The 572,551-nt window shown below is 42.5% G+C and overlaps 14 protein-coding genes and 5 long non-coding RNA genes across 57 annotated transcripts; 8 read left to right on the top strand and 11 right to left on the bottom strand.

Moving 5' to 3' along the window:
- Nucleotides 1-64,645: 64,645 nt before the first annotated feature.
- Nucleotides 64,646-71,353, bottom strand: LOC120751266 (uncharacterized). Its single transcript, XR_005700342.2, has 3 exons — nt 71,243-71,353; nt 70,474-70,690; nt 64,646-66,393 (listed from the first exon to the last, which is right to left on the bottom strand). It is a non-coding gene; the product is annotated as an uncharacterized LOC120751266 (long non-coding RNA).
- An 862-nt stretch (nt 71,354-72,215) lies between these two features.
- Nucleotides 72,216-91,051, top strand: FERMT1 (FERM domain containing kindlin 1). The gene is made up of 15 exons (XM_040058835.2): nt 72,216-72,258; nt 75,227-75,400; nt 76,896-77,129; nt 78,569-78,715; nt 79,263-79,476; nt 79,903-80,005; nt 81,218-81,325; nt 82,192-82,323; nt 82,462-82,511; nt 84,591-84,715; nt 85,769-85,875; nt 86,453-86,674; nt 87,345-87,469; nt 89,230-89,371; nt 90,497-91,051. Exons 2-15 carry the CDS (start codon nt 75,250-75,252, stop codon nt 90,668-90,670), a joined length of 2,034 nt encoding a protein of 677 aa, XP_039914769.1. The 5' UTR covers nt 72,216-72,258; nt 75,227-75,249; the 3' UTR covers nt 90,671-91,051.
- A 5,324-nt stretch (nt 91,052-96,375) lies between these two features.
- LRRN4 (leucine rich repeat neuronal 4) lies at nt 96,376-105,403 on the top strand. The gene is made up of 5 exons (XM_040060584.2): nt 96,376-96,552; nt 98,003-98,719; nt 99,882-100,086; nt 101,098-101,235; nt 102,334-105,403. The coding sequence occupies exons 2-5, from the start codon at nt 98,041-98,043 to the stop codon at nt 104,021-104,023; spliced, it is 2,712 nt and encodes a 903-aa protein (XP_039916518.1). The 5' UTR covers nt 96,376-96,552; nt 98,003-98,040; the 3' UTR covers nt 104,024-105,403.
- Nucleotides 105,404-112,651: 7,248 nt separating this feature from the next.
- On the top strand, nt 112,652-118,746 carry CCT4 (chaperonin containing TCP1 subunit 4). Its single transcript, XM_040059008.2, has 14 exons — nt 112,652-112,845; nt 113,323-113,375; nt 113,610-113,699; nt 114,273-114,381; nt 114,918-115,060; nt 115,333-115,454; nt 115,543-115,675; nt 115,987-116,126; nt 116,355-116,451; nt 116,760-116,870; nt 117,133-117,263; nt 117,359-117,593; nt 118,132-118,245; nt 118,536-118,746. Exons 1-14 carry the CDS (start codon nt 112,728-112,730, stop codon nt 118,551-118,553), a joined length of 1,614 nt encoding a protein of 537 aa, XP_039914942.1. The 5' UTR covers nt 112,652-112,727; the 3' UTR covers nt 118,554-118,746.
- A 1,328-nt stretch (nt 118,747-120,074) lies between these two features.
- Nucleotides 120,075-128,468, top strand: FAM161A (FAM161 centrosomal protein A). 4 transcript variants are annotated; one of them, XM_040058609.2, is made up of 8 exons: nt 120,084-120,203; nt 121,283-121,530; nt 121,966-123,150; nt 123,598-123,765; nt 125,767-125,866; nt 126,293-126,444; nt 127,060-127,294; nt 127,346-128,468. In XM_040058609.2, the coding sequence occupies exons 1-8, from the start codon at nt 120,084-120,086 to the stop codon at nt 127,751-127,753; spliced, it is 2,616 nt and encodes an 871-aa protein (XP_039914543.1). In that variant the 3' UTR covers nt 127,754-128,468. The 4 variants fall into 4 exon arrangements, with proteins under 4 accessions (XP_039914542.1, XP_039914543.1, XP_039914545.1 ...); XM_040058608.2 differs by having other exon boundaries at nt 120,075-120,203; nt 127,060-128,468; XM_040058611.2 differs by lacking the exon at nt 123,598-123,765 and having other exon boundaries at nt 127,060-128,468.
- LOC131378513 (uncharacterized) lies at nt 121,454-123,599 on the bottom strand. Its single transcript, XR_009207644.1, has 2 exons — nt 123,480-123,599; nt 121,454-122,887 (listed from the first exon to the last, which is right to left on the bottom strand). It is a non-coding gene; the product is annotated as an uncharacterized LOC131378513 (long non-coding RNA).
- Nucleotides 128,469-130,563: 2,095 nt separating the features above from the next.
- Nucleotides 130,564-183,112, bottom strand: LOC120750227 (uncharacterized). The gene is made up of 20 exons (XR_009207643.1): nt 182,691-183,112; nt 174,919-175,173; nt 168,189-168,273; nt 167,762-168,072; nt 166,508-166,580; nt 159,552-159,727; nt 155,073-156,071; nt 154,712-154,834; nt 151,043-151,147; nt 150,356-150,606; nt 149,579-149,710; nt 148,836-148,957; nt 139,453-139,638; nt 138,439-138,540; nt 136,770-136,894; nt 136,333-136,530; nt 134,760-135,761; nt 133,169-133,294; nt 131,215-131,325; nt 130,564-130,654 (listed from the first exon to the last, which is right to left on the bottom strand). It is a non-coding gene; the product is annotated as an uncharacterized LOC120750227 (long non-coding RNA).
- A 1,323-nt stretch (nt 183,113-184,435) lies between these two features.
- XPO1 (exportin 1) lies at nt 184,436-218,447 on the top strand. 5 transcript variants are annotated; one of them, XM_040060239.2, is made up of 25 exons: nt 184,436-184,613; nt 188,213-188,344; nt 192,007-192,108; nt 195,930-196,002; nt 203,270-203,331; nt 203,409-203,453; nt 203,541-203,722; nt 204,186-204,234; nt 204,327-204,446; nt 204,556-204,684; nt 205,281-205,439; nt 207,775-207,972; nt 208,527-208,665; nt 210,041-210,222; nt 210,999-211,155; nt 211,280-211,443; nt 212,046-212,180; nt 213,064-213,247; nt 214,251-214,357; nt 214,710-214,904; nt 215,350-215,518; nt 216,242-216,376; nt 216,494-216,653; nt 216,732-216,828; nt 217,394-218,447. In XM_040060239.2, the coding sequence occupies exons 2-25, from the start codon at nt 188,219-188,221 to the stop codon at nt 217,538-217,540; spliced, it is 3,216 nt and encodes a 1,071-aa protein (XP_039916173.1). In that variant the 5' UTR covers nt 184,436-184,613; nt 188,213-188,218; the 3' UTR covers nt 217,541-218,447. The 5 variants fall into 5 exon arrangements, with proteins under 5 accessions (XP_039916173.1, XP_039916174.1, XP_039916177.1 ...); XM_040060240.2 differs by lacking the exon at nt 184,436-184,613 and adding an exon at nt 185,513-185,531; XM_040060243.2 differs by lacking the exon at nt 184,436-184,613 and adding an exon at nt 186,063-186,108.
- A 2,783-nt stretch (nt 218,448-221,230) lies between these two features.
- LOC120751002 (uncharacterized) lies at nt 221,231-224,585 on the bottom strand. Of its 3 annotated transcripts, none has more exons than XR_005700230.2 (3): nt 224,353-224,585; nt 222,733-222,875; nt 221,231-222,568 (listed from the first exon to the last, which is right to left on the bottom strand). It is a non-coding gene; the product is annotated as an uncharacterized LOC120751002 (long non-coding RNA). The 3 variants fall into 3 exon arrangements; XR_009207741.1 differs by lacking the exon at nt 224,353-224,585 and adding an exon at nt 223,895-223,954; XR_005700231.2 differs by lacking the exon at nt 224,353-224,585 and having other exon boundaries at nt 222,733-222,884.
- Nucleotides 224,586-225,247: 662 nt separating this feature from the next.
- USP34 (ubiquitin specific peptidase 34) lies at nt 225,248-337,113 on the top strand. 8 transcript variants are annotated; one of them, XM_040060245.1, is made up of 81 exons: nt 225,248-225,383; nt 242,588-242,675; nt 246,041-246,461; nt 251,522-251,572; nt 251,735-251,884; nt 256,036-256,103; nt 262,984-263,176; nt 265,949-266,010; nt 272,445-272,526; nt 272,619-272,711; nt 274,700-274,825; nt 275,225-275,354; nt 275,922-275,957; nt 276,323-276,453; nt 276,895-277,511; nt 277,984-278,198; nt 279,879-279,994; nt 280,078-280,205; nt 281,497-281,586; nt 282,081-282,176; nt 283,268-283,350; nt 283,891-284,045; nt 284,917-285,030; nt 285,728-285,827; nt 285,960-286,119; nt 286,530-286,656; nt 286,753-286,900; nt 288,531-288,631; nt 288,935-289,144; nt 289,763-289,888; nt 290,632-290,754; nt 290,872-290,955; nt 291,271-291,357; nt 292,192-292,392; nt 293,718-293,800; nt 294,886-294,926; nt 298,059-298,183; nt 299,214-299,366; nt 300,073-300,177; nt 300,640-300,695; nt 300,798-300,918; nt 302,099-302,282; nt 305,333-305,496; nt 306,516-306,581; nt 307,741-307,887; nt 307,976-308,032; nt 308,117-308,194; nt 308,882-308,976; nt 309,937-310,109; nt 310,440-310,593; nt 311,357-311,435; nt 312,309-312,362; nt 312,458-312,553; nt 313,472-313,536; nt 313,633-313,708; nt 313,806-313,853; nt 314,222-314,353; nt 315,466-315,546; nt 316,661-316,746; nt 317,858-318,026; nt 318,110-318,184; nt 318,719-318,870; nt 319,275-319,323; nt 319,415-319,519; nt 319,641-319,685; nt 320,670-320,774; nt 322,736-322,883; nt 323,853-324,487; nt 325,474-325,631; nt 326,444-326,522; nt 328,793-328,919; nt 329,240-329,347; nt 330,296-330,400; nt 330,525-330,649; nt 331,672-331,824; nt 332,697-332,820; nt 333,516-333,595; nt 334,147-334,287; nt 334,414-334,560; nt 334,953-335,112; nt 335,340-337,113. In XM_040060245.1, exons 1-81 carry the CDS (start codon nt 225,341-225,343, stop codon nt 335,942-335,944), a joined length of 10,869 nt encoding a protein of 3,622 aa, XP_039916179.1. In that variant the 5' UTR covers nt 225,248-225,340; the 3' UTR covers nt 335,945-337,113. The 8 variants fall into 8 exon arrangements, with proteins under 8 accessions (XP_039916179.1, XP_039916182.1, XP_039916184.1 ...); XM_040060248.1 differs by having other exon boundaries at nt 330,573-330,649; XM_040060250.2 differs by having other exon boundaries at nt 314,222-314,287.
- A 2,166-nt stretch (nt 337,114-339,279) lies between these two features.
- On the bottom strand, nt 339,280-348,637 carry LOC120751005 (activator of 90 kDa heat shock protein ATPase homolog 2-like). The gene is made up of 9 exons (XM_040060257.1): nt 348,515-348,637; nt 348,234-348,424; nt 344,598-344,683; nt 343,878-343,992; nt 342,576-342,664; nt 342,250-342,372; nt 341,432-341,533; nt 340,578-340,629; nt 339,280-340,341 (listed from the first exon to the last, which is right to left on the bottom strand). The coding sequence occupies exons 1-9, from the start codon at nt 348,592-348,594 to the stop codon at nt 340,166-340,168; spliced, it is 1,014 nt and encodes a 337-aa protein (XP_039916191.1). The 5' UTR covers nt 348,595-348,637; the 3' UTR covers nt 339,280-340,165.
- A 774-nt stretch (nt 348,638-349,411) lies between these two features.
- Nucleotides 349,412-355,734, bottom strand: LOC120750588 (protocadherin-18-like). 2 transcript variants are annotated; one of them, XM_058419896.1, is made up of 10 exons: nt 355,549-355,563; nt 354,696-355,023; nt 354,404-354,540; nt 354,038-354,235; nt 353,616-353,710; nt 352,384-352,539; nt 351,629-351,826; nt 350,960-351,082; nt 350,361-350,571; nt 349,412-349,891 (listed from the first exon to the last, which is right to left on the bottom strand). In XM_058419896.1, the coding sequence occupies exons 2-10, from the start codon at nt 354,844-354,846 to the stop codon at nt 349,682-349,684; spliced, it is 1,479 nt and encodes a 492-aa protein (XP_058275879.1). In that variant the 5' UTR covers nt 354,847-355,023; nt 355,549-355,563; the 3' UTR covers nt 349,412-349,681. The 2 variants fall into 2 exon arrangements, with proteins under 2 accessions (XP_058275879.1, XP_039915385.1); XM_040059451.1 differs by having other exon boundaries at nt 354,696-355,734.
- Nucleotides 355,735-355,860: 126 nt separating this feature from the next.
- On the bottom strand, nt 355,861-387,916 carry LOC120751219 (protocadherin Fat 4-like). Its single transcript, XM_040060709.1, has 33 exons — nt 387,847-387,916; nt 386,298-386,369; nt 383,370-383,530; nt 381,841-381,939; nt 381,424-381,513; nt 380,661-380,771; nt 379,876-379,992; nt 378,650-378,737; nt 377,989-378,098; nt 377,588-377,761; nt 376,994-377,122; nt 376,582-376,737; nt 375,557-375,737; nt 374,479-374,612; nt 372,510-373,454; nt 371,402-371,527; nt 371,014-371,271; nt 370,607-370,705; nt 370,333-370,505; nt 369,248-369,396; nt 368,008-368,315; nt 367,148-367,417; nt 365,848-365,985; nt 364,849-365,065; nt 364,069-364,227; nt 363,521-363,672; nt 362,275-362,443; nt 361,175-361,383; nt 359,610-359,789; nt 358,793-359,012; nt 358,310-358,446; nt 357,483-357,626; nt 355,861-356,385 (listed from the first exon to the last, which is right to left on the bottom strand). The coding sequence occupies exons 1-33, from the start codon at nt 387,914-387,916 to the stop codon at nt 356,137-356,139; spliced, it is 5,994 nt and encodes a 1,997-aa protein (XP_039916643.1). The 3' UTR covers nt 355,861-356,136.
- A 2,850-nt stretch (nt 387,917-390,766) lies between these two features.
- On the bottom strand, nt 390,767-412,630 carry SANBR (SANT and BTB domain regulator of CSR). Of its 4 annotated transcripts, none has more exons than XR_005700239.2 (22): nt 412,502-412,630; nt 409,460-409,625; nt 407,409-407,595; nt 404,201-404,291; nt 402,962-403,200; nt 402,054-402,112; nt 401,259-401,419; nt 400,349-400,435; nt 400,126-400,236; nt 398,258-398,381; nt 397,946-398,098; nt 397,598-397,773; nt 397,122-397,221; nt 396,610-396,642; nt 395,913-396,012; nt 394,841-394,935; nt 394,702-394,730; nt 394,534-394,607; nt 393,810-393,898; nt 393,349-393,440; nt 391,743-392,934; nt 390,767-390,783 (listed from the first exon to the last, which is right to left on the bottom strand). XR_005700239.2 is itself a non-coding variant. In XM_040060260.2 (21 exons), exons 2-21 carry the CDS (start codon nt 409,607-409,609, stop codon nt 392,898-392,900), a joined length of 2,187 nt encoding a protein of 728 aa, XP_039916194.1. In that variant the 5' UTR covers nt 409,610-409,625; nt 412,502-412,630; the 3' UTR covers nt 390,918-392,897. The 4 variants fall into 4 exon arrangements, 2 of the variants coding, with proteins under 2 accessions (XP_039916194.1, XP_058275986.1); XR_009207711.1 differs by lacking the exon at nt 390,767-390,783 and having other exon boundaries at nt 391,779-391,796; nt 392,734-392,934; XM_040060260.2 differs by lacking the exon at nt 390,767-390,783 and having other exon boundaries at nt 390,918-392,934.
- A 3,254-nt stretch (nt 412,631-415,884) lies between these two features.
- PEX13 (peroxisomal biogenesis factor 13) lies at nt 415,885-421,827 on the bottom strand. Its single transcript, XM_040060114.1, has 4 exons — nt 421,700-421,827; nt 418,972-419,669; nt 418,419-418,544; nt 415,885-418,163 (listed from the first exon to the last, which is right to left on the bottom strand). Exons 1-4 carry the CDS (start codon nt 421,765-421,767, stop codon nt 417,868-417,870), a joined length of 1,188 nt encoding a protein of 395 aa, XP_039916048.1. The 5' UTR covers nt 421,768-421,827; the 3' UTR covers nt 415,885-417,867.
- Nucleotides 421,828-421,930: 103 nt separating this feature from the next.
- PUS10 (pseudouridine synthase 10) lies at nt 421,931-447,004 on the top strand. Of its 3 annotated transcripts, none has more exons than XM_040058232.2 (18): nt 421,931-422,001; nt 423,478-423,614; nt 424,618-424,884; nt 426,155-426,241; nt 430,404-430,438; nt 430,877-430,988; nt 432,575-432,636; nt 435,128-435,173; nt 437,356-437,420; nt 437,838-437,923; nt 439,993-440,118; nt 440,937-440,993; nt 441,914-441,990; nt 442,093-442,148; nt 442,273-442,390; nt 443,465-443,607; nt 444,165-444,264; nt 444,515-447,004. In XM_040058232.2, the coding sequence occupies exons 2-18, from the start codon at nt 423,489-423,491 to the stop codon at nt 444,551-444,553; spliced, it is 1,602 nt and encodes a 533-aa protein (XP_039914166.1). In that variant the 5' UTR covers nt 421,931-422,001; nt 423,478-423,488; the 3' UTR covers nt 444,554-447,004. The 3 variants fall into 3 exon arrangements, with proteins under 3 accessions (XP_039914166.1, XP_039914167.1, XP_039914165.1); XM_040058231.2 differs by lacking the exon at nt 421,931-422,001 and adding an exon at nt 422,273-422,640; XM_040058233.2 differs by lacking the exons at nt 421,931-422,001; nt 442,093-442,148; nt 442,273-442,390; ... (1 more) ...; nt 444,165-444,264; nt 444,515-447,004 and adding an exon at nt 422,270-422,640 and having other exon boundaries at nt 441,666-441,973.
- Nucleotides 447,005-447,170: 166 nt separating this feature from the next.
- Nucleotides 447,171-487,472, bottom strand: REL (REL proto-oncogene, NF-kB subunit). Of its 2 annotated transcripts, XM_040058230.2 has the most exons (11): nt 487,391-487,472; nt 486,607-486,710; nt 471,514-471,656; nt 468,406-468,554; nt 464,480-464,571; nt 454,527-454,667; nt 450,895-450,999; nt 450,413-450,625; nt 450,067-450,135; nt 449,889-449,963; nt 447,171-449,570 (listed from the first exon to the last, which is right to left on the bottom strand). In XM_040058230.2, exons 3-11 carry the CDS (start codon nt 471,604-471,606, stop codon nt 448,843-448,845), a joined length of 1,665 nt encoding a protein of 554 aa, XP_039914164.1. In that variant the 5' UTR covers nt 471,607-471,656; nt 486,607-486,710; nt 487,391-487,472; the 3' UTR covers nt 447,171-448,842. The 2 variants fall into 2 exon arrangements, with proteins under 2 accessions (XP_039914164.1, XP_039914163.1); XM_040058229.2 differs by lacking the exons at nt 486,607-486,710; nt 487,391-487,472 and adding an exon at nt 476,560-476,630.
- Nucleotides 487,473-489,575: 2,103 nt separating this feature from the next.
- Nucleotides 489,576-511,669, bottom strand: PAPOLG (poly(A) polymerase gamma). 14 transcript variants are annotated; one of them, XM_058419744.1, is made up of 23 exons: nt 510,414-510,554; nt 508,036-508,194; nt 507,879-507,945; nt 507,163-507,244; nt 506,970-507,079; nt 506,343-506,396; nt 505,155-505,266; nt 504,191-504,280; nt 503,465-503,603; nt 503,250-503,322; nt 503,047-503,167; nt 502,676-502,760; nt 502,330-502,383; nt 500,701-500,820; nt 500,341-500,450; nt 498,367-498,488; nt 498,110-498,279; nt 497,113-497,201; nt 496,965-497,035; nt 495,848-495,919; nt 495,201-495,254; nt 494,342-494,436; nt 489,576-489,828 (listed from the first exon to the last, which is right to left on the bottom strand). In XM_058419744.1, exons 1-23 carry the CDS (start codon nt 510,470-510,472, stop codon nt 489,747-489,749), a joined length of 2,190 nt encoding a protein of 729 aa, XP_058275727.1. In that variant the 5' UTR covers nt 510,473-510,554; the 3' UTR covers nt 489,576-489,746. The 14 variants fall into 14 exon arrangements, 12 of the variants coding, with proteins under 12 accessions (XP_058275727.1, XP_058275728.1, XP_058275720.1 ...); XM_058419745.1 differs by lacking the exon at nt 510,414-510,554 and adding an exon at nt 510,854-510,947 and having other exon boundaries at nt 489,577-489,828; XM_058419737.1 differs by lacking the exon at nt 510,414-510,554 and adding an exon at nt 511,549-511,669 and having other exon boundaries at nt 489,579-489,828; nt 496,797-497,035.
- A 3,134-nt stretch (nt 511,670-514,803) lies between these two features.
- On the top strand, nt 514,804-550,046 carry LOC120750248 (uncharacterized). 3 transcript variants are annotated; one of them, XR_009207631.1, is made up of 7 exons: nt 514,804-514,985; nt 520,238-520,384; nt 521,842-521,882; nt 526,204-526,270; nt 547,261-547,363; nt 547,940-548,019; nt 549,375-550,046. It is a non-coding gene; the product is annotated as an uncharacterized LOC120750248 (long non-coding RNA). The 3 variants fall into 3 exon arrangements; XR_005699942.1 differs by having other exon boundaries at nt 547,273-547,363; XR_005699943.1 differs by having other exon boundaries at nt 520,238-520,346; nt 547,273-547,363.
- Nucleotides 550,047-572,551: the final 22,505 nt, after the last annotated feature.

Genomic DNA, 572,551 nt, shown 5'->3' on the forward strand with positions numbered 1-572,551 from the left:
GCGTCTGCATGGCCCAAATACAGAGGGGGATTTCTGGACTCTAGAACTTAGCTTGGCCATAGCCCTGGAGGTACAAGGATCCACTCCCTGGCTCCCTGGTGATTGCACACAAGGTAGAGGAGGCCAAGGGCCTCCCGCAGAGCCCCAGTGGGATCCTGATGAGCCGTTCCCATCAGTTAGGATGATCAATAGGCCAGCAGCTGCCATGGGGACATTGCTATGTGGCAATCCCCAATGTCCCACAGACAAGCAAGGGGATGGGTGTGGGCCTCAGACAAAAGCTGGCAGAGAGCAAAGGTACCATGACCCTGGACTGTCAGACACACATAAAAATAAGCCAAGATAGCAGACTACAGATAAATTTGCACATGTCAGGCTGGGAAAAGTGGCAATTGCAAGTGGGTCAGGTCCTACTCTCTCAGGACAATAATGTCCATCAGAGGAACAAGAGCAGTAATATCAATTATCATATGTCAGAACCTGGAGACTCCCAAATCATGCTGATGCTCTTAAAAGACTTTCCCCCCAGTAAATGGCAGCACGGGGTGTAAAGGACTCCTACCCTGTGGGAAAACAGAACTTTCCACAGCAGAGCAGCCCCCAGGCTTGGATAACTTTGCAGCTTGTTTCCACATCTTTGGGTTAAAATATTCCCAGAACATTTTGGGGTCAAACTTGGAGCCTTGTACTTGCTGTGCTCTGCAGGATCTTTCACAGTGCACTGTACTTCCCAGGGGATCGCTCAGTCGCCATGAGCAGAGGTTGGGCTGACGCTCCTGAGGGCGGGCAGGCGCTCAGACATAGGTCTGTGTAAGCAGCTCTTTGAACCTTTAAGTCATTCACACAAGAAAGCAGCTCTGACAAAAGCTGTGGAATCTTCTGAACACCTCTTCAGACAGCAGAACTGAAAGACAGACTTCCTTTCCTGTGTCATTACACACACACCCTGCCCCAGAATCAGAGTTTAAATCAAGTTCTTTGACACACATAAGAAACCTTCAGTGTAGAATTTCTGAGACATCAAAATCCTTAAAGACAGACCTAACACAGACAGGCACTGTCAAATCATTTAATTGCTTTCATCAATTGAAAGTATCTTTTGATTCAAGAACAAATGCTTAGCAAGACCTCGGTGAGAAGAGACATAACCTTAGGGCTGAAAAGCAGAGCAACAAGTATAATTTTTCCCCTTACAGATAAACAGACCTGCTTTTTAAGTAGCTCCTGAGAAGGACATCTAAGCATTGCTCCTGTGAATAAAGCAGACAGTTCACATGACGACCAGTTCCTGCCTGCATGCATAAGCCTCACGCCAGCAAATCTAATTGAAAATAATCTGTGATCTACACTTCGCATTCTTCAGGAAAAGTGCTTTTATCCCATCTTTTCCCATCTCTCCTCCTCCCCTCCAATCTTAAATGAATCACATATTGAATCACCGCAGCATGGCTGTATTTGATCATGATTTATAGGGCACTGTCTGCCTTACTCGGTACGCAGTCTTTGCAGGGAGGAGGTATTTTGGACAGGGAAGAACAGGCTGTCAGCACCCAATAAATTATTACTAGCAGCTACTTCCTGAAGTAACGACCAACATGAGATCAACCTTCTAAGTGGACAGGTGCACAGGGGTGTCTTACATCAACAGCTTGCCTGGCACAAAATCCAAATTCTTAGTAACTACAATCAAATGTGGCACTGAGAAGAGAAAGGTTTTACTGATAGTTGTTAAAAAATCAGTAGAGGAGCTCTGGGCACTGCAGAGAATGAGCAGGGACCAGACCCCACTGCTTGGTGCCCTAGGAACCAAAGCAAAGATAAAGACAGATCTCCTGCCCTTGTTTGACAGGAGGGTACAATATTATGATCAGCGAATCTTCCAAATCTGCAAACTCAACATAAAGTTGCATGCAAGAAACATTGATGTAAGTTTTTATTCTGTCTTCTCCATCATCAGCATTCCCCAGCCTATTGTTTCTCTGCTTCCAACTTCCTTCTTTCCAGTTTTCTCCATGGCAAACAAGTCTAGCAGCAGCAGCATGTTCAGACTTCATTGCAGCTCACACATTGATACTGGTACATACTGATCTGTAACAGTCATGCTTAAATTGGTCCAGCACCACAAGAAAGGCGTAGGGAACTATCCTCAGACAGCACCACATAAGGACTTCTTTTAGCTGTATCCTACCAAAAAGGACAGTTAATCTACTTTGGTCCTTCTCACTTTGACAGTGAAGCTATGACAGCAGATTGAATATTCAGGGCTAAGGGACTTCAGAGCAGTTTCATGACAGCTGTGCGATAGCTGCAAAGTCCTTCAAAGATGTTTCTTAAACGTACCAAACAAGGAAGATTAAGAGAAGAAGGGAAACGATAGGTCTTGTCTCCTCACCCTCAGCGCAGCTTTCCTGTGCCCCGGCTATTGTTTGAGTCAGACAGAAGCAGCACACCCAGGTGCTTACAGGCACACAAGAGGGCTGGTTACTCACTTCTGTCCAAGAGAGACAATTCATTCCTGCTGCACCCTGAACAGCCCCAAGGCCATTACACCAGCGAGGAGTTTGGCTGATTCCTACAGCCTCTGCTGAAGGAAAAACACATGGGGTGTTTTTGCTGAGCACCACCAGAGGGCTCAGCACAGTGCAATATACCAAAACAAAGGTGCTTACCCCAAAATCCTACGCCTAGAAACAGTGATCTCTTGGCAAATCCTCTGATTATATCTTTAGAAATTGCAGTTCTTTTTAAAATATGCTCACTTTTCAAGAGGAGTCACCGGTTTCATCACAATCAACTGGGGAGAACGATTCCCTGCTGCTGTTTAGGTTTAAGTGGTATCCAATGGCTTTAAACTATTAATGAACATGTTGCAGTGCTTCTAAATACACCTAGCACCAGAACACAATGACCTGAGAACTGGTAACTCTTACAAATTCCTGATAAAACTACATTCTGTCTACTTGGTATATGGGCAATGTATACGGAGTAATATCTTCCTCCCTGGAGCTACACATCCGGCCACTGCTTACCTGTACTAAATGTCTCCAGTTCCATCTCTTCAATTGCATCAATGATTTCTGAGAAAGTTCTCTTACGAGTGAATTTTTCATCCTGACTTCTGAGTCCTGTGTGATGTCTCTGATGCTAAAAAGACAAAAAGTTGGGCCCTTGGGGTCTTGTTGAAAGCTAATGCAAGAAAAAACACTTGTAAGCTTTGATTGAAATACTTCCTCCCAGCAGCAGCTAATGATTCTGAACGATTTTGTTAAGCGCATACTTCCCTACCTTGAAATAGATACTGTGTGAAGTAGGATTCATAGGTGATTTAACTCAATCATGTCTTCAAAGCAGCTTCAGCAGCTCCAAATGCTGTTATAAAGAGCTGGGAATATTCAGAGGCTGAACCAGGGTTCATGAGAGCATCTCTGATCACCAAAGTGATGAAAAGTGGTCAAGAATGGGAATCACTGTAACTGATTGTCTCAAGCTATTGTCTTTCATATTGGAACTGCCGAACATGCAGGATTCAGGGATGGAAATGACAGCTTACTATTGAGTCATCACCTGGTACTTGGAGAGAAGCAGTATTTGAATTAAAGCTTTTAAATAATTTGGATTTACCGGATCATTTCCATAAAAGGACACTGGTAGAGTGGAGGAAATGTCCACTGCACAGGAGAAAGGCTAAAAAATCCCCCGAATCCCATGCTTGGCTGTGCCAAGAACTGCTGTGTGACAGCAGGCAAATCCCTTCACTCCTCTTTTCATTTGTTTTCCTTTCCCACTGTACATCTGCCTTGACTATTGGGCAAGAGAGATTTATGAGTGTCTCAGGGATTTGGTGGTGCAAGCACTTCTGCTCTCCAGTCTTGAGATGAAGGTGAAAACCCCACCCTTTGGCTCCAAGGCTGTTGTTGCAGAGACTTGTACAGACTGTAGGGACCTCAGTGAGGACTGCAAGGGGAGATCATGAACGCCTGTAAGCCCATCATCATTCCCTGCATAGAGGCATTTGTAGGGAAACAGAGCACCACGGCTGGGTCCTCAAAGTGAATGTGGAGGTGGAAGCAGAGACCACCATGGGAACTCAGTAACCAATCCCATCACAAGTGCCTCCAACCCCCGATCCTGTCTCTGTGAGAGCACTCACACAGCCAGAGTGCAGAAAGCGATGTTCACCCAGGAGATTCCCCCAGCTGTGCGTTCCCAAGTGGTGAATTTTGTGAGCCACAGATGGTGCCTTTGAATTAAACTGTCTCAGAGGAATTTTATTCTTGAATTTTCCAGTTTCTTGAGGCAAGTTAATATGACTTCTTTTAAAGGAAGTTGTGAAATATAATCCAGCAAGGAAATATAATGCTGGGCAAACTGGGGGCTGGAACAACAGATTATACTTGCTGATCACTGAATATTCAGGGTGATGTTTCAGCATCTTTGCAGGAGACAAGAGTAGCAGAATTTCCTACTGAAAGCTGAAGGCACTGAACTGCTTTAGAAGTTCACAGCTATGGCAGCCCACCAGTGTCACCTGTTTTTAACCCCCAGAACAATTCTGTTCCCAATGTGACTTCTCTGAAGCCAGTCTGGAGTTTGCCTTAGCTGAATAAAAGGGAAAACCAAAGCCCTCTCCTTTGCTGACGTGATGCATTTGTTCACATGGATTTTAGTCTGATACTTTCTCCTTAGTGAAAGCCAAGCACAAAGAGCTGTAAGGGGCAGAGTCCTGCTCTTTATACTCTCATCTTTTAGGTGCTGCACACATGGTGGGAGATCATCTCTGGCCAAACCCAGTAACAGCACCCAGAGATGTGACGGCCAGCTTCTCCTGAATTTTAACAGGATTTGGATTAACATTTCTTATTTCACACAGGAAATTTGTGACAGAAAGAGAATTTAAACTTGAAACACCAATATAAAAACCTTAAATCACCCGAGCTATGCTTGCAGACACTAATTCCACACTGGAGCAAATCTGCAGTAAATTCCACAGGTGCAGACCATGCAGTGCCAGGATTTTTCCCCACCCTATGCCACTCTCCCTTTGCCATGCGTCTGTCCCTAATTTAACAAGGGTTCCTCCAGAAGTAGATTTCTTTCACTAAAAAGATATCCACACAAAGTAGAACCAACAACTGGTGTGGTCTAAACCATGCTCAGCAAGACATTGTATTTACCTCTCTGGCATTCCTGGAGAATTAAGACAACATTCTATCAGCATTCATCCTCCTAATCATAAGGCAAGATGAAATGTTAAGCCCTGAAGTAATAAATTTCATCCAAACTGAGAGGGATCCAATTTAATGTGTTCTGCATTCAGTGTAAGAGTCATCTGAAGATAAGGGACAGAGTTATCATCACCAGAAAGAGGTGAGGAAACAACTTTGGTGTGGAGATTCTGGAAGGCACAAGCAGGAGTATCATGACCACAGACTTGTCTGTATAGGGACAATTTGAGGACACTGATTGAAGGTCTAATTTGAATTTAGGGAGGAGTTCTCTTAAACTGTGTTAAATCCTTGTGAGAAACAACTGGTTTCAAGTTGTGGTCACAAATGGATTTCTCTGCTTTCACTTCGAAAATTATGCTGAATTGGTGTCCTTTGTTTCTGCAGGGCTTGTTCACCAGTGTATATAGCAGGCTAACGACCTCATCTTAAATTCACACCTATGACTAACGCCAATAATTCTGTTTTCATTTTTACATATGGAGACAAAATTTCACTTTCTAAATTTATTACTGTGTATTTCTGTTATTAATAATTATTTTACCACCAAGTTACAGCTGAGGTCAAGAACTAATTGTGAAAGGATTTATGTAAACACACAGTAGGATTTTGTGGGCCAGATCAGGGGTCAGAAGAGATGATTCAGAATGTTTAGCACTGATCTCATGTTTAACATAGATCAAGTTTTCTATGTGTATGCCATTAACTTACGTTGGGCTTGAGTGTATTTTCCAAAAAAATGTAATTCATTTCTGAAGAGGAAGCATTTCACATGGAGAACCCACTCTTCCCTTTGACAGTTTGTTTTATCTCCCTCTAACCAACATTATATTTTCACAGTATTCTACTTCTCATTTGAATTTTCTGAGGTCACTTCCAAATCCCAATGCTTCCCTATTACACTTTCTTGTCAGGAATTAAAGCCCTTTAAGCATGGGTACTTTCTGCCTAAGGAGTTCTCTATGCCAAGCAACTTCAACTATTTCCCCCCCTGTAATTTATTTTAGGTTCTTATCAAAACATAAAACACAGCAGGGCTTGTGCTGTAAATAGAAACGGTCCAGCCTCAACTCATATCCATCACTGAATTTAATGGCTATCACTGATTTACATCACGGAGAACTATGGCCCGTGTAAACATACAGACCTAGAGATGGACAGGGTCTCTCTATTCAGCTTCTTTCTATAAACTAAAGCTGCTGCTACCAGGAAAAGGGGGTTATGGGCTTACATAAGTGTGTCTGTGTATTAAAATACAGATGTGTGTGCATGTCATTAAACTGCAGCTCTGCAAAACTGGGATATTGTTACATACATTGATTCACAACCACTTAACAGTGGTCTCAGCATGATCCAATCTGGATCCCATTGCAATTGATACATCTGTCATTCCCTGTGAGTTTTGGAACATAAATCCTGTCTCTGTATTCCTTCTCTGGCAGCCATGGGGATTGCATCCTCCGTGTGGAAGCTCTCCAGCCTCAGGCACATTGTGAGAGCCTCAGCCACTGGTGAGCAACTGGGAAATGGACACACAAGGAGAGCTTGGCGAGGGAACTGTCTCCCAGGGGACATCACCTTTCTCCCCCCACAAGGAAGTGAGTAGGAGAATCACAGCAGATCATCAAGCTGCTTTTCCCCCACGTACACCCACAAACAGAAACGAAATAAATCCCCTGCAGATCAATTCAAGCTCAATTTTCACTGAATATTGAAAAACACACAGTGGATAAAATGAGAGTAGGCTTAGATTAGATATTAGGAAGAAATTCTTCCCTGTGAGAGTGGTGAGTCCCTGGCAAAGGTTGCCCAGAGAAGCTGTGGATCCCTGTAAGTGTTCAAGACTAGGATGGATAGGGCTTGGAGCAACCTGGGACAATGGAAGCTGTCCATATCAGGCAGTTGAATGAGATGATCTTTTAGGTCTCTTCCAACCCAAACTACTCTGTGATTTTATGAAAATCACCAGGGCTGGTGATTCTGACCCAGCAATCCCTTGGCTTTGGCTCATGGCATTCTCCAGTGCCTGCCTGATCATTCTCACTGGCAAAGGGATCATTCAGAGAGCAAATCCTATTCAGCTGCAAGCTACTCAGCTTGTCTCCCGAACCTGGGATTCATAGAAGGCCATTAGAAATGGTGGCAAACTACACCCCTAGATTAGGCTGAGATGTTTAAAACCTACTGACGCAGTGAGCAGGGAATTTTGGTTGGCAGAATTCCCAGAACAAGCTGAGGGCAGGCACAGAAAGGCTGCATGAGGCCAAAGTAGCTCTGAGCTCGACCCAAAGTTCTCTCTTCTGTGCCCAGCATCATCACAGGTTCCTGCTCTCGCTGCAGTAATCAGAGGGTGTTTGACTCTTCACCTCAAGGGCCCGGGAATTGGACACCTTCTTTCTGACCTGGGTGAAGCTAACAACGTGTTGCACTCCACTTCTCTCTTCATGTGGACCTCAGCCCCTGACACAGTATTCCAGGCATGCCCTGTCTCCAGTGGAGAAGTGGAGACGCTTAAAATGCCACCAGATGTTAAAATGCAAGGCTTGCTCCGAGGCTTCTGGCCCCTGAAGTGAGTTCTACTGCAAGGAGTTGGAAAAGGTTGTGTAGTGAACAAAACACGTGTTTTTCAGAAAATCTCGACGCTTGCCATGGGCTGTATCCTCACCATCTTCTCTAGTGCCTAATTATCACCAGCACTGGACTCAGCTTGCAAAGCTGAGTATGGTGGGCACTTTCACCCAAATTTCCCTTTTTCTGAAGTACTCCTTGCCACATTGTGGTTTTAGTTGCTGTGATGATTGATTTGTGTTTAATGAGCTCATGTTATTGGTTGAGATTTTTCTGGGGTGAGTCATGCGGGTTTCATTTGGTAAAATTCACATGGAGATATTGCCATCTAGATCAGCACCAGATTAGCCAAGAACTCCAGCTTCAACTCACCTATTTTAACATTCCCAGGTGAAGTCAACTTTCTGATGAGGCAGATAAATGTCTGCAAAGTAAATATTCAGTTAACAAGGTACCTATTGTACTGCTGGTGGTGATGAGGCAGCAGCAGCCGCCAGTTTTAATTTAACATGATTTAACTACCAAGCAATTCCAACGATATCACAGGAGCTTGTTAAATGAAAATAACACCGTTTGCATTTGCATGTACATGTGCAAGGGAAAAAAACAACAATAAGAAAGCAGCTCCTGGGCTCACAGCACTTGGAATGATGTCATTTGAACCAGTGGCATTTCATTGCACAAGGTGAGCCACCATAGCTATGATAATGCAAAGGCTACACAGGGCACAGCCCAGTGGTTCTGCTCCACAGGACAGAGCACTGGGCTGGGAGATCAAGACACTCATCTCTGAATCCAAACTTTATTGCTTCTCTGGCAAACTACTTCACCTCTTCATGCTTCAATCAGTCCATCTGTTGGAAGGGCATAACAATACTGAACTGTTTTCCCCAGTGCTTTGAAAACTGGGAAATACATGAGACAGATTTTGTTGTACTTTTGTTTAGGGCTTTTTGTTTCTTCAGATTTACTCTGAAGCGTCTGGGCCAGATTAGCTGCTTGTCCTGTTTCTATGGGCTAGGGATCGTTTTAAGGACACAAAATAGCTCAAACTGCAGGGGAGGCAGGACGTGGTTCCACATTCAGATGTCATTAAGCTGATTGACCAAGCTGATTTCTACAGGGAACAAACCACATCATTAAAGGACACCTGTCATTAAAGGCAGTTAGTCCATTTGGAGATCGCAGCTTATCATTTTGCACTGCAGGCCTTCTTAAATCCATTTTCTGAGCTTGAGGTGTTACAGTTTTTATCCTGAAGATCTGACAGTCTGAACGTAGAGGAGGAAGAATGAAAGAAGTGACATTTGCTGCAGTTAGAGGATGAAAAGTCTGCCCAGGGAGTTCAAAGAATGCCTGCAGAGTGCCCTGCTCTCTGCTGTGCTCACTTTTCCACCAGATCCCACCACAGATGCAACAAACTTAGAAAATAAAATGGTTTTTTCAACAGATTACCAATTCATTAGTCACTTAAATAGGAAACCGTCCTAGTTGGCTTGACTGAGGCACTTGAGGAAGCTGGTGGCAGAGTAAGGCCATAAACCCAGATCCCCAGGGTGTCCTTCCGTGGCCAGCCTCCCTCAGAGCTGGGGAGCGTGGCTCTAGGGGCACAGCAGATACTCTTGTGATTGCTGAAGCAGCTTGTTTCTACTTACATTTTTCAGGGGTTTTTTGGGTTGTTTTTTTTTTTTTAATCACATTGTGAGCCGAACCATAGATTAGTGCCAAAGAGCCTCTAATTACATAGTAACAGTAGCAATTGCATAACCCCCTTCCAGCTCCCTGCAAGGACTCAGCTCCACACTCACCAGTGGAATGTCACATTTTTCCATGCTTTAAGTATCTCTTTTCACTAATGCTGCAGCCAATTGCTTCTAATACAGCAGAAAAGAACAAAAAATGCCGGGATTAAACGTCTACAAATCCTAACAGTGTGTTTACAATAGTCTTCAGGTTCACTCCTAACCACTGGGTCTGTGACCTTCTAGTAAATTATACTATACTGGAAGGTTTTAGCTGCTGTTCCAGCTCCGCTGCAAACATGTAAACTTGAGCCATCTGTGCTTTTTTAATATTTCCTGTAAAGCCTATCACTACTCCAATCTGCCGTTTCAATTGGCGGCACAAGAAGTCATTGTGTGCTAATTTTTCCCAAGGGCACTTGATGCACTTTATTAAATAGGGTTTTTTTCTTCCTCATTAAGGCCTTTCCACAACAATAAAACTATATTTTGGATACCCAGGCCAGCAGGCATTGGGCTGGTTTGTATGAAAAAAACATCCCAGCCACAGTAGGCTTTTCCCATAGAACTATATGGAGGGAAAGAAAGTTTTTTAAGATGTTGCAGCCTCTCCTTTCAGGGGCCTGTGGGGAAAGCATCTTGAAGGCAAGACAGTAAAGGATGGGAAGAATTTGGCTGAACATCCCAGAAATAAAGGCTTGGATTCTTCCAGGGGCATCAAAAACTTGCTGGCTCGTACACTTCTCACACACCTCCAGTTGCTGTTGGCTGCTGGAGTTTGGGCTGTACAAGGGGAAACTGCAATGCCAAGCAGGATCAGACCCATGGTTCAGTTAGTTCAGGATGCTGTTTCTGAGACCCGCACACCAGATGTTTCACAGGAAAGCGCAAGAAACCTAACTGCAGAAGCACCGAGGTTCCAGCCTTCATAAAGCTCTCCTTTTATTTCATCCTCTACTATATCTTTAATAAACCTAATTTCTCCTCCTGTGCATTGCCATAAAACCTGTTAAAATATTGCTCACGCTGTAGAATCTCTTTCAAATGAGCAAGGAGGGGGAAAAAAAGTGGGATTAAACAATACCATGCCAGAATAAGTAACTTTGAGAAGTAACTCTCAAAACCCAGTATAGGATAAATTGGAAGTATAGATAGGATAAATTTTTCAGGGATTTCCTATTTAATTTTAAAACCTTTGCCTGCATTAAAAATATGCAGAGTATAACGTTTGCTTTGCTTTTTGGTGGTTTGACCTGTAACATGGTAAAACAGTTCGCTAATAAATGGGGGGGATTTTTTCGCTCAGGTTAGTTTAAGCAGAGTTTAAGGTCAGAAAGGACAATTGTGACCTAGGAGCCTGACCAGCTCGCTGATACAAAATAACTGTTTATCATTTTCTTTCCCCAAAGCCCTCTTTATTTTCCTTAAAAAAAAAAAAAAAAATTAGTGACCCACATTCCACACGGGCTATTGGTGACTTTGACATACCTCTGCTCAGAGCTGTGCCAGCAGAGGAGGCTAAAGCAGGTGTTCAAACACTAAGCACTGCCCATAAATTTAATCTGACATCCTGCTCAGAGAATGCTGGGCAAAACAATTGAACCAAGTCCACATGCTTTGAAGCTGCAGCTCCAAAAAATCACAGCTGAAAGGGGAGGGAGCTTCCTAGCAACAAAAATGCACCCAAGCATCCCAGCTGAAGCGTGTGCATCGCACAACACCTCGTGGGTCCGCAGGGTGGGTTTGGGGGGGGGGGGGGAGGCTTAAAGCTTTGAATTTGTCATTTCTTTCTCAACTGGCTTTTAGTTCTGATCCTGAGTGAGAAGAAAGGGGTCCTTGTTTGATAAGAAGGGATGATAACCTGCACCCAAGCCAATAAAAAGGATTAACCCGAGACTGAAGGCTCAATACCGGGTTCTGGCCGATGCATGGTTCAATTAGACTAAAAGCTGTCCTGCAGCATTAAGGCAAGTTACCTTCATTTTCAGCTTCAGTGAAACAGACCCCAGATGACAGGATAGGCAAACAAGGACTTTTTCACTTTTCACAATTGCTTTCATCCTGCATCGCCAGTGTTATTAGACTTTAAAGAAACTGGAAAATCAGAGGAGTGTTCAAAGTAGGTGGTCTCTGTGTATTCATTGCATCCGGGCACATCAGGCTGGCTAACGTGTTCTGTAAGCCCAGCAATGTGGCTCGCAGTTCATTTCTTCAGTTCATTTTCATTTTCACCTAATAAAATCAATTTTCAACCCAAAGCGATGGCCTACAGATATTACTTTAGAAGCCCAGGATGTAAACACTTCAGACAGTCATGCACCTCCAGCAACATCGTGCTCCCCTGTTCCTCCCCGGCAGCCTGCTTTTATCCCATGCACCTGGGTAAATCATGGAGAGGAGTGTCTGGCTCTTTTCAGCAGCAGGGGTCAAAATACTTTGAAAAGAAGAAACGAAAAACCAACAGGATCGTGACAGATTGACTTTTCACACACGTGGAAATGGAGGCACAGAGGAGCACGGCTCAGCCAAGGTCATCCCTGGCTGGACAGCAGAGCTGGGAAGAGCCAGGCACAGATCCAAAACACCGCTCTGTGCTCTCCCATCCAGCTGCCCAGGCCTGAACAGAGCAAGAGGGATGTAAATCTGTGGATTTACATCTTAGACTTTCATTTTTGTTTTCCCCATGATGTAAACAGAAAGAACAAACATCTGTCTGGAGCACCGGAAAGCTGTTTATGGGCAACATGAACAACTCCTTTGCTATTTCCTTGGTAAATAAAGCTTGGAGGAGATGATTCCTGGAACTAAAATATCCCCATGTATGATACCACAGAGTGCCTGCTGACATACTCCAAAATTGAAAAAACAATTAACATGTTTTCTCCCACATTTCCCATGGCTGTTATCGTGGTATAGAGCCTTGTCCTTGCTGTCTATTTGTACAGGAGGCTAGGATTAAATGAACACAAGAGTGTTGCAAGCACTAAAAATGGCCCAGGAGGGGCAGTTGTCTGTAGAGAATTAAATCAAGAAAGGACACATTTAGAGGTATTTATTTGATAGGAGGCTGTGCTGACCGTTCCTGGAAACGCAGGAGTTGGAGAGCTTAGAAAACAGACTGACCACAACTGGAGTGCTTTCCACTCATGGTTCTGTAAAATGATTACATGGCAAAGATCCAAACTTTTGATACGCAGGAAAAATATGTTGGAAACTTAAGTCATCCTAATAGCCCAGGGCAGCCCGTTTGCTTGGATTTTCGTGGTGTAAATAGAACCACCACACAACAGCTCAAGGACTGTCCAAGAGAGACTGCCAAAAGAAACAGTCATTTTTTATCCAGATCATTCCAGAAATTCCTTCTTCCTTGGCCTGCAAGTGGAACAAACATCCTATTTGCTGGAGCATCCCTACCACTACAGGCAGGACTTCGGTATTCCATATTAATCAACGGTCATCCTGCCCTGGGCAAAGGTTGCTGACTGCAATGTGTGGGAAACAGGAAAAGCAGCTTAAAATAAAGTTGTGGGACTGCTTGTTTCATTCAGGCAGACCCGTCTGTGAGAAAAAGAATTTATGAAATGTTGATTTATGTTTTTCTAACTCTTAAAACAAATGGAAGTGTGAAAATTCACTGGAGCAACACTGTTTTTACAGCCTCTCGTGTAAACAGCCCTGAGATTCTGTCAATGCAGCTGAACTTTCAGCTGGGTGGAGGTCAGAGCAGAAAGGTCACCACACCCAGGCCTGACCCTGGCTGAAACTGTGCTAACTTTGACTTTCTCCTTCCAGAGCTTCACAACAAAGTGCAGCTTAACCCCTTGAAGGTGGTTTGATTTCCCTTATCCATCACTGCAGCAGAAGAAATCGTAATCCCAGAGAGGCATTTGGCTACAAGAGTGACACAGGACTGAGAGATCCTCAAATTTCAGGCTGTCCAGAGAAGTTGTGGATTCCCCATCCCTGAAATGTCCAAGGCCAGGTTGGATGGATCTTGGAGCGACCTGGAATAATGGGAGGTGTCCCTGCTTCTGATAATGGCAGGGGGTTGGAACAAGATGATCTTTGAGGTCCCTTCCAGCTCAAACCCTTCTATGATTCTATTCTATCATTCCCCACTGCACCATTCTTCACCACCTCCCTCTTCCTTCAGGCTGAACTAACTTTTTTTACTAAACATCTAAAGTATCTCATATTATGCCTCCTTTGATCACAAATTTGGGTCTTCAGTCATTATTACTTCCAGCAAAATGGGGTTTATTGCATTTTTCTACCTAGCCTCAATATAACTTTCTAGATAGCCTCAATATAATTTTCTAGATAGCCTCAAATAATATTTTCATGGTGCCTGAGCCACCCTTCTAAACTGGGAATAAATGGCTGCTTTTTACATGACATCCACAAGGATTAATCTTTCAGAGAGGCAGAGTAGACAGAGAAACCAGTGGAGGGTGCTGCAATAACAATGGATTTACAGAAATACTGCAGAGTGCTGCAGAGCTCCTCATTGCACACACAGTCAAGGCTGGAACACAAAGGGACCAGCCAGATTCCTGCCACTACCACATGGAATTGGCATCAGGAGAAGCTGCTTCTTAAACATCTGCCTAGCAGTCCAAAGCCCCACACGGCTGGTGCTGAGCAGGAAAAGTCTAGGTTTAGTTTTTAATTTGACAGTCTCTGACCTGTGCCCACAGCAATGTGTTCCAACAGAATTTTAGTGGCAGGGACACAAATAATAGTCTGACCTCCTTCATGTTCACAGCTCTCTGGTTGAGCACATAACCCGAAGCAGAGGTACAAAGGTTAAGTACAACAGTGCTACAAACAGATGAGTTTGGGTCTCAGTGGACACGCACAGAAATATTCCAATCCTTTGCACTCTCTCAGGGATTTCCTCTCCCACCCAGCAGTTTGAAACATCCTCAGTAGTTTTAATTCCTGTCATTATCAAAAATTACAACTTTTTCCTCCAAAGAGAAAGTGCTGAATGAACTTGGGCTCTTAAAAAAGTTCCCCATGTTAAGACTCTGGCCTCAGCTCTTGTTTTTAAAAAGAGCCTGGTCAGGGCTAGATCTAAATAGGAATAAGAGTGCCTGACTCCAGGACTACAATCTGTTTTCCCCTATTGGTTTTAAATCAACACCAGCAACGTGTTTTAGCACTGTCACTGCCTGGCCTTCTGTCATGTAGCTCAATTCTTCAATCCCCCCCAGGGGCTGAACTCACCCGTGTTATAAATACTGTACTAAGTGCAAACACTCAGATGACCTTTAATACAAGAGTCAGAACTGACCCCTACATTTCTTCACGTTGTCAAACATCCAGAAGATGCAGGACTAATAGGCACATTAATGCCCAAGGAAGAAAGTGAGAACTTCAAACTCTTCTTAATGGAGTTAAAACACATTCTTTAAAAAAAAAATAAAAGGCTCTGAGAATGAGGCCTTTCACTAACATAAACAGTTTCAAAGAATGGTTGTGGCACAGAAGCAGTGACTGGAAAATCAGAAAATCTGTATAAGAACTGTTGTCATAGTGGATTTCCCATAGGGATTATTTTAATCTAGGGAAGCCATTAAAGACATTGGTTTGACTGGAGGGTCTCAGCTTTTTTTTCCTTCCCCCTCTCCAGACACATACATCAAACTCTATGGGGCTGTCAAGTTATCTCCAGCACCAGCTGAAAAATCTGTGACAGTATTAAAAAGAAAACATTTGATGGTCTTGTGAACTTCTGAGAGTTATCAGTATTAAGGTGTTAATAATGCCATAATCCAGGGCTGATAATTATTCCCCCAATTCGTAATGCAATTTAGCTGCTTAGCACATGGCACTTATGATGCAGACCAGATTCATTGCAAAGGTTTTGGAGGAAATAGCCCTAAGAAAATTTAAAACCCCCTGGATTTCCAAGCCCGAACAGGACATGCAGGGTGCAAAAAATGCACAGAAAGGAAGGTGTTCTGTACTAAAATTTTATAGGAACAGATCTGCTGAGAAGGAAGCAATAATGGCATTGGTTAAAAAAAAATTATAAAAATAAAAATCAGTTCAAATAAGAGAGAAAACAAACACTCAGATACAGTTAAAGGCTCATCCAGCTAATTCAGTTGGGAGCGGGACTTTTGAGGGATTCAAGAGGAGAATCACGCCCTGCTGGTTCCAGGGTGGGCACTCCAACACATATTCAAGCCACTCCATTCCTCTGTATATGATGCAAATGTAAAAGTTGTCACTAAATCCATGTTAAAACAAAACAAAACAAAAAAAAAGGGCCAGAACTGATAAAAAAAATTCCAAAAACAACCTTTCCAACCACAGTATTGATTCAGCCTCATTATACATCCTGTGTACTGCAAAGCATAGATTAAATAATAAACAATTACATATCATATTTAACAAGGAAAACTGAACTGGAAAATGCCTTCTGGTCTCACCCTGTGCATGTGCACACAGCTCAGGCAGTGACACAAACCGTGTATTTCAGACACCCTCGCTCTGAACTTCGGACTCCTCAGCTTCCACATTATTCTAGCACTGATTTTTCAAATATTTAAAACATAGAGGGATTTCTAAGAACTGAAATATCACAATGTCTTCTTTCCTTCATTGTAAAGGTGCAGTGCTTTAGGAACCAACACCCAGTGCAGCTCTGATGGAGGCACCAGTAAATGAACACTTTTGTAACTCTGGCAGCCTTCACTGGAGCACCATTAACAGACCAAGGGATCTTGCATCTGGGAGGCAAGTTCCTTGGTGGAAATTCAGCTCCTCTAAGAACTTCAACCAGCAGATCTTTACTAGAAAAGCACTTCCACAAAGAGAGAACATAATAGTGAAAGAAAACTGAAGATGCAGGCAATTAAATTTACTTAGCTACAAATCTGTTCCCATAACATGGGAAAGACTTTTCAGATCTGGCCAACAGCAATGGAAAAGCCATAGGAGGCACTGAAGCTTCACTTTTTGTGCTTCTCTTGTTGGAGGCATCTTAGAGCTTTAATAGACAAGTTCAAGTTGAGTTTAAAGAACCATAAAATCCTTTAGGCTGGAAAACACCTGTAAGATCATCAAGTCCAACTCTAAACCCGGCACTGCCAAGTTCACCACTAAGCCAAGGCCGAGTGCCACCTTTAGGTGTTTTAAATACCTCAGCTGAAGCCTTTGAGATGCCACTGAAATGAAAACCAAACCATGTTTATCAGTACACACAGCGTCAGAGACAGATTGCAACACTTTCCTATGTAAAGGTTTGCTTAAAATTGGTTCTGTTTTATTCTCTTGTCTCATTTAAGATTAGTGGTCAAATCCTTGACTCAGAGATGTAGATTGGACCAGTGTGACTCAGTATTTTGTAAGGATACAGAACATTTCAAACAAATCTCCTTAACCCTACAGTCCCTAAAGCACACAGACACCCTCCCACCGGGCGTTGTAGTTGAGGGCTCCCATCCTTCAGAGAGGGGAAATCCCTCACTACACGTTCCCAGTGTTCCCCCATGGTTTCCTGTGTCGCTCAGCTGTGTGGCACATTATGGGAGTTCCATGCAGTGTTGGTAGGTTCCTGGCCCAACTTGGGACTGAAATAATCCCAGGCTTCATGAAAAGAGAAGCACTCCTTGCCCAGTTCTATTGAAACAGGTATTTACTTTCAAGAGGCAGGCAGGTGTCTCGATCCTGTGAGATTCTATGACATTTAATCTCCTAAATGTCAACGTTGCTTTTGAAACGGGCCTAAACTATTAGATACTTCTGAGAATGTCATCCTTCATCTTTAAATTTGCTGTGACCACACACAGTCAGCACAAGTCTTGCAGTCCTATGACCCAGGATATTCTGCAGACATCAATTATGCTGCTTTCTTTCCTTACTCAGGGCTACAAAACAAATCTGAAGCTTTTTGCTTCAGAGGCTTTTCAGAATGCAAAAATTTCATTAAAATATGAGGAGGAAAAATGTATTTTATTCACGCTGTCATAACTCAAAATCCTCTCAGAGTTTCCAAAAACTTCACTTTAGGGCTAACACCAAGCATGGAAAATTCTTTAGCAAAAAGAATTTGAGAAAGTTATTAGCAAAAAGTTATTAGCAGAGAGTGGGGATTACAACTCAGCCTTAACAACTGCCTTTGCTATTGCAACTCCTATAATTTTTACACAGGGGCTGCACAGCAAATTAATTTTCCTAAGGCACTACAATGTTTGTGCGCTGCACCTCACGCCCAGCGAGCTCGGCGCTGCGCTGGCACACAGCACAAATAAGGGACCCTGGGCTCAGCTCTTTGTTCTCCTTCCCAGACCTGTGGGAAATAAATAACTTAGCTCAAAGGCAGCTCGTAGAAGTTTGCTGTTTCTAACAGGCACTATCTATTCTGCAGCACAACCACAACTAACAAATATTGGCGTGCACTGACACAGAATTGGGACAACGCTGCCTGAAGGACGACCTTGGTCAAGGATCACAGCAGCCACTGGACTGAGGGACTGTGGACACCCTAGAATTATCCCCACTGGCTTCAGCCACTCTGTGCATTTGGGAGCAGCCTACAACCAGAGAAAATGTGCACAGGGTGGTCCAGAAGACTGGGTGCTATGTGGGAGCTCGGAAAATCTCCATTCAGTTCTCCCCTTTATCACGCTCTGCGTGACTTCTGCCCAACAGCTTGGAAGTGTATAAACGTGTGGGACTCTGTGCCTCAGTTCTTCACCTGTAAAGTCAAGAAATTAAACTTGCCTTACATCTGAAAGGTTTGGGGAAATAAGTATACTGACAACCATGAGTTCCTGTGGATCCTCACGTGACCACTGCGGGAGTTACATGTCACCAACGCTACCAATGACAGAAAATTTCTGCCCAGTTCCTGTAACTCAGAGACTTTGTGCCCTGAAGCCTGAAGATTTCTGCATGTTTCAAAAGTTGTGAAGGTTTTTTCCTCCCCTCTTGACACCATTTCCGATGATTCATACAGTATTAGACATTACATCATAGATAATGAAAATTTCTGCAGAAATATATTAAGTTTGGAGCTAATTGGGTCTTGGATCTCACTGGCCTGAATCTGTTCAGTAAAAACTTTATGGATAAAATCCTTGAGTCCTTATGAATTCATTGTGCCTCACCTGCACCATCAACATTTCCAATATTACATAGTTTGGTGAAAAAACACGCCCCTTTCCACAGTCATTACTTGATTCAATGTCTATTTATTTGGTATTTCTTTCTGTTTTCCTGCATTGTTGTAAAAGTGTAAATCCTACTTGAAATATCTCCTTTTACAGGTTAAAAATCTCCAAAGGCTTGTAAGCTGATGTGAAAGATTGACTTAATTGAGCAGTATATTTTTGATTCAGTAAAGAAACCTTAATCCTTTGACTAAACTGATGTATAGATTTTAGAGAGATTAGCAAATCTAAAATGCATTAAATTCCAGGGCAATAAAACCAACTGACTGTAAGAAAAGACATAAATGCAAAACACAGCTTGAGTTGCCGGTTACTGTGGGGTCTGTTATCACTGAGTTATCAATTAAATTCCTGATGTGGTTATTATAATCATATATTTACAGAAATGACCATGAACCTACTGCCATGTGTACAGGAAACCCATTGTCCAAGCCGTGCACGCACACAGAGAGTGCCCTTTCCTGCAAATTCCCATCAGGAGTTATAAGTGAGCAAAAGTCAGAAGAAACAACTCATTAAAAATATCACAGGGTACGTTACCAGCCTGTACCAAATTTTGTCTGTGCCACTACCAAGCCACAGGGACCAGGAGCTTTAATTAAGAGTTATGCTGGCGTGGGGACGGAAATGGCAGCAAGAAAACTGGAGGGCTGCCAGCTTCCCAGAGGTCAGGAACATGTGGGGAACCTGTGCTTTCAATTCCAGATAAAATCACAAGAGCGATTGAAGGCTTTCTGAAGGCTTGTGAGCAAACCCTGCGAGAGGAGCAGCAGCCCTGTGAACAGGAGCCATGGGATGAGCACACTGAGGAGCACAGCCTTCCTCAGATCCCATGGGAATGGAAGCCACACAAATTCCTCAGATAGGTGCTGTCCAAGAGCCAGATAAAATTTCCAACTATGATCCCTCCCCAAAACTCCAAATAATTTCCCCTGTGGTTATATTTAAAGGGGTCGTTTTTTGCATCTGCAGCTGTCTGCTGACTGGTTTAATTCATTCCTTGCTGTGGCAATGGCTTGGAAAACAAGGGCTCAAGGACCAAAAACTGATTCCCCAAGGCTACCAGTTCAAAACCAGGTACAGATATGACACATAAAGTACAATATTCAGTAGATCCACCATGTGACCTTCAGCAAAAAAATAAATCAGTGAAGAGGAAGCTTTTCAGAGGGAAGCTCTGGCAGGTAGATCTGCATTCCCAATGCTAGGGTGGCTGATGCCAGGACCCTCCTGTTGGGAAGCAGTGCTGCTTGGAGGGTAAAGCACAAGCCAACACTCCTTCGCTTTCTGTGTGTCTGTGGACTTTCACTCCTGTCCCCTCCTCTCCTGTCTCATGGTCACTTGGTTTCTCCAAAGCAGGAACTGTCACTGCGCAGATGCACGGGCCCAGCACTGTGAATTCCTAATGCCAGTAGGGCCCCTCCATTCCACTGGAATGTAAACAAACCCCAGCACTTCTCCTGGACCTCTGCAACTTAAATAAAGCACTCACACAGCCGCACCACCAAAGCACGTGGAAAGCAGTAAGGGATTGATTCCGGTTTGTCTTTGAACTTCCTGTACCCTCCTCATAACCTTCCAATCCCTTATGTATTTATTTTTTTAATCTTCTCACCGAACCCCACATTAGAACACAGAGGAACCAGAAATGGGGCACCAAAGAAAAGCAAATGATTAAACTAAAAATATCCTTGCCAAACATGCAGAAAAATAAATAGGTGGAAAATAAGCCCAGCTCTCCTGAGGGCAGAGCAAAGCAGCGTACGCCGACGGGTCACAGGGCTAGCTGCAGTAATTACATTTTACATTGCTTTAGGTTTCATTTATGCTGTCAAAACTGTTTTGTCACACTGGATTTTTTTTTAATGCATTTCAGATTTTGCTAATCTCTAGAAAATCTATATCAGTCTAATCAGAGGATTGGGAGGCTCCTTGCTGTATCAAAAATATACTGCTCCATTAAGTCAATCTTTCATACTGGCTTATAAGTCTTTGGAGATTTCCAATTTGTCAAAGGAAGGGATTGGGGTTTTTTCCTGTCCATGTAGTTAAGTTTTTCTAATGATGAATCTTTGAGAAAAAGAAAAAAGAAACCAGGAAGAAAAGAAAATGAGTAGACTACAAGTGATGATCATTAGAAATGCCTGCATTGACCACAATTTGGCTCATGAGTGCCCAAAATCCCAAATATTTGCATGAAGATCAGCAAACGATAAGGAAATTATTACCATGGACAAACTCTCAACTCATCCCCTTACACTGTGTGAGACTCTCCTTTCCAGGCTCCTCTTGGCCTGTTGTTCCCTGCACTGGCATCTATCACAGACTGGCATCCAACTTCCAGCTTCCTCTGGCCAGTGGGAACAGCCCTGTGCCCACTGGTGACTGCTCCAAATGAGCCTTTCAGGCCCTCCTGCAAAGTGTTCCTCAAGCATGGGTGGGACTCACTGCAAACAAGAGAAATCCTATCCACTATCAGTTTTCAAATCCCTCCCTTCAAGCTCCCTTCTGCTCCACTGATGAGGGAACTCCAGATGCTGTCAATGTTTGTGGCCCAAGCTGCAGGAGGGAGCACCTGGCAGACATGTGGAGTGAAGAGATGTGGATTTGGAGAGCAGCAGAGGATGGGGTTTGTCTCTTCATCTGCAGTGTCCACCACCATCTCCCCAAAGGGCACAGCCCACAGGAACAATTCCTAACCCGCTACATTCAAAATGAACCAGATCGACAAAACCAGACTGAACTGGGTCATGTGGATGGAGCCAGATTTGGCAATGCTCACGTGAGCCGCCGTCCTCCTCTGCGGTGGGATCAGCAGCTCCAGCAGAGAGGCAGGATCAGAACCTGTGAGCAGGAATTTCTGCTGCAGCACAGCTGAACGAGGAGAGCAGCTGCTCACAGCTCTGGACTGCCTGGAGGCCGGGGCTGCAGTACCAGCTCTGGGAGAAGCACAGAGAGAGTGTGTGCCACTCTTGGAGAAAGCCTCTGGGACAAAAGGAGGTGCAGCCGTGTTCAAACAGAAGAACTCACACTGCCTTTTCTTGCCACAGTTGGTTACTTGCTTTCTCTTCTGGAGACCAGCCAAAAACAACTCTGGGTTTTGCTGCTTTAGACATTACCTAAATTAGGCAGCATTATTCCCCTTCCAGGGAAGTTGCAAGGGCTAGAGGGCAGTAGGTAAAAGACTGGGACTGGAAGAGAGGAAGGGAAAAGCAGTAAAGAAATCCATTTTTGTGAGTTATATTAATACTGGAGACAAATGAATGTTCAGATTGTAGAATTTTTTTAAGGTACTTCCAGGTTTTCACTACTGTTTCTGTATTCATTTTTAAGCATAATCCTGCATGGAAGACTGAAACTTCATTTTACAATTTTATTTCTTTTTAAAGTTAGTTTATTTCTAAAATAACATCTGCCATATGTACTTATCATTAACACAAATGGACTAGAATTTCTTTGGACTTGCCTGGTAACGTGCTTGTAAAGCACCAAGAAAAATGGAAGCCTGATCTAAGACTGTCTAATTTGATGTGAGCATAGAAAATAAAAAAATGACCATACAATACTGGAGCATCATAGTCAGGCACAAACTTGGCTAGTCTGCCTTGAGGTTACTTCTCATAGACTCTCCTAAACAGAATTTCAAGTACAAAGTGCTTCAAAACTCAGTGTTGGTCAAGAATGACTAAAGTCCTGTGAAAACCAACAGGAGATTCCCCAGCTTTGTCAGAGTCAAGTCCTTGCCTCCAAGGACAAACAAGGGAAAACCAGCTCAAGCTGTACAGCTAAAGGGACAGTCAGCATCACTGAGCAGCACTGAAATACTCCCAGCCACAGAGGGTGAAATATTAGCCTCTCAAACACTTCTTCCTAACCAAATCCATTGAAAGCAAAATGATTAAAGTCCACCTGGTGGATTTACAGGGCTTTGTGCTGATATGAGACCATTCACTCACGAGAGGCAGCCTTTTGACATGATTCAGTTGACTGCCCTTGGCATTTGACACACACCTAAGGAGTCTAAGTGGTTACTGCTATTAGCAAAGACTTGAAAAAAGACACTTGTCACATTAGGTCAGCCATCTCTTAACTTCATCCTGTGAAATGTCACCAGTACCCCTGGGTTCTCATTCCTTATCAGTCTTCGAGATATATTGTAGTTATTGTTCTAAAGCAGCAAGAAACAGAGACAGGGAAACAAAGGAAAGCATGAGTTGTTTATTGTCTCTTCCATAAATGACAAAAAAAGTTATTGAACTTTTACGAAAAGGACAGACCTGAATGCTTTGTGCTTTATATTTTCATGGGGATTTTTAAGCAAGGCATTTCCCATCCTGCAGGAGAGTCCCTGTTCAGTCTCTGCAAACCGGGACCTGGACTCCTCTGCAGTGGAGCTGGCACTGAGCAAGGGGAAAAGGTCCACAGACCTGAACCAGTGCCAGCATGCTTAAATAGGCACAGGGGACACATTTGCCACTCTCCCCTTGGTGGCATAAGAGGCATTTGTCAGGCACAAGGAGTGAGCTGGGTATAGGAAACATTGCTGGACTGGAGATGTGTTTCACACAGGTATAAACCACTGCTCTGGAAACGGCCACAAAGTTGCCCTGACTCTGTTTCCCCCCATCTGTTCTGACCAAATTCACTTTCTTTGAGCCTGTGAAGAATTTCTGTACAAGGTTATACAGGGCATTGGCCACATTTTAAACCAGCATTACCTTGCTCTGCTAATTCAGAGCCAAGGTGTTCAGCCCTCGCAGAACCCAACTCGGAGAGAGAATCACAACCTGTGTGCTGAACCCTCGCCAGAACAGGCACTACAGCAGTGCTTATCCAACAGCTCTGTGTAAGACAGTGATGTCCTCTCCACAGACATGGCTACACTGAAAGGATGTTTGGGGAATTGTGAATTACTTTAGGTTGTTGCAGGATCTCCCTTTTCTACATCATTTAAGGCTTAGAAAACCTAAAGCCTTGCAATCCTGCCTTGCCGTAGTCTGAACCTCTAAATTGCAATGGGACAAGGATGGAAGTGTGCAAAAAGGAAAGAAATACAGAGAAGGGAGACATAGATGAGAGTCTTTCATAATATCTTGGCTGGACAAGTTAGTGTTTGACAGCTTGAATTTATGTGAACATTAACAGAATTGATAAGTCAGGGTCTTGCTGACCTTGGTACTATTCCAGAAGTAATATTTTCACTAAGGTGAACTATTTCTGGACATTTCTCCAATGAACTGAATACAAACTTCTTTTTTTCTGACGTTGGAGTGAGCACAGCTCCTTGTTTCTGTTTTCTATTGAAAAGGAACAATATATTCTTCCTGCAGCCAAGGTCATCTAAATTCTTGCCCCTTGGCAGGGATTCACATTTTTCCTCCAAATGCTTTAACAAACAGATCTTGCTTTTCCCTCCTTAAGCAGGTTGTACCTACTCCACAGAACTGACTCTCAAAGGTGTGGTCCTGCCAGCAGGAGCCTTGACTTTCTAATAAAACTCCCCTTTCTCTGGTTTGCTTTGTTGTTTTCTTCAAGGAGCAACGCTTTGGTGTCACTGTTTATCAGCACTCCCAACCAACTTAAGCATTCCAAATACAAATCAGTTTTCTTGGGCTGTGAATGAGTTGCTCAAGCAGGGCAATAAAAGGGAGGGAGTTAGGATCAGGATTTCCTGAGGTATAGACTATCTGGATTTGGAGTATTTCAGTGAGTAACTGTTATTTGTCGTCAGTGTGACTGGCAGCTGGAAAGCCCATAGGACTGAGACCCCAGGGGAAATAAGTGTCTTTTCCTCTCTGGGAAAGGCACACACTCTTGGCCTGACCACACTCCACGACTGACAATAAAAGCTCATGAGATCCAGGAAACCCCAGTGAAGGCAGCTATCCCTGATGTGATTCAGCACAGTTCCCTGGGCCTGCAGTGGCACTGATTTATAGCAACTGAGCATTGTAGGCACCTAAATTCATTTCAGGAACCACAAAACACATTGTATGCAATCATCTTAATCTATAACAACAAAACCTGTGTGCTCAAGAAAATTGCTTGATGATACCGCAGATATATACATTTATCCAAGCTAATTAAGAGCTACTGAACATATCTTTAATTACAGGCAATACTCTGAATGGCCCATGGCCCACAAATGTATCTCTATCATAATCACAGTCAAGCCTTCTCATCTTCAAAGTGTATCATAATTGTTTACTAATTAATCTTTAAGCTCTTGTACCACACAGCATGTTTAGCCTTCTATAAACACTGACTACACAGTTCTGGAGAAGAAAAGGAGGGGATGATGTGTTAGGGAATTTACTACATTCACTCAAAGACTCACTGCTCAGTATTTAATTTTGGTAACTTCTGCAGAATCCTGAGAGTCAACAGGGGCCTGTCTTGGTTTCATAACTCAGAGAAACATCCTGATTCGGTTCTAGGCAGCACTTTAACATGCTACCTGCAGTGGCAGTCACTGTCTGCCTTGCTAGATTGCACTCAGACAAAACACTCGGGGCTCATGCATCACCAAATCTTGCCTGTACTCAAAATAAATTGTACTGAAGTTCTCTTTCTTGAGCAGAGTCTTAAAACTCTACTTGCATGCATGACAATCAGTGAGATCTTTACTGCACACATTAATAGGAAGTGGAGCAAGTCTTTAATTTGAAAGGTAACAATAGGTAATATTACCTGGCACATCCTTGCTTAGGGTATGGCGGAAACAGCTGCAGCTGTTAAGACTGATCGCTTCCAAGTTTTACACTGGCCTCTGGCTGAATTTTTCAGAGGCAGCACCAAGTCATTTCTCTAAATATGCATAGAGGATAGGCTGCCAGGTCAAATAACTCTTACATGGTCGTGGTCAGAAATAATTCAAAGTTGTGCAAAGAAAGTGATGCTCTTCCTGGGGAAATTTTAGTGTGGCTGAGTTACAAAGAACAATTAGAGTTTGAAATTAAATTTTAGGGTGTTTAAGTTACATTCAGCATATACTCCATCTTAAGTCAACATGTGGGATGACAACATCAATAACTGAAGTTAGAAATTGCTGGGATTCATGGCATTTGGGCAAGTTCTGCTCAGCTGCATTGATGGTTTTCACTAGGATGCATTTTATGATAGGGTCACTTGCTTCCCTGACCCCACATAGCACTAGGTACAGGTGGAAGGAAGTTTCACATCTTTCTCCCTTACTCTGAGATCAGACACAAAAATCCTTTCTTTTACATGAAACTCAGCAAATCTTAGGAAAAGAAGTCACAATCCTCATTGTTCTTGTCTTCATTGGAGACAGAAACAAGGCAAAAGGGCTGAAACCACCTCAGACAGAACAAGCTCTGGGCATTGCAGGAGTTACTCTACACAAATCAAGTCACACTGTTTTGCAGCGACTGATGGAGTGAGGCTTTATGAGGCAAAACAAACAGACTGATTCTGACAGGGGGGAGAATTTTACTTCTATGAATAGTACTTTTCAAGGGCACTCAGCTGCTTGGGCAGGTACGTGTCTCCACGCAGGCACGTACACAAGAAAAGAGAGGGGAAAGATTTCGGTAACCCAAGTGGAGCTTTGGGACTATATTGTGTTCATGTGTTGCTAAAGCTGATGATGTGCCAGTATGAACCAGCTCATCAGATGGGCACAGGCTCTCTCTGTTCTTTCCTAGGAAGGTGGCAGATAAAAGACAAGGCATTCAAGTAGCTGACAGGGTAACCTGTAAGTGCCTGTCCTGAGCAATCTACTTGTCAGCTTTCCTGGCTAAGAGAGGAGACGTGTGCCACAGCTGTCAGCTTTGTGTCATCTTTCCTCCCTGCCTTTCATCGTCCTTCATCCCATGAATGGAGGTTTTATTTTACTTTCTTTTTTTGGCCCAGCTCGCAGGAGCTCCTTTGTCCTGCTGCCTTAATGGAGCTTGTGAGTGTGCAAATCCGGCCAGTTCCAGGAATGGCTAAATGGGGAGCAGGACCAAAGGCATAAGGAAACCATCATCATCATCATCATCATCCAACAGGCACACTGAGGCCTGGAGGTGTAAATGCTCAGCCTACCCTGGAGGTGTCTGAACACAGAGCCTGCCCTTTGGGCTACTACAACACACTGGCAATCATCCACAGGCATAGCACAAAGGACAGGGCTTTCCTTTTTCCCTGGGAGTGATTCCACCAGCACTCCACCACAAGGGTAAAAGCCTGTGGAAACTGGGAATCTCAAAGCTGGTTTTCTCTAACAGTGCATCCATGCCATTACAAATAAAAGTAGCTTCTAAGTCTGACCAGGAAAATCCCTGCACCTGATGCATTTCCCTATTTCTCCCTGGCAGAAGGTGTCTAAGCCAGGCACTCCCAGCTGTTGGAGATGCATGTGGGTACAAAGAGCCCTTAAACATCCACCTTACCATGGAAATAAAGGCTCACTCCTCACTCCTTAACTCTCTTCCCCTCCACCACAATTACCTAAGAGAAGGTAGAAGAATGGATTATGAACATCTCTAGCTTTGAACAGAAGCATCCATCTAAAACAATAATGCCTAAATGACTAAAATATAAAACAAAAATTGTCTTTAGGCAAATCTCTTTGATTCCTCAGAATTGCCAGGACACACGCAGGAAGGAGCCTGTGGAGCTCCTGTGCAAATTCAGAAGAGTCATGAAAGATCAAAGTAGTACTAGAGACTGGCAAGAGGACACGTTTGATTTTAGAAAAATGGCATCGCTGTGATTGCAAGCCATGAGAGGGGAAGGAACATCCTCAGAAGCAGAACTCAGGAAGTGTGGCACACCGGGAAAAACGAAGCATCAGCAGCTGGCACTGCAGCTCTGATAAGGGGCCAGGGGATTGCAGGCAGATGCATTTTATTGTCAAACAGATTCTAATGAAGTGTCTCAATTGAAGAATGTCAACAATATTCTACTTTGATCAAGAATATTTCATCATTCCTGGATCAAAGGGGGTTTTGTCTGACCTTTTTATTCCCTTTCCTTTTAGAGACATAAACCATGAGATTTAAAGGTATATGAACTTTGACTCTCTACTCTGACTAGGAACTAAAAAAACCTAATGGTGAAAGTTGCCCTCCTGAGCACAGGGGTGGACCTGGTGGGATGCAGAGGATGCTCCCAGCTGCCATTAGTCTTCAAAGAATCAATTCTGTGAAAGTAAATGTCAAAGCAAATACTGAGATGCAGCTCCGAGTGAAAATTCCAATTTCTGCTCATCTCTCCTGCTGGTTCCTGGGAGGAAGAAGGTAAAAGCTCCTCAATGTCTTCTCTCCTTTGCAGATATTCACTTGCTAGATGATATTTACTTCAGCATTTGAGTATTGAACAAGGAATTCTGAGCCTGTTCTGCTTTCGAATGTGGACGGACTGCCAGAACAGAAAAAGGAGGACTGAGTGAAAGAAAACATTTGCAACATGTCTTTGGAAAGACAAGTGTTCAGGTGGCGAGCAGCTCTCAGTTTTCAAGAGTTACCTGTCAAAGATGCAAGTTCCTGCATGCTCAGCTCTGGGCTTTTTTAACCTCTCCATTAGAGAGATTAATTTTTAGATAACTACATGACATTTGCTGCCTTCATCCTGGTCATTCTGCCTGGGTGTTCCAGCCCTCCTCTCAGCCTGCCCCAGGATGTGCTGCTGCTGTGGCCAGGCCAGATCTGCTGCATTTGTCAGAGCAACCTGCACAATGAGCATCACTCTCAGTACCTTTCAAACACCACTGCAGCCACCCCTGCCATTGGAAAGTCTGGAAACAACAAGGAAGTGAAGTTAAAAGAGCATTTTGCCTATCTTAGATGTAATTATGCTTTCTATCTGCAAAACTTACACTGCCTGATCACCTCACACAGCAGATCCCAAAGATATTTATAGTCCCTGGAATTCCCTCTGGAACTGACTGTCACAGATTCATCCAGTGCCTTAGATCAAGTCTGTTATCATGCAGGTAAAGAAGTTCCTGAGTACAAACATTTTCTGAACTTCCTAAGTTTATAGGGGAAAAATATTTGTGAGACCCTGCAGCAAGGGCTGTTTTGGCTCTGACTGGAGGGAAAGATTCCAGCTGAATGAAAAGCATATTGCAGTTGAGGGCTATTTTACAGATAAAATATTGCTCAACAAAGTATAAATTATTGTTTTATTTATCAGAGTAAGATAATTCAAAGTCAAGAGAAAATGACACTGGAATATTTTCACTGTTTTTCACAGCTACCTGTTCACTCTTTTAAACAATAAAGGCCATAGTTAGCCAATTACTGATAAATAGAAAACATTCTTAAAAGACAATATAATCCTACTTCATACATTCTCATTACTTGGCAAGAAAACAAACAAATGCAGCGGGTTTTATCACAGCACTCGCGCTTGATCAAGAGCACAATAATCTCATTCAAATCAACACCATAACTAGAAAGTAATTGCTGTATAATCAGACATCAAACAGACAAAATCACCCTGGGTGTTTCTAACAAAATCATTTGGTGTCAGTTTAATTCCACTCCCTTTGGATGGTTTATTCACAAAGTGACAGTACCGAGACTTCCTGAAGCCCCATTCTAACTCCTGCCCGACAGTAGGAGGGAGATGCAGAAATGCAGCATCAGAGAGCTCTGTCCCAGGAAATGGCATCGGTGCACAGGCTCATGGGCCACAGCACGTCCCTGCTGTCTGCTCCAGTGCCAAATCCAGGCAAACACCATTCCCATTCTTTACTTCTGGAGCCACACCCCAGATTTAGCGACCGGCAGACAGCAGTGCCAGGCTGAGACGCAGAAAACGGGGAGTAATGACAGGAAAAAATATCTAAGCCTTTTCCCAGCTGGATGAGGGATGCTCTCCTGCATTCCCAGTATGGAAGCTCAGGCTTCAACACTGTGCCCTCAGTGCAGGAATCAGTGCAAGAAAAATTTTTCATACACATGGCACAAAAAAGCTTTCCCACTCCCAACCTAGAAGCTCTTTCCTCAGTTTCCATCAGGCTGCTCTGAAAGGCAGGAATCCCTGGAGGTGCCAGTAGGAACTCCAGTGGATTGTTACACACAAAGGGACAGTCCTATGTGGAAATCCTTTTGTACTGTGCATCAAATAGTCGTGTAATAATCGTATCATTTTCTCTGAAGAGCCTCAAAGCAAACGATTTCAAAGGCAGGAAGAAGCGAATACCTGGAGCTGTCTAATTACAGACTCTGAGATATGCAGAGCAAAGTATTAAAATAAATGATATAGATGGATTATCAGAGAAGAGAGTGGGGCTGATAAGCCATATTTAGTATACTAATCCTGACTGTTTGTTTTGCATTCTTTGAGCCTTTTAAGATGACAAGTTCTGATCAACTGCTTCCCTTAGAGGTTGGCAGCTTTCCTGCTCTAGCAGTTAATTTCTGTTTGATGTTCTCAACTTTGTGTCAATGTACAAACTACTGTTAAGATATATAGCAGCGATTAAAATAATTCATCCATCTGGTTATAATTAAAGACCTAGTTAAACGTAATGACAACTTGATGTAGCAAAGCCAGCTCTCATCTTTTAAAAGGGCTCTGTACATTCAGAAACTAATGCTGTAAATGGGTGACAGACTACTGCAATGTGGCCATTAAATTCAGTGGAATTAATTAAACTTGTTTCATAAAAAAGCCTTAATGACATTTACTGGCAAGACAAGTAAGGCAGAAATTGCAAGTATCCGTGATTGCTCCCTACGGGATCTCACTGCTTCCAGAAGACCTCAGCAGACCCTCCAAGCACCGCAGTAGACACTGGACTGAGGCAAAAAGGGGCTGTGAATTTGCTCTCCCATAAGGGTTGTAACTGCAAATTTGAGTCTGCTGGCTGGTCCCCAACTAAGAACATAAACACAGGGAGGATACAAACACAATCCTGACACTCTGGGCATCGTGAGCAGTGAGAGTTGTGAATGGGAAATGTTTGTGAGGATCAGAAAATACATCAGAACCATGGAGACAGATAAAGACTCATTAATCCTGGGAAATAAAGCAGAGACATCCTCAGTAAGCTGGAAGAGATGGCATTCTACTTTCTGGCTTTGCCCGCTGGCAACAGGAAACATGTCCCACTTATTCAAAATACTGTATGTTGTGGCAGAAAAATCTCAGGGACTTCACCTTATGTCAGACCCAGGATTTCCATTGTCTTGAAAGAGACCAGGATCAGCGTCAGAAGCTGAACTATGTAATAACTGATGCTGACTTTGCATTGCTTTCGATCTATCCAAATGTCTTTCAAAAGCTTCCAATGAAGTAGAAAATTGTAATTATTAATTTGGATCCAAAGAAACCTTAACTCAATCTGAAGAGATTACTTCATTTCAATATTTAAGTGTTTTAAAGAGACAATTTTGAAACACACCCCCCCTTGAATTGTTAGATTACAAGATCTACCTGACTGAAATGATATTTTTTTACTAGAACAATTTTGCAAAAGTGTCGTATATTTGTGAAACTATTATCATAACTAAATCTGATTTTTTTCTGAGAAAATCCTGTTACCACTGAAATTTGTCACCCAAGCCAGAGGCTGATAATATTTTTCAGGTTTTGGCAGTCACAAAAAGATTCTTACCTGATTCCATTATTCCCTTTTCAATGAACTCTGCAAGGATAAAACAGTGCAGTCTCCACAGAAAACCAAGGCAGCAGAAGAGTATAATCAAAATCTTCCTTATCTTTGCAATGTTATTTGAACAGGTGTGTGCAGTGAAACCTCCCCTGATTCCCACCTTCCATTCCCATTCTGGTTGTAAAACAAAATATTGCTGAAATTTCATTGGTTGAAAACTTTTTCCTCTTTTGTTCTCCTTGCAATTAAAAAGGAGAAATCCATACATAAACCTCAACTTCCAGCCTGTGCCTTGACTTTCTGCCCTTCAAATATTCTGTGTTATGTTCCTGGTTGATTATTCTGCAATACCTACATCATAAAGCCCGAATGCAGAGTGGAAATGATATTTCCACATCATAACCATAAGATGCTGGATTTCCTCTTTGTTTGATTTAAAGCCTTTTGCCAGCTGATTTTATTTTAGGTCAAGATTCTCAAGCAGGTCTGAGGTTTGAGTTTGGGGTATTTTCTTCGCTTTACTCACATATTTTAACTCTTTTCTCTTTGACCAGCAGACTGAACGTTTTCCTGAGTCCAATCACTTTTTCTTCATTAATAGGTGTCAAAGATTTCTTACTTTGAAGCACTTTTTGCAACTCCTAGCAAAATGCCTGGTACTACACGATAAAACTGGCAAACTCCAATCCTTTCCCCACTGAAACTCTCCCGGGGATCAGACACCACAATGATAGTTCTGCAGTGCACACGCCGCTGTTTCCAAGTCTGGTCCAGCTCCAGAAGTAGTGAAACAAAGGCAGCTGTTAACAGTTCCAACTGGCCAAGGGAAAACCCAGAGGATAAGAAATCTCCTGAGAAGACCCAGAGCCATGAGATTTGCAGTCAGATAGCCAGCCCAACTCTCAGTGACCTCTCTGAGAGAACTGAAAACGTCTGGCCGCTTGTCAAAACTGAACATCCAACCCCGTAGCTGAAGGAAACCCATAGTAAGAGATAGCCAAAGCAATATCAAAGGCACAAAATCCATGAGATATAAGTAATGGAGTTGTTTTGGGAATAGCCTTTTCTGCACTGCACGCTCTGTACTGTTTTATAATTATGTGCAGACACACCAGTTTCTGTTCTGCCCTAGTCAGGATAACACAATCCTTACTGCCTTGAACACACAACCTCAGCATCCCCTTTTGGACATTTCTCGATGGGCTAAAACTGAGCCAAAATGTCAAAATATTACAGGAGAGACCAAAGGGAGAATTGCCAATATTCAGATAGAGCAGTTCTTCCATCAATCACACTCTTGCCTCTCTCTACATTATAGTCACAACCTCCATCCCCCCAAATTATTTTATACTAGTGAACATGAGGAAGGCTATTAAAATTTAGTTCCTAATCCTTCCAGACCAGTGGTTCATAGTCTATATTGGGTATAACCATTCCTAGCAGCATTTAAATCAGGGAGCCGACATTTCCAGCCCCTGGCAATCACAGGGCAGCTGGATTTGGGATCTAGAGGGAATCAATAGCATGGACAGCAGACCTGCATTCAAAGGACCCTCCAAACCCTACTTTCAGCCATGAATACAAACGTTCTGGGAACCTGACTTGTTTCAGCCATTCCAAGACCAGTTGGATTTCATTTATCTCATTATTCAAAAATGAACCACTTGAATTTTTAATTTTTAGTCAAAACAAAAGGGTCTATATTTTTGGGGCAGTGCAGAGAGAGTAGGGGAAATCTGCCTTACTTTCAGTTACTGCAGAATCGATCAGCACAGAAGTCAGGATGACGGTTCAAGAGGAAACAGCTAAGAAGTAAGGCCAGAGTCCCCTGGAGTAGCCACTGTACAACTACAACCTCATTCCCTGAGCAAGAGAGTTCATCACAGGTTTCCATGGCAAATCTTTCTCCACAGTTTTCTACTGTTTCTCAGAGTCCAGCATTATTCTGCTTCAGATCAGCTGCTGTCTAAATTACCTTACTGAGAAAATCTTAGGTCATTGCCTGAGACAACAAAGCAGATGGAATAATTTGATTTTTATTGCAGCCAATTGAAGCCAGCCATGAGGATTTACCCAGCCGAGAGGGAACAGGTATTTCTCAGTCTTGCTGTAACTAAGTAGGACAATACAGTGTCAGGACAGCATGGAAATGTAAGCCGTGCTCCTAGAAGTCAACTGAAGATGAAGACAGTGTGACCAGGCATTGCTGAGCACCCAGGCTGACCCTTCAGCAGCCCTGGACCTTCTGAGCAGCTGCTGCCAAACAGCACCACCGAGTTGCCCCAGGACATGCACAGCAACACCCAGTGGATTCATGGCCCACCCTTCCTCGGGGTGACACCGGGGAAGTGCCAGCTGAAGAAATTCAACAACAGCTCCACCAGACCCTGCCACCAAGGGAAATTCAGCTGGACTCTTACCCTAACACCCTTTACGCAATTCTTATCTCTTTCTTCACAGGACCTCCTCATCAAAATCTCCTTGGCACAACCCAAGCTGGTCCTCCATCAGCAGGGGCAGAAGGAGCTGAGTGTGGAGGCAATTTGTTCCTCGGAGCACGCATCATTCCTCCAGTCAACGCGTGCGTCTGGCCAGCCCTCCTTGGACTGCTTTACAGAGCAGTGGACGCTGTCCAGAGCGCTCTGCTCAGTGTCCCCGACAAGATGGCCATCAAAGACTGGGTTAGGGGTCAGGCACCCAAAGCCATTAGCACTCCAAAGTGATTGATTACCATCATGTGTGGTCTCAATCAAGAGCCGGTAATGAGCTGCATTCATTAATCCCATTTATATGTTTGCATAGTCCAGTCTTGAATTTCAGAGAATAAAAAGGCTCCATACTGAGATCGGCACACTGCACTACCCGACAAGGAGAAGGATGTCACAGAGGGCATAAGGGATTTGCAGCTAATTCTGCATTTTGGGAATTTCAGCCCAGGTGTTTCTAAATGCCAAGCAGAATGGCCCAACAGCATGGCCTGCACACCTCCCTGCAGCACCAAGCCACAAGCTTGTGTTCCCCATCTCTGTGCTATAGTTTCATCTCTGTACTTATTTAATGTTTTCCTCGCACTTCTAAAATAACTCTCCATGACCGCAGCTCTATCCAGTGTTACACCCGCTCCAAGTTTCTGTTCCTGTTTAGACCATTATGGGTTCTCTGCCACTTTGTGTTTGATAACCTCTTAATTTTTTCTTACCACCTCCGTCAAAAACTTCATGTTCTGAATATGCCCCTGCCACCTTTGGCTGTGCTGTCTTCCTCAAGCCATGCCCCCATGATAACCTTCAGCAGAGAGCCCCATCAGAAGTAACTTGACCCCATGCCCTACCCTCACATCCCATTTTGAGCAGGCCAGGCTTCCACCCTGTGCTGAGCCCTACACATCAGGCCAGGTTCCTTTCACTAGCATTAAAGCCGTGTTTTCCTGCTTCCCCTCCCCAGAGGTTCCCTAAAGGCATTATGAAACTAAAGGGTGAAATTCTGTCTCAGTTGAAACCAATGGGAATTAAAATAGTAAGTTGCCCCTGGCTTTAGCAAGGCTGAGACTGACCCCAGCACGGGAAGTTCCAGCGCAAGGCTTTGTGCTCCACACAGAATGATGAGGGGGTTTTCAGCTTCACCACTTCTGAAAATACTCCAGAGTGTCAATGAGGACATCTTCAACATATTTAACTCTGTCAGAAGACTTTCATATTGATAAACTCACTGACCAGAACAGCACAAACATGCAGAACACAGATCCATTGCAAAATACATTAAACTTGAACCAGCTCAAATTAAGTAGAAACCATTTATTTTGAAAGATGTTGGAAACTGCATTCACCATAGATAGCTCAAGGAATCAGCTGATTGCATGCCTGAATGTCCAGAAGTTGTCACCACTTTTCCCAGCATAAATTCAGTACACAATGTAAGAAATAAAGTTGTTCCAAAAGTTAAGAGGAGTTTGTTGGGATTTTTTCAGAAGAGTATTACTTGATTAAAAACAGATTTAAATAATAAATGCCTCTAAGTGTTCCCAGGCCCCTTTTTTGCAGGAATACTTTTAGCATTTCATGTGGGGAAAAAAATATGTACCAATGTCAGGTAATGATATTTATCCACTCCAAAGCAAAAGAACGGCAAGTATGTTAAAGGTAACCAGCACATAATTATGTGTGTAAGCAAGTTAAACCTTTACAATTATACACTGAAACCTAAAATAATCAAGGTAAATGTGACACTGACTGCCCAGTAAACTTAAACACCTTTATTTTTCTTTTGCAAACCCCTAAAGCCCAGTGCACAGGATCACTTTCCATGTGATGCCACATATTGCTGGTGCTCTCTGCTGCATGCCCTGCTGGAAATAATCTGGTGCAGCAAGTAAATTCCATGGCCAGCCCTTAATATCTCTCTATCACACCTATAACCCACAACAAGGAATTCTTTATTTCTTCAAAGGAAAGACCACCTCTGCTAACACTCCTTGACTCACAGCAGAAAGCCAGGAGATGCTTGAGTCATGCCCAGGAACAAGAGGAGTCCTGGAAATGCTCCTTCCAATGATCTCTAGAAAGACAGGATCAGGCAGAGAGATATCATCCCCAAAGTCTCTTATAGGACAGGAAAGAAATTGAAAGATGCAGAGTTGTGGAATAGAACTATTGATTGGAAATAAATTGAGAGAGCGGGAAAGAGTTCGTGTTTGCTCCATAGGGAGACAATGACAAAGGACACAGAACTGGTCTCCTGAGGAGTTTTTTCACTGGGATTCAGGGATTCAGGAAGTCTCTCAGTACGAGGTTTTATAGACCAAGCTACCTACTTCTATGGATACACAGGGATAATTGATCATTCTTTAGGAAAAAACCCAAGAGGAGACAAGGGGGTGTCAATGCTGACAAGCAGCTGTTGCCTCCAAACCATTATTCTCAATGAAAGAGATAAAAACCGAGAGCTGAGCTCAGCCTTGGTGCTCATGAGAGGCCAGACAGGGTGGAGTGAACGCTGCAGTCCCGGGTGTGCCAGCCCTGGCTCTGTGACTACAGGCAAGCTGTCTTCTCTTCCCTCCTGCTTCTCCTGGGTACAACTGCACAAACCAGAGCCTTGCTCTCCGGCCTCTAGGCTCAGTTTTAGAGGACAACTGGGAAAACAGTGCTGGAGCTGTGCTGACATTGCTGAGAGAGGGGTTTGCCTTTGTCTTCTCTGACCATTTCAGTTTCACACATGAGTTTAATAGGTACCGGTGTTTCTAAGTTTCTAAACATAAATCCTTATTTCATGAACTCAGAGGGGCTAAAGGAACTGTGCCTTCCCCCACAGCTCACACAGGAGCTTTGATACATATATTGATTACAGTATATGTAGCACATCCCATGACTCCAGAGCTGTGCACCTTCTGTCTGCTGGTGACCTTCCCTCACCTGGGAAAGGATCTGCAAGGCCTCAGGTTACAGCTTTATACAGATTACAATAAAATTTACTCTGGCTTTTAATAATTAAGAGCCGTAATGGCTTAGTACTTCATTTATTGGCAAGTGAGCAAACAAAGAGAAGGACAACCCTCCTTCAGAAAAAGGAAAAAGAAAATGTTTCGAAAACCCCATACAGCCAAAGGGTCTTTACAGCAGCACTACAGCAGTTTAATGGGTGAATCCAGGTAAGATCTCACACTCACTGGCTCATGTCTGGAAAAATACCTATCACATGCACAGCCTGAGTACAATCCTGAAACACTCACATGGAGAGGCTGCACGAGTCCCCAGTCACCCAGAAGAAGAGCGCTTTTTCACTCCCTCACTGAGTTTGGGGTTCATACAGCTGGTTTAAGTTTTAAAGAATCTCAGCTGGCACTTACAGCAATGGAGAAGCTCGGTCATACAGCACCCAGGGGTCATGGGGGCAGCTTCAGCAAAGGAACAAATTCAGCACAGGAAGGTCCAGATCTCCTGTCTGGTTGTTTTCTGTTCCTCTCATCTGGCTCAGTTCCCCACAGCTTGCTCCTCAGCAATCAGTCAACAATTTTGGCAGTAGAAAGACAGACCATCACCTTCTAAACTCAAAGAAAGTTCAGCAGAGAACACCAGAAAAAAAAAAAAAAAAAAAAAATCAGTTCTGAAGCTCTGTAGTTTGAATGTTTCCCTAAACCCACCAGTCTGCAGTTGAAGGGAACCTAATTAATTACAGAGGTGATTGAAAGGAAGTTTCTTGGTAATGTGGGTGGGTGTACGCTAAAACTTGAATGCTAATCAGCAAGCATCTTCCTGAAAGAAATCTCTCAGGGATCCTCCTTTGCTGTGCTGTGGTTCCCATCACAAAGCAGGCTCAGGGCACAGGATCTGAACTCTCTCTCATCAAACCAAGCTGGAAGATGTGCTCCAGCTGGGTCCACGGCACACCCACAGTGAAACCCTGTGTCCCAAGGCTGGGACAAGGGTGCTACAACTTAAACACAGCACAGTTAAAAGGGAAGAAGGGAAAAAGCCTCCTCCTGATGGAAATTTACACAGTGATTTTTATAAGCCGAAGTCCTGAGATTCTGCTTGATGCCTCATCCCTGGAAATGTTCAAGGCCAGGTCGGATGGAGCTCTGAGCAGCCTGGTCTAGTGGGAGGTGTCCCTGTCCGCTACAGGGCATGTGGAAGTGGGTGATCTTTAAAGTCCCTTCCAATCCGAACCACCCTGATTCCATGATTTGGATTTTTCTTCTTTAAAGGAGTCTTGTAACAGGCTCTGCTGCTGTCCAGCTAAGACAATCTGTGCAAATTTAAATTCTGCAAAGCTGAGGAGATGGAGATCTATAGATATCATTATTTTGATACACATTCCTCTAGCTCAACTTCTAAAAAAAAATAGTCACGAATCTTCCATTTCTGAAAGCTCAGACACAAGAAAATGAAACATAATGAAGGTCCTGAGCTGCAGATCTTATTAAAAGATTCCTACGCCTTTTATTGCTGTTCATCAGGATTCAAAAAATTCCAGCTGGACACAGGGTAGAAATGAGTCTTATTCCATTACCAGAATTCACAGACTCCACAAAATTTATAATGCTGCAGTTAAAAACTGGGAAAAAATTATTTTAGCTAATAATAAAATGATACAAAAGGGCCAGGTTCCCTAGGTAAACACTGATCTTCCAAGTCCTCACCAAAAGATGCTGGAAATCTGTGACATACAGAAATTCTAGTCACAATTGTGAAGCAATTTTCATCCATAGGGGAATTAATTTTTTTTTTTAAATATTGCCAAAACAATTTCCTACAAAAATTAAATGTTTATATAAAATATTTAGTGTCTTTAAAACCATGGAAGGATGTTACTTTTTTGTCCTTTCTTATCGTTCAAAATCATATCTTATTACCGGTGCTGATTAGATCTTTTCCAGGTTTTTCAGCTTTTTCTTACTTGGGGTGTTTGTTTGTTTGTTTTTAAAGTTTTCTAGACTTCCTTTCATCCTTTGCAACTTTTTAACACCCTTGTTCTATTGCATCCAGGATCAATAAAGGATAAAGAGGTAAAACAAAAATATCAAAAGTCCAAAAGATTAACATCTCTATTTTTAACGAAAAAGCAAGAAAAGTGATGTTTATGGTCCAGTAAGAAACTTGTCTTTCATCAGAAACATTTTCAGTGGGAGATGTGAACGAGATATACTGCTAACATTTAAATTTATCTGACTTTATTGAACTAGTTTTGTCTAACTTTAGTCAAGGTAATGCCTAATATATGAGAAGAAAATAGTTTGTACAAGAATTACTGCTAACACCGGAATCAAATTAGAGATATAATAATAATGATGATGATGTTTGTTTGTATAAGGTGCTTCTACAGCCTTTTTTACCAGTTAAGTATTTCCAAGGCCTAAAAAATGTAGATTAAATTAAGCTTTTCTCACTCTTTGATGACACATATCCCTGAAGAAAAATCTAAACTGAACTGCTAAGAATTTGGAGAAGAAAGTTGTAGCAGGGCATTGACCTCCTATGAAAACAGAGAAGTAAAACATAAGGATCGTGTTTACTCTGTATGAGTTTCCTGTCGACACTGTTTATTATTGAGCAATAAACACACTTGGACTGTAGAGATATATCTTTAAAAGAGGTATTAAGAATCAAACAGTTTCTGTAAATCTTCTGAGTGGTATTAACATTCAGATTTAAACAAGGTTCCACACATAACACGCATTTGATCATTTAACAGGTCCACTTCCAAAATATTTTTGGCTGCAGATGTCCACTTAGTATCTGATTCTTCCACTTTGCTTGGCCAAAATGCTGAGATTCAGCCTTATTTTAACTAAACACATCCTACGTTATTTTTATATGTGTCTCCTGGGCCTCAATTTCACTGCAGCACATTTCTGTTGTGGTGATGGGCTGTAAATGTTCCCTTCTTCCACTTCCCCTCATTTATTCCACTTTGGCATTATCTGATATAAAGGCTGAGGACACACTCCCTCCTTCATGCAAAATACAAACAAATGGGACGTGAAGAAAAGGCATCTCCACACCACTGTCCCAGCACTGGTTGGAGCCCTGAGGGTGATTTACAGCACCAGGCTGGTGACACTGAGCTAGTTAGGATGACAGAAATTTGCTTCTTCAGCACAAAGTAAAATCCCCTCCAAACCTCCTCCGATAGCATCAGCACATATGCACGATGTCCCAGGGCCTGGAGCAGGGATGATCTAAGGAGTGTTTCTCCAGGTTACTCATTCTGATCACTTAGGGTCACTCGAAAACCAAGATGTTTCTGTTTGCTTGTCAAATAGTAAATATGGGAGAAAATGCATTTCTGAAAAGACTGAAAGAAATGTTTCATTACAATCACAAATGGCAAGTGGGGTTTTTTTCCCATTTGAGGACACTTCTTTACTTTTTAGATTTTTTTTTTTTTTTAGTAAGTTTTATTGAACCTGATCTTGGAACTCCATTTCAAAATAAAGCCTAAATCTTTAGGGCAAAATACACTGAATTGACAGCTCTCACTTCACTCATTTTTTCCAGGGTGTGAAAGTTGGGCCAAAATGGTTTGCCAAGTTTGCCTGCAAACAGTTTCTGTTGAACTGAGTCTGATTTTCCAGCAAATAAACCAGAGGAGTGACTATTTGTTTTACCTATCCATGAAAACAATACTGGCGACCCCACGGTTAACTTTTTGTCAATGACAGATGCAAAGACACGAGGGACCAACCCTGCATTGCCAAGGGTCTTGGCAGTGTGGATGGGTGTTAATGAGAGGCCTAAATGCTAATTAAGCCCTCCATAGTGGTGTGTTTGAGCCCGTATGTGCTCCAGCCCGGGGCTGGGCAGCCCATCCTGCCCAGCTCTGATTTCTATCCACAGGGATCCTGGCTCCGGGTCTCAGCGCCTGTGACAACTCTTGGTTACAGTGCCCAAATACCCCAAAGTGGCCCTTCAAAGCAGCTACACATGTAAGAATAGTATCCAGCAAGTGTGTGAATACAGCCAGCCTTCTCCCACTCCTCAGAAAGTCAATGTCCAGAGCAAACCCCTCCTCTGACTTGTCAACACGTGCTGCCTCACCGCTTGGCCTTTCGAGATTCCAGCCTGGACGGGAGGTGATGGGAATTGAACTTCAGCTCCCAAGAGCACCTGGCTTTGTTATCTCTAAGGGCCCAGGAAGATTTCAGGCACTATCAGTCCATGCCATGTCCTGACACTTGACTCACAAAGTGGCACTGGTGTTGGCTTACCTCCAGGCTGCAGATAGCGACTGTCAGCAACGAGGTGAAAATGAATAGGAGTGGAACAGAGGCAGAGACCCTACTGCTTCTTTTGGGAAAACACAGCATCCCATATTGCTGAGGAGTCCTCTCTCTTCTAATTCTCTCTGAACATCAAGATCTTTGCTACAGAGAGTCCAGGAGGTTGAGGTATTTAGTGCTTAAAATTGAATTATCTCCATCTCTGCAATGGCCACAGGGAAATACTAAAGAACCTGATAGGTGTCAGACAAAGACTTTGTGTGGATCTCAGAAACACAGCTATGACACAGATTTCAAGCATCACTGAAAGCAAGAAAGTTTCTCATTTCCCCCGTGCAATTTGCCCCTACTTCCAGAAGATAAGTATGTGCAGATATATTCTATATTTCCTATTCAAAATGAAGACACTGAAAGCCCATAGCTCCAGACAACACACCAAGACTTAACCCACAATTTGATTTGAATGCACTTCAGCCAGAAGCTCCAGCGTGATGATAATAACCTGACATCTCTCTGGGAACAGACACCAGGCTGCAAAACTGATCTTCTCCCACTGCTGAGCCGTGCCTGTGTTACGTGCATAAGACAGATGCAGGAATGCCCTAGGAAGGAGGCAGATACTGCTTTCAATGAGAAACCAGATAACGGTGAAGAAAGCAGCTGCTTTAGAGAAACTTGGGTGCTTCTAAAGCATTCAGAACTGCAGAGGCATTTAGTGTTTGCTCTTTTATCAGCGCAGCTGCAAGTGATAATGCAGCCTCCAAGTGGTCCCTGCTTTTGTTCTGTTTGAATTGAAAAATGCCCAAACTAAAATCCCTGCATTGTATTGGGATTATATGCTTGAAAGGAACTGAACAAATTGCATTTAGAATGATCAAAATGATCCATTTTCCTTACCGTGTTGCTGGTAGATAAAGGTTGGTGTTTGAAAATCAAATTTTACCACTATCAATGTTACTGCCTGATGTGAGTGCAGCAATATAGCTTTATCAGGCAAATTCCAAGACAGATTTACCCAAAAGACAGTTATCTGTATTATCCAAACAGCAGTTGCCAATGTCACACACTGACACTTCACTAGACATCCTAAGCATCTTTATCATCTCAATATCCCAAAATAGAATGCCTTTGGTATACTGATGTCTCCACAAGAATACACTTGCAAATGCTGTTCCTCCTTGTATAAAAACAATATAAAATAATAATAATCACTCTTCCAAATTACTGCACTATGAACGTTGCTTCTCTTACAACCTCCCATGTTCGAGATGGAGAGTAAGGCCCAGATTCTTGTATATTTGGGAACCTCATTCCCACTAAAAATCGAGCCTTTATCCTGGTTTGAATTAAGTCTCACCTTTTGTGAATGAAGTACCACTGCAGACCAGGGCCCTGCTGCTGCTGCAGGCAACTCCAGCACAGCATGAGGTTGGTGCTGCACCCCAAGATGCAGCGACTCGAGCTCACTGCCCACCCCAACAAAACAGCACTGCCAGTGTTAGGAACCCGTATTTAGACAGGTATCTGAATCCATGGAGAGACTCAGCAGCAAAAACATCCCAGCAGACGCGCCTACTGGATGCTCCCCGCTTCCCAAACAACAATTTCCCCCCACAGAAATGTTGATTTAAACCATTCATGCTAACATGAGTGCAGGATAAGGTTATGTGATTCTTGGAGCCACCACGCCAGGTCCTGAATGCTGGAGTAATGAAAAGAAAATTCCACGCTCATCGCCCAGCAAATAAAGACAGGATTGTGAAACCTGCCGTGCTGAGGTCTGCTCGGGGTGAGCACAGATTTCCTAAAGAGCCCCGCACAGAGCATGGAGACTTTTGAACATCATCTCCCAGTCAAGCTCTGATATTTATAACCCGGTCCAAGATCCAGGCATGCTACCTGTCCACGGAAACTGATGTCCCATTAAATTCTGCAGTGCCAAGCATCCACGTCCTGGGTCAGAAATGACCAAATCCCATTGGGAATTGCCCCAGAGCGTGCTGAAATCCCTTCCCCACAGCCTGGCAAGCTTTAACTCTCCTAACCTCTACACAGAGATGAACCCAAAGAGGTTAAGAGAGAACCTCATCAAAAGCCCAGGATTTCCCTGCTGAGTTACTGTACTAAAATCTCTACTGGGGAAGAAGCAGTGACCCCAGGGGAACAAACAAGACTTTCTGAGCCTCACTTCCAGGGTGCTGCACATCCACAGTTTCCACTGACTTGCTTAGAACTAAAGGTGCTCAATGGCTCCAGAAATCATAATAAAGGGTCACCTCCTACGGAGAGTTCAGATTATTTAGATTCTGCAATTGCTCATATTACCATGTCAAGAGGGATTTTTTTCAGGACATCATTATCTCCAATTTCCTAGGCTTTCAATGTTTTTCCTAGGGATAATCCCCTACAATGCGGGTTTTTTTCAATACATGCACTGAACAAAGTTCCCATACATGGAATGTAGAAGTTTATATAAAAACTTTCTTTAAAAACCCCAAAGCCTTAGGTTTCAATTCGGTCTTTAGAAAGGTGCAAAAGATTTGGTGTATTTTTAAAAGCAGAGCATTAGAAAGGATTTTTTTTTCCTGGCTTAACTGACCCCAGAGTTCAACCTTAGCCAAGTTGAGAGTTGAGAAAGTAAACTAATTACCAAGTTATGTCCAGAGCCTGCCCTGCCCCAGCATCACTGGCCCAACATTGTCACACGGCACCTTCTTTTCCACACTTCTCAAAATTCATTTCAGTGAATCAGAGATGCTCCTGGATCATCCACTACCTTGGCATAGCGACCACCAGAAAAAGGCAGCTGTGCAGTGGTTTTAGAGCATCCACTGCCTCTGCTAAACAAGCATTTTCATGACAAAAGTCGAGAAATAAATAACAATTTCAATAAGTTCCTCAAACCTCTATTTAACATGCCTCAAGTTGTAAGTTCAAGGAAGGCAATGCCTTTGTGACAGCACAGCTGTCGATTAAAAAGATTCCCAGGGCCTCCTGGTTAGTCTGACTCTTGGTCTTTAGAAATATATGAATATAGGCTTAAGACCACCCAAATTCTTTTTTTTATTCTTTTTTTTCTTTTCTTTTTGAGAGGGGGAGAGAAAGAGAACATGCACACAAGTGAGTGAAGAGACCATTGCCCTGGTGTTGGCCAAGGGTAGTTTTACAGTACCAAAGATGTGTCAGGCAGCACTGACCTGTGCCAGCAGCTGTATTTACACTAGAGCCTAGCAGGGAAAGCACACTGGAGGGGATGGTACACACACTGCAGGATGCACTGGCCTTTGGAGAGCTGCTTTAACCCACACGTGCAGAATCCAGCTGCAGGAATTTAATTCCCTGCCAAAGCACCACTGGGGGTAGCTGACTTTTGTCTCTTGCTTAGTGAGTACGTGGCTGGTTTTGCACCTAAATCTCACCTCTCTACTGGGAAACATTCCCACAACAGTGGGACATGTTCATCCTGATCATCTCCTACTTTATTAGCATCACCAGCAAGACTGATGTGCTGAAGGAAACAGGATGACAGCAAACAAGTTAAGCAGCCTCTAGTCTACAGGACAGACAGGCTTAGAAAATAAGAGCTTAAAATGTCTAATTCATTTAGAAAAAAATAAACTGAACAAAATTTAAAGTATCTGTTCACAGCAGAGAGGAAGGAGGTAGAAATATTTCAACTAGCACAGTTTAGCACCTTATTGAAGCTGATGTCCCTAGGCTCCCAGGCAATCCATGGAGAGAAGCTCCTCCAAAGATGAGGCAGAGCAGGAGTCCCCAGCTGTCCACTGATGATACAGAGGGGCAGGGGCCCAAGACAAGCCCCTGGGAGGCAGAGGCTGCACCCCTCATACATCTGGGCTCAAAGCAATCCATTTATCCTGGGTCTCTTCAAACTGAAATTCATTACACAGCCTTTGGACAACATTTCTTTGTTTTCTAATTGATTCAGGCTTTCTTAGGCTGATCTCTCAAGACAGAGTTTGAACAAAGACAACAGAATCAAATACTTGCCTTTTTAGCAAGGAAAACTAAAAAAAAAAAAAAAAAATCATTAACATTTCTCCTTGGGCTGTAGTTTTCCTGTGCTACTCCCATCTTTATTGTTCTTTGTTCACACCATGAGTTCTTGGACAGCAAAGAAAACTGCCCATGTCTTCAAGAACAAAGGCTGGCATGAAAATCAAATTTAAAATGGCAATCACATTTGCAGCAGTATAGGCAGCTAAAATGATCACCTTTGTTATTTATATCACTTCAGGTATCAAGTAGTTCAGAGCCCAGTTTTGCCAGTTCCCTGTGCATGGAAAGGAAACAGCCATCACCAACACGTGGGAAGCATAACTGGCCAGTATCTTCAGGTGCTGAAGCTTTAAGCATGTTCACATGTCCCATTAATTCCTTTATTACCAGCTGCTTTTAATCCCCTGCCAAAAGCAGGTGCTTTTATAATTCCCTGAATAACAGATGGAATATGGCGCTTGTGAATCGGGGTGCAAGAGTCAAGATACAAGGGACAGATGGGACAGGTTGGTGGGGAAGGGGGCAAGGAAGAGAGGACAGAGTTCAAAGCTGTAGGAAAATTTAGCATAAACTTGTCATGTAAGAGGCTCCAGAAGACAGATCTCAGTAGCAAGAAATCCAAACCACGACATGTTTGGACGTAAGTTTTCAATGCAGGAAGTATTCCAGTCTACAGGACCTGAGCAAAGGCACCGGCGCAGGGAGAGCAAGAACATGCAGTCAATTCAGTTCGAGTTTGTTGTCTGCCACAAGTAGGACGTGGCTCAATCCCTGAGCCTGCAACTGCTTCCGCCCCACAGGAGTGAGACCACACTGACACTGAGCTCCTGCCCACAGGTTTGAGTCAGTGAGGGCAGCACGGACACCCAGGAGGTGCTTGGGGCACCTGAGATATAGCCAGCTATCCTCACAACTCTCTGGGAAAAGGACAATTACTCCAAAACATTGCTAAAACCTCTTCATTAATTTGGGAGCCTTTTATTGCTTCTACCTGAGATGCTTCAGGCCAGGCCTGCACCAAGCTTTCATGTGTAGTATAAAGAATGACATAGAATTATAGAATGCTTGGGGGTGGAAGGGATTTTAAAGCTCATCTCATTCCAACCCCCTGCCATGGGCAGGGACACCTCCCACTAGGCCAGGTTGCTCCAAGAGCCAACCAGCCTGGCCTATCCTGCTTCATCCTCTGCATCATTCATCCTGAAGAACCCATGGAAGCGTTTTCATTCATTCGCTTGTCCTGGTTTAGGTACTTGTTGTAAAAGCAAACCTTGCACTTCTGGTGAAATAAAACAGAAACGCGGGTCAAGATGGCAGCGATGGCACATGAGCTCAAGGGCCCAGCCCTGATTTCACACACAGAATTAGCAAAATCCATCAATTCACAGCAGCCACTCCTCCCACCTACGCTCTCCTCATTTCTGAGGGGTTGGAAGGGAAGAAAACAACTTCAACTGACCCAGGGACCCTCTGGACAACAGGAGCAGTCTTCCAGCAAGCTTCTCCTCCCCCTTTACCTGGACAGACAGTGCCACAGGCTGTAACCCCAGGAAGGGCTTAGAGAGGAGAGCAGGGAAACTGCTGCGGCTCAGCTGCTGACGTAGGTAGACCCACCACCCCTACAGCCAGAAAGAACCTTTCAGGGACTCCTTTCCACAATATTGGGAATTCCTGCAAAACTCCCATTTCTGACGTGCTGCTCTTATGTGAAATATCCACAGTGTTTGCAAAGAAGTGATTATGAATGACTAACCAGCCGTGCATATATTTCAAGAAAACTTGGAAACAACCATGTTATTTTTGGAAACACGGACACTTGTTCAGGGCGAGCTGGCAAGGAGGAGTTACTGTGGAAAGTTCCCTAAAGAACCGAGAGTCTGTAGTGCCACCTACTGCTTTACTCCGGATTGTGACTTCAGATTTGAAAAACCTCGGAGAGAAAGAGTGCCACCCTGGAAAAGCCCCAAGCTCTCCCAGACCCGGCAATGACCCTCAACAGATTCCTCATCAGAAGGTGCAAGAACTGTGCCACAGAGCGATGCGAGAGCCAATCCCACCTGGCAACTTTGCCACGAAGCACGGTGGCCCTTCAAAGAGCACTACATTCTAATTACTATCATCCTTGGTATTCTTTTCATGCACTCAAGCAGCATAGCTGACATGAACACAATGCCTCCTCAACTCCACCACAGACCAGCAGCAGTAAGTTCCAAAGATACTCCAAATACATTGCAAAGATATATTGTATAAAATAGTGTTTCTTTTTTTTTAATATTTGAATTTCTTTAATAATTTAACCTTTAAATGTAATTGTAAGTCTTTCTGCTACACAAGACAGAGCACAATTTCCCAGTCTTCAGTCTGCTGATCAGTCAGTATTGTATAAACCTTCACTAGGCTCACAAAATTTATTAAAAATATAAGGAGAAATCCAGTCCATCCTTGTGTGCTTCTATTCAACTGCCCAGTCAAATATATGACCGTTCCCTGAGTACATCTCAATTTTCCTAACCACAAATTCATAAAACATAGATGATTCCACAAAGAAAAACAGATACTGCTTTTGGATTATGAGTTATAAACCAGAAAACAAAACATGCAAAAATACAAGGGGAAAGTTGCTTTTCTCCCGCAGCGACGGAGTATCAAAGAGCAGCAATTAGAATTTGCTACTCAGTACAACATATTATCAAAATCACCAAAGAGAACATATCCATTTATTCATAAATGTGGTCTGGATTATACAGGCAGTGTAGATGCTTGGTTGGATGTGTGTCTGGTCTGGTTTGTGTTTGGTTTGGAATCCATTCATTTAGTCCTTAATTTGCCATTAAGGAACTGATACAGCAAGTGTGCACATTAAACATTTAAATACGGGTGCCTGGAGGCACAGAGAGCTAAACAACTGCAAGTGGTTATCGCTGAAAGTTTAAACAAGTGATTTTCCTTCCTCCACAAAGATGAGGTTAAAGGTTGGACCAGACGACCTCCAGAGATCTCCTCTAACATAAACTCCTCTATGGTTCAAGCACACACAAGCGCAGGAAGAGACAGCCAAGAAGGAAGGGCAGTGTTGAGTGTAATGCTCCGGAGCATCACTTCCCATGTACAGCAGGACAAAGTTCCTACCTCCAGCTCTCAGGACACTTCAGTCCACATCTTCAGAAGGATTTAGGTGAGACACTGCTGTGACATCAGCAGAACTTGTGCTCCTTTGTAGCCAGGGTCTTGCACAAGGTTTCATAGACTTTTGCGGAAGCTCAGAGAGTTCCCCACAGTCTCAGTGACATGAATTTACAGGTTTTCAATCAAGTGGAACACGAAACAGCACAGATGACACAGTCCTGAGATGTCTAGACAGCCTGTGGCCATCACAGTACGCTGGCCACCAAAGAAGGGCTAACACCACCAGAGAGGATTTTAAGAGCTGCTTTACAAAAATTCACCAATTCTGTTTGGATAAATTTATCTCTATAAAAACCTGACCTGAATCCCTCTAGCACCAAATGCCAAAGTCCATCTACACAGAATAAAAGGATTTCATGCAATGTCTAATAACTACATATCTCCATTTATTTTAGCTAAAAACAAAATCCTTACAGATTTTAATAAACATTGAATACTGCCACACTACTTTGAGGTTTTGGTAGAATACAGCAATAAAAAAAAAAAAAAAAAAATCACATTTCATAGTCTGTTCTTCCAAAAACTCCTATAATTTGGCCTGTAAAATAAGATTTTTTTTTTTTTTAATTAGGAAAAAAAGAAAGGGAAAAGCCTGCTTCAGCAATGCAGAGCTTTTGATGGTGTCCCAATGTGATGCAGCTTACAATGGCAAGTGAAGCGTGTGGGATCTGTACAAGAAAATACTTGGGACAAAATACATTCAGTGTAATGGAAGGAAGACAGCACAAAAGAATCATCAGGAACACTTCCCCCAGTTCTGGGATCTCCAGCACAAAAATCCCCATGGATTTACTGCTGTGAGTCCAGCTGAGTGTCACAAGGATGATTAAGGGACCGGAGCCTCTCTCCCATGAGGAGAGACACAAAGAACTGAAAAGAGAGTTCAGGGAGTTCCTATCACCTGGAATAAATACCTGTCAGGAGAGCAGGAAGGAGAGGGAGCCAGAGTCTCCTCACTGAAGCCCAGTGACTGCACAAAAGGGAACAGGCACAAACTGAAACACTGGAAATGTCATCCGATCATAGGAAAAATGCCTTTTTTTTTTTATTGTGGGACTGGTCAAACTCTGCGATAGGTTGTCCAAAGAGGTTGTGGACTGTCCATTCTCAGAAGTAGAAATCCCAAACTCCTCAGCTTACCTTGGTTCTTTTTGAAAATGCTGACAGAGATCAATTTCCACTCCATTAGATCATGCCAGAATCATTAAGTTGCAATAAAAAAAATCAACAAAAAAGCAAAACTGCAGACCAGGTGTAATAGGCACTGAAGTATCAAGACTCCTTCTTAAATTTTTCTTTCCTTGATCCTTTAGTACATGTAGGAAAGATTTTAAGAGGGGGATTCAAACTGGCTTATCCCCAACTGAAATGTTGCATTAACTGGACTTCATCTCCTTTAATATCAGGTACCCACACAAATGGATGCTGTGGATCAAAAAATATTGGGTTTACCTCAGAAGAAATAAGACAACTCTTTTTTACTTCTTGCTAGTATTGAATTGCAAGTGTTACAATCAGGTTTGTACAAATACAGCTACAAAGAATCTGAGAATACTGACATGAACTCCTCAGTTGAATTCTGTTTGTATCATTCTTTTGTGCAAAATGCCTGAATTTCAGAGCAAAACTTCCAGAAGAGAAGATAAAATAAATGTCAAACTGTCTTCTTCCTACACAGGAAGAAGATCTGCATCTATTTAAGGAACTGGCAGGATACATTAATTATGTCCCCAAGAACAAGGTTTGGCCAACTATCTTTAGTGGCTCTGTCTAACCAAGCTTTAAATAAGTGCTCGGAATGGAGGCAGCAGTGTGCAGAGGCAGCAAGTGGCACTTAAAAAGCACAGCACAGCCTCATTCCGCAGGCCTGAGCAAACAGCCATGGTTTCCGTGGTGGTTGTAAGGAATTTGCTTTGAATCTGCATTAAATAGCCAAATTTTCTACATCCTGTTTGATGCATTTTGAAAACATCTGTTTTGATTAACTTGAAATCAGTGCGGCACGTTAACATCTCAGAGGAAATTAGGTTCATTTAATTTGGATTTTAAGGCTGTGGTCCCCTTGCTCTGGTGATATTGGGAAGGGCTTTTTATGTGGAGGTTGTGCTTCTGCCATATCCAGTGATGGTGGAAGCCAAGCACTCTGAGCATGGAGTGGGATACCTGGAGCTCAGGTGTGCTCTGATTGACTTCCCTGGCTGGTGGGCATTAATTCAGGGGAGAAATTGGCCAGATGAGAATTAAATCCTGTGGGTCCAAATTCTAGATGGAATCCTAAGAGGTGTGTTTCCCCTACAAATTCAGAAAACAGTGGCAGCTGTTTTCACAAGCTTGTCTTGGTTTCAAGCACTGAAGGCAAGAGGTGACACCAGACAATTCTGAGAGAAATGATAACCAATTGAAGAAATGCTCACCATTCCTGTGGCTAAGAATCATGTCCAGAGTAAAACACCTTTCCACATGCATCTGCTGAGGTACAGCAAGCTGAAAGATGGGCTTTCTCCACAGAAAAGGTAATTTTTTTCTGGATGAAGAACAAAAGCCAAAGTCAGCAGTACACCCATTTGAAAAAGCCACTCCAATATTACAGGTGTTGTAATTCAGTTGCCTCACATTCCTGTGCTCCTGTATCTGCAGTCACCTCTGGTTTGATGAAAGCTCTCAACTGGAAAAGAAGCAAGGAAAAGAACAGCGCAGGCACCTTGGGAATCTTCAAGTCATTCAGTATGAACATCTGGTCAGGCAGACCTGCCCAACAGGAACATAAGGACACTGAAACAGTCAAATTTAAAACAAACAAACAATGCCCACAGAAGTACCAGAATTAGAGTCTATGGAAAGCCTTCAGAAGGCAGTCGCTGAAATATTTGAAATTACAGCATTAGGAGTACTGCAGGCACAGCTTATAAGGGAGGATCCAAAGAAAATGCCTCAGATCTGTTTGTAGATAAAGTCAATTTTAATCCCAAATTTTCTCAACCACTCTCATTTTTAAATATCAGATATTATCAGCTTCCCACAGCTAAGATTCTCAAAGCAGATTAAAGATACAAATGATTTTCAATAAATTTTATGTAACAAAGCTCTTGAAAAATCTCTTCTGTGCCCATTCAGCCTTCCAAGACAGGACTGTTCCAATTGCTTATGTCTTCACAAGGAGTCTGCCACAAGACTGGGAGGCTGCACATGTAGCTGCAGGAATAGTGGCTGGTCCAATTTCTCTGATGAGACTTAGCAGTTGGTGAAGTTTCCAGGCTTTGAGCTTCTTTCTGTGGCAATCAAAGTAAGGCAGTTTTGCAGACCTTAGTGTCATATTTCCCTGCTCCTTTCAAAAAACCATCTAGTTTTCAACACAGCTCTAATGATAACTTCACAAAATTCTGTGGTTTTGCTTTGTAGATCATTTAAGTATTTTTTCTCATGTTGCTCCACAGCTCTACTGTGTCAGCTCCAAATGAATCAAGGAAATCTCAGAGCAAAAGCTGCTTGAAACTGGTAATGTTCTTCTGGATTCTCAGAGGAACCACCAATTTTGCATGATGAGGTTCGCTCAAAAGACTTCATTGACTTAAACAAATCTTTCAACATGCATGGCAAGAGTTTAAAGTTTCTAATGAACCATGAAACCAGGCAAGCTTCTAGGGCTTTTCGAGAATGCTTTCCTTAGTTCTAGCTCCACATCACAATTTTGCCACCAATCTCACAATGCTCAAGACCCATGGGAGCATTGTACAGGCTGCTAAGGAAAGCTGTGACAACCAGATTAGAGTACCCAGCAGGACCAGAGGTTATTCACCAACTTGCAAGCCAGAGCTCCAAGGGCCAGTCAGAGGGCAAGGTAAGGGTTGTCCAGAGCAACACTAATCTCCTGTAACAAATAGGAGCTAGTTTGGTTTTCTCTTTTTAAACAGGGTTTCATTGTGAAATGCTTCATCAATACTGACAACAATGTACTTGGATCCAGGATAAAACTTCTGGACGCAGGGAGGGACTCCACTTCCAAGCATCCTCTGAAATGCTCCTAAGGCAGCTTTTAATGTCAGTGTTTAAAGAAAGATTAGAAGCTACAGAAAACACTTGGGCTGTTGAAATCCAGGATCAATCTTTTCCTCTGTCACAATGTCCCGACAGAAGTTAGAGCACAGAGAAACTATCTCCCCATTTTCCAAGCAACTGACACTTCCTACCTCATGGAATTCATGGAAAGACAGAAGCTTTAAAGACTTCCCAGTGCTTAGTTGTAGCAAAGATGGGAAGCATGAATACTTCATGTACCTCACCAAGAAGGGATAAAATTCACCATGGTTCTCACCAGTGCTGTCCAAACACGCTTGGCCACTAGCCAAGGCAGGCACTGGGAGTGAAGGTGGAGGACTGACCACTCTGAAGCCAGCTTTGGGTCACCTCTGTGCTCCATCCTAGAGGGATGCCAAAAGTATAAGCACAGTTCATTCTGAAATCCAGAAAACGCATCAGAATTTGGCAATCCTCTCTGAGCGATGAAAACAATTGTTTTTCTTTCTAATTGCACTGAAGAATTCACATGTAGATTCTCCACAGCAGAGCCTGGAGAGACCTGTTTAGCAGCAGGCCTCCTAAAGGGATGATATTCAGAGTGCAGATACAAATTCACTGCAGCTCCAAACAGTAATTGCATTTATCCTCTTGGTTACGGAAGCAGTGGAACCACCAAATTCCAGTTCCTCTTCACTAGTCAGCACTGGACTGACCTTACACTCCTTTTCTTCAGTTTAAACATTGTCATTTGCACTTTGTTGTTTCTCAAAATCCTTCTATAACTGAATAAGAAAAGGTACATGAACGGGAGAAGCCTTGTGTACGTTTTAAGATGTTAAGTTTGAGGACAAAGATTAGAAACCTCTCGGTGACACAGACTGGAGTTAATTAGACAAAATATTCCGCGTGCATACTCTCCTCAAGGCAGCATCTGCAGCTCATGTGTAATGCAAACCATGTTAAACAGCTCTGTCCAGCCTGATTTCTGTCCAGCTACCAAGGATTCTGACTGAATTTCACCAGACAGAAACGTGCAATTTTTCTGTCATTAGAGAGCACCCAGGGAAGTAGCACAACAAAATGTTTCCTGCTGCTGTTAAAGGCAGGAGGCTGTGATTTCAGCTCAGTCATCTGCTCTCACATTGAGTAATCCACAAATATTTGAGCTTTCTGGCAGCATAACCCCCCCAACACCACAGTAGCAGAATCTTTTCCTCTAAATGTTCCAAGACATTTCCATGTTTGCCTTCTCAGGCTGTTGATAGTAAACTGCTTAATAGGAGAGGGCATCTGTGATGCTTTTCCTGATTATCGATAACATCTAGAAGGCTTAAACATGGCCTTTCCTGCTTCAGTTTTTAAAGGAGGTTAATTGAGATCAGATACTTAAAGCTGAACTTAAGAGCAGAGTAAGTGCACAGTCCAGACTATGGAAAGAAAACATGTTAAAAAATATTTGGAATAGTTAAACACATCCAGATCAGCCACATATGATAACTTCAGAGCACTTACAAAGCGAGTGAAGGACACTGAGCCATTCCTGGATATCTCTAGAGTGCTCACTGGGAACACAGATGGAACTCCAGGAGACCAGAAAGCTGATTTTTAAGAGATAGAGAAGAGTTTGGGAACATTTAGTTCAGTCTGTAGACCTGAGTATAACTTCTGTGATACAAACGAGAGATTAAGAAATGGATACATGCAACAGAACAACTGCTTAAAAAAAAAAAAAAAAAAAAAAAAAAAATCAGAAGATTTAGAGAGTAGAGAGAAGGAAAAGGATGAGACAAGTTGGAGAGGTCAGAGAGAAGTCAATCATTTGTTCTCTTCCTCCCCCAAGGACAGGTCAAGAGTGAAGGACTACATTATAAAAACAAAAGAAATTCAGCTGAGAGGTCAAAAAGATATTCAAAAGTTGAGTAATAGTTACTTGTAGAGACTGTGAAATCACCTGTCACGGATTTCTAGACCCTGTCAGAGTGGTTCTGGTTAATTATTTACTTGATTATAGTTGTGCCTTCCAGCCCCCAGCACCTCCTCTTGCCCCTGACATCCCATTTCATTCCTCCTTGTACCACTCCTTCCCCCAACGATGGGGGAAGACTTTAAAGAATTCTGCCTCAAATGAGTGATGAAGATAGAATTAGTGTCACTAATGAGAACACTTTTCAGCCTTTAGACCAGTGACTATGATGACTTCTTTTGCTACAGTTACAGTCCCTCCATTGCAGCGCAGTCATGAACAACTTAAAAACACATCTCGAGATTTTCTAGGCATGAGGTAGAATTCCGAAGGACATCAATAGCTCCTGCATAGTGCAGCATCCAAATTTTTTCCAGTTTGGAAAACACATTGTTTCAGTGGAGAAATAAGCTGTGGTCCTCTAGTTAAAGCCTGTGTGACAATAATGCATGTGCAGAAGGCAGCAGAATTACGATAAACCGCTGGACTCTGGCATTTCTTTCCTCTGAGAGCTTCATAACTTCAACATTGCATTACCATCAGCTCTTTCCCTGGGATCTCTTTTACAAGGAACTTACAAATGGCATGTGTAACAAATGCTATCTATTGCATTTTATTATTCATCTTTTTCCACATATTGACATTTGAGATGTAACCAGGGACTTCTGCACAGAATACGTCTGGCAGGAGTGGTGTGCACTGATTAATGTCCCCTCGGTGCTGATATGAAACACATGGGTTCTATTAGCAAAGCGATGGATGAAATGATCCATTGGAAATTACTTACCTATTCCATGAACATGACTTCCCAAAGCCAGGAATGTTCTAGAGATTAACTCTTACCAATGCATGGGAATTGAACCACTTCTTTCTGGGAAAAGGGGGAGCATTTGCAACCACCCATAGGCTGCAAGGGGTCAGCCCTAAAATCTTTGGAAGATCTCTGACAGTGCAGGAGCAAAGTTATCTATTCAGACAGTGAGTAAATTAAAACAAAGGGCTGTTATTATTCCTGTTCACTTTGACAATTTGAAGTTTTCTCCTTCAAGATCAGGCTACAATTGAAAAAAGAAACCCTACAGAACTTCTTAGATACGTGCATAATTCTATTAAAATCAATATCCTACCGAAATTGTTGAAGTTAAGCTTAAATATTTTTCTGAATCTGACTAGTGGGTACTTACTTGCCAGGGTTCTATTTTCTTTTATTGACACAACATTAACTCAAAAATGCTGCAGACACATAAATATTAGCCAAAACTATTAACTTTTTCTGGATTTCTTGGCCTTTTAAAAAAAAATCTGGTCCAGCTAGAAGGCTGCCTTATCATTAAACCAACATATTAAATTTCTCTGACAGTAAAATCTATCTATAGACATACAGTAACAACAAATTAACCTCAATCTGACATGAATGAAAACAGTTTCTAAGTGGTTATAGTTCCTAAAACAGAATCTATATGCAATAAATATAATTATTTCACTGAAATTGTTAGCACATGTTTTTCTTTTGCACAGACATGTTCGCTGTACCATCTTTGTTGTATTGATATGTTCTTTAGTAGCCCCTTCTGTGCCTTCATCCTTGATTTAAATTTATCGTGACACATTTTTAAACAATAGCAGGAAACCTCACTTATGACTTTAATTATAAAATGGTGTTATAAAATTATATCCACATTTCACTTTTGGCAGTTGGCAATCCTCATTTAACGTAAATAACCCTTCTTGGCCTCAGCAGTTCTCTTTGGTTGATTTCAATGCTTACTGTATGTAATTGATATAAAAACACGAGGTTTAGGAAGCAGTTATTGGAACTTGTTAAAAGAAGTAGTCAAGTCCATAAATGCACTCATTTTGCTATGCTACATGCCAAGAGAATTAATAATGGACATTTGGGAATTGGGGAGAAACTCTGGCTTTTTAAAGAAAGACTGATGTAACTACAGTATTCCACTCCTATGTTAATTGTTTGGCTCACAGACCCACGGCTTTGTTTCTCTTCCACCCACAGCTGCTTCCAATAATTTTCTAAAACCTGACACATCCATGCACACACATCCACATTAGACACAGACGTCCCGTTTGAACTCCACGTATGCACCAATACCCAAACAATTCTGCTGTTCTACCTCAAAGGACAAGAGTAAATACGTTAACATGGTGGCGTGAATAAAAGGAAAGGACAGTCGTATCAGAAGAGGTTGTTCCAGAAGACTGGAATTTAGCAATACTAGAAATGAAGTTACTTTGAGTCACTTCCCAAAGCAGTTCATATGAAGGGGCTGATTTTCATCTGAAGATCCCCGGATTTGCACACAGGCGCCTTTGTCTGTCTTACCTTTGCACACTGACAGTACAGGAGCACGCAGAGCTCCTTGTCTGCATGAGCAGTTAACGCCAGCACTGAAACCTCCCGTGCACAACAGCCGCATAAGGGCAGGAAATGTCACCTGTACTTAATGCAGGGATGGACCATCGTCTGAAAAACTGAAGCAACACCGTCTTAACTTCTACCTGACCATCACAGAGCAGCACTAAAAGGATTAAAGTTAAACATGGGCTTGGAAGCATTGGATGAACTGGAAACAAAACCCAGCTCAATTCTCAGCAGTGCTGGTCCATAGCCTTCACTGATGGTGCTGCTAATGGTGGTGCTACTAGTTGTCCTTCCCTTCTCAGAACAAATGACTTGGGTTAGGGTCCACTCAAAATTTTTGTTTTTGCTATTTTAAGGACCCAACTTCAAAAATTCTCTCTTATTAAAGGTAATTTATTGAGATTGTTATTCTCAAACTTCCATTTCACTGGTTTATCTCGTACCTCAAATAAAAATCAGGCTAAGAACAAGAGGGAGACTTTGTTCTTTCTGCATCAGGATCCGCCACCTCAGATCTTGAGGGAGGTGTCCTACAAGCCAAGTCACACAACAGGAAAAAAACACAGCACAGGTCTGCATTTGTGGATGGCTGGAGAGCTGTGATGCCATAAATTGCCACTAACAAATGCCAGATGTGGATGTTGGGAGCAGGGGCAGCTGGGGAATTTGAAGGAAAGCTGAGATGCTTAAAATGTGCATGTTGTCTGTAGGGAGATGGCAGGGCAGGACATAGGGGCCAGATATGTGAGTCTCACACAGACAGAGACTAGGCAGACCCACAAGACAAAGCTAAATAAAATTATTAAGCAAATGAATGTTCAAATGAAGGGTCAGTACCTTGGGATAAAGCTTTAGGAACATGGAAGGCGCAAATACATTTCCTGCTTCCTCTGCCATACCCACCCCAGCTGGTTTTATACATCCAAAATCTGATGTGGTTGGTGTGTGCTCAGTCAAGGGTGCAAGTACCCATCAGTCATACATAAGCCAGGCTCTTAAGCACAACCAGGTACCAAAGGTGTCTCCTGTCCTTTCCCAGTGAACAGGGAGAACACACCAATTCCATCACAAAGAAATGTCTCATCTGTAACTTGCTGCTTCCAATTGGTGCTGGAAGCAAGAGCCATTCTATGCCTTTGGCCACCCATTAAACCACTCAGCCAGGAAAACTCAAGGGCACTGGAATTTCAAAAGCTTCTTGCATTCTCCCCTCTTCACCATGCAATGACTCAGTCCCTGTGACATAATAAAGTTCATTAAGTAAATCAGTCTTAGGGGTTTTAATTCTTCTCAATCACTGAACTATAACATCCATTTCAAACTCTCAAATCCCATCCCTATCAGCTAAGACCCACTGACTTCAGCTGGGGTTCTGCCCAAGACAGAGGTGCCAGACCAGCCCTGCTGCCTGTCCCAATGAGGTCCCAAAGGCAATGGCTCCCTCCCTAAAACCAGCAGGACAGCTGCCAACTCTTTGGTTTCAGTAGTCCCGAGTGCCTTTTTCTTCCTTGGCCATTGCCAGGTTTGTGCAAGTGTTAAATCAAACCTGAGAACACAGCGGTGGGGAAGACGTCGCTTTTTTCCCTGAGGTTCGGCGGAGGAGGCCACACGTATGAGCCTGGCTTTCTCCCTCCCACAGATGGTACAGTGTTGCTGAGTAAATAGGAAGCTCACTACTCAGAAGTGGAAGAAATTATTTCAGAGGATGCTGAGACTCTTGGGACTTTCACGTTTCCTAATATAAATTTGGAGTTTGCTATTTTTATTGAAAAGGGGATGTTCAGCCAAGGGGGTAGTACTTCCTCCTCACACTTCCTATTACTGTATGCAATATTAATACTTTAACCTTATAATTAAGGACAGTCATATTTTATGGAACCTGAGGTTTTGCAGCCCTCTTGAACTTCTGCAAGCAGAAAATGGGAAAAGGAAGCTGCAGAGGTGAAGCTCACCACATCTTTCCTGGTAAGCCTGTGATTTTCTTTTCACCTGTGAAAGGAGATTCACATTTTTTTCTTTATAGCCATCGTATTTTTCTGTTTAAGCACCCATCTCCAACACTCGGATTCCACATAAACAAATGAAAAAAAAAAAAGCATCACAGTGGAGAAACTTGGGTTTCCTGACTCAACCAACAACTGCAATCAGAACCCAAAGCCACATCCTCAGCTAATAAAAATATGGTAGCTGAATCTGATAGAGCAAGGCCTGTCAAACACATCCCTGTCCTGCTATAATCCTTCCAAACAGCTGAGGCAGAATACCTTCCCCTAACACGGGAGGGAAGGAAACAGCGTTGCTCTGTTTGCATGCCTGGGATAGGAGCCCACAGCGAGGAGTTTGCAGTGGCATCAGGGCATTTTCACTCAAGTGCTCATCAGAAACAGAGCCAAGGCTGAAAGCAGGCATCAGAAGCACTGAAGGAGAGGCAGGACAAAAAGGATGTTCACTGGCTTGTTACCAAAAAGGTGAATCCTCCCTGTTGGTTCAATAGTCTCAGGAGCCAGAAAACATCTCAGCTGAAGTCAGTTTAAAACATTCCCTCCCATTTTCATTTTAAAACTTTTCAGTGTATTAAAGGATTTTCTGCTACAGTGAAGATTAGAAGCATTTAAAAAGCAGCAAATACTAGCTTTCACATTATTTTTATTCTGCCAATTATTTTGCAAAACTAGGTGAAACTTCAGATTAAATTAATTGTCAAAATCTCTATTACTACCTTCAAAATGGGGGAGACGGAAGGATTTTTTGGGTTGGATGAGCTGGTTTTGGCACACAGTATGTTTGTGCCCTTCAAGAGTCCTCTCAGTTTTGGGACCCACCTTCTAGAGAAGACACTTGACCAGATGTGAGCTCCCAGCTCTGAGTACAGCTATGGTACACAAGCAAGGACTCCTTTCCAGGTTCAGCAACACCTCAGAGCTCCTCCTCTCTTCTGCGTGTGGCTTAAGGCTGCCCTGTGTCTGTGGGAACTCCTATTTCTCTTGTTGGTCCTTTCTATTAACAGGTTGATTCCCCAGCTCCCACCTCCACACCTGATAGCAGGAATTAGCTGAACAGATCCGATTTTTTCCACCAAACTTTCTGCAGCAGCAGCCTCCTTAATTTCAAGTTCTGTATCACGCTTTCTTATACTTCATGTGCAGGTAAAACTTCCCCTAATAACAGAGCCATAATGTATTCCTAGATTTCTATTTCTCCTGCTGACCATTTATCCAAAACACACAATCTGCGCAGTGCTGGTGCCAATCAGCAGCACTTCCATGAGCAGTGTATTCCTGGCTGAAAACTAGCACGACAAGAAGCTAGCTCTCTCCTTCCAGGACCTGGGTGATAGTCAAGTTGCAATTTGCGTTCTAAAGTCTCAAAAGTTTTGAGCCCTCAACCAAGATAAGCTTTGTAAGTGTAACAAATTGTCCAAGTATATCAAAACCCTATAAAACATCAGGCTAAAGAGCCACAGCAAATCCCAAAAGAGGCTCTTGGGGAAATTTATTGAACAACAATGTCCTCTGCTGGCAGGAACCAGACTCAACTCGTAACGCTGAGCTGCAGCACCTTCCCAGGGATTCTGGGACATCATCACCAGCAGGCATTGAACAGTCCAACGAGGAAGCCAAGAACAGACCGAAATCAAGACTGAGGCAAGATGGCTTTTGGATGGTCTTGTCTGGTTTACCTCCATTGAGGACAAAGGTCAGGGAATATTTGATGCAAAAATCTCTGACGACAAGAAATAAATTTGAATGTGATTCAAGATTGGCCTGTGTGACTCCAAACCCAAGCGAACAGTGCAGCAGCTTGGAAAAGGGATCCAGATTGTCCTCCCAACCTTACTGCTTCTCCTCAGGGTGTCTCCATGCAAATCAGGTCTCTTCCATCTATTTGGATTTTGAAAGCATCAGAACAGGGAAGGCATCATTTTCCCAACTAGACTTTTCCCTAAAAAATGAGCTGAGACGATTTCAAGAGCACACAAATGACATGGTAGTCTGGGATGTATTTCCAAGAGTTGCACATATACTGAAGAGTAGATTTTCAGAGTATTCCTGTTCCAGGAGACTCGGGTGTCTCAGGAAACTCTGGTAACAACATAATTGCTGCTAATCCTCTTTAAACACTGTGGAGCTGGGTTCCTCTATGTCCCTATGTGTTGATTCTGAAGAGCTTATATTACAGTGACAGTGACTTCCCTGAATACTTGCTACAATTCTTAAAAGAAAAATCAGTAGTTGAAAACCAAATTTAAGTTTGCTGCCTGGCCTGGCCTTGAACACTTCCAGGGATGGGGAATCTAGTGCCTTACCAGTCTCATAGAAAACCTCATTAAAATATCCAACCTCATTAAAATATCCAACCTAAACCTGCTCTCAGTTGGAGTTCCATTTCCCCTTGTCCTGTCACTAAATGTCCTTGCAAATGGTCTCTCCATGTTTCTTGTTGACTCCCTTCAGGTATTGGAAGGCCACAGTTGGGTTACCCTGAAGCTTCTCTTCTCCAGGCTGAACAACCCCAATTATTTAAGTGCTTCCAGTAGTTAACATCCTTTAAGAACTACAGTTACATCACCATTGCAACAAGAGTTCTTCCAGCTTTCTTTGAGAGTCAATAACAGCTATCAGCAGAAGAAACCTCCAACACCTGCAAAACAACTGCATTGTTGCTTATGGAAGGAGGAGCTGGGCTCAGGAAATGAGGATTGGGGATCAGTGCAATGGCTCAGAATTGGCAGAATTTGAGTGTCATGATGATGGTATTTTGACAAGGGATGGAGAAAAATGCACAGTAAGGTGAATGAGATAAGGTGACTCAAATAAGTGAGAGGATTTCATGGTGGGAAAACAGTGGAACTATTTCTAATGATCCTTTAGCTTAGTCAACAATTCTATTTATATTTTTTAAGGGACCGTAAATATTTTTTTCGGCACTCGGGACACCAAGAGAGCTTTCCAGTTTCTATATAAAGAAGTCATTTTGGACAGATCAAAACAATAAAGGCACAGGACTCCTGGATGACAGATGCCAGGATGTTAGTAACCATAAATGGTTTTCAAATATGGCCCCATCACCATCCCCCACAGTAGCCCTTTCAAGTGGGAATTACAAATTGCTTACTTGGAGAGGAAATTTCAAACAGGCCACTTATCAAAAAGTGCCAAATAAACCTGTCATTGGGATAGAAGTTACAAACCATTCCTAAACTCTGCAGACATTTCCTGAGCCTGTGAACTCTGATCTTGGCTTCTAATAAACATGACATCAGCTCCCCAGCACTGCAGACACAAGACACATGACCCACCACTATGTTATCGCTTCCTCTGCAGTTTCTGCAGGATCTGCTCTCAAGCACAACATCAATAGAAGACTTTCTGCTCATTTCAAAATTGGGTTTGGATCAGGTCCTTGAAGGGAGGGAAGAACAAATGCAGCATGGAATCAGTGCGTGAGCTGCAAATATTAGTGCAGGTATCCACTCAAAAGCAATCCTGAATCCAAGACTTGGAGGAGTTTTCCATGTACTGAGTTAGTGAGTGGGTTAAGACAAGACTCCTGTTGCTATCAAAGGCTTATTAGCTGCTCACCTTTCGTCCAAGAAATATAACAGAGCCTTTAAAAGCTTTGGTAAAGCAGGTATGTACTGGATGGCCACTGAATAACATCTCAAAACAGGCTACGAATGACAATACACCAGAAGATCCCAAACACTGGGATGACAGTCACCTTAATTTCCAGAGAAATTCTAGGAGATGATCTATTATTTACATTTTCTATGTAGGCACTTCCTTTGCACCTAAGTTTTCACTTCAGAAATTAAACTTGGAAAAATATATTTAATAGTTACCAGTTATCTCTGTGCTGGAAACCTGAGACCCTTATCTGACGCACCAGAAAAAAATAGGCCCTCCACTCAATATGCCAAAATTCCAATAAACACAGAACTCTCAGGAAAGAAACTTGAAAAGTATATTATCAAAATACAACTTTTACAAATAAAATATTTGTAAATATTATGGGATACACACCTAGAAATGGAGTGTCTCTTCTACTCATATCTAAAGGACATGTATTTCCTTCATACTTGGGTATTTCCAAAACATTTGCAGCTCAAACCTAAGTCAGAGGTGGCAGGGTATAATATACAAAATAAAAGAAATTTTTGTTTACAAATCTTCATGGTTAACACATGAAACTTGCTAGAAAAGACATCTCCAAAAGCCACCAAGAATCCACACAGATGGTAAATTACAGTAGATGCAGATCTCAAAAGATGTCCAGGGCTCAAGGAGGATGACTGCCCATTTTTCCTTTCTTCATTTTCCCTCTTTCTTGCTCATCAATTCAGAACCTGCAATTCCTAAAACTAAAAGTCCTGCAGGTCTCTAGGGGTCAGAAAGGAGAGGTCCCTGATCCAGGGTGTGACCTGACCATCAACACCTCTAGTCAAGTTTAGAGCCATTGCCCATAAAGAACATTCTAGCACAGAGCTGCTACAATATCCTCAAGTCACGTTGGCCTTGGCATGTGGCTCGTCCACCAGGTACAATGCAAAAGTTTCACTGCTGTGGAGGCAGGGACATGAGGAGGAGCTTGCTCCAGGTAATGGATGAACAAGGAGGCACATCTGGAGCTCTCACAGTACAGCAGGCCCTTGGGAACCTGCAAAGCTCAAAGGTCTTCTGGATCCTGCTGCAGGTAAGGGAAACTCCTCCCAACTCCCGAAATGAACATGAAATATTTGAGTTTCAGGTTGGTGGATTTCACTCTAAGGACTTATTTTAGGAGGGAGATAAAAAAAGTTAACAGGTGGCACAAGATCCCTGGCCCTGTGTGCACTGACAATCAAAAGAAATTATCCAGTTTATATTGTCTGATTATCTCACAGAATCACAGGATGGTTTGGGTTGGAAGGGTCTCTAAAGATGATCTGTTTCCAGTTCCCTGCATGGGCAGGGACACCTCACGCTAGCTGAGATTGCATTTGCCTCTCTGGTTTCAGAGCTGTTGAAGTGCATGGATCTCCCCAGTACCAAGGAGGCCCAGATACTCCGTACCAACCCCACGGCTCTACAGCACTTTAGCAGGAAAGCAAAGAGCACACGACGAGCCCCGACTGCCGAGGAGGGAGGGAGCTGGAGTGAGGTTAGTCAGAAGGCAAAAGCCACGCTCTGACCAAGGGAGCCAAGTGATGTTAAATGACCAGGAAAAATTCAGTGCTTTGGGTTTAATGACTCATGGAGCATGCAGCACCTCCTACCAACGTGCTGCAGCATTCATACCCAGGAGGAAGTGTGTCAGCTACTGAGTCACGCAGCTCCGCAGCTCTGGCTGCCGCCAACCCAAATACAAACTGTGCCCGGCCCTGTTCAGTCCTGACATTACTGCAGCCCAGGGTTAAGCTCATCTCCCAAGAGCTTTCTAAAATAAAAACCTTTCTGGTTATAGACAAAACAAAATTTCCAAACCCAGGCTACTGGGACCGTGCTTGGAAGCCCAGAATTTCTCTGCACACACGTTCAGCCTTCCAGCATCAAAGTGCCTGCAATCCAACCTGCTAAAGCTGACCTGATTTCCCACTTGGGAGCAAACTTTAATACAGTAGTGGGACTTGTGTTTTCACACTACTGACCTACATTTGCAAATCCCTGGAGATAATTTTGTCCAGCCCACAAAAAGGAGGAGCTACAAAGCCAACTATATTGTTATACAGGAGAGAGCACAGCTGCACTGTACAAAACCAGCCTGTGACACAAGGAGCAAACTAAAGCCATGAAGTTCCACGTAGGAAAAACTAATACATTGCAGCCAACAGAAGACTTTTAATTAACTTGTTCTCATTGAGTGCAGAGATAATTAAATCACAGAAACAACTACATTAGTGTAATCAGTTTAGAAGAAACCAGATGCAGAGACAAAAGATTTTTCAAGATCCATCTATGAAAAAAAAAACCAGCTTCATTTAAACTCTGTTACTCTTCCCTTGTTAAGCAGGCTGTTGTGCTTTCTTCTGGAGGAAAAAGATCCTTATTCCAAGCCAGTTTAATCACATCCTTGAAAGACCACCACAACTCTTGATCCCATTCTCCAGATTTCGTAATTTATTTCTTTCTTCTATTCACATAGTCACTCATTAATGTTACCATCCACTTTGTCAAGGTGTATCTCCCTTTCTTTCAGCTGCACAGTAAAGACTGACAATGCAACTGGATTGCATCAAAGGGCTTAAATTTCAAATAAAACCAAAAGTGGCAAGTAAAATAATAAAACAAGATGAAACAACTTTGCTCAAATATTGGGATGAAATATTATTTTTAGAGAGGTGCAGCTCATGACCCAAAACCTTCAAGGCTTGTTAAGGGGGACTGACTATTTCAAAAGGGAGTACATTTATAAGAATGAGAGGGTAGCCATTTCAAATTATAAGGGATCTGCCCTGCTTGAAGTAGAGTATTGTTTAACCAAAACAGCAACCCACCTTTGCAGTGTCAGCCAAGGTAAAAATCACTCACGGTTTGATCCATGAGGATCCAGCAAAAGTCACACCAGGCCAAGCACAAAGGAACACCTTAAACAGGACCATTCACATCCACAAGAGCTTTTCCAAAGTGATCCAGAATACACAAACGTACCCTTAGGAAGGAGGGTTCATGTTAAGAGGAATTCAGGCTACGAATGGAGAACCCACTGGACAGGACGACAAACAAACAAAACAATATGTATATAAAAAAGTATATCATGACCTCAAGTTTTTAAGTAATATTTCAATGGAAGATATTTTCTCCCAGATATCAGCTTTGTACTAAAGAAAGTAGATTGCTCAAAGTATTTCATGAACATGCAATAACCAGTGTCTAAGAAATCCTGAATACGATGCCAAGGAAATTGATAGTGACAGAAACCTCCAGTGCTTGCTGAGCCCAAAACAGTAACGTAGGAGGAAATATTAATTGCACACCTTCATGTAGGGGCAGAAACAGCAGGATGGATCTCCCTTTATCATAAGGCAAGAGCAATCAGGAAACTCAAACAGGAAGAACAACCATTTCCGAGAGTGCTACATAGGAAGAGCATCCCCTGCCCTAAGAGTTAATCATGCAGGTGTGTCTGTAGGGGGCTTTACCCCAAGTGTGCCCTTTACTCTCCCCGTATCAGGAGGCACAGCATTGGGCTCTCATCAGCTTAGAGGACCGAGAAGGCCACCAGGTGTCCCCTGTGCCGCAGTTACAGCGCTGCAGTCCCCGTTCCCGGGGCTGCAGTGGCATCTGCTGGTCACACACAGGCAGGATTGCGACCGGCTCCAAGGGTCTCGCGTGACACAAGAGCTTCTCACGCTTCTTGCGCAACTGTTTTCTCTCCGCTGCTGTTCCCGGTTGTTGCCATTTATTATTGCTGCTGTTGCGTTGCTTTGGAGATGTCACAGCGACAGAAGTTCCAGCTGCCTGTCACCCGTGGAGATGTAAAACCTCAGAACGTGAAAGCATCGCTCCAGCCAACCTGTGATGGGTCTGTGTCCTAGCAGAAGCACGAGCCAGTGTCTCTGGATGCCTGGCATAGCTGGGCTTCTGGGAAGCCCCACGAGGTCAATTGTATCCAACCCCTCACCTGGGACATTCGGACCTCCCTTGGTATTTCAGACAACCACATCTTGCAATGTTTGATTTCTTCAGTGCTCGGACAGATCTCGCATGAGCGAGCGACAGGATGTGATTCAGTCACAGGGAGAGAGGAAAAAGCTGAACTCGATGAGATTTGTGTACAGTGTGTCAGGACAAGGGACAAGTTTGCCTTTAGGGAGTTTCTCTCTTATCGGTGATCAGCTCTAACTGCAAAGCAACAATAAACACAGCCCAACTTTGAAGAAAAGCAGTTAAAGGATCATATTCAAGTATCCAACTCCTGCTTGGTCTTACAAGGAAATCAGAGTTTTCTTCTATCACAGCAAATAAAATGATGACTGGTCCTTCAGCAAGCACAGGCAAGAAACCCAAAACTGGTTCAGGGCCAGAAAATGAGATTCAATACCACTACTATTATAACAACCACCATTTAGGCATCTTCAGAGACTGCTCCTTTTAAAAGAAATATTTAAAGCAGTACTTCAAGGATTGAAAACATCACCAGTTTATAAGGATCTGCACCCTGACAAGACTCTTGTCTTCCTTAAATTAGTTTTTAAACAATCAATAAAATATTTGCTAATGGGTTTGGAACCTGAATCTATATTGTGAGGTTTTCCTTGCTGTTCTCAAAGTCCACTCTGGCTTGAAGCTCTAAGAAACATGAATTAACACAAGGGTAACAAGAAAATTGTAAGAGTTGGTAATCCAGCCAGAGACTGGAAGGGGTGGGGGAGAGAAGAAAAAACAAGGGGAAAAACCCTACACCCTTAGGCACATGAATCTGCAACATGATTTTTCAGAGTGTTAATTGCACTACAGCTTTCACAAGTCACATGCCTTAGGGGAACTCCAGGTGCTGCTCAGCCTCTGGAAAATGCTGACTTAGGTGCAGGAATAACTACAGGGAAGTCTTATTTAAAGTGTCTGTATTTAAAAGGCTGGGTCTAGCATTAAAAATAAATAAATAAATAGTAAACTTGCACACTTGTATAGGAACCCCAATTTAGCAACACAGCAGTCACATTGCTTTCATCAAGCATTATTCATTCAGGAAAGTTGCACAACCCCCTTTCACAGCAGCATCCCAAGTTTCCTAATGCATTTCATAACTCAGACAGTTCTGCCTTCTCCTCCACACCAAGTTAGTTGTGGGGAACAGGGAAGAGCTCTTCCCTCAAAACCTAATCCAGCCCCCAGGGCACCCTTGTGTGACCCACCAGAAGGAGGATTGTGGCAGCAACAACTCTGCTGTGGCCCAGAAGTCAGGAGGTGGCAGGAGCAGCTCTCAGTGCAGAGCACCTTGGAAGCCAGTAGAGATCCCACCTGCTCCGGAGTCCTGGGGATTATCAGGGCTCTATTCCCAAACACTGCCCTGAGGGAGCAGCACTTGGTTCCCACCAGCCTGACCCAGGGCTGAGGGCTGGAGTAGGGGACACCTGTACAACTCTGTCTCTGCCACCTGTGGCTCAGAAATAGCTTGATTTACAACAGAGCCACTCTGCAATCTCCAGCCATTCTGCTTTTTCTGGGAATGGAGCGAGGCCACTTTTACATTCCACCCTGCCCCCCATTTCAGTTTCAGTCTCCTCCGGACAAAACCCTATCTTCAGTTGATGTGCAGAGACACAGAACTTTCAGTTTCGTTTAGATCATGTAAGTACAGCTGTTATATTTAAAGCAACTGAAAAAGACGAAGAATGACTTGGGGTGCTATTAATATGAGCAATTTTAAACTGAAGAGGTCAAACAAAGGTGAGTCTATTTATCTTAAAAGCTCACATCCAAATAGCCTCAATCCAACATCAGATAATATCTCAGAGTGTCACTCCAACTGAGAAACAGTATCCTAAAGAAAATAGTTACAATAACAGCATGTAATAAAACAATTGTTTTGAACCCAGCCTTTCTCATTCCTGTTTTGGAAAGGATAGTACCAAATCCTATGTTTGCCTTGGGACTCTTTCTTCACAGCTGAGATTGCAATTGCAAGACATTCCCATCAGACATGACACAGAATCCAGAAGAAACACCTCAAAATAGGAACGCAGACTCAACCCACTGGCCACCATTCGATGTAATGCTGTCCCTCCTAGCCTTTAACTTTTATGTACACAGTCAGGCACAACAGCTTTTAATTCATAACTTTTACAACCTCACAGCAGGTGTTTGGGCTCCCAGGGTGGAGAAGGAACATGTGTTTCCTTTAAATAACCATGCAGATACATATTTAAGAGGAAAATTTTCAAGATTACTCTTGGTACCATCTCCCTGTAGCCCTGACTAACAGGAGCACAGAAAAGGTAGCACCAAGAATTTCTGAAAGACCATGGAACAGATTTGACAACCAAGCTGCACTTTTTTTTTTTTTTTGACCACCAGACTGAAGGAAGGTAAAAAGACCAAACAGTAGGATGAGTTCATCCTTGGTCATGATAAAACAGTTCTGCTTTCAACTATAGCTTTGCAAAGCTTCATTGCTTCAGCTGAAAGCAGCATGAGAGAGGTCTGTGTCACCAGTCAGCTGTCTGGGGACATGCTCACTGTTATGGTCCTTTCCAGGCGGTTCCCTTCTGGGTCTGCTCTGACCCCTCCCTCTTACCCCTCTCAGTTCCTCCTAGGGAAGGGGGTTTTGGTAGCAATGTTAAGTGACTCACCCTCTGCACCAGGCAGGGAAGTGTTTTGCTATGAGGTGCTTTTCAAGCATGAGCCAGCCAGAGACAGAAAGCAGACTTTAAAAACCCCCAGAGGGTGGGAACAGAGACACCCTTTGTGAGCTTGACTCATTAGGGTCACTGCCTTCTCTTCTGTACCAAGGAGCACCTCAATGCATCAGCCTCAGACCCCAGTTCAGATCTGCAGCTTAGCTGTTACATAGGTTTCACAGATTTCAGAAATCACATCACTAAATAACAAATTCTCCATGGGGAAAGAGGGCACCACTCTTTTACATCTCCCCCTTTGGTTTTGATGCCATTACACGAAGAAAGATCTCCACTGACCAGCTATAGGATATGAGAACACAACACCAACATTCTCTCCTCAGCTTTAGCCTTCACTTGCAATCTAAGCCCGGACACTCAGCACAACAGTAGCTTCTTCAAGGTGTTTAGGTAAATTTACAAGGGCCAGGTACTTGCAGAGGAATTTAGATATTTTACAAACTTCTTTATGTGACTTTTCCTACACTGAGAACTCACTAGCTGCCCTCCAAACTCTTGGCACTCCCACAAGCAATTCCTTGGAAAAGCTGAAGTTAATGAGTGTCTAAAGAAACTTGGGGGAAATGCAGCACTTGCAACAAGTTGCTGCTGTTCCCCATCCCCCTGTGGTTCTGCTCTAGATCTGCTTTTGACACAGCCTGGCAAACCCCAAGAGGGAAATCCTGCTTTGGGAGAAGGAGGAAGTGTTGCAGCTATTGCATGGAGAATGCAGAGACTCCAAGTAAGGCAAGTCAAAGAGGAATGGGAATTTGGAAAACATGCGTCCACAAACTGGGGTGAGCCCAATAGTACCCAAAATTAAATATTGAGCATATTTTTTCTATAGTTAAGGAAAACTTATAACAGAAATACAGAGGCCTATGAAAAAAGAGAAGACATTTCTCCAGACCTCATGTTTGTTAACAAGAGCCAGTCTTACATGATTAAGCTATCACTTGGTGATCATTCATAACACTGGCCTAAGAAAAATACAGAGAAGCTATTAAAAGTATATTGGAAGAAGAAATACACATTTTACCAAAACTTCAGTACTTATTATTCTGTCTTTGTCATGTTATTTCCTCATGCTTCCAAAAACATACATTTATCTACTAAGACACTCTCAGCTACAGGTGTGTAGTAGACCCTTTGGAAAAGAAATCAAACTCTAAACAGATCACATTCAGCCTTAGCTGAGTAACCCCAAGAATAAATTAACACTACTTATATCCAGTAACCCTCATTCTTGACTAAAGGGGGCTTTTAGCATATCGCCTGTTAAGAAGCTGCAAATGGAAGTTTCATTTCCTGTCCTTTTCCATGGGAATTCTGGAAAAGAAAAGTTGTTACTCTGTTATAGTTTTCCCCACTCACCTCTCAAAGGATGAGAGAGTTACAGGTCTCCAAATCTGGTTTCCTCAGCCTCCTGAGAGATGACAAACATACTGCCTCCAAAACATTCCCTAATTTGCAACTCCTCAGATATAAACCATCCCTACTTCAAATGCTGTGGATATGATCAGTGCTGACTGAAAACCCACTTATTTGTTTGCAACACTTTATGCTAGAGTCACAGAGAACTTACCCCAATCTCTTTGTCTTCTGGCTTTTTTTCCAAATCTTTTTTCTCTTCATCCAGAAAGTGCACTTCCCTCTTCAAGAGATCTGGCAGATGGGTGACAGATTTTTCTAGCAGTCCCAGCTCCCAGGTGGAACATGAGCCCCAGCTCTCCTGGAACAGCAGGACTAGGCTGACATCAAACTCTAATGTCTCTTCTCTCAAGTTAGTTATTCACAGGCAACTGGGGAGGAAAGAGTGCTTACACTTAGAAGAGGTCAGGATTTGGATCAGCCTGGAGATAACAGTCAGTGTTTATTGACTGACCTGGCTGCCATCTTTGCTTTTATAAATTATCTCCTAAGCACCATTTTTTTCCAATTTGATCATGAGCTTGTGATTTTGTTTTATTTATTTATTTGTGATTATTGTTTAGAGAACAAAACCTGCAGCTGTGTTTCTGAGCTGAGCAGCGGCAGGCTTGGCTGTTTACAATTTTCCCTGGACCTCTGCATTATATCTCTGCTTAGGCTGAATGGAGCACCAGGAAAACCTTCTTAGTTTAACAGCCTAGCCCCATAAGTAAGGATGCAAAAGCAGCCAGTAAAAGCTCACGTAACTGTGAAGTACACACCAGAATGTTCCAGCCCAAGAACTTCTCAATTTTTTACAATTGCTTTCTCAACTATTTAAAGTAACTCATACCTGAATTTTATATTCCCTCACGGTCCATACAAAGTTATTTGCTTATCTGTACAGGTACCTTTATTTAAATAATAATAGGCAGGTAGCTTACCAAAGTGTCCTACAAAGGTCTAAAAAGGCACGGAGCCAAGACAATACCAAGGAGCAGCAAAAGAGTTATTCCACATGGCCTCAGGCAAGGACAAAATACCCCCTCAGCCTGAGCTTAACTAGAATGCCTGAAATTGGTCCCAGCTGGGTCTGGTTGGAGTGATTAAAGGCTTCTGTGTGCCCTCAGGTGACAGAAAGCCCAGAAAATCTTCATGAGCTCTCAAGTTCCTGTCTCCACGGATGTCTGATATGACAAGTGCATGCATACACAATCTAAAGAGATGAGCATGATCAGAGCAGCTCAGGGAGCCAGCCTAGGGGAGCAAATATCCTGTGATACTATCTGTGGTTTGACAACTTCACAGCTGCCTTGTTCTCGTGAGAGTAACTACTTGTTGCCCATGGTGTGTCAAAGATTCATCCTTTATATCTCCACAGTCTTTTTCCAGGAAACGAGCTTAATCTGAAAGAATATTTTTGCCTTTATTCTCTTTGTTTCTCTTTCCTGTCTTTGGTTTGGTTTTTCCACCGCACTTTACCTCACCACTGTACCACCCTCTAAGTCAAAAGCTTAAGGCAAGAATGACTTTCCGCGGAAATCTGGCTGATGGAGAAGCTTTTGCACCTTTCCTGTCAGTTCAATCCACTTTCATGCTGCGCCGCTTCTAACACATGCCCACCTCACGAACACACCTCTCTGCTCTTTGCCGTTGCACCCTCGGAACTGATTTTCTCCGGGTAGCCTCAAACCTCTAAAAGCAACACCCGAAGCTGCTCGATGGCCCGGGGTCACCGCTGCGGTGGTGTCTCTGGGCAGCATGCGAGCGGCCGACCCTGAGCACCCTCCGGGAACGGACAGCGCTCCTCGCCGCCCTCTCTCATCGCGGGCGGGCGGAGAGAAGGGGAAGGGAGGAAGGGCCTCCCCCAGGGGTGCCGCTCCTCCCCTCCCCGTCTGAGAGGCCAGGTGGCGGCGAAGGGCGCGGGAGGAGAGGGGAGCGCTGCCGGCGGGGACGGCAGGTGAGGAGCGCGGCGCGCCCGTCGGGAGCGCGGGGCGATGTCGGAGCGACCCCGGCACGGGACACCCGGAGCGGCTCCGCGCCGCCCCGCGGCACCTGCGGCGGGGTGGGGAACGCCCGACAGCCCGGGCTCGGCTCTTTTGCAGCCCTCTTGCAAAGCAGTTTCTTTCGCGCTTTCTCCGGGCCCCCGCGGCCTCCCGGCACTTCCTCAAAGTGGAAGCGCTGCAGGCCGGGCTCCCCAGGCACCCTCCGAGCTGCGCCAGGCACCGCCAGCCCGAGAGATAACCTCAGGAAAACATCGCTTCACCCCTCTTGGCCTTAACCCCGCGTTGCTCCAGCACGATTCGCATCTTTCCCTGTTCCCACTCGGCGTTTGAAATCTGGGGCTGTAAGAGCTAAAATCTGCGGAGAGCTCGATGCGTAGAGCCACTGCTGCTTTTCGATAGCCGCGTTGGCCAAAATGCGCTGCAGAAATCCCGAGCGGAGTCAGCAATAGCCTGAGGACACGTTTCTGGCCTGTTTGAGCCGCCCGTGCCAGGCCTTGCAGCTCCCACGTGGAGCCCAGGAGCTGGGGCGCGTTCCCGAGCAGATCCAGGCTTGACCTGAAGGCTGTAAGACGTGGAGCCCTGACAGTTTGGGTCTGGTCGGGGTTTAACACCGAGGGGTTCGTTGTCCTCGTTGCTTCGCTTGCCCCGTTTTCAGACCAGGCTTTGTTTGTGCTGCGTACTCCAGTAGATTTACAAGTGTTTGTGTTGCATTATCTTCAAACTGAAAGCTCCTTTGAAGAGGAAATCAGGAAGTACACGGTTTCAGGGAATGATGGAGTGCCAGGATTAGTGCACTGAGTCCCTGGTTTTCCAAGCCGGTAAAAGAAGGGGCTTCACCCACCCCTTGGGCTGCTCATTTTCACTTATGTCAGCACAGGCATCTGTGGGCAGAATTAGATTGGGAAGCGAAACCAAATTTAAAAAGATGCCCAAAACAATCCAGATCAGTTCTGAAATGTTTCCACTGGTTCAACAGAGCAGATGAGACTGCTGCTTTTCTGTAACAATAGCCGTTTATGGTGGAGCAAGGGTGGGCAAAAGTAGAGTTCATCTGCTGGACTGCACCCCTGTGCTCCTGAAATAAAACCCCACAGTTCTCATCCTTTGGCTGTGAATTACTTTTGTAGTTTTTTATTGATGCTTAGGAGCATGATTAGGGGCATTTTGACTTTCCTAAATTTGGGATTTTTGTTTTGCTATGAATATATTGCAACGACAGCTGTCCTGTGCACCCTGTACTGCATTTGTGCTGAAAGCCTCACCCGCCTGGGAGACCATCTCAGGAACTGGGTCTTGATGCTTTAGGGGAGTCACAGCCCTTCCCCTCCTAGTGCATACCTAAGCCCATAAATCCATGTGGCACACAGCAGCACAAATTCAAAATCCTTTATCCCAGAGCCAGGAAAGCCAATGTTCCCGGAGTCCAATACAATGCCTTTATTTACCAAGGCAAGCCAAGCAAACTTCTTGGATAAGTATCAACCCTTGTTGGTTTAGTAACTGTTTGGTGTAAAGGTGTAGGCTGGCACATGTAAGAACCCAATTAATAACAGTGCTTGTTCCACAGTGTGAATTGGCCTCTTGGAGTCACACAGTTACGAAGCTGCAGTTTCCTGACTTAGGGCTCTCTGTGTCTGTAATTTTGGAACTTCAGGGCAGACTCCCAGCCCCATCGCAGTGAAACTTGCTGACAAGGCGATTTTCATTCAAAAGCATGCCTTTGAGCAGATCAGATTATTAATTTATAATACCATTTCCTTAAGGGGAAATCCATCTAATCTTTAACATATACACTTTCATTGCCTTTGTGTTTGGAATCACTTTCCTTATTAGCCGACTTTGCCATTACCTCTATTACCTATCTCTATTACCCCTCTGATGACAAATTTTATATCAGTGGCGCTGACATCAGGTTTTAAATTACTAAATACTTGTTTTCAAGAAGATCTACAACAGCCTGTAATGTTGTTACATCCCTGCTGGCTTAGTTATTTTCTAAGGTCCTATGTGTAGGGCCCCTTCAGCAAAAGTCTGTGACCTGGGTTCTCGTATGTTTCTGAAAGTTTGCAATAAATGGAATTCATCCATTTTAGTGCCAACTGCAAAAGCTTGTTTCAAGACAGAGAGCTGATGTGGTACCTTCTCTCACTGGTCAAATATCACAAATTCTGCCTGCAGCATCAGTTACCTTATACCTACAAGCTCTTTCTTCAGCAGAACCCAGCTGATGATAACCAAAGCTTCTACTTGGAGCGTCTTCTCTAGTTTGTCTTGGCATGATTACTGTTCACCTGTCCTGGCAGGAGGCTAGTGGGATCTCAGACAATTCACCCTGCTGAGAAGGATACATGCCTACATCCCTGTGCAAGTCAGCAGGAACAGCAGATCTGTGCCTGGATAATGCTGGCAGAGAGCCACTAAAGTTGTCTCCCCTTGTATGTACCCAAATAGGTAAAACTGCTCTCTGGATTTGGTCCCACGGGAGCAAGCTGGCAGAACTGCAAGTGTAAACTTTGATTTGCAGTGAGAATTACAGCCCTAAGTGTACAAGTCAACAAAATGCCTTCGTTCACCAGACAGATTGCCAAAGCACATCCCACCCACAACTGCAGGCCAGGCTGGCAGATTAGCACTGGATGGTGGGCGAACGCGGCTAAAACTGAGCTGTCTCAAATGGAGGCATCTGGGTTGGGGGTGTGGCAAAATCAGAATACAACCAAAAAATCCCACATTCCTGTCTTGCAAGGGTAATTGCAAGAGCAGAGTCTAGTTCAGAGGTAACAAGATAACACCTCTGAAGTTCCATCCAAGGCCGCTGCAAAGTCCTGGCGGCATGGAATGGTGTTGAGACTATAGAGAAATGCATTTGTTCAGAGAGTGGAGGAAAAACATCTTGGTTGAGTGGTTGGTTTGTTTTTGCAGAGCTTACACAGACCTTTCCCAAGATGGTTTCCTCAACTCAATATGGGCCGCACACCTGGGAACTCCTGCTGACAGTTGATCATCAACTTGAAGGTGTAAAAAATGAATTTAAACTACCGGTCACCGGCGACCTTCATGTTGGAGGACTGATGCTGAAATTAGTAGAAGAAATCAGTGAGTAAAGATTTATCATTTACATGGTGTTACTAAGTAATATGTGCAGCTTTCCCTCTCTGAAGAAAAGCTTCTGTGTGTTTTGAAATGTTACTACCTCACTTCTCTGTCATGGCACAGGGCATAGAGGTTCTCAGACCCAGGGTTTTTTGTGGTCAGAACCACTGCCTGTGTTCCACCCTCTTGTGGCTAAAGCGACTGTGTTACCATAGTGCCAACAAAACTTTGGGGTTGCCTTTCAGTTAGACAGAAATAATTAAACCAGGCTAACGATTCAACTCCCTTTCCAGAAGGATCTCACAGGTGTGTGGTAGGGTATCACCTACCTCTGTCACTGAGTTTTATCTACCCGTGGCCATCAGAGAGGATGAGTTGTTAAAAGACACTTGAGAAGTTCCCATTTCCCATGCTGTTGTGGCATTCTAGCCTGTTTGAGCCGTGTTCTCCAATGCATAAATACAGTAAGGAAGAGCTGGGAAAAGCTGAGGCCCAGTCAAAGTTAGGAAATGAAAAGTAAAGTCCCCTGTGTACAGGCACAGCTAGGGAGCACAGGAAGAGAATCTGAGATCACTTCTGTCACCCTCTCTGCACGCTTAGACACACGGTTCAGCCGGAAACCGATGGTAGCCAGAGTTTCCACTGAGTCAGAAGAGTCATTTTTCACAGTATTTTTTTTTAATACTCAAGTGGTGTGAAAAGATTTTTATATTAATATTTAAAGCAAATCTGTAACTGACTTGTATCAGCAGCTCTCTTGAGACACAGCTCAAGACAGAGCAGGGGGCAACTAAATAGGACAGGGCTCTGCTGTGTTATGGGCATGCTGAGGAATAGCCTCTGCCTCATGGAGCTGATGAGGAACAAGGATTGATGCAAAGATCACACAGAAGCTTTACCTGCTACTACACACTGACATCTGGGAAGTCATCTAATCTTGGAATTCCCACAGAACTGAGAGCAGCAATATTTTATCTCTTCCCTTGTGCATGGGCTGCTACTTAGCTGTGTGTAACTAAGACTTCCATGAGCTCAAAGCTGGTTCTTAACACTCTCGAGATGAGCTGCTCAATGCTACTGCCAGGAGGCTGTGGAATAGCTTGTGCCCATCTGGGTGCACAGGAGATTTTGTAGGCGGATTTTCAGCTTGCACTGACAAGTTCTGAACTGGAACCCTTTGTTGTTGGTCCTTATCCCAGCACAATCCCAACAGCATTGCACCATATGTAGCACCAGCTCCAGGAGATGTTCTTTCCATGTAGGTGTCCACAAGACTAAGGCAGTGCCACAGTCAGCACCTAGGTTAGGTCTTCAGGGAAAACAAAGTTGGTTCCCAGTGACTGCCACAAGAATTCAGCAAACAGGGTCTAGGTTGGGACCTATAGTTGCTGCTTTTATTTAATCTAAATAAATATTTGTGCTTGCAGAGAGCTGTTTCGAACCAAGTGTTTTGTGTATTTGTCCACAGTTTGTTAGTAACCATTTTGTATTTTCCTAGAAATAGCACAAGATTGGTCAGACTATGCTTTTTGGTGGGAACAAAAGAAATGTTGGCTTCTGAAAACCCACTGGACACTGGATAAATGTGGGGTGCAAGCAGATGCTAAGCTGATCTTTACCACTCAGCACAAAATGCTGCGGCTTCGCTTGCCAAACATGAAGACTGTGAGACTGAAAGTGAGCTTCTCTTCCATGGTGTTCAGAGCTGTCAGTGACATCTGCAAAATGCTCAGTAAGTAAAGATAAATCTCCTCTGGCAACTAAGCTGGAGCATTTTATTGGGTGACTTTGTTTTGATGTGAAGTCCTTCCTCACAAAACTGTTTAGCTCAAAGAGAAATTTGAGACAGATTTTTGGGGGTTCAGTATGCAGTGCATGTCAGTGGTTCTTTTCCTCTGTGATAACTGATGCAAGCACTGTCAGGAATGTGTCCCATGAGCTGCAGGAGTACTGGATAGTCAAAGCTGGCAGTTTCCTAGGAATCCTTGCCCTCCTGGAGCAGGACTTGGTCCTGATTATTCTGTGCCATTGGCTAAGAGCTTGAGATTATCAATGTCCTACACCAGCCTTCACCACAGGCAATCTTACTGGTGTCAACTGATTTTTCACCTATTTTCACTAACATTAATGATATCCAACTGTGCCTGTGATATGTGTTCACTTCAGATGCAGCATGTTTAAAAAGTTCAAACCTTCTGTATGCCCAGATCTGTTGCGGTCAGGGTATATCTAACAATCTCACCCCAACAACGTCTCATGGTACTGAGTCCCCAGTCTCTACTCTTTCTAATAATGGGGCATTTCCAAGTAGAGGGTTTGGAGCATGCCAGATATGTGCCTGTGATCAATGGGAATCAATTGAGTCTACAAGCAATCTTCAAAATCCTTTTGGTTTAGGGTAAAATAGGGATTAAATTCCTCATCTTAATTTAGATCTTCAAAGCTTAGTCCATTTAACAAACTCATCTTCCGAAGGAGTTTGCTGCCTCATACTGATCCACTTTCAATTTCATCTCCCAGCAGTGGATTGTGAAAGGTGTAGTGTCTTTATTATACCTAACAGCTCTGAGAGTGATGCCATAATTGTCCAACTGGCTTTTGTCCATATTAAATATTCCTACATTTTCCCTCCAGACTGGGACAGAAACATTAACTTTGAATGAGTGAATACTGTCAAATTTGTCTTTGCTTACCCCGGGGTGAAAGTGTTTTGCAGAAAGGATGTGCCAGGTTTGTGACTGGCAATACCTATCTGAATTAGTAGTGCATTAGAGAGCAGTGAGAACCAAGACAGAATCTTGTATGAGAGATACATTGAATAATAAAAGGCATGAACCTCAATTACAGGTGTTCTTCCTTATTCATAATTTAGATATTTCACAGAGGTTATTATGCTCATAGGTGACTGCAGAGCTGTTAGGGGAGAAGAGCTTTTTCCTGGCATTCTAAAATGCAGTTACACGTCCTACAAAAGTAGATTTAAATCCTGTCCAAACTCACGGCCCAAAGTCTTTGGCCTTGTTATAGAATTAGTGGATTTTCCACAGCTACTACTTTCAACCTGCTAAAAATAACGGATTGCAACACGAAGCTTCCTGAAATGCTGTTACCAGCCGTGGGTTCTCTTTTGGTTGTAATCATCTTGCTTCACTTCCCAAACTGCCTTTGTAGATATCAGGCGGTCAGAAGAGCTCTCTTTGTTGAAGCAATCAGAAGGCACACTCAAAAAGAAAAAGAAAAAAGACAAGAATAGCAAAGAACCAGCTACAGAAGATATCTTAAACCTGTCCAACTCTCCAGTGAGTTCTGGATTACCAGGTAATGAAAAATCAATATGATTTTATTGTTCTGACCGGAAGTCAAAAAGAGGAAGAAATTCTTTGTTACACAAAGGAGGCCAGTTTCATGTAGGGTGGTCTTGGAGACACAGTGAGCCTGAAATCAGTGGCTTCCAGAAATCTCCAATATGTCAGTATTTCCCTGTTGTCTCTAGAAATGTTTTCCTTTCCACTGATGTGAGAAAAGCTACGCTAGAAAAGAGGTTGTGGCCCTGCACCCAGGATGTGCTGTTCCCCTTTGAAAAAGGGGGACAAAGCTTAAAATATTCATGGAATCTGGCAACCTTCAAGGAAAACGAGGAATAAAGGCTTGAAAGCATGTTTCCCATGTCCAACAGAAGTGAGATCTCACAGAGCAAGAAAGAGCATTTCTGTCCCCGAGGTCACCTCACCTGTGAAAGGACAAGGCCAGCTGGAAACAGCAGAGATAGGAGACTGTCTTGAAAGAAAAGGGCTCTGTTTTTATGATGGAAAGTGGTGGACAGGACCATTTTTCATGGGAATAACGTTATGCTCTTAACTTGCAGCCAATCCAGGTTTATACAGTAAAACCATGACACCCACTTATGATCCTGTCAGTGGGTCACCAGCTTCTTCCACAATTACTTGGTTCAGTGATGGTTCCTTGAATGAGCAGAACTGCAGCATCCTGGCCCTCAGTCATCCCACCTGTTCTCCAGAGATGCTGGCAGAGATGTACCAGCCACGGACTTTGGCTGACAAAGCCAAGCTCAATGCAGGGTAAGGTGCCTCTCCTGAGATCCTTTGGGTTTAAAATGAGGAATGATGTCATTGTGCAGGCTCTGGCTAAAGTCTGTTGTTAGATGATGGCAAATTCACTTGAGCACGGCTAAAGGACAGTTTGGGTGGCAGACTCCAAAGGCTTTAAGTAGACAGTGGAAAGAGACGTGGATAAGTCCAATAATTTTGCATTAAAAATAGGTGAGTGAGTTCTGCACAAGTAAGCATTGCTGCTTGTATAGACACAGAAAATGGAAGTTGGAAGTCTATATGAATCCTCCACCTTCTTGAGTTACATGAATCTTCCCTAGATTTAGAGGAATTAAATCTGTTTGTTCCCACTTTTGTTTCACAATTGCACTGGAGCTTGGCGGGTGTGATGGTTTTTCCTGTACAGATGAATCTGTGGATTGTTTTCTTCCACAGCTGGCTGGATTCATCTCGATCACTTATGGAACAAGGTGTTCTGGAGGAAGATCAACTTCTTCTACGCTTTAAATATTACACTTTCTTTGATTTGAATCCAAAAGTAAGAGCCTTGTTTTTATTGCTATTCATTGTTTGCCTGCTTTCATGTCAAGGAGCTATACAGTAATATAGAATATGTATAGCACTGTGTAGAAGTTTAGCTAGGATTTGTAACAAGCCCTTCAGAGAGATCAAATTCAGCTTCTTCCCCTCAGCTACAGCTGCACTTTTACCCTATGGACACTGAATCACTGTTCCTCACGTGAAATGAGCTCTTGCATTTAAAGATGGGATCTGAAGAGCACCAGAAACGGTAGCCCTATTTCCAGAGGGGCTGGTTTACTTTCTGTGTCTCTTTTAACAGGAAAAATTAAGGGGAAAACTAGACTAGCAGTATCCTAAATGGTGTAAGGAGTCCTGGGTTTGAAATTTGGCTTAAAAACAATAATTATATTACACTGCCCGTATTGAATTCCACAGCTTTTCTGGGCTGGAGCCCTCAGAAGAAATCAGGACACTTTCCAGTTTACCTGGCATGGTTTTGGGTGAAATGGCACCCCCACTAAAATCCAAGTACATGTCTCAACTTCAGCAGCCCAAACATTTCCCTTCTCTGCCCCAGCTCTGCCAGCCCTGGAGCCATAGGATGAAATGACCCCAAAGAGCTTCAGGTAGCCTTATATCTCACCTCTGCTGGGAGTGGTCACACTGCAAGGTTTACCCTCCCATCACCTACATTTCACTAGCTCTGGGGCTTGAACATTTCTGTGGGTCACTTCAGCTTATTAATCAAGCAGATAATAAGGAGTAATCATTTTATAAAACCAGGTGGTGAATTAAAGCAGATCTGGCAAATCTCAAGCCAGTGCAAAAACAGAAGCAGAAATGAAAAAGCCAAGAGAGGAAGAAAGGAAGTGAGGAACAAGAGAGTTCTGCAGGTCACGTTGGAGTCAGCCGTGTCACGTGATTTTCTCCCAGCGTGGTTTCACGTCTTGGTTACACCAGTCCAAGGCTTCCTGCCTCAAAAGGGGATGTTGAGCCTCACCTTATTCCTCAGCCAGGGGCTCCTGGTTGCTTTCCCGTTGGCTCAGCGGGCCCTGGGACTGTGCACACAATCACACGAGCTGGTACAAGACAAGGAGGGGAGCACGGCAGAGGTGGGAGGAGGAGGCAAACAGCCACTACGGTTCAGACCATCGTTAGATCAGCTGCAGGTCATGGTGAGTCTGTGTCCTGGAGGTCACTAACGAGCAGTGTTTGCTCTTTCCTGCAGTACGATGCGGTGCGAATCAACCAAATATACGAACAGGCCCGCTGGGCCATCCTGCTGGAGGAAATCGATTGCACAGAGGAAGAAATGCTCATCTTCGCGGCGCTACAGGCACGTACTTGAGCCAAGTTGCAAAACCTGTTCCCTCAAGAGGCAGGCACAGGTTAGGACAAGACTAGGACAGAGCCCAGGCCAGGAGCTCTGCTTGGATTGGGGGTCTGCTCTTGGGGTGAGAAACAGTCAGCAGCATCTGTCAGCTGAAGCAACTACACTCGGTAGTAGCACTAACACCATTACTCACACAATTGTGGAAACATTTACTAACATTATCTGCACCAGAATGTAACTTTGATGCCGGAATTAGTATGAGGTGTTGCTTCCCATACCAGCTACCATCCCTTCACCTCTTCTTCCTGAAAATTCCTGTAGTGCACCTTGTATACACCATGTGAACATTTCCCAACAGACAGGAAAAAAAAACACAGCACAATGTAAAGATAGGGACGTTATGGCATACGTGGAAATTTAATATGACTGAGCATGGCTTAGTCTCTGACCATAGGTAATAAAGCACAAACCTTCATTAATAATAAATTCCTTCCTTTTAAATATAAATGGAGCTGCCAAGAATTCAGAGCCTGTCACTGCAGAACACCGGAGAATCTTGCTTCCAAGTTTCCACCTTGTATGGATGGCAGGACTAGGGATCCAAATGTAGCACCGAGTCAGCCTCCCAGAACAAGGGCAGTTATCCAGCAAAAGAATACAAACAGTGATAATTAAAATAGGAAACTATTATCAGCCATTGCAGAGGAGTCACAGTGGAAATGGCTGTTTCCTTGGGAAAACCCCCTGACTCCTGCAGAGCTTCACGCAGTTGTCCAAGACCCAGGAGACCAAATGAGCTGTTTTCAAAGACTTTGACTGTATGTTGATAATTGATGTATTGACTATTGGCTACTGATGTTTTATTTTAGTACCACGTAAGCAAGTTATCGTTATCATCAGAGACACAAGATTCCACCTGTGAATCGGAAGTAGATGAAGTAGAAGCCGCCCTTTCCAATCTGGAGGTGACTCTGGAAGGTGGAAGTAAAAGTAACATTTTGGTACGTCCTTTGGGATCCCAGGATTCCTTTTGCTGTGCCAAATCTGTAGATTCTCTTGAGCCTTCCTGGTTCTTGATTTTTTTAACAGTTGATTACAGAGTGCATTGTACTAAAATTATTCCCAATTATTCCTGATAGGAGGACATCACAGACATCCCGAAACTTGCTGATTATCTCAAGCTAGTTAGGTGAGTTGTTAAAATTAATAATAAAACATACAAAACCAGAAGCTTAACCTTACAAGAGCTCTCTTGAGTTTTTCATTCTAATCTAACAGTACATCTGACAGTTAGAAATTGACAAATACCCCAGCTAGGTCTAACCAGCCTAATATTCTCTTGCAATCTTTCTCTTCCTGCTTCTGACAATGTTCCTTGGCAAATCTCTCCCACTCCTGGGATGCTGGGTAGCTATACTTGTACTTATTAAAAGACCTTGCTGTCCCTATTTCCTAGTGCTCATTCGTCATCAACTCTAAACAAAAGAGCCTAAGTTTTATTTTCAATCACATTTACCTATTTTTTTTCCAGTAAAAAAAACCAAGAAACTTGCAGTTCTCCCTGAGATGAATTTCTAAAAGTAACCCCAGGGAATGTATTTTTTAAACAAAAGAAACATCCAAATTGCCCCTTTCTTACTGAACACAGAGTCTGTTTTTTCTAATATCAAAATGAGCTTCTGTGATCCCATCATAATATCTTGATTTATGGGTGATTTAAATGACTGTAGAGACCTCAAGCCTGTAATGCCTTTTATCACAAAACAGTCTTTGTGTTTTAGAAAGATAAAGTGTTCTGTTGTACAAATATTTATCAGATTCATCCGTTGACAGATGGTATTTTTAATCTGGGAACTGAAAACTGCACCTGAAAAAATGTAACTGTTGCTAACTGCTAACAATTGTTAATTATTAATTTCCAATTTGGAATTTCATTTGACATTCTTATTGTGAAAGTGGCTTAAGATGAAAGGGAATTAAGGCTTTTAACAATGAGATATTTGTTTTTCCCCAGCAGTAGAGCAGCTTGCTTTTATAAGCATTCAGCAGTTATTTTTCATCATGAAAACGTTCCTATATAAGCGATAAATCGCTTACCAAACCTAAGGCATTGTAGAATCCAGGTAGGGTATAAAACTTTTCTTTAAACAACAACACTTTGTGGCTGTAATTATTTGATTAATTGTAAACCTGAATGCAAAGCTGTGCATGTCCTACTGCTTATTGTTCCTGTGGTGAACCTCTATTCCCATTTATTCACGGTATGCACCACAGTAAAGGCTGCTCTCACGTGGGGACAATATTGTGGAGAATTGCAACATTCTTTTCAAAAACAACAAGAAAAAGCTTTCTGAAAAGTGTTCAGAAGCTTTTTCAGGGACAGAAAAATAATTTTGTCCGTCTAAAAAGAAATTATAGTCTCTTATTTTTGAAGAATGTTGCTGTATTGGAAAACTAAAAGCCAAATTATTTGGTAGTTTTGAAAATACGAGGTTTTTTAATCTAAATGTAAAAATTGCCATTTTCTAGAGAGGATTCTAAACTAGGATTTTTAGAAAGGGTCTGGAGGTGTGTGTAGTAAGAGTATATATAGTACATCACTGTTTTCCAGCTAGTTCTATACTCTTTGTACCGTCCTCTTAGATTTAAGGGGAAATACTGGAATTTTTTTTCTTTTTTCTTCATTTTCACTTTATTGATGACCTTTGTCACTAGCTGTGAAGTATTTCTCTACTCAAAGAGTGTTAATACCTCTGGTTTTCTCTCCTGGAGAGCTATAAAACTTCTATAAACATAGTGAAGGAATAGAATTTTGTTGTGTTAGATATTATTCAGATTAAGCCAAAAAAAACTGTTCTCTGCTTCCTTACAATGAGTATAAGTTGTTTTTATGGGTGCAGATATTCAAGATAAGGAGCTATGAAAAACTGATGCCAATTCATATTAATAAATCAGGGATTAGTTTTGTGTCACTGAGTTCATGGGAAAAATTAGCCTGTTAGAAGGGAATGGCTTTGAATAGTAATGGAAGAAATAAATGAGAAAAATCATAAGACAGGATTCAAATCTGGAGTAAAAGCCATGTCCATACCTGGGGTAACCTGGATTGGATCCAGGTATTTCCCACCCCCGCATTGACACAGGCATGTCATACCAAACCAAAGCCATGGCTATGACCTTGAATTTCAGAGGCTCTGTAATATTTGTGAGGGACTTAGCAAGTTGTGTGTGTTGATATAAACAAATGAGATTTCTTTTTTTCTGATAGGCCCAAGAAGCTGGCACTCAAAGCTATCAAGACATATTGGTTTGTCTTCAGAGACACTTCAATATCTTATTTTAAAAGCAAGGAATCTGCTCAGGGAGAACCTGTTGAGAAACTCAACCTAAAAGGTAGGAATTCTCCTCTCTTTGTTTTTTTCTGTTGCACCTGTGAACTGAATAAAACAAGAAATCCCTGCTAGATTCAGGAAGGCAAACACAGCAGCATTTAGTCTGGGAGTTTTTCAGTTCCTGAGACTCCTGAGCAGGCAGCTTGCACCTGCACAAGAGGCTTAAACAGAAAGGATTCAATAGTTCAACCCGAGCTGGGATCCTCAGAGCCTGATTTGTAAAATCCCCTGTACTGCTGAATTCTTCAAGATGAGTCAGGTATGGCTGGAGACTTGTGGGATGCTTTCTTTCCAAATACTTTCACTCTCCTTTAAATGGGAGTGTTCCCCCATGTCCTTGGCAAACGCACACTGGCAGCAGAGGATTAGGGATGATGCCATGGGCAGGAGTGCCAGAGGCTGTCCCTGCATTCTGCCATGCAGGGACAGCTCCAGGACCTTCTCTGGGCCTTGTCTGTGTTGTGCATGGGGATTCCCATGGCTACAGCCAGCTGCTGGAGGAGGAGCCCCGGGTGTGCACACAGACACCAGCACCCTGTATAGCCTCCGTGTACATCTGCTCCTGCAGGGACATCCTTTGTTCAGCATCAGGGAACCAGTGATGCCCAGGACTCATCCTAGAAGAAACCTTTGAAATAGAAGATTGACCCCAGTGAACAAATGGCTCTGCATCCCAATCTGCATATCCTCAGTACGTCAGAGAATGGATGGGAAAAGCAGCCAGGGTGGCTGGAACCTCACCAAGTAGCCTCTCCCACCAGTTCCTCTCCATTTTCAGTGCTGCGCGTTTCCTAAGATCAGGCTGAGGTTTTGGGAGCACTCACACCCTTTCACTTCCACGTTCACTCACGTGCTCCCTGAGCTCAGAGCAAGCCAGACCAGGCAGTGAACTGGAACAAAACCCTTTCATTAGGGCCTGAGCTTCCCAAGTCTTGGCCCTCAGTCTCAAAGAAAAGCAACCACTAAGTACTGTTCCTAAGTGTTAAAGCAGTAATTAAAGTTACTGACACAGTAATGAAACAAATTAATTTCCTTCTGATTCCCTGTGATCTAGGATGTGAAGTTGTACCAGATGTAAATGTTGCAGCAAAGAAGTTTGGAATCAAATTACTAATTCCTGTTGCGGATGGCATGAATGAAGTATATTTAAGATGTGATAACGTGAGTAATAAGACAAGAGAAAATTTGGATTCAAGATTTATGGCAGATTGTCCTGTTCTAGAATTTGTATAGAAAAATGAGGATGCTGCATAGAGCTTATTATGGAAATCTTTAGAAAAATTAAGAATAATGTGGTGGCCTAAGAAATACGTAATTCTTGTGGTGACATAAGGACAGTAAGTAATCTTGTGTTTATCATCAGTTGTCATGTAAAGCTGGTAGGAAAAAAGCCAGAAAAAAATAACAAAAACCCTCTAAAAAGAAGTTACAGTATTTCGTTCCAATGTTGTCAGAGAATTGGGATTTGGATTTTGTTTTCTTTCCTCTTAATTAGAACTCTCCCCATTCAGATGAGGAGAGTGGGATAAGGATCTTACATTAATTTTCATTTTATTGAAAAGTACCAGATCAAATTGTGTGAAAAGGGTTCAGTAGGTGAAAACCAGTCATGCAATAAAACTTCCAAGAGAATCTATTTCAAGGTACTGGATTTCTTAGAAAATGTAAAACCTAGGTGTAGCTGGAAGTAGTCCAACCAGGAAGGAAGAACAGTAACAAACAATTTGCTTTGTTCCAGGAGGATCAGTACGCTCGGTGGATGGCTGCTTGTGTTTTAGCCTCCAAGGGCAGAACGATGGCCGACAGCTCCTACCAGCCTGAGGTCCAAAAGATCCTTTCATTCCTGCAGATGAAGAACTGGACCATGTGTTCCCAGGCTGCCTCTGAGCCAGAGAACGTAGATATGAAACCCGAATGCTTCGTCTCACCACGCTATACCAAAAAATTCAAGTCCAAGCAGGTATCCTGAGCATGGCTCTATGGCTGGGCGTGGGCGATTCCGGTGGTTGCTTAGGGATGAGGCTGGATCCAAGCAGCATTTGGAAGCCATGCAGTACAACACCCTGCAATAGGCGTTTGTCCCTTTGCAAGAGGCCTTGTCTTCAGACTGAACACAGGGACAGGTGTTTTGGCACCTCTTCCAAGTACCTCTCCTGCATCCACACCCTAGCTTAAGTCACCCATTATGTTCTGCTCCTGGTAAAACTGTTCCTGAAAGTCTCTCCAGAGTAACAAAGGAAGGATTTTAAGGACTGCAAGCTGCTGTTCGCATCTGAATCAACAGGGTCCTAGGGTCCTCTTGCCCTTCAAGTCTTTCCTCCCTCTCCACCTAATTCCTTGTCCTGCTTTTGCTGTGCAAGAGCTCAGCCTGCCCACCCTGAAGAGGGTCCCCAGAGCAGTGTATGGAGTCAGGGCAGTGCTGCACAAACCCAGACCTGAGACCTTGCTGTCCATTGTGTCCTTTGCATTTGGGATGTGTCCCCAAGTGCTCTCTGTGCTGTGTCTGCACAAACAGTGACAACAAAGTGTCTGAACACAGCATCAGAGCTCATGATTTCTGATTTAGTGAAAGCAAAAGGATTTTTGTTCTCCACTCAGCTGAAAATTTTCTCTCTTCCTGTGTTTCCCAGCTGACTGCCCGTATTCTGGAAGCCCACCAAAATGTATCCCAGATGTCCCTGGTGGAGGCCAAGCTGCGTTTTATCCAAGCCTGGCAGTCCCTCCCTGAGTTTGGTTTATCCTACTACATTGTAAGGTAATTGCACTCTCACCCATTTCAAGCTGCCGCAACGTGGTCATGCTCAGTGATTTTCAGGAAGTTCTTTGACACCTTGTTCCAAGAACATTTTCTGTTTCTTCCCCACAGAGTTTTTTTAATTTTAGTGATTTCCGTAGTGCTGTTTTTTTTCTATAGGAGTAGCACCCAGTAGCTCCATTCCTGGCGTGAGACTCTGCATTATATCTGCCTTGGTACAGACCTCCTGGGTTTAGCCTGAAGTAATCTCTCACCAGCATTAAACCCTTACTGGCATAAACTTTCCAAAATGTATAAAATGCATGTCTAATTGGCATGCTCAGAGTTGCAGGATGTGTTCACTCTGACCCTTGTTCATTGCAATATGATAAAATGGTGATTTCTTTTGTATTTCGTTAAGAAAACAGCAAGTTATCCCTTTTTAAAGTTAATCCAGAAAAGCAGCGAGCACAAGAAAAGTCCCATTTGTTCACAGCAGCTTCCTTGGACACAGCAGTGGTCTGACCTGCAGCCTTTTCTCTTGAAAAAACACCAAAAAGCTGAAAAGTACTGACACAACCACACTTGGAGGGTCCTTCCTTAATTTGTGCTTCACACCCCTTCCAGGGCTAGCTAGGAATCGTCTGTGGCGTAAATGGAACCAGCTGGGAACCACACTCTGGCACTGAGGCCAGCTGATGTAGGACAGTCCACATCTGCTCTATTAAACTCTGACTTCCCAAAACCCAGAAGCCTCATGTGAACTGTGAGATCATGTTGGTCCTTGGATGTTCCAGGTTTCAAACTGTTACCTGGGAGTCACTTGAGAGAGCGCTGCTTGTTTGGAGCCAGAATTCTCCCTGAATTCCAGGCCCAAAAATGCTCCCTGATCCTGCTGAATTTACTAACGCAGGTACAGATTTTTTTGCCCCATCTGTCACCATTAATCCTGTTAAAAACACGAACAAGCCCAACACCTAAACTGCATTTTGTAGTGGTGAATTGCTACAAACTGCTGGGCAGTATCTCAGTGGGGCGTTAAGCAAAACACAAATTGTGTCCAGGTCACGTGTTTTCCCTAAGGTCCAGCTGCATCTAAGGAGAGAAGGTTCACGAATAGGATCAGAAATACTCTGAAAATACAGCAGGCAGATGAGATTTCTTCCAGCTTTCAGCCTGAAGGTAGAGAAAGGTGGTTTCTTTACCAGAGTAATCTGTTCCTCGCTATTCCCAACTCAAAAAATTCTGTCCCCAAAAGATTCTGATGCTTTTGTATTTATTTTTCATCTCTAATTAGAAGAAAGTTGAAATTTTAAAATGCCTCAGTAATTTTATAATGTGATTTATACTCAAAAACCTGTATATATCAGTTGTTTTGATTATATCATTTAGGTTAATATAGGTTAATAAAACAAGAGGAGCATGTTTCAACATTAGAGAAATGAAGCAACAAAAATTACTGTTGGCATTTTTTCCAGTAAAAATATAATCAAGTTCATGCATTTGGGAAGAACAGTATTTTTTTAGCAGGAAACAATGAATTGGAAAGATTTCAGCCAGAGCTACCTTCCTGATTATTTTCCATCTTACACCGTGGCTCACCAGCCCACACTTTTGCCTTGTAACAAATCCTGTTCTGAAGATGGGTCCAAGCTCTCCTCAGGCTGTTGTGACTTTTCCCACGTTTTTTGCACTTCCCGAGGAGAGCAGCTGAAACGTTCCTCTAGCCAGAAATCATTGCAAAGCAGATCTGCTCAAAGGTTTGGGGTTTTTTTTTTCAGGTTTAAGGGAAGTAAGAAGGATGATGTGCTTGGGGTGTCCTATAACAGGCTGATACGGATAGATATGGCCACAGGAGATCCTATCACAACGTGGAGGTTCTCCAACATGAAGCAGTGGAATGTGAACTGGGAAATCCGCCAGGTAAACCTGGAACAGCTTTGTGTTCAGTCCTTGCATTTCACACTCTTGGGGATGCTTTCAGAAAATATTTTCAAAGCTCACTGAAAAGATTCTGAACGTGTTGTGACATGTTATTAAATAAGCTGTCTGCAGTTTTTCTTAGTGGAGTCTGTAGTCAAAAATCAGAAATGGAAAGATTGCCAGTTTTAAAGGTTCCTACCAAGCTTATTCTTTACAAGTTGCCCTTAATTTTGATGGGATGAAATAGAGACTCCAAGGTGAATTTCAACATGTTGTGTTTAGTGTTCTGTCAGTAAAAAATCTCATTTTGGCTCTCATGCATCATCCTCGACATTGTGGTGGTTCAATCTCTATTGCAGACTGAGGATATAGGAACCCAGTTTGTGTTTCAAATCCCAAACTGAGACTGCAAGGCCTACAACTCTGTATCAGTGTGCGGTCCCTGCTTTGGGGTTTCAAAGCTTGAAGCCAGCTCCATAAATTGTAGATTTCTGGGGTGGAACTAGTACAACCTGATGTAAATTGAAGCAGCCTGGGAACTGTTCTTGTGTATGGAGTTTTCCACATCCATCTGCCAGATCCAGGAGAGATCAGATCACTCCCTACTGCTCTCCGGCTGTACTCCCTACACTGGAGCCTGTAATTCTGGGTCAGGTTGCTGGGTTTACATTAAATCCCTCTCAAAAAAAGGCAGAATGCACAGTGATCAATAAGCTCAGTTTGCTGAATTTTAGAACTAACTGTAGCTGGAAACCAAAACCAGGACCCCAAAGGCAGATTTAAGGTCAGCACACAACAAAGGACAGATTAAACATTATTCATTACACAAAGAGCCAGGAGTGCCGTTCCTGCTCTTCCCGGTGTTCATTTTATATGCCATTGGAAAAAAGCGAAAAGATTTTGTTGCCTGCTTGAACCAGCAAAAAGATTTCACCACAAGAGGGCCCTGATGTAGCAGCAAATCCAAAACTGAGCAGCCAAACACCCTGAGCATCCAGCAGACCCAGAACCCTTTGTTAGCACGGGCAGGTAGTGCTTTGTCACCGTGTTTGTGATCCAGCTGTGCTCTCACACTTCTCTTTCTTCCCAGCCTATCTCTGATTTTGCCACATCTGTTCTCCTTAGGTTGCCATCGAGTTTGACCAGAATGTGTCCATTGCTTTCACGTGCCTGAGTGCAGACTGCAAAATCATCCATGAATATATTGGGGGCTACATCTTCTTGTCAACGCGTTCCAAGGATCACAATGAAACACTGGACGAAGAGCTGTTCCACAAATTAACTGGAGGCCAGGAATGAGATGAAGTAAACTCTCTTCCCACTGCTTGCTTCTTCTCATAGCTAAGACTACCAGAGATTACACAAAAATATCTCTGGCTGTTAATTGCTGGCTACTAATTGTTGTATGTGTCAGTCTTGTACTATGACTGGGACTGTTGACAGTTTCTGTTAAATACTGAAGCTAAGGTCACTGGATGCAGTATGACAACTCCATCATCAATACTTGAGAAAATGCAATCGTCTTTGTTTTCCTTTTGTACAGCTCAGGTTTTTTTAATAAACAGTGTCTAACTACTGGACTTTTTTTTTTTTTAATCTAGTATTTTTAATTGCAGCAATCTGTTTAAGCATCCATGGCATGTAACTTGAGGATATGGTACAGTGAATTTTCTTCTGTTACAGCCAGGCAACTTCCACTGTTAAACTGGCCATTGTTAAAGAGCCCAGTATTTATCAGAACTAAAGCTGAATAAATACATATTTTAAAGCTCCATGGCTTGTCTAACGTTTGCCCCGAGAACAGGAAGCATTCCAAAGTCCTGCAGACTAAGCTATCGAAACTCCTGTAGTGATTACTCAGTTGCTCAAAAATGTAGAACCCATGCACACCTTCATCCACTGAAGTGGAACCCTGAAAGCCAGAGAAGCTGTAGAGCATTCATCTTGGCAAAACTGTATTCAAAAGGTTCATCCTTTGAGGAACATTGTTACTTAACCTGGTTGGGAAATGTGCTTTAGGAACTATCTAAAACTATTAAAGAGGCCACTGAGTGTGTTTCTATTTTCTGTCCCTGTTACTCTGTTTCACTATGACGTATCTCCGAACTGAGCTGTTCCTATGAGGATCTTGAAAGCCTGTAGAAATTATTTTACTTGTGTGCTGCAAAATGCAAAGAGTGATGCTCAGAGGGCTGGAGCCTCTCTGCTCTGGAGACAGGCTGAGAGAGATGGGGATGTTCAGCCTGGAGAAGAGGAGGCTCCAGGGAGACCTTAGAGTCCCTGGAAGGGCTATGAGAGAGCTGGAGAGGGACTTTTGCCAAGGGCACACAGTGATAAGGCAAGGGGGAATGATTTTCCACTGATAGAGGGTGGGGCTGGATCGGATATTGGGAAGAAATTTTTCCCTGTGAGGGTGGTAAGGCCTTGGCACAGGTTGTCCAGAGGAGCTGTGAGTGTCTCTGAGGAGCCAGATCTGAAGCCAGCAGCTCTGCCTGCTGGAAGGAGCCACACACATCCACCGAAGTGAACGAAATTTGATACTACCCTGTAAAGCAAGGACAGAGCGAAGCTGGGAGAATTAATGAAACTACTGGACAAACCAAAACTGGTTTTGTATATCTAAAGCAATGCAAGGGACAGGTGTTGCCATATCATAAAAGGGATGCTGCAGAAATCACTGGAATCATAAACATCACTGGAAACTGGGAGCCCCGATTTTCATGCCATGTACTCTGCTTTTCCCCAGCTCCTGTCAATGGGCTTTTGTGGAATGACTCCCAGTTTGTGCAGTTTAAACTACAGCTTTGCATTTTGCAGAAAGAAAAAAAATACAGCCTGCTTCCCAGCTCTCTGTTCTCCCCACTCCTCAGCACTTTTTGCACAGGCTGAGGGAACATCCTGTTTTCCTGCAGTAGAGATCTTACTCACTTGTCACCTGCTTGACACAAACCAAGTTTTTCCTCGTGTTGTGAGATCCACTCAAGTCCAAACACTGGCCACATTTAAAGCCTTCCTAAGGGTGCCATGGGAGAGCTAAATGCTCATGTCAATGCCAGCATGTCTTCCACAGACAGCTGCCTTCCAGATCAGCCTCTGCTTAGGCTTTGCAGTGGGGATCCTGACCATGCCTGCATGGAACCCCTCAACTGGCAATGAGCAATGCCAGACTCCTGTGGATTGCTCCCTGGGAAGCACAGCCCATGCTTGCCACTCTCAGAGCAGAGCTTGTCCCAGAGTGCTGCATGGAGGCCCTGTAGTTGCCACTTGCCTACGTGACCTGAGCACAGGAATGCAGAGACGGGGGGAATTCTGAGCATAGCTCTCATTAGCAGAGTGTGTGGCTCATTTCATTGCTAAACAAGCACGTTCACTTGTGGTTCAAGCTGTCTTTGCTAGGATTTCAGAGAAATTAGCAAATATTTCCATTTTCTTTCCTGCCCCTCCTTCAATCTTACCCCATGTGTCACTGCCTTTCGACTAAATCCTTTGCCGCTGCTTTGCAAGGAGTTCTGCCAGCTCATCCCGCCTGGCTGTAAGCCCTACCCATCCTTGGCCATTTTAGGTTTAAGAGAGTGATCCCTTGCTGACGCCCTGTCTCTGTATTTCCTTAGGTCATTCACCTGTCTCTTCTCCGTGCCCCACTCATTTTGCAAAGCTTTTTCACAATAGGTAAGGAATATGTAGGAAAGGAATATGTAGGAAAGGAAACTTTTTATCCAGCTGCTTTGAGTGCTGCATGTGACTGTAGCTCCTCTTCCTACAGGCAGTAGAGGTTGGAGTGGGAAGGCACGGCCCAGGGCGTTCCTGCACTTCCATAATTCCAGGCTGGGTATGGTGGGCAGCACGTGAGAGGAGGCCTGCCCCAGCCTGCTCTGCCTGACACCTGCAGCAGCCGCAGCTTGGAGTCATCTTTCATCCCATGCCATGTCACCGAGCACGTCCCAGCCAGGCCCCGGACATTCCCTTAATGCGCGTGGGGATCCACACGCTCCCTCATTTGTGCAACAACCGGATCACACTCGGCTCTCGCGAGCTCCTCACACCTATTTATACACAGGGTTAAAGACCACGGCCTCAGTGGGCTGCAGGAATCACGTTATTAATTGCACAGTGCCAGATGTGGGAGCGGCTTCCCAGAATGAGTGAAAGCAGGACAGGGGCGTCTGCCCTGGAGTTTTGCAATACAGAGATGAAATCCGGGTCAGGAATGTTATTAGATGAAAACAAACCTTTAGGAAACTTATACCTCAGCTCAGCTGCAACCCCAATCTGTACACTGTGCTTAATTAAACCCAAGCCAAGTCAGGGTAAAGCACTGCTCATGTCAGCTGGCTGCTGCTGCTCTTACATCAAATTCCATAGGGGATTTCACCACTGCCTTCAGCCTTCCTTAGGAGACACACACCCCATAGTTTTCCAAAACCTCAGGCTAAATAATCCAGTTCTTCCATTCTCTCCCCTTTCTCTGTGGGAAAATGTCTTGCTTGTGCTTGCTCCGTGGACAGACCTGTGAAACAGTTCTTCTGTTGGCTTTAAAAGCCATTCTCCAGGGGGTTTTTTCAGGATATTTTCATTCTTAACCATCACTTGGATCACGGCCAGTAAGAAACATTCACCTCTTAAACTTTACAGCCTGGTACCATCCTCACCTTCTCCTGCTCGCCCCAGCTCTGCTTATCTTGGTGTCACTAAGGAATGCAGGGCTCAGCCCGAGAATTCCTGCGGGCAGAGGGGCTTTGTGCAGCCCTGCATCGCCCCCGGGGAGGGGGCGTCTGCTTCAGCTCTCTTTGCATCACCCGTGTGAAAAGGCTGACAGGAACGCCTGCCTTTGCTAACGCTCCCTCAGGTTGTCACTGAAACTCTCAGAAAAGCAGAAAAAAGAATAAAAGGCGTCGTGAGAACAAGCCAAAGTGACTAACAAAGGGAAGACCTCTGCCTGCTGTTAGCAGATATTTCAAAGAAACTCGTGAATGGGAGCTACAGCCTGCCTTGGGAAATCTGCCAGTACCTGGGCAGCTACCTGAGATGTAGCACCATAGCAGAAATGTTTCAGATGATGAGTTTGCAGCTAAGCAAAGAGCCGGGAAGATACAATACCTGCCACAAAAAATTGCCATCCAAAAAAAAGCAGAAACAAAGATGGAAAATAAGAATAGCAAAAGCTCATTTTCCAAGGGTGCTCTCCCTCTTGCAACAGGTTCTCTGTATCACTCAGAAATCAAGGCCCCCTGGGCAAATAAAACCTCCACCTCCTTTCTACCTTCACCAAAACGAGCAGCCGCTTTCCCAGTCTGACAGTCTGCTCAACTCAGTCTCCAAAATGAAGTTAGTAAGGATGAACTCATTAAAATTAAGGCAGCTTTTGGCTCACCGAGTTTCCTGGAGTACTTTTGTAAGACATTAAAATCAACAAGATAACTAGTAACCCTAAAATAAGCAATGAAAATTCACTGTCTGTAAATACTGTAGTAAATAATACAGTACTCAGCGTAATACTACTATAGTGATTACTGTCTGTAAATACTGAGCTAAGGGCAGCAAACACAAGTATTTAATAGCCCAGAGTAAAGCCGGGCCACCTCCCTGCTCCTCGGCTTCCCAAAGAGGAGCGCCGCAGCCAGCAGCTCTGCGAAGCCTGGGGGAAGGCAGGGTTTCCATCGGCCGGTCTGGAGCCGGACTTTCCTCCTCTTATACCAAATTCTTCGGATTTTTGTAACCTGCTGCCCTTTGCCCTTCGCACGGCGGCGAGAGCGGAGCGCTGGCGGTACCTGCGGGCGCGCACGTGCCGGGCCCGGCCGCCCCGCCCCGGCAGGGTCAGCGGTGGGATTAGCCCCTCGTTTGGGAAACCATTTGTCTCCTCCTAGAGCCATTCCACTGGGGAACGACCTGTGCACTTCGCCCAGCCTCCAAGGCAACCGCGATGGCTCCAGAGAGTCCTACTGGAAGCGCCTATCGCTGTTCTGTGGATGTTCTGGTGTTTTTCAAGGCTCTCTCCCCAAGCTCATAATGACCCACGCGGTCAATAGATAAGGTCTGCGTAATGTGTGCTTGCAGACTCAAGGTTTTTGGGGCAAGCGAGACCCTTATCTGCACTTTAGCACCGAAGTTTACAGGTCAGGGATCTGTTTTGTTGCCCCGATAAAGGAAAAGCACTGGCTACTGTTCTCCTTGGAAATTTTAACAATTAGTTGTCCTACAGCAGCAACAGAACAACCGCCCTTTTACTTTGGAACAATCTCCATCAACTCATCCCTTTTTGGGATCATTTCCCTGACTTAATTCTCTGCTCTCGACCTAATTATTGTTTGAATTGTGGGAATGCTGAAAAACCCAGCTCAGGGCAGGTCCCTCAGTGGGAGATGGTTTGTGTTGTCAGTTTTACTTATCCAGCAAAGGATGAGAGAAGTAGCAGGAAGGGAATTCTCCCGAGCCATGTGGTACGCAGATGCAGAACGGAGAGCACAGCGGGGCCAGGAGAGGCTTTCCAAGGCCGTCACATGGGGAGTGAGATGCCCCACGCCCTCTCCATCGGGAGAGAGAATTCCTCTCTGCGGGAGGAGCAGGTGAGAGTTTCACTTTTGACATACCCTAAGGGCCTCCTTAGAAAAGTAATTTGTCCTGCGTGAACTTTTGCAGGATTTGCTCCGCAAGAGCAAGAGTCTCAGAGAGAAATTTAAACACTTGAAGCCCCTCATTGGCGCCTAAAGAGAGACCAAAGCCCGTGTCAGCAGGCAGAGCCTCAGCTTTACATCATCCTGACCTGCCAACAAAGGAACACAACAATTCCTCTCCCTCCCCCTCACCCCCCTCGGTGGAAGACGTGAGAGTTGGGACTATTGACACTGATCTTTTCCCCTTACCCCCCTCTGCTTAGACAAAGACAGACAGGAGCAGCCCTGCCCTGAGTGTTGGGAAATAAGAGCCCTCCCACCCACCTCCTGCTAGGGCCAAGGGAGCGGGGAAAGCTGCCTGGAGCCGCCCCCTCTCCAAGCTGGATGCGGGGGAGCGAGCCTGGAACAAACCTCGCCTGAGCTTGTGGGCAGACCCGGGAGCAGGGAAAGCTGGGAACAGAAAAGAGGCATTTCACGCCGCCGGCTGAGTCACCCCAAGCGTATAAAATCAAGGGCAGGCAGTCGGAGCCGCTCCGAGCGCAGGCACGAGGCACCGGAACTTTTGGACAGGTACGTGCAAGCGGATGCGGTTTAGAGGCGAGGATTAAGATTAAATCTAAAACTGGAATACAGCAGCCCAATTCCTCCCATCCTCTCCCCGCCAATGTGCTGCAGAGCAGGGGATCCAGCGGCTCCGCTGACCGGGAAGCGCTGAGGCTCCTTGGCTCTTGCACGGGTCCATCTGCCGAAAAGGACACAGGCAAACACAACGCACTATTTTGGTGGTCCCGTTTATACGGTTTTGCTGGTCCCTACTTCAAACCTGGGGTGGCAGCAAAGGATAACTGTCTGGGCAAGACCTGGCATCATTCAGGGAACAGCAAGGAGCAATTAAACTTTGGAATAAGTCTGAGATATTTCATAATATGTGAGGCTTCGGTTACCACCCTACACTGTAATGTATTTCTGGACGAGGAATGATAATTCTGATGCCGGGAAGCACAAAAGACGGCTCAATAAAAAAAACACGAGTGCGGGGCTGGGGTCAATTCCTTCCTTGGACACAGAATACCTGTGGGGACCTCGCACAAGTCATTAAGGACTTTTTTATTTTTACGAAGACCAAAGCAGGAGTGGGGGGAGGAAGGAGCACAGAGGGAGCTGTAACACTAAATAACATGTTTCTTGGCGCTCAGGCCTTTGGGGCCCTGATCCAGGAGCGTACTCAGTTTCTGACCACTTCCACTGAAATGCGGCTCGGGAGCTGCATTTCCAGTGCATCCTTCCCCAGCAGCTGGGCTGTGCAGCCTGTCTGTGGCTCCTCTACGGCGAGCCCAGCCCTGCCGCTGCTGGCAGACAGGCCGTGGGCACTGCCAGCCGCTCGGTACCCCCAAACCCTCTGTGACTGCCCTCAGAATGGGGCAGAACTGCCCTGCCAGAGCCCACACAAGTCCCTGGTCTTGCTGTTCCAGCTTCTGCTAAGGAAAGGAAGGTCCTTCCTAGCACAGGAAAGGCACTTTTATGTGCCCACTCCAACACGACTCAGCCCAGTTCGGGGTCCTGTGCTCTAAAGTTTGGTAACTCTTCTCTGTCCTTGGCTCCATTCATTTGCTTTGCACAGTCTCACAGAAAACAATCCCTGGCCACAGGCACACTTGACCCTGTTGTTTGGGCATGACCCTACTGGAAAACTCTTCCCACTAGGCTGGCCAAACTGGACACCGTGCAGGACAACCTGCTGGCATTGAGGGTCCTGGTGTGGGATACAACTTGGTTCAAGCTTCCTGCATGAAGGACTGTAGGCACACTTGGCCTAAGACTGCGCGATACTTCTGTCGCCAAGGATTCATGCTTACTTAGGCTTAATTACAGAAGAGCTGTTAATTATCACTTATCACTGTCAGGATAGAGTAGGAAAGGGATTATAAACTGTTTTTCTTTTAAATAGTTTGTAGACGCCTGGAGGGATTTTAATTTAGCCCTAAATGTTGATTTGTTCTCCTCTCTCTGAAACAAAAAGGAAACAGACCTTGAAAACTGCAAGCACCTCAGAGAAGGATGTTGTCACCCTTGCTCATCCTCCCTCTGCTGCTGGAGACCACAGCACATGGCCTAGTGAGCAGAGCAGCATCCAGGGATGTCACCACCTTTTTCCAGCTGGCTCGGGAGGATGCTTGGGAGAATGTTAATCTCACCAGCATGTCCTGTGAGGAACGGAAGAACAGGACCTGGATCACCCTGCAGCTGACCAACAGCAGCCTGACAGCTTTCCCTGTCTGCCTTCCAGAGGCCCTGGAGACCTTGGATCTCAGTAATAACCTCTTGGAAGAGGTGAATGGCACAGAGATAGCAAACCTCCCACTGCTGCGTGTCCTCTCGCTGAGGCACAACCACCTCTGGTCGGTGAGGTGGGGATCTGAAGCCCTCAGCAGTCTCCTCAAGCTGGACTTGAGTTTTAATAAGCTGTCATCTGTGCCATCCTGCCACAGCTCTGCCCTGCCTAACCTGAGGTGGTTGTCCTTGGCTGGAAATCCACTGATTGAAATCCAGCCACTGGCTTTTTCCTGCTACCCTCAGCTGCAGGTCTTGAACCTCTCTTCAACGCTGCTCGGGCAGGATGACAGCAGAGGAATTGGAGACTCTGCTTTTGCCATCAGCACAGATCCCGATGAGGCCATGAACAGGCCTGGAAACTCCATCAGTGTGCTTGATCTGAGCGGGACCTTTCTTGAGAAAAGTAAGTTTCTGGGCTTCCCACTGTAAACATGGGGTTTGGTCAGGCCAGGGGAGCAGAACCCTTGCTGGGACGATGGCTCCCATCCTGGCTGAGCCTGGAGTGCAGGGGGAACACCTCACACTGAAAGCTGCAAACAGCTGGTCCGAGCATGCAAGGCACTCTCATGCAAACCAGCCTCCCAAAGGAAAGGCAGAGACCAAACATCATGAGACAGGACAATTTGTCCCAGTGTAGTCACCCACCTCCATCCTAATCCCACTGTCTGCTACTGACAGTCATCCCCCTGTCAGCCCTGGGATTAGTTGGGAAGCACAGGAGGAAATTAGTTTCTCTTTCCAGACAGGCTGTTGAAATCTTTCTTTGTCCCCACAGCTACACTCAGCTTTTAGCGCTGCATTGAAGCAGCACAGAGAGGCTTTTTGTGCCATCCACAGCAGGGCCGAAGCTGAGGGGGGAGACAATCCCTGCCCCGAGCAATCCACGGGAGGCTTTTCCCCTTTTGCCAGCCTCCCCTGCCAGCCTCAGTTTATACCTGAGGTGCTGAGACATGCAGATGTGAGCTGCCTTGTCCAGCTGCTCTCAGCCTGGGGCAGGGCCAGGGCCTTAGGGGCTCCTCAAGCTAGAGGTTTCACTTCTACTCACATTAAACAGCTGCACCACCGAATTTCCTCCATGAATTTGCCTAATCCCCCATGTGGTAGTGAGTTACCCTACTGAGTCATGGGATGGAAAGGCCCTTTGTACAAGACTATTCTTTCTGTTCGTGCCTCTTGGCTCTTTTTCCTGTGCTAGGAGAAATGCGTTATTTGCCTTTCTTGCACCAGTCAGGACCTTGTAGACCACTTTCCTGAGCAGAGAAATCCTTGTTTGTTTAATCTCACCCAACAAGAAACCTATTCCATATTTCTTATCAGCTTTGTTGTCCTTTCATCCCCTCTTTTCCTCTTCCCTATGACAGCCTGACCTGCAGGGAGTATTAGTAAAATGCAGCTGCAAGGGTGTTTATACACTGGTGTATTGACTTTTGTTGTGTTCCTTTCCCAAAGAGAATAGCTGCAGAGGATGACAGATACTTTATATCTATGAATTCAAACCCCCTTTCTAGGCAGAAATCCACAGGAATGCTGTTCAGGCAATAGGTGTAAATATCTCTCTGTTTCAGTTCAACCAGAGTGGGCCAGAGACTTGGCCAACCTCAGATCACTTCACCTGACAAACATGCCACGGTTAAGAAGCCTCAACAGCGACTTCTTCAAGTCTCTGCCTGGTCTCCGAGAGCTGCACTGTCAGGATTCCCCTTCCCTGGGTTTGGTGCAGACAGAGATGTTTGACAGTGTCCCTCATCTGAGCCATCTCTCATTTGAGAAGTGAGTTGGGTTTTTTCATCCTTCCTCACACAAAGCACTCACATAATGCTGCGCTGTGGTGCCTGGGAGCTGACTTGAACAGTTTGTTATCAGATTTAGGAAGGAGGTGTGGGCTTGCTGTCTTTGCCATGTAAAACCTGGCCTGATAGAGCTGATACAGCCCGAAGAGGCAGCATGGGACTCAGCACAATTAATTGTTTGCTTGAGGTTGTATCCATTGTGTTCCCATCTCCCTACCCAATGGATGAATTCAGCCAGCGCTGTCTAGATCAACACAGATCCATGGAACTCCATTTGTGATACAGACCAGGCTTCCAACACCCACAATGGCAAAATCCAATCAGAGGGGAAGCACTGAGGGTTCCCTGCTCTGCAAGGATGGATGCTGACTGTTCCCTAATGTAGTTCTTTGTTCAGCATTAGTAAAGCAACGTTTGAGTCCCCATTCTAGGGGCAGCACCTCATGGTATGTCACATATCTAAAATACTAAGAGGGACAAAAGTCCAAAAGTGATTTATCAAAATAAGAGCAGGTGAAGCACACACAGAGCAGTCAGCATAAAGGAAAAAATCTGGAGGGCACTTTGAAACATTTTTTAAATAGCAACCCAGATATAAGCATATCAGAAAACAAACACTAGAGCACCGGCAGTGCCTAGAAACCAGTTTCAGGAAAATAAACTCTGACAAAGCAAAAGCCCTATGGATTCCATCCCCCCTTGATTGCCCTACTGAATTTACACAGCACTTTCCAACACCTGCAGGAATACCAGTTCAAAGTGCTAAAAATCGTTCTCAAACTTAAAGGAATTGCAGCTAAAGTCCTAGAAAAAAGAGAGCATCTTCTGAGCATGCAGAGTGCAGGATGGTGGGGCTAAATAATGGGTTACTGCCAAGGGGACTGGGAATATTGCTTTGTGCCTTACACACACTAAGGATAAGGGATGCTAAGCACACTCCAGTCTGTGAAAGGTAGCTCAGGGGTTTTTAACTATTGCATTTGTCTTGTAGCTGTAACCTGAGTTCCTTTAATCCTTGGAACACCAATTCATCGGACGGCATCACCATCAACTTGTACGGGAATCCTCTGCAGTGCAACTGCCAGCTCTCCTGGCTGCTGTCCAAGCCCAAGAAAGTTGTTCTGCAAAAGTAAGTGAGCTCAAGGAGATCAAGTAATGCCCTTCAGACACAGCTTCAATGTGCAAGTTGTTTGGGGATCAGACATTCACCACCATTCACTACGTTATTCAAATTCTTTTTGTGTTCTTCCCTTCCATAAGAGGTAGAAGTGCAAAATAAGCTCTCTTTCAGGGACAAAGCATAAAGTGTTATTAGCTATGGATTCTATTTTAAGGTGAGAATATTTTCTTTTTGTTTTGGACCATATTTCACTATTAGCTGGAGATAGAAAATGAGCTGTCTTAATGTGCCAGCGCTGTGAGCAGAAACTGAAAAACTATAAAAGATCCTTAACAAAGTATTTTCTCCTAACCCTGCTATTCGCAAAGCTTACATCACCACCGGCAGTCAACAAACCCCCTTGCAAATAGCACCATTTCTCACCTATTGTTTTCATGCACCCCTACAGTTTTACAGACTAATTACAATAAGCTGTAGTTAAAAGAAATATTTGCATATAAATGGTCTCTCTTCCTTTTGAAAGGCCACCAAGAAGATTTGTCATCAAATCTCTCAGAGAGCAGGGAAGTAGATTGTTGATATTAGATAGTTTTTCATCGGGATGCATTTAGCAGTTGCATTCTTTAACAAAACTTCAGTGTCTGAGTAAATAAAGAATTCGATCTTAGTCATTTAAAAGCCCTGGTCAGCCCACCTCCAGCTGCCTAAACCAGATGGATTAAGAATGCTGGGAATCCTGTTACATCTCTCTGCATGTGCTCCCGTTACTGTGGCATTAAAGTCTGACCCTTTGAGACAAGTTGCCTTGAATCCCGATGCCCTTTGCTAAAGTTCACAGCCATTGTTGTACCAAAGGACACTTCCCCTCGGGCAAAAGATATCCCTGCACCTTACAAACCCAAAAAGCCAAATTCCAGCTAAATTCCACAGTCAGTGCTGTGGAAAAAGTTGCCTGAAGTATTGATAAGACAATCTAGCTTTGGTCTAGGTTTCACATTGTCAGTAACACAGACAGTTTTGACAGCAGGTCAACAATCCCTGTCCAAGCAGCCTACAGAAACCTGTTCTGTTCTTCTGGATCTTGACTATTCTGGTTTCCCTCTGCAGGGCTCGGGAGACTTTTTGCACACCCCAGGAAGATTCGGGCAGACCTCCAACACCTTTTTCACTGCTGGAGCTCTATGAGAAATGCCAGTCAGAGAGCAACATTACGCTGCCCGATTCAAACACAGCTCTTCCTGATCATGATGCTTTCAACTTCACCAGTGATGATGCCTTTGCTGTAGTAACAACAGATTCAGCCCTGCTGACCAAAGATTTGACTCACACCAGCTCCCTAATCCAGATGGATACAAGGAGCACAGCAACATCCAAGCCAACACTAACCAAAGACACCTATACCAGCTCCCTAATCCACATGGATACAAGGAGCACAGCAACATCCAAGCCAACACTAACCAAAGACACCTTTACCAGCTCCCTAATCCACATGGATACAAGGAGCACAGCAACATCCAAGCCAACACTAACCAAAGACACCTTTACCAGCTCCCTAATCCACATGGATACAAGGAGCACAGCAACATCCAAGCCAACACTAACCAAAGACACCCATACCAGCTCCCTAATCCACATGGATACAAGGAGCACAGCAACATCCAAGCTAACACTAACCAAAGACACCTCTACCAGCTCCCTAATCCAGAGGGATGTGACGAGCACTGCAGCATCCAAGCCAACTGAACCGATCCCAACAAAGGCTAACAGTTCCTCCCACGAGGAGGAGGCAGTTTCTGAATCCACAAGCCACCCCCCTTCCTTGGCATCCGTAACCTCCTTCCCGGTTTTTCTCCAAGAGCTCTTTGCTCAGTCCTCAGATCACAGCTCCACAAGTCCAGCTGGAACAGAACAGCTACAGAGGGGGCTCACAACAACCGACACGACACTCCCCCGGGAAGGGCCATCCAACCAGACCACCAGTGACCATTCCACTGGAGGAACAGGAATCCCCCACACCACCAGCCATCACATTCACTCCTTTGCCACCCGTGCCAGGGAAGGTGCCCCCCAAACGAGCCGCCCACAGCTGAACTCCACAAGGAGCAGCGCCCGCTCAGAGCCTGCACCCACCACGCCGTCCCCGCATTACATCGATGACTACGACTACGAAGAGCAACCAAAGGAAACCCCGGTGCAAACGGCCCACATTGCCTGTGACTACAACCCTTGCAGGCACCTGCAGAAGCCGTGCAGGGAACTCCAGAACATATCCCAGTGTTCATGCCCTGGCACATCGAGGGAAGATGAGATTCCAGACCCACCCAGGCTCAGAGAGGTGATTGAAATCACTGACAGCTCTGCACAGATACGCTGGTGTGCCCCATATTCCGTTGTTCACAGCTATGAGCTGATGCTTCGTGCCCAAGACGACGAGGACAGGCAGTTTGTCATGGACAACATCTACCCCACGGCCAGGCAGTACACTCTGTATAACCTGCTACCATTCACCACTTACCGTATCTGTGTGACTGCCTCCAACAAAGCAGGGTCAAGCCAGGCAACAGGCCAGGAAATTCCAGGTAATTCGTGCACCAGCTTTAAAACAAAACCCAGCTACAAGTATGTTTTTGCTGGTCTGTCTGCAGCAAGTGGACTCTTTCTCATTACCACAATTATTTTGTCTGTATGCCTGTGTAAGGCATGTAAAAAGCCTCAGAGTGAGCAGTATGGTACACACTTAGTCTCCTACAAGAACCCAGCATTTGATTATCCCTTAAAACTACAAACCACTAATTAGCTCTGGGTGATTGTTCTGTGCATTCAAAGTTCACTATCTCCATCACCTTGGTGTGTTTTTGTGAGACTCTGAGAATGTCCTTCAGCAAAACTATGAACCATCAGATTCCATAACCCTGACATTTCTAAAGGAGAGAAAACCACCAGAAAAAGAGAAAAACTGATAATGAAGGTAGTCAACCAGAAAAAAGTCTTTGAACTCCTGTTCTTGTGCTAAACAGCAGCAAGCCTGGGCACTAACCTTGAAAACTTGTTTTTATAATCACCTACAAATAGAGTAGCATAAATTTCACACTGTGAGAGGCTGCCTGGCCAGCTGTCTGCCTCCAGTATCTTTAATGAGCACAGTCAGAGGAAGGCTGCAATTCGAGGTGCATTAAGCTGAGCAAGACACACTCTGCTTTCATTCACAGAGCAAAGCAGGGGGTTCCATTTTTTTAAGGTATTATCCATAAAGAGAGTGTAGCTGAAAGGAGTGAGTGGGCTCAGTGACAAGGTGCTGCGCAGATTTAACTCCTCTGAGTAAATGCAGTGGATGCAGATGATCAGCCTAACTTCAGTTCAGGAAAAAGAAACATGAAATTCAGTTGTAGTAACAGATAGTGCAGGATCCTTAGAGAGGAGGTAATTGTGTTGTTCTGATTTTTTATGAGGCTATGCACAACCAAACCTCCCAATGCTTCCCCAAAACAAGCTCGCAGGCAGTAGGGGGTTTGCAGTACAGCAGTGACCCACAGAAGGGGGGAGGGGAGCACGGTAACATTTGCTTCCCAGTGGATTTTAAGCAGAGAGGATGTTCTGTCCCAATCAGCCATCCCATCTACAGATTTAGCAGCTGATGATTTACCTCATACAGAGGCAAAAAGCCAAGTAATGAAGCAATTTAATGCACGTGCTGCTGAGACTTGGAAAACCCAGATCCCCTGCACTAGCAGCAGACAGTTCTGTGGACACCTTTTGAATGAACTCTTGGGTGCCAATTTCTGTATAATAATAGGAGATGCTGACAATCCCAACTTTGAGCTTGCTATTAGAATCCAAAGAGGTGTCCCAATCTGATACTTCACCATAGGTTTCAGTTCCAGGAGCTACCTGTCCCTGCTGCTACACAGTGCTGTACAGACACAGTGCATAAAACCCCTGAACTCTCTAAGGGAAGGTGCTGTACTGTGCAAAGAGTCTGTGTTCCATTCTTTTGGGGTTTTTAATGCTTTCAGTATTACAGAAATAAAAGCCACAGAGCTATGTTCTGATTTTTTGTTAAAGACATGGATCCTGGTGTTGTCTTTACCGTCTACAATGTTAAGCCTGAGAAATTAACTCCTTTTGTTGTTTTGGAATGAAGTTTCACCATGTAGTAAAGAAATGTTTTTATCATGGTAGATTTGTGTTCTCTGATGTCCCAAGAGCTTTCATTTGGTGTGTGGCAGACGTAGGCTTGTGCCTTCTCAGCACCATGGGCTTGCAGTCCTTTCCAGAGAATCTGTCCTCTCCCCACACTGCACTGGGAATTACACCATGGCTGCATAGAGACAGACTCCTGCCACATCTGTCCTGAGCTTGGCTGAGCCCCATGACTCAAACTCATCATAGAAGGGAAGAATGGAGAAGACAGGATGGGATCATGTTTCACTTTAAAAATCTCTAATTTTCACATTCTGGTAGTTCAGACTGTTTGCTGTTTGGAACTAGGTTTTTATATTTATTTCTGGCCTGGCTTTTCCTGCATTTTCTCAAGGATTTAGTGAACGGGTACATATGATTGTCATTTGAAGTGAGCAAATGAGCCAAAGACTCATTATCCCAAACTGGGGCAGAGAGGATATACTCCCTTGTGTTTGTACAACAAAGCTCTAGGAGACCTTGACTGGGCTATCTGGTTTTACCAAAAACAAAGCAAAATAAGAGATGTGTGAATAGCAATTTATATTGTCTCAAAGATTAGCTCCAGAGAAGGGCAGGAAAAAAAAGATACTGCAGCTGAAAATAAAGATTACTCCAACTTAAATATGAGTTAGTCCAAAGCAAGAGGGCATCATTTAAAATGAGATTTTGGGAGGACATATCTTACTACCCTTTAGCACACTGCAGCTCATAATCACTGAACTAGGAAGTTCATCACAATTGATTTCTCCAAACAATTCTCACTCCAGCCTATCCTGAATTCCACAGCCAAGGGAACACATTAGAGCCTCCCATTCTTTTAAAGTGCCCTTTCTGGGAGTCACACAAACATACAAGTCCTGCTCCCACAATCCCCACTTGTTCCAACTTAAAGTGACCCTCACAACCCAATTCCATCTGAGCTGATGAACCATCCTGAAGCACAGAGGCCCCAGCCAGGGGCAGTGCCTCTCTTGCCTGGTAACACTGAACCCTTGCACAAGTGGAAAGTGGAATGCACGAGATGAAGCAGCAGGGTTAAAAACATGGGATTTGTATTTATCAGCACCTATGAGAAGTATCAGTGCTTCAAATGCAATGTTTTTTGGGTTTTTTTCCTATTACCATTTTGTATTTTCACCAGGATTCATTTTAGCAATGACCAACTAAACTCTTTTTCCAGTGGAGGGAGCTCTCGGAGTGCTGCTCAGGACTGGGGCAGTGAGGGGAGCAAAGCAACCCGGGAGCTGCACAGAAACCTTCCCGATAAAGACATGTTAGGAAGCTGCCCAGCTTAGCTCCACCTGCTTGTCCCTTCCCCTTTTCCTGACTGTGCTCAGCAGCAAATCCTCTTTGTACCTCCAGCTTCAAAGACATCAACCTTTGGCAGTGTGACTGCAATACCCAGACATCTCTGAAACAATTTTAAAGAGCTATCAAAAGCCAACATATAAAAAAATACAATTAATACTTCACTTACTGTTGTGCAGTTCCACTTGTTCTGTTTCTCTGAGAGGAAGATCAGGAAGGAAGACTTGAGGGAAGTGCAGCGAGCATTGGGATACAGTTTTTGAACAGCTTGTGTAGCTTTTCCCCTGTCTTTTCTTTCCCAGAAGAAAGTCTTTTCAAGATCCTTCTCCTTTCACTTGTGTTTGTCTTCTTTCCAAAGAACCAAGTCCAAGCAAAGAGAGCCCACAACTCAGTCACTCTCACAGGGTCTCCCAGCAGAAACGCTCTGGGAAAGGGAGCTGATCCCCTCCATTCACCAAAAAAAGGCTCTTTAAGGGCCAGAACTCCTGTTTGCTCTGAAGGAGCAGAGAGGGACACCTCACTTTTGGTGCAGCAAAAACATTAGAGAAGCAGTCCCTGAGAGCCCTGTAAGCTGGCGTGTGGGAAAGCCCAGAGCAGCAGGACAAGGTGCTTCAGCCTGAACCGTGTCAGCACCAGGAGGGATCCCACTTTTCAGAGCTGTCCCAGGCCAGAGGGGTGCCAGGCATTAAATGGGCCAGCTGGGAGACAGATGATGCAGCCCAAGGCAGGGAGCTGACACCACACCCCAGGCTCCATCAGCCTCTTCATGGAAGGAGGCACAAGTTCAACCACGATGTTCCCCCAGCAAGCACCGCCCTGGAACAGCCACACTCCTGCACAGGGATCTCTGGAACAACACATTTGTGTGGAGTTACAAACGAGGATGCCTCTGAGGGCTCAGGATGTTGCTTGCCAAGAAGCCTCTGATTCATTCTTTACCTGTGAAATACAGAGAGATGTATCACAGGTGAGAACATGTTTCATATTTGCAGAAGCAGATATTCATAAAATAACATGTTTCAGCTCTGGGTGCTTTTTCTTTTCATCAGCCCTCCAAAGGATGCAGAGTTTGTACTGAACAGGACAAACTGTTAATGCCAACCTCTCTAAAAGGTAATCAAGCAGCATGACAAATCAACACTGCTCGTCTGAAACATCCAGGAGGCAACGCCTCACAGCAAGGTTAGTGCTCTGCTGGCATCTAGAGGGAGAGGGGGGAATCATCTGCCCAGGTATTCCCACTAAGAAAACCCTTTCACCAGAGAGCTTCAGCCTGCACCCTGCACACCGAGGGTCACAGACTCACACTACCCGTGTGCTCCTGTGTGTCCTCACCCACTCCTGTGTGAAGGGAAAGAAGCGCTGAGGATTAACAGCAGCAACGGTCCCAGCAGCCTGTCTGTCCCTGCCTCTATGACCAGGAACTTCTCTGCCAACTCACCACTGATAAGGAAATACGTAAATTTTTTGTTTTGTTTTGTTTTTGGTAAGAGCAAAGGGGGAATTAATGCCTGAAAAAACCCTGAAAAATCAGTCTACAAGTGCAGGATTTTTTTTTTTTTTTTTTTTTTTTTTAACTATTATAACTTTAGAAGCAGAGATCAGATTGCATTCTTTGCTCTTAGAGAAAAATAAATAGCAATGTCTACACTGATGTCTTAGCTGAACAAAATCACTATCAATAGAGTGTTTTTCTTCCCTCTCAGACCACAGGGCAGCTCTGTATTTTGTGCTGCTGCAGAACCCTCACCCTTCTGTGCTGGCTGACATTACCTATAAGTACAGGTAATAAGGCAAAGCTTGCATGGCACAGCATGGATTTCCTGACACACTCCCACAGTGTGTGTCCTCATTTTTCCTAGCTCCTCTGCTGAAAAGACTGTGTGAGCAGCCTCTTCACCTATGGATGCCAAATTAGATTTTTTAAAGGAACAAAAGAGAGCAAAAGCCCTCAGAAAATACTAACAAGAAATGGAGGGAGTAGGATGAAGGGGACAAAAACTCTTCACTATACATAGCCCAGAGCAGGAAAGAAACAAAGAAAATCAGAAGAAGTCAAGTAAAAGAATCCGAAGAAAATCCATAAAAGCCAGAGTCCCTCATTCATTGTCTTCTCCAGGAGGTGGAAGCAGCAATGCAGCCACCCCATGCAGGCAGAGCTGGCAGCTCCTGAGGGCTCAGTCAAAACTTCCAGCATGAACCTCCAGGTAGGAGAAGAAGAAAATATTCCCTAGGTAGAGACTTCTACTTAAATTTAAAAAACTTAAATTTGCTTGTGCAAAAATACTTCATGCTGGGAAGATTTGTGTATTGCATTTATTAAATGTTTAGAAGCTACTCACTCTTATCAGAGCATGATTAAGGAATGGTACTTAAAACTTATCTAAGGCCATGGGGTGAAATGATGTCACCCTGTTTGTGGCAATCATTCCTTCTGCTGTCACCACTGCTGCCTCGAGGGTTCTTGGTGAGTTATCTCCAGGGAGAAGCAAAAAAGAGCCTCTGGAAGGTTAATCTCCATTTCAGGAACATTGTGCCAGCAACAAACATCCCCAGAGGACTGAGCTCTGTCTTCAGTGCAGCTCTAACTAAAAATCTCTCTTCTTCTTCTTGCAGTTGCCTAGTCACACAAAGCCAGAAAATGAAGAGTTCCTACCCCATTTAGTCAAAATTAGGTCCAAGTCCTGTTTGGATGATGGAGTACTAAGCACACAAACCTAATTTCCCCCCCCCCCAAAAAAAAAAAACTAAGCTAAAAAACCCCAGGATCTCGTGTGGGGGTGTTTATTGTAGGATTTGTTATTGTCTCATTTCTTCTTGTAGATGCTGGAAAAGGTCAGAACAACCAGAAATTATGATAAGAGAGTAAGGAAAACAATATAAAGTGCAGGCAACTCCAAATCTAAACTTAGCTCTTTGGACAAATCCAAAAGGCTTCAGGGAGTACTGACTTTAAATGTGACCTAATGACACATTTGGTCTTTGGGTGCCTTGGCTGAAAGCTCAGCCTTCACCCTGCTGTGACAAGTCCTAAACCACGGAGCTGCTCTGGGTCAGTTCCCATCTGATGCCACCTTCACACCTGCAAGGGCCTCAGGTGACACCAAATCACGGCCAGGGAGCTCACACTGGACACAGAACGAGGCCAACAAGGGTGACAGGGGATAACAAAAGCGGGTAACAAAACCCCCTTCAATTAGCCAGAGAGCTCATCTCAAACCCAGTACATCCCGGAGGGCTGATAAAAGCCTTCCCCTGGCCCAGGGAAGGAACCCTGCCAGACCAAAATTGTTACTAAGATCCCACTCACTGACCGCAGCAGCTCTAAACTTAGCTCAGCAGCTTGAGACACACCAACTCAAAATCCAGGCTCCACCCAGCAGCGGAACAAACTGGCTCCAAGTGACTCTTAGCACCGAAGGAGCTGCTTTTGCCAAGCACAGAGCCACGTGCAATCAGGTGCCTGGGGCAGCCTCAGCTCTAACCTTCATTTCCTTCAAAATCCTGGAAAATCCTTGCTCCCAGCCCTAGGGCAGCAGCGAGCAGCGCGTGGTAACTGCAGGTAACGGTGCACGATTTGTCTGTGTTTTCCTCTCAGGTCCTTTGTGATGTGCTGTGGCAAAACCAAACCCAGAGCCCAGCTCAGCACCAGAGAAATGGCATCTGCAACCCCCCAGATTTACACAACATCCTTGGATGTTGCTGTGATCAGAGCCATGCCACTGATTGTACACACCCAGGAGAAACCAGGAACTTCCTGGGATACCACAACAAACTCTAGATGATCCCTAACCTGAGGTAACAAGGAGGTGTTACCAACCACAGCCCCTCTAAAAGCTTGGCTCTTCATTGATTTCAGCTGTAACATTGTATTAGTGCTAATTAGCCAGGATTTGGTACTGCTGCCATCCTTGCTCTGTGTAATTTAAGTGCAGGATCAGAGTTCACAGTGATTTCGGTCGTTTGGGGTGTGTTTGGATAATTTTAGTGGCCGTATAAATCCATATATATGCAAACTATTACTAGGTAGATCATTTCCCTGTATATGACCCAGGTGTGTGCATTCTCTACCTTTACACAAAATTTGGTTTCCTCTCAGCCTGCTAAAAAAACTGAATATAAAAAGGCAAAGATAATCCACTTCTAAATTCTCTTCTCAGTTATCTGTTTCAAAGGTGCGTAAATCCAGGGGAAAAAAAAAAAAATCTAAAAAATGGTTGAAAGATGATAGAGGTGATGTTTTCCCTATTTCTTCATTTTGACAACTGTCCAAATGCTGGATTTCTGATATCTCACCATACAAAGCTGCTGCTGGCACTAGAAGACTGCTCACCATGAGGATGTGTTTAACTGGCAATGAGCTCTTGATACAGGTACAGGTGCTTGAAAATTGAGAACAACCCCAAGAGCTCCCATTCTCTGCCTGTTTCTTACACTTTGCTGGTGCAGGGGAACCTTTCTTGGATAATTTGCTTTACACAGGAGCACTTTAAATGCTGACTTCTCACACCCAACCAAAGATATGCCATAAAAATTATAGGGTTTAGGTATTATGAGGGCATTTTCCTTTCAGTCAGAACTCTTTTTTGAGGTGGTGTGTTTTACTGTGAGCACAATATAAAATGAATTCACTTTGTAGGTTCAAGGATGTGCTTTGCATCTGAACATTACATTTGTATTCTATTTAGGGTGAAGAAAATAAATATCTATTCAGAAATATAAAATAAAAAAATAAAAAATAATTTGAAAAATAAAAAAAACCCCAGAAGCTTCTTATAGCAATACAGTAGTTAAGCTCATCCTAATAGGCATAAGCTATTTTTCAACTCCAACCTTGTTTTTACTGATGATAACGGTGATAAAAGCTGAGCCTCTCAGCCACATGGACGTTCAAGCTGTTACAAAAAAGATACCTTGTATCTGTTCATTTCTTGTAATTCAGTCCAGCCTAAGTTCACCTGCGATAAAGGGGCTGCTTAAACCCCTTTGCAAAAGGTTCTGCAAAAAATAGGTGTTCAAAACCTCCCCAGGACAGGTGGGATAGCACAGCAGGTCCTGGACTTAGCAGGGAAAAGCTGCAAGGTGTCACACCGAGATCTATAAAATGGAAAGGCTGGGGCTGCCTGGCGTTGGGTCAAACCATCCCTCCCTCAGGGCTGTGAGCCCCGTCCCGCACCATCCCTCCCTCAGGGCTGGATCCCGCAGGCTGTGAGCCCCATCCCGCACCATCCCTCCCTCAGGCATCCCTCCCTCAGGGCTGGATCCCGCAGGCTGTGAGCACCATCCCGCACCATCCCTCCCTCAGGGCTGGATCCCGCAGGCTGTGAGCACCATCCCGCGCCATCCCTCCCTCAGTTCCCGGCTCCCTCAGGGCTGGATCCCGCGGGCTGTGAGCACCATCCCGCACCATCCCTCCCTCCCTCAGTTCCCCGCTCCCTCAGGGCTGGATTCCGCGGGCTGTGAGCACCATCCCGCGCCATCCCTCCCTCCCTCAGTTCCCCGCTCCCTCAGGGCTGGATCCCGCGGGCTGTGAGCCCCGTCCCGCACCATCCCTCCCTCAGTTCCCCGCTCCCTCAGGGCTGGATCCCGCGGGCTGTGAGCCCCATCCCGCACCATCCCTCCCTCCCTCAGTTCCCCGCTCCCTCAGGGCTGGATCCAGCGGGCTGTGAGCCCCATCCCGCACCATCCCTCCCTCCCTCAGTTCCCGGCTCTCTCAGGGCTGAGGGCGGGAACCCCCGGCCACGCCCTGGCGCCCCCCAGCGGCCACGAGCGCAGCGCGAGACGGACCCAGCCCTGCCAGGCGGGAAAACCTCCCAAAGCCCCCGACGGAGCGCGCGGCTCCTTTATAGGCGTCCACGCCGTTCGCCGGCAGGAAGGAGGAAGGGGGCGTTTCGCTCGGCGATCGAGCAGCGCGCAGGCGCGCCTTGGGCAGCCCGGCGTGACGCGAGGCCGGAAGGCCCCGTTCTGGAAGCATCCCGGGCCCATCCCGGTCTGACCCGCTCGGCCCGGCCATGCCCGAGAACGCGGCCGCCAGAGCCCCCGCCGGGGCCGGCAATAGGGCCAAGGGCGCCTACCAGGACCGCGACAAGCCCGCCCAGATCCGCTTCAGCAACATCGCTGCCGGCAAAGGTGCGGCAGCCGCGGGGGGAGCCGGGCCGGCCCCGCGTGGGCCGCGGCTGGGGCGGGGGGCGATGGATCCCCCGGTGCTGGGCAGCGCCCGGGCCGTGCCCCAGGGATACGGGCAGGAGTTCCATGGGTTTGACGGCTGGGAGCTGCCCGGGATGGGCCGGCGCGTGTAGAGGATGCGAGACTGGGGGCACTTGACAAGAGCCCCTGTCGCATTGCGTGCTGTGTTCTGTTCCTTTGTGATTCCCCAGATGTAAAATGGCTGCAATCAAGTAGCCAGATATTAATTGTTAAAAAAAAAACAGAACTGTGGAAATCAGGCCTGATAGTGCAGCGTTTTACATCATTCCGCTATTTGGGATCCTTTCGTCTGTGAACTGCTATGAAGTGGGAGGAATTTTCTTGTTAGAAAACACGTTTAAATGATGGAGTGCGTGTAGTTCCTTAGATAAGCTCACAAACGTTTTCTTCTCTTCTCAGCTGTTGCCGATGCAATTAGAACGAGCCTTGGACCAAAGGGAATGGATAAAATGGTAAACTTTGTGTTTTAAATTCTCAAAATATTAAGCTTACTGAAGACACTGTGAATTCAATGTGTCTCATAGAGGATGTCGCCTTTTGCTTTAACTCTTTCCCTTGTTTCAAGGGAAAGTGGGAACAAAATGGACATCTTGGTGTTGAAAATGATGTTAAAAAAAATATTTTGAGCCTCAAATGAAAGATTTGCAGCTGGTGACCAGAATTGTGTTCCTTCCCTTTATTCCCAGATTCAGGATGCTAAGGGAGATGTGACAATCACTAACGATGGTGCCACTATCCTGAAACAAATGCAGGTTCTGCACCCTGCAGCCAAAATGGTGAGTGGTTTCTGTTCCATTTTGTGTGCATTTGAAGAGCATTATCCAGGATAGTGACGGAGCAGGAAATTCTGTGCATTGTGCTCCAGGAACACTTACCTTGATTGTGGCATGTGCTTCAGAGTTACAAACCGTTATTTATTACCCAGTGTTCCTTATGCACAATTCGCCTGGACATGTTTTAATACATAAGAAAATGTAGCCCAAACCTTCATCTGTCATTTGAGAAGGAAAAATTCATGTCCCAAGCCATGAGGACAGAAGGGAATGAAAGAAGGGAGTGAGGGAAGGTGTGGTCAGATGGTCTGAGGATACAGTAGCTGGTCCTTTGAGATGTTCAGTGTTCATAGATTTGGTTGTGCTTGGAGATGGAAATGAGCTTCCCGTGACCCTCCTCCAGGGAAGGAGAAGGTAAACCTGTTAGATAGTGTGTTCAGTTTTGAACTGGGGAAAAAAGGCTTTGTTTCTGGAAGTGCTTTACCGTACCGTAGCTGTATTTTGGCCAAAGAAGTGTCTGGGTATGGGTAAACTGCACTCTGTATATTTATTGTTTTGTCATCATTTCTCCTTTAGTTAGTAGAGCTGTCAAAAGCACAAGATATCGAAGCTGGTGATGGCACAACCTCTGTTGTTGTCATTGCTGGAGCTCTTTTGGATGCCTGTTCCAGACTGCTTCAGAAAGGTAAATATATTCATTTAACATGCAGAGACTGTAGGTACTGAAGTCTTTTTGTCCTCTTGCATGTGTGGGATGAAGTTTGAAGTAGCTGTAGTCAGTTGGAAGGATAAAAGGTGTATCCCACACTCCAGGGAAATTGGGGAGTTTCGTACAGGACTGTGGGAAAACAGTTTTTGGAAGTCTGAAATTTAATCAGTGTCAGCCTCCTCACAGGCATCAGCTAAACAACAGGAGCTTTAGGAATGCCAGGAGAACTTGGAGAAAGTGTTTTTGGGATGCCAGGGGTCGCAGGAAAATGTGAGGACTTGTCTTTGAGGACAAATCACTTGGAGTGTTATAGCTTTTTCTCTCAGTTTTAACAGCAGAAAATAATAAGGGAGGTCATACACCGGTGAAAAACATTCTGCTGAAACGCCTTCAATTTATTCTGACCTTAGTATCTCGAGTTTTAAAATGGAAAGGGATGGTGAAGAAAAACCAAAAAGAAGTATGTTTGAAAGCATGGAGTGTCTAACGGGCATTGTTTATGCTCTGCACAGGAATTCATCCCACCATCATTTCGGAGTCGTTCCAGAAGGCTTTGGATAAAGGTATCGAGGTGCTGACCAACATGGCCCAGCCCGTGGAGCTCAGTGACAGGGAGACCCTGCTGAACAGCGCAACGACTTCCCTCAACTCCAAGGTACAGCTGCACTTGGGCTGGCAGCTCCAGCCCAGCCAGGCCTTTCAGGTCTAAGAAAGAGCAGTTCCATTCTCTGTACATCCCTGAGTGGGTTTTCCCCCCAGCATCACTGCTCTGTCCTTACCATGGAGCAGCCATGAGGAGGATGCCTTGTGAAGACATCTTTGCTTCAAAATTCTGACATCAAATATTGAAACACAATATTGTTGTGAAACTGCTGTTCTTCAGTGTGGAGTCTCTCACCATGTTTTCTGTACCATTGAATCCCTTAGGTTGTGTGTCAGTATTCCAGTTTACTTTCTCCAATGAGTGTGGACGCAGTGATGAAGGTCATTGACCCAACTACAGCCAATAGTGTGGACCTCAGAGATATTAAAATTGTTAAGAAGTTGGGGTAAGAGACAGTTTGTAATTGGGCAAATTTTGTGTCTGTGAACTCGGTTTCCCAGAGTGCTCCAGTCATGGCTTGTGTTTGTTTCCAGAGGCACAATTGATGATTGTGAACTGGTTGAGGGACTCGTCCTGACCCAGAAGGTGGCAAATACCGGCATAACCAGAGTGGAAAAAGCCAAAATTGGCCTCATTCAGTTCTGCTTGTCTGCTCCAAAGACAGATGTAAGTCAGACTGTGGCTAGAGCAAAGCCTCGTGCTCTAGTCCTTGAGACAAGCAAGTGGAATAACAAGTGTTGTTTTAAGATGCTGTGGTGTCAACTCTGGGCTACAGCCAGATGAAGGACTGCTGGGTCCTAAAAAAAATTACAGCTGGCATAAAACAAATTGTTTAAATTATGAGAAACACTGAACTGTCTCTAATAGCATCTTTGTTTAGAATGACAGCATCTTGTGTTAAAGAACGTGGCACACTTGGACACTTGCTTTTAAAGTCAGTTGACAATACTCGCTTTTCTCTTTGTTATTTGAAATAGATGGACAACCAGATCGTTGTTTCTGATTATGCCCAAATGGACAGAGTGCTGCGTGAGGAGAGAGCCTACATCCTGAACCTGGTGAAGCAGATCAAGAAGGCTGGGTGCAACGTGCTGCTCATCCAGAAATCCATCCTGCGGTACGTTAATTCCCAGGCTCCGGCTCTCTGCGGGTGCTCGGGGGTACAGTTGGAATTGTTTGGAAAACTGAAGCATCAGTTTTGGAAAACAGTCACCCTTGGCAGAGTAACAGTGACTGTACCTTTAGAGAGCACCAACACTGTCTGTATTTTGAGTTTGATGACATCCTTGCTTGATGCTCTGAAGAACTGAGCTCTGGGACGTGACTCCTTCCCTCTTGTTTTCAGGGATGCTCTCAGTGACCTGGCCCTCCATTTTCTGAACAAAGTTAAGATCATGGTGGTTAAAGACATTGAAAGAGAGGACATTGAGTTTATATGTAAGGTAAGTTGGGTCATATAAATGAGCAGCAGTGTTTAAAACCTACCCCAAAACTAACTCCCCAGCCAGGGCCACTTTACTGTGCCATTTTCACAAGTTTCATTTTTTGACTGTAATGCAAGGGCAAACATTTCCCTAAAAAACATTCCTGCTCTGCTGGGCAGTCACACTTCTATAGAAGAATTCAGGACAGATGTAAAAGCCACATCCCTTCTGCATTTTTCTGTCATATGCAGAAGAACAACATGCAGTGTACTTGATGACTCTGCAGTCAGCCTCTGGATTAATTTTTTTTCCCATTGTGTTTTCAGACAATTGGAACTAAGCCTGTGGCTCATATTGACCAGTTCACCCCTGACATGCTGGGCTCTGCTGAGCTGGCAGAGGAGGTCAACTTGAACGGTTCTGGGAAACTAATAAAGGTGAGTGAGGGACAAAATGGTCATACCTACTTAGCATCTGTCTGTTATTTTAATAACTGGCAGCTTTGATGTTTTTACTATGGAATTTATTACATTTAAGTACTTATTTCTAAGCTCTGAGTAGCCACCGACTTTGGCAGCACAGTGGTTTTCTTGGCCAGACATTAGTTCTGTTACAGAATTTGAAAGTGCCAGTGGCAGCATCTTTTTGTCCCAAACTTTTATTTGTTCTCCAGTGTCAGTTGTTGGTTTTATGTTTTAGATTACAGGCTGCACAAACCCTGGCAAAACCGTGAGCATCGTGGTCCGTGGATCCAACAAACTGGTCCTGGAGGAAGCCGAGCGCTCCATCCACGATGCCCTGTGTGTCATAAGGTGCTTAGTGAAGAAAAGGTAACGTCTCAGTTGGGTTAATGAGCAACACATAAAGCCTGGGTGCGTGTGCACTTGCGTGAAGCGAGGTTTGCTGGTCATTGCTGTGCTCTCAGGGCTTTGATTGCTGGCGGTGGAGCCCCAGAGATCGAGCTGGCGCTGCGGCTGAACGAGTATGCGCGGACGCTCAAGGGGATGGAGTCCTACTGTGTCCGCGCCTACGGGGATGCGCTTGAGGTCATTCCCTCCACGCTGGCTGAGAACGCGGGGCTCAACCCCATCTCCACGGTGACGGAGCTCAGAAACAGACACGCCCAAGGAGAGAAAACAGCTGGCATTAACGTCAGAAAGGTAACGAGGGGTTCGAGTGCCTGGGTGGTACAGGGGAAGTGCTTAAACACAGGGCTGGACTAGGGACAGGGCAAGGTGGTGTCTCACAGTGGTAGCTTCCCTGAACGTAGCAGAGGGAAATTACAGCTTGTTCTCTCAAGAGTTCACCCTGTGCATTGATAATAGCAGGTATTAAATGCTGTATGCACAGGACAGGAAATACCTCATGTCTCCACAAAAGCGTTTCAGCCTCTTAACCTGCACAAATGATGGATCATTTAGAATGATCCATCAGTAGGATCTGCAGTGGAAGGTGGTCATAAGTTGGGAGTAGCACCACAGCTTCTCAATTGGCACTGTTGACCTTTTCTGTTGGCTAATTTTGACTGGCTATGTCCAATGCTTGGGGAGTGAAGATGTGTGCTGTAATGCCCCTGTTGCAGGTGAAAACCCTGTGATAGTCTAGGAGCTGACTGCCCTCAGGATTCTGCTAAAAGAAAACGTGCTAAATATGACTGTAGTCTGTCTTGCACAAAGTGAAGGCTCCTTGTTCCCCTAGGGTGGCATTTCCAACATCCTGGAAGAGCTGGTTGTGCAGCCTCTGCTGGTGTCTTTGAGTGCGCTGACCCTCGCGACAGAAACTGTGCGCAGCATCCTCAAGATTGATGATGTGGTGAGTGGTGCTGCTGTCGTGGTTTGGGTTGTCCTGCCTTCACAAGCACCAGGATGTTGTCATTCATTTGCTGTGCTTCAAACTGCAGTTACTGTGTAGAGTATTCTCAGTTGGTGGGCTACTTAAGACCATTCAGCCTTCTTATAACTGCAGCTAAAATTAAATGCTTTTTAAGTACTGCACCACAATGCAAGGAATTGGAGTCACTAACAGCCCAGGATCTTTAAACAAACAAGGAATTGTGATGTATCCTGTGCTTTCTGCTGGCTGACTGTGTGTCCTCCCTGCAGGTGAACACTCGAGGATAAGCTGAGCAGAGAGGTGGGGACCATGGCCTCGAGCTCCTGCCTGTGGCTGGCATATGGATTCCTCACCAAAAGCGCCTGTGTGAATTGTCTTAAACTCCACCAAGACTAATGTACTTTGATCAGGTTTAACTTAAAAAAACAGTTTGTTTTCAAAGAGAAAATGCTGTTTTATCAATAAACATGCAGTAGTCTACCTGAGTCTTTGCTGTATAATTTTGTTAGAATTTGTTACGTTTTCTTACATTTGCTTTTCTCTGCTCCTCTTTATCTCTGAAAAGTTTAAGGCAGCCAATCATCTCTTGTGATATATTCTAAAAACACCCTTGAAGTGCACTCTAGTGACAGGTAGCTGGCTTAGAGCTGCTTGTTCCAAAGTTTTCCCTAAGGGAGTGGTGTTACTGCCCTCAACCATGCCCAGGTTAGGGGGAAGGAGGATTTTTGCAGAGGGAGCACATCAGATTCCTTGCGCTCCTCTGCTCTGCAGTGATTCCTGATGCCCTCACATGATCCACAGTCTGCTCAAAGGGTGTTCACATCGTTTCCTCCTCCTGCTCCCAAAATAATTGGTTTTACCAAAGCTGGCTGAGAAGTCAAAAGTACACTGTTCTATATTAATGCAAATTCACTCTCCAACTTCTAATTAGCCTGACATTTTGAATTAACCCTTTCATCTCCATTATTGCTATATTCAAACAACCCAATTCCTCTTAATGTTTAAAGGGGAGTGTTTCTGCCATTTCTTCTCACATTTCCATTCATGCTTGATTGGAGCTGGAGCTTTGGGGTAAATTTCCACCATGGTGTTGACCCGCTATTGTGACTCGCCAAGTAGAACAAACAGAAAAACTACTAATTAATAAAGTAGACAATCCATTTAGGCATTAATGCTCTGCATGAATTATTCATTGCCTATTTAAAATTGCAAATGCTGCCTTACTCCACACGGTCACATCCAACAATGAGCTCTAAGTTTAGGTACTACGATTAAAGCTTTCATCCCCCATTATCACAGAGTTACAATCCTTGACAAGAATTACAAGATGATTTCATCACAAGAAGAATTTGTCATTTCACTACAGTAAATAGGTCCATCCAGCATTAATGCCTCTTTTTAGAGGCAGAACGTTCCTGCTTGTGCTGGTTTAGGATGGAATATTCCTAGGACAGAACGTTCCTGCTTATCCTGCTTTATCCTTACCCTGCACTTGCTTACCTGAAGTTCAAACTTCAAGACGGAAAAAGCTTCTTTAAGAACCGGAGGGTGCAAAAAAAAAAAAAACGTTGGCTCGCCGGTGAGAATTAGAAGTTCCGACTAAAATCCCGCAGGAAGTTACCCACAAATCCGCACGGGCAGCGGCTGCGAGCGCGGTGAAGCTCAGCCCCGCGCTCCGTAGCGGCGGAGGCGGCGGCGGCGCCGGGGCGGCTCGGGCCGGCCGGTTAACGCGCCCGGGGCCGCCTCCGCGGGGCGGAGCGGGAGCCGCCTCCCTGGCCGCTTCTTCCCGAGCTCCCCGGCCGCTTCCCGCGCTGGGGATGGAGGACGCGCACCGGGCTTTCTGCCTGGCCGCCTCCTGCCTCCGCACGCCGCTCGATCCGCGCACACGGGCACCCGCCGCGCTCTACGAGCGGGGGCCGCCGCCCGCCGCCGCGCAGGTACCGCGGGCACGGCCGGGAGGGGCTCCTGGGGACGCGGGACACGCAGACAGACACACAGACGCGCACGGGGCGCCTGACAGATGGCCCCGCTGCGGCGCCGATCCTTTAATGAGCTTGCGGCACCGCGGCTGGAAGAAATGGCCGTGCCCAGCCCGGGGAGAGGCTGGGATCGCTCCGCCGACCGAGGGGAGAAACTGGGCTCGGACGCGCCGGTGCCAGCGGCAGATTCAGGGAGGTGGAGGGCGCTTTAAATTTGCTGCTTCCATCCTGTAATTCCCATTGCATGAGGTCACTGCTGAGGGAAAAAAAAAAAACCATAGAGATTTTTGCAGTGAAAACCTGACATAACGTAAAACACGAAGCAAGATTTTGTTGTTGTTGGAATGTCAAAGCTCATTAAAATAGCCCTGTGTGGAAATGTAGTACTCTATTTTTTAAAATAAAGAAACTGGCCCATGATTTTTTAAAACATGCTGCTGAGAACAAAATGAAGCTTTTGTGATGCTGACTAACCTGGCTTTAATAACTTCTCCGACTTGTGTAAGCGTTAAAAATACTTAAAGAACATTAGCTGCACACAGCTGCAAACTGCCAAACAGTGTTGGAAACATAAGCTGACAGAATCCCTGTCATTTCACAGTAAGTTATGGAAATGGAATAAACATTTATGCACCACATCTCTAGTGACTTCTTTTTAGAGTGGTTATGGAACTAGGAGGTTCTCTCTGCCTGTAAATAAAGGTGTTTTTAGAGCTGCATAGTAATCAGGGAAAAATTACACTTTACAAAATAGTTAATTTTTTTTTCTTTTTGTAAATCCTATTGATCATATTTCCTGTTTTAAACATATTGATTACAGGGCAGACTTGGGAATTTTTACAGGCTTTAAACAAGACCCTTAGGATATAAATTAATACGCAATATGATTATTCCCTGTGCTTCTACATTAACATTTGTATACAGGTATCTCTATTTGTGTTACTTTACCATTCATTAGACTTAATTAGAGTAAAGCAATATTAAGAACCTTGTTTCCCTTCCTCCTAGTAGAAAAAATTTACAAACATCTCTTCTAGGATGGCTTTGACTTGGATTCAAATATCGACACAGAGCAGTCCACCCCTCCGAAGAGAGACTGTGACAAGTGGATAGACTTTTCCAAAATGTACAATTCAAATCAAGAGTATTACTTGAAGCTGGAAGAGTTGAAGAATGCCCACATGGAGACCATGGCAAAATTGGAAAGCATGTATCAGAACAAGCTGTATTTAAAAGAAGTGCAAGCCTTGGATAAGAGAAATGACACCTCTCCAAAGTGCTGTAGGTAAGTTTGGGGGCACTTTTTAGCTGAAGATTCCCAAATGCTTTGCAGGCAGCTGTAAAACAGCAGGGTGTGTTTCTGGGCTGGAAAGTGTTACACTCCCCATCTCTCATAACCACAGGGATAATCAGAGAAATGTCAGTTTTGATAACAGAAATGCTCATTACGTTGCTAGTGGTCTGTGAGGTTTAGAGGTGATTGGGCAGCACCTTTAGGGAAGCACAGGGCCTTTCCCAGGTCAGGGAATGGTGATTTGGTGATCAGCACTAAAACCAGGGTCTGCTTTGAGTGCCCGGTGTGCAGCTCTTTTCCCTTCTCACCCCCGTCAGCCACTCGGTTTTGTTTCTGGTGATGATTCCTTAGAGTGGAAGTCACCAGCTTTGCATCAGTGTTGGATTGGCTCAAACCAAGTTTTTTTTTTTCCCCTTTATTCTCAAGGCCAACTTGGGACAAGAGTTCATATCAGCCTCTTAACCTGCACAAATCCTTTTCTGACTCAGACTTAAGCGATCCCTTGGGCTCGAGCGTATCCGACGCGTCTGATGAAGAATTAGTGTTTGAAGGGAACGGCAGTGAAACTGGATCATCCTCATTTGCCAAGCAGCAGATTGAAAAAATGTGGGATGGGTTTTCTCTGGAAGACTACATCTCCCGTGCCGGGCACAGCTTGCCCGGCTCACCGGCCTGCAGGAAGGTGCGCAAGAAACAGAAGGCGTGGACCCCCAGGATCACCGTGCCCAAGCCTTTCCAGATGACCATCAGAGAAGCTCAGAGGAAAGAGCAGAACATCAAATCCAAGTCCCAGACTGAGCTGGAAAATCACTTACTGAAGAAGCAGCTGGAGGAGGAAGCAGAGTGTCAGAAAAAATTCCGAGCCAATCCCGTGCCCGCCGCCGTCTTCCTGCCGCTCTACCACGACATCGTGCAGCGGAACGAGGAGCGCAGGAGGTCTGTGAGGGAGAGGAGCAAACTCAAGCTCCTGGCTTCCCAAAAGCCGTTTAAGTTCATTGAGCGAGAGAGGCAAAGGAACGAAACCAGGAAAATGCTGTTGAAAGACATTCCCCCACCTGAAAATAAAACTAAAGCGTTCAGAGCGAAACCGGTCCCAAGAAGCGTTTATAGTCCAGATTTCAATGACAGGCTAAAGAAGGAGGAGCTCTACAGGGAAATCAGGATCAGGATGAGAGCTGAGGAGCTGCTACGAAATTCATCCGTACCCAACAGCAGACTGGCCTCGAAAGGGACCAACAAAAAGAAGAAACACAAGAGCACTGAACCAAAGCAGAGTGAACACAAATCCAAGATCAAATCGAGCGTCCCCGATTTTGAACTCCTACATGAGAAATTCCAGAAACGCCTCCTGCAACAAAAAAAAGTGAAACACCTCACAGTCTGTGAGCCTTTCGACCTTTGGACTTCGTACATTCCCTCAAAAAAGGACAAGATCTTGAAGGATATTCAAGAGGATGAAGAAAAATTAAAGGAAACACGGTGGCCATTTGCCTCTCCGAGACGGAAACCTCAGCTGGGGCAGGCAGGGGCAAGCTCCCAACTCTTGGGAGGAGCAAAATCCAAATCTCCCAAAAGCACAGAATCCACGAGACGGCGGCTAGAAGCCCTAAGGTGATTGCTTAGAGATGCTCTACTTTATATTTACTTGAAAAGTAGATTTTTAAATTTTTTTTTTAGTATTAGTATATATTTGGTATTTTATTTGGTGTTATTTTTGGTATTTCTACGTATGTTGTTAATCCTTCCATGCAGTGAATATAGGGTTTAATTTGTTAGTATAAGGGCTTATAATATAAACTTAAAATATTTAAATGTAGGACTTAATTGGTATTTATTATTGTTAAAGTAACGCTAGTGTATTTTTGTCAGCATGTCCCTAAGAAGAAGACAAATGACTGCTGTTTCCCAGGATATCCTGAATCCCTTAAAATGGCACATACCTTGTGTCCTCTCACAGCAACCCTGGTTTTGTCTTTGGAATCATCTTTGCCAAAGTTTCCTTTGGAGACTTGCTCTAGATTTAAGATGAATTCAGCCTTAGTTTATTTTCCCCACCAGGAATTCCCTTGAGGAAAAGAGAAAGCTGGAAGAACAACAAAAAAGGAACAGAACCAAGCAGAAACAAAGAACGAAAAAATTCCAGAAAATTGTGATGGCTCGGGCTGAGGCCAGTGACCCACATCAGAGCCTAGCTCAGGTGTCTAAATCCAGATTAAAAACATTCAGGTATTTTGTTGCACTCCCCTGAATCCCAAACACCTCATTCAACAATGGGAAGGAGAGGTTTGGGATTGCGCTGTATGTTAAACATACAATGCATTAAAAAATAGCGTGGTCTAAGTTTAGATACTTACATGTGGTAAATTAAACCTGGGGCAAGCAGCTGGTTAAAAAGTGGCCAGATTTAGCATTTCAACTGGGAAATTGTTGGCTAACCTATATTAAACTCAGAGTATAGAAATACATAGCATACAGAAATATATATATTCCACATTAATTATAGATTCAGTAACAGGAGGGTCCTGTGATTTCTCCATTGATGTATCAGCTGAAGAGGAAAAGGTTATGAAAATCAAAAGGAAAGGGAACAGTGTGGATACAGAATATCCTTGCAGAGCTGGGTACTGCACTGGTGGTGGTACAACTTTGGTGCAGCAGTGAACATTCCACAATTCACTTCTTTGTCCCAGCAGGTCCCCACTGAAGAGGGAAATTAAAGCAGGAATATTTTAACTTCACAGAGTAACAGCAGCCACTGAGGAAGCTGCTGGTGTCCGGGAGGAGTGGGATCCAAGTTTCCCCCGAGTAGAGATGCAGTGCAAAGACTGTGTATGGCTGAGCACACAGGGAAGAACACTTCTCAGAGTGCTGTAAGCTGCCACTCCACACGGCTCCAGCTCTGACCCAGCTCTAACCCCATGACTGCTGCTTGGCCTCCTGTTTGGGGCTAATTTAACCCCTTCTGCTTTTCTAATCCTAAGAAAAATTAATCCTGTCTGAACAAGCCTTTATTGAGCTTTGTGATCCAGCCTGGCACGGTGGTACTGCTGCAGTGTTGTCAGTTTAAGGTGCTGTCACATGGGGATGGTCAGAGGCTCTGACTGCTCTGCACCTTTGCTTCGTGCCTGGGTGGGATTCATGGGCAGCAAGCACAAATCCTAGTTTCCAGTAACCTGGCGTACTGTTAATAACAGGAGCTTTATAATCTGTGTGTCCTCGAGCACGTGATCTGCTGACTCTGGGACAGAAGCAGAAAACAGCTGGAGTCCGAGGAGGTGGAGAATTAAGAGGGACAGTCGGTGATCGCGGACGCGATTCGAGTTCGTTCAGCAGCAGATTTCACGTCACAGTGTTGAGCTCGATCAGATTTCAGGAGCTCTTGTCTGGGTGCAAAGGCAGATCCCTTCCCTACTGCTGCTGTTTAACCTGATAGCACTCATTTCAGCACAGCTGGGCTGGCAGTGGCGAGGAGCAGCATGGAAGTTCACTTCCCAGCGTGGTGAGGAGCTCAGAGGTGCTCAGGGAGAGAGGCTGGAGGAAGCAGAGCTGTAAAGTGCCCCCGTTGATCTCATCCTTGCCCTGGATGTCTGACCTGCAGTGCCAGATCTGCCCAGTGCAGAGGCACAGAGGTGCCTGTCCCACACCGTGGAAGGGTTACAGCCCGTTCCCGCTGGATTGTCCGATGCTCCCTGTGATCCCAGAGATCATTGCAGTCAGGAGTCAACAGTTTCATTGTCCTGCTCTACTGACTGGGCCCCTGACAAACCACCTCAGGAAAAGTGTTCCGTGATCCAGAACGTGGCCACATGAGTGATCAGCTGCTAAAGTAGCAAGATTCTCCTCAGCAGACTTTAAAAGTCTGATTTTTATTTAATTCTTTTAGTCTAATTTTTATTTAATGCTCCTAATTTCCTATGGTGTATTCTGTTTAATTTTGCTTAGAACAACTGGAAGACCTGTGTGAAATCAGCATGGAAAATACCCTAATATCCAAATTTCTTACCAAAAACCCCTAAGAATCCAAACTCAGCCTCTGTTGAAGTCCAGCAGCCAGGACCTGGCTCTGCTTAGCCAAAGTGACTCCTTCAGAGATGAATTGTTCAGTACCTTTTATGTTTCTTGAAGTATGACAACTTTTAATTTGTTACGAGCGACTGAACTGCTGTAGAAAATCACTCCTTGTGCTATAAATTAATAATGATTTCTCTTGTACTCTGCTCCCCTCAGGAACAACGAGAAGCAGAGAAGGCAGGAATATTTGCAAGAATTGCAAGAAATGGAAGAAAGAGTAAAAGAAATGCCATTGCTTTTTGAAAGAGTCGCTCAGGTTGCCTTGTTTCTGAACTACTAATTAATCTTGACTGATACTGAGTCAGACATTTGTAGTCTGACATTTTTAAAAGATACTTCAAAAACAGTTTTCAGGGCGGTATTTCTCCATTTCAATCTCTGTTGACGCATCTCCATATAAATATCAGTAATTTTTGAGATGTGGGAACAGGGAACTGTTGGAAATGGGTCTGGTTCAGTTATAACTTGAGTAACTGACCGCAACCAAACACTGCTGGTACACGAAAGTAAAATCTGGCATAAAATTTTCAAGGATTGTTTTTGCCATTCTTACCTGCAGTGAGTAATCATTTCCACTCATCAGCCTCAATTAACTAATCAGAGGATTAACAGAAATAAAAGTACCAAAAAGCCAGGCATTTAATGCATTAGGTAACATTTAACCGCTGTGGTTTTTCTACAGAAAAATGCCAGAATAGCTGCAGAAAAATATTATTCAAACAGACTGAGAGCACTGGGGATCTGCCCAGAGTTGGTTTCAAAGAAAGGAGGAGCAGCCAAGTCACTGCAATTCCCCACTGCTGCAGATTTTACCTCCATCGCCGTCAGAGAAAGGTACAGGTGACTGAAGGCTTTTTCTTCTTACCCACTGCATATCCAATAATTAGAACATTTTTCATGTCTAGATTTAAGGGGTTCTTAATGATTTTCAGTATTTCCCAGGGAGCTACTTGACTTTGTGGTATGTTAGCATTAGTATGTACTTTTGATTGGTTTTCCTGAATTAAATAGTATTTTGTAAAACAGAGGAGAGCTGCATAACATAAACAAACTGGTTACGTTATGTAATGCACTTCAGAGAAAAATGAAGAAAAACGTTTCTCATTTGTTCCTGTCATCAAAAATTCTGGCGGGTCATTGTAGGTCACCCCCTTTAAACTTTAAATTTTTTAAATGAACCTTATTAAAAATAGCTTTTAGTATCTATCGAGTGTTGTGATTTAAAAGGAAGCAGAATTTTTTTAAAATATGGAATATATAAAGCAATACTGTTGAGTTACTTTCTAGCATAAAGAGAGACTCTTGTGTCCCCCCCTTCCCTTTTCCTTCCCCAGTTCCACCCCGGCCAAGATGACCAGGCTTTGTCCTGGATTTAAGGTGGTTTAACACCTCTCTCCTGGAAAGCATCTTCCCAGAAAATAAAACCCCACATGCAATTTGTCTTTTCAGAAGTACCAGGGTTAAAGCCAGGAAAAGGGAATCCTTTGAGGAGGCGGCTGGTAACGATCCCCAGGCTGAGCAGTGCTGGGAGGAGGAGGAGGAGGAAGAGAAGGGGAAAGGTGTCAAAACCTCCACCCCGGGTGAGCAGCGCAGTGATGCGGAGGATGGAGACGAGGCCAGAGCCGGCCCTGATGTCCTTGAGGCTGAATCCAGCTGGCACAGTGATGAGGAGGAGGAAGCCAAGGCAGACCTGTCACTTGGCCATTCCCAGGAGGAGGAAGAGGAGGAAGCCAAGGCAGATCTGTCACTTGGCCATTCCCAGGAGGAGGAAGAGGAGGAGGAGGAGGAAGCCAAGGCAGATCTGTCACTTGGCCATTCCCAGGAGGAGGAAGAAGAGGAAGAGGAGTCCAAGGCAGATCTGTCCTTTGACCATTCTCAGGAGGAGGAAGAGGAGGAGGAAGCAAAAGCAGGCCCATCTCTTGACCATTCCCAGGAGGAGGAAGCGGGGGCAGGCCCATCCCGTGGCCGTTCCGAGGAGGAGGATGAGGATGAGTCCAGACCCAGCTCTCGCTCCTCCAGGTCCCAGGAGCACGAGGAGGAAGCTCAGTCAGAGCCCGAAGCCGAGGGTGCCTTCCAGTACGAGGATGAGGAGTACGAGAGCGACGGTTCTGAGGAGAAGGCCAGTGATGAGGAAGGGCACTGACAGGAAGGGCTGGCGCTCAGGAACCTCTGCCACCAGAGAAACGCTCGGTGCTTCGCTACAAATCCAAAATTCTGTGGATTTTTACCTCGGTTTGAGGGGCCTGGTAGTGCAGGAATTCTGTTTGTTTTCCAGGAAGAAAGCTCAAGTTCATCGTTTTCACCAAGAAAATAATTGACTTCTGTGTTACTCTTCTTTATTGCACTCCTCTGTGACATTAGTGCACCTCTGTTCTTAAAATGAGCTGCAGCCTCATGGTTTAATAATAAATTACACACTGTGCTGTGTAATACTGAGGGCTCACATCCAGCTCTTCCCATGGGCTGCCAAAGCCTGGGGACATTTTGGAGCAGGAATTGTCATTTTATCCCTGGAAAAGGGGAATCCTTTTACCTCAGGTAAATCTAGTTGTATGAAACTATGCAAGGAAGTGCTTCGATACCTCTTCTTACACACTCAGGACTTCAGCTACTCCACAAAAAACTCTTCAAAAAATGTTTGGGATTTGGTTTTTTTCTTGTATCAGTAGTACCTTCTCCTACTGACTTGCTAAAAAATCTGTTATTACTTTTTCCTCCTTATTTTGTCACGTAGTTTCTCAGAGTTTGGAAGTTTTTTTAAGCATTCTTACTTTTATTTATTTATGAAGTGTGAACATGACTAATGTGAACTTGAAACCTTTTTTTTTTTTCCAGCTTGAATAAAATACCTGTGGCAATATTAATCCTTGCTCCATGAGGAAGTTTGCTTGTGGTTGTCAGTATTCTGTAATTCTGAGGGGTTGTACAATTACCAATCACATATGACTGGTACTTGTCTCTAGGAAATCAAATCCTTTTCTGAAAGAAGGCAGAGGAGCTCTAAATTATGGAGGGTTTTTTGGTGGGGTTTTTTTTTTTCCCTCAGAATATTTGAAGTGATTTCAAAGGAATAAAAAGTCAAATCTGTTTCTGAGATTTAACAGCACTCAACTAAGTGTTCTAAAAGAACAAATATATAACTGGTGAACTACTAAGATAGGGATTAAAAATACCACTAGAATTTCCTCTGAACATAGAGAAAGTAGCAAAACCAATGGTTTTTTTAAGGTTTTAGAAGGAATGGGGAACTTGTGTATAATTTAGATTGAGTTTTCACTGAATTTTTAAATATTTTAAATATAAACCTTAATAATAACAGAATGAATGAACATGATAAATGTGATATTACCAGGAAGAGCTAGGTCAGCTTTTGGAGGTTATGCCTCAGCTTTTTTTCTGGAAAGGAAAACCAGAATTGTGTGGACTAAGGAGATCCAATTGATGATGGTTCCCCAAGATTTCCAGGAAGCATTCCTAGGACATAATTGCCAGCAAAGGACCTTAAAGAAACCAACCTTTGAAGAGGAAGATCCTCATGAATGGGAGATCAAACCTTGAGGTATTAAAGGAACCACTTATGGAAATCACAGAGTTTTGCAGACGGGGAGGATAATGAGATTTAAGTCAAAAAAGCTGTTCAGAAATTGCATTACAAACATAAAGGGATAAACACTCCAATAAGGAATTAAAAAGCAAAGAAAAATCAGAGATGACAGAATGGAAATGGAAACAGACAGGTCAGGGTGAATTAAACCTCGTGAAGCAAAATACAGCAGTAAAAAACATTTTAAACAAAGAAGAGCCACGTGCTCTGTTAGGAGATGAAAAATAATCTAAAAACCAAGTCATGACTTTTTTTCCCTTTTTTTCTTTTCCCAAGGAGGATGATTTAAATGTAGTGAATCCAGAATAACTAATAGGATGAGAGCACTGGGTAGTGCACTATACCTAAAGAAAAACCCCCAATAACTTGAACATGAAAATCAAACTCCAAAGGTGATGTAATAGAAGCATTTTAAGGCACAAGGCTCATTAGAGGAGAAATGCTGATGTATTATGCTTTCAGGGAAGCCACCTAGCAAGAGGGAGAGGAATAGGAAAGTTTCTCACAGATTATTGAATATTCCATCTTTAATATTTTAATTAATGGCCGCAGCGCAAAAGTAGGAACACGCTCAAAATTTGCAAAGAAAATGAGAAAGGTGTATCTGAAAAAATGATTAAAATACCACATGGGAAGAAGGGGGGAATTGTGCATGTGAACCGTAGTATGAAATAATCTTGAAGTGCAAGAATAGTGTTTCTATATAATAATTAGATCTATATTCTGAAACAAGCCTGAAGTTTGGGATATTGTGCTTTTTGAAGCATTTTTTTGTATTTGCAAAATTGCTTCCTCTAGAAACCATCCCCCCTCCTGTACATAGTTATCACAACACCAAGCAGGTTATGTTCCCTTTTCCTTTGAGGAAAAAAAATTTACATCATTACCTTTTACAGCTGCTCCAGATGAAGAGAATAACAAAAGAATTCAAATTCTTGAAGAGAACGTTTAAAGCCATCAATATTTTGGAATTATTCATAGTCTCACGTAGAATCCTCAAGGCTTCTCTAATGGCAGCAAGCAAAACCTTTGTCTGAGCTTGGCAGATAAGAGGCACTCTAAAGCTCAAGATATATTATTAAAAATTATTTCTGACAGTGTGTCTATCCCATTGCCCACAGATTGAAGTCAAACATGGGCTTTGTACACAGATTACATTTGTCCAGGAATATTGTCCAGTCCATTGTTACAAGACACGGCAGCTGCTGGCTTGCAAACAGTAAAATAATGTAATCGGATAAATTAGATAAAGTGAGATAAAATTAAAAATAGTTTGGTGTCTGTCCTCCTCAGCCTTAGGATTAGAGTTTTATCTCTCTTTTGGTAATTTACATAATTTTTGGTAATTACCTGGCTTTAGGGAAAAAAAAAAAAAAGAAGTCCTTGCATACTCCAGCAAAACTCAATTTTGCTTCTTTCTTCAATAGGAATTCCAAGTACCTGAGGAATGAACTAAGACTTAAAATTGTATCAGAAAAATTCCTGTCCACTAAAACCCCAGCAGTCAGATGGAGCAGAGCAAGCAGGGGTGCCAGGGACAGGGCAAAGCACCCAGACATGTAGGGAGCTGCAGGGGGTGAAGGTCAGGAGTGGCAGGGCCAGCAGGACATCCCCCATCAGTTAGGATCTTGCATCCCAGGATTAGCCCGTGGGACAATCCCCCACACGCTTACGTGGCTGTAGCACAGAGGAGGCAGATGTTAGCAGGCAGGAAATGCTCTCCTTTTCTGATAATTAACACCGTGAGCGAGACCACGCTCAGTTTCACGAGCGCAAACACCATGAAAGGCAGGACAGACCACGAGGATATTTGCAGCTGCACGGCTCAAAACTTGCTACTAATAGTCAGGGCTTAGTGCCACGAGCAGATTACACAATAGTTAGGCAGGTTACCATAAGAGGGTTAAGTAAGATTAGGCAGGTTGCTGATTAAGTGTAGCAGCCACACTACCAAGACAGCCAGGAAATTCTGGTTGCCAGGATAAGGAATTGTTACAAACCACGTTATTCAGACGATTTCAGTCACAGCTGTCCACACTTGTAGGTGTACCTGGTTCTCAGGTTAACTTGCTGTGCTTTTTAACGTGTGCTCCATGCCAATCCCACTTTTTCTAAGATGGGTAAAAGACACACAAGTTATGCTTGTAATAAGTAGTAAAAAGGGAAACTATCAAAGATCAGCTTTCTGTGTGTGCCATTCTGGGGAGCTGCATCCTGTGACACCCTGATCCCCAAGGTACTGGAACTGCCAAGGGCACCGTCCCAGCTACCCCGGCAATGAGCTCTCGGATCTGACACTGCAGGGCCACACAAACACCGGACTGGGAGGGAGCAGCACCTGAAAAGGAGCAGTCTGAGGTTTGGAACTCTGAGTTTTCTAACCAAAACCACGACTGCAAACACTGCACAGCAGAATTCCAGCCCAAAGTGCCGCGGCTGATCTGACTGACACACACGGGATGCTCATGGTGCCACTGCAAAAGACCCGCTCCTAACAAACACCTCTCAATGGCTTCATCAAACCTGGGACACTGCAGAACTCTGACACTTCCCAGGGCACTGAGAGTGCCCTATATCCCTTGCCTGTTAACCAGCCTCACAGTTTATTCCTGGCTGAAACCTTCCTTCTCCTGCTCCTCTGTGAATGCTGGTTTAGTTCAGGCCTAGCGAGCCGAGGCTGAGTTTAACTCTGCTCGTGGAGCTGGCTGGGTACCTGTTTGCCTGCTCCAGCTTGTTCCTGACCCTGAGAACTGGCACACAGCCCCTCCTGTTCCCACAGCTCCCTCTCCTCCCTTTCCCACTGAAAGGAAGCTCAGTGTTGCCCAGAAAAAGCCCTCAGTTTCCCGCCAGCCACACAACTCCTGGGTAATATTCAACTTTGTGTAAAGGGTAACTAGGAAAAAGCTGTTCAGTTTTATGCAACAGTCAGTTCTCTCTCAGACACCTCACAGGCAGCACCACACCCAGCTCAGCTCTCTGCCCTCCAACACTTATGCAGAAACAGGAATTCCAGAATGTGGAAAATCCCAAAATCCCATTTGAGGGCACACAGCTGAATTCTGCACCGGTTACCTGTGACTGCACTCTATACCCACTCCATGAAAATAAAATTCACTCTGGAAGATGGTTCTGTGGAATAGAACTCTTCTTTTTGAGTCAGAGTTGCCACATTCCAAAAGAATTTCCATTTCCTGCTCCTGCTGGCAGCTGAGGGGGCAGGGAAACCAAGTGGGGAACATCCAGGTACAGGAGCATGTACAGCACTCTCCCTGCTTTGCACCCCGTCCTCACAAGCCTTGTGTCTTGACAAAGAAAACTCTACAAAGCCTGTGAAAGCTTCGAATTCCTCAAGGGAAAAAAACCCCCAAAACTGGAAGGGCCAAATATTAGGGTAAAAGAGCCAAGTCTGTAGATGAGAAGCCTGAAGGTTTCTCAGATCAGAGCACAAAATTATCCAAAGAAGCTGCACATCCCAATGTGCCTACTTAGGCAAATCAGCTTGCAGGTAGTTTCCATGATGGGGTTAGATTTGGGGATTTTTCTTTAAATACCAGTTTTATCCAAATCTCAGTAAAACACATTACCTAAACAATGGCACAGAGACACTGAAAAATCTGCTTCCCTTTTATTTGTGAATTGTGCTCCATCTTAACTCACTGCCACAAGCCCCTTTCATACATCACCCACAAGCCTCCTGCTCTGCTGTCTCCTGCAAAATAATGGAAAGGACCATGGCCTGATAAATTATTTGTCATCTGTGCATAGATGGCTATGGATACAATCCCCTTGCCATGAATGAGAACAAAGGGCTCGTGCAGAAGGACATGCTCATGAAATACCTGGGAATCTTTTTATCCTTTACCGATGTCTGGTTTTTAAAACCAGTTTGAAATGAATTAAAAGTTTGTTTCAGGTGACAGGCAGCAGTCCCTCTCCTCTCTCCTGGCTACTTACTGTTGGACAGGGTCCAAGGTTTGTAGAGTCCAGATCAAAAAGTCCTTCTGAGCACCCAGTCACTCTACAGAACTTGCAGAAATAGTAGAAATCATCTCAGGAAAACATTCCAGACCGCAACAAATTCTTTCCATCCATGTTGGAGAGGAGTAGTGGAAGCAGAAGGGGAGGGAAGATAGATGACTGTTAATAAAGATGGAGAAGCAGAGAATGAGAGGAGCTGTTCGTTTGTCTCAGTGAGAACACACGAGCACAGCCCAAGCGTGTGTTTCTTATTTTCTGTTTAATGTACAGAAATCACATCTCAAATACACCGAGGGATCTGACAATCACTTCCCCCAGACTTCTGTTTTAAGCCTAGCACGCATTTTTTACAGTTATTTTGGAGCTGTGACAGTCGTTTAGGGTTTTTATTTGTTTGGGTTATGGCTTTTTGGAGGGAGTGAGTGGGGGATTGTGTAAGGGTTTTGGGGTTTTTTTTTAGAACTTCCTGCAGCATAATCTCTTTGGACTCTGTATCCCAGACAATTTGCCGCAGAACATCTACTTATATCCCAGTCACACAAAGAACAATCATAACAAGAAGTATTGTGCTCTCTACTATAAACACTCGCAAAACAAAATAGTAAGATTAAGGGGGAAATAGTTAAAAATAGAACTCTTTTCTTTCCAAAGGAAATAACACGATTTTCACCCCAGCCTCTCCTGTCGTTGTTACAACAATGGTTCATTTTAGGCCGTATCTGACTGCACTTGGAATCAGGAAACCCTGGCACAAATGTGCTCCAGCAGCTTGTGCTTTTTGTTTGCCTGGGCCAGCACTGCAGGATTCAAGAGACTTGCTAGAGGTTAACAGAGCTGTTCCAGGGGTAACGCTTTCCTAGAGCACAATTCCAGCTGATTTCCAGCTCTCCAGAGCCCTGGAAAACTCTGCAGGGCAGGAAAATGAGGGTGACTCATTGGAACATCTGGATCAACTTGTCCACTTTGCACCGGGGCAGATGTTCAGTGACCAGCTGCTGATCAGGCCTGGATCCCAGCTTGGGAAAAGTGGGATATGTGGCAGAAAAACACTTATCAGCACATTTCCAAGCACTTATTCCCAGGGAAATCCCTACCACTGACTCTACAGGGATCACAGCCCAGTTCTCAGGATCTGACATATTAGAGTTTGGGGTTTTTTTAATCTATCCATTCCCCTTAGCCCCAGACCAGAATTGTGACCCTCAAGCTGACATCCCTGGAGAACACGGAAGCATTAGGATATCTTGCCTACATCCCCAGAATGCATCTTCACTGCCACCACCCATATAGTGCTTCTCTTCACACCACAGCAAACACAAATTTCATATGGAGGCTCCTTGCGTCTTTTGTAACTAATATGTTCCTTTGATTTTCCTGTTACTTTTCCCAGTAAAAAGCTAAAAAGCCATTTCAGGCTGTTTTCAATGCCAACAGACTGTAAAGGAATGCCTCTACTCCTGCAACATTATTGGTGCAAAATCTGCCCCTTCTTCCTATTCCATGTCTCCCAGTACAGGGAACAAACAACAAGTCACCTTTCTTTTATACATTTCAAAAGTCAAACCACCTCAGAGGAAGCACAGGAACTGGAGAGAAAACTGCCCCACTCTGGCATCACGCATCCACAGTTCCTCTGATAAGCAGCTTCTCATTCCTCAGAATCAAGATTTCTCATTTTTTCCCCTTTCTTTGTCCTTTTGAGCTTGGATTTTTAACTCTTCCATTTCAGAAGAACATCTGGCTGCATTTAGTGTTGGTCCTCTGGGTTTGCTCCTTCTCTCCATCCAGAATCCCTTCCCAGACAGGCTCTTGAGTCCTCCAATTTATTTAATTCATTTAATTAATTCCCTCTGCCCTGGGAAGGGGGAGTGACACCACCTGATAAAGGTTAATTTTGAAAAACAGCCGAAATGTTTCCTGCTCAGCATCAGGAGTCTGGGCAATGATTTCAAAAAGTGAGGTGGGAGGTCGGGTCCTTGTTGGAGAAGTTGTGTTTTGGTGGAAACAGGGAACCGGCTCTCACCCACCTCTTCCTCAGGACTCATTTTAAACAGTGAAAATAAATGTTATAGCTGAGTATGCTCTACAAGGAAGTCAGAGTCCCCGCCAACTGTAGAAATTTGCTCTATTAAAGCTGTACATTATCTTGTCAACACACAGAACTCTTCCTTGGCCAGCACATCGATGTTAATGACATCCCATCTGCATTTCCCCATCCCTGGCTCTGCCCAAGCGCAGTGCTGATTCCATTCTGAAGCTCTTGGCAGCCACGGCACTCAGCATGTCCAAAGGCCGAGAGCCTCCCCTCTGCAGCTGTGTGGGACACAGAACAGATCTGCCTTTCTCCAGATCTGCAGCAAACATCCACGCTCAGGGCTCTCTGGACCCCTCAGCTGAGGCCACTGGAGACTGTAGCTCTTCACTTCTTGTCTCTCCGTTCGGATTCCTTCCCAACTTCCCTCTCTCCCAGAGCTGTAGGGGAATATTCTGGCCAAGAGGATGCTCTTAAGACTATGATGCTCAATGTTCCTGCTGGGATGATTTACAAGCATCTTCAAACCTCTGGAATCTTTTAAAATGAAAAAAAAATTAAACTGTGCTTGAAAAACCCAAGACTGACTTCACACTCTCTCCAACCATTCCCTTAAGGAATTCCAAAGGCTGGATTTCACCTGCACTGGAGTTCCTCCCAGCTTAATCACATCAGCAGTTCTGGGAAATGCTTCCCAGGCAAGGGGAGCCTGGAGTCCATTCCAGTGTGGGGATCCCCACAATGACAGAGCTCACCAGCTTTAGAACAAATGAAATCTGCAGTCAGAGACAAAAATAACATCCGGGAGCATCCAAGACTGACTGCTTTCACCCTCTTAACGTATTTGGGTGATGGAAGAAATTGGAATAGAGTGGTGTGCTGCTTAAGTGACCAGAAATGGGGGAACTTTGGGGATGATCTGTTGTTTTCACAACCAATGTTTCAAAGCACCGGTGAGCAGCGGCTGTGCATTGGCAGCGCTGTGAAAAACCACTTTTCCTCACCCCCTCCACCAACAAAGTGAAGTGACAGGTCAGAGTCACCTCATCAGGACAGCAGATGCATTAGCAGGGGGAGGAATCAATGCAGTTAATACAGGAATTGATACCTGTCTATAGTTAGAAAATGCCTTCTCCAGAACAAGCTGTTCTCCTGGATCATTGAGAAATGGCAGAGTTTTATCGAGTTTCTCCACACACAGCTACATGTATAATTAATATTGTCTTGCTGCCAGACATCCAGAGTGTTTTAGGGTTCTAAATGTTCCTTTCTTCCACTGTTTCCTTCCCAAGAATGGGTCTAACAGCTATGGGGGGACAAAGGAGACGTGGAAATGTGTTAGGGATTTCCTCTATAATGAGCAGGGGGCTGGAATACAAAGTTTAAGGCGGTGGATACAGTGACTACTCAGAACCCATTGAGCAGGAAAACAGGATTCAGGCTTCTCCTTCTGACCCACTGTGGGGTGACAGGACAGTGACTTGGACTTTCTGCTTCTCCATCCCTGAAGTAGAAGTAATACCCATCCACATTCCCAGTACTCACCGAGGCTGCTGGGCAGACAGGCCTCCCACACGCGGAGTACTCTGGAAAATTCAAACTGGATTTGCTTTGGATCAAGCCCACCAAGAGATGCATCCCAACCACTAGGGGGAAGCTGGTCCCAAGCACTAAAATCGAAAGTAAATCCCTTGAAACAGGGACAGACCAACCCCGAGCCAGTGGCAGTGAGAGCTACCCTCTCCCTCCAGAGTGCCTCACCGAAAGGACATGCAGGTAAAGCCCTGGCACAGGCACAGCACAGCGTTAAAGAGGAAGAGAGTAGGGATAAAAATGCTTTATGCTGTTTACTTATTGTTCTCTTTCTGAGAAGTTCAAAGCAGGCACCAACTGTGCAGAAAAACTTGGTGTGACGGAGAAAAATATTTACTTAAGGGGGTAAAAGCTCACAAACATTCCAAGAAGGAACACCTAACTTTCACTTCACCTGTTCCTTGAACAGGTATTTTATTAAGATGGGATTCACAGCACGAGACAAACTCAGTGGTATTATTCCAAGCATCCAGTTTTGTCAACAGACCAAATTAATAATGAACCATGAGCCTTTTGTTACCACTGATGTCATCAAGAAGTGAAAATCTTGGCAAACTGCCACGTTGAGTTCTTTGAGAGCATCAATTAAAAAGCTAAAGATACCTAGCAGATATAATCCATAGTATCAACACTATATTCTCTTAACCCTTTGTCTCATCTCAAAAATAATTAAAAAATGGGATTTTTGAAGTGGGTAACTAATTTGGGGTTATTTCCACCTTACACTCTCTAGTACTATCAAAAATAAAACTTCTAAACACACAGTTTTACAACTCTTCAATTATGCAGTAAACCTGTTTTGCTAAGAAGCATTCACAGAGTAACAGAAGAAACAACAATTTTTTCTCTTTTATACATCAACAGATACCAGTCATAAAAGCAGAAAAGGAAATATAACTCTTAATTTTTGAGGAGAAGATAAAGGAAACACTAGGATTTTTGTAACACATGAACATGGGCCCCAGAGGCAAGACAAAATTAATAAGCACCAAGAGAAATAAGGTGAATTTTTATGCAGTCTTGTTCCTCATGAGTAACAAACAGCCTCAAATTTACTTTGGTGTTATGGAGCTATCATTTGCACCAGTAAAAGTCAGGAACAGCAGTTTGAAGTGAACAGAATTACACTCCTCAGAGGTGGAACAAGCTGCATGTCAGCACATGCCCCTGCTCACTATTTCTAGGAAGAGCAAAAGGCAGATTTACCAACCACAGTTCCATTACAATTAATGTAATGGCAAAAAACGTTGGCTTTAGTACCTTTCTTTAATTTAAATTTCCCTTTTTTCTCCCTCTTGGATCTTTCTTGGATAAAGTGCACAGTTCTTCTTCAGTAAAAGCAGAAATAGCAGAAGATCAATACAGGTTTTCATCAGAACAATAACAACAAAATCCAATATACCTCACGGAATCATAATTTGTACTCTCCACAGAGGGGATTTTCTATTGGTAAAGTCAGTAAGACTTTCTTCATGAATAAGTTGCTGTCAGGAATGGGGTGAACTCATATGAAAAGAAATCCACCTCTCCATCACAAACCTATGAGTTTTCACAATTTGCCATAAAAACATTGCCAGGAACACGAGAAAAACCCCAAAACATTATGTCTGACAAGCACTACCTTGAAACAGGAAGGTCTCCATAGTTTGATTTTTGATCCATCTCACTTTACTGGCACACCTTTGTACTCAGAAGAAGCGACAAGAAGAAGGTTCCAGTGGAGCTGAAAAAAATGAGAGATGTAAGTTTTGATACTGACAAAGACTGTTCAACATCATTCCAACATCTGTTCAACAGAGCAAGACACCTGCGCTCTTTTCACATCCCTTCCAAGGGTTTGTCTCACACGGAAAACATCCCAATGCCAGCAGCAACGGCCACAACAGAAATTAGGATTGGTACATTAGGAAAACCACCTGGAGCTGAGAATGCTGAGCTGGAGAGCTAGGAATGCTCTCTTATTTCTGCAGCTCTTCCTAGACAAGCTTTAGGTAGCCCAAGGAATGGAGCACTTCAGTAAAGAAGAGTGTTCTGTCAGGATCACCAGTGGATCATCATCCAAGAACCAAGTTCTGCTTCCCTTATTAAGAGCTCCCAAATGCTCTTGTATTTCCATGGGGCAGCATCCTGAGCAGGACTGGCTCCTGTTCATTTCTGCCCAGAAAAGAAGCCAAATGAAATGTTTCTGGAACCATAGTCCAAATTCTCATTGCTGCATGGAAGAGGTTTGCATGTGATGAAATCACCAGGATTAATCACATCCACAGAACAGAAGCACCTCATGACCACTGAGCCCGAGGCTCTGCTGGGAATTACGGAGCAAAAATAGTTCCCAAGAGTTTATCATCCAAGTGGTTGAGGCAGAAAAAGTTGCATTCTTATTAAAAACAAGCCTTATGGGCACAGTATCATATATTTAAATAAAGACCTAGCCTTGATTCCAACCTGATTTTATCAGTGTTTTTACCTTCTACTTCAGAAAAACACTACAGGGTGACTAATTCTCCCCCAGGGAAAAAGAAAAGGAATTAAGAACAGTACTTTCAATAGAAAGAGTACCTCTTAATCAATGCTTTAATGTTTTATTAAAACTCCTGCTATTAGGGAAATAGCAATGCCCAGATTCACACCTTACCTGCAGGTCCTTATTGCAATATGGCTTGCAGTAAACAAACAAGCGTTTTGAAGTTTTCTTTGAATGTAATTAAAAAATACATCCTTTAGGCCAGCAATATCCTCTGTCAAACACCGAGGTGTTAAAATTGTATCAGTAATTTTCTGTCCAGCTGTCTGGCTGCCAAGATCCGGGTGCAATTTAGGCCTATGTGAAATTAAGGAATCTGAATAAGTAAAATTAAGGATACATGAGGTACAGTTCTAATCCAATTAAGACGGAAATTAATGCACCTAATATTTATAGTATTACATAAAGGATTCTTACATTTAGAAGTAGAAACCTTGGAATTGTCTTGAATAAAAATTCCTAACCCTCTCAAGCTGGTATCCTCAACAAAAACAGAACAAAAATGTAGGTAAGTGTCCCAGCCAAATGAGTATTGAATCTTAATCTAATCTAGCACTAATTTGTAAAAGGCCAGTTCTCAGCTAACCAGGCATGTGCCTTCAATTAGATTTATTTTATTACCTATATTTAGGAGAATCACTTTTCTCATCAGTCTGGGCTTCAGGAAAGCACTTCAAATGAGCAGTTAAAGTTAAAATGGAGACAAGAATATCCCTGTAGGATGAGACACAGTGAGCCAGGGAAGAGAAAATTTGGAAAGCATTAGGCTAAGGGAAGGCTGAAATTGATTTCATTTAATAACCTTTGAAATGAAGACTGGAGAGAGGGAGGAAAAGCAAAGGAAAAAAGGAAGTGCTAATGGCACGGGTCTGGGAAGACTCAGAGGCAGATGGTAGCAGCTGGTCTTCACACTGCTGGCTGCTAATTTTTCGGGATTTGATGCAGTTGCCAGAACAAAGTCACGACAAAATTAAAAAAAAAAACAAAAACACAATTCCCTGCCCCTTCTGAGATGAATTGACAGGTTTTTGGGTTTTTTTAACAGCATGTAGATGTCTCCCAAAACACCAAGCCAAACTTTCTATAAAATCCCACTTATTCTGTGGAAGCAGACATTTTAAAAGGCCACAAAAAGGCCTTGCAGGTCACCAGTTCTGAGGAAGTAGATGGAGTTCTGATATTTTTCATGGTGAATCTAAACACCTGAAGGCTCCTGGGCACTACAATGAAGTAACCTGAGTACAAACCCTGCCCCTAAAACAAAACAAAAGTCAGAGTTTCTGAAGTCCTACCCAGATTCTGTTATTAAGGCAGTGTTAAATAGCATAACTAAAGAGCTCTCTTTGGTAGCTGTTATTCCTGATTGATTTCAGTGTTCAGAGCAATCACTGCTTTTCTGGAAGGATCCAGTGTTAAAACACAGACAAACCAAGCTGGTGTTTTAAAGTGCTTCGAGAGGAGATGGCATCATCACTCCAGCCCATCTGGGAGGAAGAACACGGAGCAACAAATGAGCCAAAATCACTCCTGGCACAAAAGGAGAGAGCTCCACTGACTTTAGGAGAATTATCCCAATGTTCCTGCGTGTTGCAGATTAAAATGCCACACTTCACAGTCTAGTAGAGGTGAAACAAGGCTGCAGCCACAAAACCCGATGTAACATATTCATTTAGGGCAATTAGTTATTTTCACTACGAGCATGTTTGCAGATGCTAAGAATCAAGACTGTGGCAGCTACTCACGGAGGTAGATATGCTAAAAAAAAGGCTATTTCTGCAGAGATGAGAAAGAACATATGGTCCTTATTGCCAGCTAAGGGTCCCTTTTTAAAACAATTTTCCTCAATCTGATTTGCCTCACAATTACCTTAAATCCTCCATGGTTGGAGCATTCACAGAATTTGGCTTCCCTTGAAGCTGTATTTTCCCTTCCCCCGGTGACAGCCTTTATTACTGATTTTTAGATAATCCCCGCAGTTACTAGAGAAAGGTTTTGGCAAGTTTCCCTCGAGGCTGCAGACGCCCATTATTGCCTTATCAACAGAGCATCCTTTCTCCCCCGAGCCCCCAGCCCGGGCACTGCCTGCTGCGCACACTCCGAGCCGGGACCAGCAGGGAGAACATTCATTATCCTCCCCCTGGCCAGCGAGAAAGGCCACAGCTGCGGAGAACTAAGAAATCCCCTGTCCCACAGCAAAACGTGCTGGCAGAAATCCGTTTCGTGCTCTCCTTATTGGAAGGAGATGAGGTTTATCTGAAAGATCCTTTTAACCAGCGCAGGGCTGCGATGAGAAAAGGGCTGTCATTAACGTTGACGCCTCTGACACGAGTGGTTGTATCGAGAAGGGAGGGTTCCTTGGTCAGAGAAATAACAGACTGAATGTTCTACTAACACATCGCTCCGCTGGAGATGGGGCTACCAGCAAGTAAGCTGCATTCTGAGATCTGAGTGGCTAAACTGAGAAGAAAAGCTTCAAGAACCTTCTCTGAGCTAATAGCATAACTTTAGAACTAATACCTGGCTAGAACTGCCTGTGTGAACAGTCAACTATGGTTGAAGTATTTATTTTAGTGTGGTTTGTGGGGTTGCTTTTATTTTTGTTTGGCTGCTGTTTGGGGGTGTTTAACTGAGAAAAACACCTACTGTGGATTTTTTGTTTTGTTTTGGTTGGTTTCCTTAAGGCAGAGAAGGAAGAATTGGATTACCGATTTGGATAGTGAAATCACGGAAACAGAACCATAAAATGCTTTGGGTTGGGAAGGGAGCTTAGAGATCACGCACATCCAACCCCTCAGATTTTCCTCCAAGTGAGTGCAAAATCTCAGAAGCCACAGAGGAAATACAAGAATGCCAAGACCTACTAAGTAGAACTAAAACTTTTTCCTTTTGTTTTTGGAATTGGCTGTCCTGTTGAGGAATGAAGAGAGGGAGGGAGTGAAGGGGTACAGAGCTCCTCTGAGGGAGCAGCGCTTGTGTCCCAAACGGGGTGAGAGGCTCCTTTAAAAGGCGCTGTGCTGTCCTCGGTGCCCAGCTGCCATCCAGGAGAAGAGACAGAAAGACCGATTTACAGGCATTAAAGGTGTGAAAACCTGAGTTCCTGGTGATGGTGAGCGCCAAGGGCTGAGCAGAGCCACCAGAACCACCCGGACCCTGAGAGGCTGTCCCCAGGCCCTGAGCCAGCCCGCCATCCGTGCGATTCCTGCTGCTGCTTCTCCCCGGATTCACGCGGAAAACGAGAAGGGAAGAGCCACGCCAAACAAGCCAAAACCAAACCACAAATCGAAGGAGGGAAAAAAAAAGGAAAGGAAAAAAATAAAAAGCCAACCAGCCCAGGAGATCAAATAGATAGTCCACCTCCCCACCCCCAGTTAAATCATTAAAAATATGTAGACATTTACAAAGAGATGGAAACAAAACAATCACTGCACGGAGATGTTTTTGATCAAGTGCGCTTTGCTTTCCACCTAAGATACAGACCTGTGGCACTCGTGGGGATCGGGAAGAGAAAGGCTGACGGATTTAACTCTTGCAGCGTTAAGTGCTTCCAGCCGTAAGGCTGAAACCCGATGCCGGCGGGACTTTGACACAGCAGCCCGTGAACGCTGCTACCACCACGTACTTTAACTCTGAACACCAAGGTACCGGCGGCAGCTCGTTTCCGTGGCATATCTGTGCAAAACGCCTCGCTGGAGAAGAGGCTCCTGGTTTATTTATAGGTAAAACGGCTGCTTTGCGTGTGCCACGTCTAGGCTGAGGTCTGCTCCCACTCCTGCGTGTTCCCAGTTAGCTCGTGTGCAAGTAAAACGTGGAGATCCTTTCCAAAGCCTTTTTCACTGCATCAGACACCTCCTGCTCTACTCGGGATTTTCTTTACTCATAAGAAAAGTGATAACCTTTGATGGTGGTGGCAGACTAACCCAGACTACAAATTAGATTAGTTCATATTAAAAAACAAAACAGTTTCCACAGGTGCTTTCCTCTCGGTTTCCCTCCTGAAATGCTCATTAAAGGTACAACAAACCAAAGCAGATAACAGCCTCCAGTCAAATTAATAGAGGAGATGAAGAAGTTTCTCACCTGCACATTGGAATAATTCCACTTATTCCGATTCCACCCAGAACTTCCCATCACTGCTCCTTATCCCCTACTCAATTGTGCATGTGCCACCCTGCAGCTGAACTCTCGAGTATTTGTATGTACTTTTTTAGTTAACACTGGATTCGTGGACCTGTGTCAGTACGAACTGGCATAAAACTTCCCCATGCTATTGCAAATACAAGTGGTGAGAACTTTTTCACATTCTCCACTTTTGCTGTCACCTGATAATATTCACTGCAACTACAAGTTTCCATCTCTCTCTAAACATTTCATCTCCTATGGATTCGCAGTCTTAAATCACACCACTGCAATAGCCCATGCTTCTACCCTCTTATATTTTTATGATCCTTTTAGAGAAGTTCTGTATCATTTATTTAGATTCATTATTGCTTTTCTCCCTTGAAAGCCACTTCATTTAATGTAGAAACCACTTCCATTTTTCAATATATTTTTATATATATATATGTATGTATAAATGGGGTGGGTGCCTGCGTGCTCTGACATCATGATCAGCATTCTGCCAAGCAGCAAGCTGCAGTTTTTTGCCAGTCTCATGCTGGAGGAGAAATCAATGACAGATTCTAGATCCTTTATATGCACACAGACTACAAAATGTCAAACAGATGTAAGCAAGCAATTCTTTTTCCCTAGAATTCCAGTCCAGTATCTTTGCCCAGTTCCCAGAAGTCAACATAAATCAAGAAAAGACTCAAAGATCAAGACACAAAAAACCCCTTCCTACTACTCACAGAGTTTCAGAATGAATCTCTGCAGTCATGAATAATCCCAAATGAACTGTCAGCACAACACACTTCCCATTTACACACACACAAAGTGAAAGAATGGGAAAAACCGGTTCCGGGTAATTTAGACTCTCCAAACACACTTGGGAATATTCATCAAACTGGCTAAATCCGCTTCGTAGTTCACAAAGGCACACAAAACTCATACAAAGTACTGAATGCTTGCACACACTCAGGTATTAACATCAATTTAAATGATCAGTTTAATTAAAGCAGGCAAGTTTAAGCACAGACAAGCCCTGCAGTGAATCAATGCTGAGCACATATTAAAAAAAGACTGGGGAAGGGGGAGGAACCACTAAGCTGGAACTTTTTTCCCCACTTTTTTCACCCAAACACACTCAGCCTAATCATACAGAGTTTGTCCAAACAGGAGCTCTGTGTGGCTTTCCCTTCTCTTTGTTTTCCCTGCTTTCTCGAAAGCTGTAGCAACTCCTTGGCTCTTTTTCCAGGCAAGGCTGCTAGCTTCTATAAAAGGGACTGCAATCCTGGCAGACAGCAGGCACACGTCTGGTTGCAATATCCCTGCTTTGCCATCTCCTTCTGCGGACACTTTTCTAACGCTTGCAAGCCAAGCAAGGTATTTTCCTTAGGTTTATCTGCTCCATCTTAAGCAGTAGGTGAGATAAATTCCTTCAGAGACGATTCCAGCCCTCCCTCAGGTGATTCACGCTACATGAAAGACTTAAAAAGAGTTTTTCCTCCCTGACATTGCCGGAGTTGCAAGTCAGCGTGGTGCACACCAACCCCACGCCAATTTATTCAGCTCTCTTATCTGCCTCCTTTCACTCTCTCAGCTGATACAAGGCATGCCAAGTTCACGGTGCTCCCCTAACGCTGCGCTGCTGTTCCCTTCCCCTTCCAGAGGGAACATTCTCTGTACCTATTTAGCAGGATGGCTTTTAAAAATAGGAACACAAAATCCAGTGCTGAGTTCGGGATAGTTATGGGAGGCACAGCAGGTGCTAACGTTCTCTTACACAGCATTTTCTGAGGATATGACAAAGGAAAACTTCACTTGCAAAGGTCTCAGAAGGACTTCCCAGGGTTATTTTCATCCCGGTGTTTTCCAGATATGGTAACCAAAATCCCTTTCAGCCTACAAGTACTAGAAAAAACGTTTCAAAAAGCCAAATTGTACCAGACAAGGCTGAGCTTCCTGAAGAGGGCCAGAAGGTGTCTGTGCCTCTTTAGTTGCACGTTGTCCTCAAACTTCCCACTTTCATCCATTTATTACTGTCACAGACTTCCCAGTTAAAGATACAGAATTTAAAGGCAGTACAAGTTCGATGTGTGGAAAAAAAATCAGAACAAACACCCCTCAATTTAACATGGAGTTTACTGAAATTTGGAGTTTGGCCCGGCCAGAGCCTTACATAGCTCTGTACTTGGTGTGATGTTTCAAAAAGTCAGCTCGTGATGTTTGTTTCTAGCCCGAAATTTTCTGGATGAGAAACAGGCTGCTGTTTAATTTGGATTATTTTTTTCCTCTCTTGCCTGATGCCGAGCACACAGGAGTTAATTAGAGATCAGCTTTTCATTTCCTAGGCACTGCAATTTCTCTGTGTTATTGAATTCAGCCTATTAAGGTGGCAGTTGGCAGATTCTGTCGAACCTATTTCCAAGCCAGCCTAAGTCAGCCTAAAGATTTGCCTGCTTTGCAGGTACTTCCACACACCCCCTGGGTTTTTCTGTTCCATGGCAGGAGCAGTGGGGAACAGGTCTGTTCTCTGCAGAAGCAGGCACTCTTTGGAAGGCAGGGGAGGGAAAGTTAAACACCCCCATATCCAGAAGGGGTTATAAAGTGAAATTTAATCTCACTGTGAAGCACTCACACCTCAGCCCACCCCTCAGAGGGTGACACACTGATCAAATGACCTTTTGCACTCCTGCATGTGCATCTTTTGTCCTGTCCTGGGTGCCCTACAAAGAGCCCTGGTGCTGACAAGATTTCAGTGTGCTTTGGAATTGGTTACAAAGGGCTCACAGATGAGCTGCACGAGGCTCCTGAAAGCAAGAAAGCTAGGAAAGGGGAAATTATTTGTCACTGAAGTGTGGAAGATTTTTACCAAAAAACAACAGAGCTGGCATTTTCAAATTACAGAACAATACCTTAGAATACAACTTAAATGTTATTAAAGGCTACTAGAAAGAAAAAAATAGTTTTCCCAAGTATTGACAGTGATTATAAGACATTTACGCATCTTTTCCTTCTTACTACTCCCTACAGTTTTATTTTCAAAGACCTCAGACCTTCTTGCTTCATCATTTTAGGAACAGGCACCTTATCTCTTCCAGCCCAATAAAGCACCAAACCTAAGCCAAGCTCAGCTCCATTTATTTTACTATCAGGTACAATAATGCTGCGAGCCAAAAATTTAAAGGCAGGTTTTGAAACTAGGACAACGCCTATTTACAAACAATTATTAACTACAGCAATTGTATCTGCTGTAAAAAACTGTAATAAATTGCAATTCATTACTGAATTGTTTCCACAACGTTCAGGATTGCATTCTGCCTTCCCAGTCTTTTTTCCTCAAACTGTACCAGGCACTAAAAAGTTCTTAGTGGCATCTTTCAAGCTACACTCTACACCAAAATTCTCTCAAACTACTCATATTTTAAATGACAGAATGATTTAGGCACATCAGTGTTCCTCAGATTCCTTGTGCTTCAAATTTTCTGTTGAACCACCCAGAATTCACGATGTTTTAGAGATGCTGTTTATACTAATGCTGACAAACATGGCAAAAATCCAAATCTGCCTCCTCCAGGCTCCAGAAGGTCAATCAGGCAGAAATGGAGCCGTGAATCAGCCCAGAAATGTGGGGTTAGATGATGTGCAATCAAATCATAGCCCCTTTAGAGTCATTACAGCAAAACTCCCTTTTCATGTCTTTAGTGGGTACAGGGGGAACACTTTCCACCCAAAACATCCTGATTAACCACTCCCATTTCCAGTGCTGCGAAACACTGGATCTCAAACGCAGCAGGGCAAATTACTAAATCCTTTTTTAGGGCAGCTCTGCTTAATGTTGGCAGGCAGCATGCCTGGAGTATCAGACATTTCTCCCCGTGTCCCATTGCCTTATTTGACTTTGCTGACCCCAATTGAGATAGGAGAATCACATCTCGCCCCCAGGCATGCCAATCCTGCCCTGTCCTCGCTCTCCCAGACATCCCTGCTGAGCTGAGGGGATTTATTTCCAGCCACAGGAGTTCAAAATGGTTTTGCACCTTTTTATAAAAAAACAGATTCTTGGTAAACTGCAGGTATCAAGACCTTTCTCCTGCAGTTCCTGCTCTGCTTCCTGTGCTACTCGTGCTGTGAGCTTGATTCCTCATTTTGTTGGCACCTGGAAAAGCTTACATAATCTGCAATTCTACTCAGCTATGGACAGAAGTGACCCCAAGAACTTACAAGCCCAGTGTCACAAAACCTCTCAATTATCACTGCAAATTCATCAACAACAAATATAAAATATTAATTCAACATGCATGCTATTGAAATAACCTGCTGAGCATTAATATACAAGCAGCAACCAGTGGCAAAAGGGATATTTCCTTTTTCTAACACATCCAGTAGAAGCTTAAAATCCTTTTGTTACCTAGCAGAGAGGCCTTTTTTGTGTTTAAAAATAGCACTAAAAGAAAAATTCTTTGATTCCTCAGCACCAAGTGCTGAAGGTTGTTTACAAGCAATTGATAAAGCCCAAGAACCCAGTACAACACCTTGCTGTTATTCCCAAGCTGTTACAAGCGGAACTTGGAGAACTTTCTCGGTGTGTTTTTTATCCATCTTTTCACAATTCTGCTGACAAACTGTTGGTGTTATGTGAGAGGGGGAGGTCTGATTGCCACAAAAACCTTGATAGCTCCCCTAAAACTGGGATAAATGCTGCTGGCCAAGCAGCCCCACACAAAAGAGGTTTGTACAATGGGTATCTCCAGAGTGATCCCAAACACGCTGTCAGACCTGCCCTTGCTCAGGAAGGGAGAACCATGTGGATGGCAATTTCTCCAAAATATACTGAGGCCATGGGAAGGGATCCCAAGGATTTGAGGGCTTTGGATCAGTTCTGTGAGGTTCTGAATTATGGAGGACCCTTAAGTCAGCAATGAATCAAAAACATTTCAAAGCTTCCTCCTCCCAACCGTTGCTTTAACACTGGTAGACAAACATCCACATTTCAACTATATCACTAACAAATATATTTTCTCCAGATGCTCATCTTATTTTTTGAATAGCCTCTTGAAAACAAACAGAAAGAACTATATCTTCAGGATGAATAAGTAAGTTGTTATTATTATTGTTACCATCATCATCATACTGTGTTCTTATATTCCACTGATGAGGGTAATAGCTACGGAAAAGCGTCAGGAAAAATGAATCTCAGTATCTACAGAAAAAGTTCTTCTTTAAAATCAGAAACTGATCCATGCCCAGGCACAATTCAAAAAATAAAACAACTCTGGATTAGTTTCAAGTGCTCTTCCCCAGGAATTTCTGTTACAGATATAGCAGCAATACCTGCAAATATTTGGAGAAAGCAAATTACAACTTTAACGAAATTGCCGTGCATGGGTACTCACCAAGGAACAAATAGAAGTACATTTGTACAGTGCAGGGACAAACCTCTTCAAATAAAGGCAGCAGATAATTAAAAATACACATCCCCCACTGGAACAGGCTCTGCAAAGGGAAACAGGGCTCCCTGTGGACAAGAAGAAACGTGAAGGTGAGTGAACATGCAGACTCTGGAAAGACCAAATCACCACAAAAGGAAATTGGTCAGAGAATAGAAGCTGCAAACATGGGGCAAGCACGCATTTGGCCAAATTTTACTGAAAGTTTGGTTTTCTGCAATGACCTTGGCTGTTGGCTGCTTTAGTTGCGGTAGCAAAACAAAAACAAAACAGGAAATTCCACTGTCGCCTGAATCAAAAAGTGCTCAGAAAAAAAAAAAAAAAAGGAAATTACAAAAATTTGAATGATTTTGGCAGAAATTCATGCAGAAAAATTAAGTCCAGTTGGCATTTTTGTGATTTCTTTAAAAACCCTCTTTAAGTTATTTTTCTTATTGCTATTTTATTTCAATGCTTTGTTGGGAGAATATATTGCATTTACATACTTGAGCATAACGTTTTGGCTTTTTATCACTTAAAGCAGATGCTGATAATGTTTCAGTATTAGGCAAACTGGCAAATCTCATCGAACTCCGTCCACACTGAATGTGTGACAGCATCTATCAGCCTGAATTAGTTTTATTTTGGGATCATGCTGATCAGAATATGCCAACAAGGGCGCTAAAGAGCATCAAAGCAAAAATAATCACCTCAGAATTAGGAGGCCTCTTCCCATCAGAGGCTGCTGACACTTCCTTGAGGACTGGGCAGGTGGAAGCCTCACTGGGTTGCATTTTTCAAGCGCACTAAGAGGAGTCGACTTCCACCAAGAACAACAGAAGCTGAAACAGGGAGCATGGAGGGGTCAACACCCATGCAAAACTCAAATGGAATAAGAAATGCGTCTAATGACTGCAAGAAAACATCCTTGGTGTGTAACTTACTCAAGCACAACCCTGAAGAAAATTATCAAGGTGTCTTTTATAAATGTCTTAACACTGTTGTCACATATAACACATCAACAATAGTTGCTGCATGTGAGTTTCACAAGAAATAAGTTGAATGACTATTATTTGTTAGGTTTCCACAATGAACAGCCATGCAGCACCAGGGAATTGGGCCTTTTTTATTCTCCCAACAAGAGATCTAAAATATGGCAGAACAACAAAAATCTTATCTTCGGCTAAAATACGAGATGGAGTTAAACGGGGTGGGGAAGTAAAAGAAACCCAAATCTTCCTATTTGAACAAGAACTTGCGTGCCTGTGTTTCACCTGCCAGCTCCAGCTGTGCACAGCAGCTCCACACACCCCTCTCACAGGCTGCTCCTATTGTCTTGGGGGACTTTTGTTTAGTCTGTGGTAGATGGCTGCATTTTAAAATAATAATAAAAGAGAACCCTGCATTATTAGAACTCCTGCCAAGCAATTATGAAGAATTTGGATGGCTCTTTCATTTTACATGAGGCTTTAATCTGCAACAATTACCTTCTTCCAGCATGTGTGTGTTCCCCCTTTGTGACTGAGGCAAGTACAAAAGCCAGGATAAGCGATATTGGCTACAAGCCACTTGGATGTGACCTTGCCATTGAAATGTTTAAAGCACCGGCAGCTCCTGAAGTTTAATCCTCAGCTCCTCACTTGGGCAAAAACGCTCACAGATCTGGAATATTTTCTGCACTGATTCGTTGAGGCGTTTGTTTCTGCTCTCTCCACCTGTGGCTGGCTCGAGCACACACCTTTGTGAGATCAACAAAGAAGAGTCAGAGTTGCAGTTATTTCTATATTTCTTTCATGTCACAACTTACGATTATCAGGTAGGGTGTAAAACATCTGGAACAGAATTAACACGCTCCAAATGATGCAGGATTCTTTGCAAAAACAGTCTTCCCATAAAATAAGGAGTCCTTGTGTTTGTGTTCACCACTGGGCCCACGGCTAAAATGATTAACAAGATGTCAGTATGGTTGTGGTGTTGTTACAGTAACTTCTCATGGGTTTATATTCTCACTGCTTTAAAACTGAATAAGTAAATTAGCAAAAGAGGAAAAAAATGTTTTACTGAGACAACTCAGGGCCCATTACCACAAAGTAAATACTCAAGGATCGCTTCTAAATGACCACTAGGTGCCATTTTCAGTTTATGGCTGATGTGTGATTTTTTTTTTCATTTACCTCTTATCCAAATGATCCTAGATGACCTTGGCTTCTGAGGATGCTGGAGACCACAGAATTATTTGGAACCCAAGACTGTAAACAAAGCTCTTGGATTTCACATGGCTGTAGATACAGGCAATGTCACAGCAAAACAAAAGTTAATGGGTTTGTACATCACTGATAAATCTCCCTAAAGAACTCAGAGAAACCCCAACCCACCAGTTGAAAAATCATCCCTGTGTAGAAAAAAAAAAAAAAAGGTGTAAATTACATGTTAGAAAAGAATTGAATCTCTGCCTGCCTCTGACTGAACTCAAAGCTGTCATTGACACAGAGACAAGTTGTTCTGGAGCCGTCCTTCCTTCCAGGATACCGATGGGTTCTGTTCTGTTTGCAGAGGAAAGGGATCTTTCCCAAATGGCTGCACAGGAAGGAAGGTTCCACGCAGATTTCACAGGCTGCAGTGACTGACACTGCTGCTGCAAGCAAATTAGGTGGAAGTGAAGTGTTTGCAAGATGTGCTAAGCCACTGAGACGACCCTGCAAAGGCACAGATCTTCAGCCAACAGCAAAATAAATTCTTCTGATGAACAACTCGAGTTACAACACCTTGGCAGATTTCTCTGTTAAAAGACCAAAATATAAAGATGAATATATTTGAGCTGTTTTCTTTGTATATAAAATTCTGTAATTGAAATAGATGCCTGCTCTTCCAGGAGTCTTCCCCAGCAACTGCCAGAGGGTGGTGTGGCATAAAAAAGCCAGGGGGATGAGATTAGGGCAAGATTTAATTCCAGTCGTCAGAGTTTAACTTTATTAATGCCCACTGAGTAAGTGACACCGCAATGAGGTTCAAAGGGACTGTTCACAGCTGCTCCAGAGCTGCTGCTCTTTGTCCTGGTCACCGCTCCTGAGGCAAAGCTTCCTCTGTAACACAGAGTAGGAGCTCCTTAATGAGGCTCTCGCGGCTTTTCTGAAAAGCTTGAACAGTGCAAACTTTTAAGAGGCTTCTGAACGCTCAAAGGCAGCTTTCACATCCAAAACATTCGGTGTGACATCACCCAACTTTACAGCAGCTGTTCCAACCCTCTGTGAACTCCTAAAGCCACTGGAGGTGCCAGCTCTGCTCAAAGGCTTTGCTTGCCCGTCCTAATACAATGAAATCTTAAAGCTCAGACCTTTCCCAGTATTTCAGATAGAGACAGCCTGCCAGTCTGCTTTGTAGCGTGGCAAACCGGTCACTAGGAAGTTTGACATGCAGCAAAATAGTTGTGGGCTAATCATTGAGCATTATTTATTCAAACCTGAAATCTGGAATTTCTCGAGACTTCTGATGTTCTCCTGTGGTAACTCTGGGAGAAGCAGAGCAATTATCCAAAAGCCCCTCCAACAAAATGCCATGAAGTTTCGTTGCCTCCACCTTTCAGCTGACATAATCAGAGCATCAGTGTCTATTGAGCACAGAAATCACACCCACAATTTAAGGAGAGTGTTAAACAGACAATTTTGTAGGAAATTCTCAGCCTCATCTTCTAAACAAACCTGTGATCTACTGCCAAATTTATTCTAGCATTGATTTAAAAGAGTTGGAGGCCTAAATTCCTTAATGACTTATTTTTAGTGCACGTTTTTGTAGAGATGCATTATTGCTTATAAACGTTGTCAGTATAAAAGGACAAATAAGAAATACCAGGTACATGGTTGGGGAAAAATATCAAATCACCATATTCCTAGAACTGCAGTTTTAATATGAACTCTTAGTATTTTTAGCCTAATAACAATTAAAACCCTCACAAATTTGGCAATATTTACCAAAACACCGTCTCTGGTCATGCTATAATACATCAAAACTCTGCAATTAATTATCTTGATGGAAATGAAGCTGGTAAATGTGAAAACTGTCAGACACACCCATGGACAGGGTGAGAAGGTGGTTCTGCCAGTATTTTATTTACTTCTATGAACAATCTTTCATTTAAAGATTTTAGCTTCTTGCTAAACACTTATAAATGTAGGATACTGAAATAACAAAGCAACAAAAAAATTGTAAATCAAAACCTTCCATTTTTTTCATCATCAATAACCTGTTCTGCTTATGTAATGGGAAACAAAATGTGAAAAGATCTGTCAAAAATTTCAATTATATAAACATGATCCCTACAGTGAATAAAGTTCATGTTAGACCTAGCTCAGGGGAAGTCTTCAGGTTCACATTTATCACAGACAAGTTTCAGGGCTTTTCTGCAAATAATTTATTTTGGTGCTCAGCGACTCGAAGTGCTGTTAAATAAACACAAGGAGTGTCCCTGCACGGAGCTGAAATGAATCTGAGAGCTCCTCTGTGATCTAAAGCCGTTCTCTTGTCAGTCTTGATAGAAAGAGTAGGACTGGAGAGCGGTACTCAAATTACCCCCATATTTTGTACTTCCTCCTCAAGATCCCAGAGAGCAGGGGAGTAAAACACGGAATGACCGAGCTGAAAGCGAGAACAAGTTCTAACAGCCTCACACTCTCCGGGGAGAGAGCCGCTGGAATTCAGCCGCTCTTTGCTCTCAACAGGGGTTGCTTTCCGTGCAGCAGAGAAGAGACTTGGACGTGGGAAAACATTCCAAATATGAAACACTCCTGAAAGCTCTCCAAGGTGTCTTTTTGTGCCTGAATAGATCTCAAAATGCGACCGCTGAGCGTCGCTTTTAACTGGGCCTTTGGCAAAATCAAACAGAACTAAAAAAGGAATTTTTTAAAAAGTGGTCTGAAAAGTTATTTATTGTAAAGTGATAATGGAAGTTGGCTTGTTGAGGACTTTTTTTGGAGAAAAAAGGATGCTCAGCACCTCAATACCTTGCAGCATAAGGACCCAACCTCCAAGTGATCCTCCAAAGAAGTGCACACATAGAGCACCAGTGGAACTTCTTGTGTGCACATCTCCCTTAAAGTGGTGTTTAAGAGATATTACAAATGGGAAACACTAAAAGTCTTAAATCCAGTTCTGGCCACATGAAAAGTACTGAAGTTGAAAATAACACAGTGACTCCAAGTGAATTCTCAAGAGCAGTGCCCTGTGTATAATGATCACAAACATGCAACACTGGGTGTGACTGCTCACATTTCTTTTGTTTTGATTTGTCCTTGAGTGCTCAGGGAGAAAACCACTCGAATATTCTGTGCCATTACTCATCTCAGAAGGGATTATCTGTTAAAACAAGAAAACTCCAGCTGTGCAAAAAAAGCAGTACCAGTAAAGCAAGCTGAAGGGAACCTACTGCTCACGCTATAAGTCGTGTATATAGAATTTATGAACTACACGTGCTCCAGTTCTCAATGGGAAAATCAATTTCTCATCAGGTTTGCGGGCTCAGAATCCCAGAGAAAGTGAAGCATTAGGCATGTGACACAGCCATATCCATGTACAATGAGCACCTCAAGGCATCAGTATTCTTTCCCCTCCACTGAACTTTACTCTCTTGCATCCTTTTCTCTGTTGTCTGACAAGAACTAGAATAAAGGATTTAGAGTTGATGTGGACAAAATCTCCCCCATTGTCTCACCACAAACTTGTGTATAAATGAACAACTAACAACAAACCTCATTTTTTTTGTCAAAAGTAGCAGCACATGAGGACTGGGAGTTAAGACCTCTATGAACTAATGTGGTGGTTGGTGACATGTGAAAATACATTTTTCTTACCCTGGCTGAGATGTAACCAGCTGTGTCAGAACTCTGCTGCAGTCCCAGTCAGGCAGAAGACCAAAATGAAGCTTCACAGGGTAATGTGAACAATCAGCAACATTTACAGCTGGGTGGCATAACCTGAGAACAGATAATTTACAAGAGGAGGAAGATCCAAGGGGCCGATTGCAGATCCATTTCACAAGAACTACCTGGAATCACACCAATGCCTCAAAACCCACTTTTACCTACTAGGTCACAACATTATTTTGATGTTTAAGCACCAGACAACCCCTTAACCTACTTTGAAAGTGCCCAGTGGAACACATGTTCCAGTTCTACAGGGAGGAGGAGGGAGAGAGAAATCACAACTGTTTACCTGAGACAATGGACGTGGGCACAGGGACCACAAGCAAGAGGGAAAAACAAGGCCCAGCTTCCCACATGCTCCAAGAGCATTCCTGGAAGCACAGCTCCACCCACGTGTCATCCTTACTGCTGCAGAAAAGGTGCTTCTCTAAATGTCTTGTGGAGCAGAAGAGGAGCCAGAAGATCCTCAGGATTCTGGATTCCTCTCCCAATGCCAGCCCGAGCAGCTGCTTTCTGAGCAGGGAATGCAACATTATCACCCCCTTTATTCAGCAAAACCCAATCTTCTCACAGGACTTGGAACCTTGAGGCCTGAGGGGAAGATGCTCAAAATTTTATTGTGCTCTGCTTCTTTCTGTGTTGAGCAACAGGTCCCAACCTTCCAGTGACTTTCCCCGGAGGGAGAATTCAGCAGCATGAAAACTTTTTTAAGGTTTAACACTTTCAGATGCCACACCGAATGCAAGCATATTTCAACTCAATTGATCACCACTTCCCACAGCAGATTTGACAGTTTGCATCATGCTAAAAACGTAGAAATCCTTTTTTTTTCCCCTAATTATTATTATTATTATTATTATTCCCAGCAGGATCCATAACATGCCGAGCACTTCCCAAACACCCTGTTCTTGCCTTGAGACGTTCCCAGTGCCTGCAATAAAGGCCATGGGATAAGGCACACCCATACCACTGGCCTTGACAAGAAACACACACACCAACTGTCTGGATTTTATGGAATCCTTCCCTGCTGCATGGAGTGCATGGGTACTGAGCATGGAACAAACAGAAGTACATTTATACAGTGCAGGGAGAAATCCCTTCAAATTTGTATCTGTTGCGTCCCACTCTCCTGAGCAGAGGGGTTCTCATCTCTCCTATGCCCAAAGAAGATCTGGACAGCTCTGTTGTGACTGACTTTGACCAAGATGATCACTCCTCACAAGTTTCGGTCATGGTGAGTCAGGCCCATCACCTCCAGTAACTCCACCGAAATGTTCTTCACTGTGTTCTATTGTCCAGACAAAGGAATTCATGGAGACAAAAGAGGTTAATAAAAAATGCAACGTTGTGAAGAAGTGAGTACTGACGTAAACCATTTCAAGGTGAAGCTAATGTAGTTTTGATCCTCCTCTCACTTCAAATATTGTTTATGTTTGGGTTGCACCTGAGGTCAAATGCCTGTCATTTACCTAAGGTACAAACCCAAATGCTTTCTTTAAACCATCTTGAAAATATTTCTTGAAATTTGTAAAATAAACAAAACTTTCCTAGAAAGAAAAAAAAAAGTCACGATTCAGTCACCACCCTGCTCTCTCCAATAGCACAGGTGAGTTTATGCAGGGGATTGGCACTGAGCTGCACTCATAACTCCATCATTATTCATGGTAATTCATAAAGAAAAAACGAAAAAAATTCACAAGAGACCTTCTTGCTGCACTTTGGAAGTGATGTGAAAAGTTATATGTTTATCCAAATGCAATAAAGCCTTTGAGCCTTCAGAAAAAGGTTTATTTCTAGAGAAATATTAATAATGTTGAAACAGAGGCTCAGAAAGCTGCACACAAATAACCCTTTTGAGATATTTTCCCACTTACCAACATCTGAATCAAACATGAGGCAAGAATCTGGCATAAACCTCTTCTCTGTGGGTAATAAAATATGAAAGAGTGCCTCAGTTCTAATCAGATTATCACATGAAAGGGAAAACTTTTAAAGGCAAATTACACTAATTTAATCTGTATCCCCCTTTCAGAATTAGATTAGGATTTCAAGCCAGGAGCTCTGTGACGATCCCAGAAGCTCAAGACTTCTAAATAGCAAACGCCAACAGTTTCAGGGTAAAATAGAAAAGGTTTCTTCACCTGTTTGGATGAAAGAGCTGAATCAAAATGCGACATCAGAAACTGTCAGGAGATTTTAGGCTAAAAATAACAATTGTTTTAAGGAAATCCCTTGTTTAAGAGGAAAAATGCATCATATGACAGGAGCAGGGTAGAGCCAGGACTTTGGTGCATGCTAGCACAGGGAACACAGCTGTAACTGCAGGGAAAGTCACCTTGGAGTGTAATGCAATTCCCAGACCATTCTAGGTCCAGAAGAAATCCATTTACAGCTAAGAACTATATAAATATCACATGCAAGAGAATGCCAGGATAGCAATGTGAGAAGGTGGGGAAGGAAAATGGACTATTGAGAGAAGGGAAGTGGGGAAATACAGCTCAGGGATTCTTGGGTTGGATGAGAAGGAAGTTGTGAATGATGCCTGATGTGGGGCACTGTGCTTTGAGATGTTCCTCAGAGGGCCAGAGAAAAGATTGCAGCATTGCCTGGAGTAAAATAAAATAATAATAAAAAAGGTTGCCTTGCTTTTGATACTTCAGGATTACAAAAGGAAGGTGGATCTAATAGAAGGACTCATAAATTTAGTCTTAAATAAGGGACTCAGCAGCAAAAATGATAAATGGTGGTATAAATGAGAACAGAAGGTTTTCTTCAGTAGCTAAATATTTAGCTGGATAATCCCCAAGGATTCCCCCAATCCTAGATAAATTCTTGCCTGGCCCAAATCAGAGCACCCTTCAAGCCTTATTTGTACCCTTCTGAGCAGCGCTCAAGGTCCCAGGGACCTTCACCTGTGCTCTGTTCCAAAAGAGCCTCACCCAGCCCTCGTGCAATAGGGGAAAACAAGCACAGGGAAGAGAGGAAAACACTGGATATTTTGAGAGAACACCACGATAACTCCTACACTGCCTCACTCTGTTCCGCTTACTGAAGACTTTTGCCCCCTGCCAGAAGTGGCTGCAAACAGAGCTGGGAGCTGGCAGTGGGCAGCAACCCCCAAACCTGCAGGATGCCAAAAACATCCTCCAAAGCCAGGGGAGAGCAGGAATTGTCACATGGAGGGGCAGCTCTTAACGGGGTCACCTCATGAGCCACTTCTCTGTGCAGGCACTTCCGATTCTTTGGTGTAGAGAACTAAAAGTTATTCCTTTTGGTCGTTTTAAAATTTGTCAAGGTGGAGGAAAATTCCTGCAGCATCCTTTCATAACGCACCAATTTTCATACAATTCTCCCTCCAAGCATTTACACAGAAAGATTTTAACTTTGTTGTAGCAAAGTCCTGTAACAAAATTCTGGATGAGATCTTATGAAAAGGAAGATGGCATTTATATAAAAATAAATCTGATCACGCTGACTTTAGTCAGTGGAACTCTCACAAGCAGGAAGTGTTCTCTATCAGAATATTTAATGGCTCCAGTTCAGGTGCCCATCTTCTTAACACCTCTCTTTAGGTTGGTTCCTCCTCCTCATTTGAATGAAATCACACATCCGGCACTCTTTAGCCATTATCAGAACTTTAACTCTTGTTGTAGAGTTTCCTCTGCAGCCATCACTTCTTTTTCCCCATTATCATTTTAATACAACTCTACCTAATTTTAGTAAGGAAAAATGTTCCCTACACGTCAAGTTTCAGAATTAATTGTAGCATTAGGGCTACAGGCAATTGTAGCTGCAAGTTATTAGAAACTGGGATCTACAAAAAAAATCAGCCAACAAATTCTCAATGAGCTATTCGTGATGTGATCACAAAGAGCACCAAACTGTTCCTTGTGAAAAAAAAAATTAAAAATCTTATCTGCAAAACACACTTGTGTCTCAGAATAATTCCAGACATGTGACACTGTGCAAAGAAAAAAACCTCAAGAATAGTATCTATCAAGGCTGAGCTCTGTTTTCTAATTAGGTGAAGCAAAAAATCCTAAATTTCTTATTAAGGGGAAAAAAGTCAATTTTACTGAAACAATGCACTTTTACACATACACCATTTTATCAGAACTATAGATACAGCGTCTAGCAGCTACACCACAGAATGCTTCATTCATTTGCCCAGATCTTTTAGTGAAAAGAAATAGAGATTAATTTTCTGTGAGGAATAAACGCTGACCAACTCTGAAATCAGGGTACACAGCAGTGCCAGCACTCTGTCCCAGTAAGGACACCTGACATGCAGATTAGTCCCACCAGGAATGTTTTATTGATCATAGCCTGTCATATGACAGCCCCTCTGCTATTTATGTACAATTAGCATCAAGTTTCATCCTGGGCCACGGCCGCTTTGGATTCAGTTTTTCTTGGATCCAACTGCATACACACAAATGGGTCTCCTGCAGTTGCACTCCTTGGCGTGGGAGCGGTTTTCCTCTGAAATTAATGGGATATATTTTCAATAAGGGTCTAAAAATGCTGCAATTCATAACTTGGGCCTTCAATCCACTGCTTTCAAAAATGCACACATCCCTAATCTCAGGCTCAGTAGCATTTCAGCCCAGGACCCAGACATGAACTCAGATTTAGGCTTTCTTTAGCTTTTCCCCCAAAAAGGAAGTTAATAGATTACAATAGTCATTGGTAGCTGTGTTTCAGCCAGCTCAGGAGAAAGAGAAGCTCACTCTGCCAGAAACAAGAGTAACCTCAATAAAAAAATTACCTGGGGGGTCAAGCAGCTCTCAGTTTAAATGCAGGGAGCAGCCCCCCTGACCAGGACAGCATTTTCTCCCAGGATGTCAAGTCACTCCATGCCCAGAGCTGCAGAACACCAGCCCTGTGCTGAAAAGAGAGGTGGCAGTGAGGCCTCACATGCAGCACTTTAGATTTCTTCAGAATCTGCAAAAGATTTTATGGTGCTCTTTAACTTAATTTTTTAAAAAAAGCCAAGCAAAACAATAGCAACAACGAAAACCAAAATTTCCACTAGTCCTGTGTGAATCTACTTTTATTCAGTCATTTCAGAGTGTGCTAGAAGGGGACACACGATACAGTTAAACATCAAACTCCACAGTCATGTGGGCATCTAAATCTAAAATTAACAGAAAACTTTCAGCTGGCACCACCAGCTGAAAAGGAGACAGAGCCCAGGCTTTGCTCCTTCACAGACCCACCGCAGGGCTATGCAGAGTTAACCAGGATCCTTTCAATCACTGTCCCTTCCATATGGGCTTTGTGCCAGGTTTATCCATGCAGATCATGCCTGACCTTCCTTCTTCTTCCTTCACTGCCCTGCAGCCACCCCAGTGTTAAGTTTGAGGGTATTTAGAACACCATGGGACACGCTGTGACCCAGCAAGATCAGGGGACAACAAATCCAATTTCAATACAGCCACACACTGCTGTGCTACCAGGGAACATATTTTCTATTCCTACAGGAAGTTCAAACTGTATGAGCCAACCTTGAATTTCACAGAACCATAGATCTGGCTCCAAGTACACATATTCCAATTGTTTGTTTTAAACCCACCAAAGTTAAAAGTTAAGATACTCATTTTGGAGTCAATGGGAAAAAAAAAAAAAAAGTTACCAGCTCCTAAAACAGTAAAAAGAAAAATTTGTGGTTTTTTCAGTGCTGGGGTCCAGTTTAAAAGACAAAATCTTCCATCTAAATCTATATAGGCATTTTTGTTTGGTCTTTTTTCTTTTTATTTTAAAACAATCTGGTGCCTTAAGTAAGATTTCTTTTCCCAGACCGCTGGCAGGCTACAGTGATAAATTCAATCCATTTTTTTACAGTCTCCAGCTGAGCCTGATGGTAGATCCCTTCTGCTCTCCCAAGTAGGTCACAGAGCACTCCTAATCAGTACCAGTATGCCGTTCTTTTAATCTGTGGCCATTTACTGGCCCAGGATGGATTTTAAGCACAAGCCACAGCCAAAACACAGCGCTGCGAGCTGCAGTGGGTTCTGCTAGTGCTGGAGCTGACCTCCTGCAGCCCCAGGGAATGCCAAACAAGCCCTGCAAGTCACTGCCACCCTGCCAGGCTCCCACTGAACAGCTCCATGGACACTGATAGTATCCAAGGCGCTCTGGGAGCAGCCTGGGCTCATCTTGGCTCTGCAGCCCCTTTGAAAGAGTCGTGCCAGAGGTCACAAAACGTCTCTGGCAGCTCGGGGGGAGTCTGTTAGAACAGGAAAAGCAACACTCACTCACCTGCTGCTAATTTCTTGTCTTAAAGGAATCTAGAACAGTTTAAACTTTAAGAAAAAGAAAGGTTTTGCCTTCTCAGAGCCTGTCCAAGGTATTCTATAGAACAACAAAAGCTCATCCTCCTGCTCACCTTTATTAGTGAACTACACGTTCATGTCTCTGTCACCTCTAAGTGCTGTACGCTGCCAGTCTGACATCCCTTCCTTTACTGGGTTAATATCACACAGAAATGGTGGTGGTGCTGCCAGAACTGAGAACCAGGTTTTCAAATGGAAGGATAATTTGGCTGTATAGCCCACAAAAGAGAAGCACGTGGAGAACAAGGAGATTCCTCTCTGCATTTTAGTGATCTGGTTGCTGAATGAAAGGTCTCTTTCCACGTGAGGTAACTGGATGGCCTGTTAGAGAACAGGCTTTCCACGCAGAAGGAAGCTTCCTAAGTGCAGAATTTGTGCTTGAACGTTTTTTGTCCTGCAAGTTTCTCAGAAAAGACATTTTCCTGAACATACTGAGATGTCACAATGAAGTGACAAACGTCATCTTTGTCTCAGTATTCATTGGAAAGAGCGTGATCAGATATTTAACTAAATGGGGACACGATTCAGCTCAGAACATTGATTTTCTCTCTTTTACTGGTAAGGGAAGAAAGCTCCTGAAAAGCTGTCAATGTCCAGTCAAGTGATCAGGAACAAGGCTGCAAAGTAGATCTCAGCCCATCCTATATATGGTCACTCAGTGGCTGGTCATCCATGGACCTTATCACCAGACATTTCATGGAGCAGTTGGTGAGGAAGACCTAAGGCTGAGAATTTCATGGCTAGCAGTGTTTTGTAGCTGGATTCCTGTCTAGAGGTTCTCTTGCTCCCATTACCACAAAGCTGTGCAGCTACTTAAACCAGCCTGCCTGACTTCCTGTGTGAACAGCACCTACGAAGCACTAAAAGCACCAAAGCAACGTTTGAAATGCTGCAGTTATTGCATAAGATTGTAATTTCTGAGTCATTTGCCAGACTCTGTGTTAAAGCACAGCCTCTCCCAGTGAAGGGATGTGTAAAACAGTAGCAAGCAGGTGCTAAGTGCTCAACAGTTTGCAAGACACTGGCGGGATATATTGCCAAAGCTTATCTATATAGTTTCATTTTCGTGGCTGCTATCAGCTCGTTCTGACCAGGTTGGAAATCACATCTCTAGTGATACTCTAAACTCCTATTCTGAATTGTCTCTGGGCAGTGTCAGAGTTCAGTCATCAGTGAGTGATGCACTCCCCACTGCTTACAGCCATACAGATTGCTCGCTATTTTAAAGTCACCCTGAGCTGACAACGAGCCTTGTCTAATAAACTTCGAATTGCTCCAACTCTTATCTTCTCTGATAAAAGTTCCTAGAGACATGCTGGTATTTCAAACACTATAAAATATGTCTATGTTTTTGTGTGTCTCTAGACAGAACAGCCAAAGCGCTTTCAGGTCCAGGACAGCCCAGATCACTGCTGATTTAGGTCTCACAGAGTTCCCAAGACCAACAAGTTCCTGATCACTTCCCTGTCTTATCAGACTTGAGGCATTAATGAAATATAAGCATAACAGTTGGTTTACCACAAGGAAAAACCCATCTTTTCCAGATGAGCAGACCCAAAACATGCTGCATGACCCACAGCTCCAGCTGGAATTGCAACATGCATTTCACGAGGTTTTCTTTCTGTACTTCCTTTCCTTTTGGAGGTTCACATTAGTTAATGAAATTTCTTTGTAACTGCAGCACATTCATTCAGAAATCATTGGGGAATTCTTACTTCAAGCTGGTTAAACAATTCACTGATTTGTTTACAGAAAACCTGTGCCAAATAGCTGGACTGTTGTCATGAACCTTCACCCAGATCTTTTCTAGAGCAGTTACTAGAGTGTGATGTAAAATGAAATTAAACAGCACTGAATGAGTTCCTACCAAAAGCAGGAAGACAAATTCCATATTACATCCAGCAGCTGAAATTTGGACAAACAGCTCTTTCTTGTGGATGAAAGACAGTTTTACACTGGGATTTAGCACCGATTGCCACAGCATATCCCTGTGAAACACAAACAGCTCCTAGCAAATATTATTGCCCAGCTGTGTCCGTGGGCTCTGATGCAATACACAGGGAAGGACTAAAGACAGATCAATTCTTATCAAATCCCATTCTATTCTTGTCCATCTCTCTTCTCGCACTGAGTCATGCTGGCTATCATTTTTATGCAGAATTATCATGCTTGAGATCACCGTAGTTTTCAATGAAGAAATACTGATAAAACAAATATTTGCAGTACCTGGCACTATAAGCAGCAGATTTAGATTAGGGGGATTGTCCTGGTTTGGATTAAAGCAAATTTCCTTGAATAAAGACACACGATAGATCACTCTAAACTCTCCCCTCCCCTTAAACGAGAGGAGCACTTCGAAGAAGAGCACTCAGCCTTTTCCACAGGGACTCTGCCGAGCAGGTATCACATTTCCCAAGGAGCGGGGCAGTTCCTGCAGGAGACCAGGGCTGTAACTTTCCACTGCCCAGCCGGCTCCTCGCTGTGCCCCAGGCTGGCCTGACCTTTCCCGGAGCAGCCCCTCTCTCTGGGCCATGTTTGTGCACATTCCAACAGCCAGGGTAAAACCGGGAGCGAAGCCGGTGAGACGGGGTAAGCGAAAATTCCAACAGGACAGGAAATCGGGGAGTGAGGTGGTTTGCTACACAGTCCCTGCTGCAAATAAAGGAGACCCTGATCCAGTTTGCAGTGAAGTTTGTGTTGCATTTACCATAAAGCAAGGAGAATCAGGCTCTTGTGCTGTTATTTTGTCATAAGCACAGAGAACACTGAGAGCAGGCGTCTTTTCATCAAATCTGTGGCCTGACACACGTGGACCTGAAGCTGATTGTGCAGAGCGGGGCCTAAACACAAAACCTCTGCTGAAAGGAGTAGGAACCTCTTACCTCCACATAGCTTCTTTTAATAACCTCTCATGTTTTTTAAGAGACAAGTTGAGGAGGAAGGATACACATACTTCTCTCTTTCCTGTTCTTCCTACCACCAAACTTTCTCCTTTGACCTGTGAGAAATCCAGCTCCTGCTCTCTGTCCTGCCAGACCCCCAGGGACAGCAGCCGGCCTCTGCCTGGCAGTGTTTGTACACCACAGAGGGTTTTGCTCTGAAGTCCAAAAATGCTCACTCCTTTGTGATCCTTCACCTTTCAACATAACAAACCTTCCTCAGAAGCACAAAGGGCTGGACCCTTAAAGGGCTGAGCTCCTTTAAGGTTATAAACTCTAGGAGCAAAGAGAAGCCTGACTCCGAGTTTGCTGGGCTTCCAAGGCCAGCTGTCTGTTCCCTGTTGTCCTGGAACATGGAAAGGGGTGGCAGTGCCATAGGAGGCATGTGAAAGACCTGGCTGGGTAAGCAGGAACAGAAGCCATATGAGGTCAAAGGAGGAGCTTGGATCTCTCCTGTGCTGGTGCTAAAAGCAGGTACAGTCAGTACAGAAGGCAGCAAAGAAATAAAGCGCAAGTTTCACGGTGGAGGGATGGAAGAGTTTGCTCCTGATGCATAGAATATCAGGGAAGACATCAAAACAGGGAGGAGGGTTTGATGGAAGGCTTGGGAGGGCTGTCCCAAGCTTGTTAGGCCCTAGAGACTCGGCTTTTGCTTAGTTTTACTGGCAGTAGAAAAGCAACAGATTAAACTTTAGTGCTTTACTATGACCAGTGTGTTGCTTTCACTGTGTTCTCAGACACAAAACATAATCCTGAGAGATTAATTCCATCTGATGTCAGTTACAGCCGTGAGTGCTTTACTCAGGGGGAACAGCATGAGATTTCCTGCAATCCAAGGCTCCACCATCCCTTCTCTCCAACAGAGTTCCTTTAGGATGAGCAACACCTGCCAAAGCCCAGAGTTTTGTCTGTGGTGGAACCCTTGCATCCAGAACAACTTTCCTTGCTGTTAGTGATCCACAATAATGAACAGACTCTGCATCACCAAATTCAATGATTCCCATAACACCAGAAGTACTGATTCTGATCTAAGGGTGTGCTTGCACCACTGATAGTAATTCCTATTTCATACCAGTATTATCCAATCATCTCTCCTCCCAAAGGAGATTTTCCTTATCTTCTAACCTCATGACTAAATGATAGAAGGTATTACAAGTCATTCCAATTGGCTCCTCATATCCTCCTGAAATATCTCATCTCATCTCCATCATGATGTCTTCTGAAGACAAAAAAGCCCTGTGAGCTCAGTAATCTAGGTCAGCACTCGGTGGCTGTTACTCCTTTTCTTGTCTCAGCAGGACGAAAGCTCGCTGAGAGCCACGAATCCTTCTGCAGGTGATTTTATGGCAGTGGTGGACCTTGGGGCCCTGCTGCTGCAATTAAACAGAACCTGCCAGTTCCTCTCACAAAGAAATATTTACTACCACATTGTCTTGAAATGAATCAACTCACCTGTGTGGAACAAAAGCAAGACAACCGTGCTCTGCAAGGACAAAAGCCCATAAAGTATGGGATTTGTATAGAAACCTTACAGATAGAGGTACACACAGCATATAAAGGCTGTGGGACTTCTGCCAGTTCTACCCATGACAGCAAGATCGAAATGCAGAGGAACAGAAAATATATTTGGAATTTAGAAGAAACAAAATTATTAGTGAAGATCGTTCCCCATTTGTATAAATTTGTTAAAAAAAAAGTTGCTTGTAATTTTCTGGGCTATAGGATCTACTTAAAAAAAATGTTTGTATAAACCTGCAAATATTAGAGCATCCACAGCCATTTTCTTCTGATTCCAAGAGGTTGTAGACAAGGTGTGTTTAGTATATTAAAGAAAGTAAAAGTTTGCCTCAAACCTAAGCAGCAGTTTCCAGCTTGCCCCGAGTAAAAGTGTGTTCTTTTCTTGCAGCAATACAAAGTAGGTTAAATTCCAGTCTACAATACTACCCACTGGAGTAATCTAACCCAAATTCACAGCCTTTTACAGATGACACAGGGGGTGAGAGTAGTAACAACAGTCATTGAAAAGGGAATAAGAAGGAATATAGAAATCATGAGCTTCTTCTGGTTTAAACAATAAAAATGTGAGATATGCCAGAGTCTCATGGGAAGCATTTTCAACCTTGTTCCTGATAGGAGCTAGGGACATGGAGCTGCAGCAATTTTGCCCCTCTCATGCTGTCAGACACAACTTGATATCTTTCTAACAATAATACAAACCCCCCCCCAAACCTCACAGCAAATTCCAGCAGACTTTGAAGGGAATTTAACTAAAGAAAAATTAACAGCTATGCACAAGAACAAGAATGTTGGAACCCAACTGACTTCAAACAAATTATATGGATAATTATATGCTTCACTTGCATGAGTCACTGCTCTGATCATAGTAACTGTACTGTTACAATAATTAACTATTTTCCCCCCATGAAAATTCACATTAACTGTGCACTTACTGCAGTTTGTTTTCCCAGGTGTAACGATCAGTCACAAAAAAAAAAGCAAAGGTGATTATTTTTGAGCATTTACCTGCAAGAGTAGAAAAATTTAAATATTAAAAAGCTGAGTATTTTAATACCTTTCTATATAATTTCATTTAATCCACCTGTTCATACTTGGATAAAATTCTGCTTTTCTGAAAGCAATACAGTTTTTGCTTAAATTGATAATTGCAGTTTGAAGTACAATCAAAAATCAAACTAATTTACTGTGTTAGTTTTTGTACCTGTACTTGTAAGCAGGTAACATGTTTTAATACATACATACGCATTCAGATAACTCCAAGTTAAAGAATTTTAATATCCCACCCATCCAACTTTTCAAAGGATATACAATTAGATCTCTAACATGTATAAAAACCAGCATGAAAATACATTGCTTGCTGCTCACACAGTATTTTTAACCAAAAAAATCTAAAATCCTTTTCAAAGGAGGAAAATACCTCCCTTCTGTACAGGGTAAACTGTGTTTTACTTGAAACAGACCCAGAGAATCCTCATTTCTAGGCCAGGTGTCTCTCCTGCTGGTGACACTTCATCTGGGAATGAGATCTTGAGTGTGTAAGCCAGTGAGGTATCTGGACCCTTGAACATGATACTGAAGCACACAATGTTCTAAACTGGAAGGGGTTTGGGTCTTTTTTTTTTTTTTTCCCTAATAATTTCTTGGATTTTCTACTTTTGCATAGAACAACCCCAACTAGAGGGACACTGAAGCATTTGTGGATCTGCTCTTTATGCCCTTGAGAGATAAATAAGTAAAAAACAGCAAAGAAAGAACAAATAATATTTACTATCACAGTGTACACCAAATGTGTTAAACACAGCAGTGGTAACACTGATGATCCTGAAACAACCAAGAACTGAGTGTGACATCTGAGCCTTATAAAAACCCCAGAAAATACAATAGCCTATTATGAGGCTGTAGGATACAAAGAGGTTTCAGCTAAAAGGCCTTATTGAACCCTGCATGGAGTTAGGCTGGAGTCTCCCATCCCAGCAGCTTTATAACTCCAGGCTTAAGAAGGGAACAAACATCAGAGACAACCTGTAAGGGAGATTGTGCTTGGGGGAGTTACATCTAATTATAAGTGCTCATGGCATATATTGTAATTAGGAATTATTATAGAAATGGTAACAGGTTTAGACAAACCATGTTCACATTCACAGCACATTCTACTGTTCCTCTCTGTTAAAACACGGCTGACCTACCTGCAAACCAAAATGTTTTCAGTCTATAAAAATAGGGATAAAGTTGTAGGGCACGGTCGGGACTGCAGGGGTAGGAAAAGGGTTAATGCGCGAGTTAAGCAGCACGTGTTTAACATTAGTTAGCACTTCAAGACATGAAATACTAAACGGCATTCTCGTTATTTCCAGCGAGTTTCCTCCTTCTCCCACCCTGCACACTCGAGCCCGTCACAGCTCAGGCTCCGAGCAGCTCCCACCGGCACCAGTAGATGGCACAAAGCATTTATTTCACTGCTTCCATCACGAGAGACACTATAATGTCCCGGGGGCACCTTCAAAACAACAACGTCGGGGTTATAATCTTTAAATTAAGAGTTTGCTCTAAATATATATATATATATAGCACTGAACAAAAAATATATTATATACGTGTAGATACATTATGTACCTTCACAGGTAGAAGTGAATACAGACAGTGAGGAAAACACCAGGCATTAGTTAGCTACAGCAATTGCTAAAATATACCCCGTGCCCTAGAAAATAAGAAAATAAATTAGAAGTATACAAGTAATACAAATCACGTGAAATTCCCCAAAACCCCCAACTATTTATTTTAGAACTAGTTAAAGATTTAAAAGGACCAACAAATAATCAAACCTGTCAAAAACTTTCTTAAAGTTTGACAAGGAAAAAGAAGAGGACTAAATATTTGTCTAAAGCAAAAACCTTAACAGTTTATGATCAATCATACACTATTCTCTATGAAATCCACATGATTTCTAGAGAACAAGAAAAATAGGCCCTAAAATCGGACTTATTATTAAAAAAAAAAAAAACAGAGAATATGCACACTCCTGGAACAGTTGCTTTGCTGTTACAAACATGTTGGAAAAGCCCAGTTCCTGGAAAGAGAAGAAAAAGGGAATTACACTGAAATACACTGCTGGGGAAGCATCTCGTGTTCTGTAAAGCACACTACTTGCTCTCGTACAGTTTAGACAAAATTCCTGGAATACTACAGCAAGAAGAATCAGGCTGCCTGACTCCACTTCTAAAGTTGCAAATACAACGTATGGCTACCTAATTATAGGATTTAATGATACTTAATTTTGTATTTTCAGAGAAATATTATGACATCATGTCATTTTCCAGGGCAAACCACTTAGCTTAATAGCTGCTATTCACTGCAGAAGCACACATTAAAAGCTACGCAATCACATGGTAAATTATGCTCGTATCTCCTGGTCAAATTACAGCTTAATAACACAAGAAAAACTGTAAATAACGTGTAGATTGGTGGTTTAATTATTTTAATAGAAAGTCATGTATCAAATAATTATGAGAAATAAAGAAGCAGCCAGGTCTAATGGGCTGGAATATACAGGCAACAATGGTTTTCTGCATTCAGCCAGGAGCTCCTGGACCAAAATGCTCGTAGTAAGAACATCTTAATTTTTTCCTCCAATCCAGGACAACTCCAGGCAGGCAAAGCACCAGGCAGTCTTGTCTCTCCTCCTCCCACCCCTCATGAGACCCAGTGATTGTGCAGATCAGCTCAACAGGTTGATCTGCAAGACAAATTTGGTTTTGGCAGGTTTGCTCTCTGGTGATCCAACCCAGGCCGTGCCACGTGCTCAGATGTGATGCAAGGGGAGAGCAGGGAATATGCAGCCAGGAGTGGAAGAAGGGTTCCACATCAAACCCTGCTTATCCCAGATTAAGGTATAAACTGATTAAATTCGGGACAATTTAGTCCAGGACAATTGACAAGACAATGTTTGGATGGCACCGATTCTACAGATAAACCCATCAATAACAGACATGCCCACCACAGTAAAGAAACCATATTAGCCACATGACTTAATGAAATTTAGTGTCGTGTTCCCAAAGCAATGTTGTGACAACATCATTTTGCAGGGTAAATACCCCGGTTTTATGGCTGCTACAGACAGCTGGGCTGTTTGCCTTAATTCCTGAGCAGCTCAGATATCCACGAAGGTATCTAGGGGAAGGTGTCCCTGCCCAGGGGAAGGGGTTGGAACAAGATGGGCTTTAAAGTCCCCTCTCACTGCACATCACCTCCAAACTCACCATGGAAGACTCACGGAATGGAATTGCTCCTGCTCTGAGGGGCTGGTTTGCTGAGGAAGGAAATGATAACAGCCTTCATGGTTTTGATCCCCCCACAAAGGGCTGAGGAGGGAATCAGAGATAAAGCGAACAGGAAGCCATGGCAAATATCTGTCTGCCTCCAGGACAAGTGAATTCCCTCCTTCCTGAAACTCTGTGCTGCCGCACCACCTGAGTCACAATTTCTCCTGAAATGAGCTGCACTGAGCATACCTGCTAGCAGGGCTCTTTACAGCAACTCACCTCCATTTGATTTAGACATATTAGAGAGTGATCACAGAAAAAGCTTAATTGGCAGTTCTGGGGCAATGAAAAAAAGGAAAAAGTAGTAAGAGGGATTAGTCATGTCTGTAAGCAACATGGAACAGCACTGATAGTCCTTCGTGGTGGAGCCGGGCAACAGTCCCTCTGCTTGCCATGGAGATAAGAGAAACGTGTTTCCAGACTCAGCAAACTGTCACTGCTCCTCTCCAAAGCAGCACCAGGGTCACACAGGGCTGAGGTTTCATTTCTAACCAGGCATCCTGTCAGTGGTGATTTCCTGAGGGGGACAGAGCACAAACCAAGCCAGACAAACCGGGCATCTTTAGGAGTCAAGGGAAGTGCTGGCAGTGGACACCTCTCTGATGGCTGCACCAAGAGTATCTCCACATCTCGTGAAGATGTCCCTATAAACACAGAAAGGGATTGGAGCATGGATAACCTGAAAGCAATTACAGTACAGGAACACCTTTGCTAGGCCTGCACTGAGGTTACAAACCCAAATTTACAGGACAGACTTGGAATTTCATGGACCAGGATCCTAACACTGTTGACAGAAGTGAACTGTGGAACACCAACATCCGTAACACCCCTAACCCCTTACTTCCAAGTGCAGGTTGGAATTTTGCATCAGTAGTAATCTAAGGGCAGACTTGCAATAGGTGAATCTCCATAAACAAGAATTGGGTTTTTTTCCTAACCCCACAAGGAGGCAATTGGGAAAAGGATTGAACAAAACTCAAATCCCATTGTCAAAAGAAGAAGGAGCATGCTGGATCTGAAACAGGCCAAAACAACAGCCTCAGCAGGAGACAGGAGGAGGATTAATGAGTGAAATTGCTATTTGACAATGAGTGTTGCTGAGATGGAAGGCACAAAGGACTGGCTGACAAAAATAATTATTAGATTCACAAGTGTTTTAGACACAAGATGATGGAGCTGATGATTTATCTCAGCTCAGCAGTAAAATACTCTTCTTGTTGGCTGTTTAATTGCAAACCTGGCTGAACAGCCCCCTCCAGGACACAAATGTCATACATTAAGATTTAGAGGGAGGTTTTCTTCCAGTGCCAATCATGTAACTCCCATCCTCCCAAAACTTCAGTACAATTCTCTTTATGAACCAAAGAAATATGAACTACATTGCAAAGGGAAGTTAGTTAAAAAATAAAAGCTATTCTAGGTCTCTGAGAAGACTTTAGAGGTTCCTTCTCCCAACACTAGGAGACAGAGATTGGCATATTGAATTTGCAGATTGGTCAAGTTCCAAAAATGTTCCAAGGTCCTTAAAATTTTATTTTCTGAAGGCACAAAAGACACAGCTTTCATTGCTGGTGAAATTAACTTCCCTGGGTCACAGACTACAATTCAAAGAGTGATTACAAACTAAAGAGCTTTTCTACAGGCAAGAAAGGGAAATAAATGCCATACTTCCAGTATTTTAGCAACTCTTGCCACTGAGAATTTATTGTCTCAGAACAATGAAAATAAATGCAAAATAACTCAATTGATAAATGCTGGCTACAATCTGCAGAGGAAAAACAACCACCCCAAAAGCAGCATAAAACCTATTTCTTTGGAGCCTTGCCAGCTTCTCCCTGAAACACACTGATTTTGGATGCCTTCCAAAGCCCCCATCTCACCTGCTGTTGCAGTGGTCTTGTAGCAAACATGCTTGACTTCAGAGTTACAGGTTAAAAATATTTCTTCTGCAAGCATGAGCAAGCCAGAGTCCAGATACTTCTCATCTCTCACTTTGTGGGGATCTTGTGAGACTTTTTTCCTACGTTATTTTCGGACTTGGTAAATTTTCTGAGGAGGGATGTGATCGCTCTTTGGCTTAGAGTGTGCACTGAGCTTTCAACTCTCAGGGCCTAGAACTTGTGGTACCTTCAATCACAGTCAAAAAATTATAAATACAAATTATAGCTCAGAGGTAGAAAGGCTCTCCTTCTCCTCTTGTGGGTAGCAATTGCAAAGCTACAATTAACCTCAGTTAATAGGAAGGGTAAACTTTCTAAAAAGAATATGCTGCTCAGGTGTTCTTAGCGAGAGCACTTGGCACTGCTTCATCTGTCTGTAACAGGGAGCTCTGCTGGGGTGAAAATTAAAGTGGCTAAACTTTAATCCAAGTGCAGAAAGCACAGAAAAAGCAATCCTGCTAAAAAAAGCTACCTGGAGAACTCCAGGGTCTGGATCCTGAGTGCATCCTTGCCCTGAGACCCCCATCCCATGCTATGGCCACTGACACCTTTCAGCTCAGGCTGAATTCCTTGGTTCTTCCCTGAGGTCTGTGCTCAGTCCTGGCCCTGCTGTGCCTGACTCGAGTGCACTCCCTGGATTCCTGACCTCCAGCCTGCCCCATCACCACGCATTTGTGTCGCTTCTGACACACTCATCTCATTTCTGCTGATGGCTGGGTTGCACCCAGAGCCTGAGAGTGCCACCAACCCTGCCCAGTTACTGGAAAAGGAATTTTCTGCAGCCCTTACCTTAGACAGCAATGCCACAATTAAGCTTTTTCCCCTTGCTTTCACTGTTCCTTCCTCCTGTTAGAGGAAGAAATATTCAAAAGTGCCAACTTTCACTCCATTCACAAGATTGGTGGAACTGACAGAAAAAGATCAAGGTCACTAGAAACAAAAAATTGGGGAAAATTACTTAATCCTGCACAGAACTGTCCCCTTCATGGTTCCTGCTGTGTTGAGGTTACCATTTTCAACCCATCATGTCTCCCTCATGTCCCTTGAGATACATTTTACCTTCTACAATACAAAAGCTATTTCCTATCGGCTTTCTCAGTGTTGCAGTTGTGGTAATTATGCAAAAAATAGCATTCCATGCATGTTGTTTGTATGGGTTATGTATTTATCCCACAGACCAGCAGTGTGTACCTTCAGTTTAATCTTTATGCCATCAAGCCGGGCTGCTAATTACTTACATATACTAATGAATTTTGTAACTGTGCTGCCCAAAGTAGAACATGCTAGACCATGCATTGTAGAAAAAAAGAAACTACATCCCTTGAAGCCAAAGGTTTTGGCTTCATAATTTTAGATTCTTAATTTAAAGCCTCCCTGAGCATCTGAAATGACTTTATGTGTATTTGAATGTAACTTGGCTTTTTAGCGGTATACTTTTGAGGGGAGTTCACACTGCCTGGTATTTCATGCAGCTGGCTCAGTGTGAAGGAGGGGGAGCAAACACCACACCACTGCCTGAGATCAGGAGGCCTTTGACTTGGGAATGTCCTCACCTAACCTAAAAAAGGAAGGAACAACAGAAGATCTGAGCAAGAGAAGGAGACTGAAAAGATAAAAAGTTTCAGAAGCAAGAGGATACATTTCATTGTCTTATTTTCCCCTCAAATTTTTTTGTATTCCAACATTCCAGAAATATAGATGTCCTGCACCCCCCTTCCCACTTAATCATAGCTCCATACTCATCCCTGCTGGAAAGAATCTTCTCTACAGCCACAGTGCTCCATATCCAGGTTAAAACTAATCACATTTGTCAGGTGAGATTTCAGCACTGGCTTAAAGCGTATGTGAAACTATGGCCTCGTTAATCAGCAAATTTTATCTAATTACCAGAAGGCACAAGGGATGATCCCACTGCTGTAACATTTCACAGCTCCCATTCCCAAACTTGATGGGTTGTGTTGTCCCCTTCCATCAGGCTTGTGACCCAGATACCAGCTCACATGAACAAATTCCCACCCCTCTTGAGACCCAGTTTGTATCTGCAACAGGCTCCTGCTCACAGATTACTGCTGTTCTGCAGAGGGAGCTCTCAATAAAAACTTCTCCTGGTTTGGCAGCCCTGGCCTCACGTGCACCCCATCCCACCCGGGGTCAGGAGGCAGAGGGAGGTGTAGGGGAGGGATGGGAGGATGCAAACAAATCCAGGCCCCTCTTGCAACCTTGTTCCCTGATCCCTATATAGGCAGCACAGCTGAGGAGATGCCTTTGTTTCCCACTTGGAAAATCTGTTCCATTGAGGATTTCAGAAAACAGAACCATTTCATTCCAGCTAAACTCCGTAGCTTGGTTTGTGCTCCTCTGACAAGCCATTAATCTATCTCACACACACAAGGATCCATGTAGGGGAGGGGAAAGCCTTGCTTCTGGACCACTTGGGAGACAACACAGGGCTTTTACAGGCCCTTATCACCCACCCAGCAGAGGAGGGCTGACAATGGCACATTTTCTTCTAGAACAATCTACTGCAGCCACTTCCCCCCTGCCATGAACACAACTGAACTATTCTGAAAGGTTAGAGATTGGGCTACTTATTTAAATGAGATGAAGAATAGATTTTAGTCTTCCTGTTATCTGTTTCCATGAGAAAATCTCGATGCTTGCCCCAGAGTTCCCCTTTTGTGTCTAGTCTAGACTATCATAATAGATCTGACAATTGTTTTTATTACATAACTTTGGGAAACAGACTCAGAGAATTCGGTTATTAGAAAAATTCTGCTTTGAATAAGATAGGACAATGTGTGGCTTTAAAAAAACAAACCATGAATGCCTCTATTGTTGGTTTGCTTTCAAACTTGATTTCTCAGTCTAGAAAAAAGCAAAAGCCATTAAACATATTTTAGATTGTGCCAAACATTAAAATCCATAGGAAGATTTCTTTTTCCTACACTTCTTCCTGTGCATAAGGACACAGTGGAATTCTCGATGCATACAAAAATAGGATTTCACCTTAAATTGCTGTCCCAAATGATAGTAACATGATAATCCCAAAGCAGCACTGGATAAAACCCATGGTCACCAACTTACCAAGGCAATCTCTTAAATCATCCGGGCTGGACATCCTCACTGGCCAGCCACTCGCAGCTGAAGGCTCTGAAGCACTCGTATCATCCTTTGTCCTTTCTTGCTCCTCCAGGCTGGGTAAGCCCCTACTTCTCTGAGGACTGAGGTGCAATAAATCTCAGTAAAGCAGTTCTGTTGCATTCATGGCCACGACACTCCACCGTTTACTGAAGAAATGCCCTCACTGTGCCTCTCAGCAGTGCAGCAGACACAGGCAACCTTACAAGACATTTTGTCTTAAAAAGAAGGCTGATTTAGATGTGGTTTCAGCCAAGTACCTTTATATTAAACTATTCTTGGTGCTATTTTGACTTCCTCCACTGTTCAACCTTTCAGATTACTTCTCTGTCCTGCTTTACACTTGGAAGGGATGGAAAAACTTGCTAGTGGTGTTAAATGGAACAGATTCCTGCTAATGGATTATTGATCATACTCAAGTGATCTTTAGTGTATCAGGAGCAGAATGCCTTTCTCCCCTCTGTATAAGAATCTAATATTAAAAATATTAACATTTCATGCTGATTATTTTAATGAGGGAAAGCATTAAGCACAAAGCACATCTCTGCTGCAATGGGAGGTGGCATCTCTATTCTTAACCAAAGATTTTATAGGCTATTTCATCAAACTCAGAGAACCCCTGCACAAAAAAAAAAAAAAAAAAAAAAAAAAAAAAAAAAAAAAAAAAAAATTCTCCATTACTTGGCCATAACCACGAGCTTGTTTGGCTGAAACACATCACAAAGTAATCTGCTACCTCCCCACAATACCAATTTTAAAGAGAGTAAGAATGAAGGACTTGGCAGATGAAAAGTGCAATTTTATTTCATGTCCTAGAAAGTTAATTCAGTTTTGTGGGTTGTATCTAACAGGCATCTTGAAACCAACCCAAAGTCCTTTTCCATCTATAATCCAGGACATATTAGATAGATTTAAGTTTAAGGCTAATTTGCTGTTAGGTGACGCCTAACTAAAGCATAACATTGAAGCTGAATGCCAATATTTTAGTTTTACCTTTCATAAAGTCAGTTTTCAGAAATAACTTGGGCAACAGGCTATTCAAAAAATTGTATGTCAATCTAGATCTTCATCTCAAATCCTGCCAGGGCAAAACCCATCAAACTGGAGACCCTGTGGATAAATACCCCCTGTTTTCCACTAAGTTTATAATGGAGTTAGAATGGTTAAAGGCACCGCAGGTTTGCATCTGCGCAGCAATGTCACACTGTGCGAATGCAGCCTTTCGCTCTGGCCCAGACAGCTCCCTGGAACACTCAGAGCACAGCACATGCTTCTAATTACCCATTTTCTCTGAGCAGGCAGCTCTCAAGACCTGCATTTCCCAAATCGTTGATGTCTAATTACCCAGGAAGAAAATACACGCCGCACCTTTGCTGCGGTCCTAGAAGGAAAGAGGGAACAACAAAATGCCTGTCCAGCCACACGGACAAACCGGTCACCTACACCAGCATCCTGCACGTTTTGGGAAGTAACTTGGAGGTATTTGCACCCAACCTTCCTTGCAGGGGGAAGTGAAGTTGGCTTTTGCCACGGAAGGTGTTGCTGACATGCCCCTCGGAAGTGCGGTGACCTCTGTGACATGAGGAATGTGTGGCAGCTCTGCTGTTTTCAGTCTGTGATGCCAAGTTTCTTGTTCTACCCCACCCACAAAACTGCTTATTGCTACCTGAGCACAGAGCTTGCAGGGATGCTCCCTTAAAATCAAATTCTCCAAAGGATGCTCACAGGGGAAAAAGGATTCTAAGGATAGAAATACTTGGGGTTTTTTTTAGTTCTAATTTTCCCTTCACAGTGGAAAAGACCAGCCACAAAGGAACATGATCAAAGACTAAGTTTAGTCACAGGTATGACAGAAGAGAGCAGCAGTTTAAAAATACAGCTTGCCAAAGGCTGAACAATAATTTATGGACTGAAATGGAGAAATGAGTGAAAAAACAAGTAAAGTTTAAACAGAAAAAAAACCCCATATCTAAAATCAAGGAGTTCACTGTGAAAACTTGATAAAATAATAACCAAGAATCCTACTGAACTGGAAGTTGATTGTGTACATACCATGTACATTCAAAAAGCTGCTAGCACATCTTCAAAACTTGAGACGAATATGAGAGCTTTTCCTTCAGCACTGTGCTACTTGCCCAAAACCAAAAGCTGCATTTTCCTCCAAATTGTTTCTTAGTATCACTTCTCCAAGAAAAACCTAGATAGTGAGTTGGTTTCTACTCGTTCCTTCCTTCTTTTTCCCAACACACACACACAAAAAAAAAAAAAAAAAAAAAAAAAAAAAAAAAAAAAAAAAAAAAAAAAAAAAAAAAAAAAAAAAAAAAAAAAAAAGAAGATGTTGCTGATTTCCAAAATGAGCAAGCTAAAGGAGCTTGTTTTGGAATGATAGCCCCATGTTGATCACTTGAGGAATACATTTTAATTTCGAGGCTGTCCACTACAGAGCTGGGAAGAGACAGCCAAGATGTACAGCATGGAAGGTAAAGGCAATGCATCAAAAACACCTGGAACTGCTGAGGGACAGTTTGGAATTTGGGCTAAGGTATAAAGCTGAGACTGGACTGAGATAGATCAGTTATGAAACAGTCTCACTTGGAGCTATAAACCCATATTTTATCCTGATGTTTTTATGAATTTGGCAGCCACTAAAGCCACTGATTCTCATGGAAGTGACACCTACCACACTCAGAATAATATCCACAATCCCAGCTACAGAAGGATGCAAGAGACTGACTGTTATTCCAGAAGGGGCATTACTGTTACCTCTGGATATAAAGTGGAGTTTTTTCAGTTTAAATCAGATTAATGACTGAAAGTTATCACATGCCTACTAAATCATAGAGAGGACAGGGCTTCACCAGTCTTGTAAATATCAAGAATTTACTAAAGACAAAACAATCATCTTTAGTGGAGCTATTCCTCAATCGCCATCTGGAGTTATTTTACTCATTAGAGAGAAGATTATTGGCTCAAAAGCTGAAAGATCAAGTAATGCCCCAAATAAAGACATTATCACAATGAAGTCAGCAGTTCCATTTTAAATATAAAGTGGACCTAAGTAACAGGCAATTGCCTAGAGACAATTGTTAGATTTAACACTGTGTAAAGTTTATTGGGGAGAATCAATAGTCTCCGCCAATGGCATTTGGAGCACTGACACTACAGAATATTTTATCTCAGATCCTGAATTTTACAGTTTGACTGCTATTTTGGAACAAAACAACTTTTCCTTAAAAAACCCCAAATCTGTACAGTCCTTTAAAAGTTGCAATGGGCTAGACCAAAAAAATAAAGCTAAAAAATTGTATCAAAATGAGGTATTAAAAAAAAAACCAAAACACACCCTGATCACAAAGAAGTGAAAAAAATCCCAGCACTTCCAGAACTAATGAATGTTTTCAGAGATGACCAAACCTGATTTAACAAAAGGGTGACCACTTGGGGTTTGCCTCCTTGCAAGATTTTATTGACATGGCTTCATGGCAGTCCCTGTATCAGCAAACTTCACACCATCTTCTTGGCAGAGTCACGGCATCACAGGAAAGGGTTCACAGCTGCAGATTCTAGAATCGTTCCTAGAGCTGAGCCTAACAGAACTTGTGCTATGTTTATTACAGTTAAACAGTTCTTGAAGAATAGCTGATTTCTCTTAAGTTATGAGTATTGCTTTATAGCTATACAGAGTAAAAGCAGTATTTCTATTTCATCGTGCTCGCTTGTTTACATGGTTAAAGACTTTTTTTTCAGTAAAAATTTTATAAATCACTTACTTGAACTTTTCTAGAAGAAGGGGGAAATTTCTTACCTTTGCCTTCTGACCTCATTTCAGCATCAATGCAATTCACATGAATATGGCAAGCACGGTTTGGCTAACAGAACAATTCAGTTATCAGTGAGACACCAAAAAAATGGCATCTCTAAAAGATTTGTTCCCTGTAATATAGAGTGGTTTTTCCTCAGTTCCTTCTTAGAATCTGTTTTTCATAGATTTATACATAAAGTGAAAAGTTATTTTACAGCTTGAAGTTTTATGCCTAAACCTTTCTGAGAGCTATTTTAATTATCTCAGATTATTCATCGACTGATTAACAGTTCATCTCTTCAGGAAGTTCATTGATGAATATACCCTTACCTGGCTTTTCCTCCGTCGTGTTTTACACATTTCATACCTTTCCTCTCTCAAGTGTTAATCACCAATCATCTCTGAAATCGTGCCCATCTGCTTAAAAACACATTGATAATGAGATACCCAGGTTCAGTTAAAATAATCTCTGGGTGCTCTTGAAATTACTTTAGGCCACTACTCTGCTGCTGTTCCAAGCAATGCCCATAGATACTCCCTAATTATGTTGTCCTTTCCTTTGCCCTGGCACCAAGCAAAGGAATATTTAATTTGCTCTCCACTTTCTCCCTCAGCTCTATTTTCCAAGTTTTCCCTTGGAGTGAACTTATTTTTTACCCCAAGGACACATCAGTTTTTATTTCTCCACTCAGTTACATTCAATTTCCTGTTTCCAAGATTTTTAGATTATGTTGTATTATTTCTTCCTACTCGTGTTTGTAACACCTGACTTATGATCATCTGCAAGTTCTGTTAATATTCTTCTTACATCCAGCCTCTCTGAAATCATTGATCTAGGAAATTCATCAAAACAGACAGTTGCTTTCTTCCAAAGAATAAATTAAATGAAATGCAAAGTTCGTTTGACCAAATACACAGTAAAGGTGGAATCAAACAAAAGCTATTATAGAATTAAAAGGTACATTAGAAGCTCTTCCAAAGGGGAAAAAAACCCAAACAACCAATTAAGAATGGCAGCAGATGTTCCATGAGAAGAGGGATGCTCAGGCAGGATTAGTTCTAGAATGACACGAAGCAAGAATGGAAGGACAGAACAAATACTCTGCATTCCTTTCATTAGCCAAACATATTTCCTGGTCCTACCGTGTCAATAATCCTGGAACACAGTGGGACAGCTGCAGGAGAAAGTGGAAACTACAAGGCATCCTTCCCTGCTTTGAGAAGGAAGCCCTGGCAATAGTCACAGCGTGGTAAAGTGAAGGCTCTGCAGTCAGAACACGCCCCCCATAAAGGCAGGGATGGGGAAAGGACCTTCCTTGAAGGATGAGGAGGAGGCTGGAGCTGGTTACAATGACACTTGGCGTTTACAGATTGTTTCAGTTGTGCGTTGCCCAGACACCCTTGAAAATTTACAGCTGGCAATTTCCTGTGAATGCCTCATTCCTTCCCCTTCAGCCTTACTCAACACCTGCCTTCTCTTTGCCTCATTTCCCCAGCTCTGTTTTATTCTCTTCTCTGGCCTTCCCATTCACAAGTCCTACTTTACCAGTCAAGAAATTATGACACCAACTTGATATTTTTCTCTTATTTGTATGCCTCCTCCCTGTATAAGAGCCTCAGCTTTCCCAGACACACAACCCCTAATGCTGGCACATGACCCAAGAGAATCATTCTGCTTCTGAAAAGGCACAGCTAAAGGAGATGATCTGCTAAAGCAAAATTACAGGAAGAGTGTCCAAAAACAAACAAAAAAGCTTTAAAGAGGAAACAAACAAACAAGACAAAACCCAACAACAACAAAAAACCAAAACCAAACAAAACAAAACGAAAACCCAAAACCCACACAACAACTGCATTAAAGGTAAAAGGAAGAGCTCTCTAACTTCACTTGATGCCCTGGTTATACTCCTTTTGATCCAGCCTAGTGTGCAGTTAGCTTTTTATCACTAACAGGCCACACTGCTGACCTGAAACCCAAGCAAATTTTTCTATTGATTCCAGCAAGGCTCAAATACCAGACTGAACATCTGATAAAGGAGCCATCACACAGGCAACAGTGGCAACAAAACAGCAAGCACAAGCTTACAACAACTCCTGACAGCAGGTGTGGGAGAAAAGTTGTGATCAAATACACACACCCTGCTAAAACAGCTGCTTTCTAGTGACTGTCCCCAGGTTCTGAACCAGCCTTCACCTGGCTCCTCACAGAAGGGAGATGGGAAGAGCTCAGGTTTCCCAGAGCACAGCTTGCAGGAAGATAGGAAGGCTATTTCTAAAAAAAATTAAAGTGTTGTTTGAGATAACAGTGATGAGGCAGGACAGGAACTCTCCCCTACCCAAGCACAGGATTTAGCAAACAAACTGGCAGAGCCAACCCCTGCTGTGTTTGTTACTCCTGCAACTTATGAAAAACACATTGCAATCTGGGGCATTACCAACACCTGATGAAATTGTGAAGCTGCTGAATCGACTCCCAAAATAATTAACATTTATTTAACAAACTGATTTAAGGATTTAAATATTTGTCTCTTGCATACATGTACACACAAAGAAAATAGACGTGAACCTTCTGCACAAGCAGAAGGAGTTAAAAGAATCTGACTTTTTGTTCTCTTACATCAGTTTGTTTTGAACACCAGAGCTAGCTGGAACATCAAAACACACATAGGAACTGTTTATTCTAAGTGCTAGAGTTACAGCCCTGCTTTTAACCCACCAACAGCTTGCTATGCCCGTCCATTCTGCTAGAATCCCTTTCAAATTCAATCCCAGCAGCTCCAGCGCTACCTTCAATTACAGTCACTCTGCAAAAGCCAGCCCACCAGAGCAAGACAAACAAGCTGAATTAAACAAAGCACTGTGACCACCCCGACACAGATGTTAACAGGATGCAGTTCCTTTTAGGCATGCTAAAAAATAAGAGACTATCCACACTTTAGCTCTTCAAGCCTTGAATGCTGCAGAAATTTTTCCAAGAAACTTAACTGAGGGATTAAGTGCAGTAATACATTACATTCAGCCAGTATTACATCACACAGGATCTGATTTGGCACCACACTGTCTTGCATCCTCTGAGATTCTGCCCAAAACACAAATGTGCATTTGAATACAAGATTTCCCCAGCTGTCCCAGAAGCGAAGTAAAGAAACCACGTAACACACACTCCCAAAATGAAGATTGAGGAACTGGAACACCCCACAGAGTTGGTCAGGCAATCAGAACAGAGTAAGTATGTGCAATTGTATTTATTTATTTATTCAAGTATGTTGTGGTTTTAATTGCACTGGCAATCTTTTGGGGATGACTACAGATGCCTAACTTTAAACCGTTGCATTCCACAGAAGTTACAGATTAAAAAAAAAAAAAAATCATATGGAAAAAATACAGGTTTTGAGCCCCATCCAGCAGCTACATCGCTGAGCACACACTATCTGTAAAGTCAGAAAGCCAACCAAGGCTTCATAACCATAGCTAAGTGTCCTTCTTATGACTTATTAGCACCAGCACAGCACCTGCCTGCTAGATACAAACTTACACCAGTGGTGATTCAGCCACTACCCCCAAGCAGTCGACACACCACAAAACACTATTTCTTTTTCCTTTTAAAACTGCAAAAGTGCTTGAGCGGCAGCACGGGTGAGCACCACCTCAACAAAGTATAGAGAAAGTTTCCTTTAGAAACCATCCAGAGAACATTCCACAAATCAAAAGTATCGCTTCTATGACACGTTTCACTGACCAGTGTAATGCCGTCTCAAAAACAAAGTAACTGCTTCAAGTGAAGTGATGAAAAAGAAAGGTTGTTCCTAGAGGGGTAATTAAATACTTCCTAATAGTAACCTTCTCCCAGACGCGAGCGGTAAGTTTCCACAGCTGTGGCTTTTTCAAATAAGGAGGCAAGATTAAAGAAACGCACATGTAGGCAACAGAGCACATTCACTGATAGGAGCTTTTCCACGTGAGAGCTGGCAAGCACGTTCTCTGGTCCTGCAGCGATGAGATGAGCAACCATAGCCTGCTGAGTTCGTGCCTCCACAGAAAAGCCCCAAGATCACCCCTGTTCCCGTCTGGTTACCCAATACGCCTCACGTAGCCCAAAAGTTGGATAAATCTAAAGCCAGCCTTGCCTGAAGCACATTTTGGAGGGCAGCTGGACACCCCATGGGCAGAGGCATCATAGAGGCGGGGACAACCTGCACAGGGTTTGGCGGATAGCGCAGGACTGCTGGGGTAAGGGACGGAAAGCGCCCACCGAGGGCTGGTGCTCCTGCTGCTCACAGGGCCCGCTCTACAGATGAGATACTCCACTCTCTCCCAGAGAGACCTGTGGGGTAATGCCCGCCATTGCCACACAGCCCCCACACAGGGGGTGCCCCCATCTCCCCGCTACACTCCCCCGGAAACAGCGCCTTAGCACAACCGGGACGGTGCTCGAACCCCTTCCCCTCACGGGCCAGCACCCCCGGGTCCCCTCACCTCCCTGAGCAGAGCTCCGCGAACCCCTTCACTCAAACCCCTTTAGTTCACTGAGGAAAAGCCGCCCGAGTCCCTTCACTTCGCTGAGCAGAGATCCCCGAACCCCTTCTCCTCACACGGATCGGCCCCCCCGAGCCCCTTCCCCTCACGGACCGCCCGCCCCGCTCCCGCCATTGCACCTCAGGCACGCGCCCGGGGGCCCCCAACGGCCGCGCTTTTCCCGCCCCCTCCCGCCGCAGCCCCGAATGCCGCGCTCAGGCGCGCGCGTCACGCCGCCTCCGCCGCCGGCCAATGAGAGCGCGGCCAGGCCGGCGCCCGCGCTTTGCGAGCGTGGAGGCGGGGCCTCTTTGAGTGACAGCGAGCCTCGGCCTATCGGAGAGCGGCGGCCCCCCCCCTTAGCGCGCAAAGCGCTGCTGGTGAGGGGGCGGGTCCGCTCTGCTCACCCCCCCCCGCCGCCGCTCGCTCCCCCCGCCCACCCGAGCTGCGCAGCGGATTGACAGCCCGTCCGACCAATTAGCGTGGCGGCCGCCTTCGCGGCGGCACATCCCGGGGCCAATGGGAGCGGCGGCTGGGCGGGGCCCCCGAGGTTTCCAAACGCTCCGCGGCGCCATGGGCTGAAAACTAAACCGAGATGGAATCTCCCAGTCTGAACCGGTTTGAGCCGGTTCCGAGCCTGTGGCATTAGGAGGGGGAGTCGCGCCGCGCTCAGTCCCCGTCGCCGCCGCCGCGTGTGTGACCTGCTCGTAGGGGACCCGCAGCTGAGGGGGCGAAGTTTAGTGCGAGCCGCGGGGGGGGCGGCGGGAATGGGGGCGAACTGAGCGCCGGGCGGGGAGGGCGGCAGCCGCAGGGGCAGCGAGAGCCGGCGGGGCCGGGCCTGGGCGGCGCAGCCGGGTAGATCCCCCCGCACCAGCGAGGCCGGAGCGCCGCGCCGGCCGCTTTCCCGGGGCTGAGGGGAAGGCGCGGAGCCGAGCGCGGAGCCCCGGGGGCCGCTGCGGGCGCCTGGTGCAGCCAGGCCGGGCACGCTGCGAGGGGAGGAGTGGCGCCACTAACCCCGACCCACCACCGAGGAGGGAGCGCTCGCCTTCCCCCCCACCTCCTGCTGTGGTGGTTTTTTCCCTCCTTCCGTGCTGGTTTTTTTTTTATTTTTTTTCCCTCCTTCCGTGTTTTTTTCTTTTTTCTTTTTTTCTTTTTTCTTTTTTTTTTTTTTCCTTTTTTCTTTTTTTTGGGAGGGGGTTGTTTTTGGTGGTCTTTTTTTATTTTCTTTTTTTTTTTTTTTTTTTTTTTTTCTTGTGGCGTGTGGTGGTTAGAAACTTGGCTCGCCCGCCCCTACTTTCGGAAGGCAGAGGCTGTGAGAAACCCCTAGGTAAGCGAGGGTGGAGCGGGGGTCGCGATGGGCAACGCGGAGGGGGCAGAGGGGGTGTATTTTGGCGGGGGCAGAACGGGAGGATGTGCCCGTGCGGGGGGGCACCGAGCCTGGCCTGTGCCGGGAGAGATGCGATGGAGAAGCCCTGAGGGGCGGGGGTGCGCTTGGAGGGGCTTTGGGGTACGAGCATCCCTGGCCTGGCCGAGCGCGGCCGCGGGTGCAGCGGGGGATGCTCCTCGTTAGGAGGGGGCCGGGCAGGCTGGGATCGGGTACGGGCAAATCCGGCGACATAATCTGTAAATTATTAGGAGTGGAAGTTTCCAGAAATATTTTTTTTGTGTGTGTGTGTGTCTGTGCAGCAGTATTGAAACGTCCGCCTGGATCACGTGGGGGAGCCCTGTATAGAGCGCAGGGCTGGAGCCCAGGGGAGGAGGAGGAGGGAGGGGCTGCGGGGCCACCGCGCTCCGCAGGGCCCCGGCCCGCCCGACCCAGCGCCCGGGCCCGTTCTCCGCCGGGAACCGGGGCCCTGCCGGCCCGAGCCGGGAGCCGGAGGGGCTGCCCGAGAGCCCGGGCGCTGCCCGCCCGCCGGGGCGCTGCGGCAGGAGCCGGGGAAGGGCCGCCGCGCTGGGTGGGTGTGAGTTATTTCCAGCCGAAAATGAACGCTCCGAGGTGTCGGGCAGATGTTACTTAATCCGTCTCGTCCTTCTCCTTCACGTGTGTGTGGAGAAGGGAAGGGGCGGTTTCGTTGCCATTGCTGGTGTGTGGAATGTGATGCGGACGCGTTTGTCGTGCGCTGCGTTTCAGAGCCACTCACCCCTCCTGGGTGGGATTTACAAGTGATGCAGCTAATTCCTTGGAAGAGGGAGGCAATTCATTTGCATTGCGTGCTTCGAAATGGAGCGCAGTGACTCTCCCAGGGTGGGTTTGGTTTTTTTTTTATTAGTCGCCGTCCCCAATGAGCTTTAAGTATCTGGGTTAAAGGTGCTGTAGGATTCGTAGTAAATGCTCAACATTTCTTACTATTAAGTGCCTGCTGTTATTCCTGCGTGCTACATGCCAAAATGAATCGGGCATACCACAACAAGCTAACTGTTGTGTTAAAGGTCCAGGGTCATCGAGAGTTGGGATAACTGTGTAAACAGTGCTGTAAATGCAGTTCTGTTGACCTTCGGTAGATGTCACATTCTTGCTGTGTTGTAGTTCAGATTTTTTTTTGCTGGTTTGGGTTTTATTTGATTTTTTTTTTTTTTTTAAACTTATTCTCTTTTGTTTCTGTTTGCCCATTTATTGAAGGACTGATCAGCGGTGGTTCTTGGAGCTGAGGCTTTAACCTGTTCCGGAGTTTAGGCATGATGGGGGAGGGAAAAGTGTAGGAGTACAGTAAATCAGAGATTATGAGCTTCATGTGGGTAACAGTGTTAGGAGTGGGAGATCGAGTTGGTTGCAGGTGGTGGTGGCCAAAGCCGCCATTTCTGTGGCTCGGCTGGCGAAGTAGGTAGGTCATTTTGAAGATAATGCTGGGAGTGGCGAAGGGCCCTATTCAAAACATTTCCTTTCTGCTTCCATGTGTTGAATAACTTCTCTCGGTCACGCTGCTCCTCCTTGGCGCTCTCGGGGCGGCCTGAAAGCCACCGAAAGAGGGTCGGGTCTGAAATGAATGGCCCTACCTGAGGAGCGATTGGTTCACGACATTTATTGTAGTTTGGAAACCGCTTGCTCAGCCGTGGAGGCCAGATGTGGACAAGAAGGGGCGTGCCCGGGAGCACGAGTGGCTGCGGGAGCATTAACTGCTCCCAGCCTTTTCGTGGGTGCAGTCCCCTTCTAGTGGCGCTGCTCTCATTTGCCAGGTGACATTTTCAGCGTCCTCCCGAGCCAAAGGAATGAAGTGAAGAATGAAGTCAGCCTTTTTCTGCTGCTGTGTTTCTCAATTCCAAACTTAATATCACAATTTTGAAAACATAAGGAGTTGAAGGAGGGAAGAATAGACGTGGAGTGTTAATTTTAATTTATTTAGTTCTCTACTTGGTGTTTATTTTCTCCTGGTTTTGCAGCTGCGTGTTCTCAAAAGACTTGACTGGATGTTAAGATGAAGCCCTTAAAATGGTTGTGTTAGTGTAGTAATGCCGAGCTTTCTACTTAAAAATCCAATTAGAATATTTGGGTTTGAAGCTATTTTTATATATAGAAGTAAAATAAATTGCTTGACACTACTTCCATATACACATTTCTAAACAAAAGATTTTCCTTGTCTGGATGCTGCTGTAAAACTTTCACTTAATTAGTAATTACTTGGGTTGAGGCGCAGGTTTGTCTTGCTCCTTACTTTTGAGCATGATTTAATACATAAAGCATAAAACAAATTCTTCCTTACTCATGGAGTTATTTAGTGAGAGCAAATCTGACTTTATGGGGTGTGTTCCTGGAAAAGTTTCAGGTTGTATCTTTCTGAGTAGGCAGATAGCTCTGATGTAATTTTTTGATTGATCTTGCACTTGACCGGACTTCTGGCTGTTTAAGCGAGCAATTTTATGTAAGATTTGTAGGTTTACAGGGTTTGAAAAGGGCAGTGAGTGGCACAGAGGTGCTGCAGATGGCAGGGTGGGAATACGTGTTAGAGTTGCCATTTTTTGTGAGAACAGAGCAATGAACTTGATTAGGTGTTTCTAACGTGGGGGAGGGAGGGTGGTGTGAAGGAGGTAGAGTCTAAGTTACCATCAAAAATTCTGTGGCTTCTGGCTTGTTTTCCTGCTTTTCATGGATGTCTTTATCTTGCACCAGTCTCTGGCTGGTAAAGAATCTTACGTGCACACCCCACCTGACTCCCTTTGCATAATATCAAGGCTGCTCTATCTAGGACAAAGAGTTAATGCATGTGTCCCTGGGTTTAGGGGACCTGAAACCTCCAGTAGAATTCCATTTCAGTTTGAAGTGATCTCACATGGCACACAGAGTAACCTGCTGATTGAACAGTCCCTTTTCTTCATGTTCTCAAAGTGCCTTCAGTCAGCTTAGTTTCAGTGGTAATTTTTTTACTTGGATGTGGTTAACTTGTAAGGTGGTTTTCTCTTTTCCCCCAACTATTTGAAAAATGCCCCGTGGCTAATTTCTTACTCCGTGTGTAGATCATGTTTCACCCCCATACCCAAGTGTTTAAAAGCCTTTGGAACTGAATCTTCTGAATGTGCGTGTTGGCCTTGGGAACTCGATACTCGGCTGAGATTGCCAGTACGGGTTTTGGTTGTAGTGACACAAGGCTTTTCGACCAGCAAACGTGTAGGGGTTGATAGGTGCTTTGAAATAAGCCCCAGGGTGCTGGTAATGCGGCCCATTCTCTAGCCAGACTGTTATTATGTGTTTTACCCGTTGAAGATCCTGCCTGAGAGTTGAGCTGGGGTAGCGATGGGTGAATTCTTCAGGGGGAAAAAGGAAAAGTTTGTCCGGGTATGTGCCCCACAATCAAAGCAGTGTTATCTGTTACTGCTAACATAAGCAATCTTGTTTCAATGAGACAAATGAGCTAAGTTGAAGCACTTGCTTTGCAGCTGCATCTGATAATAGTTTCTTACTAATTGATCGATTTTTAAAAATTTATTTTGCAGTAATCTATGCCAGCAATTATGACAATGTTAGCAGACCATGCAGCTCGTCAGCTGCTGGATTTTAACCAGAAACTGGATATCAATCTCTTGGACAATGTGGTGAACTGCTTGTACCATGGAGAAGGTGCACAGGTAAGGTGGACTTGGAATGTACGTTTATTGACCGTGTTTAACCTTATAGCAAATCACCTGAGCAGGATCAATTTGCTTCAGTAACAATTAGGAATATTAGTGAATTTACCGAGCTAGTGACTGGAATATCACTGGCAGTCACATGAAACATGATTTCACATTGAAATGACACTTGGAGAAATGTTTGTGGTGTGTGTTCATTTCTAGCTTGTCTTGTTGAGAATTATTAGCAAATATGATTTGCTAAGGACACTTTTGGTGCAGCTCACCTTTTCTGACTCAGTTCTTCAGGAAGGTCTGAGCTACCTGTTACTTCTTATCATGGACAGGTTTGCAAAGCTAGAAATGTAACATTCTCTTCAGTGAAGAATTGTATTTAAAAGAAAAAAAACTTAGTGGTACTATTACTGTGTTTGTATTTATAAAGAAGCATGTCATGCATATTTAATAGAAGAGTTTGTTCCTTTCTTGTGTCTGGTCTTTTTTATTTCCCATTACACTTCGCACAGGCTCTTCTTGCATTCTTTCCTTTGGACTTAGTGCAGATTGTGAAGTACTAAGTTGAAATGGAAGGAGTGTGCATTTGTGTGTCTGCATATATTGCCTTGAAAGTGAATCTTGTATTGCTTGAGCTTCTTTGGAAACAAGACTTAAATGTTGAGAGCAAGTATTGCTACAAAGGGTGTTGGCATAATTCCTCTCTGGCAGATTTTAATTGTTCAGGCTCAACAAATTGGGAGTTTCAGTGTCAGGCATCTCTTACTAAGATAGTCTTGCACAACAATAAGTGAATTAAATGGGACAAAGTAGCTGATGCTTTTCTATTCTTTCCAGCTGTTAGAATAAACAATGATATACTTGCATATACTTGCTTTGTGTATCTCTTTAAGGGGGGGAAAAAAAAGCTTTTGTAAAGCTTACTAATGTGAATTCCAATAGGTTTTGACATACCCTGTTGCTTTTTGAAATATTTGCATTTTGAGTGTCCTAAATTCAAACAGTTGCTTGCTGTAGTTTTTAAAGTGCTTGAATGATAGAAAACTCCTTGTAGCTTTTGCCTTAAAAGTATGGACATCTGTGGCACTTGTTTTGTGAACTTTTACTGCCCTGCAAAACAGGTGATGCTTATAATATTGTTTGGTTTGAAAAGAGTTGAAAAAGTTGGGAAGGTTAATAAGGAAAATAAAGGATTAACACTAAATACAATGATCAAATGCCATTGTTCCGGCATTGTGAGAAGTTGCTTCACTTAAAATAGCTGTGAAAAGTCTCCAGTATTTAGAAAATCAGTGCAATAAGATGCAAACATTCAAGAGGTGTTGTTTAACTGGCAAAAGTGAATTATGATATAAACTTGTTTAAATACGTGTACTTACACGTGTCACCTCAATGAAATTTTGGTCAGCTATTTTAGTGCCTTTCCAAACTGGAGACATTTCAGGGAGTCTGAGCTTTTCCCTCTTCCAGGGGGTCAAAAAAAATACAGGAAAAAATGGTTCTCAGTGGAGTCTGACAGCTCAAATCCTTCACTAAAGGGTGACAGGAATAATAGGAGTTGAGGGAACTAAATATTAAAATTGTGAGATTACCAGTGGTTTTCCTGGAATAGGTCAGGGTAATGTCAGGGTAAAACAGGTTTAGAATGCAACCTGAATGGCCTGTGCTGAACTTGCTTTCAGATTCACCTGCCTCTTCCTTCTGCTTAGTTTCTTATCTCTGCTTGCAAAACTGTTATCTGCTGATCTATATTGGGCAAGAAAGAAGCTATTTTCTGTCCTGGAGATTTTTTTTTTTTTTTTTTTTTTTAAAGACTGTTAGCTTTTTTTTTGGTATACTCCTCTGAAAAGAAAGAATGTCCCCGCCCCAAGTGCAACACATGACTAAGGAGATTTCATGCAACTCATAGATGTTTACCTGGAGTCATCCCAGCCTCTTAATTCCATTGATCTGTTAGATCTTCACACATCCACAGATACTCCTTGCAAATTTCTTTTTGGTACCAGCAACACCACGAGGATTTATTTTATTACTAAAACCATTATTACTAAACTTATACTGTGTATGAAACTACAGGGTTTGATGTCCAACTAACCCTAACAGGGGTTAGTGGGTATGAGAGCAAACCTTTCAGCGTTGGGAGAAGGATATGGACCGTCTGTGTTTTGTTGGTGTTGAAATTTGATCCTGGGATGTGTCAGCAGTATTAGAAACAAACAGGAGGCCAGTATAAAAACACTTTCAGATTGAACCTGGAAGTAATACAGCTGTTCCTTCCCTTTTAAAACTAAAGTATATTAAAAGTGCTGTTTTTTCTGTTAGTTTTTATCTCTGATGTCACACTGGAACAATCAACAGGGCTGTACTGGTTGTGGTCTTAAACAGAGTATTTGTGTGGTAGTTGTCCATATCAAATCTGCAGGGACCTGCTGGTCCAGTTGCTTCACTGTGCTCAATTGGATCAAGTAGGGGTGCAAGTAGTGTTATACAGATAGTTTAGACATCCTTGCCCTTTTCCGTTGGAACCTCCAATTTTATTTTGTAAATCACATGCCAAACTTGTCAGTTTCTTTTATTATATATATATAGAGAGAGAGATTTGGGTTTCTAAGTCGCTGTAAACATGTTTTCTTAGACCAGTTGCAGATCAGCTCAAGTATGTACTTGGATTAGCCTAGAGAGCTGCATGGCTGTAGTAAGTTCTAACTGTAGAATTTAATCCTAAAGCAAAGCTTTAACTGCTTGGTGCCTCTGTCAAGTTGGCTCTACAGTGCAGTGAAAGAATGAACTAAGTTCTGTTAATTGTGTTGTAAAATGTCCACCTTGTTGGAAAGGCAGTGCCTGACGCTTGGAGGGGATACAGTTTGCTGCGAGATTTGTCAGTATGCAGCACTTTTGGAAGTGGCTGACATCACTTTGTCTCCATAAGAATTCTTGAGGACATCCAGGCTTTTGAGAAGGATGGCTAAAATGAATTCAGCTATTTCAATGTGTAATTGCTTCAGATGAGGTTTTCAAGAAACCACAGCATCTAGGACAGTAATTGATAATGTCAGTCTCCAAGGAAGAGCAAACCATTAGCATGACCAGCTCCCTTCCTCCCGCCAGTAGGTTTTTATTATGGTTTTGTAGGTTGTTAGGTGCACCAAGAATCCCTCAGAAGGAGAGATTGGAGACCCCTAAGGCTCTGCTCTGTGGTTAGTCAATATAAAAACAGCACTGCAGCCCAAAGCAGTGTTCCTTAAAGCTGGCACTTTGTGTAAGTGTTTCCACTGGAACTAGAAAGTTTGGGTGCCCTAGGATGAAGTTTTGTCTAGATGACTTTGTGGAAGCAGAGAGAACTTCCTTCTCTTGGAGCTTTTCCCCATCGTGTGTGCCCTTCTTGCATGCTTGCTGCTGCTCTGGATGCATCTTTCAGGATGGGAGAGTGGAAGCGAGTGATTACTGTCCTGCATCAATGGGCTTTCGGAGTTTGGTTGTTACTAAACTTCAGCTGTCACAGAAGGAGGCCTGAGGGACTTGTTGCTGCTGGTTGAGTTCTGCCTGACTCTTAGACAAGTAATTTAAATGGGGCGTTGCGTATTGATGTCTTCAGTGACAGTATGTAACTTCTTAAATAATCTAATGCTTTTCTAATACTTTTTCCAAATCAAATTTTCTTTCAGCAAAGAATGGCACAGGAAGTGTTGACTCACTTAAAGGAACATCCTGATGCATGGACAAGAGTTGATACTATTTTGGAGTTCTCTCAGAACATGAATACCAAAGTAAGCAAATTAACTTTTATTTATTTGGTTTTCCTCTTTCTTCCATTCATAAACTTTGAGGAAGGTATCTCATTTTTAGCCATAGGCTTTCTTGATTCAAACCATATTTTTTTTGATTGTCTTGTTCTCAAAGTTGGCTTTAAGCAAGAACTGTAAATGAAAAAAATACTCAGAACTCCTTTTACATTGCCAAGAGTTTCTCCCTCCCCCCCTCTTTTTTTTTTTTTTTGAGGATGAGCTAATTTGGATACACAGAATTTTTTTCAAGGCACATAAAAGCATTATGCCAGTTCCCAACCATTGGTATTGTGTCTATATAAATCTGAGTAATGAAAAGTCTCCTAGAGCCACATTTTGTCCTTGGGTAAGTGCTTGGCTGTGTGTGATCATAATGAAAGCCATGTGCATGTAACTGAGGAGAAAATTTGTCCCTAGGTGTGTTACAGACAAGACAAGCCTTATTAAGCCATGGTTTTGAACAATCAATAAAGGTTAAGCTTCCCAAAGTTTGTAGTGCATCAGTTCTTTGCTGCTATTCAGAGCACATTTGCTTTGCACTGCTGTTGGAAATCCATCCATCATGGCAGAGGCTAAAATGGGCAGCACTCAGGGCTTTTTCTGCAATTTGAAATGCTTTACCTAAGACTTGTGACGTTTAAGCCAAAAAGATGATCAAAATGTGTTTTCACTGTCTTAAGTCTGATTATTTTCTCGAATAAGTGACGTGCATGTTTTTCTGCTGGATACACACTATGTTCAAACAGAAAAAAAAATTGTGTTTGGATGGTTTCTGAAATCATGTGGTATTCATGAAGCAGTTAATTTTTTTTTTTTCATTGCTCTCTGAAGTTGAGGGGAAAACAGTTTAAAGAACTTCCTCAAAGTAACACCTTTAAGCACCTTTAAGTAACAGTGTTTGCCTGTTTGCTTGCCTGGTAAACTTTGCTTTTTATACTGACAGACATTACTAATGTTTAAGTTGATTTATCAACAGTATTTTTAAAAACTCAAATTTGTCTTGTGAAAAATGAGATGATTAGAGGAACAGAAAGAAAGCAACAGGTAAAGAATTCTTCAATTTACATAAATTGCAAATGATTTGGTGCTAAATTTATGCACTATGACATTTGGCTTTTATGCAATCATATTTTTTCTTTAATTAAAGCTGTTAACACTACCTGATATTAATCATAATGTTCCATTATGTTGATTGCTTGTAATAGGAAGAAAAGGGGTGTCTTCCTGTGCAACTGACACAGCTAGGCTTTGACGGCAGGCCTCCACAAGGTCTACCCTTTTGATTCCCTTTAACTGAATTCTGTTCATCAATTGTTTTTTGTTTCTTGGGAGGTGGGAGGGAAGGGGATTCGGTGCATAAAATAAGTAATAAGGGTGCCATAGAAATTTCTACCAGAGGGATCATTTCATGCTTTTTTTCTTTTTTTTTTTTTGAGTCTTTTGCTGTTGCCTGTCCCTCATCTTCATAACTGGGCAGTGAATTAGCAGTAGACAATTAGCAATGAGCAACCCAAGAACAAATTAGTTTTTGAAATGCTTGTCTTACCCAGAGTTAAAGTGTGCTCACATGTGCTGTTGCAGTAGCTGATTAAAAAGGTTGAACTTGGTTGTTAGTATCAGTGACTTTTTTGGGACTGGTGTTTCTCATTATCAGAGAAATAAGTGTTAATTAGAACCATCCAATCAAATGAAACAAAAGACCCCCAAAGGCCCCTTGCATGTTGTTGGGGCTGATGGAGCTCTTCCAGTGTGGCGTGGCAAGAGGGATGTGGCAGGTGGGGGCTGTACACAGTGATTTTACTGCTGTTCAGTGTCACCTGTGAGTGTTAGGGAAAAGAAGTATTTTTGGGACTGGGGAAGAAGTGGACAAGCCACTGCAGAGGGCAGAACTGAAGTCACAAAAGAATGAGGAGAAACCTTCGCAGCATGAGATGTTTGAGCAGGTAATGAGGGATAGGTGTGGCGGAGTGCTAGAGGTGTCTGTCCTTTTGTTTGGCTCCAGGAGATTCTCAGTGAGGGAAAAGCCCACTGAAGAGGAGGTCTGTGCTTAGTTTATTGTTAGGTTTTTCATTTAAGTTTCATTTGGTCATCTAGTGTTTATTTAAAATGAAACTAGGCTTGCCATTGTGGTTTAAAAGCTAAATAAGTTCACTTGTGGAGAAAATGAACATTTCTAGTTAGCTGGTACCCGAAAAATTAATGTGTGTGCCTGTAGAACATAGAAATTTCACTAGAGTTTAGATGTGCTTCAGGAAAGTTAGCCCTGATATAAATGTTCATGCTGCCAACATTGTTGGGAGCTTTTGTAAGTATGTTTTGTATCATGAGCCTGGATCAGCTGCAGATGGTGTCTGTAAATTTATAGCAGTGGCTGAAATCCATCCCTGTGAAGCATTTTCCTTAAGAACATTTTTTTGCACCTTTTCCTTCATGAAAATTCCCTTGATTTAATTTAGCTGTTATGTCACAAAATTAAATCAATTTACACGTTAAAATGTAGTTGATAAGCTTTTGCTGCTGGCCATGGAGGAAATAAAAATACTTGGCCAACTTTCTGTAATTCATAGTTTTTCTTAGTGCCCAAGGTTTTGGAAGGGGACAGAATATTTTGCAAATGCAGGATGTGCACCTGAAATCTCCTGGGAGCTGGGATCAGGTAGAGAAGCAAAGGTTATGTTAAGATGAGAACAGCAAAAATGCTCTTCTAATACAATGTAGCTTGGGACAGTCTACATTGTGTTTTTTTTAATTAACCTGAAGTCTGTATGATCCCTTTGGTCGAAAGGCTAATGATCCTACTTTGTGTAACAACTAACCATTTTAAAGAGGAACTCTTATTCTCAGCCAAACTTGGAACTATAAAAACTTGAGTTTACCTTTCAGGCATTGATTTTTTTTTTTTCTCTTTTTCTTCCTAATCCACTGTAGCTAAAGTAAATGCAAAACTCCTCATCCCCTTTTCTCTCCTGTCTATTCATGCTAATGGGGTTTTACATATTAAAGTTCTTTGGTTGTACCATGACAAACTTCTTTCCCTGTTACTGTGAGTTGGCAGTAGGGACAAATGGGCAGAGGGAATGGCCATTTGCAATGTTAATGGTTTCGGGTAAGAACTTAGGAAGGAATTCCTGAAAGGTAAAATTATTTCCAAGAGCTTATTCACATTTTTATTGTTCTTTGACTGAGCACAAAAGTTCATCTTTAAATAGTAGAAATAGCTGCCATATTGGGGTGGGGATTGAAATTGAATAAACCTGTGGGTTGTCTTGCTGTTCCTAAAGTAACACACCAGTGAAGTTTGGGAAATACTTCCTCTAGAAAGTTTAAGGAGTGTCAGGACATGTGATGCTAAGACAAAATTATTTTTTTTTTTTTTCCCCAGCTTTTAGAGGAACAATAGGAAGCTTGAGACACCATCCAAGCTGCTAAATATTTTAGGAGCCTGGTTGTGTTAATACTCAAACTTAGGAGCAGTCATTTGTGATACAAATTCATATCTGGCTGCTGCTTTTCCAGATAGCTGAAAATGTCTGCCAGAGGGCTTTTCATTATTGGTTTTTTTTTCCCCCCTCCTGGTGTGAGCATGATCAAACAGCAGGACTTAGTATAGCCAAGAATAAAACAAGAAAATACGATGCATGAAACCTCAGTAAATGGGTGAATAGACATATATTTAATAAAATTGTTAGTTCAATAATCTTGAAGTCTTAGATGTTAAGTGTGAATGTCTGATTGAATGAGAGTCCTGCAAGTTAGTTAGTCCTACAGTAATGTACTCACATTTTGTTCTTCTCCGATTTCAGTATTATGGACTGCAGATCTTGGAAAATGTGATAAAAACAAGATGGAAGATTCTTCCAAGGAACCAGTGCGAAGGTAGGGAGGGATTTTTGTCTCTTCCTTGTAAGTTTGTGCGTTAACATAGATTTAGACTTCTTAAGTAACTTTTTGTCACGTGTTACCATATCTTCAGTGATGAAAACCACATCTTTCACTGCTGTGATAGTGGTCTCAGTGGGTTGGTGAGCAGCTGAAATTCTGTAAATTTGTGGAAAAGTGTGACTGACAGTTTTGAAACAAGTGAGCCCCTGGCATTGAGGTAGAGGTTTTCGTTCTCTGCGCTTGGCAGAGCAGGTTTTGTTTCCTACACCCTCTGGGAGCTGTGTGTGCAGCCCCAAGTAGATTCTGTGGCCCACTGGTTACCTTGTGTAAGTTTGTGTAATTATTTTGAAATTGTAAACAGTTACAATGAGTTTAAAATAGAAACGCGAGTAAATGCACTTTCTTATCTATTGATGGTCACTCATGCTGTTAGGCAGGGAGATACTGTGCAGTTTGGGTTATTTAATGAAATGAATAAACAGGCAGATTGCTGTAATTGCTGCAGTGTAGGGTTAGCCCCAGTCTCCCATCAGTGCAAGGAAGCTGGAAGTCTTTAAGTAAATTCTGTGTTTAGTTTATGGGTTTCCCCCTCCCCTGTAGCTTGCAGTGTTGCTGACTTTTAGACATTGGCTACAGTAAATGGAGGTACCCCTGTGGTGACAGGGTTAGTGCTTTTCACATGGCTGTCAAGCCATCACAACTTGCACTTCTAAGCATTAAGTGCAACCACTTGAAATTTTTGACATTAAATGGTGTCACTATTCTGTACTTGTCTTTTTACTAAAAGCTGGTGTTGGAACTAATTAAAAGCTCCAAATTTCTGTGTTCTGCTGTGAGCTTTTATTAACCATGCTGAGACATGCTTTAACTTTTTACTGCCAGTGCTTAGGTTCTGCAACTATGTTAATTAAAATGGAATTTTAAGTGTTGATGGAAGCAAATGCATACAGAGAGACTTTTACAGTTTTGTGCTTATTCCTCTCCTCACCTTTCCCCCATGCCTTCCAACTATAGGTAGGCAAAGGGTAGCTGTCTTTGAAAGTAAAACTGAAAGTGAAGTTTCCATTCATTCTGCTGTTGGAGGTTTCTAGGAAACGGCTTCAGCTAAGGCTTGGACATGACTATGTCCTTTTGAGAAACTAAAAGAGCCACCTTAGTTAGCTGAAGTTAACTGTTCTTTATGCTTTTAATTATTGGAGCATCTCAGCTCAGTCAGATTTTGTTACATCCTTGGTTATGAGCACTTAGTTTCAGCATTTTGAAGTTGTCGTCCCAAAGTTTTTGGCTGTGGGAGGAAAAGGAGTTAGGAGTATTGCCCACTGGTGAAGGGAGATGTAGAACAGGTGTCACAGGGGTGGACCTAACTTGATAGTTGGGAACTGAAAAAGTGCCATATACAGGATGTAATTCAGGAATTCAAAGTCTTAAAATTCATGCTCTTAATGCATAGGAGAGCTGAGAAACGGTGGTGGTGGGATGAGGTTGCTGCTGTCTGAGCTTTGGTCATTTATCTCTAACAGCGACAGTGCTGTTGGAGTGGTTCCTGCCGTCTAAGAAGGTGCAATAATGTGTTACTAGCCAAAATAAAGTTACTGTCTGTGGTTGTGTAATCATCTTGAAGTATCCTATTCTTTTTCTGACTTACATATCTATGGAAACTCCAGAGGAAATAAAAAATCCTTTATACTGACAAAAGTGTGCTGTTCGTTCAGCTTTTAAAACGTTTTCCCTTTGACAGAGGCAAACTAAAATTGTGAAATGGACTTTTATCCTGTTCCGGGGAAACTGGGTTAGCTGGCTTTTACTTGTGTGGTAGAAGAGGAACCAAATGTGTTTTCTGTACCATGGTATTTTATCCAGCTTGCTCTCCGTGGTGTAGGAGGGAGAATCTGTATCATCTGTAATCCAGTTTGATCTGGTCTGTGGTAGTTGTTTTTTAAATTTTTTTTATTTGGCTGATGATACTGGCTGGTACAAAAGAGCTGCTCTAGAGCTCATTCAGGTGGCTTGATTACCTGGGAGATAGTAAGGCTGGTTAAATTGAGGTTTCCTTGACTCCAGCCATTCTTTGGCTGACAGGATTTTCCTGTTTGAAGTGTAGCTGGTGGAATGTGTGTGCAGGAAACTGAAACTCTGTGTACAAATGGAATGTTTAGTGACAAAGCAAATCATGCAGGTTTCAAATTAGTTTTACCTTGTATCATAATTTATAAAACACGTCTTCTGTGTGTCTGGTTGGTTTGTCTAATAAATACAGCTAACAAATGTTACTGTTGGTTTGGAGGAAACTAAATGCATTTATGAGAAGAACACAGTTCCCCCTTTTTAGCCTCTTTAGCAGTGCTTAAGAGTTAAAAGTTGAACAGAAAAAGGTTTTGAAACTGCTCCCCTGAAACTTGTCGAGAGAAATAAAGCCATGTTGTTAATTGTGGAGCATTAACTGTAACTCTTTTACTTTTTTGTTTTGTTTTGTGTTTAACAAGTGGTACATCAGAATGGCTTGTTGGGCTGTAAGGTTAGCCTGAGGTTTGTTGCTGCTTCTGTCTGTGGGTTTCAGCTTCCAGTCTTGAATTTCAAATGCAAGGAGAAAAATGTTTTCTTCAGATGTCTTCTTTAGACTTGAAGCTCTGTTCTGAAGTTTTTCTTTTGTTTTAAAATAGCTTTTGGGTTTGAGCTTTTCAGGCCCCGATGTCTTTTAACTTTTTTAAAATGGCTTTCTGTTCCTCAGGTGGTGTTGTTTGTGAGCACTTTTGAAAAGTTCATTTTGATCTTCCCATAATTCTGAAACAAGAATTGGGCAAAACAATCAATTTACCATTCTGAAATACCGACATGATGGCTTTTTGTTTTCCTTGATTTTTGGTTTGCTTTTGGAGTTAGCAGTGGGAACCAGTTGGTTCTGTAGACAAAAGCGGAGTTTATGAGGCTCAGAAGGGGTAAAATTCAGTTAAATCAGATGCCTGACCTGCACGTTCAGCCTTGAGACTCGTTTGGTTGTAGCCCCCAGCAATGGTTAGCCTTGCTCTGGGTGATTTCTAATGGCTCTTCCACGTCCAGGAGTGATGTCATGTGGTTTTCATTGAAGCCTGGCTGGGGAGGGTGATGTATTCCAGAACATCCCAGGCAGTGCTGAACCTGGCTCCTTGCCAGCGGATTGGGCCATCCTTCTCGACTCGGAGTTCTTGGTTTATTGAGGTGTGATGCTAAATTGCTTTAAACTCCCATGTCCTTTAGAGTTGATTGTTTAATAACACTCTGAAAGGATGGCATTTGATTAAAGTGCTGTGGTCTCAAAAGGATTTTCTGTGGCAGTGTGAAAACCTGCCTGGAAAGAAAGGCTTTTTGGTCTTCGGTGCAGTGATAACATTTCATTAATCCTGCATTGTGAAATGAAATACTGTTCCCCTGAACAGAGCGAGCTTGTCTGGAGTGTTTGGAGCTGGAATGGATAAAGCACTCCTTCTCTTCATTATGAAACACAAATTGCTTGTACAACTTTTCTCACTCCGAGCACTTCACTTTGTCATTTCAGAGATGCAGTTCAGTGTTTTCCAGGAAGGTCCTGGAGTTGAGTGTGAAGCTTTTGATGCAGTGGGAGCTGCTGTAGAGGAGGTTTTTCTGTGCAGCCGTGAGATACTTTAATGGAAATTCCTGGCTTGCTTCATGAGGGAGATGTTTCTTTGGCTCTCTGTAATGGAGAGGAGATGAGCTACATGGCACTTCTGTGTGAAGACAGACTCTGTGCCTTTTTTCAGAGTTTTCATGGGTTTTCTGTTGAAAAGCATGGATCATTGATTCAGTTCACCACTAAGGGGTAGGATGATTGTGGGGCTGTATGGGAAAGCATTGTTTCTTAGCACTAAAAGTAAGATGGTATTTTAACTACATTTTGGGATTTAATAGTTCAGTGTAAGCATACAAACATCCCCAGAGGGGACAGCTCAGCTTTAGCATTTGAAATTCTAATTTTGATTGCAAAATAATGTTAATTTGCTGAGTTACACTGCCCACCTGATTCATTTGTGCCTATTATTCTTTAATACAAGCAGAGACTTTATTAATCTTAGTAAATTAGAGTGAGCTTGCATCTGCAGCACCAGCTAGAATAATTTTTGACACTTGTTAAAGGCTTGTGCTCTGTGATTGCACAGAAGGCTGTGCTTGTGTGCCTTGAGGACAAGAAGTGGGTTTGTTGCAGGTGTGTGTTTGCTGATTGTGTCCATGGTTATTTACCTGCTGTACTGGGCTGTGACAGGAACTCTGTGCCCAGGGTACAGAGTGTGCAGAAGAGGTAATGGCTTCTCAGAGCACATCCAAAGGTTAAACTGTGGGATATTTCCTCAAGTTCAGCTGCAGAAATTACTCGTGTTGGATAACATGACGTTCCTCGCTGTCCCAGTTCCACTCTAAGCATGGCAAAGCTTGGGTCACTTGGGAAAACAGCTTTCCCTTTAGGAAGTGTTTCAGTTTTACTGGATGTTTGCCTCTCTCTCTCGAGGAGCAGCTTTCACAGAAGGATGACAGTATCTAATGGACATCCAGGAACGTTCCAAAAGATCTCAAGTTCATGCCCTCGCTCTATCATCCCTTTTATGGTACTTCGTACAGAAATACTTCTTGGGCTTAGCTTTCCAGAAAATTCCAGCAGTGGGGCTAGTCCAGGCCTGGAGCACGGTCTGCTCTCTTTGGTTGTCCTGAGATGAGTGCAGTTGCAAGGTCAGATCATCTTTGAAGAACATTTTGTATTTCCTGGGTGTTGTGGTTGGTGTGGCTTTTGTTTTGTTTTATTGGAGGTCTGTTTTCCTGCACTCTCTGTCTCTTCCTGCTTGGCTCAGTGAAGGGCCTGAACTTGGCACTTGTGGTGTTGGCCCCTTTGAGACTTGTTCGGCTGCTTCTGGGATGGAAGGAGACCTAGACAGTGGTTGTGGGGCCTGTGCATGTGCTTTCCTTTTTAACGAAACACTTCCTTTTAAGTTCCCCAAACATGGTGCTTTTAGCTTATCCCATGGATTACTACCCCTGAAGAGTTTCTTGGAAGTGTTCTGCTGAAAAATGGTAATGAGCCTCTGGGTTGATTTTTGTCAGAACATAAATTTGACATACGTTTGTTCTGCTGAAAATTATCTTTCCTATGGAATGATAAATAAATGAGCTATTAAATATGGAGCAGAAACTATAACACTCGAATTAAAAAAAGAAAAAGTAGAAAGTGACATCTGAGCCAAAAAGAGCATTAGAGAATTGGATAGCTGCTGCTTTTAGGGGATTAAGAATATGACTTTGTTCACTGGATGGGCGACCTCAGGAGCCTGCAGTGTGATGTGTGAAAAGAAGCAAACTTTTTAGGTTGTTTTTTGAGCTGTGGTCACCATTTTTACTTTTATTTTTCTAATGGAGCAACTGTGAAGCAGGGCAGCTGTTCTCCTCTGCTGGTCTCAAGGCCAGATCGATGGCAGCACAGTATTCAAGTTGTTCCTGAATCGCACACTGCCACTGATGCAGCAACATGGAAAATACCATGGATTTGCAATTGGAACTCTTAAGAGCAATATTAACTTTTTAATTCCTTTTTGAAATGTAAGGAGTTGCAACAGTAGGCTTCCCTTAGTGGTTTGGCAGATGGTTGTAATCGTTTCTGGCACTGCAAACCTATTTCCGTATTGTTTGGGGGGGCTTTCATATTTCATTTGTGAGTTATTGTAATGCTTCTGCAAAGAGTGTGTTTTAGGTTTGAAACATCAGACCAATGCTTGGTAAGAACTCTTACCCAGTGCCTGACAGTGATACTTAAATAATGACCATTCTCCTGCAGCGATGGGGATTGATCCTGGTTGATGATGATGAATAGTTCCACTTGCAGTTGGAACTACCTGTAGAACAGCTCCTGTCTAGAGTGTAGCTAATGCCTCAAAGTCTGGATCTAGTTTTTCCAGATTTCACAAGGATGCAATTAATAAATTGTCCCTTTTAATCCTTGCTTAAGCCTGAAATAAAATAAAAAAAATCCCTACTACTAAATTTGGTCAAATCTTAGACAGGTTTTAAAACTTAGAACAGAGGCTGCGGATTATGCCTTCAACAGAAGACATTCTTCTCCTCGAAGTGACAGCTTCTGAAATCTTCAACATATGCATGTTGTCTGCGTGAGTCAGCTGGCTTGTCTTGTTGAAGAAATGATTGAAACAAGACTTTTGGGTTCATGGATTTGAATAGCAAAGCATCCACCAATTCTCCAACTTCCTTACGACAAGAAAACACTTGCCTGGTTTGAAGTGTGGTGTCAGAGCTGAGCTCCTGGAATGTTCACCTGGGTCGTGACTCCAGGCCCTCTGCGTGCCTTTTCCTGGGAGTCGGGTTTTTCTGTACAGAATGGATATTGACACTTGGAAAATCATTGTTTCCATGGATTTAGTAATTGGGACTGAGCTGAGGGTTAGGTGGCAAAATGAAACTTCGGGCAGTGTAGCTTCCTACAGTGATTGGGGTTTTTCTGGTTCTGTGGTGGAGCTGAAAACTCTAAAATAATTTAAAGACATTTGTAGAAGAAATACAACAAAATGAACAGTTTTAACACACTGTGTGCCCATGATTGGCTAATTGCCAATGTAGGGGGTAAAAAGGCAATAAAGCAGAATTTACTGAGTTTGAGGACTCACAGCATCCATATGTGCTATAAAAGCCCAGTGGTCCACACTCAAATTGTGCTGTATTAGTGAATGAAGGTTTGAGTTCTGTTCTTGTAGGATTTCACAGGGGAAGCTTTGCTAAGTTCTGGCACAGTGTTTGACTTTGAAATGCTCTGCATAGGAATTCCTGTGTTTAAAATGGATCACCTAAAATGGATGCTCCTACACTGGAGCATCTCTGAATTTCTGCATGCAGTGCAAGTGATGTGTCAAAGCTTTCCATGCACTTCAGCAAACCTGGCATTAAAACTGGAGTCACACTTAGGAAGTTCTGTTTATTTTTGGCATTCACTTTGATCTGGTACAAATTACTGCAAGGACACTAATCCTTAGTCTTTTGCTTTATGGAAATAACCTGGGTGTAAGGCCATTTTGTACATCTAAAATATCCCCTGTCAGGATTGATAAAGGTGTATTTTTCCCCACGTAGCACACGAGAAGGATGCTCACTGACACATCTGCCCCAATAGAGGTGTTTCTGGTTTAAAACCATGGTGAATCTGAATTCAGAAATACTTGTTGCTACATCTGTGATATCTGGCATAGCTGAAAATAAATCCCTACCTCTTCTGCAGGTATTAAAAAATACGTTGTTGGCCTAATTATCAAGACCTCATCTGACCCGGCGTGTGTAGAAGTAAGTGAAGAATTCTCAGGGGAGGACGAGGGAAGGGAATGTTACGCAAAACCTGACTCTTCTCTTTTTGTCTCCAGAAAGAGAAAGTGTATATTGGGAAACTGAATATGATTCTTGTTCAGGTAAGCCCGAGTTCGTGGCGTTTTAAACCTTACAGCAGAGTTTGTGCCTTTGCTGCGTGTCTCACGCGTGGCGGCTTCCCTTGGCAGATCCTGAAGCAGGAGTGGCCGAAGCACTGGCCGACGTTTATCAGCGATATTGTGGGAGCCAGCAGGACCAGCGAGAGCCTCTGCCAGAACAACATGGTGATCCTGAAACTGCTCAGTGAAGAAGTGTTTGATTTTTCCAGTGGCCAGATTACTCAAGTAAAAGCTAAGCATTTGAAAGACAGGCAAGTGTATCTATTTAAATCTTAATGAGCAGAGTAGACTGGGTGCTTGCTGCTAAATAGTTGCTCTCACTTGGAGCTTTTCTGTGAACACCTACAGTTGTAATTCCATTTCTGAGCCTGTGAGGGTTACTGATTTGTCTTTGAAGCCGTACTCCTAGGAGATCCCTAACTTCATTTTGTACACACCTTGCTTCAAGTAGCATCTGTTGGCTGATGGTTCCTACACTTTGAACACAGCATTCAGCACTGATTGATTGTATTTTCTTCTTTCCTTAGAATTTGCAGGCACAGCCTTCAAGCTACTTCAAATATGCATTATTACCATCAAAATGGGGATAAGCCAGGTGGCTTTTGAATGCGTACATGGGTGTAGGTTTTAAGGACCTGTCCTGTGTGCATAGATATTTTGATTTATGAAATACGGGAGTGCTTAGTTTTTAATTAAATTTTTTTTTTTTTACAGCATGTGCAATGAATTCTCTCAGATATTTCAGCTGTGTCAGTTTGTGATGGTAAGTCACGTTTCTTTAATGATCTCCTCAAAATTCCCCCCTTTGTGCCTAACAGTGTCACAATGTCATAAACTCTAAATGGTCATTTACAGGAAAACTCCCAAAATGCTCCCTTAGTCCATGCAACTTTGGAAACTTTGCTACGATTCCTCAACTGGATTCCTCTGGGATATATATTTGAGACCAAGTTAATCAGCACACTAATATACAAGGTACTCTTGCTAAAAAAACCCCTGATAGCTCTTAAATTTAAATACAAGTTGCAGAAAAGCTGTACAACGCTTCTGTAATGCTCTGTATTTTTTTTTCTTCCCTCAACAGTTCTTAAATGTTCCCATGTTTCGAAATGTCTCTTTGAAGTGCCTCACAGAGATTGCAGGTGTCAGTGTAAGCCAGTATGAAGAACAGTTTGTAACACTTTTTACACTGACCATGATGCAGTTAAAACAGGTAAATGTTCCTCAGAAATCTCCCTTTGAATTTCATATCGCAGAATCCATTTCTGTAGAAAGTTGTATTGACAGGTTTATGTTCCTTATAGAGCTCTTGAGAGGAAAAGTATTGTTCTTTGGTGGTATTTGTGGCTTGATCAGAAGATGCCAAGTGTGTTCTTCTGAACTTGATTGCAGCTGCATTCCTGCTCTATTGATTTGATTATTTTAAGAGCTGTTTTGATCACGTGGGCTGTCTCATGGGCAAATATGAACTATGTGTCTCAAGACCTAAACTGACCTAACTTCTGCAAGTTTCTTTTTAATTTTTGGAACAGATAGGAAAAAAAAAATACTCATTAAAAGCCATACAGCAGATTTATTTAATCTGATGATTCTCTTCTGAGCAGTTCAGATTCAGGTACATGAGTTCTTTCCTCAGTGTATTTATATCATAAGTGGATGTGTGAAGGGGTTTTTTTAAGTCTTTTCCTCTCTTGGCAATGTTGGTCCATCTTGAAGGTTCTTCATAAAAAACAAACAGCAACATACATGTTCATACAAAGCAGTCATTTGGTATAAAAAGGGAAATTCTTGATTATTTCTTTTTGTTAGATGCTTCCTTTAAATACCAATATCCGACTTGCGTACTCAAATGGGAAAGATGATGAACAGAACTTCATTCAGAATCTCAGTCTGTTCCTCTGCACGTTCCTCAAGGAGCATGGTCTGCTTATAGAGAAAAGGTTAAATCTGAGGGAAACACTAATGGAGGTAAGTAGCTTGGTTTATCTAGTTTAGAAATGTAGTAGGTGTGTTCTCCTGCTCAAAGGTTGTGATATTAATGGAATTCCTAGATCATTGTACTTAAAGTAGGTAAGAGAAAAAACCCAAAGTCACAAATACAAAACCCCCTCAAGAGGTTTGTTTCCTAGTGTGCTTCAATGGCATTCCGTTTTCAGTAATCCTTTACCAGTGCAATGTTTGAAAACTTAACTCTGTCTCACCCTCCTCTTACTTGTTCCTCCATGGAGGTATCAAATAGTGCTTCAAAGTAAATGAATATATTCTTTTTCCACGGGTTTACATGTTTGTGTTTAACTCTCACATGAAGAAGGTGTGTTGCTATGAGTTCATCAGTCTGGGATGCATCCAGAGCTGCTCTCTAGGGTCCAGTGCATGCTATAGGCCAGCTCCTCCTTCCTGATGTAGCTTCTTGCCTAGTTTGCAGTTTTCCAACTGAAAAGCTTTAAATAATCCTCAAGGATGAGACTTTCTATGTAATAAAGACAGTGTGTGCCAGTGGCAGAGCCCAACCAAGTGTCTGTGACAGTAAAACCACTGGGATTGTGGCAAATACTGGAGGGCTTAGAAAGCACTGAAAGCTTCATGCTGTAATAGGGGTTTCAGTTGTGTGGTTTCAGTTGTGAACAATAATTTTGCTGGGATTGAACTGTTCTGTGATGATTTTTTTTGCTACTGCTCCACTCTGAGGGAATGGAAGTTGCTCCATATCCCCTCGAACCATTTTCTGCGTGCAGAATCAAACCCTGTGCAGGTTTGGAGGTTGTAGGCTGAGGAACTGCCCTGGGACAGGGGCAGAAAAACACCACCTCGATTTTTAAACCTGGAGACCCAGGTATATTGGGAGGGGGAGGCACATTTTGCAGGTTGATTAGCTGTAATCCAGTGCGCCCATCTGAATTTCAATATGTTCCAGCCAATGTTCTCAATATCATCTGGAGGTAGCCCTCTACAAAAGAAAAAAGTATATTAATAAAATTGGCTGCAAATGTCAAACTGTAGCTCATTTAGAAGATGGATTCAGAGAAGTATCACTTTTGAAGAAGTATCACTTTTTATTTTCAATAGAGCAGCTGGTAACAGTTCCAGGTAATTCCTGAATTTGCAAGTAGTAAGCTTTTAAAATACCTGGGAATCAGGGGCACACATCTCAAGGCTCAAGTTTCTGCTTACACTGAGGCTGTACTAGGAAGACCTGTGTAGAACAGGCATTTACAAAACTGGATTTTGAAGACTTTCAGTCTTGTATAGATGGGTGAAATATTTAGTCAAGTTCTTATGCCTGCCTAAAATGGTCACAAATTCAAATTCTGTAAGCGCTGGTGTAATAGAACCGAAGTACAGCTTTAATTTAAAAAGCTGCGTGTTATTCTAACCTGTCAGTTCCTGCACTTTGGATGTAGCAGCTCTCCTGGAATTGTTCCATGGATTCACTGGATCTCTGTAGACTAGGAGAGGAATCTACAACAGTTATTTTAAATGAAATTACCAAGATAAATTGGTGTGTACAGATTAATGTATGGCTGTCCTGAGTCCCTCTTTTGACACCGTAGGTGGAGATGTTGAATCAGGTCTTTACCTTTCAAAATGCTCTTAAGTTGTTGGAGTGCCTAAGCTATGAAAACATCTTCAGATTTTATCATTTCATTCTGTTTGTTCACTAATGGGCAATTGCTTTGATATCTTTCACCAGGGACTGCATAATAAGCTTAGGCAAAAAAAGGTTTGTCTGTGTAGTTTTAATTTCTCTGGTTGGTATCTGAGCTTGTCAGAATTGCATCAGTGGCTTTCCCTGCTCAGCCTGCTCTGGCTGGTCTGTCAGGAAAAGTTGAAAAATGTTCTGGTAGATGATTTCTCTGAAAGCAAAAGAGCAGTATTCCAGGGTCAAAGGATCCACAGCAAAGTCGCAGCGATAGTCTTGAGAATAGCAATTACTAACACCAGCTGGTGAGGCTTTTTTGAGGTTCTGAAAATGCCTCGTAGAAGCTCCAGAGGCTGTGGGTTTGATAATTAACAAACAGGCTGGTTTGGTGATGGCATTTCTAAGATGTCTTTAGGCTATTTCAGATTAAAGAATACAAACACACTTAGAAAATAACAATAAGTGACAGTAGTCCTTAGTTTTGAGTGCTCTGCCAGTCACAACTCTGACCTGTAAGTAATGTCATTGCAATGTTACTGCTTCTTATTCCAAACTCTCCAATTAATTTGGCATTTTGTCAGGATTTGGATAACTGACCTTGAAGCAATGTGGCTCGATTGCAGATATACTTGCTAATTGGATGTTTGAACCACTCTTTTCCAGGCCCTTCATTACATGCTGTTGGTATCAGAAGTTGAAGAAACTGAAATTTTCAAGATTTGTCTGGAGTATTGGAACCATTTAGCTGCTGAGCTCTACAGGGAAAGTCCGTTCTCAACGTCAGCTTCTCCACTGCTTTCGGGGAGTCAACACTTTGATGTTCCTCCAAGAAGACAGCTTTATTTGCCTGTTTTGTCCAAGGTAATCTGTGTTCAAGTGAAGGAACTGTGAACATTCAGATTCTGTTTGTGAATTAGAGATTTTGCCACATGTAAGGAGTGCCATAAGAAAAACTTACCTTAGAGTGATTGATAGTTGATTCAACTCCAGTTATAAAATCAATGTGAAAATACTTTAGGGTGACACCAGTATGTAATAGTATTAATGTGCTGTTTCAGCTTTAAAATACTTAATTTGAAAATCAATCTGTATTAAACAGTTTCTGTGAACAGAAAGGCTGGAGTGTTAGAACTGGATGATAACCTGTGTGTTTAAGAAAAGTGGTCCTGAAAAGACCACTAATATGACAGAAGCATTTTGAAGCTCTGGAAAGTATAAATACTACATAGGTTGGGTTTTTTTTTCATTGGAGGGAGAGAAGTCAGTCTATCGTTAATGGCTTGTTCGGTGACACTTCTGTATAGCTGGATATAACCTTTCTGTGGGTGAGGCTGCCTGAGCAGAGTGCTCTGCAGGCGCTTGTGCAGTGGGACAGTGGTGGTGCTGCAGTCTGATGGAGTTTTAACTTCCCCCAGGTCCGATTGCTCATGGTCAGCCGCATGGCCAAGCCCGAAGAAGTTCTGGTTGTGGAAAATGATCAAGGGGAGGTAGTTCGGGAATTCATGAAGGATACGGATTCCATAAACTTGTACAAGAACATGAGAGAAACGTTGGGTAAGTGAGCTGCCTGCAGTTTGTGCGCTGCGGCTCTGCGCGGCTGCATCGGAGTGTTACAGTACGTTATCTCAGGATCTGAATTACTGTGTGGGTGAAATGGTTATCAGCAAGGAGTACTACACAGACTGGAAAGGGAGGAGGCAGTGGCTGCTCTGAAGTTCCCTGTTGGAGGCATGTAGTGTTTTATAACCTGATGGAGTAGTAGTACACTACTTAATTTTTGTCATTAGGTATTGCAGTGAGAATGAGTTTTTTGAGGCAGGACAAAATATCAAGAGTCCTAATAGTAACTTGAGGGAGCAAAGGAAGTAGAGTTGTTAGATATTCAGGATATTAGACCTTCAATATTAAATTTATTTTCTCAAATGCAGATGGCAACACTGAGTGTTCAGCAACAGGTTGATGCACTGGGAATTGTGTGTGTTGGAAAGCTTGTGAGATGTAGAGTGTATGGGGGTGTAGTGGGTGTTTTTATTCCCACCTTTCTGCTTGGGATGTAGGTATAGCCAGTGTTAAATTAATTGTTTTAATACATTTGCATTTAATAAGTGTAAAATGTGAAAGCCATTTTTGTTTTGCGAGACAATTACTATATGTCCTGAGCCTAAGTTGTATTGCCAGATGCAAGATAATTTATATGAAAATGCAGGTCGGGTTTTTATTGCTTATGTTATATTACCTCTAAGAGTCACTTGGAGAAAAAAAAAAAAGAAGAAAAACAGAGGAGAATGTGGTGGAAGCGGTATTCTGTGGTACAGTAAAAATCTATTTCTGAACCTAGCTGTAAATTGCTCTTGACTTGCTGGGATTTAGAGTTTTATATTGGAGACATTAATCCTATTAGGGGCTGATGTAAGTGACTGAGTTGTGATACCTGAATCTTCCACCTAGACCTGTTCAGGAGCACCAGCTCCACTTAAATCGTGGCTTACTGCAACCAGCAAGTGTGGTGCCACTAAAATACAGAGCTGAAGAAAATGTGTGGGCTTACACACGGTATAAGTGTCCCTCATAGGCAGCCGATCCAATATTCCCTACAGACCATCAGTACAGATGCCTTTTGATAAAAATTTGCCTTGGTATCACATGGGATATGCATTGATTTAGACTTTTCACATCACCTGCATGTAATGTTTTGCTGAGATCCGTTAGAACTTAAATTCTCACTAAAATTTATTGTCCACCTTTAAAATAATTGGAACAAACTTCTGCCTCAATTATTTCTGCCTCAGTTATTACCTCATGCAATCAATGGCTTCAGGAAGGAAACATCGCACTTTACCCGAGAGCTTCAGTGAGTTTTTGTGTGATTGCTTTCTGGCGTTGAGATCCAGGCTGCTGCTTTAAAAGCTTCCATGTTGATGTCTTTCAGTTTATCTCACACATCTGGATTATGCAGACACGGAACGAATTATGACTGAAAAGCTTCACAATCAAGTGAACGGAACGGAGTGGTCGTGGAAGAATCTGAACACCCTGTGCTGGGCTATCGGCTCCATCAGCGGAGCCATGCACGAAGAAGATGAAAAGAGGTTCCTGGTTACAGTAATTAAGGTATGGTGGGGCAGAACTAACAGCTTGGTCACGCTTCAGTTCATGCTGGAGAAACCAAGTTTGCAGAAACACTGCTCTGTGATCTTAGAAAGCTGCCTTGGTGGATAAGAGTAAATGAATGGGAAATCTTACATCCTGAATTTAGGGGTGATGAACAATGCATTGATCCAACTAGCCTTTTCATCAGATAAAACTTAATTTATGATGAAATGTATTCTTTGGGGATGCAGAAGAGATGGAAAGGGACTGCTTGTGAAATGGCAATAACCTGTGACTCTAACTAGCCTAACGCCTTGCTCTTGCTATATCTGTATATTCATTGATCAAACTCAAAGTTTGGTTAATATGTGGATAATATTTTTACAAGAGTAAAAGACTTTACAAAGTACAATACTTTAAAAAGTCATACAATGATTCTTACAGAACATTTAGTTTTAAGTCAAACAGAAGATGTAGTTTAATTTTTTTCTGTTTGATGTAGATTCTTTATTTTTATCTATCAGCTACTCAGCCAGTATTGAGTACTATAAGGCTTGTTGAACTCCCCCTGCAGGAATTCCTAGTTATAATTTAAAATGGAGATTGCTTAGTTTAAAACACAGTGATCAGGGTTTGGACTAAACTAAATTATTGCATTGCCCCAAACTTAACGCACTTGTTTGGGTTTTTATTTCTTTGTTTGGATTTTATAGCTACTTATAGGATGTTATTCTTGTAATGCTTTTACTGGAACTAGACAAACTTGAAGAGGAAACTAAGAATCTGTTGTGTTGTAGGATCTCCTGGGACTCTGTGAACAAAAGCGAGGGAAGGACAATAAAGCCATTATTGCATCAAATATAATGTACATAGTAGGTCAATACCCACGGTTTTTGAGAGCTCACTGGAAATTTTTGAAGACAGTAGTCAACAAGCTGTTTGAATTTATGCATGGTAATTATCTGGTTTTTTGGTGTTTTAAAATTTTTTTTATTTTGCTGTTTTAATTATTAAAAAAAAGATGCCTATACATGGAGGGGAAAAAATACAAAGCAGTAACTGCCTTGATTTCATTTAGAAACCCACGATGGCGTCCAGGACATGGCTTGTGATACCTTCATAAAAATAGCACAAAAATGCCGCCGACACTTTGTCCAGGTTCAGGTGGGAGAGGTCATGCCATTTATTGATGAAATCCTGAACAATATTAACACAATCATCTGTGACCTTCAGCCACAACAGGTAGGTTTGATTCGGGGTTATGGGTAAGTCCTAAAGATTATTACAGTTCCTTCCTGATGAAATGTAGGGGTGTTTTGCAAGGTTTGAGTTATATTCTTTAGTTCTTGGTAGGGACAGTGTCAGGGTATGAATGCCATGATAAAGTTGCATTACTGAGACATCAGTTGGAATGTTTGGAAGGAGAATTAAAGTGCATTTAGTTGGAATTTTGGTTTCTGGAATGTCTTCAAGAAGAACACTGCATGTAACTTGGTGATTCTGCTTTGGGAAAGGGCAATATCCTACTCAAACAGTATATACCTACAGCTGTTGTATTTGGGAAGGAGGGAGTGAGGAACAGTCCCAGAAGGGAAAATCCAAAATCCAGTCCTTTCTGGAAAAGGAAGGGAAATCTGACTGGGAAGGGCATGGCTCATGAAATGACAGTAGTGTGCACCTGCACCAATGTACTGAAACTTCAGGCAGAGTGGATCTGGCACCTGGAAAAAGATAACTTCCAGGACTGATGGGAGCCAGTGCATGCTTCAAACGTGTCTGGTAAGATGGAGATTTCCCGTAGTGCTTTTTAACCTCGGTGTTTGTGCTGTTGCTGTTCCCATCAGGTGCACACGTTTTACGAAGCAGTTGGATACATGATTGGGGCACAGACAGACCAGACTGTGCAGGAGCATCTGATAGAAAAGTACATGTTGCTGCCCAACCAGGTGTGGGACAGCATCATTCAGCAGGCAACAAAGGTGAGCTCTTCCATTTTAATGCGTTTAATGTGTTCAGGCTGAAAACCCTGCTAAATGTTTGCCCTCCCCTGGTTGTATTTTTCACACTAAGTGCACGGGGTGGGCTGGACTTACATTGTATGATGGCTAAGACAGAGATTGACATGACAATGGAGGTGTTGTTTTGAGAGAGGAGACTTGCATGACAAACAAATAAATACTTGTTTAAATCTGATTTACGGTACAATCTGTTACTGTACAGAATTCATTTCAGTAGTTCTATCTCATGCCTCCCTTTCACTTTGCTGCTGGGTAACAGAAAAGTTAAAATGCTAAAAGTACTGTTCACTGTTCTTCCTTTCTTCTCCCACCATTCTCTTAAAGTACATATTTTCTTACTTATCTTCCATTTCTTTCAGTCTTTTGAAAATACTTTTATCTCTACATATTAAAGAACAACAGTCTTGTACTTCACAAGAGACAATCCATTTGCAGTTAATCTAATTAAGGGCCTGAAACTTCAGCAAGCTTGAGTTACTTTTCCTACCCTGACTTCTCCCAAGAACATACTGCATTTCCTTTGGACCCCTTCTGTCTGTTTTCCACTTCTTAATCTCCTTAGCTTTTCTTTTTTCTCTAACTAGAGTAATGCTTGTAGCACTGCAGCAAAAATAATTCTGCAGAAAAGCGGAATGAAACAAAGTTTTATCCTGACCCTGTTGGAGGTAGTGGCAAATGCCATGAAATAAACTGCAGGATCGCTATAAAAAGTCCATAAATTTGAGTGAACTGTTCTTTGAGGCAGTTCTTTATAAAATAAATTGTTATAAACTTAGGCTTTTATATTGAAAGCCAAAGGGTGGTTGTATTCACTAATGAAGATGAACTCTAATTTTTTTCACAGAATGTTGATATTCTAAAGGATCCTGAAACAGTTAAGCAGCTTGGTAGCATTCTGAAAACCAATGTACGAGCATGTAAAGCAGTTGGCCACCCCTTTGTGATTCAGCTTGGAAGAATTTATTTAGATATGCTGAATGTGTACAAGTGCCTAAGTGAAAATATTTCTGCAGCTATTCAGGCTAATGGTAAGAAATTCCATGTTCTTCCTGAAAATGGGTTTTAGTGGTGCCTGCCATTAGGTTTCAGAGAAACATCCCAGTTAGGTTAATTTTACTGTTTGGGAGAGTGGAGAAGGGCTGAAAGTGCTCACTTGAATCTTCGTTAACAGATGTTGTATTCAAATAAAGAACTCCCAGCTTTAGAGGGAGGAAAAAACATCTATAAATGAGCACGTTTAGGAGAATGAAGAACACCAGGGATGCTTACTTAGAAATTAATAAGCATCTTGCTGAGATGCAGTGCAGCCTGTGTTCTTTTAGCTTACTCTGTCTGTAAATAGGATCTCATTGATTCCTTCAGAAGATGTCAGCAGGGTTTTGGGATGAGATTGCTGCTCCAAGGCTGTCTTGCAGAAGTGTAACGAGTGAAGATGCCTGAAAGTCGTGGTAAACCAGGCTTGCGATCACAGAAGGAATTCGCAATTGCCTCCTTTATTTTTACCAGCTAACTCAGGGCCTGTGGCATCTCAGTACAATGTACTTCTGCAGTAGTTGATTACAAGATGAAATGAGTCAGTTGCTGAGTTCTGTGCTGTGCTCAGTTTTCTGGCCAGTGCACAAGGTGGACCTGGAAATTGGAATGTTAAGTGCAGCCTGGTAACTGTGCAGCTGGTTTACCTTGAAGTAACTCCTCAGAATTCAGGATAAAACTGGCAGAGAAATCAATAATTTTTCATTCAGCTGATCTAATGGCCAGAATTCATCATTGCCAGACACAGTGAAGTTGAGGAAGCAGTTGCTGGGGCTGTGGGCCCCATGAACTCTTTGAGCAGCAACTGCTGTGATTGCAGTTGCCTCAGAGAATGTTTTTACAACTGGCAAAGATTAAAGACAAAGGAAGTCTTGAATAATCTTTGTCATTCAGATATAAAAATTGGATATTTTCTGTTTTGTTAATACACCAGGTTTGTTGGTTTTTTGGGTCTTTTTGACACTGCACGCAACTAACTGAAGCTTTCAAATTTTCCAGGTGAAATGGTAACAAAGCAGCCCTTGATTAGAAGTATGAGGACTGTAAAAAGGGAAACTTTAAAATTAATTTCTGGCTGGGTGAGCAGGTCCAATGATCCGCAGATGGTAAGTGGATGCATTTTATACAAATAACTCCTAAGACAGAATTGGGAAGAACTCTGCTCTGTGTTCAGTGCTTGGTGACAGGAACTTGCTTCAGAAGGTGTGTAAAATATAATGGAGGAAGTGGAATTATAGGAGGTAAGCCTGAGCAGTGTTTGATATACTTCAGTTAATTTTAGCTGAGAGTAACCTCAAAGGGAATCAAAGAGATTTAAGATGGAGACAGAGAATGGGGAACTTCAACTTCCTCAGGAAAAGTGTCACCTGTAACTGAAGGAGGAGCTTGGCTACAAACTGTGCTGGAGACTTTGCTCAGTAGCTGCACTGCTATAACCTGGCTTACTCTTCCAACCAGGTAGCTGAAAACTTTGTTCCTCCGTTGTTGGATGCAGTTCTCATCGACTACCAGCGGAACGTCCCGGCCGCTCGGGAGCCCGAGGTGCTCAGTACCATGGCTATCATTGTCAACAAGCTGGGGGGACACATCACTGCTGAAATACCTCAGATCTTCGATGCTGTTTTTGAGTGCACATTAAACATGATCAACAAGGTATTTATATTTAAAACCTGAGATAAGACATCTCCCTCTGAACACTATTGCAACGTGTGGGATCTTGTGATTCGTGCTCTTTTTTCCGCTCACAGACTGCATTTGTGGCACTTGACAAAATTTCTGCTCAAATGAGTGTACTTGGTTTATAGTTGAGCTGTCCTGTTAGATGCCTTAAATTGCTTTAAATTTCTCTGGTTAGCTCTTGAATTAAGCCATTAGTAATTTTTCTGGGGCTGAGGAGTGCTGCACTTCTGCAAGCACAAGTCAGATGTCAGTGCAGGATTAACTGCTAAAATTGATAAATATTTAAAATGTAAGAAGACTACTGCTTAGTCAAGTATTTCCTCAGTAAGTGTGCGTTACATACTGACTTGCTCTGTTTAGTGGAAGATGCTGTGGTGGAACTTAAGGAGACTTGGCTTTTTTCCCCTTTCCCTTCTAGGACTTTGAAGAATATCCTGAACATAGAACAAACTTCTTCTTGCTACTCCAAGCTGTAAATTCTCACTGCTTCCCAGCCTTCCTGGCCATTCCACCTGCACAGTTCAAACTTGTCCTGGATTCTATTATTTGGGCTTTCAAACACACAATGAGAAACGTTGCAGATACAGGTAAATGGAAGTGTTTAATACAGATCAGAATGTTGGAATATGCTGTTCTTTTCCTTCCTTTTCTTTAATCAAACTTAGCATATTGTTCACACCATTCTGTGTTTGCATAGGGATAGAACTCTCTGTCTCAGCTTCAAGGTGTCAGCCAGGGATCCATGGTTGTTGTTTCATTCCTGTAGCTGGAAGAGAGCACTATTACAGTTTCTACTTGCTCTCTTTGCCATGTGAGCATTGGCACTCTTCTGAAACGGCTAAACAGATGCAGCAGCTTAAAATGGCGCCACAAAAATTTGTGAAACCAGTGGTTCTTTTAGCCATTTAGGGATGGGAAAGAAAGGATGCTTTTCAGTTGCATTGCACCAAGTCAAGTAATTAAAGTGTCTATTTAAATCTAAACATTAAAACACCTTTCCTTGTTTAAATAGCCAGCACTTGTCTGGGGTAGAGGGTTTTGCCCATCAAATGGTGTGATTGGCTCTTTATGCTAATGAGATGCTAATGATAGTATAATGAAGCAGAAGGGGCGTGTCCTGTCTGGGAGGCGCTGCCCCCTAGTGCCAGCCTGGGGCAGTGCCTCACAAAGCCATAGTGTGTGCCATGCTGCCCATCCTGCTGCCCACCAGCATTCCATGGGATATTCCTGTTGTTTTGGAAAAGGCCAAAATTTCCCAGCTGCTGGAATATTCTTCTCTTGGTCACAGTCTCTTAATGCCTGTTTTGCAGGACTTCAGATCCTTTATACCCTACTCCAGAACGTTGCACAGGAGGAGACGGCTGCCCAGAGTTTCTATCAGACGTATTTCTGCGATATCCTCCAGCACATCTTCTCGGTGGTCACAGACACCTCGCACACTGCAGGTGAGGACGTGCCCGTGTGAGAGGCAGGTGGTGCCAACCATCCCTCTGAACACCAAAATAACCGACCGCATTCTCTTCTGAGTAACAACCGCGTGTGTCTGGCTTTGATCCGTGCAGGTTTGACAATGCATGCGTCAATCCTCGCGTACATGTTCAACTTGGTGGAAGAGGGAAAAATAAGTACTCCTCTAAACCCTGGGAATCCAGTGAACAACCAAATGTTTATTCAGGAGTATGTGGCTAATCTCCTCAAATCTGCGTTTCCTCACCTGCAAGAGTAAGTCTGCCCTGATTCATTAATGCTTCTCAGTGGGTTCTTACTTCTTGCAGTTCTAACTGATGTGTTTGCTGTTAGTGCCCAGGTTAAGCTGTTCGTAACAGGACTCTTCAGTTTAAACCAGGATATTCCTGCCTTCAAGGAACACCTAAGGGATTTCCTGGTCCAAATCAAGGTATGTTGGGCATGCTTCTCTCAAGAACTTAGAAACAATTTCAGCAGGATATTGTTGGAAAGCTTTTGGACCCTGTGGAGCCGGCGTTTGTTTGAGAAATAGAAGTTATTTTGCATCTTTTTAAAATGAGGCGAGAACTCTGTCCCATAGCTTGTGTGACTGAGTGATGTTCATGGAACCTTTTTCACGGGGATTTAATTTCAGAAATTGTGTTTGACTGTCATTGCTTCTGTTTTACGTTGTGCACACAATCCTTAGGTCTTAGGACAGCTGCAAAACTAAATCTAATGGGAACTAAGTTCTTTCATTCTGCTTGGAATTGCGACCAGTTTTGAAATTCACTGTACTAATGTTATGCCTTTATTTTTTCTAAGGATGCTGGAATTATAAGATTGTAGGAAATAGTTTGTTGACTCGTTATTAATTGTGACCTTAGGAACAGAAAACCATGCAAGTAGCCCGTCAGGGAACAGGAAGGGAAGATGTTTCCTGTATAATGTTGGAGGCTATTACTCTGCCTTAAGTACTTGACAATAAACTGATGTGTTTGTGTGAATTATCCCAGGAATTTGCAGGTGAAGACACATCAGACCTATTCTTGGAGGAGAGAGAAACAGCCCTTCGACAGGCTCAAGAGGAGAAGCATAAACTTCAGATGTCTGTACCTGGCATCCTTAATCCACATGAAATTCCTGAGGAGATGTGCGATTAAAAACAAAAATAAAACAAGTTTTGCAGTTTTCTTTCTGTACAGCTACTTTGTTGTGATAGAAGAAAACAGCACTTGGATATTTGTTGACCAAAATGATGCCAATTTGTAAATTAAAATGTCACCTAGTGGCCCTTTTTCTTATGTGTTTTTTGTATAAGAAATTTTCTGTGAAATATCCTTCCATTGTTTAAGCTTTTGTTTGGTCATCTTTATTTAGATTTGCATGAAGTTGAAAATTAAGGCATTTTCAAAGTAATTACTTCATGCCCATTTTGTGGCTAAGGGGAAAATAGGCAAAACGTAACTTGTAAAAGACTATATTGCAAAATAATACAATTTCCTGTAAGAGTATCGATTTTTAATTCGGAGTCATTTTCTTTCTAGTCTGTCCTGCAGTCTAGAAGAAAAGGTAAAGAGTAAAGCAGATTGAATTAATTGTTAAGCAGAGGATTCTAGTGCTGCGTTTGTTCTGAGCAGTTAGCAGCTTTCTGGACTGAGTGGTAAGGCTATAGGCTACGTGTATTTGCAAGTTGTATGGCAAGTTTGCAGCAAGATCATGTGCATATCATCCCATTGTAAAGCGACTTCTAAAGAGTATGGGAACACAGTACAGTTAGTTATTTTTACACAGTTCTTTTGTTTTTGTGTGTGTGCTGTCGCTTTGTCGACAACAGCTTTTTGTTTTCCTCAATGAGGAGTGTTGCTCATTTGTGAGCCTTCATTAACTCGAAGTGAAATGGTTAAAATATTTATCCTGTTAGAATAGGCTGCATCTTTTTAACAACTCATAAAATAAAAAAAAAAAAAAACTGGCTTTTGAGATGACTTATACTAATTTACATTGTTTACCATGCTGTAGTGCTTAAAGAACACTACTTAAGAGCAAAATAAACTTGGTTTACATTTATTTTTCTTTCTTTGGCTTATTCTTTTATTGGATGAAAATGCTGTGATCATATTTAAGATTTGTATTTGAAGGCTTAGGAAAAGTTCCTTGAGGTCTAGATAACTCTTGCTTCTGGCTTGCCTCATCTCAAGGACTTTGGTTGTGCTTGAAGTTACCATGAACTAAGTTGGGTTCCATTTGGAAGTACAGTAGCTGTTCTGACTTACCTCCATGGATAACTATTCCATACCACGTTACTATAAAATGCCAGGAATGAGGTACTCTTGCTCTTTATCTCTCTGGACTCTTTGCAATTTATTTCAAAGAGGTATTGCACTGTATCTTGACTAAACAGTTAATAGTAGTCCATGTTAATAACATGTGTAGACAAGATCTACGGTTATTTTTCTACCTAAAGTTTTGTAGTTAAATGATTTTCACAGATTTATGAAGCAGTATGAACACTAAGCTTGTGTACAGTCTTGGCTTCCCCATCTGTCGTGTCTCGTCTCCGTTCTCTGTCAGTTGGTGTCGAGCTCTCCCCAAGTTTCTCCGTGGATTTGGTGTCCAGTCTCCAGGTCATTACTGGGATGGAGTGTAGCTGTTGTCAGGGAGCTGTCACAGGAGCCAGGCAGGCGTGGGGGTGTTGTGTGTCCGTTTGGGTGCTGTAGTTATGAACTTTGTGCTGTGTATTCCTTTGGAGTAGAAGTGCATGAGTTAGCAGTGTTCCTGTAGGATGTAGCTGTGCCCGGAACATCTCCAGGCTGGAGTCTTGGCCCCTCTGTGTCTGTGAGCATCTCCCCGTTGGTTTTGCGTGCTCGGCCCTGGCAAAGCTCAGCCGCTCCTGTGGGAAGGGCCTTGGGCACTGGTGCTGTGAGCTGGCACTGCCTGGAGACCTCCTCAGACCCCCGTGTCTCCCAGAGCTCTCAGTTACTGCCAGACTTACAAAACCCATTTCTTACTCCTTGAAGCTCCCAGTTCCAGCTTTTTCATGTCTTCCCGTCAAGGTGGAGCTTTCTGCTCCACCCTCCAGGCAATATTACCTTTATTGGGCAGTTCAAAGTGCAGCAGTTGAAGTCCTGTTAAAGGACACGTCTGGAAAGGACATGAAATGGCTTTGTGAGCAGGCTGAGCCGCAGCGGTAGAGCTGCAGATTACCAAAAGCTGTGCAGAGAAGTAAGAGAAGGGTATTAAAATGGAAACAGACCCACCAAGAGCGGGATGGCAGATCACATCCCGTGAGTCAGAGCCGAATGCTGAATTGGTTCTGACGTGCGGTGGCATTAACTCTGCATTCAGAACAGTTCTGAACAAAAATACACACATCTGTGTTTATGCACCTTCCTTCCTTCCTTCAAGGTTGAAGTTAGGCTGAGGCTCGTGGTCTGGTTGTTCAGTGAATTTAAGTGTGACCTAAACTTGCAAACAACGAACCCAAAATGTATTTTTATGTTGATTCAGAGAAGAGTTGTTTCATTATTTTGATACCTTATGAGTTCTCTAGTAACAACATTCTAATCTTAGGTTTTGCTTCCCTTTTAGATCTAAAAATTTAACTGTGGTCTTGTCATGTTCTCTTAAGATAATTGGTGCCTTTCCCTGATCTCTGCAGCTGCTATAAAAATGCAGCTTCGGTGGAGTTCTGGATACCATTAAAGATTTGACTTGTGTGTGTGCATATTTCTAGTGCAGTTATCCTGAATGTGAAGAAAAAAAAACAAAACAAAACAAAAAAAGTGTACATCTAAGAAAGTTCTAGTTCTAATGCACACTCTGTAAATCAAAATATATGGATAAAAGCATGAACCATCATATAAACATCTCCATAACTTGTAATTATATGTAAACCAATGTTTTGTGCATATTTCTATACAGTTTTTACGAAAAAAAACCCCTGAAAAACAAAACAGTTCTGTGTGCTCCAGGTACATTGATAAATACAAATATTTTGGGGTGTTTTCTGTGTTTACATGAATTGATTGTCAGCTGATGAAGACACCCCAAGTACGTGTTTCAGGCTGCCATGATGTGTTTGCTACTGTAACTGAAGCAATTATCTTCCAAAGCATTTTAGGTTAGTTGGTTTTGGTTTTTTTAAACTAGAATAATTTGGTGTGTGTTAATCTGATTCGTTTAAGTGAACTATTTTCCAATAAAGCTAATATTTATGCAAAAAAAAAAGCTTTAGAAATGCTCATCTCTCTAGGAAGCTTTAAATGTTACTCCTGATAGTTTATAGCACTGTAAAGGCAATAAAACTTCAGCTTAAAGGGGAAAAAAATGGGGAAAAGATGCTGAAAATGATGCTGAAAATGATGCATGAAAATGCAGAGACTGCCTGAGGTGAGGAATTTGCCTTGGTGCTGTGGTGAGGGACCAGAGTGTCCCAGAGTCCATTTATCACTGGATAAGTGATAATTACTGATCCCACACTCCTGGGGTGCTGGAACGTGTGGCTAAACTTCCTTCTCCCCTTTACTAGGTTTGTCTCCAGGTGTTCTGGAGCAAAACTGAAATGTTGGCGAGAGCTCTTTAAAAACCATCAGTAAAAGAATAATCCTGTCCACCTGTCCATCAGGAATGCACCTCTGCACATCAGTCCTCGAGACTGAATTTATTTTTAGGCTTTCAGCTGCAGGAGATCTTCGCTGCATTGTCCATGTATAATGCACCTCAACTACCTAAAAGTCCCACATTTCACACCTAACAAACCTGTGAGCACTTTTTTTGTGTTTTAAATCTGTCCAGGGAAAGATGGGATTGAGGAGGAGTATTTTGGAGGTTAAGAGAACGAGACACTCAGATTTTCACTTTCATTTACTCACTTTTTCCTGGGCAATCTCTTGGATAATCTCTTCCCACTCACATCAGTATCTATGGGGGGGGCTATTTTTGGGTGTGAACACCCTTTAAATCTTAAATACTTGTTTTCAATAGTCTCAGCTTTTCCTGAGTCTTGAAGTCTCCAGTCTTTCGTGGATCTTGTGATTTCAGCAAAGAATATCAGGAACAATGGGCCAATTTAACAACTGGAGTGGGGAGGGGAGTTAAAATTTTCCCTCATGTGCTGGAGAGCAGGCTCCAGCCCACTTCCTACCCCACTGCTGGTTATTTTAACAGGGACATTGCTAACCAGACAGGAGAAGTTCTCCAAAGGAACATTGCAAGCGTGTGTTCCACCACTAGAAAGTCCAGAAGTACAACAGAAGCTGCCTGGAGCACTTTGGTGTAGTGGTTTGGTTTCAGGTGGCAGTCTCATGCTCAGAAATGCCTTGTCTGTACTTACATGGTCTTTGTGGCCACATTTTGAGTATTCTGGTAAATCAATTTGCATTTGTCTTCTCAGGGTGCTGTGACACCGAAGTCTAACTAGACATGAACCCTGTTAAGAAGTTTAGAATGCTAAAAGTGCAATGAAAGTCAAGTGCTGAAGCTTAAATGTAGGTAAACTTAACCGGATTCTGTTGCTCAAGGCCTCCAGTGGGTTCCAGCAGCAGTCCAGACACGAGGTCACAGATTTCAATGGATTTCAGTTAAACTACTTAGCTCAGTGCTGGCATGTGAATTTTGGAAATTTGTGTTCTTGCTCTTAATCCAGTCCCAAACTTGGATTAAGAATTTTAGTTTTGCCCAAGTCTTGCATTTAAGTTCCTCCTCTAGAAGAAATGTGCTGGCACTTAGCCAGAGCAAATATTCCCAGATGAGAAGCAGTGCAGCCAGGGGAAGGGAAGATAAAACAACCTTGCTGAGATGGCACACAGAGAGAATAAAGGTTAAGAGGAAAAACAAAGCATGCAAGAGCAGGAGGCTGATGATCTCTGTAACCAGGCCACTGACAGATCTTGTCTTCAGCTCAGAAGCTAACATTTAATTTAAAATAATTCAATTTAGTCTCAAAAGAAAATAAAAATGTGTGCAGTAGAAGGAATCAGGTTTTCAATATTCTGTTCTGCTCAAGGTCACCCATGCTCTTGGGCTGTATTCCTTGAGCTTGGCACGTGCCACCACACTCCAGAAGGTCCCTTCTGCTGGCTCCCGTGTTTGTGTGGTGCTGCACTCAGATCAGACAGCTGATTGCTCAGGAAAACCATCTTGGAAGAGGATCTGGCAGTTTGAGTCTGTTATAAAAGTTACTGCAGGGCCTGTGTAAGGAAGAAATAGAGAGAAAAGTGCAAATCAGATGCTGCAGATTGTAGAACGAGGTGTTCTACAACAAAGGAAATAATCTTCGACACACAGAAGGTAAGGCAGCACTACAGCAAGTGAAAACTAACATAGATGCAGAACATAAAATCCTCTGATCTACCTTTTGATGGACTCAAGCTTTGAAATCGGTGCTGTAGAAGAGAAAGGTGGCCACTACATTAATTCAGGCACAGAGGCAGAAACAGAGAATTATGGCAATGTTCTGGACTCCTTTTATTCTTCCATTACGAATTCTCAGGCTAGCTGGAAGAGATAAAGCAACCAAAAAACGCTTTACAGGGTCCAGTACATCTGTGTCATTTTAATAACTAAACCAGTTAGCTATTAAATAATAATTATGGTGGTTTAGTGACGTAACCAGTTAGTTTAATAGCTAACTAGCTCATGGTGGTAATTTCCATCAATAGAAAATACATAATTTAGAAAAGACACTAAAACATGTATAAATTAAATCTAAGGAGAAAGATCAGTAAAATATTTCAGGGAAGTTTTTAGGTTTTTACTCAGTCTTCATCCTCTCTCTTGCATTACTCCTTTGTTATTCCCATTTGAAATACATTTGCATTAACATCTTATGTGAAATAAAGTGACAGACAAGGAATCTGTCTCCTGTAGACTCAAGTTCATTTTCTGTACTAGTTTAAATTAGTGAAAGGAAATTTCAGCAGGGAATATTTAGGAATAGCTATCTTCGTTGATAAGTCTAACTTGGAAAGTATTTCAAAACCAAGCAGTGACAAAAACTCTGGGTGAAACATCATTCTAGTATATTCCTGGCTAGCACTGTAGTTGTTCCCTACCTGCTGTTTACAGTAAATTGTCTTACTTTTAAACAGCAGTGGAATTTTTTCTCTTAGTTTAACAAAGTGATGCCTCGAGGATTGTTTGGAGGTGAGCGTCCTGTGCCCAGGAATGGGAGGTTACACACACAACCACCACGGTGTTATCAGCCTGGATAAATATGCACATGGAATTTAAAAAACCCCAGAACTGCATCTCCACAATGCCATCAGATTTATTTCAAGTGGAAGAAATATGACACAGCCACTGAGGAATTCAAAACAACTTCCCCCTCCCTTTGGTGATTCTATTTGACTCTCTACTAAACTATATTGCATCTGCATTGCGGCTATTAATAGATTTGGGGTTTTAGTCCTATGTACAGGTCGGTAAACTCGAAGCGTTCCGAGTAACACACGGACTCACCACTGGGTGGTACTACAGAAATAAAAAATAGCACTTAATACTCGCGAAGTGCTTACTTTGGGGAGAAAAGCCAGCCAAGGTCTATCATGTGATCCATATTCCAGTTACATGTACCTGGGAGAGGAAGGATTGAGAGATGGCAAAAATGGGTTGGGCTTTTTTTTTTCCCTTCTTTTTATGGAAAACAGATGTTTGCCTGAAAATTTGTCATCCACGGGTATGAAACATCGTTCAAAACGTACCCAAGACAGAGTGAACGAACTGGTAGCTGTAACAGCATAAATTATGTATCCTCAATTTTAAGTGTCTCGTTTATGTTGACCGTGCCTTTTACTTACAAAAGGCTATTTCCAGCCAGTCACAGATGCCATTACACATTGCACAGAATAAATCACGAAGCAAGGTGGTCCAAAAAAACCAAAAACAAAACCAAAAACCAACCAAACAAAAAAAAAAAAATCAGGGCGGGAAACTACGAGATAAAAATAAATTAGCTCTAAGTAGAAAACGCTACCGTAGCCCCCCAAACGCCCATTTTCGGGGTCCGGGTCGGCGGCGCCCACAGGTGCCCCCGCTCCCCTCAGCAGCGCTGGGCGGGAAGGAGATGGCGGCGGCTCTTCCGTCCCGCGCCCCAACGGCGGAAAACGCCAATAAACCACCCGAAAGACCTGGAAACCCGCCTGGGAGCTGCGAGCTTCCTCGCTACGGAGCTCGGCTGAGCGTGCTAAGCGCTCCCTTCAGGCGGGAGGTCCCCGAGGCAGGCCGGCGAGCGCGACGGGAGCGCTGCTGCAGGCACCGAGGGAAGGGGTGGCCAGGAGAAGCCGCTCCCCCGCGCTGTGAGAGCGGCGGCGTGCGCGCGTTCCTGGCGGAGATTCCCGGCCGCGGGAGGCGGGAAGAGGGCAGGGGGAAGGGGAGAGGGCAGGGAGAGGCGCTTCCCGCCCTTCCCCGGGCGCGCGCCCAACCGCCGCCGCCGCCATTTTACCCTCCCACCCCCTTGCCTCCTCCTCCCCGCTCGCCATCCCGCCGCTCGGAGCCGCGGTGGGAAGGCGGGGCGACAGGGAAAAGGGAGGAGGAGGGACTCGGCCTCCTTCGCCTCCTCCTGCCTTGGTCGGAAACTGCCGAGCGGCGCCCGAGCGCCCTGTCCCCCCCCTCTTCGCTCCGGTCCCCTCCTCCTCCTCCTTCCCCCTCAGCAAAATGGCGGCGCGTGGAGTCCCTGGGAGCCAGTGAGTGACTCGGCTTCTCCTCCTCCTCCTCCTCCTCCCCGCCGCTGCTGCCGCCGCCACAGGCTCATTTGCATTGATCAGCAGCCCCGGATCCCAGACCGGCCCCTGCCTCTCCCCCCCCCCCCCTCCCCTTCTCTTCCCATTCCTTCCCGCCCCCTCCCTCCCCTCCCCCCCGGTGACCCCCGCCCCGGCCCCCATCAATCATCAATCAGCAGCACCGAGCGGATCAATCAATGGTCGGGAGGAGGCGGCGGCGGCGGCTGCTGCTGTTAATGAACAATGTGTGAGAGCTGCGCCGAGCTGCTGGAGGTGTTAAATGAGAGTAAGTGCGGCCGCCCTCCCCCGCTTCCCTCCCCCCGGGCCGGGACCCCGCGGACCCTCCTCTGCACCGGGTTACAGCCCCGCTTCGCCTCCTTCCTCGCCTCTCCCCGCCCGCCTCGGGCCTCCCGGGCGCGGGGTTCCCTCTCTCCCCTGCCATGGAGGAGCTCCCTCCATGCCCTGCTCGGCGCTTCCTTCCCTCTTCCTTCCCCGCGGCCTGGGGCGGGCCCGCCGCCGCCGTGTCCCCGCTCCATCCCCCCTTTCCCCCGGGATCCGCATCCCCGGCAGCCGCGGCGGGGCCTGGCCGGGCGGAGGAGCTGCCCGGGAGCCGCTCCGGGGCAGCCGGGCCTGGGCTGGGTCCCTTTTAACCGGCAGCAGCAGCAGCAAAGGCGTCTCGGAGTGATCCTGCCTCCCCCTCCCTGTGCCTGGCCTCGGTACGCGGTGCAGGTGCTTTTCGGGCACCGATTCTCCCGAAGCTGTGAGGGGAGCGGCGCCGGGAGAAGCCGGGCTCGGCTTGGCGAGGTTGGGAAGGTGCTGCCGGGTGTTTGGCTTCGGGGGTGGTCTCTGGCTCCCTCCCGAAGTTTCCTCTTTGCGAGTGTTACCGGCAGGGTCGGAGGGGTGATATAGCAGGTGTTCCCCCCGCTGCCGCTGGAATCGGCAGCGTCTGGGGCACGAAATTCCCTGTAGGCCTCGTGTATCCCTTGGAACCTGCGCTCCGTGGCAGCCAAGGTACCTTCTCAGCTCCTCAGGAGCTCTGCCTCACGAACAAAGACCAAAAAACCACCATTTCTGCGGATGCTGAGGAATTGAAGCAACTTACCGGCTGAAGTTTGTGATTAGAGGGAAGTTTAACTATCTCGGATCTTAAACATGGCATTTTTCCTGGTTACACTCTGCAGATCCTGCTCCGGCAGAGTGGAGCACAGAATGCTGCCTAGGACAGGGTTTGGGTAGAGTTGTCCTCACTCTTCTGAGGCCCACTTCCACACATGTGCTGTCTGTTCTTCGCTAGGATCCTACAGGAGTTGAATGTTGGCCTCTTTTCTTGCTGGGGAAATAGGGTATTCAGTGATGGCCAGCATTTCATTTGAGAAGTAAAAATGCAGGTGAAAAAGTAACTTCTAGGGGAGTTCAGAGGCTGGAATAAATCAGATTGTGTCAATAATGCACACCAAACGGTTATTTGAACAGTGGGTTCAAAATAAGACTAAATTATCAATTGTATATGATGACAGCTACTTGTTGGAAGAGAAAACTTCACATGCTTGGGATGGATTGATAAATAATCATTGCTTAAACTTGATTTGGATTGGTATGATCAAATAGAAAAGAACTGTAACACTAAATTTGATATTTCAAGGAATCCCTGAATTCCAGTATGAATTGATTTTTACAGGTGTTTTAAGGTAATTGGGATTGATGGAGATGGATATTTCCCTATAGATAAAGCAATGTCTGCAGTCACTTAAACAATTATTTTTTAATGTACATATATATATATATAAAACTGGGGTATGGATGATTTAATGGTTCTGCATTATACAAGATATATCTCTGCTATTAAGTAGAAGGAAATACGTCTTTGAAAATCAAAATTCATTAGGAAAATTCTGAAGTACTGCTGCTATGTAGTTAATTTCAAAACATGCTGCTTAAGTGACGGGTTTGGCCTTCTCTTCAGAGAAGGAAGCCCACAGTAAATCACCAGAGCTATTTGGTGTGTGTGTTTGGACACAAAGATGTGTGATGGTGCTCCCTTCTCACTGGATGAGACTGAATTGTGAGAAAGGAAGGGATGGTTTCTTTTATAACTTCCAGTTCAGGTATTGGTGTACCGTAAGTAATAATGAAAGGTACGTATTACAGAAAGAGTGTCAAGCCTTGGTTTTTAAAACCCTGAAGCAGAAATGAAAAGTGGTAGTAAAGAGTGGGGTCATGGCCGAAACGCGTGAGCCACGGGCTGCCAGCAGCTTCCTTTGCTGCCCACGGAGCGTTTGGGATCAGCTCTGCTGAAAGCCCAAGCAGGGTTTTCAGAGAGGTGCAGGCAACAGCATCTCCTTTCTCTTGGAATGTTCTTGCTAAACCATTTTTATGTGGCCAAGCGCTGCCCTTTGTCTTCATTTGCTCTAATGTTTACAAAATAGGATTTGGTGTCAGTTGCACTACAGTTAACTTGGCAGGGAGAGTGACAGCAGCTCTCGCCGTGGTGTTTGGGAAGGAGCACGTGGGAAGCTCCCCTTTTCTTCCTAAGAAGTTACCAGCTGAGGGGTGACAGAAGGGTGAAACTGAACAGCTCTGCCATCAAACAGGCATCTTTTTATTAGAGGTGTATTAGTCCCACTGCAAACTGCTGCAGTATTAACTCACACCCCGTAACTGTGCAGAGCTGGGGATTTTGTCCAGCAGTGACCTTTGTGTAGGCCCAGGGTTATGTCCTGGGAAGACTCCAGGTCCTACATCCTGATTTTGTCGCAGGCAGTCAGTGGTCCAGGCTCTGTGGCACTCGGGGCTGCCTGAGGTGCTGAACTGGACACCTGTGGATTGATAAACTCTTTTTTTTTGGCCAAAGGTGTGTAAGTGTGCATGTATGTATTTAACATGCATTGCTGTGCTTGAGCATGAGAAGCAGGCAATATTCTGTGGGCAGAATCAGCAATGTTGTGTTTTTTGGGATGTATTTCTTTTTCTTCTCTTGCAGCATCTTGATTTTCAGCATTTGATCTGCATGTTCAACCCAGTAAATTCCCTGGTCTTGAAGTTATTTCCTGAGAAGTAGTAATTTCAAATTATGATTTGACCCAGGAACTCAGTAAAATGTAAATTCCTGTATGAAATGCCCAGACTTTAGAGGAGTTTTTGCACTATCAGACAATCTGTTCAATCAGAACAAACCGTTTTAATTTCTCACTGTAGGTTTCTTAGCATCATTTACATTATCCCAGGCAGGGTTTAAAAGGAGTGAAGTCTATAAAGAGTCTGATTTTTCTTTAATTAACCTTCTACAATGTAAACATTTTTAGTAGCCTTTAATAGGAAAAAAAAAAAAGGGAAGACACAATGGACTGCTTTTTAAGATTAGCCCACTTATTTACAATGGGCTTAAGAACAGATTCTCATGGCATTAATTATAGGGGCTCATTTAAATGTGCACAAATTTTACGGGAAAAGTGCACTGAGGACATGCTGTGCTTTTATGTTAATCTACAGCATTCTCTATCCCAGAATGAACCCTGATATACTTTGCATTCCTTGATTTCTTTGGATGCCAGGTCTTGTCAGTCTAGGAGGGTTTATATTGAGTTTCATTTGTTCTTGAGTAATATTTACATTTCTGTGCTGTCCAGAGGCCCTGATCAGGACAGCTCTGTTTAGCTAGGCACTGCATGGACACCCAGATAATCTCAACCCCAAAGTAAGCCAGAAAACACAGAAATGTAACATCAGAGGTGGGTTTGGCTGTCTCAGGTCTCTTACAGGAGTTCTGCAGGTTGCTGTGTCCCACCTGGAGCCACAGGCGTAGTTGGAGCTGCCCGTAGACCCACGCTGTCCCTCTGGAAGCTTCCCTCCCAAGTTTTGAGGCAGTGCTGCTCGGTGCTGAGCGTTTGTTGAGTGCAAGGCTGTCCTGGGAGTGCCTCTCCTGAGCTGAAAGTGCCAGCCTGGTTCTCAGACCAGTCCTGAGTCAGCGTCCTCGCAGTCCTGGCCGTGGGGTGTCCCTGAGAGCCCAGCTCAGCTCGGCTGCTACGAGGCTTCCCTTGGGGACTGCAGATGATCTTGATGTGTGCCGACTTAAAACCCCGTAGATGGTTTTGGTTTAGGCTTGGTTTGTCCTTCTTGTTTGGTTTGGGTTTTATAAAAGTAAGAAATGAAGATTACAACATGGAAAAATAGGTTTTGTTATGTAGTGGCAGCTGTGGTTTTAGGTTACCTTGGTAGGCCTCGGTTATTCCCAGTTCTTGGTTTCTGGGAACAAAGTTTGTTTTCTTCCCAGCATTCTGCTTCGCTTTTTTTCAATTATTACCTCTTTAGCCCATTCTTTTTCCCAGTCAGCTCTGAGCTATTATAAAATCAGTTCACACTGATGATTAGAGCCTTCTAGATGTTATTCTACTCCACCTGCTTGCAGGCTATTTTTCTCCTTATGTTTTCTTATTAGTAAACCAGAAGATAAAAAACCCCAATGATCAACCCAGAACAAACCCCCCCTAGTTTACTGAAGCACAGGAGATGAGTGTGGACTCACTCTGTTGTTTTTCTCTGTCTTATCACTGTCAGCTGGCCTGCAGAACTGCTCCCACAGTGATCAGGTCCATAAAACACTTGAGGTGCTGGAGTGCTTTACAGTTTGTGTAGTTTCAGGATAGCCCTGAATTTGGATGCTGGAGATTCTTGGCTTGACTCCTTGTCGTGTTGTTCTGGCACGCAGGGAGTACAAAGAGTAGCCTTGGAGGTTGGGTGAGGGTATGTTCACCTTGAGGTAGGTGAGAAATGGTGTTCCAAAATATTGCAGCATTCAGTTTGCTCTTTGGGATCTGGAGAGGATCAATATTTTATGCTGTGAGAATATTGAGGAGGGGTTATAAAATTATTACAAATATTGCATCATTAACATCACTTGGTCTCCAGGAGCTGCTCTCACTTGTTCAGTGGTTACCTGTAAACTTCAGGATTGATTACTCAATTTCCTCTGGTCTTTTGTGCAGATCTAAATTTCATTTGGCTGTTTGATGACTCCTCTTGTGCAAAACTGTAGAAGTTGTCTCTGTTGCACGACTTTTTTCTTACTTTTTTTTTTTTTGCCTTTTTAAAAAGGTTAAATTTTTTTCCCCCTTAAATGATATTTCCATGTTCAGAACCTCTGCAGAGATGCTATGAAGGATTTATTGGGGTGTCTGCCCAACCTTTTGAAACTTTGCTGTCTCCTATTGAAGAAAAGAAAGTCACTTGTTTATAACACTGAAATTCAGTAATTTTTTTTATGTTTACTTTTGTCTTTGACACTTTTTAAGGCAGGCTTACAGGAAAATGAAAATAACCTTTTCTTCATAGCAGCATTGCCAAATTGCAGTTATGGACTGTGAAGTGCTACTCCAAATGAACTGGAGTAAACAGAGGGAAAGAAATGGAAGGAGGAAGTGTATCCTCACAAATTGTGGACTTTTAAAGTGAAAGGGAAGGTGACACTAAGACAAAGTTGGTTTGTTTATAATTGTAAAGCAGTTGAAGGAAAAACTCTGTGACTTTAGTAGCTAAAAGGCTTCTAGTTTTGGAAAGATATTTCAGCTTTTGTTCTGTACAATTATTTTGGTTCATGTTATTTGATGTGATCAGAAATGATTTTGTCCTGAGACTTTTCCTGTTCAGGCTGCTGCAAACTGGTTTCTTCTCATTGCTCAAGCCACTTGATCAGTGATGCTGAAGATGAGTTACGTAAATCCCATTCTGCTGAGTTTTGTTGTGAGTTACAGACTACTGACATGTATTTACCAGGATGCTTCTCTTTGTATATAGGGAAATCTTCTGTTGGATAAGTACTTGGAATCACTTCCTTAAAGCCATGAAGCTCTAGCACTGTAGAGTGCATTAGCCAGTGGATAACTTCAAGGAAAATGAAGAAAGCAAGAAAGGAAAACAAAAGCATCTCGTGCTTCATGTTCGAAAGATACTTGATCAGTGTAGAGCTTAAAGTCATCAGGTTTCCCATGTAGGAAATCTTCCTGTGTGATTATTCTTTTGATGAGTTTGGTGCCATATTGCTTTCCCTCCACAAGGATGGTTTTCGAGTCACCCAAGTCCCAAGCAATTCCTGAGCCAAGTCCAAGACTTCAGCTTTAGGCTGTGTGGGATGCTGTTGGTGCCACCAGAGCGCTCTTGGAGCTGTCCTTGGAGGCAGAGGTCGTGCAGAGTGTCGTGGGGCACGGTGGGTGCTCGGGCTCTGTCGCTCTGGGGTTCAGGATCTTGGGGAGCAGACCTGGCTCCATTTCCCTTGGCCTGCCTTGGAGGTGATGCCTTGGCTTTGGGAGAGTGATGGTTTTGTGCTGTGGAGGCACTTCAGGGCGTTAGGAGCCTTGCCCATTCCTTTAATTCACAGAATTCCTTTTTGCTTCTTTTTCTTCCGTGTTATTGCTAATACAGACTTTGTGTGTTGGAGGTTTTAATTCCTTGCTACTTGATTTCTCCATGTCATGCAGTTTGCTTCTGTCTTTCTGTGTTCATCTAACATTGAATCAGAAAAGCAAATCCTGGAATTGTGTTCTGTGTCCAAGTGATGAGCAGGCTGTGATTTGGCATTTTAGTGATTGGGAGGGAAGATCAATGTTTACTTCTTGGTTCCTTTTATTTCATCTGCTTTCTTATCTGTGTTTTTTTCAGGTAGCTAATAGGGGTTTCTGCAGCCCAGGCTACACCTTTGTAGTTCTCTGGATGCTGGGACAATGTGAAAAAGATTCTTGTCATCCTCAGGAGCAAGTGGTTGTTCTGATTACTCGATGCTGCTTGTAGTAACAGCATGCTGCAATTGAACAGAATTGTGGCCATTTAATTTCTGTCATTAACTGAGGTGATTTCTTCTTTGGTTTTGTGCACCAAATTGTCAGTTTCTCAAAAATGTGAAGAGGTGAGAAGCCATTCTTTCCACTCTGTTCCTTTCCTTCTATGGAAATTGATTTGCAATCTGAATGCTAAACATGGACATGCAACTGTGAGGATTTCTGTGGTGCTCTTAACACTTAGTAAAAATATCCAGCTTGTTGTAGATTTTCAAAGTTTTATTTCTGGAGTTGTTCAGATCCGCCACGTCTGGTGGACAGTGAGCTTCTCAAGGGAACTCTGGTGCAAATTCCTTGCAGTTCTGTGCATTTGTATAGAGATTAGTGCTGGAGAATTAGTGCTGGAACAGCTGGTGGAAGAAGCTGAAACTTGTCAGAAAAAGTCCTTGTGGAAAGTGCACCTTTGGTAGTTGACCTTTCTTCAGCTAACTTGTAGGGCTGTGAATAAGACTTGAGAAACCCAGGACAATTGAGGCTCGACATCCCTGCAGATCATTGGTTCCCATCAAGGAGGTGAGTGGCAAAACTTTTTTTGCCTTTTTCCACCCTTTCCACATGTTAAAGAAGCCTCCAGTTCATTGCACTGACTTCACCTTGGGAGTTTTTCATCCATGTAATTGTGTATAGAAACATGCTTTATGCTGTGTTGCTCAACACTCATTGTCCTTATCTTTCTGTTGTGCTTCTTGGCTCATTTTGGGGGATTTAATAATTTTTAGCAGGAGTTTAATCTTCAGGAAGTGCTCAGTTGCCTATTTATTATTCTGTGACACGTAGTTATTAAATTTTTCATAAATTAGGTTTTGATACAAACCCCGTGGTTTTCACCAGCAGTGAAATTACTTTTAAGTGGGTGTGAACTGAAAATCTGGTATTTTTCAGGGTAATTTTCTACCTATACTCTCTGTTCTTTGCAAATCTCGTCATCAGATTTCATTCTAAACTCTGTGGGCATCAACAGAACTGACAGTGCTTTCACATCTGTGCTCTGTCTGCTTGGAGAAGCTGTGAACAGTGCTGGAAATGGACAGTGAGGTCTTTGCTAGGGAGGGTAGCTCCAGAAAAGCTGTAGAGGGGCCAGAATATCCATATCTACTGAGGAATTTGGGAAATGGGCTGTCTGTGGAAGGCTTGTGTAGAACAGCTTACCCACCCTTGTCAGACGCGTGTGTTCTGGACAGGAGGTGTGTGGTGAGATTGCACTCTGGGCTCGCAGGCAACAACTGATACAGGAGACTGAAAACTTTATTTTTCCTTCTTGGAACTGTTACGGGATAACAGTGGGGAGTTTGAGCTCAAAAGCTTGATAAAAGTAAGTTTTCCTGCTTAGTTGAAGGACGTTCATTGCAGTAAATCCTTATCTGTATTGGCTGGTCTCTGACTTCTTTCACAGCTAACAATAAACTCTTGCTGGTTTTCTTAGGTTTGAACTATTCTTCCCTTTTTTCTACCTTTTTTTCCTTAATATTTGAAGTGAAACTTGTGCCAGAGTATTTCAAGTCCCAAGTGTCAGTGCTTGATCTGGTGATGTAATATTTAGAGAGGATGTAGTCTGATGAAGCTGATCAGAAATTGAAATCTGTTTCTATCAGTGTCTTGGAAACTTTTTGGGTCTGAACAACAGTGCCAGTTTGAGTCTTTCCAGAGTGACTTGGCTTTGAGCTCTGTGTAGCCATAGCTACAGATACTGCCCCATGCGTACTTGCAGATATGAGACCTGCAAAAACATTTGTTTATATCAAAATGGCATCTGTAAATACATTTTCTGGTCGTGGGGGATGCTTGTCATGAAACTTAACTGCTCTCTTGGCTATACTTGTATGGATGCTGTGCATCACCTTCAGCCATCTCTTATTTCTCTTATTTCCTTCAACTGTCAGCTTTTAAAAATTATATTAGTGCTTTAGCCAATAAATTACCTAGTACACCATGTGCTTGAGAGAATTTCTAAATACAGATTATCTGGCACAAGGGAATACAAAATCTCAGAGAGACAGTGACTTCATTGCTAGCCTGCCCTTTCTCAGAATGTTATTGTCCTTTCTGAATGAGTGTTGCTTGCACATGTGCTGATGGAAACAAATAAAGCCTTGGGGTTCAAATGCTGAGCAAGCTCTTCGTGGGCTTTCAGTGGACTGCCCGAAGCTCCATTGAGGATGATGACCCATTGCCCATTTACCTCTCATCTCCTTGTTTAAGCAGGCTTAAATATACTCTGTAAGAAATGAATTGATCATATTTGCCTCTCACAGATATTGTTCCTGAAACCTGGAGCACAGTCATTACATGATTTAGTTGTAAATCTACTGGTAATCTGTTGCTTCTTATGGGCCAGGGTGGCTCAGTCCTGGGCCCTTTCTTTCTGGTTGTGGGGGAAAGCTGCTGTTGTTGCCTGAAATTGATTCACAGTGTGCCAAGTAGTACAGCTGAACTAATTTGCTAAGTTCTCTCTTGAAAATAGAATGCTTCCTAGAGTAGGTATTTTAATTTTTGCATTCCTTGCTGCTTTTAATTAAAACTGATCGAAAACCCCTTTAGTTTTTGGAACCTTGTTCATGCAATTAAATCTTTGTTCTACTTGTGAAGTGGTTTGATAAGACTGAGTTGTGTGTCTTTCCCTTAAAGTAGTATTTTAAAAGAAGTTCAGAGCTGGGGTATTAGAGAAAAATTATTCAAACCCCAAAATGTATCAAGTACCGATACATTATGTTATTGAAAGGAAAGAATGCGAGTACTCTTGTAAACTGAAGGCGTGCAATCCTTTATCTGAGCAGTAGTTTTGGCACTGACACTGTCAGCCCTAGCTTTGAAATTTACCTTGGGATAATTAGTGATATGCTAGGAAGTGCTCGAATTATGCAGCGCTTGTCCAACCCTGCATTGATTCCTTGAGAAACTTGCAGTGGCTGTTGTCAAAATATTATGATGGGCAGCCTGACTTTCCACATCTAGTATGTGTTTTGGTGATGTCAGGCAGACTTGATTGTGGAAATGCTGCCTAAATTGAGCTAGTTTTTTTATTTTGTTTTGTTGAGTTTTTTCTTAATTAAAAGGGGAACTATGACAACTTCAATACAAAGAAAAAGCAGTCTTCCCAGAATTGTAACATCTTGTCTTGGAGTCAAAGACAATTCACAATACTGAGTTAAAATAGGACTGAAATAACACTGCTACTTTTTCTTCTTTATTTTTTTTTTTTTTTTTTTTTTTTTTTAACTCCAGTGAGTGGCACAGATGCTTTGAAATTGCTTTGTGGGTTTTTTTTCCTTAGCAGTATCTAACTTGCCTTTCCCTGGAGAGGGAGGACTGCAATATCTTGGCTGCTGAGAATCCCATGATAACAGAAGCATTAGGAGGTGCAGTGCAGAAATGCTATAGATCCTTTCCCAGACTCCTTCTGTCTGACATGACTGACGTGGAAGCAGTGCTGATGAACACTGCTGGACCCAGGCTCAGCCCCGCTGTCCTGCCAGGCTTCCATGGAAATGCAGCAGCCTGGGCATCCCACTGGCCAGGAGAAGCTTTGTGCATTCCTGCTGTGCCACGCTGGACCCGGGGAGCCCTCTCAGAAGCTGGGGCTGTGAAAAGGACAATGTGGAGACTCCTGCTCCATCTTCTTGGGCCAGCAGAGCCAGGGCAAGATGCAGTTTGGCCTAGTTTATTCCATTCCCAGCCAGACATCCCACAAGCTGATCTCACCCATTTCCTACTGGTGTGTGATCAGGAAGGCCATGTGTGCATTACTGATGGAAGCTCATTCTGCTCCTTGAGCCTGTGATGGGAGTCTCCTCTGTATCCATGCCACTCAGTGCTGCATGGGATACAGCTTGTTCCTCAGTCATTGACATAACCCAGCCTGAATTACACATTTCACATTCCCACCTTATTCTGGGCAGATTTCCACCGTTAGGTGTCCGTGGATTTAGTATTGGTGAACTTTGAGCTGTGGCTCACTGAGTGGGAAAAGTGAGTTTGTGGTGTAGTAACTTAGGCTTGGCTTTGCAAGGTGCAGTGCTGCTGCTAGACCTGGCCTGGCTCGTGCCGCAGCGCAGCTGTTCTGCATTTGAGATGCTGTATCTAAGAGTTTATTTAGATTGTGGTTCACTGGGGTAGTTCTGGGTAGAGCCGGCTCCAGTGTGCTGGGTAAATCTGAGTATTGTCTGATAATTGGCATTTGGCTGCATTTAAAACAGTGTGCAACTGTTCCTGGAAGCAGTGGCTGTGGCAAGTTCTCTTTGAGAAGGTGGAAGTCTTTAGATGCTCTCAAGAAGGACTTTATTTTTTGTTTAGGTGGACATCTGCAGCCATTCTAAAGGGGGCATTTTAACCCAAAGCAAACGTGGCCTAGCACGATGAAAACTTCAGGGTGGCATCAGTCCTGCAAGTTGCCAATTTTTAAATTTACAGCTGCCCGGAGCCAGCTGCTGCTGTATAGCTCCAGACTGCATTAACTTATTATGATGAAAGGAGAACAGGTGTTTGCTGGAGAAGATAGGGAGGTGGGATGAGAAGGGAAATGCAGAGATTGAAATAGAGAACTTGGTGTTTACAGAGGAACAGAAGATAAAGGCAGCAGTTACCTGAGGTCAGCTGATTTGCCCTATTCTGGCGAAGTTGTATCTTAGAAATGCTGTCTGGTTATGAACATACTGAGGCTGATTCTGCTCTTTGTGTAACTCTGCTGTGCACTGGAATACTGAATTAAAACTCCACAGGCCCTGCTGATCTCAGGGTGGCTATGAGGAGTTACTCAGGTGCTGAACAACCAGCCGATGATGCTGGGACACCAGCTGAAACTGCTTTTCTCTTGCTCTGTAGCTCCTGTATTTCCATTCCTAAGAACACAGTATTGCTTAGACTTACAGACCTTAGCCAGTTTTGTTGAAATTGCCTTTGTTCAAAAGTTTGTGTCTGACACGATCACAGTTTGGTTTTTTGGTTTTTTTTTTTTTTAGGGAAATGAGACTCCTAAAGTTGCTAATTCCTGTCTTTAAGCCATTGTGTTGTCTTCAAAATATTTGTGTTTTAATATTCATATACTTCATAGTGAAAGAGTTGCAGGAAAGCAAGCTGTAATATTTACAAATACAAGAAGTTTAGTTTGATGTAGACTTAAAATGAATTGAGGTGTGCTATGGGATGGAGATGGTTGTAGTTATCTGTAGTGCTCCAGAGGTGTGATGAGTGTGACCATCAAGCACCTTAACCAGGCCATTATAGATTTTTATTGCAGTAGAGTTTGGGCTTACAGATCTGGTTGTTCCTGGCATTTGACCGAGTGTTTCTAATTTGAATAATTAACTTTTTGTATTTTCTAGTACGTTCTGCAGTTGTGTTTCTCTTTGATTATGTGTATCTAGTCTGTATTCTGGGATGCTCTTGTGTTACAGAGACTAAGAGGAAGAAAGAAAGCTTTTTCCTCACTGCAAAGTTATAGGGAGGTTTGGACAGTTGAACTTCAAGCTGACACTGTCATATTAAAGACTTGTCAAGGATGGCTCCATAAAGGTCAGGAAGAACTCTGGTGAATCAATCTAAGGCCATCATGAATTCTTTATAATTAAAAAATAGTAATTCTAATAGGCGAAGGTAGAAAGAGAATGGGAGATGCTGAACTTTGTGGCTGTCATCTCACATGTTGTTGATCCTAAGCAAAAGAAAACCCCTTGATAATCACCGAAAACATCTCAGTGCATTGAAAAAAGTGTGCTGGTTCTCTGTGTAAGCAATGGTACTCACACAAAAAGTTATACATTTTTATATATATACATAGAGATTTCTTTCAAGATTAGTATTATTGCTCCTAATGCTGTTTTGTTTAGTGTATGGCTCATTTCCTCTGTTTATCCTGTATCAGTGACCACTTTCTGAGAATAATGTTCATTCTGCAAGTGATCTGGTCTTTCCCATGAGAAGCTGCTATCAGACGAGGCTTGAGTGAGGAGGGGGGGGGAGGGAGCACAATCCATATGCAACTGGACCGTCTCACAGTTTGGAATATGGAGAAGTTAGAGTTACAAATCTTAAAGTGCATTGCATTTTTTACTTTTGACTCTGTTAACGTTGCTAAAAGTAGAGAAAGAGCGCTTTTAAAAGTGATTCTTTTTGCTTGCCATTTGATTTTGTACTTGGTATGATAAGTGACCTTTGGATATAAGATATTCCCCACAAGTCCAGCACGATGGGTGTCCTTGAGGTCTAATTACAGTGTGTTCGTCTAGCTCCCAAGTTCTTGCTAAAAATGCACTTAGGAGCTTAGCTTCCTTTGGCCACAGTTGTATTTTGAAATTGTATTGCCCCGTTCTTTGAAGTTGATCTGGTTTTTCTCATCTTCTCTCATTTTCTTAGTTTAGTCAATTTATTTATAGGGGTTTATCTGAGTTGGGGAGCTTGTGTTTGTAGTACTGTAACACACTTTTAGCAAATCACCCTTCTGTGAAAGATTAGGTAAATCCACCCAAGTTTTCATTTAGAGCTAGCCAAGTAAAACAGGAGACTGGGGAAACAGCAAGGAAATTATCTTTTAAAATTTTTTTAATATGAAATGTTTTAAATTTTTACTTTAACCGTGGTGTGTTTTGGCTTCTCAACAGCTACTTGAATAAACTACACTTTAAGTCAGTCTGATTGGTTTTGGTTTTTTTTTTTTTTTTTTTTTTTTTTTTGGAATATCTGAAAAGTTACACACTAGAAGATGTTAAACCAAGTTAGTTATGAGCTCAACTTTTTGTTCTGTGGTTTTACTGTGATAAAAAGATCTCTAAACCATCTTTTGACTAGTGAGGTGAGCCCTTGCAAGTATATGGAAAGACCCCATTTCCTGCATTGTATTGGTAGAATATATTTAGCTGGAATTTACCTGCATCCTGGTTTTCCTTCTTTCTGCTGGTTAGTTCTGTGTGTTTAAAGCCCTCAATATTCTGTGTTTTTGAGACTTTAATAGTAACCACATCTTTGCCCACAGATGAGCAATACTGGGGTGAAGTTGCTCCAGATGGGGCGGGGCAATTTTACAACTCTGGTTACTCCGAAGGTGTTTACTTCTCCCAGCTCCACATTCCTCACACTTCCCTTCCCAGCTTCCCCTGCTCCCAAAGTGCCGGCCTGAGTATTCCATGGCTTACAAAGCCAACAGGAATGTGGGTAGCTTTCAGCTGGATCGGCCAGTCGGATTTATGCCCTTCCCACTGTGGCTCCCGGGGTTCCTGCAGGAGCGCTGATGCTGTTGGAAGTGCCGTTGTAGTGTGGGCTTGAACTGGGATTTATCGATTGGGAAGTCGGATCTAGCCCAGGGTGAAGGTGTTTGTGTGCATGGAACCTAAGAGGAAAAGGAGGGACTGCAGGGTGGAAAGGTCTAACAGGCATTGACTGAGAAGAAAGAGTTGGTAGAGCAAATTTAAGGAAGGAGAGAAAATTGAGCTTAGAGATAGGGAAGGAGAGCATCTCTAACATTGCTGCCTTGTGAGTGCCTGGAGAAAGAAGCAGCCACTGCAGACATGAAGGAGCTGAGCCTAGGATTGGAGTGCCGCTGCTGAGACAGACTTAGAGATCCTGGAATGCCTGGCTGGAAAGCTCTGGAGCACATATTATCAGTTCTAATTCATGAGAGCACTCAGGCTGCTGCTTTGATGAGGTTCAGAGGCTCTTAAAGGACACGAGGACAGCTTAGTGCATGCTCTGGGAATCACTGTCTTAGGTGTGAAACTAGGGAGAAGTCTTTTCTAACCAAATCAGTTTGTAGGAAGGAGGCTTGGTGCAGTAGTTGTTTTTGAAAAAGTTTGACATAATTTTTACTGCTGGATTTGAAACAGTGAAAGTGTGAGAAAGTGGGGAGGCAGCAGATTGAGGAGGTTCTGAGGCATGGCAGGATGCTGGAGTATGGGAGAGAATAAAGGACAGGCTTTATTCTTGAGTGAACGAGTCTGGTTTAGCTACTGGCCCCTTCAAGGTAGAAGAGAACTAATTTAAAGGGAGAGGCAGACATCATCATTTGGAAGTGAAATCATGCAGCAAGGAAGTTCTTACAGAGCTGGCAGAAATCAGAAAATGCCCAGCAATGCAACGAGTGTGTTTGTTCCTATTGCTTTTCCATCTGTACCTTTTTCAATTAAAAAAAATCTTCAATTTGCATTAGAACCAGTTGTATCTACTTTGAGCTGCATGTGCCCCTAAACAGAGGTGCTGTAAATCAAGAGTGTCCACAGAGCTGATACTCAGAGGAACTCAAAGGCCTAAGACTGAAATTTTGGTTGTGAGGACACAAATTAACTGAACAAGATGATTTCTGATGAGGAGCAAAAGAGAACTTGAGCTGAGGTCCAGGAGGAGAAGCCACATGTGTCACTGTCCCTTTTGGTAGTGGCACAGACTTAGCTAAGCTCCGTGGAAAACTGCAGCCTCAGTGTGGCTCCTCCTGTTTGGAGCCTCCTGTCTTTTCAGGAATGAGCCCAACTTTATTTCTAGGTACAGAAACCCGAAGGGAAATCACGTCTGTAGCCACGGTATTAATTAGCAATGATTAATAAATAAGACCAGTAGAAGCTGGTCAGTGTGTGAGATGTAGAATACATAAACAGGAAAATAACAGGTTCTCCAACTTGTGCAAATACCTCCCTATTTTTTGACCTGAGGCATTGGTTTCAGTATTTCCATAACTTCTCTATTCTGCCTTCTTTACATGGCAATTGTAGCTTTTAAGGAGCCAGTTTGCTTAACTTTCAGTTCTTTATAATCTCAAAGAGGGAAATTTAGGAGTGATTGAAACTTTTGCAGTGAGAAGGCTGCTTTGGCAGTTGGAGTTACTGTCCTGCTTGTTAGAGCTGGGAGATGTGGGGATGAGGGAAATGTTAGCAGTGTATGTGTAAGATCCTACAATGTGAAAATCATCTTTGTTGCTACTAAATTGTCAAAAAAAATTTTTTTTTTTTTTTTTTGCCAAGTTAGAAGGAATTCATCTTAGTGAGACAATTCTCACAAAATTGGGAAAACAGATGTTTTGTGTATCTTCGATGCTGGGCAGGGTTGTTTTGTTGGTTTTTTTTTAATTTTTTTTTAAGGTATTCTCTATAGCTAAGGATCTGTCTTTTGTGGTAAGCTTGACCTAAATTGTATGATGGAGTTCTTGGTTTCTTCATTGCTGTGCTTTGGCTTTCAGAAAGTCAACTGTCATGGTAATTTGTGGTATTTAAAATAAAAGGTGATATTGAGTGATTCCCGTCTTTTAGTGTGCTTCTCCATTTTGAGCTTTGTCCAGTGTTGTGTAGGATCTTTAAAGCCTTATTAGGAGTGAGACAGAAAAGTGGTTTCTGCAGCTGGATGGTATCCTGTTCAGAGGCTGCTTCTTGGACGTTTTTCTATTTGTATGCATGCATATGTATGAAACTGTGGATGTATGTGCATACGTGATGTCCTGATTTCAAAGAAGTCATAGTATTTGTTCAGTGTGATTATTCTGTGAAGTGGTTTTCTTCTGAACTTTGCTTTCTGATCCATGCCCACAGACTTTCATTAGCTTTAGGTTTTGGAAACCTGTGTGGATGGATCGCACAGGACCTTGCAAAGCTGAGGTTGGGGAGGAGGTTGAGGCAGGGGTGCTGAAGAGCTCGCTGCTGTTGAGAACCTTTCCCACAAAGTTTGCTTGTGAAGTGGATTTGTGAGTGTGTCATACTTGAAGTCATGTGAAATGTGGAGATGTGTTTTAAATGCAAAGATCCACTTAAAAGGAATGCTGACCTTGATCAGCGTAGCAATTAGATAACTGTACGAATGTTTGGAAATTTAGGGCAAAGAGGAAGCAGGACCTGTGTGCTGGTCGGTGGGGAAGGGTGAGTGGCCAGGAGGCAGAATCCAGTGCCCTGGGATATAATCAGGTGCTGTGTGAGTGGAGCTGTGCACCTACTGATGCTGGCCTTATTTGAGTGGAGAAGCACTTGTCAAAGGAAGTGGGACATTTGATGATCCCTCAGTGAAGCGTTCGGGGTTTGAACTCAGTACAGGACTGTTCTGGTTTCCTCTGTGCTAAATGTGGCGAGCCTTTATCATTTTGCCAATTAGTGATTCATTCTGGTTAAATGTCATGATAGATGTGTCTATATTTGAAAGCGATAATCATCGGCTCGGTCTGAAATAAATAACTTTATATGTACGCAGCACATTGTTCTTATTTTGAGAGTTTTGTTGTGGTTTGGGTTTTGTTTGTTGGCTTGTTTTTCCCAGTCTCTATCTGATCAGGAAAAGGAAGTTGAGGTCTCAGGGTCATCTCAAAATGCAGACATTTAAAAACCTGGTGGGGGGAAAAATCCCAGCAAAACAAAAAACCAAACCCAAGGCGTCTGGTTAATGAGTAAAGTTGTTGAAAGTTCATACTTGAAAGTGCACATCAATCAAGAGTTCCCAGTAAAGCTTATGAGGAATATTTCATAAAAATAGGATTACGGGAAGGCTGTGTTCTCAATCACAAACTTTTGCAGCAGTATTCAAGAACATTTTGTGCACTTCTGAGTTTTCAAGTCACTTGCGTCTAAACCTTTGTTAACCAAATCTACATGTTTTTGCTTCAGTATTTATTTTCTGTGCTATCAAAGGTAATTTCTGATAGAAACACAGAACAATTGCACGTTGGGTTTTTCCCCTCCTAATGTGTTTATGGTTTTGTTTTCTTTAGTATCAGACATTGAAGGTGGTGATACTTTGCAGCTCAGAAAGGAACATGCCCTCAAGATATTCGCTTACATCAATTCATGGACGCAAAGGTAATTTTGGATTGAGTTTGAATGCTGAGGATGCTGGATCTCGACAGCAGTTTTCCCTTTTTAAAATACAGCAGAGTGATTCGAATTAGCAAATTATTAATGTGTAGCTAAATGATACCTGGAGAATAAAGGCTGCTTTACTGCTTAGAAAATAAAAACAAACTCGTTACTCAGTGCATTTTCGGCAAAGCATATTTTGAATGCATTGGGTATTCTGGATGCTGTAATAATTGTGTGGAAAAACAAACAACTCTCTTGTGGTGACAAACAATGTGTCTTGCTGCTTTAACATGAAGTTTTGTGACCATCTTCTGCAGAGGCAGGGTAGGGTAAGGAGAATTTAGGAAAAGGTGACTGAATGGAACCATCGTGTTAAATTTTTTTGCATGTTCTAATACTCTGAGTCAAGGTGATGAGGGATTGCAGCTACAAAACCAATAAAGAAAATGCTTTGCATGTTTTTGTCTTAAATCAACTACATTACTCCCTTTAATCTAGTATTTAAATTACTGTTGTTTTGAGCTTTTTTAAAGTACTGATATCATTACATTATGATATAAAGATGTATTACTTAGCATCTACTTATTTTTTTTCCAGCACAAGGAAATGTATGGATATTACTTTTTAGAAAGAATCTACACTGAAGATGTTTGGAATTTAGTGTTCAGCAGTAGTTTTAAGACCAAACTGAATCCACTGAATCATAAGTAATTATTGGGAAAAGGGTAGAGAATAAATTGGAAAACATTAGTCAGAAGACTCCAAAAAGAACAAAAAAAAGAATTGTCACATTTTGGATACCTGTGAAAGTAGGAAACCACCTCTTCCTCATTTTGCCCAAAAATTATTAGCCAAGTTCATTTTCTTCTGCCGTGTGCTTTTAGACACAGAAGGAATTTTAAAATGAAGATACACAGCAGGCACAGAAACCAGACTCCTGACATTTCTTGACAGGTCCTAGATGCCAAGTTTGTCAGAGAACAATTGCAACCCAGTTTTCCAGGTCATCATCTGTTCAGAGTTTTGTTCTGTTCTACAGCTTCACAAACCTGAAGAAAAAAAAAAAAAAGATCGGATAATACTTAACTCTTTATTTTCGTCTGGTTTCCTTGTTACCTTCCACATGTAATGGTTTCATACTGAAAGAGCCTGGAGAACAGTCCTTAAGCTTGTTGAAAAGGCCGCAGGAAGGAGTTTTGACATTTTAGTTTCGTGTTCTGTCTCTACTCTGCCAAATGGGCTTTTGAGAGTTCTGCTCCTTTTGGGTTTGAGGCCTTCCTTAAGAGCTGCTTTTTACTTTGTTGCCTGTAGTTTAAGTCTCTGCTTTTGTTCAGAAGATCACTTGGTGACTCGTCCCAAAGAGCACCTTTATCTTCCATCTGCATGTAGTGTTTCCATTTTAGTTTTCTTCTGGAAATTGTTGCGTTGAAAGAAGTAGCATGCTCATTTTTCATTGATCTCCTCAGTTTTTAGTGGAGCTCTTCTTCCTGTGAGCTCCACATTCCAACAGAGGAAGACTTGGAGGTTTTGCACATCTCTCTGTCTTGGAAAAGAATTCTCCAGTATGCGAGAAGTCGTCACCAGACTGTTTTCATTGTTATTGAGGATGATTTGTTGCTCTCAAGTGGGGCAGTAATTTTTAGACATAAGTGATGGACCTCTTGAACATAATTTTCCCCTAGGATAAATGCTTGAGGATACACTGGGTTTTGCCTGCAGTCCCTTGTTGTCATTTGTTAACAAGAAGATACATTTACAAGTAAATGACAAGAATGTTTTTCACGTGGATAAAGGCACACTCCATTTACACAATATTAAAGGGATTTTTCTTCCTCCACAAATGGAACAAAAGGGTTTAGATGCTTCAGTCCCTGTATTTGTGCTGGAATTAGGGAATCCTGAATGTTACCTTTTTGTACAACCCGCTGAAAAAAGTGAATATCTGTATTCAGAAAGTATGTGCTTTAAGAGCTGTAGCTCAAGGGCATGTTTGTGTTCCATCAAGAGAGGCAGCACCCTCTACCTGTCATAACTCTGGGTTCTCTTGATTATTTTTCCCCCTAAAAATTACAATTTATTAATCCCAGTCTCTAAATTAAATGCTAGGTTTGCAAAAAAAAAAAATATTGCTACTTACTGATGACTTCTTGGTCTTCTTCGGTCTTTCGTCTACGGATTTGTTTTTGAAATGGTACATGTGATTTTTGTATTACTTTAATGTCTGAGAACTCAGGTTGTGGACTGGAGTCCACTGTTCTCCATCTGACGGGAGTTGGAGAGCACCTCTGCAGCAGGACAGCTCCCAGTTTATGCAGCAGTTGTGTCGTGTAGTAGAGTTTGAGTCAGAAAAAGCAGAGTGCATCTCCAGAGCCTGTCACAAGCATTAGCCTTCATTTTGTTCTCCAGTAAGTAAGGACACTGCAATGATGGCTTTCTGTTCTGTGTTCTCCAGGATTTAAATCCTTCTACAGGAATATCCTCCAGCTTTTTTGTCAAAATGAGGGAGGTGCTTGTTTTAATGGAAAAAGCAGCTGTTCCCACACAATGGGTTTAGGGTACCTACCTCAGGGGTTTATGCACCCAGGATCTATTTGGCATCCATAGTTATCCTTGTCCGCAACTAGAGTTACGTTAGAGCTTTTGAACTTGATGATTTAATTGATTTTAAAAATGATACTGTCAAAGGGATGCTGTAGAGTTTTCCCCTCTTGTTCTTTGCAGTTTACAGTGTGTCAGTAGATAAGCAGGGGAATAATCTCTGAGCCTGCCAAGTGAAGAAAGTACTGGAGATACTTGAGCTGCTTTTTCCTAGACGGATAAAGAATATCAGTGTGCATGGGATCACCGTCCAAATGCAGATAAAGGAAGTGAACTTAAATAGTCCATTAAAAATAAAATTACTTCGCAGCCCCGTTGATTTGAAAATAGCAATAACGAGTTCTTACACAGCTGACGAGAATGTCAGGATGATTTATTGCAGTAAAGAGCAATAGAGAAAACCAGATGAGGAAATGGAGTCAGAAATGTACTGAAAAACGTGACTTCTTCAGTGGCACGGTGACCTTGCCCTCGAGACTTTTTTTTTCTGTATTTTACTCGCTGTAGCAGCCGCTAAATGATAACAGGGACTTCATCGTTTTGGTAAGCATTTGGAAATAATGGAGTGTTCTCAAGGCTTAAGGAAGGTTCTGTGACTCCCACTTGCTGCTGGGTAGAGTCTGTTTCATTTGGATTTCCTTTATTTTATGATTCTATCAAGTAACTTGTTGTTGAAAATGTTTTCATGTGAAGAGTTCTCTTGGTTAAGTACCTGCCTGATTTTAACTGTAGGAATTTTTATTTTTATTTTTTCTGTTTTCTTACAGACAATGTTTGTGCTGTTTCAAGGAGTATAAACATCTGGAGATCTTTAACCAAGTAGTTTGTGCGCTTATTAACTTAGTGATTGCCCAAGTCCAAGCTCTGCGGGACCAGCTCTGTAAACATTGCACTATTAATATAGATTCAACATGGCCAGAGCAGAGCAATCATGCTGATGAGCCCCTGAATGTAGAAAGAGAGTCTCACGAGGAGGAGACTGGAGAACGGCAAAAACCTCTAGAGAAGAAGTTTGATCCCGCAAGAACTTGTGTCCTGAGCGAGGAGGAGCCTGCAAAGAGCACGGATGCTTTTGGCTTGTGGAGTACTGATGAGAAGGAGAAGCTGCTGCTGTGTGTGGCAAAAATCTTCCAGATTCAGTTTCCTCTGTATACAGCTTATAAGCATAATACTCACCCCACGATAGAGGTACATCTTCTCTTTGTGTCTGTCTTGAATTATTTGGTGAAAGGTTAATTGTTCTCATGAATGAGCAGATTGGAGTTTGCTGCTTTCATTCAGGATGGGCACGTTCAGCTCTCCTGTTGACGTCAGTAGAGCTTGTCAGAGAAACTTTCTAAATGCAACATTCTCTTCCGCTTTCTTTAAATATGCTTGCTATAGGAAATATATTGATAAGTGTTGGCCGGAACTGTACATTGAATTATTGTGCCTTTTAAATAACAGGTAGGCAAAAAGGGAACTATAGTGAAGCCTTTTTTCCAGAAGGTAATCCATTAATAGTGTACTAATTTCTTTTCATTGCAATCTGTGGTTCTAGAAGCAAAGCTCTCCTGAACTAAACTTTGTGCAAGACCAAACTTGTTAGAACAGCTGATTAATCGACTGGAATAACTGAGCTCTGCACAGGTTGCTTTGTTCCAGGGTGCTGATTTTTCTCTCTGATATTTATTAAGGCTGCCATTCAACATTTTCCCTGTTTTCCTCTTAAAAAAAACACAAACCAAAATCCCAAATCCTGCCATGTTTAATTCACAGTTTCTGAAATAAATATGATGGTGTTAGCATTTCCTAGTGGAAACAACACGTTTTTGGAATGGTTGGCTTTTGATCCAACTTGTGGTAGTCTAATAACAAATAAAAAGAAATTTTACAATATTTGTATGCAAATTAGATGTACATTTCACCATATAGGAAAAGCTTCTATCCACCAAACTTCTGAGAAAGTCAGAGTGAAGAATTAAAGTGGAGATAACCCACTCCTTTTATCTCATATTTAGAGAATTGTGGGAGCTCACTGGAGCTTGGGTTGAAATTTGCTTTCAAAACTGAAGTCCAAAAGGAGAAGATGCTGAATCAGATATATTACATGAGTTAGGGTGGTCACAACATCTGATCAGTTCTTACCGAATGAATGCTGCCCTGCCTGACAAGAAATGGAGTTAAAACCCCCTGCACAGCAGGTTTTTTAGCTGGCCTGGGTTTTGGTTCTTGCTCTTCTCCAAACCATATGGGCATAAATTAACAGAGGTAGTTTCAAGTATATCTGTATAAAGTGAATTGATTTCTCTTCTGCACTCCTGTGGGACATGTACTAAGACTGGCTTCAGAGGAATGTGGAATGAACAGTTCTGGAACAGCTTTTCTGTGGAATATCACACTTGCTTCTTCTAAATTACTATTTAATGTATTTTTTTTCTTCTTTGAATTTCACTTCCAAACGATCAAAAGAAAATCTCCAGGTGCCTGATGGGATTTCTTTTTCCCTTGGTGTGCAGCCTTGGAGTGATTTAGACCCAGATCTGTTGTAGATTGCTGTACTGTGATGATGCCCAGCACTCCAGACATGCTAATGTATATATAATGTATGTATCATCTCTTATACATCACTTGAATTATCAAATACATTGATTAGCTATCCTAAAAACATAAGGGGAAGCTGAAAAACAAAACCACTTTCCTGAGGTACAGGCAGGTGAGGGAATGTTTTTTCCTTTCTGCTAGACTTCGTGTGTTTCCAGGTCTGGATTATGGAGATGTGCCAGCCTGCCATATTTGTGCACCCTTTTTTGGGGGGGGGGATTTTTTATTTTGCTTTAAAAGGTCCCAGCATCAATGATTTTTCTTACAAAGTGATGTTTTCTGTACTGGGAAGCTCTAGGATTCTGTTATTCTGCTGTTTTAATGTCAAAACTTTCTGCTCCCATCAGTGACTCGCTGAGGTTCAGCATGTAATTTTGGATTTCAGTCTAGAGCACGTCTTAGCTGAACTGAGACAAGTTATTAGTCCCAGTAATAAGAGTACTTCTTGCTTTAAATCAGGCTTGATTTCAGTCCTCAAGAGATCCTAAAATAAAAAGATCTCTGCTTTAAGTGCATTAACTATACTTGTAAGTTAAACAGATTCCTGAGCAGCCCAAATCTGCCAAAAATTTGTTGGGAGAAGCTGGTGTAGCTCTCCCTCTCCCACTAAACATTTCCTTTGCCTGGAAAAAGGGAAATTTGCTGATCCAGAACAGACTCCAGTCTCCACTCTGACTTGAGAAATTGCTTGTTTTAGCTGCTTGAGGTGAACTTTCACAATTTCGTGGAGTTATCACATCTGTTAAGGTTTTGCTGTGCCTAGAAATGGCCTCTTAGGCTGCCATTTAAGAGTTTCCAGTGTGAGGCTTTCCCACGGTAACAATTAGCAGGCAATATTTGCCTTGTCCTTTGCTCTGCAGATGCCTCCAAGGGCTTTGTTCTTAATGGCAGCAGACAAGTCTTGAAGTCTAATCCCCTTCTCAGCTGCTTGCCAAAGCCACTGGACTATCTGGTGGAGAAGGAAAAGATTCCTGTGGCAGCAGGAGGTTTCTTGTTCAGGAGTTCACGAGGTTGGATGAAAATGAGCAGCAAGGCAAGATTTGTTGGTAGTCAGAAAAGTGTCTCTACCTGGGGGATCATACAGATGTCTCCTTAAATGATATGGGCTAAGAATTGTTTGTGAGATCCCTTACAACATCTCTAAAGTGAGTGCAGACCACAGCAGCCTGATTGGTACCCAGAAGAGCCGCCTCTCTTGAAATCTATCAACATTTTTGGTGCCCAGAGGGGTATTTGTGTCTCTTTTTCATCCTAAACAAAATTAACTCAAAGTATTTTTAAAAATATGTTGGTTTGATTTTTTTTTTTTTTTTTTTGAGAAAGCTTCGTACTTTGAAATTAATCATTGTTTTTCTTTATGGGATATTTTTTTTCCCTTGCATACAGGGTGGTTTATGACTGCATGCTCTATCCTTTTCATACTTAGTGCAGCAAGTGAAATACCTGGAATGGGCACTAGAGAAGAGGGGAAAAAAGAATTTATAGAAGGAAGCTCTCAAAATCCCATAGAGAAAGAAGCAGCAATGTGAAGTGCACTCCTGGACTTTGCACTGTCTCAGAATGAACAGTGAATCTGAAGGGAGTTACCTGACCATTTAACAGATTTTGTCAGAGGATGAAGTGAAAGAGGAAACAAAATCAGCTGTTGAGGTGTCTGTAGCTGCAGTCCCTGACTGTTTGGGGTCTCGTGCTCTCTGCTTCTCCTTTTCCAGTAAATATTTTCTTGGAACATACGAGTGCTTTCTGCCACGGTTGTGTCCAGCTCAGACCTCAGCCAGTACATTTTATTACAGAATGTTTGGAAGGAACCTTGAAGCTCATCTCATTCCAATCCCCTGCCATGGGGACACTTTCCACTATCCCAGGTTGCTCCAAGCCCCGTCCATCCTGGGCCCTTCCAGGGATGGGGCAGCCACAGCTTCTTCCCGCCCTCACAGGGAAGAATTCCTTCCTAATCCCAAATCTAGCCCTGCCCTCTGGCAGTTTGAAGCTATTCCCCCTTTTCTTTCTGCTGTGTGGCTTTGGGACAGCCCTACCCCTGCCTGCCTTTCTCAGAAGTCCCTCTCCAGCTTTTCTCCAGGTAGAGCTGCTCTAGCTTCTCCTGAAGTGATGGTGGGTTTTAATGCCATATTAGATTCCCATGAGGAATTCTCTTATTTCCTTATAAATTGAAGCTTAAGGAGCTCTCAGGCTGTTCTGTTTCCCATCTGCAAGGACAGAGGTCACATTTCCAGACTCAGTCTCTCGACTGCAGCCTTTTGCAAGCTTTCCAGGACTCGTGCAGCAGCCCTCTGTGAGTTCGGGATTTCTGCATTCTAAGAACTGCAGTTCGCTTGACAACAAATCTCTGGGTTTTTATTTCAAGAAAACTAATGAAATTTCTCACACCATTTCTGCAGTTTCCATGAGCAGAGCGCTGAACACCTTTTCTTGCTGCTTAAAAACATACCACCTACTGCCTTCAAAGCCGTTTTAAAAATAACTGGTAGAGTATCACGAGTTCAGGCATGACTTAGAGTTCAGCAGAAGAAAAAAAAGAAAATAAATGCTTAGCTATAATATGAGCATATTGAATAATTCAAAATGTTTGTATCACACTTAATCCATCCAAAATTGCTTGCCTCCAGCATCCTCTGGTACAGTTCTAAGAGGCTTACTCCTACACAGCTATTTAAAATATATTCAGGAAATTTCATTTAAGAACTTTAACTTTGTGTTAAAGTTGCATTTGATTTGTGACTGTCAATACTGGGTGTTTGGCATGGAGGGATGAGAAGAAGAGGAATGTGTGGCTTTACCTACGAGCATCCATGGCAATGTTGGGTTTTACAGCCCCTTTTTATACCTTCGGTGCCCTTTTGCCCCCAGCAATGTGCATGAAACTCACAATATGTTACAGCCCTGATGCAGAAACTTCCACTCTGTACCGCCCAGCAAGTGGATGTTGTGGACATGGAAAAGAAAAGCTGTTTTCCCTAAACCATTTTAAGTTTAGTGCTTCTAGAAAAGAGATTCCGTGCTGCAGCGAGTAGCTAACAGAGTGATAGGGTGATACTGTTCCTTCCCCTCCTTCACTTAACTCACTCCTGTAAAAGTTTGACATTTATTTTGTATGCTGTTTTTTGTTATATATAAAAGATAAAGTAGTTGAAATTAAAGGTTTTTACTATTTCCGTAGCAATGAATATTTTGACATTTTAACCCTTTAAATCATCAAATGCAGTTCCTGTAAATTCAGATGTTTGCATGTATGTCTCATCTTTATTAGAAATAGCATTCCAAAGTGCCTGGATTGGTTCTGTTCTGTATTTCTCAGGCTGGTGTGACAGACTATGCCCTCTGCCATATTCCTGTTGAAAAAATTGGTGATCTGAACATGGGTGGGGTTGAAGAACAATCTGTTAATCCAGCCTTTGAGAGACACTGCTGAAATGTTCTCTTAAGTGTATTTGTGTATTCATATATATTAACAGAGGTAAAAACATGGAAAAGTCTTTTATACAGTGGAAAAACGGAGCAAGGCTTGAGCTTTTGTCTTCCTCTGAATTAGGAATTTGGGTGTTTTTATTGTTGACTGTGATACCTGGTAAATGGCAGTTGTTTTCTTGTTCTGTAAATGTGTTTTTATTGCTTGAGTTAATTTCATTTTTTTTTTCTTTAAACAGGATATTTCTGCTCAAGAAAGCAATATATTAGGGGCGTTCTGTGATATGAATGTAAGTTGTCCACTTTTAAATAGGTGCACATTTCCTAGAAACTTCAAATGACCGTGTTCATTCCTCTGTACGGATTTGTGTTCCGCTTGCGTAGCTTTTGAATTTCCTGTGTGTCTGAATGATCCAGTATTGATTCTTCTCCCGTGTTTTGAACCTTCCTAGGATGTAGAAGTACCATTGCACTTGCTTCGTTATGTTTGTCTGTTTTGTGGAAAAAATGGCCTTTCCCTCATGAAGGATTGTTTTGAGTACGGAACCCCCGAGACGCTGCCGTTCCTTATAGCACATGCATTTATCACAGTGGTGTCTAATGTGAGTATTCCCTTTCCACTCTTCCACTTGAACACAAAAAACAAAAGCAGTCTGAAGTTTGCAAGTACTCTGTGGGACCGGGGAGGGATAAAAAAGGCTGTAAATTTTCCATGTTGGGAATGAGGTTTATTCCTGCCGAGCATTTCATTATCCAAACCCTCTGCGTCTCCTGGCAGCGCACAAGCAGTTTTCCAAGTTGTACCCAGGTAGGAAGATTGTAACAGCCCCCAAAGATACTTCAAAGAACGTTGTCAGAGGCCATTTCTGTCCCTCAAATTGAGCTGTGGAAGTGGTTTTAGTTTCTTCAGTTTCTTTAGTTTCTTCGCTTTTCCCTATGAGGCACAAAGGAAAAGCCTGTGGATTTCTTTTCTCTTCAATTTCCTGTGATTTTATGCCATTATACACATTTGCAGCAAAGAGGTAATCATTTTTTTCCCCACTTAGTTTTAGAATGCATATCCTCCATCATTTCTGCATTTTGAAATCAGAGGGATTTTTGACTGGCAGAATTATGAATCGATTTTAGTGGAGATTTGAAGGAAATTGGTGATACAAATGAAACCCAGTCCTTGAAGAAGGACATGTGAAGACTTAGTGTAATGTCAGGATAGAAGCTGTGACCTGTCTTGTGGATAGGCAAAAAGAAAACCAGAAGTTAGTTCCTTTCACCTTGTGCAAAGTGAGTTTGATGTGATTTTGACACTGATAGCAATTTGAAATTCTTAAAATCAGATTCTTCCTTCCACACATCTTCTTCCTTGTCGCTGTTACTGCCAGCCAGGAGGATATTCTGAGGGAAGCAGTGATTGGAATGCAGCTGGTGTTGGGGTCTGGATCCCACTCTCCTGATCCTTTAGTGTGCTAATTCCTGACTTACAGGTCAGAGAACGAATGGGCAAGGCCGTGATGTGCTCCATTCTTTCCAAGCTGCCCAGGAGGGCTGGGGCAGCGCCTCTCCACGTTTGGTTGTGAGATATGGTCTCAATTAGTGAGATATGTTCTCTGCTGGCCCTTTTTGTGGGAGCTGATGAGTTCTTCATCTCCAGCTGCTGTCAAACCATCTGTTGAAAATGTGTGTTCTTGGAGCTTACTCTGGTTCAGAAGGAAAATTTGGTCATGGAACCAAACGCTTTCACAGTTTTGTTTTTGTTTTATTTTTTGTGAGAAGGGGCAAAACTCTTGAAAAATGAGTGGCAGCTCCCTATCACATCAGCCTGTTTTTACACCAGCATTCTGACTGCAATTGCCATTTCCTGGGTATCCTATATCAGTGCAACTGCCTTTCTTCTTTATCCTTTTTGGAAGTCTTTATTTTTCTCCACATAAATTGTTTCTTTATTCTTAGCCATGTGCCCTATTCCAAAATACTTCTCAGCAAAGTTTCTCCTTTCAGATACTTACTTAGAAACTTTGCATTTCTCTTTGCTTCTGGTAGGTAACCCATTGATCTGACTCGTGCAGCAGTTTTAGATGAGTTCTGTGGCAAAACCTGGCAGATAAAATGAATTCAACCCAAACTACAATTGAAAGTATTGTTCCTTCAGCCTCTTCCAGCACTGCAGCTTTTCCCATTCAATGAGCATCTTCCTTTTGAACTCTGTCTGGCTTTGCTGACAAATCTGTGCGAGCTGAGGAAAATTGTTTAAAAAAATTCTATGTAGATTTTATTTTTACGTGTCAGTTCACTGCAGAAAGTATAAGAAAGTGTTCTATGTGTAGTGTTCTTTGTTCATCATTTGCTGCATTTTGGTATCACTCAGTGTACTTGGAAGCACTGCTGCAATAGATTTATTACAGCCAAATGAGGCAGCTAATTTTTTGGACAAAATTCATTTTACCTTGCCAATATTAAAAAAAAATACACATTTCTCCACCTCTCTAATGATGCATGAACTTAGGATTTTGGTGTAATGTTTCTCTTTCCTGTTTGTTTTTATATCATTTAACTGTATTATTCACAGAACTTAGGTAAATATTAAAAAAACCATTTCTGATTGTGAACCAACGCACCAAATTCCATCAAAACAAAAAGAATCATTCACAAGACTGAACAAGATATTGGAGGTCTCAACAAGAACTCTGCTAATCCGACTTGGTTTTATCCCAACACATTTGATTTTATGGGATGTAGAGATATTTATTCCAATAATAGCTCTACAGCTTCAATTGGTAACCTGTTCCCAATGCGCAGAGCCAGCCTACAGTGTGTTGTAACCCTTAAATACATTTTCACAGCTGTAGTCACTCTTGAGAATGGCAGTTAAATAGCCATTCTTGTAAAGATTCCCTGAAATACCCATGCTGGAATTGTTTTTCAGGTATGGAGGATAAAGGAGTTCTTTAGCTACCACCTTCTAGAAATTAACAGAAAAAACCCAAACTCTGAAACTCGAGAACAGAACAGATGCAGTGAATACTTTTTCTTAAAAGCAGGTGGAAGCAAAAAATGACGTAATTTTATTTTCTGTCATTTTACAGATGCCAGTTGATGTAATTTTATATATTATTTTATATCATTTAAACAATTTAGTATGCAAATGTGAGTCCACATTCAAAATGACAGTTTCATTTGTAGCATGTGAAACGATGCTTTAATTGAAATCCGAGGCTGAAGGTTTTGTGTAATGCGAGTGTACAGATGCGTGATTTCAGCTGAGGAGTTTGAATTAATACAGAGTGAAGATTACTGTGAACGGTGAAAGCTAGGAAAACAAAATGATAAAAACATTTCATCGTTTTATTTCACAAAGAAATGTATTTTCTTTGGTGTTTGATACTGTATTTGAAGCAGAGTACGTGGTGTTAAAAATCAAATTATGCAATCATAATAATACTTTTGTCAACCCTGCAATTCCTTGTCAAAATGTTGTTTAATTCCTGTTTCTAGAACAAGCATCTTCTAGTGACACTTTGTATCTTTGGGATGTTAGCATTTTTTTTCCTTCCTGCGGCTGCCAGTTGGATCAGAAGCTTATTGCAAGTGTGGTCTTTTTTTGCAAGGGGAAGATTTGGCTGGTTTGTCTCGTAAAGTAGGTTATATTGTTACTGTGCAGTTCTTGTTGCCTTGTAAAAAGTAAGCCTGCAAATATTTTTGTCAGAACCGACTCAAAAAGTTCCTTAGCAGATGCTGGAAATGTTGGAAAAAAAAAAAAAAAACAACCAAAAAAACTGGTGAGAAGTTTGACTGCAGCCTAATATTTTTCTCTCCTGTCAAGAAGAAATATATGCATTTTCTGCATATGGAATCGAGTCCTTAGGCAGAATTTCTTGCATCAGCTGCAAAGCTGGAATTCTTTTAAGAGCAGAGCTGGGGATGCAGAGGGCCCTGAGTGAGGCTGAGCTTTTCACAAGGGCTGTGCAGGCACATGATTGAATTTACGTGGGCAGGAGCAGCAGCTGCTGTGCCTCATCTGTGCTCCATCCCTTACCTGGCACGGAGTAACAGGTTTAACAGGCTCCCGGTTCCTTTTTGAAATGCAGATGTCACTTCTGACTTGGCCTCTGGAAGTCATTTGCTTGGTGCTTTTCCTCACAGCTGGGTTTTTTTTTTTCTCCTCCGCATGTATTTTCTTCCTGCATTCAGCTTTGCAAAGGTGGTAAAGGCAGAATGGTAAATATGAGAAATGCAAATACGGTAGTAAAAATCCTGCGCTTCATCACTGCTTGTAAAACATCTTATTGGATAGGATATGTAAGCCCTGAGAAGCAAAACAACACAAGGCAAACAATGTTACTTGATTTAGGAGTGATTTGCAAGGAACTGAAAGAATGGAATGATTTTCATGTAAACTTTTAAAGAAAAAGGAAAAAAAAAAAAAAACCCACAAGGTTGAGTAGCAGTTTTTCCTGCTGAGGAAATTACAGAAAATACCAAAATGAGATACCTGGGCAGTATGATACTATTTATACAAAATTTGTGTTTTCCAGCTGACTAGCAGGAAAGATGCAAATCTTCTTTATGAGTCAAAAAAGCGTTCCCAGATACCAGTTTGGAAAATCAGAAAATTTAGAAGTTGAACCAAAACCCCCAAGAAAGTGGTTTTTAAGAGCAGAGTTGCACGTGCAAATGTACCAACAGTATTTCAGTTTTTTACCGTTCTCTTTAAATGTCATTAATGAAATCTTTATCTATTTATGTTTTTGAATTATAGATCAGAATATGGCTACACATCCCTGCTGTCATGCAGCACATTATACCCTTTAGGACTTACGTTATCAGGTAAATTTTTATTTTAAGAATTTCTCTTGTGGGACTTTTTGACGGCACCGATTTCTAATTGCAGCTGATACTTCTGATTGTCCAGGTTGTTGCTCTATCATTTCAACAAGGAGGGTGAAGGTAATGTTTCGAGTTCGTTTGGGCAGCTCCTTGCACGCGATTTCAGTATCAATCAGATCCATCTTGTTAAGAACATTCCCTGTGTGACACCCTGCCCCATTCTGGCGTGTTGGGTCAGGTCCAGTTGGACTCCAGTCCCCCTCACTGCCGTATCTTCAGCAAACTGTGCATCAGGTTTGCACTGAGGTGCTGTAAGTAGAAGAGCAATCTGCCCTCACTGAGATTCCAGAGCCTGAGTTTGAACACAGCTTTCACATTCTGATGTTCTGTATTTCCAGCTGGCAGGAATTGAAGTGTGATCAAAAGTCTACTCGCACTTTTATGTAGCTAAATATATCCAGTCCCAAAGATTTTCTTTGTGTCAAGCTGTCTGTCATACAGTGAAAATAACACTTTCAAATTGAAGTACTCGTAAGGGTATTTAATTATACAAACAATTTGTTTTTATTGGCTTTCTCAGGACAATAGAAACATTTCAGTGAGCTGCTGATGAAATTATCTCTGTGTGTATATCTGCCTGGAGGTGGAGGGGTGTGGTCACAGCTAATTCCCCTTCCAGTGGCCCAACATTAAATTTTCCTGGTGGAGGCCGCTGCTTTTGCATAGATCCACAGCTCCTCCAAGGCTCTGGGTTTCCTCTAACAGTAATATTAGAAACGTGCTTATACTGCTCATGGCAAAAAATGGGCTTTTACACATTATTCTGTCTTAACTATACCAGTGTAAAATAACACTCAACAAAAATAATGACATTGGCAACAAGCAGGCTCCCTGAACAACGAGACTGGGAATTGTTTCATGTTATAAAATGGTCTGGTTTTCTGTTGACTGTAAAAATGTAAGTACTGACTTGGCTGTCGATCTGTTTTGCTGTACTGTGGTCTCTACTAAAATGATACCAGCAGAGAGAAAAGCATTTTGATCTTTTATTAAAACACATCACTCTTGAGTTACAGTCCAGCCATGTGCACTCCTTTAGTGCTGAGGTGCTGTCTTTGAAATCTTCCAAAGGCAATTATTAATCATGAGGCAGTCAAGAGAGGGCAGGTAGAGGATTTTCAAGTGCTTGTCTCTGTACATATTCCATTCATGGTTGTTGGTGTACCTGGGAATTCGGTCATGAGCTTTCCCTGTCTTCTTGCAATGTGTGGAAATGGAAAGGAGCGTCGAGGGATCAGCAATTAAAGTTAGGCTGATAACAAGGAACTGCTTGAGGAAGACGGAATAACACCTCCTGTAGTTTTCGCTGCTAATCCTTGCTTGTCATCCTGTAATGCTTAGAACATTTCTATGTTATAACTGTAGGTGCAGCTGGGATGGCTGGAATGGATAGAAGATTTTTGGGGGAGGTTCTCGTGTCTTCCTTTTTATGCAGTGGAATATTTGATTTGAAATGTGATTTGTCAACAGCTCCTTGCCATAAATAATGCCATTCGTGTCTGTTTGTAGAATTTGCAGGAGGCTCACATCAATCAGAAAGGTAACAATGACACAGGACGCATCTATGGAAAAGCCAGCTTAGAGCAGGAAGGTGATGTTCTCCCAGTTTTTATTTTTCACAGCTGAACCCCGATGGGATCTGAGGTTTCTCAGTGCTAGGAAATCCAGAGCTTTTTTTAGTGAAGATTGGCTTATGGAGTGGGACTGAAGCTTGGAGGCCTTATAGCAAAAATAACCTCAAGTGCTGTACCTTTATGTGGGACAGAAGTGAACACAGATGCCTTCAGGGAAAGATGACATCCCTGATGGATGCAGCTCACCCCACGTGGCTGTCAAACTTACAGATCTTGGCTCTGCAGCTTGGGTCTCTGGGTCTCCATCTGCTTTTACTTCAGGAAAGAGACAAAAGGGGACACAATCCCGGGCACAGCAGCACAGCACTTTTTAAAGAAGTCCTGCAGAGCTTCTGCTGCCCTGCAAGCTATGAGGGGTTTTTGGAGAGGGCTTTCATCTAGAACGAGCTCCAGGGGCTCTGATTTAGTTGCAGTTGCTGCTCCTGCAGTTGCAGGAAGTGCATTTTACAGGGCTGACCAGCGAGAGAGATCACCTGACTGGCATCTCAGCGGCACTTCTATCAGCTGAGGTTCCCCTTTAGGTTATGGTTATTTCTACAAGGAGTGGATGAAGGAAACAGCAGAGTGTGCATTTGTAGAGAGAGACCACCGCTGGAATTCCCAGAGATCATGAGACACAATCCTGTCATTACTGCTGCTGCTAGAAAAAGAGGAATAAGTGTTATTTTCTGCCTGGCCAATGGAGCACAGACATTCGCATCTTGCCTCTGAAGTTGTCTCTGTGTTTTTAAGAAGTTTAGGAAAGAAATAAAGGATTAAGTAAAAATTACATGAAATAGAATTGACATCTTTCAGTAAGGAAGCAAAGTGATTTTGACTTCCTCCGGAGGAAGCTCTTACTGATGCTAATACCTTAGAATTCTGCATTTAAAATTGCAGAATTCTCATTAAATGAGACTTCCAAAAGTGACTCAAGTTACTGCAGTTATAAAAGAGGGTGAGTTGATGATGTCTCTCTCTGAACAAAGACATCGGTTCTATCTGTCTTCTGCCTCAAGATCAGAGATGAGAGATGCTCTGGAGTTCCAGATCCTGAATGTCTCTGGGGTGCAGGAGCTCTCAGCTGTGGTGTCTTGAGGACAGTGTTTTTGCAGTGGTGACGCTGTTGATTGAAAGTGCCCTGGTGAGTTCTGTCTTGCAGAAAGTACAGCAGTCATAGCACTGACCAGGAGCATATTTTATTCTACCCCTTTTCTGCTCCCATCCCCTTCTCCCTGGCTCCTGCTTGAAGATGGATCTGGAGATATTTTTTTGTGGAGGATTCCTGTTTCTGCCCCAGTTGGGCAGAAACTGCAGAGGGAGTGCAAGCTCCAAACAATTCTGATCCGTGGTGCTTCCCATAGAAAATGCAGCAGAAAGAATTCAAATAACTCTCCTGTTAAAAATACTCATCTTAACATGGGGTTTATGGCAGCCCAAACCACTCCTTCCTACTGCATGTCACGAAAACCTCTTGTAATGAGCCTTGAAGGTTTTAATCACAAAAAATATTTGTCTTCTCCAAAAAATCTGAAAATTTAAAGTAAAAAGATAAGTCAGAAGACAATAACCAGACACTTCAGGAGAACTGACTCATTCTGCTGGATGCCCTTTTGCAGCTGTGGTCCAAAGGAGTCAGATGAAGGGAAAAAAAGATGATTTCACAGCTGAGTAGCTCTGAAGTCCTGAAGCATAAGATGTGATTGTAAGCATTGCATTAGCATGGAAGTGCGTGTTTAAAACTGAACTCTCTCTGTCCCCAAATACAGCAAAGTGAAATAATTTAAGTAGGTTAAAATCAATATTTAAAAAAAATAAATATAGATACTGTATATTAACTGATTGTTTAAGTATGCCAGGCTGGCAGGACAGGTCCTGTAATATGTGGAGTATCCTTTCTTGCAGATGTATAAAAAAGTTATGTTTTATTCCAGAAGTCTCATTTAGGCAAAAACTCCAGATTAAACAGATTATACAGGTCCTGGCATATCATTCATCTCTTCCTTGAAACCTTAATGCTCATCAGACTCAAAAAGATAAAAATGTAGGAATTAAAAAAATGATGAAGGACAGAATGGAAGCTATTATTAAGCCATTATATGAGTCAGTCACACATTCACATTTCTATACTGTCTATACAGTTCTGATCCTTCCATCCTGCAGATGATAACAGAGCTACCTCAGTGGTAGGAAGGGTGACAAAGAAGGTGGCAATAAAAAATTTACATCGAGAGGAGGAGAGTCTAGGAGGGTTTTTTTCCTTGACAGGGCAATTCATATCATGTATGAATGATATGAAGATAACAAGTAGGAAATGGTAATTCACAGGTTTTTTAAACACAAGGAATGGAGAGGGTGCCACCCAATTGTCAGGTTGCAGATGGGAGAAGTGAAAGGAGTTTGTTTTTCACTCAGGCATAATTGTCAAACTGACTGGCACAGGTTAATGAGAAAGCCAAAAGTATAAATAGAAAGAGATAAATGAATTCACAGTAGTAGATAGGTTCATCCATTTTTTTATACCTGGGATAAATCTTTAATCCGCTCTTAGAGTGGCTATTTTGGGTTCAGTAGAACTTCCCCTTGCTCCACTGTTCTTCCATGAGGCAATGCAGCAAATTTACAGGTATTCAGTGTAGGGGCAGATGTGAGTTAATTACCTAGCACTGTTAAAGATCTCTCTTTTTTATTAATAGTAACGGTATACCTCTAAAATCATAAAATGTTACTGATGCAGAAAGGTTTAGGCCATTCCATCTCTCCACAATAAAAAAGGAGGTGTGGCCCACTCTGCGAGTTTCTATGGTTTTAATCTTTGTAGTAAAGATATGATCATGTTTAATTTATGACCGGTGTAGCAGTGCCAATAAATTTTCTAGTGTTGGCTGCAGTTACACTTCTAAAGGGAAGCTTGCCATCTTCTGCTTTTTTTAGGTTAGAAAACCCTATTGTGTTAAAAACTGTGTTGTAACAAGTGCTCTGTTCTCCGTAGCTTTCTTTAGGGCCTTGGCAAAAGAGAAGATACTGTTCAAATACTTGTGCAGCTATGAAAATGTACTTACGGCATTGTAGTTTCACTTATTGTAAACTGGAGTTTTTTTAAAACCACACTCAATATTATAATTAAGAAAATATGACACAAGTCTGATTCAGCTTCAAAATGTGGATGTAATGTGAATTGCATAAATGAAAGTGGGTTTAGACTGATAATGTTGCAATAAAATAAGAAATGTTCTATTTTATAACCTATATGAATGTAGTTAACTTCACCACACTTGGAGGTGTGAGGAAGATTTCAGGTCTGAGTCCTGTTACAGCAATTGAGTCACCAAAGCACCCTTCCTTTGTATGCAGAGGTGTGTCCATTGCTCTGCTCTGTGGAACGAGAGAGTTCTTGTCATGTGTTTGGACATGTCTGAAAGCTTTAGAAATGCTTCACCAGACTCTTGAGTCTGACTTGATGGGAATTATGGACACAGAAAAGCTCTGGGAACAAGGCCTGATTGATGAGAGTTTGCATATAGAAATGGGGAGATGAAAATTGGTCTGATATTGCTGAGAATCACAGAATCGTTAAGGTTGGAAAACATCCCTAAGATGGAGTCCAGCCTTAAACCCAGCACTGCCATGTTCACCACTAAACCATGTCCCCAGGTGCCACTTCTGCCCATTTTTTGAACACTTCCAGGGATGGCAACTCCAGCATTTTTGTGATTGGGTGTGCGAGCTTAATTATGGCCTCAGTTCTTTCATTCGCCGCGTCTCCCATAAACTAAATCCTCAGTATTTAATTTGCTGTTGGCACAGCTGGACAGAGATGCTGGATGTCCCTTTGTCACTAGGGAGGACACACATGGCTGCAGGCTGGAGCACAAGCGCTGTCATCACTATTTGCTGATGACAAATCACCTCGTTTGCTGATCACAAATGATTGTTTGGTGACGGGGGCCAGGACATTTTCCCCTCTGAGTGTAACTGCTCTCACCTGTCTGTAGGGTAAAGGCAGGTTGCTGGGTCTGCTTTGCTGCTGAACTTTTTCCATGAATGTTCCCTGTCCATCCCCACTTTACTTCTGGTTAAAGCTCATAATGGCACACAAGCAACATTTTCTTACCAGGATTTGATTTCCAGTGCTCTACACGAGAAGACAAATTTCACAACCATGAAGAGGGAAGGATCTGATTGCCTTGGCCTGGAATGGTCCTTCTTTTGTCCTGCTGTTACTGATCTGTGGTTCCTGTCATACATCTCCAGTCTCGGGGATTATTTGCACTGAAGTCTCTTTTCTCTGTTTGACAGTGTTAAGTGTCATTTAAGTGTGTTTATTTTAAGGCCTCTGTGCAAGAGCTGTGAAAAAAAAAGCATCATCTAAATAAGAATCAGGGCCTGTAGTTTCACTTTTGAAAAAAAAAAAATGTACTGATGTTTATATGATGTAAATGCAAAGGAATGGTGCATAAATCTGGTTAAGTGTAGTTTAATATCTCGTGTGTTTTTTAAAACATTCATGCATCTATTTGGCCGGTCTCCAAGGACAGATCCAGGCTTAGGCTGTCAAACAAATGGATTTTTAACGCATTTCTGTGTAGTTAAATCAAGTTTGGATGTAGCTGAAACTTCAAAACGCTGAAGTACACCAGAAAAAATTAATTATGCTAACTTTGTATGCTTGTACCTTTCACTGTGCCATCTTTAATGGCATCAAAATAAGCTCAGGAAAGCTTGTTTCTAAACGTTTTTCTGTAACACGTTCAGTTAGAAGAAATTCTCAGTTGTGTTGGTGTTTTGTATGTGAACTTTCCAGGCGTTTCACGATAGATTTTCTGTATATTGGTCTTGCTTAGGTAGGACTGAGGTTCCACCAGGTTCTGTACGTTAGTTTTTGTAAGTAATTCTTGCTTGTGCTTTCCATTTGTAGAGAATATTTGTATTGCAGTCATTGTGCAGGATTAGATTACTGCAAGAGAAAGGACTTAGGCTGTTCAAAATTCCTTAGCAATTTATTTACTTTTAAAAATATTATACGTATTTCTGGGTTTTCTCGGTGTTTTTCATTAATTATTGCCAACTTTTAGTAGCGGTATTTTAAGACGGAGTGATCTTAGAGCTATTGGAAATACATCTTTGCTATAATCAAGACGGCTTCAGGAATGTTTTCGTTTGAGTCATACCCTTTTTGTTTTTCTTTGTTTGTTAATTTCTCCCAGGTATTTATGTAAACTGTCAGACCAGGAGTTGCGGCAGAGCGCGGCCCGGAACATGGCAGATTTAATGTGGAGCACCGTGAAAGAGCCCTTGGATACAGCCTTGTGCTTTGATAAAGAAAGTCTTGATCTTGCATTCAAATACTTCATGTCACCGACTCTGACAATGAGATTGGCTGGGCTGAGCCAAATAACAGTAAGAACTTTTTAAAAACATCAATTACGTTGGCAGAAAGCGCTCCTCGTTGCGCTGTATGATCTAGGGGCTTGTTTGGGGGGCTTTATTCTGTGTGAAGGCAGCAGGACCCTCTTCCATGCAGCCTTAGGAGATAACACGCGATGCTCAGGGCAGGCTTTGCTGGGAGCTGAGTGCAAGTGGTGCCTGTGCTGGGTGCACCATATGGAACTGGCTCACGTTACCTGAACAATTCCCCCTTCGAGCTGTGGTTTGTGACAGCTGTGTTGAAATGGAGCCCCTTGCCACGGCAGGATTTGTTGTTGGGAAAAGCTTTCAATCTGTTTGCGTTTTTACCTTCGCGGCAGCTTGACCCCCGCTGCAATTAGCTGCTGCCGCTTTGAATTGCACAAACCTTGTTTTCAGTTTGTTGGTGCAGTTTTGAGAGAGAGAGAGCGTTTCTGCATTAATTAGCAGAAGGCTGAACTGGAGAGGTGAATGCGTACGGCGTCAAATAGAAAACAATTCAAAGGAAAGAGATCCCCATCTTTCCCTTTCCCACAGAAATGCTCCACGTTGCACCAGCCAAATACATTGGGTATTCTTGGTTTGTCATTGGTGCCTACAGTGATAGAGAAGCAGTCTTACAGGAGGGCAAAAGTGAAGTGCTTTATCCATCTGAGCCTCGTCACTTTTGTGTTTTCTAAACGTCTTTGGCCGGCTCTCTTCTGATGATGTGGTATCACTGAGTACGAGTTTAAGTAAACTTGATTTTGCTTCTCACTGTAGTTCTAGATAGAAGTATTTACAATTTAATAAATGGCAATTTAAAGTGACCTGTAAGTACTTTTTTATCAGATTATTGCTGGGTTTTAACCAAAGTAAATCTTTATTTACACACAGGTAATTTACTAGATTGTAAAAACAGGCCGGGAACTACATCCACGCAATATAATTGATCTTAAAATTTATTTCCACTTTTGCATAGTTCCGACTACATTAAATTTCAGTTCCTATAAATCCTTTCCTTTGGTTTTTATACAATGCTCCTTGTTCAGCTACCAGTGTGTGGTTTTTTGTGTATCCTTGCCAAAACAAAGTCTGAAAAGAAGAATTAATCAGCTGCTTTATTTTTTCAGGCAGCTAGCTCATTTAAGGGAGTGTGAAGTTGTGTTAAGTAGTTATGTTTTCACCTATTGTGATTGATAAATATTGCTGTAAAAAGGAGAAGTTTTAAATAACAGATTTGTATTACCAGAAGAAGAATTTTACAGTATTTTTAGACTCAAGCCAATAGTTTTCAGCTTGTAAAAATGGAATATTGTAAGCTAATTGTATGCTAATAAGTTACTGAGTCTGTCTTTTTTATGTGAATAGTCTTTAAAACTGCTCTGGAACACAGACAATTTCTTCTGCTTTCTCATTCAAATCATAGTTTTATTTTTGTTGTTACCTCGTTTCTCTTCCATTTCATCTCTCAGTCACCTGTTGAGCTCCAAAATACCTTCTCTAGCCACCTGTTCCCTCACAAATAGGATTTCATTTTCCTGTCCTTTGGCGCCTGGGTGTGGAGATGAGCCCAGGGAGATGCTTTTAAGTGCTCAGCTTTCTTTGCTGAAGCCTTTCCACCTTTGTGCCCTCCATAAATGACACTTTCGTGTTGCATCAGTCGAGTGTCTGGGCACAGGTGCCTTCTGTTTCTTACCGTGTTTGATAGATGGTAAAAAATGAAGAAGGATTTTATTCCCTGTGGCATTCAAGGAAACGAGACTTGAAGTGAAAAACCTGTGAGGAGGTGAGGTAGAGCAAGTTGTTGCAGCACTGTCCCATGTGTGCTTTGTCTTGTGCTGCCGTGGCAGAATTCTAAGAGTTTAGTTGAAGTTACTGTACAAATGGTTTGCAAATCCCAGGATGAAAAAAGTCTTTGTCAGAATTGCTTTGGAGAAGGATTTGGTATGGGAAGTGTTGATCAATGGCCACCCTGGGTTTGAAATTGATGACAGGAACAGCTCAAGACTCAGTCACTCTGAGCCTTTTCGAAATATTTTCATTTGGAGGTGAATCTTTAAGGAAAATCAGTGAGCTCGCACTGCATTATCTGACCCAGCTCTAATTTCCACTCCTAAATATGTTTCATTTGAAATTCTCTGTTAGTAACCAACCTATCAATGGTTTTGTAGTCAGGCTCTCATGTCTCACCAGTTTCATGTTTTCCATTTTGTCTTTTTCAAAACTGTTTCTTCCCCCTGAAAATTGTTGAGATTGGACACAGATAATTGTGTGTAAAGACTTGAGATCAGTGAATTCACCTGAATTATAGAGTGCATGTACTAGACTTGTTTCAAGAGAGTAAATATTTTGACAAAGCTGTGCAACAAGTTTAGTTTTAACTTCAAAAATTCACATTACTATGCTTTTTTTTTTTTTTTTTGAAAATAAGATGACAAAGGAGTTTTATTACATAATTTAAAATATTTTTTAAGATGTTTTGTGCATGTAAAGAATTGGATACAGAGCCATTGATGCTGAGGGAAGAAGTGGAAAAGAGATGTAAAAACTTTGAACAGGCTTTTGTTTTCCTCTGTAATGCCCAAAATTTATGAGCTCAGACATGTTTGAAAGTTTTATCTCCTGTAAACATAGGTGGCTTTTGTATTTTTGTAAGCAACTTACTTAAAAAGTCCTACAAAAATGTGTTTAATATCACTAATATTATTTTGGAATGTAAGAAAGCTGCCTCACCAAGTATTTGGATAAAATTGTGATTTTTTTTCTTCCTTTTTCTAACTATAGAATCAACTTCATACCTTCAATGATGTGTGTAATAATGAGTCATTAGTTTCAGACACAGAAACGTAAGTAGGAACCTTATTCTGAATACTTCAAGTGTTTTATATGATTGCAGTTCTTCTCTGTTGTTGCTATGGATTATCCACAGTGGGGGAGCAGTGATAATTTGAGACATTTATTAGAAATATTCTACTCAAGGGGTTAATAAATGGTTTTAAATGGTAGCTGTGAAATATTTCTAAATGTTTCTGGATTTTTTTTTTTCCTGTATTAAAATCTAGACTCAAGGTAAGCTTTAGAAAAAACGTAGATACTGAAATAATAAATACCTGTAATGGCCCATTATTTCCATGGTGATATGTAAATAAGAACCAGCTACTTCATATCCAATTCATATCATTTTTGCCATCTTCTCATTTCTCTGGATTATTTGTTTAACCAAGTCTTGTATTGTCATCACTGGCTCCCAACCTTGTTAAATTTTCCACCCAGTGTGTGAGGCAATGCTATTGTTGGTTTTTTTTCTTCAGAGTCCTCATTTGTATAACTCAGGGGTGTTGAGCAAATTTAAAGGGACTCACATAAATCTTCAAGAAGATTCACCTGTGGGATTGTATTCCAGCCAGGAAATGTATTTACTTCCTTCTGTAGTAACTCTGAACAGTAGAACTGTCAAGAATTTAAATTAAAAATACATATTTTGGTCGTTGAAATCACCGTTCTTGTGAAATAACAGGCAAAATGTGTAAATTGTAGAATTTTACTCATAATTTTTTGGTTTCTCTTGGGGGGTGATGTACTCTCTTTATGCTGGGGCACACACTCTCCAGTACTTTATTAATGGGAAGTCTCTCACAGCACCAGTGTCTTGCTTTTGTCTGGATACTTTTGTATAAACTTCATCGTAACGCTTTTTGAAATCTGGCTTCAGTCATGACCACAATTCTGGAGATTTCATGCAAAAGCACCTTAGGTGTTTGAAGAGAAACATAAAGAACCAGAATTTAGGGCACTTTTGCTTCTGTGGAGATGTGGTAATACCTTGAGAATAAGAAATAAATAGTAAATACTGCAGGAGGGGAACATGTTGGGAATGTGAGGTCAGCTGGGGTGTTTCCTACACTGTGCTCCCAGTTCATGGGGTGTTGTTACCCTGGGACTGACAGAACTCAGATTTATCCAGTTCTCCTTCCCTCACACTGAAAATCTGAAACAGAGGATGTTCCTAGGTCGTAGTAACATGGACAAGTGATTGTGCCAGTTAAACCTAATGTAAAGCTGTTTGATTTTCTGTGTCAAATGTAAAAAGGAGAAGTTACGAACGTGGAAAAAGAGAAGAGCGGTTAAATTTCCCTGAAGAAGTGCAGATGTACTCTGCAAGAGCATCAGAGTTATTTTAAAGCTGAAGGAAATTGTCAGATTCTCCTTTGGGATATTACTTTCTTGGCAGGGGCATCTGTAAACAGGCTGTCATTTGAAAGGAATGCAGCACGAACAGAAAACCTTCTTTTCCACTTTTGTAGTATGTGATTTTTTAAAAAAAAATCAGAATTCCAGTTGTTCTGCTGTTTTACCTGAAAGGTTGGTTGCAAATCAGTATCCAGCATTGCTGCTTATCTCGAGATATCTTGTGGAATCCCTGATGTCTTCCAGCCGAATAATCAGAAAGGACTGGAGCAGAAGGATGGGGAAAATGTCTCACTTCTCCAGTTTGTTCAGTACAAAGCTTCCCTCTCATTACAGACTCTGCTCATGAGAAATTTTTGGATGAGAAGGCGCTTAGGGAGTTGGCAGTGACTGAATGAGCAGCAAAAGGAAAGCTTTTCATTCCTGTGTTCTTTCCTTAGCGGAGAAAGGAAGTCTTAAGTTTTATTTTGTACCTTTGTAGCCTCTGCAGATTTGCCAAAAGAAGATGTTCTGCATTATGTCTGGTCGTCCCCATTATATGTTTTGACTTTTCCAGATGCGTTTGGAACTGTCAACCTTTGGGATTTCTCCTTCTGTATCTTGATAAGGTGGGTTTGCGGGAGGTACCTTTAAAACAACAACAAAAAATCAGCTTTCAGTCAGTCCTGGCTCTTCCTTGTTCAGAATTAATATCAGGATTTTTTTTAGCAAATGTTTCGCACCAGTAGCTTCCCACCTTTATCCTCAGCGCTGCGGTTTGTCCATGGTAAGACAAGCTAAAGCATCTCCTGTCTGTGAAAAGGCTGGATTTCACCAGTTGCACTTGGAAGCAGCTGAAAGCTGAGATGGAGGGATCTGTTGTGTAGCTGTAGGTGTTTGTGTGGCTTTTGAGATCTCATTTCCCTGTCTTCACAAGGTTTGAGGCTTTGTGCTGACCGAGGACGTGCGTGGTCCAGATGTGGGCGATGTCTCAGGCACTCAACTTCAGCATACCCCTCAGAGATGGACTTTGAATTTAGCTGTTCCTGGCTCTAAAGATAGAATCAAATTCTTTGCAATCTGAGGTACTGAGGAGTGTGAAATCTACTGAAGCTAAAAATAACAAGCCTGAACAGAAGAGTCTGAGAGTCTTTGAATAAGATTGAGATTCCTGCAACTGTTTTGCTGGTGTCACTTAGTGAAAAATGATGATGCTCTTCAGGAAGTGAGAGATACCCTTTTTTTGGCGTTAACTCGGACCACAAGAGGAAAAAGTGTTGGTCTTTTCTTTAGCGAGGACACTGTCAGCTTCTGGAAATGACATGTGTAAAGAGAGATTTTGTTTTGCTCTTCACCTGGCAGGCAGCCAAAGTATTCGGGTTTCAGGTTCCGGGTTGACACCGAGGCGACTTCCTGACTCGTTTAAAAACCTTGATTACCCTCACTTAAAAAGCTTCCTACAGAGCAATTTCAGGTGTCCAAAATTCCTTTCATCTGTGAACAGAAAGAACTGGATTATTTCTTCTCCTTTCTTTCCCTCTGTCCTTATTTATTGAGATACTGAACTGCAAGTTCTATGTTGCTTTTTCCCTTCACTGCAGTTTCTTACCTTATGTTAACTCTTGCTTTCTCAATTTTTGTCGAAGCTTACTGACCTGAGTTTCTGGCAGCATTATTTAAACACCTCTTCTCCCTCTCTACTGAATTCCAGGGATCTTCTCAGATTTTCTCAAAAAAAAAACCCTCCAAAAAGTGAATTTTTTCACTCGCCTCACTAATGCTTCTTTCTTGTGGCCCGCACAGCAGTTAAACAAATATTCTAGATGATGTCAGAGTGGTGGTTTCAGAGCCTGCAGAGCATCAAAGAGGAAAATGGGTGCTCAGAAGCAAAAACATGTGCTTGAATGTGTGTTGGGAAGGTGCCTTCTGTATCCTCTTTGCATTTCTGATCCTAAATAGTTGAGATCAGGGTTTCACATCTGTTGTTGTGTTGTAGATCCTATTTCAGTGATGTTGTCAAGAGGTGTTAGTGTTCTTCCCTTGCAAGCTGCCAGTTACAGAGCTGCATTTTTTTCCTTGGAGCTTTTATATTCTGGTTTTCAGTGACGTTGAGGACTTGCTGTTGTCTTTCATCCAGCTCTGAGCTGCTGTGTTTTTGTTGCTTTGTGGGGAATTGACTGGTTGAAGAGATGAAGTTTTCTTTGAGGGGGGGGGGGTTACTTTGCTGTGGGATTTGTTCCTGGATTTGGGTCATCATGTGGGTACCAAGTATTGCACCACAGCCTTAGATTAAAATGTTTCCAGGACTTTAACCCAGTCCTTTCATAGAGAGGTGTTCTTTGACCTACCAGGAAAATGCATGAACTGGAGGATAAGAATATAGAGGAAATTCAGAGCAGTTCCAAACATCAGGTTATATCACCAACTACACAGTTCCCCCTCTCTCCCTTGCGGTCTCATGGAACGCCTGAGGACACTCATGTCAGAGGAGATTGAATTTCATTTCTTGGAAGTAAACCAGTTCTTTTTGACAGACATGAATTATCAGTGAACTCACATTAAAAATTCTAGGGAGAGATGGATTGTTATGTACATTTCCAGTGTGAGAGAGGTTTAGAGAGTTAAACCAGAGCAGCTGCTGCTTTTGCCTTTTTATTCTCTTCTCCTCCCTCAGCCACAGCACAGAGCCATAGAGAGAATCAAGTGTATTGAAATGACTTTTCCTATGGCTATCCAATTATTAAATCCATGAAAACAAGCTCATACGTGTTACTCCCAAGGTGAATTTTCTTACTCCTAAAGTCTGTCTGATTTGGGTATCTAATTTGTAAAGCCATTCCTTGTGCTGCTGCTTTTGTGTGAGAGGGAAAAGCGCATCTATGCTTTGATCATAATGCATGATTTTCGCTCTCACCGTTTCCTTTAATACAAAAGAGGAAATTTTTTCAGGAAAACCTTTGCTGAAAATGGAAGCATTCAGGAAAGAAGACAGACACCCTTCATTTATACTGAAATTAGCTTTTTTTGGTAAATCCTTGAATCTGATATTGTAAATATATTCCTTAGTAAATCAGAGAACAAAACACTTTGTGGGAGTAATAACTTGATCATTTTAAAAGGTACTGATTGCTGTGCCTTCAGCCAGTTTTTCTGGGAGGAGCAGTTCTCTCTGGGAAGCACAAGGGCTTCATTCTGCCTTGCACAAGGATCCTCTTGTTTTTGGTCACCCTAACAAATCCATATCAAATGCACATTTACCTTCAGAAATCTGAGATGTTTTTTTACCAGAGCTGAGCTCACCAGAAGGAACAAGAGTTTGTTACTACTGAGAATACATCCATTTAAAAAGGCATTCCTTCAAAAGAATTATCTGTGGTTTTTCAGAGTAAGCATGGTGTGAATTAGAGACAGAGCTACCATGGTAATTTAATAAAATGTGAGGGAACTCATTCTAGAGGAGAGCTTTTGTTCTTTCCTTTGGAGTGGTTAAAATGCAACATATGACTGGATATGAAACCTAATGGGTATTGTGCCACGGGTAGGAGGGTTTGAATAAAGAGACCCCGTGGCCAGTGAGCCTAGCAGTGTTTATTTGTCTGGGATTCCTTCTCAAAGCTACAGGTTGAAAAATTCAGATGTGAGAAGAAAGGAAAGGCCTTTCTTCAGACTTTGTTAGACAGAAATCCAAGGCCTGGCTGAGACAGAAACGTGCACTTGCCAAAGTTTGCTTTGGGTGGGCGTCGTTTGGGTGTTGGGCATAGTTGGGTTTGGCTCTGAAATGAGGCTGTGGGAAGTTAAGGACATCTTGGATTCATGGAACAGATGTAGCTTATCTTTTCAATCCCTGTTTGAGCAGATCCTCTGTCAAACTGACTTTACATCGTGAAACTCATTTATTGATAAGCCATAAATGATAACTGTTGGCAAACCTTGGTGCCTTGCAGATCAGTGATTACTTAAATGTTATGGGGCATTATCTCTGAACAGTGTTGAGAATATTTGATCCCCTGTGTCCTGGAATTAGAAGAGAACAGCCTAGAAATGATGTGGAGTAACAGGAACTTTGCTCCTTGAGTTCAACCGTGAGGATAAGGCAATTCAAAACAATTGAAGCACTGGCAGTGTGCCCACGAACAGTGAATCCTGTTTGGAAAACTTACAAAGGCAATCTCTTTTTACCCAAAGAATCCCGTTTCCTTCCTGAGGATGATAAAGATTGCCAATCCTGGATTTTAAGAGTGACCATAAATGTGACATGGGGAGAAGTGGTAAAAATAACTCTTCCTCAAGTCCTCTAAGGCACCCCCTCCCTCCATCCTCTGCTCCCTGGGAGACAGAGCACTGTTATTCCAGGGCCATTGAAACCAAAAGCTGGGCTTTAAATGCTCTGATGTCCCGTAATTGCTTCTGGTGCCAAAATCAGAGTAAACAAACATTTGCTTGAAGAGAAGGATTAAAAAGGAGCTTATACACGGCTTTCCAGACGGGGCAGTGCTTTCTGGAAGTTCAGCTTTTGTTTTGGAAAGCTCCTTTTCTTTGTCAGTTTGAATATTTCCTGAAGGGATGGCAGTGGGTATGGATGGGCTGAATGAGAATCTGGATGTACCTGTGTGCTGCACGTGTGTAAGTGTGACCACGGTGGACATAGTCTGGGAGAGTTGCCATTTGTGTGAGAGAATCTAAAAATATATCAATGGCTTCTTGAAGAAAATGTTTTCTGTCACTCCCACCTTCAGCTACATTTCAATATTTGTGGAATTTCATGCTGAACTTGGATTAAATAGCGTGTCAAAATCTTACCTGCGAGGTCTTTGGAATTGTTTGCACGTGATTTGTCGAACATTAACGAATAAAATTAGTAGAATTATTGTTTGCTGGTGATCCAGAAGGGAAATGTTGATATTTGGTATTAGTTTTCCAGCTAAAGAAAAAAAAAAATGGAAATCATTTGCTTCCTGCTTGGAAAAATGAACATTGCCTATGGTTTGTGTTCAGAAGGTTTTTGTGCCCTCGCTGCAGATCTCAGCTTGCAGGATGTGCTGTGCTAGAAAAGAGCACAGAGTAAATATTACAGGTGGATCATTTTATGTTTCCACTCTTTTTTCATCTCCAGGTCAATTGCAAAAGAACTTGCAGACTGGCTCATCAGCAACAATGTAGTTGAGCACATTTTTGGACCAAATTTGCATATTGAGGTTTGTATTCAATTATTATTAATTTGGTATAAACGTGGAGCATTAATTTGTTGTTCTAGTAAATCTTTCCTCACTATGTTCTCACTTTGCAGATCATCAAACAGTGCCAAGTGATTCTGAATTTTCTTGCAGCTGAAGGGAGACTTAGTACTCAACATATAGACTGTATTTGGGCTGCTGCACAGGTATATATTGAATTTTTATAATTGCAGGAGTGATGAAAGACAAAATAGAAAATAAGTTGATTTTGTTTCACATTCTTAAGGCTGAGATTTTTGCTTTTTCTTGGCTGGCTGAGCGTTTTGCTGACCGAAATGTCAAGTTAGGTAACTGCCACAGTTACTGGCTTATTTATTAGATGCAAAAAAAAAAAATCACCCTGGCTGCTTTTATACGAGGAAAAAAATGAAGTTGTATAGCAAGGACAGAGTGTTTTCAATGAGAATGGGGATAAAGGTTGTAGGGTAGTTGCAACATTTTTACTATTGTGCTGAATTGCCTTGCTCCTGTGTATTGTACCTTCCATTTCTGGTACTCCTGGTGGGAACAATCAGGTGAAAAATGTGCCAGTGAAGTTTACGGCTGTGCTCCTCTGCTGCTGTTGAGAATCTGTAGAAGGCACTGAAATTTTATTTTTTGCTTGCTAAAGCTGGAAACTCTGATAGGCTTTTTGCCTTCAGAAAGATTTATTTGTGTGCTACTTTTAACGGGTCGCTGTGCTTGTTATTTTAGGTTGTGACATTTTTTATTTAGGGGATTTGAATACAATAGGCATGAGCAGGCCTAGGGAACACTCTGTTATAACAGGTTAGAATATAAAGAGGGGGTTTTTATGTGTTCAATATTTCTTTGTCATTTATTTCAATCAAATAGTACTGAACACACACATTCTGAAACCAGTGTGGTCCATTGTCATTAGAACATGCAGCTGGAATGTGAATTAAATGCTCGTTGGAACAGTATTTGCTCCAACAGTTTTCTTTGTCCGAGAAATTAATAATTATGTATTTCACAGTACATCTTAAAACAATATTTTTCACTCCCTTGATGTTTCCACATGGTATCTCACACACTGTTAGACCTCTGGATTTTTAAAATACATTTTATACTGCTTTAGGAATAATATAATAACCTCACTTTGATAATGCTTTTACAGTTTAAGTGTTCACTTTGAGATAGTGATATTTTCACAATACGTTGGATAGCAGAATTAAGTATGTCCCGATGACTTCCTGTAAAGGGCTTAAACCTCTAATGTTGTTTAAAAAAGGCTGACACCTTTAGACTGAAAGAATAGAAGGGCTTAAAGTGTATTTTCCACTTTCTAAATGAGCTTTTAGACAAAAAATCTTCTTCCCTAAACTGAAGTTCTCTCCAGATGTTTAAATGCATCTTCGTATAGTGCCCACATGATTTCATTGCACTGTGAATCCTGTGAAAGTTGGCCTGTACACAGTGAATTGTTGACACGGATCTTTTAATGTCAGGAAGGCAAAAATAAAATAAATCATGGAAAAAACCCCTTTTGAGGTGCAAGTGTTGTAACCAACATAAGAATTTTTTTTTCCAGAAGTTTCCTGCTGCCATTGTTTTATTTTTTTTTTGAATAACAGCATCTTTACAAACGTAATGGAACTCTTTTAGGTGACTGTGAAAAGCAGCATTTAACCAAAGAGGAATCATGGAGGAGCACTGTCACTTTCATGTGGAAATAGAGTAGTTAGCTGAACACATTGTCATGTTTTTTGACATCCGTCACTGGGAGACAAAAGAATTCTTTATAATCTTCACAGAGTCTATTCTTGAGTAGTCTTTATTTGTATTTACCACTGCTAATAAGGTAATCATTGCAAATCCTGCTTCCCTCGAGGTTTAGCTTATAAACTAATACTTTAGAAGTTGTATTTAAGTTCAAATACAAAACAAATTTCTAGTTCTTTTCACCTATTCTCCCAGAACTAGAACTAAGGAAGGAACTGTTACGTTTGATTTGTACGTTTTTGCAGGCTTTTCGGTGTCAAAATTACTTTAGTCAAAATTGCAAATCTGCTGGAGTTTGAAATTATTCGACAGCTGCTTCCTGAGAACGTGTACCAATACGTTATTTGCTGCAATATTTGATTTATTTGTTTATTTTGCCGTTCCTGTTACCTTCTCTGTTTGTACCTTGTAGCTGAAGCATTGCAGTCGTTACATACACGACTTGTTTCCTTCTTTGATCAAAAACTTGGACCCTGTCCCACTTAGACACCTTCTTAACCTTGTCTCAACTCTTCATCCCAGTGCTCACACTGAACAGGTAAAGACAAGGCCAGCACATCGCTGGCATGAGAAAAGCAATTAAATGATGGATTTGTCTTCCTAAAGAAATGTTCAATATTCAGTATTCAATATTCAATAATGCACAAAGGGGAACTCTATGAGTAAAGTTTTCACGTTCCTTCAATTACACCTTTCCTGGCTTTTGAAGGATCATTTTTAGAGATTTTCAAAGACTGCATAACCAGTGATGGAAGACTTTCACTTCCTGTCTGAAGTTAGAATGTGTTTCACGTGGCGTTATTTAGCTGATTTGCTTATTTCGATGAGTTTATTTTGGTGAGCTGTAGTGTTGGCATAGAGAAAAATGAACAGTTTTTTGGATCTTTATATCCAAAACCTGCTGCTTAATGGGACTTCTCCCTGGTTTTCTTTCCAGACCTTGTATTTGGCATCCATGCTGATCAAAGCCCTGTGGAATAACGCGCTGGCAGCTAAGGCTCAGCTGTCAAAACAAAGCTCCTTTGCATCTTTACTGAGTACCAACCTGCCCATGGGAAACAAAAAAGGTGTGTGGTTTTCCAGTAGATCTGGGAGTTAAATTTGGAATTTTCATAGCCTCCATGTGAGTTTGGACAAAAAAGCAGGTATAGAACTGTGTTCCTTTAAGTATTTTTTAAAAGAGTCATGCTGGTATATTTTTCCAGCAGAACTTGAGGCTGTAGATGAAAGCATGAGAAGTCTGTGAGTGCTTTTGGGAAGCTTTGTGTTTCAGGTCCATTCTGTTTGTATAGCTACAGTAGTCTGTATTTTTCTTTTTTCTTTTTAATTCAGAAAATGATCCATAGCTATTCTTGTTCTACTGCACATCTGTAACTTAATAGCTACACAAAATCTTAGCAAAGCTTCCTTCCTTTTTACCTATTTTTTTTAATTACGTGCTGTTTCTGATTTGGTGATTTTGTCTTTTACTGGACTGTGTATTTCCCCACAGTCATTACTAAAGGTGCTGCCCAGCCATTTTACTGTCGTTTCCCTTTCTCTTCATACTGCTGGTTTTTATGAATCATGGACAACTTTATGCTGACAAAACCATTTTGAGTCACTTATTTTTCCATCCTGCTTTTTCCCTTCAGAAGAAGAGGAGCTCAGAAGAGCAGCCCCTTCCCCTTGTAAGTATAGTTTTAGTTGTACACCACCATCGGGCTCATTTGATTCTACAGTGCTTTCAAATTTGGAACAGAATTAAATTTGAAATTCTGTTCTTAGGAGAAATCAAATGAAATGATATTTTGAGTGGAATCTCAAATTCAATCTAGGGGATTTGTATAACTATGGCAAGAAGAGACGTCAAAATACAAATGTTGTAAAATGCTCAGTGTTCTAAATGAAATTTTTAGTGTTTAGGTACACATCGTTTAAGTTACATCCCTGTTTGCTGGAAGAATGCTCAATATTTGAGGCAGATTTATGCAATGCTGTTACATTCCAGTAATTACCTGTCACACAGTAACTGGGAAATGTGGTTTTGAATTAGGGTCACCAGCAGCAAGCCCTCAAAGTAGCGACAACAGTGACACCCATCAGAGTGGAGGCAGCGACATTGAAATGGAGGAACAGCTGATTAACAGAACAAAACACGTCCAGCAGCGACTTTCGGACACCGAGGTGAGAGTGCGAGTCTGACTCTGGTTACTGAGTTGCCCGTTACTAGCTGTAAAAATGGTGTTTTATCTGTACTTGTTCAAAACCACCTCAGACAAATGTATTCCTGCATTTAAATTGCATTTCACTTAGGTTAATCTTTTAGTAATGGACAGCAAGATGCTGGTTTTGTGTCGCACTGGGGCTCCGTGCCCGTGCAAAGTCCGCACATGCACCGTTAGCGACAAGGTAATGCGAAAAATCAATTATTAAATCTGAATCTCGCTCGGAGCATTTTGTCAGCAGCGACCGGATTGAGAAAGAATGAATTGAAACTTGTAGATGTGACACATTTCCTCCTAAAGGAAGAAGGGTGGTTGAATGACGAGGGTGATATGAATTATGTATTTCCAGCGGTGCTTTATTTTCCCGCCAATCTTATTAAAAAAAGCCAAATCATTTCAGGAATCCATGCAAGGAAGCTCTGACGAGACAGCCAACAGCGGTGAGGACGGCAGCAGCGGGCCTGGGAGCAGCAGCGGCCACAGCGATGGATCCAGCAACGAGGCCAACTCCAGTCACGCCAGCCAGTCGGCCGGCAGCCCCGGCAGCGAGGTGCAGTCGGAGGACATCGCGGACATCGAGGCCCTCAAAGAGGAGGAGGACGAAGAGGAAGAAGACAGGAGTCACAATCCCCAGAAAAGCAGCAGGAGCACGGATCTACGAGGCAGAAAACTGGACTCGCAGACGGGCATGTGCCTGGGAGATGCCCAGGGGGCGGCGGAGAGGAGCGGGGCCGGCAACGGGGCGGGCAAGGAGCACGTTTTTAACGCCGACGCCGTGCCGCCCGTGGACAGTCGCATCCGCATGCTGGACGCCTGCGCCCACGCCGAGGACACAGAGCACGACATGGCCGGGGAAATGAGCGCCGCTCACATTTCACAGGGCTCTCAAGATTCTTGTATAACTCACACGGGGGACTTCCTTGGGGAAACTATTGGGAATGAATTATTTAACTGTCGACAGTTCATCGGGCCCCAGCACCACCACCACCATCACCACCACCACCATCACCACGATGGGTGAGTAGCTCGGCGCTTCTTCTGACTCCTTCCGTAAGAGGAATAAAAGCGGTAGCAAAATCCTCCGTTTGGGCAGAAGTTGATGTGTGGCCGTCTTGCTATACCTCAGGATAATTTTGTCTTCCAGAGATGATCGTTATCACAGACAGTTACAGAGAGCTGGTTTGTTAATGACTAATTAAAGGTTTCTCTTAAGTTTTGGTATTGAATAAATAAGACAGCGTTGAAGGAAATGTTAAAAATATTTTTGAAAGCGCTGCATTTAGTTAAAATTAAGAAGCCAAACCAATCATCATGCTAGTGAGACCTTCAGTTTACTTCTCCGTAATTATTTTTCCAGGTCACAGAAGGGTTGCTGTTCAAACAGATGATTCGTCCTGACTTTAGCTTTAGGGAGATGTCTGCTCACTTGTAGTCTGCTATAAACAACTTCCTCTTTGATATTGTCCATTCTGATATTCTTCTTTTACAGGCATATGGTTGATGATATGCTTAGTGCAGATGATGTCAGCTGCAGTAGTTCTCAAGTCAGTGCAAAATCAGAGAAAAACATGGCAGATTTTGATGGGGAAGAGTCTGGCTGTGAAGAGGAGCTTGTACAGATTAATTCCCATGCTGAGCTAACATCTCATCTTCAGCAGCACCTCCCGAACCTGGCCTCTATCTATCACGAACATCTGAGTCAAGGTAAGAGCAATAGAAGAAAAACTGAAAAATTTCGTTTGTCATGTTGAATTAATCACCTGTAATTAAAGTAATGGAATTACTTTAACCGTTTATTTGTATTTGTCTAAAGAAGCCACGATGACTGCTGACGCCTTAATGTTTCTCCAAGAGATTCATTTCTGTATCTGTGTTCATTTGTCAACACAGAAACATTCATTTGTGTTTAGCTGTGTTTATATTTTTAAATCCCCCACCTTCCCATTTCATCTGGAGCTTTGAATGCAAGTTAAGACAAATAAAGGCACAAAAGAACCTAGTAGGTGTTTTTTCTAATAGGTTATTCAAGTGTAAAGAAAGATGGTACTGAAATGCAAGGTTCTCTTTATTTTCCTCTCTGAAACCTTCTGCTGTTTTTGTGCTGGTGGGTGCACGTTACTGTGATTTTGTACATTTGACTTCATAAATTAACCTATAAATGAATTAACCATAATGGGCTCTAGAGAAGATAATTCTGGAAAAATGACTTAAAATACGACTTGATACTTTTGAGAGTTTGCTGTAAAGGGCATTTTATGCTGTTTCATCTTACACTGCCAAATCTTCTGGTTTACTTCAGGGTGCAATTTAAGATACTCCTAAAGCTCTTCTCAAGAATTATGTCATCTTTCCGTATGCTATTTTGGCAGCTTTATTTTCTCTTTTACCCTCTTTTTGAACGTAGTGGAGAACAGGGTTGGTGGAGGGTTCATGTTTTTCTTCACTTGCCTTCAAGAACCAAGTTTGCTCTCGTCCAGCAGACAGCAAACCCAGTGCTGTTTATATATTTCCCTGAAGTAATTGCATAAGAAGTTTTTACGGTAATAATTTTAGCCTGACATTGAGATTTTGGAATTTTTTTCTACACTGCGGAGTTGAACAAACTTCATAAATCTATAAATCAGCATATTTTTTTTCCAGTATTTTCCGTAGATATTACTTACGTAACCGAAGATTCAAATTACTGGTTGAGCGTGAGGCCTTCAGTGCAGTTTATTTTTGACACCCCTAGTTTTGCATGTGCAAATAATTACAGTGTTCTGTGTGCAGTCTGAATTTTCTACTTGACTTTGCCGTTCTATGAAAATAGTATTAAATCTTGGATCAATGAATGGTGCCAGCTGTGGGCACAGAGAGGGAAGAAAACGTCTATCAGTGTTTATGAAAACATGATGAGTTTCTAAAACCCTGCGCTTTGATGCTTTAGCACATGGAAAAATGGTGTTTGTTTTTGCTGGTTTTTAGTTGGATGGAGGGAATCGCAGTAGGAGGGGAATTTATTGAAATGTGCTCCTTCCCTGCGTTCCAGCCCTGGTGGTTATGGAGATAACTCCCTTTGGACCACAGAAAGGCTGAGGAAATCTTTTAATTAAAGTACGAATTCAATCACAAAGCAGTTGCATCTGCAGTTCTTCAGTGCTGGTTTTAATTGCACTCTGCCATTAGCCAAAAGCAGTGCAAATATTGGCCCCACTGCCCTGTTGGCTTCTGGTATGGTCTTTTAAGGACCCATATGTGAAAAAGGGCTGCAATTACAGCGTTGCAGCGCTTTGAAATGGCCAAGCTAACAAATAAAATGTGTTGTTGTTTGTGCACTTAGGGAATGATGTTCAGTTCAGATGATTCCTTCTGTTTATTCACTAATGGCCTTTATGTTTTGTGCAGGACCAGCAGTTCACAAGCATCAGTACAACAGCAACGCGGTGACGGACATTAATTTGGATAACGTTTGTAAGAAGGGAAACACCCTGCTCTGGGATCTGGTCCAGGATGAAGATGCTGTGAGTCGAATACCAGACAACACTATTTTTCAAAAGCAAATAAATACATAATATTCAATGACCTTTCTTTCTGCTTGCTGTAGATTCATCTCTCTGAAGGGTTAATAAATGAGGCAGAGAAGCTGCTCTGTTCGTTAGTGTGCTGGTTCACTGACAGACAGATTCGAATGAGATTTATTGAAGGCTGCTTAGAAAATTTAGCAAACAACAGGTAACTTCAATCATAAATTAATATGTTTTATAAGTATCTTATTTTTGCAACGTACCAGAAATCCAAGCTGGCTATAATAGTTATTTCATTTTACAGGAAGACAACTTAAACTAGGCAAAAGCATAAGAATAAATAGCTTCCAAAGTATTGTGGATGTTTCTGATGCTCCATTTCTTTTTGTCTTGGTGTCCTGAATTTCTCATTTTGTTGTATTTATGTGTTCTCTCTTGTGCCAGAGGTTATTGCCTTCCTGCCCTTGGTAAAATCAGGTCTGCACCTCAGTCATTCAAGGACAAGGTCAGGTGCCTTGGCCTAAGCATTTTATACTGAATGTTCAGATTTTACACAGAGGTGGCTGAGGAACAGACAAGTTCTGTTCCACCAAGTCTATTACGGGCTCTAATTTCTGTGAGGAAGGAACATCTTGACCTCAGATAACTTGTTTTAATACCAGCCAAAGCTGTAAGATGGTACTGGTGAAAGTGGAATTTGTTTTCATGATACTAATGACTGCTGGACATCACCTGCTGTGTTCTGGTGTTAGCTTATTGCTGAGAACTGCATTTGTGAGATGAGCTACAAGCTTGCTGAGAGATTCATCTCAGCTCTGTGTCCAAGGGCATGTAAAGAAATTGAACTAAGTGTTGTTCAGGTTCAGAAAACTTCTTGATGGACTTGATGGGAGATTTCACAAGCACAGGAAGGACGCAGGCCTGGTGGAGCACATCCAGAGAGGTTGATGAGAGGGCTGGAGCACCTCTCCTTTGAGGAAAGGCTGAGAGAATTGGGATTGTCCAGCATGGAAAAGAGAAGGCTTTGGTGTCACCTGATTGCAGCCTTCCAGTGTCTGAAGGGAGCTGCAATGGAACACGGAGAGAGACTATTCCCAAGGTCCTGGAGTGACAGGACTAAGGGGAATGGCTTCAAATGGAGAGGAGGTTTAAACTGGCTATTAGGGAAAAAAAAAATCTCTGTGAGGGTGGTGGGACCCTGGTGCAGGTTGCCCAGAAAAGTTATGGCTGTCCTATCCATGAAAGTGTGCAAGGCCAGGTTGGGTGGGGCTTGGAGCAGTCTGGGACAGTGGAAGGTGTCCCTGCCTATGACAGGGGCAGGAATGAGGTGACTTTTAAAGTCCTTTCCAACCCAGATCACTGTATGATTTATGATTTACAGTGCTTTCTTTAGTGCCCTCCTTTGGTTTGCTCACAGAACTTGAGCTTCTCAAAGGAATTTTGAAATCAGTTTCAGTTTTGTAAAAATCACGTGTTGTCATTGTTTCTTTCTCCCTCAGATCGGTAGTAGTTTCGCTTCGTCTCCTTCCCAAGCTGTTTGGAACATTTCAGCAGTTTGGGAGCAGCTATGATACACATTGGATAACAATGTAAGTAGGCCCCTGTCCCAGCAATGCTGGCATTTAGGAGGCTCTTTGGCATATAAAAACCTTTGAAAGTGGAAGATAATACAGAGTACAGTATTCCTTAGCAGAACAAACCATGTAACTGCCTGGTCTGACTGGCAGAACTTCTGGGAAAGATGACAGTGATTATCAGCAATTTTTCTTGGCCTTTTTGACATGACATTTAAATATATGCCCGGTTCCAAGTTACTTTCTCTGAATTAGGGCCTTTAGGAACAGTTTTCATAGGCTTAAAAGGGAGTGTTCTGTCAGTCCTGTACCTGAAAATAACATTAGGAAACCTTAAAGATTGTAAGGAAGAAGAGATTACAACTCCTGAATTCATGGTAGATGAAAAACCGAATGTTTACTTTGGGGTTATGTGTGTGCCATTTTCCTGTAACAGCTGTCTGCTTTCTGTGGCTTTTCTGATCTTTTTAAGCAAATCATAATACTTCCTGTCCTTTAAATTGCCACAGGTGGGCAGAAAAAGAACTAAATATGATGAAACTTTTCTTTGATAATTTGGTACACTACATCCAGGCGGTCAGGGAGGGGCGACACAAACACGCACTGTAAGTACACAGCTGACTTGGAGTGTTTGATATTTTATGGTTTTAACCATTTCTGCTTGCTTCTGTTGCTGCCGCCGTGTTTTTGTAAGTAAATACTTTCTGTAGGGGCATTTCCCGCTTAGGGAGACAAAAGTCTGTGAAGACATTTTAAAGAGCTCCTTCTTCTTAAAAAACCCCAACTCTCATGTCATTTTTTGCTAGACGTCATGTTGAATATTTGTGTGCAAATAAAACATGAAGATTTTTCTATTCAAGTTAATTTGAAGTGATTTCATATACTAGAACTATTCAAATGTTTTAGTTCTAAAATTTGTCCTTAGCCTTTGCATAATTTTTGTTTGGATAAATCCATCTGCACTTTCTAACCTGTGTGATCAAAATCAGATGTATATAAACAGAAATACAATTTCTAGCTCCCTGATCCCAGAGGAAGAGACTGTTCATGTTTTGACAGATGTCAAAGTCAATATGGGCACCCACATCTGAAAAATGTTGCTATTTATGTGTCCAATTTAACTTCTTGAAATCTGACTTCACCCTTTATATTAGATGCTGCTTTAGTGAGGAATTACTTAGGTAGGTGGGAGCCTTTAAATTCAGGTAAAATAAGAAATTGTTCTGCTCCTTTTATCATCAAGCTTTTACTGTATAAATAGAAATAAAGTCAATATTTTTATATAAGTTATGAAAGTATTTTTATAAAGAATAGTTATCATTTGGAATTGGAAATTTAGAGCAGAAATATTGGCATTTTCAACTAATGGGAGAAAATAAGGTAGATCCTCCAAGGTGACAAAATGATACACTTGAATTGGACTGTAAGACGAAAAACTCACCTCCTAGCCTCCTTCTCAATTCCCAACAAAAAAAGGACTTAATCTAGTGACAACTGTTGGGCCATTCTGCTCTTTGGGGTGGTTCTGCAACATCTTCAGCTGGGCTTTGGGCCATACACCGAACTAGAAGTTCAGAAAGAAACTTGTGTGAAACAGTTATTTATGCTTTTAAGAGGGACGTGGATGAGTAGGAAAGAAGTTACGGCAATAAACAACAAAACAAACTTCCATTTTTTTGTCCAAATTTTCATTTAGCTACAGCCACAGTGCAGAGGTTCAGGTTCGTCTTCAATTCCTGACGTGTGTGTTTTCAACTCTGGGATCTCCAGATCATTTCAGTGAGTATTTGAGGTTATCTTACCCCAGAGGAAGGCAAAAATACTTCTTAGCAATCCGTGTCCGCTTAATGTGTTATTTTAAACATAAATTTCAAAATAATCTCTGAATTTCAAAAGATGGAAGGTTTTCTGGCAAAAACACAGGACCAACATTGGAGTTCAAACTCTGTTGCAGTTCTGTGAGAACAAATTTTCATGTTCTCTGTGCTGCAGTTTTTCTAAATAATAGGAGTGTGGTAATTACTAAAGGAAGATAATACATGATGTACTTATGGGCTTTGGTTTGTGTCCATAATGTTCCCAGAGATCTTTTACTGGAGTACTATATTCCAAAAAGAAATAATCCTTTAGATTTTAATACCGTCAGAAATTAGTTTTCCATGTGAAGAAAGAAATGACGCTTTGTACAATCGATATTTGCGTGGTCTCGCTATCGAGAGTCAAATTGTCACGCCGTGCGTTTATATGGTGTGACCTGACAGAAATATTCTGATATTTGGTGTTACAAAGGAGTAGTTAAAAGTGCTTCCCTAATTGTAGGGTTGAGTTTAGAACAAGTGGACATCCTGTGGCACTGCTTGGTAGAAGATTCTGAATGTTACGATGATGCACTACACTGGTTCTTGAATCAAGTACGGAGTAAAGACCAGCATGCCATGGGTATGGAGACTTACAAACATCTTTTCTTGGAAAAGGTATGTACAGAGTTCACTGCAACCTTATCATTCCAGTAAGAGTGTTTCATTCCATATCAACGCTGTTGAATGGATTTAAAGTTGTTTCTATGGAAATCGTCTCTTTGGTAGTCCAGGAGGACCCCGCTTGTCGTGCAAAGGTTTTTCTCTGCTTGGAGAGAGGAGGGAAGTGGATTAGTGGGAATTCTTTCACACTATAATTACCTGAGTGCTTCTTTACAAATAGCCCATGTGTTCTATCTGCAGCTGTGTAGCACTTTATTTAAATTTGGAAAAAAAAACCCCAAAAAACTGCACAAAACTATAGATTGCATTATGCTCTACAGCTCAACCTGACTGAAAAATGGACTTTTCCTTTTGGGAGGGGCCTCGAAATCTCAGCAGTACAGCCACTGAAAAGACAAACATGCAGAGCTTTCTCCAAGGGATTCCATCCATCAATTTTGACAGATGGCATTAAAAATTGGATAGATTGTGCAATAATTAATGTGGTCTAGTTCTTTCCCAAGGTTACACAGGTTTTTGTCTAGTTTTGCACAGGTATAAGTTTTTTTGGATGGATGTCACATATGCTAACAAATTCTCTTGCTGTTGATAAGTTAAGCAGCTGATGCTAAAATTAAATAACTTTTTTTCCCCCCTCTGCATTGTTACAGTTCAAATCAGTGATGAACTGTTTAAACCTATTACAGTTGCTTTTTTTATTGTATCTAAAACTCAGGGTACGATCTTTTTCAAGAACAAATCTCTTTGATCTACTGCATTCGCATGTGATTAATAATAACAGTGATTAGTAACTATAGTGCTAGTGAAATAAATACCCTGTAATTGCTCTCTGTTCCATCAGTGACATTTTTTTACATTTTTTTAGATGCCACAGCTAAAACCTGAAACTATCAGTATGACTGGCCTAAACCTCTTCCAGCATTTGTGTAATTTGGCTCGGCTGGCTACGAGTGCTTATGATGGCGGCTCCAACTCCGAGGTGAGCCTGCGTTCTGTCTCTTGCTTTTCTTCTCTCTGCCACGTGTGGATTTTGTCTCTCAGGGCGAAGATAGGAAACCACCAAAAGGTGATACCTGTTGCCTGCATCTCTTTGTGCAGTTTATCATGTTTTATCATAACTGCGCTGTATCCACTCTTGTGTTTAAAAAATAGGTTTGTAACATTTACTTAACTAATGAAGAAGAGTCAAATGACATTCTGTTAGTCATACTTAACTCTGACTAGAAATCTGTTATAAAATGTGTCTCAATTTATGTATTACATGCTTTAGAAGTTTTTTTATCCAGAGCGATTGCCTCATAAATAAAATTATATTTAGAATATATTCTCCAAATGGATTTGAGGCAATTGCTTTTTCTTGCAGTGAACACTGATTATAGTTGTGGTTTTACGGCTTCATTTGAAAGTATTCCTGTTTGTCAAAAACGAAAATTCACTGTTTTGAATTTCAAACCAGTTCTCCTCATGTTTTAGACTTTGAAAATGTTTCTGAGAAATCGAGAGTTTTGCAGTAATTGGTGTGTGCAGTGATGACAGTGCAAGCAGTGGAGAAAATGAGATATTGTTAGTGATTGAGTCAAGAGGTAAAAAGAATGTCTCAGATCAGAAAAGCCTCACTCCTAGTTAAAATAATGAGGCAGTGTTTTGTTTCTGTTTCTTTTCCTTTGGTGGAACAGCTGTGTGGCATGGACCAGTTCTGGGGCATTGCTTTAAGGGCACAGTCTGGTGATGTCAGTCGAGCAGCCATCCAGTACATCAACTCTTACTACATCAACGGTATCGACTTGAATTTTCTTTGCTGTTTAAAGTGCTTTAAAGGATACCTAGCACTATCCTTTCATTATTCTTAGTATTAAAATGCGTTGTTCCAAAGCTGTGCCTTTAAATTGACTTGAACTGGTATTACAGGTAAAACTGGTCTGGAAAAAGAGCAGGAATTTATCAGCAAGTGTATGGAGAGTCTGATGATAGCTTCGAGTAACTTGGAGCAGGACTCTCATTCGAGTCTGACCATTATTGAAAGAGGGCTCTTAATGCTGAAAACACACCTGGAGGCTTTTAGGAGAAGGTAAAAAACTCTACTGATATATTTGGATGCAGAATTTATTTCTGTTCCTCTTACCATAATGATGAGTGTGTTAAGAGTGATTATCAATTTAAGGAATGGTTTCTTTGTGTAAAGACAGTAGGGAATAATTGTGAAAGGTCATAAAAAAAGTTTAAACAGTTACCAGAGTTGGCCCTTGTTCTTGTATAAATATGGGTGGATGTGTGGATGGGCTTGTGTTTTCCCATCCCTCACCAAGGAAACTTCTTAAAAGTTATTTGAAAAATAGCGAGGATGTCAATAACTTCCTCTTACTGAAAAAAACCCCCCTCAACTATCAACAGGTTTTGTCTTTCTCTCATTGCGGAGCAAACATTTGTAAATAGGCTTTGACAAAAACACTTTTTCCATGCTTTCCCCTGCTTCCTAAGGTTTGCATATCACCTGAGACAGTGGCAGATTGAGGGCACTGGCATCAGCAGTCACTTGAAAGCCCTGAGTGACAAGCAGTCGCTACCTCTAAGGATTGTCTGTCAGCCAGCTGGACTTCCTGACAAGGTGAGTGGAAATCCCTTTTCCAGGCACGCCCTACCCTGTTAAATGCCCGTAATTCCGTGGCTGTCTTGGGAAAATAAACCACCTGTTCTCTTTCAGATGACCATAGAAATGTACCCTAGTGATCAGGTGGCTGATCTCCGAGCAGAAGTCACCCACTGGTATGAAAATTTGCAGAAGGAGCAGATAAATCAGCAAGCGCAGCTTCAGGAGTTTGGCCAAAGCAGTCGCAAAGGGGATTTCCCTGGTGAGCTCTTCCTACCTGGACATTTTGCCTTTACAACTTAAATGGTTATGGGTTTTTTTTCCCCTAGATAGCCCAGCTAAGCAAGCATTTTGATTTATTAGCTTTAGCTTTAGTTCTAATTAGTATCACCCTCGCTTCTAATTAATAGCGTTGTTTCTTAAGTGCTAGCATTTCATTGAAATAACAAAGAAAATATAAATCCTGTAAATCCTTAAATCTGTCCAAATTCCATATTCCAGTAGATTTTCCCCCACGTTATTTTTCTTTTTGTTGTTTGAATTATGTTATTTTATTAAAACTGAAGATTCTGTTGCACACGACTTGATAAAATTCTACATTTCTGTGTATCTTACTCTGTATTTCACCTGATTCATACACTTCTGGCTCTGCCATTGATTCAGTTTGAAGCCACAATTCAAATTCGTAATATATGCTCTGTATACATGTATTCCAGTCAGATCTTTCTTACTCCTGCAATTGCTTTTTAATTTATGGTCATCTTGTAGCAGAAATGATTCTTCATCCTGCTTTGAGGCTCCTAATTTGGAATGTCACCTTGCTTTGTGTAGTGAATATGCATCCTGTTGTTGCTCCCTCTTAGGGTGTTTGTGAGTGAATGAAAATTCCTGCTCTATCCTTCAGGAGGTTGTTTTCTAAATCCTCCTGATGTTATATATTTCAGCATTCTTATCAGTTATTGCTGTTCAAAATGCTTTCTGAATTATCTGTTTTCTCAGTTTTTCTTTCTCGTTATAAGCATGAGTTAGCATGTAATAAGTAATTACCTGAATAAATTCTGTCCATGAACAGCTCTTTCCAACACCACTATTAGTATATGTTTAAACATGATTCAGACTTGCTTTTCACAGTTTAACAACTTCTAAACAACATCTTTTAATGTTGGTAATTAGAAGTTGGTAATGTTGGTAATTGTGTCTTAAAAAAGACACAATGTAAGTAAACCGGACTGAATTTTGGACCCATTAATTGCTTTCTCTGTAAAATCCTTTTTCAGCCACTCATCAGAAGCAGTTGTAGTAAAGAAACTGTCTTGTTTTCCACCACGTAGCAGAAAATATTTTTCTTGTAACTGGCATTTTAGAAATAAGTGGTCGTGCTGGGCAAAGGGTGCTTGTAAGAAGAGAGGCTTGGTTGTCTGCACCAAATGGAATTTAATTCTTAATCTTTTAATTGTTCGGGTTTCTTCTTCAGTGTTGAGTTCTTTGCAGGCTGTTGTCAGTTTTTCCCTTCTGAAGTGGGTGTGACTTCTTTGGTTCCAACTTATATTTAAGTAAGATTAATCATTGCTTCTTTGACTTGACCACAGGTGTGTGGTACCAGGGGGATTTTGTTGATCGCAATTGTTTTCCATTTTCCTTCTGTGGGAGAGTGTCATTTACTACAAAATATGGAGGGCGTGTTTAAATTTGTATTATAAACACTTCTCACTACAAAGTTGGGTGACCTGCTATTGAAAAGGTTATTTGTGAATACAAGCAAGTGAATTTAGATGATTGGAGTAACCCCTTAAATGATATCAAGTTTCTGCCTCTGCTGAGGGGTGTGCTATGAAAACCATGAAACTGGAGCTACGATTCCAGAATTTTGCTGAAGCAGGCTTTTATCCTAGGTGGCCTCATGGGACCTGTGAGAATGATTTCATCTGGGCACGAACTGACAACTGACTACGACGAGAAAACGCTGCACGAGTTGGGCTTTAAGGATATGCAGGTACTGGCAGCAGGAGAGCAGTCAGCAGTGGCCAGGACTTTGCTTTTGTGTTCTGCAGCTCATTTGGTTGCTGGACGTGGGGCTGGGTGTGATCAAAACGTGGGCTGATAGCAGCTCAGGTCTGCAGCTACACCACGAGTGCCTTAAGTGGGAGCAAATCCAAACTTCGTTTGTGGCAGTTGCTGAAAATGCTGCCAAGTGAAGATTGGACCACAAAACAAAAATTTGTCTTTAATTCCTGAAATCCTGATCCTTGTGAAAACATTCCATGGCTCATCCTAAAGCTGTCTCTGTGTGCTGCAGATGGTGTTTGTATCCCTGGGCGCCCCCAGGAGAGAACGGAAAGGTGAAGGTGTCCAGCTCCCAGCTTCCTGCCTACCTCCTCCTCAGAAGGACAACATTCCAATGCTTTTACTCCTGCAAGAACCTCATCTTACCACCCTGTTTGATTTGTTAGAGATGCTGGCCTCTTTTAAGCCTCCTTCTGGAGAAGTGGCTATGGAGGATAGTGAGGTAATTTAGAGTAATTTTATTAGAACAATTACATTTAAGTCTTATTTAATTAGATCTGGTTTTCCTGTGAAGCCTATTTCTTGTCTACTCTGTTCAGTTGCTAGAGATGTTCATTGCCTGCTTATTCACATGTAAAATCTTCATAATTTTCCTTTCATCTTAGCAGTATTGTTCTGATACATTTTAATGTTCTAAATGTTGTAGAAACTCTAAAAACAATTCTTAAGGAGCAATATTGATTATTTAAATAGACGTGGTGACTCGTCATGGGAATTGGCTTGAAGAAAGGTTTGTAAAGTTTTGTTGCAAGAACCCAAGCTTTGTCTTGTATGCCATCATTAGCTTGAGGGAAATTAAATCATATCTAGTAGATTTGAACCTGTAATTTCTTTATAAGTTTTATCTGCATTTAAATATTTCAAAATAACGTGATATGATTTAAAGATCATGTGACTTAGTTTCTTGCAAGCTGAGACTTCAACTATCATGCCCTAAGTATGGATTGAGTTATTAGATAGGAAACAGCTTCTTAATTACAAATGAATCCATTTTGGGGCTTTGAAATGTCATTTTCTCAAAGAAGTTCACAGTAAGAATGGTTGTGGTTTGGTTTGTCAGAGTGCAAGGTGTGAAGAGCTCCATCTCCACGCAGAAAACTTATCCAGACGTGTCTGGGAACTGCTAATGCTCCTACCAACGTGCCCTAATATGCTGCAGGCATTCCAGAATATTTCTGATGAGCAGGTGAACCAAGTTTTACATGTTTGTCTTTATTATACTTGAACTTTTTAACATTCATTGTTTCAGTTGAATTTTCCCCAGTAGGAATGTTACATAGTAAATATGTTAACTGTGCTGAGACAAGAGTAAACCTAATAAATGTAAAACTAAACAGAGATGTCAGCTTAGCTCCCAAAGTTTGGGTTTATCATTTATTTTCAAATTTTTTTTAATAAATTAATTGACTAGTCAGTACTAATGAGTCTGACTTGGATTGAAAGAGCAGTTTCTACAGCTGCAGCCTGGCTTTAACACCATGGTTGTTGTGATAGTGATACTTTTGTACTCTCTTCCCTCAGTTCACAGCATGGCTTGCTTGGAAACACAGTTGATTTCGTGTCCTACAGATGAAAATATTATTCAACTTTAAAAGTGGTTGAAATTACATCCTAAGAGATTTTAGATATTACAGCTTTTTATGCACACATGCATCCAAATTTTGGTGGCAGTTACAGTGTGACATTTGCTTTCCTCTAATTTAAAATTGTGTGTGTTTTAGCATATAATAATGTTGCCTTTTCCTTATTCAGATTGTTAATCATGTAGAAATAGGCTTGAAATTGTCTATTTTCAGAGAACAGATGAAATTAAACCCCAAATAATTTGTGCCACTTGAAAAATCCTCTCCCTAAATTTTTAGCTAGATGAGCATTACACATAATTGTATCAGTTGTTTTCTGTAATTTTTTTTTTTTTCATCTTTTAAGGGTAATGATGGCTTTAGCTGGAAGGACCTTCTGCGAATAAAAAGTGCCCATAAACTTTTGTATGCCCTGGAAATTATTGAAGCTTTGGGAAAGCCCAACAGGAGGATAAGACGTGAATCTACGGTAATTCTCTTGCACTGAATATCTGTGTTTCTCTGAACCAAAGCACATAATTGATGAATTATTTTATAACATTACAATTCTTGAACTGGCTTTACAGTTGGTCTTGTTTATCTGTAGGGGAGTTACAGTGATCTTTACCCTGACTCAGATGATTCAAGTGAAGATCAAATAGAAAACAGTAAAAACACGTGGAGCTGCAAGGTTTGTTTTTCCTACAGTATTCCTTGATATCTAAGACAGTTTTTCAAGAGAGATATAACTTAGCAATCCATGTATCTATCTGAAAATATTTTATCTCAAATTTAGGATAACATCTGGAAGTTTTTCTGTGTTAATCAGGCTTGTAAATTTGTCATAGCCATGTGCAATTATTTCATTTGTTTTCGTAAAATATCCAGCTGAACAGTTTGTCAGTTTTTTATTAATTTATAAAGCTTAGGTTGGTATCTAACTGATCTTAATGGTATTTCTATTTTATCTGCTTTTTCTCACATTGGTTCCATAATATTCATACAGTTTGTTGCTGCTGGAGGGCTCCAACAGTTACTGGAAATTTTCAATTCTGGAATCCTAGAGCCTAAGGAACAGGAATCATGGACTGTGGTAGGTGTTGATTCACCTTTTCTCTCCAGAAGAACATTCCTGTTACTTGTGAAGCCTTTTAATACTTGGAGCCTTTGTTGCAGTTATCTTTCTGTTGTGAATAGATTCATTCTCTGATTGAAACCACCAGAATCTACGTAGTAGCATCCTTTTTTAATATTTTATATTCCTGGAAAAGTTTATTCCAAAAAAGAAAGTACATATATAGTTCTGCTTTTTTATGTTTTAAAGCCACCCTTCTTGTTTTTCTGTGGATTTTGGGGAGGCCTGTCCATTCTTAAAATTGTAGAACTTAAAATTGTAGCTCATGGAACCTCAGAGGGAGAAAATCCCCTGGGTTCCTTCCTCAGGAATGATTGCAACTGCATTGATATTACTGTAACAGATCATACTTCTTTAAAGAAGTCAAAAGTAGCCAAACAAGAATGGAATATTTATTTTTGCTCTTTTTTTCTGCTTATTTTAGAGAAGGTTGTTATTTGGAAAATTATTTATTATGATCTGTATTAAAAGCAGTAATCTGTTAATTATCTTTCCCTTGTTTAAGAGGCCAAGAAATGCCATTTTCCCTTGCTGTCAGTGAGACAATTATCACAGTGGCTGTGGCGTTAATAAAGACAATTTTCAATAATGAACATGTTATATAACAATGACTAATAATCATCTTTTTTCATTATTATTCGATCATTAGTTTGAGCTAAACTCAATCTACTTCTAGATTTTTATCCTTTCTACCTTGCTGAGGTTTTCAGTTGCAAATTCCATAGCAGGCATTGAATTCTGTGTAAGAGAAATCCGTGAAAATTGAAGATTTCTCTTCCTTGCCCTTCCTAGTGGCAGCTGGACTGTCTTGCTTGCTTGCTGAAGCTGATCTGCCAGTTTGCAGTGGATCCCTCTGATCTGGATTTGGCTTATCACGATGTCTTTGCCTGGTCTGGGGTAGCAGAGAGCCACAGGAAAAGGACGTGGCCGGGCAAATCCAGGAAGACGACGAGTGACCACGTGAAGGGCCTTCATATCCCTCGGCTGACAGAGGTAGGAGACACACAGAGGTTCTGGGAGCTTTAGAAAGTGACTCCTTTTCTAAAAGAGTAAATGTGAAGTCCTTCTTTTAGTAATAACAAAATCACGTAGTGGAAAAGTTAGTAGTGCTAATTGGTATCAGTAATGTAATTGTTCCCTAGAATAGTATTTGAATAGCTTTAAACGTGGCAACCGAAAGGTGTTTTGGTGATTGGTGTACACATTAATTGGGAATTGAGAATTCCAGTGCTTTGTTCCTGTTTCTCAGCTTTTGTTCCCTGAATTGATCAGTCCTTTTTTACGGTAGCATATTATTATTAACCTATGGTTCTAACGTGAGCTGCCCTTGTCCTTGCTCAATCCATTTTGGATTCCTTTCGTAAACACTAAAATAACTTGATCAGGGATATTTGAGTGTGAACTTACCTGCAGCTGTAGACCTTCCTGCCAGATTCCTGCATGTTGATTTCCTAAAGCAGGCCAAGCACTTGGAATATTTTGGCATCAGGGAAACATTCACTGTAAATCGACTTTCTTGGGCCCAGGACCAGCTGTGACTGCCAAAAAAGGCAGGTCTGAACTCTGAGCTGGAGCCAAACTTCCCCTTTGTTATACCTGGAAAGGCCTTAACTATTCTATAAATATCAGCCATTTTTGACAAAACAAATCCCTAAATCACCAGGGCTACAGGGAACTTACCAAATGTATTACCTTTTTTAACATGTAAATGCTGCTGTCGCTTTCTCTAACTGATTTTAAATTTTTAGTTGTCGATTGATTAATATTTTTGATTGCCGTGGATTTGATATTTAAATATTTTAAGATTTTCTTCAGATTTGGATTTTAAAATTCTGTGTGGTCTGTCAGGTTTGCTAAAGTTGAATATTTTAAGAGCTTGTTTAATCAGTAAAATATGTTGATCACAGAGACAGGCAAAATTAAGTGTCCAACCTCATTCTCAGCCCTGTCTACTCCAACCTGAAGTTTTTAAGAGGCTGTGAATAGTTAACGTTTAAAAACAATACCGTGTTTTTACTAAAGGGATTGAATAAATGGTTGATTTTCCTATTCAGTTGAATTGTCTTCCTTAAAGAATGAAATTTTAGCATCTAGACCTAGTCAGTGAAACGTGGGATTTTAGCTGTACTTTAATAAAACCGGTAACTTGTTAACTGTGAAGATGCTGTGATTTGCCTTTGGCGCTTCCTCCTCTGCACAGGTGGGTTTATTTAGATTCACACAGTGTGTATAATTGAAAAACAGATCAAAAAGCTTGTTGTTATATTAACTTGTTTTTTTGTTTTTTTTTTTTTTTCTTTCGACTTCAATTTTTAAAGGTGTTTCTTGTACTTGTCCAGGGAACCAGTTTGATTCAGCGACTTATGTCAGTTGCTTATACATATGACAACTTGGCACCTAGGTACAATATCTTTTTATTTTTGTGATAAAGCTGATCGAGTGTTGCTCATTTCCATCGCTGCTTTTAGTTCACGACTCCAGGGCTCTTCCAGCTGTGCTCCCCATTGACAGCCACACCAGAAACTGAACTCCAGAGGCTGTAGACTTGCTTTTCTTAGTCGCCTCCTGCGGTGGCAGAGAGGAGAGGGGTGAGAACTCCGTGCTCAGGGTCTAAGGCGTGGATGGATTAATTGTATAAGGCATAAATTCTCATGCCAAAATCCCTTCTTCATTTTCTCCGGAGCATTCTCAATTTCGAGGCAGCGGAAAGGAGAAATTAAAATAAATTCACTTTCGTGTTGCTTTGTCATCTGCCAGTTTTGAGTTCTTTTTTCCACCCTGCTGATACTGAAGGCAGAATCTGACCTATTGGAGATTTGGGTCCTGTTGCCTTTTTGTCCTGAGAAAAGCAATTCTGTGTAAGGCTGCGTTGTGGCAGTCAGATTGATGCTGGGGACGTCAGGTTTTTGCTACATTGCTGCTGTGGAATTGATTCCACGCGGTGGATAGTTATTTTACCTTATTTTTAAAAGATTGTTAAGGACGTTAAGAACATTTCCAGCCTGCAAGTGTGCTTAACTTTGACCTCTAGTTGAGTTGCAGGAATAATTTTTAAGTATATATGCTATATTTTTTGGCTCCATAACTTTTTACTGTAATTAATAAAAATGGAAGCAAATAAATATAAACATTTGAAGTTTGCAAATGTTTATGCAGAGTGTGATTTCTTTATGAAGAAAACTAGATTTCTCCTGTATGGGTCAGTTCTTAGCTCTGAGATCTCTATTTTGGATAAAATAGAGGGATTATGGGCACTTCTTGACTTTTAATCTTGTAGTCAGTGAAGCTTTATGGGGGTGACTTGAAGGTTTGCATAATTTTTTTATTGTTGCTAATTTTGAATACTGCAGTCCTTTTAAGATGAATGATTTTCCAAGTGGTTACTTAAGAGCAACTGTGTTGTGCCTTGTGTGTACTTGTATTTCTGAGTGATAATCTGTTACGTTCTGTGATAAAATTCAAATGATTTTCTCTTCTTCCCATCAGGGTGTTGAAGGCTCAGTCTGATCACAGGTCAAGGCATGAAGGTCAGTGCTGCGAAACAGCTGTGTCAGGAATTAATAATATGGACAGCAAATGGATGATAAGTTACGATTTTGATTTAGTCTGCCGTTAGAATGCTGGAAAATCGTTTCATTCCAAGGAAATACCCATGGGCTCTGGGTGAAATCCAGCCCGGGTTTTCCCCTGAGCTAACCTCAGGCCTTGAATCCAGTCCGGGTTTTGTCCCCAGTCTGGATTCAGGGTGAAATCAGGTCGCGGTTATTCCCGATCCGGTTTCCGGGGGAAATCCAGTCCGGGTTCCCCTGCATCGAGATTTCCTGGGAACATCCATCCAGGTTTTCCCTGAGCCACTTCCTGGAGAAATCTGGTCAGGTTTCCTTCAGTCCTAATTCCTGGAGAAATCTGGTCAGGTTTTCCTTCAGTCCTAATTCCAGGAGAAATCTGGTCAGGTTTTCCCTCAGTCCTAATTCCAGGTGAAATCTGGTCAGGTTTTCCTTCAGTCCTAATTCCAGGATAAATCTGGTCAGGTTTTCCCTCAGTCCTAATTCCAGGTGAAATCTGGTCAGGTTTTCCCTCAGTCCTAATTCCAGGTGAAATCTGGTCAGGTTTTCCCTCAGTCCTAATTCCAGGTGAAATCTGGTCAGGTTTCCTTCAGTCCTAATTCCAGGAGAAATCTGGTCAGGTTTTCCCTCAGTCCTAATTCCTGGAGAAATCTGGTCAGGTTTTCCCTCAGTCCTAATTCCAGGTGAAATCTGGTCAGGTTTTCCCTCAGTCCTAATTCCAGGTGAAATCTGGTCAGGTTTTCCTTCAGTCCTAATTCCTGGAGAAATCTGGTCAGGTTTTCCCTCAGTCCTAATTCCTGGAGAAATCTGGTCAGGTTTTCCCTCAGTCCTAATTCCAGGTGAAATCTGGTCAGGTTTTCCCTCAGTCCTAATTCCAGGTGAAATCTGGTCAGGTTTTCCTTCAGTCCTAATTCCTGGAGAAATCTGGTCAGGTTTTCCTTCAGTCCTAATTCCTGGAGAAATCTGGTCAGGTTTTCCTTCAGTCGTAATTCCTGGAGAAATCTGGTCAGGTTTTCCCTCAGTCCTAATTCCAGGTGAAATCTGGTCAGGTTTTCCTTCAGTCCTAATTTCAGGTGAAATCTGGTCAGGTTTTCCTTCAGTCCTAATTCCAGGTGAAATCTGGTCAGGTTTCCTTCAGTCCTAATTCCTGGAGAAATCTGGTCAGGTTTTCCTTCAGTCCTAATTCCTGGAGAAATCTGGTCAGGTTTTCCTTCAGTCCTAATTCCAGGTGAAATCTGGTCAGGTTTTCCCTCAGTCCTAATTCCAGGTGAAATCTGGTCAGGTTTTCCCTCAGTCCTAATTCCAGGTGAAATCTGGTCAGATTTTCCCTCAGTCCTAATTCCAGGTGAAATCTGGTCAGGTTTTCCTTCAGTCCTAATTCCAGGTGAAATCTGGTCAGGTTTTCCCTCAGTCCTAATTCCAGGTGAAATCTGGTTTTCCCTCAGTCCTAATTCCAGGTGAAATCTGGTCAGGTTTCCCTCAGTCCTAATTCCAGGTGAAATCTGGTCAGGTTTCCCCTCAGTCCTAATTCCAGGTGAAATCTGGTCAGGTTTTCCTTCAGTCCTAATTCCAGTTGAAATCTGGTCAGGTTTTCCTTCACTTCTAATTCCAGGCGAAATCCAGTCAGGCTTTCTTTCAGGCCTAATTCCAGGTGAAATCCGGTCCAGTTTTTCTTTAACCCCGATTCCAGATGAAATCCGGTCCGGTTTTCCTTCAGTCCTAATTCCAGCTGAAATCCAGTCTGGGTTTTCTCCTGATCAGGTTTCCCAGAGAATTCCTGTCTGGGTTTTTCCTGTTCCTGTTTCTGGCTGAAATCTCATCCAGATTTTCCTGATCCAATTCCCAGGCTAAATCCCATCTGTATTTTCCCCCCGTTCCTGCTCCCACCCCTGATTCCCAAACTTTATCTAAAGTCTAGGAAGAGGGAAAATTCGGTTCAGTTTTATTTGGGGAGTGAAGCTGGGGTAGGGGTTGGAAGCATCTTCTGCTCAGTGAGTGTTTCCATGGACAGCAGCTGCTTCCCTCTTGCCGAAATATTTCTTATTGTGCTCGTGGCAGAAATTCTGTGTGAGAATTTTCAGCTCAAGTTGCATCAATGAGGAGAACAGCAAATTGAGACAAATCCCATGCAGCGCTTTATCCTGCATTAATAACCAATGGCAGAGGTATCCGGACAGGATCCTATCAAAATGCAACACTTTGCAAAGAAGTAAATAAAAAATTCAGGTGAAAGTTAAGGAGAAGATGAGGGAGCTCCCAGGAATAAACTCTTGTTGCACTTGAAAAAATGAAATTAGACCTTATTCCAAGAGCAGCTTTCTTAATTCTGCCAAGAGGAAAAGCTTCATTGGCAAGACAGGTGGGTTCTTATCCCATTAAAAGCTGTCCTGGACACATCTGTGATTGAGTGTTCAGGCCTTATTTACTGGGAACAAATCCCAGAAGATACTGGCCCCAGAAACTGCTGTCATTGCGTGTGTCTGTGCTGGGGCTCTTGCTGCTGGCAGTCTCTCTCCTAAATGATGTAAGATGAAGAATGGTTTCTCCATTGATAATTCCTTTTAAAAATTGGGTATTTGGAAGTGTAGTCCTTGAAAGCATGCTGGCCTTATTACCAGAGGAAAGGGGACACTGGATGGAGTCTGGAGCACTGCAAAATCTTCATTCTTGCTCTGATTTCCTTACAAAGACCCTAGCTAAGAATTTCCAGATTACTCAGGGGCTGCAAGATGATTGCAATGGAGCTTTTGTTTGAGACAGCACAGGTGTGGCCACAGAAATTAGTACAGAACAGGACTTAAGTGTGAGGATGTGATGCAAAGCACCAACTTACGGGTTAAGAAGGATTTAGGACAGGACTGTGCCCCTCACTGGTAATATTTAAGCTAATTGGATGGTCATAATTTGTACAATGGTCAGTATTTAATCAGCATATCGATACAACTCTGAGCTTTTTTGTATCCTAACTGCCAAGAAAGATTTTCTCTTTCCTGTTAGTGTCGCTGAAATGAATGTCATTTTGGACTGTGCAAACCTTCTACCCCAAAAGCTTTTGCTGTTGCTTACAGTGGGGTTTCTCTCCTCCTCTTTCAGTCACTCACTATTCCATGTGGCTCTTGGTGAGCTGGGCTCACTGCTGCTCCTTGGTGAAATCCAGTCTGGCTGACAGTGACCATTTGCAAGACTGGCTCAAGAAACTCACCCTTCTTATTCCAGAGGTATGCTAATGGGGAGCTTGTTGCCTTCCTAATTAGTGTCATTAACGTTGGGTTGCCAATAAATTCAAGACATGTCTTTTCTGTTGAAAGCAGCAAGATCTGCTTCAGTTACTTGCAGTGCTGTGTAAAGAGTGATCATTGGAAGGTGGCACCTCTGTGGTCGGTGCAAACCAGGTTATAAACTCTCACCTTTCTCCTTGACTTCTGTTTGAAGGTCACGTTTTCATTGGAATTTGTTAAATTTTCTGGGTAATTTGCTGAAATTTCTGCTGCTTAAATGTACTTCTCCCATTATGTTTTTTAGATTATTACTTTTTTTTTACTCTTTCTATAATTAGAATCACAAAACGAGGTGAATGAGAATCGGTACAAAAATCTTTGTCATGACCAAAGCTCGGTCTATCTTTAAGTAATTTTTTTCCCAAAAATTTGCATCAGTTATACTCACAGTAGAAATTTTTTGTATTTACTGGTGATCCCTTAAAGGTGCAAGGTGGACATGATGTGTGAATTCTTATCTGTTGCTTTATTACTCAAGCACAGCAAAAGCTTACATGCTGGCTCCATTTAAAATCCTTGGAAATGAGAGAGTGCAAACTTCCAAAGCTTGATTCGACTGTGGATATTTTTGTTAATAAAAGAAAGCAGAAGAGAGTTCTTCTAGTGAAATTAAATTAATTAGTGGTTACGAATGAGTAGGGGTAAATTCAGGATTCACATAGATTTCCTTGATTTGCCAGATATGATATTTCTATTCTAGTCATTGTAATCACTCCCATAGAAAATACATAACTCAAGACACGGCACAGACAAAAATTCTTTAGCACAGTATATTTTGCATTTTTCTGTAAGCAGTTTAAATGCATATTCTTTGTAGTACCTGTTTTAGAAAGACACATTCAACCCTGATTAACCTCCTGATAGATATTATGAGAGGAATTCATCTACCTATGAAAGAAAAAATGTACAAAAGAAAAAAAAAAACTTCCAAATCCTGTGTGTAATCATGTGATTTTATTATTTTTCCTAGACTGCAGTTCGCCATGAGTCTTGCAATGGTTTGTACAAATTATCTCTCTCTGGCCTGGATGGGGGAGACTCAATCAATCGCTCCTTTCTGCTGCTGGCTGCATCAACCTTGTTAAAATTTCTCCCTGATGCTCAAGCTCTGAAACCAATTAGGGTGAGAATTTAAGAACTGACAAGACTTTCTCAAAGATAAATTTAAATACACTTTTTTAATGTAAAACCTACAAATGGTAGCCCGTTATCATTGTGTCTGACGTACTGTTTCACGTACACAGGGATATGAAGGCTTCTGGTTTAGATGTTTCCAGAAACTTTTCCAAAAGTGGTTAAATTGTGACACTGCAGTAATTTACTGCTTGGCTTTGCTTGGAGAAATGAAGAACAGCTTTTAGGAAGTGCTCTTGTTCTTAAATTTCTGTGTCCATGTACACAGATATTTTTAAAAAAGAGTTAAATTAGAACAAGCTACAGAAGATTTTGCAACGTTTATCTCTTTTTCAGGAGAGTTTAAAATTCGAGATGTATTAACTAATTGAAATCAGCTCAAGGTTCTCATGTTTTGTGCAGTCTAATCCTGAATATTTTCGTGATTTGCAGTGGGTGGGATGAACTCCACAGTATCCTACAAATGTTTTACAGGTCAAGCAGGTCATCCTGACAATTTTTGAAGAAAATTAATAAATATTACAGAAGAAAAAGTGAACATACACTGTTACCATTGTAAAACACGCTGTTCTTATACTTACCTTAGAGGCTTGAAGAAAGTAATACTCCATAACACAGTTACTGGCTTCACTGTGGTTTTTTTAATACAGTTATTTTGTCTTCTACTTCAGAACAAAAGCAATTTCTTTCCACAGATAGAGGATTATGAAGAGGAAGCTGTGCTGCGCCCTGGTTGTAAGGAGTATTTTTGGCTGCTGTGCAAACTTATTGATAACATTCATGTCAAAGATGCAAGTCAGGTAGGTTTGCCTTGCATTCATGCCGTTGTCTATTGCTTTTAATTTGTATCTTCAGACATTTTTTCTTACGATCTGGGGAACTGCTGGGAGCAGCTCTCGGATGTTTTCCATCTCCCAGCTTACTCTGATGTGCATTTAGTAGCTCTTGGCAGCTTCAGGTAGTGACTGTGCAGGGTCAAGAAGGGATAAGGGGGTGTTATAACACACAGAGAAGGTGGGAATACTGTAATTATCTGTGAGATTCATTGTTGATAATTCCAGTGTGTTCCAAGGAGGAGCTAATCAAGTGTTTGATTAAAGCTGAAAGAGTTAAATTCAGTTAAGTTCAAAAACTTACCTTAGAACGTGCGCGAAAATGAGTTCTAATTATCTCTGTTCTTGTGTGTGCAGTAATAAAATTTCCTCCAAAAGAAGTCCTTAATTCTTTCCCATTTGTATTCCATTTTCTTTATTTTGAATCAGACAACCCTGCTTGATTTGGATGCGCTGGCCAGACACCTTGCTGACTGCATTCGGAGGTGAGCTCTGCCCACAGGGGCGTCACTTGCAATTTGCATTGTGTTTGTTGCTGCTGGGGCAGAGCTGTGACATTCCTTCTCTCCCTGTTTGTGCCTGTGCAGCAGAGAAATCCTTGACCATCAGGATGGGAACATAGAGGATGATGGGCTCACAGGTCTGCTTCGCCTTGCAACCAGTGTTATTAAGCACAAGCCACCCTTCAAATTTTCTCGGGAAGGCCAGGTAAGAAGAACACTGCAAGACCACTGAGAGATCAAAACAGGACCTTTTTTTACCACATTTTGATTGCAGGGCTCAATATATGAAAGTGTATTTTATTTCTAGCCTTAGGATGATGGACAAACCCACATCTATTCCTTTATTAACAAGCAACACATACAGTTCTTTCCCTTCCTGTGTAATTCCAGGATAGAATTCTTCCATCCTTTCCCTTCCAGTTTTATTTATTTTCATTTTTGTATCTTTAAATGTTTTTTACTATTGATCAGCATTAACTGGCTTAAGACCTTAACAACAGCTGATTTTGACCAGTTCCTTGGCAGTCTGATCTAAAAGTAACATTTAAACTCTACACCTGTGCAGTGGCAGAGGTCTGTTACAACATTATTACATTCCACCTGTGCTTGTCAGGTGAGAAGGTGGTGAGACAGGGGAAGCTGCTAAAAAACTCTTATTTTATCTTTGAGAATTGCATTGTCTTAACAAAAAGGCAGATAATGTGTAAAAACTGATTTAGACAGATTTTTTTTTTTCTGTAGAGCCTACAAAACTTATTATTGGGCCTTTTCAGCTGAAAAGTAGTCCCTGGTGTCTAATGATGTTGTTCATATCTTGTCTGTTTATTCTGTCACTATAAAGTGGCCCTCAAGGTGATTTGATTGTCCAAATGTGACATTGCTGACAGCACTTTAAAAGACTGCTTCTGTTGTTCTACTGGATAAGTGTATTTTATTTACAGAGAGCTTGCAGATTCAATTAGAGTAAGAATTCAATTCACAGAGTGCAGTGTGCAGGAGGATGTGGAAATTAAAATGCAGGTGTGCAAAGGTCAGATTTATGGAGCTTGGATGTATGGAAAGCTTAAGAAAAGCTTGAGAGACTGGTCTTCAAAGTTACTGAAAATCCATGTCTGGTTTGACAAGTTACCAGTCATAAAACCAATCGTATTTTGTTATTCTTTTCCAATTGGCATGTTCCTCTTCAGACTATAATATGGTTACAGTGCACTTAATGCAGTATAAATTGTTGAAATTTGTGATTCAGAACTTGTATTCAAGTCAGGAAGTTCTGCATGATAGAGGTCCAGAAAGTCTACAGAAGTTCCTAGAAAATGGTTAATACGCGATTTATCTTTTAAGGATACATTCAGGCTGCTAAATGTGCCAATTTAACTGTTCTCCAGGAGTTCCTGAGGGACATCTTCAATCTCCTGTTCTTGCTGCCCAGTCTGAAGGACAGACAACAGCCAAAGTGCAAGTCCCACTCCTCCAGGGCTGCTGCTTACGACTTGCTGGTGGAAATGGTGAAAGGCTCTGTGGAAAACTACAGGCTGCTCCACAACTGGGTCATGGCACAGCACATGCAGTGTAAGAACCTGAGGCACAGCCAGCTTTGGAGTGTTTCATGGCCTCTGGGAATTCCACTCTGTAGCTCTGCTGTTTATCCCCCATCACCCGGCCTGCTGTCACACAAGCGCTGGCGTCTTTTGCTCACCTACCAAATTAAATCCCATGATAATTTCTGTGTCACCTGTTCTTAAAATGTGGGTTATTTAGAGTGTGTGGCCCTGTAAAATGACATTGGATTTTACATGTTTCACCCTCTTGTGCTGGATTTTAACTTCCCTTTTTCCTTTCTAACAAAAACCGTGGAATATTTATACATAAACCAAAGTATAGAAAGCACACGGAGGTACTGGAGTTATGAACAGCCCTGTCATGTTTTCAGAGCCTCTGGTATCATTGTAGTTGACTTCAGTCTGTACCCAGATATCTGCATAAAGCAGTTTTGCTGTGCCTCTTGGCTTCCATGCTTCCTGCCTTTTGGAATCACAGTTCCTATGTATAATATGGAAATCACCAAAATTTCGAGTTTGTTAATATTTTATCTGTGATTTGCAAATCCTCGTTATGCATTTTTAGCTTGCTAGGCTTCCTTTCACATGCCTAGTTTAAATTTCTCTAACCTGAGGTTCTCTAATTTATTACAATCTGTGGAATTGATTTTAGTGCCTTACAATTCAGCAAGCAGAAGAGAAATCTGATCATAATGATGCTTTGTGTTCTATTCTCATATGCCTGGGGCCTTCCCAGGTCTCCTGTGCTCAGAAGAAATATTATGAAGAATATATTTTATGAAAATATGGGATATGTGCTATGAGCACATTGCGTGCTCTGTCTCTCCAGGTGCAATCGTTTGTTTTTTCCAGTCAGTGTTTTCCTCTATCCGAATCTCAGCAATTCCTCGGTGTTGAAGTTTTCTGTAACATTTACCACTGTTGTTACTTTCTTCCAAGCTCTCTTCTCTGGATTGTTTGTTCCATCCCAAGTTCTCCAGAGCCATCTGCTCAGTGCTCCTGCTCCATATCCAGTATTTCTCACTTGCATGAATGTTAATTTTATTACAGCTGGCATGGTGCTGCTGTCTCTGTGATGTGCACCCGGGACTTGTGATACCTCATTTGTTTAAGGGCTTGTTATTCCATTGATGTGATCCAAAGATTATTGAAACTGGGCTTGGCCACTTTGTTACCCCTTTAATCTTACTAGTCTTCAAAAACCTTCATCTCCATCCTTCTTAGGAGAAACATTAAGGGAAATACTAGAAATTTCCATCCTGTCTTGGATTTTAATGTGGTTTCTTAACAGGGAGGGCTCCCAATTCAAATTCATTTGGGTTGATTTTACTGAAGAGTGGATTTAGGTATCTTCAGTTGTTCATAAAATTTCTTGCAGTGTTTTGGAGTTTTGCTTCTTTAAAGATTGGTAAAACCCTTCAGTTCAAAGAGTAGGTGCTTCACTTTGCAGCAAGTTTAAGATCGTGTCTGGTGTTAAGGACGGAGCAGGAACATGATCAAAAGGTGGAATATAGAGAAATGCATGGTCATTCTGAGAGCAAAAAAAACTCAGCTTTAGTTTGCTTAAAATAGAATGTGAACATTGCAAGATTGGTTTCAAGTTTCCTCATCTCTTCCTGAGAAGAAGCTGGTTTCTATAACAACACTGAGCAATCAAGAAGATAGACACCAATGAGCCTCAAATTTGCCTTTCTAGTTAAGATCCATATGGAAGAAGGAAAAATTTTATTACACAAATGAAGTCAGTCACTTAAAAAATCCCAGGCTGGGGAACACAGGGTCATCCTGAGAAAGTCCTTGTCAAATTCCTGAATGCTCTCTGTCAGATGGAAGGAGGTGGAAGATCCTCCCAGCTGCTCTGTGAAGTACAGAGAAGTCAACGGATTGCTTTGTAATTACAGCTTGATGAGCTCTAAGCAGTGATAGATGCTGAGTCCTTACATCAGAAAGGCTGAATTAGGGTGCTGTAATTTAGGGGTTGCAGTTAAGGGAGGGAATTTTGGATTACTCTGCCATGCTAATGACCTTCTTTAGGAGGTGAACAGGGCAGGGGAGCTTTGTTTCAACTGGCTGACCAGCCCAGGTAACCCGAGGTCACACCACTGAGGTTTGTTGGAACAGGAGAATTAAACCTCTTTTCTTCCCTCCTTGGAGCTTCAGGGCTAATAGTTGCTTTGGTGCCTATGCCAAAATGAAGATTACAACCATTATTTGTTGTGCAACAGAACATCTTGTAGGTCTGGTCTCTGAAGACGTGGGGATGCCAAATAGTTTCCTGAATTTCCATCTGATAGTGTGGATTGAGAAGAATCCTTAGTGAGTCTTTCATGTGTGACAAAATAATTAAGGATTTAAAGCTTAAATCTTGAACCCCACATAGCTTTTATGGATTGTAAAATAAATCCAGCCTATTTTTGGGGAATCTTTTCCTCTTTATCTGAACATGTACTTCAGCAGAGGTACTGAATTATTTGTGGGACACGTTGTGTTTTCAGACAAGGACATCTCTGGGGATGAATAGCAAAGCATTGCAGAGTTCTGTGTCCAACTTCTTGGATACCAAGGAAGATTGTCTGAGCTGGTTACCATCTTCCTGGCTGGCACACGAGAAGAACTTTCCCATTCTTCTGATTCCTTGGCAGCCATATCAGAGCAAGGCTCATGAAAGAGTCACTCAGCCCTGCCAAACTTGTCTGGTGCCTCCCTGTGTAAGAAATCCATCACTACATGGTATGAAATGGAAAGCTTAGAGGAAAAGAAAATGGCTTTTTCAGTCTGATTTGCTTGTGTTTTGGAGAGCACAGTGAGCCCCTTGCAGGCCAGAGTGGTGTGGCAGGAAAGCTGCTGCTTTATCCAAAGATTTTAAAGATTTTCCTGAGGAATATATAATCCATTTTCCTAAAGATCAGGCACAGTCTGCCTCGTGCCTGTAAACGTACAATGCGTATCCAGGTGCCATTTTATTAGTGTGAACATCAAGCTTTTCATTGTATTTCTGTTTTTGCAAGCTGCACTTTGAATTTACTCTTTTCCTGCCTGTGTGATTGCTGCTTTTCACAGCTTCCCATGCACCTTACAAGTGGGATTATTGGCCACACGACGACGTTCGTGCTGAGTGCAGGTTTGTGGGTTTAACCAACCTTGGAGCCACGTGTTACTTGGCCTCCACTATTCAGCAGCTGTACATGATCCCAGAGGCCAGACAAGCAATTTTCACTGCAAAGGTGAGTGTGGGGCTTGGGTAGAAATGGACATTCAAGAATCGGTGCAGATATTGAAAAAAATACAGATTGACTTCTAAAAGTTACATCTAGGTGAAGAATATTTCTTCAGCATTTAGTCTGCTTTTTGTGTAGTTGGATTCGTTTGCTGGTGTCTGAAGAGATTTCTTTCTTAAATATTTGATGTGGTGGCTTCTTAAGGTGGCATTGAAATCAAATGTTCTAAAAGTCATATTTCTGTTGCTTTCAAGTAGGTTGATTCAGGTTGGGGTTGATGTGCATTGTCTGTTGTTTCTCAACTCCTGAGTTAACTGTCATTTTGTTAACAAGTGTTTTTTCGTGGACGTTTATAAAGTCCCAGAGCATGTATCTTGTGCTACCAGAAGTACAGCAGGTCCTGTAAATTTTCATACATTGGTTAGTTTCCGAAAATGCAATATTATCACTTTTATCTCATTACTGTAAGAGGAAAAGGTATCATTTTGGACCCTGACATCAGCAGCAGGGCAGATAGCATGTGTGAAACCAACACCTTAATTGGCAGTGACCTCGTAATTTTCTGTTTCTGTTCATTGCTGGTACTTGTCACGTAACTTCTGCATTTGCCATTTATAAATGCAAATAAAAAGCTAAATAAGAGAAGCTGCTGGTCTGCACAGGAAATGCATTATGGAGAGAGCTGTTTAGAACCCTCACAATCTCTGTGAATTAAAAAAAAAAAATATTCCAAAACCACTGATGCTTTGTGATACTTTCCCAAAAGCTTCTACCTGCAATAAATTTTTAGAAAGTAGAGTTATTTTTTTCCTCAGGTTTAATGTTGACGTGCCCAAAAAAGTGTAAAATAAGTATAAAAATTCTAAATGCAAGATAATAGACTGTGTGTTTGTGTACGCAATCATTTTTCTAATGGTCCATGATAAAGTAATTGGGTTTTTATTTCAATGTTACATCTTTTTAATGTATGTTTTTGGAAAGTAAGAAGCAAAAAGATCAAGTCTTCTTTTATGAATTTCTGTTAGTATTCAGAAGATATGAAACACAAGACCACTCTACTGGAACTCCAGAAGATGTTTACGTACCTAATGGTAGGTGTGAAAGAGATTATTTTAGGAAATACCCTATTTTAGAGATTCTTTCTACATAGTGCAGGTGAGTCAGTGAATTACAGAAGTGTTGGGGAGGTGGAGTTTCCCTGGTAATAAAATAAAATAGAATACATTATATTTATTCATTGCATTTTCCTTGCTCCATATTTAAAGATTAATCCATTGGAATAAAGCAAAATTTTGACATTCCAGGACCAAACAAAATTAAAGCAGTTCCCAGGTGTTCACTGCTATTAAAACACCGAAACAATTCTGAAATAATGAAAAAAAAAAAAACCTGAGGAGAGTTGAGTGTCTTGACACTGGTTTTGTGTAAGAAATTCACAATCACTTTGAAGACAAACGGGGAAAAGAATCTTGACTTGTAATGCCTCCCGTGAATCACAGAAATTATTAAGTGTTCACATAAGCAGAACATAATACAGGAACATGAAGTCATACCAAGACTTAGAACTATTTAAATCTTGAAGAAAGACTTTATTCTAGAAAAGGCAATATTTACAGGAGTTGCTGTCTTGCTGTGCATCCTTAAAAGAGAGCAGGGTAAATAAATCCTACATTCCCAGAGTGCAAGGCAGTGGAACGGGGATGTGTTCTAAAGAACTGCTTTATACTGCAAATTCTTTTCTCTGGCTAAACACATCCTGTTGAAAACTAGATTAAACATAGAGGAGTCTGAATGAGAATTGAGCACTTGGCAAGATCTAAGTCAGCAATGTCCAGAAATACATAAATACAAGCTGATGTTCTCACATTTTTGTTTTATGTCTGAACAGATATGCAGAAGCTGCACCTGTCGCATCTTCAGCCAAGATATTTTCTTTTAATGCTTCATTTTATGAAGTATTTACTAAACACGGCAATACTTCTTTACTAATGATATTAGTAATACTACTTCTATACTAATGATATACTCACTGGTATCATGATGATGGTTATCAATTAGTTAAAAACTGCTTTGCATTTCAGCAGAAACATTTAAACATTTAAGAAACTATCCCGCTTAATAAGCGTATTGTATGTAAAAGTTGTCTGTTTTAAAACAGATATTCATATTTGTGTGCTTGGAACATCTGTGTGACTTGAAAAGAAAAGGGTTTGGGTTGATTTGGTTTTGTTTGCTGTCTTTTCTCCAAAGGAAAGCGAATGCAAGGCCTACAACCCAAGGCCTTTCTGTAAAACCTACACCATGGATAAGCAACCCTTGAACACTGGAGAGCAGAAAGACATGACTGAGTTCTTCACTGATCTAATAACAAAAATAGAGGAAATGTCTCCAGAACTGGTGAGTTATTAGGAGGGAGCAGAAGGGAGCTTGAAAACTTAGGGATTTGCTCAAATTCCCTTGACAGTATTCATTCATTCATTCACAGAAAAACACAGTGAAAAGTTTGTTCGGGGGTGTCATCACAAACAACGTCGTTTCTTTGGTAAGCGTTCCTTCTCTATCTTTTAAATTGTTCCTAACTTCTCAAAGAAAGTGATTTCATTGCTTTTCTCTTGCATTTGTCCAGGACTGTGAGCATGTGAGTCAGACAGCTGAGGAGTTCTACACAGTGAGGTGCCAGGTAGCAGACATGAAGAATATTTATGTAAGTAATGCCAGGCTGGGATGAGTCTCATCGATCTCTGTTCCAAAGGCCGTGAACCACTGCCACACACTCTGTGTCCATGCTTTTTATCTGCATTCCAGTTTGGGGCTGGTTTTTAGGTTGATATTATGAAGTAATTTAGTTTCAGTGCTGTGTGCCATCAGCTTGAGCCAACAATAGTCATTGACTGTTGTTTTACAGTCAATAATCGCTATTTGCTTGTTTTAATCATGCTGTGGTCATTTTATATGAGAATTGTAAATGTCAAAAGATTGAACGTTTACAAGTACTGCTGCTTATGAAGTTAATTTGAAGTAAATTAAATTTACGCTAGCGTAATTCTATGTTTTCAAGCTTTTTAAGCAACCATTAGTCCCCACACTTGAAATTTGAATTTAAAGGATTTGAATTCTTTGACACAGCTTGGAATATTGAATACCATTTTTATGAGTTGACTCCTTAATTTTGTGTATGGGTTAGGAACTGGTTTTCCTGTCAAACTCTTCTCTCAGTTCAGGTGTGTGCTCTTCTGTGAAAAATTTGGGGACTTTATTTTCATAACTTATGGAAATGTTAATTAAACTCAAAGTAAGATTGAAAGGGAGGGATTTGGAAAGCAGGCCATGTAAGCACAAGATACAGATATCCAAGATAAATGTAAACTCCTTTTTTGTTTGTTCCATGTAGGAATCTCTTGATGAAGTAACAATTAAAGATACCTTGGAAGGTGACAACATGTACACGTGTTCTCACTGTGGGAAGAAAGTGCGGGCTGAAAAAAGGTGTGGCGAAGGAGAAATAAATATTCTGAATGTTTCTTTTTATCACTGAAATTCCATTTGGAATGACAGTAATCCTTCAGATGGAACAGAACTGCTCTTTCGTTCAGTTTATACCATAAAGGCCTAGAAGGATGTGATCCTTGTGCAAATCAGAAATTCGGAGGAAATCAAATTTCCAAAATAAAGGATCTAAAGTATCTTAGCAAAAGACACAGGAAAATGTTCATTACTTTTTTTTAACTTAAAAAAGACCCCAGAAATTAGTACCTTTTGAAACATTTAGTCCTGGCTTAAAATACTACATGCTTTCAAAGGTTGGTTGGTTGGTTACTCATTATGCAGGATAATTGCTTGGGTTTCATGTCACCCTCAATTTCTAAATTAAAATCTGTGGCTTTAAAAATGTTTCCATGTTTTGCAAAGTCTGCTTATAAAGAGAAAGTAAATTAAAATTTTATGTTGTCTTGGTATTGCAGCTAAGAAATTTCTTTGTTGCAGTTGGAAAACCTTGTTTTAAATGACATGGGGGAGAGAGTAACTTAGTAGAAAATCATTATTGCAGATTTTATGAGATTTGATGCAGGAGATGTTCTGCCTTGAAATTTGTCTTTTGGAAGGTGGTAACTCCCTGCAGTGAGGGGATTTGTGCTGTTGAATTCATTCATGGCTTATTTTACGATACTGTTTTAGAAAACTGATTCCTGCCATGTGAGTAGATTTGCTGTTTCTTCCAAGGTGCAGTGACAGCCTAAATAGAATTGTTTAATGGGCTAAATTTGACCTTCCTGCTGCCAGTCAGTCTGCCCTGCTCTGGGGCACTGTTAAGAGCTGAATTTTATATTTATGTCTTAGCAACAGATCTCCAGTGTCACACTTGAAATAAATGTTTAAAATCTGTGCAAAAATACAATTCAACCCTAGTAAGCTTTTGTAAATTCTGGTTTTTTTCTGACCCTTCAGGGCATGTTTTAAGAAACTACCTCGTATCTTAAGCTTCAACACCATGAGATATACATTTAATATGGTGACCATGATGAAGGAGAAAGTCAACACTCACTTTTCATTCCCTTTACGTTTGGATATGACGCCCTACACTGAAGATTTCCTCATGGGAAAAAACGACAGGAAAGAAGGTTTGCTCACAAAATGGCTTCAGCGAGCTTTGGCACTCTTTCTGTGTATACACTGTGTATTTCTCTGTGTATTCACTTCCTGTATGCAGAACAGAAGCAAATAAAAACAAATATAGCTTTAATCAACCTATATTCCCCAAGTCACACGCTGTATTTCACATGAAAAGAATGGCCAGGTTTTGGTTTCAAATACGGTTTAATTTGAATTAATCTTATATTTGTTCGTAAAGTATGAGAGGAATTGCAAATAGTTACATAGGATTTGTTGCTAATGCTGAAGTTTGGGTGTTTAGGAAATAACTGATTAAATATGGTATTGAATTCTTTCAGGTTTTAAGGAAGATGGTGGCTATCTGAAGGAAACTGAGAGTTACGAGTATGACCTGATTGGTGTGACAGTTCACACAGGAACAGCAGATGGGGGGCATTACTACAGTTTCATCAGGGACATTGTCAATCCTCATGCTTACAAAAACAACAAGTGGTGAGCTGTGGCATTTATATTTCTGTATTTTTAGTGACTAGAGCTTGTTGGCTTTGTCAGGTGCAGTGATATAGGGGATGCATCCCGTAGGTTCCTCTGGGAAGCACAGGGTGTTGGAATTTGATAGTTGTGAGGATATGAATTTATCGGCCCAGGAGAGCCGTGTGGTCCCTCGGACACAGGGGTGGCAGGGAATGCTGTGCTGGCCTCGGCACAGCCCAGGATTGCTTCCTGATGGGACTAGGTCTGGATTGTTTCAGTACAAAAGATCTCCTAGATTGTCCTTCCTGAAATCTGCTTGGTACCTTGGATGAGCATCCAGCTCCATTTCTGTAGGATTTGGGCAAGGGAAGGGACACGAGCATGGAAAGGAGGAGGGTCCTGCTGGGAGACAGAAGAGAGCAGGGAACACTCTGCCTGCTGTTTTGGGCTGTGGTTTCTCCATTTCTCACTGGAGCCCTGCAATAGGAGACAAGGTTTCCTCTATCCTTCTTCTCTAGAATAGCCAGAGCATTTCTGAAACAGGAGCAGCTCATGACCTAATCCCTGCTCCAGCGGGGATCCACAGCAGTACCTCCTCATTGGATGTTATTAGAAGAAAGTCACCTTGGCACCAGATTTGCATTTGCTGGGATCTAAACAAGACTTTGGAAACGAATAATAGGAATATTTCGATCTGAGGAATCACTGGAAATGCTCATTAGGCTTTATTTGGCCCTAGAGATGAGCAGCAGTTGTTTCAAAGCTGCTTTCTGCCTTGCAGGTACCTTTTCAATGATGCTGAAGTTAAACCCTTCGATTCTGCCCAGCTCGCTTCCGAATGTTTTGGTGGAGAAATGACTGTAAGTTGTGACCTGAATTTTTGTCACGTTCAACTCTTCCAGTATCTCTTACAACCTGTTACAACCTAGGCCTTTGTGTGAGGCTTTAAAAGGAAGCTGTCAGAAGTATAGGACGGGTGTTACTGATGAGGCAAAGTTAATTAGTGAAGTGACTCTCCAACCAAGAGGTATTTCTTTACTAGATCTGGTTTTTATCATGCCATTTATTCAGGTACAAAAAAGTGAGTCTGAAGCTAATTTAGGGATCCTTGCTTGGGGTGGCTGCTTAGCTCAGACCATTGATGAAGGACTAATTACTTCAAGCTTAGGTGTATTTTGGAAACAAAGGGCATTTTGATCTTTGTCTATGCCTTGTGCCGCTGCCTGTGACATCAGTTGGAATATTTTTACACGTTATTACTACAAACAACACTCAAATGTTCCAGGTTGTGCCTGAATTGATCATTATTTACAGCAGTGTACGTGATAAAAAGCACATTATAGATAACACAGTATCTTACTAAAGCAGTCCTGTGCATAAGACAACTTCTTTTGTCTGGGAAAGACAATACGCTGAAATAAAACCAAAAAAATTCCTCTTTTTGGCACCTGGATAAAATACCTTCGGGTGCCTCTGAAGAAGAGGTGTCAGTGAGATGGATGAGCCAGGAAATTGCTTGGGATGGAGGTAGAGTATTGCATAGTGGCTTTGAAAATTCAGAAGAGGCCATTTGTAGAAGAAAAAAAAGAGACAAGACTGCTTTGAGCAAGAACTAAATTGTCAGCAACCCTCATAAATGTCATGAAATAAAAGTGCAAGTGAGCTATCACAAACTATTAGAAACTAAAGCATTAAAAAGCTTGTAATTAATGGTTTTGCTTTCTTCTTGACAGACAAAAACTTACGATTCTGTTACTGATAAGTTTATGGACTTCTCCTTTGAAAAGGTATTTCTCTTCTGAACCCTTGCTCTGTGATTATATTTCTGATTTCACGATTTCTCTCTCAAAGCAAAAATTATACAGATGTTTTTTTCTCCAAGACACACAGTGCTTACATGCTGTTTTATAAACGGATGGAGCCCGAGGAGGAAAATGGCAAAGACTACAAATTTGATGTTTCATCAGAATTGCTGGAGGTACAAGTTGATTTGTTTTAACACCAATTTTAAAACGCTCTAGGAGGCCCTAACCACATCAGAAATCTGAATAAACATAGGAAAGCAAAAATAATTTAAATCACTGAGGTGACAGTCCTTTCATTTCACTGTCTTCTTTAGGAGATTGTCATGGGATAGGAAGGGAATTAGGATTTACAATTTACGTGAATTTTAGATGTTTTCTCATTCTGTCCTGTATATGGGATAAATCCTTTTTCACCACCTGAAAAATCTAATGTCCCTTCTCCCTCTGGCCAGAAATGTTGCTTCAGCATCTGCCACATTTTGGGTTCGTCATTTAAAATGTCTCTTCATTCCTAGCCAGCAAATCAAATCATGCTTTTATCCTCCTTGGCCTTAAAAATATTAATAGATTTTATCAGAGTTTAATATTTAAACTGTATTGCTGTGAAAATTCCTATGAATTGATGTGATCAAAACCAACACTTTAGAGAGAGGAGCAGGGGACATGGCATGAAATCCTGTTCTGGTTTAATGATGGAGATTCAAATCTTGCTCTTTAGGAATTTATCAGAAGTCCTCAGAGCTCATCAAGCTTTGTGTTAGACTTCAGCTGTGATTCTTTTTAAACTTCTTGTTCTCAAAATTTTAGTCCAAAACTCTGAATAATTAAATTGTAAGAATGAGGCTGCAGAAAGAGGAGAAGGTTTGAAGCTCGGCGGTCCCACGACAGGCAAAACCAACACTCGCTTTAGTATGAGTAAAACAGCTTCAAGCCAATTCTTTAAACTAAAGAAAGTGCTTTCAGGAATAATTTTTCATACAGAAAAAATTCGGGGTTTTTAAGCCTTGGAATCATTTAAAGATTTTTAAAATCATGCTTAAGTAGTGAAATAAACTGCTTTCTTGTATCTGATGGTAGCATTTTTTCTTCAGTGGATATGGCATGATAACATGCAGTTCCTTCAAGACAAGAACATTTTTGAACATACATATTTTGGGTAAGTTTTTCTTTTAAAATGTAATATTAATGCTTCTTTTCTTCTTGCAGATTATCATTATTTATTTTAATTAACAAATAAAATTACTGACTCTAGGTTTATGTGGCAGTTGTGTAGTAGCATCCCAAGTACACTACCAGATCCAAAAGCGGTTTCTCTGATGACAGCAAAGGTAAGGATTTCCAAAGAATCTCATCTTCTCTTAACTGTTTCCTTGTTGTCATTTTAATTCATGCATTCTAAATTAATGGTGCCATTTTTTTTTCCAGTTAAGCACTTCCTTTGTACTAGAGACATTTATTCATTCAAAGGAAAAGGTATTCGATTTACTTGTAAATTCTCATTAAGTAGCTGCATGAACCTAGTGAAAAGCAGATCTGTACTTTTCCATTTTAAAAGTGGGATTTTGAGCTGTAAAATTGCCATATACTATGCAAAGTTAATGTTTAGAGTGTCATTTGCCACAGTTATAGTGTGCACTGCACAATGGAATATCATGTGTATGTAAAAATGTATGGACTGGTATTTATCTGTTGGAGCAACATATTAATAATTCATAAAATGTTTATTGTTTATAATCATATTCTTAAGATTTGGTGCTGTTCTAAACCATTTAGAAATGTTTAAAGATTACACTGGAATGTATTATTTGAAGTTACAGTTTTTTCTGTATTTCTTTTCACAGCCTACAATGCTTCAGTGGATTGAACTGTTAACAAAACAGTTTAATAACAGTCAGGCAGCTTGTGAAGTAAGTGACTTAGGAACTCAGCAAAGTACAAACCAACTTTCTATATATTGTTTAACTTTCCTGGAGGTTCGTATCCCTGGAATATTTTGGACTATGAACTACTGTATGTTTGTGCTCTATGAGATGAAATTCATCCTTTTTGATTGCTGCAGATCCTGGGGAATGAGTTCTTTATTTACAGAAACCTATGTTGAGACCACAGGCTAAAATTGTTTTGTCACTGGAATAAGAGAGAGCCAGTGTCACAAACTCTTGATTTGATCAATTATTGTGTAGTAATTTGTGTAATTTAAGACATGCTTAAGTTAACTCACACAAGAGACATGGAAAGACAGAGAATTTGGTGTGGTCTCATTGAAAGCAATTTTGAGATACTGAGGAAAAGTTGGAGAGTGTTTCTGTGATAATTTAAATGTACAAGGAGCCCAGCACAGACTGTGTCCTGCCTTAGACTTTATTCAGCAGAAAGGAATTAAATCCATTATTCTTTTATACGTGGATTCTAGGTTGATAAATTATCTGACATTCAGTATTTGGGTGTGCAGTTGTCTCAGTGAGGTGGAGTCCTAAGATGTTTGAGTAAAGACATTCAATATGGTAGAGAATACTCAGGTAGAATTAAAATAAAAGTAAGAACATTGATTCTTTATTTTAAACTGTTTTTCCTTGTGACTCAAAATTCTGGGAAGACTGAGCTGTGTTATTTGCTGAGTCTGATTTGGAATGAGTCGTTCTCTCATAGTTTTATACTTTCTGGGTCCCTGGAGGCCGTGAGGCTTTTCCACGTGTTAAAATGCAAAAGGGATCCAACTTGGGAAGCTCTGTTTAATCCTATCGCTCTGCTACAAAATTCTCCAGGTTATTGTAAGCATAGTTCTTATGCTGTTGACATCACTTTGCAGGATAAGTGCGTTCTTCCACATAATTTTCTAATGGCATGCAGAGCACAGGGATAAGAAGATACCAGCTATAAATTTATATTGCTGTTTATTGCTATTGATCTTTATTTCTTTATTCCTTCATGCACAGAAGACTTTTAGATTTCCCTTGGATTAAAACTTGCCTATTCCTTAATAATAGTAACATCGATTTCTCTTCAGACTTTATTATCATGCAAAAAAGAAGATTGGACTAGAGCAAGTGTGGAACAAAACTAACACAGTATGTATCTTCTGCAGTGGTTTTTGGATCGTATGGCTGATGATGATTGGTGGCCAATGCAGATTCTAATAAAGTGTCCCAATCAGATTGTGAGGCAGGTAAGAAAAAAAAGTTCCTTTCCAAGTCAGGTGACTGCTTGACCCGTGACCAGAAACAGACAATTATGACTGCTGTGACTCTGACAGTTTTGTTGAATACCTGGAATTGTCTGGGTCTTCTCCATTCTTGGTAGATGATTTAGGGAAGGTATTTGGCTGTGGGAGTGTTACTGTTTGAAACAACCCCAGCATAGCTGTACAGTCAGGGCCACTAAATCACAGTAGATGCAAAGTAAGGTTTCTACGGCTCCCTCATTATCTCTGCAAATCTGAACGCTTTGCGTAAAAAATTGGGATTCTTCTGAATTAATTCAACAGTACTTCATCAAGCTCTACCTTCAGAAAACAACAAAAAAAATCCAGCTGTTTACATTTAGTACTCCTTAAAGCTCCAGTTTGAAACTTCTGTAGTAAATTTTTGTGAGGAGAGGTAATTTTACAATGTTGTACCACAAAGCTTTGTTAATACCCTTTTCTGGAAATGCTTTAGAAAAAAAGCCCCTATAATAGTAGCATTTGGACATTCACAAATCCAACTATTAATAGTGTCACTTACAAGTGAGCTTTCTTTGCAAGTTGTTAAGGTATGAACTTTAACAGTTATTTTATCTCACCTGAACTCTTCAGTTGGATTTCTGGTTATTAAAGTGATGTTTCCATACGGCACCCATGCATAGTTTTTGTATGCAATGCATCAGTAAAAGAATATATTTCATGAGGAAACTGTATGCAAGGTCTTAGGCAAAGTCTTCTCCTCATGAATGCTTTAAATTTCCACATGAATTCCTATGAGCCAGCAGCAAAATTAAAAACCATCTTGCCAAAAATATCAAAATGTTTCAGAAAATAGAGATAGAAAAAAAAAAAAAGTAGTCACGTTTCGGTGCACACCAATATTAAAAGCTGGGTTTAGGGTTCCTCCATGAGATCTGTTCATAACAACCAGGTTTGACTCTTCTGTTAAAATGCAATCTCAGCTTTGTCTTTCAAACTTTGAACCTGTGAGGAGCTGGCAGTGGGACTCGGAGACAGAATATTCTTTGCTTAGGAATGACATATTGACCTTTTTGTAAAGGACTGAAGGTGTGGAGTTCATTCCCTTCTCCCTCTGCAGATGTTCCAGCGCTTGTGTATCCACGTGATCCAGAGGCTGAGGCCAGTGCATGCACACCTTTATCTGCAGCCAGGAATGGAAGACTGGTAAAATAAACCCCCTGCAAACTTCTGTTCATTCCTTGCATTGCTGCAGCTGCTTTTATTAATGAGTCACTCAAAACAGTCATGTTCTAATTGTTCTTCGTCTTGCTGCCCAAACTGCTCTGGTTTATTTAAAAATACCAGCAGCGTTGCGAAAGGGCAGTGGCAAATTGTTTGAAACATTTGCTCCCTTAGAGCAGGTCTTCAGCATGGTCTTTATTTTCCCTCTCATTTGGACACTGCCAAGTGTAAATCTCACTCCTTAGAGTGAGAAACTCACTTGAGAATCCTACTGTGAATTGGATCTGGAGGCACAAAGGTGGAAGGTTTTTTTGTTCATCCAGCAAAAAGAGTTTGGAGATCAGCAGTTAATCCTATAACTAAATCACAGGTTTTGTCCAAAATGAGGAAGGACCCTCTTGGATTCTCCTTTGCTCTGCTTATTATCAGGAAAACTGTCACTTTATCTCTAGTTATGAAATACTTAAACGCTTTTTGATACATGATGAGAAGAAAAAAGTGATTTTTCTTGCTCCTCTTGTGTTAAGGTTGTGATTGTGATAATAAATTTTCCCCAAAAGCGAAAGTGGCGGAGTTAATAACAACTATGCTGCCACATCAAAACCGAGGACATGAAGATACAATTTCCATGGCAAAAAGTCGAATTTAATTCGCCTTGGAAGCCTTACTTGAGTCTGTGGCTTGGTTTTGTTCAGTGGCGAGATGCAGCCTTGTGCAGGTGGCTGAGGCTGAAGGTGGATCTTCTCTGCCTTGCAGGGCTGTGCTCAGGAGGGTGCCTTGCCTTGGCTCCATAGCTGTAATTGCATTCTCATGAAATTCAACAAGCAGATCAGGAGGATCATTTTAAGTAGGAGATCCCCAATACTGTTGTTCTAAGAGCTCTTTTCCTGAGCGGCATCTTGATTCAGAACACTTAATTCGACGCACCTTTCAGCATTTCGAGTGCCTAGTGTTAGTGTCGTTATCCAGGCTGTGGATAGGGGTCAGAGCAGGAATTTTGGTGAATCCCCTTGTGTGGACTGTGGCTGAGGATGACTTTTGTGCTCTGTGTGCCGTGGGAAATACCCACCCTGGCTGTCGTTGTTGCTGCCAGCTCGGATGACATGGACGGGCCCGTGGAGGACATCGGGAGCCGCTCGTGCGTCACGCGCTTCGTGAAGACGCTGCTGTCCATCATGGAGCACGGCGTCAAACCCCACAGCAAGCACCTCACCGAGTACTTTGCCTTCCTTTATGAGTTTGCCAAAATGGGAGAGGAGGAAGTGAGTACAGCCTTGGGTTTGGGGAGCTGGTGGTGGCCGTGCACGAGGGTATTTGCGAGTAATCGCGTGCCTGCGTTTTTCAGAGCCAGTTCTTGCTCTCTCTGCAAGCCATATCCACAATGGTCCATTTCTACATGGGAACCAAAGGGCCTGAGAATGTAAGTGTGACTGTTTTATGGAACAAGAGCTAATCTTTCCTGTTTTACACCTGTGATCCTTACTGCTGTGTGTCTTGAGTCATCTTTCAGCTCTTAAATTAAAAATGCCTCACTTCCACATTTTTTTCAATGTTAAAGTGAATATAATATTTTAAAAAAATACATTGAACTATTATTGTTTAGTATAGAAATAGGTACTGAGTAAAAGCAATTAAAGTTGCCCTTAACTTGATACTAATGGTAATGCTGTTAACAGTTGATTACTTCCTCCTCTTGAACAACTTAAGTTTTTAAATTTACCTGGTTTTTTTTGTTAAATAGACCCTATCTTCAGCCAGCCTGCCTCTTTCATTTGTAGTACAGTTTAGCTTATGCAAAGTGAATGTTTCAATGGGAAAATCAGTTGATTAGACACTTACCTGGTTTGATTCATGCAAGTTGATGAAGTTTTTGAAATAAAAGACAGGATATGCAAAGGCCCTTTGAAATGAAGGCTCAAAATGTCCACACTGAAGTTCTCCATTTTTTCCTTAGCCCCAGGTTGAAGTGCTTTCTGAGGAAGAAGGGGAGGAAGAGGAGGAAGAGGAAGACATCCTTTCTTTAGCAGAAGAGAAATACAGGCCTGCTGCACTTGAGAAGATGATTGCCCTGATTGCTCTTCTGGTGGAACAGTCGCGCTCAGAAAGGCAAGAGCTTCTGAGATAATCAATTTAGAATTTATAGTTCAGAAAGGAGTCAGAGGTTCCATGGGTTTGTCTGAGGGTTTTCTTGTGGGCTTTTTTAACAGCATAAATAAGCTTGTATATGAGCCCATTATATTTTTAATAACTTAAAAAGGGGTTGTCATTGTTGACCAACTGAAAGACTTGGGTTTAATACTTGAACATATTCAATTGCCCACATTTGGTTTTCTTTTTTTATCTCATTCAAATACAACCTTTTTTTTTTTTTTGGTTCAGTTTTACCTCAACACCTTTATGTCTCTTGTATATTGTGATACTGAAGGGATATGAACTGACACTCGGTCCTGAGTGTCTCCCTAACCATAATCATGGCTGAAGTAAAATGATTATTTTCTTTTGTATTTTAGGCATTTGACCTTGTCACAAAACGACATGGCAGCACTGACAGGAGGAAAGGTAACCAAGTGAAAAATGCCTGCTTTAGCCTCCCAAACCCTCTGTGCTGTGTAGCTGTAAGCAGTGTACTGGATCTGCTTATTTGTTGCAGGGTTTCCCTTTTTTATTTCAACATATCCGTGATGGGATCAACATCAGGCAAACCTGCAACCTCATTTTCAGTTTGTGCCGGTACAACAATCGCCTCGCAGAGCACGTGAGTAGCAGGGACCTGCAGCTATTGAAATCTCCTCTAATTCAAGTGTCATGGGGTAATTGTTAGTATTTTAACTGAATAAACTCAAGTCTAAGTGAGTTTTGTGTGTTTTCTTTTCAAGATTGTGTCCATGCTGTTCACATCCATAGCAAAGCTGACTCCTGAGGTATGTAAACACAACCACCTGTCTAGTAAATAATCTGTAGTCATGTTTTCCTGGTTTAAATCAAAGAAATAATCCTTTGCTCATCAAAACTCTTGCGTGGAAGATGATCCACGGAAGTTTTGTGCAACCAACTGCACTGTTGGTGAAGTTTTGTAGAAGAGAAATTTGCTGCGCCACTTAGGGTGAAAGTTTTATTCAAATCAAATAACATTTCTAGATTCTCCACCAGTATGAATTTCTTCTAAAAAGTTGGTAACATTAAATTATTGTGTGCAAGAATAAGTGGAGATAATTACTCGTTATCTGTCTGTTCAAGATTTGGGGCACTCTTGTGCAGTTCTGTGCTGGCAAACACATTTCTCATTCAGAGTAAATTCCTGCCCTGGTAGTAACAGAAATGCTGAGAGTTCCAAATGGATTCCAGATGCAAAATATATAATTAGGTTGTGACCACTTTGATGAAACATTGTTAAAAGCTGGGTGAGTCTTGGCAGTGTAAAACCTCAAAATCTGAATTTGAATAAACTTCCCAGGATCCATATTCCATGTTATGTAAATACATAAAAATACTAATTTACCTGAGCCAGTGAAGTCTTCTGTAAGTATAAACCAGGATAAATTGGTAAATGTTTCAACAATGGACAGCTTGATTCTTTCCTTTTTCCAGAATAATGTCTATATTTCCTGTACTACATACATACATATATATATACATATAAAATACATATATTTCCTATAATTTCTCCTAGACTGATCCTGCCATATGATCCTGTTCCTTTGCAATGACTGTAACCAGTAACTTAATTTATAGCTATATATGGATTATCTACAGATTAAGTAGTAAGGGATTAAAGTATTATAAATGTTCATGTCTGAAGTCCACAGAAATCTTACAGACATTGGGGTTTTTAAAAAAATACTCTTAAAAATGTGGATGAAATTAAATAGATGAAATTGGGTATTTTTCCCTTTTCTGCATTACAGGCAGCCAATCCTTTTTTCAAATTGCTCACCATGCTCATGGAATTTGCTGGTGGACCTCCAGGAATGCCACCCTTTGCTTCCTACATTCTGCAGAGGATATGGGAGGTACAATATGTAAAATAAAACAGAAGCTAAATCGTCTTTCTCTTCTTGGTTCTTCTATGTCTCTTTTGCATTTTGTTGTCATCCTTCCTACATCAGTCCATGATTTTTTTATTACCGTTCCTCTTCTGAATCAACAGCAACAGCCAATAGACATTAAAAAGTTCTGTTGTAACTTAGCATAGGGTTAATGGCTCTTTCAGTTTAACTTCAAATTTTAGTTTGATTATAAATTAATTGATTTATAATAAGGGCCTAGAATGCTTTTTCTAGACAAATTCCACATAATTTTCTCAGTTATCCTCTTGCAAGGCCTGTAAAATGTTTCAACACCCATCATTTGGTTGTGGATCTTTTTGGCCTTTATGGACAGATTCCTTGGATATTCATTTGACATTTTTGGTTCTCTTTTAAACGTCCATTAAACCTTTGAACGCATAAAATAGCGCTAAACCGAGGCTGCTGGATAATTGCTGTGTGCAGGACCAACCTTGCTTGTGTTTCTAAAATGACAGAGAGACTTTTTAGCCAAGTCAGCACAGGGATGAATTCCTTGGTCTGAGCCATAGATGAGCAATTAAAGCTTTCCCTTCACCTGCCTGCTCTCTGAGTTCCCAGGAGGATTTCGTGTCTTCATTCCTGGCTGAGAGCGGCATGGTCAGTCTGGAGACTGCTGAGGAGCAGCTCATTGCCTTTAATTCCCTTTGAATATGGGGCAGGGCCACTGTGGGCTTGGATTGCTGTTCCAAAGGGCTTCCTCCTGCTCAGGAGCAGCTGTAGCATCACAAGGGCTGCCAGTGATGTGATGGATGAGCTGTAAGTGCTGCACCTCAGGTAAAGGGAGCTCAAACAGCACATCTCTCGGGGCACAGTGACACCCAGCTGGTGACACAGCTCCAGGGATATAAAATGTGCAGGCAGGGGTGTGAGACCCAGCAGTGGGTGCATGCACTTGGGTGTAGAATCTACTTTTACAGCCTCTGCAGCTTCCAGAAGTCCTTAAAAAGTGATGGAGCTCTGCAGACACTGGGAAATGATTGTCTCTTTCTTGGACATTCCCTCCAGCCATTCCCTAGGAAACCTGACAGAGCAATTTGTCCTTTCTAAGTAAAGGGAGGAGATTGTTCTTAAGGTGTTTATTTTTAAAAAGAGATTAAAATTTTATGAGCAGAGTTATGGTCATGTCAGCTGCTTGTACTCTTCAGGTGGAGTAGAGGAACTGAGAACAGCTTCAGCAACTCAGTTACCACTCTGATTCCTTGGGGTAAAATTTATTCTTGTCTGGGCACCTGGGCCTTGAGGTAAAAAAAAACAACCAAAAAAAACTAACAAAAGAACAACCTGCATTTATTGACCTCATGTCAACAGATTTCTAGCTACACAGAGCCAGAAAAGCACAGCAAGCTTCATTTTCTCCTTATTCTCTGAAGGTTTGCTGACTGCACAACAGCACTCATTGCCTTTGGAAAGTGCTGGATGAATTTATTCCTTGAAATTGTATATGCAATGAAAAATGTAATTGTTACCCTCAGCATGAAGCTGCATGAACATCTTTGCATAGCATTTATGATCTTTTGATGTAACTTATAAAAATACAGATTCACTGTTAAGGTTTTGTGTTAGATATTTTTTAAAAATACTTGTTTATAAAGATGAGGTTGTTCCATCTTAGTGCTTAGTATTTCAACACCTAAATATCTCACAATATGCAGAAAGAATAGGCAGAGTAATTTCCTGGGCTTAGACTGAACTTTCAGGACTGTGAACGAGGTTCAGAAGCACAAACCAGTAAAATTTAGTAAGTTTTTCTTTGTGTGCAGAGCAGTTCAGTCTTGCAGATGCTTTGATAGCCCTAAGTGATTTTAATAAGAAACGTTGAAAGTGATTTTATGGTTTTTTAATACAATCAGTGCATAGTAGGAAGATTAATGTATTCCTTTTGATTTTTTCCCCCTGTCCTTCAGGTCATTGAGTACAACCCCTCGCAGTGCCTGGACTGGCTGGCTGTGCAAACACCTCGGAACAAACTCGCTCACAGCTGGGTCCTGCAGAACATGGAGAACTGGGTTGAACGTTTCCTCCTGGCACACAACTACCCTCGAGTGAGAACTTGTAAGTGAATTTTAATTGGAGAAAATTTGCCACCTGTTGCAGTGAGTTGCATGCTCCTGCGTTTGTCTTTTCTTCCTTTCCCAGTTGGTTTAGAATTGTTGGGTTTTAAAATCTTGGGGCTAAGTGAGGTGCCTCATCCAGAGATGTTACCAGTTTTGATGGAAACTGTTTTCATTTGGTACCTCGAATGATACATTGGTAGTTTCTTTATTTTAAGTGGTCAATCTGCAAGGTCCAGGAAAACCTAAAGAAGGAAAAGAGATAATTCCAGAGGTTTTCCATTGTGTCCATCAGATGGCTGTACAGTAGGTGGGAGTAGTACATGTTGTTCTTCCACAGTAATCTTCAGCTGAGTCCTTTGAACTTGTGGGTTAAGGAGAAGCTGCCTTTGCTTTCTCCCAGATTCCAGGGTATCCTGGCTCTGGTTTGTTCTGCCAGGAATCACACTGTCACCTTGCCAGAGAACATTTTCAGCCTTCCCTGTGTCAATTTTTTTACAAATGAGACTCCTCAGTACGGGCCACTGAGCTTTAACACATTTCTCTGGCTGAGGGAGATGTGAAAACTGGAAGTACAAGTTCACAACAGGGTCCAGTTGTGACCATCTCTGAGGAGGTGATGGCCTCTTGATTGAGCACTGGACAACTTCAGTCGTGGAGAACCTCTGGGATGCACTGTGTGATGGGATCTGGGATCACGTTCTGCGGTGGGATGCATTGTGTTAGCTCAGGGAGAACGGGGCAGCAGACAGGGATGTAGGCAGCACATCCCAGCAGCGCTTCTAACGTGCTTTGTACTACTCTTACCCGCTTGGATTTTTTTTCTAGTGTGAATGTAGTAATGCCAGATTGTGTAAAATGCTTTGAAATCTGTAAATGGGACGTGCGGTGCGGTTTTAATTGCTGTTTACATGGCTGTTAAGCAGGTATGTCACTGTCAAAGGCATAACAAATCTGTTTTTATTTGAAGCCGCAGCCTATCTCTTGGTGTCGCTTATTCCGAGCAATTCCTTCCGTCAGATGTTCCGCTCGACCCGCTCCCTGCACATCCCCACGCGGGACCTGCCCCTCAGCCCCGACACCACAGTAGTTCTGCACCAGGTCTACAACGTGCTCCTCGGCCTGCTCTCACGAGCCAAGCTCTACGTCGACGCCGCCGTTCACGGCACCACCAAGCTGGTGCCCTACTTCAGTTTCATGACGTACTGTTTGATCTCCAAAACCGAGAAGCTCATGTTCTCCACTTACTTCATGGACTTGTGGAACCTCTTCCAGCCGAAGCTCTCGGAGCCGGCCATCGCCACCAACCACAACAAGCAGGCCCTGCTGTCCTTCTGGTACAACGTGTGCGTGGACTGTCCCGAGAACGTGCGCCTTATCGTGCAGAACCCCGTGGTGACCAAGAACATTGCCTTCAATTACATCCTCGCGGACCACGACGACCAGGATGTGGTGCTCTTCAACCGCGGGATGCTGCCCGCCTACTACGGCATCCTGCGCCTGTGCTGCGAGCAGTCCCCTGCCTTCACCAGGCAGCTGGCTTCTCACCAGAACATCCAGTGGGCCTTCAAGAACCTCACCCCTCACGCCAGTCAGTACCCAGGAGTAAGTGACCCGCGGTGCGCCGGTCTGTCCTTGCCGTGTCCCCTTTCGCCCGGGGTCTCCCCTTTCACCCTGGTGAAAGGATTACGTGTGAGCTGGAAGGAATTCGTGTGTTTAGATCCGTTTGCTGGACTTTAGAAAGGATTGGTTTGTGTTCAGCTGGAGAGCTGCTGTTGTTTTCTGGGAGCAGACACTGGTGTTTCCACTGTTCGGTATTCCAGCCTAGTCATAAGAAACAAGGAGGAATGAGCTTCGATGGTGGTCTCTAGAAAGGAGGCTGCATTCTAACAAAGGTGGAGGAATTCCCAGGTTCTTCTCTGCTTTCATTTTCTGGAACAGGGCCAAGATTTAGCCTGTTGCATTGCAGGGGAGGACAGCCTGGTGTTCCCCTTGGGAGCACCCACGTACCTTGGGTAGACGTGGGAGCTGCGTGTCAGTACAGCACAGTGACAGCTGCAGCAGAGCAGTGCTGGTTGGAGCAGGCAGTGTGTGATGCTCAAACAGCAGCCTTACAGAGGCTGCAAGAGACCACAGGCCTGGGTTTCAATGATTACACAGTGAATACTGCTTTGGGATGGGCAGGGACACAAAGAATACAAAGCTTCCCTTCCACATTGGAACTTCTGCTTAGATGAGCTCACAGAGAAATTTTACACACTGACAGTCCCGTTGCTCTCCTCGTTGGCGTCTCCCCTCAGATGTCTCAGTTTGTCTTGCAAGGAACCTGTGTTACTCCACTGTGTTTGGTGTTTGCCAGGCATATGGGACCGCAGCAGGTTTTGGCACAAGCAGTTTCTGAATGTTTGGTGCCAGGGATGGGGATTTCAGATTGCTTCGTACGTATATTGATGTACACATGAACGTGACAGTGAGCTGTGCTCTTAGGAAGCATCAAAACAAAAGCATCTAATTTTATAACTTTGAAATCAAGTCTGAAGCATACCATAGCGAGAGAGCTGGCTCTAACCAAGTATTTCTGTGCGTTTCAGGCAGTGGAAGAGCTGTTTAACCTCATGCAGCTGTTTGTAGCTCAGAGGCCAGACATGAGAGAGGAAGAGATAGAGGACATAAAGCAGTTCAAGAAAACCACCATAAGCTGTTACCTGCGCTGCTTGGACGGACGCTCTTGTTGGACAACTCTCATAAGGTACAGCCCTGTGCTCATCCAGCAGCTCAGCTGGAATTCCATCCTCAGCAGAGCTGTAGTTCCAGCTGCTCCTGTTGGCAGTTGTTATTTTGGAGCAGAAATGCGATGTAGAAATTGTGCCTGTGTGAGACGGTTTTATTGTATGGCGTCTTCAACGAGTGTTTCATTTCTGGTCTTGGGAAGTACAGCTGGAAGTGCTGCGTGGGCATTCTCAGCAGAGCTATAAATGGCCTGTGTGTAGGTCAGGGCTGGGGTTTGAAATGGAGCTGTTGGTGCCCTGAAACCCTTGTGGAAAGGACAGGCTGTGTTACCTGGAGGGGCTACAGGCACTCACCTGTCACAGGGCACAGCCACGTTGTCCCAAATAGTCTTCATGTTGAAAGAAACCGTTCATTAGCATAATCCTTTCCTTTCTGCTCTGCTGTAAGCATAAAACATTCTGATCAAAATGTTTTCAGACATTTAAAAGGCCAAACATATGCTTGACTGAATCTATTTAAATGTATCATGTAAGAAGCATAAACTTCTGTCTTTCAGCGTACATTCATTTTCCACAGTTTTGCAGGGGTTGTATGGGAAATATTTCCGTAAAGGTTATTTATAAATTGCTTTCCATAACATAAAGGAGGTCAATGGCAGAGGCATTTTTGAATTAAAAAGTTGGTGGGGAAGGTAATGATGAGAAGAATTATGTTCTTTTGGGGTTTCTTTGTTCTTTTTGGGATTGTTTTCCAAAATAACAGCATGAGTATAACAATTTTAAGCTTGGGATGCGATTTTCAGTGTTCTCAATGTTTGGATTTTTTTCCTAGTGCCTTCAGAATATTATTAGAATCTGATGAAGACAGACTTCTCGTTGTGTTCAACAGAGGATTGATTCTGATGACTGAGGTAATTACTTCATTATTTAATTAGAGCAAACATCTCACCCTCGTATACTTCCCCTGTCAGCTTTAATAAAATGTCTTTATAGTACTAAAAAGATCAGGAAATTGTTTGTCTGCTTCTCAGGACAGAGGGAAAAGCACCAACAGATTATGCTGAGAGGAATAAATTTATGCCTTTTTTTTGGTGTCATTCCTTTTATTACAGGTAATTGGGAATGAGTGGCTGAGTGCAGTCACACAGTTGTTAGTAGTTCAAAAAGTGTTAAGGCAACAGGTTAAAAACCAGAAATAACTGAAAGGGTACTCAGCTGCAGTTGTGGTTAATGCTTCTGACCTTCCTGAGGCAGTTCTTTTCTTTCCTCCCTGCTGTGCCTTTGTTTGCAAGGAGTGGTCTGAAACACAGAAACTCGATTTCTTTCTGATGGAACTGAACCTAAAATGCATCTCTGGAGCACATCTAATTGTTGTAAAAGGGGATTTAGTCCATGAGACCAGGCCAGAATTGGCTCAAAATTGAATGGAAAAAAATGAAATAATGCACCTGTGAAATGAACACAGTTGGGATGTGAAGCCCCTGCTCCCAGCAGTTTCACTCTGCAGATTCCCCATCTCCTGATGAGTGGAATATCCTGGATTCCATTCAGCATTTCCATTATCGAGGTGATGGATGAGACCCTGTGTTTATTAAAAGCACTGGCAGTGCTCCATGGGGCAGGATCCCTTTGAGAAGAAGAATAAAAATCTGGATGTGTTGGAGAAAGGATAAAACCAAGATTCAGTTTATTCTTGGCACCCATAGAACAGCATATTCATGAGAGATATTAAACTGGGAAAAACCATGGTGTAAGACAAGTGGCTCAGAGGTAATTGTGGCTGCGCAGAAAATGGGATTTTGGAATAGGTTGCTGCAGGAGGGGGCAGCCAGCACAACTGGAAGTCGTCAGAAGGACTTGGAGCAAACATCTGTCAAGGATATTTAGTCTGCCTTTAGGCACGTGGCTGGGCTGAGTGATGCTTTCAGGTTGATTCCAGTCCCATTTTTATATGGTTTGTATAAAAAAATCTCTTAACTCTTTTTATGTCACTGGTTTGCATTTCCTGGGGAAAAGTATGGTATAAAGGAACTGGAATTACAGAAATAGTGCAGTGCTATTTGAAAATTGAGTTCTCAGGAGCTTGTTATAAATGTAAACCTATAGATTAAATAATTGTAGTTAATTAGTCCAGAATATCTCTTCCTTTTTGTTATGAAAATACCTCCATCCAGTAAACTGAGTGTAAAAAGTCAGGAACTGAGCTATGAGGTTATCCATATGTGAAATACAAGTAGATTCAGGCACATCCATCGAGATGTATAAAAAGAATTTGGTTTAGCTTAGTTAGCCCTCATCTGTACTAACAATGGATAATTCCGTTTATGAAGAGTGTGTAATAGAAGATGAATTTATCCTGTGTAAAACAGGATTGCTAGGAATTGGATTAAATTGATGCTACTTTACAGCTTGATGTTAGCTGGCCTTACATTGTCACTTGTTGGCTGGATTTTTCCTGGTGACAAGAAACTGCATTAAGGAATTGTCACATCCAGGAAAGTTTTCCACCTTAGGGGGGTGGCTGTGTGTCTTTTGTCTTCACTGTAATATAAAAAGGGCCTGGCAGGGGTTTGTGTTCTAGGGACTGAGGCTGCTGTTCCTTTATCTTTCAAATACCCCAGCAGATTAAATATCTTCTCTTACATCCTGTGCTAGAATTTTTGCAGTTCGGAAATGAGTTGCTTTTCCTTCCCAATATTTCTATAAATCACCGATGCCCACAGGGTATAAAAGGAGAGGTAATTCATCTGATGTACAACCATATATCCTTCAGCAGCATTTTGAAAAATGACTGGCATCCATCTTAATCCTACGTTTTTTTTTCCCCAGATTCATATATCTGTCTGTCTTTGTGCACCTCTTGTATCACTTTGTCTGCTGGCAAAGAAAGTTCGGGATTACGGGGTTATAGAAATACTGTGTCTCAAAGGACACTTTGTTCATTGGGTTGGACATAAAGGTGTGAAAACTTGGTCATTATTTTCAGCTGGTAACACAAACCTTTTACTTTGAAAACAAATGAAGAACTTTGTGATTATATCCAACACCTTACATTTTTGGAGTATAAAGCACCTTGAACATAAAATAAACGAAAATGTATCTGCAGGATAAAAAGAGGAATGCTAACAGGTACCTTAGTTTGGCAACATAAAGTTTTGGCATTTTTTTCCCTTCCTTCCAGTCCTTTAACACGTTGCACATGATGTATCACGAGGCCACAGCTTGCCATGTGACTGGAGACCTGGTCGAGCTTCTGTCCATTTTCCTTTCGGTTCTGAAATCCACACGTCCCTATCTGCAAAGAAAAGGTTCGATTATAACTCTTGTCTTTAAATTAGTTTTCCTCACCCAAACCCTAGTGTTTTGTCTTGCTTGTTAGCTGTTTTTAAAAACTGTACAGTAGAGTATGTGGCTGCTAATTGTTGCTTATTAAATTACTTACTGACTTAATACAAAACTAGATTTCGTAAATTTAATAGCAGTAGACCGGTGAGATTTAACAGATTCCTAGGTGGATTAAGACCAGGGTAGAAGAAAAAGAGACTCCTCAGCAGTGAAGTTCTGTGCTTTATTTAACGAGCTTTTGAGCCATGAGCTAAGCAGCCTCCTGGGATGTTTGCATTTGCAGATGTGAAGCAAGCTCTCATTCAGTGGCAGGAGCGGATCGAATTTGCCCATAAGCTCTTAACTCTGCTCAATTCCTACAGTCCTCCCGAGCTTAGAAACGCCTGCATTGGTAAGTCCTGGCCATGCAGGACCTGTCCTGCCCTGGCACCTGCTGTGAGGTGGAAATGCCGCTAGCGCACGTGCTCTGCTAGAAGCTCTGGAGGTCGGGATTGCTGGTGTGATACTGTCAGGGCATCAGTACCGATGTTCCTACTCCAAAGAGCTCTGGGTTTGTCAGGCTGCGCCGAATATTCCCGTGTTCAGTTAGCAACGCACACCAGGGGCACAGAAAGGCACAGGTCACTTTGGGAGACCGATTTGCCACCTGATAGGGGACATGGCTGAGGAGTAACTCCTCAGTTCAGTGACTCTCTAGTCACTGAGTTTAGAGTCAAATCCCAAATCTGACATTGCATTTTTATGATTCAGTACTGTGAAGGGTAATAGTGGAACTAAAGCTTAAATAGCTTGTAGAAGGGAATGGATTTGCTTTTTGAAGTGTAGACACAGATACTACATACAAACGCCTCTCTTGCTTTAGCGGAGCTATTTCAGAAAGGTCCAGGTTTTTTCTAGTTTAGGCTTTTTTAATACTATTGAATGGATTGCTGATAAAGGCCTAACACTGTGTCCAAAATACCTTTTTTTTGGTGTGATTTGTCTGCATTTTGCCCTACTTTGAGTATTTTCTCGTTGTCCTGACTGCTGCTGGTTGCCATTTTCCAGGAGTCAAAGCTGCTCTGTTAAAGAAGAAGCAAAGAGGGTAATTTCACTGAGGTTCTCATTCTCCAAGCTGGCCCCTCCCTGGTGGCTGCTGCAGCACTGAGCAGGGTCTCTCCCAGGGGCAGAGGTGAAGGGAGTGGGCACGGAGTCAGGGGTGTCACTCAGGCGTTGCTCACGGCGGAGCTGCGGCGAAAGGGATACGAGACAGAGTTTGCAAATGCATGAGCCTGAAGTTGAACTGTTTGCTGTTAAGAAATAACAATTTGTAATAGCAAAAACAACTTTTTGTTTGTAGATGTCCTCAAGGAGCTTGTACTTTTAAGTCCTCATGATTTCCTACATACTCTGGTTCCATTTCTACAGCACAATCATTGTACATACCACCACAGTAATATCCCAAGTAGGTATTTCGGTGATTGTATTTTGAAGTTCTCTTACGCTATTATTACTCTATCGTGTTCCTTGCCGATATCAAATATTGACCTTTTTAATATATCCCTATTTTATCCGAACTTACACTACAGTGTCTCTTGGACCTTATTTTCCATGTCGTGAAAATTTGAAATTAATAGGGGGGAAAAGCAATATTCGTCCTCCGCGTCCCGAACTCAACATGTGCCTCTTGCCCACCATGGTGGAAGCCAGCAAGGTACGTAAACGAGTGGTCCTATAAAGAATTATTTCTCTGTTGTTTTCCCATTTTTAAAAAAGTATTGGAAGAATCCAGTAGCTCAATGCATTTACCTTTTCTTTGTAAACAAAGCATAATTCTTCTTCAAGATGTGTTGTCCTCATATACTCCATTCTGGATGTGCACTTCAGAAGCACCATTCCCCTGCCCTTGGGGATACACGGCTTCGTATTGCAGACACCATAAGGGTTTGGGCATTGTGGTAGGAAAAAAAACCCGTAGCGCACATTTTGGTAATTTCCCAGTCTGTCTGTGGCATTTATAAAGGAAATTGAAGCAGCACCCAGGGATTGTCCAGATGGGTTTCACACTGTTTTAAGGTTTATTGCCAGACAGCCAAGGAGACCCCGCAGGTTCCATTAGAGTCCGTTCAGCTGGGACTGAGGCGTAATCTCCTACTTGTTTGGGTAAAATCCAGTGCCTGAAATGTCATAAAGGGCTTTAAGTCTTTCCACTTGCCATTTTCCCTTCTGTGGGCTTCCTGATGGGATGCCAGCTTTGGTGGGGCTGCTCCGCAGTGACTTGCCACGTCCCGTTGTTACAGCTGCAGCAACGGTGGGATTCAGCTCACGTCACTTTGCCTATCTAAAAGGTCAGCGTGCGGCTCTTCCTGGGGCTCCTGGCCATGAATAGTTACCCTGGGAAGGAGAGAAAGAGCTCCCCTCCTTCCTGTCCCAGGCTCCTGAGCGTGGATGCGGCGACTCGCTCTCCACGGAGTGCAGGGAACACCAGTGACGAGATTTTAGATAGCTAAAGTCAGGTCAGGTGAATCCCACCCGAAAAGGAATATGTATGGACAATCATTTGAAGCAGGAGAACTGGTTACTTGCTGTCCAGTAACTGTGGTTCTTCAAGATGCTTTGTCCACACAGATTCTGTGCTCCCTCCTGCTGTGCTAATTCCGAGTCCTGTCCTAGGGGATTCTTACGGGTGAAGGAATTGAGTGGTGGTTGAAGCCGCCATACCCCTTGTGCCCTCAGGTACAGTGGTCGCAAGGACACACTGGGTGCAGGCACAGCCCCAGTGGACACAGCTATTCAGAAAGAATCCAATCTCCTGCACATGGGGCCTATGTGCACGTAGATGGGAATCTGTGTGGGCAACACATTTCGAAGAAGCACGGTTACTGTAGGGTAAGTAACCCTTCTTTTTTAAAGCTTTCAGAACGATGCTGTGTCTCTTTGTGCACCATCAAATTGACTGTGTAATCCAAGCCTTTGGCAAGATGTTAGAGAGCCAGAAAAACTGTCTCTAGTGGGTTTCCCCGTCGTGCATCCCGAAGTGACATTGCATAATGTAAATATCTAGACTTAAAAAGTTGTCATATTACATGGCACAGTATTTCACCCTTTATGTCGAATTCCTAATACGTTAGGAAGGAGAATATTTTTAAACCTCTAGAACCACATCCACAGTCACGTTGCCCTGTGGTTTTGCATGCTCGTTCTTCATTCAGTTGCTTTGTATAAGGTTGCATTTTTTTGGTTGAGTTTTAGGGGTTTCCTCTTGGCTCTTTGATGCCATTTTAAGCTTATGTGCATCCAAAATACTAAAATATCGACATAAATGTATCGCTGGGTTTGAGACATGCCTGAAAATTCTGCTCTGAAGCTCAGTCTCGAGAAAATTCTGACTTATACAGATCACAACTGACAAGCTATGATTTCAAAAGCAGGAGTGTGTATATATTTAGCTGTCCGTATGTGACACAAAGTTACTGCATTCTTCTCTTGTCCTCTTGGAGCCGTGGTATTTGCACAGCTTTGCACCCTCTCGGTGTTGGCTCCGAGCCCTCCAATAAGAGATTTTCCTGGCAGGGAATCGCATTTGCCATCCCTCCTCCTATCCCACCCTGGTGCTTGCCAAGGCCTGGGTGAGGAGGCACCTGGAGATTACCACTGTTTTCCTGTAGTGCAGGGCAGGTGACAGGCAGGGACATGCTCAGGGGAATCTGGGAGCTGTCCCGTGGCTTTGGAGGTTAAATGAGGCTCTCTTAAATCTTCAGGGCAAAGACGATGTTTACGACCGGATGCTGCTGGACTATTTCTTCTCCTACCACCAGTTCATCCACCTCCTGTGTCGAGTTGCAATCAACTGTGAAAAGTTTACTGAAACTTTAGTTAAAATGAGTAAGTGTCGATGTGAAACAGACAAAGGATTCTTTTTTCTGTGACAGCTCCGAGTCCTTCTCCGCTAAGTTTTATATTGAGGGTTTTTAAGAAAAAGCAGAGCTTGTGGAAGGTGTTTGGATATTATTTTTATCCACAAAACTGTTAATCTGTTTATAAGAGAGTGCAGCCATACCCACATGACTGGAATGTTTCAGGCCTGTCCAGAAAAGAGCTGAGGTAACCATTGAGAATTCAGTCTTACTGTACATTTGGAGTTTAAGACAGGACTCACTAAGGCTGTTTCTGGGTGGTTGGCAATTTAAACGGCTTTGGATCAGATCCTGAATCCTCAGTGTCTCAACAATGGCAGTTAATTGATGATATTTTAATTTTTATATTCCCACACAACCTCGAGGGCGAGTTCCTCAGTGTGCACAGACCTCAGTGTCACACCAATAATCTCATCCAAGGAGCAATGAGAGAATGTCCTTTTATCCCTAAACCACTCCTCTGCTTGTTGTGTGTCACACTTTTTCGATGTATTTATTAAATGGACTGTAAAAACCTCGCAGACACTACAGCTTTCTGATCATACAAAATGCTTGAATGTGATCCTGTAAAATGGCAGGGCACCTTGGCACTGCTTTTCTGAGGAATTTGTGTGTCTCCCACGATGTTCTCCCACACTGACTTCTTCCCTCCCACCGCTGCAGGTGTCCTGGTTGCTTATGAAGGTTTGCCACTTCACCTTGCGCTCTTCCCCAAACTCTGGACTGAGCTTTGCCAGACTCAGGTAAGACTCAGAACCAACAGAATGGAAACACAGGCAAAACACACTGAACGTGGAGCAAAGAACCCACAGTTGGAACTGCTGGGTGGTGGTTAATGAAATACTCTGCCTCTGTTACTGCTGTCTTGAGAAGCTCTGCTAAATTCGGATTGCTCCCTGTCTCCTGCAAAAGCTTAACACAGCAACTCCCCCCAGTAACGGTGCTGGGTGTGCAGAAAGCTCCTCATCCTGCCTCTGAAATCCCAGCTTTTCATGGAGCACAAGCACTGGGATGGATGGTGAAGGGAAAATTAGGAGGTGTCAAGGTCTGGCTACGATTGCAGAGGGCCCTGTGGTTGGCTCATGGATCAGGAGGCTCTGTCCCTTCCCATACAGCCTGAGGGGGATTAACTGGCCTTTCTGGGGAAGGAGCTTCATCTCAGGAAAGTGGGAAATAAGAATTGTCAGTAATTGGTTTATACAATTTACTGGCATCTGATAGACCTGAGCTATTTCTCCATGGGCCTGGCCTGCAGTTCCAGTGCTGACTCTGCCATCTTCTCTCTCCTTGCCAGTCTGCGATGTCCAAGAACTGCGTGAAGCTCCTCTGTGAAGATCCAGTTTTTGCAGAATATATCAAATGTATTCTGATGGATGAAAGGACCTTTCTTAACAACAACATTGTCTACACCTTTCTGACCCATTTCCTTCTCAAGGTACGTGGTCTTTTAGCAATAATTATTTCTCCAGGGAGTGCAAGCGCTGATGCTGCTTCATTTGGGGATGCTGTTTTCACAGTTCCAGTTTTTTGTGGCTTTTAAAAAATTACTTTGTTTCCACAGGTGCAAGGGCAGGTATTTTCTGAAGCAAACTGTGCCAACCTAATCAACACTCTAATTACAAATCTAATAAATCAGTATCAAAGCCTGGAATCTGACTTCAGCAACCAGAGAGTCGAAATTTCCAAAGCGAGCTCTACATTAAATGGGGTGAGTCTTTCCTAACAAACACAGAAACCCCTCAGTTCCCTATGGCGGGTGTTAGGCACTCCCTGCCTCAGCTGGGCTCCTGGGGAGGGCATGGGAAGCTGGGAATATTAACCTGAGTGTGGGGAGCAAAGTGTTAACAGCTGCAGGAGCGTTCATGGCAGGAGTGCTTGACCCAGCAAGGTTTTGTGTCTCAGCATTGCCACCCCCAGGACAGATCTGTGTGAAGGTCAGCAGACGGTGGGTGGGGAGTTTCAGTGGTGTGAGGAGCTCCAGAATGGGATCTCTGGGTTGCTCAGAGCTTGAGCAGGATCTCCTTATCGCACAGTCTCTGAGTGCAGGATTCATCAGGCACCAGTTTGAAAGAAGCCTTAAGTTCGTTCCTCTGTTTCCAGGACCTCCGAGCACTTGCCTTGCTGCTTTCGGTGCACACTCCCAAACAGCTCAACTCAGCCCTGATTCCAACTTTACAAGAGCTTTTAAACAAATGTAGAGCTTGTCAACAACAGAGGAACTCATTACAAGAGCAAGAAGCCAAAGAAAGAAAAACTAAAGGTTTGGTGTTTCTCAAATTCACGTAGTACGTTATTTTATCCCTGCGGGGTGGGCCGTTCCTCGGCTCCAAATCCCAGTAGGGCACAAAAATACCATTTGATCGCGGAGCTAGAATCCGTGAATTGCAGGAATTCTCTGCAAGGAGATGGGTGTTTATCGAAGCGCCGTGTTCAGGGTGGCAACGGGAGCGGTGCCCGTTCCCTGAGCGCCTTCCCCTGTCCCCGCAGATGACGAAGGAGCCACTCCGGTGAAGAGGCGGCGGGTGAGCAGCGACGAGGAGCACGCCGTGGACATCGGCGACATCAAAGCCGAGCCCCGCGAGGCGCTGACCCCCACCAGCACCTCGGACAACGAGACCAGGGACTCGTCCATCATCGACCCGGGAACGGAGCAGGACCCGCCCTCCCCCGAGAGCGCTTCCGTCAAGGAGTACAGGATGGAGGCGCCCTCTTCGTTTTCCGAAGACGTGATGTTGGCCGCGCGCGCGCAGCACGCGGAGGAGCGGCCGGGGAACGGGAAGTTCGAAGAGTGCAAGGAGTTCAAAGACCTGCAGGCTTCCAAGGATTCCGTGGGAGCTGAGGAGGACTCGGAGTTTCCTTCCACGTCGATTTCAGCGGTTTTATCCGACCTCGCAGACTTGAGGAGCTGCGATGGCCAAGCCTTACCATCCCAGGACCCCGAAACTAATTTATCCATCAGCTGTGGCCATTCCAGAGGACTTTTTAGTCACATGCAGCAGCATGACATTTTAGACATCCTGTGCAGGACCATTGAGTCTACGATTCACGTGGTCACACGGATATCCGCGAAAGGAAACCAAGCTGCTTCTTGACATTAGATGGAGCATGTCTGCTTTTAAGTCTCTCTCTCTCTTTTTTTTTTTCCCTCTTTTTTTTTTTTTAAATCTTTCTTCTCTCCCCCCCCAAAAAATGCTGTTTGTATAAGTTTTGCTTATTTCTGTTTTGTGCTTCAGTTTGTCCAGTGCTCTCTGCTTGAATGGCAAGATAGATTTATATGCTTAATTCTTGGTCAGGCAGAACTCGAGATTATTTTTTTTTTAAATTTTATTTTATTTTGCATCTACCGTACACTTTCTTAAAGGGCAATCAGATAATGGCTATGTTTTATGTAATTAAGAGTTCACTGTAGTGGCTTTCATTTAATATGGCTGTCTGGGAGACAGGGCCTCCTGGCCCTGTATGATGTAATTTAAACTTATGGCATTTTTACTGTGTATAATATGGTGTCCTCTGTGCCAGTTTTGTACCTTATAATCGAGGCAGATTGCCTCAGATCGCTGTGGTTCTTATTATCAAAATTAAGTTTACTTGTATACTAAACAACCACAAGAAATTTGATTCTGTAAAGAATCCTCTTTAGCTGTGGCCTGGCAGTATATATATGGTGCTTTATTTAACAGAATACCTGTGGAGGAAATAAAGCACACTTGATGTAAAATTAATTGTTTTATTTTTATTGACATGATCAATTGCTATTCTGTGCACTTCATTAAACCGATTGTGATGACTTTTCATTTGTTTATAATACGTTGCTTCAGTCTTTGGATTTCTCAGCAAAGAGCTTCGTAAGCGAAACAGCGGCAGAGAGAAATGATGGTCAGAGGTTCAGATTCGATGTAAATTCTGGTGCTGCTTTGGTGTGCATGAGTGTTCAGCCACACAGTGGAGAGGGACTGGTGCTTGGTGTTGGAACACGAAGTGCTGTCGAAAGCCGGTGGAACTTGGCATCTCATTTCCCTTGTTTTAACATCTCTTATATACTTTTCCCTCTGCACCATTTACAGACCTCCTTTTTTCCCTCTGCTCTATCTGGCCGTGCTCCCTCACTTTTTGACAGCTTCTGCACCCCTGGAATGACTTTATCATCTCTCCCATTATACTTCACACTGTTACTTCTGAGTAATACCAGTTTCTTATGTCACCTTTTGGACTGTCAATGCTACTGGTTTTAATATCTGATTAAACTACATTTTCAACTTCATTTTCCAGTTGCCCAGCTCATTTGTTTTTGTGTTGTCTTCATCTGCCTTGGTCTTTTTTCTTCAAAATCCTTTCATTCCATCCACCATTCACTGCAGTCTTGCATCACTTGCTTCTCCTTGAGTCTGTGATGCTCTTGCTCTTTGAATTTACCCTCACTGGTTTTAACGTTCTGTAATTAATCTGTCTTTAAAGTTTATAAATTCATATTCCTGTTTATTTAGCATTTTTATCCTGCATTTACAGACACGCTGCTGACACTGGTAAGTGCTTAAGTTGGTATCCTCATTATTCAGACATGACATATAATTGTGGTTTTGTTTTCTTTAGGAATAATTTTATTACTTTTCTGATTCGCTTTCCCCAGACTGTAAGGCCAGAGAAATCATCAACAGCTTCTAGTCAAAACTACAATCAGAATTTGTCTGTCAAGGAAAACACTGGCCTATGGATCAAAACCTGAGCTACAGCAGCTGTTGTAACCCTTTGGGTGAGTAGTTCTCTTAATTAATCAACCTAATTAACAGTGTGCAGATTGTTGGGATGCTGTCTGAGCTGGTGCCCATTTAGCAGGTCCTGCAGGATGGGATCACCCCAGAGCTGTGGCATTCTGGCCTTTGGGGTGGTTTTTTAGCTCATTGTCGAGCAGAGCAACTGTAAACAGAACTTGATAATGATTTCATGAAGGCTACACAAATGCTGCACCATTCATCGTGGCAGGATTATCAGAATGATTACTCTTACTGCTCTTCCCTCACCTCCTCATTTCCCCCTTGTGTATTCCTGCAATTTTTATAAAGATTTTTTTTGCAGTAGTTTTCTGAACAGAAGTAAGCAATACCTGCACAAACACATCTCCCTTTTCCAGAGCCTGTTTCCAGGTGTTTGTCCTCGGTCTCCCTCACTTCCCATGCTCTGTAAGTCATTACTTCTTCCATTCCATTCCCCTTCTCTCACTTTTAGATCAGTTTTCTGGGTTGTGTTTTTCTGCCTTCAGAACCGTTCCCTTATCCTGCCTTTGAAAACACCCTTTAACCCTGAAGCCTTTAATCTTCCACTGGCTTCCTCAGTCTCTTAAAGCTTTGATTTTCTTCCAGGTTTTATCCCACTTCTCATTTATTATTACTTATTTCCTCCTGCAATTTCTACCTCCCTTTTAACCCCTTGAAAATTAAGCTTTTAAGTACCTTCTCCATGCACAGTCAGCCTCTGCTCTGGCACTTCAAAGTGCCAAGATCTGTAAAGAATTTTGGACATCATCTTACAAATCGTGCCTTTCCCATTGTATTATTTTTCTCTTTGCCTTCCTCAGCTAATCATCATCTAGCTTTTTTTCCTTTTCATTGGGAAGTCTAGGAGGAATGTTAGCACTGGTTTCAGAGGGGTACGGAGCCGCTCCTCCTGGTTTTCTGTGGGGTTTGGCAGCCCCACACCTGGAGCAGGGACTGCACCGCTGGAAGCACAAGTAAGTCCTGTCTTTTCTAACGCCTGTGGCTGGCAATTGCTCCACTCCAGCGAGGGCAAGGAGACAGGAAAACCAGGGGATTTCAGTCATGATGGGAAAGTGGGTGAGGCACAATTCCCAGAGAGTACTGGGGCTGCAGTTTCACTGTTGGAAGAAACTTGGAATTGCATAGAACCACCTACTCTCAAGGATTAAATCATTGCAAAATCTCTTCAACCATCTACCCACAAACCTGCTGAAGCCTGAACTGTCTTAAACCATAATTTCCCTCTGTCAGCCACTGCCCTAAATAATTTCTGTATTCAAAACATCAGGCTTTTCTTCCTTGAATATTCTGGGGGAAAAAAGTAACTAGATTTTGACCATTCAGAAACAGATGCTAAATTACAACCTTACTCAAGAGGTTGTTCTCCACCTCGCACATGGACACTTAAAGCAGCAACAGCCAGGAACTGCTCTGTGCCTCTCCTGTCACTGTGGGGACTTTGTTCTTTTTACTACCTCAGCCCTCACCTCAGTTCAGAGGGGTTGTTAAAAACAAACTGAAAACTGCAGGAGAACCCTCTGTATCCTTGGGATGACGGAAGCTTTTTGGGTGCTAACTTTGCCATGTGTTGGCATTCTTTAAAGACAAAATGTATAGGACTTGACTTGTAAGAAACTGATTTAGTGTGGCACTATCACTTGATGGAGAAAATCAGCTTGATGTAAAGGAACATTTTTATTGAGCCAAGCATGTTTTCCAAAGGCAGCCTGCCCTAGTGTGGTCAATTTGTTTCAGATTGCATACTTCATTTGTACACTTTATTTAAAAAGCATTTGAGAACTAAGTTATCCTTGCTCACCTGGAAGTGGTTTAATTAGGAATTACAATTTGTTCCTGTCAAAATTCTCTTAACAGTTGTTCTCTTTGAGGTACAGCATTGCAGAGGGCTGTAAATCACTTCAGTGGAAGGTTTTACAGAACTGCAGAAAGCAAGCACTACTACTGTTTGTTTCTTCCCAAATAAATGTCACACTGAGGTCAAGTAAGGGAGTACAGTGCATGCAGACCTAATAATTACATGACATTGTTAATTATCTTTCCTAAAACTGCAGCTGCAAACAGTCTGCAGTTAAAAGCATCTAGGCAAGTATTCCACGAGGCTGTAAATGATCCCCCCCATTTCTTGAAATGGATCAGCAGTTTTGTAATCCCTTTCAGCTCACCTCTGCTGGGAACTCCGCCTCATACAGGATTTAATTTTGCCACTTGATACTCTTGAGTATTAAGGAACTTGAAATGCTTCCTTATTGATTGGTGTAGCTCACCTACCTCTGAGGGCAGGACTCACTGCAGCTCAATCATTTTCACTCTCTGAAGTTGAGGCAAGCAGGACAGAGCTCACTGTCCCCAAGTAAAGCTGTTTATATACGCTCTGACTTGCCTCTCATTCCCTAAAAACCCATAAATAGTGCTTAAACTATGTACAGTCTCAGAGAAGTGGGTCTTTATTCTTCCCACAAATAAATTATTTTTTTTTTTTTAGAAAACCAAATGTTAACAAAGTATAAAAAGTAATGCCCTAACAAAACTACAGCGCTGTTATCATATCATGGTGTCTTTTGATTGCTGCAGTAAAATATGTATTTCTTCAAAATATTGCTTCTTCCAACACTGTCTTGTACTCTCTTCATGGGCGACGGGAACCCCTTTGCATTCCAGCTCCAGTTCCGACTGAGCCGCCAGGTCCTGGAAGGTCAAGGCCACTGTTGCATAATGTTCTGAGGGAGGAAAACAGGACCCTTCAGTGAAGTGCTGTTTAAAGAATGGCACTTGGTGCTGCTTCCCTCTCTGCTGTGTCTGTCCGAGCACAGCCTCTTTTCACAGCTCTCTGGACCGGGCTGTTCTCCCAGGACGTGGAGCAGGGCAGCGTCCAGCCAAGGCTGGTCCCTGCCACCTCTGGTCCTTCTCCCTGCAAAGGAGCCCTCCGATAGCAGAGATCCCGGGAGAAACTCACCGTCAGGCCAGCTCCTACACCGCCACTTCAGGACAATTCTTTGGCTTGGGACCTGTGGAAGATGAGCAGGTTCAGCTTGTTAGCGCCTGAGAGAATTCCCGTTACAGTTCTCCCTGAAATACAGGGAGAGGGGCGTTATCTTACGGAATATTGGACACGTGTGTAAACGAGGGCAAGACTGGGGTTTGGTATTTGAAATAAATTGTTTTCATGGAGCTTTCAGTGTGCTGCGTTCCATTGTTGTGTTTTTGCTGTGGGAACAGACCAGGACTCATTGGTCACTACACATAAAACACTGATTTTCATGAGGACTTTGAAACGAGGACAAGCCCAGTTTTCCCCACCGAAATTTTCAAGTGTGACCGAGTGGTTTGTGTTACACAACCCAGCCTGGCCCAGTACACGAGTAAGGCGCTCCTGCAGATGAAAATGGTTTTTAGGACATTTCAAAAATGCAGCTGAGTTCTAATTATCAGGTTTTTCCCTTCTATTTGCACCAGCATTCAGTTGGGACAGGGTAACACTTGCCCTGAATAGAAGAGAGATCATTTCCCCAGTTAAAAAGGGATAGGGATTTGGGAGATAAACCCTAAACCTGCTTTCTCCCCCCTCTCAGTTACAAAAGGATTGTGCTGGGTTTTGTGCTCCCCATGCAGGTCCTTCAGCGTGGTCAGTCCCTGCTCTTCTGATGGGACAGAAAAACCATGCAACAACACAGCGGCTGTCTGGCTCTGAAACAGAGGAACTGAAATACGCCCTGAAGAAGCTGAAATTTACAAATTTACGCTGCTTTTTATCTTAGAGAAGGCGCCACCCTCCCCCCCCCCTTTTCAAGTAGAGTAGGAGCTTTTTACCAGTTCTGTGTATTCACCGCTGACACAGCCCTCAAACATCTGAAGTTTGCCTCCTTTCTCTGCTTCAATCACGGCTGGGCACTTGGAGAACTTCTGTACCAACTAACAAAGAAAAACACAAATTGCACCATGCTGGGACACAAGGGAGGGGTGCTGCAGGAATTAACAACTCTGATACACCTGGGAGTCTTTAAACACTTCATCAGGCTTTTGATTTCATACAGCATTGCTGGGGTGGTGAGAATATTAATGCTGAGAAACTAGCACTGGTAAAAAGAGACCAGCACAGGCTCTGCCCCCAGCACATCCACAGCTGTAGACACAGTTCCCAGACTGGGAAATGAGGGAAATGGAGCAGCAGCTTTAGGAAGGTGCAGAAGAGCTGCTAAGAGCCATTTCTGGTTCCCAGAGGTAGCCCTGGGATTGTAATTTAAAAGTTCTCCAATACCAGCCCAGACTCGTTTGAAGGACACAATCCCAAAATCAGTGATTGTGTGGTTCATACCCTATAAGCAACAGTATCATCACCTCCAGTAATTAATCTAATTAAGCTGTGGGTAACAGCAGTGCCATTACTGAGCCCTTCAGGCTCCTCAACAAAACCTCCATCAAAGAGAAAAGCTTTTAAGGACAGCACAAGGAAGCTGCACCCATAACAAAGCAGCTTCACTCTGTTAAGGGAACAACTGGCAAAAAAAGGTCTAAGGCAGCCCAATAAACTTTCATCAAATGGAGTTTGTACTTGACACTGTGACGTGTTCATTACTTACACAACTCTTCAGCAGTCAGTTGAAATGCTTCCTGAAAGTATCACTTACTTCCTTCTTTGTAAAGATGCTGTAAAGTTCATCAGCTGGAGAGTTGAAGACTTCCCTCATATGTATCCTCACTGTTGGAATTTTTACTCCAACCATATCCAGGCACTGTGGTGTAACAGGGTCCTGCAAAGCAAACAAAATCCACAGGAATTAATGAGTGCAAGATCTTGACCCTTAAAAAGTGCTGGCAGGGCAAGACCCACCAGGACATTCTCAAACACAGCGTGTGACTACATGGCAGTCACACACTGCATTCCTGTATTTACTCAGCAGTGTCATTAATCAGGAGTCACTGAATTCCCTGGAAAAACCTGAAGCCAGCGTACCTGCACCGTGCTCCCACTTGGTTTGTGCTCCGTGGCCAGTTCCTGACCAACAGGAGCTTTTGTTGGCAGAATCATTCCCAAGGTGAACTCTGTAATGCAGAAAAGCATTTTCAGTGTGAAACTGAGCTGTTCAACCCCCCTGACATTCAGATACTCGATGAAGATCACCAAAACCCCGGAGAATGGGTAGAACTGTGCAGGACATAAACCCCAATCCGGTTTCCCCAGTTTTTACCCTTATGCTTCCACCAGGAATAGGCCTGACAGCAATTTCCCTTCAAAAGGCTTTTCCAAGTTACCTGACCCCAAATCAGTAACATCTGCACAGACTTCTGGCAGCACAGCAGATGTCCAGATCAAAGAGAAATAATACCCAAAGAAATCCTTCTAAGTTTGGCAGGAGACTGGAGTGAAACTCAGTACACTCCATGCAGGAGCCATCCCTGTCAGAGGCTGCTGCCCTCTGAGTTTCAAGTGTTAAAAGAACCTTCAGATACCCTAAAAATCATACACAGTAATTTCTCAAGCCAAAAATTGCTGGATCCAACTTGGGAAAACTACACAGCATTTGACAAAAAAACCCAAACCAAAACAAAAAAAAAAGAGGTAATAATTTAACAAAGCAGTTCACAATCAGACATGCACCTGATAACAATTTGACTACAGGCTGTAAATGCATCAGGTTTTTTTTTTTAACATACTTTCCCTGGTTCTTGGAAAGAGCTGTAATTCACAAAAATACCACAGTTCAAAAAATAGAAAGGAAAATTTAAATTTGGTTCACCTTTGGTTTAGAAGTGAAAACTTGTAAATTTACTAAGTTTATGATAATAAAACCTTAAAACTCAAACGACAGTGGCAAGCTTAAAGATGAACAGAGAATGTATTTGCAGATTAAAGAATAGAAATAAAGACAGCATTTCAGAAATTCTAGAAAACAACTAATTTAATTAATAACTAAAACAGACACAAAAATAAGGCAGCAGTTCAGACAAGGAAGGCAGCTTTTAAAATTAGGCAACAAAAAGAAATCCTAATATTGGCCAGTCCAAGCAGGGCCAAGCTGAGCTGTGTGAGCCAGCACAGCCTCAGTCACTGCAGAACCTTCTGGACACGGCCACTTTTGAGAGCAAAAAAGCTCCTGAGTGTCAGGACTGACATAATTCATCTCAGCTGGTGACAGTTAAAAATAAAACCAGTAGGAACCCAGGGATCTGTGAATATCTGACCAAGCTGTTCACGGGAGTGTTCCTGCACAGGAACACTCCTAAGGTGCTGATTAATTCATCTGGTTTAATTTACCTGTTTTAAGTGCTTTCAGGTAGTCCCTCAGGGCCTCTCTGACTTTGGTGGTTCCTTCAGTTCTCATCAGGTCCTTCAGAACATCACCTTCCCCTTTCTTCTTGCTCACATTTATCTAGAAACAGAAAAATGGCAGCATCTAAGTGCCCCCAGCCTTTTGGGTTCTGCCAACAAAGGAGATCGTTTGGGCTTTGTTTACTCTGCTCAGAGGACAGCTGCAATTTCTAATTCATGACCTTGGGGCAGCCAACCTTTGCTAAGAAAAAGTCCTCTTAAGACATAAATAAATGTAGTATCTCCACTCAGTCTCGTTCACCAAGAGCTGCTTCTCAGCAGAGGCTGAAGGGTCTGTGGCAGCCCAGGATCAACCACTGTCCAACCAACACAGAGATTCCTGAACGTCTTAGGGCTGGGGGTGGTTTGCTGTGTCGATTTGGGGGTTTTTTAAAAACTTACAAGCAGAGTTCTTCTCAAATTTGTAGTTAAAATAGCATCAGAATCGATAATTATTAGCAAAGCAAACTGCACATTCCTCATTGGAAAATTTGAGAACACAGTAGGGCATTAATCCACATATAATAAACAAAAGCATGAAGTAAACTATCCACGTGCAATTACCCCGCTTAATAACAGGATAAATCAAAACACAATGCCGAGGTGTTGATGAAGTTTGTTTAAGGGTTGTGGACCTATACAGCCATACCAGTGTTGCACACCTACCTCTGTATCATCTACCTCATTTTCTTCTGACAGGTTAGGAATTTCAACAGATCCCTTATGTTTCTCACCAGACTCTTTCACTGTACCTGTATTAACATAACGAATTCTTAAATGCATCATTAAAAACTCTTTTCCCCCCCCGCAGCGAGTTTGACACTTGGAACTCGGTTGTACAAAGGTGTTACCTGAAGGGAGTTGCCTCAAGGCTCATTTCAAGGGACTGAAGAGCAACCTGAGCCTCTCCTGGGAGCCGTGTTCCCTATGCAGGTGCACCCAGGGACGGACAGGGACACACCTGCTCCCTGCACTGCTCTCCCCTGCAGCTGTCACCTGCTCTGAGCCCTTTACAGCCTGTCTCCAGCACTGAACGTGCACCTAAGGGTGGGCAGGGGAAAATCGTCTCCTTTTCCCCTGAACGTGTCTGCTCTGGATTCAGAAGCTCCCTGGAATGCCGTGTGAGAACTCCCAACACGCGGCAATGTTACCAGGAAATATACATGTGTATAATGGAGAGGTACACAACTGGCGTTTGTTAAAGAGGAAATTCGCGTGCACATCTAGAGCAGCTGATACTACTTTTAACCACTTTACAATCCCTGCACCCTGCAGAAAGGCTCAGCGAGGACAGGAATTAGGCTCCACTTCTGATCCTTCGGGGCCAAGGCCCATCCCACTGAGCTGCCCCGCCTCAGATCTACACTGAAAAGATCACACTGAAGACTCTTCCCCTTTGCCTCGCAAAAGCGTTTTGTTATTTCAATTAACTCGCTAATTGGATCAGATAAAATCTCTTCAGAAAGCAGAAACAGGCAGGTCTGTCAGCTCAGTGTCAGAACATTAAAAATCCAACAAGGTGCTTCATCAGCAAAACTCTCCAATTCCAACAGCCCGGGGCTGAGCACGACTGCACAAGGGGGATTATCAGGAAGGAGGATGCAGAATTCCCGGGGATTCTCACTTTCACAGGAGCCACCTGGACCCCACTGTTCCTGACCATCACCCTCATTGTTTCAGTTACTCCCTGAGTCCCCATTCAGTGGCAGGGCACCGCAGATCCCAGCGAGGGACTCCCACGAGCGCCCAGGTGTCTCCTGGCAGGAGAAGAGCGAAGGGCTGGTGGGAACGCAAAGTGCAGAGATCCCTCCCCACTCGGGTCAGAGGCAGTGAGGGATTGCACAACACGCAGAGGGATTGCACATCCACGGCTGCACGGCCACGTCCGCACAGGGACGGCAGAACTCAGCCCTGGCGTCCCCAGGAGAACGGGTCACTCAGTAAAGCCACGGGAACTGGTTCATTGCATCCTTGAAACCCTCCTGGGCCCACAAACCACCTCAGTGTGCTCTTCCCTGCTCCCTTCCAGCACCGGGATCGGTACAGGAAAACCACACAACGTGGTCTTTGCAGACAGTAAAATCCATCTTATTTTTGGCTGCTCTTCCCAGAAAGGAAGTGCAGGCCTGCAGGAAGGAGTTTTGGGGAGTAAAACACAAGCCTGACTTCATTCAGCTAATCCTATTAGCAATTTTCAGAACTCCTAAAATAAAGTTTCACAGTGACAGCGCCTGTGCTGGGCAGCAAAGTCCAAGCAGTGAGCAAACAGCTGGTGAATCAACATGACACAGGCAGAATGTCAAAGCAGCTCTGCATTTTCACTACCACTGTAACATAAACAAAGCTTTACTGCCTTTCTGTCAGTCAATCAAATTGTGGTGGAATTGCATTGGAATTCAATTACAGACCTGAGAAAAAATTATTTTTTGCTTTCCTGCCAGTCCAGTGTGAAGCACACATCTCAGAATGACCCAGCTGTAACACACCGCTGAAATACCTGCTTTAAAAGGACAAAGCTTTCACCACAATGTGGAATGATCCATTGAAATCCTCACTACATCCTCTAAAAAATGATATAACAGCCATTCTGCTCAATTTTGGTGCCATTAAGTATGCTCAGTCCCTCACTTTCTCATTACTCTCTTATCTAAATTGTTAAGCACAGTTTTTCCAACACTGGACTTTCCAAAGCAGCTGCAAATCTCAGGATTTTTATCATTTGTCCTTACATACCCACATTTTAATCATAGCTTGAAGTCCCAGTTATCCTTAAAGACTTGTCTAACTAATTACAGCTTTGTAGTTCAATCTGAACTCTCACTTCTAATTTAGAGCTCTCAAAACACACAACATGATGGCTATCACCAAAAAAAATCATCAGCCTCTGGGGTTTTTTTTTAGAATTTCCTGTGTAGTAGGAAATTTGAAACTCTAAAGTTAAGCTCTCAAGGCCATGATCCACTCAGCACAGCAAAGCAGCCAGCACAAGTCAGAGCTGTCTCAAAACACTGACCAGCATAAACACCTTGTGCAGAAACAGTCTGGAGAGAACTTCCTTAGAAATACAAAATGCTGTCTGCCTGCTTCTAACGTTGTACTCTGAAATAAACCACACAAAGCCAAACTAACCTCTGTTTAAAGCTTAAGGTGATTTTAGCTGAACTTAAAGAAGTCAAAAAGCTGATTACAATTCTTTTATCTACACTGATTTAAACTGCACAAGAATATTTGCCTCTGCTAACATTTACACCACAGCTCTAAGTATGGTCTTCGTTTGTAATACACTGAGAACACATAAAACTCTCTAAAACAAACAACAATACTTAAGTTTAAATTCCCCTCTTGTCGTGGTGCAGACTTCCAATTCCTGTTCTGGTCTCAGCAATATTCCAGTCAGGCAAATCTCCCCACCCGGGGGCTGAGGAACACGGGCAGTATCTGGGGAAGCACAGCCTGTCACTCGGCACTACAATATCCAGGGACAATTTCCCGTGCCCGCTCATTCCATCAGCTGCTCCTGCTTCTTACTGCAGTGCAAGACACGGGCCACGATTCGCTGTCAGGTTTCAGGTATATAATAAATGGAAAGAATTCCTTAGGATCGCCAAAAGCCAAACTGCAAAACAAAGAGCTTGTCATGGGACAAGCACAGCGGAGGGCAACTCCAAGAGCTGGGGTTACAAACGGATATGGCAAAACGAAAAAACGCACGGGCACAGCCCCCAGTATCCCAAATAATCAAGAATTATTTCTATTTCCCACTAAGGAGTTTTATCCTCATATAATTCGTAATCCTCAATGTAAACTACAGTTAGCTTTTGGAAACAGCTGTAAGTGTGACGTCTCCTAGGTTTTCCTGCTCTCCACAGGCACGGAGCACACAGGGAGCTGTAATCTGGGAACGGTGGCAGTAAAGCGGCCCCGGTTTTTACTTCACACTCTGCTGTCAGTATCCCCAGACCGCACCGCAGGCATTCACTCCTTGCAAAGCAAAGTGAATAACGCCGTGCTGGTACACCGGGAACGCGGTGCTAAGGAATATGTGGTGGGAAAAGCCCGGGTGAAGGGGAAAGAGCCAAGCTCGGGTTTCAAGGTTATTTAGAATACGCATTTATCCAGTCCAGGCCCACGTGGCTCCCTCGATCTCCCCACGACTGAGTCACTGCAGTTCACCGAGCCGTTCCCGTTTTCCCAGCCCGGAGGGGACAGGCTCCTCTGCAGAGGGACGGCTCCCGATGGCAACGGGGACCAGCGGTGCCCGCGCCGGCGCCACCGCCCCTCGCACCCCCTTCCCCCCGGTACCTTTCCAGCTGAGGCGCAGGTTCCACTCGTAGAAGAAGATGAGTTTCCCTTTGCGGCTGTTGCAGGACGCTTCGCCCTCCACGTGTTTGAGGTCGCCGATCTCGCAGCGCCCGGCCTCGTCCTCCACCACCAGCCCCTCCAGCACCTCCTTCAGCTTCCTCTTGGACCAGCTGGTGGCGTCCCGCTCCGTCCTGCCCCGGGAGCGGCGGGGTCAGCGCCGGCCGCCCATCGCCCCCCACCCCGCCCCTCCTCCCCTTCCCCTTCCCCTTCCCGCCGCTCACCAGTGCCAGTTGTTCACGTTGGTGGCGTCCGCCCGCTCCTCCACGATCCAGCGCGGGTCCCCCTGGCCCCACTTGGCCATGGCGCTGCCCCGGCCCCGCGGAGCCGCCTCCCTCCCCGCCGCTTCCGCCGGCACCGCCAGAAGGTGCCAGAAAGTTCCCCGCCCCGCCGGAGGAGGAGGAGGAGGAAGGCGAGGCCCGGCCCGGCCCGGCCCTGCCTCCCGGCGCGGAGGGCGGAGGGAACGGCGGCGCCGCGCGGAGCCGCTGCGCTGCTGCGGGCCTCACCCGCCGCTCCTGTGCCCGGGAAGAGCCGCTCCTGTGCCCGGGAAAAGCCCGCTCCTGTGCCAGGGAAGAGCCGCTCCTGTGCCAGGGAAGAGCCGCTCCTGTGCCGGGGAAAAGCCGCTCCTGTGCCCGGGAAAAGCCCGCTCCTGTGCCGGGGAAAAGCCCGCTCCTGTGCCGGGGAAAAGCCCGCTCCTGTGCCCGGGAAGAGCCGCTCCTGTGCCGGGGAAAAGCCCGCTCCTGTGCCCGGGAAGAGCCGCTCCTGTGCCCGGGAAGAGCCGCTCCTGTGCCAGGGAAAAGCCCGCTCCTGTGCCCGGGAAGAGCCGCTCCTGTGCCCGGGAAAAGCCGCTCCTGTGCCCGGGAAAAGCCCGCTCCTGTGCCCGGGAAAAGCCCGCTCCTGTGCCCGGGAAGAGCCGCTCCTTCGGGGCTGCTCCCAGCTCCGGGGGGAAGGCACCGCCTAACTGGAAAAGAGGAGAGGAGGGAAAAAAAACCAAAAAACAACCGGGAAAATTAGAAAACAGACTCTCGTTTTCAAGCGCTGCGGACACTTCTGCGCAGAAGAGCAGAAGAATCGATGGCCCAAAATTACTCCATCTGAAGCAATGACAAGGCAAAGCCTCTGGAATCGGGTTTATTGTCTTGCCCATTTGACACGTGCCAAAAGAAATGAAATACAGCGCGAGACAGCGCTGCTGCTGGGGAAGCGACCCTGCAGTACGGCACTGCAGCCCTTCCCGCGTATTGCTTGTCCTTTCCTTACACATCCTTGCAACAGCAGCAGAATTTAAATCTGAATAACATTCCCATATTCTTATTACTCAGTTAATTCTGAGCTGTTCCAATGAGTCTCATTGTGGTTTTTCTAAAAATTTTCTTCATCGAGTGTTCCTATCAGAGAGATACATCATCATTGGGCTCATCGCCTTCAGACTCATTGCCTTCATCAGACTCCTCATCTCCAGGCTCATCATCTCCAGGCTCTGCATCCAAAATCACCGCCACCTCTGAAAATTTAACTCCTTTCAGTCCTTTCTCAGAGTCAGGCAATGTGGGATGAGGTGTTAAGGAAACAGCTGGCTTCTGGTTTGTCGGAAAGGAATCCTGCAAAAAGTCATAATGCGGGTGAGGCAGAAAGCAACAAACGGTTGAGTGTAGAGAAATTATAAACAGTAGAAATCATAAAATTGTCAGCCCTTTACTGTTCACATTCCATAAAGACAGAAGGGAGTCATCACCTCTGAATGAAAAGTCCTGCTCCTTCTTCTAGGCAGGGACAAACAGCCCCTGCTCTAAGATTTTTTACAGAATCATAGAATGGTTTGGGGTGGAAGGGACCATAAGAGATTGTCCAGCTCCAACCTCCCTGCCATGGGCAGGGACACCTTGCACTAGACCAGGTTGCTCCCAGCCCCTGTCCAGCCTGGCGTTGAACGCTTCCAGGGATTACTTTACAAGATTTTTTTTTTTTTTTTCTCCATCAGATTTACTTTTGTGATCGTTCCTTCAGTTATTTGATGAATGACAATAAAATACCTTTCACTCCATGCTTTGCAATCAAAAAGCTCGTTACCTGTTCTGTTGTGAATCCCACAGTGGGCTGGGCCTCCACATTTCTACTTTCAGCAGCTTTTTCAGGTGCTCCATTTTGCTCCCTTTCACCCTTGTAATCCAGCAGCACCGTCTCCAGGTAATTGTCTTTTTCAGGGGCCTGAATTTCATCCTTTTCAGCATCATCTCCTCTGGTGCCTTCCAGGTTGTCAAATGACATCATCTCAGTTCTCCTAAGAGAGTTCAGAGAATTCACAGCACTTTGAGCTGAGACAAAAATCTGAGCCTTTCCACAGCTAAGAGCAGCGTGTACCCTGCTCTCAAAATCAGTGGGATTTTACCCAGGGGAATTAAGTAGCTTCTTGTATCCTGAAGGGTCTTTTCTGCACTAGGATTAACAATTTGCTACAGAGTAGTAGGAATTTCCCTTTGATACAAGATTAAAAGGTATTAACTTCCTTCAAGTGTAGAGATACTTAAGTTATCATCCTAAAGGTCCTTAAAAATGGACCTATAGCCTAGTGGAAGATCCAAGGGAATTCCTATGGTACCAGAATAAACTAGAGCCACAGTTTTTATATGCAATTTTTTACAGGTTTGTGATAATAGCAATCTACTTACCCATTATTCATGTGCTCTGGTTTCTCTAAGCTTTTCAGACTTCCATTTTTGTCAGCTGCCCATGGGTTATCAATGCCCTCCAAAATTTCAACTTTCTTAACCAAATCCTGTTTCCCATACTTTCTGAAAATAATACATTAAAACAATAATAATAATAAATTCTTTTTGAAGATTGGCTGGCCTTACAGTTGTTTTAGAAACAGAAGTCGAATTATTTGTGTAATAAGTTTAATACACAACATTTATTTTCAGTGTTGTTCTGGGGGTTAGTTTGGAGTATTTCCTATTTTTCCACAATGGTAGCAGTGTAAATGTTTGCTTCCCTTCTGGAAATTGTTTTCCTCTACCATGTGGCCGTGCCGCCACTGAAGTTAAGCAGCAAAACCTCCCTTGATATCATCATTTATGGGGGTGGAAGAGACTCATGTGCCCCCCTTCACAGTTAAAATTTCTGCTGCCCACATTCCTCTGGTTTGGAAGTATTTGTTTCTGCTTTTGCTGTGTGACAAACACAGAACTTTCAGTTGTGTGTGGTGCATCCAAAGTAACAAATCTCATGCAATGCTCCCTGCAGATGCCAGTAATTTAGCAGGGATTTTTCGAGTCGAGGCTTAATTAAACCCATCAGCTGTAAATCTAAATGCCATGGTCAAGGCCAACCCTGTGTACCTTTTCTTTTTCAGATCCAGCAGGACATAGGCCAGGAAGGCGATGAAGGTGGCTGCGAGCAGCACACCGAGCACGATGGCGGCCACGAGCTCCGGGGATGCCGGGGCAGCCGGAGTCTCGCCGATGGCAGTGCTGACAGATGCTAAAAACACCTTCTCCAGCTCCAGCTCAATGTCGCCCTTCTGCTCCCTCAGTTTTCTGAGGACAGAAGGGGAAAATGTGCGTGATTTACTTGACCTTCATTTTGGCTGCAGGAGTAGTGAAGAAAATGCAGAATATCCCTCCCTGGTGTGCCGAGACCTTTTCCGAGGGTTCGGACTTGTTGTGTCTTTCATTCAGGAAAAGCTCTGTTTTCCAGCAACCAGCCCTGGTGCTTGGGACCTAAAACTAAAATGCTGCAGAGCTTGGACAGATGAACTAGATCCACATCACTGACAGGTTACCAAAGAAATGTAAAATACACCTAAAGTGTGATTTTTTTAATCAGCATTCTGCCATTCTGAGGTCAATATATATTTTAATTATATCCTTTCTCCTTCAGCTTTTTTTTTTTTTTTTTTTTTTTTTTTTTTTTTTTTTTTTTTCCCCTTGATCTGACATTTAAAATTGATTTTGCACAATGAAAGAGCCTTGCTCACATTTTTGGCAAACTCTGAAAGTTAGCATTCAGTAAATAGTGCATCAGCTTTCTGAATTCTAAAAAATCCTGTCTGCGTAAGCTGTGACCCCCAGAAGTCGGACTGTGCCATACAGACCTTTTTACATCTTCTGCAGGTACATCCTGGTGGGCCTCATCAAAAGCAATGAAGTTTACTTGGGTTTCATTAGTGCTGCTCCTTGCTTTTCTTTCAAACTCCTTGGAATAAATATTAACCACATATATGTTCCATTCAAGTTTATCTTCCAGGACCCTGGCGTCATATGAAGAAAATATTTTTAAATAACTGGGCAATGACAGATTCTTTTACTCTGGAAATTAAATGAAGTAGTATTTAATACAACACTTGGCAGATATTAAATGATACTAATAACAATACCTTGGCAGGTATTTTAATCTAGCATGTAAAAATGCAGGATTATCATCAGCAAAGGAATTAAGCAATTTGTCCAAAATTGTCGAGTGATTGAGTAGCAGAGGAAAAGAATATCTATAGATTACTATAAACAGTGAAGGTGGGGAGGAGGGAAATTTAGTCTAAATCCTCATTGTCTTCTCTTTTTCCAGAGATTTCCTGCTGGATTGGACCAGTGGCCCAGTTAATCCATAATTCTGGTAGCAGTCAGCACCAGCTGCTTCCAAGAAAGTTTTCCACTTAATTTTTGCCAACAAGAACTGGTCCATAATAACACCAACATCACAAACTCAATTTTTCCCACTTTCAGGGTGGAAATTTTTCCCTTCATAACCGCAGGATTCAATCTTTCCAATGTAAATATATGTTTATGTGTAGCCAAACAAAAGATCTTCCATCCTTGTTAACGTGCCCAAAAGGCCCAATTATGGTTATAATTGTGGGGTGGCCATCACACATCACTGGCTAATCCCCCGTTCCTGCAGGGCTGGGATGTCCTGGAGAAGCTCTGCTGCTGTGCCATGAGGTGGGGTTTTCACTGGTAACAATGGTGGGTTTGGTTTGTGGTGTCTGCCCTATGTCTCCACATTTTTATCCTGCTATCCATGAAAACCTTTATCCTAGGCTGCTAAAAATGACACAAACATTGAAGTGGGAAGAGGTCACTTGAAATTGTCTAGTCCAATGACCTCTTTGAGATTTGTCAGCTTCAGGCTAAGAACTTACAAGGCAAAAATTGGTGGATTCCTGTGAATTCGCTCAAATCATTCTGAGCTATGTCAAATTGAAGGCCTGGCTTTCCCTGGGCACTGGCTGTATCAGCTCCCTGTGGGCTGTCACACCCCTGTCCCAAAGGAACTCGGAATCTATCATGAGATATTATACCAGAATAAGCTTCACAGTTTCAAAAATACCTTTGTACTTCAGCACTGTTTCTTTCCACAACGTTGATCTTCTGATTAAGCACCAGCATCACGATGTTGCTACTGGAACTGGAATCAACAGTTACCTAATAAAGAATCACAGATGAGATTTTCTAAGGCATTTGTACCTCTCATAGGTTGACCAAAAAAACCCCTCAACCCACTAAACAATAGCAAAACCTTTCTGATATAAGATCAAAGTCCTCCAAAAATCAGGTTTTGTGCTGACATATTTTTATATGTCAATGAAAATGGCAACCTCTTAATTCCAGTATGTAAATATTCGTGTATCTGACAGCCCTATTGACAGTGTTAATAATTTTTGGGTTTTGCCATTACAAAACTTAGCCCTTCTTGTTTACAATTCTGACATGGAAATAAATCAGGATTTTATATAAAAAAATCTTCCTTACACTGACTGTTGTCTGGGCTGTGAGTCTTCTTGTGCCTTGGTCTGCAGCTTGGACTTCCAGATTAAATGTTCCAGTCTTTCCCGCCACAGAAACTGTAAAAATCTGCCCTGTGTGTTCATTGATGTCGAATTCGTTGATTTGATCTCCTCCTAAGCTGTACAGCAGAAGTCCGTTGTCTCCTGAGTCTGGATCTGTGGCCTGGGTTTAAAAAAGGTGATTTGTGACCCTCAGCCTGGGCTGCACATTGCTCTTCAATCAGTAAACTCAACTCTTGAGAGCAGATTTAAGGCTCCTTTAATGCAGTGGAAGAAACCCAGCTCTATCACGGGATTTCTGTCCTTGTGAAGAGCACAGGAAATACTCTACCTGGACTGTAATGACAGGGTATTTGTAGGGCACAGAGTTGGGAATGCGGGCAGAGTAGGAATTGCTGGAAAACACGGGCTCTTCATTCACATCCTGCACAGAGATCGTCAGCATGGCCACGTTCTCAGCAAACAGGCCTGGAAAAAACACAAGTGAACCACCTTGGCCACCAGCTTTTCACCTCTCACATCAAGGTTTACAAGTCAGAGAGAACCACAACTCCTGTATGGATTGCAAATACAAAACGCGTGCCCACTGCTCCCGTGAAACGTCCTTCACGGCAAGAAATTACCTGAGCGCTGGACTTGTGCAGCAGACGAGACTCTTTTGTTTGCTTGAATTAAAATCACATACTGAGAAACGTCCTCATAGTCCAAATTAACTGCTGTTCTCAGCTCACCACTCTCAGGATCCAGTCTAAAGTGACCTGGAAGGACAAACATGCACTTTTGCTGTGACAGCTGCCATTTCACTTGTACCCCCCCTCCTACCTCTGTGTCTTAGCTGCCCTTGGGATGTTTCCATGGCTTCTCTGCTCTGAACAATGTGAAATTCAACACTTCCACCGGCCAAGCAGCAAAGGCCTCATCCCAGCTGGCTTCCTATCCCTCACCAAACAGCTATTAAATGTATAAAGGAACAGTAAATGTGAGAAAGAATTTCGCATGATTTCACAAATAAGGAGAATTGCAGCTCCTTCTTGCACAGCTCCATTTTTTATGCCTTTCCAAGTTTTCTCTCTGTTTCTATGTATTTCCTTTGTTGTGGGCCAAATGGAGCCTGGGCAAAGCTGCAATATGCCTTAAAATAAATGCAAGGAAACGATGGACTAAAAGTGATTGGCAGGAAGGAAGCTGCTTGCTAACGACATTTTTATTTTGGCTCCCCCAGGTCTCTAAATTATCCTAATTTAAGATTAAAAGAATGCACTTCTTAGCAAGTTACCACCCTTTCTAAAGCCAAAGATCAGCAAAGTCAGTGCTGAAAAGCACTGAAAAAAAATTCTCTGTGTACTGCTTTCTTTAAAAAAAGTTCTATCCATACTCTCCATCTCTCCTCATTTATGCACAGCAGCACCTGTCATGCAAAAGACAGGTTATGATGTTCTCCTGGCTATTTTAACCCATAAGGGGGATAGTACTCACCTCTTTCATTGCCAGATACAACAGTGTAATCAATCAGATTTCCTGATGTTTCAGCCACAGCAAAATCATAAATTAAATAATCCACTCCAGTGTTTTCTGAAACAGAAACGCTAATGCAGGAAATAAATGATAAATCATAATGTTAAATTTGCCAACAATGGTTGCCCAGGCAGGCTTTGAAATGTAACTCTTTCAAAGAGAGTTCTCTGTGGCAAATCTTGCCCCCTCCTCCCTGTTGTTTGCCAGATCTGTCCAACTTTCAGAATGCAGTGCAAACCCTGGTTTTCCAGCCAGATTTTGGGTCATCCTTGAGTAAAATATAAGGAAAATATTTTATAGTGTTCAAGAGAAAAGGGACCAAGAGTCTGGCTTATAAAAGCTGCAAACAGAGAAATAAAAGGCAATGTGTCAACTCACATTCACAGAACCCCAAGTGTAGCAGAATTTGCTATGTTCTGCTTTAAAAAAAAACCCCTAAAACTGATGTCCTTTCTTCTGCATGGAAAAATATGAAAATGACCTTCAGCTTTGCTATGCTTTGCACTCCCTGGTGAGCACATCCCAGTTCTTTAACTCAGTATGAACGCCTCACCTGATCTCACTTGCGTTGAAGCGAGGAACGAATGGGCGGTTGTCAAACACACTCAGAGTAACCACAGTGGTGCCATTTAAAGGAGGAGAACCTTTGTCCTTTGCCATCACTGTTAAATGCATCTCTCCAGATCTAGACAGGTTTCCAGTTGTAATTATCTTCCCCTCACTCACATCCTCTATCAGGAAGAACGGGCTCACGGTGGGATCCGGGAGGATGTAATACTCAATAAGGCCATTTTGCCCCTGCCGTGAAAGGAAGGGAATTTCATGGAACTGGGAGCATGTTTGGAAGGGTAGGATAAACACTGAAACAAGAGATCCAAAAAAACATCGAAATGTATCTAGTGAAATTATTTTGAAGATAGTGATTTTTTGAAGAATGAAAGCCATGGTAGGATGAATACAAATTAAAAACAAAACCAAAATACAACGCAGAAGAAAGTACACAGTACATTGGTCATTTACACAGTAAAAACATGGCAAAAAGTCTCTAATGAAAACAAGTTAGATGTGTAGAGGGGCACAGTCAGAGTAGTGAGGGTGGCACAGGGAGGACGAGTGCCACTCTGCACAGTTGAGGGAGGAGTTTCATTGGGGTCTCAATGCACATCTCCCACAGTTCAGCAATTTTCAACGGCAATTTCACTTTTTTATACAAAATCATTGAAAAGGCTGATTAAAAAAGGGCGGTTAGATGATTTGCAGCAATGTATCACAGCTGCAGCTATTCCAACCAAAATTATGCATGAAGAAATAGGAAGGCACCTGCTACACCTATTTTGTTGTCACTTGGAGATGTTTCATCTTGTAAATGATATAATTACTAGTGATGTTGTCATGGTGATGTGGTTGACTACTGGATATCCCTGCCAGTGCCTGGATACTATTTGATGGGTGTAGTACAGATATATCAAACAAAATTACATTTAAAAATGGGGACAGAGAGAATCAGCTGGGGTGCCACACTTCAGAGGAGTTTGGCAAGCAGACATTTTCTTGCTCAAACCAGCTATATGATGCTTGGTTTTTACAGGTTTTTCTACCTCAAAAGTTCAAATAACTTCAGAGACACTAAATCGCTTCCGTCCTTCTATGTTTCTGAAGGCCTGGCGCATGCAGCTCTGTGCAGTAAAGGGAAAAATTAAAGGAAATACAGCTGAGGAAACATGCCCAGAGCCAGGGAGTACATCAGTGTCAAGGCAGAGCCAGCAAAACTCCTGATTTCCAGCTCCCAGAGCTGGTACTTCGGCAGGATTCACTTCCTGCTGGGTTTGGTGCTGCATGGCGGGAGAATGGAGCAGGATGTGCCAGAGCAGTGGCAGGGTGACAGGAGCAATCACCTGGTCGCGGTCGGTGGCGCTCACGGTGAGAACAGGAGCGCCCACAGGATTCACCATGTTTATGGAAGCAGAATAGGAGCTCTGGGCAAACACTGGGGCATTATCATTCACATCAATCACTGCAACACCCACGTGGGTGGCTGCCTAGAAAACAAAATGGTGCCATGCATTTTAGACTGTTTAGAAACTCGTACTTAGCATTGTTTTTTTCTTTACTTGCACATGCAACAGAAATTATAAATCAGGCTTCAAAAACACTGCAGTAAAATATTTGTTTGGGTTTAATTGTGTCAACTCAGCTGTAGAGATCACTACAGGATTTTAACAGGAGAGGCAGGAATTCAATGTTGCAGTAGGAGTCTTTTTGAAAGGTGTCTGAATGAGTAAGAACAGGATGTGTTTAGGAGACCTCCACCATGCAGTTAAGGAAGCCACACATGTTCTGATTCTGTTAAAGAAGCATCTAATATCTTTTCAAATAAAAGGAATACAGCAGAACTAGAACAATCTGCTGAAAATTCTTCCTCTCCCACAAAAAATTATCACATCACTTCTAGTTCTAACAGCAGCACACGAACTCCACTTCCCCAGCACAGGTCAGTCAGCAAACAATTCAGGGTCAAAGCCTACCATGCATAATTTTGAAGTATTTCACATGATTAAAGCATGCTACTACTCGCTGTGGTTAAAGGCTGTAGAAGGCTGACTCTAAACACGATGAGGTGACTCATTTATTCTACACAATAAATGGCTGGGATAGAGCTCCCTCCCAGTGGTTCAAAATCCACTCTGAAGGGTCGCTGTTCATTACAGTAATGGTCTCTTACCTGGTAGAAAGGGGCAGATTTATTGTTGACTGCAGTCACTGTAAGGTTGTATTTATTCATGGTTTCATAGTCTGGAGACTTCCTTATCTTAATGATGCCCTGTATTTCATCTATTTCAAATATATTTTCTCCATCACCTGAGACAGATTTAAACAAGCATCATCAATTAATACATCTTAGCAGCACATAATTAACTACACTCCTAAATTATATGTTTACTTGTGTCCCAAATGCATCAAAACAATTTTTTAAGTAGTGTACGGATAATGTAGAAGAAGAGCAGAAGTATTTTGATGGGCATTTGAAACATGAGCCAAGGTCTGAAAATTATATGAGCATAAATCAGTAATATTCCAAACCAGGTGAAACTGACTGTTCCTGGCTTTGGTGGAAAGAGGTTAGGAAATAACACAGATAATGCTAATTATGCTCATAATTCTATAGACAACAAAGTGCCAGTGCAGTGACAGAATTCCTTGTTACCTGTGAGGTTATACAGAACAAAGGCATTGTCTCCTGTGTCTCTGTCTGATGCTGTGATTTTTCCAACTATGAATCCCACAGGCACGTTTTCTTGGACACTGAAATCAGGCACTGGATCAAACACAGGCGGCCAGTCATTAATATCAGTGATCTTTATCACAACTGTGCAGTAACCCCTCTTCTTCTCGGGGATTCCGTCATCTTCAGCATACACCACAACCTGTAAGTTACACAGTTACTGGTAATGAGAAGCCATACAAAGAGGTTCTTGGCATAAGGAGTAAAAAAATCTCGGTGAATTTTAAACTTTGATATGTTATTGGAAATGTAAAGTCCAGTTCTGAATTCACCTCAAAATGATTCTTGAAAACTGAAGGAGTGTTTGGGTGAATTGAAAAACTCTATCTGTGTAGAGCCAACAAATATTTTTACTTGAAGCAAAATAAGACCATAAAAAATATCCAACAGTGTCAACAACAAAAAGAAGATTAACTGAGAATCATATCTGCAAGATCTCACTCCAGCACTGGTTCAAGCAACACACAGTGCTGAATACATGGGCTGTCATTATGAAATTAGTTATTCATGTGCTGAAGTGTTGGCAGAGCAGGCGAACAATGAGCTGTGCTTGAATTTCATTATCGACAAAAGGCTGTGGTTTGTTTTAATAACGCCTCACACCTTGAGATGCTCCAATTCTAAACCAGTGCAGAAAACACTCAAGCCTTATCAAGCTAAACAAAAGCACAAGTGTCTGTTTTCCAAGAGAAAGATAAAGAGTTCTGAATAAAGAAGGTGTAAAAAATCTAAAGCAAACCTGGTATTCTGTGGGTTCCTCTTCATAATCAAAGGGGGCCGTGGAATAAAGGATTCCAGTTGTTTCATCTATCCTGAATTTTAGTCCATGTCCATTGAGAATGCCATATGTCAGGAAACCATTTCTCCCTGTGTCATTGTCCTGAGCTTTCAGCTGCACAATCTGGGTAGCAGGGGAATGCTGTGGAGGAAGGAAGATTGAGGCTCTCGGAGACTGCTTTGCTGCAATTGCTTGAATTATGTGAAAGTAACAGATAGTCCATCCACTTACGGTAGTGTAGACTTTAGAATCAAAATTATACAACTTGTTCAGCACAGTAAGAGAGTCTCTTGCTTTCTCTAATTCACAGAAAATAGCTGTTTTCCTCCCCCCATGTCTCTACCCATAGCTGCAATTTTCAGGGAGAAAAATGATTTCAAACAGCCCAAATGTAAACCTCAAGCATCTGACTTGCTGTTATTTCTGTTTAACAGCCTCCTCTCATACGAAACTCAATGCATGTTCTAAACTCCAAAGTCCTATTTCTTTCCGAACAGTGTTTGGCTAATTGTTATCAAAATTAATAATCTAATTCTTCCTTTTTAACAATGTTCTTTGCACCAAGACTGACAGCAGATATCAGTGTCTCGCTTGTAGGGCCATTTGAGAGCTGATCTGAAGTTATTTTTTCCAACAAGGCATCCAGCAATTCCCACTCTGTAAATATTTCACACGGAAATCCATTTTTTAAGGTTGAGAAACGTGATTCTAGTTCTTCTCCATTAAACTAACTGGGAACATGAAAATTAGGTGTAATAAGTGAAACTATATTTAACTCAGTGGTAGAAATGGAGTAGATTTTAAATCAGTTGTGGCTGCTGAAGACAATACACGTGCATCAGCTGGGGATCTCAAAGGCAAGGTATGTGCTCTACAAAATATTAACATGATCAATGTGCTTATTTTTTAAAAAAAAGCAACCAGCAGATTAAAGTGTGAAAAGTGTTGCTGTAAAATTGAGAGTGAAATGTTGAACAAGATGCTTTTGCATATTGAAATGCAGTGGCTTCTTCTGTAAGAGCCACAATGGCTGAAAATCTGACTGAAATCTGGCTCGTTCTCTGCGGCTGATGGCTTGTGCCAGCAAAACTACAACAGATTGTACCTGAGCAAGAGGGGAAATATTGCAGAATTAGAGACTTTGCCCTGTTACCTCCCTGTGTGAAGCTCCCTTACCACACTGAGTGAGAGCCTGTGAGGTGCCCAGCACATCCAATAGATTTTGAATGCACCTGAATATTCTCCATGTAAAATATTCAATATGGAGTGGTAGTTCTTCCTTCATGGAGCCCCTTATCAGAAAAGATTCACTTTTCCTTCAGTAAGTCCACACTTCTAGATCATTCTTGTTGTGTATTGGGATTTCCAGCTTGAAACAAACCTCGCAACATCATATGGTAGGACAGAACAGCGAGTCTGCCCAGTTCCAGAAGGTTTACTTGTATACTCAACAGAAGATTATTTTTATTATTATTATTATTTTGAAGACTTATCTTTGTGATTCAGTTTGGATGACATTTTCTTACCTCTGGCAAACTCTCTTCTAGTAGAGAAGACGGGAAAACCGGCGGGAAATTGTTTTCATCAATAACTTCCACTTTCACTTCAACTTCATTAAATATGGCAGCATTAGATGAGTCTGTTGCTCGTACCTTGAAATTTACTGGAAAATCTTCCAGTTCTAGAGTCTTAGTTGTTCTTATGATACCAGTGGATGAATAGATAATAAAATAACCTGTTAAAAAAACCCCAGAAATTATTCTGGTTATGTTTTCATTAGTTGAAACTGAAGATATGAATCCTTCAGTAAAAATTACACATTATTTATATGAATATTGTATATTACAGTATTCTTCAAAGAAAAAAAATTCAATATTTTTGTAAGGTTGACAAGAATTTCAGATATATGCAGGGCTGTAATCAACAAAAATAAATAACCCAGAACATGAGATAGGAACCAAAAGGGAGAAAATTCAATCCACTACTCTCCAGTCAGGTCTTCACATTCCTATGAAACAGAGATTATTTACCCCTCTTTCAGTTAGAAATGTTTATACTTCCTAAGAAGTCCTGTTCTTAATGAAGATGAGGAATTTTGCAACTACCTTGAAGATCATGACTTCATACAAAACCCTTTACAAATTGGTTGTTCGATGATGGATTAAAATCAGCTCTATATTTAGTAAAAAAAAAAAAAAAAAAAAAGTGACAAAGCACTGATGCACCTGACCACGTATAAACTTACTCTAAGCACTCACATTTCTTAGGAAAACGTTGCTGTGTTCATTTTTCTGCTAGAAGTTTTTGTGCTATCAGTTATTTTTTTCTCCAGCCAGAGTAACTTTATGCCTGACCAGGCACAGCCTGATCATCCTGCGGCAGACACAGCACACAGCTGGTGAAGCCAGCCCCGTATCCTGTGCCTTGTGCTGCTCTGACAGAAATTCAGTCACTGCCCACACCTGATGCACGTCAAACTGGTGCATTGCATTCATTCCCATCCCGTAGTAATGGCTGTGGAACCGAGGTGAGAGCAAAAGGAGGGAGAGAAGGAACCATCCCAATGCTTGGTGCTGTGCTCATTGTTTCACACCCCCCCTCCCATTATTCCACATCCAGGGCTCACCCTTCTCATCTCCAGAGGCGATGCTGTAGTTCACAGGCAGCTTGTAAAAGGCACGAACCTCTACAACAAACGTATCTGCAGGGCTCTGCTCTGACAGAGGGGCAGGGTGATAGGCTTCTTCCAGGAACACTGGGAAGGACACATCCATGGGAGCAATCACAACTGACACCTGCAGGGAAAAGGACATGGCCATGGGCATGATGTTTGCAGCTTTAGCAGAAACCTTCCTGCTAAGGTGTGAGAGAACACAAGTCCAGGCCCTGGTCAGTGAGCAGCCTGGCACTGCTGCCTGCTGAGTTCGACACTGCCCTGAAGGCAGCAAATACTGCTGGGAAACACTAGAATCCTCCCCAGTTTAGGTTCACCTGGGTGCTCTGCTAAATACAGACTTCCAGTTCCTCACATGCAGCACATTTTAAAGAACTTGTCTAACTAAGCAGCTCTCAGAGAGATGCACTCATCTCCAGCCTTCCACTGGAGTGTAACCAGAGCAGGAGTTTGCACGTACAGTATTTTAAAGCTACTGTCCCCGATTTATAGATTAAGAATAAAAGGTGATAGGTGGTAAATAAAAAATGGCTACTGCTTCACAAAAATAATTTATTTCTGTTGCCGCACAGGTGCTGTCCAATCCTCTGAAGAATGATGGCTTATAAGTCTACATTTTAAGGCTGTTGAAAGTAACTTTCTACATCTTTATCCATATAGATTTCTAGTTTGTTTTTTTTAATTCTGCTGTGATATTTAGTGACAGAAGGTCACCAGCAAGTTATAAGCACTGTGTAAAAATATTTGTTTCATCATATTTGCATTTCTCACTCTTCAATCTAGAAATTATTTTTTCTCACATGATCAGAAAATAAACAGGAACACATTATTTGCCATGTCCTGTTTATTTATCACATACTTCCATTGCATCCTTTCTGCCTGTCCCACTCTTTGACCTTGCACAGAAATCTCCACTGCTCTAATCCTCCTCCCTCACAGCCTGGAGCTTCTGTCTGTCTTTTCTGAGATGGAATGATCACAACCATTTTGTGTGGTGTGCCAGCAATTGCTAGGGCAGCATAACTTGGTAACTGTTATCTTGTAGCCCAAAACAGGAATAAATCTCTGACATTCTGATTCTTGGTTTGCATAGTTTTGCTTAATACCCCTTTCCTGCTGTAACTATGCTCAGTTTAGAACTAAACAATCTGGGGAATTACTGTGCACTAAACAGAGTGCAAGGTAGAAAATTTAGTACCTTTACAGAGGTTGAAAGAGGCGGCAGACCCGAATCTGTAGCGGTGACGTTCAAGGAGTAATACAGGGGAGAAGTTTGTTTGGATAAGTCTCTTGTTAACCTGAGTTCTCCTGTAGTACTGGAAAGACTAAAGAGGCCTTCTGAGTTTCCACCTGAAAACAGAAAAAGAAGCGTTGGAGATGTTCCCTGGAACCAGCAGAGGCCAGTGACTGAAGATGCCCAGGAGCGAAGAGACACAAGCTGAAATCCTAATCTCTACGTGTGATTTGGAGCAAGACACCCCCTCCAGTCCAACCTCTTGGCTCAAAACATGGCCAGGAGTGAATTCAGCACAGGGTGTTCAAGGTGAGAATCTCCAAGGACAGCCTCTCTAGGCAACCTCTCCCATTAATTACTGATCTTCACAGGGATTTCTTCCCCTTCCATCCACTCCGAACCTGCCAGTTCAATTTATGACCATTTTCTCTCATTCTGGTGTCATGCAGCTTGCTTTAGCAGTTTCAAGTACCCCAGTAATAAACAGGCCTAAGATTTTTTTCCTAACATACCTGAAATATTGTAGAAAATGCCTTCATCGTAACCCTTGCCTTCATCTCTTGCATTGATGTCTACTACTAGTGTGCCAGCTGTAGAACTGTCTAGGAGCATTTTGTAATAAGAGGATTGGTCAAACACGGGTCCTTCTTCATTGACATCTTCCACAGTAACTGAGAAAGAATCAACACATTTGGTGAGTTTTACCCAAATGGTTATGAGTTGTGTTTTTTCAGCTAGTCTAAAACAACACAACTCCTCTGTGTCAGAATATATCCAGTCATACTGTTCAAAAGTAGGGCTGGCCAAAGCTAGGATACCAGCTTCACAGAAATGTCCTTTTTTTTTTTCCCAACAGAACAAATTTATTTGATTTTTTTAAGGAAAAAAAAAAAGCTAGCAATCACGCACTGTTATTTTAATAAGACTAAAAATCACTGTCAACACTGTTTATCTCCCTATAAACTGCCCTTCTGTATACAAGCAGAAAAAAACCTGAGTTATGTTTTTGGAAACCTTTTCAATCAAAATGTCAATAGGTTCTCAGAAAATAGGAAAAAAAAGTGAATATATTGAAGGAAGTAATATCAGTTTGTGTGAAAAATTCTCATTTTTGACATGGTAAGGTTTTTTTAGAACAATTTCATCTGGCTGTAGTGAAAAGATCACACCATCATTTCTGATAATTCACTCTAGCAGACTGCATTACTATTGGTTTATGCCTCAGAATTACACATGCTGAAATATTCCCTAGGGTTAATGGAGATTCATTTTCTGTGGCAGAGTAGATCTACCTGTAATGTTTGCTGTGTCCTGGAGATGTGGCTCTCCAGGATTGAAAGCTTTCAGAATAAACATATACTGGGAATGACTTTCATAATCCAGAGGTTGAAGGGTTGCAATATCTCCAGAAAGTTCTCCAACATGAAATGAAGCCGTCTCTCCAGTTATGGTGTAATGAATGATGGCATTGTACCCTACATCTGCATCTGTGGCCACTGCACTCAAAATCTAAAATAAAAGGTAAAAAAGTCAGCGATCAAAGGTTTAGAGCAAGAACAAAGAGAGTGGCAAAGCACGTGCACGAGACTGGTATTGACCCACAGAGTGTTTGCTGACTGACTTAGTCATTAATTGATCAGTTGCATTGCTGGAGTTCTGGCACAGCTTGTGGCAGAGCAGTTACAGATTGTCAGGTGATGCCTCTTTCCCTTGACTCCTGTAAACCATTAGGTCACATCTGCAAGGCAGATACAGAGCCAGAAATGGATGCACTGGGAGGTTGCCCAGGGAAGTTGTGATGCCCCATCCCTGTAAATGTTCAAGGCCAGGCTGGATGGAGCCCAGAGCAACCTGCTCTTAGGGTAAGGTGTCCCTGCCTATGGCTGAGGGGCTGGAACAAGATGATCTTTAATGTCCCTTCCAGTCCAAACCATCCCATGACTCTAAGACAGAAAACCTTAGGAGCAGAGGGATGCTGGATGTATGCACAACACATACAGCACTGAACATCCTTAAATGCCCACAGATCCAGTGAAAACTCAGTGTGGAATCACTGCTGAGCACAAGAGGGAAAGGGGGAGCAGCTCTCACACACTGTGAGAGTTTTAGGAAGAATCAGTGGGACAAGTACTCCCCTGTCATACAAACCAAACATGCTGTGTGATTCTACAGGCCCCACAAAGCAAAACATGATGTTCAGCAGTGCACAGCCATGAGAGGTCACTGCCCCTTCCCAGTGCACAGAGAGAAAACAAGCGCAGAACAGGCTGGTTATTCTTAGTGCCACACACCACACGTGGAGGCTCATTCTCCCTCACGGTCACGGAGTAGGTTCTTTGGGGGAACACTGGTGGGTTGTCATTCACATCTTCCACACTGATGCTCACAACTAGGCTTGCAGATTGTGGTGGCTTGCCAGAATCAGTGGCCTGTGAAGGAACAGCTTGTCATTAAAAACAGCATTACTTTGACACAAACTTACTCTGCCAGTTCAATTTTGCTCCAAAAATTGTGAGCTTTTGCCTCTGAAGTCTTTCTGCTGGACTAATCATCCTTCAGTGACACTTCTCTAGCCCTGTGCTTGATTAGCTGCCACATCTTTCTGCAGCTGGTATCCTCACCCCATCACATGCTCTGCCTCTCATTAACAATTGATCAAAAGCTTGAGCCTGGATGCAGATCAAACATGTCATGTGATCAGATGTGGCACTAATCAACACTAGACAGCGCTGTACAGATATCTGTGCTGTGGTAGTCAAAAGAGTGAGGAAGCCCCTTGCATTTTGAGGGTTTCAAGTGCCAACAAAGCAAGGTATGAAGAGCATCCAGTCTGTGGCAAATTCACAGTCAGTTTTACACTGCACCAACATCTGCCATAGAAAATTCTCATCCACAGCTACATATACGCAGTTTTCAATTGGTCTTAAAAAGTGTCCACTTTTATTAACTTGATTTTTTTCAAAAGACACTTCTCAGTTTTTAATAAGTCTCCTCTGTATCACCCACAAGTTCTTTGACCTGTAAAAATGTCCTCCAAATATATTTGTACTTAATGGCCAGTACTGGAACACTACTTTGTATGCACAGTAATTGATCTGATTGGTAGCAGCAAAAATCAGTGAAATCAGCTAGAATAAATAGATAACCCCATGGATGTTGAGTGAAGGTTTATGTTTAGTTTTGTTTTGTTTTTTTAACTTGAGAAATCTTATTTCATGTATTTTTAAAAAATATCTAAAAACATATATTTTGGAAAATGAAAAAGAAAAAAAAAAGGGAAAAGGACAAATAACATGGAGTGGCAAGGCAGCTGTACGGTCTAAAATGGACCCAGGAATGCTTTGCAGACGTCATCGTTAGCTGTTGTGTGACTGTGACCAAAATTTAGGGTTCATAAGTCATTTATTCACTAATACTAATTTACAGAGCAGAAAACAGAGCTCTGCGTACAAAACATAAGGAACAGTCAAAAATCATGCATGAATTCAAATGGAATTCTCTAAGATGAAGTGGTTTTCTTGTGATGGTTCAGTATTTTCCCTTTTTTAATGCTGCAAATTCTGTGAACTTGCATCAAATTTGTCAACTTACCATTATTTTCAATTCGTAACTGTCCATCACTTCCCTGTCTAAGGAGGTTTTTGTCATCAGCTTGCCAGTAGAACTGTTAATATGGAATGTTCCAGCAAAATCATCTTGCAGAGAGTAGCTGATAAGTGCATTATCTCCTGTATCCAGATCAGTAGCAGAAAATGTGCCCAAGTCTAGACCAGCTGCATTCTCAGGAGCTGATAAATGAGTTTGGATCCATGCAGAGAAAACTGGAGGGTTGTCGTTGATGTCTTCAACTCTCACAGTTACCTATATTGAAAATAAGAAACAAAAGAAAAATAGACACAAGTTTGAGCTGTAGAAGCTGTAACCAAAGGAGAATTTTGATTTATTTTTGTCCATGGAAGCCTATAGGGAAAAAAACCCAAACAACCAAGGAACAAAACCCAAAGGGACAGATTACAACTTCAGCTTTTTTCAGCATTTGAGCATTTTCACAACCTCTGCATTTTTTATCTTTTTGACTTCTCAGCTGCAAGTTAACACACTCTGACTGGAAGAGAGGAGCAGAACTGATAACCTGGGGCTTTTTGGCTCATCTGCCTCATGCATTTGACAGAACTATGCACAGAACCAGTTTTGGTGTTAATCAGTTTCTCTGGTTATGGGTTGTTCATAAGGAGCTCTCAGGGAGTGACACAATCTGTGAAGTTGACAATATCACCAGATGGTAATATCTCCTCGGGATATAAAAAAAAGGGAAATTAAATAGAAGGCTCTCAAAGCTTCACATTTGCATGACAGAAGACACTTATCTGGATTTTGCTTGATTGTTATTATTTTTTAAAAGATATTTCATATTCCTTGATAAAAAATATTTTGAAACGCATATTCCATACCAAAGCAACAGCTGTGTTGGGTGGCACCAGAGAATCCACAGCTTCCACAAGGATGCTGTACAGGTCTCCTTCTTCCCGATCCAGCCGGACAAGGGCCACGATGTCTCCTTGGTCCCCGATGGAGAACTTGTCCCAGTGGGATTTCAGGGAGTACCCAACCTGCACAGCTATGCTTCCAGTCAGAGCCTTCACAGAGCCCACTGCAGTCCCTGGGGCTTTGTTTTCCTCAATGCTGAACTCGTAGCTGGAGCTCTCAAAAGTCAGCCCAAAGCTGGTGTCATTTACCAGCAAGTAGAGAGTAACAGAGGCTGGAGAGAGAAAACAAATTAAAATAGTGAAGTCGCTGCTAAAGTCTTCATGATCCATACTCTGTTTCCCTAAGCTCTTGAGGACCTAGTAGAAAATAATAGAAATTATCACATGGGAAAGAGGAGTGATGAGAAAAAAGAAACCAGTAGTAATAAGGATTAATATGTAACAAAAAACGTGATGCTTTTTACACCTAATTGATTTTCCAGGATAACGCCGCTTCCCTGATTACAGAAGTGTTGCTTCAGTGTGACAGGAGAGCAAGGATCACCAATCTGAATTGAATGGGATGTGCAGGTGTTTCACACTCCTTAAATATCCCACCCTTTATTGCTTCGTAACAAGAGAGGAGGGATGTACGTAAACCCACGAGGGCAATTTCTTGTTGTGGCCAGTTGTCCTATTTTAAGAAAATCAGTTGTTTTCTCCTGTTCATGATAAATCAAAGCTAACCCCCAAAAAACACGTGAAAAAGTTACAAAAAATACTATGTGTTTAAATATTTTTTGAGGAACAGAAATCCAGTTAAGGAACGGAAATCCTGGTGATTTGCCAGCTTCTGTTCGTTTAAATGCTTCTAATTTTAGGAAGAGAAAGGAAAACTGAAAAAGAAACACCTCAACAATATTATGTGAATACATCTTTTTAGAGTGACTGCAACTGTGGAGTCAGTTCTGTACCACAAGTACAACTGCAATAAATGAATTTAAAAAAGAAAAATTCTAACCAGGTTTATTAAAACCCAGTTTTCTGTTAATATGATCAGCATGGAGGAGATCAAAAGGTAAAAAGCAAATATGCATCATTGTTCAAATGTAGTTTTTTTTTGCTAAATTCAGTTTGATTGACAGCAATAGGATTAATTTCAAATTTAAATGTTTGCAAGGGTTATGTTTATTGGGGAAAAAAAAAGGTAAAAAAGATGGTTTACCACTTGAGCTAAGCTGAGGAACTCCATGATCAGTGGCAATGACTGTCAGTGTAACAACTGTGTCGGTTGTGATGTGGTCCAGGTTACTGCTGAGGGTGATTTCTCCAGTGCCATTATTTATATGGAAATCATCAGAATCGTTCATGAGGCTAATCAAGGAGCAATCAGGAGAGTATTCATATTAATGACCTTGGAAGTGCCATTTACTCACTGCTGCCTCTGTAAGGAGCACTCAACAGATAATATTTGCTTATTTATAAAGAACAGCTTTTAATTTCTGTCTTTAACCTAAAATATACTGGCCTTTTATTTCCAAGTAAGTCCTCCATCATGAAAATGTGCAGCACTCCTGCTTTCAGCTCCCATTACACCCCAAGGCTTTGATGCTCCCACTAGGAGAATGGAGATCTTGCACACTCAGCCTCATATTCAGCAGCCGGAGAAACCCAAGTGACATTCATCTGAAGAGCTGCTAATTCCTGGCACTCTGTGACCTCTGACAGGTAACTGGATTGCTCACAAGTGATGTGTTTTAGGTCGAATGCTATCTCATGGTTAAAAATAACCTTTCAAGGCAGTCGTTTTAAACATCCACAAGTTTACTGCTCATTCGTTTGTCCTTCTCAATCTGTGCTTTTCACGTCAAGGTATCCTGGTATTTTCCATGATTTAGGGCTCATAGAAACATCTTTCTCCCCTGATTTTTCTGTGCACAGTGCACTAAGGAAATTAATTTCTTATCTCCTCCTCCCAGCAAACAGAAGACTGGTAAAAAGAGTCAGAAATTAATTTATTTCGTACCCAGAAACTCCAATGTGTTATTCAAAATTTCAGAAACTACAATAAATCTTGGCCGTGTGTTTCTGCTGCCAGTTTATTGTTTGTGCCCTCTCTTATGACATAATCATGACTTGATAAGCTCTAAAACACCCAGTAATGACTGTCCTTCTTCCTAAGTACAGAAACCATAACCGATTATAGCACTTGTGAAATATTTATGAAGAGATCTTATCCTTCTCAAGATCAATAAAAATACCTCTCTGTGTCTCTCACAACAGGTACTCATTAACCTCAGAGAAATGTACCTGTACGAGATGACAGCGTTGTTCCCAAGGTCGAGGTCAGTGGCAGACACTGACAGGACAAACTCCCCTTCCTTTGCTGCTGCCACATGGACGCTGGCTGAATACTGTGCCCTTGTGAACTGAGGAGGGTTGTCGTTCACATCTAACACTTGGATGCTGACATGTGTGAAGTTCTGGAGTGTGGTAGGAGAAAAGCACGATTCAGAAAGTGCACAGGCACTTGGGTGTGAAAATACAAGGCAGTTCAGGTACAGCATAACTTGCTACTCCTTACCTGCCTTAGAGGCACTCCGTTATCAGATGCCACCAGGAGCAGCTCATACTTGTCTTTACGCTCTCGGTCTACAGAGCCAGTAACCAAAATGGTTCCATCCTAGAGAAGAGAGTGGTTCAATGCACAGATCATTTGGACAACTCTTGTAGACTGAATTCTCAAAAATGATGAGAGATTGAAATAATCTATTCTCCTTTGGGCTAATTCACATTCCAAGCAACACCTGACCAGAAATGTCTTGGTTTTTGAACATCAACAAAGATTTCCAACCTACAGAGCACGTGCTGGTTGGGATGTGTACTAGAATGGTACTGCCTGCTCTTTTTTACCTGATTTATTTTACTATGCCAAGTCACTTAATGAACAGCAGGATCTAAATTTTGTTTTCAGCATACCTAAACCCTTACCTCCTGGATGCTGTATGGATTATCCCCATCCTCAGGTGACAAGTAGTAAGTAATCCGTGCATTCTCTCCCTCATCCAAATCAGTAGCAGTGACTTGTCCAACTCTAGTGGCATTGTTCAACATGTATTCCCCTTCCAGAACCTCGAAATTGTATGGCTGATTCTGAAACTCGGGGTTGTTATCATTGACATCCAGAACAGTGATGTGGAACAAGGCACTTGAACTAAGTCCATTTATTACGTCATCAACCGCCCACACCTAACAAAGTAAGGGAAAAAAAAAGTAATTTCAGTTGACTGCATTGTCATTTTAACCTCTTATAAAGATATAAAGAGGCATTCAAGGGAATGAAGTAGGGTTGAGCTGCAGAGTCTCTATCCAAATTTACTTGTAAAATGAATCCGGGTGTAGTCTCCCTGTCCAGTTCTGTGTCATTCCTTAATGAAAGTGTTCCAGGGATATCCACAGTAAATGAACTGCTGTTGAGAATAAAGTATCCCTGAGAAAAGCCAGCCTAAAAAGAAAACATTGTTCATGTAAGTTTAAAATTATTAAGATTTAAGTTCAAAAAATAATCTTATTAACTAATACCTTTCTATAAGTATTCTCATTACAGATGTACGAGTGACATGCCAGGTTTAATAAATGAAATCCTGCACCCTGAGCTATTGGAATAATAGACTTCTTTGGCAAACAGGAACTGGGTTATGTGGAAGCACTTATGAATTTCCCTATTTGGGTCCTACACATTCTCTCTCCCTGAAGCTCTCCAGGACTTACCCATGATGGAAAGGGCAGCAAAAGAGAGATCAGTGGAGTATGAACTGAGCATTTATGCTGCTTTAAAACTGACATGAGCAACAATAATATTGCAAATCAGAAATCTCTTCCTTCAAAGCATCTCCCCAGTGCCATGGCTACATGCAAAATATCTTTATAAAGCAAAGGGAGAAATAAACCACTTGTTATAAAGCAGAGGGACATTTTGTAATTTCTTATAATAGAAGAAACAACTCCATCAGGGTTACAAATTACCTCTTGCTCTGACTAAGCTGAGACTAAAGGTAAGTTTACCAAGTTTAGTTTATCAAGCAACATTTGATCAGAAACTGTTGTTTTGACATAAGAAGCAATAAGACAATTTTTTTAAAAAATCTATTCTCTGTCTGGTGTGATGGATTCATCTCATATGCACATTAGCAGAAGCAAACACCACTTCCAGTCCTGGGTCACATATGGAGTGGGAGAGAAGCCCTCCCCATCTTCTCTGATATAGCCACTAAACTATTTTGTACAAGGTCTTAACTTCCTTGGGTTGGGAAACTTTACTGCTGGTTTCAGAGAAAGCAAGACAAAGTTTTCATGAACGATAACATACTTAGCGCCAGCCATTTAAGAAATCTCCTTTCGCCCATCTCCTATGACGCTTTTTTGCAGATTAATAGAGAAAAGCATGTCGTTTTGATTTATCAGGATGAGATTAATGTGGTACCTACCTCGTCCTTGTCAGCAACACTGAATGTGTAGACAGGACTCCCCTTCTGAAGGTTTTCAAACACAAATACATCATAAACTGACTGACTGAATTCTGGTGGGTTATCATTGACATCTTCTACATGAACAACTACAAGGGTTTCATTGCTCAGAGTAGGCTGACCTCCATCAGATGCCTCCACTTTCACTTCAAATTCATTTATGGTTTCATAATCCAGCTGCTGGTTCAGGCTGAGCTGGCCCGTGTTTGAGTTGACAAGGAACACCGGAGAGGAGGTTTGAGGTCGCTGGTCAACGATTTGGTAGGTCACGAGGGCGTTTGCCCCAGCATCCCGGTCAGTAGCAGATAGTGTCAGCAGAGCACTTCCCAGCTCTTGGTCTTCAGGGACCTTCACTTCATACCTGCTTGATGAGAAGACCGGGGGGTTGTCGTTCATGTCGTCGACGACGATGGTCAGGTTGAGCGCTGTAGATCGCGCGGGTTGGCCTTGGTCAGTGGCAATCACAGTTAAGTTATAGAAGCCTTGCTCTTCTCTGTCCAGCACCTTTTGCAGCAAAATGAATCCTGAACTGTCAATGTCCATTTTTCCTTCTCCCCCCTTCAGCGTGTAAACCACTAATCCGTTAAATCCCTCATCCACATCCGTGGCTGACACGCTGGTGACGTTAGTTCCTGCCGGCATGTTCTCCACGATGGCAACGGTGGTGCTGGTTGCACCAAACACAGGGCTGTTATCATTGACGTCTGTAACTCTGATAAACACCGTGGCATAGTCAGCAGTGCTTCCATCTGACAAGGAAATATTGAGAGTGTAATTCTTCTGGGATTCGTAATCCAGTTTGGTTTTTGTTGAGATGACTCCCTCATCATCAACGGCAAATGGAGCGGATTCCGTCAGCACCCGAAACACAACAGGTATATGGGGATTTAAAGCCTTGTACTTGACCTGTAGGATACAGCATATCATCCATAAATGAATTAAAACATATAAACCACTGTCTGAAAAAGAATAGCAATTTTAACTATGTCCAGACTCATTTTATGGTTGATATTGTGGATTGAGATCAACTTACAGTTGATACTGTGTCTTGACTTTTACTTCTTTTAAGGAATTTTCATTCAGATGCTTGCTAATTTCACAGATTCTTTAAAAGAAGTAAAGATCAAGCCTCAATATATGTAAAAATGCAGAGAAGACTGCCTTTTAATAAAATGTGAATATATATAACACAGAATAAAAATATCAGACTGCACTTTCACCTTTGGTTGTGCCTTTCTTTATATGAGAAAAGGGGGGAAAATAACTCAAGATGCCTATAAATCAAAGCACTAAAACATTACCTTCTCACTGCTATGATATGAAACCTCCCATGTGTGTTCGGACCTTCATCCAAGAAGGAACTGTCATGGTGCATTCTGGTGCTCTGCTTGTCTGAGCGTTTTTTTTTTAAATGAAAAAGAAGAGCAAGTTCTAAGGCCTTCTTTGAAAATGCCTTTATGACATTACTCTGATGGGAATTTCATAACATGTCACAGACTTTTAGATTTATCACCAAGAAATGAGAGAATATTGCCTATCCCAAGCTTTGAGCCACTAAACACTTTGAAGGGTGTCCAAAATCAACAGAGGGCTATGCACAAAAATTTATTTTCTCAAGGAGTTCTGGGGTTCATTTTATTTGACTTGGAGAGCTGCTTTGGTGTTTTTTGGTTTTTGGTTTTTTTAATGCTAAATGGTAGCAGATGCTGTTTAAATATTTGCAAAGGTTTAACTGGAAGCAAATCCACCTTCGTGGGTGATCAGCATCATCTGGGGGATGCTCTGCATATGAAGCTTGATATGTGGAACACACAGTATCTAGCTCCCCATAGCGCAGGGAGATGTAGATATTTAGAGCACGCCTATTACAAAACTAGGATTTTCTCAGAGCTGCCCTCTCCTATATAGAGATAGAATAAGTTGTTCTTACTTGTGCTACTTCAACAGGAGCAACCAGCTCTTCTTCCACAGACACATTGTATGTTTTTTGAATAAACTGTGGTCTGGAATCTCCAACTGCAAAGATTTCTACTGGCACTGATGAACTTCTTGGAACGGTCCCACCTGCAAGCAAAGGAAACAATTTCTCAGCAGATACACAAAATACCTACTGCCCTCTCCCCTCCCCCCTCAAAAGATGCTTTTCTATGGGTACTGCCTTTTTTTTAAAATATATTTAATCCTTAGTGCTGCTGTTATGGTACTGCCTCAGAGCTCCTCACTAAGACCACACACAAAGGATGGACAGAGCAATCCCTTTTGTACCCATATTCCCTGTAAGACCCATTTTATCCATGTGACCTAAATTTGAAGACACGGGGCTCATATTGACCAAATCATGGAAAAATCACAAAGCTGAAAACCCCTCTGTATTCTCATTACACCAGGAGTGGGATGCCACTCCTAGGTTACATTTATTTCTGCACTTATTCAGGTCAGGAGTGTTCACTGAGTTCTGTGTTACTCTTGTAAAACAAAGAAACACCCGTTAACTACGGCTAAGGAAACGCTGTTCATGCAGGTCATCCTAAAAATGGACTTGGCATCTCCAGTTTATCCACACGGATGTGCAAATACTGACCAAATTAGTCAGTAAATATTACTTTCCTTTTACTCCTTATTGACTGATGAGAGAGTTATAAATTTCTGACTTCTGCCAGAATTTCTGTTTTCTATGCTGTGCAGCACCAGTCAGTAAGTTAAAGGAAGATGTGATTTTTATATATAGTATATATATGTTATTTCACATGTTCTTCCCACAGCCATAAAGAAAACAGATTTGCTATAATGTCATCAGCAGGAACAGTTTTACCAGAGATGCAGCAATCAGTTTGGATAAATAAGACAGTTTATTATCTTCAACAAACAAGAGCAGATAAAATATATGGTATTATTCAAACAAAGCCTGTGAAGCTGTTTTACAACATTGCTTCAAGTAAAAAATCAAACAAAACCAAAACTCATCACCAGGAATAGCTGTGTTGACCGGTACTAAAATCATGTCTTACCATCAGTAGCTGTTATCCACAAGACAAACTTCTTAAGCTGGTTGATTTCTAATGGGATTACTGTTTTTAAACTGATTTGTCCTGTGGATGTATCCAATTCAAAGTGTCCATCTTCATTGCCACCAGCTAAGATGAAGCTTATCTCTCCATTTATGCCATCATCTGGATCTGAAGCAGCAACCTGGAGGGAAAAAAGAAATATTTTACTCTAGGTTCTGTGCTTTTATCAAATTTTCTCCCATTTTAGATATACATGAAAATCAGATAATTATAGCTGCAGTTAAATTTGGTTGTACCTTTGACTGTCCACTTCCTATGTAATTCCTGGGTTAAACCTCGGTAACGAGGTGTTCTCTTGGATGCACCCACACTATATAATTCCAGCAACACGAACAAAGTCCTGCTCCTGTGCAACTGATGTGGATTACACCAAGTTTGTATCTCAGAGAATTGGTTTCATAACAATTCCAAAGGCACTGGAGGCAGATTGTTCAAGAGATTTCAGCAGGAGCCATGAAATCTGCACATCGAGGTATGAGCATTGATAGTGACGCCCTATGGATCTCAACTCCTATCTCCTGTTTTATTTGGTTAAATGGTTTACTATGTTAGAAAAAGTATATTGGGTCTAAAAATCATCCCCCATGCTCCAGCAGCCTTTCAAAAATGTTTTGCCATTATTTGAGTTCCTGGACTCTAACAACATTCAGTTTTTATTAAACACTTTACAACAAGTAAATTCAAGAATCTTATTTTTTGTCATATATTTGTGGAATTCAGGCGGCTGCACAGTACCAGAATAAAAATCCTTTACAATTTATTCCCCGATCTGGGATGTGATTAAAGTATCCAGGACACTGTGATTATGGAATATCAGTAGCTCTGGAATAAAAGGTGGATTGTTTCTTAACTGAGAGCTGATCCAAAAAGAGTCCCTGCTCAACAGATCTGCTTCACAAGTTTAAGCGAGGACTCATGCATGCATTCAAGTCAAAAATGTCCATTTTGCTAAGTCTTTCTAGTACCTGAAGAATGGCCATTCCTGCAGTCATGTTGAGGAAAATAACTTGTCTATACGGTGTGTCTCTAAAGGTTGGGCTGTTGTCATTTTCATCCAGCAGCACTATGTTAATAGAAGAGTTCACCTTTTTGTAAGGTGACAAATGATCTCTTGCAGTGACCTGCAAAAACGATGCAGACTGTGTTGTTCAAAGGCATTTTGTGGAAGTAGGAGAAAGTGTGAATGAGAATGACAAGCTGAGGAAATGGTATCAGCAGTGGCATTTCCCTCCAGATAACATCGCTGTCAAAGTCTGGATTTGTTTCTTCAGCTAAGCTGCTGATCCACACTCAAGGTTCGGCCTCCTGCCAGGACAGATCAGGTCTCACCTGTTGGCCTCAGGTTACCTTGGAAAGGAGCAGGCTTGTTTTTAATACCTGGAGGTGAATAGAGGGTACTCTCTCCCTGTCCAGCAGCGTGGAGTTCCTCACAGTCAGGATCCCACCTGGACTCAGCTGGAAGGGACTGTCCTCTGGAGTGAGACTGAGCGTTCCCTGGAAGCCTCCCTGCAAACAGGAAAGACATTTGTTATTAAATAGGACAATCACTGAACCACTCCCTTAGGATGCTTTCTAATTATTTTCCACATGGAGAAGATGAGATTTCCTGGTTTAATTGAGATTACAGTTCCTACAAAACCCAAAATTTAAAAAAGAGAGAGAAGCAAACAACATGGAAGAAATAATATCCAGGCTGAGAATGACCTGCAGCTTTGCGTTCATTTTGCACTTCTGCACTTTCAGACTTGGAACCTTATGCAAACCAGAGGAGTTCCAAAGAGAGACAAAATTTATTCTTTGTCTGCAGTACTCTACTCCTTAAAGAAGTGAAACTAAGTTTGCTTTGCTTAAGCATATTTAGGTAGTCAGAAAAAAATATTTCTATTCCCAATAGCTGTATAACAAATGCATTTTCTATTATATTTCAGAAGTGCAGTATTTGTAGCAGCTATAAAACCACTGTCTTTTTACCTCATCTTGGTCAGTAGCTGTTACTTGAAGAACTTCCATCCCATTTGGGAAATTTTCTGGAAGTGAGACATTGTAACTTGCTTGTGACAGTACTGGATCATTGTCATTCTCATCTCCAATAGTAACCAGAACTATTGCATCAGCTGTTTTGAAACTTTTGTCCTGCTGAGCTGCCTAGAAAACAGAGTTTACAGCTGTAAATTCCATGCTCTGATAACAACAAATTTAACACAAGGACATGACAACTGCATATCTATAATTGATTCATTTTTCCTTTATTTTGATTTTTAAATGGCAAGAAGGAGCCTTGATACCAATGACTATGAGAAATGCTATTAACAGCAACTTGCATTTATGTATTATTTTCTGAAATTGAGACTAAAATACAAAAAAATCTCTACCTGAATGCCCACCACAAGGTTTGGACATATTTCTCTGTCAATTGAGGTCTTGACTTCCAACACTCCAGCGTCATTGATTGAAAAGCTGTTGCTATAGGCTGGGGGGTTCACTGAAAAAAAACAAATTGGGAAAGGTTAATGAGAATGAACCAGAACTGGAAGTCTGATCTGTCCTTTGTATGAGTGTTAACTTCTCAGCCACATGAACATGAAAGGCTCTTTTTCAAACACTCTGTCCTCAAAACAACTCCTAGGAAATTCACACACATGTCAAGGGTCTGAAATTAAGCATGTAATAAACTTTTGGCAGATTTTCAGGAGGAGGAACAGCTCCTGATGGAATTCTCTCTCTAGATGGTCCAGAATGGAAATTCTTTGATCAAACTGAAGCCTCTAGAGCAGCTTCCACTTGAAATCAGGAATTAATTTTTGTTCTGTGGAAGGAGGGTAAGGACATCTAAACATTTTATAAGTAGCTGTACCCTGCAATAATGACTGAGATCAGGCTGATTTAGCTTGTGGAGTAGCACTGCAGTGAAGCTGTGGGCACTTCAAGACATCTGAATGGACCCTGCATTTCCTTATCAGTCCCTCCAGTGACAGGTAAACAAATCATCCTGAATTACTGTGTCAATGTCTAGAAGAAAATAAAGGCTCTTACCTAGTTTGATGCTGTAAATTATTTTTTCATTTATACCTTTGTCTCCATCTTGAGCTAAGACCTCTGGGAGAACAGTCAGAGGACCCACCTAGAAAATATACATTAATCTGGATATCTTGAAGAAAACCACACATTAACTTCAAATCTTTCATTAGATAAGTCAATTTTGATTAAAGAGACAAGAAACATGTATTTAATCAATGTGATCTAAAAAAACCCTTTTTCTTTGCCATACGTGCTTTACAGAGGAAGATAATGACCAAGATATTTGATGGTTACACTGTGTTAAAGAAACATCAGATTATGAAGCTGCAGTCACAGACTGAATTTATGTTAAGGACATTGACTCTTTCGGTTCCATTCCTCCCCTGGAAAACAACACACAAATCTATACTGCAGCCCATAGGAAAACAGTAATTTAAAAGATAAAAAAATTTAGAAGGGCTAAAATGATTCCTTTCAGAGAATTAAAGATGAACTTCTAACAAAAGGGACACTGGAGGTGTAACTCTTAAAGTATTTGTGATTTAAAATACGTCAACATGAAGATAATGACATAGAAATAGGGATAATAATTAACATTTTTAATTTTATTGGACTACTCTGATAATATGATACTTTTTTTCCTTCATACATACAGAAACCTGAGTCAAACAAACATATTCCACCAAGAAATCTCTACTCTATACATAAAAAAAAAAAAAAGTTATAAAATAATAATAATAGTTATAGAGACCATGGATTGCCATAAAAGTAATAGAGACCATGGATTGCCATTCAGATGCTTACTTTTATTTACTTGATTGTAATGCTGTATCAAGGAATTACACTAACTAAAACTAATTGTAATGCTGTATCAAGGAATTACACTAATTAAAACTAATTTTAGACTGATAGACAGCCAGTTGCCCTTTGAATTTTATATTAAAAGCCCTGTTAAAACAGGAATTTGTGGTTTTTTTCCTATTCTTTCTTCTGTTTTTAATTCCCCACCCCCCCCCCCCCCCCCCCCCAATACAAAAGGATGTGTTTCTATCACAGAAAATTCCGTGCTTCATATAATACATGGCCTGTTTATCTGGTAGTTGGAGGTCTTTTTCACTGGTCAGCACAGAGGAAAGCAGCTCCATCCATCTTAAGCTTCTCAGGGAGGAAGAATCCTTGGAAGAAAAGCCCCATGGATAGGGATAACCTATTCACAGCAGCATTCAGTGGAGAGCTTTTACCTGGTTTTCGCTGATATTCCCATTGTACACGGATTGACTGAAATAGGGGTTCAATGTATCATAATCTTGCACGTTAATTATTAATGATGCAGTGGCACTCTGGTTTCCAAATTTTTCCTGCATCCCAAGGGGAAGAAGAAAGTAAGAGCCACTGTCATGAAAAAGCCCCATATCTCGGTGGGAAATACAGCAGAATATTATTACATATATTTTGCCGCGTTTTTAACCTGAGAACTCTCAGCCTGTCAGATTTTTCCATTTCTGGAATCTAGTTCTAGGAACAAAACTATCAACAGGTAATTTTTCTTTAATTTCTTACTTTCTATCAGGCATGTAGAATATAGAACAGGACATTTACTACAGCTATACTATTTGCTATATACCACAATAATCCTAGCAAAAGCATTTATTTTTGGATTTAAAAGGAAATGAAGGCAAATACATACTCAAATCTCAAAAAAGACAAGACCCAGCAAAAATATGAGAGATCTGCTAAAATGGATAGGCAAGTACATATTACAATAGGGGAGAATGAATATGTACAATATTTATACTTGGAGAAATACAGAAAGAAACTTGGGCTGGTATTTGAGAAGAAACAAACAATGGTTGAAATATTAAGAATGTGCGATTTTGTCTCCAGTATAAACCAAGTTGCAGACACATCTTTTGGGATGGGGATTCCCAAAGCCATAAGAAGTAGAAACCCAGTGTAGAAACTGGGACGCTGTAAAGCAAAGGATCTATCATTGTGGGTCTCATTCTACTTTTAATTTGTATCATACCTTTGCTTGGACTGTAAAATTGAAAAAGTTGACCTTGTTGTAATCCAGTGTTTTTTTCACCATGACGTTTCCATCTCCTTCCCTTATAGAAAAGTAATCAGAGTTTGGGCCCTGTTAAATGAATAAATCAAATATTTTATACAATTGATGATGAAATACGTTTTCCTTTCTCTTTTCTTCACCTGTATTATTGGACTATCTTCATCAAGGTGCGGGAATGTCTCAACCACCACCAGCAGAATGAAAAAGGCTGATCCTCCTCCATGCATTCTATTGCCCCCCTGTCAGTGCCAATAGAATTTCTATCTGATATATCTTATCCTAAGGCACACAGGGGAATGACATCAACTTCCCTTCACCAGCTATAAAAGGAGCAGACACAAGCTCAGATGTGAAGATTTCCACTGCAGATATCTAAATTTAGTTGAAACGATCTTCCTTCAGTTGGCTTGAGGACTGGAGACCGACAGCAAATCAAATATAAACTTCAAAAAGAAGGGAAACAGCTCTCCCTCCTGCTACTGCAAAAGACCATTGAGTTCCTTAGCTGTAGCTGAAGAGTGCCATAAATCATTCCACAAATGTTAAGAAGCAGGATTCAGGCCTCACTGCATGCCAGGCCGATCCCGTGGTATAATTTGAAAGGTCTGATGGACGTTTTGCAGATTTTTAATCTTCACAGTGCAAGGGATCAGGTCCCAGGCTATGGATCTATGACGTTCAAACTGGTGTTCACAGCTCCCAGCTACCAAAGGGCACTCACCCAAAGACTGTAAGTAAGGAGGCTGAATTCTGGTGAAAAGTCCTTATCTTCAGCTTCCACTTTTATGACCGTGGAATTAATTTCAGCTACCTAAGAGGAAATAAAGATTGTCAAATACTCAGCCACAAGCCCCTTTCCACATCCTTCCTAACTTAGGGCAGAAAAGTTGTGCCACCTGCTTAGCAAATCACTTCCCATTGCCATTTTTGGCTGGGAATGTTCCCCCATCACCCCACTCTCCCACCTGCACATGCAGCCCAGACTTTCTTTTCCACACCCACAGGAAGAAGCAGATAAGTTCTGCAAGTAATGGGCTGCATGTAATGGGCTAATCTCAGCGCGGTCACATTAGAACCTCCCCAAAAAATGATTCAACAGTATCCCAGGAAAAAAGTATCAGTATTTTCCATGACCCACCTCTGATACTGAAGCACTATAGTTAGATTGTTGAAATTCTGGAGCATTGTCGTTTACATCTATCAATTCTACGTTCCGTCCGTTCTCTATCTCATCAATCTTGGTAGTGGAAGAAATTACAACAATCAGGTGGCAGCATTCTGCTAACATTTAAATTCATCTAAAATGAGATCCTCAAAGAGACACCCTTTCATTAAACTACCATTTCAAATCAGAGAATAGAGGGAATTAGATTACCATTCCTAAAGTTAACTTTTAAAAATTTACCTCAGTTTTCTGTGAACAAAATTACTCCTTTCAATCAGCAGAGTTCAACAGATTATCTTCTACAAGGTACTCTGAACTCCCTGCATCATTAAATAGTATTGCAGAAAATAATAATTTGCAATTAATTAGACAATAAATACAATTGATGAAGCATGGTTTGTACTCACTGCTCCAATCCTTTGGCAAACAACAGCATACCAGACAATCTTACCCTAAAATTGAACAAAGAAGCCGATAAATAATATAGGAAATGAACTAATAATAAGATTGTCAAAGACAGTTTTGGCCAAGATTATACAAAATTACTTCTAGTACTTGAATCCTCAGGTGTGTTGTACCATAACAATCTGCTTAAAATTAACACTGTGCAATTACTTTGCTCTATATTATAAAGTTTGACTGCCATTTTCCTCTACTACTGATACCCACCTATCCAGATCCCACCGTCCCCCTCACCTGAGTGCTCTCCCCAAAAAAAAAGTTGACAGAGAATAGAGGAGAACACGTGCAAAAAGCATGAAAATTGTTTTAATCCATTTGGGAAATATCCAAATGAGAAATGCAAATATTTTTTTAAAAAAATTAAGTACATTTTCATCTGTTACAAACACTGTTTGTAACAGTGTATTTTACAATATGCCTGGTCCAGGTCTGTCAGGTACAGTGCTACTCTGAGACAGCACTTGTATGATAAATTGTCTCCATTTACTCTGCAGTACTACACCATTTTCATATTCAGAGGCAACTTCAGCCAGGAAAAACAGTGATACTGCTTTCTAAATTCCTGGCAATCCTCCAAAGCGAGAACTGCCTGGGAAGAAGGATTTATCCCTTTGTGCATCGAACAACAGAGGCCCGTAAATCCATTAGTGAGTGAAGTGCTTATGATTAAGGATTACCTTCTACCAAGTTATATCTGCTCAATCTCAGTGATGAAATAATTCGTGCTCCAGAGAGGTGAGTTGTAAGGCAAGTGGCACCTGTCATAATGCATGTTTACAGCTCTCAGTACAACACACCACTAGGAAAGAACCTGTCTGGCTGTCAGGTGACAGGAGAGTTTACTTATAGGAAACTGAAGACATTTAACAGATATTACTGAGAGGCAGATACTGAATTCTAGTCAGACAAATCACTTTTTTGAAATACCAACTTGTATTGTGAGAGAATGAACAATTAAAATGCATTATCTCAATTCTATTTCTTTTTCACTTGACAAGAAAACCTTTCTCTCTAGGCTTTATATGCTGTAAAAATAATACCTCAAGAGCCTCAACATCCAGTGCCATAGTAGTCCTCACAGTTGCATTGCTAGATCCAGAAAAATATACCAGCTCTATATAATTCAAGTGTTCAGGGAATAAAAACTCTTGCAATTTCAGATGCACGTTGGGTGGGATACCTGTGATCCATTCTATATCACCTGTAAGAGAAAATGGAACAAAATTAGATTGCTTTATGGAAAATAAATCCATAGGCTTCATTTCATATGTATTGACAATTTGAGTACTGGCGACTTCTGGTTACATTTTATATCATTTTGGCATTTTCAGCTAAAATGTAAGATCAGTTAATATCCTCTTAAACAGCCTACACAAGTGTATTGATGCGTTTTTAAAACCACATAACCCAAATTTTTGCAATATATTTGCACAATACATCCAGAATGAAAAAGCTTGGCATAATTTACACCTACATTTCCACCATTTTTTTGAAAACAGCTTTTATGCTGCAAACCCTTTTTCCCCCTCACATTTACTGTGAAATTATAATTAAAGTCAGCCAATGTAATCAAAATCCTCGAGAGGCTGCATAGGTGTTGGAGTCCAGGGCATTCCTTTGGTTGCCCTGGAGGGTCAGGGACCTGGGCAGGGGGGTCTGGGACCCCAGCCCAGAGCCCAGAGCTCAGAGAGACACTGGATTTGATTTCAGTCCATGGGAGAGGCTTCTTGCACTGCAGGAAGCATTGCAGGCCACAAGAGTGTAAAAATAGTAGTTTAGAATATCACAGGGTGAAAAAACAGTGAGTTTGGGATTCTTGGCATTGAAGTGAATGGGGCAAGATGGAGAATTTAGGGCGTTGTCTCTTTCTTCTTCCTTCTTGTTCCCTCACTCCATTTCTGCAGTGACGTTGGCACAAAGTAGTTAGTGAGGATTGGGTCAGAGTAAAGATGACCTTTTTAGTAATAGTGATAGACATTGGTAATAAATAGTAAATAAAGAATACGTAGCAATTAGTATAAAAGATAAGGACAGCCCAGAGACAGGGGGAGTCACCAGATGTCCGAGCCGCGGCAAACACCTTTTGGACACTGAGAAAATTGTAAGATAAGAACTAATAAACGAAGCATGTAACCTTGAAGACTCCGTCTTTTCCTGCGTTTGGCACAGAGCTTTGCAGAGGGCCAGAACTCTAAGACCACCTGAATGCCGGGGAATTTAAGCTCCTAAAAAGGAGCTCCCGGCACATAGGGGCAGTTTCAATATTTTCCAAACACATGGGCCTTTAATATATTTTAGCTGGATCTGTCAGGCAGTTGAATCCAGTGTGAATCTGGATTCAGGTGAAAAATGTGTGGCCTTTCCCTCAATGTGTTCTTGTTTCTACAGGACACAAACGCAAAACCCTGCAGCCTTCAAATCAGTTCTTATGAGATTTTCTACAACCATATATTTAGGAACTATTCTCCTGAAAAGATTGTAATGTTTGTAATGATCAGGATTCCTGTTAGACTGAGTGTGTACTACCTGCTTGATTAAACGCCAAATCCGCTGGAAATTGGGTTGGAAATGTATCCTCTTAAACCACCCAGCTTGGTGTTACTGGCAATTTTATTAAAGTTCCCTTGCTCAGGTCATCAAGACACTTGTGTTTATGTAATCATACTTACCTGCTCATGGAACACATTATCTGGATTGCAAACCCCTAATATCCTCTCCTTTCCAAAGTCTTTCCTGAACAGCCCAAACATTTTCTATGATCTTCAGGAAACTTCCAAGCTGTGTTTCTTCCCTATATCCCCTAGTTTTGTACTCCATCACTACTTGTTTAGGTTAGTAAATGCTCTCTGTAACAGTCCCACCTCTAACCCCCATGCACAGGCTCGTGCTCTTGGTCTCCAGCTGTTTCAGGAATATAACCTTATCTTCTTCCAGCAGCAGGGAGTGTCTGGAATGCTGTTAGCTACCAGCCCAGAGACACTGCACTTTATTTGTGTGTGAGGAGAAAGTCCAGTGAACTGACAGCGAGCACAGAACCTCAGGGCTGGGTCTCAGGGGCACAGCTTTGTGTGGTACCACCACCCTGCTACGTGCAGGGCTGAAAACCCTCCAGGAAAACAAAATCCAGCTTTGCCTGCTGCCACAGGCTGTCCAGTCCTCCATGCAGAGCTGGATACCTTCAGCCAAGAAGTACCAAGCAGCTGTGTAGGAAACAGCATTCCCTCCAGAGGAGAAAGCCCAATAAAACAACTAATGAGGAAAAGTTAAAGCTGGTTGTCCCCCTTGCTTATTCATCAGGTATGTCAGCAGGTTCATTCACACATACAGTGCACACAGAGAGCCAGAGTCCTTGCTGGCTGATTAAAAATCAAACGGAATCAGAGTGAAATGTAGTTATCTTCCTCTCTAACTCCATGCCAGTGTCTGACACAGCTAAGCTTCCGTAACTCAAAAAGAAATGTTTCAGCAATGATTGTAAAGAAATCACTGCTCCGGATTGTGTTTGTTTTCTGTATGTTGTTGAAAGCCAGAAGCAGTGAAGTTTTCCTTTGGACAGTCAGCATGAGATCCTAAGGATTATGACATATCCCAAAGGGAAGGCTTTGGCCATAACTTAGCACTTTCCCTTGGAAAACTTCAGGATATTCATTAGGGACATCAAATAATTGCTGGACAAGGTGAACTGAGAACATTTTCTGTACTTGTTTTCCTTGCCATTGCCTGATGTGTCTATCCAGACAATGAGATCCTTGGATCAGGGAATTTGGGGGCGTTGTATTTATTTATTCCTCTAAGTAGTAGTGGAATAAATAAATATAGTTTCATGTAAGCAGCTGCTGCATCCAGCCATGAAGATTGTTGTAAATCAGTAATAATACACAGTCATTATAAAATACACTGACTACATGAGGCAGCAAAGTGCATTTGGGAGGAGATCAGACAATTCTAGGTCAGAATCCTGATTTTACCTGTATATCCATCCAAAAAGCTTGAGAGCACCAGGGTACTGGGTGGCACATCACAGTTGATAGTTGTGATTTCTAAAAAGAAACAGAAATGTCATGTATAAAGAACACAGAGGGACTGTGTCCAGACATAGCAGAAGGTAAATAAGCTAACACTATGTAAACCTAGATGCACACAGGGGTTCAAATTAAGCTCCAAGACATTTATCATGGTGGCACCTTGAAGGGTTTAAAGCAATAAATGACAGGGAGTAGGCAAAAACTGGTGTCCTGGAGCCGATCTAGGGTTTTACTGCCTGACAAGAGTGAGTCACTGCTCAATAGAGACTGATGAACCGTTTGTGGAAATCGTAACCGAAACTGCTCTTGTACCTTGGCCCTGAGATTGTTTTCTGCTCCCAAGACAACTATAAACACAAATTTATTCCCCACAGAAACATCAGCAAGAATCCAGGGGCTTAGGGTGAAGGCACATTGGCACATTTACCTAAAATTTACTCTCCTTAAACTTTTACAGAAAGGGCCCTTTGGGAGTATATTTTTTTTCAGGAGAAGTGCCTAAGTGGTTTTTTGTATCTCAGTCACCTCTCTACATTTTCTATGTGAGACAAAAGTGACAGACTTTGCTTTTTTAATCATTAAGATCTTCAAACTATACACACACAATTCCAGAAGCCTAACAAAACTTTTCCCCCTTCCCTGACTAGAATTCAGCAGCAAGGCTTCCAGAGTGCAACCCATGCTCTTATGGATACCTGTGCAACTCCTGGGGTCTTACATGGGTTTGCACCAATGCTGAGAATGTCCCCTCTCCTCATTCTTGCCATCCTTATGGATATTCAAAGGGACACTTGTTATAAACAAGTAGTGGGCTATTTTTCCCTGGCTAGGTAGATGCCTTCATGTCTGCATCACTTTATGTGATCTCATGTATAAGAGAGCAGTGGGCAGATTTCTACACAAGTCACTGAACAGAATCTTAATGACTATTTCTATTCAGCAGCTGCCGGTTATAGGTTTAAATCACCACCTCCATCTCTGAGTATGCTAAAGCCTAGGCTCTGGACTAATGAAAAAGATAAAAAATCAGCAGTTTTCACTTTCTGGAAGCCTCAATACATCAAACAGAACTTTTACTGAAGTACTTATCACTGTGAGTAGCAGAAGTAACAATGGTAACTAATCCAATCTAATTTAGCTGAGCAGCAGCAGCAAGGAATTCAACTGATTCCAACTTTAAAATTATCCATTCTCACTCAGCTTCAGCCTAGATATTTAATTTACAGACAGCTGCAGATATAAAATAAACCCCCCAAAGTTAAAGAACACTTGTAAAAACCCTCATATATATAAGAGCATCTGTCGATCGCTCAGTGCCTGAAAGCCCACACACCACTTCCAAGGGCACCAAGATGGCTTTGTTTAGATATCATATTATCAATAAATCAAAGCATTCAAAACTACTAGGTGTGTGAATTTAATAAATTTAATCTTGCTCCATTTCAGTAAAAGCAGTAAAATACTCAGGCATTATAAACATAACAATACTCACTTTGTGCATCGAGACAGAGGAACGTAACCCAGCCAACCAAAGCGAGAACCAGAGCTCTGGAGAGAGCCATCATCACTGCAGGAAAAATATCCAACTCAAGGCAAACCCAGATGGCTGTTTCTCACATAGAATACTTGCAAAGAATCACTTCATTTGCCATATCATGGGTTAGTTATTATCCTGACAAATGCTTCATCAAGAAAAAGGCAAAAGCCTTAGAATAAGCCTCTGGGAGCAACCCACAAACTATATAACGTGCTTATCATCTTCAGCTTGTGAGATCAAAGTCCTTTTGGGCAATAAAAAATAAACCAACAAGGAAACCCACATTTTATGCTGCAACAAGTGCATTTTTATTTTAACGTTCCAACTGAGAATAAATGAGAAAGACGTCCCGGCCAATGCGAGAGAAATGTACATATTCCCTGGGAAAGAAAATGAATGGGCTGTGTCAAAAGGCAAAGGGACCAGCAGGGCCCCTTTTATCTTGTAGTGATGGCAGAGTATCTTCACATAACTGTTCCACAAAGAATAAATCCAGAATTCCTGTTTGAAAACTGGTTACTATTTGAAGTGATGAAAGCAAACACCTCTGAAGCACGTCTAGTATTCTACAGATACTACACACTGAAAATAAGTTTAGCAGGCAGCTAAAACATTTTACTTCAGTGAAGTTACCTAAAAAAAACCCCACCCAACCCACCAATATTTTAAGCTTGTAGAGAATGTCACACTACAAATGATGGGAAAAAACCCTACGTGATTGAATGTATCACTTGTAGGTAAATATACCTTTAATTGGAAGGAGCAACTGATTACACAAGGAAACTGCTGCCAACCCAAGGTCTTTCTGTGATAGCGCCAGTATGTTTAGTTACCGTGGACACTAAAGTAATTACAATAGGCTGAATGAGAACACAAAATACAATGAAATTGCATAAAACAACTAAAAATAAGATTACCATTATACTGTCCTAGCCTTGAATAAATAAAATGTGGGAGCAACTCAAGCAGAAGCAATAGAAGAAATACTAAAAGAAGTTCAAGCATGGGCACTGTTTTTTGAACTAAGGCCACAGGCAGTAGTGATTATGCCTTCAGTGGTGTTATTTATTCCTGGTGTCAATCTCAAGTAGGTAATTTTCCTCCCTGGGCTGATTTTTCTCCATGTCTGTGACAGCCAAGCCTTTGCAAGTTTATGTGGCAAAGTAGGAAGGCAGGTCTGTGCACAAAATGCCTCCTGTGAAGAAGAAAAAGGAGAAACTGTTCTCTTACCTAATTCACCAAACACCTTCAGGTTATCACAGCCACACCAGAGCCTACACAATCTGATATTTGTACCAACAAGTTCTAGCAATAAATCCTCTTGACCACTGGAAATATTCATTAATACACTAATGAAGACCTACTTTTGGATATCCCAAAGCAGAGGGAAGGCAATGCTGCCTCAGTGTTCTCTGGGAGGTGTTTTAGCAAGAAGCCTTCCAGAGAGCTGGAAGCTCAGCCATGAGAGGTGGCATGAGACGTTAGAGGATCAAACTTGAACAAGGTGTCCCACTTCACCCATGGGGAAGCAGCCCAAAAGCTGAAGGAAGAAGGCCCCTAGTGTTACAAACCCCTACAGGCAGGTGTAGGATGAAAACTGCTGCTGAGATGCAGCACAACTCTGTAAATTCTCTCTCTGGAAGCTGCAACAGTGGTTTTGCTGTGAGGTCTTGGTCCAAAACCAGAGCAGCACCTCCCAAAACATTGTATGTAATGCCCCTATGATTCCCAAAGCAGAGGAGCTCACAGTCCTGTTAAACTTTGCCAGTTGCTGCAGCCTTCTGACGGGCTGATGGATCCTTGGGCCTCCAGCACTGTGCTGCTCAAAGACGGGAGGAGACCCTGACCTCAGGGACACAGCCATTCTGTGCTGTCACTTGGCCTCAAGCCTGGAAAAGCCTTTGGCTGCTCTTATTTATAGATCCAGCCAGGGGGGGGATTCAGCAGTGAATCTACTCCTATGATAGGATAAATTTAGCATGGGTCAAGTCTTCTTTACCTCCTCAAAAATGGGACTTGATCATGGAGGTCTTCTCCAACCTAAAGGATTCTGTGATTGCCCAATTATTAAGGAATAGAGAGAAAAGCTCAGAACACAGTGGTACAGTTCATGAAGGTTAGTTTTCACTGAGCTGCAGGAGGAATGTCTGCAGGGTCTGCATGTGCTGCTCTCTCGGGCATCAGGAATAACTTAAATCATTGCACTGGCCTGTAGTGGGGAGGGAGGTGCCTAAATGGAAACAGAAATTTCATATAGTGGCTGAAGCAAGCATCATGTGCACAGGAGCAGTTTCCCAACACAATCCCATATGTCTGAGCACAAGAAGAGGAAACAATGATTTTTTAAAAATTGATTCCCATCTGGCCAAGAGAAAGGTGTTACTCAGTCACATCAAACATGCCCACGCTCTTCGTAGATTGGGGCAACCATATGTCCACACTTCTTCTAACACAACATCTTTTTCCCTTGGAGCCATCACTGAATTTAAAATTCTGTCTCTGTCTCTGAGATTTCTGGGCATCCAGGAAACAGGCACAGCTCCAGAGTGCAGAAAGTTAATTTATATCCACTCTTCCAATATCCAGCCTTCCCAATATCCCAACTGCACAGGACATCCAAGACATCCATACAGCAATTCCTAGAAACACAATCATGGAAGCTAATGGTATTCACAGATTTAACAGATTGTACCATTTAAACAAACTGCACTGTAGCAGTGCAAAGCAAAGTTGAATGTTTTTTTAAACGTAGCTTAGTCTGACATTTTGCATACTTGGGTCAGTTGTGGTGCAGCTCACTGAGGATTTTTTTAATCCAGCTTCAAAACTTGATGCAGATAAAAATTCTTTTAAGTTGTGTAGATTTGGAGTAGCTCTGCATTTAATGATATCCTGTTCTTGACAGATAAAAAGCCTGTATGAGGATGCTGCAATTTAATCACAAATACACATGCATGATTGAGACCATCACACAACATTTATGCACATACTTAGCTCCTAAAAGCATCTATAAAAAACTCACACACTTCTTAAATTAATAATGTTTATTTCCATTAAACCAAGACAAATTTTCAAAATTAACACAAGATAAAAATTCAAGGTGGTTGGTATGGGGAAAAAAGATAAGACTGCACATCATGGATATTATTTGTATATGCTCAAAACTATTTTTGAGTAAAACAATACTGGCACGTAGAACTGGCACTTCCCCACAGAACAAATCCAGCAGAATTTTCCTTTCTCTTCTAGTCAGTAGTTCTATGAAAACTAAACACACACACGTGCAGCCTGCAACTTTCCTAGCCAAGTTTACCATGAGAATTTGGAACAACCCTCTATCAGAAGTCACAAAATTGTAGCAAAACACTTTCTCTATGGCATTTTTCATACCTGATGGGGTTTATAATACTTTCAACAATCAGTTTTCCAACACTGACTACAAGTGCTTCAAACTGCATTAGTGCTTGCAAACAGGCCTGAGGCATTCATAAAACCTTATTTATTTGATACAGATTAAAGCCCTCCTGCAAAGTTACAGCTCCTGCCCAAAATCAAAGCCACTGAAACCCAATTTTGTTTGTTGGTTTCATTGGGCTCCGAATTTGCTACAGCATTGCACAAAACACACATGTAACACTGATTTTTAATTGTTCCAATAGAAATCTTCCACCTTGACAGCAGTATTTTCAAGTATTGCTATCCTAGTCTTCTAACGCCTACCAAAAACCATCAAGAAACAAGGCAAACAAAAAAGAGCCAAAATGGAAAGAAGAGCATTTAAACAAATCTCCCTCTCCTTACCCCACCCCGCCCTCCCACCCAGGAACTTGCTGACTTAATTCCAAACTCACCATTTATTGTACAGCCAGGAGTTGGATTAAGCTTTCCCTGAGCTCTCTTTCTACCTGTTTCAAAAAGTCAGAACGTGCTTCCTCAAATTCAGCCATCACCATTATTAGTATTATTATTATTATTGCCATTTTCTTTGCTAATATACAACATATTTTCTAGGCAAGTTATTTCATTTTGGTAGCCCTGGATTTATTTGTATTCTATTGCTCCAAATACAGAACTTGAAAGTGCATCTGACTTCTAAACAGTATTAATCAGGCAGGTTTCAGGGAGTAACTAGACCCAAAAGATGTACGTGCACAAGCCTTTGCAACGATACATCTCTGTTGAAAGATGCAGAATTAATAACAGATCTTCTCAGAAATTTAGTGGCATAGCATCAGTTAGAGATAGAACTGCTTAGCATCACAAGGTTTTTGGGTTTTAGAAGGGAACAAAGCACTGAACTGTGCAGGAGGGGTCAGGAATGGGGATGGGTACAGATTTCATATATAAGAAAAGCGAATGGTTCACATGCAAGATGCAATGCTGCATCATCATGGCACTGAGAGCATCTTTGGGGGTCTAGTCCCTACCTGCCACCCACCTTCAGAGAAGTGGGAGTTGTGCGATGTCCACAAGGAAGCCCCAGAACTGCGTGAAAACTTTGCTTAAACTAGTCTAAGTCACAGGTATTGCCATGGACTTTAAATGCAAATCCCCAGAAGACTGACCTAAAATGTACCATCAAATACAACACAATATAAATACACAAGGAGACTTGGGTTAATGCTGCTGACTGCATTCAGAATTCAGTAGTCTTGCTTTTCCCTTTTCAGTATTTCTAGCATACCAAAAGGCATATTTGTGTCTTCCCCCATAAATAAAGTTAGTCTGATAATTTAATTTTGTTGATTTATAAAATATTTTCTATGCAACTTAACGCGACAGCCTAAAAAAAAGCAATTAAATTTAAGAAATAGTATATTTACAATTAAAATAAGTACAGACCTTATTGGGTTTGCATTCATTTATAGCACAAAATCATTTACAAGGCTTAAAGTAATAAATAAGTCACTGGAAAGCTTTCAGAGATGTGCATTCTCCATACGTCAGAGTGCAATGGAGTCTCAGGAAGCAGTAATGGGTTCTGGCTAAAGTGTGTCCACAACTCCTTATGTCGGACGGCCTTGACCAAAACGGGTTTTTGACCTGGGTTAAAAACACATGAGAAACATCTTTACATTTTTAATGTAGGGTTTTATACATTATTAATGCAGGTTTTTGATGTGTGGGGGTTTTTTTGGTTTTGTTTTTCAGGTTGACAAAGAACAGGCTAGAAGTATTGGCTAACACTTTTCTGGTTTCTGTCATTTCACAAAAAGAAAATTATGTGGGACCTGCAGTGAACCTCCCCCCAACATGGCTCCAGGAGTTTCATTCTCCCAGATCTACTGGGAGACAAAGGGAAGCTTTCACAGCTCACATGGCGTAACCTGGTAGAAGCTGATCCATAAGAAGTGTGTGAAATGAAGCATGTTTTCCTTTAAAATAGTTCTTTAAAACCCACCACCCCACATCCCACAAACCCATGAGTTTTTCCCGTTTTTTATTTTAAAATCTTACCTGGGATTCTTCTCAGCATTGCTTTGTCGTGCACTGACCTGTGCCGAGGCTTTTATCTGAGCTTCAAGTCTAGAATAAATGCCTCCTGCATACTGGAATCCAGAAAAAAAATAATCAAGTTTTGGTATGATTTCAATGTAATCAGTGACCTTCCATGAAAATCACTAATATTCAGCACAACCTATGGCACACACCTTTGTCCATTATCACAATCCAGTACTGATTTTTTTAAACCCATTCTATTTTCCACGAGCAGTTTTTAAAAGCAGTGAACTTTAAATATTATTTTAAACTCTAATCCTTAAAAAAAAAATCATGCTTGGAACAAAATGAAGATTGATAAAATTCATTCTTTAGCTAAAGTATGGAATACATGTTATTTTCATTTGTGTACAATATTTTTGTTAACCAAGGCTCACTTCAACTCTGCAAACACTACATTTTGCCAGGACAAATCTTACTTCTTTGCTGTCTTTGGACTTGACTCGATCAAGGTCTCCCAGTCTCATTTTTATTAAGTGCCCTGTGATCTCAGACATTCTTCTCTGATCTGTCAGAAATAAGAAAGGATATTTAGAACAAAGGTTTTCATTGCTACCGAACACAAGGAGGATCAGACACAGACTTTAGTGATACTGGATTTGTAATTTTTTTTTTTTTAGTGCATATAAAAATCTTGAACAACCAAGATCCTAAATCCTGAGGTAGCCTCAGCAGATACCAGAATCAGCCTGAGGCACCTACACTGAGATCAAAATCTCAGGAAATGGTTTTGAGGCAGAGGTTTTTAAAACAGCAAAATCACACAAGAGTCTCAGGAGAGATTAAAAAAGGCAGAACAAATTAATCTAACTCTGAATATTTTTAGTCAGAGAGACTGAGAAAGAGATGGAAGTGGATGTTTCTCTATTTGTCTGCACAGACAACAAATGCCACAGGGATGAAGGAAAAAAAGTCTGCATACTCTTATAATCATGAGATGACACAAGTATAATCTCCGTAGGTTCTGTGCTGACATTCCAAATAAAGCACACAAATCATACAAACACCCCAAATCCCACTGCTGTGTCTGAGATTAAATTTACCCTACAGGTGTGTAACTAATTAAATGTTAAGAAAATTAGCTGGATCATTTTCTTTGCATAATATTAACTTTACGAAAGCTAAACTCATGCAGGAACAGACCATCTTCTCTTTGAGCATCTTGATTAAATCTCAGGGACCTGGAGGCATCCCATTTGTTCTGCTGCATGCTCACACTGCAAGAGAAAGGTGCACACACCCTATCAGCAGGAACAGCTTAAAAGAGGGAGATACTAAAATGAATTCTCAAGGGATTTGAAAATGACTTACATGAAGGGAGAAGCATCTCGGGAATTTGACTGTTGAAGGTAAAAAACACATTTAATGAGGTATTCCAAGTCCAAAATTTAGAGACAATTCCTCCTTATTTAAGCCAGCCAGAGAGACTGGATTCACAGCTGTGTTTTACCTTATCAGATGGCTTCTCCCTTTTCTGAACACTGGGTGAAGAAACCACTTTCTTTGGGTGCCTGTAAGATTTCTTTAATTTCTCCTTTCTCCCTGCTAATTGAAGAAATATCTATTCATACCCTCAGATACTTGGAATGTTTCAACTACAGAGCTACTAAAGTATTATTTCCCCTCTATTTCTTAACAAATAGTGTAAATCAACAGCCTGTTTTCCTTTTATTAGTGTTGCAGGCATGCTAACACACATCACTCAAAGGCTTTCCTATGAGGAACACACAGAAACTCAAGTATGTATTTGAAACGCAGAGTGATTACACATAACAGCATACATTTTTTACATTTAAAAATGAGTGCACATACAAGCTACATTTTTGATCATATTAATTCAATGACTAAATTCTGAGCGATATCAGATCAAGCAACTTTAAACGACAAAATTTTTTTTTTCAAAATTTATATTCTTTTTTAAACTGGTACAATTCCAAATGCCCTTTGGGTAAAGACAAAAACAACAAAGAACTGCCTCTTTTCTAATGATTCGTTAGTAAGGTGAAAAGGAGAAGTTGCTTTTTGGGTTTTTCATGTTCCTAAACCCATTATCACATTAAAAAATGAATAAAAGCCTTTTCAGATCATATAAAGCTTAGCTTCAATGCAGACACAGTTTTAGCTACATTAACCAGTCATTCCTCCATGTAATCAAAAGACAAGTCTGCAAATTTATTTTTTGCACGTAAAAGCAGTCTTGTAATTTCTGCCTTTTCTTCCAACATTTATGATATGAAATTTCATTAATTTGAGAGTTTCTTGCAAAATGAGTGCTTGATAATTCCAGGGACTTCTCAGACATGAATAGCTGCAGCTTTTCACAGTTTGCAAGTGACTTTTGGTGGCACCGAGCAGCTGGGTAATTTGTATCTAACCACAGGCAATCTAGGGATAAAATTCAAGTTACTTTGGGTTTTGTTTTTAAAACACCTAATATACAAAATCTGCTTACAAAGGACTTCTGCTACCTCAAATCCCCATCTGATAACTCCAGAGAGGAGAACTGCAAAGACTTGAAGTACCTGGTTTCTTGCACACTTCTTCTTCATCCCCCACTTCATCCTCGGTGACCTCTGAGCCTGTGGTGTACTCCTCCTCTTCAGACAGCAGCGATTGCTGCTTCTAACCAACACCAGGGGAAGCCAGAGGTTAAAAGTGAGGCAGGGTTTCTATTAAATGGTACATTAAATCTGTCTTGCAGGAGCTGACATCCAGCATAGTTCCCTACTTCAGTGACAAAAGGGTGAATAATTCCTAACAGATCAGCACAGAATTATGGAAGTGTTCAGTAATGTGATGTTTACATTGTTTGAATATACATGTATATCTAAATTAAGTGCCCTGTAATGAGAAATGGTGAAGCTTAACAATAAAGATGTGAAGCACCTCAGACCAGCCAAAAGAGACAGATACTTAAAACCTTGGATTTTGATTCATGTCAGCCTAAAAAAACTATTAATAACTGATGCATGCAGTGCTAGTGTGGCTTGTTGCCGTTTATAAAAACATGCACAGGAATTTCTTATTTCTATTAAGGCCAAAGTGATACTTCACACATACCATACTTCCTCGTAAAACTGTTGCTATACTGCAACCTCCAAATTAAAGCAAAAAAATACATTTTTTGTCTCATTTATTAGAAAATAAGACAAAACTCAAAGCTAGCACTCTGCTAGCACAGAAGACCAAATACTCAAAATTACTTAAAATTTTACTAACCAGCTGCAAAGTCCAGCTCTTCAGAGACAAAAACTGCAGTCACAAAGAGAGAAAAAGGCATATAAGTGAAAGAATTAAAAATAATTAAAATAAAAAAGTGAGAAGAATTCTAAAAATAGGGGTGGTATGTTACAGTACAGCACTCTACAGTGGTAACTCCCAGGTCTCCTCCCATCTTGAACTCTAAATTTTGGTGGAATGACTAAACCCAAGCAGGCTGAAAACCACTGACCAATTAAATGCAGTCAGTTCACGTTTTAGTGAAAGTAAGCTTTGCATTAAAAATATTTACATCTGAATTTTTGAATCAAAAATCAGTCCAGGACAGGAGGGAAGTTATGTACTGAAATATTTCGAGCAGACATGGGAAAAGTTTTGCCTTTTCATCAACCAGGTATTTTGTACCTATCTTATCCTACAATGCTCAGCCAGTGTTTATTAAAAGCTGTTCAAGAACTTCTTCAAAGAATTCTTATTATTAGTAAAAAGGAAGAAAAGGCATCAGCACTCACGGCATTGATTTCTCCAGTTTTGGGGCCCCATGGTGTATTTGGTTCTACAAGCACATCACATTCAAGGCCTTTGTCATCACCGAGCCCAATACCAGAATCACTTCAAGAGAAAGACATAAACCAAAAAGAAATATTTCTACTCCACTGCTTCAGAATCGGTCTCAATTTACTCAACATGTGTCAAGAGAGCAGACAGACCTCCGAGTCCGCCACATAACGTTTTGATAGCCATATATTAAAATATAAAGATAGCAGTGAATGCTTATGGAGGTTGAGTGACTAAAAGCCTGCTTGAAAAGTAAAAGGAAAAAGTACTTGTTCTTCAATTCCCAATTTCCAACTAAACAACCAAAAATAAGTTACCCTTAGAAAGCCCTATGACTCATTTTGAAATGGGAGAGAACTCAAATATAACAAGAACACGTGTTCACCATTGAAGGCTAAATTACTTCAGTAACACAATACAATGTTCTTACCTATTCTCATCCTTAGTGAAAGGAACGACTATAACATCTCTATGATGCAGCAGATCATTCAAGATCTGAGCAGTTTGAGATGGCAAAGCATCCCCCTCTTCACTTTGAGCTGGCAAAGCATCCCCATCCTTACTTTCTGGAGGTAACTCCACCATATGGTCCCTCACTTTGCAGCCCTGCAATACACAGAGGCAGAAGAGTTAATGGGAAGAGCTGATTTTGGTCAGTATAATAACAAAAGTTCACCTTCTCAATTCCAATCTTTATTTTGGAAAAAGATCCGTTCTCCTAACACACTGCTGCCCACCCCACCACGTGTTTTGCGCTTTTAAAGGAGAGCTGAAGTACCTTTGGGAGGGTTGTAGGGTCAAACCGAAGAACTTTTTGGTTACAACAGGGATACACTCCTGTGGCAGTCGAGCCCAGAGCACTTGCTACACCTGGATAAAGAACTGGCTGCGAATGGTACTGGCAGTGGGAGAACTCAGTGCACAGGAAAGACTACATTAGCAAAAAGACAGAGAGCGAGAGGTGAGATCACCTAGGGAAGTAAAAACTGTGCACTGCAAAGAATGCGTACCGAGCTTTATTACCACATATGTTCCAAACTGCTTTAACCCCTGCTTCACCCACCACAAGCCAAAGGGAAATCACACTTACCTGGTTACACCTTGAGCAGGTCAACCAGTTGACAGTCCCCCAAAGGCGCCAATAAACATCCCGCCAGGATTTCAGCTCCTCGTGAAGGCCAATTAAATACTCATGCACTTCCCAGGTTTTGTCTCTGAAAAAGCAAAACATCAGAGTCTGGACTCTGTTTGGATCCTGCCACCAGAACCACGATGTGGAGAAAGAGCAGAAAACACGCTGGCGTTAAATGCCTCCAGTAGTTACAACAGGAGGGATACAATGTGAGACAATGATTACTAAATTCAGAGCATGACAGAAGAGCCTTTGTTTTTTCAGAACATCCCAAACTCTCTCCTAACAAAGAATTAGCTTGATTCATCTCAAGATCCAGATACTGCAAATTTACAAGCTAAGATAAACATCTTCTATCTATCTGCAACACAACAATAATTATTTAGCCAAGAAATACAGTTTGAAAGCAAAAGCTTACGCCCTTTTGATTAAGGTACATACCTGGCAGTTCTAGCCTTAAAAATACAGGACTTTATTCCTTCCTTGTGGTCAAATGAGACACAATTCTTCAGAATTCAAAAGAGAATATGCAACTTGCAGAGGGGCATGGTATCTTCAGAAGGAGCAGATAAAATTTCCTCCCCATTTTAAGCCCTGGCCTGAACCATTTGTGCTAAATGTGTGCCTAACCTAGACTAAGCAAGCAGTACTTCCAGTTGGAAGTTAGTTCTAGGCATCACTAGAGGACCAATAAATAGGAACTTATTTTTGAATCATTAAAGATAGAACTGTATTAGCTCCTGAGCCTGAATTCATTAGTGGCCAGCATCACTTCTCAGTAAGCATATTCTGTGTAGCAAAGCATCGCAAGTAGCACAGGGAAAATAATTAAAATCTAGATAATCCGCTGAGTAACTTTAAAGCCCTGCACATTTATCTGCTGGGAATTGCAGAGCAGCCACATACACTCAGCTTAAGTGAAGTAATACAACTAATGAATTTCATGTGATCTTAAATAGGTCAGGACAGGGGCACAAGATTTGGTTCTATGTAGATGTTAGGCAGAACTGAACTCCTCACCTTGGAATACCTGGTGGGAGCTGATATGGAATTCTTTTGGTTGTTCTGAACAAAATGGATCTGAGAAGAAAGGTCTCCTGCCATTAATCTCCCACCAACCTCCTTAAAAGGGACATGAGGGGAGGGAGGGAACTGCAGTGGATCATGGACTGATCTTCATTAACAGGAGAATCCAGCTGTTCACAGCCACAGATCAGACAGACAGAATTCAGTTAAACATTTGTGCCAAATGAATCAGGGTTACAGGCAGAAAAGGTCCTGCAAGCACCTCTGACAAATACCTCAGGAACAGAAAAACAACTGGCAAAGTTTATTTACAGCAGTCTTTGAGCAGGTCGAGCATTTGATTTGGCAGTATAAAGTCAGACTTGAAAATACTCTTCAGCCTTCCTTTGCTGGCATGGTAGGATCAATCTATCCTTCACTAAAAAAAACCTTGCAGAAATGCAGCATTTAACTCAATCTGTCATCAAATGCATACATCTTAAAAACATCTGATGAAAGAATTAGCTGAGTGTTTTCTATTTAAAGCAGTGCAACCCAAAAATAGCCCTCCCAGAAATCATGGGTGCAGTTGTTCCCATTTCCATTCAGCAGCAGCACTGCTGAATGAATTCCAGTAGTACATCCTCATAATCACACCCCTCTGTTTCATTTTTTGCTAGGTAATACAAGAAGTTGAGATGCTTCATACATTCTTCACATATCTGTGACTTAATTTTGTCATGTACCTGAGTAGGTAGTACTTCTAAAATCACCCAAAATCAGAGCTGAAGAAACATTTAATATATGTACATACTCACTACCTTATATGAACATAGACAATATTCCCATGCTGGTCTATGTTGATTTTTCCTGGTACACAAGGAATTCTCCTTTCAGTTTCTTTGGTTAGCAGCTTTTTACATAAACAACACCTAGATTAAAAAAAATAAGAGAAAGGAGGAAAGAAAGCACTGGAGTAAGAGCAGGACTTCTAAACACAGCATCTGTCCTTGCTATTGAAGCAGCCATAATAAAAGACCATACCTGTATAAAGTTGCTGCATTTCCTCTAGAATCTGGATTTACATACTCCGGATCAAACAGTCTCTCAATCTTCTTGCAGAAAAGTTTACTATTAATGACAGCAACACAGCTCACCCATTAGAAAAACAACTGAAAATTGCTTTGTCTATAGTGAGATTAACAATCACATTCTGACAAGCAAAGTTGCTCATAGAATCTAGCTTTTAATATAATTTCCCTTTAAATTATCCTGTTCATCTCATTTTTTCACAAGTGTTACAAAAGCCATACTCTGATTTTTTCTTTGTTAAAATGCTTGCCAATATTAACTGCTAGTTTCTACCTTGAGTAAAAGACCTTTTATTAGTGAATATTGTTGTGAAATTGCACTTCATTCTAAAATGAAGCTTTCATCCTTACACTAAAATTGTCCCTTACTTTCACTGTGCTTCTCTGTCAGTCTGCACTCCCATAACTGGCCCTTATTTTGATACTAAGCTGGGGTCCTGATGTATGGAAGAACATTCTATCACAACTATTCAGCCTCCCAGCCATTCTCAATTCTAAGTCCAAACATCTGGGTTCACAGGATGCTGAAGCCAAGCCATTCTCTACCCACTAGGAGCATGTCACTCCATAAAAGATTTCTCTCCCTGATCCTGCCTCCCATGAGAGAATTCATGAATAATTCAACCATGCCAAGCTCCTAGCGTGGCCTTTCCTTTTGCTCATTTCCTATAAAAGCTCTTTTCCTTTTGCTCATAATTTTAATATGAATTTCTGAAGTCACACCATTATATTCTGCATTAAAAATACATTCCATGAGAATTTATACAACATATGATTTCAAACTGCACAGCCTTAGCTGTTCTGAAATATGATCCCAAAGCTCAAAAGCACTTCAGAAGTGTATTACAGGGCAAAAAAGTTACCTCTTAAATTTGTCTCTTTTGTCCTTCAGCTCTTCCACCTCATTGTGCCTGAAGAGATCAGCAATGTGTGTAACAAGATTTGCGTTGATACAGTTCATGTTACATGGCGTGGCTACAATAGCATTCATATTTTTGTGACAATAATGAATACATTTCTCTACCTAGGAAAAATAAATATGAATGTTAAGGAATTCTAGACAAAAAAAACCCATACTAATTGCTTCAAGACTTCCATTTTAAGTGCTGTGTTTTCCAAAACTATTTCAATTCAACTTAAAAATAAAAAATAAGCCTCAGATTTGCCTAAAAGAGAAGCTGAATTAATGTGATTAAGTTTATGTTCTCCCCCAAAATTTTCAGTAACCTTCTAATTCGTTGTTAAAATAGAACCACAAAACACGTGGATCTCAACTTCAAGAGCTGTGCTTTACTGTGGGTCACCCCAATGACAAAACTTTTGACAAACATTTTAACAAAGTCAGCAGCTATATCCTTATGCAGAGCTGGAAAATCAGATCCTAAACTGCAGACATATCATTCATGTAAAAAAAGATATAAAACAAGCACTCTAGATGACACTATCACATTTAGAAATAACTTACTCCAAATTTTATTGCACTGAGATTCTGCAAATATTGGATTACTGCACTAAATAGGAAAAGTGTTAAAAATCTCAAAATGTTCTCATTGCAGCACCTGTTTATGTAACAGCCAAAGCACAACAAACAAGCTGTTAAGACACCTGGTAATTAACTGTGCCCTCATGCCAGAAAATCAATTTTTCTTAATACTTACTAATGAATCCATCTTCAAAAACTCAGAAGAAATAAGGATTGAGATGACATTTGATGGTTCTAGAAGGCAACAGAACAAAGGTGGTTTTTTTTACATGGATTTTTTTTTTGTTGTAATTTCATATCACATCTCTCCCTCTTCATATTTAGCATCTGTGTTAGCTATTATTTTAACAATCAACTTGTCATTCCAGCTTCTAGTATATAGGACCTTTTAACCATCTTAAGAAATAAACTTTTGGTTTACCATTTCAGTGGCCAGAGTACAACTATAACCTGGAAGAATTATTAAAACTGGAAACCTTACTAAAATTGGAAAAGGAGGCTTCACAGGAATATGACTAAACAATTACACAAGATTAATTTCCATCTGTAGCTATCACACCCAGCTGAGATTTTTTTCAACATGACCTTCACATTGCAAGTTATAAACAAACCAAGAGAATAAAGTTATATTTTAAAAAGTGGTAGCAAAAGCTCATTAAAAAATTAAAAATCTGCCTCAAAATCCACAAAGGCTCTTCTACCATTGTATTGGATTGCATTGAAATTATAGAAAACACTGCAATTGTACCAACAGGGAGCAGAGGAGACGTAAACCAACCAATCATCGGCATTTAAAATCTACCACTAGGTCCTCAGTCAGAAAAGGTCTGAAGAGTCTTAATTATAAACATCACATCCCAAAATATATTAGGGCTTTTTTATTGCTTCAACTTTCAGCACATTTTGTCAAAGCTGTCAGTGCTGGCCAAGCAGAGCCATCTGCTGAAATGACCAGAGGATCTCTGTTGCAACACTCTTCTGACCACAACAGTCAGAAACAGACTGGGGCTGAACTGCATCAAACCCATTCATCTTCAACTGGTACGGAACATAATGAACCTAAAACAAATGATCCGCTTTTACCTAAAGTGGGCATTTCGTTAGCCTCGGACTCTCTGGAGTTCCTTTTGACGTATCTTATCAGCCAGTCAAAGATGTGAACGTCACAGTGCACGGAAATGTCCACCTCCTCCCAGCGCTGAGCATCCACTGACAGGTACTCAGCAAAGTATTTCATCTCTGAAATCAAAAGGTCTCGAGGACACACAAAATCTTCTTTGAGGTTTTTGGCTTCATCGCACACATGGATCACCATATTCGGCCTCAAAAGAAAAGAAGCCACAAAGCAAATTAGGAGCCTAAGCCAATTACAGCACATCAAATCCCAACAACCTCATCTCCAACTCTGGGTCATGCACTGCAACACTGATGTCACCAACAGGATTTTATTAACAGAGGGAAAAAAAAATTGCAGGCATTAACTATTAACAGAAACTATAGTTGGATAGGTGAAGACAGAGGCATACCCTCTACAGATAATCAGAGGGATTTAATTAAGGGAGCAGAAATAGAAAATTTCTAGCTCCATTCCCCAATTTTCTCACCTGTTTGTTATAGGATATTACCTGAATTATATGGAGAACTTATTTATCCTCCCTTCCTAATTTTCTTCAAAGAATAACCAGATGTAGATCCTTAAATCACTGAGGCACCATGTAACAGCAATTTTCGTCAGTGTAAATTAAGATTTGGTTTATTGTATATTAAAAATCTTTATTTCTTAAGAAACGCTTGAAGATAGAATCAGTTACTGCTGTCTCTACAGAGAGATGCTTAGGTTTCAAGCAAACATTATTCCAGGTGTAATTATATAATGTGGAAAACAGGGATATGCGATGGAATGAAAGTGACCTGGATGGCTATTGGAATTCACAGGAAAAAAATATTCATTTATACCTTTCTCTTCCTGCTTTTACATAGGACAAATCTATGTTCAAGAGTATTTTTTAAAGTATAATTGAGCCTCAGTCTTGTTTCATTCCTTTATAAAACCAGGTATGTTTTCTCATTCTTGCCGCAGCAGTGATCAATCACCCAGAGGAACAGTACGTACAGATTTATAAATATCTTATTGCACACAACACATTCTTAAACCATCTCCTTGAATTTTTGTAGCAATGGAAGGTTTCCAGATTTCTTACAGCAGTCATTAGACTGTTTCCAGCTGTTTTCTTTCTGGTAGTAAATAAATGTCAGCAATTTAGACATCCTTCTGTCAACTCTACAGTCCCCTAGACAACAAACACACAATGCTCTTCTTACCCCTGGGTTTCGTCAGTGCTTTCTCCACTGTTTTGTACAGGACCTTTCTCAGATTCTGAAGAACTCCTTGTGGAGGCTGCACTGGGCCTTCCTTCAACGTAAGGAGAGAAGGCTGCATTAGAACAAAAACTCCTGATCTTTTGCTCTTCAGCATCTTGGAAATGCAACGGAAGTATGGCTGTCATGGTGGAGCAATGGCACAGCTAGCAACAAATGTGCTTCCATAAGGGCAGCTAAACAATCCAGATCCCTGATCCGAGTGCCATGCACGGGAACTCACAGCAGCACCACTGCTGGATTGCCCAGACACTTGGCTACAAACCCAGATCACTCCTGGCTCAACACTGAGCATGAGACTCACTGCCTTCAGCACTTCCTTCTGGGAATGTGACCATTCCTTTAGCCCTTCTGGTCTGTTTTGTGGGATGTGGCTCCTGTGACCCTGCCACATCAAAGCTTCTACCAGGACATAACTTGAGACCAATCCCCCTCCTTACCCATCATGTGCCAGCTCTGGAAACAAGCAGCTTCCAAAGGGAAGCGCAGAAGGCTCTTAGGACATGTTTGTTTTTGCCAAATTTCTCACACATGTGGCTTAGACCAGCTGATCATATCAAACAAGGTTCAAAAAGAGCTGACCACGAAATTTGCCTGGTCCTAAAGCTACATCCCTGAGGTTGTTCCAGGAATGAAGGACAGACGCTCTTCAAATAGATGACCTTCACAAAGGTACTACAAGCAGTGGAAATTGCACACAACAACCTAGTGAAGTTCAGGAGTTCAGTCACCAAATCCACTGAGCTCCAGATCAAGGGTTAAAACAACTAATGTCTTTTCCAGCTGTGAATGGATTTCTGCAATGTGAAACTTCATTGATCTTGCTTAAAAGTCAGAAAAATCATTATCTTTTTTAAACAATGGAAGGGCACATATCTGTCTTCCATTGAAAACCCATAAGGCAGTGATTTTCCATGATTATGCCATTCTCTTAGATTTCTGGGAGCTCCAGAAACACCATCTCCCTCCTGAGTAATGAAAGAGGCTGAAGAAGATTAAGACAGACCTCTTCATCTAATGGCCAAACAACTACAGCAGACTGACAGCAAAAATGATATATAGTTCAGAACACAGCAGTAATGCCCTTCAGGAAAGCAAAAATCACTGCATGGGAGGCAGAAGAAACAGAACTTTCTCCAAAGCTGCAGCCTTGCACAGTTAAGTCTTAGTAAGGCTTGGAGGGAGCACAGTTAACAGAAGAGGAAGATTCACTCTCAGTAAAAACTTGGAAAGGGCTGCTCCAGCCACAGCTTTCTGGGCAGCCATCCTCACTACAGGTGAGGTGGGAGCCCTGGGTTGGAATCAAAGGTGTGAGTTCTAAAAGAATGGACTGTGGGAATACACGGTGTGAAAGAGTTCTGCCTGCAACTGTGTGAACAAGTCCATTGTGGACACGGTGGCGCGATTTATTGAAGGCAATAATGCTGACAACAAGAATATGCAACACAGGTGAATTAATGGGGACATCTGAACTTCACCGTACATTTCTTCTTATCTTTTTTTCCTCCCCTCCAAAGCTTAAAAATCGATTAACTTTTGAAACCTTGTAACAAATACTTCGGGTAGAAGGCTATTCTCTGTGCTTGGTCACTGTCACGAGATGCAATCAGAGGGATGTGCCAGCAGTTTGCCTTATAATTAGCAAGTATTAAACAAACTTTTATAACTCAGCCAAAACCAGAATCCAGATCAGAATGTGTATGGTCTGATTTGCTTTTTCTTGCTGTTACTCATGACTACAAACAAATGCAAACAGGCCCAAAATTCTTGATCTTAACAACAAGCTAATGTGAATAAATCCACTAGGAAGCAATTAATTAAACAAAAAACATTTACAAATAGGATTGACTCAAATCCCCAATTCTGAAATGTAGAAATACCTCACAAATACTAAGGTGAATTCACCCAAGCCTGTGAGAAAAAAAGATTAATTACCCTCATTTCATATCAACAAATTACACTCAAACAGGGCAAATGATTTATCCAAAGTCACAAAGAAAACAGAGAATAATCACAGGCTAAGATCTTGTCGAAGGAAACATTACATTACTGGACTTAACTGCTTTAACACTCAATACATGTATTACCCTGTTAAAAAGAAAACATGCACTAATTGTCTAAGGAGTTCTAGAAGCAGAGTTAGCTCGTTAACTGCCTTCTGGGAAGCTGCTAATCCTGTAAATAGGGACCTGTGGGTGCCAGCAGCATTGATCCCACATCAGGCATGGAATCATATAATTGAAAGCTGATGGGAAGCACTTTCAGTCTTGACACTCCATATACAGTTTCCCAATATCATCCCTTGATTAGAATTATTAAAAATGCTATAGTCAAAGTTCAAACAGCTGTTCTGCTGCAAAGAGGACAGTGAAAGCTGCAGTGAAGGACATTTTAACAGAGAACACGTTGTTTAAATGCTTCACTGTTGTCTTAAGTTTTAACACAAATTATTAATTCATCACTGAAGCAAATTTCTCATGCAAATGCATTTACCAAGTTCTAAAGTCATGGGAACATCTCTGTACTGAAAATCAGAGAATAACACTCACAAATCTAATTACAGCTTCTGACAGAAGTAGTACTAAAGGAATTGTTAACAATATTTAATTATGCTATGATTGAATTTACAACTATTGGGTTTGGTCCTCTTTTGCCCAATAATTACTGGAACACATAATTGACTAAGACACATTTTATGTCACATCAAGATTGTCTTGAAGCAAAAATTAGCTACATTTTGCTCTGTACCCATCCATGGCAAACACAGGGCTTGTAGCTGTGAGAGGGAGGTTTGCCCTTAAGGGATCACTTCTTCACCTCCTGCAGCTTTTCTTCACAATACTCTCCAGTTATTTTAATAATGCTACTTAATGTGACTTCAAATGGCTGTAGGGTTAGAACCACACCACCAAAAATCCTAAACAGAATTCAGCAGAAGGATTTATGCCTCTTAGAAGGACAAGTTACCAAAAATACCCAAGCAAACATTGATTTTTAAACTAAACTAATGTTTAGTCATATGCATCATATTCATACTTAACTCTGCAAGGATGAATGACTATTATTCCCGGGTGGACTTAGCCACTCAGGACAAAAGCATGCACATACTGATTATGAAAGCCAATAAATTTCAGAATGACTAAAAACATACCAGTTATAGTAATGGAATCCTGCCCAATAGCAGGCTCCTGAAACTCTGTCTGTGAATCGAGCAAGGAGGATTTGATGTACGTAGCTAAAGTTTCCACAGGACTCCCACCAGCAGCCATCAGGGGATTATACTGGTTGTCAACAGGTGAACTTCCACTGCTTTTTAGTTCATCAAACCTTTTTGCACACTGTCACAAGATTAAATGATAGGACAATGAAGCAGTAGCTTTCAGCACATGTTTAATAACTGTGATTTGATGGATACTGCATTGCGCATTTTTGCACATGAACAGTTACTGATAAAACTCATAAATGCTTCCTACGTAGTTAGTGGTATCGGTATATAAAAACACAGTAAAATAATAGCTGCCACAACAATATACTTTAACAGAAAGAAAAAATGAAGTAGAACCTGTTTCAGCTTTCATTTCCTTAAACCCTGTGATTTTAAGCCCGGTTTCCAAAGAGAAAGTTACGGGGGAGAGTTTGAATTCTCACTTTGTAGCTAGTTCTTTTACCATAAACATGGTCAAATGTTATCAAGAGCGTCTATAGAAACCGATTCACAATTATTACTCTTGTACTTTAGGACCTCCATACCAATGTGGACAAAAGGGACTGCTGCTTTCCACTGCAACTCCATAAACTTCCAATTCCCTGTTTCCATGAACTAGAAAGTCTTTCCACTCTGTAAATTTGTACCAACACAATCATAACAAATAGGTTTGGTGCAGCAAAGTCCTACACAGGGGTAACTTGCACATACAAATAAAGCTACTTAATTCCACAGGTGCTCCTCCTGTGACACAGGTGTTGGGCTCCATTAGCAGCTGGTTTTATTTATTTATTTTGGGTTGAATTAACAGACATTGCTTCATGCCAGTGCCCCTTTGGGCCAGGGGCACACAGGGACATCCTTCTGATATTCAGTGTCTCAAATTTGTGATGCCTGTCACACACGTACAAGAGATAAATAAAGAGAGGTCTGTGCTGGTATGTAACTGCCTTAAACAGGGACTCCACATATTTGAGACATTTAGTTCTTTAAAAACAGAGCAATCAGACATGTACTAATTAATCATATGAATTACTGTGAGGAGAGGGCTCACTGATGTTGTTATTTGCTTGACATGCACAGTGCTGTCTGCACATTGAAAGGTGAGCAGTAGAGACATCCCCAAGCATTCTGCTGAGCACTTGCAGGGCAGTAACCTGCCACAGCAGCTTCTGCACCCAAGCCTTCATTTTTATGTTTGAAATACAAGGTTACAGCACTGCCTAATAGCACTGCTATAAATGTGAACTGACACACTTGATTATGTTTGCAAGAAAGCCAAGACCACTGGCTTGTTTTCTTTCAGCTTTGCTGAATCACAAGGGCAAAAGACATTTTTCTTTTCTTGGCTTACACCCTTCTCAGAAATGAAAAAGTCCAAATTATTACTAAAAAAAAGAGAGCATTTCACCAGGAAATTCAGCAATCCAGAAAGAGAAGTAAGTATACAGAGGTTCTTCCAACTCTACTCCAACCAAAGAAAGAAGAATCCACAGCTTGTAGGATAAAAAAAGAAGCAACTGCACTCTTTACCTAACAGAGATCTGTACCCCCTCCTTGTTTAGAGTTGTAACAACAAGCATAGAGAGTTATTATATTTCCTAGTAAGGATACTACAACCTGCACCGGTTTAGTGGGTACTGGCATCCTTTCCATCCAAGTCTTAGCCACGGAGTTTGGAATTCTTTAATTACACTTTTTAACTTTTCCTTTCCAGAAATTTCAATTCTTATTCTGTATAAGTTCTAATGAAATACAATGCAGAATGTATTTCTAAATTTCAATGCTTAGGTTCTGTAGAAACAAAATAACCCCCCCCCCCCACCTCTTTTCAATCTGCTGCTCATTTAACATTTTCAATTAGGTGGAAACTACTTTAGAAAAAAAAATACCAAAACCAACCTTAACTTCAATTTCCCGCCCTTCCCCCCCAGAAATGTTTTCTTCTCCATAAAGCATTGCTTAAAGCACACAAATTCTTTTATTAGGGAACTCACTTCTTTGGATGTATATCCCGGAACCAGCCTTGCCACACTGTCCCAGTTGATAGGCTGAGGAACACCAATCAGGGAACACAGGATCATATCCAAAACCATCTGGTTGTTGTCATAGGGGAAATTATTGTTTTCTGAGAATCCACGACTCATCTTTGGCTACTTAAGCCTAGAAGAGAAAGAGTTTTTAGCAAGTCTCACTGCATGGTTTACTAAAGCTTGATCTATTTTACCTGCAGCACTCCATAAATTACTGGGAGAAGTGTTTACCGCAGCATTAAAGTCAAGTACTGAGGCTTTTTTTGGACAAAATTTACATATTCTCAGAACCCTGAGGGAGAAGCAGATGTGCAAAACCCACAAAACCCAACCCAAGAGCAGCAGGTATTATCCACCATTGCTCTGAGCTACCTCTTTCCCGAGGGGAGATCACACCTCTGAGGCCTCTAACACAAGAGAAAGGCTTCCAAAATCTCAGAATAAACAGCTCAGGTTGCAGAGAGGCATTTTAATGTAAATTTACTCACATTCAAATACAGTTGTCTGTTCTCACAAACCTTCTACTTTCGCTCTACCCATCTGCTCAGCACATCTGACTGCCGTTATTTAGAATCCAAGCCAGGACACCAATTTAAGGGCCATCAACACTTTGGAGCCAGGAAACACCACCCGAATCTCGTTCAGCTCTCATCCCAAACACCCGACATTCCCAACTCCTTACCAGCCAGCATGAGCAGTTACAAAAAAACTCTTATTCTTCAGCTTCAAGCTGAACACCAGAACAGAGCATATAAGGACAGCAGAAAACACTTCATAAAACAGGATTATGTTCAGGTTTTCTTTTTTTCTTTTTCCAAATGGATTTCGTGTATAGCACCAGGGAACGGAGTAAAAGTTCAAAGTACTGATTTAGTTTATGCTGGGAAAGAACTGCAGGCATTAATGAAGAGTTTCATGTTCAAGTAACACGTGGCCAAAGAGCTCAGGAGGGACTTAGAACAGAAGTACTTCATAAAAGAACTTTAAAGCCCACACAAATTTTTGACTCATAAAGCAAGAATTATAGAGAATTTGAGAGAAAATACACCTAGATAGCATCTGATAACTTGTTACTAAAAGCGTACTATACATAGATGTTTCTTTTGTAGCACGCTCTCTCTCAAAGAAAAGATGCTTAAAGCACACAAAATAGCCCTGGTATTTTCTCCTTCTAGAAGCTGTTCCAGCCCTTTTTTCTGCTTGTTTTGTTGGTAGAAACAGAAATCACAGCAGAAGGTAACTGTAAGCTTTCATCTTCTCAAAGGAAAAGCTGAATTAAATCAGAAGGAAAAAAAACCCCAGAACTCACCAAGAGAATTCTTTGGTTTCCCACAGTCAGGAGATTTAAAAAGAAGAAAAAAGCCACAAAACAGAAGACAAGTCTTATAGAAAATTTCATACCATTTTAGCAATTCTATCTAAATGAAATCCCCTGTAAAATGTGCCAGGTTTAAAAGAGAAAGGTCCTCACAGATTATATGAGCCCAAAATTCCGAGTAAAATAGATGCAGCTATTAGGTAAAAGTGGCTCAGTTCCTGAAGTCACCGTGTCCTTATCCTCACCCTGAGCGCACTTTCAAGCGGTGTCACTGTGGTGATTCTGTGCTGGAGGCTTCTCTCTGTCAGCGTGCACACAGATGTCGGTAGCAATTACATTTCAGCCCCTGAACCTCTCCCATTTCTGCTGTTAGGAGGGGAAATAACCGGGCCAGGACAGGTCAGCACCGGTGGCAAACCCCAGTGGTTACGAAACACAGAGCTGACTTCTTGTGCTAGCTCACACACATGGGGCAGCTGGTTTAAAAATATGTTTGGATGAGATAAGTAAATGATGGAGTACTATAATCCCCTGGTTTCCCACCGTAAAACAGGCTTAATGGGAGTAAAACTACCAGCACTGTTAATATTCCATAAATCACCCTTTTGAGGGCTAGTGCTATGGGATGATCACACTGGGCAATCAAAGAAAGGAAGAAAAGGAAGAGAGAAGAAAAAATTCTGAGTGCTTCAGTGGTAACAAGTTTACTATACATCAACGCTGTGGACCATGAAGCAGCCTGAGCATGAAGGGATGACAGGTGCTCTAAAACGTGATGACACATTCAGAGAGAATCAAGTCTTTGTCTCTCTTACAGGTTTCTCAATTTGCTTATTCTGCACATTAAAATACAGCTCTGTATATGCTTATCACTGCAAAGACAAATGAAGGAAGAGACTTAACTACAGGCATACAGAAGTATTTTTATTTATATTCTGGAAAGAGCACGGGACTCCTCTTTGCAGCTTTATACGTGACATTCGTATCTGCTTTTTTGTCCTTTAGGAAACCCTGTTGGAAATATAAAGACACATGCAAGATTCTGTCTCATGCAAGAACTCTCTAAAATCAGCATCATAAAGCCTGTAATAAATCATATTCTTAAGAGGAAAAAGCAACTTCTACAGATTCTCTCTGCTCTGTTACTGCAAGGAAAGCTCAGGTTAACCCCTTCCTCAACTATGAAAATTGGAGAAGAAAAAAAGTTTCCAAATTATTCAACTCTGACCAACTCATCTGAGATGCACAGCATGAAAAGATACATGAGAACAGGAATTCCTATTAATACTCAGAATTCCAAATCAAGTGGTGTAAAATATTCCTAAGAGTTGGAAACACACAATCTGATCTGACGTTTTCCTTATTTGAAGCAAATCATTAATGTAGAAATGAAGAATTACTACGCCTTGCACCCGCACAACCTGAGGGAAGGTGAAGATGGTGGGATGGGCACGAGGTTTCCATCCACAGCCCTGAAACGCAAGGAAGTGATGGTGCAGAATGAGGCAGGGTAGAGGAACAACAGCAACTTTATAGCTTGCCCCCGTACCAGCCAACATTAAAAATTATAAAGCGTTTAAATTAAAAAAACAAAACGGTCTCAGATACTCTACGAGTGCAGCAGCCTCAGGGCGGGGACCCCGACGGCCCCCCCGGGCGCTCTCCACCGGGACCCCTCCCGGGTTTACCTGGCGATTCCCAGGCCAGCGGGTCGGGACGGGACGGGCTGGGGCTCCTCCTCGGGACGTGCCGGGGCAGCAGCGGGACGGAGGCTGGACTCCACCGAGGGACGAGCGGCACCCGCGGGCGCCCCGTCCGCACCCGCCGCGCCCTCATCTGCCGGCGCCGCCTGGCACCGCCCTCAGGGGAGGGGCGGGACCGCCGTGAGGGGGGGCGGCCCCCGCCAATGGGCGCGGGGCGGGTGACGAGGCCCCGCCCCCTCGCGCCGGGCACAGCCAATGGGACGGCGAGGAGCGCTCCCGCCCCGGGCGCGCGGCGGCCCCGCCTTGCCGCAGTGCAGCGGCGGCGGCGGCGCCCCCTCCCGCCCCGCGCGCGGCGTCCGGTCGCCTCGGCAACGCGCCGCCCCGCGCTGCGTCACCGTGACGTCACGGCGCGCCTCGGACAAGCGCCGTCGGTCCCGCTCACTGCCACAAGTGACGTCACGGCGGCAGCGCCCTCGCTCCGTGCGACGTCACGCCGCCCCTCTCCCTCCGCCGCTGCATCCCCGTGGCGCCCAGCTGAGTTTCCCGCGCAGACCCCACGGCAGTAAGTCCCCTTTTGGCGGACACAATTCACCGCAGCGCTCCCGCCTGCCAGGACCCCGCAGGGAAGGAGAAGCCCGGCCACGAGAAGTTCTGACCGCCCGCCAAAATGATGCATCGGACTCTAGAATTAGGCTCGTGATGTAAGCACAGCTAATGAGTTAAGCAGCAATGTGTTAATGCACTCCACGCACCTACCAGGAGCCTCAGTAAGCTTTTCCCAGGTTTTCAGCTGATGTAAATATTTGATACACTGTTAACCATGAAAGACAATTGCAGGACATGGAAATTAGAGCGTATTACACAGAACAGCCCAACCACGGTGAGTGGTTCACCAAAGTTACTCAGCAAAGGCTCAGACAGTCCCAATCCTGTTATTTCACCCACACAGTTTTGATTCCTACTGCCTGTCTACTACTGTATCAAGTATTCCCAAACAGTTTAAAATTACTTTCTGTGGGAAGCCACCCGTGCCTGATAAAGAGCAGCCCAGATCCCCATTTCCCCACAACAATCCTCCCCAAATCCCGCCGCATAAATTCTGTTCCTTCATGGTAATTTGGCAAAAATCAGGGATATTAACAATATTATTTCCAAAAATCCCACTTGTAAACTCTGGAATAGTACAGTGAGGACAGAGAATGCAAAAAAAAACCCCAAAAACCACTGAAAAATCCAGAAAAAAATTATTCTGCCAATCTAGAGAATAATCTGAAATCTACATCCTCTAAGTCAGTCTGAAAGTTTCCTTTAGGTCTTAGGGAAAGCAAAACTGATTTCATCCCACCCCACAGCCACCCACAGAATAAACTAATGCAGGAATATTGCTGCATTTGATGACATCCAGTTATTTCACGATGAATGGAAATTTGATGGTATGTCGAGAGAACTGGAACATGTTTTTTTTTCATTAATCTGTGCTGTTAGGCAGAAATTCAGTCCCCCCCATTTATTTTTTTAAATAAGAAAAAAATATCAGTATTTGAGAATAAACCAAAAAAATCAGTATCTTAAATTTTACTCATTTGCTGTTCCAGAGACTGTGCTAGATCAGTTACAATAATTCAGTAGAACTGTCTCTTTGTATTTTCCATTTCTAAAACCACAAGACTGTGTTTATACTTTGACAGCACAAATAAATAATCCCTGTCACTTGCTCGAGTCTGATAGTTTTGAGACTGTTGCGAAATTTAGGGAACTGCTCAAAGCAGGTAAGAAAGAGCCAGGGGTGCCCTGCACTGACATCATGCCTCTGTCACCAGTCAAACCAGTTACACCAGTACACTTGTTCCAAGGAGAGATTATCCAGCTGTTTAAAGGTTGAGCGCCGCACGGCCACAGAACTCAGGGGCCAGATTTATCAGCACAAAGCTGCTTCAAACTTCTCTGCAAAGGAATCCGTCCAGGATATGAGGAGAAGAGGACAGGATGTGTCTCACCACCTGTGGACACGCTCAATTACTACTTGCCTTTACAGCCCAAAAATGTTCACCAATCTCAGCACCTGGGCCACACCTGCACGGATAAAAATCTGGAGGGGGTTACGTAAGAACATAACTTCTTGTGTTATGTTCTGTAAAACAAGTACAGTTCTGCTGTGATTGCACACAAGAGTATTTCTACACTGGTTTATCAAGAAATCCCTGTGCTGGTTTCCAAGTTTGCACCTCTTCTGGAAGGTTTTCACTGCCAACAGATGAGATTCGTAAGAAACTGCATTTGCTTTGTATTTAACTCAGTAGCAAATTCCACCAAGACCACCAAGTGAGTCAGAACAACCTTAATATCCCAGATGGAGTCTAATTCCACACAAGGAAAAGTTTTTGAACCTGTGCAAAGTGGCCAATTTATTTCTCCTAGACAGAGGATTTAAAATTTATTATTCAGAAAGCTGAACAAAGCTCTGACCCTGTGCATGTTCATGTTCTGTTTGCACCCCGAGAACCACTCAGCAGAGGCATCTCTCAGCAGCTCACACATTCTCACATAAGCAGAAAATGGCTGATCTACTAAACAGTATCAGTAAGAAGTAAGAATAAACTAAAATCTTATATAAACAGATGTCAAAGTTCTGTTACAGACTTCTAGCTCTGCTACAGGTATATAAATAATTCCAAAGAGTAACATAAAGGTAACTCAGTATGTACAGACCTCAAAAGAAGAGCTGCTTGGCTAATGCTTAGGTTAAAGCCATATTTCAACGACCTCTCTTTTCTGATCTCTTCTACTCTCCTGTTGCAGCCACACCTGCTCCTTTAGATCTTCTCCCCTTCCTAAGGTTGTGCAAGTCTTGAGCAGCCTGTCCACCAGCCTTCCTTTCCACCCAGTGCTCATTTAGGTCTTTTTTCTGCAGCCTGACACACAGACAGAAACAGACAGTGTATTGTAGTGTATATTTGACTTCAATGAACTTTAATACCCCTCTGCAATCAGTACAATTAACTGTGAGTTAAATAACTGACTTCATTTTCTCAGAGCCTTCTTTTCCGATTATCTTAAATGGCGAGATTAAAAGGATCAAAATTCTTGTTGAAATTTAATAAATACAATGATGTCAGGGACTTGTAGGCTAAGTCAAACAAATATAAAGTCAACTCAGGTAAGAATAACCTATCTTCCTACTAAAAGAATTGTCAAAACAGTAAGACCTGAAAGTGAAATTAAACTTATCTTTCTAAAAACAAGACTTAAAACATTCCAACAAGCGTCATGGCATTGTCTTCTCAACTTGTTCTGAGCCAGGGGAAAAAAAAAAAAAAAAAAGGAAAAAAAATAAAAAATCTACCTGAATGGATACTCTTGCAAAAAAGTTTGGGATTTTTTAATTTATTCATTCATTTCAAGACCCTTCCTTGAACTGAAATCTTTCACTGACAAGAGAGGCTGACAGTCCATTAATTACATCTCAGAACAGTAAATTAATTCCCTCCAGGGACACACTCTGCACACCGAACTGTACACTTGATACACCCCTCCCTCCTTTTGCCTCTCTGTATTTTAGATTTCAGATTTTTTTGCTGTCTTACATTTCAACAACAGATATAATTTTCAAATACAGATAATTTTCTTCTATGCCCTGGTCACAGGGCAATGTCTCAGGAACGTGTTTTTTGATAAACCTCAAGGTTTTCATTTGCCCTTTAACTACTTTTTCCTTTACATTTGCATTTGAAAAATCAAACCATTTACTATAAATTATTCTAACCACCATCTCCCAATACCTGAACACAACCACTTAAATTCACATTCTATTTAGTAACAACAGGCATTCAGAGATTACTTTAAAAATCAAGGTTCCAGCATATTTGTATTTTCAGCCACTCTACCTCAATAAAACTGCGCTCATTTCAGGTTTTGTTAAAGATTTGTTGTGTTGAATAGACTTCTAAGAACCCAAGGCCAGCAAATGCAATTAAAATATAAATACTGAAAGCTTTGTTAACACATAATGGGTGCTGAAGTTCCCTGTAGGAATGGTCAAACTGAAAACACCTCAATGAATTAAGCAAAGGCCAGTGCCCTACTTATATTTTCAAGAAACTTAAAAATAAAACAGCTATTTTAATCATTAAGACTAACTTAGTTATTTAATCCACTGATGCAACCTTTAGAAGTTCAACATGTTATACATACATTTTACAAGGGAAAATAAAATTTTTCATTAACTTTGCTTCATTTAACAAAAAATCTAAACAGTATTTCAAGACAGAATTCTCAAAACACCCATGTGAAGAAAATACTCTGAACAGTCCTAATATTTTTATGGCTTTTGATAAACTGAAGCCCTCAAATTTTATGGGCAGATGCAAAATTTACCATCCGAAAGGCAGCACAAAAATTTGTCCAACTCCAAGATCATCTCTAACTGAGACAATTAAGCAAGAAATTTTACTTTTTCTTTGATGCTCCAATTACTTTCAGCTTCCCTCAACTCAAGGCTTTCCTACTGCTCAAAAATGTAGGATAGATACTGTGACACTCATATAAAACCAATAAAGGACAGAAATAAGTTGAGATGCAGATGGTAGCTGACAGGCAGCTGACAGGCTACAGCACAAAATGGCTGATCGATTAGCAAAGTTAGTTAAGGGGGTAACAACCGATGAGTGCCTGACTGCAGAATACCCTTTATTCTAAGGTCCTTTTAAAAAACAAAACTAAACTGCTTGGAACTACTGGTGATGCCTCACTGCTCTCCCTTTGTCAACTCTATTTCTCCTCCCTTCCTCCCAAGTCCCTTTTTGTCTAAGAGCTAAGTTCTTTATGACAGAACCCTACTTCTTAAGAAAAGCAATTTAAACCTTCTAACTATTCAATTGTGTGCATCTCCTGCAACTCTCCCTGCTTTCAGAGGGAGACAATGTGCTATTACTCCTTTATGGTTCTGAATGTGAAGTTTTGGAGGACATCTTACAGATACTAATTTTCCCTCTGTACATGTATTGAAGAGGCTCGACAGTCCTATGGAGACTGGGAGTTAATTTGTCTCCTAAACAAGAATGGCAGGCCCTATTTTTTTTTCCTTTGTTTGCTTTTTTATAAATGCCTCAGTTCTCCTATCTCAAGATCTCGGAGTGGCTGCCAGGTGGGTGGATAGAATCACTGACGTACAGCCTTAGGTGAGTCAAAAATAAATACCACAAATTTGAGCAATCATTTCTCCATCCCTTCACCAGCCAGTAGCAGCAACAACTGGTATAGACCCACCAGTGCTCCACTACAAACCAGATTTCCAATGAACCCTAAGTGGTATCAACAAAGCACTGTTCAGCTGCTTTGTTGATCAAAGTGCATCAGAGTTCCTGCTTCTCTCCACCAGCCACAGCGGAGTCCGACGCAACCGGAACTTTGCTGCTTCCAGCAAAAACAGTTTCAAAAGCAGCCTCCTGCTCCTCTAAAGTCACAGCAGCAGGAGCTCCTCTGACAGCTGTGCTGGGAAAGGCTGGCCGCTGCTCTGGAACCCTTTCCAGGTCCACTGTTCTCCTACCTCTTCTTTTGCCCAGGATTTTGATGTAATTAGCTGGCACAAGTCCTGTCGTTTGGCCATCGTAACTAGCCAGAAGCCAACCACGGATCTTGGGTTGTTGCTCTGAAGAAGAGAATACAAATGCATCAAGTTACAAGACAATTCAACAAAACTGAACAAAACTACTCTGTAAGTTTTATTAGAATGCAAGTAATCACTTAACAGGAAGTAAAAATCGGTGTGGATGAGGAATTTGGCCAAATAAGGTGGTTCGGGGGCTTTTTTGTTTCAATTTTCAGACTCGTACTCTTACTTAATTTTCAGCCTGTAACTCACTTCACATGTGATGAGAAAATAAACAGAAAATCCAAAGTTTACCTTTGGGTGCTAATCTTAGCATGTCACCAGCACGGAAAGAAATTTCTTCTTCTGAGAGAGCGTTGAAATCATATTCTGCTCTTCCAACCACATGGTCATCCTCTCCACTCGCCCAGTTACTAGACACTGTTTTCAAACACAAATCACAAGTTTATCTGCTTTCAGTTACAAAGTTTGGCGTGTTGTTCAAAGGAAAATCAACAGAACACTTTAATCTCCTTGCTAACCCATTTCCAGTAGAGAAGTGACAGAAGTAACAAGAAAAGCAGGATTTTTCAAGTAGATCCAAGCAACACTTGCCCCACCCAACCCAAACGACCATATCTAATAGGAAGGGACCAAAAATTGAGAGGAACCATGATTCTGGAATCATAGAAAGCTTCAGCAGGAAACCACATCTTAACAAGTTACCTAAGCAGGATGTCACTTGCATCACATGCCTAAAATTCAATACTGTGCCCAGTATCTATTAATTACTATTGCTGCAGCGTGAGATTAATCACTAGACACGCAACACTAAAGGAACAATACATGCTGCACTTCTCATCTTTACCTGCTTCCTCGTCACTGTATGTAGAAAGCAGCTTCCAAATCAGGTAGGGGCCTCCCAATATAACAGCAAAGAACAGGAAAATGGGCCAGGATTTTGCAGAGTTAGCCACCTTGTCTTCAAGGCCAGCACGAGCTACTTTGCCCTCACTCTCAGCCCACAAATCCTCGTTCTCACAGCTCTGCCGCAGACCCAGCAGGCGCTGCAGGCGTTGGTAGAGGTACTTTATAGTTCTCACTAGAGCAAAAGCTGAAAACACCTTGGTGAAGTGAATTTTGAGGCGGGAGAAGTGGTTGGCCACATCCAGCACAGCTCTGAAGCTGTTGTAGACAGCCGAGAAGGTTGCATCCATCATCATGCTGACTGAGGCGAAGGCGTGCACGATGCTCTCGATGGACTGGAAGGCACCTCTGCTGCTCTCCTCAGCCTGCTGCACAAACCTGCTGGGGGGAATGCCATCGGCACAGAAGCGGTTATAGCCCAGCCCTCCGTAGCCGTAGCTGTAGGGACTGTAGCTTCCGTAGAAAGAGGTGCCATATGAGCCATAGCCTGGAGAAAAAGAGCTGCTGTAGGCTGGCCTGAAAGCACTCAGGCTGCTGCTCGCCGTTTGCTGGGATGGCCTTGGCAAAATGGGCGGAGGGATCCGTGCCACCGTGGGCTGTCCGGGCCTGGTCAGCAGGTTGTCACCCAAGTCGGCAGACCTAAATGAATTCAAATAATCGAGATCAGCACCCAAAGTTTGAGTTTTCCTTTCCACAGAGCCCTTGGCTAACTACATAAATACCACAGAAGGTTTCGGCAGTGCGGGGTTAGGGAACCTGGGAGCCCAACACTTGGTATGTGGAACAGCGTTTGCTGGAAGTAAAAAATCCGGACAGGAAACACAGATCCTTCAGAGGAATAAAACCCCCATAATCAGATACTCGGTGTAAACATGGAGCTGGAATGTAAACATGGAAAAACTTTGTCTATTTATTCTATCATTTATCACGCATTTAATTTATTGACACGTTAAATACACAACCCAAAGCCCTCAAACCCACTGCTCTAACACCCAGGTCATTCTTCTGCACATGAAAGCCTCTCGCAGACCCTAACACAAACTTTTATGAACTTTCCAACCCAAAAGCTTTATTTCCAGCCCTTGTTCCCAGCTCTTCTGCACAATAAGCCAATGGTACAGCAGGAAGAAAGCTCGAGAACACCTCTGAATCCACTCTTAAAGGGTGGTATGACCTGAGAATATAAGGAATTGTGCAACAATCTGTGCAAGGGCTTTGGGGTCCCCAGTTTCCCTCTTTACCCAAACTGCCTGATTACCCGTGTGCACATTGTCAAGGGGTTGAATCTGCTACTGAGAAGTGTTGGCAGAGAGGTCTTAATTTAAGAATTCTTCTTTTCTTTTGAATGTCCATAAGTTTAAATCCTGTTATCAATGTCCTTCGTAATAAAACCCTGGAAGTACTTGACTGGCATTTGAATTCTGTCAAGCAGCTTTTTGTCCAACTTCTGCCGGTTCAATAAAAATATGTGTTTCATTCATGCATTATCACCCTAAAAGTCAAACATTTTATTTCCCATAATATTTTATATTTTAATATTTTATTTCCCATGCTTACTGCCTTGTCCCAAAACTTCCCACTTCTGCATTCCAGAAAAAAAAAGAAGGAAGTCAAGCTGGAATTGCTACGGAGCTGCTGCTTGCTGTACTATTTCCATACAAGGTAGGGAACAGCTTCCTCTCAGCAAAACTTACAGGTTTCCACGGCAAAGAATAATATTTGTATCTTTACACTGCTGCTTTTTCCATCACAGACTGTAACTCTCTCAGCAGCTGAAAACACGAGGAAAAATAAGTTGCTACACCAGCAAACAGAGCTGCTGTAATTCAGTTAAGTCACAGTACAGTCCTGTCTCCAGTAGCCACCTTGGGACACCCCTCTTTAAAGCCGCCTGAAGCCACTTAAAATGGGATAAACAAACCCAGAACGAAAAACCAACATCAGACTGCTGGCTCAGCGCGCTGCAGGCTGCAGAGAACATTGCAAAGTTTCTGCTCAGTGTTTAGTGTTGGGCCAACCTTTTGCCCAGTTTGAGCTCCCTCGAATCGCAATCACCAGCACCAAGTGAAAAACAAGACGAGTATTCAGCCACGGAGCGAGCCTTCCTTGATGTCCCGTAAAAAAGAAGGAGCTTACAAAAGCTCTCTGTGCATCCTTCTCCACGAGCAGGCTGGGTTTTCTGGGAGAGCTCCCAGAAGACGGGAACACACACGAGACTGACAACACACAGGGATCTTTTCCAAGTCCTGCGGGTGACACTCAGCTCCCCCAGTCCTGCACAGGCTCGGGGGCTCACAGAGCCGCACAGCCCCCAGGAAAATGCTGTGAATGCCGCCAGGAATGGACTACGAATGCCGCCAGGAAAGGACTATGAATGCCGCCAGGAATGGACTGTGAACTCCCTCTACCCCCGGTGACAACACAGCTTTCCCTTCCCCACACCGCGCACGCAGATCCCTCTGGCACTAGCGGCGTTTGAGCCCGAAGCCCCGCACGCCGAGCCCGCCCCGCCCGGCACAAGCCCCTCACGGTGTGGGGCAGCCCCGGCCGGGCCCGGCCCGACCTTTGAGCCCGCCACAGGGGAGCGGGAGCGGGCCCGGCCGGCCCGAAGGGGCGAACGCCCACGGCCGCCGCGGCGGGGACCCGCGGGGAGGGACGCCCGCACTCACTGGAAGGCGGGAGCGGTGCCCGGCAGCCGCCGGGACTCCCAGGGCTTGGGCGGCGGCGTCGCCGCCATCGCGCCCCCTCGGCCCCGCTCGGCTCCGCTTCGGCCTCGCTCGGCTCCGCTCGACTGGGCTCGACCCCGGCTCGGCCTCGCTGCGCCCCGCCCGCTGGCAGGCGCCACGCGGGAGCGCCGAGCTATTCCACCAGCCGCCCCGCGGGCGCGGCGCCCCAGCGCGCCGGCCGAGCGATGCGCTCTGCCGCTCTGCTGAGCGGGCCTGTGCCGGGTCCGCGGGCCGCCGCGCGAGGGGTGAGCGGGACCGGGAATGGGAGCGGGAACGGGAACGGGAGCGGGACCGGGAATGGGAGCGGGAACGGCAATGAGAACGGGAGTGGGAGCGGGAGTGGGAATGCGAATGGAGCGAGAACGGAGCCGGAACGGGGGTCCTGAGGGCCCCCCCCTCCCCCCCCCCCCTTCCCCACATGAGGGGTTCTGAGCTCCGCCCTGAGGTATTGGGCCGGAGCGGGGTCCCGATCCTCTCCCCAACATTGCCAGCAAATGTCAGGAATATCGCCACGTTTGCCCTTAAGTGCCACACCGTGCCAGTATTTAAGTCTCATGGAGGTGAATTGAGGCTGCAGATACCTAAAAGCGTGTTTGTTCGTGTTTGCTCTTTCTCTTTAAAAGCAGCTTTGAAGTTTTCCAGGCAGCCCTTGGTTTTTACAATTTACCATAAAGCATCCAAACCCAGACGAAGGAAATTCATTGAATTAATCACTTTATTATTAATTGTTGTGGAGGTTTTCCATGGCTGCAGTATTTCTGTGCACTCCTGAGCAGGGTTAGATATTGCAGCTGGACAACATGGATACATCCCATCCCTTGGGACTCAAGAACTAGGAGAGTATCAGATGTTGCTCACAGGAGCTAAGCCCAAAGCAAAATCAGGTGCTTCATTAGTACTGTGGAATTCTTTGCTGAATTTATTCCCACTTTGGGTGGCCATGGACTCATTAAACCTTTGGTCTGAACAACTTTGGTTATCCTTATTTGTCTCCTGAAATTTCCTAGAGGTCCAGTAAGGGTGAGCACTTCACTGGGAATCTCTCTTCTTCCCTTGTGAGTTCTATCCCTTCAAAAAATTTTGGGGAAAAAAAAAAATTTAAAAATCAGACTTTTCTAAATTTCTGGGCAGAGAGAATGACAGGAAACCAAATTAGCCATGATATTTTAGAGGTGAAAAAAAGCATTGTGAGATTTCTCACAAAAACTTGAGTCCTATATTGAGAAGGGAAATGAATCTTTAAAAAATTGGTGGAGCTTTGTGTGACAAAAGGGGATGGCTTGAGGCTCTTGGTTTTTTTTCCTTGTGATTTTAACACACTGATTGTTTAGTCACTGCAATTTTAGGAGAAATTCCCATTTTAAATTTGCTTTATTATGTCTTAGCTCCACCCTCCTTCATTTAGTAAAGATTAACATGTCATGTACTTTATCCAAGATAAAACTGGGCAAAAGCTCAGCATTCCCTTGTCAGAACTCGAATTCTGGTTTTCTAGGAAAAACCTAAGAAAGAGAGAAGCTTTTCCTCCAGTCACTGGTCTTTTTTTGAGTTGATCTTCTACTTCTCTCGTGCCTGTGATTTAAAACAAACTTGTCTCCCACATTAAAATTCCAGTTACTCTAAATATGGTGCAGTTTAGTCTCGGCTGAGTCTTTATTATTGAATTGCTGAACTGTGTTTGTTCTAAGCTTTTCATTTTGCTTCTCTGTGTTGAATTTTAGATTTGCCCAGCATGTCTTCACTAACAGAGAAGGACAGACCAATTGCTCAGCTCTTACTCAACACTGGCACTTGCCCACGATGTATTTTGAGGTTCTGCTGCGTGGGATCACAGATGCTCTATAGACATCCACACGAGGTTTGTCCTTTGTTGTGTTCCTGGGTTCTTGGCCTGGAAGGAAAAGGAGTTATGTAAAACTTTTTGTAAAAAAAAGTTATGTGCTTTTTCCTTTAATGTGAAGGAAACTTACATGAAACTGCAGAATTGGTAGGGGGATGCAACTGAAGAATTGCAGAGCAAAGGTTAAGGATAAATCAGAGAAAACACAGTGTTATTAGACATTCTTCTTAGCTTGCTCTAATCCCCTGTCTTTATGCTTGCATCTCCTGGTGTCTATCTTGAATGTTTTGTCTTTGCTTGAGTTTAGACTCTCCACAATTCATTTTTAGCATCTTTCTTCCCTATTCTTTTCCATTTTTTATCAATTATTTGAGGACTGTTCGCTGATTGTGCCATTTTTTATCCTTTTGCATCTTGACCCGATTTTCCTCTGAGCTGCACCAACACAGTAAGTGCTGTCTTCCTTACTGAAAACCCTTTAGTGAATCCTTCTTCATGAACAATGTCTTGTCTCTGATCCTTCCAGGAATCAGAGACATGCAGGTAATCCTTAATTTTTGAAGGCTTCTCTCCTGATACAAAGCTCTTACTCTGTGTGCTTAATTTCACGCTCACCTGTGTCTGCTCTCTTTTTATTATAGTGGCCAACTCTCTTCCTGGGCTAGTGGAGTTGAAGGAATTAAATTCTAACATAATCTAAATGTTGAGAAAGCACTAAATGTCTCTTTTCATGGAATAGTGATGGGGCAAAGATAAATGTGTTTCTCTAAGCCAGGTCTAGAAAATGTTTTCGTTCTTGGATGATAAACAAGCCTATTCAGCGATATTTTCTCTGTAAATTTCTGTTTTGAGAGAAATGCAGCTTGGAGCTGTTGCATTGTGTCTTAAAGATGTCTTTGGGTATAAATTCCTTGTTGTTAATTACATACACTAAGCCTCAACTGGAACAGTACTGCCCTATGGAATTGTGTTTGTTAAAGAGGAGCAACCAACCACGGCGTGATTCCTCTGTTTGTGTTAGGATCTGATGAAGGATTTGCAGGAATTTCTGAAGAGCAGTCAGGAAGAGGAAGACACGGTGTGTTTGGATGTGGCTGACCCACCTTGTAAGAGAATCAGACTTGAGCACAGGGAAGAAGGTGCTGATGATCTGAACCACAACGGAGCCATCCCACAGCGGCCCTCGGCTGACAGTGGGAATGCTGCCATGGAGAGCTCGTCTGGGAAGGTTTGCAACGTGTGTTTGGGGATTCTCCAGGAGTTCTGCGAGGCTGACTTTGTTAAAAAGGTAAAGTTTTAGCCTTTTTTGGAGCTTGTGTATGTTGGGGCCTACAGGGTAGAGCTGGTGACTGAAAACACTGTGCAGGTTTTTTGCTGTTTTTTTCAAAGGAAATGTTTTCTCTTTCTTTTGAAAGAAAGAGACCAGACAACAAGCCAAACCATTTGCCTATTTTGAAGATTTGAAATGTAGATGGCAGAATGCTATTCCATCCTGCTCCTGGGCAGTGTTTGCACGCCTGTGCAGCTGGGAAGGTGCATCTGTGGTGGGACTGAATTTTGCCCAGGCTTTGTCAGGGTGGCACTTTAAAAAAAAAAAAATCACAGTGCAGGTGCAATGGAATGACTGCAGGGAGCACACTTTCCTTAGAAAAGGACTAACAGATACGTGGTTACATGAATTTAGGAGATGACCTGAGGTTCAGCTGCTTTCAGGGAGCAGCTCAGTGGAACTGGTGACCTCTCTTCACTTTTTTATGTGACAGGAAAATGGGGAGTCATCAAGTGCTGTTCTCTGAACTACACATTTCTAATACAGCATGAACCTGTCTTTGTGAAGTACCACAGGAGAAGAAAACGTTTTAGTGTTGCAACAGATTGTGGATAATAGAGAAAATGTGAGTTAGGAGAGAATGTGGGCACAGAGTGTTGCAAATGCCATCTCTGAGCAATTGCATTGCTCCTGTGACAAACCGAAATATCAGCTAGAAAACTCACACCGGCATCTGAGATATTTAAGAGTTTTGACAGAAAAGGGTTTGATTTAATAGCAGGAATGTATCAAAAATGGGACTAGACAGAAAGCATATTTTATAGTTTCTGCTGTTGCAGAACATAATAGTTTCTTTTTTTGTTTCCATGGGCAGAACATGCATCTTTTTACAGAATCCGCTGCTAAGATTTGTTTAAGAGCTGCTCTCTTCAGTAGAATGGAAAATCTGACAGCACTTGTTAAGGCACCACAAAACCTAATTATTTGATATGTAAATTTCCTTATCTAAGATGCTGATTTCATCTAAAATTTCAATATACAATTAGTCCTGGCCTTAAAATAGTGAGCTTGGTTGTTTCATAGCACCAAGGGTACTATTGATTAGTAGCTTTTTTTAACAGGACAGAAAAAGCTTGCATTTCAACAAGTTGTTAGTGATTACTCTGGTTTGTATGTTGGGCATCTCTCTGAGTGTGTGTTAACATGAATTCCCAGTGATTGTTCTAGAGCAAAAATTATCAGCTCAGTCCCATTACTGTGGTTTCATCTTAAGCTCCTTCTCTTACAGGTGTGCCAAAAAGTTAATTCTGCTGAGTACCAGTTCACCAGTTTTGTATTTTCTGTGTCACTACCCCCACAGCTGTCTGTCAGGGAGGTAAGTAACTTCAATAATAACTTGAATAATTAAATACATATTTAAGAAAGTAACTGTGGAATGTATGAGCTGGAGGTGGTTTGATTTTTAATTGTTTAAAAAAACCCAAAAGCCCATGCTGGAGGTGAAGTCTGCTCTCCCCTTCCTTGTGAGTGAATATTATTGTGCTTAATAAAGGGCCTGAGTCACTTCAGTTTTCAGTTAGCCCAGGAGTTACTTTCCATCTGAAGACCTAAAAGGAGTTTGTTGAAACCTTCAGTGAGTTGTTCCCTTTGCTGCAGATGCCAGCCCTGCTTTGTGGATCTTCTCGGAGACAGAACTGCCCAGCTGGTCCCTTTCCAGGGATGAAAGATAACTGGTACTGCAAAAAGCAAATGAAGGAATTTGAGGATGAGCTCGTGAAGTGTTCAGCATTTTAAATGATGGGGAAATACACTTAGTTGTGAGATATTTTGCAAATCTTCCTCTGCTTTCTGATATAAAATGGTGCAAAAGTGGTGTTTTAAAGGGCAACGTGTAAATCTGTACAAGAGCTGCCTGCTGTGGTTAAGATGTTGTGGAAGCTTCAGTGAATGTGGCAGAGAGTTGTGTAGATGGTGTTGGATCTCTGTGGAAAGCTGTGGTGAGGTCTCTTCCGCTCCCACACAGTTTGGTAAATAATCTACTGCACGTGTAGTGGTGATTGGTGCTCTTAGTTGTGGCATCTTGAGCAAGTGCCACTGTAACGGCTAACAAATATTCCACTCCTAAATCTTCTGGAGCGTAAGGTTCTCTAGTTCCCATCTTAAAATGAGCATAGTTGGTGTGTTTGCTTTGTCCTTTCTGGCTGGGTGAACCGCTCAGATTCCCATTTTGGTTTTAGATGCCTCCAAAAAATGAGGTCTGTCAAAAAGCACTTTCAGGCTAGCTGAGCACTGGGATGCCCCACACGGGGCAAACCCCAAACGAAGGTCAGACCTTACCAAGGTTTACTCTGAGCCTGGTGGGAGGTGATCCAGGAGCTCCTGATGTTTGCAGGAAGCCTCGGTAGAGGGTGGTGTTGCATTGCAGTTCGAGTGAGGGATGTTTTCGCTGCCTAGGACTCGTGTTCCAGCAAAGCCGCCGTGCTGGGGGCACCCAGGGGAGTCAGAGCTGTTCTGTGGGCCCACAAATCAGTGGATGGAGTGAAATGAGTGAGTAGGAAGCTCCAAAACAGGATCTGTTCCCTTTGGAAGTGCTTTTAGTTCGACTGGGAGAAGGCTTGGATTAAGAAGTTTCTGCTGTCCCTTCTCTTCCATGCCTCCAGTCTTGTAGAATGCTAAAGCAGCTGTTTGCTCCAGCTGCAGGGGTGAGAAGGGGTGGTGGTGGAGGAAGAACTTTAAAAATCGTGGGGCTTTTTTTACCTCCTATCTGTTTATCACTTGAAAATCAATAGGTGAGAACCTGTCTTACAGCCACAAAAAAGCAGCAATACAGTATGTAAAAATGCCTGAAAATATCAAGATCAGATATCAGAATATCTCAACATGCATGGTGCTGAAAAGAGGTCATTTGTTAAATTCTGCTTTTCATTCCTTTGACCTGCTGTGTACAAGAACATCTGGAATCCTAACATCAAAGAACACCCAAAGGCAGCCTCTCTCCCACTGCCCTCTGGTGTGACACACAGATTTCCCCCATCATCCTTTTTAACAAAAAAAAAAAATCAGAAGCTGCCTTTCGGTATTACCTTCATCTCATTTAATTATGACAGTTGTCATCCTGCCAAGTCTGAAATGTACGAGAGGAGCTGGGGAAGAGCGGGACATAAAATCTACATTTGCATAGTATTTGTATCTGTGATGCAAGGAAGCAATTGCCTCCTTGCACAAGGAGGAGATTTGATTGAAATCAATCATAAATACAGGAGTCCCAAGTTTATGTCAGACAGCTCTATTAGAATATGAAGCGAGTCGTGCCCTTCAGAAGGGTGACTGCTGGCTCTGCCTGTGGTCTCAGTCGTGATCCATCATCCTGGTGCTTGCTACAAGGACATTGATGCAAATAACATCTGTAGTCATTACTCCCTGAAGGGCTGCCTGTGCCTCATCCTGGAATTCCCCATCTCCAAGCTCTTTTCTAATGCACTGAAACAACGCTGCTGTGCCTGGGACTGCACGTGGTATTTCAGCTGTTGCCACTGTGCTCCCTCAGATGGCACCAGAATAATATCCTGCGGCTCGTGATCGATACGCTGCCTGGGCTGGTGTGTTCCAGAGATGTTTTTGCTGCTGAGCATTGCCCTGCAGGCTTCAGCTCTGTAATGAGCATTTTTCATTTTCAAACCACTTCACAAACATGAAGTAATTACGAAGTAGAGGGATCTGATCCCCTGCTCCGTGTTCAGCTGGGAGAGAGTAGAGGGGTTTGGCTGCCTTGGTGGTTGAATGAGGTTTGGAATTTGGGACCTTTTGGCTTCTGTGCTTGCAGTACCCTCATCTACTGTTTCCCCTTAACTGAAAGGGAAAAGGGAAACTGAAAGGGAAAATTAATTTCTTTAATTCTCTTTCCATTTGGAAGTCAAGAGAGAGAGGGGCTGAAATTTGACCTGTGGTCTGATTTTGGGATAGCTGCTCCCATGCAGAAGTTTTGCAGTTTTATCCCAAGAATACAGGGAAAAGGAGTGAGATTAGCCTCCCCCTGAATCACAAACATCCCAATCCTGCATGTGCTCTAAATCAAGCAATGAGAAAGGTTTCTTTGTAAATTGGCATTTGTCAAATGCAGCTTCCAGTTCTGTGGCTGTGACATCCTCTAGTTCAGAGCTACGCTCAAGGAATTTCAATTGAAGCTATTTTTATTTATGATTTTATCTGGGTTATTATGCAAACAGGATTACATATACTTCAAGTGAAGCAGCCTTACTCATACTCTCTTCAAATGCAGGATATTGAATCACAGTGGATTTGAGCAAACAGGATTTCATCACTACAACTGCATTTGTTTTGTTCAGCAGTGTGTGGGTTTGTGTATCATGGATCTAACAAAGTTCGTGTCCTCACTCCACCATTCCTCTTCCCTCTTAATTTCTAGCACTGTTTTTAGGGTGCCCTCATTCTTGTAGATGTAGCAAATGAAGGATGGTAGACTTATGTTGTTGATTGAGATCCTTATCAGCAAGCAAGAGTGATCTATGATGTGGTTCCTTCTGATATCCATGTGATCCTGGCCTCGCTTCCTGAAGTTTGAGACCTGTTTTCAAACCTCTTCCTTAGAGTTATTGCCTTGACAATGCACAGTGGTTCTTTCAGCAGAGTTTTGAGGAGGTTATTCTTTAAGTATATGAAAAATAAAAGACGGGGCAGGGATTCAAAAGTCTGCAGCCTACAGACTGAAAGCTGTTTCATTGTGTTGGTTTCAAATCAAACAACTTGATTTTTGGAGTTCAGCTTCAGTGAGGATGCTGACACAGACTGACTGAATTACTTTAGTGGTTTCCTGCCTGTAGGATTTTGTAGTTGTTGTTAGTAGAGGAGAACTGAAAATGTTGTTGTGTCTCACTGTAGGAAGTTCTGAGGGAAGTTTTTCTCTTTTTCCTAATTTTTAGTGAACTCGAGCATTTGTACTAAAAGCTCCCTCTGATTTCTAGAATTATTCCTTCTGTTCCTCGCATTTTCCATATTTAGCCTGTCCACCTAAACTAAGTGTTGTGTTTTAAATAAGGGGGCAATTCTGTGATTACCATAAGATCAAGTATGTTTTTATTTCAATTTTTAATAATGGATGATAACTGAATTTGGGGTTTTATTAATTTATGTCAATCAGCTTTCATATACCATTCATTAAGACACTTTATTTTTTTCATTTCTCTGTATGGTAGATAACTTATGACTTAGAGTCTTGTAGTTACAGTATTAATAACAAGTTCCAAAGTGTTTAATGATGCCTTTTTTTCCTTTTTTCTTTTTTTTTTTTTTTTTAAGCCAGATGGATTTGAGGTGAAGGGCAAAATAAAAACTCACAACAATTCCATCTTTCCGCTTCTGAAGCCAAAGCTAAATTCCCGATGCAACCTTTTAGTCAGGAGTTTTTAAAACACTTCTTTTGCAAAGAGTTTCTCAAATTGTTGGGAGTTCTGAGCCTTAATTTCACCTGCTTTTATTTTTTTCCTCTCTTTTCCCTGGGCATGGCTGGTGACGTGCAGCGTGCTGCTTGGCTGGGGGTGAAGCAGCAGATGAGGTGAGCCATTGCTTTTGCTTCTGTCAGTCTGACAAGAACTCTTCATGCAGACACCACTTCTCTATATAAATGTTGATTTTATAGTCCAGTTTACCTGATGCTTACAAGGTGGCAGCTGGGTTTTGTGTGTTTTGTTTTTTTCTTTTTTACCTGGTTTCACCTTACTTGGGGTTTCTTGTCTCTTTTGCTCTCTAAGTTCCCAGGCTAGTGGTTTGAAATGCCTCTCTCTTTTCCTCCGCTTTTCTCTGGGCGGGCTCTGGAAAGACTCTTGCAACTTTTGATCTCCCAGGAGCTCTGGCATCAGTTTCCTCAGTGCACCGGAAAAACGGAATCTGTTTTACTTGGCAGTAGTTACTTAAGTTCCTCTTGAAATATTGTATGTCATGTATCTATTTTTGACAGACCCCCTGTGCAAGTTACTGTTTCTTTGTCATGCAGAAATCTGGGCCTTCCCTTGCCTAAGGATGACATCGTTCAGCTGAAAGAAGCTTATAAGTGGATTATTCATCCCCAGTTGTCAGAGGAGTTGGGTGTTCCTGCTGATGGAAAGGTCTTGTATAAGTAACATTTTTTTCTTTGCCTCTTCATTCTTTTTTCACAGCTGTTCCTGTGTGTATATTTATACACTTATACACGTGGTGGGGAAATAAAAATGTATCCTTTTTTCCTTATTAAGAGAGAAACAAGTTGAGTGGCTCCTAAATTAACTGCAGGGAAGAGCTGGGGGGAAGTTCTTTTAACCAGAGATCTCCAAGTGGGGGTCCTGAGCGGCCCAGTGTTCATTTTTGTACACACAGATCATTGCATCTTCTGAAACCAGCACAGGCTTGTGCTAAATCTCTTGTGCTGCCATCCTCCTTTTGTTAATGAGACTTTTCCAGTTGTCTCCTGTTCCAGGATCCCTGTTTTGCAGAGGCTGAGGAAAACTCACACATTTCTTCCCTGCTCTCCTGTCACTGCCAACACTTGCCACTGCTCTGGGAGCTCAGTTGTTCAGATTCTGCGGATAAAATAAATTTCTGAAATGTACTGAAAGAGAAAAGACTGGTCCTTGTACACTTTAATGAGCACTAGAAATGGGCTTATTGGGACCTGTAATATCTCTAAGTAGGCAATAGAAATGTTTTTTTCAAACCTTTTCAACTTGTACATTCTGATTAATATCCTTAAAATCTTTTTGAAAGGCGTTGACTGAACATGGCAATCAGGTGTTGCCAAATTCAGAAGCACCTTGAATGGTTTTGAATGTAAATTTTCTGCAGTCACGGCTGTCTGTAGGTTTTGCTTGTCACCAGCCATAGCACTGACCCCAGCACTAGGTTCACTTAGTCTTTATGTTGATTTGTCAGCCTCCATAATAATTACAGGCTGTGTTTTCCCAGGGGTGCTAATGGAAAGCATCCCTTTTGTCTCAGTGAAGAAAAAACCCACTCAGTTACTCTGAAGATGGTCCAGGAAGAAACAAACTTCTTCCAAACCAAGTTAGCGAAAGCTCCACGCCACTTAGGCAGGGAGCCACTCCAGACATCCCTGAACCACAGAAGTTGTTTTTCTAGTGCCCTTTATCTACAAGGCACTTGAATATTAGCCAGTCTTTTCAATAGCCCTCCTGAGGTGTTCTGGTATCTGAGGAACAGAAGTAATGAGCCTTGTTTGCCCAAGGCCAGAGAGGGAATTGGGGGAAGAATTGAGATTACACTGGAGTTCCTGGGCTAGCTGTCAATCCTCCAGGATTTGCGTTGCTTTGCTTTGCCCCAAGGCCATGCAGGCGTTGCAAAGGAAGCCCCTGACAAAATTTTACAGCGGTGACTACTGCAGGGTTTTTATCTTTATTGCACTCCTGGGAGAGCTCTGGGGTTTAGTGACCATAATAGGCTTTGAGCCTGGGCTGCCTCTGCCCGGACCCTGCCCGGGTCACTCATGGCTCTGAAGTGCTCTCACATCATCTTTGGTGACTTCAGAAAGGCAAGTGCTGCTCTGGCACACCTTTTATAATGTCTTTAAACATAAACAAATGGGTTACTGTCTCTTTTGTCTCTTATTTTTTCCTAGAACTACAATAGGGGTGGGTGCTTGAGAATGTCCTCCCTGGTTGTTTAAAAAACTATTACACCTCCTTGCTCTTTTTTAATTTAGAGTCTGTTTGAAGTTAGCGTGGTCTTTGCTCACCCAGAAACAGACGAGGAGTGCCATTTCCTGTAAGTTTTTCTACAAGTAACAAAAAGATCTTTATCTAAATGTTGTGCAACATTGTTGGTTTGGATTTGTTACAGAGCACAATATGCAGTGTTTATAAACTGGAACGTGGCCTGCATCTAGATTTCCTCACATCCACATGAAGTTGCAGAGCTTGAAGTTACACCGTCTCTGGTTAATTGTGCTCTTTAATGCCAATAGAAAAAATCATCCAGAGTTCTGATTTCAGCAGGAAGGAGAGCATTCTTCAATTTCTGCCCTCCTCAAAGTCATTCCCTGTATCACTTTTAAAAATTTGAACCATGTAATTGCAGGTGGGGGAATCTTTTGAGGTCACACCTAAGTTTTCCTGCTCCTATAGGACACGTGGACAGGAGGAAAGGCTTTGAAGTGAGTTAATCCAACGTAGCTGGTTGATGAAAACAAACAGAAATTCCCTGGCCACTGCACACAGCCTCTGGCCTGGCCCAGCAGGGCACCTGCTGTACACAAAGAAGCAAAATATTTCTGTGAATTTAGCTGCCATTTAATCTGATTTCTCAAAATCTAGCTGTAGTATATTCTGGAAAATTAGGGTCACTCTTCCTGTTTGTTGATGCTTCCTGGAAAACCGAAAGTTTCACTCAGTTAATCTGCATCCACTGCAAGTTAAACCTTAGCACAGAGAGGCTCAGCAGAGACGTCTCTGTTGAAACGTGAATTCATTTCTGGAGACTGGAGATTTCTGTTGCAGCCTTTATTTATTTCCCGATTTCTCTTCTGGCAGTTTGTGGTCTTTGGGTGCTCAATCCACCACCTTCTTGGTCTTTTCCACAACTGCATCTTCTGTTTGTCTTGAGGTGGGGGGTGAGGGAATGGAAGTTTGGGAAGGAACCAGTGTTAGGAACAATCATTGCCAGTGTTTGCTGAACGTCTTTCCTTCCAGCTTTTTCAACACTGGGCAAAAGAGGGAGAAAATTGTAAGGCCAATCTACAGTTCTAAATAATGGCTCCTGCAATCCTGTAGAGAGCTGAAGTGTTTCTGCACCCTGCACCCTCTTGTTCTAATTTATTTAATTTTATTTCCTTCCTCTGAAATCTCTTCACTGGTATTTTCTGGTCATGCTCCCATCCTTTTTCTGGCATTTTAGGAATATTGCTGTTGAGCACGTTATGGTGCCAGTGTTAGTGCTCCAAGCAGAGCAGCTCTAGAGGTGAAAGCTGTAAAGAAGTTCCATTCCACATTCCAATTACTGAGGTTTATTCCATGTGACCTGACAGTATCCCTTTATTTGCCTTCTCTTTGTAGCACACTTAAGCAGCAATTAAGGTTTGAGACACTTTCTGAAGTAACAGCACATCACCTCATTTAATTACACAGTAGTTCCTGAGGTGCCAAGGCGTTCTGCTTGTGTGAGTGGCTGGCTCTGGGCACGTTCTGAGGCAGTGCTTTTCATGTAAATATGGTCAGTTTGGGAATTATCACAGTAGCAGTGACAGTCATGGTTTCTGTGGAAGCAAAGCAGGACTTTGTCTCAACCTGGAGAACTCCAGGCGTGCTTTTGGGTTGGGTTTCCGAGCGTGGCATCTGCAGTTTCTCACCTGTCCTTACACAGTTGTGTGCAGGTGGGTGTGCTGAAATGACCCGTGGTTTGACATGGAAGATTGAATGGTCTCTTATCAGTTCATATTTAAGGGTAAGGTGATACTGAAATTTTGGAAGAGGGAGTTTGCATAGCTTTGGGTCACAGACTGGCCAGGGAAGTTGTTTGTGTAGGAACAGCAAAACCTGCTTCCTTAGAGTCTGAAGGAGTTACAGAGGTGTTGAAAAGCACGAGCAAGAACTGATAAATTGGGTTGGAGGTCAGAAATATCTCTGCATACACAGAAATCCAGAAACCATCTCTGGCTGCCTACACAGAAATGCACTGATAGGAACAGCAACTTCCTCTACTCAGAAAAGGTGTTTCACTGACTTGGCTTTCACTTTCGTGAAACAGCCAATAGTTTCCTTTCGAACAGGCAAAGCACAAGTGGTGCTGAACACCTGGGGTTACTTTTTCAGTGGGAAATTGAATTTTCCTCTCCAGAAGGGGCAGTTTGAATCTCAGGTTTGTACTGGCCGTTGTCTGAGAGCAGCAAGTATAGATTTCAAGGTGTCAGCAAATCTTGCCCAGAACTTAAAATGTTAATCATGACCTTTGTTGAGAAGGATTGGAAAGAACTGAAAGTTAAACTTGTGTGCTTTTCCATCCCATCTCAAATCCGAGACACGGTGTTGGTCAGAGCAGAAGAGCAGAGCTTTGTCCATCATGTCTCTGGATCAAGCAATTCACATCTCGCACCATTCGTGGTTTAGGGTAAAGGGAATTTGAAAATCTGCTCTGAGCTAAGCTGTGGAAGTGAGACATTGGACGTATGGGCACAAAAACCATTTACATGCTGTGCTTGTGTGTCTGTCTGTTTATTTCTTTCTCTGTAAGAGGAGCTGCTAATTTTCATTTCTGTGTTTAGAGCCACGGCCTGCCCAGACTGTTTCAAACCAGCGAAGAACAAGCAGGTAAGATCTCATCATTTTATTTCTGCTCTGACATTCAGAATTTCACAGCAGTAGCTACAACTTACCTGGCTGTTCAGTCAGTGCTCAATGTCTGCTTTTCCCTCATCAAAAAGCTCTCTGGTTTTCAATAGTCTGAAAATAAAGTCGTCTCTTTTATTCACTTCGCAATTCTCAGCTTAGGAAAACCAAGAGCTTGGTGCTTTTCTTTAGGTCATTCATTTTCCAGGCTGCCTGAAGGCCATGATTTTAGGAAGGTTCTCTGTAAATACCTCCCTTAAGATGTAGGAATTTGATTGTCATGCATTAAAAGTAGCATAAAAGATGATCCTCAAGCTCTCTGTGGGTGAAGCAGTTCAGATAAGTCACATTGTGAAGATGAGACTCGGCAGCCAAAAGGGAAACGATCACACTGCAGTTTCCGTGTGCTCTGATCTGAATGAAAGCCAGGATTCATGCAGGATGGTTTTATCCTGTCTGCCTCTGGAGAAGGGGGGGAAAGAAAAAGGACCTTGCCACTTGTTGCAGCCCCCGAGCACGCACACAAGCATTGATGGGAACGGGGACGCGCGAGGATAAAAACGCGGTTGGAGGGAAACCGATGCGAGTGGGACAGTCGGTGTGATCAGAGGTGTGATCAGAGGGAGAACGAGTGACTCCTGCCACAAGCCATTGCAAGGCCTTTTCTTCTTTCTGGTGAAGAGTCTGCCAGCCTTTGGCAGAGGCTGGCCCTGGAATTCTGCTGAGCCTGCCCCACCTGACCAATAAGCGCCGCTCTTTTTTTAGCAGGGTTGTATTGTTACAACTCGCCGCTTGCTGCATTGCTGTCCTTTAAAAGGGGGGAAATCCCACATAAGGAGCTCAGCCAGCAGGGCCTGGCTGTTAAATCCACACAGGCAACAAAATGTAGGGGAATCTAAAGAAAAATACCAGCTCTGAAGAGCTGTCAGAGGTTTGTCCTCACAAAGAAGCTGGGCTTCAAGGGCTGTGTTAATCAGAGAAGCGGTGTAAAAACTGGCTTCTGAGGGAAAATTTCTATGCTGTCTCTGTAGATAGTTACTTAAAACTGCTGCTGCTTTCAGGGCTTTCCTGCTCATCTCTTCTGTGAGGAAGTGCTATTATCTCTAATTTATACTTAGAAGGAGAAAGAGCAGTTTTCCTGAAGACACCCAGGAACTCTTTAGAGACAAGACTTGAATTGTCCCAAATGGTGACCCAATATTTTTTCCCCAAATCCCCAATCCAGTTTGCAAAAAAGACCACATTGAATTGGAAATTCAGAAGACAGCCATCAGGGAAGTCCCAGGGCTGGAGCACATGCCTGGGAGGGGAGGCTGAGGAACCTGGACTTCTTCAAGGTTCTTGGTGAAGGCTTTGGGGAGGATCCAACTGAATCTCCTGCTAGTGCCAAAAGAGATTACTGAGAGCAGGGAGCCAGGCTGGTCTGCACAGAGCGTGGTGGAAGGATGAGACACAGCTGGAATATGTTGCAGTGAGAAGCTCAGAGGAGACCCAAGAGAAGGCATTTCACCTTGAGGAAACTGAGAATGGAGCAGGCTGTGGAGAGGGGGGGTGCAGGCTCCATCCCAGGTGGATTTCAAGACCTGACCATGCTTGATTAGAAGGTTCATTTAGAGATCTTCTGCTGTCCTCAGCCTTCCTAGAGCGGGATTTCCCTTAAGCTGTGGGACACTTGCTCCTCCCATCCCAGGAAGGTGAATTCTCACTGGAGTGAGCCCAGCAGCAGCTGGCTGTGCACAGAGCTTGGCAGCCAGCTCCTGCTGTGCTGGCATTGCTGCTTTTGCTGCAGCTTGGGAGTGGGAAGCTGCTTGGGACTGCCCAGCCCCACTGTTCAGAGCCCTTGGTTCTGAGAATCAATCAACTTCTGAACTTCAGGAACAGATTCCTCCTCAACAGGCTTATTTTCAGCAGAACTACCTGCCTGCTGTCACTGTCATAAAAGCTGGCCTTAAGTAGATTTAACTCCTGAAAATGAAGCTGGTTTAGGTTTCTGCTCATGGATTTAGGATTCTGGTTTTAAACTGTTTCGCAAATTTGGACCTGGGCTCCCAGGTGAGCGGTGACAGAACTGCACATTGTAAGTTTCAGTGGTTTTTTCTTGCTCGGGCATATCCTTGCTTTGCTTTTCTTAGTTCTTGACTCATTGTTTTCTTTCACTGTGCAGTCTGTTTTCACCAGAATGGCAGTTATAAAAGCCCTGGAGAAGATAAAAGAAGAGGATTTTCTCCAGTAAGTATATACTGAAACTATTTCTTAGTACTGTGCTTTTGTGTAGAGTTAGGCAGGGGAGGAAAATATTCATTGTGTAAGTAGAGGTAGGGTGGCTTTAAAAGAACTTCTGATTGTTTAAATTCTGGTGCTTTACTGGTTAAAACGTATTTTCTTTCTGGCAATAGAAAACTACTCCTGATCTTTTAATTAAAAGGATTATTTTGAACTTTAGAGTTCGTAAGCTAAACCTCCTTTTGCCAGAAATATTCCCATATTTCCAGAATGTTAGGAGTTGAGTTTTAAGAATACAGCAAGTGCTGTTAATGTGGTAAAAATCACACACAGTGGGAAGCTAAAAATAGGCACTTTTTACTGCTCTGGTGGTGCTCCATCATGTTCTGGTAGTGTTTTACTCTGTTTTTACTTTTAATACAGGCATTTTCCATGTCCCCCAAGTTCGCCAAAGAACCTCTGTGATGCTCTGGAGATTCAGTGCAATAATGGTGCTGTTTTTGTGGCTGGTAAATTGATCCATTTCTTTGCTGCTGTTGTGTTGAAGAGAACTTTGTCACACTGCCCTGAGACCCAGAGGATCCTTGCTGTTTGTTAATTCCTGTAATGAAGTGTAAGGAGCAAAGAAACAAATCCAGCTCTGTCCAAGAGTGGTTTGAAAGGGGAAGAAATTATATTTGACCTTTGCTGAAGATAGTATTTTGTCAAAAAGTTAGAAATTACAGATCCCCTCAGAATAATGGTTTGGGAAAGGCACCTCCACACCAGCAAGCTGCCAGCAGTGCCCTTCCCTTCCTTGGGTTTTGATTTGGATTCAGAGGTTTTCACCATCTGGATTTCTTTGCGTATCATCCCGTCCCAAACTGCAAATCTTAATGGGATTTATAAAGGTGTGGGTGAGACAGGTAGTGCAGCAACACTTGGGCGTCCCTGAGTTGAGGTGATCTAACTTTTTTATCATCTGCCTGCCACTCTTCTAGTCTTTTGTATGAACACCTTATTTAAATACATGCAAACTGATTATTATTAAAAGGAACCCTACCTGTAATTTAAATCCAACGTACTGTGATGATAAAAATCCTGAATATAAAGAAATGGAAAACGAAAAAGTGTGAAAGCGAATGGCAGGGTAGTCCATGTTCTACATATAACCATTCCTTATTTTCAATTACCAATTAGACAGTTAGGTGTATAATTTGTGAATCCAAGCTATCCAGTTCCTTTTAGGCTTTTCCAAACACAGTTTTAAGTTGCGCTGTTGGGTAGTTTTATCAGAATTCGGCAGTATGAAGAGCAGAACAGAGGGTTTGCTTTCTGCCTGTCATTTAATACTGGTCTTGTCATTTATAGTTTATATCTTGCTCCAGCAAGAAAACCAATCCAGGCAGGTGTTTAATTTTTGAAGCACTAAATCCAGAATAGAATGTATTGAGTACAGTGCAGGTATTTTGCTTTTGATAAATGTAATGGGATCTGAATTTGTAGGCACAACATTGTCCTCTTGACCTCACCTTTGCTGTTTAGCGATCACTTCTCACCCTAAACTTTTTTAAGGATTCAGGAACTGTCAAAACAAGAAACACCTTCTGATTTTTGAAACCTACTCTTGTTCAGATCAAAAGTTAAAATTATTAGAATGTGAAGCTGAGAGGGAAGAGAAGAAAAAAAAAGCAAACCTTATTCTCCTTTTTCTGTTTTATGGAAGGAGAATTTAGCAGTGTGAGGCTCAATCTGAATGATGAGTCATCCTACTTTCATTCTTTTCCCCAGTGAAACTGTGTTACTCAGTTTCCCCATTTGTTTGTGCGGCTTTTTCTGCTGCTCAAACTGCAAAAAGGAAACATTGTTCAAGATAGGAAAATATGATACGAAACCCCAAACCCCTGAGATGTCAGAGGCCCAAAGTAATGCACAGAGCTACTCTGAACTCTTTTTTATTCTCTATTTTCAAGTCTCAAGTTGAAAGCAGTTTAAGCAGGGAGTTGCTGCTTGGCCTTTATAAATTATTTCCTTGCTTTGGGAATATTTTCAGTTCTTAGCAAGCCTGTCCATAAAAAAGCTCATATTGGTCATCCGTGTCAGGCCTGTTCTTTGGTTATAACCTGTCATGGAGGTGCCATGAAAACATCACTGGGACCATCCAAAGATGCCTATCTCTTTACTTGGCACCTTCTCAAGGTTCCTGCCATTCCTCCTAATTTATTATTGGGACTTTTTACTCCTTGCATGGTGTTCCTCGTAGCGAGCTGAAGCATTTTAGTTCGGGTTTCTTTTCTTAAGCCTTCAGACAACAGCAGAACTGGCTTGGAACCTGGATTATTTCATACAGGAGGGTGATTCCTGCAGGCAGGGCTGCAGCCACAGGCTCTCCAAGTCCAGCCTAAGTGGACTCCAAGTCCATCCTGGAGTGTGGAACGTGTGTTCCACAGTGCTGGTGTATTGCTCCTGCCACGAAACAAGCTGGAGCCTGTCAGTTTGTTTGCACAAGGCTCCCGTGGAAGTTCAATGTGCTGTGCAAGAGTGCAGCTTCCACTCGTGGTTGTGGAATGATTAGAAGTGCCCTGGTTGTCTTTTACAGGAAGATACAACAAATATTCCAGGAATTTACCTCAGACTCCCTGGATTATTGATGGGGAGCGGAAGCTGGAATCTTCAGTGGAAGAATTAATTTCAGAGCATCTAATGGCAGAATTCAAGGCAGACAGTAAGTATTTAGGAGAACTCTGACCATACTTTCATCACTACTAGAAGACTTTTTTCGTGGTAGCTACCCACTTAAAATGGGAGCGTAATGGAAAAAGTGATCTTTCTTCATCCCACTTGTTTCCTTCCAAGTTAAAGCTTGTAAACTTTATTTAGCTGTGATCTGGGAGGGATTAGATAAACCCCCCCAGTCTTTTATCCTGCTAAAGTAGCTCCTCAGTGGATCTGATGATGCAAATATGTTGGTTTCACGTGGTGGTGTTTTTGCTTAACCAAACCTCTTAACAGTTGGTAATTCATAAAATGACTTGTACCGAGAAGGTTTTTGCCACAGGTTTTTCAAAGGATCTGCCTGCCTTTCGACCCCTTCATATTTCTTACCTCGATTCATTTATTTTCCTCAGTTCATAAAGTTCCACCAGCTAAATGCTTATCCAGGGATTATCCAGATGAAATTATCGCTGCCTGTCATTTGTCATCTAACAGATGTGGAATTAGAGACATAGCCTAAGGAAAATTTGCATTAGATATTAGTTTGGAGAAAAACCCTGCTACTTCCTCTCTTCCTGTGGATATATTAGTCTGGTTGTAGCAGTCTCATTCAGGCCAAGGAACTGGGAGTGCTCTTCTAGAAACTTGGGAATAAATAGGGATTCCCACAGTTTGTGAAGTGCAGGCTCCAATTTATAAAGTAGATTTAAAGTAGATTTTGCAAACCAGTTTAGAAAGAAAACATTTCACCTTTTAAAAGCTGTAGAGAGTATTACAATATACAAATGTAAAATAAAAGCTCACCTGCCTCATTCAAATCTGTTACAGGCTTTAATTTTAGTTCCTCTGGAAGAGAAGATGTGGATGTAAGGACACTGGGCAATGGTAAGGCTTGGAAGAACCCCTGTGAAGTAGAGATGAAATGGGTGCGTGGAGCTCCTCTGAGAGCTCCTGCTGAATGCCAGCTGTGTGACTAGGCTTTGAAATTCTATCTCAGAACCATTTTAGTGGAATTTAGATATTTATTCCCAAAGACCAAACAGCTTCATAAAACCAGCTTGAAACAGGAGCCCTTTTTCAGTGGCTTTGGCTGCATGCAAAGGCATAGGTAGTTAAAAGTATTTTACTTTATTCACTCCCTACTTTTAAGCCATTTATGTCAGACTGATTCCTCTCTTGTCTGCTGGATCCTTCTAATTCCCTCACTGTGACTGTGGAGTGGGAGAGCCTTGTTTTCTTTTTGAACTTGAGTCTCTTATAAAGGTCAGCTGCTTTCAGCGTGCTTTCAGCGTGCTTTCAGCGTGCTGTGGCCAAGGGAGGAAGGAAGGAAAAAGTAAAAATGAGCAATTCTGTGTTTCAGTAGCTGCCTGATTTGTAGTGTGATTCTTGGCATGGCTTGTGCTGGGGATTGTCCTGGCCCTGAGCACAGAGTTACAACTCTGGCAACAGATGTTGAGCTGAGGGAGTGGGATTTAACGTTGCCGTGCACCTGGGCATTGCTGTAGGTGACAGAAAATAAGCTAATTAGCCTTTTTTCCTTATTTTATTTTTAATTAGCACGGACTTGTACAAGATGTCTTCTGGGAAGTCATAATTTGCACTTATTGCTGATACCGGGGTTTAGTAGCCAAAAAAAAGGTCCCTTGCTTCTCCCCTTGCATCTGATGCTCCAGCCCTCAGCCCGCCGGTCCTCTCCGTGTTTGTGTAACAGCAGACAGCCTTCACACCTTGCAGGCTCGCTGTGCAACTGCAGCATTAATTGAGAACAACGTGTTTTTGTGTCTTGTGGCCGTGCCCGTTGCCAGGAAGGCCCTTTGCGATCGAGCTGGTGAATCCTCGCAGGATCCGTTTCACCGCGGAGGAGATGAAGAGGCTGCAGCAGGTAAATCGCGGGCACCTCGCGGAACTCGTGAAGAAGCGCTTGCCGCCTCTCCAACCCAGCGGCTTTGCTGACTGATTTGCTTTTTTTTTTGGAATATCACAGGCAATTAATGACTCTTCAGACAAAATACAGGTTCGAGATTTGCAGCTTGTCACCAGGTCAGTGTTGATCGTCGCCGGCGAGGGATTTCTGAGCGACGCTCGGGGAGTCGGGAAGTGTTCTTGCTCACAGCCTTGTATAATTATGCTTATGTTAAGTGAGTAATTAATTTCTTTTGTTTAGAGAGGCAATTGGTCGTATGAAGGAAGGTGAGGAGGAGAAGACAAAGACCTACAGTGCCTTGATATGGACAGACAAAGCCATACGGAGAGAAGACATCGCCTTCCTAGATGATATCAAGGTAGCAGGAGCTCTTGTTGCTATTTGAATAGTCCTGGCGCCCTAGGGAAGAGTTAAATACAGGCCATCCATGGGCCTGTCTCTTGCTTTGTGCTTAGTTTTTGTAGGTTTGGTTTTTTTAATCAGGATTTCCCTTGCCACAGGGAGACTTCCATGCCACCCTTCCTTCCTTCACCAGTCAATCCAGCAGGACAGGGGGGTTGGCTCTTAGCAGAGACAACAAATCCTTGTGTAAAGTTCACCTTCCAGGAGACCAGATCCTGGGAGAGGCTGAAATCTGGCACCTGCACCCCTTTTTCACCCTAGATAGTGTCCTGTGTAAGTGAAAGGAGCAGAAAAGCTCTTTTGTTCTGCTCTGAGGCCGTTCTCCCACAGCTGCAGCAATTTGGAGGTGGAAGTGTCTATGTCAGAGTGCAAAGAGGCCTCAGGAAGGCTCAGCATGTGCGGGAATGAGAACTTTCTTTTCTGATGGAGAAGTGGGTTCAGTTTTTGGTGTGTTGCACCATTTCCTACATTTGCCCATGAGCTCGTTCTCAAAGCCATTACAGCTCAGGCAGACAACTGTTGGGAAGTTCTTCCTTTAGCTTCCCTGGCTCCTGAGAAGTTGCCTTTCAAACTGCTGCCTCTCCTTTGGGAAAGGGAGTTGGGAATGAACTTTTGAAAAGACTGTTCTGAGATCTAAACTCATTTAAGGTTTGTTTTCCCCTCACTTTTATTTCTAGGGGGTTGGCTGTAGTTTAGACAAAGCATTTTGTGGGTGGGATTATATTTTTTTTTCTGATTGCCCTGGGGCTCTGAGTGAGCTGCTAAATCCTGGAGTCATTCCAGCAAAGGGCTATGGAGATTTCAAGGTTATTCCTCTGTATTTGTGATTCCATTAGTTTGTGTTCATGTGAGGCCTCCTTTGGCCTCTGAGAGAGCTGTCCTTTCTCCTTTGATAAACTTGGAAAAAAAACCGCTCTTGCCTTGGGATTACTCAGCAAGACGGGACTGGTTCACAGCACACACGATCCCCACGATCTCCGCAGCGTTTGCACAGTTCCTTCCTCGTGTTTTTGGTCGCTTCTCGTCCCAGGAGTTAAAGCTGGACCAGAAGACCCCTCTGCGGGTGCTGCACCGGCGGCCCCTGGCCGTGCGCTGCCGGCTCATCCACACCATGAGATCCGAGTACATCGATGAGCACCACTTCCGCCTGCACCTCAAAACTCAGGCGGGAACGTATCCTTGGGTGCCCTGACACCAGGGAGGTGCCCAGCAGCCTCCTGGTGGGAGGGATTGGGATAATGGGAAGTTTCCTGCTCGGGTGGCTGCGGGGTTTTGAAATCCCTGCTCTCCTGCTCCACGATATTTGCTTTTAGCTCACCATTGCACGTTGGAGTTTTCATTAAGTATGTGACAGCGCATCTTTATATCTGGTTAAAATACACTTCAGCTTTTTCTGATTTAACTGAAATTTAGCTGAAAGCTTTTCAGCTCCAAAAATTACCTTTTCCACGCTATTTAATGCACTCCGGTGCAGACTGGAGATCGCTGCTACGTACAAGTTACAGTTTCATCCTAAAGTCACTGCTCAGTTTGGAATGAAACAAAATGCAGGTCAGCAGTGCAGTTTTCGGCACCAGAGTCAGAAGCCAGGAATTAGGTGCTCTCCTGAAGATAGGTATGGGCTTAACAGGATATTAACTAGGAAATTACTTAGGAGTAGAAAAAAACTTTTTTTTCCCCTTTTGATTTCTTTGGTGTGGAATCCACCTCTCCTTAGCCAGCATTCCCAGCTACATTAAAGAGTTTGTGCACGGAGACTTTGGGAGAACAAAGCCCAACATTGGGTCCCTTCTGAACAGAACTGCTGACATTCTGGAGCTGGATGTAGAAGTAAGTTGTTTGCTGTTTGTCTTTCTTGGAAATTACTAAGGGAGTTGCCCTGGTGAGATGCTTTCCATGGAATTGCTCTGTGTGGATCAACATTCCTTACCACAGGAGACATTTCCTACTGCTACTCTCCTTCGTAAACGCAGCCCGACAGAGAGTGATGTTGCCAAGCAGTAGCAAAAGGAGTTGTGATTCTTTTGGTATCTGTAAAATACCAACTCTGCTGCCTTTTTTTCTCCCTCTGCTTTTCTAGTCTGTTGATGTTGACTGGCCTCCAACCCTGGCTGATTAACTTCTGGAGCTGGGATGAGGAAGCAGCAGCTCCTTGGCAGCAGCTGGTGACCAGACACTGTGCAGGGTTACAGCCTGGGTGCCAAGGGTGTCCGTGGAACATTTGGATCATGTTGATCTGCCACTGGATACCCTTGGGCTCTACTTTACACACGCTGGACCAGGTAGTGTTGGTTCAATCTCAAGCCTTACTTTTGTTTCTTCTGTACATTGAAAGATTTCGGGGAGCCAGTGTATATAACCCTCCATCAAGCCAGATTTTATTTTAAACTCTTTTTATACTGGATACTACAGCTGTCCTTGTGTGGATGCACACGTAACACTGAGTTATCTGGAACCCAGTCCCAGCTTTTTCTGGGCGGTTCGTGCAGGAAATCCCGAAAGCCAGGGAGACTGCAGCCAGCAGGACAGTGCCTGCAGCAAGTTTCCCTGAGACACTGTCTGCTTTTTGGCCAATGGCAGTACAGATGAGCAAATTTGTCTCTCAGAGTGCTTCTCAAAGGGGAAAAAAAAAAAAAAGTTTTCAGAGGAAAACTTTGCACTGACAACCAAGTTTTTCTCATTTAAAAACACTGGGGACGCTTCCTAGAAACTAGAGTTGAGGCCTCATCAGCCCTCTTGGGTAGGAATTCCCCAGTGAGTCACAATATATAGAAAGACTGGGAACTCCTGGGGCAGTGGTGTGTGGTGGGAATCTAAAGAAAAACAGGAATACCAAGAATGTCAGAATGCAGGCAGAACAAAAGGTACCACAGGATGCTGCTATAAAGAGAGAGATAAAAAGCTGTGATTTAGCGGCATAATACATTTTTTCTTGTGCCTCACCTTGGATGGATGCCTGGAAGATTTGAACACAGCTTAGGAACTTGCCTGGAATGGGGCAGATCTGAGGTTTTCTTTGGTTATTTTAAATGTTTCTTACTAAGCACCACCTACATCTTTAGGAAGTAATTTTTTACACCTGTGTCATGTTAACCCATTAGGAAGGTGCTTCCCTGAAGTACAGAAGAGAGTTAAACTCTCAACAAGAAATTAAAGTTTGGAGTTTCAGAGCTCTTTGTTAACATTTTGGGAATAAAAGAGGGCACCATTTGCCAAGACGAGCCACTGTGTGGGGACAGGGAGGATGACTGGGATGTCTTCCCTTGAATTCAGTGATGCTAGAACAGCTCCATGAGAGCTTGAGCTGGAGGCTCCTAAAGTGTTAAATAAATGCATTTTTAAGGAGCTCCTTTAAGGCTCTGCCTGTGCTGGGCTGTCAAAACTTGTGTCTGTAACGTAAGTAATTCAGAAGCTCCTGTTTTTCTAACACAAAAATTTGATTCAGACAGCAATATTATTTTTGGTTTTAATATTAAAGCTCTTATGAGCAACAGATTCCATGAGTAGTTCTCAGATAATAATCTGCAGCTAGGAAGGAAATGTCATTAATGATGGAAAACCAGAGAAACTGAATTCAGAAAACAAAAGAGAATTTCATATCTGTGTGATTTCTTAAAAACTCACAGTGAGCTAAAATGTGATTTATAAATTCCATAAGCTACAAGGGAAAAAACAAAACATCAACAAGACTGCACTCTCTGGACACAACAGGCGCGGGAAGAGCTGTTCCAAGGGGACATGGAGCCAAAAGGGGGAGAGGGAAAGGGCCTTGCACTAGTGTCAAGGACACAGGAGGCTCTTCCCTCTGCAGCTCCTGCTGCACGTGGGGATCTCAGGCAGAATCCAGGATAAACAGGGCCAGAACGATGACCCTCAATGTGCTGAGTGTGAGCTCTTCTCTGGGCAAGGCAGAGAGCTCCTCCCAGAATTCCCAGGCTGTTTATTTTTATGGAAAATCTGAAGTATCTGAGGGGGGTGCAAGCTGATATGCAGATACCCCTGAGCTCTCGAGGTGCTTCCTGGGCACCCCTCATGTGCAACTATGAAGCTGAGAAATGTAATCTGGGGCTCTGAACTTGGTTTCCAGGCCAGTTTCGGAACCATCACGTACTGAACATTGCAGCAATTACATTCATGTTGTGCTTGGGCTTTCACCTGATGTTTTGTGAGTGCTCAGGCTGGGTGTTCTGTGAGAGCCAGATTTCATCTTGTGCTTCCCCAGCCAGACACCTCTAATGCCTCCCCCCTGCATTTTGGTTCTGCATCAGCTCAGCTGGGCCTGGGGAAAGCTGTACCAGCAGCGCAGCTCGGCCAAAAGCACCTGTGCCCTTGTCCCCTCTGCCTGACAACCCAACAGCTCTGCCACAAAACCTGCTGAGGCAGATGAGCCCTCACGTGCCTTGAGGTTTTATAGTGGCCACCAGCAAGAGGGAACAGAAAATACCCCCCCAAAACCCCCAGGAAAAGCAACCAATAACCTACCTTGTCCCTTTTCCCTGCCTTTTCCCATGGTGAGGGATGTCACGAAGCCGAGGAGGTTGCAGAAGCTGAGCACTTGGTATAACCAGTTTTTTTTAATTACCAAACCAACTCGTTTACAAAGGAAAACAGAACTTTGAAAATATTTAATTATACAGTAAAAACAAATTGTACTATAAAGAGCTTTCTATGAAGTGAGTAAAATGTTTACATTTAATATACTTAAAACTGAGAACTTCAAAATAAAAAAAAAAAATTAATAAACAACACGTTTCAAACTTTCTTTATATTTCTTTGGTCTTTCTATTGCTTAAGAGTGTGGAGGAGAGGTGCAGAAGTGAGGAAATATTGCTTGAAAACAGGGAGAGTCAATGTGCACCTGGAGTCAGGGGAAGAAGTTCGCCTGACTGTCGGGCCTGTGTGATGGAATTCCAGCAGCAGCACCGGAGTGCTCCCTGTGCAATGGATTCCTGCTTTCCTGTAAGCCACAGAGGGCTTCTGGAGCACCTTTCCTTGTGTACAACTCTACATCTCAAGTGGCTTTTTTGATTTGGGGGGGGTGGGCTTTGGACATTTTATTGCTTTTTTTTGTTGCTGCTCTCGTTGTGCAGTTTGATGTCACCAAAAGGTAACGACGGAGACCCTTAAGCCTTAACCGCCCTAAAGAGCAGCCGTGTCACTTAAGAAATACTCAGACAGTTCTCTGTGTTGCTTCTTAAAAAAATAACAGTATAATGAAGTAGCCAAGGCCAGAGTGTCTTACCCAGCCAGTTACCTCCAGCTGGAGGTGTCAGGAACAGCTCCTGCTCAGGCTAAGAGCGAAGACTGGGAATCAAGTGGGAGGGAAGAAGTTCTGGTTCCTGATACAGAGGATAGAGGAGTGTTTTTAATTAGTACTGACTGAAATGGCTTTAAAAGTTGTTAATAGAGGTGAGGCTGCACCAAGGCAGCCTCTGGCTTTGCCCTCCTGGGAGGGGGTGGTGCAGGGGAGGCAGGATCTGAGCCTTCTTTGAAGCAGTCACTTGCATAGCAGGAAACTGCCGGGATACCTGAGGAAAGAGGATACTTCGGCTCCAGAGATTTCTGCCTTTCCAAATCTCACTCACGTTGCAGCTACACACTCACACAGCTTGCAGAGCAACAACAGCTTCATTCCTAAAGCAACAGGGGCATGGCTTTTAAAACAGTGCACTCTGGATGAAGTGCAGACAAGTCCTCACTTTCTGTTCCTTCTCTTGTGCAGTGATTTCCTTTACAACAGAGCTGGACTATTTAAAAACTCAAACCTTCCGGTCTTTTAAAATATATCTAACAATGACATAGTCATTAAGAAAAATTTACGAGTAAATTTGCCTTCAAAGCAAATGGAGTGTGGTGACAGCGTGGAAAATCAATACATGTTCTCATTTTAGGAGAAGAAATATTTATAGAAAGGGGGTTAAAAACCTAAACCTTTCAAGTAAGTTGAGCAGAACTCAGATGTCATTCATTAGATGAGACTGAACTAGAGCGCTCACGAGCAGGGTTTTTTTCGCCAATTTTCTTCCTATCAAAATTTAAATTTCATTTCTATAGCAAAAATGGCTGTTTCGAAACAACTTTAACCCTGTGAAGTATTTGAAAATTTAACCCTTCTGAAGACGCCAGCTTTTACAGTCCCCAAAGGTAAGGAAGCTTTAAGTGTTAACAGTTCCCACTTCCAACAGTGCAAAAATACGTCTACAAGGTATTTCCAAGGTACAGAACCCCCAAACCCTACTCCCACCTCCCTCTTTACGGGCACCACTACGGGCTGCAATAAATAACCTTTAAGTTAGATCACGAAACTTGCACAGCAACATTCTGAAAGAGAAAGCAGGGACTCCAGAAGGGTAAATTACTCCTCTCCACGCAGCAGCACCCCGGGAGCTCTACGTACCCAGCGCCGGCTCACGGGTTATAGCTCTGTAAAATGTTATCGAAGGCGAAGGACTGATAGAGCTCCTCAGCGTGGACACCGTCGGCGTCATAGAACTGGCTGTCCGCCAGGCCGCCCTGGTGGCCGCTGGACAGTCTGGGCTCGCTCAGCACCTCCTGGTCGAGGAAGCCGTAAGAGGGGTGGGCCAGGCCGGGCTGCGAGGCGAAAGCGGCGGCTCCGCCGCCCGTGCCGGCCCCGGCCGAGGACAGCTGCAGCTGCTGCCGGTGGCTGCCCGCGCTCAGCACCGCGCTGAACTTCTCCAGGCTGAAGCTGCCGCAGTTCACGTCGTCCGTGTCCATGCCGACCACGCCGGCTCCGGAGGCGGCGCCGCCGGGGAGGCTCTGCAGCTCCGCCGACGCCGCCTCGGCTCCCAGCCCGTTGGCGCTGCCGTAGGTCCGGAAGAAGCCCGAGTCCTTGTCGTCGGGCCAGGCCAGGGCGCCGTCGTGGAAGGCCGGGAGGGAGCCGGCGCCCGGGGCGCCGTGCTGGGGCTCGGCGGAGAAGCTGCCGTGCGGGTGGGAGCCCAGCAGGCCGGCCGGGGGCGGGGAGCCGTGCAGCCAGCACGGGGACAGCCCGTCCTGCTTGCCCGGCCCCGCGGCCGGCGGGTGCGCCAGCGGCGGGCAGCCGGGGAACAGCTGGCTGGCGGCGGACAGGGCTCCTAGGCCTCCCGGCAGCATCAGCGCGGAGGGAAACACGTTCGGCTCTGCGGAGAGAACGCCGCTTTTCAGGGGTTGTTCCACATCGCAAACGGTACAAAGCGGAGGAAAGGCAGCAAGGTTGTACGCGTATTTGCACCGTCTACTTGCTTCGCTGCTCTCCGGGATGGACCCCGGAGGGAGCTGCCCTTCCCCACCCCTCTATGGCCCGTACTGGGGGTGACATGAAGAACTGATAGCTTCAAGTTTGTACGGTCAGAAGTATCACTATCTTACGGGAAGAAACCCTCAAGAGCTTAGAATTTTGAGCCAAGAGGAGGGCACTATCTGTTTAAACCACTATCAGATTGCAGGCAAAAACCTACCTTTCTTAATCAGCTTCCCTTCAGGAGTGACAACAGGGAATGAGGTTACCTTGGGCCTCTCCATCGTGCTTGATCCTGTGATGGAACATGACATGAGGGTGCAGCATTTAGAGGAAAACAGCTCCATCTAAGTGTAAGTTCACTCAAACAAGAAGAAAAAGATGAATATTTTCCTTACCACAGTCCTGTATGAGCTTCTGCCAAGCCAGCGTTGATCTTTGCCTTTTTGCTTTGTTGCCGTACGGATCTACAGAGAAAGGAGTGGAAGGGGAAAGTGTTGCACTTCTCTTTAATGAAGGCCTAAAAGAACTTCCTAGTGGCACCAAGTTGTAGTAGGAATTATTTAAAGGAAAATACTGCAGGCATAACAGCACTAGCAAACCATGCCAGTGTTACTCAACAGCAATTCTGGTATTTTCACTGAAAGAGGGAATAAACTGACTGATTTTTTTATTAACTAAGCCACTACCACGAGCCCTGCATTGATCATGGCTGTTCAGAAGCTCATGTCACTGGAAGCATACCCTTTTCATCTGGCAGGTATCTGAAATCCATGGGCTCACTGACTTCCTGGTCAGAGGGCCTCCGCAGCTGCATCTTCACCGTGACGGGCTCGGTGATGTCTCGGAGGAACGGCGGCGTCCTGAACACGATTGCGACTTGGCGGTGAACGTCGGCTTGGGAGAAGGAACCTTTGGCCTCCCAGTTGTCCAGGACAAACCTGACTTCTATGTCATCTAGGCCATGAGAAAGAGAAGATGCTTGTTAAGCTGGAAAACTGGAAACTTGCAGCAGAAAGAAAGGGGAGCAAAGCGAGGAGCCCGACTCAGAATTCAGGTGCAAAGTAAATGGCTCAGCTTTAAAGGCACAAAGCTGTTCCACCCAGCTACAAAACCAAACCACTCTGAGGTGTGTGGTGAAGGGTTTCAGCCCCGCAGCAGGAAAATGGTCATGGAATGTGTCCAGTTGGGAAAAAGGGAGAGAAAAAAAATCTAGCGCAGGTTACCTTTCTGAACTTTGTCACACAGCAGAAATATTTCATCTCCTCCTTTGACGCTTCCACAGTTCTTGTTCACACGACAAATTCTCAATTCTGCAGTGTTGGGAGCTCCTGGAAGCAAACAGGCAAATTTAATGACATAGAATTACTGCGGCTTTGTCACTGTTAGACAGGAGGTGCTGGGAGTTCAGGCATATGAAGGGAAGGCAACAGCTGGAGGAGTGTGACCCCCTGAAATCCACACAAAGCAAGTCACTCCATCCAGAAAATTCAGCAGCAGGGTCTGATATTCCATGATGATCTCCAAACGCAAGGCATCAGCACTGCTGTGCCACCCACTCCCTAACTACTGTAGAGTAGTCTCAGATACTTCCCCCCAGTGTGGTTGTGCTCACCCCCGGTGCCCTTCAAGCTGCAGAACTCAAAGTTCTGTGAGTGACTGATTACCTGGTACAGTCACCCTTCTCTGGAAACAGCTGGGCTAGCAAGTCAGGAGAATTCCCCTCTCTGAGGGTCTGGCTGCAGTTCTATTCACAGAGGTCCTTGGCCATCCAGCCTCTCCTCTGTTCCCCTCTGCAGGTGTCCAAGAGCAGCTCTTAGGACCATAATTTCACATCTTCACTAAGGGCAGCAGGTTTCACCCCAAACCACTCAAATTTCAAACTCCAGACTGGCTGTATGTGAACAGCCCTCAGGATCTGGTGGATGGAGAGCTGCCTCTCATCATGAATTAGCCCCCACTGAAGGTGGTGTCTGGCTCTGTTCTGGAGCAGCAGCTCCAAACACATTTAAAACGTCTGGAACAATCCAGCTGGTGCTGCTTTGACACCCTGAAACTGATCCTCCATGAGACTCCACCACCACCACAGGCTTCCCATTCCAGACACAGAGAAGAAATACAAAAACCAAAGCTCATGGTGCCAACATCAAAAAAAAGAAAAAAAAAAAAAAAAAAAACCAACATAAATAAAAACCAAAAAGAAAAACCAAACAAAAATGCTTTAGACTCTCAGTTTGAATCAATTCCTACCCAAGTGCAGCTACAGCACGACACAGACTACACCTAAAGCAGGGTTCCTGGTAACCTCTTACCAGTCCCCAATTGCACTATCTGCAGTTATTTCTGTCATTATTATAAGTGGGAGCTACAGCCTCGTGTACTACATGACACACACAACTTCATTTGCTGAATGAATCAGAAACCTTCAAGGGAGGGGAAACCAAACAAACCCAGAAACAGCACAGAGCCATGTGACTGCCAGCGTCATGGTGCGCTTTTCACAGGAAGGGTAAATTAAGAATTGTGAGGAAAAGCCTAATTTTACCAATGTTTCACTTCTGTGTGCTTGAATGGCACTCAACAGCAGGGAATCAGAGTGATTTGGTTTGGAAGGGACGTTCAAGATCATCCATTTCCAACCCCCCTGCCATGGGCAGGGACACCTTCCCCTATCCCAGGTTGCTCCAGGCCCTGTCCAGCTTGGCCATGGATGCTTCCAGGGATGGAGCAGCCACAGCTTCTCTGGGCAACCTGTGCCAGGACCTCCCCACCTTCACAGAGAAGAATTTCTTCCTAATATTCAATCTAACCCTTCCCTCTGTCCATTTGAAGCCATCACCCCCTGTCCTATCACCCTTTTGTGAGAAGTCCCTCTCCAGCTCTCTTGGCAGTTCCCTTTAGGTCCTTGTGACAGTCTCCTTCTGGAATCTGTTGTTTTGTCCTTAGACAAGGAATTCAGAAGGGAAATCAACACACACAAATGCCAGCAGATGTGGATGCACAGCTGTGCTGTCAGCAGGAGCGCTGAGCCCGGCACCTGCCTCAGAAGGAAAGGTTCCTCCTTCCCTGTCACCTCAACTCCTGCCCAATTCCTGTTCCTCACTCCCCTACACCACATCCTTGGTGACAAATCCCCGGAGAAACGAGCTCCTCGCTAAAAATCACATAACTTTCAACAAGGGCAGGACAACATGTTCTACCCAACCCCATTTCTCAGAAATGCTGAACTGCCTCATCTGACTCTTCCTTAGAGGTTTTGATATGCAAAATGGGAAATTTCTGATCCAAACCAGTTAACTTTAGAAGCATCTGGAAACAGAAGGTGCTGAATTTGAGACACTTGCAGCCTCTGCTAATGGGGTTGCCTGTGTGATTCTTCTGTGTCTCACTATCCAAAGCAAGTGGAGACTACAAGGGATGAGAAAGTGAAGAAAATACTGGATTTGAAGCTGGTTTTCAGAGTATCTCTTTGCTCCTAATCTGAGCAGATCCATGAAGGCTCAGACCTCAGAGGCCAGGCTTGCCCAGCTGCAGTCCCTGTCACCTGAGGGTACAGCCCGGGCGTGGGACAGAGCAGCTCTAACCAGGCTGACACTTGTAAAAGCAGCTCAGATCCGAAACTCTGCAGGGCCGCTTTTTACGACTTGTGGTCACAGCTCTGCACGGGTTTATTTACGCGGCTGCTACGCTACAGGGAGGGGTTTGGGTGCCTCCAGTGCTGCCCACAGACACCCCCAGCACCCGCCCCTGCTTCCCCCACCACCTCTCACAGCTCCGCCGGTACTGACATCAGCCCACGGGACGAGTAATAGTGATTTGGCACATTTCTAAATGGCATCTGAGGCAGAGCTACAAATCTGTACATCAGTTTTTATCTCAGCCCTGATTAGTTCAGTGCAAGGGTTCTCAGTAACACGCCGCTCGCAGTTCCAGCTTCTAGATCATTCTAGAAGGAGACTCTAAATATATCAGAGCCATCTGAGTTCATACTCAACATATTCACAATGGTTATGCCCACATCAACACAATCCTAACAACTTTAGGAAATGCAGATGTCACTTCATTCAGTACTTTCTGCTAAAATGAGAACGTCAAGTATTTAGCATGGAAACGCTCGTGGTGCAGAAATGGAAAACACTGAGGGAAAGTTTTCCAGGATTAAGAGTTCTTTTGCTACTCTGCTCCCAGGGAGGAGTCCAGCACACACTGGGGGCTAAAGTCCTCAGCTGCTGATGCCCTACGGGTGTCCCGTTTTGTGGAATGTGGAAAACAGTGCCAAGAAGTGTGTCATGTTCTTCTGCACCCTCCTGGAGCATGGCCAAGGACTCCTCCATTACTCACCTGTACTGTGAAACAGCCACCAACTAGGATACAGAAGACCTTAAGACAGTTTCCCACTGGGATAAATCTCTCTTCAAGTCCCATTCCAGAGCCCTCACAAGCCAAAGACAAGACACCTCCAGGGCACAAACGGGTTCCAGAGGATTCCCTTGGAAAACAGATCAGCCTTGAGGCAGCCATCCATCTCACCACTATCACTTTAATCACTTGGCACCTCAGACTTGGGCCTTTCCTTGCAATCACCACTGCTGTGTGCGAACAAGGGCTGGAAAAACACCTGAGTGTGAGTCCATGAATGCCATGGACAAGCCTTCTCTGGTTGGCTAACCCTGGGATCATGTCTCAACGTATGCTCACTGTGACTTGCCGTGTGACAGTCATGCACCTGGCAGTCCCAAGCCACAGGAGCGACCCAGAACTGGCACAGACCTCAGAAAGCCGGCATTTCTCATCCCAAGCTGAAGAGAAAAACAAGAGGGAAAAGAAAGAAAAGACGTTTGGCTGAGCTGGTACTCACTGTTGTCGTAGATGGGGTTGGAGATCAGAGGAGGAAGGGCTATCGTGTAGTTGCCGTGCTCGTCAGGAAGGAAAGCTTGGAAGCAGAGCCGGACCACGTTGAGGTCGTACTCGTCGATGTTGTGCAGCTGCTCCTCGGGCACTGCAGGACAGACAACACTGAGGGTCAGCCACGGAACCAGCGCCAATTCTTCACCCAGCTGGGGATGAATCCTCACCAGTAAAAGAGATGGTGTAGCCCAGACACATGTGCCCGTAGCCCCTGGCAGCTGGACAGGCGCTGCACAAATTATTTCCTTGTTCACAAAGAATTATACTGAAGCCTTTAATGCTTTTCCTGCGCCCAACAAGGTTCAACTGTCCGAGTTCTCCAGCTGTTTCTTGTGTTTGGGTTCCTCACCTTACCTTCCACAACAGCTTCAACTATCTATAGTTTAAAAGTAATTTTTTATTCTTTGTGTGTGATAAAATTTAAAAAATTAATGTTGTTGCCCAAGAGAAATACTTTGGTACAAAGGGATCCTGGGATCTCATTAAAGATTTTCTGCAGCGCTGAGAGACTTTGGCTACGTGGTATCATCATTTTCCTCTAGACACTGAGATGGAAAAAGAGTCAGAAGGCAATTCCTGGGGCAAGAATGAAGCTGAAACAACAGAAACCACCTCCCCACCCCATCACCACCAGTGTCACAGCAGTACTTTTCAGAGCAGGGATTCGTGGAGCCATTAGGATACAGATTTGTAAAACAGGAAGGAAAGCCTTGCTGGAAAGGATCCTTTTCCTTGCATATTCCTCCCAGTGGAAAACCCAGCAATGCATAACCCAAACTCAGCATTTCAATTTTGTTCGCTCCTTATTTGAATTACAAGACACAGGGCCTGGGGTATCATTACTGAACATTTCATGTATTCTCAGCTTAATGGACAATTCTGGGGAGAGCAGCCCCCTCTGAATTTGATGTTTTCCTTTAAGGTGTGACACTAAACCATTATGTTGACATTCAATGCTAGTAAAAACAAGAAACTGGCTTAATTTCACTGAAGTAGAAGTACTGATAATTAAAATCATTGCAAGTATTTCTGTTTCCTCAAACCCCTCTAAGCAGCAGTTCAGCTGTTTCACGCTCCTCACAGTTACCCCAAACCAACCCTGTGCTAAGTCACCAGATCACCAGCTCTCCATTCTCCTCCCCTCCCTTTCAAAGGGCTCTTGCAAGAACAGAAGATTAACCGTGGCTGCGATAAGTCCGGGGACCATGCTGTACTGATTAGATTGCCTGCTCTGACCTTTAGCATTTATCACTGGCTCAGGTCTCCACCCTGCCACGAGTGGGATTCCACAATGCCCACTTGAGTGACTTCTTCCTTTTACCTTTTGATAGTGTGAAATAGTAAGTGTGATGAGCTCAGAATACTTTCCACTGGTCTCTGCTGCAGAAGGAAATCAAGTCACCTTTCCCCTTTACAAACCTGTGATCTGCAACATTTCAAGGCAAACACAGCAGCGAGTATAAAACGAAGCAACAACTGTGTGAGCTTCAGAAGTGGTGAAGCCCAGGGGAGTTCTGCCTGTGAGCACTTTGCAGGTTGGTGCTGTGTCACCAGATACACAAAGTTTTATGCTTTAATGCACTTCCTTAGTTCACCTGCTAACCTGAAATAGGATCTTTAGGAAACAGGTTTGGAACAGACAGCTCCTCAGCCTGACTTGGATTTGGCTGACTCCGCAGCCCAGCTGCCTCTTGATGCAGCCTGATTCAGAGAACACAGAAAGAAAAGTGCATTTTCCAAAGTGCACCCTGCAGAAGGGCTAGCAGGAGAGCAGCTCTAATCCATGCCCTGACAACATGGCCAGCTCCCAAGGACACCCTGACACCAGGGTTTATGTTCCTGTGCTGTGCTAGCCACATGCAACCATGTGGATCCTTCCAGAGACCCAAGGAGTGGTCAAACCTCGAGCCTCTTCACAATTAAACTAAACACAGAGATTCAACACCTTTGCCTGAGTAAGCTGTCTGTGGATGGAAGCTGAGCACGAAATCTGCATCTGGCTTCTGATCAAAAGTCCTGAATCAAAAGCGAGGGCTTTGTGGTTGTGCAACCAATCCCCCCCTACTGCTAAAGGAGCCTCAGTCCACTCTGTGCTTTCTACAGGGAAACGTGTCTCTTCCTCAGAAACACGTAACAGCAGGCTAAAGCCTAAGAGTAGTCTATAAAAGCAAAAATACTCTAGATATGGAGAAAATCAGCAATGCTAATGTTCAAATGACATCATTTCCTACACTACAAACTTGCGCAAATTCCCAATAAATCTGTTTAACACCTGACACAAGAGCGGTGTGCCAAGAATGGCAAGAGACAGAAACACCGCACAGCTCACTCTATTGCAGCAAAACCACTGCTCCGGATTTGCATATTTTTATAAACTATTTCATAGAATTAAAAAAAAAAATCTGTAGTTTGAAAGAGGAAGTGTTCAGTCAAGAGTGATTCCTCTCGGGCTATTTTTAACCAAACAAGAAGAACATAACAGTGCAAAAAAAGGAGAACAAGACAGCTGCAACTCCATCTTGTGATGACACACTTTAAAAAAGAGAGAGACCAGATTCCATGTGCATATGAAGAAGCACACAGCTTTCACCGATTTCAAAACAAGACAATCATCCAAACAAAACAAAATGTTATTTTTAACAAACATCTAATTCTGCTCCCTCTGAAGTCAAATTGAGAGCAGCCACTACCTTGGAATGGATGCTGGCTTACACTCTGGGAATATTAAAAGCAAACAAAGCTGAGGCAGACAAACACCCTGAGTAATGCCTGGAGTGCGGCCGGATGGAGGACGGTCGTGTCATTCCGTGTTATTCCACCAAGTTCTGTGCAGAAGGACAACAGACGGGGTTAAACCTGACAAACCTGAAGTTATTAAAGTTAGGAAACGCTGTCGAAGATTTTGGGAACGCTATGTACTGGGGAGGAGGAGCAGCCACTCCATCAAGCCCTGCAAGCTCCGCACAGGCGGGACTGAAACCAGGGGCATCACACGCGCGAAGTAAAGACGTCTCCCGATGTGGCACCTTGGGGGCACAGGTGTGGTGAAAAAAGGCTCCAACACAACACACGAACCAAGAAAACAAAAAGGGAAGAAGTTCTCTGGTTTTGGCAAGGGTTCAACTTCCTCTTTGACTGCTGCTCGTTGTGTGGTACCACACCTTAGTGTCTTCATCTGGATCCAGGCGAAAGAGCTGGAACTCAACCAAAAACCTGGATATGTTCCTGTGGTGGCCCAGCCTAATCATAAAAAATAGCCTAAACTTGGCAGAAATCCTTTAACTGTAGTTATCTCCGCACACAGGAACTCATGAAGGACTATTTGTACGCTTTACAAGGAACTTTCAGAAGTGACTCACAGAAATTAAAAGAATAGTTATGAAAATAACTAAAATTCTAAGGTAAATGTGGAATATGATGTCAAAAAAGTCCATAAAAACACCAGCAGCACCATGGTAAAAGAAATCCAACCCCGCTCACCAAGATTCTGGCTATAGGGTTACAAAAGGCGTACCTGGAGTTACAGTCAAACCCGGGGAGGATTTGCTGTTCATCTGGAAAGGTGCCACAAGAACCAGTAAATAATTTTGTGATCTTTTTACAACTCTTCTGAACAAAATGCTGCTTCTTCAACTTTACTAAATAATTATCTTGGAAATAATTCCCTAATCCATTGTCTGCTAATGTGGGAAGAGACCAATACAGTCCCCAGTGTGGGCAAAACACCCCAGAGGAGCTAAACTATGGACTCCTTCCAACCTGAGCTGACTGAGCCCAGCAGCTCCCAGGCATTAGGTTTAGCTTGTCCCTGTCTCCAAGATTTTTTCTCAAAAATCCAGAGATGCCCCACTGAGTTTCCACTGAATTCCACTGAGAATACTGTATTTGCTTCTGTAACACAAAATTTGGGAACTTTCTGGGTTCAACACACCAACGTGCAAGTCCAAATTTGGACACAAAATTGAAGATGCCACTAATGTTAGGCCTCCTGTTTATTAACCTCTAATTATAGTTTTATAGTTTTTTTCGTATTTCAACAGCTTTCAACATCCAGCAAGGTCAATAAAATGCCATTTATATGATTAAATTAATGGGGGATTAAGGGCTCTGATGTTCCCTCATAAGGTGATGCTTCAGGGAAAATGAAAGTTTATTCTGAGCACTGAAGAGAAATGATCAAGGGTTTGGTTTTTTGACTGATAATGTGACACCTATCTAACAGCAGATCCCTCACACAGAGCCCATCACCCAGCTAATGATGTCATCCTTCTGGAGTGGGCAGAGCTGGAGGCATCTCAACTTAACCTGCATGGAAACTTCCAGGGCAAGCAGTGTGGTGTGACACAGACAGAGAGAGGCCTCTGTGGAGAGCACAGCTCACCCTGCAAAGGGACATCCTGTGACCTTCCCCTGTCAGTGAGGGGATGCAGGGACACATGAGACACATGAGATGTCAAAGAGAATGACCTTCCACAAGCTAAAACACCCCAGAGATCACACATCATTAATAATCATCACACATCACTCCCCACATGTGTGGGGAACACACATCATTAATAATCATCATGGGTTGTTTCTCTCTTACGCAGATGAGGGTTTTTAATTTAGGGATATGCTGGGAGCTCAGTTTCATTTAAGGGATGACACAGAGGTGGTTTGCCTCCAGGGTTTTGCTCCTGGAGTACAAAGATACCCCCCTTGGCCCTGATACCGACTGGGCAGTCTAACTCGGTCCATGCCAGAGGTTTTGCTGCAAAAGGTGGCTCTGCCCAACCTTTCCAGCACTGCTCAGGCTGGCTTAGCTCTCATGTGGTGAATCAGATCAAGGAACTGGTCTGGCTCAGAACTATCTTGCCAGAAGGGAAGATGAAAAGGCTTGTGTTCAGGCAGCTGGTTCCCACGAGAGGCAGCCCTGATGCAAGGGGATCGGTGGAAGGAGAGCTTCTTCCAGAGCTGCTGCTGATTTACACCAGGTTCAGCCAGGCAGGGAAATGGGCTGCAAGTCACAGGTCCCTCCTGGTGCCCAGGAAGTGCATTTCAGATCCAGTTTATCCCCCCAGCCTATGTCCCTGCTGCAGCCACAGCCATGCTGGTGTAGCTTTTCACTAACACTTCCCGGGAAGGAGGATCATGGAATGGTCTGGCTTGGAAATGACCTTAAAGAACATCCAGATCCAACTCCCCTGCCATGGGCAGGGACACCTTCCACACCTCCAGGTTGCTCCAAGCCGTGTCCAGCCTGGCCTCGAACACTTCCAGGGATGGGGCAGCCACAGCTTCTCTGGGCAACCTGTGCCAGGGTCTGAGCACTATGAAAGAATTTCCTTTGTATATCCAACCTAATTTTCCCCTCTTTCTGTTTGAACCCATTACTCCTTGTCCTATCACTGCAGTCCCTGATGAAGAGTCCTGGTGAAGCTAGAAACAAGGGGAGGGAAGGACTGTGGCCAGCACTGTGTTCCTCCTCCTGATACACCCACATCTGTTTTCTTACACTGAGATCAAGAAAAAGGCAATTTTCAACCAATTCTGCAGAAAAAGAGAAAGTTTTACATGTACCTTGAAACAGAACGTGCATCAGCTACGCCCATTTTTCAAAAAGCAAAAACTCAGGGAGTATATGAGTGCAAACAACTAAAATTCAGATGCCATTCTATAGTCAGTAAATGCCCAGACTTCTATGGATACATTTCCCTGGTTTACAGAAGAAAGAAATGCAGAGAAGGCGAATGGTCTGGCTAAAGGAAGAACTGTAAATACAAATGAAAACTTTCAAAACTCAGCATTTGTTTTGCCTAGACGATGTTTCTCTGGCTTCTTTTCCTGTTTTAAGTTCAATGTGAAAATGGCACAGTTGGAACAGATTGAAACGAGTGTATCCATCAGCCTCTGTACATTCCCCATTCCTTTCTTTAGCAGTTTCTATCATAAAAACATAAAGAAGTCAGCACTTTTGCCTTCTTACTTGGTAATTTTCCTTTTTTTAAATTTGAAAGTTTATATGAACATACACATTTTGGAATAAGCAGAAAAGAGCATTTGCATGAGCACAGATGACCAAAGGGCTTTCCAAAGCTAAGTGCTAAAGTCATGCCATGATCAGGACACTCAGCTTCCCCTGAGCGTCCTCTGTGCCTCTTCAAAAGCTGATGACTCTTACTACTAAGATTTTACACTTGAGGATTTAACTGGTTTTGAACTGGACCGCACATTTGTTTCAATACAAGAAAAGAAGCTTAAAGTTTCTCGCGATATCCGAGGAGATCGTTACAACGGCCACCTGCGACCCATTCCCAACCCAAGAACTCTCGCCAAGAGCCGCTCGTGTAATCCACGGCTCCATAAAACTCCCCACGGAGCCGGCGCAGGTGGCGAGGGGGATCCTGGGGAGAGTGGCGTCACGGGAGGGGGCGTTCTCGTGGCAGCAGCGCTGAAGGAAGCTGCGGAGAGGACACGGCGTGGGCAGGATGCGAGCGCGGCGGGGGCGTCACGGCACAGACGGTGACGAGCGTGGAGCCGCCGCGGGGTCAGCTGCTCGCGGGCGGAAAGGGGAAATGGCAAGGTAAACACTGCGGAGGCATACGCAGACGTGCTTAGGTGTGGGGTGCAGCGGAGAGAGCCTAAAAACGAACTGCGCGCTCGTAAGTGCGAGCAATTGCAAAGGAGCAGGGAGCTTAAGCCTGTGGCAAGCTCCAGGGAAAGTCAGGTTATCCCCTCTGATAAAAACTGCCTGGAATTTGACGATTCTCTGGGGTTCTCGCTCCAAATCCGGGGTTTTCGTGCCGTCATGCATCTAGCTAGAAAAAGGTCAGTCCTCTGTAACATTGCACTGAGTACAGTTTTTCCCTAATTTAAAGAAAACACTTAGGGCTTTTCCTCATTGACAATTAACTCGAGTTGTTATTAACTCAATTGTTGTCTCTATGTCAAGTCACACCCACTCACAAAAGCTCTTAACTGAAAACTGGCTCTTCTTTTAATTTGAGTTGGCTTTACATCAGACAGTGCATGGGAAGACAAGGATATGGCACAACTCAACAGCTCCTAAAACAAAACAAACACCATAGAAAGCAGACATGGACCAGCTCCACTGGAGGAGTAACTCTGCTCCTTCGATGCTGTGCTATTTGTATCATCATCATCATCATGCCAAGGAGTCCTAGTTACATGTTAGACTGACACTGTGCCCCATTTCCCTGGAGTGCTCAGAAAAGAGAGACAAAAGGGATTTCTCGAATTCTTGAGATTGTTAGAGGAGAAAAATATGTGGGATGCACTTTGGGAGCACAACGGATCACGAACATGGTGTGGAAACAGCAATTCCCCCTCTCTCAAACAAGGCTAACACAAGAGGAGCAACCTGACTGCAAGTCATCCATCCTAGTGAACGCACACAGCTCCTGTGGCCTGTGCTGAACTTCTCAAGGCATAAATGCTGCCAGCCAACACTGGGAATTCACAGGGAGATGGCCTTACACAGGCACACTTGCAGAACGACTCCGATGGAGACATCTTCAGCTGGGCACACGGCAGTGATCTGCAAACAAATTCCAATCACCCAGGGATTCCGAGGTAGGCATCAATCGTTTAGGGTCAATACTGAACCTCTCTTCCCCAGAAGGAGGCTCAGGACAGGGAATGTTTGTTCCAGAAGAAAGTGGGAAAGAAAAAGAAAAGCCAACCAACACACAAGCACCCTGAAGGCTCGTTTTCCATGAAGTTTCTTTGATGATGTCATACAAGAAATGAGTAACACCAACTTGCGACCTGCTTAGAGGATGCACAGCTCCGGAATGTCTCTAAACAGGGAAGCCAGATGCCTTTCTGAAGACAGAGGTAAAGCACAATGCAGGATGGATTCAGCACAGCCTCCACAATCCTGAAAAATGTACCAACACTCCTCTGACCTTAAAAAACAAACTGAATCCATACATAAAACTTTCGACCTTACCAAGCAGCGAACACTGTGGTGACTGATGCTCACAAAACCTTGTTCTGATCAACTAAATAAACACATAAAAATATTCCTGCCACTAATCCTGTTTTATTAGACCTTGGTCCCAGGCCTTTCTAGGCTCTGCTCAGCGTGGGACTGCCCTGGAGGCCATTCCCAAGTGGCTCTGCTTTGTGCTGACACGTTAACACGCGCCAAAGGGCAATGACGCAGCTGGGGATTGCCAGCGGCCCCTTCTCAGCACAGCCCCTGCCCAGAGCAGGCTGCTGCCCTGTGTGTCACCCAGGCAGGCTCTCCCCTGCTGCCAGGGCAGCAGTGTGGCCTCCATCACTGCTGGACTGGTGGGAAGCAGCCCAGGATCTGCCCGGATGCTACCAAGCACAATCACCCCAAATTAATTAGTGAAAGTGGAGGTAAGTGCCAACAACCGTAAAAATCTACTTCCTTCTACAGAAAAGTTCCCCTTTTATTGTTTGAAATCAAGGTAGAGCTGGCTGAGTGAAAGCAACATAATTCAAACCCTTAAAGTGTTTAAACTGTGCTGATGAACTAAACTCTTGTCAGAATACTGTGTGCATACATTATCATAACTAGGGTAATTGTTCAGATGGATCATCAGGGCCACCAACCTGATCCCAAACAGCTGCTTTAAAATTAAGAAAAATATCTAAGACACTTCTTATTCTGTGATAAATTCCACAACCTTCTTTCTGTCCCAATTCAGGGACATGTATTTTAAAGCCAGCCAGAATATTCTTACCTGAATATAGCAAGAATTCTGTGGGATCAGAAAACACACAGAAATGTCCAGGGAATCTCCAAGCTCCTGCCACACTTAGGGAAATACATGACTACACTGACACTGCTTAGCTAATAATTTGGGGGTATTTATGCTTTTCATCTAATTCTCCCCAGTTGTGCCTGCATTCTGGTCCCACTCCAGCTGGCCCAAAACTTTGCAGTGTGCTCCTCATCCCCTCTGTGCAGAGAACTTGGCAGTTAAATTGCTGGGAGGGGAGTTAGTTTAGCAAGTTGACCTGAAGGGAAACCACTCTCCTTTTTTCTTTTTTTGTTTTCAAGTTGGTTTTCCATTGGAGCAACTTTACTGCAGGGCCACGCAGCCCCTGTGTGTGGAGGTGTGAGGAAAGTGGTGGGAGTGTGTGAGCAGGGATGGAGGGAAGAGCAGGATGACGACTTCTGAGAGCAGCCCACAGATCAGTCACATCAAACAAAACCTTGTGGGCAAGCCCTCACAGGTGTGGCTCTAGGTCCTGCCTCTGACCACGATGAGCCCAGCCACAGCATCACAGGATGGTTTGGGGTGGAAGGGACTTGAAAGATCATCTCGTTCCACCCCCTGCCATGGGTAGGGACACCTCCCACCACACCGGGCTGCTCCAAGCCCTTTCCAGCCCAGCCTTGACACTGCAGTCCTGCTGTGGATTTCTGAGCTTGCATGCTCTGAAATCAAGTGAGGGGCAGTTCCCAGGGGGCTATCAGCCCCCTGACCTGGTCACAAAAAACACCGCAAGGGAAGAGATGAGAAAGTGAGATTTGTGTTTGCTGATGTTGTTGCAGAGTTATGCTAATTCAGTCTTTTACTCTCATCGCTGCCAAAACTGGGGAAATCCAACTCCCAAGACACTTGTAGAAGTTTCCAGGAAAGATTTCTGCTGCTATCCCATTCCCTCTGTCCAAGCAGCAACTCAGACCGCTGCTGGGAATTACAAAAACTCAATATAAAAAAAGGGCAACTATCCAAATAGATTCATCATGTGATAACTGGGAAGAAAGACTGGGAGGGACACAGAAGGGGAAGGGATTTCTCAGAAAGAGATTTTTTGAAAAGAAAAGAAAAAAAAAATTTAGAGCTCCAACACAAAAGCAAAGTCAGGACAGGACAAAAAACCCCATCACCATGCCAAGAGAACCAGCTGATTTCCACTCACCATTGAAAGGGTTAATTTTCTTCGAGATTCGTAAAGAAATGGATTCCTTCAGGTCTTTCTTCTTCACACACTGAATGCCCAAGTTCTGAAAACTGAAGCATATGTGGCAAGATTTCAGCAACTAATAACATCTTCAGTGTTGACTATTAAATAAAATATTCATTTTAATTAGTGTGATAACATCCAGTGTAAGAATTTTTAAAGAAGCTTCTTTTGAGAAGAGTGCACAAGACCTGAAGAGCAGAGATGCTGTTTTTCCTAAAGTAAGGGCAGACACAGAAGTAAAAAACCCCCTAAAATAAAATTATAAATAATTTACATTATTAAAAGCATATTCCTGTATTAAAAATTATTACTCTGCAGTAAACCTACAGTGATTAAAAAGTTAAGATACCCAGTCTTGGGTGATTTATAGTGACAATCATTTTTGTAATCAATAAACCTGGTAATTTGCATTAGTTAAAGGATTTGCTCTCCTGCTCTTATCAGGGAATGTAAATCTAAAACAGTATTATAAAGGGGTTTTTTTAAACAGGTCAAAACAGGTTTTTAAATCTCACATAGTTATGGAAAAGTTCTGAAGAGCTGCAGCTCCTCCTGATTTGCATAAAAGTGCAGGTCACCCTAATGCAGGAGGTGGGGGGAGTCCCAAGCAGGCTGACTCTTTCCCACATGGAAAAACCATGACATCATCAAAGCTCAGTGGATGTAAAGCAGGAAGTTAAAAAAAAAATCTGTGTTTCATGATGTTACAATAAACTCTGAAGATGGGTTGTGTCAGCAGGCATCTTAGTCCAGAAGTCCCAGCCATTTCCCTTCCTTTGAAACTCCACAAACCTTCTTTGCTATAGGAAAACAGCATCTTACTGTACCTAGGGATATTCCTTGTTCCTGCCAAGAGTGCTTGTACACTTCTGAACAAGACTATCCTAGCATGATGTTAAGTTTAATTTCCCTAAACTCCCTTGCCTGCGCCCAACACGCTCTGTCCAGAGGTTCCAAACCCTCTGCCATCAGGCTCCACTTCCAGAACCTCTGCTCACTAGAGGAAGGAACAGGCTTCCTTTGCAAACTGAACATGACGTCACCTAGGGGACAATAAAACACAGCAGCATCTCCTAATTCACTAAAGTGCTTCGCCCTCACATCGTGGCTATTGACATTCAGATTGGGACTGTACCTCCATGAGCAATCCAATTTCCACCTGCTCCTGGAGAAAGTACTTTCTTTAGGGCTTGATCACAGCGCACATTATTTTTCCCTCCTTCAGAAGCACACTTCAAAAGTCCACAAACAGGGGCAGTTCCTTATTATACCTCCAAACGAAGCCTCTGGTGGACAGGAGGCTTCTCAGCAGCCCGAAATTCTCAGATTATCGAAGTTTTCTAAGCCTGTGCTGTCACAGTGAAAGTGTGTGCTTAACCATGTCTAAGCAGAGGCTGGGTCAGAGGAGGAACTGCCGAGAGCCCCAGCAGGGCTCTGGGGTTTCACATCGATGGGCGCTGACAGGAAGCAAGTGAGATAACGAGAAGAGAGAGGGAGAAGTAGGAAGAGAGAGAGAAAAAATGAAAAACATCTAAAAAAACTATGATATCATCCTCGGAGAGAGAGGAAACTAGGAAGTAAAAATCTGAGTACACAGGCAGCCCCACAAGCTCTGATTTTCATACTCTTGCCTTGATGTCTCGGCCAGGGAGGGCTCTGATCAAGTTTGGGCAGCAGTACAAAGATCATTATACCACAGGCAGAACAAAATGCTTGGGAACTTTGAACAGCAGAAAGCAGAGTAATTACTCAGAGCAGTCCAAAATCTGTGATTAATAATTCCACTTCTACTGAAGGAAAAAAAAAAAAAAAAATAAATAGGGAAAAAAAAAAAAAAAAAAATATTTTTAATCAATTTGGGATGCTCAGCAAGAGTAAAGAGCCAGAAACACTACTGACAGAGGACATCTCCTGCTCACTAGTACTGGATGAGGCTTTTCTCCAACACGGACTTGAAGAGAAGAATGTGAAGATTGAGTCACCAGCCACAAAAAGGAAAATGACTTTAAACATCCAGATCCAATTATGGATCATACTGTTCTTTCATCTTAAAGCAACCAATGATTTTTTTTAAAAAAATGAGTGTACCGATGCTGGAAACATTTCAAAGGGAATGTGTTGAGCCTCCTCCCATCAGGATCTCCAATGTCAAACACAAAGCTCACAGTTTCACATTATCAATAAAATGAAAGCAGCCCACTTACTATTCTGGATGGAATAGGAAACTGAGAGGCTCATATCCTAAAAATATTGAGAGGAATTCATGGATGGAGCAAATAAGCACCAGTGCCTGAAGTGAAACACAGGCACGGCATTATGCCCGAAAGGACAGGATTTGATGCAAACGTATAATGGAGATGGAATCACAAACTGCAAATAAATATTTGCAGAGCATCCCAGTGTTTCTTGGCATGACTTCCTGTAATGGCCTCTCTAACAGGCTCATCTTGCGCCCCAACACTGAACCTTGTGCAACCAAATGCCAAGAGGAGAAACAATCGTCAGCGTCTTCCTGCACTCAGTGATGGGAACACAGAGCCAGAAAAGCTGTTAAGCAATCGGGCTTTTCTGCTTCGGATCAGCAGGCACAGAGCTGAGGGGAGGAAGTGGGATGGGCCAGAAGAGCAGACTTCCTTTGACCTTGGCTGAGGAAGCTCAATCTGAGAAGACAAAGGGGAAGCTGGTGAATAGATGGTCAGAAGAAGGTGCAAGGTCCTGTGAGAGAGTTTAGGACGTTTGCAGGTCAGCGTGGCCCGTGCCAGCGGAACACAGTGGAGCACAGCCGTGATCCCTTGAGCCTGGGCTGGATGCTGAAGAAGCATCTCCACTGTTTGTTTCACCGTCAGGCAATCACTACCTTCAAAACAGATGTGTCTTCAGCTCTCTCCTTTAATAGTGTCCTACTGACTAAACCCACGTAAGCATGGAGTAATTTCACCAACACCAACAGAATCCCATTGGCCTGAGAGCTGTGTGTAAGAGCTACTTATACCCTGAAATATTTACCTGATTTTCTTCCCAGCTCAGTTATGCTTACCCCAAAGCAATAGCCTACTTCCATATTTCCTACACTGCAAACTGGGAACCACAAACAGCTTGCCAGTTCTAAATTCCTCTCTCCAGCAATAATCACTCCATGTTTGCTACAGTGTATTCTGCTTTTGTTCTATTACACAAGGCCTGGTAAACTTAGAGGAAACACCATCAAATACAACTGTATTTGAGATATTCTTACCAGCACTGAGAAATGTCTTGTGCACATCCATTAGTTTTCCTCACTGCATCCACAAGCAGATCCTTCCCTGGCACACCTACTCTTCAGAGCTGAGCTGGAGCAAAAACTGTATTTTCACTCAAACACCCCCAACCCAAACAACAAGCAACAACAGCAAAGAGCTACTAACACATTTCTAGGTGTGTCACAACCACTGTCTTCTAGATTACATGATACTCAGCCACTACATACTTTCTCCAGAAAGTCCAAATATGATTTCCATGGAAGATGTGAACTTCCCTCATCACCACAAAGTATGAATTCTAATGCTGTTACCCTTTTTATTACTCATCATTTTTACATGTAGGGAAGAGTCATGCTTAAGAGTAAGATGTATTAATGAACAAGTAAGTGGGAGAAAGGAAAAGAAGACAGACATGGGAGAATGGATGAAGGAAAGAAAAGGGTGAGAGGAAAGAAAAAGCACAAGTGTAGTATTGAAAAGAGAAGGAAATACTTCCAAGGGAAGTTCCCCGAGATGGCTTAGTAAACTACAGCAAAGGCAGCATTCTAATTGCTCTTTTAATCATTAATATGAGTTTTAAAACACAAGATTAGCAAATCACTTGCATAATTAATCAAACTCCCAACCAACAGCATTACTCACGACAGGACTCGCCGTTCTGGCCCGAACTCAGCTTCGTAGTAGCCATCTCTGCAGTCTTTTCCAACCAGATCATGAGGGTGTGGCTTGTAGGGTTCATTCTTCGTCACCAACGTAGTTCTTATTTTGACTTTTCCAAAATAGTTTAGAATCTACCAAAAAAAAAAAAAAAAGTGGAATATTTTCAAGATTTTAGGTATCAGTCCCCACCTGTTACAGGAAATAAATTTTATCCTGAAATGCTCTACAGAAGGAACACCAGAGCTTTTCAGGTGAAATAAGGAAAGCATACAGAAATGCTGCTTGAAGAACAAGTCTACCTCCAAAGATTTTAGGAAAAAAGACTTATCAAGCCTCAGGGATGAGGATGATACCTGTGCATGGAACACTAAGTAGTGAAAGAGGATCTTAACAGATGCAGCATGACACAATCCCCTCTGAAGTTGTTGGTTTTTTCCCAACTAATTTTCAGATGAGTATTCAGTCCTACATTCAAGCTGGGGAGTACCAAATTCTCAAGCTCCTACCAGAGATTTCACAGCAGTCATCAGCCTAATTCAATAGTCCTTTCTCAGGTGCATAAAAACAACCTCAAACAGATGGCTACCAGTGAAGTCACAGAGTGTGAGGGAGTGTAAAAAAAAAAAAAAGGGGGGGGGGGGGACAAAAACCAGTTTGGCCTAAATTGTTTGACACATAAAAACTTGAAAGCAAATACAAGACTTGCTCAGGCACACGTCTGTGCAGAGGTGAGCTCTCCTCCTCCACTTCCACAGTTCCTCTCCTTCCCTTTCTATCTTCCTCCTGAGACTCCAAGGATCCATCACTGAAAATATACTTCCCTCTAGCCACCCCCCAGCTCTCGCTAGCTCAGTTATTCAGGGGTTTTAGGGAAATATATTTCAGAGAGACAGAATAGAGATTTCAAAAGAGTGGCTCTCACCCCCAGCTTCCGTCCAAGCTTTATTCTCGATGTGATGTTCCAGGAGGCCGAGGAGAGAGAGAGTGAACCAGGAAGAAACAGGGGTATATCTAGTTTTGGGCCAAGGAAAGATATTGGCCCTGAGCCAATAGGGTCAGGAGTAGGTATGATAGGGAAAAAGGGTTGAACTACATAGCACAGGTTTCAGGGGGACTCTGAGGGGAAAAACCATTCCTCAGAGGAACACAACACATCACAATAGTTTTCAGTTAACACATCACATCTTTAACTTGAACTGTACTCTTTCCTGTCATCATCTGTTTGCATCAATCTCCATTTTTGCTCCATTCACTCTTCAACAAGCCACTGTTACTTTATACCCTTAAAAAAATACTTCCACTGCTCCTTCACTTTCTTCAACCATTACATCATTTCTCCTTCATTTCACACCCAGCCCCATGAACACAAAGCCTGATCTAGTCGCTTTTGGTTCTCCAGTTCCCCCTTGATGTTCATCTTCATAACCACACCATGAAATTTAATCTCTTCCTGGCCCCTCTCTTCACATTTCCATCTCTAGAGGGGACTCCCCTGGAACATAATCAGCACTAAAGCCTCCCACGGGCTTCAGGGAGGCAGGAATTCACCTAGAAATCACCTGCTATCAGTACAATCAGCTCTGTCATCAATAGTCACCTTTCAAAAAAACAAACTTGGCCAGGCTTGCACAGTCACATACCCATCTCACCTTTTGGTTCTGCCTGGCCTTCATGTGCAGCACAGTCCAAGAAAATGGGAATCAAGGCTTGATTCAGCCCATTCAGCTGGTGCCCTGACACAGATTTAGGCTGAGAGTCTGTGCAAACCTCTGCTCTTGCCAAGAGCACACATAGTTCCTCGTTCAATTGGCAGCATGCTGAAAAAATGAGTCTGGCACCACCTCCATTTCCTGCATTCCCCAACCAAATCTGGCACTGTGATAGTCAAAGGGAAACCTTCTTTGCTTCTTCCCTTAGTAATTCTGGCTCCAGGGCTGGACCAGCTTCCACAGTTGCTTTATGCAATAGAGACTCTGATGCTCAACACACAACTGCCAACACTCTCCTTCTCAAGTCCTCCCTCTTTTAAAGAGCTTTTGTGCCTCAGCATAAAACATCTCATATTTGTCACATTTCACATCTTCTCTTTTTTCCTGTTTGTTTCCTGCTGTGATTCCAGAGACTCCATTTTGGGCTCCAAGTTGGCTTTTTTGTACTTGCACACTCTGCAAACACAGACACACAGTCTCTGTTCCTGGGCAGGAAGGTGGCGAGTAACTTCCCATTTAAATTTGAGCTTTCTCCCCTAATCTCAGCTCTGACAGACTTCCTCCAAAGTGAAACAGAGCAAGGAAACATGGGCAGCTCTAAACATCACATAGGGGACCAGAAATTCTTTTCTCTTACCCTACCTGTCTAGGGTCTCCTTTGTCCAGCCTACGAAAGCTACTGCCCAAGTGGCTCCATTCCAGCTCTACTGTCTCCTGCTTTGATCACAGCTGTCAGGGCTCCTCTGAATCCCTTCACTCCGGATTTCCCAACTCATCCATGGTGCAACCACCCAACTCATCATCGCTGCAGATGCTCTGAGGACGCAATTCCCCTTTCTCAGCTCATTTCTAAGTTCTGACTTCACGCACTTCACGCTGGTGCCTTTTGCGGAGCCCACTCGCCGCATCACGGGCGATCGTTCGCTCGTACAAAGTGCCGCCTTTCATGTTGTGCCCAGCAACGTTTCAAAGCCTTTCCACATTTTGTAGGCAAATTCCGTCAACGCTTTCCCAAAATTCGTGCTGCAGTCCAAACCGTAAAACCAAACCCACGTCACCTAACTAAGAAAGCAGAGCAAACGTGCATACAGAGAAAGCTACTAATGAATGGCTCCCAGACCTGGAGTCTACACTGCGTCCCCTCTAGCAGCACTTTGTAAACCACCTCTGCACCTTCTCCTCTTTTTGTAAACCAAATCTTTTCGTGACCAGGAGCAAGTAACTCTTTTCCCAGTCTGCTGCAGCTCCATTTGCATGCCAAGGAAAGAATCCCAGAACGTGAGATGAAAAGCATTGTATTTACTGTGCAGAGTCCAACACATAGCTACGAGCACCACGGTAATGCGGGCAATGGTAATTCCGGGATAAAAGCGGTATTTACCTGGATGGAAGGGAAGGTCTTATTGTTTTCAGTACTGTGCTCTCCTGGAATGCTGCCTGCTGATCTTCCTTCACATTTGTATCTGAAACGCATGCCCCTTTGCCTGGGTTGCTCAAATATTTCGATGTAGGGCTCAGGGCCACCTTAAAAATAAAATGTTTTCAATGTTAGGACACAGTAGAGCTTAAAAAGCAGCAGAAGATGCAAGGATTAGAATTTCTAGACTTTTGATTTACATTACCATCTTTCCACTTGGTCTACCTTATCAGAAACTCTACTCTTTATTTTTATGTATATGCACGTGTTGAAAGTGGGGTACAAGGGAAGAGAACAGATTTGGATGAAGCATCCATGGTGCCAATGCTATGGAAGTAATTAGCAAAAAAAGACACCCTTCCCTCCATCTCATCTAGAACTTAGCTTCTTATAACTGTCATAGAACACGTGTCTGATGGAAGAAGATTTTATACAACAAAACCAAAATCATTATTTTGAGGGAACAATTAACATTTTTAGGAATAATAGTTTTAAAAATTGGCTGTCCTCTCCAAACAGTGGTACTGTCAACTGCTGTGTTCTCTTAAGCGTCCTCTGAAAGTGAAGATGTTTGCTCAGGATTGATTGATTTAGTTCCTATCACAGTGCAGCAGAAACTATTCAAATTATGCAAAAAACCCCCACCCTGCTGGGTGGAATACTGTCACTGTGAGTTCAAAAAATACCTGATTGCTCGTACTGAATTCTACATTTTGAGCTGCCCATCTCCCACGGGGCTGGTTTCTACTTGCAGTATCTCCCCAGACAATGGAACCTCAGAAAAGCTATTGGGCAGTTGTCAGAAGGGAGGTCGTCAGGAAACACAGGGTGATAGATGAGAATGAGAGACAGCAGAACTCTTTAATGAGGGGTTAGAAAGACATCAACTTCGCAAGAGCCTAAGTACTTTTCAAGTGATGTTTTATTGCCAGACAGTAACAAGCTATTTAATATATCTCACTGAGAACATCAAACAGGACAGTCAATCAAACAGTGACAACAGTGGGATGGCATGTGAAAAACAAACAACAGAGGCTAAGTAAATATTGTTGAAGTTGAATCATCACAGTGCTACACAATCAGAAGAACGTAGCTTATGGAAATGTCTACTGAGCTCTCTGTCATCTTCATATAATAGCATCCTCCTCAAGCAAGGCTGAGCATCACAAACAAACAGGACAGACAATATCCTGTGGCACAGCACTGAAAAAAAAGTGCTTGGACTTCAACATAATAAGCAAAACAGTTATTAAATATATTGAAAGTGCTGAAAGGGTAAAAGAACCCCTACTTCCTTTTGCCCAAGGTCTGTGCGGCCTGTGAGTGCACAGCACACGGGTTTTGGCAAAGAGGTGGATTCCAGTCCTAACTCCATAATAAAGGTTTCTCTTTTGCTGCACCTACAGTGGTTTAGGCACCCCTACCAATGCAAAGCTTGAGCTTTATGCCTGGGATTTGTTGATCACAAAACATTTCCAGTGCTGCAGCAGTTCATACCCAAAGTAGGAAAATATTATAACCTAAGAGATAAAGTAATCAAGAGCAGCAGAGAGGGGATGGATGGAAAGAGCTGCATCTGAGACGTCACCGCAGTCTGACCTGAATGCACATTTATCTGCCACACACCTACAGACAGTGATGGAACGGCATCCACCACCGTTGTGAGAGCAGCACTTGTGCTGGGATGGTCTTCAACCACTGGAGCCTCTGCAAAATCTTCCAAAGCACAATGCACTTCCACTTCAGACTGTGTTCGGGGTCAAAACCTTTGGGAACTGTGGTTCAGGACTCTTTACAGATCTTTCTAACAGTCAGTCAAAAACGCAGTTTCTAAACTGATCATCTCCCACCAGGTAGATTTTAAATAACTTTCTGATCACCAGCCATGAGCTGTCACGTTAAGTACACATTAGTCACTAGTCTAGGTGCAGTTACTCAGGAGGATGGTCCCTTTTCTAGATACTTCCCAGCTCTTTACCTAACTCTCCTTTAGATGAGCTTTGCATATTTTCTCTTTCAGGAAAACAAGCAAGTCCAGGGAAGGGGAAGGCAGGCATTGATAACAAAAAAAGCCTAGAAATGACGTAAAGCTGGTTTCAGAGAGAGCAGAAGCCTGAGCTTCTCACAAAACCGTGCTCACACATCTGTGTATGGCTATTTTAACTTTCACACTTCAATTTACTTATGCTATTGCATTGATCAGCACAAATACAGACACATATCCGTATACGAAATAAAAAATCTGTTTTACAAGTTAAAATGACAACATTATAGCAAAGTGCCTACTAATCTTCTTACTGGGAGATTCTTATGCTTACATAGCTGCTAACCAGACGTGCAGGACACCCACAGACATTACGTATTTGTCAAAACTAGCCAGAGCCTCGCCGCTCGAAAATACAAGATCGCAATCACTTGAGGTCCTTAACTCTTGCTGCTTTAACCAACAATTTCCCTTCACGTTCTATTAATACTTGCTTGAGAGGGCTATTTTCTCACCTCTCGAGAGCCCTTTATTTTAAAACCCTGGGCTCAGCGATCTTTACAGGGCTGTGGTTGAAACAAATGTCATTGAAGGTAAACCCACCACTCAGCAGCAGGTGTGTTTGTGGGAAAGTAAAGCTCGGTGGCACGGAAGTCTCCAGGGATTAAACATTAAACTTCACGTTTTGTCTTGGCTGCCTGTCTCTCTATTCAAGAATCATATTATTATCTCTGCTGTGATTATCAGTGTCATCATGTTTTGTGTAGAGAGGAAAGACACAGGAGTGTTTGTGTGAATGAGAGGTATTACCAGCACTCTGCAGCCAAGTGTCCAGTGTTCCCTATTTCTGTAAATCAGCAATGTGCTTGTCAAGTGGCACAGCTTAACTCTTTCACAATCTGCTCTCTCTCTCTTACACACACAGGTCTGTTAGCTCCCACACAGTCACTACAGACCTGTCCTCCTCAGGTCTTGCTTTGCTTGTCAAACAAATGTGATACAGCCCAAAACCTGAACTCTCACTAATTCTGGAAGAGAAATGCACAGCTACTCATATTTATTACCTGCCTGCCCACAACTACTTCATAAAGCATTTGAAATGGAAGAAAAGAAAAAAATGTAGCTAATCGTTCATCTAAGTTCTTAAGAGTTTAATTTGTCTTTGTAATTAATCCTAATTGCACATACACATGCTAGCAATAGAAACACCGTGCTACACATTACAACCTGCCTGCCATTCTTTTTGTTATTGAATTGCTTTTTCCCCCTCCTGCCCTGAGTACAACACTGAGTAATTTTAAAGAGAATACAGAAGGTCAAGTGTCCCAATTATATATGCAAGGAAAAGAGGTAAAAGCAATGACAGCTCCAAGAGTTCAACAAGGAAAAGAGGTGGAAGCAGTGACAGCTCGGAGAGTTCAGCCAGTTATGCTCATTTAAGAACTGAAGGGTGTTTTATTCTCACATTTTGAGCAATACAAAGAGGAACAAAAGGACAATCCCTAAAACTCAGAACAGACTTCCACCAGACCTCTCCATGACAAGAAACCCCTGATGGTTTAAAGCTTAAAGCCTGTGCTATGAGGGAGGAAGTGTGACATGCTGCCACCAAGCAAAATGACAACCCGATCAAGGTTTCTGTCTCGTTTCTTCACTCCAAGCAAGCAGGCTGTGGAGGAACTGCCCAATTTGTCATTTTCTTGCACAGCCAGGAGTGCCCCGTGAACAGACTCTCCATCAACATCTGCGTGTGAAAGCAGAGCAGCTGTGGGTCTTTGTGGAAGATGTGAAAGTATCACCCGAAACCCTCCGGCCCGAGGTGACTGCAGTGAGACACAGATGGGAGAAGCGTCGCCCTTTAACTCTGATGTCACTGCTCTCAACAAATCCCTGGTGGCCCGAAGTCTGTCATTTCTAAAAAGCAGGAATCTATCCACTTGTTGCAACCTTCTGCAGCACCTCAGGCAAAGAGGGAGGATGGTGAAAGCCTCGTTACAGCACACCCCAGTTTAGGCAAAAGCAACTGGAAACACAACACGATTTGATTTGAAAAGGCAGTCATTTACCTACGGCTCCATAAACTGCACAAATTCTAACAGAAACCAAACAACACTAATGAACTTCCTCTTTACTATCGTGTTACATTACAAAACGGCAGCTGGAAAAAAAGAAGAGAGAGAAAAAAAAACACCGACAAAAGCTAGCTAGTACCAGGAAGTTATAAACTTCCCCCGCTGAAAAAGTTCCTTATCTGGTTCCTAATTACACTGAAAATACATAAAGACACGATGAAAGAAAAAAAACAACCCGAAACTGCCCCGTCCTGCTTCATTGTTGCCACTCTAAAATACATTGTAACATTTAAAGCACAAGCCCAGCTGTTTTCTCTCCATGTTGACAGGACACCTATATATTTATCAGGACTGAAAGTTCATACCTTGCTAAACGGGAACAGAACACACACACACTCAGGTTCTGAAAAGCAGCTTTGCCTAGAAATACTATTCTAATTCGTATAGCCAAGTTTTACATTTAAATAAAGGGGTTTTTTTTTAACCCTAAGAAAGATACCAGAGAGACGCCTCCCGAAAGGATGACGAACTCGGTTTAATTTAGCCTCTAGAAACTTAATTGTGCTTTTTGTTGTAATTACTCAAAGCACGATCCCTTATCTGCATTACTTTGCATCGGTGCCATCACTATTTCTCATTCATTTGCATTCTCACAGCCGAGTTCCGATGTGAACGGGATCCTGACGAGCATCATCCAACCTTCAGCTGTTGTCTCCAGCCCGGACGCGAGACCCGCGCGTTTATTTCACACCTAAACGCTTCCACGCCACAATTCCAAGGGATCCATGTGAAACGGAACGGCCTTATAAAATCTCATCGCGACTCATCCCAAGAGCCCATCGCTGCCTTAGCCTCGCGGCGTGAACACCCGGCGCGACCAGCGAGGGAGGGCGGAGAGTGCTCGGAGCCCCCCGGGGCCGCTGCCCGCGCCCCCCGCCCAGCCCCGCCGCTCACCGGCCATGCTGACAGCTCCGCTCCGGCCTCTGTGCCGCGGGGCTCCGGCCCGGGCCCGCACACCTCGCAGGGACGCGCGGACGGCCGCGGCTGCCGGGCTCGCCGCCCTTTTCAGGGGGAATTTCCCGTGGGGCGGACCTGCGCGCTGAGCTGCGGGGCGGTGCGGGGCCGCCCCCCGTCCGCCCCCGCCGCGCCCGCCCCGCCATAGCGAGACCCCGCTCGCTCCGGGACTGCAGGGGACGGCAGGCACAAGTCTGTCCTCTGGTCTGCCTTGCCTGGTAGCCAAAAGTACGAAGGAAAAAGTTGAACTCCTCCGATTTCGGAGCAGGGCGGATTCGCCGAGAACCTGTTTCGTTCCAGAGCATCACTCCGACATCCCCACTCTGTCAGCCTCGAGAGACCAAGCACCCTCCTTATCCATCTTTTTCTCGGTTGCATGGAGCCTGGTGGTCAGCCCCGAGAAGGGAAAACTCCAGGAAGACCGTACTGCAGCCTTCCAGTGCCTACCTAATCCCCTTATGGGGTTTATAAGACAGAAAAGGATAGACTTTTACCAAGGCCTGTAGCGACAGCACAAGGAGGAATGGCTTGAAACTGACGAGAGGGCAGGGTTACATTAGATACTGATAAGGAATTCTCTACTGTGAAGGTGGTGAAGCAGGGGAACAAGGCTACCCAGAGAAGCTGCATCCTTGATGCACCATCCTTGGAACCGTTCCGAGTCAGGCTGGCTAGAGCTTGGAGCAGCCCGGTCTCGTGGAAAATGTTCCTGCCCCAAGCAGGGGGTTGGAACGAGACAGGCTTCGAATGCCCCTTCCAGCCCGTTCTGTGAGTCAATACCTAAGCTGCACTTAGCTACTAGGGATAGACCAACATCGCAGGTAAGGTGAAAACTAATAGCCAACAAGCTGACTCCGTCACAACGATCAGCTCTAAATCCACCAAGCCTTTGGAGCATCCCAGACCCTGGATCTCACAGCTTGGCCCCGACACATGGAGATGAAGCGAAGGAGCTGGACACTGGGGACAGCCCACAGCCCCATGTTTGGATCAGGTGGAGAGGTCAGTAACAAACATCTGGGGGGAAATTAAAAACCACCCAGACGAAGAGAAGCGCAAAGGAACAGGAAGGCCACACCCAGCTGTGGAGTAAGACTGCTTAGCTAACAACAAAATTTAAGTTTTTTTCTTAAATCTTTAATTTGGGAATGGAATAAACTGTCCCATGTGAAAATGCAGTTAAATCAATTCGTATCCCTGGAAAATACAGATTAATAAAATAACAAGAAAAGCCTGAAAGAACACTCAAGTGAGGTACGAAACTGACCTTTTTTTGGTTTTTTCCTAATTATCCTATTTCTAAGCTAAGGTTATTGGGATGTACAGAAATGAAGCACAGCTGAAAATGCTGTTCTATAATCGGCAAATTTGTACACCGAGCCATGTAACTAAGCAGAAGAGGCTGCCAAATGCTTATTATTCTTCCTACTCTTTAGTCCATCTCAACAGGACTTTTCTTTATAACCTTAGTTTTGCTCAACTATCCTCATATTTCCTATAAACAAAAAATATCTCTCTCCACCCCATAAGCAAAACTTTCCTTATTATAGGGTCTTTGTTTGTCACAAGGTTCGATTGTTGAGCCCCTGTCAAACTTATAACTGAAACTGGAGTAGAAGAATCCTAGGGAGAACACAGGATAATCAAAACCACAGGATGATCAAAATGTCCCTGACATTAGCCTTAGATCATTAAAGAGAAGAAAAACGATATTATTCAGATGATATAATAATAATTCCACAGCTGTGGGTTAGTTTCTTGCCAGAAGAATTTAATTTCTTATTTTCATTCCCACAAAAAAGCCAAAACACAACAACACAAAAGTTATCAACCAGGAATGCCCTAAAAGTATAATAAATTCAGACTAGACTTTTACATCTTCAGGGATTTCTTGGATTCCCTATGATTGATAATGCACAATAAAGCAGGAAAGTGGGTCTAATATTTTAAATCAAACTTAGGCTTTACCTACACAAGCACGCATGATCCCAAAGCACAAACTGACAATGAGACCACAAATAAAATTGTGCTGCTCTACAACAAAGGCAGCAAATAGGAAAATGCACAACCTGAGTTCCCTCTGCTAAGTGCCCTATCCAAACAATCAGCTCATCAACATCTCACATTAGAAGAGACTTTAGATTTTTAATTGATCACCTGGTGGGGCAAGTTTTGTACAAACCTTTATTCACAGGGCTGAACAGCCAGAGAAATGCTCCCAAATTGAGGGCATCCCTGCAGACCATAGGAGTGACCTGGACAGGATTTTTAAAAGGAAAGGGGTACAGTTTCTGTGGGATAGCTGAAGCTGTAGATATGAGTTTTGAGTTTGGATGTAAAGCAAGTAGCAAGTACAGATGTATGAAGTGACTAAATACTTTCCCTTACTTATCTTCAGGCTGGTTTTCCAAATCTCTGATACTAAAAACTGTGATGTCTCAGAACGAATTCATTTAGTTGCTTCCCTAAATACAGTTTATATCCCTAGTTCCTATCTACTTCTTCAGTCCATGGCACTACTGAGTGGACACAGACCAGGGGACCAGGGAGACTGTGGCTCAAAACCTTAGTATCTACTGATTTCTTCAGAAGGGAAGTGTTATTGCAGAGTACACAATCTAAACCAATGTGAAATTAAGGGCAGTATTCCAGGCAATACAAATACCATGTTATGACTAAAACATTCCCTAATGTTCCACAGCTCTTTTGAACTCTAACTCTTAGGGCTTGCAGGAACAGGCTACTCAGCGATAATCCTTAAGATTGCACGTTCAGAATTGAGGTGGTATCTCAGATACACACCAGTGTCTTTGGTACAAAATGCTCTTTCATATTATTTTTAAGAAAAAATACAAATGGATGGCACTTCTTATAGCATCCCAAGAACTTTCTCTTCCTTCAAATGAAAACAACTTGTGATAAGAGGACAACCAACCACGTGAAGTGTTTTATTGTGCAAAATCTATGAGCTCCCATCATCAGAACACACAGACTAGATGTGGCTCAGGAAGATTGTGAGCAAAGCAATTGGAACAAGGACAGTGTGAAAAGGAGATGTTTTCTTGATGGTTTTTCTCTAGCAGTAGCCATAAGCCGATGGCCAGGGAAAAGCACAACAGTGGGACAAGAGGAGCTTTTAGTCTAAGACCAGCACAGCTGTTTTATAAAACATTCATGTTCCTAAACCCTATGGAAACCAAGAAGCCGTCCCAAGAAAAAGGCAAAAACCTAAGCAAATGAAAGAGGCCTTACTCAAAGTCATGCAAGCACGAGGATATTCCTCTATTCCTGACTACCCTGTATGCAATCGCTGCGATCGGAATCCCTGGCACAGGGATTATCCTGGGAGAGTGAGGTGAACTAGAGGATTGCAGTACAGCTTTGGCAATCCCAGAAACCTCGTCAGCAACTGCCATGAAGTGTAAGAACATGTCATAGCTTTGGGTATATGCAGATCTCTGCAAAAAGCAGGACGGAATTCCCCTCCTGCAGCATTGCATAACAAAAACCAGGTGCTTCACTATTATTTTTGTCAGCTGACTTTGGCTATAGCCAGAGGCGAGATACCAGAATTCTTAGGCCAGTCTGATCCAGTGCTTCACTTCCTGTCTTCCAGTTAAAGCAAGTGTTTTAAGATCCCACTTCTCTCCACTTATCAAGTCCAAGGACAAGTCCTACCCTCCTGCTTTTCCCTGGCTGCTGCGCTAGCACAGTTAACACCTACACTGCTATAAGGGATAAAGCTCCCTGTTCTGGCAGGGAACGTCATGGGGCAAGCAAGGGGAGAAGTGAAGGGATAAAAAGCTAGCACTAAAGCCTCCTACAGTAAAGGACTGAGTGTTTGACATGGTATTTGTCAAGCCTAGAACGATGGCTCTCTAGTGGTGCTTAGCACAGGCATTGCCCAATGCAGCCGGCTGTGACAGGAGAGCAGCAGAGGCAAATTGTTAAGTCTTTATTTCCTGTTCCCAGCTATCTGACTTCGATCACAGATAAGGCCCTTGTCACTGGCCTGGTTAAGCAGACACCAAGGTACTTTCAGCATACGGTTCTCCTAATAAGGTACATCATACTAGGAGTAAGAATAGTATAAAATCAGTCCCTTCTCTCCTTAAGGAATAAAGTTAAGTCCTGTTTTCTTGTCCACTCTATCTCAAGCCTCACCTACTGCCAGATAAGAAATTTCCAGTCCTCTATGTCTTAAGAAACCTTTTGCTGCTTGAAGCATGCTTTTTAATACTAATGGCATCTTACTTAAACACTGTTAGATCTTCTGGTGGTTAGAGATTTTGTGATTATTGGTCCTGAGGAAGGCTCCAATGCAGAAGACATTCTCAAAAAAACTCATGGCTTCCAGATTAATGATAAACTCAAAGGTTGTTCAAGTCATTCTGCTGGAAGCGTTCCTGTACCACACTTTGAGTTTGTTTGACATAGAACAATGAAATGCTACTGTGCCTCCCTCAAAACAGGGTGGAGAGAAAGGAAATGCTAATAGAGAAAGGTTGGTCTTGTGGATAAGGCACAAGGCTGTGATTCACGAGACTGGAATTTGGCTCTTGGCAAGTCATCCTTTCTACTCTTAGGCAAGTTGTTTAATTCTCTAAGCCTCGATTTCCCCAATAAAAATCAGAGAAGACACTTCCTTGCTCTCACACTTCTGCCTAATTCACTCATGATGCAACTTCTTCAGGGGATGAAGCACTCTTTTGCATGAAAGTGCCAAGCACAAAACAATGACAGTTAAATGAATGCTGGGGTAGTGTCAGAAAAAGACAGTGTCCCCTCTCTGTCTCCTTCCATCCAGGTAACTCACCACTCCTGTGTGTTCCTACACTGTTCCAAGCACTCCTTTGGAGACAAAGGAGCATGCATAAAAGTGACCTGGAGGAAACACGATTATTGGGGTTTTTTTCTGGAGCCAGTTCCATGTACAATCACAGGAATGATTCTGCCAGCAGGAAGGAATGTGGTGGCACCGAGGCCAGAACAAGTTTCTGGAAGACAAATTTGGGCAGAGGTGCCTGCTTCCTGACAGAGTGCTAACGTCATGGAACTGTAGCATAACACTATATTTTTAGCCTGAGAAATTGATAAACCTCCTTGAAATTTCTAATTCACACTCCTTCCTTTCCAGAGTTAGTATTCAGAGGAGAACTTCTCAGGCACTTTCTCCCCCAACCTTCTCAAGTGTTTGCTATTCCCTTCCACTCATCCCAGGGCTATAAACACATACCACAGTTTGGGAGTTGCGTTATCCAACAGAGAAAAACTTTAAATGTTTGCTGGCAGGCGAAGAAAAAGATGGAGTAGTGTTTTCATTTTCCACTGGGCTGCATAAAAGCCTCTCATTACAGTGAAGCTGATTAGTGACCTCTGAAGTGGTCACTAATTGGTCACACCCAGGATTCATCTGATGCAGTGGAGCTGTAGGGAGAAGACTTATGGAAGAGATGAGCTCAAGCTGAAGAGAAGGAGCTAAGTCAGCAGAATACAACCTTTTTCTGCCCAGAATGATTTTTTTCAAATAGATTACCTCTATAAACCAGATCACTCTGGCTGCTTTCAAAGGGAAGCCACAAAACATAAGGAGGTAGAAGGAAGGGTAGGAATTGTCCCTTTGGCAACAGAAAGCTGTTAGAGTACCTTAGTTTACAAGGAAAACTGCATAAAAATATATAGGCAATGTATGCTTGAAGTAATTCTGCTGCTCCCCAAAACTCCAGCATACACCAGCCAGTCATCCACTATCCAGAAGATAACAGTTGCTCATCCAGGTTTTTATTACAGGACTTCGCTTTTCCCTCAGGGCTTACAAGGAGTTTAAGCTCCTTAACATCACCTTGAGCTTCAAGACTCTCAGAAGACTTTATCTACAGCCAATAACCAGAATCAATTAGGCTGGAAAAGACCTTTGAGATCAGAATGCAATCTTTAACTATAACATTGCGTTTTCAAGCAGACCACGGCAGTGAGTGTCACATTCAGGCTTTCCCTCAACACCTTCCTGGGAAGCCAAATTCAATATCTAATCACCCTTTCTGTGAAGAAATCTTTCATAATGTCCAACACAAACACCCCCTAGTGCTGCTTAAGACCGTGTCCTCCTGTCCTATCGCTGCTTGCCTGGGAGAAGAGCCGGACCCTCACCCGGCCACAACCTCCTTTCAGGGAGCTGCAGAGAGTGACAAGGGCACCTTAAAGAGGTGAAAAAGTTACCTTGTATCAGTACAGCACCACCAGATATGTCTCCTCTTAATCTGAAGTCTCAGACCTTAATTTTCAACCTCTTATGAAATGACTCTGATGTGTACAGTTATAGGATTACACCCAGGAATGACAGAAAGTGACACCACTCTTTAGGCCAAAGGTAAACACACAACACCTTCTGGGACAAGTTTACACATCAAGTCCTCCTACATATGCAAAGCAAGTTTGTAAATTGGCCACTACACATCTTATCTGGGCCTGCATTAGCCCTTTCTTAGAGACTGCCCGGGGCTGTGTGTCACAGGTGCCACCTCACCATGCAAAGCCTTACCGGCAGCAGCTGGCCACAATCAGCTCGGAGTAAGCCACAACCAGGCTGCTCACCCCGCTGCTGTCTGCACTTCGTGCCTGTGCATCCAGTCTACTGCCATGCTGCAATAAAATAATTCAGATTTATTAACGAGACCTGCGTCTTAGTAAGGCTACCATTATTAGTCTGAGCTTTCGGAATGACACGGTTGAAAGCCCTTGATTTCTCACCCAGAACAGCGATGAGTTTTGCTATTTCATTTTCTTGTTCATTTGGCAGTTGCTACATGACTTGTCAATTTTGCTTTTAGGACATTTGGGGAAAGTTTGACATTGTTTTTGTAATCAATGTTGTGGTTAACCTCACATATAACAATGAGTTTGATACATACTCACTCACCTGCACAGGATTTCCACTCGTGAGCCTTAATATTGTTGAAAACATATCAAATCCAAACAACCACCTCTGGGTTTTCGATCAGAAATACTGAGCCTTAGGTATAGTAAACGTATCAGGCACCATGAGACTCAGAACATTTTCAAATACCTGAAAAAAATACTCCATGCACCTTACTTACTGTGTGCGAGTAAAGAATACACATGTCAATCTGATTTTCTTTTAATTAAAAACAACAATAAGCCAGGAAGAAAACTACTTCTTCAAGACATATCTTGTGCGATACAAATCCAAAAAAAAGGAACCAAAGTGATTTTTTGCTCTGTGCAGTGGAAATAACAGCTCTAGACACAGCCTGTTGAATGGAAACACAACAGACACCACAGGTTGCTTCTGGCAAGTACGTGCAGGAACCAGAGGAGGGAGAAGCCTAACCCAAGAAAGAGCTGACAGAGAGCAGCCAGTGGCAAGAAGGATTAATTAGAATAAGGGCTAGTGTCGGCTACAGGGGTAATGTCATACATAAAGCTGAGTATAAAGAAAAGGCAACTGCTTTATGGAAAGGTTCCTTAACATGAAGATGTAAAAACCCAAGTTATTAAAGTCACAGATGTCCCAGCTCCGCTTCTGATTGTCCTCCGATGAGACCCTGGGGTGCAAGTCGAGTCAGCCAGTGTTGAAAGTCAACCTGTTCAGTTCTCTGTTTCTCAAAGGCTGAGACAGGTATCTACACTTTCCCCCACAGATTCAAAGATAAGCATTACAGACTCCAGTATCAAAAAAGTAGAAAGTAAGGAACAGAGGGCATTTGGAATAAAGTCTCTGATTACAGTCCCACTGGCTTTACTCCTGGTTGTCACAGCAGCTTATCCCTTAGGGGACCTTGATACCATTGCCCCAGCGATGGTGAGTAACACCCTTGGCTTTGTGGTGTCTCAATAAAATGCTCCCTCATGGTGACCACTACAATTTCTTCACTGGGCACACAAATCCTGCTTCCCCCACTGTTCTTGTACTCTGGGTTTACTTCTTCTCCCAGAACAGGAGGGTCAAGATTTACATGTGCTAAGCAGAGAACTGTGGTCTCTGTGCACTATCTTGAGCTCTCATCTCCACGAAAAGTAGCCAGAGAGTTGACTGTGCCTTTTCCAGAAGTTTCCATTAAAAGGAAACCTGCATAAATAACCATCTGCATAACTGAAATTAAACTGAGACCAACGTTCCCACTGAATCTGAAAAGCACTTCTGTCCATATACATAATTATTTTCTTTAAAACAAACAAACCCCCCCAAAAACAGACAAAAAGCCAAATCTGTAGGTCTAAAGAAGTTTGTTACTTTTTAAAAATAATACAGCTATTTCAGGGTTTTTTTACTACCTTCTCTTACCCTGTAAAAGCAAAATTCTGTGAGTTAACTCAGAATTAACAGATTTAATATCACTTCAAAGTTCTAGAGATACTAGACACTCATGGTTCAGTAAGAGAGAAACCAAATCTGTTCCCAAAGGCATGGATGCTTAGAGAAGTGAATTCTGTAGCTGGCTGATTCCAGGAGATTCAGACATGGTAATAGCAGAGACACTTGCCTAAAGTAAAACTGGCTACCACACTTGATTAATATTCACTATGCTCCACACCCCCTATAAACAGCCTGCAGAGAGACTGTTGCAGTTGTGAGATTGGTAGTGAGACTTGATTCACATTTGGAGACTTTTACTGCCCAAAGCCTTTCAGACTCACCTGACCCACCAAGTGAGACTATGGCTCCCAGGAGAAAGCTGCTGCTGCAAGGAAAGCTTTAATTGCACCTTTCCTTAACACCTTTTTTAATTCCAGCTTTCTCTTCCCCGGTGTTAGGCACTCTACTCAGTTTTGAGATTCAGCTGGAAAGGGCACTGAGCCATCTTGTCTAGATTGTGCTTTTGCCAAGAAAGCATAAACCAGATAATCTTGAGGTTCTGTTCCAAGATAGTATTCCATTCCATGACAGATGCTATCTTGGGAATTGCTAGTGCTACCCTTTTTCACCACGTTCACCTGTTTATTTTGAAACTGCCAGGACTGTGGAACAATCCAGGGGGGATTTTTCATCCTGCCTCCACAGCACAGCAGGGTGATCTAAGACTACAGCTTGGCTGCACAGAAACCCAACCCTTACATGTGATGCACTGATTTCTTTTTGGGGTTCCTGAGCTCTCTTATGCTACTGCTCCTAATTCTCTTTGCCCAATAGAGGGCAATGTCTGTGCTCTTGGGGTGAAAAAAACCCCATTAGGAAACAGATCTGAAATAAAGACATTAATTCAAAAAACCACATTGTTTAGCTGCTGGATTTCTTTTCAAACTAGAATTTATATTCCTTTTACGTATCTTAATTACACATGGTATTGTTTCTGCCTCCTGAATATGCATCTTTAAGTTTCAATGTCAACATAAATACTGGAACAGCTATGCAATTATATCTCTTTTGCTTCTGCAAATATTCCCATGACCTACATCACAAAAAACTCTGGCAGGTGACCCAGTTACTACAGACTTGGTCAGTTCAGGACTTCACACTTGCAACATGGTTAAAACCTTATTTGCAAAACATTGCTGCTGTAACTGGTCAAGTGGAAACCATGTGACCTGACATGTTTTTAATTGCAATGTAGACAGAACTTTTAATTTACATAGCCTAGGACTAGCATATACTTCTGTTCTGATGCCAGAGGACACCAGAAATGTAGGAAGCGAATAAAAAAAGAAAGGCGGCCACTTGGGTAATTTACTCAGACAATTACTGTCTCATCATTACCATCCCTGCTTAGAAGAATGTTTACCGGTGCCCCTAGAAGAAGAATGGAAAAATAAAATTAAATATATAGCTGAATGGAACCACAGAATAAATTACATTTAGCGCAGCAATTACAGTTTCTCCCAGACTGTATGCATTATGAACAGCCTGTATTTGTGTGGTCAACAACCCTGCCTCATGAACACCCCTGTAATTAATTTGAAATAACAAAAAACAGGGATAAATAAACATGGTGTTCATTTTGCTCCCTTTGCCAGTGTTTGGCTCCTTACCTACACAAGGCAGTCCATTCACTGCAGCTGATGAAGCAGAACTCTCCAGCCAGGAAAGAGAAGGACTCAAGTGTGCTGGGGATGAAGGTGGCAGCAAGAACCTCCTAAAATGATAAAACCCCAACTGATTATGGTTTATAAAAACAATACATAGCAAAGTAGCTACTGCTTAATTATATGTTACTAGAGGTTTTTTTTTTCCTTCTCCTTAACAGCCATTCTATTCTCTAGCAACCCCATTGACATCTTTCACAATATCCTCCCCTTCACAAGCCTCTAACCCACCATTCCTTCAAATTTTGCAAAAGTTACTGGCTGTCTTCCAACCCAGAGCTTCCCAACACCATATGCACAGCACTGCTCTATGAACAGATGTTTGGTATCTTCATAAACTCCTGGCCTGGGCTCGGTAAGATGGAGGGGAGCCACAATTCTCTGTGGTTCCCTTTACAAGAAAAGCTCCATCTTGGCTCTTAACGTGCTCAAGTAGAGACTGCTCAACAGAATTACTTGTGAATTTCAGAAAATTCACACTCCTAAAGCTGGAAGAGGGAAGGGGTATGTCAGTTTCTCTCAACTGAGTGTTTTTCCAGCTTTATTTGAGGGGCTTTAAGAAACTCATTAAAACAGTAGCACATTCTTGGTGCTGGAGATATGCTCATTGTGCATGTTCACTGTACTGGACGAGTTTGATTCCAGGAATAAGTTTATTAAGTTTGGGGTCAGGTAATAACATATTCACAGCAATACAGAATAGTTAAGAGTCAAGAAGCCAATCACACACCTGACTTTCAGACAATGCTTCCACTTGAGTTGACTGGAATTTTGAGTGATAAAAGTCCATGGCGCTGCAAACAGAACATTCATGTAAGTACTGGAGTATTGTCAGGGAGATGTGTTCCAAACACTTGCTGTAAACTCTGCCATCCTTTCAGAAAGATATAACAATACATCAGTTCACACATGTAATGTTAATCATGTTTTTAAATAAATATGCACACTTAGCATCCATTCCTTTTCTGGAGATACTCCTTAGAAAATCAGTCACCTTATTTTTATTACAGTTTTACTATCAAGAATTTTTGGGATTCCTCCTTACCAGCCTCACTAACCCCCACAACATAAAGACATAAGAACTTACCTATGAGCACATAATAAGGTGTTAACTTGCATCTGGCTGTCCTTTGGCACCGTGGGTTGTGCTAAAACTCCTAGTGAGACTTTTTTTATGGAGAAACGAAAATAAGCAGGAAACATATTTGTGATATTTTGGTTGTTGCTGTTAGGAAGATAGTCTGAAAGGAAAAGTTGTTTAATTTGCAAGCTTAGAAAAATGCAAGAAAGAATAGTGGGCTATCATGTAAGCGGTGGCTTAAAAATCAATAGCTGGTGTCGGTAATCTCTAGAAATTCAGAACCCTTAAAACAGTCCTTAGCCAGATACAGTAACTTATGCACTGGGAATCCCCACTGTGGGCATAGACAACCTGACTCTAAAGAAAAAGGGTCTCACATTCAGGGAACTTGGCTTCAGTTTCTGGTCCTAGCCACAAAATTTCTGTCTGGCCCTTCATAAATGGTTAATCTCAATGCAAAAGGTTTGTCTGTTAAAGCAGAAGGAAAGCCTTGGAAAAAATGCATGATACTTAATTCCAAAACTTAATATAAATAAAGAACTTTTGGTGGGCAGTCCAATTATTTTGGATAAGAAGTCATCTTAAACACGGGTGTTAGTGGCATCCATTACTTAACAAATAGATCATCCCATGTTTGTAAACAAAACATCTTAAGAAGTAGCTGAAAACCAAAACAATCTAAGCTAAAGAAATAGTGACTGAGAACAGACTGAAGTTCTCATAAAAGCAGGAGTTGATGAAATAATGTGGTGTTGCTTAGAAGTCACTGAGAACCTGTGGTTAGTTTCTATTCTGTAGCGTTACATTTTTCTAAGTAATGGCTTTGCTTTTGTTTGACGTTTTTAGACCTTTGCACCAGGCAGACAAAAGTGCAGCAGGGTTTCCCCACTGACATCACAGACACTGAAATCAGGAGTGACCTTTAAGGCTGAACACAAGATTTGAATTTGAACATACAAACCCCGGCTTGAGCTCCATAGCTGGGCTGCTGGACAACCCATCTCAGCTTACTTGTTACTAAAAGGTGAACTCAAACCAACTTTAAATAACCAGAGTCTAGAGAAAATTGAGGTATTACCTTTACTGAATTTTCCCCATTCGAAGTCACAACATGTATGAATGGGAGAGAAAATTAACATGCTGCTGATTACTCATTTCTGTAAGAAGAATAGTATTTAGTAAACTGATTGATCATTTTACAGCACGTACCAAACATTTACCCTGAATTACAGCAAAGTGAACATCTCTGTACTTGCACAATTTACCATTTGGTGTAAGGCAGGATTTATTTAGTGGGTGAACAGAGGAACAGAAACAGGGGATTCCCTGGCCTTCTCATTGCTAGTACTTCACTGCTTGCAACACCATCATTTTCCTCAAAATACGATTCCCAGGGGCACATTTTTGTTTCATTTGGTTTTAACTAAATTACTGCAAACAATTACTCTACAGAAATACTGTTTCCATGATTTTCCAGTTGTTCATGGCTTGGCAAATTTGATAAACGCTTTACCGGGTTTCTTTACAGACCCTCCCAACATGTCATCCTGCATAGCAAATAACACACAGTATTAATTAAAGACCTGTAAAAACATTCAAAATGAGTGGAGAAAATTAACATAAGCTACACCATCCAGACTAAACCAAAAGTGAATGTCATGACCAGTTACAAGTCTTGCAAGAAACAGAGACTTCAGTTTCAGAAATACGATTCAGAGCAGCACCACCTTTCAGTTTCCTGACAGTCTGATGCCTGTTTCATTTGAGAGAGCAGAAGATGCAGAAATGTAAAATAGCTGATACTTCTTTAGCTTAGTTATTAGAAATCTCTGTTGGATTGCTCATTATGACAGGTTTCTGCCTTTCTGCTTAAGGCTCTACGTAATAAAATGAAAAATCAGTATCAAATAAATAAAAAAGGGGAAAACAATCTACCAAAATCACAACAAACACCGTTCCAAAGCAGCGCTGAAGACATTTAACCAAGAAGTACACATGAAGTGATTCACAAAACCTCAGCCTTTCTTCCTTGCGTGCACGCACTCGGAGTAGGTGGGATAACTTTCTGTTCTGGCCAAGTAACCACACTGGAAAAACAGAGCAGAATTAAAACTGCAGGGATAACAGAAATTCTAGCATGTTCTAGCTTTACTACAGCCTTTTATTTTTATCCTATTATTGTCAGCACACATTGCTGGCTATGGCTAGTCAACACTTCCTATTTTAAGACCACATTTTCAGTTAATCCCAGTTTGCCAACACCTTTTCTTCACATGATCACATATGCTGCCCCTTGAGATTATTTTTTAGGAAAAACAGAACAAATATGACTCAGTCATTTTTCTACGAACGATCAGGGGGAACATATGCTTTAACTATATTCAAAGAACTCTTAAACTTTTAAGAAACTTCTTTGCCTTTCAGAAACAGGGACATGAAATTTAGCAAGGAGGACACGCTGGTGTCACTAACGGGATTTTTTGCTCTTCCTTGGAAAAAGATTGACAGACAGATTGCACATGCTTGCCAGATTTGCTTTTAGTAGCCAAAATTTTCAGCTTTGTCTCCACTGCACACACATGCATAGAGGGAGCTGGATGGTGCCCGCAGTAGGCAGCTGATTGCCAGGCTGCCACAGGCTGAAACTGAAACAGGGTAGGTTATTTCTCCTCTGGTTTCAGGACTCTTGGGAGTTTTACTCATCACCACCAAATAATGTATTATTACCGAGTTCAAATTCAGAAAGAGGGACTCAGGTGCGAAACAGAAATGAGAATTATCAGAGAGAAAAAGAAAACAGGCAAGAGTCCGAGATCAGAAGAAAAAAAGAAGGTTGTGAGAAGACAACAGCAGGATTCAGACAATGTCTTCCCAGGAACCGCCTAAGTCCGTATCAATTTCTTGAAGATCAGACACAGCTGAGAGTTTAACAGGCTGTATTTTCTGGAATAAGAGAAAAACCAGGCTTTGTCAAGATCTTCCCATAACAACGCCCTGAGCCCTTGGGCCACGCTCTGGGGCTCGGCCCCCCAGGTAGACGACGGTCGAAGAGACCCTGATCCACGGGAGAGCCCACACCGACCAACACGACGCCGGCAGCAAGGACTGCCCACCACGGCTGCAGGTTGTTCAACACCCCCGGCACCCCGCTTCGCCCGCGGTGACAGCAGCCCGGGGGCAGTGACGCTCCGCGGCGGCCACACGCGGCACTGTCACGGCACACGCGGCCCGCCCGCCCCCGGGCAGGAAACCGCCCCGGGCGTGGGACGGCCGCGGCGGCCCCGGGGAAAGGGCACGCAGCCCCCACGGCCGCCCCGGCAGGCGGAGGGAGGGAGCAGGCAGCAGCCGGCCGGGCGCTGCAGGGGAAGAGGATTTGGCCGCAGGACCCAGGTCCTGCTCGTGCCCTAGGCCCGCTTGACTTCCTTCAGGCTGGGTACGAGGACTCTGCGACCGCGGCTCTTCAGTTACTGGAATAATGCACAGGATCACACTCTTTTATAAGAAGTGTGATGAGGTAACTACAAAAATACGGCCAGGAGTTTTTGCTGGCCTTTTTAGGCTCAACAGCTGATGTCACTAAGCATTACATAAGAGAGGGTTAGTAAGCCCCCTCTCTCCCACAATCACGTTTACCAGAGTTCAAGATACCTTTTTTCCTCTTTGCCTTTTCCTCATTAAAGCAAAAAGTAAGTATTCTGTTACTTTCTCTCATTTTCTACAGGAAAATCAGTTGCTACAGCCAAAATGTACGTGACTTCACATTAATCGCTTCTTTGCTTGTACTTGACCAGTAAAACCACAGATGTTAACTCCTGCAAGGAAATTTCTTGCTCAAAGTTACTAGTCAGACGATGTCAATACAGAGCTGCTCCTCTTGGAAGAGATTGAGATGAGGGACCCATGCTCAAGCCAGACACCCAGCAAAGAAAGCAAAGAGAAAACAAAGAGAAAAGAGCAACGTTTGGAGGAAGTCTGATATCAAAGAGCTTCCCTCACTGAGTCCTTATACAGGAGTAACTTCCCTTTCAATCACTTTAACAGAGGAGAACACCCAAGTTGAATAAGTTTGAACTTTATTTATAAACAGCTGAATTCTAATCTGCAGAGTCCCGGGGCAGCATCGAACTTCTGCAACATCCAGGGAAACTCCAGAACACTGACATCACTTAACATCACACTTGACATCTTATATGTCAAGATACATTAAGATAAGATGTGTAATTCACCAATGGATCAAGTCTGAGAAACTAGTAACCTAAATTCTTCCTGAATGTTCTTCTCAAACCCTGAACATTCTTCGTAAAACCCTAAGAGTGAGGAAGAAAATAAAAAAAAAAATTGATAAAGACCAATTAGAAGATAAGCACAAAGCAAGAGTAAAATAAAATGATCTGTGTAAAGGTATATCCATTAGCTAGGTTACTTCAGTTTGAGAATAGTTGCATAAGTGCACATGCTGACACAGAGCCTGTGGGAAAATCATCCTTTAAACAGTCTTGGAACACTCATGTGGAAGAATTTAAAAGCACGGGAATATTACAGGAGTGTAGTCTACTACAAAACACTTCCCATATTAATTTTGCTGTTTATCTTATCACCTACTTCAGCTTTAGTTCCTTCAGGTTCATGATGGATTTGTATTTACACAGGTGCTGAAGTTGAATACCTACTGTAACTGGTACACAGAAGTAACAATGTCTGTGTGCCACTGTTTTAGAACCAGTAACAAAACTGAGGTATTTAGACCCATAGTGTAGTGCTGCTAAAAGCTACTTAAGTAATAGAGGTACTGTTTCTTCATTTTAACCTCAATCAAAGCCTTGCAGTTTAATTTTGGGGGGTTTTGGAGGGTAGAAGGAAGAAGAAGGCCTCAAACCCACAAAGGTCCATTTCTAAGAGACAAATCACACTTGAAACAAGCTGGAAACCAGAGAACAAGGGGTAAAAACCAAGTAGATTGTTATAGATATAGCCATGCTTTCTCCACAGGTTCGGGATACTGGCAGCAGAGGGAATGCTAAAGACTTAGGACACAAGATAGATACCATCTCTTATTTCTTTACAGTCCCTTCAGTCTCGTCACTAAGGTGAATGCTTAAGATGTTTAGAGCTCAGATTTGCTCTTTAAGACAAGCAACTCATTTGAAAGCAATTCAGGGGTATCTTTGTCCACGTATCAAACTGGGACTTCAGGTGAGTCATGCAGTTTGCAAACTGCACAATGCAGAGGGCATTGAAGCAAACCCCAGGTTACCAGAAGCAGGAAAGCAGAGCAGTGTTCCTGGTCTCCTCAGATTTACTCTAGCATGGCAGTTTAGTGGTGGACTTGGCAGTGTTAGATTTACAGCTGAATTCTAACTTAAAGGTTTTATCCAACCTAAGTGAGTCTGTCATTATCATTTTGTAGAACACTTTTCTGGCACTGCCTTCCTCCCATCCCTTTAGAGTTGGTTTAGATGCTTAGATTTATTTTTTTTTTAAGCAGATCCCATCTGCACTAAAAACAAATAAAGAAAAAGAGACTAAAGATTTTAAATTTCACTTTGAAGATAGTTTTTTTACAGTTCATACAAAAATACTCTGGAAAAACAACTTACAAGTTCACTTATGAAACCACCAAATGATAAAGAAATTACAATAGAGAAATAGCATAATACTTGTTTCATATAATCAGAATTTCCCCCCACCCTCCAAAACCCCTAATGCACTTAAGCTGGGTAAGCAGTGTTATCAGTTTACAGGACCAGACTCAAGACTACAACAGGTTTTCAAGTAAGCATTTAGAATGGCTTTCAGGATTTATCTGAAACCACTTTCTGCATGCAGCTTGCAGGTGGGCATTAGTGTCAGGACAGCCTCAGCTGTTGCAATGTTTCAGTGCATCTTCACTGTTGTGTTCAGAGTTGGGCTTAACCACCCAGTGACACAAAAAAGCACCTCAAGTCTCATGCTGGAGCAGTCTTGAGACAAAAAAAGTATCAGATAACACAGCATGGGACACGTCTATCATCTCCATACCTTAGTAGCATCCTCTGCTGCATTTCCTTCAATACTGGAATCATTAATGGGCCTCCATGGGAGGCAATACCTGTGTAGTGCATGGCTGTGCAAGGCAGTGGAAAGCTGCGAGCCAAGGAAGCTGAGCACCATTGTGAGAGGAGCACAGGAGCGTGTGTGCCAAATGGGAAAATAATTGGCGATAAGAACAACGCATGCACATGAATTAGGCAAGCACAAAGGAATACAAGCATGTTCATACACACTTGAAAACAGAATGTGGTTGCAGCAACTAATTAACCCTGGTGAAATACATTCTGAGTCCAAGGCACAGGACAGGTTGGGTTTTTTTTAGCTGTTTCAGCTGGTGACAATTTGGACTTTTTAAAAACTCCTAAAAGTAACTGTTACAAGCACATGCAAAAAGTAGTTCAAAAGGAAGCAAGCATCTAACAGCAGTATAAAAATCAGACTGTGATTTTAACTTGTCAGTTACAGTATGGCCACAGTAACCTTCTACCTTTGTTAGTAACTACAACACACATTCAGAGTAAGGACTGGTAGCAAGTGATTATTCTCTTCACCTGAAGATCAACCACTTACCCATTAAGGGTAAGTTTGATGGATCTTTTAATAATACGAATGCTATTCGTTGGAACAGGAGATGAAGAATCTGGCAGCTCTTTACTGGAAAGCCTCTGTAACACAAACAGATGCCACAGGGGAAAAAAAAATGAAAAAAGGAATTTTTAATTAATTATCAAATTAATTTCAAATCCATTAATTCAGAAGTAGCAGCAGATAAACCCTTTCCTAGCTGAATATAACATTCTTTATGTACCAAACCTGTATGGCCCAAACCCATTTTCAGGGCAGCATTTTTTTTACCACACCACTTGTTTAACTACCACCACATCCAGTGGAAGAGCATTTTCCTCTCTGCACAATTCTTCTCTTGCATGAACTGAAACAAGTATAACCTTGATGGGGGGTAAATTTGCTGTGAGTTGCTCAAGAGCACAGTAAAGGAAGATTTTTCTCAGATCCATGGATGAGGAAAACAGAGTCTCTACTGTCTGGATCACTTCCAGTCTTATAGCCCTGAATTTCACAACATTCTACATGACACAGAGCAGTTAAATTCACCTATAGACTTCAAAGCTTGCAAGTCTCATCACAGAAATCAGTATAAAGTACTGATAACAGTACCAGAAAACCAAACCAGGACACAAACTCAAGTGTCTGAGGGCATGGAAACGTGGTTTTCCAAGTTCAAAACTTGGAAACTTTGGCTTCACTTTTGTGAAGGTCATTGTTCAGTCATTTAATTTCTGGGAAGCACAACAGGCAAAACCCTACTAAATATCTTCAAACCACCAAGTTTAATGGTACATAAATCTTTGAACATAAAATGAAAACGCTAGCTCTGCTTTACCTATGAATACAAAAGCACAATAAATACCTGTGATCTTGATGTGATCACTGGAATCTGCATGGATTTTCCATCAAGGACACCCTAAAAAAGCCAGAAGGTATTTGTTAGGCAGTATTGCCAGGCTCCTGACCGAGAGGCAGCAAGTTCTGGCAGTGAGGATACCTTAAAATCATACATGCATTAACAGCCTCCACCTCATGGGGGGTGGTTTTAGGAATCCTGAAGCCCTAAAACCACAAAGACAGTGGTTCAGGTATTTCAACCTTCACCAACAAGATCTCATCTCAATTTGAGGGTGTGCCCTCAAGAGTTTATGCCTCAGTAACAAGCACCATGAATAGCAAAGCTCTTTATCTTCCCTTTGACAGGCCAAAGGATTTAGTCTTTATAGCAGTTTTAATTTACATCACTGAATCAAATAGTTAAAAAAAACCCCCAATATTATTTCAAGCATAGCAAGGAATTAAATGCTAACAAATCAACAAATAGTAATATTTAAAAGACAGGTCATACAAGAGTTAATATTTGGGAAATGAGGACTGAAATAAGCTAAACTAAAAAGTGTATTTTTGTTTCCATCAGTAAACATGAAGAGTATTTATGTGAGGGTGAGGCAGTCTAGGCACCAAACCGTTCAGCTTTTCAGCTTTTGAATAAAATTACTAAAAAATTACATTTTTTGTAGCTCTCTTCCTCCCATCTTGAGGGTATCCGCTTTCTGTGAAATCAGAGTCCCACACATTTAGCTGGAGGAACAAAACACACAGACTCAAAATAATTGCTGCGCTAAAATTTTCTTATTTGGGTACAGCTTCCAGTCAACACATTAAATATATTAGGGGCCATTCTTAAAACAATATTTATACAAGTCCACCATTACCCCACAGGCATGTCAAGCCTCTGAAAAAGCCCTACTACCAAAACCTTGAAACCTGTGCTTGCAATATTCAGTACTAGATAACAGTTCTACAAGATGATTCTTTATAAGTGCCAAAACTGAGGGCTCTTTATCTGGTTGTTCTTTGCTTGTGCCTCAAATCAGAGGTCAACCTCCAAAAGCAGCTACTTAAGGATATTTATACATAGTAATAAAACAAATGAAATATTGATCTAAAAAGTTCCACAGACCAAGGTTTAACAAGCAACTCCACACTACCATTTTGGAAGCAATGACCTATTGAGCAGGCTGCTGATTTCTAAAGCAGCAAGACTATCAACAGGCACTCAAAAAGCATCTGCCAGAAACAGATTAGCTCATGAATTTTATGACTGTAAAAATATATCTTCTTCATTTGGAGATAATTTTTTTCTGAATTAAGAACTGCTTTCAGATGAGACAGTTCATTCAGCAATTGTTCATTTGAGTGACAGATAAGTACAGCAGTATTTAAATACCTTGGCACGAGATGAGAAGTGCCAGATCCTGAAAATATGTTAATAGTTAGACATCATTTTCATTACAATTTCTCACATCTGCATTCTAGTAGAACTAGATACACTCAAATTTAGATTCCCAAATCCTTCGGGGATGTACGAATGCATTCATTTGCAGTTATTTCACTTGTTCTACATCAGTAACTAATACTACTTCAAACCCTCCTTGGCCTAACCCCCGCTTCTTGCCTTTTCTCCATCTATGGCTTTTGGGGGGCATTCTCCCGATGCAGGTGGACGAGATACTTTAGTGGTTGGTGAATAATGTTGCTTAGGTGAAGCACTCTTAGGATCCTTGATTAGAGTCCCACTTAATTTATGCTGTCCTTGCACAAAACACGTTCTGAGTTGACAAACCGTGTTATATCCTGGAATGGCGCAACCAATTGGAGGTCCCGATGTTCTTAGTGCAACTGTAGCCTCCATTTCTGTAGGAGACACCTGGCTTTTAGAGTTTGGCCACAAAATTAAAAACTACATTCCACCTACCACTTCAAATACATACTTGGATCAGTCACAGGAATGCAAAGTCCCTTAGACGTTGATGGCTCAGCTACACTGTTGGCACCACTACAACTCTGACATTCAACATTTCTATAAAAGTCAAACACTAGAGTTATAAAATGCTAGTTTGTAAAATACTGTATATGTCATTTCCAGAAAGCGCATGCAAGACAAACATCAACCGCCTTAGCTCGTCGTCAGAGCTCTAGCAAACAACACAACCTCCCAGGGAATGTAGCACCAGACCTTCGTTTTGCTGAATTTCACACTGCAGATTTAAACTCAAGCATTTTATTGACTGAGTCTTTATGTGCTGATATATTTTCCCAGATTAGCCTACCCAGCACGCTGTGCTGCTTTGAACCATTGTTCTGTTCTACCCCAGATGTACATACAATTTTTTGTTTATTTGATTTTTTCCATGTGACTCCTACAGTATCAAACTGTCTGAACAGCGCAGGTAGCACACATTGTTAGGATTGGGCAATTACTCTCAAGATTACATATTCTTCCTGTGCTTAGGGATAAAGAGACTTCCCAGGAAGTGACAGCCACTTTTACTGCCCAAGTTCTCATACCACTCCACTAAGTCAGCAGCAGCTCTGGTGTATCTGAGACCAAAATCAGTATGTCATTAGAACTTAATCCACTTGGCATCAATAGTACTTTTTGTTAGAAAGAACAGTTACTTACACAAAAAATACTCCAGCTTCAAGTTACACACGCTAACCTGTGAAGATTTACATTCAAGACTAAATTTCCCTGGTGTCAAGTTCTTCATTCCTATGTGTTCATGGATTTTATTTCATTTTTTCAAGGATTCCTTTAACTTGGTCTCCTGCCACATGCCCAATAGAGATTCTAGCTTTGCTCCTGAAACTCTTAGAGTCCTCCACATGTTTATGACCCACATAGAGCCAAACAAGAAATCCTAGACTCATTTACATTGTGAGTCAGTTAAAGCAGCTTCTCCACAGTTCCAAGGTTATGGCACTAACCTTTCTGTCTCTGCTGTAGAGATGTCCAACTTAGATATCTTATTTAACGAAGAGGAATTAGAGGGTGATCTGGAATCTCTGTCTTTGGAACCATCCAAACAGCTTTCACCTAAAGAAGACCTTTTGCACTGAAGTCCACTATTATTTTGACTAATATCTGACACCCTTTGCTGAAACGACATTTAAAAAATAAAGTCTTCAAGTAATTATTAAAGCTTTTATTAAAAATTACCAGAAGCGCTGAATTTTTATTATACCTTCTTTCTTTTCTGTAAGGTTCCTGCTGGCAAAAAATAATGGAGTTGCTTTCTCTTCACATAAGTTGCCTCAATCTTCATACCTTCCTTTAGGATGTTGAGGGCACTGGCCTGCCTGTAAACTGACATCAAACACAGCATTGTAGCTTAAGGGGGATGTTTGCATTAGTGCTTGTCAAAGTGATATATGGTTTCTTTGGAAACGTGTCCGCCCAGCCCAAATGAAGAGTTCCCAGCTTAAGTTAACACAAAATGCTGCCCAAGCACTCCCAGTCATCACAAGAAGATGAACGTGACCTGTGATGCCCATTTCATGTTCACTACAGACCAGACACAACAGCTATTTGAGTTCAGATACGCATTTATAAATTCTATCTGTCCCTGGAAGCCAGACTGGATTTTAGGGATATCTGATTCAACAGACTACAGTTGTTTAAACTTAAACAGGTTTTTCTCAGCTTCGTGCAAACAGCCTTTTAGGCAACTGACAAATGCTAGAGCAGCACAACAGTTATTACAGAGTTAAGTCACATTTGGATCACCTTATCAAACTGGCCTATCATGAGCGTAACTGGAAATACAGATGAGCTTACTGACGTACAGAGTGGGAATCAAAGCAAGGATATGCAACTCAAAGGCTTTCTACAGGAGACCAGAAGCGAAATAAAAGCACAGACACCAATATGAACAGTTCCTTCAAATGCAACTCAATAGTTTGTATGCAAAAGAGAAATAAATTTCACTGAACAAAGCCCTCCAAACTAAGCCTTCTATTTCTGAGCTCATCAACCTGAAATTAATCTTTGCGCTGTAAAGTTATTCTCTCAAAGTCAAGGCACACAGGAACTGGTCTCTAGCACAAAACTACTGGTCATCCCCACGTGTGCCAAAGGATTTCCCACCTCTCATGGAACAGCTTTTCTGTTCAGTTCTCTCTGGATTCACACCCTACATCCAGCACGTACCACAGGCTCTGCTTCACTGAGTAAGAGCACACAGCCATACTAACAATAGAGGATTTGCCATGAGTTCTGGCCTCTTCGCAGCAAATAAATCTCATTAACATAACTCATGCTTGCCATTGAAATGTAGTGCCACTGCATGCAACATGCAAGCACAGATAACAGCGCAGGTCTCAGGAAATCACCGCACCTGGTTTGTAACTCAGAGAAGAGTTTTGATGCATTTTTCTGTGCTTTTTCAGATCCCAAGCACGAGCTAAGAAGAAGGTTGGCCTTTACTGCTTTTACTCATGTTGTCTGAGCAAAACAACACGGAACTCACGCTGGTACTACAGATAAACACCAACAAACATTTAGAGGATTTCACTGTTTAGAACTCTTTGTCCAAACACACTTGTCACTCAGAAGAATAGCCTGGTTTCCTTATTATTCTACCATTATCTAACAACACTTGCAGGATCCATTTATTTCTACATCTATCAAAAGTAGTAACAGACTATGAATATGAAAATTCACATGCAAGACTGCCTGCAATTACAATGTGACAACCCAGCAAGTTTCACAGTTCTGGGATCATATTATACACAAACTGTCTTGGAAAAGTACCATCAACAGGCATCAACAACTCATTTCAGAGCTTGACACAGTCACTTCCTACTTCCAAAGGTCAGCAGCTGACTACTGTTTGACAAGTATAGCTAACCCAGCAAATGGGCATCTCTGGGCTTCACAGCTGACTGTCCCCTACAAGAAATGCAGTTTTGGGAGGACTGTCATTTCATATATGGTACACCATGTATGACTGTAACATACTTTTGTTTCAGGATTGCCTTACTTTGTCAAAGTGTCAACACAACAAGTTTTTCAAGCTAATCTTTTATATGTTGCTATCTAGAGGGATATCTAATAACAGAAGGAAGTACAATTAACTTCTTGAAGCAACTTCCATTGGAATAAAAAGAATTACACACGAGAATTACCCTACAAGTCTAGAGCAAAAATAGAGCCTTACCTGTATCTGTGAATGACTGTATCCCATGTGTTAGATCAACGTTAGTCTTTACTGCACTTTCTGCTTTCTTAAATACAAGCCCAAGAAACCACATTGATACATATCCACTCCTAAAAAGACACAGATTCACAAGCCTGAGTTGGGCACAGATACCAGTCATTTGGATTCTGGTACATTTTAGTTGTTCAGTTTAGAGCCAGCCCAGACTTAATTTCTCAGAGCACTTCTCCCTGAACTACCCCCTTTAAAAAGGTGCTCAGGACCCTGCCAGAAGTGAACTGAACCTCTCTCACCCATGAGCTGAGGGGAATGAAGACACACATTGGCCAAACTGGAATTCAGAAAAGCAAGAAAACTCACTGTTTATAGAGAACTTCATTGCCAGGGAAAGACTGTGGCTGCACGTGCGCAATAGTTATAAATTCATTCCTTTCCAAGTTTCCAACCAGCACACGGATTTTAGACTCGACGAGGCCAATCCTAATGAAAACAAGAGGTATTTTATTCATTTTTAACTGCATCCAGCTCAGTCAGATGTCTTTTTGTAATACCGTGTTAACCAATCAATAAGGGCCAAGTTTCATACAGCTGAGCAGACACTTGATTTTTATATCACACACAGACACCGTAATTTGCGATGTTTCAAGTGACATTTGTGCTTTTGTTTCTAAAGACAGAGACAAGTAAGTTTTACATATACTCTGAACAGTTCAGATTCCCAGTGCCTCTGGGGTGCAGCAAAACTCCTTTTTGCCACAAGCATCAAGGAGAACAGTGGTTTTGAAAAGGCACAAGCACAACTGTTCAGTTACGCCCAAGGAAAGATGCAATTCGTCCTGCAGATCGATCAGTGATAATGTAAAAACAGTTTAATAAACAACTTATCTAGTCAACAGTCCCATCAGAAACTTCCCTAAGAAATGAATCATGACCACAAGGGCTTTGATTGCAATAAAGTACTGGCATTTCATCCTTCTACCTAAAACTCTGTTAACTTTAAAAGCAGTCAGAAATCTGTATGTTCTTCAAAAGCATCTTATGTTGATGGATAACAGAGATGTTATCTACTTCCAAATTCACTCAAGAACAGGTGAATTAAATTTTTTCTTCTAATAAACCAAAGCAGGTTCATCTTCTGCTTATCATTTTCCCAAACTGCAAAACTGGAAAGTTTGCCTCTACTTCTGTCACTGAAGAAACATCAGCTCTTACCAGAGTCAGGATTTCCTTTGTCTTTATTGTGAGGTACAATGAGCTTTGCTCACTCAATAACACTTCACATTAAAAATCATTTGACCTCCTGCCCATACACTTTGTTGTACACAGCTGTGACTGATATCAAGCTGCAGCTGATAAGATTTTTAGGTGAATATATTAGGAAGTTCAGATAAAAGGTATTACCTATTAAAACTATTTTTAAACATTAAGCTATCTTTTAGAGATGGTGCAAAAATTATTCGACTTAAAGCACAGGCCAAACTTTGAAATGAAAGGTGCCCTCAGAATGGGTGTCTGTTACAGAGAGATGATTTGCTTCCTTACTTGAGAAAAGCAAGCAAAGTACTAAATTTCTTAACAAAGAAACCCACTGGAAAGTCAATAAACACACATTACAGTGCCTTAATGCCTCACCATTTCCCCTTATTTCAAAATTCGCAGTGACTCAGCACATTCACATCGGTTAAATAAGTAATTATTGGCAAATCTCCCCTCATTGAGGAAAAGTAGGTCTGGAATGGGCTGACTACCCACCGGTGCAATCCAGCACTAAGTGCAAGCTAGTCCTTAAATATCACAGTAAAACTCTTTATGAAAAGAATTCTAAGGCTCGAGAACAGTGGTCTTCAAAGCAGGGAGGGAAGGGGGTGTATTCCATGCCTAGTGGCATAGTTACAGACTTTATTTGTTAAAACAAATTAACAAAAATATGGTGCAACATGCAACTGAGTTTCAGCTTTGCACTGGACCCGTATTTAAAGCAACACTTACCAGTTTAAGTGATGCTCTTCTGTAAAGGCACTGGCAGTCAGCACGATGTAATGTCTAGAAGAAGAAAGGAAAATGAGTACACTGGCTCAAGATTTTATTCTACATTCTAAATATCAGATGATGATTTTATTTTGGTAGTAAAAATGGTGTGAGTAGCACAAGACAGCTTTTCCTATCTTCCCTGTGCTTATACATACCAAAAGTTATATGACTACTTCCAGTTTCTTTAAAAACCCCTACACTGAAACACATCAATATGATTTTCTATTTAGACACCAAGTTAAAACTTATCATGCTAACCACTAAGTAAATAGCTTCAAGTTGAGACAACAGAATTCATACTTACTTGTACTTCTGAAAGAAGTTCAGTGGTTCAAAGAGCTTTGACCAGTCTGATTTTCCTTTGAGAATCTCATCTGTAACTTCAAGACCTAAAAATATGGTTGAAAATATTATCATTATTTTTTAAAGATTACCATGACAAACTTTAGAAGATTGTAACAGTAACTGATAGGAGGGAAAAAAAAAAAAAAAAAGAAGGCAGGAATTCCCCTGACACAATGCAGATCCTACAACAGCTTATTGGAAAATTGGACCCTTATTGCCTGCAACAGGCATGTTTCCCAGAGAAACACCTCACTGAACAAAACTAATTCAGGTTACATGGTTTCATAGAGCAAGAATGACACTGTTTAATAAGCACAGAATGTACTTTACCACGTTGGAACTCCTCTACCATGACAGCTCGCGTTGACACAGACACGTTGTACGTGGAGTTCTGCTGTGGATAGGACGGGGTGATGATGGGCATCACGTGGTACCGGTCTGATGGGTTCACCTGTGAGGTTGCAACAGCTTTGTTTAGCACCAGCTTCGGTCAGAATGAGGTTTAAATGCTTCTGATCTCAATGGCTACCTACCCTAGGGTCCCAGACTGGTAAATTAAGAAAGCTCTCTTCAAGTCGTTTCAGCAATACTGGCTTTGGCCAATCCCTATAGAAGAAAAAACATTCAAGCGTCCACTTTAAGCTCTGCTCTGCAATTCTGGGCTGCATGGGATATCGTTAATGTACATCTTGATATAAATGACTACAAGTGTTACTTCTTTATGCAAATTAAAATAAACAGCTTTTACCATTTTGAAAAAATCAAGAAGAACTTGTTAACGAGAGTAGAGGCCAAAGCATTCGGGTAGAGCTGACATATTCTTGCTACCAGCATTGCCCAGGAGACTCCACCAAGAAATCCCATGATGTTGGAGTAAACACCGCGTCCTAGAACAGATACCACACAGTTAGTCTGTGGACTTTCAAATCTGCAGCACCAGCTGCACAATCTGTAGAATACTGAATACATTTCAGCCTCTATGTCATTTATTTTTACAGCACAGTGAGGCCAAACTGCTGGTCCTCACAGTGATGATAAAAGAATCAGCACAACAGCACTTCCCAAAATATTGCTACTGTGAAACTTGTAGCAGCTTGTGCTGCTACAGCTGCTGCTTCACTTCAATTCCCCTAAAGAGAAAGGTTCTGCCCTTCTTCGAGTACTTGCTCTAGCCACGTGGGCAAATGGGACTTTCTTATTCCTTTTACACTTAATTGGGAATTTTTATCATTTGTAGTCAGGTTCCTGATAAGCCATGCAGCAGTGTCTCATAAGCACTCCCCTCTTCTCTGAACTCCACCTCCACTAAAAAAACACATGGAATTTACCACATAGACAGACCATGAACTAAAACTAAAAGGGTTTTAATATAACAACTGTCATTTAAATAGCAATCCAAGGCTGAGGTCCATCCAACAGTGAGCATGAGGCGCCTCTGAAAAGTTTAAGGACCACAAACCACCCTATCACTCACGTTTTGCCCACAGTTTAACTGCTCGGAGCGTGAGCCGGAAGTTTTCCAGATTGGGCACCAGACGCAGTATTTCATCTGTAACCCTGCTGCCTGTGAGACAAAAGGTGAAGCACAGGAGTTCCCAGTAACAGGTACAAGTCAGGTGTTCCTACATAGGACCAACAGCTTACAACTTATGGTTCAAGTGTAGGAAAGGTTTGGATAACTTACTTTGTATGAAATTATAGATTACAAGTAACACTCAGCATCGCTTTAGATAACCAGTGCCCTCAACACCTTTCTCACAGTTTAGACTACAACTAACAACTTTTAAATAAAGCCTCTTGCACAGGATGTTTTGGCCATAAACTACAACACAAGAAGCTCCACCTCAGCATGAAGAGGAACTTTACGTTGCAGGGTGGCAGAGCACTGGAAAGGGCTGCCATGGCAGATCGTGAAATGTCCCTGTCTGGAGGGATTCAAAACCCACCCAGACACGTTCCTGGGTCAGCTGCTCCAGGTGACCGTGCCTTAGCTGGGGGGTTGGACTGGATAATCTCCAGAGGTCCCCTCCAACCCTAAATATGCTGTAACTCCAGAACCTAGGTTTCTTTTCACAGCCAGCAACAATTAAACCAATTGCTGCTAAACATTAAACGAGTCAGACTTCAGGTTTGTTTCTTTTTTATGAACTACCTTGTTTATCGTTCATACATCCTTTATCAAGTGCCCTACTTAGTCATCTGAATTTCTGGAGCAAACTGGAGCACTGCTCACAAGCCAAGCAAACAAACATGACACACAAGTCTGTGTAAATACACAGCTCCTTGAAATATCTAAATTTAGGTCTACTGGCTGCCTCCTCAGAATTCGAGTACAGCGGAGATCAGTTTCTGCATCTTGTACAGAAACGTGGGTTGTGTAATGTGCATTTTACACGAATTTAAATGTCTTTTTATAAAGCTGTGCAGAACGGGCTCACCATTTAAACTCCGTATGCATCTTATATCCAGGCTTTTGAGGCACGAGTCATCCCTGAGATCAAGATCATCGGAAACCGTCGGCAGTGACAACTTTGCAAACACCAGATCAATCTTCAAGAGGAAAAAGTTTCAAACATGACTTACAATGCAGCACTGTTTGCAAACAGGACACTAGTGAGGGACACTTGGTCATTCATGTTGTTAACATTTATATTTAGAATTATGTGACCATAGATAGTTATTTGCCAGAAAACATTAAAATTGCTCCAAGTATTTGTTTACAAAAGCATCTTCTTTTTTTTTTTAAGCTAGGGAAAGGAAGGGATTTTTTTCTGAAAGTTGGAGAGATTAGTCTAAACTTAGAATTCCTATTAAAAGAAAATTTTAAATTAACCATAAAATTAGGACAAATTCAAATCACCTCAACTATACTTCAACAAATAAGAAAGCATTTTCTTTATGCTGTAAGGCCTTAAGCATCTGGTTTTTAGTTTAACTTGACGCAAGCAAATTATTCTGTGAATGTCTGTACCAGATAAAGGCCACAAAGAGGTCATTGAATAAGTGTCTTCATGACAGTAATACCAAGCAGAAACTTGCTGAGGTATTACAGCAAGTGGGTATTTATTCTCTACATGAAATGTATTCCTGAGAGAAGTATTCCTGCAGCTGATAAACTGAGGCAGGAGTGCAATGAGTAGTTCTACTTTTCATTTTCTGTTGTTGTCTCACAGGGGTTTCGTTTTTGACTCGTAACAAAACACCAGGCAATTCGTGCGAGGAACCACAACAGAAACAGCCCCTGCAGAAAGGCAGCTCTTGTCAGAGCTCAGGGGAGTCAGCAAGGACACTGTTGCTACTCCCACTCAGCACATCCTTGGGAGATAAATAAAATCCAAGCAGGCTACCCTGGTTTGCAGCATGGGGTTAAAAAAAGATGTCCCTCATGTTCCCATGCTCGCCAGGGGCTTATTTTCCTAGAAGATCCCACTTTATTTCTTCTGGGATAGGTTGCAGTCATGCTGCTTAATTAGTTTCCTAAACATGCTGCAATGTACCAATAACCTCATAAAACAGCAGGATCATAAAACCCTGAAAAAGTTATCCTACTCCAGAGCAAGGGAAAAAAAAAAAAAAATCTCACTTAAAGGTGAAAAAAAAATCCAAATCAAAATTAAAATTCTTACCTCGATGCCATCAAACTCAAATTTGATAACTGGTACATATGCATCCTCAATGGCCTGTGAAGGAGAGGATATCTGTAATAAGATATCCTTTTGCTACTTTAAAGTTTTTCCTATACTATGATAAAATAGAGAATTTATGCTGAACTTCTCAGTACAAAGACTGAGTTCCTTCCAAACAAAAAAACGCTCATAACTCTCAGGCAGGATAGCACTATTATGGCACCAGTACTAGATTTTATTAAAAGACTTCATTTAGGCAAGAGATTCAGAGGCTGATCATGAACTGTAACAAACTGAGCACAACAAACCATCAGTATCAGTGGCTGAAAGCCCTTACTAGATCCAAGGTGAAAACACAGCTTCCAGAGACAACCTTGCCTTTTGATACAGTTGACTCATTCCCAAAACACAGGGAGGGGAGAGGGATCACAAACACTCTTATGTGATGTAGTCACCGTGGAAGGAGCCAAGAGCTGGACAGCAACATTCTCATGCTGCATAAACCAGTATATTAGAGGGTACTCAAAACTGATTTAAATTTTGGCTTGTAAGATATTCACTACCAATGCAAGTCTTGAACGTGAATATTCTGTGAAATTTATACAGTCAAGCAGAGAGCTTACTCACTCTTAGGTTTTTTACTTCCTCTTGATTCTTCAGTTTTTCAAAGAATGACTGAAAAAAATCTGATCTTTCCACATGACTGGGAGCAACACAAAGGGCATCTATGTCCGAACCTGCAGAGAGATTTCATTTCTCCTATTACTGTTGGAATTCACTTTCCAACATCAGAACTATGACCAGGCACTGCAAGTACTACCTTTGGTGTGTACGCCAAGTCTGTAGGAACCAAATGTAAATATTTTGCCACCAACTTGTTCTGTTATGGAAGGGGGAAGATTCTGTGGGTAGAAGAGAAAGTTTAAGATGCACATTATCCTCTGTGCAAGTTTAACTTGCATGTAAGTTATTCAGAAAACCTGTAACAGCCTGCATAAGCAATGTCTTCTCACTCCCTTACATTGTAGTTTACTAGGCTGTGATTCTGTTTTTCTGAAAAAAGTTGAGCTTGCAGCTTCAAAAAATGATTATAGGTGATGTACAATACTTTTATTAATTTATACAAATTAAGACCTATTATTAGTCTTCCCTGCAGCTGAGGCACATAAATTAACACAGCCTAAGAGCCATTCAATGGGCATGTCTAGAATCATAATTTCAAACTAGACTGAGTGCTGTAGGCTGTTTGGGGCAAGATTAGTGCCAATTTTGCCATCTTTCTCATCCACAATGCCTTCTTTTGGCTTTGTTAACAGCTATGAGTCAACTGATTGAGCCAATGCAGGAATTTATTCAGTTCCCCAAAGATTCGCAGATCTTGAAATATCTTCTATAACTTATTTCAGTGGCAGTTACTACAGCTCTACTTGATTTTTAAGAAGTTAAAAGTTGAACTTTAGCACAGATCCCAGTAGCATAGCCCTTAAATCAAAGGGCTTCAGCTGTTTTGACAAAAACAAAACAAAAAAACCTTACCTTGCTTTCAGCAAGTTCTGAAATCCATTCTCTGACAAAGTTATTCAGTTTACCAAGAACAGTTGTCCTGTAAAGAAAATTCATGCTAAGTTTGTTTTTTTTAAAAAAACAAACAAACAAAAACCCCCAAGAGGTTAACAAATTTTAGTCGTTATACCTGTGATAGAGTTCTTCCTGATCCTCAAACACCCCAAATGGCTTCATTGCTTCAATCAGCTTCTGAGTATGAATGTGGTCTTTATCACTAGGAGGAGCCAAGCTAATTGGAGAGGTAAGTCCATAGTGCCCTTGAGGCTGGTTCTGCTGCCTGGAAGTACTGGGAGAAAATTAAGGAATGAGTACATAAAAGAAAAAAATCCTATTGGAAAACACCCTTTAGCTTACACTTTACAAATTCATGTCTGACCTTTAACCCAATGCTAACAGAAAGGAGAAAAAAGAAAATCTTGCTCATCATTTTTAGATGACTTGACCTCACTTAGAAATCACAACTACTTTTTATTTAAAAAGCTTTTACGCATGTAAGACACAATCCCAGATGCTGCCATCTTAACACAATTTATCTGCATTGCTCCAGCCCATCAGAACTAAACACAGGGAAATGAAAAGGTTTGAAACCCACCAAGGACAATCCTACAGTCAGCAGAAGTTTTGGACACATTTCAGTTTCAATTTAAGGATACTCCCAACAGTTTCCTGCTAACACCAAACATGACATTTAAACTTCTTTTAGTTAAATGGTTTTTTGTGAGGTTTCTACTGATTCAGGAAGGGGATTATAGTTGATTGTAAAGGCATATAGGTCTGTTAAACAGAGTTGGTGCAACAAATTCAGTATACTACTATATAAACCCCTTGCTTTAGAAAGGGGGAAATGGAGAAAAAGCACCTTATTTTGCATTACCAGCTGAACACAGGAGAAAGGAGTGGGGCAGGAGGTAAGAATGGTGCTTAACACATCGAGGATCTCTACAGAAACACAAGCACCAAAAGGGGGACGCCCCCCAAAAGGTCTCATCATGCTCATTAGGGTCCAGACCCAGACCCTAAGGCTTACAAGGGATTAATTGTGCCATTATTTAAGCTGGATATTTTCCTCCCTCACATATGTACAGCCTCAAAGATCAGCTGGGTTAAGCAAGAGATATTTAGACCTATTTTAGGTACCTGACTCCATTCTGGCTGGAACAAGATTAGGAAATGCTCAAAGGCCAGCTTCACTACTTGGTTTTTAAAAAGACAGGTTATAACACAGCTCCTTGGTTCTAATTGTTGTTTTTACTCCTTCTCTTGAAGATATTTCCCTCTCTTTTAAGTAACCTTAAGCAACTACGCACAGAGCTTGCAGTCACCTTGGGTGTTTTTTTTTTCCCCGCCTTTCCTCTCTCCAAGCCTGTTTCTCAAACTTTCTTCTCTGTGTTTTCCAAAAACCAGGGGGGGTGCAGGTATTAGGACTGTAATGCTATCAACTAGTCCCCCGTCAGAAAAGCTGTTTACTTACAAGCTTAACTAGGCCTTGACCTATATTACCTTGTTTATGGACATTGGCAATTTCCACTTCATAAATAAAAACATTCATAATGAATATTTTCCTTCCTATGATATAATTTTCATAACAAATACAGGAGGAAAGCCTGGGCTTAATTGCTGTGCATTACAACTAAATTAAAACACCTACAGCAGCAACTGCTACCATGTTTTATGCATTACTTGCATTGTACGACTTGCACTTCATAAAGTTGGCACAAAACAAGAAAAGGATTTAGACTGCAGTAGCGTTTAAGACCTTTCCAAGGTACAAAAAGGCACCACCTGCCTTTCATTGCCTCATTCTGCCTACAGATAATATAACTGGAGATTGACGTAAAGCACAATATCAATTAGATAATGCTAATCTTATTAACATCAAATATATTTATTATTAATTGAATATTACTAATATAAAATGCCTCTAGTTGACAGCAGATATTTTTCAGTTGCTTACACATATTACTAATAGTTTGACCTCATAACTTGAAAAGCGAGGGAAACAACACCAGGAAAGTTTCACCGAGCAAAACACCATAGAATTTGTCGCTCTTTTGGAATAAAAAAATAACTTAAGTCTCTGCTCGCTGAAGCATATAAGCACATAATTACGGAATCTTATGGATCCTGACACACATGGCACACTACCTATTCACCCATCAGCCTTCCGTTTAAACAAGAATCCCGTCTGCAGTTTAATATTTTGCCAAATCTTGTTACAACCTGTGCGCCCCAGCAAAAACCTCCAACGCGCGTCTGTTCCGGTAAATCACACTTTTACACAAAAAGCCAACCTAAACGGATTTATTGCAGTTTTTGTCCCTTATTTATAGCTTCCCGAAGCTGCAAGGCGTGTCTCCCCCATCGACACCAAGGGGTCGAGAGTGAGTTCACGCTCCGCGGCTCAGGGCGCTGCCTTCAGCCATCGGCGCGGGCTAGAGAACGACCAGAAAGCAGCTCCCGAGCCACCAAAACCAACAGCGGAAAAACAAGGAAAAACCCCACCACCTGGGACCTTCAACGAAGGGAGCCCAACTCCACCCTTCACCGCCGCCGCACCAGCTCATGCTGCGCGGAGCCCGCGGGCGGCCGCTGCCAGCTCAAGTCTCCCCGTCCCAGCGCCCGAGGCTCAGGCGGAGTCTCTCCTCCGCAGGGCTCCGCAGGACGCGCAGCCCCACACCAAGGCGCAGCAGCCCCGTTACCGCCGTTCCTCGCCCGCCATTGCCGTTGCTTGGCGACGGCGTCGCCGCCACACGCGGTGAGACCCGGGCGAGGACGGCCCCGCCACCCGCACTCCACCATTTATTTCAACCGAGAATTCCTCCCCTCGGGCGAGGGCGGCTCCGGCCCCCGCGGCCCGCCGGGGCCCCTCGCGGGGCAGCTCCGGCGGGACCCCCTCCCGCCCCGCTGTCCCCTCCGGGCAGGGCGGGAAGGCGCCGCCGCCTCACCCGCGCGTCTCCTTCATGGCGCGCGCGCACAGCCCGCGCCGCCGCCCGCGCTTCCCGCCCTTCTACACCACCGCCCCCTTCCCGGCGGCCCCCGCGCCGCCCGCTCGGCGCCCCCTGGCGGCTGCGGCCGGCTGCGGCCGGGTGCGTCCCCTCACGGCCCCCCCCCCCCGCCATGTCGTCAGGCCGTCGCCAGGGTCGCTGAGCGCTTTCCGGGGAGGGTGTTCCTTCCCCGTGGCCGATGTTCCTTCCCCGTGGCTCTGACGGACCCGCCGAGAAAAAAAAAAAATTGCAATAATTTTGGGCTAGTCCCCGGCATGTGGCGGCCCCGCATCGCACCTGCTCGCCCTTCCCTCGCACGGGACGTTCCCGCTCCTGACTCACCATTTCGGAGAGGAGAGGTAAAAAAGAGCAGGAATCGCTCTCGAATTAGGCTCCTACCAACCTCCTGATACCCCATTTCAGAGAGGACGGGTGAAAAAAACCCCCAGGAATCGCTCTTGTAATGGTTTAATTTCATCCAGTAAGTGCAAGCCCAGCATCCCTGGACTACAGCTGGTATCGGGAGGATTTAACACAATTGCTAAGGTCAGCAAACAGCTTTGAGTACCCACCACAATGTCATTACCACATATAATTATCATAGAAACACGGAGTGGTTTGGGTTGCAAGGGGCCTTGAAGATCATCCAATCTCACCGCTGCCGTGTGCCGGGACACCTTTCACTGTCCCAGGTTGCTCCAAGCCCCATCCCACCTGGCCTTGCACACTTCCCGGGATGGGGCAGCCACAGCCTCTCCTGTCCCAGTGCCTCACCACCCTCACAGTGAAGATTTTTTTCCGTAATGTTTAATCAAAACCTACCCTCTTTCAGCTGGAACCCATTCCCCCTTCTGTCGCTGCATGCTCCTGTAAATAGTCTTGCCTCGTCTTTCCTCGAAGTCCTGTTCAGGCCACAATTACAATAATTTTGGGCTAACACAGTGTGTTATAAACTGAGTATTAAATTAGCCAAACTACCCTGAGAATATGGCATTTGGATGACAATTCCCCCCCTTACATTCAAGTCTGCAAAAAGTAAAAAAATCAAATGCACAATCTTTCTGTAAAGTTGAATAGATCTTTGGAAAAACTTTTTCTTCCTGCTGCCCTGATGTCTTGCCACATCACAGCTTTTCTCTGAGATTAGCACATGATTTCCGTACTTTTCTGAGTTGTCTGTAGCATCTTCTTTGAGGGAAAATATGTATTAACTTGCAAGACGCTTTGAAGAAACACAAACTTAACTTTTGTCCTGAAATTTTAGCAAATTAACAAACAAGTGTATCTTTAGCAGGATAGTCTTACCTACCCTACTCAACTTTATGGGGAGTTGAAAATTATTTTATCCGTTGAACATTTGTATGGTAGTGTTTGTGCTGACATTTCAGTCTTTGATATGATTGATGCTTCTGCAAGGAATTCTACTGGTAAAGAAAAAAAATTTAAGCAAATTTATTGAGAGCTTTTGTTAAACCTGTAGCCGAGCACCTTTTATCCTCAGAAATTCATTAGGGTTTTCTTTAATATTTTATGGTCCTCGCAACAATACAGTGGTCCTACAATCAGGAAAACTTGTATAGGACTTTTTTTTTCTTTTCTCTCACTTTCATACCATCTCTTTAGTGTGAGGAAAACACCTGCCTTTATTTTTCCTGAGTTTACCAGGCCAATTACCCAAGTTTAATTTTTTGGTTTTTAATTTTTCACTTGGAACATTTAGGAAAAAAATCAACAGCTCATCAATCACAGAAGTTTTTCTTCAGGTACAACTCTAATGTTAAATGGGAGTGAAGACTAATCAAGCTTAACCATCTTCAATGCTCAGCCAATAAAGAGAAAAGGCAGGAGGTGTTTGAGAAAAAGAAAGTGTTGGAGTGACGTAGTCAGGTGAGCTCTTATGGTAGCTAGAACTTGGATTCACAAATAAAATGCCTTTTTTTTTTTTTTTTTTTTTCTCTCCTGGAAAAGGGACAGTGCTGAGAAAAATAATTAAATAGTGTTTTTATTGATATGGAGTTTATGCATTTTAGTTCCCAGTGTTACATGAGGTGACTGGGTTAGCTCTTCTGTGAGTGGTTTCTGGTGGTTTGTTTGTTTGTTTTTTAAGAAAATAAGAGTCTCCTGTTGTCTGCCATTTATTTAGTCTAGCATTAGTTAGTTACTATTAGTTATTTGTTTCTAATGTATAACTGGTGCATTCTGCCCCCATAACTTCCACAGTTTTACCTGCAGCAGTGACAAAACCCTGTCATGTTTCAGACTATGTAGAGTTTGAGGACAGTTTGTGTCCACATAGTGCTTTCCTTTGCTGGGTGTGTTACATTAACTTCAAAATACTTCTGTGTAGCACGTAGGTTATAGAAACGTCTAGAAACTATTTAAATGTTGTAGTTGGGTTTTGTTCTTGGTGGGTGTCTGTGTCATCCAGATAGCATTAGCTTGAGTGTGATAGGAAGTGAGTGGGGGATGTTTGGGCTTATTTGTTTTATTTTTTAAATTGCTGCTACATTGTCAAGGAGTCGATATCCTTCTCTGCAGTAAAAATGAGGTGATATCTGAGTACTTTTAATCTCTTAGAGGGTATTATTGAATTATGCAGAGGTGCTTTATAAACACCTAGGCTATGCATTTTCACGTGTCAGAGTCTGTATATATTATTTTAATCTAATCTGTGAAGTTAATGATGTTAGTGTGATGTGGTTTATAAAGCGCTTGTGGGGGACCACGTGTTTGATAGACTAGTGAAGTTTGACAGTCTACTTACTCCTGGATAAAAGAAGTTGTGTGTATATTCCTTATAATCTTGCTCTTGTTGTTTCTTGCCCTTTTCCCGCTCAGGTCTATTCAGGTGCCACCCTGTATTCCATAGGGAATTTTGCTTGTAAATGCCTGTCCCTTTTTCAGTGGGAAGTGGCGACCTTGTCCATTTTTCCCTCTTTAAAAGCTGTCTTTCTCTATCCCAAGTGAGCCAATTATCCATTACTATTTTATTTGAGAAAAGTGCTTTGTGATTATCACATTTAAGTGTTGTAAAATTTTAGTGATTAGAGATGAATGAGCCTGAACAGATTTTTTAAGGCAACTCTGGAGGAATTTGGGATTTATGCATAAAAAGTTATATATCAGCTACTGCACCTGATTCTCTTCTTCAGCATGTGAAATATGCCTGAGAGGGAGACTGCTGCAGAGAAAATATTTGTGTGGTATTAAAATATTGTCCACATCACAGAAATTTATCAGAAAAAAATAGTTTATTCAAACTTTGTATTTGTGCAGAGGATCTTATCTGTGTAATGTGCTATATTTCACTAGAGAGATTTTTATCAGCAATAATTCGTATATATACATTTAGGCTCTGATGAATATCAGCTAAAATATGAAATTCTATTCTGGAAAGCTGCATTTTGTAATAAACATTCCCAGGATTCACTAATCTATCATAGGGAAGATCTATGTTGAGAGATAACACTGAACAGCAGAATGTAGGGTTACTGAAGACAGATCTTGGATGGATTTAAATAGGTGGTGGATGAAGGATTTGAGTACTTTCTTGTGAATTTGGGTGTTTTTTTTCTTTATTTTTGAATTTCATCAATTTAGCAAAGGGCTGTAATTCTGTAGCGTCGTAATCTTGCAAGCTGCTGAGAATTGTAAATGCATAGAACATTTTATATTTTAAGCCAGTCCTAGCTGCTGCTGGAGCACCAGGCTTGCCTTGGAGGGCATCGCTTTGGGACTGTTAACACTGCCACTTGTCCTTCCAGGCTGGCTTTTCCTGATGGTAGTTAGCTCCTCCTATGGGCCATTCCTGGGGATTCTTCCCTTCGCTGCAATCACTTGGTAGGATTTCCACGTGCCCCTGGTGACGAGCCACCAAAATGGAGCCTCTGCTTTGCTTTCCCAGGGAAGTTTTGAGTGCTCTTGCCCTTGATGTGAAGTTCGTAGTGCCCTTCCCTGCCCCGTCAGCAGCAAAAGGCTTCACGGGAGCTCGCAGGGCGGGTGCAATTGTCGCCAGGAGACGGACGGGTCACTCCCTGGTTTTGCTTCCAATTGAAGCAGAGATTAATGCCGGTGTCACCAGCTCCTAAAACAGGTTAGTTAATGGGAACTAACTGTGAGCTCACTGAAGCAGCACTAATCTCACTGAAGTGTCTGTCTTTGATCAGTTCATTCTCTCTCAGCAGGCCAAAAAATAGCCACAGGACAGGAGTGCTCGCTTTACAATCACGGTAATTTCGCTTTAGGTTTGTCTTTAGCTGTGGGAGATTAATGAATCAAAAGGGTGTTTAAATTTGCCACCAGTTCTCTTCTAATCACTTGGCAGTATTATTTCTGGCTGTTTTCTGCTTTGATTACCTGAGCCAGTCATCCAAAGGATGCTGCTGTTCTGCCATCTGATAGTGGGGTAAAGCTTTAAATGTCTGGGAACTGGCAAGATGATAGCAGAGGGTGTTCAGGGCTTTTTGCTTTTCCAGCTGTTTCCTTAGATGTGTGTTTGTTGCAACCATGTCCAAATCCACCATCTCCCTTTCTTCTTCACTCATTTTTGCCCATGAAACAGTGTTTGTTTTTTTATTCCACCAGCAAACATCAGACGTGAGGATGGTATCTTTGGGATATTCATTTATGGGAAAGTGTGGATGGGACCTGTGATGCTTAAGCATGAGCAAAGGGTCTGCTTAACAACGTCGAAGGATGATAGCATTTGGATAAGTAGCTGGCATAGGGAATTGTAGGTTTCTTAATTTTCCTGGGGTTTCACTCTCAGAGCAAACCTTGTGTGGTGAGGTGCTTGCATGCCTTATAGAGAACCTGGATATTGTGGTTCTGTAAAGATTTGATTTGAGCTCTGGTACCTTCCAAAGCTATTAAGTGCATAAATTCCTTGCCCTTTCAGTTTTCCTTTAACATGCTTCCTTTTGGGGAAGAAAATTTAGTGAAAAGTGCACTTGTAATTTAAGATTGCCACTTTATAACAACAACAGTGAGCTCTGCTAGCTGCACCTGAAGAAGGAAAAAATCTTACGGGGTAGGTATAGTTCAGAAAGTCTCCTGGATCTCAGGAATAGTTGCCAGGAAGGTATTGCCAAAATTTAACAGGATATGGCTCTTGTAGTTTTTTTTCTTCAGCATACTACTGAAGTACCGGAGACCTGTGACTTGTTATTGTTGAAAAAGTATTTTCTCTGACCTGAACAGAAGTTTCTACAGATGAATATCTTTATGAAAAGCTTTACATAGAGAGCAGACAAGTTTTTTTGGTTTTGTTTTTTATTTTCTTTATCAGGAAGAGAACAAACCTGTGTAATCTTTCCATTTTTCTTTACTCCTCTGATAGGCACCCAAGTCATTGGACGGCTGCTGGTGTGTGACACTGGTCCTGTTCCAGTTCCATTATAGTGTGAACGTGGCTGTGAGCCTGTTTTTGAGCATTAAAGCCTGGTGCTAATACCCCTGCTACACCATCTCTTATCATGTTGAGGAGTCTTCTTTGTCATGAATTCATTAGTTTCATGCAGAGATCGTATATAATTCTGATTGCTGCTTGCAGGGAAACTTTAAAGAGGGGAATGGATACTGATAATTACAGAAACACCTCAATTGTATGTGCGAGTGGGGAGAAATTTTCATATCCATTAACCTTGTGGTAAAACTCTGTTGAAGGGTTTTTTTCCCCTCACCTTTTTTTATGTGATGGTGTTATGTTCAGCTTCATGCAAAAACAGGAAAAGAGGCCATAAGTAGAGCTCAGCTTCTTTTAGAGGATTTTGTGATTTTGGCACTTGTATCCAGTCTGGTGCGTTGTTCACAGGATTTCTTTGTTGCAGGTGATGAAGTAAACCATAGATAATTGATAATAATTTCTTTTTGAACAGTTGTTTAGTCAGAGAATTTATGTGCAAGGTAAGCACGGAAGTGATGCTTTCTTATAAATCTTTAAATGAACAAAAGTCAACTGAAAAAGAAGAGGACATGAAGCAAAGGAGAGCGACAAGTAATGGGCTGACAGATTAGGAAAAAGCAAGAGGAACCTTGTAGAAAAGAGTTACTGCATTTATGTAGTTTATGTGCGCTTCCTTTAGGAATTCTTGCCTATCTGTGTGTGTACAGGTGGATATGCATACTCAATTACTTCTGCCTTGATGACTGGCAAACAAAGACAGGACAAAATCAATATTGCATACAAATATGCAAATGTTTCCTGATAGGTTCAAAATTCGAAGACATTAAAAAATTATCAAATTTTGAATTTTTTTTTTTTTTAATATATTATGTGTTCTCTTAGCTATAGGGAAAAAATGAATGAGAGAATCGAAAGCCAGAGATAAGCAAGTGAACAGTGGATTAGATGTGCATGATGTTCATGACAACTGCTTTTAAATGAGGCAGTCCAAGGTCTGCCTCAGGAATATAGTGCCTGGGATGGGCGTTCCAGTGTGTGGGTGAAATGCTGAAATGATGTTGAGCTCCTGAGTACAGGGTTCATTCTTGGGTGCATTGACTCTGCTAAAATACAATGGGTTCCTACTCGGGGTAAATATAACTTACTCCTGGTTTTGGTTTTCTTTATGCTGTGCGAAAAGAAGAAAATGGCAATTGTGCAAATAAGCCCCCACACTTAAGTGAAAGTCTTTATTATGCTTTCATCCTGCTGGTTTCTCCTGAGTAATGTTTTGTCCTTTTTCTATTAACAAATTTCATTCTAGTCTGAAAGTTTCCCTTTGTTTGTTTGTTAGTTTTTTTGTTTTGTTTTTTTGCTTGCTGTTTGAAGCAGCGGAATAAAGGGGATGTGTCCACAGGGAAGATTGATGTAAAGATTTCAGATGGGATTATTGTTTTCTGAGATTATTGAATATTGATTCACTAGGAATCCATTGCCAGATAAGTTTTCCATCTTTGAAGCACTCTGTTTTCCCTGGGGAGCCCTTATTTAATTGATGTTAACCAGATATAGTGACTTATATCTGGGATGGCTGAGTTCACTCTTTAAGGAAAAGTCTCTAGGTGTTCTTTGTTGTTTTGCACAGGAGTATTTAATTATTCCAGATATTTAAGAAATAATGCTAACTTGTGCAAGATTGCTTTTAATTATGCTCTCATCTACCAAAATTGGAGACTATTTTACCATAATGTGAAAACAGGGACATGTGGGGTCTTGGAGTCACACTTTAATCTAATGTACTGATTGTTTGCAGAGATGCTACAGGAAAGTAAAGCTAAGAATTCATTACACAGCTAAAATCAGACACATCTTGATAAATAAAATAATTTTTTCATCAACAACATTGCCACAAAAATAGTGGGCCATGTTGATTGCTGAAAACTTGGCAGGGGGAAGAAATATTCCATTTCAACCGTTGGAAAAGTGGCGGGAACAACTGGTTTCATGTGCTTGTGAATTTTCCAGGTAGTCCACATCTGTGCAACTATCTTTTTTGTTAAGCTGCTGGTTCCTTCCCTGACAGATGACTGGCAGGTTCTTAGTATTTCTGTGTACTGTTGTGTAATGCATGTGAATAACAGCACTGGGTATGCTCTATGCCTGAATAAATACAATTAATTGCAATGTTTCTAGAAAGCAGTAAACAGATGTTAAAGCAAGAAACTTAAGGCTTCTGCAGGGGTTTTTACTTGGAGTGGGATCTTTCTTTGTGTTTCACAGTGTGTGAAGTGGGCTCTGCTGTGAGTGAGGAGCATGGTAAGGGAAGGGCTGAGCTCTGAAGCTCAGGGCTGAGAGCTTCTAGCAATGAAACCACAGCAATCTTGCTGTGTGAGAATCCTCCTCAATGTGGCATCCACATGAGAGCAACTGAGTCTATGAGTTGTCTGGTTTTGCTTTAGGATTTCCTTCAATGCCCACAAATTCTTGAGGCAAAAATCAGGAAGTAAAACTAATTTTTTGAGGCATAAATAAAGCAGTGAGGCATTCAGGTGTTTATGTGGTACGTGTTCTCCACCCCTAGTTAGTCATGGCTGTGGAAGGAGCTACATGCCAAATACTTGATTCATAACTAAATCTTGTGTAAATCTTGTTATCATGTAATAGTATGAGGTAGAATGTAAATTCTGGGTGAAGGTCTCTCCTAAAGGCTGGGCCTGAAGTGGTAACAGACACAGATGTGGAACTGTTACCCTGCAGCTCAACATCTTGATGGTTATTTTTACTCATGTAGAAATCTGTACTTTTCACTAAGCAAGAGACATGCATAGACTGCCCTGCCTCTTTCCTGGGACTGTAACTATATAAATTGATTTTTTTTTTTTCTTTAAACTACGTGTGGATTCATTTCATTTATCCTTTCATGTGCCCCATCAATGAAGCACGTAGGAAGATAAAAGTATTAATTACCTTCAACTACTAAGACTGAGAATAAATAGGTTTTCATATTGCTAGTTTCATACTGTACTATAATTAACAGCATCCAAGAGTGCAGAACTTGAAACAGATTAGAAAAGAAACCTCAGTACTGTTGAGCTTTTACCTTCAGCCCTGCAGCTTTCCAAAAAGTATACAGTGGATTTTCAGTCTAGTGGATATTTCTTAGCTGGCAACAGATAAAAGCCTTCAGTTTCCTGGGAGAGAACCAGAGCGTAGCAAAAGCTGGTTGCATAGCCACTAGTGGAATCCCTTTAATACTGGCTAGGTGATCTTGAGAATTTTTAAAATAACAGTAAGGAGAATCTCATTTCAGTGAGGCAGAGTTCATTCTTGATAAAGGGCTTTCCAGAAACTAGTTCTTTGTAACTATAGAAACACCTAAATTTTCTAATCTTTGATGGAGAATGAGAACAGACTTTGCTGAGTTCTTGGTAAATCCCAGAGCTGATAGTGAATGCTTAACACATTGAAAGTAGTAGGAAAGGGGCTCTTTGGAACTTGCTTCCAGTAAAACATTCTCTAAATCAGAGTAATATCCTTATGAGGCTGCTTAATAATGAAAATGGTGGTCAGAGGAATGTAGTGGTGGATGTCCTTGGAGCCGAGAGAAAAAGGCTGAAGTAATGTAAAATAATTTTCTGAATCTTCCAGAAAATTATTCTCTCTGCCCACAGCCCTGTTTTATAAAATTGGAATCAAACTCAACTGTACTTCTTTTTCACTTAAAGAAAACCAAACTTTTGGTAACCTTAAACAGCAGTGGAAACGATACTTACTTCTATGGAGACAACTAAAAAATCTGTATGATATAAGAAAAATCAAAAGCTACTTTAAATCTATAACTTTAAAGACAAGTGTGCAAGTCACTAAGAAAGTGAGCATCCTACTTAGATTTGAACAGAATTGGATATAGAGCCAAATTCAGGTGGAAGGGGTTCAATCTGAACCTGAACTTTTTCTTCCAGCTCTGGTAGAAGACTTGTTGCTGTGCCTTTGGCTGTTGTCGAATGGGAAGAAAAAGCAGCAGATGGAGCAATGAGAAAGACTTCCTTGATGGAGCTTTTGGCTTTCCTTGTAAGGGGATCTTTATTTTGGAACACTCCCTCCCATAGGTAACGTGCTTCAGAATGTTTGTGAAGAAATCCAGGGACCGAAAGAGAGTTTAGAAGTTTTAATATGTGCTAAGTCATATCACACTGCAGTAAATGGAGTGACAAAGCACAAGGTGTTCGGAGTGGCTGTTCCTAAGTAGTATATTCAATGCCACGCTTTGCAAAGAGTTTCCTATTTTTGCGTTGCTGATTTTGTAGATCATGTTACTGAGCTGGAGAAAATCTGTATATGTAATCAAACTTGCATAGTTGAATTGCAGCCACCTCAAGCACTTCTGTGAAAACTGCAATTTTTTTTGTGGGTAAGGCCCCTGCCATTGGTAAATGCCACTATCCAATGCCAAACTTTGTTTGTAGGCAATATTGCATGAAAATGATGATTTCACCCTCCACTGCTTCACCAAAGAGAGAATATAACATGAATGTAGTTTCTTAAAATTTCTCAAGGAGATGCAGGGGTAGTTGGACCCTCAGTGATTCTTTTATTTAAGATGATTTAGCTTTAATGGGAGATATGTGGCTAAATATCCATGCAGGTCTTGGAAAATATGGTAGCTGGATTGTAACAAGCCATAGCGACCCCGGTAAGCACTTGAAACCCAGTAACACAGTGCTGTTGGAGGAAACTTAACCAATGGTGCGAAACCTGGAATTTGAAATCAGTCAAATTATTTTTCACTGATGCAGAAAGAATCTTTCTTTTGTGTGTGAGAGAGAGAGACACTTCTATTTTTTGGGAGTACAGCAGGATTTCTGATATTCTTACTTTGACAGCTGTAAGTTAACTTTGTTTTAATTTTTTGTTTTAACTTCTTACTGGGTCAGGTAAAAAAAATTTCTCCCAGATTTGACTTGAGATTTCTTCCTGTGCTGTAATGTCAATTGTCATTCCATGCTGCTGGCTTCACTATTGTGCTTTTTCAGCTGGATAAGGCACTTTGCAATTGTCATGACTGTTGTGTATTGTTAATTAAATACCATAAGCACATCTGTCTCTGAGAGAAACAGGCTGCAGTTTCAGTTAATGGTTGTTGCATAGAGTGAGGATCGAGAAGAGTGTGCTCATCTCTGTTTTCTAGGATCACACAGGTGCAGGGATGTGCCTCTTGCTTGAACTACTGGGGGGAAAAAAAAAAAAATAACCAAGATTGATAATGCAGCACCCTTAAGTCGGTGCTGACTCTCGGTGAGAGGTCGAGGCTGATGCTGCTCTCTGCAGGTGTCTGATATATCTCTCTCTAAGCTGTCAGTCTCTCAGACAGTCCTTGAGCTCAGGGGAGACGTCTCTGGTGAAAGGCAGTGCCGCTGTGCTGCTCCAGTTCTGCTGCCCGGGATGTGGCCAAGAGAAACCCTAAACCGGAATCTGCCTTCTACCTTGTTACTTGTTTCTCTTGGAAATGCCTAACTTGATACATTGTATGATTTCATTTATGGACTTTTCCCCTTTTGTTTTTCAGGCTGAGATAACAGTCCTCCGGAAGAGCTGGAAAACACACAAGTAAGATTTTAGTTTTTGGGTTTTTTTTCCTTCCTCCTCTGAGTCATCTTTTGGAATACCACGTCATTTGCCACTGTCTGTCTAGAGAGCTCAGACTGACTTCCTAACACTGGAATTTAAATTGTTTAAGATCAGGTGGTGAGCTTTTCAGAATCTTGGAAGAATTTCAAGTCATGTTTCAGGTTTCACTGCAGATGAACTTGAAGCAAAAGAGCTTTCAAACAGTCTTTGCTTTCTGTCAGCATCAGTACAAAAGCCTTGAGGTTTTGGGTGGGAATCTAGCGAAATACATCTTTTGCATTTTTTATTAGAATTTTTTTAACTGGAGGCAGAAGAATAGCAGGGTCTATTTTTAATTGACCTTAATATCAGGTTTTGGCCAGCCTCTGCTCAGTTACATGATAGCAGGTGATCTGGATTTGTGCTGTACCTTCAGCAAGGCACAGAGCTTGCAAAGATTAACCTGTGCAGACATCTGCATAGCTTTCTATCCATCAAAGACATTGAGCTTTTTACATAATGTGTAGTTCTTGTCTGAAGCTTCCTTGTGGCAGATGTACTTCTCCCAAAGTGATTTTTTTCTTCCCTGCCGCTCCCCGCCCCCCACCCCCCCCCAAATATGTTCGTGATCTTTTTTAAAAATAATGAACAAAGGATGCGATCCTTGTCTGCAGGGAACTGAAAACAATACTTGGCGTCCAGAGTGCTGATTTTCCTGGGGAAAAACACAAGCTACTACTCCCTCTCCTGGCCTCGTAGGGGAAATATATGAAATTGTCAAAAGGGGGCATTCTTGCTTTTTCAGACAAATGAAAAATAAGTCATAAAATAAATGTATATTTGGACCTGTCATTTAGGAAGAGTAGAAATTGCTCAAGCTGAAAGTCTTTAGCCAAAACAAATATAACAGATAGAATATTAAATATCACAAGTGATTTGCAGACCAATTTAATCCCTTAGTTTGTGGACAGAGGTATTATCTATTTCACCTAAGGTTTACCCAAAGCTTTTGTTAATTGATGAAAGTGCCCACTGCAGTTACACGTGCACTGTCTATGTCTAGAAATACATATCCCCTCCCACCGTCATTTAACCCTCTGAGGATAATTTTCTATATCTGTGAAAATACAAATATGCCAAAATCCTGCTGGTCTGTATAAGGATTTTCTACAACTTATTTTACACTTTTTTCTGGCATGTGTAGAGTTACCAAGTAAGAGTTGAACAAACTGTGTATTCTTCTAAAAATCTCTTGAAAGGGCAAATCCTAGTGTATAACCAATCTGGAAGTAACTCTAGAAACTGCGAAGCTACTGATGCCCTGATGTTTCTGATTTCTGGCTCATGCAAACAAAAACAAAGCCAGGACTGACTATGCAAATAGAGAATGATTTTGTTTTTAAGCGTCTGTGTTAAGAGATGTTATCAAAGATACTTACTTCTAAGTTTGCCTGAGCATTTATCAATTAAACCTGTTAATAAACAGGTGCTGATAATTTCTGTTTGTAACCAAATTATACTCTGCTCTTAGGTATTTCTAGTGGTTTTATTTACTCTAGTGTTATGGTCGTTATGATTAGGTAGAGTCTTCATATACATGGTAATTAATATGCTGTACCTTTAATATTCTCGATCAACTAGGGGAAGGCAAACATATGACCTGCATTAAAAAAGTCTCATCTGAAGATATCTTTTTTCCCCCCCTCTTGTCTAAGGAATAATTTTCTTTGTAATTCAGTGTATCTAGCTAGTGCAAATAAAAATTACTTCTGCCCCAAGATTATAGAATATTTTAGTCACCGTATTTTAAAAATACGCTACTTTTCCACCAAGATTTTGTTTTTCACACCGCAGCATCTAATTAAAGTGTAGTGGATTGAGGTAAAGATGTTTCTCATGCTAAGAGGTATAATCAGAAAACACGAGCACAGCAAGGAGGTTAAAAGTACGTAGCTGTAGCGAGGGCCATAAAACAGTTTCATTTTAAAACAAAGAAAATTTCACCGATCTTTCTGTATACTCTTCACCTCCTGCAGTCATTGAGGGAAGTGGGTGCAAGGCACTACCAGATACTCCTTGCTCGGGTTTATAAGCAATCACTAAGCTGCAGAGGAGCAGGCAGTGTTTACACTGCCAGTTTTCTCCTGGTAATGGAAGAAAAGCACTGGCCCCAAGCACTTGATTCTGAGCTCCTCGTATCTGTGCTTAGCCAGGGTGGGAGGTTAATTTGGAGTTAACTGTGCCAAATACTCGAGTTTGTTACGCTTTAAACTGCTAATGTAGACATCCTCTTGCAGGGACCCGAGTATTTGGAAAAGGTTAAGTTGAAATGAGCTGGAGGCACAGAACAAAGCACTGACAGAAAAGCAGTTGTAGGTGTAAGGAAGAAATCCAAGTGTTATCTGTACTCATTATCAACTCAAAAATAAAACATGAGCAATGAATTTCAATTAATCCACTCTGCAAAACAATGCAATGAAAGGTTAAAAGGTGAACAGAAAACTGGCAAGATGATCAATCTGCTCCTTGATTAAGTGACTGAATATATGTTTTTTTGGGATTGTGCCTGCAAGGATATTCTTCCCCTATGTGCACTGTGACCAGTTTTAGGATTGCTCTGTGTGTGTGTATAACTCTTCCATTTCACCCTGTTTTGTGCTGCTTTGCACCAAGTGCAGCTCCTGAGGGTCAACTACAGCAGGATTTAAAAATGCAGATTGCCATTCTGCTTTGGCTCACATAATGTCCAGCTGTGTGCTTTGAGCATGGTTTTAAAAACTCCACTGCACGTTAGTAGGTCTCCTAAGATAAATGATATGTTATTACTATGATTTTTTTATTAGGAATCTATTATTAGTGTCCTTTTGGAAGACAAAATAATTTTGTTTGTTAGTATGTTTGTGCACGTGTGATGGAGTGTCAGATACGTAGCTATTAAAAATCCTCAAACAACCAAACAAAAAACAACTATAAATTATCTTCTTGTGCTATGAAGTTGAAATCAGGCGATGGATTACTTGTAGGCTACCCCAAAAATGTGTTTGTGAGAATAAATGAAAGTATTCCCAAACAAAAGACTTGCAATTGCAAGTTAGACCTGATTCCAAACTGCAGAGGAGAGAAGGAGCTTGCTGTGACTGTGGGGAGGTATCAAGTAAGGAAGGCCACAAGCTGTGAGGGTAAAGGACCATACAAACAGTCAGGAATCATCATTTGTGGAATAGCATGAAGTAAGTTCTAAATCCTGGAGTTCTGCTAGCAATGATAATTTAAAGCAATCAAAGTTATTCTGATTATACTGTTATTACACAATGAAATATTTATGTTCTTCCTAACATTCCTCAAATTGCTGGGGAAGAAAAACCCAACCAAACAAAACCCCAGGAGAAGCCTGGCGATCAGGAACCTGAAAATTAAGTAAAAGTTCTGCTAGTTCACAGCACTAAGAAGGGTGTAACAGCAACGGGGTGTTGCATAAATGCAGGGATTGAAATTCCTGAGAGGAACAAACTTGGGTGGGCATGAAATAAATAATCAAAGGACTTTCTATTGCACTGGCCTGACCCACTAAAATGGGTCAATTAGAGGCCAAGCCTGCCCAGCTCAGGTTTAAAAAATGGATTTGTTAGAACTTGGTGTTGCACATGACCAGTCCTTTAACTGACAGCAGAGTGGGGCTGTGTCAGGATGACAATTCTTCTCCTTGTCAACACTGCTCTGGCAAACCCACATGAGGGACACAATTATGATTCCTTTAATGATATTAATGAATTCTGTGTCTGTCCAGTTCTAGAGGAGACTGCATACACACCACTCCAACACTCTCATGCTTTACCTTGAGCCAGCAATGAACTGGTTAAGGCTCTTTTCAGCTTGTGGTAATTTTGTTCCAAAAGAAGCGTCAGATGCCTGGCTCCTATTACCTCTTAATATCTCTAGAATAGAAGGGTTAACTTTTCTCAGCCGTACAATGGACTTAGTTTAAGTAAGAATCAGAGAGGTTTCAATACTAAATTAGAACTTGATTCTGTACAGAGTTCTAATTTGGTATCAAAAGTGTCAAGATTTGCATGTTAATTTGGCTGTGAATTTCCACATGGGCTGCTGGACATCCTTCATTTGAAACCATTGTGCTGTAGACTTTGATTTCATTTAAAGGGGATGGAAAAAACCAAAATCATTGAGAGGCTAATCCAGTGAGCCCTAAGCCAGTCTTTGAGCTTGTCCCTGCAAAGAATGCAGTGCAAAATTTTATGAGGACAACACTTTTATTGCAAGAATTGAGAAATTAACTTGATTTGTTCTTCAAACTCCTCCACAGAAACTGCTCAATTGGTTTCAGAAGGTGAACATAAGTGAAAATTTTGTGATCAAGTGTCTACTTACAGGTAAGAGCAAAACTCCATGTGTTCTTGGCATTTGGAAAAATGTGAACCAAATTCTGAAACTCTTGGCTTAGGTTTGTCTTCAAATATGTACTAAGAAACGAGGCAGGGAAGTACTTTTGGAGCTAGTGCTGGGTGGGAAGCAAAGGTAAGTCAGAGCAGAGTGATAAATAATGTGTTGGTCTCTGAGAGGAGAGGTGTCGTCTTGCTCCTGACGCACTGTCAAGATGATGTGTTAGTGATTTGACTCTGTGTTGAAGAACACACAACAGTTACTTAGTGAGTGGTTTTATAGGGAATCTCACCCATGTTACAACAAACGGAGCTCAAAGATAACATGTCTTTTATGCTTTTATGCTTTTTGGATGATAACTGTGAAAAATTACCTAGGGAAGGTTAGCAAGCTGTACCTGTGGCCATTTTCTCATGACCTCTGAGTGATAAAGTTTGCTATCTTGGATCATGATGTGTTGTCAAATGACAGGTTTGCCTGTCTGGCCAACGAAAAGTAATTGAGGAGTGTTATGGTTTTACAATCCAGGTTTCACCAAATTTGTAGCTTTTTGAGCTGTTAGACCTGAACAAAATAGGTCAGTGTTGACAGAATAAGGTTGGCCCTCACTTTTCTTCCGATTTTGACTATACTTTGAGTGCATCTTGTACCTAAAAGCTTCATATGGGAAGCATGTAGTTTTCTGGAGCATGCAATTTCACTTTACAGCTCAAGTTAGGATATTTTTTTTGTGTTATGGTACAATATTTTTTTGGTTGCTATTCTAAAATCTGCATCTGGAATCCCAGATCTGCATGAATTTGAACAAGTAATATGAGAGGCTCCTGTAAGTGGGGGATTGGGAAATCCCTACCAGCTGGAACTACTTAATAGTGGAAGCTTTGCTGACCTGAGGTTAGCTGTCCACAAGCCATTTATTTTTGTAGGTATGGGGCCAAGATCTGGAGCAGCAAAATTGCTTCTCTTGCTCTATTTCTCACACCCTTCCCTTCAGTAGTGGTTTTACCTGTCACACCCATGTTGTGTCCTATATATTAGTAACTCGGGAAAAAAAAAAAAACCCAAACCCCAAACAGATGTCTTTTGTGTGGTGATTGTTTTTTGGTTTTGTTTTTTTTTTTTCCTAATACTCTTTAGTCTTGGGACAGAAATATCTGTGTAAACAGATCCTGATGGCTGAGATTCTCTGTAGCTGTTCAATACCTGCTGAGTCCATGGCTATTTTTAGTCACTATATGCATTAAATATTACTATTTTTAGGCAGCTTCCTCAAGTACCATCATCTGCATGAAATGTTTTATCTTGCCACTTGGAGTTTGTCTAAGTCAAATAATAAAAAAGGAAAGTATAAAACCACAATGCTTTATATCCATTACACTTTCCTAGGTAAGTTATGTCCAGAAAGAGGAAACAAAAGAAAAAAGGTTGTTTTGGCTACAAATGACTTTTTATCTCCTGTAGGGAAAGAGACTTCACGTGGGTATCGTTTTGTTTTTGGTGCCCCTGTTGTGATGTTCTGTTTCAGGGACACAACTTGGTAAATAGATTTCACTGTAACCTCAGAACAAAAGCACTGGAAATCCTGAGCTTCCATGTACTGGGGAAAACAGATCTATATTTAGGCTGCAGTAAGAAGATAGTTCATGATCCAGATATGACGAGTGGAAAAAAAGCTTTTCTTTGAGGTTTGGATGGACTGAAGGACCCCAAGATGGAAATATGTTTTTTCAGGTTACATGAAGTGCAAAGGTGGTAGCACAGCTGAGATGAGACTGGTGCTCAGTATGCATAAAACAGTGGAAAAGGTGTTAAATGAGCTGGAAAAATTAGGAATGATGGAACCAGTGTGGTGACCAAATGCTCTTCCTTTGCATGAAGTGCCTGAACTCCTTGGTATGGACTCTGTGTACACATGTTAAAGGTAAATGGAGCAATTAGGATAGCATAGGAATTATGAACCAAAATTCCAAAGTAAACAAAGTGCTTAAATATACTCAAGAAAGGAAAATACTGTTATGTTAGCACTGGTCTTCAGCTGACCACATACTAGATCGAAGCAGCTTTGTAAAAGAAAACGCTTGTAGGAGAAAAGTATGTGATCAACAGAGTTTAAGCTTATACCTCATGATTGAATGTTTTAGTGTGAAATACATGAAAGGTAGGTTTTGTTGGAAAAAATGTTTTTCTACGTTAGGGAAATAATTTTTTTTTTCTACTTAGGTTTGATATTAAGAAATGTTTTTTACAGGGTACTAAGGTACACTTTTTCCAGCCTGCAGTTATCATGGATTTTCTTAAATTAAAAAAAAAACAAACCCCACAACAGAACAACAAAAAAAATCCCAACTTGAAGCAACTCTGAGGAATTTGCTAGCTTATTATTTTGCCCTGAGGTGGGATCAATTTTACCTCTTATTCAAGACAGAGGTTTGTCTGGCTTCACTGTAAGACCATTATGATAAAGAGTGAGACTGCTTTCCTCTGTTCATGTTTGATTATATTTACCTGGTATTTTACCTTATCTGTGTATAATAAGTAGTGAGTTTTTGCAGCAGCCTTTTGCACAGTGGAAGGCTGTTACAGTGTCCCCTCAAATGGGCTTTGTCACACAAAACAAATTATCTAAAGGCAGTCAAATATAGCACAAATAGAAAAAAATAATGTAGGGAAGACAAAGATGACACTCAAAGCCAAACCCAAATGCCAAGTGCAGAAACACTCACCCTGATTGCTTCTCAAATCTTTGCTTCTTGATGCAAGAGTTTTTCCTTCTAAGTACTGCCTTGAAGGACAGAAATTGTTTTGTGATTTGCAATTCTGCCTCTGTAGTTAAAGGGTTCAGTTTCTCCACAATGTGGGGAGTTTTTCCCAGTTCAGAGCAAGTGGCTCCTTGCTGGGGTCTGCATTGGACAGGGCACAATCCTACGTGCATTCCACTTCCACCTTGTGGAGGGGAGGGATTAGATAAGTTGTTTCATGAGCTACTCTGTCAAATAGCCTGAGAGACACCTTGCCTCCCATAAGACTTCCACATCTGAATCTCATCTATCAAAGGAAAGTCTGATATTTTCTAGGATGCCACAATTTGTGGAAATGAATGAGCTTAATTAAGCTCATGGGAAGCTCTCACAAATGGCTAGAGATAAATATCAAATGGGGTCAATACACTGTCATGAGACTTTTGGCTTGTTACTGGATGTTCCCATCCCTTTGGGATGGCCTGGAGGGCAAGGACTTCTGAGAAGATTGGGGTCGGCCATGATTAAAGCTATATTTAGAAACTTTTTTAATTGCATAGACTTCAGGCACATTAGAGCTGGCTGATTTTTTTTTTTTTTTTTTTTTTTAATGGAACAGTTTTCTGTTAGAAAATGCAGTTTAGTGGAAATTGGAGTGTTCCATGGGACTGTGACAATCTGATTGTAGCTTTTGACAGAAAGGGAAAATTAACTCAATATGTCAGTGCTTTTGTCATATGAGTGTGTCATTTGGACAATGTGTGCCTTATTGAACTATTTGACATGTTTCATGTTGGAACTCAAAGCAGAATTCAAGTAATTGTACTCTTACCAAGATACCAGTTTGCATATATGATGACTGTTACCTTCTACACAATAATTTGTTGATGATAAATCATATTAAAGTGGAACATGTGGGTAGACGCAAAACTTCTACGGAGTGTCACTGCCATGGAATGTTACTTATTATTTTATTCTACTAAAATAAAAATCAGGTTCTAGATTAGATTCTTAAAAAATTTTAGAAACGCTGGAGTTTCTTGGAAAATAGAAGTTGTCCTCAGCTTGGGGAAGAGTTGGCAGAATAAAGAACTCAAATCTTGATATAAATAAACTCTTGGTGATAAAGATATTTACCAATTTTGTGAGTCTGGAATAAAAGTGGTGGTCTCAGATTTTTCAACAGGAAACATAAAACATTGGAAAATGCTCACTGAACATAAAGGGTGACCAACACAGTAAAAAGGTCTGGGAAAAAATACTGCAGGAACACAGATTATATAAAATAATTTGCAAAGCCATCCTAAGGGAGAACCTTGCCTGCAGTTCCTAATGGATGGCTGGAAATCTGGAGCAATGACACCCAACAAAATAACCATAAGAAAGAGCAGTATGAACATTCTGGATGTACCCAAACATTTTTTATGTAGATAAATACCACTAAGAAATTGCTTTTGGGCAAATCAAACTTTTGTACTTTGCAGGGGACACGATCAGGCAAGTTGTAAAAGGACATGGAAAAAAATGTTCATTGGGGTGATGGGGTCAGCTCCAACTTGCTGGCTCCTGCAGTGATTGGGTGGATTGGCAACAAGTTCATTTGCACTTCTTCGCTGGGGAGAGGAAGGTGTTCGCTGTCAATTTGGAGCTCACTTTTAAGGGTAGGTGAACTGCTTAAGACAGAAAACCCCAAGGACCAGTTCATGATTATAGCGTTAGAAGAGGCAAGTGGGAAAACATAACACAAGGTCTGAGGGTGTCTTGGACTAGTCTCTAGTTTTAGCTTGTACTTGGCATTTCCCCTTTGGTGTTCGCTAAAACCAGCAAAGGATCTCCTTGCTAGGGCTGTTTCTGGAGAAGAATTTGACATCTAGGTTGGATTCATGGTGGAACTGGGTGCCTGCTTTTGAATGTGCACAGTGGGTTATAATTTTGGATGTTTGTGGTTTGCTTCTAGCAGCTTGGTGCAGGGAGTGGGCTGATGTGATATACCTGGGATGGTTCAGATCACAAAAGGATCGCAGTGTCTGCACAGGTGAAGTGCAGAGATAACCCTGCAGAGTGGTTGTTTCTGCCTTCATCCTTTCAGAAACTCAGCTCCAGTTTAGTTCCATATTTTGTAAACTTCCTATTGGAAGTGTTATTTTTAGTACTACGGAGGTTTTTTTTCCCCCTTTCTCAATAGCATGACTGTGTTGCATTCATGGCTTGAGCACTTCAGATAACTTGCCAGGACTGACTGATGCCATCAAGCATAGCTTGTGCCTCCAGAATCCCAACACAGTTTTCCAGTCTCTAGATGACACAGAACCATACTCTGGACCCACAAATTAAAGTTCTTAGATGGTACTATTGATGAAGGAAAAAAAAAAATTGTATTGCATGAGGATACAGGAGGGTGTGTTTCTCTTGGTTTATTTTTCACATTAAAAAAACACAGGAAAATAATATAATGCAACTTAATATATGCTGCTGTGTCCCATCTTGGGGGATGAGTGTGTCATTCCATATGCTGTAGCTAAACATAAATGAACTGTTATTAATGATTGCCATAATGTTTTCTAGCAGTTAGCTGGCTGTGATTCTAGGAATTTTTTTCCACTGTGTTTTGAAGGGTTAGGTTATTTAAACTTACTATCAAATAGAATCAGATCAAAGTGAGCTAATTTTTCTTAAACACTAATCATTTTAAGGCTATTGAACTAAATATAGAGTCAGTTCATTAAATCATTAAAACAGCCTGCAATAATGCTCACAAAGTCATTATAGTGCTATTCCCCAGCCAGAGAGGTGGTGTTGCCTTAAGCACAGTTTAATCAAATTAGATGGTGGGTTATGTCCTGGGGTTTCTCCTATTGATATTCATTAAAAATACATGATTTATCACTAATCTCTGTAAGGTATATCCTACTCCTCCAAATGAATTTTGTAAATGTCAGGGGGAAGAAAACAGAATAGTTTATTGTTATAAGAATTTAAGTGTGGTGTGATCACATTTACATTTGTATAATATGTAATTTAGTGATAGATGATAATTTTAATGTGCCTTTAAAATTTCTGTCCTTAGTTAAAAAGTTAACAAAAATGGAAAACCCTCAGGAATAGCCACTTTATATTTTAGTGCCGTATAAGCATATGAATTAACTTTGGAACTAATTATTCTGTAGATCATCATATAGTTTCTCTTATAGATTGTCTATAAAAGTTCACTGTTTAATATCATGTACTCCTTTTGGCACCGTTTTCCATTTTCTTCCTTTTATTTGGAGCAGTTCTGTTTCATAACTCCTGTCTTCTCCTCTTCATTAAGGCTTGCTTTGTTTTAAATAGCGAGGAAACGTTGATGAGAAGACCACACACAAACATTCCCCTCTGTGGTGTCACCACTGCTCCTTTCAAGTGAAAATTTCTTCATTAATACAATGCTTTTTAATCTTGTAACACTCTAAAAATGGGGTAGATTGATTGTCACCTAACACCCGAACATGCAGCTAGCTAATGGTGTTGTGAGGCTCTAGAATGCTTCCAACCAGGATGAAACACATTTGATTAGTGGTTATTTGGAACCAGTACAATCTTAATTCCTCAAACTGGAATTTGCCTGAATTATCCCAACTCTGAACTGTTCTGTGAATTTCCATAATTTTTGTATGGCTGTTACTAATGAATCTTTGATACTACTTGGAAGCCCAGCTGAATATCCCCAGTGATTCCTCTTGCTCTGAGAATTTCTTGGTGTTGTGTTGTCACTTCTGTTTTGGGAAGAGCCACCTATTGAACTCGGTTATGGCTCCTGCAGTGCTTTCCCTGGGTCAGGGTTTTAAAAGAATAGATTTAAGATTTCTGGGAGAAATGGATCAGGTTCTCAGTGCCTTGAAAATCTTCTGATTGAGCTCTGATTGAGCTCAGAGTTCACCTGACGCTGCTTAGCTCATGGCTTTGCTATGTGGACGGTAGGAAACTATTGACTTGATTGTTGGGTATTAGTCATGTTACCACAGAATTGCCACTTAATTGAGACTGGCTTGAATTAAAACATAAGTTGTTGTAATTACTGAGGTGATGTTGTAATTACTGAGAAGTTTATATAACAACACTTGCAGTAGGAACTTCAGATGTGGTTTTAAAACCCTGTCCCGCTTGGAATTGTCAGCTGTGCCAAAAGCTATTGTCAATTACTCTGAGGTAGATCTGAACAGATTGCTGCTGTCATGGGCTCTGCTGTTGGTTTACACTGGCACGTCTGAAAGAGGAGCTTGGTTCTACACCTCTTAGAAACTGAAAAAATTCTTCTAGGTAGGTAATTACTCTGCTGGACTCTTGAATACCACCGGCTTTGGATTTGCTGGGCTGTAGCTAAATGTAATTGTGATTCTAAACTAGTTGAAGGCTCTCTGGTTGGTGCTGTTGAAGTTCCCCCCGCCTCCTGTACACTGGCACAGGAGCTTGTCTCATGCTAAGGTAAGCGAGTTGAGGAACCTCAACCTGCAGAAAAGCTTTCATATTGACAGATGAACTCATCCTAGGATGTCTTACTGTGGGATTTGACAAATCCCATTTTGAGGTGCAAGGAGGAGGTCAGGGATGTACAACATGGTGAGGAGAAAGGCAGACCAGGAGCAATGCTGAGAGGGGCTGGAAACAGCACAGAGCTGAACTCTGAGTTAAAGAACAGTAGTGCTTTAGCTCATGATCGTATTTCCAACCATATGCAGGGATTTTTGTTTGTCTGGGTTTTTTTCATACTGAAGTTCAGTGAGTTTTCTGAAAATCAGAGCTTTTGCTCTACACTTTCTAGTTCTCGTTTTGTGAAGGAAAGCTTGAAAACCTGTCCTAAACGTGATAAGGTTCCATTGAGACTTTAAGAGTTCAAATAGAAAAGATACCCTCTTTTCTTAACTGGCTGCCCATGTCATGGTTCATAACCAATCCCCTGACATTTCTGGAATGTGAGCTGCGGTTGTTCGATTTTTTTTTCCGTGTGCTGGGCTGGAAAAGTGGAGTAAAGGAAGCAGCCTCAGAGGTAGCTGAGTGGCACAAAAGCCTTGTCTGGGTGCAGGAGCTGCTGGTGCAGGTGCAGTGTGTGAGGCACTGTCTGCACGCAACCCCAGTGCAGCTGTAGTGTAGGTCTGGCAATCAGCCCATGAACCCTAATCCTGCAAATATACATCACACGCTTCATTTTATACTCGTGAGAAGCCCAGCCTAAATGAAATCCTATTAAATTTTGGGTCTAGTGCTAATTAAACATCTGCCTTTTGGTGTTTTTTTATTATAATTATTTTTGTGAGATTACATATAATGTACAGGTAAGAACACATCTATAGGATTTGTTCTATTAATTTTTTAAAAAAGGCAATATATGAAACTTCTGTTGTTTTCCTGTGATAAGTCCCCAAAATAAAGTGCTGATGAATGAGACCATCTACTTTAACTGATTTTACTTTTGTTTCAAAACTTTTCAAAGCGAAGTGTGAGGTACAATAGGGCAGCTGGCTATTATCCGTAGGCTCTTCAGCTCCAAAGCCTTTAAGGTGAGATGTGAACAAGACTGTGCCTTAATTATTGGCAGCAACTAGCTTGGCTTTTCAAAGTAATAAATGGAGGTCTTTACCAAGTCTCTTCTTAAGTAGCTAAATGCATAATCCACCCGGGATATTGTTTTAAAATTCATTTCATCTTCAGTAATTTGATCAGAGAAAGAGTTGTATTGGTCATTTCTCTTGTGTAAGAACTGTGTCGCACCTAGGGGCAAGGAACATTTATTTTCATGATTAATACCTGTGAGTTTCATGGCCTAATGAGAAAGCCCTAGATATATTTGAAATGAAATCGCCTTTTTTTTTTTTTTTTTTTGACCCTTTGTTCAATTCATGTAAACACTTTGACTACTGTCCTTCTCCTTGTGGTTCTGAAGATCCTGTAGCACCCACATTGCATTTGTTTGTATATGTAGTTCCAATATTAAGGTATGGGAGTTCCAAACCAAGTAATTTTAGATGGATGCCTGTATACATTTGTGGACCTTATTACATTTCTCAAAGATGAATAGTCCTGGAACTGTGAAAGTGAAAGTTAATGGAATATTTTGCCCTACTTTCCCTGGCACCCACCCAACCTCACCAAGAAGTCTAGTGCTGGGTTTTGTGTTGCTATTAAGTCTATCAGTCTCTTTGCTGCAACCTCCTCTTCATTGAAGTCCAGTTCAAAATACATATATGTACCAGAAAATAACCCTACTTAGTATATTCCTACCTGCACTGTTTCTGTCTCATGTATTGGCTTGGCTTAAAAGTATTTTGAAGGGATTTTAAACGTCCCAGTCTTCCCTCTGCTCCAGGTTAAAAGCAGCATTAGTCCTTGATGATCTCACTGCAGTGTTATCTTTCCTTTCTCTAATGTTAACTTTTACTAAAATTTGTCTGCATTCACTTGAAGATCCTTGGTGTGAAGGTTACATCTTAATTCCCCAAATCCTTTGTACCCTTACGGCTTTGAATTAATGCTAAAACATTCATACTTTATTTGCTGGTGTGATTTTGCACTTGTTTACCTTTGGTTCTCCTGCTCCTTCAAAATCATTCATTGAGAGTGCATCTTGTTCTGTAAAGACCCAAAGAAATTAAAGGAATGCTTAGGAGTGGGCTGGGAAAGGACATGGAACCCCCATAACAGGAAGAAAAACACTGAAAAATAGGCTCACCTGTTAAAGCTACTGGTGTCATTACTTATCCACAGTGTCCAGAAGCTTAAGTGTGTAGCCAAAACTCCACTGTGTAAGGCAATTAAAATGACTGATGTCTTAATAAAAAGGCAGCATGTAGTTGATACTTTGGCTGTTTGGTGTTGTATTGGCATGATTTAAATGCTGCATTTTGTTTTTGTCTTGTCATCCACTACCACAGAAGTTAACTTCGAAAACAAGAAGCAATGGTGCCAGTTGAGTTAGGGTGCCTTGAGAAAGGCTTGGAGTACCTGGCTGTGGCCCATCTCATTCGAGTCACCTGGGCATTAATATGATAGTCTGCTTGCAACACTGGGAATGCCCAGCTGCTGATCTGGTTTGTGCCAGCACATGCAGGAACACAGCTCTGAGAAGGGCAAGAGCCAATTCAGCATCTGCTGGTCAGAACACTGGTGGGCAGCCTCGGATGGGACTACGTGGCCTGGTTCAGTGACTTGTAGAAGGAGTTGAGCTAACTTGGAGTAAGTCATGTAGCCATCAGAAGGTGACCTGGGTTAGCTCCTCAGCTGACAGGCTCTGGGTGAGCAGCAGCATGTTAAAATGCTGCGGTACTTTCACCTCAGACAGTGGCATCTTTGGACTGAGGTGTTTGGCCACTGCCATTAACTCCAAGATGCTGAGCTTTGTTTAACAAAGCAAATGTTACATTAAAGCATAATTGAGTTAAATCAATAGCTGTGCTGCTCTGAATACGGTGCTGGTGGAGACAGTGTCCTTGGTTTTCATTTGAGATGCTGTTATTAAAATTAATTTCAAGGATTAATCCTTCCCTGTGCAGAAGATGAAGCAGATAAAAGACTTTGGTTGTTTATACTTATTGTTTCCCGAAAAAAGGATAGAGCAACTGAGAGAAGCAGAAGTTTTCTTTTACCAGAGAAGAGGAAGTAATTCTTGGGGGGGGGTCTCTGAGGACTTTTGCCATTAGGTCAAGACCCAAGATTGGAAGATCAGGGTGTAGGGTGGAGTTCCCCTCGTCTCAGCATATGAAACCTGCCTCTTGTGACCTGTCACGTAAGCGTGGTCTGTTAGTCACTTTTTCCCCTGAAAATGGTTCCTACAAATAGAATAAAACATTCTCTCATGTTGGTGCAAAAAGTATGTGTTTAACAAATTTACATTACTTTAGTTAACAACTTGTGCAGTAGATTTACCATCCACCCCCTAAAATAAAGACGGATGTTTCCATTAATTACACAATGATTACTTTCCAGCAGGATAAATCGGCCCCTGCTGCGCTCCAGGCTGCCACAGCTAGTCTGGTACCTATGCCTGAATTCAATACTTTAAAGCTGACTTCAATATTTCTTTCACAAGCAGTACTTGTCTGAAGGCTCCTAGACATAACCACAGACACCTATAATGTCAGTAGAATCCCTGCCTTCTGGGCAAGTCTGAATCACTTCCTTTGTATTTATCAGAGATAAAAAGTAAACATGCTTATGGAACTTACCGTGTTTTTGTCCTGCTTGTAACATCACGTGTGTGCGCATCTGAATGCACAAACCCAAGACGTGAGCTCAACTTTGAAAGCAGCTGCTCGTTTGATTGGTAAATCAGGTATTTCCCTATGAATTTGACATTGTCCTGACTTTATTCTCCAGGAGATTTTGAAAGAGCGTCCAGATGCTGTAAGCCTATTGGCTCATGCTGGCTTTCTCACTAATTTCCACGTTCATATGTGCATCTGATATGTATGGCATGCATGAACATTTGTGCTGTTTCAGTGAGAAAGTCATGTTACATAAATGAGAATTTATCTGTTCAAAGCACTACTCGGGAATGGATGATTTGGCAGTGGAAACAATTTCTTAATTAGTGGTGTCTGGTATTAGTTCTGCTATCTTTTCAGACTAGACAGGTTTTAGCTGTTGCACATTTTTGTCCCCCTCTCTCATCCATTGTTCTTTCTACCACTAGTCTCTCACTGCTCTCAGTGCCTTCCCAGATGTTCCCCAGTCTGGAATGACTCGCCTGTCATTGCTGTTCATAACTTGCCAGTTTGGTTTGACCTTTTGATGTGTGGCGGAGCTGAATTCTCTTTTCTTGGTAACTGAAAATGTATTTTCTGAAGTTGCATGGTTTGGACACTGTATGTATAGAAGTGTTTTTGTGGTGATTATTGTCGTAATAAAAGACCTGTTGAGTTCTCAGCAGTCACAAGAGTCACTTAGAATAATGAAGACATTTGAATACAAGGCCAGTAGGTTCATTCCTGTTTTACTTTATGTCTCTTAGGAGCCTTCTCTATGTTCACAGCTACTTTCTTGTTGCTTGCACTTCTTCCTGTGTCTCATCTTTACTCCTCATGTTGTTGATATCACTTGACGTGCCTGGCCAGCATACAGCATCTGAAAGAAGGATTCCTTCATGATTTGATTCAAATCATGATTTGATTGTCTTGTACATGACTTCATACCTTCTCAAATCACATTCCGAGTTGCTGTCTTTTTGAGTAACCCTGAGAAAAAGATGGATACAAACATTTATGAAACTCAGTTTGGGTGGATGCATTTTCTGACATCAGTGCTGTGTAGCTCATTGGGATTGAGCCCACATTCTGCTTCACTGAACACCCCTTTTCACGTGGCAGCACCCTAAGGTTGGGGTCCTTGCTCACCAGCTCCTTGTGAAGGCTGTGCTGCATTGAATTAACAGTGTCTGTATTGCAGTTTTGTCTCTTGTTCGTACCAGTAGTTTGTCTGCATCTGAAGGGCTCGAAAGATGGTGTCAACAAGCCCTAATAACCTCTGAGCCCAGCTGCATTTTTAGCAGTGATATCTTCTGAGTTGCTTTGCAGATTCAGCTTGTAGCTCCTGCAATAAAAGCAAGGATGGGCTGTGTGTAGTTTTGTAGCTGTTTCCAGACTCAATGTGTGTATTTTTTTCCCATATTTGTGCTTTCTAGCAAACACCTGAAGATACAGCTGTGCTCTGCCACCTCTTCTGCCATCCTGTCTCCTATGCCCATACCCCAGAACAGTTTTGATTCTGAGTCGTAGAAATCCTGCTGGTTGCTTTTGCTGAGGACATTAATATTCCTTTGTGGCAGGCTGGTTTCCACATGGCAGTCCTTGGCATCTGCTGGGGCCCACTGTGCTGTGAGGTAACTGCTGTCCTTCCACAATACCTTGTGCCTGTGTCTTTGGCAATGAGTATTGAGGCTGCTCTGGCCCAGTCAGGTAGTATTCCTTGATGAGTGTTTTTTCAAAGGCTTTGCACAACTTCTGTGTCTGTGCAGGAGTGCTGTTACCTGGCTCTAGGAAGGAATCAGGTGGGTACAGAGGCCAGGAGGATCCAAAACAATTGCCTACCTTTTCAGTAGCCTCATGCTGCTTATCCAGCTTGTGGATTCTGTGGCTTTAGCAGTGGTGCCTTCAGCATTTATTTTATTGCTCCCATAATTTTTCTTTCATGTGAGGGGTGCTTGGTGAAGCAGATGCTCTACTGGCTAGGCTGTTCTACTTTTCAGGTCTAACATGCCTGGGACACATCAACACATTCAGAAACACCTTGGTAATACCAGAGAGATGTCAGTCCTTTGAGCTGGGGCTTTTTGTGTATGTGCGTGTGTATGGCTGGTGATGTCTTTGAAGATGCTTGTATTCCACTTACACTTGCAAAAACATGGCTGATTTGCTCCCTGAACTTTTAGGGACCCAAACTTTGATCTCTGCAGGCCCTTACTGTTGACCTTACTTACATAATGTGGAAGGGGGACTTCAGGGGGAAGGCTGAGGTGGTTAAGGTGTCACCTGAAGTATGGCAGAATGAACTCTGTGTGTCTACTCAAACTGAGCAGATGAGGAATCTGAATTTCCTAAGGGAATACTTGAACCAGTAGGTAGCTGATTACTCCAGGGACTCTCCCTCTTGTTTCCTTGCTTGAGAAAATGGGTATGAATGCTGCATTGCTCTGACACAGGAAGGAAACTCTTGGTGAATGCTGCTGATTGTGGGAAAGACAGGCAAAATGCTGAAATGCCACCTATGCCTATACATTTCATGAGTGATCAGTTCTGGAGCTTTCCCTATTGAGTGGTGCCTCTGTGCCTGTGGAACAACGTGTATCTAGGCAGTTCCATGCCTCAGGCTGAGCATTTCAAAATCAGAAGGCTTTGAAGAATCTATAAGGGGATGAACTTCTCCCATGGTGAGTGCAGTTGCATTCATGACTTCAGGTAAAACAATGGCTTCTGTGCTAGGAGTTTTTCATCCAGATGTTCTTTCTCTCCTTAGTCTACTTGCAGATTGGATGCTATTGTTGTACTGCTGGGTCATTTCAATTTTGCTTTTGTGGGTGCAGTGTTGTTTTCTTCTTTTGTGTAATGCTGTGGAACTTCTTGTAGCTCAGTGCTATTGCGGATGACCTACAAGCAATTTGACGTTGTTTTTTTTTTGTGCATTGTTGTTATCCTTGACTGCTAAACTATTTCAGGCTTTACCAACCACTTGACCTTGGCTGGTTTGCATCACACTAATATCACATATGTCCAAAAGTTAAAAGCAATTGTTTTAAGAGTATTAGGAAAATTGCAAGGTCTCCAAAGGTAGAAAAAGCCAGAGTCAAAGCTGCTTTGAGAGCTTAGCAGGACTTAGTCATGTAAAAGGATGAAAGAACCTGAAGTTTTGAAACCATGTTTTGCTTCCCCAGTTTACAAATAAAAGAGAAATCTGATAGTAGGGTAGAATGGTGTGTGGGTATGCAATTAAAGACTGTTTGAGTGCCCCAAAAGCCCAACTTAAGGAATTACTGGTAATCTTCCTCTTAGGGCTTCTTAACTTTTTGAAGCCTTAAGTTGGCAAAGTAAAAGATTAAACTCGTGTAGGTTTTGGTGAATAATTCCTCGTATTTGGGGACAACAGAAGACAAGCTCTTTAGGCCTGCCCTATGTGTATCACTATTTGCATTAATGGAATAATGGAGAGTGCAGCAAATTGCCTGACAGTATGGAAACAGGGTGGGATGCTCTGCTTGAAGGGCATTATAGATATTTTCTAATGGTACAGGTAAGAATTTAAAGGTGTGGAAGCCAATTCTAAAGTCCGGATGCAAAAAGTGAATACTCCCATCCCCCCACAAAGAAAGGGTGCTGACAAGAGGTGCAGGATACAGGGATTGTTCCCTTTGGAAGCAGAGTGATCAGTGTGTGTCAGCAGCCTCTTCCAAAACTGAGGAGTCTTCTGTTCAAGTGTTTGCCTACCAGATTTCTGTTCTCCAGTGGGAATTCTGAAAAGGCTGCTCTGTGGATTTTAATCTGCCCTTTGGATCTCTCAAGCCAGTGGGTAAAAGATGAAGACAATTGGTTTGCAACTTGAATTCAATTATGTTTCTTTTATGTAGATACAGTGGATTTGGTATGTCATATCAATATGACAAAAAAGGGAAGTGAATTATCCTGGGCCCTGAAACTATTGTTGGAGAAGGAAAAGATTTGTAGATGTTAGTTAACATACTTTGACAACTATTTGCCAAAGCCATTCATTACATCTGCCTCTGCATTAGAAAGGGCACAATATTTCATTTTCCATTTCCTTTCACAAATAGAAAATTAATTGCATAGACTTGCAGAAAGTGCAGATATAACTCGTTATGTATTGTTAAGGCTGTCTGTGATAAATTTATCAAGCTTAGACAAAAAGTACTCTGAAATCACAATGGATCTATCTTAATTAGCGTTCATTAAATGACAGTTACACCTGTTTGGAAAGGGGAGGTAAAAGACAAGTTTTCCAGAAGCACAGTTGCATGGTGGTCTCTGGCTATACAGGAAGCTGGCAATCATAAACTATACTATGATTTGAGCCCTGTTACTACCTTTCATGAATCAAATTCCAAGTCCTGTTTTGCAAATGAATTATTCCAGTGTATCTGTTAAAAAAAAACCAACAAAAAACAACAAAAAAACCCCTGGGCTGTTATGACCATGGACCATGCAATAATGGTTATCTTGCTGTTCCTAGTGATGTAATTGAGCAGTTATATAGGGTGAAGGTGAACCCATTAAAGTCCATCTCTATAATGCAGTTATGACATATGCTGTTTATAGAAGTCTCCAGCCATAAAACTATCCCACTGTTATCCATTCTTGGTTATATTGCTGATACAGCTTATCTCTGCTGGTGCCACTGGAGTGGTGCTGTGGAGACTGTCCTCAATGACAGCAGAAACCAGAGGGTGATCAGAAATGGTGTCACAGTTTACAGAAAGAAGCAGCAAACAGGAGGAGGTCAGGGACACCAGGACATGTTACTGCCATGTACCAAGTTGCCTTATGAAAGAAATACCACAAGTTGGAAAGATAAGGGAGAAAATGGGAAGTTTTGTGCTCTTGGCTAATGGAAGACAGACATGCTGATGGATGGCTGAGCACTGAGAAGAGTTTTCAATGTGCTGATATTTCACTCTGCTTTCCTCTGGATTGGGGTTACTATAGATTCCATGGGGGAAGAGCACAAAACTGGCAGCCAGAGGCTCCTGGGCTGAGGCCTTACAAGGGTGAAGGGGGAGTGTGGTGAGCACCAGTGTCTTCATTACTGTCAAAAGTAAAACACTTGCTGTAAAGACAGCCTTAATATGTATTTTTAAGTCCTACATTTGTTAGGTTGTGATTTAGGAGTTATCTTGTTATCTGCAGGTTTGGTTTCACAGATCATCTGCTCTCAGAGCTTTTGTTAGAGGCTTCACTTTCAGCTGGTGGGTTATAAACAGTCTGAAACTTCTGCTTTTCCCGGGTGCTTTTCTGACACCATCCTCTGACCTACATTTCACCCATTCCTGCACTCCTTTTCCCCACTCTGAATTTTTGGAGTGCTGAGATCAACCCTTTATTTTTACCAGTACTTTTTAAGTTTGAATTCTATCAACAGAAAATAGAACTAAGTTTAATGCAGTGTCTTTCTATTTTTTTTTTGTTGTGTTTGCAGAACAAACTTTAAAAAAGAAACTCAAACTTAAAAAAAAAGGCAAAACAACCTGCAGAAGTCAGTATCAGCCTATTTCCTTAGTTGCTTCAAACAGTTCTAGGTTCCTTGAGTTTTCTGCTCAGCTATGCAGATGTGAAACATTCCTCCCTCAGTCTGAGCATGTACAGACGTCTCCGTGGCAGAGCACGATGGAATTTGTGTGATGCACATACCTCATTCCAGTCACAAGTGGCATTAACTCCAAAACTATGTTACAATTTTCACCAAACAAGCCTCAAACTCATACTTCAAAATGTAGGTATTTTTGGTTTGTTTTCCTGCAATGGTGTTTGTCTTACTTGGCTTCTGAGATTGTCAAGGGTTTAGCAATGCAGGGATCTGCCTAAATAAGTGAGTTAAAATGAATCTGGTGGAGAAGATCTAGTTGTTGGTTTTTGTTTTGATCTGTAAGTTAATGTGTGCAGGTCAAACAGTCCTTCAGTCTGCAAAGGCACTGCTGCTGATGTTGGTGGAAGGCGTTTGCAAAGACATCTCAGTGCACTTGCTGTTTTTGTGATGGGCCCATTTCCTCTCTGTTTAGAGCCTCGTTACAGCCCTGTTCTGTAAGAAAAGACACAGTGGTGCTAAAAGGGCAGATTTCCCTTCCTTTCTTCTGTTTCCCTGCTGCAGCTCCAAATGTTCTCTTTGCTATTCACCACTGTCCCATTTTATCTGTTATAATGCTGTCAGCAGAACAGCTGATGCTGACCTCCTACGTGCCATTGTTATGCTTTAGTACCAACATCCCAAGGTAGGTGACGGAGTTTTCATTTCTTGGCTGTTAGTTGAAATTCTAACTTGGGTAGGTTTCACTGCCTTGGTTAAAACTCTGGGCATGAACTGAAGAGTCTCTTTCACAGATAAACAAAGGAAAAAAAGTTCTGACGCCAAAGAATTGGAATATGCTGTTCAGGCTCGCAAAATATAGCAAGCAGGAAGGATGGAGCTCCTGGCTTTGAATTTAGCACATCAGTGGTGTGTGTGGACTTAGATTTATGATGTCTCAGCCTTTTGATTCTCCTGCACTTTTCAATGGTGGTCATCACCGCTCTTTTCATCTTACTGACAGAAGACCTTGAGATTTAGTCACATGTGACTTTTACCTCTGCCAGTGCCATTCCTAGATTGGATTAGAGATTAGGTTTGTCTTTTTCTTCATCCTTCTCCTGGCTCTACATATTTGAGTCTACTGACCTCCAGTCTCTTTGAGATCAAGCTACTGTGTTCAGCAAAGATAAACCTGTGTCTGATTCTCTTATCTGAAAAGTTGCTCCCTTTCAGTCAATAATTACCCAGAATTTTTTGGGATTTACAGTCCTTTCTATTCTAAAATCTCAACCCATTCTCTGACTGTGATTTAGAAGACTGTGAAAGGTGAATGGAAAAAAGGGAGATCTTTGAGGGGTTGAATGTTTTTTATTTGCTTCCAGAGCTGCTTCCATGCAGGACTTTTAAATCAACTTCCACAATCTTTGACGTAAACCTTTGCTTGCATCCAAGAAATAAGTTTTCCATGTCAGTTGCATTATGATAAATCTGAATATCCATTCCTGGTGTCCAGCTTTGAAAACCTTGATTCTTCCCAAATAATATTTAGGAAACAGAATAATGAGTAGTTTGTATCTCTGACTTTTGTTGCTTGGATTTGCAGATGAAGAATATGGGTTTGGATCGTAGGTTCAAGACGCAAGACTAGGTTTATTTAATAGGATTGGTATGTCTCATACCAAGGTGAGCTCATAAGCTACAGTTTGGCACAGCACACAAAATATCCAGGTAACCTTAAGCAACAGAATGATTTCCATTAGATTCTTGTCAGGGTTACACCAAGCAATTTAAGAAGCAACAGAATGTAACTTCTGTGACACAGATTTCACAAACTGAATAATTCGTAATTAATGTTTTGAGGACTTTAGAGGTAGAATGGTGCACAAATACTCTATGGCCTCTTCCCTGTGCATGAAATACTCAGTATTTGCAGTGAACCTCTATTGAACTGGACTGTACCTCACATAAGCTTACCTTAAACTGAAGAAGATACAAATAAATTGTATTTGAAGTTGTAAGTCAGAAAGAATAGTGAATGCCAATTACCTACAGCATAAAATAGGCTATTAAAGTAAGGTTTTGTGATTTCTATTACTTATCTCATTTCAGAGGCTGGTGGGTGTGCATAAATGTGAGAGAGCTTAGAAGTTTAAATTATTTGGATTAAAAATCATACTCCAATTAAAGATATAATGCAGAGATAGAAACATTGATGAAAAAGTGCCCTGTTTCCGCATTGCCTGTCTTTATTCCTTCACAGGAATAGTTGAAAAGTTGTCCCTCTGTGATGCAGGGCCGTGGTGAAATGCCCTCTTTGGGCTCCCTCTCTGCAGGCCAAGGGCAATAATGTCCCAGCTGCTGATCAACACCAGCACCAACAATCTCTCTTCTGTGTCAAGCAGAAGTACCAGTCTAGTTCAAACAGCTGGTTTGAACTCTCCCAGCTGATTTTGTCTGTCATGTGTTAGGAAGGGAACATCTGAGCTCCTCTTCGGGCAGAGGAGTGGATGAGGAGAAGAGTTCACAGCAGCACTGTCCTCAGTTGGACTGTGAAGAATCTGTCAATGGCCCAATTGTCTTCACAGGGTCTTTTGTGCTACAGTTAAGGCACTGCCTGTTGTGTGTGGACAGGGCTGAATGCAGAGGAATGGATCTGTGTAGATCAGTCATAACCACATCAGTAGGGAGAGAGAGAGATTGCTGTGTGGGACAGTTACACTGTAAAGAAAAAAGAGAGAGCTCACCTCCTTTCCCCTGCAAAGCCATCCCTTTCTTCCCAGCTCCTGCAATTATCTGCTCCAAGCTGTTTTTCCACTAGATTATCTGCAGAGTAGTTCTACAAAGAGCATTGAGAAACAAGCCAATACGAAAGCAGTAGAAGGACTCAGGAATTTCCTTCTGATGTCCTGGTATGTTCCAAATCAGCTTGATATGAGATACACAGAGGTGGCCACCAGACTGTGTCTTTACTATGAGTGAGGAGACAAGATTTCTCAAAGTTGTTTCCCTTCTCAAGACAAGGAGTGTGCAAGAAGCTCCTGGTTTTGGAGTTTGCTAGCTCATCACAATCTGCTTCCCCCTGGAGATCACCAGAATGGAGGGGGAGATCGATGAAAATTTACTTATCCCAAGGGACAGCGCAAGCTCCCTCAGTTTCACAACCTGCCACGACTCACCCAGCCATGTTTGCATTTTTCTGTTTGATAGAATTGATGTATTTTACACTGAGCTGTATTATCAACAGGGTTCAAAGCAACTCTGCGTGTGATGGGATTGATTATTTGTAAATGAACTGTTTTCTGTTCCAGGGTTCAAGCTCAGAATGTCATAGTTACTTTTTCATTTTGGAAGGACTACCTCTTTTCTCAGACAGGAAACAAAAGCTTATGGTACAGAGCATTTCTTGGAACCTTGACTCTATAAATAACTGTTCTGTAGAGCACCCAAAATACACCAAAATACCAGGTCTAGTATGAGCCATGGAGGAAGTTTATGCAGCTACTTACTAACTTGACCTTTGCGTCAGTGCTCGGTGTGCTGCTCCCCTCCACAGCATGTCAGTGGAGAAACCCCACAGAACATTGCAAGTGTGGCGTGACTGCACGTTCTTAACGTCGCTGTGTTCACTGCAGGACTGGGGTTGTTCTTCTGAACCTGGATTCAGAGAGGAGTTTTAACATTTCTAGGTACGTGCCTCTGCTGAACCTCTAGCAGAAGGTGGAGTAAGGCCTAGTGCTAGTATGCTGGACTGAGGAAAATGTTAAATATGTACCCATATCAGCATCCAGCAGCTGTCAGGATAAAGGAAGTTGTGTGCCAGTTGGTTCACGCAGCAGCATCCTGTTGGGGAGAAAAATGCTGACCACACTTCACCTTTTGAGCCAGCTGTCTTCAGGGATTTTATATCAGAACCCATCTTCAAAATGCTCCTTGTCTTCCAGCCTCCTCTAAAGTCTTCTTTTTCTTCAGGTCAGTTATTCTTCACAAGGTTCTTCTCCAAATTTCAGTAAAAACCCGGGGGATACTTGGCATTCTGCTGGAACTGAGGAAAACTGAAATAATGACTTGGCAATTTATTTTTGATAAGCTGACTTTCGGGATTTATTCATTCCTACTGCATGTGTCTGCAACGCAATCCAGTAGGCATAAATGACATATAAGCAATGGAGTAAAGGTTGTACCTGAAGTGAGTTTTTCTTTTTATTTCTTCCTCTTTTAAAAATAGTTTCTGTAACAGACTTTCAAAATCACTTGTACCTTTGTGGGGTCATCTCAGACGTCTTTGGTATCCAGGTGTATTTTTCTTGAAAAAGCTTACTTTTTCAGACCTTAGATACTTAACACAGTTTTGTTTCTCAGCTCTGAAGAATTAAACCTTCAGAATTACCTACCACTGTGTGCAGTTGCTCTTTGTTTCACTTGCAGTTAATAAACTTTGTAATATGGACTGATTGTACCTAAATAGTCAATAACATTTTCATTATCAGCTTTGTTATCAGTTTCTCACAGATGTCACAAAAGCAGCGAGTCCTGTATTATGTTGCGGAGGAAGAACAGAGCCTTCAGGATCAGTTTATGGAGGGGGCAAAGGTGAGTGGGGACCCTTGGGCATGAGGAGTTTTCTGTGTGTGAGGCTGCTGATGGTTTAGTAGCGGGACTGAGGTTGCTGGGGCTGAACAGTAGGAACTGAGGATGAATAAGCAGAGAGGAGAAGCTAGAAGCTCAGAACAAGGCATTTGAAGATGATGTGATGACACAGAGGAGGATGTTAGAGGAATTCAAAGCACAAGACTAAAATGGATGGGGCAAAAGGAACATTATCTTCATAATCTGCATGGGGAGGAAGGGATCAAGAATTGCCTGAAGGGAGAAGGTGGGCAGAGAGAAGGGTTATTGTGACATGTTGCTTGGAGATAGATGATGAATGTTTTATTCTCTGAAACCAAGTACTTTAGAAGAGCACAAAAGGATGGGAATCACTTGACTAAATGGGTACATTGCATGTAGGTATTGATGCTTCAGCTTACAATTTAAATTCTCTATATTATTTAAATCTCTGTAAATGGGAGAGAAAAATATTCACAAAAGGGTTGGGTCCCTGAGGGCAGGGCCTTTACAGAACCCTGAATAGCTCTGCAGTGTTTTGAGTTTCTCTTCATTCTGCAGGTTCTGTCACCCAAAAGGCCCTGTAAATTGCTGGCCAATTTATGGTGCCAGGTTGTTTTTTGCTTTGGCAGAGCTTAAAGGTAAGCTGAAAATAGGATAACAAAGCAAAGGTTACCCAGCACTCTTAAATAGATGGCCATTTAGACCCAAATTCACTAGAAGCCTGCAATGTACCTGAAATTAGAAAGCAAGTGTCTCCAGCTGATAAAACCGAAACCAGAGGAACACAACGCTGTGGTGACTGTAATAATATGACTGTATTGTGTAATAACTATAATAGCGATGGTATCTGCAAGTGTAACCTTTAATTACTCTGCCTGTTTCTGCAAACTCTTTAGGAAGGAAAAATAACACCTATTTGACACATGTTGTGAAAATTAAATTTCCCGATAGACAAGAGTGTAGGAATGTCTCTCCAATGTCAAACCAAACTCCCTTCTAACACAACGTTTTTGTCTCTGACAGTGACCAATAGTAGATGCATAAGGGAGAAAAGATAAAATGTGACAGGTAGAGTGTGACACTGGCTGGGTTATAATTTCCTACTTTCGGCAGTTTGAAGATTAGGAATTTTCTGAGTCTGAGCTTGCTTTCAAAGCATCTTGTGTAATAGCCCAGCATAGTGCTTTCCCTCATTTATGCATCTATTTGCTCTGTTTCTGTCCCCTGACATTGGGTCTTCTTGTGCAGCTCAGTGTCACATGTGGTGCATTTCAGTTGATTTAGGAACCTGACACCCATTTTCACAAGGGACATGGGTAACCGGGTTTTCTGAGAGCCACTGATTATTGCCCATAATGGGAGTTTTCTGGAGTGATTTTTGGAAAAATGTTGTCAGAGTCTGTGTAGCATTTTGGGAATGAAGGTGGTGGATCAGTTAAATGCTATTTTGTGTTTGAAGAAGAAAGGAGGGGAAAAAAGGACAATAGAAATGGGATATGTTTAAGTTGGAATTATCCGTCATTAGAGAATTTTACATGTCACGTACAATTTTACATGTGAGAGAAATATCATTGCCACTGCCACTGGTATAGATATCTGAAATACTTGTGTGTTGGAGTGCTCTAGTCCCCCTTTTAGATGAAGTGTAAGCAAATAGAAAACTGTATCATCTGTGGCTGGTGCAGAAGACCACAGTACAGTAAAAGATTTATTAATCAGTCAAAACTGTATCTCTGCCTCTGTTACAGGCACAAATATTAGTTTCTTTTATGCTGTAGGTGGTTCTTGTCAAAGGGAATGGAGGAAGAGGGTCATCCCTGTTGTCCCCTTTTTTGTACAGACTTCTCTCCTAACGCTTGCTAAAAGTAGCACTGAAATCAGTCCAGGTCCCTTAACTTCTCCTGAGGGAGAATGTGAAGAGAGGTGAAAGTGTCTACTACAAATACATAATTTTCTTTTCACTTCATTGTTCCCTCTCCATCTGACTTGGCAGGTGAGTGGGAATGGTGTGCAAATCGATCCCGAGGCAATCAATGACACGGCAGCTGGCCAGAGCTGAACACCGATGCGCTGATCGCCTCCAAATCAATTCACATGCTGCTCTTGCTCAGGTTACCTGCCACTTCAGCAGGGAGGCACGGATGGGGAACTGAGGAGAAAATTGCACAAAAAGTATTCTGGGACCTTTCTAAATAGGCCACTTACTTGCAACCCTTCTTCCCTTCTATGTACTGGATATATAAATATACTGGATGTAAGGATATGAAAAGGTCACGACGCAGTGCCTTGTTTGAAACTCAGACATTGCTCAAAGGGAGCAGAGTGGGGCCCTGGAGAAAGCCTGGGAAATTGTGTGGAAGAGACAGCAGTCCTGTGTCTTCTTCGCTGTTTTCTGCCTTGGTGTAAGGTATTTAACTAGTCAAGCATTGCTGTTCGGGTGTGCACAAGCTTAAATAATCCTGTGGAGTGTTGTGCCACGGGGAACTGTGGTTCCTAATTTCTAAAACTCCTCAAGGTGAGCGGCTTTTGTTTTGTTTTAATAAGCCAGAGTTGTGCATGTTGAAAGTGCCTATTGTACAAAGATCTCAATTTACTTGGCAAACTTCCATGCATTAAGTCTCCCTGCTTTGCTGTCAAGGAGTGAGGTATTGTTATCTCCATTAAGAGCAAGTGAGCCAGGAATAAATGCCTAGTCTCTTCGTATTGCTGCTGCTTCCTTTTATTTTGCTTTCTTCTTCTGGATAGTAGCCCTTAATTTAGAGTGTAGATTGTTGAGACTAGAGATGGTTCTGGCCCCTGCAGAAGAGGGACAGCACCTCATCCCCATGCCAACAGGAGGACATCTCCCTTGTTCTCCTGCAAGTGGCTGGCTGTGACCCAATTTAGTGCTGTCCTTAGGGATTCTCTTGTCCGTGCCACAGTTGCCATGGTCCCTAGGGAAGCAGTCAGCAAATAATTTAGGGGTAGGACCACCCAGCAGCCTCTTCTTCCCACCAGTCACTGACGTGAGGCCTTAGCAAAAGACTCAGTCTTGTGTGGGAACATGGATCCATGTGCACAGAGGATAATCCTGCAGGGAACCCTGTCCGACACGAGGATAGCCATGGATTGGGTCCTTTGGCTTCATACATGGAATGTGTCACTTGGGAAGGAGAAAATAAATGCAGTTGGCTGAGTGAATTGCTGAAAGTAATGCTGAAAGGCAGTGGCAGATCTGTGGAAAGGCTTGAATATTGTGTGCTCTAGCCCATGCTGCTTGCAATAACACCACTGCTGGACGACTGAATATATTCAGAGGTTATTGCTCTGTGCAACCCCTCATGGTTTAGGGTACTGCAAGACGTGACATGGCCCGGGAGCTGCGTTCCCCTTGGAACGGCAGGTAGGAGCAGCATGCGCAGAATAGGTACAGCCATGTCAATAAGGACTGGCATTCATTTATTTTGTTTATTGCCCATTAATTTTAAGGAGTGCTGATACACTTGTCTGTTTTCAATAGTCCAATTGCTGCTAATCATAACAGGAAGTAAATATTGGGCACTGCCTTGGGAACACATTGGATCACAAGTGGTTTGTGGCAGTTGTCTTTTCGCTCAGCTCCTGATGAGATGAGGCCTTATTTCTGACTGGGGAACAAGAGTTCAAAGGTTGCCCATCACATGTCCTCTCCTGCTCTGAGATAAAGCTGGCAGGTGGAGCCAGGCAGGTGGAGCCAGGCAGGTGGCTGAGACTGTATGGCAGGGCCCAAGGGCAAGCTGCTGCCATTTGTGAGGTACTCTGGGCACAACAGGGAGCTTCAGGAAGAACTAAGTGTCTGAAACAACATAAGCACAGTATTTCTTGATGTTCCTCTCCTAGAAAATAGGTACTTAGCACGCTTTTATTTCTCAGCTCTGAAAAATCAAATCTTCAGAGTCACTACTATGTCTAGTTGCTCTTTGTTTTACCAGCAGTTAATAATGTTGTTTTATGTAAATTCTAAGAGGACACAAGATAATCTGCTGTTTGCAATTGGAATTTATGGTGAGGTTTTGTTGGTGCTGCCTGGACTGTGGCATTGTAATTGATATGGAGTGTTTTACTCATCTGGTATTTGTGATGACGTAAGAGGCACCTCTTAATCCCACATGAATGGATCTCACCTACTCAGCATGGATGTGCGAGGGACTAGTGATGAGCCGTGGAGCTCACAGAGCCATCTAGAACTTTTTTGTGTTGGCTTTCTTGAGAGAATGCTGTCTGTCATGATTACATCTCAGCATCTGGAAAGGGTTACCTTGGTGATGCTTTGAGTTGTATGCCAAAGTTAGATTTAACTATAGGTATGGAAAGTATATGATAACCAGATATGACTTAAGGAGTCTCCCAGCCCTTGGAGCAGTCATTAGTCCTGTTTGAGTTGCAAACAGGCTGGAGAGGGATTGTTGTTTTACTAGGCTAAGAGTCTGGAGATGCTAATGACCATGGAAAAGTAGGATGCATCACACTGCCAAAGGTTCTCACAATTAATGGTGCTATTGTTTGACATGCCAGCGGTGCTTCACGGGTTACTTCATGTGATAGGGAAACAAAGATTTTGACATCTTGAGAATGGCTCTTGAGGACTCGTTGGGTGACTCACCTACATCTGGCCTTCATCCAGGTGAATCAGGCTCTAGGGCAGGTGTCCATGTTGAAGTGTAACCTGAACCATTTGCTGCCCAGCTCTGATCTCTCCTAAAAGCCAAAGGAGCTTTACTGAGCAAGCCTAGGATTGTCTGGAGTTGGGACAAAGCCAGAGCAAGTTGAAATCCTGTCTTCTGGTCCTCTCTGATTTGAGCTGCTTTCCTGGTGTCTGAACACTGGATGTCACCTGGCAATAGAGCTATTTACTGTAATTCCAGTGGTCCCAGACTGCTCTGGGACACCCTTCAGAACCGAGGGACTTCTGCACATGCTAACCTGAGCTATGGAGGCGCTGTCGTGGCAGGGAAAAGCACCATTTGGGCAAAGTGGACACTGTTTTCTGCAGTAGATATATAGGTGGTTATTTTATTCTTTACTGGCTTTGTGAGAACTTTTCAGAATAAGTTAAATAGCGGAAGTCTCTCTTGAGCTTTAACCCTTCAGGTCTGCTCTTGTTGAGCTTGGGAGGTCTGGTGAGTATGTTTTTCCATCTCTAGAGTGTGAGGATGGAAGACAATACTGATTACTACCTTCTGATTACAGCCTTAATCATTCCTATGTTTGGCTGTTGTTTGGAAGGAAAAGCCCGGATTATGACAATTTTCTTGTCTGGGAGAACAAGATCTAAGTCTTCATTCTTGAATGAGGTTCCCCTGCTGTCCCACTGACACACAGAGCTCTGACCCTGAGATGTGGCTGCATTCGTTTGTAACTCTTCTGTGGCCTGTTGGAGCCTCTCCTCCTGCAGGCCTTCGGTGAATGATGGCAGGAGGCACAGAATCACAGAACTGGTCCGGTTGGGAGTGACCACAATGAGGCATTTGGTCCAACCTCCCTTCTCAAGCAGGGTCATCCCAGAGCGTGTGGCACAGGATTGTGTCCAGACAGTTCTGGAATATCTCCAGTGAGGGAGACCACACCCTCTTTGTGCAATCTCTTCCAGTGCTCTGTCATCCACACAGTTAAGTTTTTTCTCATGTTTAGGTGAAACTTCTGGACATCTGTTTGTGTTTCTTTTTCTGTTGGTAGGCACCACCAAGAAGAGTCTTCCCATTGCTCTCATTTTAGATATTTATACATATTGATGATGTCCCTTCCAATTGTCTCTTCTTGAGGCTGAACAGGCCCGACTCCATTAGCTTTTCCTTGTGAGAGAGATACTCCAGTCCCTTAATCATCTTTGCTGCCCATCTCCGGACTTGCTCCGACAGTTCCATGCCCATCTTAAGTCGGGCGGCTATAACTCTGGGCGCTTCTTCCCATCACCGCTGAGCTCGGAAGCCACCAGCGGCATCCCCGGGCGAGAAAAGCCCATCTGGATGCGTTGTTTTCGGGCAGGCGCTCCGGGGCCGGGTCAGCATCGCGGGACCCGGCGGGAGCGGGCCCGGCAGAGCCGCGCCGAGGCCGCACGGGGGCGCCGCCCGCCCGCGGACGCGGCGGTGGCGGCGGGACAAAGGCAGCGCGGAGCCCGGCACCGCCCCGGGCTGGCACCGGCACGGACGGGGACGCGGGACCCCGGGCTGGCCGGGAATGTGGGATCTTGGCCGGGGACGGGGCTGGAGAGGGGTGCGTGGCACTGCGGGCCGGGAAGGGGCTACCGGTGAAGGAGGCTGCCCGCTGCTTCACGCCTGCAGTTTACATTATCGAACCTTCCCGCCGTAGGAAAACCCCGGGTGGAAAGTGAATTTTTATATATATTTTTTTGTTTGGTTGGTTGTTTTGCTTTGGTTTTTTTTTCTTCTTTTTTCTTTTTTTCTTTTCTTTTCCCCGAGAGCTAATGAGCGGGAAGCTTTTGGGCAGGATCCCATCAGCTGCTTCGCCGGGCCGCGGGGAGGGAAATCACTTGTGCTTTCGTTCCCCTCTTTGATCCTAGCCAGTATGTAAAAGAATTGCAATTACACTTAAGCAGCACCTTTTACCCCACAGCGTCCAAATTCAAATGCAAACCTGAAGATCAACTTCTGTCTTTTTCTTTTTTATCTCTCCATTTTATTTATTTATTATTTTTTTTAAGGTCCCGGAGAAACTTCTGGGGTGGGCGCTCTGGCTTTTTCCCGATCTTTCCTCTGCGCTCTCCCTTTTGTCGGTTGTACGTGCTGAAGTCCCCTGGGTGGCAGCCCGAGCTACTCATTCATCATCATAACAACCGTTTAGTGTAAAATTAACAACAACTTAACTACTACAGCAATAAACATGGTCCTGCATTACCACAGATTGATGAGGATTACTTAGTTACAATCAGCTGGGGCACAGACAGGAGAGGAGAAAGCCTGCCAAATCAATAGCTTTCCCAAAGTTTAAAACTTAATCTCCTCCCTTTAGTGTTGCTGATGCTCGGGGGCTTGTTTGTGGCTGGGTTGGGAGGAGGAAAAGGGAAGGAGGGGAATTTCCTTCCCCCATCCCCCCGGAAAGTTGGCACTTAGTATTTGCTTTGTGCGAAGATGAGGACAAAGTCCTCTGCGTGCATCTGTTCATGCACCTGATTTCTTCAGCTTTTATCTTGAAAACGGCCCGATTGGTTGATTATCTAAATATATTTTGCCTTTAATTCCTTCACTGTTTAAATTCGCAGCTTAACCTTCTAAAAGGCAGCAGCAGACCCCTAAACGAGCTGCCAATCGATCCCAAAACAACAATGCATGAGAAAGAGGGAGCTCTCAAGCAAATCGGTCCTCGCTCCCACTGACACAATGTGCTGGTTATCTGGCTCCCGTTCCCGTGTAAACTCGGAAGCGTTCATCACAAGAAACAAAAGGACAAGGCGAAAACAGCTAAGCGCACCTAGAGCTGCATCCAAACAAAAGAAGAAAAAGCCTAAACAAACCCAAGGTTTTCCATTTCTTCCTGAGCCAAGTAATCCCTTTGATTACATCTAATACCTGCCAAAACCCAGATGGTATGCCCACCCATCGCACAGTGTGATAATGCCACATTGTGAAATCTACCCATTAATATTAATTGTCAGCTAGAGAATCTGTCTGAACTACTAAAGCTCGAGGTTGCCTTGAGAAAGCAGGGCATGATTTAGCAGGGATTTAAAGATAATTCTTATTCTTTCATTCTCTATCTTGCATACCTAGAATGTTAAACAAGAGGCCTAGAATGCGATTCCAATTTCTGCCTCCCACAAATCTGATCTTAAACCAATGTGTACGTGGGGTCTCCGCCTGGTGACCAAAATATTACCTTAAATTTCTGAGGGTGTGCAGGCTCCACATAGGTATACCTTGCTCTGCCCTGACTGAATCCCGACTCCTTGGTCAAGACAGATGTGCCCTACTGAGCACATGTGACTTTCTTCTTTAATGGACTTGGTACTCCTTGAGAATTACTAAATAAGTATTTTGGAAACTTTTTTTTTTTTTTTTTTTTTTTTTAAACACACTGCAAACTCCGTGGTTGAACGCGGTGGGGAAGGAGAGAAAATGAGTGTAGGAGGAGGTGATGGTGCTGCAGTGGAGCTGCCCTCCTCACATTTGAGAACTACAGTGGGACATAAAGGTCCTTGAATCCTCTGAAAAGAGAGAAAGAGAAGTGTGAATGAGAGGAGTAGGATGAATGTGTATGTTCCTCATCCTGTTAGTTCTTGCCAGCTCCTCTCAAGCCCTGTTTTCAGAATAATAGTAATCATTACTTGTTACAATGCCTGGCTCTTGTCATTCATCTGTAGGCCTCAAAACCAGTTTTAAACTGATTGTGACTCTCTTGACATGCAAAAAAGCAACCACAGGGTCCTGCTGTGCCCCACAGAGACAGGTCCTTGTCTGGACAGCGCTGAACTTTCCAGGAAAGCAGTGACCAATTTTGATGCATGTTGTTCTCAAAACGGCAGCAGCTCATGGCCAATCACTAGATACGGCCAATTTTACATGGGTGAGGGGTGATCTCTAAATGTTGGGCCTGAAGACACAAACATTTGTGTTTTAATCCCTAGTCAAGCTGCTCTGTTACTAATCTCTACCATAGATACTCTGTGTATGAGTAGCTCAAAGTAAACTGGCACTTCGAGAACAGAGCGAAAAACCTATGTAAACAAGACCGTGGCAAAGCTACTGAGGCCTGGAAATTCAGGTTCCGAGGTCTGCTATTCCGTTCTTCCCTCATTCCTTTACATCTGGCTATTCTGCCGCAATTTAGGCAATAAGACTCTTTGAAATGGGAACAGTCAGGCATATAAATATATGAATATGTAAATCAGATTTGTATTATCAGAGGTTCATATCAGTACAGGCATGCATGAAGATGTGCTTCTTTCTTTGTCATTTTACTTCCCACCAAAATCCCTTATGGCTCCTTTGTCTCCTTGCAGTGGGACCTGGGTCTCTTGGGATTTTACCAGAAGAGCTTTCTGGTAACTTTTTGACCTTGGAAAGGTACAAAGCACGCTTACCCAGAACCACCCTGAAAGCAGCTCGGCCTGGGCATCAGAGAATGCCTGAAAATCTGCATGGCTTTCCCATGCAGCTGCCACCACCCCCTCCAGCAGCTCTTGTGTCACGGGCAGCCAGCCTGGGCCTGCTCTGGTTACTTTCGCATCCTCTCCCTGGGATCAGCTGAGCTACACCAGGAAGAGAGAGATGTGAAATAAAAAGTGGAACAAAGGACCCTTTTCCTGCCACTGCTGAAGCTGATGGCCAGTGTCCTGCTGACTTCAGCAGCACCAGTGTTGATAAGAATAGGCCTGTTCTAAGCTCACTGTTGTGCCTGCAGCTCGCATGGACTTCTCTTGAGTTACAACGTGTGTGCACATGCACGGTGAGGGGAAATGTACAGTTTTTGGCAATTGAAAGTTTAATCAAAAGGCCACTTTTCCCATCTGTTATTTTTGGGCCCAGCCTCCCGAGGGTCAGCTTGATAACATTTCATGCTGCTTCTAATCAATTTTATACCAGGAAGCAGTGTGAGAGCTGACTACCAGAGAGCTGGAGTGGCATGGAGCTCAGCACTGGGAACATAGCTGGAAAAATATGTTGGGGATTTTGGGGCATAAACAAATGTTTCCTAATCTGGACTGCAACTCTGTCAGGCATGTACCGACAAGCAGATGTCGATTGGAGCTGAAAACCAGCAGGTTCTACTACAGTGTAACCTGTAAATCCACATCTTGACAGGCATGTTGTGGTACGCAGAGCTGTAGTCTCTGAGAAATAAGGTAACACAGGAATCAGATCATGGAATCAAACAGAGTGATTATCACTGCCTTTTTTTGCTTTGTATAGACAAAGCAAGTAGGCAATAATTTGTACTCATTATATTCTCTATGACTGTTTAGATCGCACTTGATTTTTTGGAGCTTGCGGCCGTGGAGGTTTAAATGATTTTGAAGACACAGGCTTTTTTTGTTGTCTGTTTCTCCTCTGTGTCCATTCCATCCTGTGATTGTCTCTTCCATGGCTGGACAAACACAGATAGGCATATATAACTCCTGGGGGCTCTGTTCCTTGCTCCACACACCTTGTAGGCAACCACAAGGGAACCACATATAAGAGGAAGAAGAACTAAGAATACTGGGGTCAGAGCTGGAGCAAGACTTCTCAGCAGGGCTGGCAAGACTGAATTTTGCTGCCTCAGCTGTGAGAGCTTGGGATCAGGCTTGGTGACCTTGGAACTGTCAGAGTTTAAAAGGTGGGGAAAGTCTGCAACTGCCAGAAGGGAGCTGCTTTTCCAACCTGGGCTGCAGCAGTAACCCTGGCTTCGGGGGACTTGACAGACCCTGACTGGTTGTTGTTGTAGTCAGCTGCTGCTCCTGTCCCTTGAAATACAGGAATCTTTATTTGTCTGGAATACCCTTAAAATATCAGGCAGAATCTGCAGCTTGAGCATGGTGCTCATGCTCTGCTGTGTGCTTTTGGCAATGCGAAACTTCCATTTTCAGGGACTTCTAGCGCGTTTGAAGGCAGAAAATGCCAACAGCCCAGCTCTGTGGGCTGCACTGACCTCTGCTTGTCAAGTAGATTATCCCTACGTGGTTCTCAGTAGCACCTGTGGACTTGTGAGGCGAAGAAACCCAATTAAAATAACACCACATAGTTTGCATTGCGTGCAGCTGTGGCTCTTCCTGTGCCCAGGGCTGGTGCTTGTGACCAACAGTTGTTACTTTCTGTGGACAGGTTCCACTCAGCAAAGGCAGGGCACTCAGGGGTGGTTACTGCCTGAATCGGCAGTGTGGGATCTGCAGGATGCTGAGTGCCTGACTTGATCCTGTAATAAATGCGATCACAATCCCAAAGCTCGCTTTTGGGATAAGGAAGAGCTTCTCGAGGAGGTGGGCAGTTTGGGGTGGAGTGTGCCCTGTTTTATCTATTTTGAAAATAAACAGTCTAATCTCATAGGGAATAGGTGAAGTATTAATTTTTATTTCAGCATGCAAACGCTGCTTACACCAGTGTATCTGAGGAGCGTTTTATCATTGTAACCCACCCCGGAGGGCGGCTCTTAAGTGATGCAAATAGAGTTCTGATGGTTTGGGCTTTTCTCAGTGTAAGGAATAAAGCTGGGAGCAAGCATCGTCTTCCAGCATTTCAGCTGCTTCGGTGCCAAGGATTAGACCAAACTTAACCTTCATCAGCAGTTTAATCTAATGGTGTGGTTGTGCAGCTGATTTAAATCAGCGCTGCACTGGGTTGCTCTTCTCCGCCCTGCAGCTGCGTGCTCTGTTCTGCTGCTGCTGTTCCTCTCCCCTTGCTCGTTCCATGCACTTTGCTAAACCAGCAAAAACCCTCTCGGCAAAAGGGAGCAAATATTTTTGTGTCGGCTTAGAGAGCTGGATGATGAGGTCAGCAAGGTGACAGGGAGTGCTTCCGTAAATCGGGTGAGGCACCCTGATTTCTCAGTGCTTCTGGGAAGAGTGTTCCTACACATAAGTGGTGTGGTGCCAATCCTGTGCATGGTGGACCTCACCGGCCTGCGAAATCTCAGCTTTCCGATGGAATTCCCTGTGACAGGCGCCGGTGACTTGCCCAAATTGCAAAGACAGCCGGTGGCAGAGCTAAGATCCCAAACTAACAGCAGAGGAGCAAAACCTCGTTCCTTTTGTAGTTTAAATCAGAGTTTTATTTTGATTAATAGAAGCTGAAAGGGAACTCGATGCACTTTAGAATAATGGTACTTGGAAAGCAATATCCTGGACTAAGACTTTTTTTTTTTTTTTCCGAAGCACCTTTTGTTCGGGTTAAGGTACAGCGGAAAACCACAAAACTGAGTCTTTTAGGCTGTGGGAAAGGATGTAATTCTCCTGAACTTCCACTGGGCTCCTCTGCTGTTACAGTCAACAGAAGCACCAATTAAAGGCTTCCCGGTCTGAACCGAGCTGGTTTCCAGTCGAGATTCCAGCCTGTGGACTCGGTATTGTTTCTGTCCAGAGGTCTGTATTAGCAAAACTGACAGGTGTCACAGGGGTTATTCTGTTCTTAGCACTATTTTGAATTTTAAAAAAATCCTGAAATATTAAAAATATCTGAGAAGAAAAAGTGTTTGTAAGATACTGAAAATCCTATTATGTGGCACCGTTCTGTTTTCCAGGCTGTCCAGATGATAGGTTATGGATGATATTGAAGCTCAGAATCATACAATGACTATTGTGTTAGACTTACACAATGAATACTGCGCCCCACAGTTGAACCAGGTTTCTTTTCCTATTAATGTTTATTTTATGTTGAAGTGAAACGAGACCTCCGTTTTATGTATTCTCTCTATATAAATATTTCTCTACTTTTTCAAGTGCTCATGAAAAATGTGACAAGATGTCCACCGAGGTCACAAATGTAAGCATAAATAGCTGCAATTTAACATCAGTAGTTAGCAAACAAGATACCCTCGAGGTAAAGAGGCTGATAAAAAGAGGGCAGCGATGCATTAAAGATGCATTATTTGGGGGTCTATGGATATAATTTAGGCTTCACAACAAGGTCAGACTGATTTAATTCTCTCTGCAAAGGTCAGTCCAAGGCCTGGCTGTACTAACCCCTGTGCTCTCCATCTGTCTGCACTCCAAGCCAGACACTTTCAATAGGTGATTGTGTGCTTATGACTGGATGAGAATACATTGAAATTACCTCCAGGTCTGGGCCTCTGAACGGGTTTACTCAGAGCCACCGCTGACCCTGGAGTAGCTGGTACCTCTGGAACTTTGCACTCGGCTGCAGCTTTGAAGTGTTGAGGAGAACATCTGATATTGGTGATATTCCTAATGTTGTAAGTGCCCGTGAGTATTCGCCTTCATAAATGTGTTACCGCAGTGTCATAAACGCTTTATGCAGGTTTATTCCGTGACCCTTGAAACGTGAGTTCTTTTCAGCACTGGCAAAAGTCTAGTAATATGAAGTAAAAAACCCCAAACCAGTCCTGTATTTACTTTCTCCAAAATGAGGAAAAATGAAGAAACGGACGTTTGTGGATGTCTTTATTTAATAGTCCAGGGTTTTCAAAAAATCTTTCTTCATAAGCAAGGGATTCTTTAAAAATAATTGACAGGACAAAATAAATATGTGATGTCCTGGTATCTGTTAGTCATTTTCTTGCTGCTTTTTTCACTTGATGCTAAACGTTTCTGAGTTCTCTTTTGATTTTAAGTAGGAAACAGGTTTATTAATCTGAATGCAGCAACTAGAGAAAATGAGGCCAGTGAATGATTTGAGTTTTCAATAGATATTTAGCTCACTGAAATAGTCATGCACAGCAAACTGCACTTGCTTTCATAAAAGAGAAAAAGAAGATACAAGATTAGTGGCAGGTACACTTAATTTAAAAAATGTAAGAGACCTTATTTTTACCTGTGAGGATATGAACAGTTACTGCTTTTCTTGTAGGCCAAAGCATAAAGGTAAAACAATATAAAATAGCATGAAATATTTGATGTACTATGCTAACAACCAAACCAAACAAAAAAACCCCTTCACGCAGTGCTCTTTCTCAGATACTGTAAGTATTCCTTAGGTATAATACTTATGTACATCTGGTTTCAGTGCTTATTTTACATTTGTAAAGAATGAATCTGATTGGGAACCAACAAAATTAAGATCAGGAATTCAGACTTTGGGATTCAGCTCTCCACAAAGTAGCTTGTCCTGTGTTGCTCAAGCCTTCCTATTGTAAAGTGACCTAAAAAGAGAACTGCAAGAACAATATTACAGATCATAACAGAGTAAATTTAAGGCAGATTTTCAGATTTCTACCTGTCTTCCTTAGGTTAAATAATGTCCCTGGTAAACAAATTCTGATCTTAAATGATAAAGACTTTTTGTTCCAGATATCTTACGAAATCACTTCTTGCTCTTGTGCACGATGTGTGCTGATGAATCAGAGATAGTATTTGGCTCTTGAGGCTGTTTCAGTGGCCCTGCTTTTCTAAGTTTGAAAAAAGCAAAGAGAGTCTCTGCACAGAGATCACACACACACACACACACACACACACACACACACACACACACACACACACACACACACACGAAAAAAAAAGCGCGATAAGTTGTAGAATCCCTTTTTTTTTTGTTTGCTTGTTTTAGAACATGGGGTTCTGAAAAAATGCATTCTGACCCCATGCCCCCATGCACACACTCCCATTTCTGGTGGCGAGCTCACCTTTTCACTTGGTCCAAGGGTTGCTGGAACACCTCTTCTGCTGGAAGGTGTGCTGGTGTGCTTGGATTAGCCATGGAGAGTGAGTGGCAGAGGAAATCACCCTCCTGTGATATAAACTCACAGCCTCTGTGGGTCCTGTCTCCTGCTCTCTGAAGGAGCTGGGCTGTGAACTTGGGCTCTTTACACTGAGTGGGTATTTTTATAGTGGTTACTATTTGTGATATTGTATTAGGAGTATTAAGGTATTCATTACACCAACTGTTTGCTTTAAAATATTTTGTGGGTGAGCTTTTATTGCTCAGGAATGGTGCCAGATGGACAGTCCTGAGGAGCAAAGTCCTCACGCTATCTGCAGATCATAGCACAAGCAGTGGCACATAAAGTTCTTCCTCTTCTGTCTTCCTCCACCACCAGCCTGACAATTCAGGAGGAAAAGGGCACTCCAGAGCCTGTGGTGCCTCTCCAGAGAAACCAACATCAGGGCCACCTGTTGAGGTGACAGATTTGAGACAGATTTGTTTTAACTCTGTGGGGGTCTTTCCCATAGACTGCCCATGATTTGACTTTTTACAGCCTCTTAAAGCATTCTTCATGGATGTTGGGGCAATTTTCAAAGCAGTTGCTGTCTGTTGCATTAATCCACACTGAACAGGCTCTACAATATTTTTATCTCCAGCACCTGGAGCTGTGATTTACCTTTTTGAATTGGTTTTATCCCCTCAGTTAGGGAAGGGACACAATTTCCAATAGGGATTGAACTGGTAATGTCCATCCTTGTGTCAATAATTGAAGCCATTCACACAGAACAAAATAACCTGTTGTGCCTGGAAGTCCCTGTCCTTTGTTTGCATCTCATTTGGAGCACTGCTTATCACTTTCCACCCTAAAATCTGTCTGGCTTCTTGCTTTCCTGAAAATCTGAGCCCAGGACAGGCTGAGAAAGCTGCCAACCCTGCCAGCTCTCTGGAGATGTGTTTATCTACCTGGCTGACACTGTCTTCCAGAAGGCCTTTGCAGGATCTGGATCTTAGGCTAGGATGGCTTAGGCTTACAGTGGAAACCCTGGCAAACCCTTAACATGACAGTATTGACAACTTCCACCGTAGGGTGGTGTTCTGCTCTGGCAGCTTCTTCGTTGGGAAAGGACCACTCAAAGTACAGTGCTGCTTCTTGTGCTTTGCTTATGTTCCACACACTCAAAAAGGAAAGCAAAAAGCAAATCTGGAAGTCTCATAAAAACATATGATTTTCCTCCTTGTAGCAGTGAGTGCTGATCTGACCTCACACTGCACTCTCAGGGGCTGCAGGAGTTTAAGGGTTCAGGCTCTCCTGGTTTCCAAGCACACATTTTGCTCTCTGAAACAGAAAAATCCCGTGCCACAAAAATGGGAGCTGCTTTTGGATTGTGCGCTTGTCGCATTTTTTCACGTGTGAGACACGACATGCTCTGTCAAGCCACCGTATTCAAACTTCCCCTAATATATTTCATTTTTATTAGCGACAGAGGACAGGTGATTTGAATCTTAATCCTAGGGGGTGATGTGTGTGTGAGGTGTAGAACACCTAGGCGTGCGCTGTGGTGCAGCTATTGCAACCAGCTCACATGCTTTGCATATCAATCTCAAGGCTTTTGCTATGCCCAGCTTTTCTAGGGGCATTTGGTGGAAATTAAAATATGAGGGGTGCAGGCCACTTTTCACCATCATATTTCCCTTTCCTATTTCTAAGTTTTTGATTCCTCTTTTTCCCTTACTGTGTATTTATGCTCCTGCCAAGTTCCAAGGGAGCAGAAAAGCTGTTCCTCGTATTATTATTAAGTGATGCTTTCGACAAGTCAGGCTTTCAAGAGAGGAGAAAGCATCAGGCAGGCAGGTGAGGGTAATTTCTGCATTGCAGAGTTACTGTCTCACATGTTCTTGTCCTGTGGGATGGAACTTAACAATTCACAGCTCTCTTGTCCTCATGCTCCTTGCGAAACTCCCTCCCAGCCAATATCTTCCAGTTTGCCTCCATTTGGTTTGAATGGCTCCCTGACTCCAGGAACTGTCTCCTCTCCAATCCACAGGTTGTAGGAGCAGCGTTTGGGGCAGGAGAGCTGAGCTGCTGTTAGGCAAGAAACGGGATGAACAGGTTAAAAAAACTCCACGTTCCCAGGTGGATAAAGATGAAGGAGAGCAAAGAAATCACCCTGGCTAAGCAGAAAACAAAAAGATGTTATTTTGTCCTTTCTGTTGCAGCGTTTGTGTGGAGCAGCTGCTGCCAGCACAAGTGGTTTCCTTGAGTGCTCACAGGGAGTCCTGCTCCTGGCGGAGACCAGGGCAGGCAATGCCCTGCTGCAGGGCCTTTCTCCTGGGACAGGCAGAGGCCTCCCGTGCTCTGAGCCGAGTTCATGGCCTTGCCCCCACAGCTCTGGGGAAGGTCACTGTGTTTGCAGGCGCTGGAGGAATGTGCTTTTGGCGCTGGCAAAGCTCAACACCAGAGGAAGCAGTCCCAAGTGCTTCCTCGGGTTTTCCCTGCGAAAAGGGGGCTGGGGGAAGAGAGAGGACAAAGACAAATTTCTCTTGTGATGGACACGAGTGGTGCAAAGCTCTGCATGAAAGCTGGGTAACATAAGCCCTTCCCTCTTCCCCTCCCACACAGGGAACCAGAACAAGTTTTGTATGCTGCTTTGCCTGTATTTTGATGTCTCAAGGCACGCACAGACCTCAGGCTAGCCCTGTATCGGGGCAGCAGCATCAAACTTTTAATCTCTGAAATTAAAAAGGCCGTCTTAGCTAATAGGGGGAAAAAATACCTTGGGACATTTGCAGAGAGTTAAAAGAAACAGCGTGTAACAGTGTGGACAAAGTCCTGACCTGAAGCGTAATGAACTGCACCAACGCCTTTGGTACAGCTACAAGTTTATAGTGTTCTGGGGTGTTGTTTATGTTACTATAAAAAAAGGTGAGAAAATATATTCAGTTACTTTCTGTTTCTCCCCATTGAGCAGATGGCAATTCATAGCTCAAACTGTTTTTAAAGACATTTCACATTTTACTAATAAGTACAATATGCTTTTCAACAACAAGCTGTGCTCAGGCAGTTCTGCAGAGGTTATGTGGTTGCTCAGGTAGCTCAGAAATCAGAGACTTTAGGAATCCTGTTGCATTGTCGTGGCAAAGATTTTCCGGTCACGTCTCACGAGGTGGAAAATACAAGCTGAAACCTCTCCCACGTCTTGTTTCAAATTATTCCTAATTTTTCAGGCTACAAATAATAGTGCGCTTACCTGAACTGCCTCGGTCTGAGATTGTTTCTACCAACTATGTTCTTGGCGGAATAAACCACACCTTTTAAGGAGCTGAATATTCTTTGTATTTTAAGTGCATAATAATAGGTGGAGATGGCCATTGGGAAAAGCAAGAAAACATTGAGCAGTTCTTTTCCAGGAAGTTTTGGTGCTTTAGAATGAAAGCTGTTAATATTGCACACATTGGAAAATTCTCACCATTAGATCTGTGTTTTTCTCAAAACCTGTTAAATTATATGAGTGCAGAAGTAAGGAAGAGTGGGTTTTATTATTAATTGACACTTATTTTTAGCTGGCATGTGGTGGCAGGTCCTCCAGACAAACCCGAGGCACAGATTAGAGCTGAAAGTTTTGGAAATGTTCTAAATCTTTGTAGTATTGCAGAGAGGAAGTGTAATATTAAACTGACAAATTGAATATATCTATTTTTTTTCAATGTAATTCACAGTTTCTTCCTATTATTTTTTACTACCCACGGAGATAAAGCAAAACAAATTCCTCAAAACAGAGAGGAATATATTTCCAGATACCTTTTCCTATTAAGTAATATATCTCTCTCATACATATGTACTGTCAAATATCTATCCATTCCTTTTCCACACCGCGTCTCCAGTCAGAAGTGTTGGCTATGCAAATATTGCAGAACCGACTCTTAACATATGTGCTGTGTGCCTGGCTACAGCTACACGGGAAACTCTAGGTAATAATTAGAGTCTGCATATATTATCTTGCAATTATAATTTTACATAATCGGTTATGTAATCTCGGGGCTGGTATGCGGTGAGAAACTGTGGTTACGTCAGAATTCTTCGGAAGAAAAATAAAATCATTGATTGTAAGTGTGCACGTCCTAGCGAGGAAGGGGAGCAGAGGGATGGTGCAGCACGGAGTATGTCGGCGGTGAAAGCCACGCCGGCTCTCGCTGAGGGCGAACTCGCCCCGCAGGAGCGAGCAGGGGCATCCCGGCTGCTCCGGGAGGGGGAGGGGAGCGGGGAAGGGGGCAAGAAAACGGAGCAGAAGTGGGAAGGTGACAAAGTGGCGGGCGCTGATTTATTGTGGGAGCCTGTGCTCGTTCTCAGCTACCGAAACGCTCCCGCGGAGGAGCGGAATGCGGAGCCGGCGCCGCGGGCTCGGGTCCGCTGCGAGCCGCGGATCGAGCCGAGCGCGGCCGCCCCTTCCCTCGGGGCTACGGCAGCGGCATCCGGCAGCCCCAGTCCGAGCGGCTGCCACCGCGCGCGTGAACCCCCGAAAATAAATAAAACATCCCAGGCACGCAGGGGAAACAACGGGGTGATAAATAAACCACAAAGTGAATCAGATGAAATTGCCAGGCGTTCGCTCCCGATAAACAGCAAGCTTTATAATTTCCAGGTGTTGGGGAAAGCTGTTGTCTTATAGTTTATAAATCCCTGCTGGTGGGAGGGAGGGTGAGAATCTTTGGAGGTGAATGAAATATCAAATCACGAGGCTGTATGTAGATTTATGATTGCATAAGAGGCTCAATCATTTCCATATATTGAAATGTGCTGTCCTTTCCACGACTGCCCAGCCCTTGGAGGGAGAGAGACGCTCGATTCCGCCTTGATCAATGCTGACTGTGAAGCAAGGAGGAGGAGAAGGGGGGGACCAGGCTGGCACCAGATGGAGCAGGGTCTAGGGAAAGGTCAAGGTTAGCTCAGGCTGCTATTGAATCGGTTGCAGCCTCACAGATAGATCTCTGCCTCCGAGGCACCCACTGGGGCTTCTCAGAATCAAATCTAATAGAAAAGGCAGTCACAGAATGAAATCGCTTCATCTGAATGCTAAAATTGTTATTAGGCTACATTAGAGAGATACCGGGCACATGATTACCAAAAAAGGAAGCATGCCTAGCAGTTTGTGACTGAAATAAAAGCTGTGAATAGGTTGATACCATCGGCGATGTGCAAAGATAATAGATAACAGGAGAGAGGGGCAGGGAGAGACGCGTGTGTGTAACGAACAGATTAACATATTGATGCGGATGTACGTATCCGTATGAAATTATCCGTGTGGGTCGCCGTGGCTGCGCCGGGGTGTGTTTGCACGTATGCAGACAGGAACACTTGGATTCCTGCGTGTCCTGCAGTGGCTGTGGTGCTCGGCGCTCCCAGGACAATTGTTAATTGATTTGGACCGCAGTTATGGGCTGAGAAGCAGGAGCCCACTCGGAGGAGAGGTTTGGTGGTGGCTCCTTGCAGGACCCCACCTGCAGCCACCCTCAGCTCGTGTTGTGGTGGTTGCCGTCACTTTGATTTTTGATTTTAAGTCCCCCTGGAGGCACGGGGTTCAGACATTGTTCAAGACTGCTCGTTTTCTGGCTCATCTCAGGCAAAACTCTGAAGCAATGTTATTAGGTCCACACACATGTGCAGCAACCCCACATCCCGGACCCAGGAGTGTGACGTGAGCGCGCACATACGTGTTTGGAGCAGCAGTGCTGTCAGCTGGTTTACAGAGATCAAAGTGAGGCTCTTCCCAGTTACCAGCTCCTCCACGTTACCAATTCCTTAACCTACAGCACAGCCATGTCTTAAGAAGGATTTAGTCTTGTAAAATAAATGCTGGCTACACTAGATTAAACATGATGACTGCACTCTTAAGGGTTAATAAATTTAGAATTAACAGATCATCCCAGCTTGATACAGCTACTATAGATGATTTAATATGCAGCCTAAGCAGGTTGACAGTCAGCTCACAGATGCAGATAAGATCAAACAGTCTCTTGATTCAATAGATTGAATGGTTGTACTGAGTGTCTGGAAGGTGAGTGACAGTATGTATATGGCAGGGGTTCTGGTAAAGAAGGGCTTCGATTCCCCACTGCTGTGCACTGCACTAGTTTTCTTTTTCTAGCAGTCAACCTTTTTCAGCAATCAAACCCAGAGTTAACATGAAAAAAAATGTCTCAAATATAGTTCAGGAGAGTTATTTGAAATTTTCAGTAATGAAAAGCTCCATGCTTTAATGGTAATCACCATTACTATCGCTAGTCTGCACTTCAGATTCCTTTTCCACGGACAAGGACATCGCCACCCACTCCATCCCACAGGGAGTCTCAGCTGTCCACAGGCTCTGTTTGTCTGTCCACACCAGTCCCCTTCCCCGGCAGACCTAAATCCACAGGAAGGAGCTATTTTGGAGGCCAAACAAGGACACCTTGCCCCAGACAGCCCCTGGGACTTAGTGAGTACAGCCTTATCCTAACGTGATTCACCATCCAGAGGCTTTGGCTGCAGGAAACCTCAATGGATGCAGAGTGACAAAGACAATTCCCCCGGAATGGAGCTTCTTTCTCAGCTCTTTTGCTTTTCTGGCTTAAAAGTTAATGTCTGTAGTAACTCTTCTGTGGTTTATGTTTTCCTTTTTTGCTCTTCCGTTCTATTAAATGGGAATGTAAAACAGTCCTCATGGAGGCTGGTGAGCAATGGGATGACAGAGTGGTCTCTAACAATTTTATTATTTGATCAAGAGTAAAAGCTCCACCTGAACCATTAGATTTTACAATATGAATATGTTTCCAGGCAACTTTAAAAATGCATATTATGCATTCAATAGACCGTCACAGGTCTGAATTGTGTCTTATTGTATTATATGGGGCCACCACCGGGATATTTGTGCTAGAGTTACTGCACATCTGAATGCTTATAAATTAGCTGTATGGTTTACTTTGGTGGGGTTTTAAAAATACTCCCATGGTTTTGATGAATGTCCTGCAGAAGGTTGGTGTGATGAGCAGTGCTGCTTTGAATCTGCCAGCAGAGCAAACCCAGAATGCACCTGAGATCCGTTTCTTAGTGATTTTTAAAAATGGGCTCATGTACTTTTCTTAGTGTGTTAATTCGGTTTATATTGTGTTTCATTTTTATATTGGGGTTTGTAATGTTTTCTCTTGCATCCCCTGTCCCCCTTGGAAACTGTATCACGTGGTTTGTCCCTGCTCTAGGGCCGTCCCCACTGAGAAACAGCCCTGGGACGGCTGGGACCTCGCACGCTCTGGGACTAGATGGGGCTGGGAATAGCGGTCAGTGTTGAGCTCAGGCCGGCGCGGGCAGGACCCCAGAATAAAGCTGTGATATCCCCCCGGACAGAGAGCACGCTCTGTGCCTTTTGCCATCGACGGTCATCTCGGTCTCTCAAAAGAACCACCACATACTTCTACCTGTGAATTATAGTTTCATTTTAATTTAGAAGCTAGTGGCTCCCTTTCCATCCCTCAAATGCTGAGTTAGAAGAGAGGGAGCCTGGAGGTGTGCTTTGGATACAGGTCCACAGGGGAGTGTCCACAGATTTTCCTGAACAGGTCTTGGATGCCACTCAGGGATGAGCCTGTCTTTTTCATACTCCATACCTAGGAGCACCTCTCAGCTGAGCTGATGGAGGCACGAAAATCTTCATCTTCTAATCAGCGACAGGTGACGTGAAACTGCCGGCCCTTCTCAGGGCGAAGGAAGAGCGCTCAGATAACCCTTGCAAAAGAAAAGACCAAAGCAGCAGAGCCCACGAGCGCACTGAAGAAGGCCATGAGAGGCAGGGTGAAGCCTGGGAGGACTCGGGGAACCGAAGGGCTTGGAGGAGCACTGTTCTTGCGGGGCCAGGGGGACTCGGGCCCCCCGGGTGCCCCTGGCGGCGGTGCCGCTTCCCAAGGCGGAACCAGCGAAACCAGTTATCTGGCAGCAATTTGCATATTGATGGTGCCTCCTGCCGTTCTCCCTGATTGCTTTGCAGGAAGGAAAGGTAACAGGAAAATACGGAACCCGCTCTCAAAAATGGCGGCGAGGCTTCTATGTATATGGGGGCTTTGATGGAAGAGTAAAGCCTGGTAAAACCCATGGCAAAGATTTTGTTTGCCAAACTGATTTTTGTCTTAGGATTTGAAAGCAGTTGTGTGTGTTTGTTTGTTTGTTTGTTTGTTTATTTAAGTTCTGAGGCTGAAAATGTGAGGTCCATGCTAGAAGACGAGCACTGATCACTTCAGGAAAAAATAATTAGCCTCGTAATATTCACTGAATGTGTAAGGAGGAAGCAATCCTTGTAGACTGGGAGAGGCATTGAATAGACACTTTAAAAGTACAGCATCATGGTACAGATAATTTTTGGTCCCACTCATAAGCAATGTACAGATGTGCAGTATGGCATTGAATGTAAGAGCTAATAGTTTCACTTTTATTGGCTCTGAGTACAGTGGCTGCCTAAGACACACCTGTTGTGAGACACTTTGGGCCTTCCTTGTAGGAACGGCCACGGCTGTGTCCTTGTACATCCCCAAGTGTTCAGATTCCTTCATTTCTGGGCAGCACCAACCAAGGTGCCAGGAGCCTGTAGCTCATCTCACCCCCGTGCTGAGGGTCTGTTCAGCACTGTTCAGCAGGAGATGGCAGTGGACCCCATTGCTCCAGCCACATCCAGGCCAAACTTCTCCCTGCTGCCGTTGGGGGATAGCGCTTACAGACTGGCGCTCCGTATGGCCCGGATTTACCCTGTGGATATCTATAGCACCCAAACGTCTGAGGGAGGTGCACAGAGATCTCTCTCCATGTGTTTACATCTATCTCTCTCTCTCCAGGCTCTCAAATGCTGTGAAACTAAATACGATAGGGCAAATTACAGTCCAAATTGTGAATACATTAATTTCAGTATGGTAATATCAAACATTGTACTTATTTCTGATTTCTGTATTTAATTTCCCTTGCTTTTTTAAATGCTGGGGAATAGTTGCTCAGTGAACAATAGCATTAGTACAATAACTCCCCCAACCCCAGCATTCATACTTAATGCACATCAGCTCTCTATGTAATGCCATACAATATACTTGCATGTTATTTTAATTGAGTGAAATCTTATTCATACTGGTGGGAGAAGGCATTCTTTTCACTGCAGCCAGGATTCATACTGCACTGGCAGAATTATGTGTGCAGACAATAACAAATGGTGGCAAAACTATCCAAACTGCTCAAAGAACTGGGCTCTTATCACAGGTTATTCACCGCCACTCCTGCTCCCCCTCTGCGCTGTGTCTTTCCGTGCAGCTTTGGGCTATATAATTTATTCTTCTGACTACAGAGAGTTGGCATTAAAATATTATTGCAAGCATTTTAACAATTAAACTGAAATTTTGCGTAGAAAAAATATGGCAAAGGAGAAAACCCACAGTAAAGCTGTCCTTACTTTTAAGCACAGAGAAAAGACTCTGCCCTCTCAACTATTAATTATTTTTCATCTAGACCCTCACACAAACTATGTCGTGTTCTGAAAAGCAGTCGCTTTTTTCCTTTGCTGAAGCTAAAAGCTAAGCCTAAATGTCACTTGAAATAGTAATATAAAATGAATGTAGAGAATGATGATTGTGTATGTTAAATTTCAGTTCAATGCATTCTAAGTGACTAAAAGTTGAAGCTCTAAAAAGCAATGTGAGTTATTTACAGAAGATGTTAAGGCACCAATCTAACAGCGTGCTTGAGTACATGCTTACTTTGAGCATGTAAGTACAGCTGATGTGCCCAAAGATAAATATGTGCTTAAGAATTTTGCAGTACCCAAGGCCAAGTAGATTCCTCTGGCAGGAGTTATATCAAGCAGAGTTAGAGGAGGAAAATCCTTTTTTATTGCACTGTCCTTTCTACTGTCCCTCACACCAAGTGTGCTAGGAAGGAGGGACTGTGTTCAGCAGAGGATAGGTAAACAACTAAATCTTTCTTGTCTTGTGTAGCAAAACTAATTTCTCAATAGAAGTAATTTCTGTTTGATTGCTAATGTGGGGTTTCTCAGATTAGTTACTTATTTTTGTTCTTCTACTTTTTAAAATTGATTTGAGGAATAGCTGGATTTGTTTCTCAAGACAAAATCTTTGCCTTTCCCTGCCTGCCACATCCAGAGTAGGGCTTTCCAGATTTCCTCATCGGGAGCGTCTGATCCCATTGCACAGAAGTGCACTTACCTGCTCAAGTCAGAACAGGAATTTAAGAAGCTGTTTCTGTCAATGACCTGTCTTCCTACTGCTCATAAGTTTGGACACGGACCTGCTTAGATGCATGGCTTGGGATCTCAGCAGTGTCTCAAAAGGACCAACTTGTGCCATCGTGGGTTCCTGTGAGGCAAGACAGATGGAGGGGTTTAGATGTTTGGAACATCTTGCCAAGGAGCACCTGGCTTCTCACAGTGCTTTGTTTTAGAATGGCTTGCACAGGACACAGCCCTGCAGCGTGAGGGTCCCAGGCTGCAGCCAGGCTTGGTCAAAACTCTTCCTGAAACAGATGGAGATACTGCTCTTGAGGAGTTCAGGTGTCCCCACTCCTTAATTGTGTGGGGAGGTGGGCATGGAAACTCTGGGATCCGGCTCTGTGAGAGCAATCCATTCACAGCTCGTGGTTCAACTTTCTGGCCCAGGGCTGGCCTTTGTTTGCTGCAGGGTCAAGGAAAATCTGGAGTCTGCATCTAAACTAAACATGCTCTCTTTGTCTTAGTGTGATTTGAGGTGATAAAAACTGACTTTTGGAAGTTTAAAGCTAGAGAAAAGTAGGAAGCATTTATCAGCAAAATCCTTTGTAACACAAACCAATATTTAAACTCAGGCTCAATATTCAAAGCTGAGTGGCTCATCCCCTTTGTAAGTGATGCAA

Source organism: Hirundo rustica, chromosome 3, assembly GCF_015227805.2.
Source record: "Hirundo rustica isolate bHirRus1 chromosome 3, bHirRus1.pri.v3, whole genome shotgun sequence".
NCBI lineage: Eukaryota > Metazoa > Chordata > Aves > Passeriformes > Hirundinidae > Hirundo > Hirundo rustica.

Excerpts from the sequence above, each read along its gene's own strand:
- CCT4 (XM_040059008.2), top strand. The coding sequence starts at position 112,728 with ATGCCCGAGAACGCGGCCGCCAGAGCCCCCGCCGGGGCCGGCAATAGG. Across the intron at positions 112,846-113,322 it reads CAACATCGCTGCCGGCAAAG|CTGTTGCCGATGCAATTAGA; the intron begins GTGCGGCAGCCG and ends TTCTCTTCTCAG. Across the intron at positions 115,061-115,332 it reads CGACTTCCCTCAACTCCAAG|GTTGTGTGTCAGTATTCCAG; the intron begins GTACAGCTGCAC and ends TGAATCCCTTAG.
- LOC120750588 (XM_040059451.1), bottom strand. The coding sequence starts at position 354,846 with ATGTTTGTCCTTCCAGGTCACTTTAGACTGGATCCTGAGAGTGGTGAG. Across the intron at positions 350,572-350,959 it reads CCAGAGCACATGAATAATGG|GAGAACTGAGATGATGTCAT; the intron begins GTAAGTAGATTG and ends GAACTCTCTTAG. Across the intron at positions 349,892-350,360 it reads TGGGATTCACAACAGAACAG|GATTCCTTTCCGACAAACCA; the intron begins GTAACGAGCTTT and ends GACTTTTTGCAG.
- FERMT1 (XM_040058835.2), top strand. The coding sequence starts at position 75,250 with ATGGTTTCCTCAACTCAATATGGGCCGCACACCTGGGAACTCCTGCTG. Across the intron at positions 77,130-78,568 it reads TGACATCTGCAAAATGCTCA|ATATCAGGCGGTCAGAAGAG; the intron begins GTAAGTAAAGAT and ends CTGCCTTTGTAG. Across the intron at positions 79,477-79,902 it reads AAAGCCAAGCTCAATGCAGG|CTGGCTGGATTCATCTCGAT; the intron begins GTAAGGTGCCTC and ends TTTCTTCCACAG.
- XPO1 (XM_040060239.2), top strand. The coding sequence starts at position 188,219 with ATGCCAGCAATTATGACAATGTTAGCAGACCATGCAGCTCGTCAGCTG. Across the intron at positions 203,723-204,185 it reads GCTAAGCATTTGAAAGACAG|CATGTGCAATGAATTCTCTC; the intron begins GCAAGTGTATCT and ends TTTTTTTTACAG. Across the intron at positions 214,905-215,349 it reads CATTAAACATGATCAACAAG|GACTTTGAAGAATATCCTGA; the intron begins GTATTTATATTT and ends TTTCCCTTCTAG.
- SANBR (XM_040060260.2), bottom strand. The coding sequence starts at position 409,609 with ATGAGTCGTGGATTCTCAGAAAACAATAATTTCCCCTATGACAACAAC. Across the intron at positions 400,237-400,348 it reads AATGCAGCAACTTTATACAG|GTGTTGTTTATGTAAAAAGC; the intron begins GTATGGTCTTTT and ends TTTTTAATCTAG. Across the intron at positions 394,608-394,701 it reads CGAGATGCTTCTCCCTTCAT|TGTGAGCATGCAGCAGAACA; the intron begins GTAAGTCATTTT and ends TTTCTCTTGCAG.
- PUS10 (XM_040058231.2), top strand. The coding sequence starts at position 422,604 with ATGTTGCTCACAGGAGCTAAGCCCAAAGCAAAATCAG. Across the intron at positions 422,641-423,477 it reads TAAGCCCAAAGCAAAATCAG|ATTTGCCCAGCATGTCTTCA; the intron begins GTGCTTCATTAG and ends GTTGAATTTTAG. Across the intron at positions 426,242-430,403 it reads CACAGCTGTCTGTCAGGGAG|CGTGCTGCTTGGCTGGGGGT; the intron begins GTAAGTAACTTC and ends GGTGACGTGCAG.
- USP34 (XM_040060245.1), top strand. The coding sequence starts at position 225,341 with ATGTGTGAGAGCTGCGCCGAGCTGCTGGAGGTGTTAAATGAGA. Across the intron at positions 281,587-282,080 it reads GATACACATTGGATAACAAT|GTGGGCAGAAAAAGAACTAA; the intron begins GTAAGTAGGCCC and ends AAATTGCCACAG. Across the intron at positions 308,033-308,116 it reads CAAACAACGTCGTTTCTTTG|GACTGTGAGCATGTGAGTCA; the intron begins GTAAGCGTTCCT and ends GCATTTGTCCAG.
- REL (XM_040058229.2), bottom strand. Across the intron at positions 454,668-464,479 it reads GAAAATTAACCCTTTCAATG|TGCCCGAGGAGCAGCTGCAC; the intron begins GTGAGTGGAAAT and ends TCTGTCCTGCAG. Across the intron at positions 449,964-450,066 it reads GAAGCTCATACAGGACTGTG|GATCAAGCACGATGGAGAGG; the intron begins GTAAGGAAAATA and ends GTTCCATCACAG.
- PEX13 (XM_040060114.1), bottom strand. The coding sequence starts at position 421,767 with ATGGCGGCGACGCCGCCGCCCAAGCCCTGGGAGTCCCGGCGGCTGCCG. Across the intron at positions 419,670-421,699 it reads GGCACCGCTCCCGCCTTCCA|GTCTGCCGACTTGGGTGACA; the intron begins GTGAGTGCGGGC and ends GAATTCATTTAG. Across the intron at positions 418,545-418,971 it reads ATACAGTGACGAGGAAGCAG|TGTCTAGTAACTGGGCGAGT; the intron begins GTAAAGATGAGA and ends GTTTGAAAACAG.
- PAPOLG (XM_058419736.1), bottom strand. The coding sequence starts at position 510,472 with ATGAGCTGGTGCGGCGGCGGTGAAGGGTGGAGTTGGGCTCCCTTCGTT. Across the intron at positions 503,323-503,464 it reads TTCTTGATTTTTTCAAAATG|GGATTGGCCAAAGCCAGTAT; the intron begins GTAAAAGCTGTT and ends TTTCTTCTATAG. Across the intron at positions 494,437-495,200 it reads TGATCACATCAAGATCACAG|AGGCTTTCCAGTAAAGAGCT; the intron begins GTATTTATTGTG and ends TTTGTGTTACAG.
- FAM161A (XM_040058608.2), top strand. The coding sequence starts at position 120,084 with ATGGAGGACGCGCACCGGGCTTTCTGCCTGGCCGCCTCCTGCCTCCGC. Across the intron at positions 121,531-121,965 it reads ACCTCTCCAAAGTGCTGTAG|GCCAACTTGGGACAAGAGTT; the intron begins GTAAGTTTGGGG and ends TTTATTCTCAAG. Across the intron at positions 123,151-123,597 it reads CGGCGGCTAGAAGCCCTAAG|GAATTCCCTTGAGGAAAAGA; the intron begins GTGATTGCTTAG and ends TTTCCCCACCAG.
- LOC120751219 (XM_040060709.1), bottom strand. The coding sequence starts at position 387,916 with ATGGCTCTCTCCAGAGCTCTGGTTCTCGCTTTGGTTGGCTGGGTTACG. Across the intron at positions 370,706-371,013 it reads ATCCATACAGCATCCAGGAG|GATGGAACCATTTTGGTTAC; the intron begins GTAAGGGTTTAG and ends TCTCTTCTCTAG. Across the intron at positions 356,386-357,482 it reads GCGCCACCGACCGCGACCAG|GGGCAAAATGGCCTTATTGA; the intron begins GTGATTGCTCCT and ends CTTTCACGGCAG.
- LRRN4 (XM_040060584.2), top strand. The coding sequence starts at position 98,041 with ATGTTGTCACCCTTGCTCATCCTCCCTCTGCTGCTGGAGACCACAGCA. Across the intron at positions 98,720-99,881 it reads CGGGACCTTTCTTGAGAAAA|TTCAACCAGAGTGGGCCAGA; the intron begins GTAAGTTTCTGG and ends TCTCTGTTTCAG. Across the intron at positions 100,087-101,097 it reads AGCCATCTCTCATTTGAGAA|CTGTAACCTGAGTTCCTTTA; the intron begins GTGAGTTGGGTT and ends TTTGTCTTGTAG.
- LOC120751005 (XM_040060257.1), bottom strand. The coding sequence starts at position 348,594 with ATGGCCAAGTGGGGCCAGGGGGACCCGCGCTGGATCGTGGAGGAGCGG. Across the intron at positions 343,993-344,597 it reads ATGAGGTAGATGATACAGAG|ATAAATGTGAGCAAGAAGAA; the intron begins GTAGGTGTGCAA and ends TTCTGTTTCTAG. Across the intron at positions 342,665-343,877 it reads CCTGAAAGCACTTAAAACAG|AGTTCACCTTGGGAATGATT; the intron begins GTAAATTAAACC and ends TCTGCATTACAG.